The 547,201-nt window shown below is 44.1% G+C and overlaps 76 protein-coding genes, 3 long non-coding RNA genes and 1 other non-coding gene across 145 annotated transcripts in view; 44 read left to right on the top strand and 36 right to left on the bottom strand.

Moving 5' to 3' along the window:
- LOC6504625 (serine-rich adhesin for platelets) overlaps positions 1–4,336 on the top strand; it is a 23,032-nt gene extending 18,696 nt beyond the window's left edge. For 6 of the 7 annotated variants that reach the window (XM_032453360.2, XM_032453361.2, XM_044717029.1 and 3 more), the window contains 4 exons: positions 1–385; positions 450–1,232; positions 2,153–2,339; positions 2,397–4,336. The exon at positions 1–385 is cut by the window's left edge and continues 178 nt beyond it. In XM_032453360.2, coding sequence (XP_032309251.1) covers positions 1–385; positions 450–1,232; positions 2,153–2,339; positions 2,397–2,483 — 1,442 coding nt within the window. In that variant the 3' untranslated portion in view covers positions 2,484–4,336. Of the gene's footprint in view, positions 386–449; positions 1,233–2,152; positions 2,340–2,396 lie in introns of those variants that run through there. The other variant, XM_044717033.1, reaches the window with a different exon arrangement.
- Positions 4,337–5,413: 1,077 nt separating this feature from the next.
- Positions 5,414–30,214, top strand: LOC6504626 (nascent polypeptide-associated complex subunit alpha, muscle-specific form). 4 transcript variants are annotated; one of them, XM_001966473.4, is made up of 4 exons: positions 5,414–5,943; positions 24,920–25,203; positions 25,254–25,556; positions 26,245–30,214. In XM_001966473.4, exons 2-4 carry the CDS (start codon positions 25,146–25,148, stop codon positions 29,535–29,537), a joined length of 3,654 nt encoding a protein of 1,217 aa, XP_001966509.3. In that variant the 5' UTR covers positions 5,414–5,943; positions 24,920–25,145; the 3' UTR covers positions 29,538–30,214. The 4 variants fall into 4 exon arrangements, with proteins under 4 accessions (XP_001966509.3, XP_032309250.1, XP_032309249.1 ...); XM_032453359.2 differs by lacking the exon at positions 5,414–5,943 and adding an exon at positions 19,974–20,070; XM_032453358.2 differs by lacking the exon at positions 5,414–5,943 and adding an exon at positions 20,553–20,731.
- Positions 30,215–30,599: 385 nt separating this feature from the next.
- Positions 30,600–31,316, top strand: LOC6504627 (39S ribosomal protein L14, mitochondrial). Its single transcript, XM_001966471.4, has one exon. The coding sequence runs from the start codon at positions 30,758–30,760 to the stop codon at positions 31,232–31,234; it is 477 nt and encodes a 158-aa protein (XP_001966507.1). The 5' UTR covers positions 30,600–30,757; the 3' UTR covers positions 31,235–31,316.
- A 41-nt stretch (positions 31,317–31,357) lies between these two features.
- On the bottom strand, positions 31,358–35,316 carry LOC6504877 (raf homolog serine/threonine-protein kinase Raf). Of its 2 annotated transcripts, XM_001966470.3 has the most exons (6): positions 34,679–35,316; positions 33,543–34,339; positions 33,315–33,443; positions 33,066–33,206; positions 32,616–32,989; positions 31,358–32,555 (listed from the first exon to the last, which is right to left on the bottom strand). In XM_001966470.3, the coding sequence occupies exons 1-6, from the start codon at positions 34,839–34,841 to the stop codon at positions 31,976–31,978; spliced, it is 2,184 nt and encodes a 727-aa protein (XP_001966506.2). In that variant the 5' UTR covers positions 34,842–35,316; the 3' UTR covers positions 31,358–31,975. The 2 variants fall into 2 exon arrangements, with proteins under 2 accessions (XP_001966506.2, XP_032309287.1); XM_032453396.2 differs by having other exon boundaries at positions 33,315–34,339.
- Positions 35,317–35,681: 365 nt separating this feature from the next.
- Positions 35,682–36,420, top strand: LOC123257524 (bypass of stop codon protein 1-like). Its single transcript, XM_044716981.1, has 2 exons — positions 35,682–35,798; positions 35,965–36,420. The coding sequence occupies exons 1-2, from the start codon at positions 35,682–35,684 to the stop codon at positions 36,418–36,420; spliced, it is 573 nt and encodes a 190-aa protein (XP_044572916.1).
- An 82-nt stretch (positions 36,421–36,502) lies between these two features.
- Positions 36,503–38,922, top strand: LOC6504628. 7 transcript variants are annotated; one of them, XM_044716682.1, is made up of 3 exons: positions 36,585–36,714; positions 37,464–37,520; positions 37,572–38,922. In XM_044716682.1, exons 2-3 carry the CDS (start codon positions 37,508–37,510, stop codon positions 38,156–38,158), a joined length of 600 nt encoding a protein of 199 aa, XP_044572617.1. In that variant the 5' UTR covers positions 36,585–36,714; positions 37,464–37,507; the 3' UTR covers positions 38,159–38,922. The 7 variants fall into 7 exon arrangements, with proteins under 7 accessions (XP_001966505.1, XP_044572617.1, XP_044572613.1 ...); XM_044716683.1 differs by lacking the exon at positions 36,585–36,714 and adding an exon at positions 36,910–36,996; XM_044716681.1 differs by lacking the exon at positions 36,585–36,714 and adding an exon at positions 37,245–37,368.
- A 5,849-nt stretch (positions 38,923–44,771) lies between these two features.
- LOC6504629 (probable insulin-like peptide 6) lies at positions 44,772–47,410 on the top strand. Of its 2 annotated transcripts, none has more exons than XM_014904280.3 (3): positions 44,772–45,969; positions 46,727–46,964; positions 47,034–47,410. In XM_014904280.3, the coding sequence occupies exons 2-3, from the start codon at positions 46,727–46,729 to the stop codon at positions 47,162–47,164; spliced, it is 369 nt and encodes a 122-aa protein (XP_014759766.1). In that variant the 5' UTR covers positions 44,772–45,969; the 3' UTR covers positions 47,165–47,410. The 2 variants fall into 2 exon arrangements, with proteins under 2 accessions (XP_014759766.1, XP_044572619.1); XM_044716684.1 differs by lacking the exon at positions 44,772–45,969 and adding an exon at positions 46,503–46,592.
- A 991-nt stretch (positions 47,411–48,401) lies between these two features.
- Positions 48,402–49,291, bottom strand: LOC6504876. The gene is made up of 2 exons (XM_001966467.4): positions 48,987–49,291; positions 48,402–48,927 (listed from the first exon to the last, which is right to left on the bottom strand). The coding sequence occupies exons 1-2, from the start codon at positions 49,104–49,106 to the stop codon at positions 48,697–48,699; spliced, it is 351 nt and encodes a 116-aa protein (XP_001966503.1). The 5' UTR covers positions 49,107–49,291; the 3' UTR covers positions 48,402–48,696.
- A 1,304-nt stretch (positions 49,292–50,595) lies between these two features.
- LOC6504874 (T-cell activation inhibitor, mitochondrial) lies at positions 50,596–52,389 on the bottom strand. Its single transcript, XM_001966466.4, has 2 exons — positions 51,832–52,389; positions 50,596–51,771 (listed from the first exon to the last, which is right to left on the bottom strand). Exons 1-2 carry the CDS (start codon positions 52,228–52,230, stop codon positions 50,788–50,790), a joined length of 1,383 nt encoding a protein of 460 aa, XP_001966502.1. The 5' UTR covers positions 52,231–52,389; the 3' UTR covers positions 50,596–50,787.
- Positions 52,390–56,450: 4,061 nt separating this feature from the next.
- On the top strand, positions 56,451–60,531 carry LOC116655467. The gene is made up of 3 exons (XR_004310550.2): positions 56,451–56,775; positions 59,560–59,768; positions 60,076–60,531. It is a non-coding gene; the product is annotated as an uncharacterized LOC116655467 (long non-coding RNA).
- A 19,110-nt stretch (positions 60,532–79,641) lies between these two features.
- LOC26514270 (probable serine/threonine-protein kinase DDB_G0277165) lies at positions 79,642–95,337 on the top strand. Its single transcript, XM_032453403.2, has 2 exons — positions 79,642–81,006; positions 90,789–95,337. The coding sequence occupies exons 1-2, from the start codon at positions 80,660–80,662 to the stop codon at positions 91,792–91,794; spliced, it is 1,353 nt and encodes a 450-aa protein (XP_032309294.1). The 5' UTR covers positions 79,642–80,659; the 3' UTR covers positions 91,795–95,337.
- Positions 95,338–95,345: 8 nt separating this feature from the next.
- LOC6504873 (vacuolar protein sorting-associated protein 13-like protein) lies at positions 95,346–96,564 on the bottom strand. The gene is made up of 2 exons (XM_001966464.4): positions 96,063–96,564; positions 95,346–95,851 (listed from the first exon to the last, which is right to left on the bottom strand). The coding sequence occupies exons 1-2, from the start codon at positions 96,444–96,446 to the stop codon at positions 95,411–95,413; spliced, it is 825 nt and encodes a 274-aa protein (XP_001966500.1). The 5' UTR covers positions 96,447–96,564; the 3' UTR covers positions 95,346–95,410.
- Positions 96,565–97,971: 1,407 nt separating this feature from the next.
- LOC6504631 lies at positions 97,972–98,810 on the top strand. Its single transcript, XM_001966463.4, has 2 exons — positions 97,972–98,111; positions 98,183–98,810. The coding sequence occupies exons 1-2, from the start codon at positions 98,039–98,041 to the stop codon at positions 98,671–98,673; spliced, it is 564 nt and encodes a 187-aa protein (XP_001966499.2). The 5' UTR covers positions 97,972–98,038; the 3' UTR covers positions 98,674–98,810.
- LOC6504872 (DNA-directed RNA polymerase II subunit RPB1) lies at positions 98,799–100,575 on the bottom strand. The gene has a single exon (XM_001966462.3). The coding sequence runs from the start codon at positions 100,548–100,550 to the stop codon at positions 98,859–98,861; it is 1,692 nt and encodes a 563-aa protein (XP_001966498.1). The 5' UTR covers positions 100,551–100,575; the 3' UTR covers positions 98,799–98,858.
- A 784-nt stretch (positions 100,576–101,359) lies between these two features.
- Positions 101,360–105,769, top strand: LOC6504633 (hypoxia up-regulated protein 1). Its single transcript, XM_001966461.4, has 3 exons — positions 101,360–101,752; positions 102,091–102,409; positions 102,585–105,769. The coding sequence occupies exons 2-3, from the start codon at positions 102,099–102,101 to the stop codon at positions 105,103–105,105; spliced, it is 2,832 nt and encodes a 943-aa protein (XP_001966497.1). The 5' UTR covers positions 101,360–101,752; positions 102,091–102,098; the 3' UTR covers positions 105,106–105,769.
- Positions 105,770–105,853: 84 nt separating this feature from the next.
- On the top strand, positions 105,854–114,129 carry LOC6504634 (ubiquitin-conjugating enzyme E2 Q2). Of its 10 annotated transcripts, none has more exons than XM_032453417.2 (9): positions 105,854–106,099; positions 108,068–109,146; positions 111,133–111,249; positions 111,311–111,607; positions 111,668–111,742; positions 111,811–112,102; positions 112,161–112,309; positions 112,379–112,457; positions 112,512–114,129. In XM_032453417.2, exons 2-9 carry the CDS (start codon positions 108,985–108,987, stop codon positions 112,541–112,543), a joined length of 1,203 nt encoding a protein of 400 aa, XP_032309308.1. In that variant the 5' UTR covers positions 105,854–106,099; positions 108,068–108,984; the 3' UTR covers positions 112,544–114,129. The 10 variants fall into 10 exon arrangements, with proteins under 10 accessions (XP_032309308.1, XP_032309303.1, XP_001966496.1 ...); XM_032453412.2 differs by lacking the exon at positions 105,854–106,099 and adding an exon at positions 106,709–106,807; XM_001966460.4 differs by lacking the exon at positions 105,854–106,099 and adding an exon at positions 106,739–106,807 and having other exon boundaries at positions 108,078–109,146.
- LOC123257491 lies at positions 109,281–110,405 on the bottom strand. Of its 3 annotated transcripts, XR_006507566.1 has the most exons (4): positions 110,065–110,405; positions 109,868–109,948; positions 109,630–109,765; positions 109,281–109,528 (listed from the first exon to the last, which is right to left on the bottom strand). It is a non-coding gene; the product is annotated as an uncharacterized LOC123257491 (long non-coding RNA). The 3 variants fall into 3 exon arrangements; XR_006507564.1 differs by lacking the exon at positions 110,065–110,405 and having other exon boundaries at positions 109,868–110,025; XR_006507565.1 differs by lacking the exon at positions 110,065–110,405 and having other exon boundaries at positions 109,630–109,773; positions 109,868–110,020.
- Positions 112,904–116,112, bottom strand: LOC6504871 (U3 small nucleolar RNA-associated protein 15 homolog). The gene is made up of 2 exons (XM_001966459.4): positions 115,904–116,112; positions 112,904–115,843 (listed from the first exon to the last, which is right to left on the bottom strand). Exons 1-2 carry the CDS (start codon positions 115,997–115,999, stop codon positions 114,320–114,322), a joined length of 1,620 nt encoding a protein of 539 aa, XP_001966495.1. The 5' UTR covers positions 116,000–116,112; the 3' UTR covers positions 112,904–114,319.
- Positions 116,113–116,202: 90 nt separating this feature from the next.
- On the top strand, positions 116,203–118,882 carry LOC6504635 (protein prenyltransferase alpha subunit repeat-containing protein 1). Its single transcript, XM_001966458.4, has 3 exons — positions 116,203–116,922; positions 116,980–117,368; positions 117,689–118,882. Exons 1-3 carry the CDS (start codon positions 116,837–116,839, stop codon positions 118,426–118,428), a joined length of 1,215 nt encoding a protein of 404 aa, XP_001966494.1. The 5' UTR covers positions 116,203–116,836; the 3' UTR covers positions 118,429–118,882.
- A 54-nt stretch (positions 118,883–118,936) lies between these two features.
- LOC6504636 (UNC93-like protein) lies at positions 118,937–125,554 on the top strand. Its single transcript, XM_001966457.4, has 5 exons — positions 118,937–119,464; positions 120,913–121,357; positions 121,409–121,747; positions 122,185–123,562; positions 123,649–125,554. The coding sequence occupies exons 2-5, from the start codon at positions 121,211–121,213 to the stop codon at positions 124,008–124,010; spliced, it is 2,226 nt and encodes a 741-aa protein (XP_001966493.1). The 5' UTR covers positions 118,937–119,464; positions 120,913–121,210; the 3' UTR covers positions 124,011–125,554.
- A 382-nt stretch (positions 125,555–125,936) lies between these two features.
- LOC6504637 (alpha-tocopherol transfer protein-like) lies at positions 125,937–127,522 on the top strand. Its single transcript, XM_001966456.4, has 6 exons — positions 125,937–126,094; positions 126,299–126,458; positions 126,514–126,595; positions 126,662–126,991; positions 127,048–127,184; positions 127,242–127,522. The coding sequence occupies exons 1-6, from the start codon at positions 125,971–125,973 to the stop codon at positions 127,309–127,311; spliced, it is 903 nt and encodes a 300-aa protein (XP_001966492.1). The 5' UTR covers positions 125,937–125,970; the 3' UTR covers positions 127,312–127,522.
- Positions 127,523–127,646: 124 nt separating this feature from the next.
- Positions 127,647–130,523, top strand: LOC6504638 (alpha-tocopherol transfer protein-like). The gene is made up of 5 exons (XM_001966455.4): positions 127,647–128,128; positions 129,371–129,530; positions 129,582–129,966; positions 130,024–130,160; positions 130,220–130,523. The coding sequence occupies exons 1-5, from the start codon at positions 127,978–127,980 to the stop codon at positions 130,299–130,301; spliced, it is 915 nt and encodes a 304-aa protein (XP_001966491.1). The 5' UTR covers positions 127,647–127,977; the 3' UTR covers positions 130,302–130,523.
- A 181-nt stretch (positions 130,524–130,704) lies between these two features.
- LOC6504639 (DNA-binding protein K10) lies at positions 130,705–134,021 on the top strand. Its single transcript, XM_001966454.4, has 2 exons — positions 130,705–132,125; positions 132,588–134,021. Exons 1-2 carry the CDS (start codon positions 130,893–130,895, stop codon positions 132,720–132,722), a joined length of 1,368 nt encoding a protein of 455 aa, XP_001966490.1. The 5' UTR covers positions 130,705–130,892; the 3' UTR covers positions 132,723–134,021.
- Positions 134,022–134,138: 117 nt separating this feature from the next.
- On the top strand, positions 134,139–135,411 carry LOC6504640 (odorant receptor 2a). Its single transcript, XM_001966453.4, has 2 exons — positions 134,139–135,271; positions 135,328–135,411. The coding sequence occupies exons 1-2, from the start codon at positions 134,168–134,170 to the stop codon at positions 135,376–135,378; spliced, it is 1,155 nt and encodes a 384-aa protein (XP_001966489.1). The 5' UTR covers positions 134,139–134,167; the 3' UTR covers positions 135,379–135,411.
- On the bottom strand, positions 135,408–137,744 carry LOC6504870 (protein crooked neck). Its single transcript, XM_001966452.4, has 2 exons — positions 137,587–137,744; positions 135,408–137,521 (listed from the first exon to the last, which is right to left on the bottom strand). Exons 1-2 carry the CDS (start codon positions 137,620–137,622, stop codon positions 135,491–135,493), a joined length of 2,067 nt encoding a protein of 688 aa, XP_001966488.1. The 5' UTR covers positions 137,623–137,744; the 3' UTR covers positions 135,408–135,490.
- Positions 137,745–137,866: 122 nt separating this feature from the next.
- Positions 137,867–142,896, top strand: LOC6504641 (probable ATP-dependent RNA helicase kurz). Its single transcript, XM_001966451.4, has 5 exons — positions 137,867–138,089; positions 138,153–138,344; positions 138,401–141,399; positions 141,465–141,667; positions 141,731–142,896. Exons 1-5 carry the CDS (start codon positions 138,015–138,017, stop codon positions 141,820–141,822), a joined length of 3,561 nt encoding a protein of 1,186 aa, XP_001966487.1. The 5' UTR covers positions 137,867–138,014; the 3' UTR covers positions 141,823–142,896.
- Positions 142,791–155,202, bottom strand: LOC6504869 (protein pecanex). Its single transcript, XM_001966450.4, has 10 exons — positions 154,517–155,202; positions 154,143–154,452; positions 153,139–154,080; positions 149,971–153,078; positions 148,488–149,912; positions 148,260–148,420; positions 147,801–148,200; positions 147,389–147,735; positions 144,805–147,330; positions 142,791–144,749 (listed from the first exon to the last, which is right to left on the bottom strand). Exons 1-10 carry the CDS (start codon positions 154,667–154,669, stop codon positions 143,697–143,699), a joined length of 10,425 nt encoding a protein of 3,474 aa, XP_001966486.1. The 5' UTR covers positions 154,670–155,202; the 3' UTR covers positions 142,791–143,696.
- Positions 155,203–155,662: 460 nt separating this feature from the next.
- Positions 155,663–157,508, bottom strand: LOC6504868 (histidine-rich glycoprotein). The gene is made up of 3 exons (XM_001966449.4): positions 156,438–157,508; positions 156,307–156,374; positions 155,663–156,244 (listed from the first exon to the last, which is right to left on the bottom strand). The coding sequence occupies exons 1-3, from the start codon at positions 156,453–156,455 to the stop codon at positions 155,860–155,862; spliced, it is 471 nt and encodes a 156-aa protein (XP_001966485.1). The 5' UTR covers positions 156,456–157,508; the 3' UTR covers positions 155,663–155,859.
- Positions 157,509–158,255: 747 nt separating this feature from the next.
- Positions 158,256–166,185, top strand: LOC6504642 (vinculin). 2 transcript variants are annotated; one of them, XM_001966448.4, is made up of 6 exons: positions 158,256–158,349; positions 160,226–160,397; positions 162,458–164,648; positions 164,705–164,835; positions 164,894–165,292; positions 165,364–166,185. In XM_001966448.4, exons 2-6 carry the CDS (start codon positions 160,341–160,343, stop codon positions 165,469–165,471), a joined length of 2,886 nt encoding a protein of 961 aa, XP_001966484.1. In that variant the 5' UTR covers positions 158,256–158,349; positions 160,226–160,340; the 3' UTR covers positions 165,472–166,185. The 2 variants fall into 2 exon arrangements, with proteins under 2 accessions (XP_001966484.1, XP_032309318.1); XM_032453427.2 differs by lacking the exon at positions 158,256–158,349 and adding an exon at positions 158,604–158,622.
- A 7,513-nt stretch (positions 166,186–173,698) lies between these two features.
- On the top strand, positions 173,699–181,459 carry LOC6504645 (SET domain-containing protein SmydA-8). Of its 2 annotated transcripts, none has more exons than XM_032453428.1 (2): positions 173,699–174,960; positions 180,968–181,459. In XM_032453428.1, the coding sequence occupies exons 1-2, from the start codon at positions 174,037–174,039 to the stop codon at positions 181,403–181,405; spliced, it is 1,362 nt and encodes a 453-aa protein (XP_032309319.1). In that variant the 5' UTR covers positions 173,699–174,036; the 3' UTR covers positions 181,406–181,459. The 2 variants fall into 2 exon arrangements, with proteins under 2 accessions (XP_032309319.1, XP_001966482.1); XM_001966446.4 differs by lacking the exon at positions 173,699–174,960 and adding an exon at positions 178,489–179,522.
- A 385-nt stretch (positions 181,460–181,844) lies between these two features.
- Positions 181,845–193,697, bottom strand: LOC6507947 (monocarboxylate transporter 12). Its single transcript, XM_001966444.4, has 9 exons — positions 193,202–193,697; positions 188,690–188,979; positions 187,455–187,574; positions 186,700–187,310; positions 186,442–186,645; positions 186,252–186,377; positions 182,861–183,191; positions 182,593–182,793; positions 181,845–182,534 (listed from the first exon to the last, which is right to left on the bottom strand). Exons 2-9 carry the CDS (start codon positions 188,841–188,843, stop codon positions 182,371–182,373), a joined length of 1,911 nt encoding a protein of 636 aa, XP_001966480.1. The 5' UTR covers positions 188,844–188,979; positions 193,202–193,697; the 3' UTR covers positions 181,845–182,370.
- Positions 183,506–185,588, top strand: LOC6504646 (fatty acyl-CoA reductase wat). Its single transcript, XM_001966445.4, has 6 exons — positions 183,506–184,181; positions 184,248–184,336; positions 184,396–184,505; positions 184,561–185,134; positions 185,196–185,342; positions 185,398–185,588. The coding sequence occupies exons 1-6, from the start codon at positions 183,690–183,692 to the stop codon at positions 185,486–185,488; spliced, it is 1,503 nt and encodes a 500-aa protein (XP_001966481.1). The 5' UTR covers positions 183,506–183,689; the 3' UTR covers positions 185,489–185,588.
- A 1,364-nt stretch (positions 193,698–195,061) lies between the features above and the next one.
- LOC6504647 lies at positions 195,062–196,292 on the top strand. Its single transcript, XM_001966443.4, has 2 exons — positions 195,062–195,190; positions 195,277–196,292. Exon 2 carries the CDS (start codon positions 195,322–195,324, stop codon positions 195,931–195,933), a length of 612 nt encoding a protein of 203 aa, XP_001966479.1. The 5' UTR covers positions 195,062–195,190; positions 195,277–195,321; the 3' UTR covers positions 195,934–196,292.
- A 4,476-nt stretch (positions 196,293–200,768) lies between these two features.
- LOC6504867 (GPI-anchored hemophore cfmA) lies at positions 200,769–201,667 on the bottom strand. Its single transcript, XM_001966442.4, has one exon. The coding sequence runs from the start codon at positions 201,545–201,547 to the stop codon at positions 200,942–200,944; it is 606 nt and encodes a 201-aa protein (XP_001966478.1). The 5' UTR covers positions 201,548–201,667; the 3' UTR covers positions 200,769–200,941.
- Positions 201,668–201,732: 65 nt separating this feature from the next.
- LOC6504866 (keratin-associated protein 19-2) lies at positions 201,733–202,602 on the bottom strand. The gene is made up of 2 exons (XM_001966441.3): positions 202,504–202,602; positions 201,733–202,229 (listed from the first exon to the last, which is right to left on the bottom strand). The coding sequence occupies exons 1-2, from the start codon at positions 202,513–202,515 to the stop codon at positions 201,927–201,929; spliced, it is 315 nt and encodes a 104-aa protein (XP_001966477.1). The 5' UTR covers positions 202,516–202,602; the 3' UTR covers positions 201,733–201,926.
- A 1,920-nt stretch (positions 202,603–204,522) lies between these two features.
- LOC6504864 lies at positions 204,523–204,902 on the bottom strand. The gene has a single exon (XM_001966440.4). It carries the CDS (start codon positions 204,808–204,810, stop codon positions 204,598–204,600), a length of 213 nt encoding a protein of 70 aa, XP_001966476.1. The 5' UTR covers positions 204,811–204,902; the 3' UTR covers positions 204,523–204,597.
- Positions 204,903–205,098: 196 nt separating this feature from the next.
- On the top strand, positions 205,099–206,956 carry LOC6504648 (60S ribosomal export protein NMD3). The gene is made up of 2 exons (XM_001966439.4): positions 205,099–206,144; positions 206,206–206,956. The coding sequence occupies exons 1-2, from the start codon at positions 205,213–205,215 to the stop codon at positions 206,840–206,842; spliced, it is 1,569 nt and encodes a 522-aa protein (XP_001966475.1). The 5' UTR covers positions 205,099–205,212; the 3' UTR covers positions 206,843–206,956.
- LOC6504863 (exopolyphosphatase PRUNE1) lies at positions 206,851–208,513 on the bottom strand. Its single transcript, XM_001966438.4, has 2 exons — positions 208,201–208,513; positions 206,851–208,144 (listed from the first exon to the last, which is right to left on the bottom strand). The coding sequence occupies exons 1-2, from the start codon at positions 208,246–208,248 to the stop codon at positions 206,975–206,977; spliced, it is 1,218 nt and encodes a 405-aa protein (XP_001966474.1). The 5' UTR covers positions 208,249–208,513; the 3' UTR covers positions 206,851–206,974.
- A 119-nt stretch (positions 208,514–208,632) lies between these two features.
- On the bottom strand, positions 208,633–210,862 carry LOC6504862 (cytochrome P450 4ae1). Its single transcript, XM_001966437.4, has 4 exons — positions 210,302–210,862; positions 209,789–210,245; positions 209,199–209,731; positions 208,633–209,140 (listed from the first exon to the last, which is right to left on the bottom strand). The coding sequence occupies exons 1-4, from the start codon at positions 210,465–210,467 to the stop codon at positions 208,803–208,805; spliced, it is 1,494 nt and encodes a 497-aa protein (XP_001966473.1). The 5' UTR covers positions 210,468–210,862; the 3' UTR covers positions 208,633–208,802.
- A 65-nt stretch (positions 210,863–210,927) lies between these two features.
- Positions 210,928–213,268, bottom strand: LOC6504861 (cytochrome P450 4d2). Its single transcript, XM_001966436.4, has 5 exons — positions 213,027–213,268; positions 212,380–212,766; positions 212,248–212,317; positions 211,629–212,188; positions 210,928–211,572 (listed from the first exon to the last, which is right to left on the bottom strand). The coding sequence occupies exons 1-5, from the start codon at positions 213,187–213,189 to the stop codon at positions 211,226–211,228; spliced, it is 1,527 nt and encodes a 508-aa protein (XP_001966472.1). The 5' UTR covers positions 213,190–213,268; the 3' UTR covers positions 210,928–211,225.
- A 1,271-nt stretch (positions 213,269–214,539) lies between these two features.
- Positions 214,540–216,400, top strand: LOC6504649 (probable cytochrome P450 4d14). The gene is made up of 4 exons (XM_001966435.4): positions 214,540–214,779; positions 214,848–215,304; positions 215,365–215,924; positions 215,989–216,400. The coding sequence occupies exons 1-4, from the start codon at positions 214,617–214,619 to the stop codon at positions 216,324–216,326; spliced, it is 1,518 nt and encodes a 505-aa protein (XP_001966471.1). The 5' UTR covers positions 214,540–214,616; the 3' UTR covers positions 216,327–216,400.
- An 11-nt stretch (positions 216,401–216,411) lies between these two features.
- On the bottom strand, positions 216,412–217,042 carry LOC6504860 (NADH dehydrogenase [ubiquinone] 1 alpha subcomplex subunit 7). The gene is made up of 2 exons (XM_001966434.4): positions 216,866–217,042; positions 216,412–216,757 (listed from the first exon to the last, which is right to left on the bottom strand). The coding sequence occupies exons 1-2, from the start codon at positions 216,926–216,928 to the stop codon at positions 216,506–216,508; spliced, it is 315 nt and encodes a 104-aa protein (XP_001966470.1). The 5' UTR covers positions 216,929–217,042; the 3' UTR covers positions 216,412–216,505.
- A 15-nt stretch (positions 217,043–217,057) lies between these two features.
- LOC6504650 lies at positions 217,058–219,858 on the top strand. The gene is made up of 5 exons (XM_001966433.4): positions 217,058–217,135; positions 217,216–217,368; positions 217,436–217,709; positions 217,775–219,229; positions 219,294–219,858. The coding sequence occupies exons 1-5, from the start codon at positions 217,114–217,116 to the stop codon at positions 219,439–219,441; spliced, it is 2,052 nt and encodes a 683-aa protein (XP_001966469.2). The 5' UTR covers positions 217,058–217,113; the 3' UTR covers positions 219,442–219,858.
- Positions 219,859–220,062: 204 nt separating this feature from the next.
- Positions 220,063–227,940, top strand: LOC6504652 (serine/threonine-protein kinase par-1). Of its 2 annotated transcripts, none has more exons than XM_001966431.4 (9): positions 220,063–220,431; positions 221,298–222,121; positions 222,189–222,252; positions 222,314–222,600; positions 222,931–224,091; positions 224,147–224,428; positions 224,489–224,583; positions 224,641–226,474; positions 226,532–227,940. In XM_001966431.4, the coding sequence occupies exons 2-9, from the start codon at positions 221,510–221,512 to the stop codon at positions 226,637–226,639; spliced, it is 4,443 nt and encodes a 1,480-aa protein (XP_001966467.1). In that variant the 5' UTR covers positions 220,063–220,431; positions 221,298–221,509; the 3' UTR covers positions 226,640–227,940. The 2 variants fall into 2 exon arrangements, with proteins under 2 accessions (XP_001966467.1, XP_032309293.1); XM_032453402.2 differs by having other exon boundaries at positions 221,266–222,121.
- Positions 227,578–232,574, bottom strand: LOC6504859 (G-protein coupled receptor moody). Its single transcript, XM_001966430.4, has 3 exons — positions 231,936–232,574; positions 231,203–231,853; positions 227,578–231,142 (listed from the first exon to the last, which is right to left on the bottom strand). The coding sequence occupies exons 1-3, from the start codon at positions 232,568–232,570 to the stop codon at positions 230,707–230,709; spliced, it is 1,722 nt and encodes a 573-aa protein (XP_001966466.2). The 5' UTR covers positions 232,571–232,574; the 3' UTR covers positions 227,578–230,706.
- A 2,825-nt stretch (positions 232,575–235,399) lies between these two features.
- Positions 235,400–241,031, top strand: LOC6504654 (G-protein coupled receptor moody). Of its 2 annotated transcripts, none has more exons than XM_014904281.3 (5): positions 235,400–236,329; positions 237,618–237,726; positions 238,200–238,340; positions 238,413–239,413; positions 239,482–241,031. In XM_014904281.3, the coding sequence occupies exons 2-5, from the start codon at positions 237,626–237,628 to the stop codon at positions 240,297–240,299; spliced, it is 2,061 nt and encodes a 686-aa protein (XP_014759767.1). In that variant the 5' UTR covers positions 235,400–236,329; positions 237,618–237,625; the 3' UTR covers positions 240,300–241,031. The 2 variants fall into 2 exon arrangements, with proteins under 2 accessions (XP_014759767.1, XP_001966465.1); XM_001966429.4 differs by lacking the exon at positions 235,400–236,329 and adding an exon at positions 237,097–237,283.
- A 1,244-nt stretch (positions 241,032–242,275) lies between these two features.
- LOC6504655 (E3 ubiquitin-protein ligase RNF133) lies at positions 242,276–243,383 on the top strand. Its single transcript, XM_001966428.3, has 2 exons — positions 242,276–242,526; positions 242,667–243,383. Exons 1-2 carry the CDS (start codon positions 242,405–242,407, stop codon positions 243,067–243,069), a joined length of 525 nt encoding a protein of 174 aa, XP_001966464.1. The 5' UTR covers positions 242,276–242,404; the 3' UTR covers positions 243,070–243,383.
- A 540-nt stretch (positions 243,384–243,923) lies between these two features.
- LOC6504656 (protein ultraspiracle) lies at positions 243,924–250,582 on the top strand. Its single transcript, XM_044717025.1, has 2 exons — positions 243,924–248,952; positions 250,396–250,582. Exon 1 carries the CDS (start codon positions 244,348–244,350, stop codon positions 245,884–245,886), a length of 1,539 nt encoding a protein of 512 aa, XP_044572960.1. The 5' UTR covers positions 243,924–244,347; the 3' UTR covers positions 245,887–248,952; positions 250,396–250,582.
- Positions 250,564–260,966, top strand: LOC6504657 (alpha-actinin, sarcomeric). Of its 3 annotated transcripts, none has more exons than XM_032453443.2 (9): positions 250,564–250,697; positions 255,090–255,506; positions 255,565–255,718; positions 257,203–257,288; positions 257,950–258,042; positions 258,104–258,454; positions 258,516–258,694; positions 258,957–260,091; positions 260,451–260,966. In XM_032453443.2, the coding sequence occupies exons 1-9, from the start codon at positions 250,584–250,586 to the stop codon at positions 260,607–260,609; spliced, it is 2,688 nt and encodes an 895-aa protein (XP_032309334.1). In that variant the 5' UTR covers positions 250,564–250,583; the 3' UTR covers positions 260,610–260,966. The 3 variants fall into 3 exon arrangements, with proteins under 3 accessions (XP_032309334.1, XP_032309333.1, XP_044572959.1); XM_032453442.2 differs by lacking the exon at positions 257,203–257,288 and adding an exon at positions 256,044–256,129; XM_044717024.1 differs by lacking the exon at positions 257,203–257,288 and adding an exon at positions 256,044–256,195.
- A 565-nt stretch (positions 260,967–261,531) lies between these two features.
- Positions 261,532–274,212, bottom strand: LOC116655460. Of its 7 annotated transcripts, none has more exons than XM_044717017.1 (7): positions 273,815–274,212; positions 268,138–271,893; positions 267,929–268,070; positions 267,374–267,607; positions 266,839–267,314; positions 266,593–266,762; positions 261,532–266,528 (listed from the first exon to the last, which is right to left on the bottom strand). In XM_044717017.1, the coding sequence occupies exons 2-7, from the start codon at positions 271,690–271,692 to the stop codon at positions 263,774–263,776; spliced, it is 7,332 nt and encodes a 2,443-aa protein (XP_044572952.1). In that variant the 5' UTR covers positions 271,693–271,893; positions 273,815–274,212; the 3' UTR covers positions 261,532–263,773. The 7 variants fall into 7 exon arrangements, with proteins under 7 accessions (XP_044572952.1, XP_044572955.1, XP_044572956.1 ...); XM_044717020.1 differs by having other exon boundaries at positions 266,593–266,759; XM_044717021.1 differs by having other exon boundaries at positions 268,031–268,070.
- A 4,164-nt stretch (positions 274,213–278,376) lies between these two features.
- Positions 278,377–279,846, top strand: LOC6504658 (putative GPI-anchor transamidase). Its single transcript, XM_001966424.4, has 5 exons — positions 278,377–279,031; positions 279,090–279,207; positions 279,261–279,371; positions 279,436–279,596; positions 279,661–279,846. The coding sequence occupies exons 1-5, from the start codon at positions 278,448–278,450 to the stop codon at positions 279,749–279,751; spliced, it is 1,065 nt and encodes a 354-aa protein (XP_001966460.1). The 5' UTR covers positions 278,377–278,447; the 3' UTR covers positions 279,752–279,846.
- Positions 279,847–282,230: 2,384 nt separating this feature from the next.
- Positions 282,231–301,410, bottom strand: LOC116655361 (hormone receptor 4-like). The gene is given in 8 exon segments (XM_032453163.2): positions 282,231–285,164; positions 285,232–286,375; positions 286,454–286,575; positions 286,652–288,043; positions 288,112–288,260; positions 288,325–291,424; positions 294,997–296,392; positions 296,639–301,410. Coding segments are annotated over 7 exon segments (7,791 nt in total). The 5' UTR covers positions 296,033–296,392; positions 296,639–301,410; the 3' UTR covers positions 282,231–284,316.
- A 15,502-nt stretch (positions 301,411–316,912) lies between these two features.
- On the bottom strand, positions 316,913–350,957 carry LOC123257503. Its single transcript, XM_044716791.1, has 6 exons — positions 350,622–350,957; positions 349,771–350,448; positions 335,812–335,997; positions 327,056–327,140; positions 317,263–317,311; positions 316,913–317,081 (listed from the first exon to the last, which is right to left on the bottom strand). Exons 2-6 carry the CDS (start codon positions 349,797–349,799, stop codon positions 317,038–317,040), a joined length of 393 nt encoding a protein of 130 aa, XP_044572726.1. The 5' UTR covers positions 349,800–350,448; positions 350,622–350,957; the 3' UTR covers positions 316,913–317,037.
- On the top strand, positions 331,959–332,030 carry Trnap-cgg. The gene has a single exon. It is a non-coding gene; the product is annotated as a tRNA-Pro (tRNA).
- On the top strand, positions 332,777–341,971 carry LOC6504659 (clumping factor A). Of its 5 annotated transcripts, XM_044716785.1 has the most exons (7): positions 332,777–333,022; positions 333,498–335,467; positions 335,523–335,671; positions 340,931–341,001; positions 341,060–341,203; positions 341,330–341,483; positions 341,534–341,971. In XM_044716785.1, exons 2-3 carry the CDS (start codon positions 333,662–333,664, stop codon positions 335,652–335,654), a joined length of 1,938 nt encoding a protein of 645 aa, XP_044572720.1. In that variant the 5' UTR covers positions 332,777–333,022; positions 333,498–333,661; the 3' UTR covers positions 335,655–335,671; positions 340,931–341,001; positions 341,060–341,203; positions 341,330–341,483; positions 341,534–341,971. The 5 variants fall into 5 exon arrangements, with proteins under 5 accessions (XP_044572720.1, XP_044572722.1, XP_044572721.1 ...); XM_044716787.1 differs by having other exon boundaries at positions 341,258–341,971; XM_044716786.1 differs by having other exon boundaries at positions 341,060–341,971.
- Positions 350,958–351,220: 263 nt separating the features above from the next.
- Positions 351,221–352,480, bottom strand: LOC6504854 (protein KTI12 homolog). The gene is made up of 3 exons (XM_001966420.4): positions 352,074–352,480; positions 351,664–352,013; positions 351,221–351,610 (listed from the first exon to the last, which is right to left on the bottom strand). Exons 1-3 carry the CDS (start codon positions 352,336–352,338, stop codon positions 351,323–351,325), a joined length of 903 nt encoding a protein of 300 aa, XP_001966456.1. The 5' UTR covers positions 352,339–352,480; the 3' UTR covers positions 351,221–351,322.
- Positions 352,481–352,796: 316 nt separating this feature from the next.
- On the top strand, positions 352,797–354,599 carry LOC6504660 (protein SMG9). The gene has a single exon (XM_001966419.3). It carries the CDS (start codon positions 352,926–352,928, stop codon positions 354,390–354,392), a length of 1,467 nt encoding a protein of 488 aa, XP_001966455.1. The 5' UTR covers positions 352,797–352,925; the 3' UTR covers positions 354,393–354,599.
- Positions 354,600–354,637: 38 nt separating this feature from the next.
- On the bottom strand, positions 354,638–357,204 carry LOC6504853 (carnosine N-methyltransferase). 2 transcript variants are annotated; one of them, XM_001966418.4, is made up of 6 exons: positions 356,948–357,204; positions 356,307–356,568; positions 355,927–356,045; positions 355,729–355,869; positions 355,414–355,671; positions 354,638–355,360 (listed from the first exon to the last, which is right to left on the bottom strand). In XM_001966418.4, the coding sequence occupies exons 1-6, from the start codon at positions 357,094–357,096 to the stop codon at positions 354,922–354,924; spliced, it is 1,368 nt and encodes a 455-aa protein (XP_001966454.2). In that variant the 5' UTR covers positions 357,097–357,204; the 3' UTR covers positions 354,638–354,921. The 2 variants fall into 2 exon arrangements, with proteins under 2 accessions (XP_001966454.2, XP_014759831.1); XM_014904345.3 differs by having other exon boundaries at positions 355,927–356,093; positions 356,948–357,203.
- Positions 357,205–357,324: 120 nt separating this feature from the next.
- LOC26514483 (type II inositol 1,4,5-trisphosphate 5-phosphatase) lies at positions 357,325–362,067 on the bottom strand. The gene is made up of 9 exons (XM_014904401.3): positions 361,207–362,067; positions 360,724–360,910; positions 360,311–360,572; positions 360,072–360,254; positions 359,676–360,008; positions 358,651–359,503; positions 358,406–358,592; positions 358,118–358,342; positions 357,325–358,052 (listed from the first exon to the last, which is right to left on the bottom strand). Exons 1-9 carry the CDS (start codon positions 361,324–361,326, stop codon positions 357,877–357,879), a joined length of 2,526 nt encoding a protein of 841 aa, XP_014759887.1. The 5' UTR covers positions 361,327–362,067; the 3' UTR covers positions 357,325–357,876.
- A 259-nt stretch (positions 362,068–362,326) lies between these two features.
- On the top strand, positions 362,327–371,578 carry LOC6504661 (histone-lysine N-methyltransferase Suv4-20). 5 transcript variants are annotated; one of them, XM_044716782.1, is made up of 4 exons: positions 362,327–363,123; positions 365,086–365,848; positions 365,926–367,696; positions 367,752–368,188. In XM_044716782.1, exons 2-4 carry the CDS (start codon positions 365,099–365,101, stop codon positions 368,054–368,056), a joined length of 2,826 nt encoding a protein of 941 aa, XP_044572717.1. In that variant the 5' UTR covers positions 362,327–363,123; positions 365,086–365,098; the 3' UTR covers positions 368,057–368,188. The 5 variants fall into 5 exon arrangements, with proteins under 5 accessions (XP_044572717.1, XP_044572716.1, XP_032309073.1 ...); XM_044716783.1 differs by lacking the exon at positions 367,752–368,188 and adding an exon at positions 370,187–371,578 and having other exon boundaries at positions 362,331–363,123; XM_044716781.1 differs by having other exon boundaries at positions 362,327–362,969; positions 365,926–371,578.
- A 316-nt stretch (positions 371,579–371,894) lies between these two features.
- On the bottom strand, positions 371,895–372,780 carry LOC6504852 (RING-box protein 1A). Of its 2 annotated transcripts, XM_001966416.4 has the most exons (3): positions 372,551–372,774; positions 372,424–372,451; positions 371,895–372,354 (listed from the first exon to the last, which is right to left on the bottom strand). In XM_001966416.4, exons 1-3 carry the CDS (start codon positions 372,626–372,628, stop codon positions 372,134–372,136), a joined length of 327 nt encoding a protein of 108 aa, XP_001966452.1. In that variant the 5' UTR covers positions 372,629–372,774; the 3' UTR covers positions 371,895–372,133. The 2 variants fall into 2 exon arrangements, with proteins under 2 accessions (XP_001966452.1, XP_014759830.1); XM_014904344.3 differs by having other exon boundaries at positions 372,424–372,780.
- Positions 372,781–372,929: 149 nt separating this feature from the next.
- LOC6504851 (GATA zinc finger domain-containing protein 1) lies at positions 372,930–374,645 on the bottom strand. Its single transcript, XM_001966415.4, has 2 exons — positions 373,405–374,645; positions 372,930–373,340 (listed from the first exon to the last, which is right to left on the bottom strand). The coding sequence occupies exons 1-2, from the start codon at positions 374,483–374,485 to the stop codon at positions 373,120–373,122; spliced, it is 1,302 nt and encodes a 433-aa protein (XP_001966451.1). The 5' UTR covers positions 374,486–374,645; the 3' UTR covers positions 372,930–373,119.
- A 135-nt stretch (positions 374,646–374,780) lies between these two features.
- LOC6504662 (protein SPT2 homolog) lies at positions 374,781–377,634 on the top strand. Its single transcript, XM_001966414.4, has 4 exons — positions 374,781–375,026; positions 375,380–376,841; positions 376,900–377,109; positions 377,176–377,634. The coding sequence occupies exons 1-4, from the start codon at positions 374,964–374,966 to the stop codon at positions 377,280–377,282; spliced, it is 1,842 nt and encodes a 613-aa protein (XP_001966450.2). The 5' UTR covers positions 374,781–374,963; the 3' UTR covers positions 377,283–377,634.
- Positions 377,635–377,909: 275 nt separating this feature from the next.
- On the bottom strand, positions 377,910–380,429 carry LOC6504850 (scoloptoxin SSD14). The gene is made up of 3 exons (XM_001966413.4): positions 379,936–380,429; positions 378,946–379,698; positions 377,910–378,886 (listed from the first exon to the last, which is right to left on the bottom strand). The coding sequence occupies exons 1-3, from the start codon at positions 379,938–379,940 to the stop codon at positions 377,950–377,952; spliced, it is 1,695 nt and encodes a 564-aa protein (XP_001966449.2). The 5' UTR covers positions 379,941–380,429; the 3' UTR covers positions 377,910–377,949.
- Positions 380,430–382,630: 2,201 nt separating this feature from the next.
- LOC26515582 (scoloptoxin SSD14) lies at positions 382,631–385,049 on the bottom strand. Of its 3 annotated transcripts, none has more exons than XM_044716789.1 (3): positions 384,896–385,049; positions 383,765–384,529; positions 382,631–383,705 (listed from the first exon to the last, which is right to left on the bottom strand). In XM_044716789.1, the coding sequence occupies exons 1-3, from the start codon at positions 384,898–384,900 to the stop codon at positions 382,760–382,762; spliced, it is 1,716 nt and encodes a 571-aa protein (XP_044572724.1). In that variant the 5' UTR covers positions 384,901–385,049; the 3' UTR covers positions 382,631–382,759. The 3 variants fall into 3 exon arrangements, with proteins under 3 accessions (XP_044572724.1, XP_032309075.1, XP_044572725.1); XM_032453184.2 differs by lacking the exon at positions 384,896–385,049 and adding an exon at positions 384,620–384,780; XM_044716790.1 differs by lacking the exon at positions 384,896–385,049 and adding an exon at positions 384,596–384,725.
- Positions 385,050–385,857: 808 nt separating this feature from the next.
- LOC6504663 (active breakpoint cluster region-related protein) lies at positions 385,858–410,987 on the top strand. Of its 6 annotated transcripts, XM_014904285.2 has the most exons (14): positions 385,858–386,082; positions 387,412–388,000; positions 392,730–393,373; positions 393,434–394,067; positions 394,128–394,432; positions 394,501–394,636; positions 395,385–395,405; positions 395,949–396,047; positions 407,569–408,576; positions 408,654–409,037; positions 409,096–409,256; positions 409,325–409,464; positions 409,533–409,782; positions 409,853–410,987. In XM_014904285.2, exons 2-14 carry the CDS (start codon positions 387,671–387,673, stop codon positions 410,040–410,042), a joined length of 4,302 nt encoding a protein of 1,433 aa, XP_014759771.2. In that variant the 5' UTR covers positions 385,858–386,082; positions 387,412–387,670; the 3' UTR covers positions 410,043–410,987. The 6 variants fall into 6 exon arrangements, with proteins under 6 accessions (XP_014759771.2, XP_014759772.2, XP_032309039.1 ...); XM_014904286.2 differs by lacking the exon at positions 395,385–395,405; XM_032453148.1 differs by having other exon boundaries at positions 393,434–394,432.
- A 115-nt stretch (positions 410,988–411,102) lies between these two features.
- Positions 411,103–415,727, bottom strand: LOC6504849 (probable RNA-binding protein 19). Its single transcript, XM_001966411.4, has 4 exons — positions 415,563–415,727; positions 413,194–415,505; positions 413,010–413,132; positions 411,103–411,538 (listed from the first exon to the last, which is right to left on the bottom strand). The coding sequence occupies exons 1-4, from the start codon at positions 415,596–415,598 to the stop codon at positions 411,190–411,192; spliced, it is 2,820 nt and encodes a 939-aa protein (XP_001966447.1). The 5' UTR covers positions 415,599–415,727; the 3' UTR covers positions 411,103–411,189.
- Positions 415,728–415,876: 149 nt separating this feature from the next.
- On the top strand, positions 415,877–416,825 carry LOC6504665. The gene has a single exon (XM_001966410.3). The coding sequence runs from the start codon at positions 415,892–415,894 to the stop codon at positions 416,642–416,644; it is 753 nt and encodes a 250-aa protein (XP_001966446.2). The 5' UTR covers positions 415,877–415,891; the 3' UTR covers positions 416,645–416,825.
- LOC6504848 lies at positions 416,760–436,080 on the bottom strand. Of its 6 annotated transcripts, XM_032453152.2 has the most exons (12): positions 428,053–428,459; positions 427,395–427,977; positions 420,015–421,270; positions 419,771–419,949; positions 419,509–419,717; positions 419,037–419,446; positions 418,901–418,980; positions 418,746–418,844; positions 418,432–418,688; positions 418,181–418,375; positions 417,953–418,122; positions 417,200–417,802 (listed from the first exon to the last, which is right to left on the bottom strand). In XM_032453152.2, the coding sequence occupies exons 3-12, from the start codon at positions 420,952–420,954 to the stop codon at positions 417,318–417,320; spliced, it is 3,024 nt and encodes a 1,007-aa protein (XP_032309043.1). In that variant the 5' UTR covers positions 420,955–421,270; positions 427,395–427,977; positions 428,053–428,459; the 3' UTR covers positions 417,200–417,317. The 6 variants fall into 6 exon arrangements, with proteins under 6 accessions (XP_044572719.1, XP_032309043.1, XP_014759829.1 ...); XM_044716784.1 differs by lacking the exons at positions 417,200–417,802; positions 427,395–427,977; positions 428,053–428,459 and adding exons at positions 416,760–416,888; positions 436,005–436,080; XM_014904343.3 differs by lacking the exons at positions 427,395–427,977; positions 428,053–428,459 and adding an exon at positions 436,005–436,080.
- A 3,201-nt stretch (positions 436,081–439,281) lies between these two features.
- LOC6504666 lies at positions 439,282–440,293 on the top strand. Its single transcript, XM_001966408.4, has 2 exons — positions 439,282–439,413; positions 439,511–440,293. Exon 2 carries the CDS (start codon positions 439,513–439,515, stop codon positions 439,924–439,926), a length of 414 nt encoding a protein of 137 aa, XP_001966444.2. The 5' UTR covers positions 439,282–439,413; positions 439,511–439,512; the 3' UTR covers positions 439,927–440,293.
- Positions 440,294–451,094: 10,801 nt separating this feature from the next.
- Positions 451,095–482,828, top strand: LOC6504667. The gene is made up of 9 exons (XM_001966407.4): positions 451,095–451,558; positions 457,428–457,551; positions 467,336–467,408; positions 479,666–480,821; positions 480,881–481,056; positions 481,123–481,396; positions 481,469–481,763; positions 481,836–481,951; positions 482,022–482,828. The coding sequence occupies exons 4-9, from the start codon at positions 479,672–479,674 to the stop codon at positions 482,171–482,173; spliced, it is 2,163 nt and encodes a 720-aa protein (XP_001966443.3). The 5' UTR covers positions 451,095–451,558; positions 457,428–457,551; positions 467,336–467,408; positions 479,666–479,671; the 3' UTR covers positions 482,174–482,828.
- Positions 482,829–483,476: 648 nt separating this feature from the next.
- On the bottom strand, positions 483,477–485,407 carry LOC6504847 (beta-1,3-galactosyltransferase 5). 2 transcript variants are annotated; one of them, XR_001408320.3, is made up of 3 exons: positions 484,914–485,407; positions 483,753–484,849; positions 483,477–483,693 (listed from the first exon to the last, which is right to left on the bottom strand). XR_001408320.3 is itself a non-coding variant. In XM_001966406.4 (2 exons), the coding sequence occupies exons 1-2, from the start codon at positions 485,179–485,181 to the stop codon at positions 483,942–483,944; spliced, it is 1,176 nt and encodes a 391-aa protein (XP_001966442.1). In that variant the 5' UTR covers positions 485,182–485,407; the 3' UTR covers positions 483,477–483,941. The 2 variants fall into 2 exon arrangements, 1 of the variants encoding a protein (XP_001966442.1); XM_001966406.4 differs by having other exon boundaries at positions 483,477–484,849.
- Positions 485,408–485,648: 241 nt separating this feature from the next.
- Positions 485,649–496,821, top strand: LOC6504668. The gene is made up of 11 exons (XM_032453147.2): positions 485,649–485,818; positions 486,614–488,035; positions 489,703–491,670; positions 491,732–491,967; positions 492,037–492,425; positions 492,483–492,724; positions 492,780–492,970; positions 493,037–493,198; positions 493,262–493,799; positions 493,860–494,233; positions 494,300–496,821. Exons 2-11 carry the CDS (start codon positions 486,851–486,853, stop codon positions 494,475–494,477), a joined length of 5,463 nt encoding a protein of 1,820 aa, XP_032309038.1. The 5' UTR covers positions 485,649–485,818; positions 486,614–486,850; the 3' UTR covers positions 494,478–496,821.
- A 637-nt stretch (positions 496,822–497,458) lies between these two features.
- On the top strand, positions 497,459–498,205 carry LOC6504669 (cytochrome c oxidase assembly factor 6 homolog). Its single transcript, XM_001966404.4, has 2 exons — positions 497,459–497,602; positions 497,664–498,205. Exon 2 carries the CDS (start codon positions 497,781–497,783, stop codon positions 498,078–498,080), a length of 300 nt encoding a protein of 99 aa, XP_001966440.1. The 5' UTR covers positions 497,459–497,602; positions 497,664–497,780; the 3' UTR covers positions 498,081–498,205.
- Positions 498,206–498,850: 645 nt separating this feature from the next.
- LOC6504670 (molybdenum cofactor synthesis protein cinnamon) lies at positions 498,851–501,643 on the top strand. Its single transcript, XM_001966403.4, has 8 exons — positions 498,851–499,004; positions 499,066–499,835; positions 499,923–500,101; positions 500,162–500,431; positions 500,495–500,653; positions 500,718–500,880; positions 501,169–501,267; positions 501,326–501,643. The coding sequence occupies exons 1-8, from the start codon at positions 498,974–498,976 to the stop codon at positions 501,467–501,469; spliced, it is 1,815 nt and encodes a 604-aa protein (XP_001966439.1). The 5' UTR covers positions 498,851–498,973; the 3' UTR covers positions 501,470–501,643.
- A 278-nt stretch (positions 501,644–501,921) lies between these two features.
- LOC6504846 (uncharacterized oxidoreductase SAR2567) lies at positions 501,922–513,923 on the bottom strand. 2 transcript variants are annotated; one of them, XM_032453158.2, is made up of 4 exons: positions 513,716–513,923; positions 513,491–513,545; positions 502,238–503,019; positions 501,922–502,163 (listed from the first exon to the last, which is right to left on the bottom strand). In XM_032453158.2, the coding sequence occupies exons 3-4, from the start codon at positions 503,007–503,009 to the stop codon at positions 501,973–501,975; spliced, it is 963 nt and encodes a 320-aa protein (XP_032309049.1). In that variant the 5' UTR covers positions 503,010–503,019; positions 513,491–513,545; positions 513,716–513,923; the 3' UTR covers positions 501,922–501,972. The 2 variants fall into 2 exon arrangements, with proteins under 2 accessions (XP_032309049.1, XP_001966438.1); XM_001966402.4 differs by having other exon boundaries at positions 513,729–513,923.
- Positions 502,994–505,415, top strand: LOC123257489. The gene is made up of 3 exons (XR_006507559.1): positions 502,994–503,043; positions 504,862–505,255; positions 505,324–505,415. It is a non-coding gene; the product is annotated as an uncharacterized LOC123257489 (long non-coding RNA).
- A 3,896-nt stretch (positions 513,924–517,819) lies between the features above and the next one.
- On the bottom strand, positions 517,820–518,491 carry LOC123257523 (glycine-rich cell wall structural protein-like). The gene has a single exon (XM_044716980.1). The coding sequence runs from the start codon at positions 518,489–518,491 to the stop codon at positions 517,820–517,822; it is 672 nt and encodes a 223-aa protein (XP_044572915.1).
- A 1,183-nt stretch (positions 518,492–519,674) lies between these two features.
- Positions 519,675–520,434, bottom strand: LOC116655366 (glycine-rich cell wall structural protein 1.0-like). The gene has a single exon (XM_032453185.1). It carries the CDS (start codon positions 520,351–520,353, stop codon positions 519,961–519,963), a length of 393 nt encoding a protein of 130 aa, XP_032309076.1. The 5' UTR covers positions 520,354–520,434; the 3' UTR covers positions 519,675–519,960.
- Positions 520,435–521,747: 1,313 nt separating this feature from the next.
- On the bottom strand, positions 521,748–539,812 carry LOC6504843 (disheveled-associated activator of morphogenesis 1). Of its 2 annotated transcripts, none has more exons than XM_001966399.4 (10): positions 539,398–539,812; positions 526,990–528,021; positions 525,393–526,334; positions 525,153–525,330; positions 524,397–525,092; positions 524,128–524,333; positions 523,922–524,064; positions 523,668–523,829; positions 523,449–523,612; positions 521,748–523,391 (listed from the first exon to the last, which is right to left on the bottom strand). In XM_001966399.4, the coding sequence occupies exons 1-10, from the start codon at positions 539,443–539,445 to the stop codon at positions 522,499–522,501; spliced, it is 4,464 nt and encodes a 1,487-aa protein (XP_001966435.2). In that variant the 5' UTR covers positions 539,446–539,812; the 3' UTR covers positions 521,748–522,498. The 2 variants fall into 2 exon arrangements, with proteins under 2 accessions (XP_001966435.2, XP_032309022.1); XM_032453131.2 differs by lacking the exon at positions 539,398–539,812 and adding an exon at positions 535,901–535,973.
- Positions 539,813–547,201: the final 7,389 nt, after the last annotated feature.

Below are 547,201 nucleotides of genomic sequence, written 5' to 3'. Positions count from 1 at the left end.
CGGCGGCAGCAAAACGACCATCCTCAACGATAATCGAGACCTGCCTGCTGGGGGCGCCCCGACGCGGGCCCTCAACCTTAGCCTCAGCAACTTCATCAGCAACAGCCTCGAAGACGGCAAAGTCGAGCCAGCCGAAGCAGGAGCCACGGGAGCCAGTGGGGCAAGCGCAGAGCAGCCAGGATGCAGTGGCGCCACAGCCGCCGCCGCCGGCAGCAGTGGCGGCCGACGCAGCCGCTCCTCGTTCGGCGGCCGCTGCCCCAATGCCCCACGCTGGCTGCGGCCTAAGCCCAAGGCTGGAAATGCGACTGGCCCTCAACCACGACATCCTCGGGGACGAGGACTTGATCTGCTACGAGCCTGGTCCCGATCTAACAACTATTCTGGGGTGAGTTCTACCTCCATTAGCCTCCAAAGTCCTCCAGGTAACTTATAATCCCAATCCTTGGCAGGCACGACCTCTCCACATTTCATCGTCTGACGGGGCGCGATTTATTGAGTCGTTCAGCCACGAACCGGGTGCAGCCAAAAGAGGCTGTCATATCGTTCTCTCAACAACGCAACTCAAAGATGGACACCCCGACGGTGAACCGCCGGGGCCGCCCCCTCTCGGTGGGCGGCGGCAACACGAACACCACCAGTCGCAGCAGCAGCAGTCACGGCAGTCCTCTCGCCGCTGGTTCAGTTCGTGCCGCCGGCCAAGCGGGAGTCCATCAGCAGCAGCACCAGCAGCTGGCACATCATCATCAGCAACAGCAGGTGGGGGCACCACCACCAGCATACGGTACATGGAGCGGTTCTGGATATGCGGGTCGAGCAGGCGGCGGGAGCGGAAGCGGCGCCGGCAACAGCTCCGCCTGCAACTCCAACAGAGGCGGGAGCAAATTAGGCGATCTGGAAATCTTGGCGAGGCGCGAGAAGATATACTGCACGTCTCGATCGAGGAGTGGCTCTCAAGTCAGGGAGACATCCACAATGTCCTCAACGACCTTGGTGGCGATGGCTTCCGAACTGGCAGCGGAATCGGGCACGGGCACGGGGACGGGGACAGGGACGGCAACGGGAACGGGGAAACGAGACTCTTCCTGGCCGAGCCGAGCAGCTGCAGCAGCCTCACTGACGAGGACGAGGAGTACTACTTCGATGGACGGAGCGGGAGCCATCAGTACCACCACCACCACAACAACAATGACTGAGGCGTTCCTCGAAACGGAGGCCGGCAAATCGAAGCGATTGTGAGTAGTAACTTTCATTGAGAGATGACACATGAATCTAGAAATCGATAAGGGTATTCCGCTCAAGAATCGGATCAGAATTGGAGGAGATATGGCCATCTCCGAGGGCCCAATGGGGGAAACCCCACATTCCAAGGGGTCCCATGGGGAAAAGTGGAGAAAAAATTGAACAAATATTTTGTTTCGAGATTTTGATGCAGATCGATGGGGAATCGATCCAGAAAGCGTTTAAGGTATTCCGCTCAAGGATTAGATCAAAATTGGAGGAGATATGGCCATCTCCGTGGGCACTATGGGGGAAAAGCCACTTTTGAAGGGGTCCGATGGGGAAAAATGGAGAAAAAAGTGACAAAATATTTTTCTTCGGGATTTTTATGCAGAATGATGGGGAATCGATCCAGAAAGCGTTTAAGGTATTCCGCTTAAGGATCGGAGCAAAATTGGAGGAGATATGGCCATCTCCGTGGGCCCTATGGGGGAAAGTCACTTTTTAAGGGGTCCCATGGGGAAAAATTTGAAAAAATTTGAAAACATTTTTTGTTTCGAGATTTTGATGCATGGTCGATGGGGAATCGAGTCAGAAAGCGTTTAAGGTATTCCGCTCAGGGATCGGATCAGAATTGGAGGAGATATGGCCATCTCCGTGGGCCCTATGGGGGAAAACCCACTTTTCAAGGGGTCCCATGGAGAAATATTAAGAAAAAATTGAAAAAATATTTTGCTTCGGGATTTTGATGCAGATCGATGGGGAATCCATCCAGAAAACGTTTAAGGTATTCCGCTCGAGGATCGGATAAGAATTGGAGCAGATATGGCCATCTCCGTGGGCCCCATGGGGGTCGTATTTGAAAACTGATCATTTTTGGGGGTTTTCCGTGAAATTCTAAATAAATAAACTGAAGCTCCATTATTTTTTTCAGGATAAACTTCATAAAGCGCCGTAACTCCGAGATAACCGCCAGTAGCAGCAGCAGCATCCCCAACTTCTCCGACGGCGCCCAACCGAGCCAGAGTCAGAGCAGCTTGATGCTCCAGAGGCAGTCGCCGGGCCAGTCGCAGGGTCAGGAATCAGCGGACATGGCACAGATGTCGCCGCGCAAGGATAACGTAAGATAATGAATATTTTCTTAGCCAATCCTTTAAGTATTATAATCCTGCTTCCAGGACAAGCCATCGCTGAACCGCCGCCTGTGGAAACAGATCACCAAACGCCGACGCACCAACTCCGTGTCCCAGATAGTCGCTGGCTAGGGGAGCCCCCATCCTTAACCCCCTGACACCATGACACCCTGACACACTCCCAACACTCTGACACACTCTTGACCCTCGTTCCAACTGTGTTCTGTGGGTAGATTTTAGAGACACTTGCACTTGAGGGGCAGTCGATGGCTGGAAGTGAGAGAGGAAACTGCAACTGCCAAGCATATCAAGGTGGGTTTTTGGTCCTTTAATCGACTGCCCCACCAAAAAAGGACTGGCAGAAATCAAAACGAGAGAGATAGAGAAAGGAGAAAGTTAATTTAAAGAAAGGAAGAAGGAAGAGGGTTACACTTTAGTAGTATGTTAAGTTTTTTGATACGACTTTGTAGCTAGCGAATCCCCCGGATCGCCACGATCCCGGGCAGCTCTAGGCGTCCAAATTGCGTCCAAAACTGAAAAAAAAAATACCAAATAAATGGAAAATAAACATTAAACGATTCTCCTGCCAACAGAAAAAGCCAAGAGGAACCGAGTCCCAGCCAAACAGAAACTGAAATAAAGTAAAGAGAATAATATTTAGACAACGAATGGCACTAAGGCGGCAGTTGGAGAGTGGCAAAGATCAACAACTACTGGGCACACTTTCGAGCATTATGACATTAACACAAAAAATCAACAAAAAATCAACAAAAAACGAGAGAAAAAACAGCATAAAAAACATATAACTTATTACATGGAAAATCCAGCCAAATGTTTAGGACTTGTAGAAGTTCATACACAGACTATATATACAGCCGGCATTCATAAAATTCATATATATTTTTTTTTAGCTTAGCAGTTTCGGGTTTATGTTGCGGGATTTAAGATTTAAAAAAAAAATGAATATGAAGATAAAAAATAAGATGAATGATATGAAATTGCCTTACGTATTCAATGAACTATTGTATGGGTAGCTTAACGTAGTAGTCTTTATATATTTACTTACATTTAAATTATACATTTTTGCGGCATTTTGCAACTGTCCATCACAACAGCCTCAGCAGTTTGTAGTTTGTACCAACTAAGTCGTATATGAGTAGCTTGTCGGTCGTAAAACAATTTTTTTAGTACTTAAATTTCACACTTTTTTCTCAACTATTTACAAACAAGAAAAAAATAATGTAACTTTTGCATCAGTTAGATCTTAAAATACAAGAAGATATAGGGAAAAAAAAAGTAACTTGGTATTGTAGTTCATTTCACATTGAAATTGTAATTGTAATTTGTAATTGTAATTGATATTGAGGGCAGGGGGGGTACTGCATATATACAGGATATATACTGGATATATAAAATCGAGAATCGAGAATCAAGAAAACGAATCAACACGAAAATGTCAAGAATATAATTGTTGAACTCGCCAGCGATGAGCTGGGAAGGAACGCTAACAAATTATACGAATTAATAATAATAACAAACGATCAAGTACATTTATCAGCTTTAATAGAAAATCTAATATATAATATATACACTTGAATCTAAATAGTTATAGTCCTAGTTATATAATTGGATAGTGAGTACCACACGGGATCGAGTTATTATGCATTTATCACTCACACATTCCGCATTCCGCTCGAGGCATTCATTCCAAGATCCAGCACATTATCCACCATCCAGCAGTGTTTTCCGATCCGATTCCGACCTATTTAGACTTTACAGAACCCCCAGCTCTACCTTTTTTTTGTTGTTGGTTAGTTTTTTGGTCGAAATTCGTATTTTAGAGATGTAGTTGAAATGCAAACGTGAATTTTCCTCTTGAAATTCAATAAGAAATTCAATTATTTAAAGAACAAACTCCAAAAACAAGCAAAAAGAAAAGCATCCAAATAAATTCAATATACAATAAATCAAAATCAAATATAAAACGAGTGTGTTTTAATCTTATAGTTTGAATGGGATTACTTGGAGATATATTATATATATCTTGTATATATCTTTGCATGTGAGTTGTAAGTTTATTTATTCTAGCATGAAGGGTTTATCTTTTGAAAAGATCTAAAACCCTAGAGGTCTAGACAGAAGCTGGAAGTACTCTTTTAAGAGAGATTTAATTATAAACTTATAGTTGCCTACTTTTAGGCTTTGAAACTGTTGTTGAAACTAAAGAATTAATATATTTGGTTGATAAATTAAGTATTTTTTTATAAAAAGGCTCTCTTTAGTTACTTTTTATAAAGTTTTTATAAAGAAAACTCTATTTTATAATATAAAGTGTTGATAATCATGATATTTAAGCAATTTTGCCTACTTTTAGGCTTTAAAACTGTTGTTGAAACTACAAAATTAACACAATTTATGAATATTTAAAGTTTTTGATCATCAAAACTCTCTCCATAGTTACTTTTGAATAGTTTTAATCAATAAAAACTTTCTTTTTCATTATTTAGAGCTAGTTGTTATCGATTTCTAATTTATTTGCCTACTTTTAGGCTCTGAAACTGCCCTAAAGCGAGTAAAGCATATCTTTCTTATATTTTCTTTGATTTAAAAAGCTAAAAATGAAGAAAGAACTATGAGAAGCCCTTGAAGTACTAACTACCTTTAAACCTCTACCTCTAGAGACCAAGTCTAAGTTCTGATTTAGTTCTTGACTTGAAAATATCAATACCTTCTGGCCAGGGTGCTTTTTAGAGGGAGAAGGCAATAGCTATATGTTGGTCAAATTAATTGTAATTCCCAGTGGAGCTGGGTTGGGCGCTTTGGAGGCCCGTGCGTGCGCCCAGTTAATTTTGTTGCACACTCACCGTCACCGTCACTGCCACCACCTCCACATCCCACCTCCAACCTCCCTATTTTCCGGCATTGGGGAGGTGGCAGTAGAGAAGACGGTAGAGCGGAAAAGCGGTAATGCGGCAAAGAGAGAGTGTGTCGGCGAGCGGCGCCAGCTGTATCTGCTACTGAGCTGGCTACTGCAGCTGAGCTTCAGATACTTTTTCAGCTGAGCGGTTCAGTTCGCAAACGAGTTTCACGCCGAACGGACGCTCGCGCTGCGTTTCGCTTCGAAATACTATACTATACTATACTATTCTCTCCACCACCACCACCCCCTGTCTCTCTCGGCGTTCTCTGGGTCGCGAAGAATTCTTCCTACCGAAGAATTCGCCCATGCTCCCAGCGTCCAAGTGCATTTGTTTACATATCCGATCCGAAAGATATCTGATAGGAACGTCGCGAGTGTTGGTGTTTCTCCATTTCTCCTCGAAATGTTGCCTTAAAAAATACATCTATTTTTTTTACAATTTTTTTTTTTAAACCAAAAAAAAGTGATTACCAAAAAAATAAAACCGGCAGAAAAAGTAAATCGAAAAATAGTGTACTAGGTGTGTTGACACTTGAGAGACACCGATGCATGTGAACTGACAGGAAGTGGAGCGCCATTAAGACCATCACATCAAAAGGCAGTTAGAACCATGGCACAGAGCTCGGCCCAAACTGTTCTTTTTTTTTTTGGCTAATTGAGGTCGTTGTCTAGGTAAGTTGTGTCGGCTTCTTCTGCATGCCACAGGCCATCTTTTAGACCATCTTCTGTAGCCGTCTTGTAGCTTCCGTTTGCAACAGCTTTTGGAATTCACTTACCCACTCTGCTCCACTCCTACTCCGATTTGATCCACCGAAACGATCCACCATACCGATAAGGCCCGAACCACACAGCCAGTGCTCCAAAAACGGTAAATTATGCCGGTTTTGTTGGCTAAAATTCACACGTTGCACGGTGGGTTAAAGGACTCTGAAACCCAGTCCGCTTAGGACAGGTTAAGAGAGGTTTTTTGATTAAATTTTTGTAATCTAAAAAGTTCTTAAAACTCAATTAACTGTCCTCTTAAGAGAGGTTTGTCCGTTTGGATTAAAAATCTACCAAAACTATAAGATCTTTTCACACGTTCTCAAAATAAAATGTAAAATTGCATACGTGATTTCTATTAAATCAGAGCTTGCTTCAAAACTCGATCAAGCGTGTCTGTAATTTTTTTCGAAAAAATAAACAAATGGGGTTAACAAAATGTTGTGTTTTCGGATTTTTGAAGCCATCGACCCAGAGTGGCCCGCTAAAAGCGGAAAATCAAAATGACAGATAGTCGGATTTCGAGTCCAAGAAGAAAAAGCAACCTGAGTCAGCAGCAGCAGCAGCAGCAGCAGTGAAAGCAGGCAATCGAAAGCTCTCTTCGGCAATCTGCAGCTCTACTTCCTTGTAGCTTCAGTACCGGATTCTGAATGGAGATCCGATTTGGGTGGCTGGGAACGAATCGATAATCGAGAATCCCAGAGTCAGGTGATCGGTCAGCCAGTCAGCTAGGTCTATCTGATAATAATTATCACACAACGGCGGCCAGCCACATAACAGAACGGCAATCAATGGTTTATGCCAATAATGGTGCCGAGATGCTGGCCTGGCCAGCCGGATTGGGCTTGTGATTATGGCTTGAGATTATAGTGGTTGGATGGCCGACGAAAAAACCACAGCGGAAACATATTATCGCGGCTTTCAACTATCGATCCTCTAAAGAAAACAAAAAAAATATAAAAAAACCCCAAAATCAGTTAGCTTTGTAAGGTCGAAGCACGGCAGTTAAATGCATATTAAGTAATTTCCAGTAAGTGAGAAAACGAGTTGAAAAAAAAAACGTAAATAGATACTTGTACGACTCTATTTAGCCCATGTTTCCTTTTCGGACATTTTGTTTGGTTTTTTTTTTTGGTTCCGCCAAAGCCAAAGCCACTGGCAACTGGCAAGTGCAAAAATTTGTTGCGAAAATTGATTAACATCAAACAGGTTCCTCCTCTCCAGCCAGCAACACCAGCACCCTCTGCTTAAGCTCACAAATTTATGAAATTGCTGGTCAAAAGTTTTTTAATTGAATCTCACATAAAATTTTACACAAAAAGAAAAAAAATAAAACATAAAATCGTAAAAAAAAGGTTTACAAAAAAATGGGGAAAAATCAAAAAAAAAAGCAACGTAAACAAAAATGCGGCGACAAACGGCAATGATGATGATTGGGACATGAAGCTCATGATTTTTTTTTTAGGAGGAATATATATATATATATATAAAGATATATGTAAGATTGTATAGGTTTATATTATTTGGCAACTTTTGCCCAAAGACTCCTCATTTCACTGAGAAACTCGGCTCGGCAATCAACTGATAAACTGGTTTCGCAGTTTATTGAATTTTATACAACATTTGCATCGTCGCTTCACTCGCCGAACGCCTGAAAACGCTTGAAAAAAAAAGCGCTGAACAATAAACAATTTCAATGAGAAAACAAAAAGATGGTAGCTCGTTAAGTTGCCCAAGGTATTTGACCCACCAGCGTTAAGTAGAATTGTTCTCATTCTCACCGAAGCTTTAATCAAAGGGGGGGAATCCGGGAGTCGGGAGTTTGGGAGAACCAGGGGGGCTTAAAAGTGTACCCTACTATATATACCTACCCTACACACAAAAATTTGAACAAACAGCAGCTGCACGGATTTGAATTTTGTTGTTTTGTTGAATGGGAACAAAAGACAAAATAAACTGAAGTCTAGGGTTACCATCGGAAGGAATCTGTGCATTGCTCATTTCCATTCAGATCGTACCACTTTTTATCCCCCCACTGGGCGCATTATCTCCAGATTTTCTTTCTTTTTACCTGTCACTCCACCTGGCGGCTCCCTCTCACTTTCATTCGATGGTTTTTCGGGGCAATCCGATGCTGAAGGGCCTTTCTAAATCTTTAATGGACTCCAAGACTTTTACTGGGAATTCTGAGATGGGATTATGAGAAGTAACATGCTCTTTTTTTCGGACATGGCGACCGTGACAATTAGGGTTTGAAACTAAATAGCAAGGAATTAATTGAGCAAATTCCTGCTCATTGTGTGATATAATTGGGGAGAAGAGAATAGCAAATTGTTTAACTTTTTAGCTGGGAGGCCTTTGATTTGCAGAACTTGATTATTCCCACCTCGATCGTAGCAACATATATGCTTGAAGACTTCCTCTATGATCTATGGCGGTCATGTAATGTAATGTTACTGCCAGGGTACTTGAACTTCTCCAAGTTCCATTCTCCATTCTCCATTCTCCGTTCTCCGTTCTCTATTCTCCATTCTACGTTCTCGATTCTCCAACTGACGCTCCGCTGACGAAGCTTCAAACAATGGAGTTCTTGTTGGCACTCTCCTGCTCTCCCTAACCACCTCTTTCTTTCTCACTTTGTCGGCATTGTATCTAGATACATATGTATATATATTGTTTAGATACATATATATCTGTATGATCCGTAGGCACAAAGCCGAGGAGGCCGCCCCTTTTGCGCCCCTCTATTTTGGGATGGGATGGGGTCCCATACATAGTAATTAGAATCATGCACGAGCATACCTTTGGCTACGTATCTGAGTATCTGGCGTATCTGGCGTATCTGCGTATCTATATGCTGAGGTGTATCTGTGAGCTACAGAGTTCGCTGACTGTGACTTTAACCGTTTTGGCGTCGTCTCAGCTCGGTCGTTAATTTAGGCTTCGCTTGCCTCTGCGAGTGTAATTATGAGCGACAGAAGCGGACCATTTCCATTTACATTCCCCAAATCCCAATTCTCGAGTCTTCAAATCTCCAATCACCGATTCTTCTCCAAGGCCCCTGAGCAGTGAAAAGAATTTGATTCGGGATCGGAGTTAGCCAACTTGTCTCTCACCGAAAAGAAACAGTTTCTTGGCCATCTAACTCTTTGGCTATTAATCACTGAAAGTGGTCAGTTGAAAATTCAATTTCGTGGCCACAAAAAATCCAAAAAAAAAAGAAGAAAAAAACTCTACAAATTAACGTCTTTTTAATTGCTCGTGCTGTTGGCTCTTGCCACGACAACAACAACAATAACAATAACAACAACAATGGCCAATTGTCATGTGAAGTCGTTGAACTCAAGAGCCCCCCACCAGCCCCCCACTCCTCCTACTCCGCCTCCTACACCTCCACCTCCGCCCACTTAAACCAACAAACCAGAGTTTATTTTCCCCTTCTTCCGTACTTAATGTTTTTTTTTTTATATTTTTTTTCTGGGGACATCACAGTTATACAATAGATCAGCTGTTGATCCATCATTTTAGCCATCACCCCTCCAAAAAACCCCCCACCCACCCACTTATTGTGAAACAATGGCTGCAGTTTTTTAGGGTTTTTGATAGAAGCCGCTGAACAAAGTAAATAAAAAAAAATAAACATCAAAATACAACAAAAAGAGCAGCATTTGACTGGGCATGACCTTGACAAGGGCAGCCGCTCGGCAAACGTGTTTACCAACAACAACATCAACAACAACAACAACAACAGCCTAAACAAAACACACACACCACACGGTCTAAGCCAAACCGGTATGCTTCCCAAACTCATCATCACACAACCCAAAAAAAAAAACACCTTTTTCTATAATACTCGGTTGATATTTTAGACCAGGGGTGCCCAAGCACTGCTTATGACAGAGCAAATTCCAATACCTATGCACAAAAGCACAAATACATATGAGCGATAGTTTTTTTTTTTTTTCTATCGTATCACTGAAAAAAATTTTTGTAACATTTTCAACAGAAAAAAAAAAAAAAATTATTTCGGATAATTGAGAATTAATTTTAGGATTATAATTATTTTCAATATGCTCAATTATTTTTCGAATTTTTTTTACTGCGCTTCCATATCGGCTTGTGACGCAGATACTTTAGCATAGCATTTAATAAAATGCCTTTCCAAATTAATTTTTTTGTTTCCGCTTATTATTATATTACATATAATACATTGCTGCTCGCAAAGAAAATTTTCGGCAAAGAAAAAATGCATCGTTCCACAGTCAACCATTCTGTCCAAAACCACAACAAGAAGTGATTTTTTGCAGTGAAAAGTTTTCGGCAATCCAACAACAAAATGCCAGAAAAGTGTTGAAACTGTTTAAGTGTTATTAAACTACGAAAAATTGATATTGTAATTTGCCTTGCCTATACTGGGAGCAGCACACGTATATGATTTTGCTCTACCCATATGACAGAGCAATCCAACAACAAAGGAGGAACGAGAGCAATGGGACTGGGCATCCCTGTTTTAGACTTTGGTGACGCTTCAAAGATTTTCCATAAACGTACGAAAATAGTTAGAATTTAAAACTCACCTGAATTACTTTCGTTACCTACGTGGATGTCCTTCCAGATCCACGCAGGATAACTGTTCTTGGAGCATTGGACGCTGCCCAACACACACGCGAGGGGGAAGGAAACCGCCGCGAACTTTCAAAATAAACATTGAAAACTTTTAAAGAACAGTTGCAGTCATTAAAATTCAAGTAACTTAACTGCTATTACTACTATTACTATTAGTATTAATAGTTAAACACTGTTTTCTACAACTTTGCAAATAATTAAACGAAAACTTTCAGAAGGAGGAGTCAGAACCAACTTTGATCGACATATTAGAGAGAGCGAGAGTGAAAGGGTGAGAGTGTTAGAAAGCGCAGGTGCAACGGCAGGCAACCCTGTCCTTTGGAAAGCTCTCCTTTCCTTCCAGTTTGCGTATTTTAGAGCACTAATTGTTTTGGCGCGAATGGGAGGCGGGAGATTTAAATATTTAGCACACGATAAATAGTTTCTTAGAATTTAGTGGCGATTAAATCAAGCGGGGCATAAAAATTTATTACTAAAGGTTCAATAGAAATGAATGGAAGACTCTTGGCCGAAATTGGCCAATAAAATCCAAATTGAAGCCAAGGAATTTATTATTTTATTTTTTATTATACATACATACTTCTCTCCATTTAATTTGTTCGTATGGGAGTGCTTGTCCAACAATTGCAATTTTTGTTGCCTTTTCAATTGCAATTCAACTCAATTGTGTTGAGTACGAAAGCGTGAAAAACCCAACGAATTCTGCCAGAAATAAAAAAATAACACAAGAAGTTGACCGGCCAGTGACTCGAATTAGATATAGTAATTCCCCTTTTTTTTTATTAATAGTTCGATCGTTTAGATCTATGGGCAAATATGGTGTTGAAATTATCGTAGAGTTATTGCATTTTTTTCTTGAATGTGAACTTGAGGTGTGAGTAAGGGGTTTTTAAAATCATGCTACAGGTCGGAGGCCTCTAAATCATCGAACCATGGCGATGGATTGCCTCTTTTTTTCTCGTTTTTCGCTTGCATAATTTCAGTTTTTACGTTTTAGCTTTTGTTTACATTTAGTGGTTTTTTTTTTCGGTGTTTGATTTGTGTTATTACTTAATTGCTTTGAACCTGAAAACTGCTGACGAAAAAGAAACAAAAAACACTAATTTATAGCCCGTCTTTATGCAAATCTTCAGCGACATTTACATATGATTTTGTGTAAATTCTGGTTTTTTAGCTTCTTTCGCTTTTGTTTAACTAAAAAATGCAAAACACGCGCGCTCCAACCCAAAAATAAAAAAATTAGAAAAAAATACTGCTTTCAACTCCAGTTTGGACTTCATTGTCACCCGAAATCACCCCAAAAAAAAAGCCAAAAAAATAAAAATAATAGTGTTGACATTGAAAATGGCCCAAAAAAGAAAGAAAGAGGAGACGCACGAAGACCAAAAAAAGGCCAAAAAAGAAAAGGGGCGAAATGCGATCGGATCGGGGCATTGGGGCAAGTGGGTCAACTGGCAAAGATACTCGCAATTCGCAGATACAATTGTTGGGCAAGGGCTGCAGAAATCCCCGAAATGCGAAAAAATAAAGGAAGACGTGCCCAAAATATATCTCCAGAGTAGACAGCGTAAATATTTAGCTATATATTGTATAATCTTGGTACGTGATCGGGCTGGGTTATTTGATATCTGGTATGTAATAATTTACAAAACTTGAATAGATTCTGATGTTGATATACGGAGAATAATAAGAGTTTACACTTGGAATACTGATTTGTAGAGTTTATATTATTAACTTTTGAAGGATAAATATTTATTTTCCTAAAAACTTACACTTTTCAACTATAAGATACCCGATACTTCCCTCTCCATAAATAACAAGTACCTGATTTTAAACGTAATTACTAATTTCCCAATCCCCATCGATTACCATCAGTCCCCTGGGCATTATCCAATATCCAATATCCAATTCCAATATCTAATAGCTCATGCCCCTCCGGTTTTGAGGACGTGCCTCACATGAGACGCTCCCGAAACACACTCCGATCCGATCATTGTATAATCTTCATTGGGCGAAGACCTGGACACTCTCCCAGATATAGTATATATATATACAATATATTGGTATCTATGGGAGCTACGTGACATGACTGAGGCATCGGATTGGTCTAATCTTTTATATAAGTGGCGGCTGTGGCTGTGGCTGTGGCTGGAACTGGCTGGAATTCCATTAGCCAAACGGCAAACTTAAAGCTCCAAAAAAAAAAATAACTAACTAAAAAAACTAAAAAAAATAAAAAGAGCTCAAATCAAGCGAAGCTTGCGTGTTGCAAGTGTTGCAAGTGCTTCCTGCTCGAAAGGCATGCAACACGCATCCCAGTTACACAGTAAAAAGTGAATTTAATACCATTTTCAATTAAATACGCATTCTTAATTACTATTTTATAGAATATCTATTAGAGATATTTTTAAGTTTAATTATAGGTTATTAAAAAGTAAGCAATTGGTTGCAAGTACCATTAGTAATTTTTCTTCGTGTGTGTGGCAAGTGGGGTTGCCTTTTGCTTTTCGGCCAACTTGTTTGGCCAGTATGCGAATCGAGAGACTTGTTGTCGATATTTTTTGTGTGGCGCTTGTTTTGTTTTATTTTTCTTCATTTTATTTTTTTTGGGGCAGAAAGTAAAAACCTGCCACTTGCCACTGGCCAGTTTCGTGTGGCTTTCAGTTCACAGCTGTTTTGCTTGGAATTTGTTTGTGTTTTTTGGCTTTTTTTGGCTTTTATCGGAGAGCCTGAATTAAAAAAAAAAATGCCTTTGGTGCCGAACTGCACCATTGCAGGTGACATACTTTTTTTGGCCACAACACACGGCCGGCCTGTCCTAAAATAATTTTACTTTTTCTCTTAGCCTCTTGGCGGTTGCCTCTTAACCAGTTGGCGGCAGCCTAACTACTTTCTCTGCCCTGATGGTTTTCTTAGCCACCATTTCTTAGCTGGATGTTTTTTTTTTTTTTGCTGCCACGGGGTCCATTTCAAGGTCAACACTGGCTGGTAGTTTCCCACCAAAATGCCACAAAACTGTGACTTGCATTCGCAATGAATCTTAATGCCAGGCCATTATCCGTGTTGCAGAAATATATATGGCCCATGTCTCGGACGCTGACAGGCCAGGTCTCACACCGAGTCGAGTCGAGTCGAGTCGAGTCTCTAAATCTCATTCCAAATCCAAGTCCGGCCAATGACTCTTTAGTCCGGGTTTGTTCCCCCCCATTTTGCATTTCACATTAACCTTTTCAATGTCTCATTTTATATAAAAATAAATAAAATAAATATATATTTGCACTTACTTTATTTTTTTTTAGCTTTTAAAGCTTAAGTTTAAATGGAATCAAAGTCCGGATCAGAAATTGTCATTCCAGCTGTGCGGGAAGCGGATCGGATCCATTCGGTAATCGGATATAGTAAACAGTGTATTTATATCCCGAATCTGGAACTGAAATCGATCCTAAGGGGGTTACCTGGTCAGCTGGGCAGGTGCTCGTGGAATTGGATCGGAACTGGCGTCGATTTCAACGGAAAGTAGATATCACAGATCAGATATTGCTCAAAAATGGAAGGTTGTCATTTCTAAGATTTATTAAAACAGCAAATAAATGATAGAAATATGGGTAATACTGATTGTTTTGTTTGTTTACTTAGACAAGACACGTTTCACGTTAAAAGATTACAAATAGAGTGCAATCTGAGAGTTGATTTCTAGGTCATAGTAGCTGATAAAACTTACAGAACTTATAAATAGATAAAATATAAAGAAATTAACATGATACTGCACTTTTGTAACTTTTTCTCTAGGCTTTAGGCTTAAAATGGCAAGAACTAGTTAGGAATTATAGCGATAAAAGACGAAAACTCGACAAATTCTAGTAATAGATTAAAAAAACCTCTATAAAATATATTTATTTTAACTTCAGGCTACAATTTCTTATAGAACCTTTTAAAAATTAATCTTAAATTGTTTAAAACCTCAAGTGTCCGTGTATCCGCTTGTCCGTCTGTCCGTTTGTCTTTTTCACTTAAAAGAAACAATTAAACTTTAACTGCTAACTGCTAACTGCTAATGGTAATCAAGTTTACATATGCAACTTTTTGTTGCATTTTTTTTTTTTGCCTACAGTTCCGTTTGAAGACATTTTTGTCATATTTGGCCAGGCCATGTTCACCCACTAATTGGTGGTCTGGCTGCGGCAGGCACCTGGGCACCTGGCCACCTAGTTACCCATTCAGCTGTCCAATTTCATTGATAAACATTCAGCCCAGCCCAGCTCCAAAGAGATACAGATAGAGACAGATACAATGACAGAGAGAGAGGGAGAGAAAGAGAAGTATCTTAAGCCAAGGTGAGCCACATTTGTTCGATACAGTTTCAATCGATCGAACGGTTCAATGCACCCCACCTATCCACCTATCCACCCATCCGTCCAGTGGTGCAGGCTTTAGTTTAAAGCATTTCGAAGTAACCACTATTCAATAGCCAATATCCACTCTTTCGGCGGCTGTCCAGGTCCATGATCAATCGCTCCAAATGGCCAAAACAGATGCAGATACTTGCACTTACGGATACAGATACAGATAGAGATACAGATACAGTGGTGGAGAGTGGAGATACAGATACGTAGATGGGTTGGGGCGGCAATTGTTCAACTTGCAACCGGTTGGATGCGACGCGCAATTAAAAAGCGCGACCAGCGAAGGCAATCTAACTACAGGGAGCTCTAGATAAAGTAAACATACAGTAAGAGATTGATAGGCTAGAACTAGTTGAGAATTATAAAGGATAGGCTAGAACTAATTGAAAATTAGTAAAGGAAAAAGCAAGTAAACTGCCTGTAGAATGTTTCTAATAATTTATTTTATTTTTTGTTTGATGAAATAACTTTCCAACTTAACTTGTTTCAACTGTTTTTGAAATTGAACTAAAGCAAGGTGAGTCTGGCTCATCTCTTGTGTGGGTTTAGATTGTGAATTGTAAATTGTAAAATTTAAATTGTGGATGGGTTTGTGTTTGAGACGGAGACTCGAGATGGCAGTTGGGATTGAAATTGAAATTGAAATTGGGAATGGGAATGGGTTTGGGTTTGGGCCGCGCACTTGTCGGCGATTTCCTGTCATTAGTTTGGCGGCATGTCAAGGTTGTTTGGCAAGCCCAGCAGTAGCAGTAGCAGTAGCAGCAGAGGCAGAGGCAGCAGCATCCGATGGATGCAATTGTATCTCAACATCTGTATCTTTATGTGTATCTGTATCTTTAGTTGCGTTGGCGCTGCCTTGGCTGTTACAATGCAATTAAGGCAATGCGTTAAACGTCTTTCAAATGAAATGCAAGCCAGTTATTACCCAAGTAAGAAAGCCGCTTCACAACCAACAAGGAGAAGCAAAAGTTGCTGCTATCTAGTTGCAAGTTGCAAGTTGCAAGTTGCTGGTAGGCCTGTTGCAGCTGCATTTCATTTCGCTTCACTTTCTTTGCCAGCAACAGCAACAGCAACAGCAGTTTTCCAGCTCGTTTGGCCAGTGGGCGGGGGGCTTTTCTTCATTTTTTTTCCCCCCATTTTTATATATTTTTTTTTTTTTTGAATGGAAATGAAAATGTTGGGTTAAAAACCGGCATCTCTCCGATTGCCTCCCAAACATTGCAATGTGGAAAATGCACTCCAACAAATTATTATGAGCAGCACTTGGCTGTGGCAATTGGATGTGTGTATCTATTGCTGTTGTATCTTGTAGATACTTTTGCTGCTGCCGCGGTTGCAACACTCTCACAAAACACCCAAATCATAAAAAAAAAACTTGATTTTTGTGGCAAACCTATGACAGGTTGTGGCAAGCACCAATTTTTTGTAAGAGCTCTTTGGAGTTCCCAAAAAAAAAAACCAAACCTTACAGGTGGTCAGCAGCCACAGCCAATAAAAAAAATGTATGGAATTCCTAACAAAAAAAATTGTAGTATTTAGAAGGAATTTATTGTATTTCACACCCATGTCCAATGTTGGACTTTGCGATAGAAGCCCTGGGCTAAGGTTCAAACCTATAAATATTTTCCAGATTAACGCATTGCGAGAAAAACTGTGTGACGGCACTTACGATAATAGTTTCCATAATATATTCAAAGATGTTTCTCCGTACTGGGAGTACATGTGTAAGTGGATACCTCCTGTCAGACTCCACTTTTGTTCGGCCTGATAGAAACATGTGTATGCAAATGGCTGTCTGGAAGTCTAAAGTGTAGAGTGTGTGTGTTTATGGCTGGGATTGAACCACATTGAATTGTCCGGACGGCTGACTGCACTTTGCAATTTTACGAATTGCGAATTGTGAGTTTTCAGTTTGCAGTTTGCAGTTTTGAGTTGCATTGCAGGCAGGCGTAATTGAATCAGCTGCTCGAATCAGAAACTCAAATCAAAATCATCGCAAACGCATGCAACTGTCAGGTCAAGTTAGCATTTCAAAGATACTATCTAGGGGGGGCCTATGGATAGAGGGCTCAGATCTGTTTTGGCCTGGCTTTGAAGTATGGCTTAGAGATGACAGTTGACCCGATTCTAGAGACGATAAAGGGGTGTCCGCGTGTCCGTTTGTCCGCCAAACTGCTTAAAAACAAGCTATAGCCCTCAGTTTTAAAGCAAATGAGTTTAGATTTTGCACAAGAACTTCTTAAGATATTCAGTACTATATAAGTAAGAATGAGCAAGATCGAACCACTATTTCTCATTGTATATGGCTTAGAACTATAACTAACTATATCCCATGACTGTCAAGAAACTATCCCCTGATTGGCTTGAAGAAAAGTCAATTAAATCTAGCTCCTTAGTCTTTTTGAAGGCCTTGGCTCCAACTCCTCCCAAGAGCCACCTTTCCTTCCTTGTTTTAACCATTTAGAAGTCAGTAGGGCGCTGACAGTTGCCTCTGGCATTGATTGAAGTCTAATTAAACCGAGACATGCAAAAAATCTGCAAAAGAAATGGAAAAAAAAAAATAAAGAAATAAAAAGGGCCACGACTAACGGAGCCAGGTATGTAGATCAACTGCTTACCTGTCTCTTTCTGTGATGCATTTTCCAAAGAAAATGTACAGGGAAAAGGTGGGGTTGCCTAGGCGTGCCTTTGAAAATATTTATGAAAGAAGTTAAAGAGCTCGAGAGTTGAAGAAATCTCTCCTCCAGCAATAGCATCAGCCAATAATGATCATAACTATCATTATGTAGCACTCTGATCATATGGTTCCATTGTCGAATTTGCAATCGTGAAACTTGTTTACTGCCTGTTTCTGTTTCAGTTACTGATTCTGTTTCTGTTTCTGTGTTCTTCAAGCCGCTTTTCGGAATGAGTTTGTGCCACTTTTTGCAACAACAACAAAAAAATGAGGCAAAATAGCAGACAGAGTTCCAGCCATCGAGATACAGAGAAGGAGAAAAATAAAAACAACACAGCATACAAGAATTCCCTCAAAAAAAAAATCGGGGTCACCAAGTACCAAGAGGAGGTCTTTGTATCTGTGGCCGGAGAAATGCCTCAATGATGTTGCCGTTGATGTCGATGTCGATGTCGATCATATACGTACACACAAAGTACAATACATATGTATATATTCGAGTTATATGCCATTAACACGAGTGATAGCAACGCCCTCGCTTATTGCTACACCGAAAAATTGCCCGACTTTACCAGTTAAGGTTGAGGTTATCAGAGAAGGCCCCGGAACGTGCCCCGACACCTATACTAAACTGTGGTGACAACTGAAGAAATAAATACATTAAAAATAGATGTATGGGATGTCTGCAACACAAGTACAAGTTCAACGAGTGCTAGGTGGCTTTAACTTTCGGTTAGTTACTTACCTTTTTTTTGGGGGTTAGTGGCGCCCTCGAAAAGCATAAAAATGAAATAGAATTCCCGCAAGCCATATCTTTTACTTGGACATGGGGCAAAAGTTCCAGTAAGCCAGACAGAATTTATTGGAATTCTTGGCGTACATTATCGAGTGTGTGAGTTACCGATAAGCGATTACTATAGCCATAGCTATATAGCGTCACCGATTCCAAACAGAACTTAGGCACCAACTAATATGCGAGTCGAACAAGCCTTAAGTGATCAAGATAGGTTGGGTGATATGGTCGGTAAAGGAAGTCGGCCCAGATGGATGAGATAGCATTTGGAACGGGCACTACTTGGAGACCTCCATAATCGCCATAAAAACTACAATAACCCCTTGAGAATTCTTTGTTTTTTATGTTGACTAACTTGGTTGGACTTCAGAGGTTGAAGGAACTTGAGTAGTTGAGGTTTTTTTCGGTTTGGCATTCGAGTTTGGGGTTATTGTCCTTCTAGAGGAAGTCTATACGTCCTCAGTGTGTCTGTTTTTAAGAGGTTTAATGTTAGTAGATCTAGAAAAAAGAAACTACACATAAATATCTTAAGAATTCTTTGTTTTTTATGTTGACTAACTTGATTAGACTATACAGATTGGAAGAACTCAAGTACTCAAGTACTGGGATTTTGGGGATATTATCCTTAAAGAGAAATCGATAAGAGCTTGTCCGGTGTCCTTTTTTAAAAGAATTAATGTTAGTAGATCTAGAAAAAAGAAACTAGAGGGTAATATCTAGAGAATTCTACGTTTTTTATGTTGACTAACTTGGCTCAAAAGTCAGGCCTTTTCAGGCCTACTTTTAACTGATTTAAAGTTTAAGGACAATAACCTCATAGAGCATGTCCTCTGTGGACTTTATTACTTATATCTTTGTTGACTTCCAGTAGCTCTTAAGGTAAAAAAAACTGAAAGCAAAGCATTCTTAGATGTTCCACTTCGATAAAATGAGCTGCACACATAATTAGAAGTTGGATCGGCACACCCCGAAGCCATTGTCTCTTGGAATGTCCATTTATGGCCACGATTAGTGATGTCATAGAGTGTTTTATTCGATATATACTGTATACTGTATAGTGTATACTGTATAGAGTGGAGCGTGTGCGTTTAGGTGAGGCTTCCTTCCTATTTTCTTGGACCCCCAAAATGGTCACGCACCACTCCTGTGCCGTCGATGAGTGGATTTGAGTGTTGGTGGCTCTTTAAAAGCCACCAAGGAGCGCCACCATCTTACCACTAAAAAGTTGGTAAGAGAAAGAAGACGTCTCGAGGGTTGGGTGGTTGTTGGTGGTAGGTGGTAGGTTGTAGGTTGCAGGGGCACCCACACGATAAACACCGAGACTATATAGTAGTTGACTGCGATTGAAGGTCGTCAATCAGAACGAGAAACTTGCGCAAATTGACAGTTTCTGCTGGCGTCGCTGTCGGCGTCGCAGCTCATCATCATCTGGCTTATGCAACGCACTTGGCTCGAAGTTTCAGTTCAGTTTGGCCAAGTGCGGCGACAAGTGAAGATACAAAGATACACCGAGCCAAAGATACAAAAGAAATCTACAAGTATGTATTAAAAAAAAAGAAACACTTGCCATGCAGTTTTCCTTTCACCCTTTATTATTGTTTTTATTGTTGTTGTTATCATTTTGCATTCTCTGATAAGATAAGAGCAGCAGCTCCAACTGAGTGAGAGAGTGAGAGCGGGCGGTGCAGAGAGAGGTGCAAAAAAAAAAGAGCGTGAGAGTGGCTCCAGCTGAAAAGGGGGGCCAGACAGTGGATATAAAAAGGATTTTTCTGCTTAAAAATGTATACAATATCAAAAATCTATCAAATTGAAACAAAATTTGTTTAAAAATTAGTATATTTTTTATGTAAACTTTATAATATTTCTAAGCCTATCTCACGTTTAATGCCCACTGTGCAAAGCAGGTAACTTAACTCTTTCTTCTGCCTTTGGCTCTATTATTAGAGAGTTACCGTTGCTTTATTATTGCTACTATTATTGCCAAGTGTGTGTGTGTGCGAGCGGTTGAGTGAGTGTTTTGTGTTCTATGCATAATTTGCGCGTTTTTTGTTTTCAGTTTTGTTAACGTCGTCGACGGCGCCGCCTCGCAAAAGTCGCTTCTCTGCTTCTCCCCACTTCTGTTCTGCAGGAATCTGCTCCCCCTCCCTCCATACACACGCCCCCCCCAAAAAAAAACCCGCCCACCGTACACCGCTCAACGTGAGTGCGAAGAAAGAAAGCCAACCAAAGAAAGAGAGAGAAAGAAAGCTTACCGCTAACTAACCTTAGTACGCAGTTCTAAACCAATTTAACATTTTTTTTTATTATTTATTTTTATTTTTTGGCATTTTTTAAGTATTTATTTAAGTGACTAAATCTTAAGTGCGTGTTTATTTATTTTGTTAAACATAAAAAACAAACAAGAAATTGCAATTTAATTGCCAAGAAGTGATGACACGAAAGACAAACTAAAAAAGAATGTGTGTTTGTGACCTACGGAGAAAGAACAAAAAAGAAGAAAGCAAAAAAGAGAGCGTGTGTGAGTGAGGAGTGAGTGATTCGTCACGTAGTTCCCGGGATCTAAAAAAAAAAAAAAAAAACTGCAAACTGCATTGATATAGAGAACGTACCGTGGATATATAACCACCATTAGACACATAACATTTCCCATAAGCCATAAGGCCATAAGGCCATAAACAGTAGTTGCAAATGCAGTTGTTATCTGTGGAAAATGAACGGAAAACTTGCAATTAGCCAGGCTTCGAGCGATTTATTTTCAATTAGCCAAGTCGCCGCCAAGAAGAATCTGGCTTAGAAGACTATCCATTTGATGGCTCTTCAACTGCAGAGTTACGCCATCGAATTGCCATTATCTTCTATGGTTGATTTGATCTTAAAATATGCTTAGAATTTATGATGCAAGACATCATAAGTTTTTTTTTTCCATATTATATAACCAGAGATCTGAGATCTCATAGAGCTCTTGAGTATAATGTATAATTGACAGGAGGTATTGGATGGTAACACGCAATCGATTGTCCAACAGACAGGTGCCATCTCTTAAGGCTATAACTCAGTACGTGATATCTGGCAATCACACTCTATACACACTATATATATACATATGGTACAGTGGGTATAGCAGGAGAAGGAGGAGGAGGAGGTGGTGGCCTAATCAAGTGGCTCAAATTGCCGCACAAATTGAAATAGATAACGACATAACCGACAACGACTAGGCGCTACGACTTAGCATATTCCGGGATTAGTCATCCGTACTGATAATTTGCTGCATTGCCTTCCCAGCCATCATCCAACTTTTTAGCTTCTTCAGATAAAGCTGTCACTAAAACAGGCCCCAGACAGTGCCTCACGAAAGTCAGACACCACACTGCCTCGACTGAAAAAAAAGAGAGAAAATTAGCATAGCCGTCTAGGCGGTTAGGCGGTTAGGCGGTTGAGTTCGAACTTCGAAGTGATCATGTTTCTGTCTTTATAATGAAACAATGATGAGCACCAATAATAATGAAAATAAAAAATTCCCTCACGTCGTATTATCCACTATATGATATCATCGTCTAACTTTTGAGACAACAACCTTACTGAATCTCGCCGTGAATGCAATGCCAAACTGACTTCAATGTCAGTGTCGCTATATCTCCTATATCTCCTATATATATATATGATTCAATTCTTAAGATATTTGGCTTTTCCAAACCACCAAGTGAGAGATGGCAGCCCATTAATCACCCTTGTTTGTACTTCTGATTTTCGGAGAAATATAAATAAACAAATATATATATATTCAAACATAATGCCATCGATTCACGGATATTTATTTAAGGGGGGGTATGGGATATATACGGATATTTAACGGTAGAAAGTTGCCAATAACGGTATTAGGGCTCTCAAAATTGGCCAAAACAATTTGCATTAATTTATGGACGGGGACGGGGACGGGGTTATCTAACCCATAAACAGGCCAATTGGTTCTACTTGATGGCTTCTTGATGGACTATAAATGTTTTTAAATCACAAATCAGGAATGATTCATAAAACCGCAAAGTAATTATTTACATAATTCCAGCAAAGTGGCTGTTTTCTGCTTTGATGATTAAGAGTTTTGGATGATAAACCCTAGAAACCCTTTCCTTGAAATCCACTTACAAAAATTAGAATTTTTCAATGCTGCTGATCAATCAAGTTTATACTGCGATAAGACCTTATTTTAAAGACCTTGTTTTCAAGATTGGGAATCGCTCTGACCCCATACCTCACACACCATATAATATATATAAAATATGTATAGGTAACTCCAGATATTATTATATGGCAGAGTATTGTTTGCCTGTTAACTGGGCTACTTGGGTGCGAAGTGGGAAATCGATAGAGGGCGAGAGGGTCTTACTTAACCATCTCCACACTCACCCATACTATATAGAGATATTCGAATAATGGAATACTGGAATACTCGAATGTAAGGTGCTAAAGCAAACAGTTCAATTACGTTCGATTGTTCAGGTGTAGGTCTCAGAGCCAACACTGATTCATCATCTGGTAGTTAGGCAGTTAGGCAGTTACAGGGCCAATTGTATTCAAATTTATACGCTATATAGAACCACTTAGCCATAAAGCCATAGATAATCAAGGTTTCTTACATAAAAATATATCTAAAAATGTATTATTGTTGGATTGGCCCTAAAATAGAAATAAAGCTGTTTGGCACAAAGTTCACAACACCTGGGCTGGCTATAATTTAATTTTTATTTCAATTAGCCGGTTCAAAAGGCCCCCAAATGTGTGTGCGTGTTCGTGTTTGTTATGGCTATTAGCCAAGCTCATTATTTTTGGCAACACCGCAAGCCATGTTTATGGAACGTGATGATTTAAAAGCCAACACATTTTCATGATAGCTGAGGAATTTTTACTTACTCATGTTTATTTTCAAGGGGAACTTTAGTGACTGACTATAAAAAAAATAGAAAAAAAACACAAAAAACAAAAATGGGGAAAAAAAGCTGCCTGGCCAAAAACAACAATCTATTGATAACTCGACAAAAAAAAAAAACAAAAACAGGTTAGAAAAGCTTGGCAATTCGAATCTTTAAATACCCTGGCACCTCGCCACAATTAATTACAAAAGTGTAAATAAATATTTACTTTAAAATAAACCATGACTAAAGACTAAAAAGAAAGTGAAAAGTAAACAATTACAATGCTTTTGAGGTAATAGCGCGATATCCCCGAGGGGGCCTATCGATTATTTTCGATTGAATTCGTGGGAAGCAACTCTGCCGGAGGAGGACGCCATGTTGGGTTTTATATCTAATTAGACTGGCTAATAGTTGGGCTAATAGTTAGACTAATTAACCGTGGCTGATCATTAAAAAGTAAACACAAATCGATTTCCAAAGGGGGCACGTGTCTGCTACACTACGGATCATTACTTTAAGGCACTCGACCATATAGCTCTTAAGGGTTAAGTCTAATTATATATTTTTTAACTGTAGTATCTATAAATCTGTATTAAAAACAAGTTTTTCAAACTTGAAATCAAATCAATTATCGGCAATTAATCGGCAATCGGGCAATCGTGAATCGTTAGAGCTTCCGAAAGGTTAATTATGAAAGGCAAATTAAGGGAAACCAACTTCCTGCGCCTCTGAAACTCACTGTCGATGTGAGAATCTAAATTGTTTTCAAACACAATTGCCCGTAATTTGCATTTTCATACCACATACTACTCTATAGACAGACAGATACTGTTGCACCTTGGAACTGTGTCATTAGACAATAGTCCATCACTTTATACGCCCCCGTATCTTGGCCATTAAGTTGCCTTCGCATTTGCATTGTTTGCAAATGAAACGCACGCGACAAAAAACGCCCCCAAGTCGCTAGCTTCATCGCTTCTTAAGCTTATCTCTAGTATGTATATATATATAGATTTTTTTTCGAGTGTAGGTGTGAGCCATTAAACAACCTGGCCGACAATTAAGCACTAAGCCAGGCGAAAAAAAAAATAAGCAAATAGCAACGTAGAAACATGTAATTGATAAAACAAATAAAGAAATCAGTAAGGGGAAAATGTACACAGAAAGAAAATACTATAATTTTGAGAGAGAAAAAAAAATAAAAATAAAAAAATGTGGTAGTTGGAAAATTGATAAATTGGCCATAAGGAATGGGTACTACCAGAGAGCCATTAAACCATTCAACCATCCAGTACTCAGTACCCATAGTACCCACCTCCATCATTCTTATCAGAGGCCCGCCAGCCTGCCTCTTCTCTGATAAGGGTTTTTGGCGGAGCGAGCGTCTTGTGTTTTGTAATCAGGCCTTATTTTTTTTTTTTTTACTTAATTCTTTTTCTTACCTTTTTATTTCTCACCTGGTTTTTTTCATTTTCAGATTTCGCAGCAAAGAAATCGCACGCCATTTTCTAGCATGCTCTAGGAATATTACGAAACTTTAAAGATAACCGATTACCGCGATCGAAATAATTATTTTTAAAAACGATTTCAAACGAAAGGAATTACCAACAAAAAAAAAGGGAAAGGGAAACGGAAGTAAAGGTGGAAACGGAAACGGAAACAGAGCGAGCAAAAATAAGTCAAAGAGAGCCACGCCCAGAAACATGAGCAGCATGAAGGGCGGCTTCTCAACATTAAATCGCTGGTTTGGCCGCAAAAAGGGTAAGAAATTATCCTTTCTTTAAATCCTTTAAATTAATATCCTTTTTTAGACAAATCCAGCTCCGGCAACTCCTCCATCGGCAAGCTGTCCAAGTCGACGACACAACTTCACCATCTGTCCACCGACACGGACATCAATGAGACTAGTCAACTGGAATACAACCGGATCACTCCGGTGCCCGCCGCCACCAGTAACGCCCCCTTCGAGCAGACCTTCCGGATCACCGTCCTGCTCCCCAAGGATCAGCTCTTCGTGGCGCGCCTGGGCGCCCGGGTGCCGCTCAGCAAGCTCCTGGCGCTCGTTTGCGACAACAAGCAACTGGATGCGGAAAAATACGAGTTCCGGAGTCCAGGTAGGCCTGAGATATAGTCGGAATAATAGGATATATGAATGTTAAGCCACTACATCGAACCTAAATAGACGAGCGAAGGAAAAATTTGAAGAGGACATTTCAGAAAAATTTTAAAAAATCGGGCTCAAAATTAGATTCTTAGATTTTCATGCAGAATGATGGAGAATCGATCCAGAAAGCGTTTAAGGTATTCCGCTCAAGGATCAGATCAGAATTGGAGGAGATATGGCCATCTCCGTGGGCCCTATGGGTGAAAACCCACTTTTTAAGGGGTCCCATGGGGAAAAATTGGAAAAAAATTTAAAAAATATTCTGCTTCGGGATTTTGATGCAGATCGATGGCGAATCGATCCAGAAAGCGTTTAAGGTATTCCGCTCAAGGATCAGATCAGAATTGGAGGAGATATGGCCATCTCCGTGGGCCCTATGGGGGAAAACCCACTTTTTAAGGGGTCCCATGGGGAAAAATTGAGAAAAAATTTAAAAAATATTTTTCTTCGGGATTTTGATGCAGATCGACGGGGAATCGACCCAGAAAGCGTTAAAAGTATTCCTCTCAAGAATCGGGAAAATATTGACGGAGATATAGACATTTAACTTCTCAAAAGAAGAAATCCCTCTTGAAAATGTCCTTCCTTGCTTTTTATGTTTTATTTAAACACAATTTCTCACTCCCTTTTTCTTTCAGTGGACGCTAGTCAGGTGTACAGTTGCGAGTCCACAATCGGAGCCGTGGGTCTCTCCGAGATCCGGCTGTGCCACAAGTCGGAGTCGTACGACAACTTCAATCCGGATGCCATGCACAAGTTCCATCGCACTGGGATAGCCCGTGACTCGCTGAGCAGCAGTTCCGATTTCAGCAGCAGCCGGAACTCAAAGATCACGGCCAAGACACCGAGTCCGTACAGTTCGAGCAACTCCCTCAACTCAACTCCCTCAATGGACTCCACGGGGATGAACTACACCCGGACACCGGTGGTGCCACCGGCCAAAGTCCTGGCGCCGCCGCCCCGCAAGAAGCGAGCGGCTCCGCGGCCGCCCAGCCAGATTTGCATTCCGGAGCAGTCCGTTCCGGAGATACCCTCGAATCCTCCTCCAGCTACTGTGGCGGCACCCGCTCCTGCTCCTCTGAAATCGGAGCCAGCTTACGCGGTGATTGTGAAGCGTCCCCAGCTCCATATGTCCACGCCGAATCTATCCGGAAATCCAGAGCTGGACTGCAACGGTAACAGCGCCAAGGGTGTCATCCGACAGGAGTTGGACTCACCGGACGGTCACTACGCCACGCTGGACTTGAAGCCCCTACCCGGTTCTGGAGGTCCGGAACCCACGCCCCGGAAACGGCTCATTCAGATTAAGAAGAAAACGGCGCCGGCTCCTCCGCCCGAGCATCTGAGTGGCGGGGACACGGTGTCCCTAGCTTCACTGCCGGAAGTGGTGACTCCTTCCACTCCGGTGAATGGCAATGTCCCCCAACCGGCACCCAGGATCACCACGCCCCTGCCAGTGGCCAGTAGTCCGCCGGTCTTGGAGAACGGCATGGCAGCCACACAGAACGGAAACGTCTCCAAAGTGCTACTGAACCGGACTCCCACCCCAGAGCCCCGATCTCTGGGCAGTGCCGCCGACGAGGACGACAACGATGCAGCCTCCAAGCAAGCGGATTCCGGAATTGGAGAGCCAGCTCCATCTCCTTCCCCTGAACCGGAGGTGGAACTGGATCTGGAGACCAAATCGCAGCAGGAATCGAGCTCCGAAGACGACGAAGCCATCAAGGTGTACAACTTCAAGCTGTGCAAGACGTCCTCCTCGAAGGTTGAACCTCCAGTGGCCACCAGTCTGGCGGAACTGGCCGCTCTCAACAAGGAGGAGGACCCGACCGAGGAGGAGGAGCCAGCTGTGGCCACACCCAATGGGAATCTGGCCACGCCCGGCAGCACCAGCGAGCTGACATCGCTCTCCTCGTGGAACTACTCGGTGCCCATATCGCCGCCACCGGACTTCTCCGACAGCCGAGCATCCCAGGCAAAGGCAAGCGCTGGTAACCGGAGTCCCGGCTCGCCGCTGGACGAGATCGTGGACGAGCTGTCGGCCATCATCAACCAGCAGAAGCTGGACACCCTCATCAGGAAGCAACAGGAGTCCACAGAGATCGAGGCGGCCAAGCCGAGTCGTTTGGCCAACTTCAGCATTGCCACGGCCAAGACCACGACGCGGGTGACCAGGGCGGACTCCTTCCAGGCCGTGACCTCCCCAGAGACGCCCTCAGCTAGTCCTGGGGAGGGCCTGAGCCTGCGCAGCACCTCCCACGTCTCGCTGAACAAGCTGGAGCAGAACGGCTATCCGTTGGGCCAGAGGCGCTCCTCCAGCGAGCTGAGCATCGGCGAGTCGCCCTCCCTCCAGAGTCTGGAGGTGATCAAGACCATACTGAACTCCCGGAAGAACAGCCTGGCGGAGAGCGCCGGCAGCAGCAGTCCCGTGGCGGAGCAACCAAAGATTCCAAGTCCCTCGGTGGAGCAGCAACTGGCCAAAGAACCAAAGAACCTGGTCAAGGATGCGAGTCCAGTAGCACCACCAAAGCCTCCACTCTCCTCGACCGTTAGGGAGAAGGTGGTGGAGTCTCCTAAGCCTGTCCAGAAAGTAGTAACTTTTCCGGTTGTTGAGAAGAAGGACTCCCCGAAGCCTGTCCAGAAGGTGTCTGCTTCTGTGGTTCTCGAGTCAGCTCCTGTGGTGAAAGTCAAACAGGAACCACTGCCAGAGCCTGTCCAGAAACCCACTGTCGCCAAGGAGCCATCACCACCACCCGTAGAGAAGCCAGTCGCCGAACAATCCTCACCAGCTTCACCCCGGAGCCCTGTGGCCCTGCGAGAGCCCAGTCCAAAGCCCGTCAAAAAGGAGGTGGTGGAATCCTCGCCAGGATCGAAGCCCCTGCCGCCCAGCTACCGCTACTCCGGTCCGCCCAGCATCAACTTTGCCACGTGGAGCGAGCGACCCAAGTCCCAGGTGGCGATCAAGAACGAAGGTGACTACATCTTCGGTGGAGCAGGGAAATCCCAGACGGTGTCCCCGCCGCCGGCCAAGCTCACCATCGAAGTGGCCTCGCCCATTCTCAGGATGGGCATTCCGCAGCGGAAGGAGTACCATGTTCCCATCACGGTGAAGCCTCTGAGGGATGTGGTGCCGGAAGCTCCTCAGGAGACGGAAGAGGTGGCCAAAAAAGTGGAAAAGGTGGAAGTTCCAGCCACGAAACCCAGCCAAGTCCAGTCCTCGACACTGCCGCGACCTGCCAAGACCAATCGCTTCACCCTCCCAGCCGGCAATCACATCCAGGTGGTGTCCACCACCTCCTCCAGCTCCGCCAGCAGCTCTGCCAGCAACTCCCTGCCCCGACCCGTCTCCAGTCTGGAGCGGAACAAGCCCGTGGAGGCGACACCCACACCCTTCGGTCAGAACACCTTGCGACGCACGGGCTTCAAGGAGCGGATGCTGGCCAAGGAGCAGCAGGAGCAGGACAAGGCCAGGAGCTCTAGGGTAATGGTAAATGGAACATCAGCTTCTCCTGCTCCCGCAGCAGCTCCTGCTCCGGCTCCAGCTAAAGCTCCAACTCCTGCTCCATCAGTAGCTCCTGCAGCAGCTCCCACAACCACATCCCCGCCAGCCACATCTCCCAAACCGGTCACCTTTCTGAAAACCAACAAAGTTGAGTTGAAACTGAAACCGGAAACGGAAACGGAAACGAAGCCGGAAGCTGTGACCCTGCAGGTGAAGCTGCGTCCCACATCCCAGCCAGCAGCCGTAGTAGCAGCAGTTCCGCCCCCACCTCCGCCACAACTGGGCCTGTCGCTTAAGCCCGTCGTCGTCAAGTCCAAGGAGGCGGGACGCAGTGCATCCGCCGGCACCACACCCACCACACCCGATCCGCGCTCCCAGCTCCTGGAGGCGATACGGAACTTTAAGCGTGAAGAGCTCAACCGATCCTGAACCGATCCCTCCTGTCCAGTCACAGTCGAAATCCCAAAGGTCCTGCGCGCACAAATTTCCCATTTTTTTTTTATTAATTGTTAAAAAATTTGTGTACCAAGTACCTTTACAAAAAAAAAAAAAACACAAAAATTGTAAATAATTCCGCAGCCTTCACATTTTTCTGTATTTTTTTTTTTAACTTAATCTTAGTGTTTTGTTATGAACTATTTAGTTTTTTTTTTTATATTGAAAGCATTGTTTTAGTCATTAGGTCACAAAAAAACGCCCTGCCCCGCCCCCTTTCAGCCTCCAATCCACACAAAAAAGTGAAAAAAAAAAACAATTCAGCGAATGCAAAGCAAAAGCGAAACTTTAATCTTTATTTCTTATATAATTATATATATATATATTAAAAATATGCCTATATATTATTATTTTGTATGTCATAGTGAAATATAGTAACCAATTTTCTAACCAATGGGACTGGTCTACTTAGTCGTGTCAAAAAACAAAAAACAAAAACTAAAATATAAAAAACCAACAACCTACTAATAGCACAAAAAAAAGCGATTTAATTAATGCTTATAAATTATTCTAAAGCATAATAAATAAAAACACAATGTAACTGGCAGTAAATGCATTTAGAGAGCATTGTATATACATACTTGTATGGCATTGTATTAAAATAAAACAAATAAAATGCAAAATATTAAAAAAAAAAGATACTGTTTCATTTTTTCAGACTTTTAAATAAAGTAAGAGGTGTATAAACTGGTTTTTATTTAACTTTAGGCTCTAAAAAAGTCTAAAACTATAAAATATAGCCCTAAAACCTCTTAAATTAAAGTTTAAACTCAATAAACTTTTTATTTAAATAGTTGGCGGGCTGTTTTCTAGTAAGTCTGCAGCCCTGGTACTATGTTAGCTTTCTGTTAACCGTAAAAACAATAAAAAACCACTGCCCTAGGCTTTAAATTCAAACAAAAACTATTAAATCCAAACAAAAATAAATAAATCGAGTAGGTTTTAGTTATTTTGTCATAAAGTTTCTTAGTATTTCCTCTTTTTAAGTACAAAAAGCTTTCTCTGTTAACTCGACTCTGTTAAAAACCTATCGGTGCTATCGATAACTCCAACGTTTTCTTTGCCCACCCCTACTGCCAAGAATTGTATAATTTGTTGTGTTTCTGATTAAATGAATTAAAGTTGCAGTTAAGGCGCTCAAATCACACCGCAAAATGGCGCTAAGGAACCTGAAGAGTCTTGGCCAGCTGCTGCTGAAGCAACAAATCCCCCAACAGCAACAACAGCTGATCCACACGACGCCGGCGTGCTGCGAGATCCGGAAACTGGCCCGCCTCCGTGTGGTGGACAACAGCGACCTGGGCAAGCGGGCGATGGCCGAGGGACGACCGCCACGCTGCATCCATGTGTACAACAAGCGGGGCGTGGGCTTCATCGGCGACAAGGTGCTGGTGGCCATCAAGGGCCAGATGAAGAAGGGCATCCTCGTGGGACTGAAGCAGAAACAGAAGCCGAAACAGCCCAAGTTCGATAGCAACAACCTGGTGCTGATAGACGACAATGGTTCGCCCCTGGGCACTCGCATCCATGTGCCCATACCGACGATCCTGCGCACCATCCTCAAGGAGAAGACCCAGGCCAAGGGCGCCGACTACACCAAGGTCCTGGCCATCGCCAGTCGATATGTTTAGATTGAACCATTATCCTTCCTGTTATTATGTTTTTTTTTTTTTTTTAATAAAGAAGAGGCTTGAGTCTTGAAGTTACTGTAAAGGATGTCCTGCCCCAATCCGAAAGGATAAACTCTTGGTGGCTTCTGTAGTATAAGTATAATGTGTATAATGTAATTGCGATCAGCTATTTTAGTTTTAGTTTAGTTTCAGTAGTTTTTCGCCTAACGTTTTATAAGTTATATGATGCAGTTATGTACACATGGGCGTTTCAGTTTAGTTTACAGCTTTACAGTTTATAGTTAAGAGTTTCTTTTGTTTTTTTTTTTTTTGTTTTTGTTGTAACAGAAATGCACTTTGTCAGTTCCAAGGAAAGCAGCAAATTGTCGGTCGCCAGCTGGAAGCAGTAGCCCTCTCTTTCGCTTTCGCGGAGGACATACATACATAGAAGCTATCTGGGCCTTCAGCGTCTCACTAACCAATTGCTTATATACAGAGAGGGGGTGAAGGGGGCGAGGGGACACACGATTTAAAAAAAAATATATATATATATAAGTAGTACCATTTATAATATTATATATAATCTATATAGTGTGCAGGAGTAAAAATCCTACAAGGATAGGTAGATCACGTTGGATAGATATTGGCTGCGCAGGACTCTATACATATGTCTCTCACATACATATACGTGCAGGTACAGCTTGGCCGGGATTACATATATGTATGTATGTCTGTATGGATACTATGGATTTGATATCCGATTTAGATATTCCCGGCACTGCCGAAGAACTGGAAATTATTAAAGTTCACCGGCGTCTTCGGACTGGGCAGGTACAGAAAGTCATCGTTCTGGAGCTGCGATTGCGTCAGATTCGGTTCGCTGGCGCTGCGATGGATTTTCGGCAAGGTGCGGAGCATATTTTCCAGCATATTGAGGAGCGGCCGGAACAGGGGACGATCCTTTGGCGTATACTTGATGCAGTCCTCGGCCAGACGCTTCAGGGCCTGCGGCGCATCCGAACGCACCTGGCTCATGTCGGGCCGGAGGAGACCCCGACCGACCATGAACAGTATCTGATCCTTGTTGCTGATATGGCCGTAGGGCAGCGTCTCCGCCAACAGTTCGTACATCACGATCCCAAAGGCGTACACATCGGACTGAAAGGAGTACGGGTTCAGTTCCTGCATCCGTATCACCTCCGGGGCCATCCACAGAATGCTGCCAGTCGGCTGGTTGGCCTGTTTCTCGCCCGACCACCTCGTCTTCGCAGTGGCCAGACCGAAATCTCCGATCTTCACCGACAGATCCTCGTGCAAGAAGATGTTGTTCGACTTGAGGTCTCTGTGGGATGGGAAATACGGATTGGTTTGGATTCACCGGATTCACTTTTTGAAGCCTCACCTGTGGATGATATTCTTGGCGTGCAGATAGTCCATGCCCTGGGCCACCTGCCGGCCAATGTCGATCAGTGTGTTCAGCTTGAACTTCGTCTCGCTGACATGGACGTGCTTATAGAGGCTACTGCCCTCGCACCACTGGGTGACAATGGCCAGGGAGGGCTGGGAGACGCAGCCCATGAAGAGCAGGATGTTGCAGTGGCGCGTCTTCTTCAGCATGGCCACCTCGTTCTTGAAGGCCTGCAGCTGGGCTGGGCTCGGGGTCTTCACGTTGAGCGTCTTCACGGCTACGGGTCCGTGCCAGTGGGCGCGGTAGACCGTCCCGAACGATCCCGACCCGATGCGAGGCCCAATAAGGATCTCCTCGGCCTTGATGTTCTGCGAAATGGAATGTGGATTCAAGTGGTTCAAAGAGAGGGATTTGCCAGAAAGATTCCAAGGATTATATACTCACCCAGTTCTCCTCGGAGCTCTTGGTGTCCCGGAGGAGTAGATTCTTGTTACTCTCGTCGGCGGAACGGGCCCGGGGACGATTATGCTTCAGAGTGCTGGTGGGCGAGGCCTGGGTCGAGTTGGAGTGATCCGTGCCGGGGTGCTGCTTGAAAAAGAAGATAAGCCGGGAAAAAAGGGTATGGAGGAGGATGAAATCCATGAGTCCGGATACGTTTCTGGAAGACCTGAAGAGTGACAGTCAAACACTAACCGGCAAGGGGGGCCTGGCCTGCATGATGAGGCTGCGCTGCACCTCGCTGGTCACCGATCGGATGTTATTGATGCACACATTCGGCGCCGAATTGGAGCGATCGTCCTGGCTGATGCGAGGCGGGCGACCCTGTCGATGGTTGGAGGCGGAGGATGAGGATGGTGGTTTAGAACAGCTGCTGCTGCTGCCGCTGCTGCTGCACCGTCGACTGCGACTGCGGCTACTCACGTTGAATCGCACCGCTGTGCCCCGTCCATTCAGTCCTATCCCGTTGTCCTGATTCTCGGCCAGCATCAGTTGATAGTAGCTGTCCATGGGGAAGGGCTGGCACAGCATCGGCACCCTACCGGCGCACCGCTGATGGAACCTAAAGTTACACTGGCTGCAGTAGAAGCCCGTGAAGAGCAACCGCCGACAGCCCTCGCAGAAGACCAGCGAGAAGAATGTCTTCCGCAGGAACTGATGATTAATGTGGGTGCGTATCGGGAACTTGTCCACCAGCCGCACAAATATCTCCTCCACATGCAGTGTCCCGATGTCCGTGTGCCACGGTATGATATGTCGTCCGCTATGCGAGGTGCTCACCTCGCACATGTCCGGCGTCAGCTGGCGGAGCTTCAGCGCCTTCATCAGGGCATCGCACAGTCGGACGCCGGCCACCACCTCTACGGAGGTGCGCTGCTGATTGGGCAGATGGGCGCGCAGCAGGATCTTCGGCTGGCGAGTTAGAGTGCCGCACTGACTGCCCGGATTCGAGTTGGATCCGCCCATGCTGTCGGTCAGATCACTGCCCTGGACCCGGGCCAGCTGCCGTTGCTGCTGAAGGATCTGGGTTTGGTTCTGATAGTGCGGCTGGTCGCGCATTCGCTGCTGCAGCTGTTGCTGCAACTGCTGATGCTGGTGCTGCTGCTGCTCGCTGGCGGTGGACACATCCTCCTCCTGCTTCTGCAGCGTGTTCAGCTGCTCCATCAGTTCGTGCTCCTTGGCCTCCAGTTCGTGGAGCTTGGACGTGAGCTCCTGGTATTCTAAAAAGTAGATTTTACATTTTTTTAATAAATATTTGTCAAGAATACAATTTGTAATTTAAATTTTTAAGGAAAAAGTATTTAAGGATACTCTCAAGGACTAATTTATATTAAAAATACTCAATTATAATTATTTTTTAAACAATATCCTTTCAATTAATTTAATTTTTACTCAATTTTTTAACTTTAAATACAAATAAACTTAAAAAAGTGTAAAAGAAAAACTACAGGACCCTTACTCCCACCCGGCAAGGTCATTGAAAAATATGGATTATCCTTGAAAGCTCCACCGAACGCCTCTCCACTCCACTCCACTCCATCCGAGAGAGAGAAACTCACCCGTTAAGTACATGGCCGGCGGCTCCTGCAGGTTGGCGAATTTCGCATTCAACGCATCGATGTTCTCCCGGGTCACATGCTTCACCAGCTGGACGTTGTGCAGCTCCTCGGCCAATGGATCGCACAGCTCGCTGTCGCTCTCCGTTGAGGCTTCGCTAGACATGATGATCCAAGGATACAACTCCGATGCCAGCTAATCGACCATGACCTGAAAAATATCCTCCTCTCCTTTTCTTGTTGCTTCCCCGTTTTTTTTCGTCCTTTTTTTGTCTTTTCTTCTCCTCCTCCGCTGTTGCTGCTGCTGCTGATGGTGCTCCTGCTGCTGGGTCCTGCTGCTTTTTTTTTTTTTTTGCGCTTGCGTTTTTAGAGTTTTTCCGCTTTCCTGCGGCGGCCGCATGACGTCCCCACTGGGCCCAGGCGATTGATCCCGTCGTTCGGTGAGCCCTCAATCGATTGTATTGGCTTTAAATTACCTGGTTTCTCGGTTTACTTCCCCGGAATGTTAGTTTTTCCCTCGCTTTCCACCTAACAGACTCACACACAAACGCTCTGGCACGCACTTGTACGCATGTCGTATTTATTTATATCGAATTATCAATATTATCTTATTTTTCGCAAAACTATCGTCTATCGATTTGATTGGGAAATTTATTTTGGGATATTTTCTCTTTGGTCACACTATAGTCGCACACGATTTTAAACGATAACTTTTCATTTTATCGAACTATTTATGACGGTTTTAGATTTTTTTCACATTTTTTAAACCTTAAAAAAGTCAAAAACTTAATATTATAAAGAAATTAAGATAATAAGCAACTGTAATGTGCGGGAAATATATGTGCCCTTGTTTAAATGTATGGCAGCACTGTTTCCAATACACAAACCTTTTTAGCCAGGCTTATAACCTATGGCGCGTGATTTAAATACTCGAGGGAAAACTTTCTGGTAGTAAAAGGTGGTTTTTATATTTCCTAGAAGTCTTTGGCATTGAAATCGTTGCCATATGTTGGTTATATCGAATAATTCCCCACTACCCCTCTTCGCATTAACACAATCCCGCCACACCACGAAGATCATCTACATTTTTGTCGAGTTTTTGGAAAGCGGAGATAAACAATCAGTAAATTAAGAAGTAGCAGAATAAAGTATCAATTGGTCAGAGTTTCTAGTTACGTTTGTGAGAAAGCATTTCGTAGAAAATTTAAAAATAAAGAAAAAATCAACACTGGCGCCACGCCACCAAAGCCCCATCACAACACTAACGATATCAACACTAAAAAAAAAAGAAAAAAACAAAGACACCCAACACAGAAATAGAAAAGTCTGAGAATGTAGAAAGGAGCAGCAGCAGCACCAGCACCAGCACCACCTGCACGGTGGAGAGCAGCAGCAGCAGCAGCACCAGCACCACCCGCTCGGTGGACAGCAGAATCATCCATACCTACGCGGACAGACCCCACAACATCTACACGCCCATCTACAAGGAAACGCACCACATCTACACGGGCAACCATATCCACACCCACATCTACATGGACACGTCCATCCTCACAACTATATACCGATACACCATCCACACGTGTACCACCTTCGGCATCCACACGGCTTCCCACACATCGCTCACGCCCTCTCACACCAACATCTTCAGCATCACCTTCACCAATATCAGCACCAATTCCACCAACAACAGTACCACACAAATCCATCGCAACCGACATACATCCACGTCCATTACCCCCTGACCCGTAATCAGGCCATCACCCTGGCCCTTTCCCAATCACGGATCCACCTGCAATCGCTGTTCCTGGTCGATCCTTTGGAGTTCCAGCAGGAGATGTCACTACGCGCCCAGCACATCCTTGGACCCATGGCCACCTATGGACGACGTCGTCGCTATCATCAGTCGCCGCCACCACCACCACCGCGCCCGTATGAACTGGAACCAGAGGCGATGGCCTTCATGACACGCCACAGACGCCACATGCCACAGCCACATCCCAGATCCCGGTTCTTTGCAGAACAGCGGGAGGCCAGAGGTGAGTGGAAAAGGACATGCTTACTATATAGACACATATTTGATGAAAAATAAGTCATATTTTGAGGTTAAGGTGTAGATTTTATTCATTCCATTTTTAACTGTCAAAAAAGAACGTATACATATAGTCTAGCTATTTTTTTCTTGTTTTTTGTTAAAAAAAAAAAAACACAAAATCATAAAATGTTACCGAATTCCTTTGGTTCGAAAAAAACGAAGAAATTCCTCCTTCTACTGAAAAGCTTTTTGATTTGTTCAAGAAAACGAAATTCCCCAAAGAATGGTATGTTATTACGTATAAAATATTATATATTAAGGATTTATTTATTAAATATTATTGATAAGTTAAGTATAATTAAGAATCCTAGGAAGAAAATCAACACAATCATACATTAATCGCGTTCCAAGAATTCTTGAAAAACGCCATAATTGGCAACACCACCAGTGTTGGACAGTGTTGGTTAACTGAAAACTTTATGGTGAACAAAGCAAGTGTTGGGAAAGCTTGTATGCAAATGTCAGAAAATTTGTAATGCCTGGAGATTTAGTTACTTGGAGAATATCATTCAAATTGTAGTGGCCTTTTAATACAGTGTTAGGTGTTACATAACATAAAATCATCAATCAAATCCGGAAAATCATTAAGTAGTCTCTCGTCAGTTTTTAAATTGTACTCTCACACCACACCCTTTTCTCCTTAGCTATTATTTTATTTCTCGTTTTCTATTTTATATTTCTTTCAACATATAGTACAGTGACGGTTAATCGGTGACATAAATTCAACAAATATCAATATGCCATTCAGCAGTAAGATTATTTCGGTTTCCCATCCATTTAACAATACGATGTATTCCCTAGTTGGTGCCGAAGGAGTTCGAAGCTTTTCTGGTCTGGTGATCCGCGACGAATCCGATGACGATGAGACCAATGCACTGGACCGGGCTATGATCGATGACAGGACACATCCGCGACGCCGTTCGCCACACACTCTGCCACATTACGGCGTGGAGGAGCATGTTACCCAGCCGCTACTCTGGCTCGGCCTGGAGGCCCTCGACATGCACAAGAAACTGATCGAAGCCCAGATCATGGCCCTGGCCTCGACCTCTTCCGTGCCGTGCTCCGCCGGCGGAGCCTGTGGACCGTTGGGGGCTTGTGAAGTAATTGAAGCTGTCGATGGTATTGGAGCTAATACTGGATCTGGAGCTACCACATCTGTATCCGATAACGAAGATAATGAAGCCGAGGCGGCGTCGGCGGCATCGGCGGCGACCTTGCCAGATCCCGAGACAGATGATGAAGTGAAGCCGTCACAGTTCGTGGCCGAATTTCTTGAGCGTAATATGACCTTGCAGATCTTCAGAGATGGGAACGCACCGCGTTATGGACCCTCAAACCCATCGGCATCCCCAGGTCGTGCTCTGGCCCGGCCCCGCAACGCCTAGACCAGTTTAGCTCCACCAACTCTCTTGTGTTCCCTCCCGGCCGAAACGAATCAATCGAAACTAAAACCAAAACCCAAAAAACATAACCAATATTGATGGCAAGTTGAATTTTTGAAGCAGAAACCCCCCAAACACAATCCCTCACCACCTGGAATAGAAGAGAGGGGCAGGATCCTTTGTGTGTGCATCCTTTTTGCCCCGAAACCCCGCCATATACCCAACTAATAGCAAATATAAGTGACAGCAACTATGAATGAAGAAAACAATCCAAATCCAAACCCGAATCCGAATCCGAAAACAAAACTATCCAACAAAAAACCCCGAAACAGCAAAATGTAATCATCAAAATTCATCCCCTCCATTTAATTACTGTGGCATCGGAACGCAAAAATCCAATTTGGTCATAAAATCCCGATAAAATATATAGCTGCCACAAAATTCCCAAAATGCCATTTGGATGCCGCAGAACTTTCCGGATCAAAAAACACATTTCTGAACGCAGCACCCAAAAGGGCTCCGGTTATGGACCGTCGAAGCCCCAAATCCAGATCACACTCACAATAAAACATAAATTCATAATCAAGGTTAGAAATATAAGTGTCGCATTACTGGATCTTAAATATATATATATATTCTTCTAAATTCACACCGCAAACAAAAATGTATTAAATTGTGATTGAACGGAAAAGTCTTTTACTCGCTCGATATTTCGATAAATGTTTTTGAGAATTTTTGCGAAAATAAAAGATGCCTTGAGATTATAATTATTAAAGAGTTTATAATTTAATATTAAGATGTCTAGATTAAACTTAAGACTAAGTAATAATCTAATCTATAAAATGTTTAAAATATAATCTTGGAAATAATCTATAATCTTATCCCAAAAAATAATTAGTATTGAACCCCAGTTTTGACTTCCTTGATCTGATTATATTACTGATTAATAGCCACGTGGGAAATATTGAGTTAATTTTTACTTATATATATATATATATTTTTTTTTTTTTGTAAAAGATAGGGAAAATCGAAACCGGGTCAGTCCGCCGGAGAGATACCCTTGTGCTCCTTCGAACGAATCGAGAAATTGTATCAGTTCAGTATCAGTATTAGTTCGAATACCGACCCGACGAAGAGTTGCGAGTCTAATCACTGTTAATTATAATTGTTATTGCGACTATTTGTTGTAAATTGTTTACAATCTTGGTATTCGCATAATCTCATCAAAAATATATATATATATATATATATTTTTTTTTTTTTTTACAAGATCGGGGGTGGAGATAATGGCTTAATGATGTGAGATTTATTTTATTATTGGTTGTAGGTGCAGTGTCACCAGAATTTATGTCACTATATAATATAATCCCCAGATAGCTCTCCCATATATAGTGAGTAAAAATTGTTTTTCAATTATTTGATTTTCTGTGCTGCTGTTTTGTTTTTGGTCAATGATTAATTGATCAAAATGATTGTAATGCGGTTAATGATTTATTTCGAAATACGAGTACTCCTCCTAATCTCTACCGGGCCTGTAATTGAATATAATAATGTATAGTACATTGTACACACTATATATAATTCATAAATATTTTTTTTTTATTTAATTACAATCGTATATACTAGTTAGGATGTGTGTGTGTAATTTTGTTTACAAGTTAAGACCACGCGCCAGTCAAGTGATGACTGCCTTCTCGGTTTCTGTTTCATGGGAAATGAAAAATGGAAAATAGGAGACTGCTCCTCTGCTCTGCTCTGCTCGACTTTGGGGTGAAAGTTCATCAGGACACGCAGCACACAGTCAGTTAGCCTTTTTTGGGTGCAATGTCCTTACAAAAAGATGTTTGGGGAGGGGGCCCCCTAGGCCAAGGTCGCCGCCAGCCGACCTCCAGACAGAGTCCAGACGAAGCCTCCAACTCCTGGAAAGGATTTTTATTTTATTTTAATTTATTGGTGGGGTTTTTGGAGGTTTTGGGGGCTTGGTCTTCAGAAGATATAGTCACTAATTCTTTGTTAATTAAATAGAAAGTACTAGGTATTATATATTTATTATTATTTTTTCAGAGAAGTATCAGGTATCATATATTTAAGGCCTTAACTTTAAGAAAAGTATCAGGTATCTATAGTTATCTAAAGCTAGAGCTTAAGATCTATACCTTATTCTTTATAAACTTTATTATTTCTTTCATAAAATTATGATTACTTTAAATAAAACTTAAAAACCATTATCTTGCCTTAGAACTTGATTGAAGAATATAAATTTAGAAATACACAATCGTTTTGAATGCAATTGAAGAAGAATTGTCCAAAATTTGAAGATTCTCACTTGATTGGGTAATTCCGTATGGAAATCAACGTGCTCTCCAACTCAAGTTCATCGAGGTTCAAGGCCTTCTTTAACGTTTTCACGTTTTTGGTTTCCAATTCAAGTTCAGCACACTTTGAACCCAAAAACCTCATTCTCAGGCCCGTGACATTGTGATTTTTTTTTGTGCTTATTTTGTGGGCCAGACGTTGACCTTGAGGCCTCTTAACCGATTGCAGTTCATTGGCAGCTCTGGAAAAGCAGCAGCCATCCCCTCCAACCCCAAACCACCCACCTGTCTGTACGTTCATGCCCGCCACCCACTTTTCCACCCAAAATGCGAAGGCCATTCCAAAAAAAAACAAAAAAAAAACAGAAAATAAAAACAATATAAATAAAAGTGTGTCTATGGCCGGTCTCTCTATCATTTTCTCTCTTTCTCTCGATTGTTTCTCTTTAGACTCTGTCCCCAAAGCCACCCACTTTTCCGCCCACCACCCATTGGACGCCTCCCCCTGGAAAAAAAATCCTGTTTGTTGATTTTTATTTTTGTGTTTTTTTTTTCTAGCAGGTTGCGTTTCGGGTCGTCGGCGACAGTTTATTGACATCCCAGCGATAATATTATATTCCCTGCTGTTATTTTCGCCTCAAAAAATCAACAAACCAAATAGGAATTCTTCTCCACTGAGTATTTAATAATATTCAAATTAAATATAATTAAAAAAAGCTAAAAAAATGCTTGCTATATAGTTCTGGAATTTCAAATTCCAGTTTAGAATTTATTTACTTTTCAAGTCTTTAATTCCAAGAACTCTTTCTTAAAAAACAATATTTCAAAAATTACTCAGTAAACAAATTTTAAAAAAATACTTATCAGCTTAAAGGGAATTTCCAATTTAATAATATTTATTTTTTTTATGATTAATCAACAATTTAAAGAGAATTTAACAATTTTGTTTCTAGAAACTTTTATAATTTAAAAAACAACTTGCAGATATTTTCAAATTAGGCCTAAGTGTGACCAAATTCGATGAATCTTGGTTCAATCCCGGTTGCAAAGTTCAATCCACTAGAATGCAAATATTTTTTGTATTATTATTTATTTTTTTTATTTTTTATTATTTTTTTTTATATATTTTGTTATTACGATTGCAGACTGTTGATGTCTAGGCTTTGGTATCAACAACAAACACCAGCAGAGACGTCGACTGCGACAGAGGCAGCGACGTCGACCGAAGCAGAGACTGTGGCAGAGACTTCGACTGAGAAGTAGAATCTGAGACATCACCTCCTCCACGCTTCTGGGTCAATAATCTGCGTCTGAGCTGGGGCTCTGATTCTGATTTCTGTTTCTGTTTCTGATTTCTGTTTCTGTCTCCCCGATGAGACAGTTGTTGTTGGCGCCCGATTGCCGCTCTGTCAATCAATGGAGATCCAATTTTAGCACAAGTATGTTTACTTTATTCGCTCGATCGCTCCTGGGACGCCATCTCTCCGGCAGTCCACCTCCCCCTGCCCCCCTTGCTAACTTGTGGCGCCACCGCCCACCGCCCACTCGGGGGCTTATCTCTGGGGCCTCTGGCTAGAGGAAAAAACCAAGAGCCTGCTCTTGTTTTCTTTCCCCCCACAGGCAGTTGGCTTGTTTATCAATCAGTACCATCAAATAATCGATAAAATATCGATAACTTACCTGGGTTACCTAACCTTTTAGAGCTTAAGGACTTCCAGAAGAGATATCTATCATTATTTCGAAGGAAATCCCCTTATTTCTTATAACTTTTAGCCATAAACCCTCTATCTATTAACCATTTATCGTTTTAATCGAAATCGGTGTCGATTCGTTGACCCTGGACGTCTTGGAACGCCTCCCGTGTGGTGGGTCTTCCCACCTTGGACTCTGAACCGTATTGCGTATGGCTCATGTCGCATCCCCAGCATCATCATCAACAACACCATCCTCCATCCAAACAACATACACTGAGAAAGAATACTATATAATATTAAATAATAAAATCTAAAGATAGCTAGAAACCCATAGAAATAGGCTATAAACTTCTTAAAGCTAAAAAACTCTAATATTTTAGTTTAAAAATATAAATTTAGTTATATTTTTGAGTGGAAACCTTGGCTTATCTCCCCCTTGATGACTTAGAACACAGGGCCTCTCCATCTACCATCTCTTTCTGACCAACTATAGTCGTCTCTGTCACAAAAATATATTGTTGCTATTTCTCTTTTTCACTCTTGATGTCTCTGTCTCTGTCTCTGTTGTTTTCCTCCAATGGAGGGAAAGATTAATGCTAAAAATAGGGATCTTTTATTTTGAATTTAAACTAGATCACGTCGAATTCACGTTGCCCGTTGTTTACGGTTTTTTCACTGACGGACGGACGGACAGACGGACGGACGGACGGACAGTGGCGTTACGCCATCCTCCCCTCCCCACGTATGTACATCATGTGGGGCTGCCCCATTGGCTTCCGTTCTTCATCGGCTGCAGTCTCGAAGTCGAAGTCGAAGTCGAAGTCAGAGGCAGCAGAGCCAGCAGAGCCAGCAACAAAAACATCAACAACCTTATCGCCCCAGCCCCAGACATTATCTGGAAGCCCAAGACCCCGGGAGCGTGTCCGTATGTAGGGTATACCGTTATACGTACAATCTGGCACTCGGGAACTCAATCCAGATGCTAAGTTCCAGATGCGAATCAATCATCCCTAGACTTAAAGGGTTGATTTTGAAACCTAAAATGAGGTGGGAGGTTGGGTTTTGAAAGGGTATTTTCCGTAGAGATACTATAATTAGTCTATAATTAGTATTATAATTAGTAATATTTATGAAACTTGATATTCTAGTCTTATAATTCTTATAATTGTGATGAAAATTGGTTGAAATAAGCTTGGAAATTGATGGTCTAAGATCCTTTACTTTTGGTCCTTCGAGAAAAAAGGCTTTTTGGAGGTGGCTCTCAGTTTAATCTTTCTTTAGTATTTATGTGGCACTAGTAGAGCTATCTATACCTGGAAATAGTAGTTTTTAGTAGTAGTTATTAAGTTTTTAGTCTAAGACTTTGATTTTCGTTGAAAAATCCTAACTAGGTCGACTAAAAAGTAAACTTTATTGCATGAAAGCTTAAGTCGAGAATCTTAAAGTTCTTAAATTTCCATTGAATTGAATAATTATTTGTAAGATATATGTAAGACCCACATATCATCATTTATTATTAAATATTTTCTAAGAACGCAATGCTTCAGTTAACGATAAATTGATGTAAAAATAGTTTGGAGAGCTGGCATTTGAGCTGAACTTTGTTGCTTTGACGAAGCGTGTTACCGTTAACAAGGAAAATCAAAATCATCAACAAGTGCATATAGAGCATGGATGGATGAGGATGGGTGGTGGGATGGTGGGATGGTGGAGGTATGTTGATGGGGCAGATGGGGGGGGGGGATGCTTTGCTTTCCACTGATGGATTCACTCTAGTTGCTCTCTATTGTGGTTGTTGTCACTTTTGATGCCTGTGTTGTTGCTGTGTGCATTTGTCAGATAAGACACACACACACACACAGATACAAATACAGTCACACAGATACACACACAGAGGCTTGACAACCGCACGCACACCCACACAATTACATTCACACAAACAGCTGTTTCGTATGCCTGGGATGTTTGTGTGTACTTTGCTCAAAGGCGATCTTATTAATGTGATTATTCCATTGTATGGACATACAGTCGAACATTACTAACTGCAACTGCAGCTACAGGTCCACCGAAAGGTATACAACCAACAAACAAACTATAATTTATACTAAAAAGTATCTTAAGTAAGGTTAGGGTTGAATCTTAAGAAGAAGAAGCTATCCTTAGGGATATTAATCGTTAAAAGTCCATCACTAATTTCGGGTTAGAGAGTTCCAACTGTATTAACGTTCACACAAACACACTCAAACACACTTAACCGCCCACTGTGACCCAAAGTTGATTGGATGTGTCATGGCCGGCAAATTGTTTAATTTTAAGCATTTGTTTGCGTTGGCTTTTTTTTTTTTTTATTATTTGTATTTTCGCAAGACACTGGACTTTGCTCTATCTCGCTCTGTCACACCTGCAGTCCACGTGCTGAGCACTCTTTGGCTTGCACTGCAAAGTGATCCAAGTAGTACTCCCCATCTAGCTACATGCCTCTCGCTTCCACGTACTCATACACGGACAAGCGGACACACGGACAAGCGGACACACGGACAGATGGACACAGATACACACGCAAGCGGGGAAAAATCGAGCGGCGCTTTGGGGCTTCGCGGTCAGCTGGCGTCGCTACAACGGTTCTTTTTCAATTTGGCTGTGAAACAACGAAGAACGTTCTTCCGAAACCGACCGAGAAGAAAGACAACGAAGAAAAGGAAAAGTGGTCGTCAAGCTAAAAAAAGAAAGAAAGTGCAACAGCTTTAGAAGTAAGAAAGAAGAAAGAGTAGCGCGAAATCTAATTATAGAAAGAGAAGATCTAAAAATAAACAATCGACAAACATCGACAAACAAAAAAAAAGCCAATCGGCGGCCATCGGAGAATAGAAGTATCGGAAAGAGAGAGTCTTCGCAGGCTCTCCCGCAGCTGATCCAACAACAACAAGAAGGACACGCCAAGCACCGCTATGAGCGCCGAGGAGAGAATCTAAGGAGAGTGACCAAAGCACACGCGAGAGAGTCCAAGAGAGAGAGAGTGCGATCAAGTTTGAGTTCGACTCAAATCGTAGCTCCCAAGCCAGTCGAGTTCCCCAGCTCCCAAAAGCGTTTCCAATTCCAAGCCAGCCGCAACAATCGGCGGAATATAAATATATTCAAAAATCGCAAAAAGAGATATATAAACATTATATATATATCTCTGATCCTGCGACGCGATGCAACAACAACAAAATACCGCAGCAAGAAACGCAGCAGCAGCGGCCAAAGTTCTCTACTTCCACGCCACTCCAAAGCACACCGATAGTCGTCTAACGATAACGCAAGGACACTAATATCGATAATAATCGCTTCGCGTAATTCGTACTCCTTTTTTTTTTGCACGTATCCTAATTTAAACCAAACCAAAAAAAAAACCCAAAAAAAACCTTAAACATAAATTTAAAAACTAAAAAAAAAAACGAACAACAAACCCACCAAAGAGGAAACCCTTAAAAAAAAGAAACAAGGATATAATTATTATTAGTCGTTTTGTTTTGTTTTGTTTTTAATTTTTTTTCGTCAATTGATTGTGATTTTGAAACTGTGTGATCGCAAAAGAATTAAACTGCAAATTAACAAAAAAGAAAGTTCCTTAAGCAAGTGATAATCCAAAATATATAGAACTCTAAAGACAACGACACTATATACACTATATATCTCTATATACCTTGATCTGTATCGAGTCGAGGACTACCAAGGAAACCCCATATATCACACTATATAAATATATATATATAATACCAGAATATATTCCGTCAAAAGTCTGGTGAAAGAGCAGCATGCAAATGTAAGTATTATTAAAAAAACACTATAAGTAATATCTATTTATAGAATTATTTCCAAAAATACAAGTTCTCTTATCAACTAGGAACTTGGAATACATTTTAATACTATTTTTAACTATTTTATTTACTACTTATACTACTAAAAATACTATTTTATTTAAAATAGTAATCCCCACTTTGAAAAAACGACCTTAACCTCTTCTAATATTATTTTAAGAGAAATCAACAAAGTGGTATACGATAGTTCTATATATAGAATCTCATTCCAAGTACTATATATCAGAAGTCGGGGGGGGAAAAAACATTGAACCACATTACTATATATAGAGTATGGAGGGACTCGTCGGAAAAACAAACAATGACAAACTCAGACCAGACCAGACCAGACCAGACCCTCTGACTTCTGATAATAATTGTGTATTAAAAGAACCCCATGTTCCAAATGATAAGCGATAAGGGGGCGGCGGCGAGTTTATTTTTAAACACTGAAGTTTATGTAAATATTTCCTGGCCAGTTCAGACGCAAACAAAAACAGAATCATCATCGAAAGCGAATCGGAATCGCATCTGGAATGACAAAAATACAATAATATTTGAGTTTTGATAAGATGAGGCAGGAAAAGTGGTAGGGGGAATGGTATATCTATTAGTTTATAAGATACGTATCTATCTAAGATAGTTATTAAGATATCTAGTATCTTAAATTATAGTTAATAATCCTATTAGAATGTTACTTATTCTTAAATCTTTATCTTACAGATGATTTCCGTAGTGCCAACGTCCAAGATCCTGCTAGTGCTGGCCACATTTTTCGTAGTGCTGGCTTCCCTGAACCTAATCAGTAATTGGATGCAGGTGGCACAGGTGGGGGCCAGTCCAGTTACCATCACAGACTCCCGACGGGACACAATCCCGAGAAGATTCTGCGCCGATATGCTGGCCGATGAAATTAGTTTGGTCTGTGCCGGACAATTTCTGTCCCTACGCGATGCTTTTCGTAAGTACTACTCTATAAAATATACATTTTCAAATTCATATTAATTTAAATTTAAATATATTTTTATAGCCAATAGTTTTGGGAATCGCAATAAACGTCAAGGAACACCCGATGGCTCCTTAACTCGCAATTGTTGTATTAACAAATGCAGTTACGCCCAGCTCCGGCAGTACTGTGCCCCCTCAAGCGAAAATTCCTGAAAAAAGGATAACTAATATATAATATATCACATCTACACACATCTATATCCTTCTCAAGAAAACCTCAACAAAAAAAAACAACACAACACCACAATTCCCATTCAGTTTTCATCAATAAGCTCTAAAAAAAAAAAGAAAAGAAAAAAAATCAAGCAGTCTCCCATAGAGTCCACTAAGTTACATTACTAATTTAAACTATACACTAACTAAATTCTGTAAAATAATAAACAAAATTAATGAAATGGAGAAATAAGTTTTCATTTCTTATATAAGAGAGTTAAAAAGCTATCGTGATAAACTATTAAATAATATTAACTCGAGACACGAGCTTGGTGATTTCAATTTCCGGAATCCCAGAATCCTGGGTAGCCACTTTAGTTAACTTACCAAGACAGTCACTACTATTTTCCTTAACTTCCTGGCTGGCAGTCATCTAACCCGTTTCATTAGACCTCTTTATAGCCCACAAGAAGGGGAATCTATTCAGAATGACACTCAACAAGATTGTCATGGGTTTGAGTTAGGGGTTTTACGTTTTTGGGTTTTGGGTTTGAGGGTCTGGAGTCTAGAGGGTCTGGAGTGTAGAGTCCTGGAATAGAGAGGGTTGGGTGTATCCTTGTAATACAATATGCATGACATTCGACCAAGAGAGAGAAACACCACCACCAACCATCACCAACACCACCATCACCACCACTTTCTAGTCCACCACCCCATTTAAATTGTTTCCCAATGCTTCTGAAAAAAAGAAAAAAAAAATTTTAAAAAAAGGATACGATAGCTGGACAGCTTTGAATGGGGGTCAGATGATGATGATGATGATGAGATGGCTGCAAATTAGATTACAAATGCTGACGATGATGATTTTAATGATGGTGCAAATCAGCCACACATGGGAGTATGGGAGTATCCCTTATCCCTTATCCTTGGACATATTTTAACCCAAAAATACATACCCTTAACACATAGTCTCCATGGACTTTGAATTCTGAGCTTGACACTTGAAACTCGGTTGAATGAACCGAATAATATTATATATCCCTTATATTTGACAATTAAAAATAAAGTCATTGGACTGCTTCATATTCAAATTTTATTCAAATTTAAAACAAAGGAGGCTTTTATAATTGACAGATTAAATAAATGAGAAATTTGAGAAACAAGTCTCTAGGATCTCAATGGGCCTCCCCTTTACTTTCTTATAAAAAACACTTAATATTTTATGGACCAGCTTCAGCTATATTATGAAAAATATGAAAATGTAAAATCGATTAGACAATTCCATTTAGAAAGATAGCGCCTTCACGGATATTGGTCCAATTATATACGAAATTTGGATATTATTGCAAAAATTTAAAGCAAGCTTTCACCGACTCGAGGGGTTAATACCATCGGTTAGCTACGCATCTTGACTATCCTAAGTAGTATTTTTTTTTTGTCAAACAAAACAGGAAAACGAAATTTTTAACTGAGAACTTGAACAGTTGAGCGGTCCGATTGGCTCTAAAAACAATTTATCGATAATATCGATATTATTTCTGAAGGATGCGCCGCCAGTAGAATGAACGTCCGAAATATCCCAAGGACTTTTCGTTTTTAATCATCTTCAAGGACTGCGGGTCCTTGGTATTAATTTCAATAGTATTCTCCGGTCCAGACGGATCCTTCTCCTCAACGGCACCTCCTCCAGCATTGTCAGTCTTCGGATTCGGATTATTGGCAGTCTGGTTGTCACCAGACCAAGGTAAATAGCGATTTCTGGACTATATAGGGGGGGTTATAGCTATATAATTATATAGTGAGTGCTAGGGGAGATCCTTACCTGGAACCAGGGAAAACCCCATTTGGATGGATCACGTAGAGTTGTCACATCACCGATTCCAAAAGAACGACCAGCATCACGAACCTGTTTAATCCACTGGGTTATCTTAGCCTTTGCCATCTTATTGTACTTATTTTAGATCTTGGAGATTCGAATCTCCGAATATTATTTAGTCTTATTGGGTTGGGTTTTTTGATTTCAAAATTTCCAATTTTTTTTTTTTTAAATAGTTTCTGATGTTTCTGTAAGCCAAATAAATGAGTAACTCTAGTTGTGAAATCAACACAAAACTGAAGCTCTACAAAATCGGGGTCACCTAACACACTTTGACAGTTCTACGGGATGGAGTCATGGATTGCTTGATTTCTAAATTTTTGGGTTTAATTTTAAACATATGTGTAGTACTTGAAATTTATTAAGGATAGTAGTAATGCCTCTAGTGGACACGTGTGTGTCTGAGAGTTAGGAGGGGAGGTTAATGGTTAGAGAGGTTGATGGGTGGATGACTGGATAGCTTGATGGTTGGGTGGGTGGACAATGTCTGTCCCATGAAACGGGGCCAAAAGAAAGTAAAGAAAAAGAGCAAACATAAGGCCGAAGGATAAGCAACACCAGACAAACTTCACCGGCTTTCCGTTTAGAGTTCCGGGTTCACCATTCATCCGATCCCACTCCCACTCCCATCCATCCGACATTGATGGAGCGAAGCCATGGAACATTAGCTAAATCTTACAGAAAATTTCGCACTATATGGACTGGGCCAACAAGGAGGCCATGGTGGCCATGGTGGCCATGGTGGCTATGGAGGGGAGAAAATGCCCATCCACCCGTTCATGGGGTTGTTCGAGGGAACAAAGACGGCTCTGTAAGGGTCCGAGACACTCAAAGAAAACTAGATTATTTATATTTTATAGGATTATTAATGGATTTAATGGGTTTTTAATAGAATTCTTTGTTGGTGGAGGTTCTTGGAGGGCCTGAAAGGGATTAGATTTAAGGGAATGTCAATTTTTGGCTTCTTAACTCTTAAATAATTAAAATAAGTGACCTAACTCTTAGCTACTTCCTTGGTAAGTGGTTTAAAAATAACTTTTTCTCCTCTTAGTTCACTATAATTCTCAATTGGTTCTAGCATACTGGTGTTTAGAAGTAATCCCATTAAAAATATTAATTAAAAATGCTCGGAAATCATAATTTTTCTCTCTGCATGGTCCTTTATGGTGGTTGGAGTCGGCTAGTGTCAACAGAAGTCGTATAAGGACACACACGTTCAACCCCAGGACGAAAGGCACTGCCATACTGCCACAGGAAAATCCCAGTCATCGTGACAAGAGTTGCGAACTTTGGTTCGGTCTTCGGATCCTTTGAATGGAATATCCTTCCGACCTAAAAACTAAGAAAAAAAAAGCACAGACATTTATTTGTTTTTGTGTTTTATTTGGAAATAAGAAGAATAAACAGGATGAAGCCAATATAGCAAGTGTTTTCCTAATTCTTTTCATATCAATGGCAAAAATAAATAAACAAACTCAAATCAAATCAAATCAAAAATGTAAACAATAATGTCAAAAGTGCGCCGAAAATAATCAAGAAATAATAATCAAAGTACTAACCATAGAAAAGTGAGGGATTTTTTTTATTTAAATAACTTTCTCAAATCAAAGTGATTATATCCAAAATAAAATACATGCAAATTAGCTGAAATGATTATTAAATTAATATTCTTTTTTTTTTTTTGCAAATATTTTTTTCTTCTAAAGAAAAATGAAGTCTTTGAAATGAGGTCTGAGGAGGAGATGGTTTAGGATTGCTCCTTGGTCTTATGGAAGTCCCATGGAATGCAGACAATACCGTCTGTCGGAACAGACCAATAATTCGTCACATGGAGGCTGAGACCGCGACAGGACTTGATCCCACTCTGGAGGAGATTCGTCAACGCGGTAACCATTTTGTCCGGCGTCACCGAGTCGTCCTTGCTGAGCCTCTGCAGTTCCAGTTCCGACAGGCATTGCCGCCACAACTGCCGCTCCACCTGAATATCCCGGCGATAGCGTCTAACCCTCGTACTGGCCACGTCCAGGTTGCGACAGATGAAGTCCACCAGATCGGGACCGGGGCAGGAGGAGGGCGCCAGGAACAGGCCCGTCTGGCTAACCTTCGGCGACTCACTTTCCGTCACAACGGCCAGCTGGTGATGCCGCAGGGTCTCCGGCAAGTCGTCCACACTCTCGGCCAGCTTCAGGTGCTCACTCACGGCCCGGATCACCCGCTTCAGGCTCTCGGCATAGGCCCGGGCCTCACAGCCCGGCTCCGGGGACTGCCGTCTCTCGATCTGAATGCCCAGCAGGACGGCGGACAGGGCGCGCTCATAAAGCGGCACCAGCTTCAGCTGATCCTCGTGGACTCGCATCTGGGCCAGGAACTCGCTCCACCCGGCGGAGGCATCTCCGGAAAAGAGCATCACATCGCCCTCTAGACTAATGCCCGTGTACGGGCCAAAGACAACGACGCGATCCCGGAGGGGATTCTCCGCCTGGGAGTCGGCTATGACCTTCAGATCCCTCAGGCAGTTATGATACCGTTCCAAGTTGCAGCCACAATCATAACGAATATTCCGAATGCCCCACTTCTCCATCAGAGTACGTTCCAAGCCCGTGATCTTCGATCGCAGGGTGGCCAGATCATTGGCTTCCGTCCGAGCCAGTGCCTGACGCATCCAGGCGTCCAGGGAGTGCTCTTTCAAAGGATCTCTCACCTGATGGCCAAGCAGATCTCCCTCTGGGGACTGAGAAAGGAGTCAGGTAAGTAACACATCCTTTCCAAACAAAGGAAATCCAACCCTTACCTCCATATCCTTATCCGTTTCAGTGTGCAGCAAGTTGCAGGACTTGAGGATGCCCCGAATCACGGCCCTGGGATCCAGGAGGTTCCTGTCCACCTGGACTCTGACCAGACGACTCATCACCGGTCCACCCAGTTGACTGCTCTCGCTGGCCGTCGGCATGTAGAACTCCAGCTGACCGTCGGCGGGTAGACAGCTGCCCGAATGTCCTGTCAAGGACTCCAGATGGGAGCTAAGCAGCCGCAGAGACTCCTCGTTGACACGCTTCTCCGCCGGAGGTTGGCGGTTCGGTTGGATGGCCAAATAGAAAGGACGAAGAGCCGCCATCAGATCCGTGCTCAGCATTCGTCGGCAACTGGAGCTGGCCACAGAGTATGCCAATTTAAGGCTAAAGGACCTCATTTCGGTTCAAAATTTGCAGGAAAATAGGAAAATGGAAATAAAATTTTAACTAAATTTTGGAATTCACAAGTAGGACGAATAAATTTTGCTCCGAATTTTGAAATTGAAACTAAACTATTGAAACTAAAGTCAAAGGAACTTAAAAAACAAATGTTCAAATTTGTATTTCATCCGTACATTATGCAACAGCGCAACAGTGTTGGTAAAGTCACTTAGTATTTGTCCATTTTATTCGCATTAAATACAGAAACAATACGTATAAAGCTATTACTTATTCATAAACAAGCATATAGTTGTAATTTTTATATTTTCCCAAAAAAGCAACACCAAAAAGGAAATGTTGCCTCAAGTGGTGGCACACTCTGTGCTGCTCTGTGGTTATCCATGTGTGAATCAAAATATACATACATGTGCACAACAAAAATAAAGGACGAGAAATAGAGGCAATCCCAGAGGACACATAAAGTTCACCCCAACCCCTAGAGGGGATGGGGGAGGACCAGACCCATACCCATACCCAGACCAGTGCCAACCCTCATTTCCTACAACATTCAGGATAAACTACACAAATTTAGAACACCCCGGCACATACTCACTTAAAAACTGAAAGGTAAATAATACTCAGCCCAAAAATTAACCCTAAAAGTCAAATATATAATTGCTCTTTTCATTATTTCAAATTAACAAGAGCTTCTTAGGACTTTTAATTGAAAAGTGTCGGTTGTTGATTCATAATATTTTATTTAAATTGATTTCTTTCAGTGAATTTTATAGTTTAGTGATGTGTTTGCTAACAAAAAGTGTGCCCAACATCACAAAAAAAGCAACATTTATGTTTATTTTTCAAATAAAATCATAAATGTTTTATAAACCAAATAATTGAGAAAGTAAATGATTGAATATTCAAATATTTCAGTTTTAACTTATGTTTAAATCATACTTTAAATATTTACAATAAAATTAATTAATTGAAATAATTTATTAAACCGTTAAGAGCCAAGGGAGTGAACTACAAAATTATCTATGAAAGGGTGGTGGTGGGAAAGTAAATGTTTGTTTTGATTGCTTTTCGGTTAACCCTTAAACGGTAGAGTTAAAAAGGGTTTTATATTATATGATGATTTTAATCAGATAATAGAAAATGTTGCTATGGCCCAAAAATTAAATGTATTTAATTGCTAAAGGGGCTTAAAGCAATTTTCGTTAGAGAGATAACCGCCGGGCTACACACATCCTTGCAGTGGTCCTTGCTGATTTCGTTAATCCTTTGGCCATCATTGGCCATAATCCCTATTTAACACTTTGTCCTCCACAAACATAAACTGTCAGCAACTGTCGCCAAATCAGGTCATGGACCCTCTTGAGGTTTCTTTCCATTTTGTCTGCCTTTTTTTTTTTTGTATCCCAGCAGTTTTCACAAAAATTGTGGAACATTCCGGCAAATCAGATCATTGCCCCGCATTTTGTTATATTTTTTGTGTGTTTGGGGGGTTTTTTTTCGGTTTGTTTTTTTTTTGGCGGAGTTCATGGCTCATTCGCACGGAGAAGGATGTCGGTGCCAAGCGGTTCAACTACCCGCAAAAGGACCCGCACAGGGTCATCACATCTTCGGCCGCTGCTCTGCTCCCTCCATGATGAGTCTTTCGGTGGGTGCACTGTAAAAAATGAGCCTGGTTATTTTGTTATTTTATTTTAATGCAGATTTATTGAGAATAAATGTAAAAATATTTAAAGATGTGCCTTTTAAGGATCGGAGGAAAATTGACCAAGATATGACCGTTGCAAGGTGACTTAAGTTCACTCTCTATGCTTTTTTTTTATTTTTGAAGGGGCTCCTAGCAAAGTTTTCAAAAATGGGATCGAAAATTTTGTTTTGAGGTTTTGATGCATTGATTTGAGGGGAATTAGTCCAGAATTCGTTTGAGGCATTCCGCTTGAGAATCGGACTGAAATTGACCAAGATATGGACTTCGGAAGGTGTCGAAAGTTCGCTCCCCACGATTATTCCTTTTTTTAAGGGGGTCCATCAGAAAAATTTGAAAAAATGCGATTGAAAATTTTGTTTTGAGGTTTTGATGCAGATTTGTGGAGAATTGATCCAGAATTCGTTTGAGGTATTCCGTTTAAAGATCGGTTGAGTATTGGCCGAGATATAGCTTTCCGAAGGAGTCGTGTGTCCATGCCTCGTACTACCTCGTACTTTTAAAAGGGGGCCTCCAGGAAAGGCTTAATAATTGCTTTGGCTTCAATTTTGAATTATGAGTTTGTTTGAAACACTCCCTAAATCACTCCCCAAGTCCCCAGAAGCCCCCCTATTTTTTTTCCTGTGTGGAAAAGTGCGTAAGGACAGGAAAATTTCCTCGTGGCTTGGGTTTCGCTTTTCTCCTTTTGCTCCTTTTTTTTTTGTTTTGTGGCGAGTGGAAAGTTTCTCATTTTCCCAGAGCAGATGTTCATCTGTGTGGGCTTGAGTGTGTGTGTGACTGTGTGTGTGTGTGATTGTGTCCTTTGTGTAAGTGTGTGAGTGTTTCGTCCTGGTGCTCTTTAAAAATTTCGCCCCTTGGCTTTGTATCTGTGTGTGCCGACTGACCGGCTTTGTCAAAGTATTCGTATCTGTGTATCTATGTATCTGTGTGTGTGAATGTATCTGAGTATCTGTATCTCTTCCTGCAGAAACTTGGAACCTGCAGCGTGTGTACCGTCGTCGCTGCTGCCACAGCCGCCTGTTACCCTTCATTCAACTCTCCTGTATATCGTATCCTCTCGTCCTTCCACTTTCAGTTCTGTTCTGTCTGTCTATACCTTTAGAGAGATATATGTATGTATGTATATATATTTGTACATATATCTGTGTGTAAACCAATATAGGGGCGCCCTGTGTACTGTCCTGTGTGTAATGCCCCACGAACCGCCCCTTTTCACCAACAGGATTCGATTTATGTTCGTTTGTACGCATCCTTGGCATCCTCAAAGGTTCATTATCGAACCTGCCAGGAAGCTCTATTTCATTCCCAAAACACTAACAGACATTACACAATTATTAATTTAATGGCTTAAAGCTTTAAGATTTAAAAGTTATTAAAAATGCATGCCCTTCCCAAAGAAAGAAAGAAAAACTCGAAAACTTGGCCCATTCAATTATGCTGAAAAAGTTGAACAAATGAATAGTCAGCCTGAGAAAGTTGAGAGTTTGGCAAAGTTGCCATAAGGACATAATATGAAAAAGTTTAATTGAACCTTTGGCACGCACCTGTCCTTGTTTCATCTTATAGTTCATTATGTCCTGCCGGTCTCGGTCTCGGTCTCGGCCTCAACGGCCTGATGGAGGAAATTAAATGATGAGAGCCTCTAATTGAGTTGCAATTTGCAAAGTATCTATAGAAGTATCTGTAGAAGTATCTTTGTGGAAACAAGGATGCAAAATATAGATATCAAACTGTGCAAGTTATAAGTTTTTAAACTGACAGTTTGTAGACTAATAGTTTCAATTAATTAATAACTTAACACTTATTTTTAACTAAATATCTTAAGAATGCCTACAAGTAGTAGAGTTCCTCTGTCCGCCTGTCCGCCTGTCCGCTTGTCCGTCTAACAAAGTTATTAATTTTTAAACTAATAGTTAAGAAACCTCAAGAAACCTAACATTTTAAACTTATTTTAAAAAAGATATCTATAGAATACTTCTAATATATCTAAAGTACTGAAGTTCCCCTGTCCGTTTGTCCGTTTGTCCGCTAAAAACTCTCTATTTAACCCAAAACCTTAAAATTAATACAAAATTTCCTCTAAATTTTCAAAAATAAGCCAGTAATAAACCAGTAATATAGGAAGTATCTCCAAAATATGATAATTACAGGACTCTTGCCATTGTAACCCCAAAACCCCAGAGTGTTTGCCCGAAAAACCAGCCCCTATTCGAAGACCAACACCCCCAAATCCCCAACCGATTTCAATCGAAAATCCTCATACCCATATATATATATATATATATATCTGGATAATACCTAAGGGGATCCACCAGAAAAAGGAAGAGTGGTGTAGGTATGTGTGTGGGTGTGATGGTGATGCTGATGATACTGGTGTGTGTCCCCATCCGACAGACGGATAAATAAACAAATTCAGCTTTATCTTCAATAAGAACAAGGAAAACAGAGTTCCCCCGTTGAGGTTCTTCGCTTTGATATTTAACAATCTTTGAACAGCTGAAAGACGAGAACAAAAACACACCAGCCATCGAGCCATCCATCCATCCATCCAGCCTCTCAATGGATACACACACTCGCTCGGTATGGCAGTCGGTATGGCACGTATGCCTAAGATACAAATGTACCTACATATCTACAAAATATATCTTTGTAAGCGTATATAGACGGAAATGCTCCGTGGCTCTGTGCCAGCTCCAGTTCCAGTGTGTGTTTGCAGACAAAGGCCAACAAGTTGCCATGGGAGTTGCCACCAAAAAAAAAGAAATCTTTCGTTTGCACTCGAGCAACAAGGAGCTCAACAAGGAATAGCCATAAAAATCAACAAGAGTAACGAGAAAAAATGGTACAGTGAAGCCTAATAATAGTCAACATACTAGTCAACATAAGGACTAAATAAACTAACTATAATTTGTAATAGTTTTACTTCAAAATCTTATTCAAAATGTTAAAAACAAATTCAAAACTCTTTTTTTTGAAAAATAAAATGTTTTTTTTCTTCGAGTTTCGAACTCTTCACTTCCCTATTTATTTTATTTATATTTCCCATACAATTAGCTTCTAAAAACAACTCTTTTTCTTTAAAAACCTTTTTTTAAAAATAGGTCAACAATAAAAAATGAAACACACATTCCTTGTATACTTAACACATATATCTTAGATCAACACTTTTTTAGAAACAATTGTATCAACATATTTTGATTTCTCACTTTTATATTTCAAGTTCAAATATGGATTCTATAGCCAGTCTTGACTATGGTTCGAAAAACACGGCAAAAAAGAGCAAAATACATACAGTTTGAAGTAAAACAGTTAAGAGCCGGAATAGGCAGTAGAGCTCACACATGTGACAAGGCTAATAATCCCTATAATCTTTTAGTTTTCACAAGGATAAGGATATGTCCTTTTACCCTCCTTGCTATCCTTATCCCACCAAAATATAAAGAAACATGGAGGAAGTCTGAGAAAAAGTTTCGAGTTTCGAGTTTAAAAAACAGATTTTTTGAAAGTTTAGAAAATCAAAAGTGTCCTTTAAGTGTCCTTTTAGTGTCCTCCTCAACAAGGAGACCTAAAAAGAGAGGATAATACATCATATGAAAGGGATAGCACTTCTGGGAGGGAAATTGAAAATGGAAATGGGAAGGAAAGTGCTTACATATTGACAGACTGGCTGACATTTCTAGCGCTGCTTCACTTTTTTTTCCTCCTTTTCGGCTTTTCATTTTGTGTTTTATTATTTCGGCTCGTTTTTTGTGTAAATAAAATAGATGAAAATCAATTTGACGTGTCTGGAATTTTGGTTTGGGTTTCAAGAACTCGTTTCTCGTTTCTCAACAGCCAAAAAATTGTAGAAAAAGGAATAGAGGGTAGGGTATACAGAATAGGGGGATGATAAATACAAGGTAGGGGATAAGTTATATAGTGTAGGGAATGAGATAGTTTATAGGATTAAGGCATAAAGTGTAGGGGATAAGGTATATAGTGTAGGGGATAAGGTATATATTGTAGGGGATAAGGTAGAAGGTGTAAGAGCGACAGAAAAGGAAGTAGGGGATAAGCTTATGTAGGGAATAAGGTATATAGTGTAGGGGATAAGGTATAAAGTGTAGGGGATAGGGTATAAAGTGTAGGGGATAAGGTATAAGGTGCAGGGACAACAAAAAAGGAGGTAGGGGATAAGAAATATAAGGTAGGGGATAAGCTAGTGTAGGGGATAAGGTAGTTTATATAATATGGTATATGATATAGAAGCTAAGGTGTAGAAAGAGTGTAGGGGATAAGGTAAAAAGTGTAAGGACAACAGAAAAAGAGGAAGGGGACAAATTATACAGTGTAAGGGCTACAGGATAGAGAGTAAAGCATAAGAAACAAGTAGTAGAGAATAAGAAGAAATGGCAGGAGCTACAAAATAGGAAGTAGGGTGTACAGAATAGAGGCCACTGAGCCATAGGTAGGGGAATTCTGTAAAATAAACACAAAACCCGAAGCATAAACAGAAAATTGTGGATGAATTTGGTTAAGGGACTTATCGAATTTGTCGCTACCATCACCGTTCCAAGGGTGGCAGTAATTACATCAATCTTTTTACCATTTCAATTTTGAAAACAAATCGAGCCACTCGACACAACACGGTCATAACAACAACAACAACAACAAGAACAACAAGAACAATAACACAACACAACCGACCCCCCTCAGGGTATAAAAAGAAAGACAAGAAAAGGAATGGAATGAAAGAAAAAAGGCAGTAAGTAGTAAAAGAAATGAGGCGAGAGAAAATGAATATGAATGACGAAACGGAAGGGAAAACACGATTTCAAGATGGATCCATCCGTCAGATTCAATTTGTTCTCTCCCCCGGAACAATGAATGAAATACGAAATATGCATACGCCCTCAGAATCCCAAAATTTCGACATTTCGTCCATTCAATTTGCATACGCCTGCCCCAAATCATCCTGAAGCTTAATAGGTCGCATAGGCTCTGAATTTTTAATCGGACTTTTATTTTGGGAGTCACTAGAAAATTACAACATAATGGGGAGTAATATAAAAGCTTTGGGGAGTGTTAAAGAGTGGGGAGTTAGACCTAAAATTTAAGGCATTCCGCTTGAGAATCGGTCTGAAATTGGCCAAGATATGGACTTAGGAAGGTGTCGAAAGTTCCCTCCCCACGATATCTCCATCTTTTGAAGGGGGTCCCCTAGAAAAATTTGAAAAGATGGGATCGAAAATTTTGTTTTGAGGTTTTGATGCAAATTTGAGGAGAATTGATCCAGAATTCGTTTAAGGTATTCCGCTTGAGAATCGGTGTGAACTTGGCCAAGATATGGACTTCGGAAGGTGTCGAAAGGTCCTTCCCCACGATATCTCCATCTTTTGAAGGGGTTCCATCAGAAAAATTTGAAAAAATGGGATCGAAAATTTTGTTTTGAGGTTTTTATGCATATTTGTGGGGAATTGATCCAGAATTCGTTTAAGGTACTCCGCTTGAGAATCGGACTGAAATTGGCCAAGATATGGACTTCGGAAGGTGTCGAAAGTTCGCTCCGTTGATTTTTTTCTTTTGAAGAAACAAATCCTAAAAAATGTAAAAAAATCGGATTTAGAATTTTCTTTCTGGGTTTCAGTGTAGATTGGTGATAAATGAATCAGAATCTAAGGAACACCCCTCAAGGACCAGATAAGGACTGGCCAAGATATAGCCCTCGCAAGGAGCCGTACTTCCGTTCGAGGTGATTAGTTGGTAAGAATGACGTCGAAGGTCTATTAAGTGATTGTGGATGTCGAGAGCCGGAGCCTAGGGGTCTGGGCCCCGGTTAGAGAGACGGTTAACCCGGTGAGTATGTCCCATTAGGCAGAAAAATAAGCGATTTTTGCTGAATCATTCGGGTAATTAACCGATTAAGTCCGGCCACGGAGGCGAAGCTGATTCGATTGGAGCTCTGGGCCATCGGCATACAAACTGCATTCATTGGCAAGGCACTTATGCGAATCCTAATCGCATTACCGCAGGGATCAAATCGAATCGGAATCGTTTATCGATGACACAAATGATATCTAATCGAATCAATTTGCTACTAACCCATATATGTATATTTTCAACCTAAAAGTGTGGTGTTTTTTTTTTCGTTTCTTTTCCACAGATACAGATACGGATACACAGATACGGCTGCTGCTGCGTTACAGATGCAGATACAGATACGGATGTATAGATTGTATATGTATATGTATATGTATATGTATATGTATATGTATATGTATATGTATATGTATATGTATATATGATGACAATGCCCTCCTGGAACGTTTGCCGCCACCGCTTGTCACTCAAAATGGGAAAAACCTGGCAAAACCGGGAAAGGGAAGGGAAGTGAAGAGAAAAATGGGAAAATAGGGAGGGAAAAACAAGGGATACAGCCACCAAAACCTCATCATAATCATCATCATCATCATCATCCTCGTCACGTCACCGGAAAAACAATGAAGTAAAAATCAAGAAAAAGTCATTGGGAAAAAAAAAAGAAAATGTTCTTGTTTTTTTCTTTTTAAATCTGAGTAGCACCTGGACCTTAAACCTCAACTAAAATAATAATATAATATAAAATTTCTACACATATTTATTTTTAGGATTATGAAAATTAAATTCCAACCCTCAAGATAGATCCCCTGGTGTTTTGATCTTCGGGGGATTATTACAACAAATTATAACACCACCCCCATTTTTATTTTTTTTTTTTTTTGCTTTTTCGCTCAACCCTCTTTTCTGAACCTTATTGAAATTTAAATTGTGTTTGCAATAAAGTAGTAAATTAATAATAATTGAGCTTAAACACACTCCACCACTACACCACTCCACCATTACAAGTAGTCAGTCTCTTTGGCCAAAAATAAAATGCAACAATATTCATGCCACAACATTGTGTCGATGGAGGAAATTTTTCCATAAACAGATTGGTTACCGCGAATATTAGATCAATTAAAATGCTTTTAAAACAATCGGGGATGTGGAGTATGAGGTCGCCTCGTCTCGTCTCGTCCCGTCTCCTCCTCTATGGTATCATGTTTCCCAACAACAACAACAACGGACTTGCCGGAATACATATATGTACATTCCATACATACTGCAGTAGTAATACCCATCCAGAGTACAACGGGACGCACTTAAACTAATTAAGCCCGTGATTGCCAGGCAACCGCCAGTAAGCGCAAAAAGTAGCCCATGGGTGGGGAAGTAAAACTATTTATAGAGAAGGGGGGGACGACCCATACACCATTAAAGAGGGAAAAGAGTGTATGAATGTTTAAGAAAAATGTTAATCAACAAGTTTTTCATTCAAATTATAAATAATTTTAAAGAAGCTTCCTCAAAACACATAACTTTTGGTTATTTTTACTACTTTGCAGTACTGGCTTTGCAAATATATATCTTTTCAACACTGAAATTTTGCAAATTATAAATAATTTTGTAGAAACTTCCTCATAACATTCATAACTTTTGGTTATTTTTACTACTTTGCAGTACTGGCTTTAAAAATATATAGCTTTTCAACACTGAACTTTTGCAAATTATAAATAATTTTAAAGAAGCTTCCTCATAACATTCATAACTGTTTGTTATTTGTACTACTTTGCAATACTGGCTTTAAAAATATATAGCTTTTAAACACTAAACAGTAGTTTTTAAGTTCAGATAACCTTTTTTTTTTAAAATTTTTTTTTTAATTATATTTTTAATCCCCTTGTAGAGGGGGGAGTACCTTGTAGAAGGGATGTAACAAGCCCTTAAATGATTTTGCATTTAAAGTCCATCACCGGAAAATAACAAAAACAACAAATACAAAAAAAAAAATGCTTTTGGTCCCCTTGCTCTTGTTCTTCCTCCTTCCTGCTGCCCTTCCTGCTGTTCTTTGGCATTTCTTCTTCTTCTTCTTCATTGCCCATCCACTTTGCCGCCCCTTTCACCGCCTTTCGCCATCAGCCAGCCGCCTTTCTCCCCCTTTTCTGTTCCTCGATTCTCAATTCTCATGTTTTATGTGTTTTTTTTTTTTCTTTTTTCTTCTCAGCGGGGGTCGACTTGCATCGAATCGGCGGGGAATTGAGAATCGAAAATGGGGAGAGAGAGAGGGTTTGTTTGCTGTCCATTGTGTACGTGTGTGTGTGTCAGTGTGTGTTTGTTGGTGAAAAGGGGGTTAAAGGGGGGTGGTCTAGGAGTTGGGGATTCTGGGGTGGTTGGCCTGAAATTGTTACGCTTCCTTTTTCGTCCTGATGATGCGTTGGAGTGCGAAAAATCAACACATACTCGAAAAAGATGCCAACTTATGAGATAATAAAGATCCCAAAAAAAGATACATTTTTGTTTAAATCAATTTATAAAAAAAAGTATCTGAAAGTAGTGCCCTGGGAAAAAAGAATTAATAAGTGAAACCCAAAAAAACCAGAAAGTGATTTTCAATTAACAAATCACACGCAGAGTAAATGATTTCATCAAAAGCGATAAGGCAATGGGAATAAAAGTGCGTTTTTCCACTTTAATTGGTTTTCGAGGAACACGAGCGACGGCCCGCAAAAGGGGGAGGGGGCAGGGGCAGGGGCAGGGCGCAGAGTGAAGCAACCCCCCAATGACATTTGTTGTTGTTGTTGTTGTTGTTGTTTTTGTTTTTGTCGTCGTCGTCGTCGTCACTGTGCCGAGAGGCTGCAACAGCAGCTGTATGAATTTTTAACAGCTGATAGCATACCAAAAATTTATGATGACGTCGCTCACACCAAACAAAAACCAAACAAACACACGCCGCTTACCAATCTCAGATACTTTACGCGCTCTTCGCTCTCTCACTCTCTCTTGCTCTTGCTCTCTTTGCTTTGGACTCCATGCTCTTTTGGCTTCGAGGGGGATCACTTGGCACTTCCGAGTGAGCGAGAGAGAGAGAGAGAGAGAGAGCGGGCTAGCTTGGGGAGCCGTTGATCTTGACAGCCGATGTGTAACAGTTGTTGCCCCTTTTTTTGGCTCCTTTTTCTCCCCCATCATCCCTTCTCCCTTGTGTTTGTTCTTGCTGACTGATAACAGCTGACGATCGTGCGTGGTGCAGAGGTGTGTATGTGTGAGTGTGTGTGTCTCTCAGTGGATAGTATCTGTGTGAGGCTACCTGTGATTGTGATTGACTTGCTGCGAACAGCTGCACATGCCAGAGATGGAGGACAATGAGAAGGAGAGGGGGGCAAAGCAACATGCTACAGGAGAGGTCATTGCCAACAGATCCTGACAGCGAGTCCTGTTTTCTCTCTTTTGAGCGATTTGGCTTTTAAAGCATGTCCTAACTTGTCTAATCATATCAAAACTGCCAAAAATTCAATCAAAATCAGTTAACTTTTCTAACCCCCACTCCCCTTTTAACTTCTAAATCGGAACAAACTCGACCATATTGGTTTCTCACCGAAACCGATACAGTTATGTGTTTACACCCCCTCTCTCTATCAGTTCCCCCACCCACCCCCTTTTGCCAAACTCCGCCGATAAGTGAGAAAAAGGAAACCCTCTTTTGGCATAATCCCTGCTTAATTGCTGGCCGCTTTTGAGACATAACCAGTGACAACCCTGCCACAAAAACGCATTCCCCCCCCCCCCTCCTCCCCACCCCTCTTCAAACCGCCATCCATTTACCCTAGGGGGTTTAGCCCGACTGTGTAGCCCCTCCCACCCGGACGCCACTGTCGTCGCTTGTTTTGTTTGTGCCTCTGGTGCCTTTGGGCCCTTTATTTTATTGCCTCTCGTCGTGGCTGCCAAACGGATACACACACACACACACACACACACACATACAAGAGACCTAAGAGAGGTAGAAAGAGGCGTCGGGTGCGAAGGAGAGGGGAGGGGCGGTTAAAAGAGATACAGAGAAAACAGTTGATTATTAATTATGAGACACTATGGCCGATAACAGTGGCGGTTTTGCTTTTTTTTTTTTTTGCATATTTAAATATTTTAATACTTTACTTAAAACACCTAAGCCCACCAAAAAAAAAAAAAACACAAAACATAATGCCAAAAAATTGTTAAGTAAACAGGATTATTTCAAGGGTGGCCCCAAGGGGTTAAAGGGCTTAAGGGCTACAAGAAGAGTAACTACGAAAAAGGGAGTTGGGAATTATAACAAATAGCACACATTTTTTATCTTCTTTTTTATCTTCTTCTTCTGTTTAATCAATTAAAATTATAGTTGAAACCCAAAAGGAAGCCTTAGAAAGTATCTTTTTTTTTTGTGAAATTACAGGAGCTAGTTGGACATTCACCTGACTGTTTCCTAGTCTTATGGATTAGGCCTAAAGTAACCCAATACCAAAGCCAAAACCAAAACCAAAAACAAAAAAAAAGGCAGACAAGAGGAAGCACTGACAAAGCAAAAAACAAAAAACAAAAAAAATTAAAAGAAAAATCCAAAAAAAAATGCAAAACAAGAAACGAGCGCGCAAAATCCATTTCAGTTGTACAACTTCAGTTTTTTTGAGAAGGGGGAGGGGTGGGGGACTCTAGGTGATGACACAGCAGTGGTGGGGCTGGGGAGAGGGGTTTGGCGTTTGGGGGGGAGGTTGCAACTTCAAAACAAAACACAGGCAAAGGCACAAAGATACAAAGATACAAGATACAAAGACAGAGCGACGGCGACGCCACCAAGCAACATTTGATTGTCGGCCATGCACAGAAAACCAGTATAATTGCACAAACACACACACACACACACACACACACTCACAGGCCGAGAAAAACACGCGAGCACACACAGATACAAAAAACCAATGGGCAAAATAATAGAAATATTCAAATAATACTAAGAGATATTAATAAAAGATAATAATAAGAGACATAATCAGTGAGATAATCAAGTCTTAACTTGTCTAATCATGTCAGAACTTGTCCAAAATAAAAAAAAAATAAAAACAATCTAATTTAATAGAAAACTCCCCATCCCCATCCCCATTCCTAATATTCCCACCTCCACTGTTCCCATGCTTGGCGTTTAGTGAAGGGCGCTCCTCCGCTGCGCTCTCTTTTCTTTTTTTTTATTCATATTTTCAATATTATTATGTTTTGGCCAAGGAAGCAAAAATATATAAATAAATAAGCCATAATCGAATTTTAAGCTAAAAATAAAACAATCAAAATAAATACATGTTTTTTTTGAATATTATTATTATCTATTATTATTATTATTATTATTATTTATTATTATTATTTTGTTTGTGTGTTGACCTCGCGCTCTCTTTGGCAATGCCCTCGTGTACTCTTTGGGCTTCCGCCCTTGCTGGTGCGTGCTAAGAGAGTTGGCGCGAGAGCTAAAGAGAGGCGGCGCATTGACTTGTGGGACACGGGCTGAGACGCCAGCCGAGACGCCGGCGTCGTTTTTGTTGCGCGGCCGTTTAACTTTGCGTATTTGTGTTTCCATGTGTTTGCTTGTGTGTGTTTGTGTGTGTGTCCCATGGTCTCATTTCAAGATAATCGTCACACGAATGAGTTGCCCGCTCTTCTGCCACTTCTGCTCTCCGTCTTCTGCCTTCTTCTTCTGGCCCCTTCTTGTTATTGTAATTTAGCGGTTGGCTTTGTTTTTGTTGCTTTTGTTGTCATAGTTTAGTTTAGTTTTGTTTTTTTTTTCCTTTCTTTCTTTCCTGCTGCCGCTTAATGTTATTAGTTTTGTGTGTTGTTTTTTTTCTTCTTCTCGCTGTTTGCTTTTATTGAAATTGTATTTAATTGCGTGTGTGTCAACAGGTTTTGACCCAAATGCAAAAAAAAAGAAAGAAAGAAAGAAAAGGAGCCACTACTCGAATGGGGAAATACAGAAAAAAATGCTAAATATATAATTAAAGCGGAACACAAAGAAATTAACCAAGAAATGCATTTAATTTTGAAACAAAGGCGCAAATGCAAACTAAAAACAAATAAAAATAAATCTTAAAATCATTTTTTCCCATGACAAGATTTGTTTGCTATTCAAATTATGAAGATTTTCAAGATTTTCCAAAAACCCAAAGCCACAGAAACTTGACTTTTAGAAATCCCAAAAGCAATTACGCACACAAACAAACACAATTGCAAAGACAAACAAACACACATACATAAGAGAGAGGCCAAGAGACATTCCACAAAATGGAATTTAAAAGAAATTTCATAAAAAAAATGTATAAATTGTTTGCTATTTATATTTGTAATAATACAAAAAAAAAATATGTAAAATTAAAAATAAAAATTAGAAAAAAAAAAAAACAAAAACAATTATAATGTTACGTTGCTCATCAGTGGCAGCGCTGCTACTGCGCTGCCTTTTCGTTGTCTTGACTGAACTTCCGGCATTTTCTTGCTCATCAGAGTATCTCATTGTTGTTTTTTTTTTTTTTTGTATTTTTTTTTTGTTATATTGTTATTGTTAACACGACACGTACTGCAACAAAGTTGGAAATGCGTTTTTGCGCAAAAAAAAAAAAAAACCTGTTAGGAATTGAACCAAAGAGCTCCGGAACGAAGCCAAAAAGGAGCCGCAAGGAGAGGGGAAATGGCAAATTAAGGAAAATGAGAAACATAATTAGACGCAAATACTAATCACACACACATACATACACACACACACACACACAGACAACAAAAACAATGAGAAGAAGAAGTAAAAGTATCCATCAGATACAAAGTATCTGACCCAAAAGTATCTTGTAGATATCATTATTCCCTCACTCACATGTAGAATGAAAATATGCCAAGAATTCTATCCTAATGGAGAACGAGAAAAGGAGTTGGGTGGGGGGAAAAGGGCAATGGGAAACAAATAAAAATCAGTCGAATAACGCATTTAAAGACACTCCAAAAAAGCTAAAACAGAAGACCATAAAATGTTTTCTTCACGGCCCTAAAAAAAGAGGGAGAGACAACATAGAGGGGGAGTGGGGGGATAGCTGTTGAAAAGGGCAAAGTGAATAAAAAGAGAAGAGGGGGAGATGGTGAAGAGCGGGGGGCAAACAGCATTTCGTGTTACAGTTTCAATTTAAAAGGAAAAACGTTTCCCACACGCACAACCTCAAACATACGCACACCACCACACACACACACCACACACACACACACACACACACTCGCATACGGCAGCCAAGCGGCTTCATCATCAATTTCTAAATGCAAAACCGCAATAAAAAAAAAAAATAATAAACATGGGTAGAAACTGCGGGCCAAAAAGAATAATAATTTTTTTTTTCAAAAGAGGGTGGAAAAATATAAGTAAAGTAAAAAAAAAAGAAAAAATAATACAAATAACAAATCTAGTATTATTTTTTTTATCTAAAAAACCATATATAATAAATCAACGTAGGGTATCTGGTAGTCGCCTTTGTGTACCCTACACTCTGGACTCCAAAATCGAAGCCGACAAACTTGTGTCGCGTGAACGAGAAAGAGCCAGAAGGTGAGAGCAGTAAGCCACACAGCAACGTGAGAGCGCCAAATGTTGCGCTCTGTTTCGGGCTCTCTCGCTGGCAAAAGGCAGAATCGTAAAGTGGGGGGGCATGGGGGGCATTGGGGCCAGTTGGGGGGAAGTCCAGCCAAGCAACAGCAACAACGATAGCGGCGCACGTGTAACCGTAAAAAGAGTGAAATAGTAAGTAGTAGGGGGAGAAGTGGGGTCAGAGTGGGAGTGGCAGGCGTCGCGCGTGTGCGTGTCCATGTGTATGAATGCCACTGTATGTGTGTGTAAGTGCGTGTGTATTTACTTTGCAAAATAACCACCCAACTAAGATGGTTGACAAGATAATTGTTGCCCTCTGTCTGTACCCCCCAACCACCCTCCTCCACCCATCCCCCACCCACTTTGGACACTTGAAAGAGGGGAGCAAGAGAGAGAGAGTTCGGAAATTGGAAAATGCCAGATATTAGATTTCACCAGAAACTACAACCCAGTCGGACTTTTCGGTGCTAGCAGCGTTTCGGTGCATTCCGGCAGGCATCTTTCGTACCTTGTTCTCACCCACCCCGAGTTGAGAGAGGGAATTTGTTCTCTCAACATAGATTTCGCTCTCAAAAAACTGGACTTAGAAAATTTTCGTCTCGCTTGGGACTTAGAAAAATTTATGCGTGGGACTTTTAACTTAGAAAAAATTATTTCATGAACAATTCAACGTATATTATTTAAGTTTACCAATTTATGTTCTATAATAATTTTATTGAAGTGCAAAATTTAAACATAGCTCAATATTTAATGAAAAATATTATTCATATAAGGAATTTATTTTTTACTTTAACTGAGGGCAGCAAAAAAATAATCCCGCGTAATTAGTGTGCGTTTTGTGCAGCGTTTTTATGCTAAATCAACCCAAATCGAAACGGTCACATAGGGTTGTTCATAGTGAGTCGCATTGGTTTATTATTGTGAAATGGTAAGTTTACTGCTCCGTTCATTCAATTATTTATATTTTATTGTGTTGATAATGATGAATAAACGTTATTTCATTAAACAAATATTTTCAGTTCTGGCTGTACTAGAAATTTGGACGTCTCAATATCTTTATTTGTAAGAATCTTATTTGTTTTTATTATTTATTTATTTTTAGCTTTTTTTTATTTCTTTTTTTTATCTTTTCAGTTTTATGTATTAAGATTAATAAATAATAAATATAATTAATAATAAATAAATATGACAAACAACTCACTTCGAATTTAGTAAAAATCAATGGGCATGGTTGGGGAAAAACAAAAACAAAAACCAAAAGCAAAGCAAAAAGCAAGGGAAATTTTTTTCAACCAGAAAATCCCTGGGTGAGATTTCGCGCCGATCTCCCCTAGCCGGTAAGCTTGCGGGTAGGGGAGAACCGCCTTCTTTTTCCGATCGCCAAGCATATTGATACTCGCTCTGCTGGGTGAGAAAAGCGGCCACGCCAATGTAAATCGGAATGATGGTTTTCCGCAGATGGGAGTGCGCCGCGCACTCCTATTTCCTACCGCGGGATGCGCGTTTGGCGAGCGCCAGGCACGACTGGGAAGTGCTAAGAGGGACTACCCCCCCTTATCATACAATCTCAAAAAATAAACAGTAATTATGTAAGAGATTAGCCATTGCAATTATAATTCTCAACTGGCGAGTTGGCAAGTGATGGGAAATGATTTGGATTTTGGTTTTCGGACTCATCGGACGTGTCATCGTACCTGTGTGGTGGCACCTGTGGCTAAAAAATGAAAAAAAAAAAAAATAAAAATTAAATTTTTGACTCAGCACTTTAAACTCAATGTCAGATAGACATATAAACTCTCGCAAACAAACAATAAATATGTATATAAATGTATATGTATGTATATAAAGTTTATTTTTTTGTTGTCTTGGCGTTATTTGTGGGGCATTAGCCTCTAGATATTTGTTTGATATGCGCTTTAAAGGTTGGCATTATTCAAGGTTGTGTTTATTTCAGCCGCAAATTATTTGGGGCATTGTCCGCTCGCGACCATGATAGAGGGTCTCTCCCTCTCTCTTTAGCCTTCCTCTCTCTTCCAGGCTTATCGCTCCGATAGATAACGGTTTGTATTATAATGTAAGAGTAAGGATCATGGATCCTCTCACTGATCACACTCTCTTCTCTGAAACAAATGATCTTATAAAAGGATATTAATAATCTTTTTATTTCCCTGTCTGGGTTTTTTTTCTTCTCAGATCTCCGACTTGCTCATCAATCAAGCGCTTCGAATTGGATCGGATCGCTTTGAATGCAACAGAAAAAAAAATGAAAAAAAAAAGTATCTCAACCCCCAGTTTCGATTTCAGTTTTTGGTTTTTTTTACTTCATTTTTTTGTTCGTCTGCCTGCCTTCGTCTGCCTTTTTGTTCATTGTGGTGTTTTTTTTTGTGGTATCTTCTCCAGACGGCCAGACAATTTCATCAATGTCTTTGCCGCCACCGTAAATGCTAAAGATACAAATGTATCTACAGCGGCGGTTGAGATACTAGCGAGTGGAGAGTTGAGTTATATTCAGTTTTAAATGAAAGTTAGACTAAAAGTTAAGAGTTTTAAGAGTTTATTGATAATAAGATACATTTGTTATGTCATAGATCTTAAGATAAAGATACAGAACTTAACTTTAAGGGATTACAGGGCTTATAATTATTATAGCTCTTAATCTTAAGATATAGATACATAGATATAGTTACAGATACATATATATGGTAATGATTTCTCTGGGAATATCTTTTTTTGGAAACTTTTTTGTGGAAAATAGTCTTCCCAGAACTATAGCCTCTGTATTTTCCTTTCGAATAAGCACAATTATGTTTATTAATAGTTAGAACTATCGCCCAGTAGTTTCGTTTTGGCTTTCACCGTAAATCCCCCCCCTCCTATCCCCCCATCCAAAACACAATTTCCACCGAAAAACGAGAATATGTTTGTAAGTCGTTCAAATTTACTTTACGGATATGTATTTTGTATTTGTTTTTTTGTTTTTTTTTTTCTTTTTTTTTTTTTCTTTTTATATCGTAGCCGTAGCATACATTTTCAATGTCACGTATTGCCGTTCAATTTTTGTTGTCAGCTCTGTAACCCCCCTCCCTCCCACACACACAAACACACACACACACAGATACTGACAGACGGGGGCAGTGAGAAGATTAAAGAGGTAGTGGGAGAAGGAGGCGGTGGAGGTGGAGGGAGAGGGAGAAGAGCGCGCGTCGCGTCGTCTTCATCATCAACTTAATTATTAAATTAAATGCGCTAAATGGCAGCACACGCAAGTGCCAATAAAACAAAATACGAAAAATGGAGAGTGATGATGAAGCGAGAAGTTAACAAACCAAAAAAAATAACAAAAACAAAAAGGGGAGCAAGAGGACGCCACAACCTTGTCCGTTAAGAGGCCACTGCCGGCGACGTCACAGCTCCCACATGCAATGTGGGAGAGGGAGAGAGCTCCCTCTTCCCCCCCACTACTGTTCTCTTTTGTTAGTTTAAACTAATAAATATTCATACTCTTAAAAATAAAACATTTTAAAATCATGGTTTTTAATTGAAAAACAATTCAAAAATAAAGGGCAGTTTATCTCGAGGCGGTTAATGATGCTATTACTGAATTAAATACCTTCATTAAACGGAGTATGTTAACGGCTGTATTTTTGGGACCACCTGCTTGGCATTTATTCTCACCCCCTTGCTGCGCCCATGAGCTGAATTCTGAACCGAAACAGAACCCTTGGCAAAAATCAAATAAAATGCTCCGCTACTCTCACTCTTTTGCTCTTTTGCTTTTCTTTTTTTGTGTTTGTTTTTTTTTTGTTTTGCGCTCTCTTTGAATGACTATGCGCGCTCGCTCTCTTTCACACTCTCTCGCTGGCTCTGGCTCTCTTTGGAGTCTGAAACCCATAGACGTGTTTCGTTCCGTTCAATTTTCTTGGCTTGGCTTTGAGTGACTGACTTCTTGCCATCTTCAATGCTTTTTTATGGCTTTTATGGTCATAAAGTCGATGCCGAAGCTGAAGCTGAAGTTGCTTTTTGCCCGCCAGCTGTTGTTGGCCAAAAGCAACAGCAAACAGTAATGAGAGTGGCTAAATGGCAACATATGCATGGAGTTACATACAAAAAACCGTACTTACAAGCCTTCAGTTTGAATGCAAGCCTACACACACACACACACACACACACACATACACTTATACACGCAGAAGCGTATACATTTATATTTATTATAATGCCAGCACAGGTATGTTGTTGGCTGAAAGAGCGTGAAGGTGAGAAGGGGGAATGAAAGAAACACAAAAAAAAATCCCAAACGTAAAAAGCGCGCGCGAATACAGGTCGACGCTCATTTTCTTTGTTGTTTCCATTTCTTATGATTTTCGGAAATACCATTTTTGTTAACAATTTTTTACTCCCGAATGGGGTTAACTCCTTATCAAAATAGAGCAAAAAAAAAAAAGAGAGAGAGAGAAAAAGCAAAGATGGTAATTAGCACAGATCTGCTTGGTAGTAATTATGTTAGCCAAATGCTAATGATTACTTTGCTCTTCTCTTCTATCCGCTCCACAAATGATGTCAGATTTTCTTTTTTGTGCTCTCCTTCCGCTCTTATTTTTCTAAGCGTGTCACCTGCTGTGACGTCACAAATTTCTTATCAATGGATTCGAAAACCAGCTGTCGTAGACTAATGAAATTTGTTTTTTTTTTGTTTTTATTTTTTTGCTGCCGTCACTATCTGATTTTTGTTATTTTTTTTTTGCAGTTTCAGAGACGAGCAAAAACACAATATAATAAAAATAAAATAAAACTGTGGGACAACAGGTTTAAACTACTACGCAAATGGAGAAAAAAAAAAAATAATAAAAATAAAAATAAAAAAATAAAGTTACAATAACAGAAGCCACCGCGACATTAACGCCGCCGGCAGAGACGCCACCAGCGACGCCGGCAGCGGTGATAACAACAAAAACAAGAAGAGAAGAGGCAACGAAGCATCGGTAAAAGCCACTCGTAAAAACCACACAAACACAAAAACAAAAAAAAAAACAAAAAAAAAATAAATGAAAATGGAAATGGAAATGTGTAGTTGAAAGATTTCGATTCTGAATCGATATTATTGCCAAATGTAAACAAACTTGACACTCAAGTGGAGCATTCAGTTAACACACAAAAAAAAAAAAAATAAATAATAATAAAAAATAAAATAGAACCCAGCCACGCTAATACTTTATGTACACCCTTAAAAAAAAAGTCTATAATTAGCCAAAAAGAAGCCACAATCAGCGGAAACCAAAGTCCACAGGCTGGCTTCTAAAAAAAAAAAAAAAAGTTAAGTAAAGTAAAGAAAAGCAAACGAAACGAAGCGAAATTAAACCTTGAACCATATTTGGCATGTTGTCGGATTTATCGCTACGAATTGGTTTCTCATAAACATTTCCAAACAATAAAAAATAATATTGAACAAAAAAAAAACAGAAAAGCAAAAAAAAAACACACCTCGTGTTCGCCTACGTATTTCTATAAATTAAGCAAACAATTTTGGTAAATCAGCGACCTCATTATGAATGGATTTCAACTAACCAGTTCAGAATCATACGCAAGCGAGATACATTTCTATCTCAAAGATACTATCTGCGTAGCAAGCAAACTTTAAAAAAATCATGCTTTTTTGAGGTAGAGAGCGGACGGATAGCTCATCATTTTCATTATTTGTTAGGAATTCATTGAGAAATAAACTAAAAGCATGCTTTTTTCAATAAAGAAGCATAAAAAAGCATGAATTTCAACAAAAACCTTGAAAAAGCATGCTTTTTGAGCAAAAGTTTGAAGCCTAGTCCATATTTTTATACAACTTTACTAATAAATAGACTAAAAAGCATGTTTTTTGTATGAATTTCAATATAAACCTTGAAAAAGCATGCTTTTTTAACCAAATTTACAAATAAATAGCCTAAAAAGCATGCTTTTTGCATAAATTTCAACATAAAACTCGAAAAAGCATGCTTTTTGAGCTAAAGATTTACAAGTTTTCATTATTTTATAATCCCTAAAAAATAAATAAACCAAAAAGCATGCCCTTTTGAGCAAATTTACAAATATACAGCCTAAAAAGCATGCTTTTTGAGCTAATTTACAAATAAACAGCCTAAAAAGCATGCTTTTTGTATGAATTTCAATATAAACCTTAAAAAAGCATGCTTTTTGAGCTAATTTACAAATAAATAGCCTAAAAAGCATGCTTTTTGAGCTAAAGATTAACAAGTTTTCATTATTTTATAATCCCTAAAAAATAAATAAACCAAAAAGCATGCTTTTTCCCATGCACTTGCAACAAAAAAACATAAATTGCAACATAAACCTTGAAAAAGCATGCTTTTTTGTCATTTTTACCCTATTACAGAGTATCGTACCCCTTTTTTTGGCAATGAAAAGTGACTCTAACCAATATTTTGATCTTGAAAAAGCATAAATATAACCCGCATTATTAACCCAACGGTTATGGACTTTTATAGAAATATATAACTCACAAATCAAAAATCGAAATGAAAACGTGCCAAAGCGAAACAAAGCAAAAGGCATTACGGAGTGCATTACTGCATCTATATCTTTCAGATACAGATGCGGGCCAGCATAGGCACACATACATACATACATACATACATATATACGGAGGCATGCCGCTTGGAGGAGACTTGACAATACGTCGGGGCGATTATGCGATAAGTTAGGTGAACGAGCAAGCAAGGGAGCAGGCGAGCGAGCGAACTAGTAGATACAAATGCGAGTGAGATACAATGAGCTGGCGGCGGATCGTCGGTTCTCTTCGGAACGTGAAGCGAAACGGAACCAAAAACGAAAAAAAAAAAAATACCATACGTAGATACATATGCGAGAAACCCTCTCTTCTTTTTTCTCGCAAATGCAAGCCACGACTTTGGAGTGATTTTGAATTTGTATTTTTTTATTTTTGTATTTTGTATTTTGAATTTGTCGGATACGATCGCCCAGACCAGACCAGGCCAGAGCCAGAGCCAGAGCCAGGCCAAATGACGTACAAGACGGGGCTATGAAGAATGCCCTTGGGCCAGACTCTGTTGTTTTTTTTTCTTTGGTAGCTGAATATTTGAAGGCTTTTGAGGTTATTATGCTGCAATGTACTGTCGTTTCGACCACAAGATACATATATTTTTTAACCACAAACGAAGCAAAACAAAATAAAAAACCAACCAAGTTTTGCGGTTTGAAGAAATACAAAAAAAAATAATGTCTGTTTGTTTCCAAACATATTAACGAGTGTGTGAAAATAAAACAATTTTAATCAAACTGTCCCACTGATATCTTATCTAGATATTTTTCAAAAGCATGCTTTTTTGATTTGAGGCGCTCAGTAGCTTAAAATATGAATTATAAGCAGGAAACTAATAAATTATTTTAAAAAGCATGCTTTTTTCATTTTTTTAGCATGAGAATTTTAACAAAAAAAAACATAGATTTTATGTTCTTTTTGACAAAAAAGCATAAATTGTAATTTAATCCATGAAGAAGCATGCTTTTTTAATTTTTTAGGGACGAAAAAGCATAAATTTTAGTATAAACAGTGAAAAAGCATGCTTTTTTCATATCTTTTGTATAAAAATTTGGACAAAAAAGCCTAGATTTTAGTTAAACCCTTGAAAAAGCATGCTTTTTTTAAAAACTTTTGCAAATTTCTATGCCAAAAAAAGCATGAAACGCAAGAAAACCCTCAAAAAAGCATGCTTTTTATGCATTTTCCTAAATTTTTTTGGCAATAAAAATAGATTTTAATCAATTATTTCGATTTAGAACCCTTTGTCTTTTTTCTGTCTGTCATGTCTTAGCGATTTGGAGGGGATATGGGCAAGTGGTATCGGAATTAGCCGGATTTGGTCGCAGTGGTGCTCCCTGAATGCGGCTCATCCCACTCAATTAGCGTCACTCTTTGGGGGCGCCCTCCCCCCTATCGCACCCATCGCACCCATTTCACTCAAGCACTTACGCCCCTTACCCCACCCCACTCCACACTGCCGACATACACGCTGTAATTACCGTTAACCGAGCTTAGCATTGTCTTTGGCCGGCCCTCTGTAACGTAACTGTAACTGTAACTAGCGCGCTTTCTCTGCTCAGCTCAGCTCAGCTCAGTCCTCCTCTTTCTCCGCGCTCTCTTTTTTGCGCCCTCTGCCAGCCGCCTTGCCCGCCATTGTCCGTTTTTGGATAGCTACTACTTTACGGTACAGTGAGGATTCGCCAAAGAGTAATTTAAGAGATGGTGTCTATAAGAGAGTTAACTTAGCGAGTACTTACTGTACTTGGGATGGAGGGGGAAGGCATGAATGGAGTGTAAGAGAGGTAAGTTGGAGCATTTGGATTGGCGACTAGACTAGGCCGACGGACAAACTCCCCGCCCCTCCGGCAACCCCCAGCTCCTGAGACGGAAATCCCGAAGCGAGTGGGGAGAAAAGAAAACAAACTGTTGGCGGCTGCTTTCTCGAGAGGGGGGGATGGAGGTAGTCAGAGTGCGCCATAGAGAGAGAGAGGGTGAGAACAGCAAGGCCGCAATTAATTACAAACTTACCCAGCTGTCCCCACACATTGCCCCCCACCCTCAAGTGTTATAGTATGTGTGAGTGTGTGGCCAAAAGTGGCACGTATCAATGTGGAAAGCATAAAAACACAAAGCGACCCGCGCGCTCTCGGGACCAGAGAAGAAGATGCAAAGTCAGAGACGGTGGAGAGAGAGAGAGAGAGGAATGCAAAATGCCTACCATAAACCGCTACCCTTTTTCGGCCTTTTTCTTTAATTTTAGTTTAAAAAAAAATAATAAATAAATTACTACTACTTGCAACCACCTTTATGCCACATCCAAAAAAAAAATAGTCTTTTCGGGAAGTCATTTCTTAAAATGCAATCCAAATCAACAAAATGTATATTTGTATCTATACTTTACATACTTACTTTACATACTTACTTTACATACTTACTTTACATACTTACTCTACATACTTACCTATTTATGTATGAATGCTCCTACCTACTTACAAGATACTTGTACATACATACATACATACATACATACTGACAAAACATGCGCAGGCTGAATCTGCTGACGACGCTAAGGCGGCATTTATCACTCTGGAAATCAAGAGGGGGTAGGGGATAAAGACGGGGGAGGGATGGCCCCCCAATGCAAGTGAGAGAGGGAGCCAAGGGGGAAGCGCATTGGGAGTCATTGATTTTCGTTTATGAGCTGAAGCCAGCAGAGCAGGCGACGGCGACGGCAACGGCGACGCTCTCACTTTTTATTCGTTCATTCACACGCGGCACAGTGGGCCGAAACACCTAAAATATACATATGTATTCAGCGACAGTTGTTTTACTTTTTGATCCTTTTGTTACCTGTCCCGCTTAGACACCCTGATTTCAGGTAAGCACATACATATGTATTTTTATGAGAGCATGTTGGATAATCCTTTACAATCCCTGTCATCAAACCGAAATCCGTTAAGAGGTTAAAAGTGGGCTTATCTTCTATTTTTAACTTTTCACCCTAACGGTTCTCCTATCATAAAATCTACATTATATCCATCATTTTCATACCACTGTGCTCTCCGTTTATGGAGTGGCCAATGCAAAGAGCGTCATTCTCCCCCCCTCACTCCAAACAAAAAAAAAAAGAAAAAGAGAGCCGCGACAGACCAAAAAGAGCACCAGACAGTGGGGGGGGGCTAAAAAAAAAAAAACGTGGTAGCGCTTACGGAAGAGGGGGACGGATGGACAATGCTGGGGGGGGAAACTTAAATATGTTATTGATAATTAAAGTGGGCTGCTGCTGTTGCTTTCCATTTGTTGTTTGCTTGTTGCTCTGTATTTGTTGCAAACAAATGCAATAATTTTCAATTTGCATTTGGGCCCCCAAAGAGCTAGTTTTCACTTGGCCCGCAGCTGTTGTTGTTTGTTGTTTTTTTTTTTACCTGCGAAAATAAAAGCCAAAAGCGCGTGCCAAAGAATTAAAAGCGATAAAAAAAATGAAAGAAAAAAAAAACAACGCAACTCTCGAAATTCGAACATGAAGCGCGCTGATTTCGCTGCCGACGTCGCAGGTAGCAGCGCTGCTGCTGCTGTGTGTGTGTGTTTGTGTGCGTCCGCTTTGGTTTTTATTTACTTTGTTGTGTTTTTTTTTTTGTGTTTTTTTGATTTTGTGTTCTGTTATCGGGCAGCAAATTGAAAGCAATAAATACTTAATTGTTAGCTTGTTGTTCTTGTTTCTGGTATTGTTTTTGTTGCTGTTGTTGTTGTTGGAGCTGCTTAATTACGTAATACGAATTTATCTTTTTTTTATTTTGGGGTTTTTTTTTTGAAAGAAAATGCAAAGCCTGTAAGAGAGGTCGGTCTAAGGTCTAGACTTTCGCTAAAAAAAAAACAATTAATAAAGAAAGTGATCCAGTTTTTTAGAAGTTCTTTTCGGTATTTCCCCGCCGCCACACTACACACACTGGCTCTTGCTGAATCATCGAAATAATTTCATTCGGGGAATTTCTCTCTCGATTTTATAAAAATATCAAATGAGCTGAGCATTTTTGTCAGTTTTCATTTCAAAGAACAATAACAATCGTCATCATCCGTCTTCGGGTGCCTTAATAATAGTACATAAACAACAAAATAAAAACAAAGATCTGACACTTGCCCACTGCCCACTCGGCCCACTGTTCGCTCATGAACTGCTCCCCCACTTCCCCATCTCCTCACCCTCCCACACCATCGCTCGTCTCATCTTGTTTGTCTCTTTGTTTGAGTGCAAATTTGCATTGTCTCTTTGTGATTGCCACGCTCTTATATACATACTTATGTATGGTGGGGGCGGGGGGTACTTACAGACACTGGACTGCCGAAACTGACCTCACTGTTGTTGTTGTTGTTGTTGTTATTGTAACGGAACATTCTAAAAACCGTAAATTGAGTTGAACTTGTACTTGATAGTGGTGGTGGTGGTGGTAGGGGGTGTAAGAGAGAGAAAGAGAGAGGTCTGACACTGATTTTGAATTTATCTTAAAGATAGTCAAGGATTAAATATTTAAATATTTTATTTAGATATTAACCCATGGTTTTTTTTTTTGGGTTGAACTCGGATATCTTTTAAATAATATTATGGAAATTATATTTAAGTTTCCTTAACTATCTATGGTTTCAATTTTTAACCGAAAGTATCTTTGAGATAAATCTCACTATCTCCTAGAGGGTTAATGGTGTCTACTAGGCTTATAAATATATTATTATTATTGCCTTTACCAATTACCTCAACTGATGCTGATTGTCCTAGGAAGTATTTAGAATTTTAAAAAGCCACTTGCTTGTTGCCTCTTCTGTTTTTTGTTGTTGTTTTTCTTTACATAATAAAAAATGCGGACAGACAAGCAACAGCAACTATCAAAATTATGCCCCGCACGCCTCCACAACAACAGCAACAATAACAGTGAAGAAAAAACCCCCAAAAGCCACCCACAACCACCCACTGACCAGTGTTTCGTTTGCGTTTTGCTTCCGTTACAAAAAGCGTTTTGGGGGCAGCCTGGTGCGGTGGACAAAGGGGAGGAGGGGGAGCTGCCAAAATCTTTGCGCTACTTGCACACACACACACACACATACACAAACAAACACACATATCCTAAGGCACACGCCGAGACAGGGGCACGCGGCCATCACGTAGGCCATCTGAGGGCACTCTCTTAAGTGTCTCTCTCTCTCTCTCTCGGCGAAGAGAGCGCGTGCTCTCTTTGGCACCGCTACTTCCGTTTCAATGTGAACATCTGTGCACTCTGCCGACGTCGGCAGAGACATACTGTGGTGGGCATGCAATTGGCTTACAATAGATTCTATAATTTCTTTAAGATTTTGTTTAGTTTTCATAAAAAATTAAATTTCAAGGATTTATGATAAATGTTAGTCACTTTTTCTACTCTACTTGCTTTGCCAATAATTTCCCTACAACTATCAGAAAATCAAGCAAGCAAATCTGCCATTTAAATTACAATAATTTCAAAGCCAACTAGATCTAGTACAAATAAATGTCTTACTTCCATGACCACCAGTGTAGGTTAGCGGCGGCACCATCTTTTCATTCAGCGTTCGCATGTTCCGTTTGCCGCTCTTGACGCTCACGACGACGTTGCAAGAGAGCGCAAGAGCGAGCTCTGCCGACGCTGGCGTAGCAAGAGAGCGGACGACGGTAGAGGCGAGTATCAAAAAGCAATTGTGTTTACAAAAAAATGTCAAAAAGTTTTCGAACACCGACGGATGCGGAACACTACTCCGAAAACGGTGCGGAAGAAAACAGACCGAAAAACCTTTCGTCGACTTAGCCACGCGCTCCCAATTACGCTCTTTCACTTCGTAACCCCAACTTACACCGCGTCGTCCCCACTGTTCGCAAAAATCGCCGCATCAAAGAAACAATTTAAATAAAAATCATTTTAAGAAAAATAAACATACAACAACAACAAAATATATAAGTTTTGCAATTTTTGTCAATTGTGTGCCTCGAATGAAGATCAACAACAAAAACCAAACAACAACAACAACAACAAATCAAAGCTAAATAACAAAAGCAAACATACAACAAAAATTTAAGAAAAAAAAAACACTACTAGTGGTCTTGCAATTTTTGTTGCATTTTTTTTCCTGTTGAAGCAATATCAAAGTGCAAAAAAATAAAAACAAATTTACAAAAAAAAACTAAAAATTCAAAAGTCCTGGATTATTTTGAATTAAAAAAAACAAAAACAGTATTTTGTTTTGGGAACAAAGACAAATGCAAAAGAGCAGCAGCAGCAGAGCCCCCCCGTAACGGTAACCAAGCAAAGTGAAATCTCACGCAAAAAAAGGCAAAAAAAAAGAAAAAGCAGTAGCTGAACGAACATAAAAAAAAAAAAAAACTAAGCGGCAGACAGAAGAAGAAGCAGCAGTAGCAGCAGCAGCAGCAGCAAGTGCAAGAGAGAGCGCAGCAAAGAGAGTGACAAAATAAAAAAGAGAAGAAGCCGCCGCCGTCGGAGTGTGTTTTTTGCTTCCTGATTGAAAAAAAAAGAAAATCAAAAATCAAACAAAACAAAGAAAAATCAAAAAAACTCCTTCAGGCGAAATAAGATTTGTTTTAAAAAAAGGAAGAAGATATTGTGTGTTTAATTCACACACACACATAGTGAGAGAGAGAGAGAGACAGCAAGAAAGACGCACATACACACACGTAGAGGCGCAATGACCTTGCCGACAAACACAAATGCAACACCAAACGACGCGGGCAACGGCAGTGGCAGCGGCAGCGGCAGCGGCAGCGACGACGACTCAGACATGTTCGGACCGCCCCGCTGCTCCCCGCCCATGGGCTACCATCATCATCGGTCGCGCGTGCCAATGATCTCGCCAAAGTTGCGGCAGCGGGAGGAGCGCAAGCGCATCCTCCAGCTCTGCGCCCACAAGCTGGAAAGGATCAAGGACTCGGAGGCGAATCTGCGTCGCAGCGTCTGCATCAACAACACCTACTGCCGCCTCACCGACGAGCTCAGGCGCGAGAAGCAGATGCGTTACCTCCAGAATCTTCCCAGGTTAGTACCGATCCATTATAATACTACTTTTTTTAAACATGATTGGTGTTTTTAAGAGGTATTTAGTTTTTACGACCTATCTAAGCGAAAAAGCATGCTTTTTAAGGAAAAAAGTGATAAAAAGCATGCTTTTTTAAGAAAAGAGTGATAAAAAGCATGCTTTTTCTCATAAATAAGTAAGAAAAATCAATCTAATGTTATATAGAGATGATAAAAACTCCAAAAACTCCCAAAAAGCATGCTTTTTCAACAAAATAGTGCTAAAAAGCATGCTTTTTCACAAAAACAAGCAAGGTATAGGTAATCTATAGGTGCTTACGATTATTATAACTCTTTAAAACCCCTTTAAAATCCAAAAAAATCACAAAAAGCATGCTTTTTCAAGAAAATAGGGCTAAAAAGCATGCTTTTTCAACAAAATAGTGCCTAAAGCATGCTTTTTCTTAAAATTCATTAGGAAAAAGATATCTATAATCATTTTAGAGATTATTGTTATTATTATAACCCTTTAAAAACCCTTTAAACCCCAAAACTTTTAAAAAAGCATGCTTTGAAAGCAAATAATGCCATTCACAAGCACAGTTGACATCAAGGCTTGTCATTTTGTTGCCAGCCTACCTCGTTTTTGTAGTTTCTTTGCTTGAAATTGCAATTTAACAAATCATTTTCGTCACTTAGTGAGGTATTAGTTGAAATATTATTTAAAATATATACTAAAATAAGTAAAAAGTAGTGATTTACAAGTATAGGGCCTAGTTAGTTACTCAATAAGCGATTTAATTGCCCTTTTTAACGCTGTCTGGTTGTCTGGGAGTGGTGTGTTGTGTGTATTCTGAAAATTGTCATTAATTCACATTTAACCTGATACATTCGATGGAACAACAACAAAAGGCACAAAACCCTTTCATACCTGATACGGTATGCATGTAAATTTTGCGAAATAAATTAACTCGACTTGCTTGGGGTGGTAGTGGTGTCTCAATATTATTTCAACCTCATCACGAAGGGGGCATCTGGTGCTTGCGTTTTGCGTGTCATGTGAACTGTGAACTTGGGGGCGACGCCCACGCGGCGGATGCTTGATTTGTGTTTGCCCTTTAAAGTGCGTCGTGCGTATAAATACTGAGATACACAGATACACAAATACTCAGATACACAGATACACAGATACAGATACAGAATGTGGCGTGTGGGCTGTTGAGGCTTAAAGGGCAAAGGAGGAAGAGCGATGCGATGCGTTGCGTGGCATTTACGGCAGTTAAATCCGTACAGTAGACAGATTCGATAATGCAAGGTGTTGAGATACAAGATACAATGACAATGTGTGGGCGGTGATGCTAGTTGTTGACAGATAATAACTACCTGGCTAATTACAGTTTGGGGAGCAAGACCTCTACAAAATAACATTCCAACAAAAAATAAAAAGTATGATGCAATTATATAGTGTTTGTGTATGGCTTCCATAAGGATGACTTTCCTGTCATGATATTGCAATGTTGCAGCAACAATCCGACAGATACAGATACAGATACTTTACTACCACAGCAGACCCCAACATTCAGGCCAAAAACAGCAAACCAAAGCAAAGAAAAGCACCAACTACAACTCTCCATCAACAAAAAGCGAAAAAAAAGCAAAGCAAGGCAAGGCAAAACGAAGCATAGCTAAACGCAGATACTCAGATACTCAGTCGGATACTCAGAGATACTCAGAGACATAAAAAAAAAAAGAAAAAAAAAAGCGGCCAGCACGAAACGAACACCAAAAAGCCAACAGCGAACCAACAATGGAAAAGCAGTTGCTGGGATTTTTCCAAAAAAAAAAAAAAAAAAAAAAAAAATTAATGATTTGGAGAAGGGCCAGCAGGTCCCAGCTATGTTAGCAATTAAAAAATATTATTACAAATAAATTGCCATTAAAAAATAGATGATTAAATAATCAATTGTTGGAAAATAAAGCAAAAATTGTATAGATATAGATGTATAGATAATACAAATAAATCTAAATTGATTTGCTTCTGCTTGGCATACCATTGCTTGTCGATAACTAATTGAAGTACAAAGATAACAGCCCAACATTCCACTTAACAACAAACACACACACATATATATATATATATATATATATACGAAATCAATCAAAAAAGCAGGAACAAAATGCACACGCATCCAAAAGCAACAACCTTCGAAAGCAAAACAAAAAAAAAACACAACGCAACAAAAAAGAAATCAAAGCCACCAAATGGATATACAAATATATAAAAAAAAAACAAAAAAAAAACATGTACAGACATGCATGTATGCGCGTTGCTCTTTTTGCTTGTCTGGACTTGTTCAAATGCTCTTTCCAAGAGAGGTTAAGACGCTGCCGCATAATGTACCGCTTGTAATTTGAAAGAAAGAAGAATTAGAGATGTGCATTATGGAAATTAATTGATTTTTGAGTTTTTAAAAATGGAGTTTGCTTTAAAAAAGCCAAAAAAGAGTATCCCCAACTTCGTTATAATTTATATTTTCTGCTTAATTTTATGCCCATGCTTGTGTGCTAAAAAAAAAAAAAAAAAAAAGCGTTGCGCTCGTTGAAATAATCACGTTCCACTTGCAACAAAAAGCAACCACAATAATGACAACAAAAGCAACAACAGCGAAGTGATGATAGCCTAATGCAGTCTTTGTTGTTGTTCTTGTTGTTGCACCTCTATAAGGCACATGTCAGAAACAACAACAACTGTAGGGAAATAATTTAAAAAAATAAAACGATTTTTAAAGAAAAGTAATTGTTGGGACTTGTGCCAGCATCAAAAATCATAATAATTTCTATTTCTATTCTCTCAGTGTAACCAGCCGCAGCGGTCCACTAATTGCCCGTTATCAGCTGCTCCATATTCTTTGTTTCTCCCAGATTCGCATGCGCTTTGTTGTTCTTTTGTAGCGCATGCAGTTTGGGAGCTTTGGTGGAGCTTCTGCGCAAGCTCTTAGGTTTTAGTACTTGTAATTCGGTTTTGTTGGGATCGGCCGCTGCCGTTGTTTTGGGGTTAAATTGACCCAATAAAATAATTGAAATTGAATTGTGGATTCTTTATTAATTCGGTAGCTATCAAAACGCTGATAGCTCAACAGTAATAAAGGACGAAGATGTATCTTTGTATCTTTATGGGGAAAAAGATAATCATATTGTTGCCGGAAAACTGCTGCAAATGGCGCCCAACGTGAGGCGCACACGCCCCCCTTTTTAGTTTAAAATGCCCACCTGCTGGCCATATATCGCCCATCACCATCGTCATAATGATCATCATTATTATCATATTTGGCATGCTTTTTTTTTTTGCTTGCTTTCTTTTGGGCCGTTGATTCGTTAGTTGGATAGTTGCCTTGTGCTTTGCTTTCTTTCTTTCATCGGACCAAAAGGAGAAAACAAACAAACAAACAATCCAGCATACCGTTACACCTTGTTGTTGTTTGTGTTGTTGTTGTTGTTTCATTGCGAAGTTAATTCATCGCCGATTTTCCTTTTGCTCCCCTCTCTCCCTCTCTGTCTCTCTCTCTCTCTCTGACTCTCAGGTCGTGCTTTGCGTTTCCGTTTTTTCTTGCTTTTGCTTTTTTGTTTTTTTTTTTGTTTTTTGTGACTTTGCTTTTGACTTTTCTGCTTTTGACTTTTGTTTGACATGTTTTCTCTGTTCGCCCCTCTGCTTCACATGAAATATGCCATAAAGTGTGGAGTGATAGATATGCTTATGGTGCTTATTAATTTTTGTTGTTGTTGTTTTTGCTTTTCCTTTTCTGTTGCTGCTTCTGCTGCTGCTTCTCGTAGCAATCGATATTTTTAATTACAACAAAAACTATGTTAAACGGTGAAATTAGATTAGTAATTAGAAGTGGTATATAAAAGTATCTGACAGATACTATTTAGTATCTCAGTTTTTTGTGCAATCGGCAGCGGCATTTTGGAAGTTGGTAGTTATCCGTTCCGTCTACACAATATCCAGGCAGTCTAGGCTGCTCATTGCTTATGCATCCGTTTGCTCAAAACCCATTCAAAATGCTGCATTTTAAACACTCTCGACATTGCGCCAAAGGTGCACTGAAAAAAATAGCGATGACAAAAAAATATTATAAATATTTTATTAAAAAAATAAAAAAGAGAATTATAAAAAATATATATTTCCAAGCTTAACTATTAAATCTTAAAAAATGAAAATTATTTTAAATTTGTAACTGTGTAGTTACAACAACAATAATAAACACAGCCCCCAAGCTCTTATTCAATAGCTTACCGAATCTCCTCTCCAATCTGCGCCTCCCTTTTCCCCACCCTCTTTCGCCCTCTTTGTGCTTGTGCTTTATGCTCAGCTCTCTGCCTCTGCCTCTGTCTCTGCCTCTGCCTCTGCCTCTGCCTCTGCCTCCGCCCAACCACAGATACAGATACTCAACAGTAGACATCATCATCATCAGTAGTTGTTGTAGTTTTTCTTCTCTATTATTTTTTTATATATATTTTTTTATTTTTTATTTTTTTTTTTTTTTTGTGTAACCCACTCAGGCCGCCCCATTTTGTGGCGTCGTCGTAATAATTTCGCGACTGCGACGACGTTTTTATAGTTTTTTTATATTTTTTGTGCTTCCCCTTCTTGTTTCTGTTTTAGTTTCTTCTTTCTATTCGATTGTTATCTTCGTGTCGTATTGTTGTTGTTATTGTTTTTTAGTTGATTTTATTGTTGTGATTCCGATTCCGATTCCGTCGTGTGCCAGACGCTAGTGACTGGTGGCTAGTGCTGGTGCTGTTGCTGTTTTCATCTCATCATCTATTCGGTAACGCGAATTGCACCACCACCACCAGCCAGACAGCCCAGCAATTTAGTATTCCCTTTGTCTCCAAAGCCTTCAAGCCGCCCTCTCACTCTAACACTCGAAGAAAAAAGAGATGACAAATAATCTTTGATCTTCGATATTTTGAATAGTGTCATCACTAAGTGCATGATCTATTCTTAGTGATGTACCAAGCTTGCCATTATCATTAGTCATCATGTGTCATCTCTAACTATTTGAGATATCTTTTATTTCTCTTATTTTTTTTCAATTATTTATCTCAGTGTAGAAAAGTTGCGTCTTGGAAATGCATATTTTGTTGCTGTGCTGCCCTTGTTATTGTTTTTGTTGTTGTTGTTGTGAACTATTTAGAACAATTCGATTATACAATGTTGACTGAGAATTGTGGAATAGAGATGGCCTGAATGAGTGGCTCTCGCTCACGCCGTTTTGTTTTTGTTTACCCGTTTTGTATTATTATTATTTTTTTTTAATTGTTTTTCAGTTTCCCGCCCGTTATAACCTTGCGACACGCGCGCAATTTTCTGCCACCCGCACCCTCTCTTTAGCAGCCCCTCCTGTTTTTGGCCAAGTTATCAGAACCAAACCCACTAACTGATAAGCTGGGCAGATGGAAAGATAGTTAGTTAGATAGACTGGCAGGCGGATGGTAACAAAATAAATAAATAAATTGTATTAATTGAGGCGTGTGAATTGCATGATATTCAGGTGAACAAGGTGATGGGGGTTTGATTTGTTTTCGAATTTTATTTTATTTTCAATTATTACTTGGAAAAAAAATAATAATAATAAGGAGTGCAGTGGAAACGAAGCGTATCGAAGCCATCGAACCGAACCGAACTTGGGTTTTTTTTTTGAAGAAGAGGAATTTTGTGCAGGTTGAGACATGTTTTGTTTCTTTATTTTATTTGAGAGAGGGTGAGAGGGAGGGGTGGAGAGAGGAGGGGTAGAGAGGAGACTGTGGAAATGAAGTTGTCTTTGACACGACACTGCCATCGCCCCATGTGGCAGGTTGGCCTGTGTGGCGCCCCCCCTTGTGGCACATATTTTTTTTGTTTTGCTCCCTTTTTGGGTAGCACACCCCCCTCCCCTACTGTATCCCTTTGGCATCGCCCCCTGGCTCTTCCGCTCTTCCGCTCTCCGCCCTCGCCCTCAAGTCTCTCCGCAAGTCAAAAGCGCGCTCAATGACCCCCAACAGCGTCCTACATTCGCGACTTGCCGCCCCTCCCTCCATAGCTCCCCTTTTGGCTTTTTATCCCCTCTTCACACGTTCGTTTTGTCTGCCGCCTACCGCACCGCCTCGCCTCGCCCCGCCCCCCCTTTTTCTTTCTTTGCTTTGCTTTTTGCCTTGCTTTGTGTGCACTTGTCGTTTGACAACGTTTTCGTCTTTCTTTGCCGCTTTCGCTCTTTTTTTTTTTAATTTTTTTTTTATTTCAACTCACATTGCTTTCCCTCTATGCCACGCCCCCTATGTTACAGCTCCCCCTTTGGGACCCTGTCAAGTGCAGCTGGAAAATCTTTTTTTCCCCGTTATTTTTTTTTTGTCCATCCCTATGCCTCATTTCGATTAATTTCGATTAAAAAAAAAAAAAAAACAGGTCATTCGATTATTTTCCATAGAACTCTTATTATTATTCATCCATTTATTAACTCTTTCGGCCCAGTTAAAAATCAAACAAAAAGTTAAGTAATAACGGTTGCTTAAAGAGCCTTGAACTGGAAACCCCCCAAAAAAAAAGGGCGGGGAGGGGGGTGGGAAAGTGGGCCGTAAAGGTTGACCAAGTTTGTGTATTTTTTTTTTGGTTTTGGTTTCGGGAGGCAAAGATTAACGCGTAATAAGTGTGCCCCAATTTCAAGGGGGGTGGCAGTGGGTGGGTGGTGATGGGCCAGTGGGTGGCACAGAAAACAAAATCCAAAAAAAAAAAGTAAACGCCACGCGACGACCATCGAAAACGTGCGCAAAACAAAAAAGCAGATAAGACAGCCAGACGAAGGACAACCACAAAGAAACAACAACAACAACATATATATTATTTCTTTTTTTTTTTTTTGCAAGTTTGCTGTTGAGTTTATCGGTCGCATGCCACATGAATATATATCATAATACATACATATCGCTTACTCATAGATATTATAAAATATTCCGAGTTCTTTGAGACAGATAACCCCACAGCATGACTGACTAATTGAGAATTATAGTCTTCCGACTGACTAATATCGTCAGACTATCGATATGACTAATTTGTGTCTAAATATTCGGCATTAGCACTTGTCATTAACATGACTCTGGGCTTAGATGACACGTGGAGTGGTTCTAATCGAGATATTAACCTACAAAGTGGTTTTTAGATTGATATTTTATCGAATTACTATCGATTGCTATAATTAAGTGACTGAAAATCATCTGAAAGTTTCGATCTGTTCACAATTAACCGTTAGAGGCTTTAGATGACATTCAATTACTATCGTTAGCTCATCCCTAATGGTATATGGTCATACTCTTATTGAAATCTTATCGAACTACTATCGATAGCTAAGATTAAGTGACTAAAACTCATCGATATTAATCGGTTAGCTTACACTTTCCCATAACTAACCGATAGAGACTTAAAATTGGATACTCTTAATGAAAAACTATCGATGTTTATCGATTATTTCGATTTCTTATAGATTTATGGCATCAGGGCTTCAAAATTGGTGTTAACCCTTTTAAAGCCTAACCTTTTCCATTCCCCATCGATTGGATGCAATTAGCCCCCCCCCCCCACTCCCCCTATTTTTGACCCTTTTCTTCTTCTTCTGTCTTGTGTCTTGTCTTCTAACTCCGCTTCGTGGGCCACTTGTGCAATCTTCCGGCGAGTGGTCTCCCCTTCCCCCCCACCGTCTTTTGGCCTTTTGGCACCTCATTTGGTCAGTTTTCCGTCGTCCGTATCTCTTCCTCTTTCCTTCTTATTGGCCACCTTTTGCTGCTGTCGCTGCCACTGCCTCTGCCTCTGCTACTGCCACTGCTGCTGCTGCTGCTGCTCCCATTTTGTTTTGGCCGTCCATCATTTCAAGTTAACGGTTGCGCGTACGAACAAGCATTAAAAACAACAACTACAACAACAACGAAACTAACACACTTTTTTTTTTGCTTGGCTCCATCCTACCTCCCCACTCCCCCTTGCTACTTCTTAGTTGTACGCTTTCTGGTTTTTTGGTTTCTATAAGTTGAGCGATTTTTTTTTTCTTCTTCTCCGTTTCAGTTTTGTTTCGTTTTATTTTTTGTTGTACAGATTCCTCCATACTTTCGCTTTTTATTTTTTTTTTGTACTTCTCTTTTGTACGGCAGTCCACGCCGCCCCCCCCCCCCCCCCCCCCCCCCCTCTGTATTGGCCCTGTTTTTTTTTTTTTGGGTCCCTTGGTAAGACCGCTTGCCATTCTTGTCAGTTATATTGCCGTATATTTTGAGCATTTGTTGCTCTGTAGCTTGTAGCTTTTAATAGTCAGCATTGACATGCTCAGCTGCGCATTTTAATGCGTTGTTTTGTCGCTTTGCCCCAGCCCCCCAGTCCAAGCCCCAGCCCCCGTCCCTGGCCATCCATGGCTCCCCTATCCCCGCTTAAGAGCGGCCCTCCACCCACCTGTACAGAGAGAGAAATTGCAAAAGAGAGGGAGAAGGAATATGAGGTTCGAAACTTAGGGATGAGAATTTATTTATTTTTTATTTTTTTATTATTTTTATAATATTTTTATAATACTGTATTTATAGTATAGCTTATAGTATTATTTAGTATAATTGAGTAGGTTTATTATTATTATTTATTTTTTGAATTTATTTTTTATTTGTTTTTTTTTTTTTAATTTAATTTTTTTTTTCAGTGCACTTCTATTACTTTTCCTTTACCTTATTTTAACATTATTTTTTTGTGTTTTCCTCTCCAGCTGGTTCTTCTTCTTATAACTGTTTTTTTTTTTATTTATTTATTTTTTTTTTTACTTAAAATGGTTGCCATATTGGCTGGAAAAGCAACAAGAGAGGAGGGAGGGAGGGAGACCCGGGTAGATGAAGCTTTTATTGAAAGAGAAATTAACTGAAAATTTACTTCGCTGCTGGTCACCACACAGTTGTTGGCCCAGTTAATTAAAAGCGGATCCCCCATCCCTCCCTGTTCCACCCCGCCAAGGTACAACCCCTCAAGGCATGCCTCCCCCAACTCTCCCACCACCCCACCCGGCAAACAAATATTTCTGATGTCAGGGTTGAGTTTGAGTTTAGTAAGGGGGTGGTTGGTAGGAGTAGGGGGTATATGTATTATCGATGGGCGTTGAAATGTTTATGACAAGATTACGCCGTTAACTGATTTGAGGCCAATAGCCTGAAACTTCTGGGGAGTGATTTTTTGGTTGAAAGGAGGATTTGCCACAAAAAGTGTTGAAAAGTGGAGTATTAGACTAGTTAGAGGCTAAAAGTGGATTAGCTCTTAACTAGAGTCTTTATAACTAGGATTTCCTAAAGTAACTGATGATCCTAATGGGTTTTCTTGATTTTTAGGGTTTAATAATAAATATTAACATGATATATTATCTTATAGAACCTATTTTATAGAAAGAAATAGCTATGATAAGCCCTTAACCCCTACCAGCTCTATTAGCCGTACATTCTACGGCAGCGTCTTGTGGTTTCTTTGATTTTCTTGACTTCTAGCCTACTTATTTGACCCTTTCTGCTATTTATTATTTTATTTGGAGAATCTTAAACCCCTAAAGGCCCTACCTCTCTACTAGCCGTACATTCTGCGGCAGCGTCTTGTATTTTCTTTGATTTTCTTGATTTCTGGCCATCCAATCAGACCCTTTCCGCTACCAATTGTACTTTTATAAACAATATATTATATTTTTTGAACTCTTCTCCCCCCGTAATGCCATCATCGACCGTCGACTAACTTTCCCTTCACTTTCTCTCTCTTTTTGCAGAACCGACAGCTCGGCCGCCACGGAACTGGCACGTGAGAATCTCTTCCAGCCAAATATGGATGATGCCAAGCCGGCCACCACCAACAACAACAATACCAATATAAATAATAATAATAATAATAATAATAATACAACAAACAACAATACAAATAATAATAATAATGGAAAGTCCTATGGCGGAGAATCTCAGATGGGAGGACGTGTAGATTTGGAGAATCAACCGCCACAAGGTGGCGCCACCGGAGGACGTCAGTCTACATCACCGGCTGGAGCTTCAGCACCGACGGCAGCTGCCACGGCGCCCGTTTCCGTTTCCGGTTCGGTCTCCGCCACGGCCAACAATAGCCGGAAACGTCACCTGTCGAACAGCAATTTGGTCAACGATCTGGAGATACTCGACCGGGAACTGAGCGCCATTAATGCCCCCATGCTGCTCATCGATCCGGAGATCACCCAGGGTGCCGAGCAGCTGGAGAAGATTAGCCGGAAGCGATTGAGGAGCAACAGTAGCAGCGAGGACGAGAGCGATCGTTTGGTGAGGGAGGCCCTTTCCCAGTTCTACATACCACCGCAGCGTCTCATCTCGGCTATTGAGGAGTGTCCTTTGGATGTGGTCGGCCTTGGGATGTCTGGCATGGGAATGGGTGTAGGTGTGGGTGTGGGCATGGGTATGGGAGGAGTTGGAGTGGGAGTAGCGGCCGGAAATGGAACGGGAATAGTAGCAGGCGCTGGCGCCGGCATCGATGGTCCCAGCAGTAAGCGAAGCAAACTGTCCACCGGCAGTGGGGATCATCATCATCACCACTTGCTGCACCATCATCTGGAGCTGGTCGACTTTGATATGAACCAGAACCAGAAGGACTTTGAGGTGATCATGGATGCCCTGAGGCTGGGAACACCGACGCCGCCGAGCGGCGCCAGCAGCGATTCCTGCGGCCAGGCGGCCATGATGAGCGAATCGGCGAGTGTCTTCCACAATCTGGTGGTCACCTCCCTGGAGACATGAAAGTATCAGTAAAGGGAACTCCATCCTAGTAGCCACCATCCATCCCGCCACTCCTCCCCCCCCCCCCCCCCCCTCCCCATCTCCTGCAGCAGACAAAGATTTAAAAAAAAAAAAAAAAAACAAACAAAAATTTATTATGGTTTTGTATTTAATCTTAAAAGAAATATAAGATTATAGAATTAAATGAAAAAACTTAGGCTATGACACATTAAAATTAATAAATTAGAATTAGTAAAAAAAAAATATATATATATAAATATATATATTATATTTAGCGAGCCAGTATTACTCATTATTTGGCAATCGCAGTTTGTACAAAAAAAAAATCAACAAAAACATAAAAATCCAAAACTTAAAAAATTAAAACAAAAAAACTTAACTTTTAAGTCGCCGCAGCAGCAAACAAAAAATGAAATCAAGACAAAAAATAAAAAAAAAACAAAAATCAAAGAATTTGTAGTCAAAACAGCAGAAACAAAAAGCACATTTAAAAATAAATAACAAGAGAGAACAATTTATAAGTTAACTTAAAAAACAAAAAATACTAAGAGATCTTAAAAAATCATAAAAGAAAGCTAACAAAAGTTCAGTTGCGGTTTCCATTTCGGTTTCCTAGAAGCTCCATTAATTAAATACCTTAAAAAAAAAACCTTAATTAAAATTTATTTAAAAAAAACTTCCAATCAAAAGTAAACTTAAAAAAAAAGCCAAGAACATTCCAGGGTATTTTTTTTTATTTTTTATTTTAGTTTTTATGAAATACCCATAACTTGGCTTATCAGACCTGGAGCCCCCGATTTGTTACCGAATTTTTGTTATATCTCATTTAAAAAACAAAATTAATAATATATTTTAAATTTTTAATTAAAAAATAACCCGAAGAAGTTCTCCTAGTCACACAACAACAACAATAACAAAAAGCACATACAATCGGCAGAAAAGAAAAAAAACATAAAAAAAAAGGTTTCATTTTCGTCAATTCCAAAAAAAATTTAATTAAAATTTGTTCCAATTTTTTAAGCCCCTCTTACAAAAAAAAAAAAAAACAAAAAGTGAACAAAAAAAACTGAGAAAACAAAATTAAATAGAAATTTTTTGAGGAAAACAAAAACTTAAAAACAAAATATTATACAAAAAAAGTGCAATTAGAATTTTTTAAAATATTGAAAAGCAAGCCTAGAAAACAAAAAATTAAGAAAAAAAAACCCAACAAAAGTGCATTCAAAAAATAAATAAATCGGGCAAATTAACAAATTATATGAAAGTAATATTAGAATTAACAATTAAAAGCAACAATTTTTTAAATGTAAGACAACAAAGAAAAAAAAAGATGAAAACCGCAAAAAAATAACAATTTTTCTTCGAAAAAAAAGAATTATGGCTGTGATAGAATTTTAAGTTTTTTTTTTTGCTAAAAAAAAAAGAAACAAAAAAGTTATAATTATATAAAAAAAAAAAGCAAACAAAAAAGTACTAGAAAGAAAAAGAAAATACTAAGCATAAAATCATGAATATTATGATCTATGTGTAAAAAATTAAATGAACATTTTTTTTTAGTATTAATTAAGAGGTAAAAAATAAAAACGAAAACAAAAAAAAAAAAGAAACCAAGCAGAAGAAAGAGAGTGAGAGTGTCGAGGGGCACTTTCTTTCCCGCGAGAAGAGAAATGGAGAAAAGCCAAGAGAATCTCCTCTCTCCCCGAACTTTCGCTAGCTTGGCTTTCATTGATTTTTATATATATATATAAAAAATATCTAAAAAAAAAAAATACATACATATATATATGTTATTTTTTTATTTAATTTTTTCTATAAGACGCCTCGCCTCGCCTAAGCTTTCGATTTCGTTTTCGTTTCACATTTCTCGCTTTTGTTTTGTTTTTCTCATTCACACGTGTACGTCTTTGGCCCCAAAAAGAAATCGGACAAAAATATATATATCGGACATAATATATATTCTACTATGATATACTCCCTTCTGTTACCTCCTTAAAAAAAAATCCAAAAATAAAGATCCAAAATATATGTCGGGAAAGTCCAAGACTCGAAGAATTTATAGTTAAAAAAAAAAAAAAGAAAATCGGAAGAAAGCGTTTATTTTTTATACAATCCTGTTTATCTTTATATATTAGATATATTTTTTTTTTTTTGAAATAATGTACCTTAAGTTTATTTTTTCATATTATAATTATGAAATTACCAATTATTATTATTATGATTATTATTATAATTGTGCGTTTTTTTACGAACTAGACGAATTACTTAGATTTTAGACGAACATTACGCCTATGTATTTTCCATTTTAGTTAATATTTCTTCTATACAACATTATCTATAGTTTAAACCAATATATACATTATAAAGTATTCTGCCCCGATCTCTCTATATATATTGGATCGTACTTGCAGACAACAAACAAAAAATACAAAAAAAAAAAAAACTATTAAGCAGCAAAGGCAAAAATAAATTATAAAAAAAAAAAAAATTCAACAAAAATTTATGTTTTTATTTATTTATTTTTTTTTTTTAGATTTTCTTCTTCTTTGTTTTGTGACCTTGGTGTTTCTTTTCGGATATATCTAATCCGTAGCTCCATGAGATCATCATCGTCATAATGGGAGCTCTCGGAGCGAGTTCCGAAAAACAATTTCTGTGTCTCTGCGGCTGACCTAGCCCAGGGTTAGGCTTTTGTTGTTTTTTTTTTGTTGTTTTTTTGGCCAGTTTGGGGGTCAAATTGTATTGAAAACAAAAAAGAGTGTTCCGTTGACTGCATTCCATGTGTTTGTTGCCTCGAAATATATTATTATAGATGGGTTTTTGGCCAATGTCGAACACGTTCAACGACTTTCCGTTTTGTTCGGGCTTGAACCCAACAAAAAAAAATTATCCACTTTAATATTCCTTCTCTCAAAAATATATATAGAGTCTATAAGAGTATATTTTTTTCCGATTTTTGTCAGAGACACTTGTAGCTTCGTAATTATAATTTGCCAAACTGAATAATACCTCTTAATCTATGGACCAGTCTCTTTAGCACATACATATACATATATACATACATATATATATATATATATATATATATTCATAAACTATATATATAAACTTGATTTATTTCTATATCTGTAGTTGCAACAAAGTTTGATAAAAAGTTTCAATTTTTTTGTTTTTATTTTTTTTTTGTATTTCCAATTTAAATGTTCCAGAAAAAAAATAAGAAATAATGATTCAAACTTGATAGAGAACATATATATTTATATATATACCATAATATATATATAAATATACTTAGTATATATATACAAAACATGAATATTTAAGGATACATAAGTGCTTTTTAATGGAATATATAGACCGCAATGAAACATACAAGAATCAATGTTTTCGATTAACAAATGACATATAAACTAAATATACAGAGCCTAGTTGTACGTATTTATTATGAGTTGCTTTTAGTGTGATAATTAATTAGCAAACAACAAAAAAATAATAAGTGAACCAGAAAACTTGCAAATAAATCATAAGCAAAAAAAAAAAAAAAAACAGAACAATTAATGGTTTTCCTTAAATTAAATATATTTTTTTTTTCAGTCGGTACTCCCTAAATATATAGCCTCTAATTCTGATGGAATATCTGCATATCTGCCTGGTAGATTATCTTATTGATTTGAAATTGTACCATACTCCGAATCCGAGGAGTATAATTTCTTAGTTTACAGGCCACATATTTCATATAGTACTCGGTGTCGTTATGTTCCGGATCCTTATCCGTTGTATCCGGTTGCAGGAATGGCGCTGCCTTATCTTCCTCGTCCTCTTCCGAATCGTCAGGGGGTCCTTCTTCCTCTCCAGCCTCCTCTGTTAAATCCTGGACAGGGTTATCATCTGGTATATCTCCATTTTTAGTTGCTTTCTTCGAAGGACTCTCAAATTCGCTTAAAAACTCCACGAAAGCCGAACGTTTCTGGGGATTATCCTGCACGAATTCACAATCGCTGCCTATATCCTCGAAATCCTTATCCGAAAATGATCCATAGCTATTTTCCGAAAAGCCACCCTAAAAGAGTTAATTATTAATTATAATGCTTAATTATTTTTCATATTTAACAATCAGAAACAATCAGAAAATCTTTTGAAATAAAAACTCCAAAAAATTTACTTTTAAAATCTCCAAATTTTTCTCAAAACGGAATATACCGTAAGTCGGAACACTCTCTCATGCTTCGATAAGTTCGTGCAAGAGAGAGAGACCGTCGCGGATAATGTACCTTAGTCTTATCGCTCTCATTCTCATTAGAGTTGCAATTCTTCTTGTTATTGTTGTTGTTGCTTCTACTGATAGAGTGTTGACTTGGCGGGGAGAGAAATGAGAGGTGAGTAGCCCACCAGGTGCGACTGATGGTGCCGCGCTTTTTATGCAACCGATGTGAGTGGATCATGCTATTCATCTTTTTTTTAACCTCAATTACGTGCGCCTGCATTTCGGCGGCGATCCTCATCCACGCCTCCGTCCTGGCCGCCCGATGTCCAAACGATAGATTCTCTCTGTTCCATAACAGCTCCTGGTCCTGGTAGGCTCGGATCAGCTTCAAAGTCTGATCCACATTCCAATAGCCCTGATGTGGCACGATCTCTTCCTGGGCACAGCTCATTAGTTTGGAGTTTCAGCTTTCAACCGTTTGTGGATAGATAAAAAAAAACAAAAGCTCCAACAACTTTACGTTGCGAGCGAGTGATTCCAACTGAGAGCTGGAAAAGAATTGCAGCCTCGCACTCTATTCTCTCAGTTCTTTCGCAATCTCATGTGGCTCGCTCGCTCTTTCCGCCAGATAACTCTCTTCTGGAGCGGAGCAATGTCCAATGAAAAAAGTTCACTTCTCTGTCCGCAGAGCTTTGAGAGGCCTAATCCCTTATTTGTGACCTGATTTGAAGGGTGCCCCCCCCACAAATTCCAGATTAATATTGATGTCCATGTGGCCCCCTTCTGATAGCCGTATCTCCTCGAATATATATCCGATCGGAAAAAGGCATACCTTTCTGAAATCAGGGATTCAAATACCCCAATCCCTCATTTAAACCCTTTCCTAAATATGGTTTTCAATTTTTTCGATTTTTTCCAAGGGGTACCCTTAAAAATGATCGATTTCCGATGATGTCCATTTTGCCCCCTTCTGATAGCCATAGCTCCTCCAATATATATCCGATCGGAAAAAGGCATACCTTTCTGAAATCAGGGATTCAAATACCTTAATCCCTCATTTAAATCCTTCCCTAAATATGGTTTTCAATTTTTTCGATTTTTTCCAAGGGGTACCCCTTAAAAATGATCGATTTCCGATGGTGTCCATTTTTCCCCCTTCTGATATAGCCATAGCTCCCCCAATGTATATCCGATCGGAAAAAGGCATATCATTTTGAAATCAGGGATTCAAATACCCCAATCCCTCATTTAAATCCTTCCCTAAATATGGTTTTCAATTTTTTCGATTTTTTCCAAGGGGTAGCCCTTAAAAATGATCGATTTCCGATAGTGTCCATTTTGCCCCCTTCTGATAAGCATAACTCCTCCAATTTATATCCGATCGGAAAAAGGCATACCTTTCTGAAATCAGGGATTTCAATACCTGAATCCCTCATTTAAATCCTTCCTTATAAATCGTTTTCAATTTTTTCGAATATTTCCCTTGAAAATTCCCTTTTGTTCCCCCATGGGTGTGAATCATTTTTATTTGAAACCCTTCTGAATACTTTTACTCTTAATATATCTTTATTTTTAACACGCTTCTATACCCAGTAATCGTTCAACACAAGAGTATATTGGATATATACTATATCTATAGTATCTTTAAAACAAAACCTGAAAAATCGGGCGAATTTTAGAGGAGTAATACCCATATTATTCTGGTTTCCTTCTCAAATTTCCCGAAACCCTAGAAGTATGCAACAAATTTGATTTATTTTTGACAGTTTGGTGAAAAGGAGAAGAGTACCAGGTATCATATAGTTGGGTTTCTAAACTTGACTAAAATACAAAAATATTTCTAAATTATGAAATGAATAATGAACTCGATAAGGGAAATATGTAGGGTAATTGTGAGGCTTCCGGGTCTAGCGATGTTTTGGGATTATCTTAATGAAGACATTCCAGTTGGAGGGCCATGGGCCTCTTGGATATAAAAGAGCCACCAGGAGTCCCAATACCATCAGTTTTTAGGAGTGTAAAGTTTTAAATTAAAAGCAAAAGATGATAATAGTTTGGGTTCTATTGTTATGTGGTGTTTTGAATTCTATGGCAGCTGAGGATGATACTCAGGCAGGTTAGTCCTTCCTTCCCAAAGTCCTTCCTTCCCAGAACTAATAGATCTAAAAACTACTTCCGCTAAAACAGTTGATCCAACTACAGCCCGTAACGATCCTCTGGAGGAGGCCGATGAACTGGAAACCTCCACCCTGAAGGCATATCTCGCCCAGTACGACCGACAGTGCAGTGGGAACAGTGAACTGTCCAGCTGGCTGGAAAGAGTCCGGCGGGCTTCCAAAATGAGCAAATACAAGCTGGCCGAGAAGATTCAAATCCGGATCGGATTTGAGGTCTATAACGAGAGACGGATAACGTTGGAGGCGGAAATCGATGATCGGATCGAGGATCTGGACAGTCTCATTCCACAGCAGGAGCCCAACAGCAGGTGCTCCATTTTCTACCAACGACAGAGGAATCTCCTGAAGAAAGCCAAGACCCTTACGAACGACAAGAAGGAGCAGAAGTTGAAGGAGAATTCGGTCAGTTGTCCTTTTGAGGATTACGATGATCTTCGGAATGACAAGGAAGAGATCGAGGATGTGTCGGAAGAACCTCTTCTAGTTAATAATGGATGCTAGGATATCTGTATCCTTTTCTTTTTTAAAGTGGTGTAGGGTATAAAAATGATTTAAAGTCTCCAATCTCCTAAAGAAACCTCTGATCCTTTCTATTCCTCCTTTCCCCTTCTAAATAAAAAATCTCCTTTTCCGATAAATATTCAATTCTATTTTTATTAAACTCGTTGTGATAGTCGTGTGTCCTTTTAGTAAGCAGATCCTTGACTGCAAGGAGCTGGGCTGAAGACGCTCTGGCAGCTGAAGACGTAGCTCTTGGGGCAGGGTGGAGCTGGAACAGAGACTCCTCCGTAGGAAGGAGCAGCTGATCCATAGCCTCCTGCTGTCCTGGCCATTCCCAGCATATCCATATCGCGAGCATAGCCGGAGGACTTCGAGGGAGCTGAGTAGCCGGAGGACGAGGCTGGGGCGGAATAACTGGGCGAGGAGGATGGGGCTGAGTATGAGGAGGCCTTTGGTGCGGAATAGGATGAAGATGCTGGTGCTGAATAGGATGAGGATGCCGGAGCTGAATAGGATGAGGATGAGGATGCGGGGGCTGAATAGGGTGGAGCTGCCGGGGCTGAGTAAGATGGGGCAGCAGGAGCTGAGTACGATGAGGATGAGGGAGCGGGAGCTGAGTACGATGGAGCAGCAGGTGCCGAGTAGCTTGGAGCAGCTGCAGCCTTAGGGGCTGAATACGCTGGAGCAGCTGGGGCTGAGTAGCTGGGAGCTGCGGGTGCGGAATAAGCTGGTGCTGCAGGAGCAGAGTAGGATGGGGCGGCAGGAGCCGAATAGGATGGAGCAGCAGGAGCCGAATAGGATGGGGCGGCAGGAGCCGAGTAGGATGGGGCGGCAGGAGCCGAGTACGATGGAGCCGCTGGCGCAGAATAGCTAGGAGCAGCCGGAGCAGAGTAACTGGGAGCTGCAGGAGCTGAATAGGCTGGTGCAGCTGAAGCTGAATACGATGGAGAAGCAGCAGGAGCTGAGTAGGATGGAGCAGCCGGTGCAGAGTAGCTGGGAGCCGCTGGAGCCGAGTATGATGGAGCCTTTGGTGCTGAATACGATGGAGCAGCAGGAGCTGAATAGCTGGGAGCAGCAGGAGCTGAATAGCTAGGAGCAGCTGGAGCGGAATAGCTAGGAGCAGCTGGAGCAGAGTATGATGAGGCCTTGGGTGCTGAATATCCAGAAGATGCCGGAGCAGAGTAGGATGGAGCTGCAGCTGCCGGTGCTGAGTAACTTGGAGCTGCAGGAGCTGAATACGATGGAGCAGCTGGAGCTGAATAGCTAGGAGCAGCTGGTGCGGAGTAGCTAGGAGCTGCCGGGGCCGAATAGCTTGGAGCTGCGGGTGCCGAGTACGACGGGGCTGCCGGGGCTGAGTACGATGGAGCAGCAGCAGGAGCTGAGTAGCTAGGAGCTGCCGGTGCAGAGTAGCTGGGAGCCGCTGGAGCTGAGTATGATGGAGCAGCTGGCGCTGAATAGCTAGGAGCAGCTGGAGCCGAGTAGCTAGGAGCAGCAGGTGCCGAGTAGCTAGGAGCAGCTGGAGCCGAGTATGATGAGGCCTTAGGTGCTGAATATCCAGAAGAAGCGGGGGCCGAGTAGGACGGGGCCGCTGGTGCCGAATAGCTTGGAGCCGGAGCCGCTGGCGCCGAATAGCTTGGAGCTGGAGCCGGAGCAACTGGGGCGGCGTAGCCACCTTGGGCCTTTGGGGCCGAGTAGCTGGCCTGGGAGTTGTAGACCACTGGAGAGGCGTACGCCTGGGCGGGAATATCGCGAGCGCGGCGATCCACAAAGCCGAAGAGTCCCTGCTCCGGAAGAGCCGTCTCCTCCGCCGGCGACGCGACAGTGACGGCCAGAAGGCAGCCGAGGGCCAGAAGAATCTGCAGTCTGTGCTGGAACATGGCTAACCGGGTTGTGACTGGAGTGGACAGTAGTGGAGGGGATTTTATTGGCCAAGTGAAAAAAAAAACAGATCAGCGAAATTTCGAATTCAAAAGTGTTGCGAAATAACGGCTCCATTTAAAAATTCGCTGGAATAGATTGTTTTCTTCAATGATTTATTTTTATTGCGAAGAGTTGAGTTGGCGTTGTATTTTTAATTATTTTTAGTTGAAAATTAAATACTCTAACAGAAATTCAAGAATATTTAATAATAACTACTTTTGAGGTTAGGTTTTTTTTTAAACAAAAGTTCTTATTGGCTTAACTCCTTAAGATATTTATTATTTCTTATGAATTTATTAAATTATACATTATTTTTTAAAGTTCTTTAAAACTTTAAGGGTATCAGAAACTTGTTCATTTTTATTTGTCAGCATTTTGTTTATAAAAACTCGGTCATTCCTGTTTTTGCTGAGTTTTCAATATGTGGGTTGGGAATTCTAAATCTAAACAAAAATATATGTAACTGCTTGTAATAATTAAATGCAATTGAATGCAATTTTTAAAAAAGTTGACCTATTAAGTCACGATTTCTTGTTACTTAAATAGTTTTATAAGAATTTAATTAAACAATAAAATAAATAGTATTTTTCCTAAACATTATTTATTTATTATTTTCTATTACAATATTCATTTTAATTCATCTTACAAAACTTTTTACCAATTAATATTACTTAAACTTTAATTTAATTAAGAAATTTAAAACCATTTTAAAATATAGAATCCAGACTTATAAGTAGATCAAAATGAAAGCCAGTTCTTATTAAAGTTATATGTAACTAAAACTAAAGTCTAGTTACATTTTTTAATTGTTTTCTTTTTATTTAATAATTTCAAATATAATTTAAATAAATTTAACATTTCGCGCCATCCTACTCCAGTCTTTTCCAACACTAACCCGTTTAGTGTTGAACAGCTTGACCATTGAACCGATTAAGTATTGGACAGCGCGGCAGTTCGTTCTCCGAATCAACACGTCAACGGCGACTCTTTTTTTTTTAATCCCTCTCCGCGAAACTCAGTCGCCGCGCACAATTAATTCATAATTCAACAATTCTTGAATCAAAGTAGCACGTCGACGGTTGGAGCAAGTGTATTGGGTAGCGGCAAGACAATTGTAAAGTCGGCAAGGACGGCTGGAAGTGCAAACACAACGGGACACGTAAGTGTAAAGCGGTTGAAGGAGGCGGGACGGTGAGGAGGGAGGTGGCAACACAGACAGCTGCTTGCGTTGCAAAAAAAAAAAATTATAAAAAAAAAAGATAAAAGAATTGAAAGAGAAAGAGCTAGAAAGGTTGAGAAGAAAGTAGAGGTTAACGCTCTCCCCCCTCGCATACTCCTATTCTTTCTCCGGCAAAAGTTACCAATTTTGAAAAAAAAAAAAAAAGAAAAAGAAAAAGTACACGAAGGTAACCGCGTGGCTTATTGATCTTTAAATATTTGATTAGATTTTGATTGATTCGATGATTGAGACAGTTTGTGACATTCCCCCTCTTTTAGGCTCTACAATGAAAATCCTGCTCGTTTTGAGCGCCCTGCTGGCGGGGATTACCCTCAGCCATGGTGCCGCTGTCATGTCCGTGGATCTGGGCACTGAATGGATAAAAGTGGGCGTCGTATCCCCGGGTGTACCCATGGAAATAGCCCTCAATCGTGAGTCCAAGCGCAAAACACCCGCCATCCTGGCCTTCCGGAATGGTGTCCGAACCATTGGCGAGGATGCCCAGACGATTGGAATCAAGGAACCGAATGCCGCCTACGGTTATCTTCTGGATCTCCTCGGCAAGACCATCGACAATCCCATTGTGGACTTGTACAGGTGAGCTAGCTGGTCCAGAATTTCCAGAAACCTTATCAGTTTTTGATTAAATATTCTATTAAAAATGGGAAAAAAAACCATCTACGTGGAAGCCACTTCCATTTAAATTAGAATATATATGTACTTTCAAATGGCCACGTCATTCTAACTCTAATTGTTTATTTTTTTTATTTAGGAAACGCTTCCCCTACTACAACATTATCGGTGATCCGGAACGCAATACTGTCGTCTTCCGCAAGAGCGACACGGAGGAGTTCTCCGTGGAGGAGCTGGTCGCCCAGATGCTGATCAAGGCCAAGGAATTCGCCCAGGAGTCCACCCAGCAGCCAATAGCCGAGTGTGTCCTCACAGTCCCCGGTTACTTCGGTCAGGCTGAGCGCGAGGCCCTCCTGGCGGCCGCTCAGCTGGCCAATCTGAAGGTTCTCCAACTGATCAACGACTATGCGGCCGTGGCCCTCAACTACGGTGTGTTCCATCGCGGCGAGATCAATGAGACGGCCCAGTACTTCCTCTTCTACGACATGGGCGCCTACAAGACCTCCGCCGCCGTCGTCAGCTACCAGCTGGTGAAGGACAAGCAGACCCGCGAGATCAATCCGGTGGTTCAGGTCCTGGGTGTGGGCTATGACAGGACACTGGGTGGCCTGGAGATCCAACTGAGGCTGCGCGATTACCTGGCGGCCGAGTTCAATGCCCTGAAGAAGACCAAGACCGATGTGACCACCAATCCCCGAGCTCTGGCCAAACTGTTCAAGGAGGCCGGTCGTCTCAAGAACGTCCTGTCGGCCAACAACGATCACTACGCCCAGATTGAGAACGTGCTGGAGGACATCGACTTCCGGCTGCCGGTTAGCCGCGAGAAGCTGGAGGAGATCTGCGCCGATCTCTGGCCGAGAGCCACCAAGCCCCTGGAACAGGCCCGGGCCTCGTCGCACCTCAGCCTGGATGTCATCAACCAGGTGATCTTGTTCGGCGGCGGCACTCGAGTCCCACGCGTCCAGGAGACCATCAAGGCTCTGATCAAGCAGGAGCTGGGCAAGAATCTAAACGCCGATGAGTCCGCTACCATGGGAGCCGTTTACAAGGCAGCCGATCTCTCCACCGGCTTCAAAGTTAAGAAGTTCATCGTTAAGGACGCTGTGCTGTATCCCCTGCAGGTGTCCTTCGAGCGTGATCCTGGCGATGGCGCTGCCGTGAAGCAGGTGAAGCGGGTCCTGTTCGCTTTGATGAATCCCTATCCCCAGAAGAAGGTCATCACCTTCAACAAGCACACCGATGACTTTGAGTTCTATGTGAACTATGCCGACCTGGATCGCTACACCGCCGAGGATGTCCAGGCCCTGGGCAGCCTGAATGTGACCAAGGTGGAACTGAAGCAGGTCAAGGAGCTGCTGGAGAAATCGAAGAAGGATGTGGTGGACAACAAGGGCATCAAGGCGTACTTCTACCTGGACGACTCTGGCATCTTCCGCTGCACCAATGTGGAGTACGTCTTCGACAAGCAGAAGCCCGAGGAGGACGCCGACGATGACAGCACTTTGGCCAAACTGGGCAGTACTCTGAGCAAGCTCTTCGCCAAGGACGGCGAGGAGAAGGCCTCCAAGGACGAGGAACAGCAGACCGGCGAAGAGTCAGCCTCGACTGGCGAAGAACCACCCAAGGCGGAGGGCGATGCCGAGCCCGAGAAGACCAAGGAGGACGAGGATGCTGCCAACAAGGAGCCCAAGGCCGATGCTGACAAGCCAGAGACCGCCGAGACCAAGGATAAGGAGAAGAACGAAACCATTAAGCTGGTGACCGTCAAGCTGCCCGTCACCTACGATCCTCAGGTGCAGATCACGCCGCCTCTCTCCGGCGACGCCTACGAAGCTTCGTTGGCCAAACTGAATGCCATTAACAAGGCCGAGGAGGAGCGCGTCCGTCTGGAATCCGCCTTCAACTCCCTGGAGTCGCACATCATCGAGGTGCAGCAGAAACTGGACGAGGACTCGTACGGCAGCTGTGCCACCGCCGAGGAGAAGGAGAAACTTCTGGCCGAGTGCGCCACACTGAGCGATTGGCTGTATGAGGATCTGGAGAATCCCAAGGCGGAAATCTATGAGGATAAACTGGCCCAGCTGAAGAAACTGTCGAACGTCTTCCTGGCCCGCCACTGGGAGCATGAGGAGCGTCCGGAGGCCACCAAGGCACTCAAGAGCATGATCGAAGCCGCCGAGAAGTTCCTGGTCAGTGGACGCAACCTCACCAAGGACACCAATCCCGAGAAGGATGTCTACACCCAGGTGGAGATCGATACCCTGGCCAAGGTGATTGACGAGACAACCACCTGGCTGAAGACCGAATCGGCTGCCCAAAAGAAACTGGCCCGGAACGCGGATGTTCGCATGTCCGTCAAGGACATCACCGAAAAGATGGGTGTGCTGGACCGTGAGGTCAAGTACCTGGTCAACAAGATCAAGCTCTGGAAGCCCAAGACCAAGCCGGCCGCCGACAAGGACAAGAAGAAGGATGCCGGCAAGGATGAGCAGCAGGGATCGGGCAGCGGTGATGGTGCCAAGATTGAGGAGGAGCCAGCGGAGGCGGCGAAGGAGAAGCCAGAGGAGCAAGTACCGGAACCGGAGCAGGGTGCCACCGAGGAGGAGAAGATCACTCCCACGCCCACCGGCGAGGCCAAGATACCGCACAGCGAGCTCTAAGCAGGGGAAGCCTTTTTTTTTATAAATTTAAATAGAGTCCAGGGAAGACGAGTGCCTGGCTAAGATTCAGCGAAGAATTCAAATCACAACAAAAGAGGGGGGGGCCAAAGACACACACACACACACACAAAACAACACACACACATACCATGCAGGGCGGGGGGCGCAGCCAGGACACTCGAGTCGCCACTTAAATTCTCTGATTTTTTTTGTATGTATTCAAGCTAGCTAAAAAAAAACAAAAACAAAAAATGTGGGGTTAAATTATGCTACTCTTAATTTCTAATTAAAAATTAAAAAACAAAAAAAATTAAGAAAAGGAAAAAAAGAGAGAAAAAAAATGTAAAAAAAGAACCATTTCCATACCATTCCGCTGTGCTTTAGGTGGTCGCTCTTAGGAAATACAAGACTTATGTACACCCGACTCCTCCCACATTGAAAGCCTCTCTACTTCTACTTCTCTAAAATACTATATATTATATATACATGTCCACTATATAGTATCCACTGATCTATTGTAGCGAAAAAGTAGCGAAAAAAAACAGAAACAATTGGGCGGGCTAGGGGAGCGTTAAAAAGGATCAACGAATTATAACAAAAAAAATGAAATCAGCTCAAAAATACACGAGATCATAATAAAATTAAACAGAAATTACAAAAAGTATTAATATATTACATTGTTTTAATTGTCAAAAGTGAAGTTACTTTTCAGTTTCATTTTCGAGCGTCGATCAGTCTGGGATATATTTCGAAACTGTTATTACACATACAGTTTTATTCCAGCGTCAGTATTTGTAAAATTATCTTAGGAAACGGGTATCGATAGAATTCTTCCCCAAAAACTTCCATTTTTATACAAATTTCAATATTTGTATGATTTCGATTTCAAATAATTCGATATTTCCGCAATTTTTCAAAAACCGAACGACGCTCGGGCGTCGGCAGTAGGTAGTAGATAGTGGAACTAGGGATTGTGGAACGCCTTCCCTATCAGGTAAGTACCTCCAGTCTTTCTACAAATCCGTGTTTTTGTAAATTTAAAATAATTTTTGAACAAGAATTACCCGCGTTCAATCTCGTCGGATATATATTAAGACTTTCCAACACTAAGAATTCGCGCATCTGGCAGCCCTGGCATCTGGCTGAACAAATTTCCATGGCTCTGGCCACGCTGGCCTTCAATAATCCCTGGTAATTACTAGATTTTAGGAATAAAATAGATAAAATGGATTTATTTCGAACCGGTAAAACATGTACGTAAAAGTTTAATTGACAATTAGATCTATGGTAATACAGTTAATACAGATACATTCAAAATATATCGATAAAAAATAAAAAGAGAATCTTTACAAATAGTTTTTAAAATGAATCGTTTAAACAATGTGCTTTTAAGAAACATTAAGACTAACTTTTTAAAATTGAAAAGCCTAATTTAATTTTTTTGTTAATTTTGCTTTTGTAAATATTGTTTTTTTTTTAATATAATATAAAAGGCGTTTTAAGATAATCTCCAATAACTATAAACATTTAGTAAATAAGATTTTGTACAACATTTTCAATATTTTTAAAAGTATTTTTAACTTTAATAGACTTTTTAATGCTTTTGGATAATTAGCAACGTAGGATTTTTTAGGGATTTTTTCAAAGCCTGCTGAGAGCCAGGTAATTTCTGGGAAATCCGATTTGGCCATCTGGCAACACGGTACGCTATTCGTTTTTCGCTGCTGTGTGCGTGTTATTTTGTTGTTTTTTTCCTGGGTTTGTGGCCTCTGCACAATTTTCCAAGTGCTTCGTTTAATGTTTTTCCGTTTAAGCTGCACGTAACGCTGTTTTCGTGGGTGTCTCCTCCGTCTATAATTCCGTGTTGTTTTAATGTGTGTTGTGTGTGTGTGTGTGTTTGCGTTTTTCGACCCCGTGTGCCAGTCGATTCTGTGTTGCGTTTTCCCCGTCTTTTGCTCCCTGAACAAAGAAGATATCGGGGGGGGTGTCGATGGTCAGGGGCAGGGCAAGGGATCCAACAGAACAGTTAGTTTTTTTTTTTGCTTAAAATATTAATAATTATTACAGGCGCAGGTCTGTCCGTCTGTGTCTGGCTCTGCCTTAGTGTGTGTGTGTGTCTCTGTTTTTGTGTCCAAGTGTGTGTGTATGCTGTGGAGCACCGTGGAGCCTCTCGAAGAATTTGATTTGGATTTAAATTTCCATTTGTTTCCACTGTGCTCCCTGCTCCCTACTTCCCTCCCTTGCCCTCTGCCGCTTCTGTCCCCCCATTTATATTAGTGTGTGTGTGTGTGTGTGTGTGTGCCAACTGACTTTCGATTCCTCTTTGGCACGGATTTTCTTCGGCTGCCATCATTTTTCTTTCATCGGCTTGCCTTGCGAGCTTTTTTTTTTCATACAATTTTCAAGCCCCACGAACAACAAACGCAGCAGAAAAATGGTGGTTCGGGCAGGGGGAGGGCCAGCCACCGAGAGCGAGTGAGAAAGGTGCAGGCACAACCGCGAAGCTGACGCGGCAACGGGGGCGGGCGGTATAGGCCAAATATTCTTTTCCCAATATCATTTGCAAAAAAAAAAGTTATTTGTGTGTATTTTGTTTTTTTTTTTGAGAAACTCCATGAGGGCTCCAATAGGTTTCCAATTTCCTATTCCGATCGTCGTTGCGTAGGCTGGCTGGCTGGCTGGCTGGCTCCATCGCCCCAAGTGCGAGGGAGATGTCAACATAATTTGCAGAAGTGTGCGTTTGCTTGTGTCTGGCTCTGCTCGTCTGTGTGTCGGTGCGTGCGTGTGTGTTTGTTTGTTTGCGGTTGTGTGTGTTTGGCAACAGACGTGTATGTGTGTGTGTGTGTTAACTGCTGTTTGTTGTTTTTGTTTGGCGTGCAGCAGCCAAAATAGAAAGAAAGAAAGAAAATAAAAAAAAACACGTGTTTAACGCCATCATTTCGTCCTTCTATCATATCTTAAGGACTGAGCAGGACATTGCACACAGTTGGAGCCCATAATTAAGGAAAAGACAGAGGAAAAAGTAACGATATCAAAGGGCAAACTGAACGCCAAAAAAAGAGAGAGACGCACACGAGAGAGCGCATGCTGGGCGCCGCAGGAGAAGAAGAAGAAGCAGGAGCAGCAGCAGCAGCCGCAACAGCAGCAGCAGCAGCAGCAGCAGCAGCAGAAGAGTGAACGTGTGAGCGAGAGCGAGGAGGCAAAGTGGAGCAGGAGGAGACGACGACGACGACGACGAAGAAGACGAGGGTGAGGTGTGGCGAGGCGAGGTGAGGAAAGGAAAGGAAAGGAACAAGGGCCCAGGGGCAAAACGAAAACGAAAACAACAAAGAACAGTACCGAACGGCCAGGCGTCTGAAAAAGTCGCCGTTTTCGTTTTTCTAAAAAAAAAAAAAAAATCTACCTCCAAACAAGAGCAAAAGCTAGAGCACAATAATTAAAAACGTGAAACGAACAAAACAACAAAAAATAAACAGCAAATAGCAAATAGCCAACAACAATAATATAAATAATAACAATCAACAACGAGTGCGAGTGCGATTGCGAGCGCCATCTATTGACGGCCCGGCCACAAATCCGGTGGGGAGACCCGCGAAGAGAGCAGGAAAGAGCAGTTGGTGACTCTGTTGGTTTTCTTCTTGGTGTGCTTTCCTCCTTATTGTCGTCGAAGGAGGAAAGGAAAGGAAAGGAAAGTAAAGGAAAGGAAGCAGCAGCAGCAGAAGCAGCTGTTGTTGTTGGGGGGAACCCCCCTCGGAACAGAAAGAAATTTCATTTGGACCAAAAAAACAACAACAAAGAAGAGAAACGAAGGAAAAAGGATAGTGAAACAGATAAGTGACAAATACCCCCGGACCAGTTGCCTTCGTTGCCCGCCACAAGATGGCGTGCCTTAACACCCTAAAGCAGGAGATCAAAACCCTGGAGAAGATCTTCCCCAAGAACCACGAACGCTTTCAGATCCTCAATTCCAGTGTCGATGAGCTGCTATGCCGATTCATCGATAAGAATGGAAAGCGCTATGACATTCATGCCAACATAACGGTAAGTGATTATCCTTTAAAGCTTATCCCCCCCACCCATCACTAGAATTTTTCCCCATCTCTATTATGATTCCCCCCATCTCTATTGAGATTTCCCCCATCACTATTATGAGAGAAATTATACTCCAAAGAAAGTTTTTAAAGAAAATAAGGATATTAGGAAGAAAGTTTTTATAGAAATTTAAAAACAGTCTGTCAAAATAGTCTATATACTACGTATTTAACCATTTGTCAGATATGCCCAGGTGAAAATACATTTTTCTCCATAAGTTTTAAGTTATCTGGCTGTCGACGATGTGTTCTTGGAACTCTATTTAGTGTTTAAGTCTTTGGATAGCTATAGAAAACGAAACCAAACCGACGAATGCGTCATCATCACTTCACTGAAATACAACAGAAATCTTTATTAAGTGTAGTGGCCTTCAGTGGCCAAAGAAACTCTACTTAAAACGCAATAAAATGCATTTCAATTGCACTCACTCACCAACTTTTTCCAACTGAGTCACTTTTGGGGAGAAATGATGGGGGCTTCTTAACAGATTTTCCCATGAGAATGGCCTTGTTGGCAATTTATACAGACGTTTTTGTATTTTCGTTATCAGCCCAGACCCCAGACACAACTGCAAATCTTAGGGATTAATCATTTTTACAAATTCCAGGTAGAATATTTCTATTTAAGTGTAGGATGGAAAAGCTTATCGTCCAAGAAACTCTTTGTTTACCTGGGGTTGGGGTAGGAAAAGCGATCCAATAAAGGGTTAAGCTATTGTCCGATTTCCCCACTCCACTTTTCCACTTTACGCCTATTGGAGTGATAAGATAAAGGGGAACTAGTATCAGGTTTCTGGCCAAGTCTACCACCCATCAGCTGTTTTCGATTCCGATAGGGAGCAATTATATAAAGAATTTAAACGATTACCTTTTCATCTCTAGTCTCTCCCCCATTTTTCTTCCTTGTTTAGCTCCATCCTTGTCGCATCACCTTCTTTCCATCCTTTGTGATCGTTTCCCCTCTCACTCGCACGCTGGATTACTCTCGTGTGAGTGTGAGTGTGGTGGGGGTGCGTTTGTGTGTGTGTGAGGGGATTCTTTATTCCCACGCTCCTCACTGGCGAACCGAAGCGGAGTGGAGAACAGAAGAGAGAGATCAGATGGTGTGGTAGTCGATGCCCTTTGGGGCTCCATCTCTCTGCTCCACTCTCTCCTCCCTTATACCTGTCTGTTCTTGATTTTGTTTGCATGAATTCTTCCTCTTTTTGATCTTTTTTTTCGGCTTATCCTATGTCGATAACCGATCATATATCGTTTAAAATATAACACAAAAAAAAGAGAGTGATTCATGGCACTTGATCGAAGGCCAAGCTCTCTTCAACACAGAGAGAAAAAAGTAAGAGTAATATTTCATATTTTGTTTTATTTTGATTATAAAAAAATATAAATCATAATATAATTTTTGTCTTGAAATATAATTTTTAATTAATTGTTTTTTTTTTTGTTTTTTGATTATTATTAATTTCTCTCTGTGCACCTGCATCTGTTTTCTGTGCAGTGATCCCCACATGGTTCAACGATCTAATTAAAGGTTATAATTCCCAACTTGCTCTCTTGTTTGTTTTTTATTTACAAGTGTATGCAAAGTAGACATTTGACAAATCCACCTGAGAGATCTTTTGTTTCTTTCTCTTTTTCGCTAAAAAAGTCCTTGACCCACCCCACCCCACAGTTTATAGTAAGATAGTCCTCAGACTTGTACCTGTGAGATACAGTGGGCAATATAGCCCCTAAATCAGACTATTCATCAGACTATTTTTAGAAAAGAAAAGAAAACACATTTTTTTTTTTTTGCACTTGAAAGTTTCTTATCATTAATAGTTGGTGATAAGAGATAGGTATTTTCTATTCTAGCAGTCTTATAGGTCTATATTTTATTGAACTTCTATAAGAAAAGTGTCCTATTTTGATTCTTAATTTATGGTATCCTTTGCAGGAAACGTATCCTTCATCGCCGCCTGTTTGGTTTGCCGAAAGCGAGGAGACGAGCGTCACAAATGCCGTTCAAATACTTAGCAATACAAACGGACGTGATAATCACGTGATTAATCAAGTAAGATTACCTTAATTATAAACTAAAAACAGTAAAAAATCGAAATCATTTTATTCCTTAGGTGGGCATATTGCTGCGTGAGCTGTGCCGACTTCACAACGTTCCACTGCCACCCGACATCGACAACCTGACGCTGCCGCTCCAAACTCCGCCGCCATCCGCCTCGCCACTGCGCTGCGATCAGAGACCCGGCGGTGGAGCGGGCGGTGCGGGCGTCGGTGGCAGTGGGCCCCATGGTAATGAGGAAACAGACTCGGACCAGGACGAGATCGAAGATCCAATCGGCGAAAGTGAGCAGGAAAGCGAAGGCGACGAGGACTTGCCGCTCGAAATGGACGATGTACGAAGTACAAACAAGGTCAGTTTTCCCCAAAAAATATTATAAATTAATAATATTAATTAAAATTATGACTTGCAGAAGGATGACATGGAAGTGGAGCACTTAGCGACCCTGGAAAGACTGCGTCAAAGTCAAAGACAAGACTATTTAAAAGTAATTTTAAACTTATTTCACTTTTAAGTTAAAAACTAAACTAATTATTGTTATAATTATTATTTTAGGGTTCCGTTTCCGGTTCTGTGCAGGCAACCGATCGCTTAATGAAAGAATTGCGTGATATTTATCGTTCGGACGCCTTTAAAAAGAATATGTATTCAATTGAGCTCGTAAACGAGTCCATATACGAGTGGAATATACGCCTAAAGTCCGTCGATCCGGACAGTCCGCTTCACAGTGATTTGCTAATGCTCAAGGAGAAGGAGGGTAAGGATAGCATACTGCTAAATATACTCTTCAAGGAGACGTATCCGTTTGAGCCGCCCTTTGTCCGCGTCGTTCATCCTATTATCTCAGGTAAGGTTCACATTTTTGGTGTTCTTCGAGCCAATAAATAGAAGATTCTTGTTTCCAGGTGGCTATGTGCTCATCGGTGGAGCCATCTGCATGGAACTGCTGACCAAACAGGGTTGGAGCTCAGCTTATACCGTCGAGGCGGTGATTATGCAAATTGCCGCCACTTTGGTGAAGGGAAAGGCGCGCATTCAATTTGGTGCCACAAAGGTTGGTTCGCCAAGTAGAGAGAGCTCTTGAGCCATATTTTAATAATCGTTTACCCTTTTTTTAAATCAGGCACTGACCCAAGGTCAATATAGCTTAGCCAGAGCCCAGCAGAGCTTCAAGTCGTTGGTGCAGATCCACGAGAAGAATGGTACTTAGACTTAAGACTTAATTGAAATAATTTCTAATGTTTGGTTGCTTTTAGGCTGGTTCACACCTCCCAAAGAGGACGGCTAAAACAGTCATGGCATCGTTACCCAGACGCACATACTTCCCCCCAGAATACATTGCACCCTGGATACACTCGCACACCCCACAATCTACCCAACAGAGACAAACACACACTACTTCCACTTATATGTACACATCGATCAACATCGTTCCGCAAACCAAAATTGCACACATTCTGACACCGTATACCAATATATACCTACCCCACGACCACAGGAAGCAAATAATCCATGAAGCTGGACCGTTGGCTGAAGGAGGATATATAAGGTGGCCCAGCAATTTGGGTTTCGGCAGCGACACAATCACACACACTCTATCGATTCATTGGTTGATCGTTTCTACTGTTCCGTTGCAAGTAAATTCCTATGTGAATGCCCACATATTCGATTATATTGCGCCTGCTTCCCCCCCGTCGTAGTCAGTAGCAAGCCAGTAGAAAATCCCCTCCTCCCTTCCACAAAAAACAAAAAAAAAAAGAAAAGAAAACAAAAAAGCCAACGCTAAGATGTATGTTGTACAGACTCTCGGAAATATAGAATTGTGTAACTGTGACTGAGACCGAAACTGAGGGGCTGTCCTCGGGGCTAGGATGTAAGATGTGCATCCTGGCTTCGGTTCTCAGGATCGGAGGACCGAAGAGTGTAAAATGTAAAGGCAATATCTGTTATGTATATGCGTATAAAGTATAAACCTGTAACTTGTAATTTAATTGTAAATGTAGGGGCTCTCCAGCAGCACTTCCGACAAACAACAACACTCCTTCCTCCTGTCCCTCTTCCCCAACCCCCAAAAAACTTCCGCAATTGTCCTTCCACACACACATAAACACACCCATACACACACGCATGTAATTGTAACTAGTTAAGACGCCTATCTGTATTTTATATATTTTTAATTTAACGAAAAAGTGTGTAATCTTATATATTTTTTTCTCTCTAATGTTAAGAACAAAAAAAAAAAATGGCAAAAAACGTAAAAAAGTATAAAGTATAATTGATAGCGAGATCGAGCGGAATAGATATATATATATACCTATACATATACATATAATTATACATAAATACAAGATTTATATATATTATAATTAGCGCGAGAGTTTAAGTTTAAGCTAAAAAAAAAAACAAAAAACCGAAAACAAAAACAAAAAACAAGCAAATTCTAAGTGTAAATTCGTCTTTCCAAATAACCGTAAAATAATGTAATCGTAACTTTAATTCTACACAGAAAAAAACAAAAACAGAAAATAGTTTAAAACAAAAATGCTAAAAAAAATCTGTATTTCGAAATCGAAAAAAATATTATGCTAAAAAAAAAACAAAAACAAAAACTGCAAGAATGCTAGTTTAAAAAAAAAAGTGGACAACTCTTGTTGTTCCATAAAAGATTATGATTAAAAATTTGTCGTTTATTTTATTATATTTTTTTTTTATTGTTTGTACAACTTGTGCAGGAAAAATTCAACTGTATATTTAAAAAAAAAACCGAAAAAAGCAAGGAAAAAAGAAAGGAATGAAAATCGGCAAAAGATGATGAAGGAAAATGTTCATTTTAAGTATGTATTTAATAAAGAAGGATATATACATGCATAGTAAGGATCAAGGATGTTTTTTTCCCCCTCCTCCACCTCTCCCCAGGAATAAGTCTATTTTTTTTCGTCTTATTTACACTTTATTTTGCGCCTAAACATAATTAAAAAATTCCTACTAAATAAAATATAGGTATTACTATTTATGCATAATTGCCGGATGATGATGATGATGGGGTCATGCCATCATCAGGATGTCACTCCACAAAGACCACATACTTCTCCGCCGCCTGTGAGGGCTGCATCTTGGGCGCCCTCGTCGGCTGGACGTAGGTGGGCCGGTGCCTCGTCTCATCGCCCTCCAGGGAGACGCCTATCAGCATATCCATGGCGCCCTTCAGCTGGATAAGCTCTGTTGTCAGTTGAATCTCGTTCTGCACCGTCCGGGATAGCTTCTCCAGAGACTTTAATAGCAAATCGCTGCAGGTCACCAGCTGCCGTTCGAAGACGTCCAGGACAGTGCTGGCGGCGTTCATCAGGGGTCGCATGAAACGTGTTTCGGAGAGGTGGGCGCAGACAAAGTCAATAAACTTGATGAGAATGTGCTCCGGCCGATCTATCAGCGCCTTGTCCAGGGATCTCCGATGCAGTAGGTCTGTGATCACCGCCACTACCAGTTCTGGCTGCTTCTCCATCCTCTGCAGATACATAACATTGTCCAGTGCCTTCTTATGGTTAAACTGTCGCAGCTGTACGTCGTAGATTTTCAGGCCGGGTCCTTTCACACGATCCTTGACGACATGATCCACATCTTGTGGGATAGTTGGACGAGGAGTTGGCCGCTTGCGCTCCACATTCTTTGACCGCGAGGTACGGATCTTCTTCAAGTGACTCGGCTTGCTGTCAACGGTCATCCGACGAATGGAGACCAGGCCATCGACCATACCGGCTACCACAGCCTGATCCCCGCTAGCCACTCCCAAGCTAACCACCGCATTGGGATAGGTGAGCGTGTGAACTGTCTTGTACGTACTGACGTCGTAGATCTTGACGTGGCGGTCCAGGCCGCCCGAGAACAGACGCCGGCCATCTGATCCCAGCCGGAGACACGTCACGGTCTTGTGGTGCTGGGCCATGGTGGTGAGCAGCCGGCAGCCGCTGATCATGTCCCAAACACGGACCTGGTTGCCGCCGGCGGTGACAAGCACCGAGCCATTGGGCAGGAACAGCATGGATTCCACAGGTGCACCATGATCCAGGGTCTGCTGTACCGCATTCTCAGCTCTTGTGTCGTAGAGATGGATCTTGCCATCGTAGCCGCCGGAGGCGAACACATTCGATGCCAGGGGATGCATGGCGCCAGCCCGGATATAGTCCGAATGGGCATCTTCGTAGGTCTGGACCACCTTCTCGTTGGCGACGTCCCACAGACGGATGGACTTGTCGTCACAGAAGCTGGCTAGCTGCAGTTTGTCCGCCGTGAAGAAGGTGCGATGCACTGGAGCGGTGTGTCCTTTGAACAGCCGGAGGATGTTCCTACTCGTTGTGTCAAAGAGCTTCACGTGGCCTTCTTCGTCGCCGGCGGCCAGCAGCCGACCGTCCTGCCTGAACGTCGCTCCATAGGCTGTTTTCTGGAACCTGGAAAGGTTCTTCACCACCAGCTTTGTGACCAGGTTGTAGATCTGTACTCGCACCGAGCAGGTGACTACGAAGTTGTCCGGATCCGTGAGACTGAAGTCTATGTAGTCGATGGTGTTGTGTTCCTTGAGGAGGTCTGGTTTCTAGAAGGGAAGTGATTATTTACTTTGTCTTGGGTATTCTTGCACTCTTAGTTCCCTTACCGATAACCGCTCCCAGTATACCGTGTCTGGGGTCTCCACCTGTGCCCGCTGCTGGAACCTTCTTATGTTCAACGGGAGGAAGTTAGTTTGCATCATTTTGGTCTATGGATCCTTATTTCCCGCGCACGTGTTTCCCAAATCTCGTCCATGAATCAATGTGACCAAAAACGGGTTCTCTACTCGCGGTTTTCTATCGAGTGTACTCGATAACATCAGTTATGTCGATAGTTTTCATTTACAATTTTTTATTTGTTTCTATTTTGATCTTTATTTTGATTTCGATTTTTTTCTTTCTGGCAATACCATCCTAGTGGTCACATATTTATTCGATTGTCTTATTCGATATATTTTTGTATTATTATCGATTTTTAGATCACAATTCGTTTTTAGAACATATATTTTTTAGAACAACAATAACAACAGTCCACGGCACATATGCTGCTCCCCCCCAAAAAAAGAGAAAAACCTTTCCAAGCTGCAATTCGCTGACCGTGATCCATCCGAAATCCACTGGGAAATCAACAGACCAGTCGCTTGTGGACACACCATCACAATATACCGCATATTGGAATTAGGGAGCACATCGCGGACTAGAAACACCAACCGTTCGTGCGCCCGGCGGCCACAACAATAACAAAATCGCTTTTAATTGAAATTTATTTGTTGTGATGCTGCTGCCACGGGGGGTTCCGCCGTAGTCCCAGACCCAGTACCACCCCCTCATCGCTCGGCCAGACCCGGCCCCTGCTGCTCCCGCTGCCACTGCCGCGAAACCTTAATTAACCGGATCGGGGAGGAACTGGGCATAGAGAGCATGCCAATGTTAATTGGAGGCAATCAATGTGCCTGAGGTCCCTCTATCGAACGGAAGAACCGATCCCGCGGAGCCTCGGAAGCAGTTAGTTCTGCGGAGTTGCCGGAATCGCAACAATCATGGAGGAGGAGCGCAACGAAAAGAAAGTCCTCTGCGAGAAGATCATCCAGGACATAAATGCGGTATTCCAAAAGGATGCAGACCTGTAAGTACCCAGGCTCCAAGTGCTCTATCGTTCCGACATCATTATAATTGCTTTTAGGGCCTCCTTTGAGATCATTCCCAAGGAGACGAACTGCAACAAGTCGCCGGTGGTGCATGTGGAGCACAACCTGGGCCTGGAGTCGTGGTGTGCCCAGCACGTTTACGATCATGCCCATCGCACCCTCATCTCTCATCGCCGCCAGACGTGGCAGCAACAGCTGCGTACCCTGCAACAGCAGCAGCAGAGCGACTCCCTGGCCAAGTACCTGAACGTGGCGCTGCTGATTAATCCGGACGTGACCACTTTCTGGCACATACGCCGCCAGCTGGTGCAGAAGAACCGCCTGACTATCAACAAGGAGCTGCAGTTCTCCGCCCTCGTCCTGTCCATCAAGCCCAAGTCCAACGAGGCGTTCGCCTACCGCCGTTGGCTCTACTCGTTCCAAAGTAGGTTCTGGCGGGGATTAGGACGGTTTATCCTATCTTGCCACTAAAAAATCAAGAATTTTCAGTCGATGGCTTATAAAAATTCCGTGATAATCTTTCGAAAAATGTAAATTAATCTTATCGTGACCCTAAATCAAAATGACTTTGAAACTATTCAAGTTCCAAGATTATTTTCCTAGCAACAAATTAATTTTTTTGTTATTCGCCCCCCACCCACTCGTAACCCTTTTTCTTTTTTAATCAATTAATTGAATTGGCCATCGCTGGAAATTGAGAAGAATTCGGATTAATTGGTGTTACTTAAAACTTCTGTTTTTCAGGCGCCGATGCCATCGACTGGCCCAACGAGATCGGGATCTGTGAGCGGGCGGCGGATCGGTGCGCCAGTAACTACCATGCCTGGTCGCATCGCCAATGGATCCTGCAGAGCGGTCCCTGCCTGCTCCAGTCGGAGCTGCTGCGCACCGAGAAGTTCATGCGGAAGCACATCAGCGACTACAGCTGCTACCACTACCGCCAGGTGCTCCTCGGCCGAGCCTACGAGCTCTGTTTTGCCCTGCCCACCGCCGAACCCACCTCCAGTTCGGGCTCTTCATCGCTGGCCAGCCTCCAGCAATTATTGGCCGAGAACTACGGTCTGGCGTGCCAGGCCAGGGCCGATAGTCTACTGAGCCTGCTGCTGCCCCATGTAGACCGGAGTACTGTGAGTGAGCAGCGTCTGCGATCCTTCCTCTACTGCTGCAATGTGGCTGCCCACGACATGCGCCTGTGCTCGGAGCAGCGGGCGTTGTACGGACCAAGGGATTGCTTCGACTTGCATCGCCGGGCAGCTCTTAAGTTCATAGTGGAGCAGTGTGTGCGCTTGGAGGCGGGCCTGGCCAGTGGCCCGTCGGTGGGGCATCCCTCAAGCGCCGCCGAGGAGCTGCAAGCCCATCTCAGCAGCCTGGACTTTGAGGCGCATCCGTTTCTGGGCGCCGTTCGCAAGGCAGAGTTCGCCCTGGGGAGCAAGCATCGAAGGTGGTGTAATCTCCACCTAAGCTTTGGCTATCCGGCGGATTAGGGCATCCTAAGACACACACACACACACACACACATACATACAGCTCAAATGGAGGTGAAGAACTCAAAAGCTAGGATTTAATTGTGCTGTTTGCCCGTTTCTTTGGGTTTAAGTTACCATGGTTAGTCCAGGAAACGGGCCTCCATATATCTAATCTAATATGTAGATGAATGTATCTATATACTCCATATATGTATATGTATATGCCCCCAAAGACAAATGTTCAACTAGCCCCGATATGTCGACGATTGCATTTCAATAACTAATGTTAGTGTTAATTGTTTGATTCTGTTCTTGATCTGGTCTGACATGATTTGTTAAGTTAGTCCCATGCTCAGATGTGCTCTCAGATTTAATCAATAGTTAAGCCAAGCCATGCACGTGTTTGTTGTTAGCCAATTTGCAGTTAGTGTTTTTTTTTTTTAAATAAAACAAAAAGAATCCAGCCAAGAGACTTGGGGAGGTGGCCACTTGGTGGGTGGGGTCAATGTTTGGGTTAACCGATACACAGAGCGAAATTAAGGAGTAATCTTTAATTATTTTCTACTAGAAAGTAAGTATAGAAAGTATATAGTTTAAATATAAACTATTTCCAACTAGAGTACTAACTAACTAGAGTCTAGAGTCTAACTTAGAGTACTCTAATCTTAACCTCCATCTTAACCCCACCCAGAGTGTGACCATAACTCTATACGAATTTCTTCAAGTGTGCCCCTGCTAGCCAGAAATCAGGATATTATTCGGACTCACTGCGCATGCCCCATGGCTGGATGCTGTCCTGTCAATGCCTCTCCAGATGACAACAGTTCACCAGTAGTGGAAGTAATCCCTCCTGGCTTTCAGTGTGTTTCTGGAGCAGATTGCGTTCGGCCGTGTATTGTTATCGCGATTCCTTGGACTTCGTTCGGATCCGACTTTTAAGTTCCTAGCTTGTTTATAAACTTTATAAACGGCAGGACATTACAAGTGCGCCATTACAAATCTTAAATAAAATATATCCTTTTGTGAAGTTCGAAACAGGAGACTTAAACTTAAGGTTTCTGTGCTTTTTTTTTCTTCGTCTATATATTTTTATTGTACATATATGTGATGTGATGGAAGGGGACTTGGTTTGGGGGATGTAGTAGCTTCTCTTGGTTTGGTTTGGTTTAAAATATTCATATTCATTTCTCAACTTGCCTTTTACCATTTGTTATCTTCCATTTTTTTTTGTTTGTTGTCCTGGGAGGAGGAGCTGGAGGTGACTACTGGTGGGTGGATGCCCTCTAGGGGCGTGTGTCCGCAAAACTGCGCCTCAACTGGAGTTGTTTTTGGATGGGTGGGATTGGTGGGATGGGTGGTCTGGTGGATGGGTGGCTATATAGTGGCAAGTCTGTTTATGAGTTGATTATGAGCTGCAAAACGATGTGCCAGTCTCTTTCTGGGGCTACCCCTCCGGCTAAATTCAAACCAATTCCCGAATTCAGTCCAAAAATTCTATCCAGTTGTGGGACACATATCCTTCGCAGGATATATGTGAGTGTGGTGTGTGTGTGTGTGTCTATCGGTGGGGGTGTGGGGTGTGCACATGTGTAGATAACTCAAAATGGACACACCTGATGATTTTGTGCGTGTGTGGTGTGGATGTAGATGTAGATGTGGATGCAGTGTGTGGGACTGGTAATGATAACACCCCATCACTGTTAATTAACGCCATCTCATTATCTGCAAGGTGAAATGTGGAAACGAGTGACCAAGGACATGGTTTGTGGGACACACATTACCCCCAGGTCCTTGGGAGTGGTAACCTGATTTTCTAATGCAATTAAAACTTTTGTCACAGGTCCCAGGTATTCAAGATACACAATTCCACAAAGCACTCGAGGGTATTATTTCAAAGCAATTGAAGTTATGGAAGTATTACTATAGTTTTGGTGACCCCGATCAGATAAAAGAGGCTTCTTAAAGAAGGATTTTAGGGTTTAAGATATAATGATTTGTTTGAGAATGTTCTAGAATCATCTTTTAATAAATAGACTTTAAATAAGTCTTCAAAACTTTGTTTTTAAGTATTGAAGTATAAGATGACCCCTCTTGGTGACCCCGATATCCTAAAATAGTCCTCAAAGAGTGCCAATAACCAATCCATTAGGCTTAAAGAGGTATGTGCTTCATGTTCTGAGGAATTCTTCCCTAGGGCTATAGCTTTTCCAGGCACTGTATGTGTACTCATGAATATGTACCTTCGCCTCCTGGCCCCCAAAAGCATGCAATGTATGCGGAGCTGGTTGAATGTTTATGTGGAAATGTGATAGGTCTCGTGGATATGGGTGTGCCCAGGAGGCATCTGCGTGTGTGTGTACATAGCAGGTGACAGGCCAGTTTTCCAGGTGCAGTGACAACTGCGCCGATAAACGGAGCCATTCAATACCCACCCACAAATCCACCTCTCCTGTCCTGTCCTGGCCCGAAGGCAAGCTTTCTCATTTCCTGCTCCTTTCACAGGATACACGGGACACGGGACACGGGACACTCGCATGCTGCAACGGGAATACGGTAAATGCCAAACGATATAGTTGCATGTCAGCGCCAGACAATGGAACCGCCCACAAAGGACCCATTTTTCCATAGAATTTCATAAATGTTGGCATGCCCGTGGCGGAGCAGGAACAGGACCAGAGTCTGGTTTGGGGCGCTATAGGAGCAACATGAGAGGAGCCTTGGGAGCTCGCTGACTCGGTCGGAGTACAAGTGAAGTTGAAAACGGATATCGGCTCGTTAAGTCTCGAATATAGTGAGGATCATGGGCAGTCTTCCGAATCTTCACGAGCTGGAGGAGGCGGAGCGCAAGCGGGAGAAGCGGCGGGAGTACGAGCTACTGCTGGAGCAGCGGGCCAGGGACACCAGTCGAGAGCGGGAGCGTCTCTCCGCCTTCGCCCAGCAACGAAAGGTGAGTGACATCCTTGTTCCTTGTATCCTTGTAACCTCTCGATTCCCCCAGCAATCCTCGTACAATGCCTATATCATGGCTGGTCTGGGCATCGGTGGTGGCTCCTTGAGTCTCACGGCAACCGGGAATGGTGAACTGCCCAGTGCCAATGGCACTGCATCCGGGAAGACCCAATCCCAGGGCACGGGCGGCGCCAATCCGGCCACCAACACAACCACGCTGAGCGGCTTCGCCATGCTGGGTCTGAGCAAGAAGTACCAGCACCACCATCCACATCAGCACCAGCACCAGCACCACCAGCACCGCCACTCGCTGACCACGAGGCATCGGGTGCTCCGGACAAGGAGCTCCGGTGGGACACAGAACGTCTGGGACGAACAGATGATGGAGGTGAGTGTGGTTTTCTATGAAGAGTCCCCTCTGGACTTGTCACCTTCCTCAATGAGATTAGTGTTTGAGGTCTTGGGAGGGGCAGTAGGAGGAATGCCAAAGGACTAAATGAAGCAACAGGACCTGTCAGAGAAGGAAACTGCATTATCTCCGTCCGATGCAGAACAAGCAATTACGGTGGAATCTGAACGTCTTTTGCAGAGACACCCACTCACCCAACCACCCAACCACCCAGCCACCCACCGCCTACAGGCAAGCACTACCACCACCTCCACCCACTCCCAACCTTGTCACTTGCAATTGAAGTCCAAGGCTTTGGGGGATTAACTGCTACCAAGACTTTAATCTCCGCCAGCTTAGTTGGAAAAATGATTGAAGAAAACTTTAACTTCAAGGACACTAGTTATATCCCCACTTTTTCATCCTTTTTTTTCCAGCACCTGACCACCTACTCACCCTCGCCCATATCGACGCGGTCGCATCGCATCAATCCGGTCTCCTCCTACCAGGTCCAGGCTGCCCTGGCCGCTTCGAGGCGTCGGGAATCGATCAACAGCTCCATCGGAGCCACCTCCATCCGGCGGCTGATCACGCTTAATAACCGCAACTGCCGTCACAAGGTGCCTGCCCACGTCCGTCAGAAGGCGTGGCGGCAGTTCACATGCCTCAGCCTGGCCCACGGCCTGATGAACTGCGTCCTGCTGCCGGTGATGGCCCTCCAGGGCTCCAACGCTGTCTGGCATCATCGGGAACAGTGGCTGCCACTGGGACCGGACGTGGGCTCCCTGCTGCTGAGTCTGCTGTTCCTGGTGGCCGCTGGGATGAGCCTGCCCAGCATTCGGCTGATCCGCAGGTACGGATATACGCTCCTGCTGGCGGCCAACTACTTGGCGGTGACCCTGTTCCTGGTCTCGCACCTATATGCCTCGATCTACACGCTACTGCCGGCCTATCTGTTCCTCGGGATGACCATCAGTGGAGCCGGTGGCTCCAAGGCGGCCCTGATCGTCCACTACGGTGGGAAGCTGAGCTGCTCCCAGCAACAGCAGCACTCCTGCGACGCCCAGCAGGCCCAGGACGTGCTTGTCCACGAGGAGCACAAGGTGTTCTGCAACCGGGATCAGAAGGTGAGACGGCTGGCGCGCTGGTTTCGTGCTTCGCAGGATCTGGGTATGATAGTGGGTGCTCTGCTGGCCTCCCTGCTCCTGGCCTGCACCCAGGGGGACTGGAGCACGGACTGCAATGCCTCTGGATCCTCGAACGATAGCTGGCCGCCGCAGCTGCGGGATTTCTACAATCGCAACGAACACGGGGAGAGGATCTGCGGCGCCGACATGTGCCCGTTGCGGGTGCAGTCCCTCCTGTCCGTTGGCTGGAGCAACAACAGTTCCCCTCCCGGCCGCAGCGGCTCCTCCATCTATTCGGGCTTCATCGAGAGTGGTCCTCGTGTGGCCGGAGAGTCGCTGCTGTGGCTCTACATTCTCTTCTCTCTGGCGGCGCTGACGTTGTCCCTGCTCATGGTGGTGGTGGGCAAGGTCCAGGCCACCGGACTCCTTCGACCCACTGAACGAACTGGCGGCGGCAGCCTGAGGGATGTTTCCATTACGGATACCCTGCTCTTCGCCGGTCCTCTGGCCTACTTCGTGGGCACGGAACAGGCCTACATGCTCGGCGACTTCCTGAGGGCCTTCGTGTCCTGTTCCCTGGGAATCGGAATGATTGCCGGCGCCCTGATCGGCATGGGTCTGATGCAGTTGATCGTCTCCTGCACCCTCAGCATGCTGCTCCGCCACGTCAAGCGGATAGTTGTGATTTGTAAGTATGTTTATCCGTAGTGTCCTACTTTCGTATCCGCCAGATGGTCCTCCAGAGCTTGTTAATCAAAACGATATCCTTTTCAGTGGCCGGCTTCTTTTTCCACTCCTGCCTGCTCCTGGCCCTATCCAGCTGGAAGCCATCGAGCGACGACAGTGCCCTCTTCTACGTGATCGCCGCCTCCTGGGGTGCCTGCAACGGGATGTGGGAGACGTTGCTCCTGTCGCTGGTGACCCTCAACCATGCCGGAAACGTGGCCGAGGTCTCTGCCCCCCTACAGGGACTGCGATTTCTGGGCCTTGGACTCACCTTCGCCGGTCATGGCTTCCTCTGTGAATCGGTGAAGATCATAGCCCTGGTGGTGCTCCTAGTGATCAGTGTTCCGCCGTATGCCACGCTGGAGATCCGACTGGAGGCGCAGCGCAAGGCGACGCTCATCAGCTTATGACGCAGCATCTTCAGCTAGTCCCGACGCCTGCGACGGGGCACCGTTGCCCGGACCCACACCATGTGATTCCGGAGGGGGAAACGGAGCACGGAGCAGAAGCGTCGGCAGATACATTGGCAGTTAGAGTGGCAAGAGTCCCAAGAAGAGGATGAAAATGAAATGAAACCAGTCAGTATTCGAGATACAGATCGAGAGACAAAAGTCAGAAAGAAGCTAGTGAAGCTACACTTCAGTATTTCCACACCATCGGAGGTGGGGGGCTGAGGGTTGCCAGGGTTGCCAGGGTTACGAAGGTTCTAAGGGGTATACCTATGTATCTATGTATCTTATGTGTCCGCTGTCCGCTGTCCTCTGTCCGCCAAAAATGATTGTAATTTAATTATAATCCATCCTGTTTTTGAAGTTCTATCAAAGTTGTGTGTCCTTCGTAACCCCCAGTCCCCTGCCCCCGATAGAGAGGCCTAGGATTTTAGTTAGTTCCCTAAGATATAGATCCGTAAGATTGATTTATGAATATCTATTACTTATAAAGTGGGGAGTACTTCGGTTCCCCCCATCCGATATGTGCATTCCAATTGTAGCATTTGCCAGTGCCAGTAATGTTGTTCCATGTCTGTAAACCTACTTATATATACTATATATATATATATATATCTATCAAATAGAGAACAAAAAGGTCTATAAAAAGATATAGATAGATAGAGAGAGAGAGAGAGAGAGAGAGAGAGAGCTTTATGGGGATTACTCTCTACAATAAACAAGTAGCACTATAGAGCGTTATATTATACATATATTCATATATCCGAGATCTGGATCGGGATCGGGATCGAGACGATATCAATTGATGTATCTGCGTACTATATACCACATATGACTTTTGTGCCATCGCCAGTGGATTTCCTAACTCAAAAAAACCAAAAACTATCTTCTATCGTAGGTGTATTTCAAATCGAAAACTCAAAAAAACCAAAAACCAAAATCCAGTCCAGAATCGATGTTTTTATTCGTATAGATTATTGATGTTATTTGTCCCTTATTTGTACCTCTTTTTGCCAGATATTCTACACCAGAGATTCCAAATCACAGATACATATTACAGATCACATAAATATTCATGAAATATTATGATAACAAGGTGAAATCCTATAAGCTATAGGATCTAAGAACAATGTTAACATTTTGACAATTTTGAGATTAACCATTTTGCAAAAAAAAAAAAGATACCGACAGTTGATAGCTTCGCAGCCGATTTTCATAGATCGAACATATATATATATAGAGTATATACAAATAAATATATATATTAATATATATATATATTTTTTTTTTATCATCAATCTGCATGCATATTGAATACTGGATATTAAAAATGAATTAAATCGCAAAACAAAAAAATCACAAAACACAAAATACAAAAACGAGTTTCCACAATCGAGTTCTACATGTTTGGATGTATATTGTATATTATATTGTATGCATTATATGTGTCCAGCTCCAGATTCAAATTTAATAAAGATTCCATCAAAATAATGATACTATTTTTTGCTCTTTATAGGATATAGGATATAGTATACAGATCTGTCGTAGTCCCTTCTTCAAAAGCGTATCCCATCTTCGACTTGATATTGGTGATGACCATTTCTTTTTTTTTTTTTTTCTAAATCATCACTTCTAATATAGCAATTAAAAACCACTCTGGCACTGAGCCGGCTTAATTGCAAGAGCTTTTCATAAAAAAAAAAAAACAAAAAAATAAGTATAGTAAAGTAAAATAAAGCTTTTATTCTCTCGCCGATCGGAGCGTGAACATAGTGCCTATTGGGTGTATATTTTTACGATCCCCCCATTGTGTATGTGTCTGAGTCTCTTTATCAATTGCTGGGAGGCACTTAGCTAGTTAACCGGCTAGTTAGTGACTGCTGCCAGTTAGTTCAGCTGATCAGTTTTCCGAGCGGCCTCCATGGAGACAGACACGGAAGATTTCGGTGAAGCCCGTAGGGGTGACGCAGTCGCCATACCCACCGGACAGCTGGAAGAGCTAATCACCTGGTTCGAGTCCAATCCCAATCTTCCAGAGAAAATCGGTAAGGAGATACTATAAATAGTATGGGGTTTCGCTTCGATTGATAATCAGTCGAGTGCTAGACTGGGAAATGGGAACTGGGAATTAATGGTCGCGCAATAAACCTGATATGTGATCCGAAGGCCGAGGCACTTCCTCATCCACTTTATGGTCTAACCATTAACCCGAGAGCACCCTTCTAAATTATATACATATTTCCCCTTAGAGCCCATTGTAATGCTTCGTTTTATGAAGTGCCTGGAATATAATGCCGAAAAAATCAAAGCCCTGGTGGAACTGAACTATAGTCTCCGGAATAAGAATCCACATATCTTCATAGAACGGAGTATAGACGACGATATGACAGCCAAGTGTCTAAGGGCATCGTAAGTATCAGATATACTATATATTATAAGAAATATTATAATCTGTCCTCAACAGAGATCTCCTTGTCCTGCCCGGACTAACTCCCGAGGGCAATAAACTGGTTTTCTTTCGCATGGTGGACATGGAACCCAATGCGGTGCGGGTTTATATATATTATATTATATTACATATATATATTTATATATATATCCTATACTTTTAGCGCAATTCCGTCGAGGAGACCAAGATCTTCTACATGATGAGCGATGCCCGATTCACGTTGCCGGACGTTGAGAAGCCAAAGGATCAGGACCAGGACCAACTGAACGAATCGGATATAGCCGATGGAGAGATCCAGATCGTGGACATCGAAGGCTATACATTGCGGCACTTGGCCTACGTATCGATTTTTGTTCTGAGGATCCACATGAAGTTCCTGCAGGAGGCCTATCCCAGTCGCTTGAAGACAATGCACGTCATCAACTGTCCCTCGTACTTGGACCGATTGATTTCCATGATGTCGCCCTTTATAAGAGAAGAAGTTCGCAAACTAGTAAGTATTATTGTTTATTTTTTAAGGTATTAGTTAGTAAATAGTATATTTTTCAGATCAAATACCATACCGATGGCCTGGAGAGTCTTTATGAGGAGGTTCCCAGGGATATGCTGCCGAACGAGTATGGCGGGAAGGCGGGAACCATTGCCGAACTCAAGGAGAGAAACATTCAGATGATGAGGGATCAGCGGTGAGTTCTGGACTATAACTATTATTAAGTAGACTATATAGATTATATATCTTCTAGGGCCTATCTGAGGGATGATCGCTACTGGAATGTAGCTTCTCAGGGAAAGAGTCGCTGGAGTTGGTTCTGAAAATTATTCCCAAAAGTGTGATCGCTTTGAGGCTTTCGGTTCGAATTTGTTTTCCAAAAAAAGTTATGAAGAGTATGTAAGGGAATCTTTTAGATAATATTTATTGTGATTGGAAAAAAAGTAGTTTTCAGTCTCTGATTTTTTTTTTTATGAATATGATGAATGTTTTATTTTTTAAATTGTAATAAAAATCAATTTCTTATTATTTTAATGAGCTGCTACGCTAGACCTGGGGGGGTGGAAGTAGATATAGATTTTGGATATATTCGGATTCGGCGCACGACCAGGCTATTAGACAGATCCAGAAGCTGGGCCCTCACATATTTAGGCACTATTAAGCTCTTCCCAAACGATAGCCAAAAAGCAATTATGAATTACGTGTTTTTAATCGCAGACGGCAGTTAACATTAAATATTCAAAGCCCCCTTCGGAAATATGAAAAATTAGTCCCACAATCCCAATCGATGAGCCGTCAGTCGTTCGCCAGGCTTCGACCCCAACGGTTCACATCCAAACAGATAATCCAAAGGACTCTACGAATTCATTAACTTTTCAAAACAGAATTTGAATTTTTGAAAGTTCTCACCGCAAGTCGATAGACTTGCCGATAACTCTAACACATCCAACAATCGATATCCATCCAACAATCGATATCCAATCGCATCCATGAGCGGAGCGGGCGGGAAGGAGACATCGACGGCGACCGGAGAGCAGACGGCGAACGGAGGCGGCACAGCGGCGGACACCCGGCTAAAGAGCAATCTGGGGGAGCTGCTCACCTGGTTCCAGGCCAACGACAAGCTTCCCCAGGAAATAGGTGAGCCAAATCAAATGGCCATTCCATCACATCCGTTTCCACCCACCCACACGTAACCCACTCTGTTCGCCCATCCACCCACCACCCACCACCCACCGACCACTGTTGCTAATGAGGTCGTTAGTAGGCCGCCGGTGCTGTTCGGGCCATTTGGTATTGGCCCCCTGCGTTACGTCATTGTCGTTTTAGTTTGTAAACAAACAGTTGCCAATTTCTACACAGAACCGAATTTCCGAGCCATATCTTGTCATTTGCATAAACCATTATTGTATTATTATTGAAATTCATGTGAAATTAGCGACGGAAATATAAAGATAGATATGCAGATTCACGGGGAATTTATCTACGAGTCAGATAAGGTATTCCGGATGAAGATCTGATCAGGAGTGTCCAAGATATAGAGCTCGGAAGGTGGATAGATTTTACCATCCACTCCATTTTTTACATTTTTGTAGGGGGTCCATCAGAAAATTTTGGAAAAATGGGATCGAAAATTTTATTTTGAGGTTTTGATGCAGAATTGCGGAAAATTAATCAAGAAATCGATAAAGGTACTCCGCTCAAGGATCGGATGAATATCGGCCGAGATATAGCCTCCACAAGGTCCATATTTTGACATTCCTTGACTTGCCCCATTCTCGAGGGGGTCCATCAGAAAATTTTGGAAAAAAGGGGTGGAAAATTTTATTTTGAGATTTTGATGCAGAACTGTGGAGAATAAATCCAGATATCGATTAAGGTACTCCGCTTAAGGATCGGATGGATATCGGCCGAGATATAGCCTCCACAAGGTCCATATTTTGACATTCCTTGACTTCCCCCATTTTCGAAGAGCGTCCATCAGAAAATTTTGGAAAAATGGGATCGAAAATTTTATTTTGAGGTTTTGATGCAGAATTGCGGAGAATTAATCCAGAAATCGTTTAAGGTACTCCGCTCAAGAATCGGATGGATATTGGCCGAGATATAGCCTCCACAAGGTCCATATTTTGACATTCCTTGACTTGCCCCATTCTCGAAGGGGGTCCATCAGAAAAATTCAAAAAGATTTGATCGAAATTTTGATTTCTAGATTTTAATGCAGATTGAAAGAGAATGAATCAACGAGTCTGCAAAAGTATTCCGTTCAAGAATCGGAAACGTAGCGGCCCAGATATAGCCTCTGCAAGGGGTCATAATCATCCGATGATCAAGAGTATAAATAAGACGTTTCTATTTTTAATTCGCTCCTCATTTTTACAGAGCCCCTCTTGCTGAGGCGATTCTACCAGTGCATGTACGGCGATGTGGAGGAGACCAAGAAGCTCATCGAGGTCAACTACGCTCTGCGTAACAAACATCCCCATCTGTTTATCCAAAGGGATCCCCAGGACGATGATAGCCGGCGGACCTTTGAATATGCGTAAGTATTTCCGGAAAATATTTAAGAAATCTTCTAATATTCTTCTTTCAGGGACATTCTTCCGTTGCCGGGGCTGACCCCAGAGAAGTACAAGGTGTCCCTGTACTGCTTCAGGGACTTTGATCCTTACAAGATGCACCACACAGAAGATACGCGTGCCTTTTTCATGGTCACCGACTGTCGTTTTGTGACCCCGGATGACCCAAATGACCCAGATGTCCTATCCGAGGGTGAGGTGCAGATCTTCGACATGAAAGGCACCACCATGCGGCACATCTCCCGGCTTACCATCAGCACCTTGAGGGCCTACATCAAGTTCCTGCAACTAGCCTTCCCAGTGCGTCTCCGGGCCATCCACATGGTCAATTGTCCGACCTATCTGGACCGGATCGTGAGCGTGGTGAAGCCTTTCATTAGCGACGAGGTCTTTAAACTGGTGAGTATAAAGTTTCTATATTCTAACACCTATTAATATCTCGTATATCCTTTTCAGATCCGTTTCCACACCGTTAGCATGGATTCCCTTTATGAATTCGTTCCCCGCCAGATGCTACCGGAGGAGTACGGCGGAGGGGCAGGTTCCCTGGCCGATCTTCGGACCCAAACCCAGAAGACCTTGTTGGATCACCGGTGGGTATTGGCCCTTTAAACGGTGGCCTAATTAGTAACGCCTCATTGTGTCGTTGCAGTGATTATCTGATGAATCCCAAACACTGGCTGGTGGAGAAGACCGAGAAGCGTAACGGCGGCTCGTGGAGATTTTTCAAATAATTCAGATAATAATTGCTTGGCATTTTTGGGGACTAAATAGTTGATTGGTGTTGTTTAAACCATTTTTTTTTTGTATATTTATAGATTTTTTATAATATCCCAATGTGTATTTAAATTGTTCCTAAGGCATTTTTTCTCATTAACAAAATGTATATTGTAACTATTTATTGGGAATAAAAATAAATAAATTTAGAAGTCAATTAAATAACAATATGAAATTTGATAGTAAAATGGTATTTTTTTTCTTTATATTTAAAGTATTTCATAAACATTTTAGTGGCCTCTCAGCCAGTTATAAGTTTTTTTCATGTAGAATTTTTAAATTTTCGTTAATTCCCTACATGATCAAAACTATCGATGACAGCGGGCCAGTGTTCTAAGCTTGGTGGTCCTATCGATAACATTTTACCCACCGATAAGTAATGTTCCATCCCTATCAGAATAGAATCGTAACCAATTTTTTTTTTTTCGTCGAATATCTTGTCATTATTTCGTTTGTAAAGTGTTATTTAAATCGTAACTGTATAGTTCAGAGCGTTGACAGTAGTCGTTAGCATATCTCTAGCACGCCGTAGGTGGTGTCAATGCATAATGGTGCCCAAGAACCAATTTCAACAGAACCGGAACATGCAGCCTCAGCAGCAACAGATGCAGATGCAATATCCGAACCAGCACCTGCAGTATCCGCAGCCGCACCAGCACCAGCAACAGTATCCGCAACAGCAGCAACCCTTTCAGCAGAATCGTCCAAACAATAATAGTAATAATAATGGCAACGGCCACAACAATAATATCAACAATGCTCGTGCCGCGGCAGCGCCGTACAGAAAGCCCTTCCGGCAGGGGAACAACAACGGCCACAATGGGATGGGCGGTAACGGCGGACCGGGTCCGAATATCGCCAGCGATGATATCTACTCCTCCTGCCAAATGCCCAGCGATTCGCTCTACATCGACTTTAATAGTCCGTCGTCTGGAGGCGGTGGCGGAGGAACTGCAGGAGCCGGAGGAGGCAACCAGGGGAATTGCGATGATCAGGGCAAAAAGAAGCTAATCAAGGGCAGCAATAAGCAGCAGCAGGGTAACAATAATAACAACAAGCAGCAAGGATACAACAACCAAATGAACGGACATAATGTAGGCGAGTGGCAGCGCTACCCGAATCCCATCCAGAATCGCGGCGGCTTCAATAACTTCGCCCGCGGACCACGTCCCATGATGCCGCCAATGGGTCCGATGGGACCCGGCGGACCCATGGGTCCCGGCGGGCCAGGACCACGTGGCGCCGGGCCAATGCCACCGTTTCCGCCCATGCCGCCATTCCAGCCGGGTATGCGAATGCGCGGTCCCATGGGCGGGCCCCGTATGGGCGGACCACCGATGCCGCCGCCTCCGTTTATGGCCCGCAATGGTCCCGGTCCGGGACCCATGATGGGCGGCCCTCCAATGCACATGATGGGCATGAGAATGCCGCCACGTGGTCCGCCGCCGGGCGGTCCGTTCATGGGACCGGGCATGAACATGAACGGAGGACGCATCAAGAAGCCAAATCCCAACCTGATCAAGCAGGGCATCAAGGGCAAGAGCACCATCAAGACGCTAAAGCATCTGATTAACCAGTATCCAATCGACAAGCCCTGGGTGACGGAGGACATACGGGCGGAGCACGCCAAGAAGCTGGACATCGAGAACCGTCTGAAGGGCCACAAGAACGACGAGTTGTTCGCCCAGTTCCGGGTGCAGCGGGACAAGTTTGTGACCAAGTACGAGGCGGCCCGGGAGGAGTATCTGAAGCAGGAGGCGGCCAGCGTGAAGGCGGCCAAGGTGAGCATAGCAGACACCCCCGAATCCTCATCCACCACCTCCTAGTGCTGTCCATGAAACATACTTCCGCTAGAATTGATCCTCTCAGTCCTATTCTTTAGTATCGGGCTGTGAGTGTAGGATGTTGGGGGGAGATCTGTCTTGGCCCGATCCTGGCCAGAGTTGAAATCCGCAAAAGAGACAATCCACACAGTGCCTGATCTGTTCTACTATTATACTTCATTGTAAATAGTCATCTTTTAGTATTTTTTCTTCAAAATCCACTTAACTATTACGGCCTGCTCCTGTTTTTAATAGTTCTCTTAATTAACAGCTTGCTTAAGTTTAGATTTAATGTTTAAATAATTAAAGTTTAAAAAAAGAAAACCAGAACAGGCCCCAGAGATCAAAATATTAAAAAAAAAAAAAATAGTAATTGTTTTTTGTAAATTCTGTTTGGAAAATCTCGTATTTCTTTTGCAGGATGCCAGGTCAGACAAAGACAAGGTCAAAGACACTGAAAAAAATGCAAATTCAATTGCGAATTCGAATCCAAATCAGGCCACCGCACCTCAGGCGGCCGGATGCGCCAAAGATGCAACAATTTCAAGTCCCTAGGCAGTCCTGGATACCAGGATACCACACTCGAAAGATGATATCAGACCCCCCTATCAGACCCAGAGAGAGAGAAAGATAATATCTATATACATAAATAAACAAAAAAAAAGAAAGAAAGAAAGAAAGAATGAGAAGCAAAAACAGCAAGATCATCAAAGAATCGAAGAAGGATCAGATGGCTGACTTGTCACACTATCTGTTCCGGCGACTGATAACTGATAACAGATAACAGTTAATTGATAACAGAGCTTACACCCACACGGCCACAGATTCAGATTCTAATTTAAAAAAAAAAATAAATGATTTCCACTTGCCTTTGAATGATCCTTGCTGATATATATCGTTTATGATAATGCCTAGTGATAATGAGGAAACTAAAAACTAAAAATTAAAAAATCAGGATCTGATCGTCCTTTCTAATGACTCTTGTTATTTTTGTGACGTAAGAGTGTAACGTAACGTAAGAGTATTGACTTCTAACTGTAACTGTAAACTTGTAAACGTAATTCGTAACTGTAACTATATAACTGTTTCTGTATCCATTTCTTTAAGATCCAAAAAAAAATAGTTTGGAAAAAAAGTGAATTTTTTTGAAAAATTTTCCAAAAATAAGCTGACTCAGCAGCAGCAATATATCATTGTGTACTTTATTATGAAAAAAAAGCTATTAAAAAAAATAATATATATACCAAGGTATATAAATATTAAATATTATTTAAAAAAAAAAATGAAAAACAAGAATAATAATTTAAAATGTTGCCTTTGATTACAAAACTTGATTGTATTTTTAAATTAATTCTTAAAAACTACAAGTTAAGATCGCTCTGTGAAGGTGTTTCTCGATGGTGTGCCTGCCTCTTCTTCTTATCTTTCCACGCCCCCACCGCCCACTCCACCCCGATTAGATCCTTCGAGTCACCTGACAAGTCACCTAACTAAAGATTAGCCAAAAAAACGAAAAGAAAAACGAATGAAATTAGTTAATAGATTAAGATTTAAGCTAAAGACTAATCACATTGCCTATGAACCGGAGTACAAGTCCTCAAAACTAGCACAAATACCCAAAAAAAAAAATAAAGGATAAAAAGGATAAATTAGAGAGAGTCCTTTTAAGGTATAGCCAAATGTTGGGAGTCCCCTGTCGGGTGCTGTCAGGGCTCCGCCACCCCCTCCACCTAGATCCATTGCATTTGATCCCACCCCCATGATATACATAGCCCCCATAACCCACCTCCCACATCCCCACATCCCATCCATTAAATAATTTCCGAGGAATAAAGAGAGAGATTACAAAATAAATTGAGAAGAACTTTTAACTGGTGCCGGGTTCCCAGGCTATTAGCCAAAAGTTGGGCCAACTTGGACGGGTAATGGGGCAATCATAGTTACTACGCCAGGACTATAAAAAGGAGCGGACTACGCCCTAATCCCTAGAGAGAAGCATCATGGAGGAACTGCAACTGGACACCCACAGGGCTGTGCGCTACCACTGGCGGGTATGGGAGCTCACTGGACTAATGCAGCCTGATGGCATCTCCCGGCTGTGGTATCTCGCCTACTCCCTGGCCCTCAACGCCTCCGTCACGATCCTGTTCCCCCTGAGCCTCATGGCCCGGCTCCTCTTCACCCACAACATGCAGAACCTGTGCGAGAACCTGACCATCACCATCACGGACATCGTGGCGAACTTGAAGTTCCTGAATGTGTTTCTGGTGCGGCGGCAGCTTCACAAGATTCGTTCCCTGCTGAAGCACCTGGACGAGCGGGCGCGCCAAGTCAATCATCCGGAGGAACTGGCGGCCCTGAACGAGGCCGTGACGACCGCCCAGAAGGGATTTCAGTACTTTGCACGGATCTTCACCTTCGGCACCATTCTCAGCTGCGTCCGGGTGGCCATCTCCTCGAAGCGGCAGCTCCTCTACCCGGCCTGGTTCGGCGTCGACTGGGAGAACTCCTGGCGGGCGTATGTCATCTGTTATGGCTACCAGCTCTTCGGTCTGATCGTCCAGGCGGTCCAGAACTGTGCCAGCGACTCCTATCCGCCGGCCTATCTCTGCCTCCTCACGGGCCACATGCGGGCCTTGGAGTTGCGGGTGCGTCGGATCGGTTATGGGACGAGGAGGTTGCACTCCGCGCACGGGGAGCTGCTCGACTGTATCCGGGATCTAATGCTGGTCCATCGGCTGAAGGGCATCATCCAGCGCATCCTCTCGGTGGCCTGCATGGCGCAGTTCGCCTGCTCCGCCGCCGTCCAGTGCACCGTGGCGATGCACTTCCTCTACGTGGTGGACGATAACGACCTGTCCGCCATGATCCTGTCGATAGTGTTCTTTGTGGCCGTCACCCTGGAGGTCTTCATAATCTGCTACTTCGGGGAGCGGATGCGCACCCAGAGCGAGGCTCTCTGCGATGGCTTCTATGCCTGCAACTGGGTGGACCAGCGGCCTATCTTCAAGCGGAATCTCATCTTCACCCTGGCCAGGACCCAGAAGCCATCCCTGATCTACGCCGGCGGCTACATACCCCTGTCCCTGGAGACCTTTGAGCAGGTAAGTGGGTAGCTTCGTTTCTAATCCCGAATATAAAGGATCATCCCCCCTGGCAGCTCATGCGGTTCACTTACTCCGCCTTCACGCTCCTCCTGCGGGCCAAATAATTATCCTGGCAAATAAAAACACCATTCGCTACATCGGTAGTCATTATTTTTATTACGAAATTATATATCCTGGCGGGTCCTTAAAACACATTTAAATAAAAGAGGAATCTTCTCAGCTATCCGCCGTAGCAGGAGCCGGTGCGGGGGCCTCGTCTTCGGTGACGTCCTTTTGCTTCTTCCACATCTTGGCGGCGGCCAGCAGCTTGAGATTGGGTCGGGCCATTTCGTCCTCGGGGAATATGTAGTCGAAGACCTCCTCCCAGCCCTCCTCGACGCCGTCGTCCGAGATGATCTTCTGGCGCTTCTTGATGCGACGCGGCATCTTGTCCAGGACCTTCTGCAGCGCCTGGTTATCGCCGCCATCGCGTTCAAAGTCCCGCCACGCCTCCAGCAACAGGACCCGTGACTCCTTGTCGCCCAGCTGGCGCAGCATTTCATTTGCCCGCTCGTAGATGCGCCTGGCCAGCCGGACATTCATGTCCGCATCCGGGCCACTGCCGTCGCCATGGCTCAGTCCCATCTCGAACTTGGCAAACGAGATCCACACCTTCACGTGCTGGGTGCGCTCCAGCAGGCGTTCGTACAGCTGCCGGGCCAGCTCCGTCTCGCCCAGGGCCACCTCGAAGTCGATGAACGCCTTCCACAGCAGCTCCGGCATGTCGAGGCGCGGCTGCTGCACCGCCAGCTCGAAAATAGCCCGCGCCCGCTCCGTGTCGCCCAGCAGGTTCTCCAGCTCGGCGAACTTCATCCAGGTGACACAGTTCTCCGGCCCGAACTCCAGGAACTTCTCGTACAGCAGCCGGCAGCGTTCGAACTCACGCAACTGGATCTCCAGGTCGATGTAGCCGCGGAAGAGCTTGTCCCGCGGACACATGCCGATGGCCAGGCCCATAGCCTTCCGGGCGCGCTGCAGCTCCTTGCACCGGATCTCGAACTGGGCGTAGAGCAGCCACACCTTGCTAAAGGTGAACTGCTTGTGCGGTATCAGCTCCAGGCAGGTCTTGTAGATCTGACGCGTCCGCTCCGGGTCCTCCGCCTCCAGTTCCTCGTACAGGGCGTAGTTGATCCACAGGTAGATGTAGCGGCGCCAGAAGTTCTTCTCGTTGGCTGGCGGGACATTGGAAATGGCCCGCTCATACGTCTCCCGGATCTGGTCCACGTCGCCCTCGGCTTCGATGAGGCGCAGATAGTCGAACCAGGCGTCGTAGTTGGTGGGATTGGCGGCCACCTCCTGTTCGTACTGGTACTTCCTCTTGGACACAATCACATCCTCGATTCCAGCACGATCGCCGTACTTCTTCTCGTGTATGGTGTAGGCCTTGAACAAATCCTGCGTCCGCTCCTTGGGCAGGTGATCCAGGGCGTACTTGTAGATGATGCGTGCCCGGTCGTGCTCCTTTTGGCCCTCCTCGAAGCGGGCAAAGGCGATGAACAGCCGCTCCTCGATGTACTCATCCCCGAAGAACTCTATGGCCCGCTCGTAGACACGCCGGGAGCCGTGTATGAAGCCGTGGGACTCCTCGAAGCGGGCGAACTTGATCCAGTTCTTGACATCCGGATGCACGTAGACGAATCGCTCGTAGACCTCGCGGGCCCGATCGATCTCCTTGTAGCGCAGCTCGAAGTTGACGTACGTCTGCCACGCTTGCTCCTCCGGCTGCCACTCCATCCAGCGTTCGAACACCTGCCGTGCTCCGGCCACATTCTCCAGCATCTCCTCCATGTAGGTGTACTTGTACCAGAACTGATTCACCCTCGGCATAATGGTCACAGCCCGATCCCACAGATTCCGGGCATGGTTCACCTGCTTGTTCTTCATTTCCATCTCGGCGTACTTCAGCCAGAGCGTTACATTCCGGTGCTCGTTGTCCAGAGCACGCTCCCAAATGGAACGCGCCCGCTGGATCTCCTGCTGTTGCTCCTCCCATTGGGCATACTTGATCCAGTGGCTGACCACCATGCGATTCTTGCGGAGATTGTCCTCGAAGGTCTTGCGCTTTCGCTGCTGGTAGTCTGCTAGCTCGGCGGGATCGGAGATCTTTTGCTTGGGCGGCGGCGGCAGGATCTCCAAGTCGCGCTCCTTGGCTTCACGGAGCAGCTGTTCCGCCGTAATCTGCACTTCGGCAGGCGCCTTGTTCTTCACCTGGAATTCATTGTGAAATTAATGGTTACTCGTTTGGAATGCACCCGGATCCGAATCAAGCTTACCTTGGCCACCTTGGGCATCTTCTGTGGCCGGTCCATTGCTGAGGAGTGTCTGTTTAGGCTTAAATTAATAAATTATCTGTCTATTTTGCAAGGTAAATAATGCGAGCAGGGATGGCCAATAAAAACATAAGCATCTGTTATCGGCCGGTGGAACGCGGCTCCCGGTTTAGTATATTTAGTTCACATTTGGTATTTTTTGATATTTTTGCTTATCGATATTTTAGAACACGTCACCTGTTAAGTATAAGTATTGCCCATCCCTATCGACCAGTCATTCTCTAGCGAGTCGCGACTGTGCGGTTGTGGTGAATTTCTTGTTATCGATATTCCATTAAAAAACGATTTTACCGATGTTTTAATGCGAATTTATCACCTCTAGAGCAGTGCACGTGTGTTTTGGTTTGTTTTGGATGGAATAAACAGCAACAATGGGCAAAAAAGTGCACAATGCCAAAGCGCGGCAAAACCCGGAGACAATTGTCGACAACTCGGCTGTAAAAAAGGTGCGTATTCGGGCGATCAGTGACAAGTGCCAATGGAAACTAACCTGCCGCCAAATCTTTCAGATTCAAATCGATGTGGATGCAGTGGCTGGGACTAGCCAAGCTGGCTACGATGAGGCCAATGCTCTGGTCTTGCCCTCCCAGAAGCGGGCGACCAAGATCAAGGTGGACAAACAGCAGCACGTGAAGATCCTCACCAAGAAGCAGCGGAAACACCTGCAGACCATTGTTGACAGAAAGAAGAAGAAGGAGGGCGTAAGTTTTTCTTTAAAGGATTACTATTAAGTGATATTAACTGTGTATTCTTTCAGCGTGCACAACTCTTGGGGGACCTGGCAGCCGTACAAATCCCCGATGCGGAGCTCCAGCAATACACATCCATAAGTCAAGTGCAAACAGTGGGCCTGAAACGGCTGCCTACTTTGGACGAGTATCTGGCCAAGAAGAAGGAGCGACAGGCCCAAGTGCAGGCGGAGAGTGCCACTGGCAACAGGCGAGTGAATGCCATCAAAGGATCAAAGCGGAAGCTTCTCGACGAAGAGGAGGCGGAACTGGAGGCGAAGCGTCGAAACCCGAATATTATCAGTATAGGGGACGAGGAGGACGAAGAGGATTCTAGTGATGAGGAGGAGGAAGAGTCCAGCCCACCTCCACCTATTCCCGCTCCAATTCCTGCGCCTGTTCAAACTGCTCCGCCGAAAATCCCAGCCAAGCCAGTGATAGAGAAACGAAAACAGGAGGCTCCAGCTCCGGTCTGCACCCACCAAACGGTTTACGTTCCAGTCCATCGTTCGACTGAGGTCCAGGAAGCCCGTCTTCGGCTGCCCATCCTGGCCGAGGAGCAACAGGTTATGGAGACCATCAACGAGAATCCCATCGTGATTGTGGCCGGTGAAACGGGATCGGGAAAAACCACCCAGTTGCCGCAGTTCCTCTACGAGGCAGGCTACGCCCAGCACAAGATGATCGGTGTGACGGAACCACGCCGAGTGGCCGCCATTGCCATGTCCAAGCGCGTGGCGCACGAAATGAATCTGCCGGAGAGCGAGGTGTCCTATCTGATACGTTTCGAGGGAAATGTCACGCCGGCCACCAAGATCAAGTTCATGACAGACGGTGTCCTGTTAAAGGAGATTGAGACGGACTTCCTGCTCAGTAAATATTCTGTTATTATCCTGGACGAGGCGCACGAGAGGAGTGTCTACACTGACATCCTGGTGGGCCTGCTGTCGCGGATCGTTCCATTGCGCCACAAACGTGGCCAGCCCCTGAAGCTCATCATCATGTCCGCCACGCTGAGAGTCACCGATTTTACGGAGAACGAGCGGCTGTTTAAGGTGCCGCCGCCCCTGCTGAAGGTGGAGGCGCGTCAGTTCCCGGTGACCATCCACTTCCAGAAGCGCACACCAGACGACTACGTAGCCGAGGCGTATAAGAAGACTGTGAAGATACACAACCAGTTGCCGGAGGGCGGCATTCTCATATTCGTGACTGGCCAGCAGGAGGTGAACCAACTGGTTAGGAAGCTGCGTCGCACTTTTCCCTACCGCCCCGTGAAGGACGAGAAGCCGGGGGAGGCGGCGAAGAAGGAAACCAAGGCTGAGGAGTTGGCGGAGGATCCCAAGGAGCAGGAGTTTGACATGAAGCGAACCATCCGGAACATACGCAAGACGAAAAAGAAGTTCCTGTCGCAGATATCCCTGCCCAAGATCAACCTGGATGACTACAAGCTGCCTGGCGACGACACCGAAGCGGACATGCACGAGCAGGAGGATGAGGATGAGGAGAAGGAGCTGGAGCTGGACGACGAAGAGGATGGAGAGGACATGAACGTGGATGGAGAAACGAGTAGCTCCGGACAGAGGCAACCACTGTGGGTTCTGCCGCTGTACTCGCTGCTCTCGTCGGAGAAGCAGAACCGCATCTTCCAGCCCGTTCCCGAGGGCTGTCGCCTATGCGTGGTGAGCACCAATGTGGCGGAGACCTCGCTGACCATTCCGCACATCAAGTACGTGGTAGACAGTGGCCGCCAGAAGACCCGGCTCTACGACAAGCTGACCGGCGTGAGCGCCTTCGTGGTCACCTACACCTCCAAGGCCTCGGCGGATCAGCGCGCCGGTCGAGCTGGTCGTATCAGCGCCGGACACTGCTATCGCTTGTACTCCAGTGCCGTGTACAACGACTGCTTCGAGGCCTTCTCCCAGCCGGACATCCAGCAGAAGCCCGTGGACGATCTCATGCTCCAGATGCGCTGCATGGGCATCGATCGCGTTGTTCACTTTCCCTTCCCCTCGCCCCCGGATCAGGTGCAGCTGGAGGCCGCCGAGCAGAGGCTTACGGTCCTGGGTGCTTTGGAGGCGCCGCCATCCAGCTCCATCGATCCTAAAAAGGATCTGCCGCCGGAGGTGACGCGACTGGGCAAGGTCATCTCCAGATTCCCCGTCGCACCGCGTTTCGGCAAAATGCTCGCCCTCTCCCACCAGCAGAATCTACTGCCGTATACGGTGTGCCTGGTGGCCGCCCTCTCCGTCCAGGAGGTGCTCATCGAGACGGGCGTCCAGCGGGACGAGGATGTGGCGCCGGGAGCGAATCGCTTCCACCAGAAACGCCAGAGTTGGGCCTCCTCCGGCAACTATCAGCTACTCGGGGATCCGATGGTCCTGCTACGGGCCGTCGGAGCAGCGGAATATGCCGGTTCTCAGGGGCGTCTGGCGGAATTCTGTACGACCAACGGTCTCCGGCCCAAGGCCGTCAGTGAAGTGCGCAAGCTTCGTGTCCAGCTGACCAACGAAATCAACCTGAACGTTAGCGACGTGAACCTGGGCGTTGATCCGGAAATGAAGCCGCCCACCGATGCCCAGGCCCGCTTCCTGCGTCAGATCCTGCTGGCCGGCATGGGGGATCGGGTGGCCCGGAAGGTACCGCTGGCCGAGATCGCTGACAAGGAGGAGCGGCGACGCCTCAAGTACGCCTACCACTGCGCCGACATGGAGGAGCCGGCCTTCCTGCACGTCTCATCCGTGCTGCGCCAGAAGTGCCCCGAGTGGGTGGTCTACCAGGAGGCGTACGAGCTCCAAAACGGAGATTCCACCAAGATGTTTATACGCGGCATCACTGCCATCGAACCGGAGTGGCTGCTCCTGTACGTGCCGCTGCTGTGCAATATCCGGGAGGTGCGCGAGGATCCAGCTCCCCGGTATGACGAGGCATCTGGTCGGATGTACTGCTATGTGGATGCCACATTCGGACGAGCTGGCTGGGATCTGCCGCTCGGCGAGGTGGAGATGCCTGTCAGCGAGAAGGCCTGCTGGTGAGTTTGTGTTTATCTTTGGTCCTTGATGGTTTCTAATGTCCTGGTTTTCTATTACTCTCCAGCTACTTTGGCATGTTCCTGCTGGAGGGCAAGGTGTGCCCCCGTCTGGCCGAGTTCAAGGGCAAGCTGAAGTCCACGCCCGCCTCCCTGATCAAGAGCTGGTCGAGCCTGAACGACAAGGTGCTGCGGTTCAAACGGGCGCTGATAACGAAGCAGATCCACAGCCGTCAGGGGCTGGAGGCTGAGTGGGACAGTGATCCGCATTGTGAGTTTTGGACAGTCCTCTGATAGTATCTCCTAATCCTAATGATATCTTCTGTTTATGTAGTCCTGCTGGAAGAGTACCAGAACCTGCTGTACGACGTCGCCCTCAGCGAACTGAGTCCCATCTGGCCGCCGCTCGACAAGAACAACTCCTGACTTTGTATAACAAGTTTCATTTATTATTTATTTAATTGATATATATATATAATATGTATATATATAATTTTTTATGTATAATATAAATATGAAATTTGTTTTAAATGGAACTAAAAAAAAAATGGATTGGAGTGGAGTGAGGGGGAATAAAAATTGTATTTTTTTTTTGTTGTTTCTTTAACATCTAAGTTTTTTTTTTCGATAATTGTTTAATACACAATCCGTATATGTACACAGAAATAATCAATATATAATGTATATATATATGCTTTAGTTTTGTAATATTCTCGTCCTTGTTCGTCCTTGCGAGAGAGAGATTTGGCTAATTGGGTTTTGGGCTTAGGGGCAATGCGGCTATAAAGAAGTGATTCTCGTTCCTGCCTCGATTAAATACGATAAGGTTTCGGTTTCGGATTCTCAGCTATATACACGATTAATGTTTTGGATTTTGTGGATATGGATATACAGTATATATATATATATAGTTACATAGTATAGGTATATACACTAGTCTAAGTATATTTTGTTATTACCGCCTTCCATTAGCTAATTTAATGTTAAACTTTAAATGTACTTTGTTTGTTAAATTTGTTAATCATCGAGTTTGAAGTTCATGTATCGCTGCAAGCGATTAGTTTTCTTTTTCTTTTCTTTTTTTTTTTAAAGTGTATTGTGTATTATGTATTGTGTGTGTGTGTGTGTGTGTTATGTTGTGTGTTTGTTGTGTGTAGAAAAAATCAGTCTAATTTATTAAGGCAACGTGAGAGCTTTACATATCGTCCTTCCATGCGTATCTGCATCCTTACATCGTCCTACTCCTTTGCCGTACCTACACTTCCGCTTACACCTAGGAATTTGTTGTCTGTTCATGAGTGGGTGTGTGTAGAGTGTATTGTGTGTAGTTTATAGTGTGTTTCTTTATAATATCTAAGTATTTTGTAACTTGAATCCTGTCCGAGGTTCGCTTATCCTTTAGGTATAGTTTTTAATTCATTAATTGCTGGATTATCCTTATTGGGAGCCAAGGGCATGGGACTTTAACAATCAATTTTGGTATGTATGGGGGCTTTAACTCGAAATTTTAAACGTTAAACTAACTTTAAGTCTATTATTAGTGTTTACACATTTATGCATATATGTTTTGTTTGTTTGTTTGTTTGTTTTTAGTTTATGTATCATATATAGAGTTGTATAAATTCTTTGTTTAGGTTCGCTTACAAGTCCTAGCAACTATTGGCTAGCAGGAGGAAAAGAACAAAATAGGTAATGTTGAGAAGCATTTTGGTTTTCCGCTTTCCGCTTTCCTATTTTACACGCTTTCATCGCAAGTTACAACAATTAGTTAAATATTTTTAATATATATACTCCTTAACCTCTCCACGATTTGCGCTCTCTTTTTTGTTTTTTGTTTTTGTCCTATATATTGAGTATGATCTATAACTTGTTTCATTAATACTAAAAATGTAATATATATTTTTGTTTTTTTTTTTTTAATCCTTTTTTGAATTATAGTAGTTTTTTTTTTTTCGTCCTATTCCCTAGGCATACACTAAACGCAGTCGTTTTATAAACATTACTTTGATTTCTTGGAAGTGTTCTCATTTGTTGTTTGTTGCAATTGTTTTGTTTTGTTTTGTTTTGTTTGTTTTGTTGTCTTTTGACTGAAACACCCACTTAGCCCTGGCAAAAGGACACACAATGCATCCTGTAGTACGGGAAGCCCGGAGCAGAGTCCATCCTATCTGCCCTTTGCTGATATGTATTTTAAAAACAAGGTGGTGTCCTTCTGCCGTCGGGGTGTGCCTAACGTCGGCGTCTGCTTGGCAGACACGAAAAATGCAAGTCCTTTCTCCGGGATCATCTTTCCTTTGTCCTTAAACCGTCGTCCCAGTCTCGTCGTCTTCCTTCTCCGGAGCGTTTTCCGTCTCTGGCTTATCAACTTCCGGCTCGTCTTCTTCATCATCTTCCGCCAGCTCCTCCTTGTGGCTCAGGGAGGGCGAGCTGGTGGTGGAGTTCGAGGTGGTACTGTGCTCCATGGCCACCGGACTGGGCGGAGGCGTGGCTGGCTGCTCCTCGGGACTGGTAACTGTGACCTCCTCCAACGCCTCCTCGTCCTGGCCTTCATTCTTGCTCTCCGTTTCTGTTTCCACTTCGGTTTCCGTTTCAGTTTCATCCGCTTTTTCTTCTTCGTTCTCCGCATCCTGGACTGACTCCTGCTGTGGTTCCTCCTTCTTGTCCGGCTCATCCTTCTTGGCCGCATCGTCATCTTCAGCCTCCACTTCCCTAGCAGCTGCCGCCTCCTTTGCAGCTTCCGCCTCCTTCGCGTTGGCCTGAATCTGCGCTGTGGCCGCCTCATCCAGCTTCTGGAGCAGCTCCGGCGCCAGCTCATTGAACTCCCCGCCGCCGTAGCCCCGCTTGTTCTTGTCCGCTATCACCTTCCACATGCTCACCAGCGTGTTGAAGTTCATCAGGTCCAGGGAGGGCAGTGGCAAGTCAGCCGTGTCCGCTCCATCCTTGTCGTCATCCTCGGAACTGCTGCTGCTCACCGCCCGGATCTTGGCCTTGTGGTGATGGACTTTCGAGGGTTCTGGTAGATTCAGCGACTTGTTGTACTCGTGGAAGTTGCGCTGGATGCTGCTGAGGCGCGCATTGGCCAGATCCTCGTTGCTGCCCATGATCTGGTTGTACTCCCGCAGGCCCAGCTCCTCGACCGGCACATAGCGCTCCCCGATCTCGACGAGGTAGACACAGCGATTGACGTGGGAGCGGAAGCGCTTGTCCTTGTGATTCGGCGTCCAGCAGTGGACCACGTTACCCACCATTCCGGCACTCGGTTCCCAGTCCTTCCACGACAGCCGGCCGCCATTGTTCCGCATCCTTTCGCTGGGCCAGACCACGGCGTCGATGATGTCCAGGCAGTCGTAGATCTGCAGAGGATTCAAGATTATAAAATGGACGAGACTTCTGGATATGAAAACTTACCCCTGTATCGTCCACTATGATGACCTTCTTGAGGATCTCGATGCGCGGCTTCCTGCTGACACTGCTGGCCACGGATCCTCCACCTCCTCCGGCCGTTCCTATGCTGATGCCCGCCTCGGTGGTCAGGCAAATGGGTCCCTTGGTCTTCCGCGGATAGTCGCCCGGTGTGGTGATGATGTTCCCGATGCTCACGCCCATGCCCAGGCCCAGGCTGCCGGACGAGCTGGAGAGCTTGTTGCTGCGCGGACTGGGCTCGTTTTCGGTCTGGGACTGTGGCGCCACCAGCTCCTTGCCGGCATCGCCGCCACCCGCTCCGCCACTGGCTATCGGCAGCGTGGCTCGCCGCTCGTGATCCCGTCCTCGGTTGCTGCCCAACTGCCCCAGCGGCACCTGCTGGCTCCGACTTCGCACACCGCTGCTGCTGGTGGCCCTGGTCGGACCCATACCTCCAGCCACGCCCATGCCAATGCCGGCTCCGCTTGTTCCTCCTGCCGCCGAGATGCCCGAGATGGAAGAGGACTCCTGATCCCGCTCCCTGTTCAGCAGCCCGGCTATCAGCGTGGTGGACGTGGGCTTCACCGGCATCACCGCCAGACCGCCGCGGACCACCGCCAGGCTGTCGCTCACATAGTTACCGCCCAGGTTGGCCGGAATGGCTCCGCCGGGCACATTGCCGGAGCGGACGCTGTAGTAACTGTTTACGGTGAGAGTGTTGTAGAGTGGAGCTGATATAAATACCGGAGCCAGATCCCCGGACTCGCCGCCCGTGCTGCTGGCCGTCCCTGGTGCCGCCGCCACGCCCAGTCCCGATCCCGCCGAGGCGCCCACTCCAGTCGCCGTGGATCCGGCGCCGACGACGCTTCCTCCACTGCCGAAGTTACAGGCACCCAGTTGGACGGGCCCCAGTCCCGGCGGGTGTTCCAGCGCCGAGCCGGAGCTGCAGCCCTGCCGGCAACGCTCCCGGATGCGGTGCCACCACCCGAGCACAGTGTTCCTGATGGTGTCCAGCGTGATGGCCCCACCGATCACCTGGCAGAGCTGGGCGTTGGTGTCCGCGTACGAGGTCGTCAGGGGCGACACGTAGATGGGATAGCCGATCGGTTGATCGCAGCTGGAGTTGATGATGTTACGCAGCGCCTGCTTGGCGTTCTGGATGCTTCCCCGCTCTGGGTTCCGGTTGCGCAGGTAGATCAGCTCCTGCTGCTGCCCAGCCCACAGTCCCCGGACGCACTCCCGGTTCAGCTTGATGACCCGGAAGCTGAGGAAGCGCTTGGTCAGACGGATGATGCGGTATTCGTCCGATCCATCCTCCATGACGTGGCGCAGGGCCAGAAGATTGGGAGCTCCGCGCAGCACGGCACTGCGCCACACTGGATCCGCCTCGTGGGAGATGACCAGCTCCTTGGAACAGTTGTCGATGGCCTCGTACAGGGCGTGCGGGTCGAGGAACTCGTCCGGATTGGTTATGTGGTCCTGCTGCAACTTGAGGGCCATCTTAACAGCCGGCGCCACCACCGAGTGCAGCAGTTCCATGTCCGCGAAGACCCACTCGTCGCGGGGAGAGGTGATCCGGAAGTCGCCCTTGAAAAGGGCATGCAGCCCGTGCAGGAAGAACTCCACGCCGGTGAGGGAACTGTGCGAGGCGGTGGCCAGGGAGCGCCGGGCCAGGAGCGCCAATGCCAGGCAAAGCGAGACCAGGGGCGCATCCTTGCCCACGCTGGCCAGCTTGAGGCGCAGGGTGGGCTTCTCCTGGAGGTTCTCGCGCTGCCGATTTATTCCGGACGTTGCTCCAGCTCCGGCCGAAGTAGCGGTGGTGGTGGTGCTGCTCTTGGCCAGCTTCACGAACACATTCTGGTCCATGTAGGTCACATAGCCGCCCAGGCCGGGCGCACTCTCCGAGGTCTGGCGTGAGATGTTGGCGAAGCTGTGGGAACTGCTCATCTGGGCCTCGCCGCCTCCGGAGTTCGCTCCCGCAGCGCCTCCCGCGCTGGCTCCTCCTCCACTGACGCCCACGCCAGGCCCGCCGTTGCTGCCGCCAGCTCCTCCTCCGACACCGGATCCTTCCTGGTTCACAGTCCTCTGAGGTCGACGCAACTGCTGCTGCGACTGCGACTTGGACTGGCCGGCAGGCTGGCCCGAGGAGCTGCCGTGGGCCGACAGATTCGGGGTGCTCTTGGAATCATTGTGAGCTGGGGTCACTGGCGGAGGCGGAGCTGCCGTTGCTGCTGCCGTGGCCGGTGCCGACGAGGCGCCACTCTGGGGAACCCCTGGATGGGGAACTCCTGTTCCAGCCACATCCCGACGCATATCCACGCAGTAGTTGATCCACTTGAGGTAGACGTAGCAGAAGCTGGCCCGAGTTATGCCCACGGCCCGGAAATCAAAGTCCTCGTCCAGGTTGAAGTTGAAAATGGGATCCAGGTCGACGAACTGCCTGCCCAGGGTGTGCTGCAGGGCTTCCTGGATGGGGCCGGACGACAGCCACTGCTCCAGCTTGGGATTCTTCACCACGTAGTAGATGATGCTCTGGAAGAGGATAGTTTTTCAAATGGAACCTTGGTCCTCCACTTTCTGGCGCACTCACCTTGATGTAGTAGGTGATGAGGACCTTGCGGTACTCGAACACCTGCAGCGTGGCACTGGCCAGGTTGTCCGAGATGGAGTAGCCCTCGATGACGTACTGGGCGGCCACCACCTGCCAGGCCAGCCATCGGGTGGAGAACATGGCGTTGGCGCTGAGCAGACTTGGCAAGTGGCCGGGATCGCAACAGCAGCAGCCGTCGTTGTCCTCCACGTCCTCGGTGATGGCCTCCACCTCGCGCTGCTGGCAGTAGGTGCCACGGAACTCGAGGCCACGCATCTGGAAGGTGCACAGGCCGTTGCCCAGTTCGATGATGTGCACCAGGCAGTTGAGATCGTCGGAGGCGAGCACTGCAGTGGATTTAAAAGCTTAAGTAACTACGACCAGGATCGTCCAGGACGTCTGTATGACTTACCGAAGCAATCGCCCTGGTTGACATTGCCCCAGCGCCCCATGAGCAGGTCGCCGCACAGGGAATGCTGCAGGGACCGGGTGAGGTGCTCGTAGAAAATGCTATTCAGATTGTTGTCGTCCGCACCCAGGTCCCGCTCCAACTGGGAACTGAGCCGCGTGTTGGAGTGATCTATGCGGCGAGTGTTGTAGTCCCGCTCCCAGAACTTGATGGGCCGCACGTACGAGGTGAGGAATATGGCGCTGCCGAGGAAGGGGTTCAGCGGCGTGGAGAGCAGCGCGGAGATGCCGGCCTGCAGGAACAGCATGGCCGAGTGGGGCACACTGAATGGCTGGGCGAAGGCGTGGAAGGCGGAGCCCCAGGTGATCTGCCAGGGGGCGATGTAGGTGACGATGAATTGGAGCTGCGGAAGGAGGATACAGTGTCAGTGGGATGAGAGAAACGCTGGAGATCTAGACTCACCTTCAGCAGGAAGTCACAGCACTTGCGGAAGGCTAGAGAGACAAAGAAGTAGTCGATGATGAAGGTCTCCGTGGCCATGGAGAAGTCGATGCGGAACAGGAGCACGGTGAAGATGATTATCAGGTACTGGTTCGTGGGATCCGAGTAGGCGTTCCTCACAACTGCGGCGGATGGTCGAGGGATTAGCACGGAAACAAAAGAGAGGGATATAGCGGGTGTACTACTCACACTTGAGGGCGCAGATGGCCACGATGAGGGTGCCCCAGGGCAGGCCGAACTTGGCCACAATCAGCTGGGAGTCGGCCGTCAGCGAGGAGATGGCCAGCAGCGGGAACAGGACATTCCGCTCCAGGACACTGAGGTAAATGTACAGCTTCTCGAACCACATGATCTGCGGAGCAGTCTGGACCTCGTACTGCCCGAATTCCCGCTGCTGGAGCAGTGGCCGGGAGAAGCACAGCCAGGGCATGTGCTTCCGCATCTGGGGCACGGCGTAGTGCAGCAGTAGTCCCAGCACCCCGATGAAGCAGTAGAGCACCACGTTGAGATCCGGCTGGAGGGCCGTGAACACCGTGCTGCAATGGAGTCCCAGCACACTGACGGCCAGCAGCGTCATCACTACCAGGTCGTTTTTCAGCCGCGTGGTCACCGTCGCTTGGAGTTTCCGCGGCAGAGGATCGGGCAGATCGTTGCCAGTGGCGCTAGCGTTGGGATTGCCGGCATGGACCCCAGCATTGCCGCTATTGGTGTTCTCGCTGGGCTCTGTGGTTCCGTTTCCGGTTCCTGGCGCAGCTGGCGGCGGATGCTTCTCCTCGGCTCCGATTATCTCACCCTCCACGTCGGGATCTGGTTCCAGGCAGGCTGGTGTGGCATCTGTAGTGGCTGTGCCGGCTCCAGCTGTCAGCGTGGATATGTCCCCGGGATTCGTGGCCGATGAGCTGGAGATCTTGTCCTCCGCCTCCTCGGCTTCCTTGGCTGCCAGGTCGTAGACCTCGGCCAGCTCCCGCTTGGTGGTCTCCTCTCCGGGTGGCTGGTCTTCTCCTTCCGCCGACACCTCTCCCGGTGCCACTGCCTGCTCTGAGTTGGCTTCGCCGGCAGCTCCTCCAATCGAGGCATACGAACTGGAGGCGGTGATGGCTCGCTTGCTGCTGCTGGTGGTCTTGGCCAGAGTCTGCTGGCTGCTGCCCAGCGAGGAGGCCTTCGACTTGCTGTGCGGCTTCTGCTCCAGCACCTGGTCCTGCTCCAGCTCCAGGGCCGGCTCCTCCGCCTGCTCCGGCTGCTCCTCGTTGATGGCCAGCTTCTCCAGCGAGCTGAGCTCGATCTGCTCCTGCTCCGCCTTCGGGTCGGGCACCCTTCGCTGCTTCGGAGTGCTGGTTGCCAGCTGGAGGGCAGGACCCGTCACAGCCGCCACGTGGCTGAGCTCCTCCTCCTCGTCGTCCCGGTAGGTGCTCACGATGCACGTCTTGATCAGCCGCCACAGGTGGCTGAAGTCGCTGGCGCAGCGCGACAGGTGGTATCCCAGCGGCACCAGCATGGCGCAGAAAATGGAGAACAGGATGTACTGAGTGCCCCGCTGCTCGTCCAGTGCTCCGTAAAGAGGTCCGTAGAGCAGCATCACCGCCAGCACCGAGCGCACGACGCAGAGAAAGGAGCCTGGAACGGATCAGAAATAGGATAATGAAGATTCAACAGGTGGAGGACACCGACTCACCCAACAAACTGCTGGCCGCATTGCCGCCAAAGACGTGCATGTCGATCTGCTCCAGGAGATACATGAGGAACGTGTTGATCTGCGGACACAGGCCCACCGAGAAGATGACCGGAAAGCAGAGTAGGAGAACGTAAAGGGCCTGGAGGAGCAGGGCCACTACGTCGGCCGGTGAGTAGCGCATCCCGAAGAACACAACAGGGTCTGGCGGGCGCTCCGCGTAGTCCGTGTCCAGGCGCTTCAGCAGCAACAGCAGGCCGCCGCCCAAGCAGAAGTATATGGCCCGGGAATAGGCCACCGTCTTGTTGAAGCCATGCACTGGAGAGGCTGCATCCGGCTGGACACTCTTCACCAGCGAGTACTGGGCACCGGCAATCACCGCGCAGAAGAGCAGGGCGCACAGATCCTTGTAGTAGTCGTGTTGCAGGATCGCCGCACCCAGACAGGCCACCAGCGTGCACAGCAGACTGGCCAGGAGCACGTGCATCCAGTGTAGATCCCTGTCGAACAGGGCCAGCAGCTCCAGCCGGTCCATGGCGATCTTGAACTCGTGCTCCTGCCCGCACCACTTGAACCGGTACTTGTAGAAGCTCTTGGGCGCTGCCGGCTTCTCCGCCGCTGACAGGAGGCACGCCGGCCGCCAGTAGTCGCAGTACGGGGCAAGGTGTCCGTCCACATTCGGGATTGGCTGGCTGAGATGAGGGAACTGACTGAGGTTGGGGAACTGGCTGATTTGGCTGATCTGGTTGCTGGGGTGATTGGCCAGTCCCAGGGCACTGAGAACTCCTCCGCCACCACCGCCACTGGAGCCTCCGCCGCCAGGCCCTCCGATGCCCAGGCCCGACGCCGATCCGGACTCCGCCTCACTGGCATTGGCCGCCACCGCCGCGACCGCCACTCTCAGCTGCTGCACTGCGTCCAGGTTGCGTTGCACCTGCCGCTCGCTGCGGATTTGGTTAAGAAGTCCCTGGACCGAGAAGGCTGCCCGGGAGCCGCCCATCAACATGCCCACCTGCTGCTGCGTCTGCAGCGGTGTGTTGGCACTTCCTCCACGGCTCCCGGAGTTGGCCTCTGCTGCCGCCGCCAGCTGCTCGCACATGATCTTGGCGTCCAGCCGCAACTTATCCCGGGCCAGCGCCCGCTCGATGTTGTTCATGTGCTCCACACTGAGGCCGCCGGCTGTGAAGTGGGCTCCCTGTAGCGCCTGGATGGCGTCCTGGTAGAACTGGAAGTGGGCGCTGGACATGTTTGGCGGCACCAGGCTGCTGCTCGCCGGAATGGGTGTTCCGTCCGCCGATATACCGGCTATGGGTCTGCCGCGCTCGTCCACAGCTCCGCCGTGCATTAGCCAGAGCATCTTGTGGATGTCCGCCGTGAGGCTGTCCGTCAGGCTGACACTGTGCGTGGAGTTCGAGGAGGAGGAGTTGCGGGAGGCCAGCTTCGACTGCTGCTTCACCAGGGCGAACTCATTGCCGCAGGAATCCCCACCAGCATCCGCTGGCGAGCCACCGCGTCGTCGCCGCCTCAGTTCATCCACTTCTCGGTACTTGACCACCTTGGGAATGGCTCCCAGACTCTTGGCGGCCATCTTGGAGGTACAGGGCTGCTCCTCATCCAGTTGCGCCAGGGAGCGCTGCTGCTCCGGCTCCATTCCCGCCAGCAGCTGATCCTTGGAGCTGGCACTGACCTGCTCGCAGTCGCTGGACGGACAGCCGGAGTCCGCCTCGCTGCGAATGGGTGCCGGCGGAGGTGGTGGCGGTTGGATGGATCCAGGATTGGCGCCGGACTGCTGAGGTTGCTGCTCCTGCTGCTGGTGGTGCGTCAGTTCCTGGCGGAGCTGCTTGTCGGCCTGAATCTCGCGCAGCGTAGCTGGCTGACGGTTGCGATCGCTGAGCAGCGGCGACCTGGAACCCGTATTGTTGTCCTCCGTCTCCTCGTCGTCGTCTTCCAGGCCCCCGGCAGCAACTGATCCGGCCGGGATCGCCTCCGACATTTTGTGCAGGTGGTGGGAATGGTGATGGGGGTGGTTCTGGTGCAGATCGCAGGCCCTCAGATCCTCGTCCAGCTGCCGGTGCGTCTGCTTGAGTTCGTTGAATATGTAGTCCATGTTGTCGTCGAAGTCCTTGAACACGTCGTCGTCGTCGGCCAGGATGCCGCCCACGTCCGACTCGGCGCTGTGGTGGGTCTGACTGCAGCCAAGGGCCCGTGTCCGTCGACGGATGGGCACATCGTCCACCTCGTCGTCGTCGTCGGCGTTGCCCTGGTCCAGGCCGCTCTGCTCCGGCTCCTCGTGCGCAGTCTTCTCGTCGGAATGCTCCACAATAGGATACACGGGTGGCTCGATGAGTGCCGTGGTGGAGCCACAGGCACTGGAACTGCCAAAGAACAGGCTGCTGTTGGTGCTACCGCCGGCAGGTGCTCCTCCCGGTGCCGCCGGCGGCGCTGCCGTGGCTGGTGCTGCTCCTGATGCGGCTGGAGGCGCATTCCCGTCCCCATAGCCCTGGGAGGGATAGAGACTTAGGTGCTTATTCCTCACCAGACACTTGCTGGGCGGTGGCAGGGGATTCCGCATCTGTTGTTGTCCGGAAATGGCCTCCACGCTGTTCGGATGCGGGCTGAGGTTGGAGACCGAGGGCTGCGGGCACAGAACCTCCAGAGCTGCGCTCTTGATGCGCCTCACTCCGCCAGACTCATTGCTGCCTCCGCCTGCAGCACCTCCACCTGGCGCCGCTCCAGCAGAGCCTCCTCCCGTCGCTACGCCGCTGATGAATGTTGATTTGGAACCTTGTTTGTGAAAGCTGGTGGCATTGGAATGTCTGCGTCGCTTCATTCCGGCAGCAGAGCCACCTCCTCCTGCCGCTCCACCCACCCCGCCGCCGGCTCCTCCTCCACTCGTTGCCGGCAGAGCCCCCCCCGCCAGCTGAAGCGCAGACATGGTGCTGGTGGGATCCTTGCGGATAATGGCTCCGCCCAAATGGTGGTGCAGGTGGTGGTGGTGGTGGTGATGATGGTGATGCTGGCCACGGAACGATGCCGGCTGATGCGGCTGCTCAATGCCCAGATCCGATTTGGTGTAGCTATCGTCTTCCAGGTACACATCCGATGAAGAGTCTGCAAAGAAAATTATGTTAACCAGGATTTCTTTTCCTCCTACAGATGCCCAGTACGAACCTAATATCCAGGACTGCAAAGCCACACCGCTGCTTCCCGCATTCCTGGCCAGACCCAGCTCCATGTCTTCTACGTCGTTGCCGCCACTGCTGCCGCTTCCGCCGCCACCGCCAATCGCGGCCAGAGCTCCTATACTGCTGGCCGCAATCTCCTGGGGATGTAGCAGAACTGGCCGGCCCAGTCCACGGTTTTGGTGCTTCAACCTCTCGTCGTGCGTCTCTGAGCTCCGGTGGCGCTGCAGGCGCGAGGACCGCCCTGGATTGGCGGAGGAATTCGAGGCAGGAGCAATCACTACCACCGCGGCTCCCGTTGAGGAGGAGGACGGCGCAGCATCTCCTCCCCCCGTGCCCGGGGTGCTGGCTATAAAGTGCTGGCGGGGATTGGCCTGGCCGCGCGCCTTATTTGCCGGCTGAGAGTGCAGGAACGAGGGTGCCGCCATCGTGTCCGACTGATTCCGCATTAGCTTGTGCTCTCCGGCCGAGTTGGCCGACGCCGCCGCCGTGTCCAGACTGCTCTGGCGCTCTAGCCGCCGTCGATGTCGCCGACTGAAGACCTCGGAGCACTTTCGCGACAAGTGACCAGTGCGAACGGGTGCCACTCCTCCGGCTGCTGGTATACCGACTGCCGGTGCTCCGGAACGACTGTCACCGCCACTGCTGCCGCCGTCGGCACTGCCAGCACTGCTGCCGGCAGCCTCCACCACTTCCGGGTAGACTGTTAGGTACTTATTGAAGAGATCCGCCTGGGCGGCAGCACTCGTGGCCCCTGCCGCCCCCGCTCCCGCTCCAGCTCCTCCACCGCTGCGTATTGACTTGCTGACGCTGGCAGAGCCGGCCAGCGATTGCTGATCCTGCTGGCTGCCACCGGAAAGCATGGAGGGGGCGTAGAACATGAGCTCGATGGACTCGGAACTATTTTTACGATGCACATCGACCTTGAGATCTTCAAAGAAAGAGGACACATTCCATAAGGCTTCAGAGGATTAAACCAAAGGATATACATACCAATAATGCTGTTCACATTGTCAATGGACATGATGCTGTTCTCCTCGCTGGCCTCATTGATGGCCTGCTCCACGGAGATGCGTGATCCACCCGGGCGGATGACCTTCATCTCGATTCCTCCCTCGTCATCGTGTCGGGGCTCCGTCTCCTTGGTGACCTTGAAGAACTGCCCCTTCAGATTGACCTCGGACATGGTCTGCGCCCGGTCGTAAAGCCGATGCAGTGCCAGATTGGCCAGCTTTACCATTAGAATGGTAAGGCTGGTGAGCATGCAGTACAGGCACCATGTTAGCCATGTGCTGGGAAAGTACTGAAAAAAAGAGAAGGATGATGATTAGCTTCAGTCGATGCTGATACGGGATGTGGAACACTACCAGGTAGGCCACAAAGGGCGAGCAGAGCAGGTAGAGCCAGAGGTACAGGTGCACCACGTTGCAGAAGACGCCCTGGTGCGGATCGTAGAAGTAGCCGCCGGTCAGCGAGGCCCACACGCCCTGGCGCAGTATCTCCAAGGTCTGCGAACCCATGGTGGCCTATACTGCATCTCTTTGCCGCTTCCGCCGAAGCCGCCGCTCCCGCAGAGGCTTCCGTTTCCGCTTACTCACAGGCTCAGCCCCTCCTCTACCCGTTTCCCTCTTTGTACCGCTCCGTTTTATTTTATTTTCGGGTCTTGGGTGTTTTTTTGCTGATTAAGCCTGACCACCGTACCCGGCCAGGGGGGGGTCGTGGGCGGCGTAGTGGGGGCGTGTGAGAGCAGCAACAAAATCGGGGAGAATCACACTCCAAGGGGCTTGCTTTTTCCAAAAGGGGAAAGCTGTGTCGGACTATCCAGCGGTTTCGTTGCCGTGTTACTCCTCCAACTGGCGCTTCTCCGTTGTGACTCGCTTTGGACAGCTGCAGGGAGGACCGACGTTTCGTCTCCTGGTCGCTGCAAACGGAAAATCCTGCCGTAAATTTTCCTAAATTTTCTTTTGTTTTACGTTTTTTTCGCACTGTATTTCCCAACACTTCCCCATAGGAACTAATGCATTTTGCAGCACTGGAAGAGAAATTGGACTAAAATTATTAACACTGTTTCTGTGTAGAACATTTAAAGCGCGAATTTTGATTATTATTCAAAAATAAGATACCGTAAATATTGTTAAATATATGTAAAATATAAATATTTAACCTTCTTAAAGTTTTGAAAGTTACAAAACAGAAATTTACATTCTAAATTGATAAATTTTAAAGAAAGAAAACAAGAAACTTATTTTTTTTATATAGTTTACATGTTTTGGAGTATAATTTAAAAAAAAAACATCAAAACATTTGAAAAACCCTTCCCAAAAATAATTTCTCATTGCTATTTTGTAAAATCGTGTAGTTTTATTTCATAAAGTCCACATAGAGATACAATAAATAATCGAATAAATACAATTACTTAATGTACCTGATGTATTAGCAATTTATTAATTAAATAAGTAAACAAAACTTTCGAGGAAATAATATATTTCAATATATTTCAATTCATTTCCTACAATTCAAATACACTTTATAACTATTTTATAATCTTCGCCTTTGCCATACTTAAACTAAATATTTAGGCTATAAAAAAAATATATATATATATAAAAAAAATTGGTACGTATCTAACGAATCACAAAGAGATGCCCCGCCCACAGCTCTCCGATCAGATCAGTCTGCGCCTCCCATTGTCGCTGCCACCGTTGCATAGTCAGCGCTCCTCGCTGCTGCTCCCATCGCCGCCGATGAAGTCGTCCCGGAGTCCACCCCGGTGCTCGTAGTTGTGATGATGATGGATGTGCTCCTCCTCCTCCTCGTACTCGGGCAATGGAGGCGGTGGTGCCACGGCGGGCGCCGCCAGCGGATGATGGTGCTCGTGGTGATCATGGTGGTCGTGCTTCTCGTGATGATGGATGTGCTCCTTGGTCTGGTGGATCTGGATGGGGCGATGATCCTCGTGGATGACCTTCTTCTCCTCCTGCAGCACCAGGGGCTTGTGGTGATGGTGAACGTGCTTCACCACCGTGTGGATATGTTTCTCGATCTTCTTGTGTATTGGCACATGGATGACGATTTTTTTCTTCTTCTGGTGGCCACTGGAAGGATAGGTAAGTAATAAATATGTGATTTTGACAGTCTTATAATAACAATATCTTACCCTGCATCTGTTTCAGGAACACACACCAGCAGTATCACCAAAGCCACCACCAGGGAGAGCCTCAGGAGCTGAAAAAAAAACAATCGCGGTAATCCTTTGATAATCCTTGGAGCCAATTGATATCCACTCACCAAACTGCGGTTATCCATGCTGCTTGGTTTAAGGACTTAACGAGTGGAGTTGCTAGATCCGACGATGCAACCGCTGGGAAGGCTTCGAGTGTTTTGATTGCTGCCCCACTGCAACCATTTAATTTATACCAGCCCCCGGGAATGCGGTGGAATTACCTACACCCGGCGCCAGTTGGTGGCGCTTCCGTGCCACAGCCCCATACCCAATAGACCTGCCCCTGCGCATGCGCACGCGCCCGAACAAAAAGCCCAAAACAAACCAAAAGTAATAATAATAAAGAAACTAAAATATAAATAACTAAAGAAAAGCAAAGCTCAGTGGCTGCTCAGTGGAAAACCACCAATTTAGGTGGCAGCTATCATCGTGTCATGGATTGTGGGTGGTTTTTGGCCACTGCCTATGGATAAGAGGACCTAAACCGACAGTGGATGATACCCTAAACTACTGGAGAAAGGTAAGTAAAAACCACACAAGGTTTTCTAGATCTTAAGGACTTTTTAGGGAAATTTAAGTGCAGAATACTTTTCAACACTGGTTCTTGTAAAAAACCTTGACTTTAAAGTTAGTTTAAAAGTTTTATAAGTACTTTTAACGTCTCTTCTTAAAAAAAATATATAAATATTATATTTGGCATAAAGTTTTATGAGTGTAAGGCTTTAATACTTATCTGATCCCTATTTCTTCAGCCAATTTACAGGGCATGGGAGTTTCGCTTCCATTGAATAGGGCTCCCATTGTCTTTCCGTTTTGTTTCTGTGTGTGAACTTCTTTTTCTGAGCCTCCTATTTTGTTTAAGTCTTTTTGTTAATAATATTTTTTCTTTTCCACATTTTCAGTAGCTCACGCAGACGGAAGGCACGGAGGCCTGCACCCGAAACTCAAAAACCCAGGCTTTCAACGAGCGGAGACCCAAAGTCAGTCAACGGAAATAGCAGCGCAGAGTGCAGTATGTGTTTAATACCACATAGATATGTTGCATGGTCGTCCAGCCCCCATAGTAGTGCCCCCTCGTCGTCGCCATCCTCCCGAAAAGGTAAGTACGTGGCACGTAACGCTAGAAATACGTTACAAATAGATCGCATGCATATGGTTCATATTTGTGTTATGCAATCGTACTAGCGATTTGCAAGATTTGCAATTTGCGATTTGCGGGTGTTATTTAATTACGCGAATTTCTTCTTCTCCAATTGTTGCAAGAATGGGGCTTTCTCGTTAGCGGGAAATTGGTTATGCTTGCATTTCGAAATTCAAATTTAGACGATAGTCGTAGGGAGAATATCGATTTCACAATCGAATTCGATTGTTTGCGAGCGGTTAGAAGAAGAAGCTTTGGCCCCAAAGAACGGCGTGTGAAAGCGAAAAGAGATAAGAGCGTCCCCCCAGCACAGTGGGGGCTATCGTCTAATAGTTTACAAAAAAAAATATATAAATTATGGATGGATAATGTTTAAAGACAGACTTGGTAGCTTGCTAAGCTAAGCTTTAGGTTTATTGCTTTTAAATACTTTACTCCATTATTTAGAAAACAATTAAACTTTAAGAATAGAATTGAGACAAAATTTACCTGCTCGGAAAGCTAGGAAAGTCCACTGTGCGCAGGCTGGATGAGTGTGCGCGTTTATAAGCGTAAGCTTTGGAGTGGCTCTTTATACAACAAACTAACGAAACATTTTATTAGGTAAAAAAAAATATCTTTTCAGAGTACCATCTGTTTAAAATATAAAGTAAATAAATTTGAATCTTGAAGACTCTTATATTGTTGTGTCGCCAACGTGTTCTCTTTGAGCAAGGTCCACTCTAACGTGCGAGCGCTGCGCTCCCCAATCAGATTCTTTTTTTAGTATTGAAAGAACAGTCGCGGAAATAAGTTGGGGAAACAAGTTGGGGCGCAGCTAAAAAGAGCCAGACAAAGTAAATAACGACGAGCATATATATATGTATAATAACTATTTCGATTTCGTGAATTATTTGTTGATGAGAAAAGAAGACACAGCAGCAGCAGCAGTAGAAGTAGAAGTAGCAGTAGCAGTACAATATTTAACAACATTCGCCCCCAACCGTGTTCTGTTATATTCTCTTACTAATTTATTTTCTTTCTATTCTGTTTTTTTTTTTTTTTTGGATTTTTTGTTGTGTGACTGTGTGAACCAATTGTTGCTGTCTCTCGACTTGGCGGCCGTGTGTGTGAGTGTGTATGAGAGCGGTGACAAAGCCCCAAATATCAGTGGAATATACCTACAGTACCTGCCCGAATATGAAATGCAACAATACCGCCATCAATGAGGCATACATCACGTTCAAGATTAAAAAAAAAAAAAATGACTGAAATCTGGTTCAAAATATGCATATTTTCAACATTTAATTCCGTGTATTTATCAGTGTGTATATGGTTGTGTCACACTCTGCGTCGAGTTGCAAGATCTCCATACTACCGATTCCATCTGATAGGATCCAGTGACTAGAAATAGCCGAGAACTTGTAGAGCTTCCTCCGAGCCGATCAGAGCCTCCCCCGCCACTCCCCCCTCCGGAACCAACCTGTTCGTATTGGGCGTGCAATTTGTTGGCCATAAATGGCCAGAGGCAGCAGCAGCAAGTCAATAAACTTCAGCCCACATCTGGCCATAGAAAAACACACAATAAAAATGGCTTGCTAAAATTGTTTTTGGCTCGGCTATTATGAATTTTTGAGTTGAAAATCAATCGAAAGCAAAATTCCATAAGTGGCAGACGTTGTACATCACAAGTATTTCTAGATTCTAGATTCTAGATTCTAAAATATATATTTAGATTCCGTTCCATTCGATGTGTGTGAGTGCATTGCTGGCGTTCTAAGACGGTTCTAAATATCCAGAAATACTTCTAGTCTGGAGGGGCCACCCAGCCATATAGAAGAAAGTCCCCCCAAAAACCCTCCTACGCAAAAACACCTCCCATTCGCGTTTAGAGGAAGTCGTATTTTCAATGTCTTTTGGCGCGGATTTTCCCATTTTCCACCTTTTTTTTTTTGTATTTTATCTTTTGTTTTATGTTGGTTTTATTTTTGCCCAGTATTTCTGTAAATCATGGCCAACTATTTAAGGTCCGCACCCTCTGGGTCCGAGCCGACCAGTGCGTCATCGATTCCGTATAGCCCATACCCCTAATCATAGCAATCCCAGGGCCAATCCAATATCGACATCCCCCGAATGTCTGGGCAAGTGACCTCACGAGATGCGTCATCGTTATTAAAGCGAAAGCAGCAGCGACTGAACTGAAAACTGAATCAACAAACAAAAACGAAAACCCAAAATGCTTATGAATATAATATGTACATATATTGTATATAAGCCTCAGACCCCCTTGTCAGAGGAAGGTGTTGGATGGAAAGGGTTCTGGTTCTGGTTCTGGTTCTGGTTCTGTCTATCTTTCTTGGAAATCTGGGTCAGAGATTGTTTATACATCCGATAAAGTTCTGTAGTTTAGTAGAGTACTCTTCACAATTGTCAGAGTTGTTCCATAAAGTGTTCCATAAATGAGCACAAGGCTTTTGGATCTTAAATTAATTTACATGATGCGGTTTGATATCAATTGATTGAAATTTGTATGGTTGGGGAGCAAATTATTCACGATTTATGGCTCATAACTTCCATTTTTGAGCTTCCAGAACTCGAAATTATTTCAATTGGAATGTGTAGAACCCTTTCTCATCTTATCTCACCATCTAGTTGGAATTTCTTGACGGCTAGATAATTCTAGAGATTTGTTTACTTGATTTTAAATATGTTTTTATTCATATTTCTTTGCAGAGAATTGGAGAACTGGCCCAGAGAGCGAGACCAGAGACGAGAGGAAGTGCGATAACCCCCAGGAGATAAGTGAAAAGTGAACTGATTAGGAAAGGTAACCAACAGAGCAGCAAAGATGCCAGTCTTTCACACAAAAACCATCGAGAGCATATTAGATCCTGTTGCCCAGCAGGTAAGATCTACATATCCTTTGCAAGGATATGACAGTTTTTGGGGGTTGGGATGTATCCAGATGGAGGGTTGAACTTTCGTTTCAAGTTAATTTCTCCCCCGACTAGCTCTAACTAGTAAGCAAGTTGGCGTCCCGCAAGGTAATATCTTTTGTTTTCTAAACCATCTCATGATCATGATCATGGAGTAGCATCCACTGGGATAGTAAACAGAGGAGCTAGAGACCTCTGTTTCTCACAGTGTATGGTGTAGAACAAAAAGCATCGTTAGTTATGAGCTAGCACCTTACTTTCTCCACATCTTCCACGATCATATACCGATGGCACCTTGCACCTGACATCATCCCCCCGAGCTGTGCATCTGTGTGGCATGTGTTGGGCATTATGCTATATTGAATATGTGTTATAGTGGCCACCCCTTTGGACCACACCACTCTATACATACATATATTTGGTGTTCTTGTGATTTCCATCGTGAAATAAAAAACAAACTTGCGGAGCGGAGAGATCAGTTTGTGTTTTGTTTTTGTTTCCGTTTTTTGTTTTTTTGTTGTTTTCAGTTTTCTGTATTTTTGTTTTTTTGGCATTACTTAACGAATCTAAAAATAAATTAGGTAGAATAAATGTTGATCAGAGGCCAGGCCAGAGAGACGGCGACCAACCTGAGCCACCTTCTCCACCTCCTCCTCGAAGGCGCTGGCGGAAAGGCAGAATTTTAATTTAATAACGCAACAAATGAAAATGAAAAGAATCGGGGAAAAGGTGCCTGGCGGCTTCGGCTGTGACGGGGGCGCTGATTTTAGTTGGCCAACATCCAAAAATAGCAGCATAAAATACGTTTAAGAGAATCCAACAGCAACAAACCAAAATAAAAACATTTACGACGACTCACAAGCCATGAAAATGAAATCATAGCAACTTTTGGGAGGTTTTCTCGAAAAGGGGGGTGCGAAAAGGCGAGGTGAGGCGGGAACTAAAGGTGTGGGAGTTAGGTGAAATATGTATATAGAGAGAGTGTAGGTGGTAGGTGTTCACCATCCAACCATCCATCCACCCAGCCATCCACCCATCCATCCATACATCCATCTAGCCATCCATCTAGCCATCCATCGGTTGCGGATGAGTGAGGACTGCGGTCTGAAAACTGTGCCAAAAAAGCAAACCCAGAGCATTAGTCATCCCACTGGCCTGGCCCGGCCTGGCCTGGCAAACAAATGAATTAAAAACGATCATTCAGCACATCAATCAACACATTGATACCAACAGATGTGGGCTATAGCGAACATGGCTATATAGAGTAGCTCTGTTGTATCTATAGTTGGTCTAATGACTGACGGGAGGTGCTTAATTACATAATTAATTAATCTAGTTGGCTAATTGCTTGGCTGGCAATCTTTCTCTAGCTGTCTCTGGCACTGGCCACTGGCCACTGGGTTAAGGCCCTGTAAGCCCTCGGCTAATACCAGGGATTACACCAGTCTAGAGCAAGTGTAACGATTTGGTTTCACTTTGGCTAAGACCACTGGAGATTAATCGACTGGGACGGGGACTGGGGGGCTCCTATAAATAGCCATGGCCGAAAACACCTTGAGCAGCAGGTGCTGATGTCAAGACCAAAAATGCCATATGCAACATGTGGCGTTCTCTAGCCAACATACAACACCCACGCCCCCGCTCCCGCTTCGGGAAATCCAGTTCTGCTCTCTCTCTCTATTTTATTCCCCCCATCTGCTGGAGAAATCGCTGTTACTCCAAATCTATGAATGAATGGCAGCCACCAGAGGCCACCGACAAAACTGAGTGGGCTGGATCACTCAGTGGGATCATTAACAGCTTCGGCTTCCATAAATAACTCCATTGCCCCATCCGTGGCGGGGAATTGATTGATCAATCAGTACGCTTGACTGAAGGCGTCAAAGTCCCCAGTATCTCTATCTTTCAGAGAGCTCTGAGGGTTTTCCATTCTATAATCTCATTCATTGCATCCAGAACTTCAACTTAAACTTAATTATCTTTAAGATATATTTTTGGAAACTAATCCTTATCCGTTTTATTTCGACAGGTATCCCGCCTCGTGATCCTCCATGAGGAGGCCGAGGATGGCAACGCCATGCCGGATCTCAGCCGACCCGTCCAGGTGGTGTCGGCGGCGGTGGCCAATTTGGTGAAGGTCGGCCGGGAGACGATCAACAGCTCCGATGACAAGATCCTGCGCCAGGACATGCCGTCGGCACTGCACCGGGTGGAGGGTGCCTCGCAGCTGCTGGAAGAGGCATCCGACATGCTCCGCTCCGACCCGTACTCGGGTCCGGCGCGCAAGAAGCTGATCGAGGGCAGCCGCGGCATCCTGCAGGGCACCTCCTCCCTGCTGCTGTGCTTCGACGAGAGCGAGGTGCGCAAGATCATCCAGGAGTGTAAACGGGTGCTGGACTACCTGGCCGTCGCCGAGGTGATCAACACGATGGAGATGCTGGTGCAGTTCCTCAAGGACCTATCGCCCTGCCTGAGCAAGGTGCATCGCGAGGTGGGTGCCCGTGAGAAGGAGCTGACCCATCAGGTGCACAGCGAGATTCTGGTGCGTTGCCTGGAGCAGGTCAAGACCCTGGCCCCCATCCTCATCTGCAGCATGAAGGTCTACATCCACATTGTGGAGCAGCAGGGACGCGGAGCCGAGGAGGCGGCCGAGAACAGGAACTACCTGGCCGCCCGCATGAGCGACGAGCTGCAGGAGATCATCCGCGTCCTCCAGCTGACCACCTATGACGAGGACACCAGCGAGCTGGACAACCTCACCGTTCTGAAGAAACTGTCCAATGCCATTTCCAACAAGATGGAGCTCGCCAACGAGTGGCTATCGAATCCCTACGCCCTGCGCGGCGGTGTCGGCGAGAAGGCCCTGCGCCAGGTCATCGACAACGCCACCGAGATCTCGGAGCGTTGCCTGCCCCAGGACTCGTATCCCATTCGCAGGCTGGCGGACGAGGTCACCGCCATGGCGAACACCCTGTGCGAACTGCGCCAGGACGGCAAGGGTCAGACCCCGCAGGCCGAATCCCTTGCCCGAGGCATTCGCGACCGGTTGGGTGAACTCCAGTCCCTGGTCCACCAGGCCGTCCAGGGAGTGGACAAGGCCGGTGTCCAGCAGACGGCCCACACCATCCAGGGCCGCCTGGAGCAGGCCGTCAAGTGGCTGCAGCATCCGGAGATCAACGACGGCGGCCTGGGCGAGCGGGCCATCAATCTGATCGTCGAGGAGGGACGCAAGGTGGCCGAGGGATGTCCCGGCCACCAGAAGGCCGAAATTCAGCAGCTGTGCGACGAGGTGGAGCGTCTCAAACGCCAGGCAGCCGGATCCGGTCCGGCAGCCAAGCAGGCCGCCAAGCAACTGACCCAGAAACTCTACGAACTGAAGGCCGCCATCCAGAACGCCCTGGTGAACCGCATTGTCCAGGACTTCATGGACGTCAGCACGCCGCTGAAGCAGTTCACGGAGGCGGTCATGCAGCCGGAGGGCACTCCCGGCCGGGAGCAGAACTTCAACCAGAAGTCCAACAATCTGCAGGCCTTCAGCGACCGCGCCTCGAAAACGTCGCGCATGGTGGCCGCCGGCGGAGCTTGTGGCAACAAGAAGATCGCCGAGATCCTGCTCTCCTCCGCCGCCCAGGTGGACTCACTGACGCCGCAGCTGATCAGCGCCGGCCGCATCCGTATGAACTATCCGGGCAGCAAGGCCGCCGACGAGCATCTCCAGAATCTGAAGCAACAGTACGCCGATACGGTTCTGCGGATGCGCACCCTCTGCGACCAGGCCACAGACCCAGCGGACTTCATCAAGACCTCCGAGGAGCACATGCAGGTCTACGCCAAGCTCTGCGAGGACGCCATTCACGCCCGCCAGCCCCAGAAGATGGTCGACAATACCTCCAACATTGCCCGTCTGATCAATCGGGTGCTCTTGGTGGCCAAACAGGAGGCGGACAACTCCGAGGATCCGGTGTTCACGGAGCGCCTCAACGCCGCCGCCAATCGGCTGGAACGTTCCCTGCCCGCCATGGTGGGTGATGCCAAACTGGTGGCCACCAACATTGCTGATCCGGCAGCAGCTGCCGCCTGGAAGAACTCCTTCCAGCGCCTCCTGGGCGATGTCCGGGAAGTGCGTGAGGCGATTGCCCCGCCCCAGCCGCCACCGCTGCCCACGTCGCTGCCGCCACCGATTCCAGAGCTGAGCGCTCTTCATCTTTCCAATCAGAATGGTGAGTCTCATTGGGAATTCTGTTATCAGCTCCTCTTATACCCTTATCATCCACAGCTGAGCGTGCTCCTCCACGACCACCACTACCCAGGGAGGGTATGGCTCCAGTGCGTCCTCCGCCACCAGAGACAGACGACGAGGACGAGGGCGTCTTCCGTACGATGCCACATGCCAACCAGCCTATTTTGGTAGAATCCCATACCTGTTCCTTAAGGGAAAGTTTACTAATTATCTTCCCTCTCCCAGATTGCCGCCCGCGGCCTGCACCAGGAGGTGCGCCAGTGGTCGTCCAAGGACAACGAGATCATTGCCGCCGCCAAGCGCATGGCCATCCTGATGGCCCGACTCAGCGAGCTGGTGCTCTCGGACTCGCGGGGCAGCAAACGCGAGCTGATCGCCACCGCCAAGAAGATCGCCGAGGCCTCCGAGGACGTGACACGGCTGGCCAAGGAGCTGGCCCGCCAGTGCACGGATCGCCGCATCCGCACCAATCTGCTGCAGGTTTGCGAGAGGATTCCCACCATCGGCACCCAGCTCAAGATTCTGTCGACGGTGAAGGCCACCATGCTGGGAGCCCAGGGATCGGATGAGGATCGCGAGGCCACCGAGATGCTGGTGGGCAATGCCCAGAACCTCATGCAGAGTGTAAGTAGTGATAGTATCTATAGTTTCCAAAATATCTTTATTCTAATGCCCTCTCTTTCCAATTCGAACAGGTGAAGGAGACGGTGCGCGCCGCCGAGGGAGCCAGCATCAAGATCCGGTCGGACCAGACCAGCAATCGCCTCCAGTGGGTGCGCCGACAGCCCTGGTACCAGTACTAGGCTGCCGGACTCCGCCGCCCGCCACCTGCCACACGTGCCTTGTGTTGTAACATACAAAGCTAAACACTAATCTTAATGAATTCTTTAAATTTTAAATGTTAAAAATGAAACTCCCCCATTAACCCTATGTAAGTGCCTGCAACTATTTATTATGTGCTCCGAGAAGCAAGCGGAAAACTGAAAAGCTCTGAAAAAAAAGGATAAACTTGTGCTCATGTCCCCTCTCCACTCTGTTTCCTATTCTAATTTTGTTTCAATAATTGTAAAATTAATTATTAAGCGTGCAATAAAAACAAAAAAAAAAAATGATAATAATTATATTAAAAAGCAAGCCAGAAAACTAAAGCAATATCAGCAGAGATGAATGTACAGTCAGATGTAAGCGAATGCAATCTATATTTAATAAGTGACACTCTCCCACACAATTTGCAAATTCGAATATGAATACTCTACTCTACCACCGTTTCCTACTACTCTTTTTTTGTAGTGTACTAACCGAAGCATTTAATGAACCAACCACCAGCCCCAGGCCCCTTTTGCCATTGTTTATGTTCGAAATCCTAACCCCTTAACTAGAAATCAAAATACACAACCTGGCATACTGAAAACATATATAACTTTGTAGACGATATAACTTTAAATCCAAAACCTTGTAAGCCCAACAACTGAAGTGTGTCATCTTCCAATATCATTGAAATAAAACTGAATATAGAATCATCATCGTTTTCTAATTGGTTTGGTTCTCAAATTGCTTTCAAACTGCTTAGGGATACCCCTTGGATAAAATGGAAAATTTTGAAAACGGCTTTTAAGCAATATTTTGAACGAGGAATAATGGCAATTAGTTCCCTGATTACAAAACTGTATCTTATTTCCGGATCGTAAATAAGTGGCCAGAGCTATGCCTTACGGAAGGGACAGAAGTGTCCAAATTTTGAAAACATCCAGAAATCGCGATTTTCCAAGGGGTACCCCTTGTAAAAAATCGAAAATTTTTAAAACTGCTTTAAAGCAATAATTTGAATGAGGGATAATGGCAATTAGTTCCCTGATTACAATACTGCATCTTATTTCCGGATCGGAATAAATTGCCAGAGCTATGCCTTTCGGAAGGGACAGAAGTGTCCAAATTTTGAAAACATCCAGAAATCGCAATTTTCCAAGGGGTACCCCTTGTAAAAAATCGAAAATTTTTAAAACGGCTTTAAAGCAATAATTTGAATGAGGGATAATGGCAATTAGTTCCCTGATTACAAAACTGCATCTTATTTCCGGATCGGAAATAAATTGCCAGAGCAGAGAAGGGGTTACATCACGCTTTTTCTCGATTTTCACTGAAAATTTCTTTTCCGATTTTATCCGCATGGCATATACCGTACAGCATATACCGTACAGCAAATACCGCACAGCATAGATCGTATAGTATAGATCGTATAGCATAGATCGTTTAGCATAGATCGTGCAGCATTTACCGCACAGCATATACCGCACAGCATAGATCGTATAGTATAGATCGTATTGCATAGATCGTTTAGCATAGATCGTGCAGCATTTACCGCACAGCATTTACCGCACAGCATTTACCGCACAGCATTTACCGCACAGCATATACCGCACAGCATCGATCGTATAGCATAGATCGTATAGCATAGATCGTTTAGCATAGATCGTGCAGCATTTACCGCACAGCATATACTGCACAGCATTTACCGCACAGCATTTACCGCACAGCATAGATCGTATAGTATAGATCGTATTGCATAGATCGTTTAGCATAGATCGTGCAGCATTTACCGCACAGCATATACCGCACAGCATTTACCGCACAGCATTTACCGCACAGCATATACCGCACAGCATATACCGCACAGCATCGATCGTATAGCATAGATCGTATTGCATAGATCGTTTAGCATAGATCGTGCAGCATTTACCGCACAGCATTTACCGCACAGCATTTACCGCACAGCATTTACCGCACAGCATAGATCGTATAGTATAGATCGTATAGCATACATCGGGCAGCATTTACTGCACAGCATATACTGCACAGCATTTACCGCACAGCATTTACCGCACAGCATTTACCGCACAGCATTTACCGCACAGCATTTACCGCACAGCATTTACCGCACAGCATTTACCGCACAGCATATACCGCACAGCATCGATCGTATAGCATAGATCGTATAGCATAGATCGTTTAGCATAGATCGTGCAGCATTTACCGCACAGCATTTACCGCACAGCATAGATCGTATAGTATAGATCGTATAGTATAGATCGTATAGCATACATCGTGCAGCATTTACCGCACAGCATTTACCGCACAGCATTTACCGCACAGCATCGATCGTATAGCATAGATCGTTTAGCATAGATCGTGCAGCATTTACCGCACAGCATTTACCGCACAGCATTTACCGCACAGCATTTACCGCACATCATAGATCGTATAGTATAGATCGTATAGCATACATCGTGCAGCATTTACCGCACAGCATTTACCGCACAGCATTTACCGCACAGCATTTACCGCACAGCATAGATCGTATAGTATAGATCGTATAGCATACATCGTGCAGCATTTACCGCACAGCATATACTGCACAGCATTTACCGCACAGCATTTACCGCACAGCATAGATCGTATAGTATAGATCGTATAGCATACATCGTGCAGCATTTACCGCACAGCATTTACCGCACAACATTTACCGCACAGCATATACCGCACAGCATTTACCGCACAGCATATACCGCACAGCATCGATCGTATAGCATAGATCGTATAGCATAGATCGTTTAGCATAGATCGTGCAGCATTTACCGCACAGCATTTACCGCACAGCATTTACCGCACAGCATAGATCGTATAGTATAGATCGTATAGTATAGATCGTATAGCATACATCGTGCAGCATTTACTGCACAGCATATACTGCACAGCATTTACCGCACAGCATTTACCGCACATCATAGATCGTGTAGTATAGATCGTATAGCATACATCGTGCAGCATTTACCGCACAGCATTTACCGCACAGCATAGATCGTATAGTATAGATCGTATAGCATACATCGTGCAGCATTTACCGCACAGCATATACTGCACAGCATTTACCGCACAGCATTTACCGCACAGCATAGATCGTATAGTATAGATCGTATAGCATACATCGTGCAGCATTTACCGCACAGCATTTACCGCACAGCATTTACCGCACAGCATATACCGCACAGCATATACCGCACAGCATATACCGCACAGCAGGAAGCCGAAAATTCATGCAATGCAGCCATTGCATGCGTCGTCGAGTGGCTCGACCGGGCGGGGCTAAGTCTAGCCCATCATAAGACAGAGGCTGTCCTGGTCTCAAGCAGGAAACGTGTCGAGACAGCCACGATAAGCATCAGGGGCCACTTGGTCACATCAACCAGGGCCATCAGGTACCTGGGTGTAATGATGGACACGAGGCTCTGCTTCAGGGAGCACTTCGCAGAAGCCAACAGAAAGGCAGCAAACGTCGCCAGAGCCCTGGGAAAAATTATGATGAACTGCAGGGGCCCAAAGCAAGGACGCAGATTATTGCTCCAGACCGTCTGCAGCTCAACGATGCTCTACGCAGCCCCCGTGTGGGCGGAGTCGGCCAAAATAAGTACGTACACCAAGGGCTTAAACAGTACATACAGACTGTGCGCCCTAAGGGTGTGCTCGGGCTTCCGGTCCATCTCGGATGACGCAGCTCTCGTCATCGCAGGCATGGTCCCTTTTGACCTTCTCGCAGCGGAACGGTCCGAAATATTCCAGGCTCTAACAGAGCTGAGCGGGCAAGTACCGGCGGCGACACGCCGTCGGCTTAAACTAAGCTCGAGAGCGTCGAGCATCAGAAAGTGGCAGCGACGCTGGGACGAATCGACCAAGGGACGCTGGACCCACCGATTGGTCCCCGATCTGGAGAGATGGCTCCATAGAAAACACGGAGAAGTAAATTTTTGGCTCACGCAACTCATCAGCGGCCACGGTTGCTTCAGAAGCTACCTTTTCAAATTTGGTCATGACGACGACCCAAGGTGCCCGGCATGCGGCGTAGAAGAAACTGCGGAGCACGTGGTCTTGGACTGCCCACGGTTCACAGCTCCAAGGCAAAGACTTCTTGGGGATGTGCAGACGGCGGAACTCCTCGGAAGAAGGCTGCTGGAGGACGCCCAGTTCTGGGATGGTCTGAGCAGCTTTGCAGCTACAACCATGAAGGAGCTGAGACGGCTGGAAAGGATCCGGGCGGAGGCTAGGCTCCAAGCCGAGCAACCAAATATTGCGGGGCGCTAATCTTACGCCAACCCTAGCCCTGCGAAGCAAAGCCTACCGGCATTTCCGCAGGAGCAGGTTTAGGAGACACCACTGTTAGTTTAAGTTGTAAATAAAGAAACGATTAAAAAAAAAAAAAAAAACAGCATATACCGCACAGCATATACCGCACAGCATAGATCGTATAGTATAGATCGTATAGCATAGATCGTACAGCATATACCGTACAGCATATACTGCACAGCATTTACCGCACAGCATTTACCGCACAGCATAGATCGTATAGCATAGATCGTATAGCAAAGATCGTATACCGCACAGCATAGATCGTAAGCATACGCATTTACCGCACAGCAAATACCGCACAGCATATACCGCACAGCATATACCGCACAGCATATACCGCACAGCATTTACCGCACAGCATAGATCGTATAGCATAGATCGTATAGCAAAGATCGTATACCGCACAGCATAGATCGTAAGCATACGCATTTACCGCACAGCAAATACCGCACAGCATATACCGCACAGCATATACCGCACAGCATATACCGCACAGCATTTACCGCACAGCATATACCGCACAGCATATACCGCACAGCATTTACCGCACAGCATATACCGCACAGCATATACCGCACAGCATATACCGCACACCATAGATCGTATAGTATAGATCGTATAGTATAGATCGTACAGCATATACCGTACAGCATATACCGTACAGCATATACCGTACAGCATTGGCCGATTGAAAAACGGCGTACCATTGATGAATCAGGAAACTAATCCTCGTCAATCTGCATCAAAAGATACTTAAAATTCTTAAAGTTAAATTTTGGCCCCATGTTTGGCACAAATCATGATGGTAACCCTTGGAAAAGTACGATCAGCACTTTCCTCGCAGTTTTTGGCGAATATGTTGCAGGTGGAAACCGGACCAATGCTGATGGTAGACGGATGAATGACGGACTGGATGATTGTGAGCTACGCCTGAAGGATCAAGATCAGCTTCTTCGTCACAGGACCATCGCCCACAACCCAAGGAGGATCTTCGGTTATGTGTCGTCAGAACCTGTGCCCGCCCATTGGCTTCAGGCGAAAGGGGCGAAACAGCATCTCCAGAATGTCAACTATATATTTCTAAGCATCTCTATGGATTAGATGTAGTAGATATTGTTTAGTTATAGCCTAGTATAGTCTATCAGCCTGTATGATATGTAATAAATTGAATAAAAAGTTTAAAAATGGTGTATTTTTTTTTTATTAAAGGGGGGTACCAAATAACCCGGATTTTTTCAAATTTGACAATTTTCCAGAATTTTCACTAGTTTTTCCGCATTTTTTCCTATTTTCCTAGAATTTTCTAAAATTTTTCGCATATTTTTAAATTTTTTAAATATTCCACAGTTTTTCCAATTTTTTAGAACTTTTCCTGAATTTCCCTGAGTTTTCCAGATTTTTCCATAATTTTTTTATTTTTTGAAATGACTTGCATTTTTTTGGCACCTTCGAAAATGTCGATTGTGGCCACGTGTACCAGGCCGAAGTACCAGGCGAACAGAAACGCCCAGTAGGTGCACGATTTAAAAATTTTTATTAGCCAAGACACAAACCACATCATCCAAGACACAAACCAGTGTCCAAGACACGAACCAATTTAGCCAAAACACCACCCAGTTGTGACGTCACGCATCAAAGCTCAGTCTGTGACGTCACTCATCGAAGCTGAAGCTGTGACGTCACGCATCGAAGCTCAAGCTGTGACGTCACGCCCTTAAGTGGCCGAAAATTTCTTAAGTTTTGGCCGCTACCCGGCTCGAAGTACTAGGCGAACAGAAACGACTAGTAGGTGGATTCGATTTTTTTTAACCGTTTTTTGTGAATATCTCGGCCATTTCGCATCCAATCCAGGATTGTGATAGGTCATAAAATGGGCAAAAATAAGGCGGATCGACTGGCAAACCGAACTATTTCAAATATCAAAGGGAACACCAAAGGGAAATTAAATTACTGGGACACGTCACTTTTTATAATTTGGAATGTGAATATCTCGGCACTTTCAAGGCCGATCTAAAAATGGGTTACAATTTTGGAATCAGGACCTTCATATCCTTCGATCTGCATCAAAGGATTTTGGAAATCCAACAACTTAGGGCTGAGTGGCAGCTGAATTTTCGGATTGGAAATTCATCAGAATGTGTGACGTGGCCTACGATTTCGGGGGGATCCTGTGATGCAGTCCGAAGGATATTGATGTCCTGATCCAGGATCAGTACTTCGTTTCCACATTGGTTGGAAAATGGCCGAGATATAAACACTTGAAATTAAAAGTTTATTCTTTTTGGCAAAATTTGTTTACCACGCGGTGTTAACTTGGCCAACACCAGATCTTGTTAGCCACGTAAGAGGGCCGAATTTTTGCGCATTTTATGACGTATCGCGATCCTGGCTTGGATGCGAAATGGCCGAGATATTCACAAAAAACATTTTCAAAAAATCGAATCCACCTACTAGGCGTTTCTGTTCGCCTAGTACTTCGAGCCTGGTAGCGGCCGAAAAATTAAAATTTTTCAGCCACTTGTGACGTCACGGACTTGGGTTCCACATGTGACGTCATCACTGGGGAGACCCGGGACACAAACCATTGCAGCTTAGACACAAACCTGTGGATCCCAATACAATCCGTTTTATTTAAATTTGAATTTGAATGAAAAGATTCCCGCCCGCGCCCATGGACCCAAATACCACCCGCTATATTTCAATTCAAATTCAAAAATAATTTCCCGCCCCCGCCAATTTTGAAAATTCAGACACAAACCTGTGTCCAAGACACGACCCAGCGTACCCAAGACACCAGCCAGTGGTGACGTCACAGATCCAAGCCCGATCCGTGACGTCACGCCCTAAATTGGCTGAAAAAATTTTCAATTTTCGACCGCTACCAGTCTTGAAGTACTAGGCGAACAGAAACGACTAGCAGGTGGATTCGATTTTTTTTCAACAGTTTTTTGTGAATATCTCGGCCATTTCGCATCCAATCCAGGATCGTGATAGGCCATAAAATGCGCAAAAATAAGGCGGATCTACTGGAAAACAAAACTTGTTGAAAATGCAAGGTAACACCGAAAGAAAATTAAATTACTGGAATAAGTAATTTTTTATAATTGGGAATGTGAATATCTTGGAAGTTTCAAGGCCGATCTGAAAAAGGGTTACAATTTAGGAATCGGCACCTTCATATCCTTCGATCTGCATCAAAGGATTTCGGAAATACAACCGGTTAGTGCTGAGCGGCAGCTGCATTTTCGGATTGGAAATTCATCACGATGAGTGACGTGGTCTACGATTTCAGGGGAATCCTGAGATGCAGGCCGAAGGATATTCTTGTCCTTATCCAGGGTCAGTACTAAGTTTACAGATCGGTTGAGAAATGTCCGAGATATAAACAATTGGCAATAAAAAAATATTCCTTTTAGCATTTAATCTATTCTTTTAATATTCTTCATATTCTTTTAAGGGGTACCCCTTGGAAAATCGCGATTTCTGGATGTTTTCAAAATTTGGACACTTCTGTCCCTTCCGAAAGGCATAGCTCTGGCAATTTATTCCGATCCGGAAATAAGATGCAGTTTTGTAATCAGGGAACTAATTGCCATTATTCCTCATTCAAATTATTGCTTAAAAGCCGTTTTAAAAATTTTAAATTTTTACCCCCATTAAATCGAGATGTTGGAACTTTTAGACCTTCAAAGATTTCCTGAAAAGTCATTGAAAGCCATGCGGAAAGGTGGTAGAAAGTTCGATGGTACAGAAGGCTACAGTATTTCTCAATCGGATGCAATTCGGCAGATCTATGCTCCTCGGAGTAGGGAAAACTAACTAATTTTCCTCCTAAATTTTTGTTACATGTACCAGTATTGTTGGGATTTGTTTGTGTTTCCAACCGCAAGTCCAGCCGGAAAAAATTAGCGGGAAATTCGAGAGGCAGGGCCATTACGGCTAATTTTAGCCGGGCACTCCATGGTGGGCCGGCCGATCGAGCATATCGTAGATCGCAAATCGGAATCGAAACCAGAAGATCGGAGAGCGATCGGGGAAAAGTCGGAAAATTAGAGAGTTTGCGTTTCGCCGGCGACGGTCAGTTGCGTTCCGATAATCATCCGGCGGAGAGTGAGATAGTTTTGTTGATTTTTTTTATTGGTACACCAAGGTTTTTTATCGGAAGAGAGTTGCGGTTATCCAATCACGAAATGTCGGAGCAGCCTAGCGAGAATCGAGAGGAGCAGCGGCAGAAGATCCAGCCGATGCAGCAGATGACGATAAGTGCCTCCACCCAGGAGCTGGCCGAGTTGATAGACCTCCGTTTGGGGGATTTGCGGCCGCGGGAGCCGGCCTGGCGGGTGGCGGACTCCCCGATCTCCGGGCGGGGCATCTTCGCCACCAGGGACATAGCCGCCGGGGAGGAGCTATTCCGCGAGCACACCCTTCTGGTGGGGCCCACTGCCCATCGATCCACGAATCTACGCACCTGTACCCTGTGCTATTGTTTGATTCCGGGGGACACGGATCTGGACGCTCTCTGTCCGGCGGGCTGTGGCCTGCCAGTGTGTCCGGATTGCCGGACCTCCGATCGCCATCAGTTGGAGTGCAAGCTCTTCCGGAAGTGGAAGCCGCTGGAGACGCAGCGGATCGAGCCGCGAGCTCTACGGATCCTCAGCGTGGTGCGTTGCTTCTTCCTGGACGAGCCGCAGCGGAAGCTCCTCTACGCCATGCAGGCGAACGCGGACAGGTACTACATGAAGGAGGTTCAGCGGGCGGCCGAGTGCTTCCAGCACTTTCCCAAGGAGCAGGACATGCTGGACTACTTCTACCGCACCATCTGCGCCTTCAATACGAACGCCTTTGAGAGCCGGAGTCATGTGGGCGGGCACGAGGTCCTGGTGCGGGCCCTGTTCCCACTGGCCGGGTTACTCAACCATCAGTGCACTCCGAACGCCGCCCATCACTTCGAGGACGGGGAGACGATCGTGGTATGCTCCACGGAACGGATTCCGTGCGGTGCCGAGATCACCATGTCCTACGCCAAGCTCCTCTGGTCCACGCTGGCCCGGAAGATATTCCTTGGAATGACCAAGCACTTCATGTGCCAGTGCGTCCGCTGCCAGGATCCGACGGTGAGTCCGGAACACTGCATCCCCTGAGGCAGTGGCGGAGAGTGTGTCGCAATCGTTGCACTAAAATAGATGTGCTCGTTAAAAAAAAGTCGAAAAAAAAGGGCGTAGTTGAGAAAGGGGTTTCAAAGTCTCTGCTTAAATATACTTTATTTTGTTTATTTTTTGTTTAATTACTTAAGTTTTTATAAAAATAATTTTCTATTTAAAACTGCCATGAATCCCCCTTTGCTCTTTGCAACTACGCCCCTGTTAGTAGTGTTCTAAAGCCAAAATACGCCGAGTAATTAATCAAAGGCTAAGTGTATGATTGAGGCAAGGCAGCTGGCCGAAAAAATAATTCTAAAAAATTGAAAACCATCTTTAAGGATTAACCCGTGAGTAGTGTTGAAAATTGAAAAACATTTTAGTTAAAAAACAAATCAAAAATACTCACAAAAGAGTCAAGTTTCTAGATATTTTCCAAAACAAATCCCATATTTTTCTTAACTGAATGACATCTGTTTGTTTTGATATTTTTTTTTTGCATTGAACTTTTGAAACCTTTACTTTGGATACTTTTTGGCAAACTTCCAATTGACCACACCCCTTTTCTATCCTCCCTTTTTTTTTGAATAGTTCAAATACTCCCATTCTTTATTATAAAAAATATAATATATATATATAAGAACTAGCAACCCACTGCATTCATTCATTCGAACGCTTCAGCTGGCACAGAATTCTACAATTTTTCTGTCAAAGATCGGCTGCCCTGCCCTGCCCCGCCCTCTTTTCTTTTTTTTGTTTACCCCACCAAAAAAAAATCTATATTTTCTTTGACGTTGTTCAAATATATCAAACATATACACATACATATTTTTGAACACAAAAATTCTTCGGAAAGCCGAAAAACATTTCAAAATTTTCGAGTATTTCGGTTGCCAGAAAGATTTCTCTTTCTCGAAAAACGGAATTGGAAAGTGTTTTAATTCTTTAATTAAAAAGTAATAAAAAAGAGGATATATATTTTTATCGATACTATTTAGAACTTGAAAAGCATATATCTTAAATCATATATAGTTTCTATAAATATTAAAGTTCAGGGTATTTTTTTTTTATTTTCTAAAAAACTGAGAACTATTCCGAGTATTCGAGTGGTTTATTAATTTTTTTTTAGCTTCCTGCCTTCGGTTTCGCTCGATTGGGCCAATAAAATTCGCGTAAAAAAAGTGAAAATAGATTTTAAATGGAGCCATGTGGGTGTGGAATCCGGACAGGAACTGTACGTTTATAGTGTCGCCCCCAGCCCCCCAAAATCGAGACCCATAAAGGTTTACAACTGAGTTACGACTGTGTTTTTGGGGAGAAGGTTAAGCTGACATGTGACAATGCGTGACAGTTGCGCCGGAAAAATGATCCGGAATACGAGGGGGAGGGGGAGATAGAGTAGTTGTTACTACCGGTAAGGCATGGAGCCATCCCAAATCCCCACCTGGTCACGTGTCATGGCACTCTCACCTGCTTTTTCCCCATGGCATTGTCCCCAATTTTGTTGTTTTTTTTGTCCCCGACACGCAACTTATTTCTCCTCGCCCGGCGATGTCTTAATTTATGTCCCAGCCACACGCACCTTTAGCCAGGGATCACTGTACGAAAAAACCTATATGGATAATGCCCAGAGAGATTATGAAAATTATGGGTTATAATTAATTTCTGTACACCATATAGAAGCCTAATAATTATACCTATTTTCTATAGGTTCTATGAGTTAATATTATTATTATTTGATGAACTATTTTTTTTTGGACAGTGCATTAATGTGGGCTAGTGCCACGCCTGGTATTGGTGGCATTGCATCTCGGCAAATAATTTTTCCAGCTGCTCAGATTGCCGAGGGTGGTGGCGCCAGCGCCAGTGCCATGGGTTGGGTTGGGGGCTTGTCCCTCTATGGCTTCCACTTTATGCCATCCATAACCGCAGACATCACATGGCAGGGAAATGTGAGGGACCAGGAGGTGGTGGAGTGTCAGGAGCAGATGAAGCCACTGGAGGAGTAGGAATTGGAGTAGCCACTGATAGCCCATTCGTCGTCTGGAGGTGTTTCGCCATATAAATTGACAGTGGAAAATGGTTTTTGATTAGTGAATGACTGGGCTGCATCAATGGTTCTTGCCTCGTGCTGCCTCCCCTCCTCTTCCCCCTCTCAAATCCAATTGAATGCAACAATGGGAAGCACAGCAGCAGCAACAACTCAAGCACAAATTGAATAAGAGTCGAAAGCAAAATCCGCTTTCCGACGACGTCCCAGTCCCGAGTGGCATATAGCACTTCAAGTACACCCCGTCCCATTCCCGATTCCCATTTCTCTTCGATTTCTTCTGAAATTATTTCTGACAGATTCTGGGATTTTTGATAAAGTGGCTAACTTAGAAAATCAATTAGAGTTTTTAGAGTTTTAAGAATCATAAAAAAAACTCAAAATCAAAAGGTTCTAGATACAATAATTAATATTAACCATTTTTATTTATCTTATACATTTTTTAAACATTTTTAATAATTTCTATACTATTTCTCTAAATACTAGAATTTTTATTCTTAGATTTTGAAAATCGGAACTATGGGAAATGTGTGTTTTTCCCGAGTGCGTGTGCTTTTGGAAAAAATCATATTTGACTTTTGTCGTTGTTGTCTCCTATGGTTGTTGTTGTTGTTGTTATTGCTGTGGTTGTTGTTGTGGTTGTTGTGGTTGTTTTTGTTGTTGTCTCGCCTCCCCCTTTTAACCTCACCCTCTAGCTGCTGCCTCTAATTTGTGTTTTTAGTACCTCTTAGTAGACTAGACTTGGTGGGTATATATGGATTTTATGAAAGATTTTCTTAAAAATATTATTATTATATTTTAGTTAGGAGTTAAAAAAAAGTTTAAGTAATTTTATTGAAAACTAGAAAAATATATTTAAGGACTAAGAAATCCTCACATCTTTTTGAAAAATAAAGTTAGTAATATTAACTTAATTTGCTTTTAAAGTTCTGTAATTGTTGGTTATTGTAGTTTTGAAATAGTTTTTCTGAAGATTAACTTCTGTAGACAATATCTTATAGCTTCTAGTATATCTGGTAGATAATCTATCTACTTAGTACTGGGTATGAATAGTTCTTATACCAACTAGTATCTCAGCACTCCCCTTCCTCCTTGTCTCTGTTGTATTTAATGCTCTCCGAGGGCGTCGGCGTTCACGTCATAAGCGTTGCTCTGGTTTCTTATTGTTGTTGTTGCTTGTGCTGTTGTTGCTTTTGTTGTTGTTGTTTTTGTTGTTGTTGTTGTTTTTGTTGCTTTTGGTCATGTTGTAGATATGAAACGTACTGTTGTTGCTGTCTCAGTAGCTGTTGCTGTTGCTGTTGCTGTGTTTGCTGCTCATGTTGCTGCTGTTGCTGTTGCTGTCGGCATTGCTGTTGCTGTTGCTGTTGTTGCTGCTGCTGTTGTTGCTGCTGCTGTTGCTGTTGCTGCTGCTGCTGTTGCTGCCGGCGTTGCTGTCGCAGCAATTCCCTTGTAGACCGCGAGACATCATCACTCGCCGACCCAACGCGCGTCGCTCTGGTTGGCTCGCACTTCCGTCCGTAATCGTGTGTCCGTAACCGTAACCGTAACCGTAGCCGTATATCCGTATTTGCTCCCTCCCTCGCCGGACATGGACACCACGGCTGCCATGGTGGCGCACATGGCTCCTGACAAGGACACCAGTGCCGAGCAACTGGCCGCTCTAATTGACAGCCATTTGGGCGATCTGCGCGAGGAGGAGCCCAACTGGACCATCAAATCCTCGAAAGTGGCCGGCCGGGGTGTGTTTGCCACCCGGGACATTGCTGCCGGCGAGCTAATCTTCCGGGAAAGGGCCTTAGTCACGGGACCCACGGCCCGCAAGGGGCAGCTCAGTTCGTGCGTCTGCTGCCACCAGATGCTGCCACAGAGCGGCTTCCTGTGCCGCCACCGATGCACCCTGCCCGTCTGTGCCGACTGCTCGGATGCGGAAATCCATCGGGCGGAATGCGAACACTTCCGGCGCTGGCAGCCCAAGGACGCGGACGAGGAACTGGAGCAGGTGAATCCCCTCTCCTTGAGGATCCTGACGGCAGTGCGGGTCTTCCACTTGAGCAAGGAGCAGCGGCATCTGGTGGACGCCATGCAGGCGAATGCGCAGCGCGGCTACCGCCAGGAGATCATCAAGGCGGCCCAGTGCTTCCGCAACTTTCCCACCACGGATCGGGAGTTCATGGATCAGCTATTCCGGATCGTCGGCGTCCTCAATACGAACGCCTTCGAGGCGCCCTGCCGTTCCGGTGGTCATGAGGTCCTCCTTCGCGGTCTCTTCCCCCTCACGGCGATCATGAATCACGAGTGCACTCCCAACGCCAGTCACTACTTCGATAATGGGACTCTGGCGGTGGTGCGGGCGGCTCGGGACATTCCCAAGGGTGGCGAGATCACCACCACCTACACCAAGATCCTTTGGGGCAACCTCACCAGGGGCATCTTCCTCAAGATGACGAAAAACTTCAACTGCGACTGTGTCCGGTGTAATGATAATACAGTGAGTCCTGGATATATATTACTTCTCTTGGGGTTTGTCCTTCGGAAGGGGTTTCTTTGGGAGGAGATTGAGGTTATGGAGGCTTTTCTTATTTTCCCGCGCTTTTTCTGCTTTTTTGAATTACTTTATTTGTAAGTTTTTGACTTTATTTGCTTGAAAAGTTAAAAATTATATTTTTTTAGAAACATAGCTTGGCTAATAGCTTCCTAAATATTACATTTTTTAACTGTGATTACTAATTTTAATGCAATTTTCAAAATATATTGTTTCTAAACTGAATGATACCCGGTACTCCCTAGTTGCTAGTTGAATTGTATAATTTAATTTAATATCTTAAATATTAAACCAAAAACCGCCAAAACACCCTACTCTTTCCAAAAAAAACTAAACTAAAATTCTCAGTGACACATGCCATATCTTAAAAATGTACAAAAAAAAAAAAAAGAAACATTCTGTTGAATTTTTAGCAAAATTTCTTGGCCAACATTGATGTCAACGTGGCACTCTCTCTTTTAATTTTATTTTCTTTTCGCGGCTGACTACATAATGTATGATATATAGGTATATAGAGCCCAGAGATAGAGATCCATTTGCAGACCCAAACATATATCTATTTATGCTCATAATGGACCATGTCGAGAGCACTTTTGGCTTTTAGTTTTCATCTTTTTGGCCATTTGGTTGTAGCGCCTCTGGCCTTTGGTCTTAGCCAGTTTGTGCGGTCGAGTCGTCGGGATAAATTGAATAATGGCCTCTACCTGCCACACAAATGCGTCTCCCTAATTAAATTAGTTCTATGATTTGCATTAGCCGCGTCCCGTCTCCCAGGGGCGGCCCTAAGTGGCTCAAAAGGGGGTCGGGTCGGGTCGGGTCGGGTCCATGAAGGCATTATAATCAAATTAATAGTGAATGGGAAGGTTAAATCGTGTTAGTCATAAACAATTCAAATTGATACTTTGACAGCAATACTTTGTTTTTCAATTCTTTAAAGATTATTACGAAATAAAAACAATATTTGTGACGGAGAATATATTTAAAATCTATAGAGTCTGAACCTTCTTATCAGTTTTAAAGAAAAAAAAAATAAACTCAAGAGATAATAGGGCTAGAAATTTAAATTAAAATATATAGGTTCTAAATTTTACGAATATTATGAATTAAAAACATAAAATTAAAAGAGGAAATGGTTTGAAAAATATTTAAAAAATGTCAAAAACACTTGAAAAGTTCTACCGCACCTAGTTTTTTTTGGGGGGTTACTAACCTACCCACATAGACATCTATGTATATGCACACACCCCCAAAAAAAAAAAACCCTACATTTCCATAATGTTAATTTTTTGACAAAAAAAAAAAAGCCTCGGAAACAGACGGAGGTGACTGAACCCCCAGAATTTTCGAATCGTACTCACTACATTAGTCTTATTTGGGATCATGTTTTGCAGGAGAATGGTACCTACTTGTCGGCTCTGTTCTGCCGGGAGCAGGGCTGCCGGGGACTGGTGATTCCCGTCCAGACCCGGACCCTGCAGCCGGACTGGAAGTGCCTCAGCTGCGACAACGTCTTTCCGCACTCGAAGATGGCCCGCTACCAGGACTTTGCTCTCAATACGATCAACAACCGGATCAATACCAGTAGTGTCCGGGACATGATCCACTTCATCAATGAGCTGTGTCCGCGCTTCTGTCCGCCCTCGAACTATGTCCTGATCGAGGCCAAGTTGAATGTTATCTGGCGGATGACACGCTTCGATCCGGAGCAGTACACGCCGGAGGAGGTGGCCCACAAGGATCGCTACCGGGAGGAAATCCTGGCCATTCTCCACAAGCTGGGAGCCGGCGAGTGCACTCTGAAGAAACTCATCACCGAGGAGATCCAGTGACGAGCATGTGCCCTCCACTTGTGAATAATATAAATAAATACAATATTTTTTTTTTGTTCCGATTTTTTTATGTGAGTGAGTGAGTGTTGCCGTTTGAGTGAAAGTGTGAAGTGTTCTTGTTATTCTATTTTTAATTAAGGGAATACCAAAAATAAATATCTAAATGTATGTACCTAAAAAAGAATTTATTTACCCTTTCGGAGATGCCACTGCCTTTATTTTACGAGAATATTTCTTTAGAAAGCCAACCAGCCTCGAAGATCGCTCCTCAGAGATCTTGAGATTTCTTTTTGACAAATTTTGATTTTGTTTTTGGCATGAACTCGAGAAACAATTATAAATGTAATTTATTTAATTTCTGAGGGATATCTATCAATGGGGTTTACTAGAGATTATTTTTAGAAGGAAGTACTTACTCGTAGTGCCCATAAAAAATGACTTTACGAACGAATAAAGTTTATTGGTTGGTTTTTTTTTTTTACACATTTAGAGTATATAAAAAAATACGTTTGATTTACAGTTAGAGTTTAAATGTATTTATTATTTTTAGCTTCAAAAAAAAACAATCGTTTTCTCCAGCGATTCTTGTTCCCCATTTAATATTCAAAACCATATGTGGTTTTCCCTCGAATCGATTTCCAATTTCCCATTTCCAACTTAACGTTCTTGATGGAAAAGCGTGTATATATAATATATGATGGCTAGAGGACTATATACACGCACAGTCGTATCAGGATAACAATAATTGCTCTAGAACAGACACACATACACTTTAGAATATATATATACTCGTATTTGGAGGTCTTCTACCTAAATTATCTCTCACGATGTCCTAGGGCCTTAACATTATAGTTTATATCATTATAGTTTATGGTACAAAAAACAAAAAAAAAACACGGATGGTTGTATATCAAAAAAAAAAAATAGACTGGAAGGAGGGGATAACTGTCCTGTCCTAAGGATAACTAACTTAAGGCTAGGTGCTCGGCGTGATGTTTCTGCTCCGATTTACGGGCCTGGAAACGCTGGAGCGGCGGAATGACGAACATCACGAGGCCACTGATGGCGATCATCAGTCCGGCCATCAGGAAGGCCGGATCATACGACCCCGTCAGGTCGAACAACCAACCTATGAATCACAAAACCACTATTAGTACAATCTTTATGGAGTAAAAGTGATAGCTCACCTCCGATGGGGGGACCGATGAAGCTGGCGATTCCCTGGAAGAGCAGCAGCAGGCCAAAGGCATTGGTGAGCTTGTCGAGACCCAGCAGGTCCACCAGGATCACCGATGTCAGACCCACATAGGCGCCAATGGTGAAGCCAAAGACCACACAGTATAGAGTCAGGGTCTGATAGTTCGTACACAGTGGCACCATGGCAGTGGCTTTAAAAATAATTCATAATTTAAGATTAGATGGATGTTGGAGGTAAGATATCTTTGAAATACTCACCCACGCCACAGGCTGTCAGACAGACGTTGTAGACGAGGAGTCGATTCACCCAGGGCTTGTCCGAGATATAGCCGAGGATTATCCTGCCCACCGTGTTGGCCACTCCGATGGTGGCGATCAGGTAGCTGGCCTCCGACTTGCTCAGCTTGAGGATCTCGGCATAGGCCGCCACATACAGGTAGGGGACGTTGAATCCGATGCTGGTGCAGAAGTTCGACACCGAGAAGATCACAAAGACCACGTCCTTGAGCAGCGAGAAGTTCATCATCTCGGCGAAGGTGTCCCGAGTCTCCTTGGAGCAGGTGATGCAACCGCAGCATTTGGCCACTTCCTGTAGGGGATTAGGATATTATATTTTTGATTATCTTGGGTTTTAGATTAAACGAAATAAGAGGTAGAACCTTGGAGAATAAATAGCTTTAAAGCAAGAAGTCTTCTCTCCAATCCTAAAGTTCGGGAAGAAGTCTTCTATTTATTTTACATAAATTATGTTCCCCCTTTTTACACAATATATATAATATATTCCAGCAATCAGGGGGTTACTAAGTCAACTACTGAGACTACAAGAAACCCCAGCCCCAGCCCCAGCCCACGCCCATTTCAAAATAAATTAAAATAAGTTTTAAATCCAAGCCCGAAATTAGCATGGAAATAATATAAAGTTTTAAGGGTAGGCTCCCTGCTCCACAGCTCATGTAATTCAAATTGTTTTTATTGTTAATTGTTTTTAACAAAAAACCAAGTGATGAACAGGAGACACCTTCAGTAGGAAGACATCAGTTGGGCCAGCAGGTAGGCATTCATCCGGAGGACAAACAGGACATACAGAATGTGCACTGTGGTGGAGTTCTTTGAGGACTCTGAGGTCTTCATAACCGGCGGTTCCGGGGTGGTGGGCAAGGCTCTCATCGAGAAGCTGCTCCGTTCCACACGGGTGCGCCGGATCTACGTCCTGCTCCGGCCGAAGAAACAGTTTACGGCGGAGCAGCGCCTCAAACGACTCCGGCAGGCCACCATCTTTCATGTCCTGGCCAAGGAGCGGCCGCAGGAGCTCGACAAACTGGTGGCCGTTCCCGGGGATGTCTCCCACCCGGGCCTGGGCATCCAGCCGGAGTGGCTGGCCCGGATGAGGGGCGTGTCGGTGGTCTATCACTGTGCCGCCACGGTGCGCTTCGACGAGCCACTCCGAGTGGCACTCCGGCTGAACGTGGGCGGCACCCTGGAGGCCCTCAAGTTTGCCGAGAAGTTGCCAAAATTACGGATTTTTGTTCACGTCTCGACTTTCTACAGTAATCCGTACTTGAAGAGAGTGGAGCCAAAGGTAGTGTGATCTGGGATCAAGGTATCTCATGGCTTCTTTAAGTGTACTTCATTGGACTCTCCGTAGTACTACTCCTCACCTATGGACTGGAAACTTTGCCTCAGACTTTTGGACGAAGTTCCGGATGATAATTTACTCGATGCCCTGACCCGCAAGTAAGTACACTGAGGGAATCGGGAGGGAATGCTATGGAGTAATGAGTCCTGTTTTCCAGACTAATTGTGGGTTTTCCGAACACCTATACCTTCACGAAGAACCTGGCAGAGTCCTTGGTGAACGACCACCGTCATCGGCTGCCCTTGATAGTCTATCGTCCTTCCATTGGTAATTATTCATTTTTGAGAAATAAAATCAATCATAAGGACTCCCAAATACGCAGTCCTTTTCGCCGTGGATGATCCTTCGCCGGGCTTCTCGCCCTCCCTGATGGGGGCCATGGGTCTCTTCGCTCTGGTGGGTGCCGGAATCCTGAAGACCGTCTACCTGGGCAGAGACATCCGGCTGGACATTACGCCCCAGGACATGGGCATCAAGAGCATGCTCTGCTACACCCAGAAGGGCGCTGACCTCTACCAGCAGGAGGACGCCCCCAAGGAGCTGCCCGTCTACATGTCCTCGTCGTGCACCCACGTGTCCCACACCTTCACCCGGGTGGCCGAGCAGATGGACGAACTGGACCTGTGGGGCGACGCCGCCTTCGAGAAGAATCTGATGATCCCCGGATGCCACTATACGGACAGGAGGTGGCTGTACCTCTTCCTGGTCTTCACCAAGCAGATCCTGCCGGCCCTGATGGTTGACGGTCTCCTGAAGCTCTTCGGCCAGAAGCCAGTCCTCATGGGCATCGTGAGGAAGGCCTACCAGACCCTGGAGGTTATGCAGCCCTTCATGTTCAACAATTACGAGAGTCCTGGCGTCACGGAGAAGGAGACTTTGACCAAAGAAAACGAGGGGTACACATCTAGGTCCCCTTCAAGGACTATTATTCTACAGTATCCTATTTCTTCCTTGCAGAACTGAGTTCCATTTGGATGCCTTTAGTCATCCGGATATCGATTCCCTAGTCGTCCAAGTCAGTAGGGACATGGTGCATAGTATTCGAACCCATTTACTCCACGAGGATCCCAGGACCTTGAAGCGTTCTCAGCGTATTCTGAAAATGTAAGTCCTTGTGGGTGATTCTTCTCATCAATGTACTGTATGTCTTCCCTTATAGCAAGGTCATCCTGTACCAGGCTCTACGTCTATTTCTGCTCTACAAGATTCTTCGCTGGCTTTGGGGCAGTTACTTTAAGGCGTTCTTCTAGGATTTGGATTTGGAACAACTTCCAGGACTCTACTTTTTTTTTTTTTTGATAAATTATAACTTATATTCCGGCAGAAAGTATATTTTTTAAAGTTCAATAAGCCTCTTAGATGTGTCCTTTTAATATTTAGAAGTAGGCTCTGTCTTTTTTTTGTCAAAATTTGAAACCCACTGCTTCCAGGCTCTGCTGTAAGATTCATTCCATAACTTGTAAGCAAACCACAAGCACAGACTTTCCGGCTAAATATATTCCAAAAAATATATATATATATATAAAACTTCTGTAGAAAAAATGGATTATATTTTGGAGTTGCTATGTTGGCTGCGTCCCCACTACTGTGCCGACTGCAATGCCCAGTTCGTGGACCGTCTGCGCCGCCAACTGCGGGCACCTCTGGATACCGATTACCCCACATACACTGATGAAGGAGATCCCGATCATGTAACCGGATGGAGGTCAAATGTTCGCCTTGTCCTGTGCACCCTGGGGCGCCTCTTCGGGCATGCATGGTTGAGACTCAATGGCATACCGCTGAAGAGGGACGACTTACAGCTTTAAGGATTTTACGTTGTGTTTGTGTTTCATGGATCTCTGGCAGATCTTTTTATAGTTTTCTACGGTCTCACGGATCGAAAATCAAAATTCTTAAACGATTCTTAGAGGTCCACAAAAAAAGTATATAAATTAAAAGGTTCTTCTTAAAGAATAAACAAAAAAACTAACCAAAAATGTAATACCAATCAGTAGTGTCTCTGAAACTCACCTGACTTTGGGATATATTGTTGCTCTGACGCAGTGATCCATAGCGCTTGATGACGCCCGATCCGGAGATGGATCGGTTCAGGTCATTCCTGGAACTCACATAATCGGGGATGTTGTGAAGGGAACCCTAGGGAATCATAAGAGGCATTAGAGAGAAACAGAGTATTGGAGATATAGAAGAGAATCCCAACCTGGTAGAGGGCATCGGGGCGGTACATAGTGCCACTGGCACTCCTCTCCCGATGGGTGTCCCTCAGGGGCGTCAGTTGCAACTGGCTGTGGCACTTCCGGGCGATGTCGTCGTTGCTGGTGCTCTTCGTCACCGCTGCGGCAGTGGGCGGGGTCACCAGGGTGGCGGGTCCCTGGCCATTGATGGCTCCATTCGAGTTGTTGTTCTGAAAAGGATATTCTATGATTTCAAGATCATGCTGCTTAGTCCCACAACTCACCAGACTAGTGGGCTTCAGATTGTGACCCACACTATTGGAGCGGCAGAGTCCTGCTCCGGCTCCTGGTCCAGTTCCGCCCGGAGGCAGTTGCAAGTACTGATCCTTCTGCGGCAGGATCTTCAGGGGCTCCAGTTCCGCTGGCGTCGTGTTCTCATCAATGATGGCCGACTTCTTGCCCAAATTGGGAGTACTCGGAGTGTTGGGCGGCGTCTGCGAAGGTCCCGCCTCCAGTTCCAGTGGCCGGAACATGGCTCCGAAGATGATGCAGTTCAGGACGATGCCTCCGATGATCAGCATGGCTCCCCGCCAGCCAAATCCCTCGATGAGGTACTTCGTCAATGGAGCGAAGATAAAGGTGCCGAATCCGGAGCCGCAGACAGCGATTCCCGTGGCGAGGGATCTCTTGGCCTCGAAGTACTGCGTCACACTGACAATGGCCGGCAGGTAGATGAGGCCGAAGCCCAGTCCAGTGCCGAAGCCAATGGTGATGATCAGGGTGAGGACGTTCTGGGCGAACATGCTGACGATGATGCAACTGGCTGCCAGAATGGAACCGGCTATGGTCACGGCCCGACAGCCATAGCGGTTCACAAAGGAGGAGCTAATGGGTCCTGGAAAGCGAGAGACAGGATATAGTAGGGACTACTTGATTTTAATCGATAGAAGGTCTAATAGGCATATAATCTCTCACAGCCCACCAGAATCTAGTTTCTTTTTCCAAGAACCTCCAAAAAGATTATAGAATAATTACTCACCCGACGAGAAGGTCACTCCGACCATTATCGAAGCTATCCAGGCCGTGTAACCCTTGCCCTCGTTGAAGTAATCCAGAAACTCATTGTAGAAAATGCCAAAGGAATAGGTCATCCCATCGGCTACAAAGTAAAGAGAGAGAATTCATCAGATTAGTGATATTGGAAACCAAAAATAATTCGTTCGAACTGGATCTCCAACTGGCAGGGGCCATAAATCAGTTTAGTTGGCCAATTAATTACGTTCTCCCACCCCCCCCCCAAAAAAAGTAGAAACCATTTATCAGCCATTATGTATCAGGAGGTGTAGTTATAGTATCGGTATAGTTATTTCAAACCGATAAGATTATCGCCTGCCGGTGGGCACTTGGACACAATTATCATCCAATTGATAGTTGCGCGGCTGAAGTGGCTCGACTCCCACCGCGTAGGGACTTCTCGTAAATTCATAGACTATATCAGTATATCAGTATATCAGTAGACTATGGTGGTAGTGGACCTTGTCGTCCAGGCCCCGGCTTAATCTTTCCGGTGCTAAGCATTTTGATTTCCAAGAGATTAAGTTTCCACCCGCTCTTGGCCCAAAATATTTACGATGTCCCGCCGATCGACGGGACTGTTGCCGGGTTAGTCCCAAGGCGAAACGATAGTTGATTTATGGGTCTCCTAAAGGTGTTCTGTTCCCCCAACATTCTTTTTTGATAGTTTTCAGTTGTGGGCTTCTGACGAGGTAAGAGAACACCACCAGTCAGTCACTCACTGTGCCTGACTTTTCCCACCAAAGGGTGGGAAACTCACCCGGACACGCACAAAGTCACTGGACGGAGAGTCATGGCGTAATTGAAAACTAAAACCAAAGGGTTGAATCATAAGAGGGGTTACGACTAGGTGATACCTATTAGTGGTCTTTTCTTTTCAGTTTTTATTGGGCTATAAAGCTTTTAAGTTTAGTTTTCTGTAGGAGTTAAATTTAAAGAGGGGAGGAGTTTAGTGAGTTCTCCTTAAAGTACCGGGTATAAATACTTTAAAATCTTTAGGGAGTTATTTTTAACTCATTTCTTGGATCTAGAACTCCCAGAAATTCAATTTAATATTCTACAAAGTAACTTCTACTAACCAAAATAAAATAATAACTCTTAGAAGTACCAGGTATTAATATTTTAACATAAAAAGCAAGTCCCTCTCTGATAGCTCCTCCAACCCATCATCCCCTCGGTATAATTGCCCCCCATACTTACTGACAATGTGGATCATAAAGGAGCCAAAGACCACCACCCAGCCCCATCCTCCGTCCGGCGGAGTGGGCTGTGGCTCCAGCTCCATTTCGCACGGAGCATTTTGTTGCTGCTGCTGTTGATGTGATTTTCTGCGTGCCGGCGGTCCGTGTACCATTTTGTATGCTTCGGTGTGATGGTTGTAGCCCCGGGCTAAAATACTCTGGTTACGTCCGAACCAGATCTCCTCCTCCTACTCCTCTGGAAGTGGGTGTGGGCTTAATGCTGTTCCTAGCTCTGTTGCATGTTGCAAACTGAAAAAAGGCGAAAGGGGGAGAGGTTAGTTATTGTGTGGCAATTAGCAGCTGTCTGCTGGAATAAAAACATTAGAAAATAACACACAAAAAAAAATGAAAACAAGAGCCATTGGACTCCAAAAACACGTGATGAAGAGGATGTTGTCTATTTCTTTTTTAAAATTATTTTGTTTGGAACTCTTATCACGAAATAGAAGACAATCCAAAACAGATTGTTTCTAGGGAGGCTTTTGTTCAGGGGGTTCCGACTCGGAACTTCCGAGACTCTCAGATTATTCGAGAGCTATTTCAAAAAATTATTTTATTTTTAAGTGTTGTTTAGTGTTAATTTGTTATCACCTTGGGGTATTAAATTTTTTAATTGCAAATGTTATATTTTAATGTTTGATTTTTGTCATTTTAATTAAATAGTTAAGATTGTTTAGAAGACAGGATGATCTTGTACCGGGTATCGTATAGTTTTAAGAGTTTGGACCTTAAATATGGAGATTTAAATTGCTCTTTTGTAATTTTTCTCAAACTTATCGTTGTACCGGGTATCTTATATCATAGACTGCTATTCCCCTCTTAAATCCTAATATAATTATAGCTTTTATTCTCTGCTTTTTTGAACTGAAACCCCCTTAATTCCAGAACACTATGGAATCGATTAGAAAATCCCCAAGTCTAGGAATATGATTCAGCAGCGTCATTGTTTGTGACAAAAGAAAAGCTGAGAAGGCGAATAAGTGTTAAATTTAGAACCGTATACGGGTGTACGGGTCTATGGAGACCCGGGATCATTGGACATCTCAAGGGAATTGTGGACGGAGGAGGAGACTCTCGGGGCTGGGATGGAAAATAAGCAAAGCCAATCAAAGGCAAACCAAATCAAAGCGGTTATCAGGCCGGCGGGTGACCCCTTGAACTTCTCTGCCAACCCTCGGACCTTACCGCACCACCCCTCTTACCCCGCTTGGCGCCGCCCCCTGCTCCGGTCCGTGGTACATAAGACGTAATCAGCAAAAAGTTATTTGGCAGATTCCGTTGTCCGGCGATCCGAACAAAACAAGAACTAGGGGCCCTGTCCGGCGGAGTGGCAGAGCTACAGCCGGAGAGCGAGACGGGAAGAGCCAGGGACGGAGATAGCCGGAGAGAAAAGCCAGAGAAAGGGGAGGTGGGCCGGAGAATATCACATGGAACGTGGCTTATCAGGCCTGGTTCAGAAATATATATATATTTTTTTATTTTTATTTTCATTTTATTTATATATATATAAATAATAATTACGTCCGACGACTACGGCGGATTTAAACTGAACTGATGTGCTTGGCATTCAGACCCCCCAGCGATCAGTGTTTATACGGCGGAGGAATCACGAACACAAAGAGTTCCAGAGTTCGAGTCACATACTCCAGATTAATACAATGGGAGTTACTTTTTTCAATAATATTTATAGTATTTTGAATAGAATATAGATAATATACAAGAATAACTAAACAGTGTTGTAAAGCGATTAATTTTCACTGAGTTCTAAAGACTTGTTTAGAACTGGCTTGGCTTGCCTAGAATACTTATTCAAAAAGGATATATTAAACTGTTACTAATATTACCACTTTATAACCTTTTTCTCATACTATATATTTTTATGTATTAAATATACAAGAATAACTAAACAGTGTTGTAAAGCGATTTATTTTCACTGGCTTGGCTTGCCTAGACAACTTATTCAAAAAGGATATATTAAACTGTTACTAATATTACCATTTTATAACCTTTTTCTCATACTATACATTTTTATTTATTAAATAATAAATATTAAACTGCGAACTGTTCACAGACCACTCTAATCACTTTGTTGCCAGGTGCGAATTGTTTTCGTTTATTGTCTTGTGTTTTATTGTTCGAGCTTCTTCGGATATCTGCAGATATGGACTGTATAGGATATAATATATATATACCAGCCAGTACGTATATCTCTTGGTTGTTATTGCTGGATGAATTGGATGGAAATGTGGAAACAAAAGCGTAAAAGTTGCAACAATGCACCGCCAACAGCAACATCACCAGCAGATGAAGGGGTAAAAAATAAAAAAAATAAATAAAAAGCAAACGATAATTGTGACATGATAAACGGAATCACACTTTTATCCAATGGCAGTATCGGAAAGTATTTCATATTCATATGCCTGAGCCATTGTTTGCTATTCGAACAAGAACAAAAGCTAAACTCAACCTAAAATTGATTAAAGTCGAGGAAGCAGTGGCGTACTATAAAGGGGGGGGTCTGCCTTAGAGTCGAAACTGGAAAATGGCAACGGAAACGCATCTCCAACTCGATTGTGCGATGATTCATTTTATTCGTTCGTCGGTCGGCTTTTTGGTCGGTCGGTCTTTTATGCAATCAGCGACAATTAAAACTCAAAAAACAAATCAAATCCATTTAGCCCTGACATTCACGCAGTCTCACTTTCACAATTAAATCTGCCAAAACTTAGAATTAGAATTAATTATTAGAAAAATTTGAAAATGTTTACCGACAAAGAGAATATTGCGTATACGCAGCGTGGTACGCCCACTAACGATGGAAACAAAGAAATCATAGACTCTGAATGGAAATGTTTTAGAAAAACAAGAAGATAATGAGCTAGTGATATTTAAGGGATTTTATTTGAATTGTTTTAAATGAAAAACTAGTTACCAAGTGACTTTTAATCGGCTAATGCCCCATAGATTAGTCAAAATTGGATCATAATATCCAATAATATTCATTTCTAGTAACATCCATGGATCAGACTTTGCCTCTACACAAAATATAGATGAATAATTTTGAATATTTAGACCAAAAATATGCGCAATAACCAAAATGCAGTATCAGCAAACATTATATATGAAAAGAATTTAAAACCAATAGCAACACGATTACGTGTTAGCTGGCTTTGTTTGGTTTTTTGTGTCTTATTTCTTATTTTGTTGTTGTGGTTTGGTGCTAAAATGGTTCACAAAAGTCCATTGAACCAACAGCAGAAAATAATAATCAAAATAACACAAAGTATATATCATTTCAAAAGTTATAGATAACACTTGCATGTCACATGCAAGGCCAAGGATGAGAGAAGTCTATGGAATATATATCTCTTTCTACCTATAATTGTGTTTATATTTAAAAGTATCCTTGCTTAAATCTTTAAGTTCACATTTTTATAATTTTCCCTCCATTGTCGGTCATTGGCTGGGTTTATTATGAAATTAATTCACTTTGCCTGTCACAAAATGAATTTCAGCTTTCGCGGTCAGAGATTTTTAATTGCTTTGGCCTTGCACTTACTTTTCTGATGACTTTCCTTTAAAGGGCAGGGGAAATTTAGAAGGAATTCTTCTAAAAACTTCCCCTAAGGATTACCTGGTAGAAACTAACAAAGTTTTCACAAGAAAAATAGGATTTTAGAAAAGACAACGTTGAGATACTCTTAATAAGAGGCTCATAATTTAAGTAGCTATAAGATTATCTATTTCTAGGTGAGATAATAAGCTTAAATACCAACTTTAACAAGAATAACTTTAAAATTGAGAGACTTATGAGAGAAAAAGACAAATTGGCGGACACGCGGACAGACGGACAAGCTTTTATTGGCTCCCCAGCTGATAACTGGGCTTATTAAAGAAGTTGTAATAAAAAATAAAAATAATTTATAAAAAAAAGAAGTGTCTTTCATGCAAAGTCTTATACTTTTACACAAAAAATCATATCTACCCGCCAGAAAAGAGTATAAAAACCTCGACTAAGATCTACCCTGTAATCCAGGGACTAAGCCCTTGTTCCAATCAATCAGTTGCTCAAGATTCTTGTCACCTTCGGCTTAGTAAATAATGAAAATCAATACAAATATCGAGAAGACCCCTCCCAGGGAATCACGGCCACTTGTTGAATGATAAGAGGAGGGGATCAAGTATTTTGTAAAATCGAATGCACTTTCCTTTTCTTCTCAGAAACACAAGCAGAGAAAGAAAAACCAACAAAAACTAAAAATATAAAAAAAAAAAAATAAACACCAAATAGGTTTAAAAATAGTTTCTACATTTAGGTTGTGGATGTTTTTCGTTCTATATAATTTGTTTTTTTTTTTTTTTTTGAAAATAACTTTCCAGGCAATTGCATTTTTTGAGAGATACGATATAAATTTATCTCCGAGTGATATAAGAATTATGATATGATTCTTATCTGATCCAAACAACTTACCTTTTGGCAATAATGCTTAAATGCTTTGCTTTTATTTTTTAATTAATTTATTGCACTTGAGGCACTCTTTTTTTTTTGTTTTTTTGAAAAATGTTGTTGTTGTTTTGATTTCGAAAAGAGTTGTTGTTTTTGTGCCTGAGTTGGCGAATCTTTTTAATTACTTTGTTGACAATTTATGTTGTTTTTGTTACAGTTACAGTTGCAATTGTCCGGCCATAGAGATTACGGGATTGCACGAGTTCAAAACCGTATCATCGATTACCAAAACTGCTCGCTCGCGATACTCTATTATTTTTACGGTCTAACGGTTTATTGGGCTTATAATCCCTAACTTTATTTCATAATATTGTCTTTTTTTGGAATATATTCTTGTGTTTTTTTTTTTTTTTGATTTTAGCGGAACAAGTCGAACCGAATTCGTTGTTAGCGGGCAACCGAATAAAATTGAAAAATGCGAACTCTGCCGTGCAATACGGCGGGCGGCGACTGCCAAGAAGAAGAGGAAGAACCAGCGCTCGAGGAACGGCAACCACGAACAGCTCTCTCCCCTACCTCTCTGGCTATTATGCTCTTGCTCTCTCTCTCGCTCCGGCTAGAACTCTTATCAGTTGGAGCATATAAACACGGCCGTGGATGAGAGGGAGCGAGCAAGGGTGCTCTTGCTCCCCATCGAAAAAGGAGGAGGGAGTAGAGCAGTGGAGACTATAGGTGGCTTATAGAATAAGAGAGCAAGAGAGAGAGACCCACAGAGTGATCGAATTATAGAAAATCTTATCAGTCCACGTTTTTTTTCATACATTTTGTTGTTGTTTGTTTCCAATTGTTGTCCGAAAGCAAATAACACGCCAATTTTGGTGGCCAAGAGGTTGAGTGATTTGGCTAAGAGGGGGCGAGGGGGAGAGAGGTGTAGAGGGGCGGTGGGTAGGCTTACACCTTTCTGGGCTTAGTGTTAAATATTAATTAACAAATTTTTGTTCGCCTTAAGCTCAGTGCGTAAAACGAAATCAAAATAAACACAAATAGTGATGGATATTTGTTGGGATTATTGGATACCCTAAAAAATTTAAGCTTCAAATATTTAATATAAATAATTTATTTATTTATTTTTAAGTTGGTTTGACAAAATCTCTTTTTTTAAATTGTATCCATGGGAGAAGTACCAGGCACAGTGGGCTTCTGGGCTTAAGAAGTCAACAAAAAGTTCCCTAAACTAGTTGGGAATTATAGAAAAAAATAAAGCTTTTTTAAATTTATTTGTGTGTTTTAAAATTATAATTTATTTATTTATAATAGGAAGAATACAATTTTTTTTAAGCCTGTTATTGTCTTAAAATATGCCAGAACCACTTAAGAATTATAATATCAAGAAGTCAGTTATACCCCACAGAACATGAATCGAATTAGAGCATATAAATATGAAACTTTCGCTTCTTGATCATGCCCCGCTTTAAACTGGAAGCTGGACGAGTCGAGTCATCGCATCTATGGATCAACATTGGAAATCGGCTAGCACTGATCGCATAATTTGCTGAGCAAATAGATGCTAAAAATACACATTCCAGACCCCGATCGGTCACAGGTTGAAGATGAATTCTGAGCGTCTAACCCGTGATCGGATCGACCAACCACTAATCACTATCACTAATAACCCCCTTATGGGTATTATTATTTAGTTAGGCGACAATATTGATAACCGATTGAATGGGCCGGAGTGATAAGGCCGGAAAACGGGACCGGGAATTAATTCCGCATAGTGCCACATAGGCTATTGCCACGCCCCATTTACAATTTCGATGATAACACAATGGATTATGGATTATGGATGGCGGATTGTGGATTCTGGAGCACCAGGACTGGATCTGAATGGGATGGGAATCTTCAAAAAAATATAGAAATATGGCATACCTTGGGGTTTTGTGTCAGAAATTCAAAAATATATGAGACTCAGGACTAAACTTACTACCCACATCTATCGGGGAACTCAAACATGTAAGTTGGAAATCATTTTTACAGATTTTATACTTTTTGATTTATATTTTTAACGAAAAACTATTACATTTATTTCTCTTTTTCAGATACTCATTACTTTTCATTTGAAAAACATATATTTCGTAGAGATTATGGACCTATCGCAACTGGACTATATATACAAATGGCGCCGCACGGCCGCCGGCCTGGACGAGGAGGAGCCCCAGCAGGAGATGTGCAAGCTCTTCCATCTGCCCAGTGACCCCATCGAGGTCTTCAACTGGATCTGTGATCAGAACTTACCCCGGCTGGAGGACGAGACACCGCCATGGGACTTCTATGAAGAGGAACTGGAGGCCGATGAGGTGGAGCTGGGTCACGGGTGTTGTGGCAAACTGGTGGTCAGCCTGGGCAGTCAAACTCAGGCCCCAGAAGAACCAGAAGTGGAGTCTTCGGAGGAAACTGATGACGATATGGTGTCGGTTATGTCACAGCCACCAGCCGAACTGGTGGCGCCCGAGGAGCCGCCAAAGGCCGAAAAGAGCACCTGGAGCGGCCTGGTGAAGAAGGCCGTCCTGGCCGTGTCTCTCATCCATAGTGCCTATGTCCTGGGTACGGCCTGTGTCCGGGGACTCGGTTCCTTCAACTTCTCCTTGTCGGCGATGAGGACTCCGATGGTCAATCAAGAGGCACCCTGCTCCATGCCCGTCTGCCTGTGGCGTCAAGTTGCCGCCAAACTTTCCATCCATGGCTATCAACGTTAGGTCCCCACACTCCGCTCCTGACTCCCGCACTCCAGCACACCAGCTCCAGCACACTAGCTCCCATTTAGCTATTTTTAAAGAGCATATATCGCTATTTTTAAACCACCTCGGATGCTGACTCGGACTCCGGCTCGGATTAATGGGCCACTTGTTTCAACTTCGCCATTTCATTTTGGATTTGATTTGTTCTATTTCTTGTTACTCTCGAGCGAAGTAGAAATAATGCCCAACGGGCCATGATAATCTCACCCAGAATCTCGGTCAACAGAGCTCACCCACCAAGGGTCTACGATCCGATCTCCTACGATCTCCAAAAATAAAATTAGAGCCGAGTCTCGAGTCGCTCTTCAAGTGTAAAATTCCATTGGCTTGAGCTTAGATATATAGTACCACCGATCCGGTCTTTGATTCTGGACTATAGACTATATATATGCTGGACAACGACCTGTCTTATCAAAGTCAAATACCTTTCATCTATATATGGATTTTTTCGAGGTTTCGCCAGAGTGTTAATAGGTGCATTCACCAGCCTCGTAATCAAACTTGATTGGGAAGTTCCAAATGGTAGGAGGTTAAGAGGGATATAGAAATGAAAGGTCTGTTATATAGTAGAGCTAGTAGGATAATCTAGTCTAAGGGAGAGGATTTAAGATAGGTCATGGTACATTTTAAAGGAAAAATGGCGGGAAAAGTACCGGGTATGGATTGTAACTTAAAGGATTCAAGATATATCTTTAAAATATATAATATCATATAGTAGATATAGTAGGATTTAAGATAATCATAGTACAATTAAAGAAAAAAAAGGGCGGGAAAAGTACCGGATATGGTTAGTAACTTTATAGCTTCAAGAGATATAACTTTTAAAAACAGTAGAGCCTTGGAAACTATAGTTTTTTTTTTTAAGTCTTAAGCCCTATAATCTTTTTTAAGATTATTCTTGTATATATCTTACATAAAAACGTAGTTTAAATTCTTAATTTTCTTACCAATTAGTTATAAAATTCCATCTATAGTATATCTGACTCTTGTATCTTGTATCTAGTATCTTCTACCTCCCCACGGAGGCCTTTCAAATCGATTATAATTCTCAGTTTCTGGCAATTTATCGATTTAATTGTCTTTGAGGCTCTAATATAGGGAGGGGGGAGGGCACTAAAAGACAGTAGGAGGGTCCTGTCCCACCTCACCTCGACTGATTGTTGTGGAAGTCAGAAGTTGGGAAAATGAAAATTGAACTGCCAAGGCGATGCCATAATAATGTGCCAACTTGAAAATGCATGCAAATGCAAATTAGCTGACAAAACGAGATTGACATTCAGAATATACGTACATATATAACAAAAACAACTATCATCCAACGGCCATTTTGTTTTGCTGCCACTTTTCACGGCTTAAAGGACACGGAAAATGAGAAAATGAGAAAACGAATAACACGAATAACATGCCGCATTGCCATTTTTCAGGCCGCAGCCTAAAAGCCGACTACATATATAGATGGTATAAGGAAGAACTGGTTAAAAAGCCAAATGCCAAGTGCAAAGGCCGCGAAAACTAAGGGCAGACGGCAGGAGAGGGCTGGGAGGCGGTAGGCCAAAGTGGTGGAGCTCTATATTAGTATCTGTGTCTTCGGCGGGGTCGTTTGCACTGCCGCCGCCTTCTGTTTAACATGCACTCGTCGTCGTCGTGGCGCGAGCGTTCTGCCTCCTTTTGGGCGGCATTAATATTGCAGGCCCAAAGTCGATCCGAGGAGAGCGGGACGAGGCACAAGGGCACTCTGCCCCTGGCAGTCAGATGGCCTCCTGGGCGGGCCGGGTTGGGCCAACTCCTTTGGCAACCTGTTGAAGCGGCAATCAGATATGCCCACTCACAGTCGCTGCAACACTTTCTGCCTAAAAGGTACTGCACTCACAGACCAGGCGGGTGTTTCATAACTTTACTTTATTATTATTATATATTTTTAAGCATTTTTTAGTTTATTTCTTAATCATATTCTTACTGAGTTTAAAAACATAGGTTTCTAAAGTATTTTTAGGTATACTTGATAAGAATTTTAAGCATTTTCAAGTTTATTTAATAAGAAATATAGAAATTTTGTTTATTTGATAAGTGTTACATACATGGATCTATTATTTATAGTATTATTCACGAAATAAAACATGTTTTTAGGCAGTTTTAAGTTTATTTGATAAGATTTATAAACAAAACTTCGCTTTTAAGCTTATCTTCAAGTTTTTCTTAATTTCTTGCCCTGAAAGATATGCTATACTTTTTTATCTCTTTAGAAAGATTTGAAGATACTGTTATTTCAGACATCCTTCAAGTCCTATTTACTTATATTTATTTTCTCAAATAAACAAAAACCATAAAATTTAATTAGTATTATAAAAAATGCCGGGAATCATACGTATTATATCTCTGGAATCTTGCATCTCGTGTCAAGTGCTAATTTTTCAGCCTCAGGTGTGGCGCATTCGGCCTCCGTCTTCCACGTGTGTGTGCCAGTGTGTGTGGCAGTGTGTGATGGTGTGTGTGACAGTGTGTGATGGTGTGTGTGAATGCTAATTATGCACGGATAATGAAAGGCATGCGCGCTCGAGCGAAAACAGCAGAGTTTACAGTGAAATAGTAAAAGGATTGCCAAAAACAAACTAACAGGACATTATATTCCTTACCATAACAGGTAACACTGTACTTTACCGTACTTTTCACTTTCACTTCCTCGCTTTTTTATTATATTATATTTTGATTTTTTTTTGCTCGCTTTTGCTCGCTTTGTGTCTTTTGTTTTCACCTCTTTTTTTTTTTTTGTGGCACGGCTGCACGTGGCGCGTCTCGTGTGTGTGTGACAGGTGGTTATATCGATGCACTGGCACAGGACATACGCGGTACAGGGCACAGGATACAGGAGTCTCTGGAGAAAGGTATCCGCCTCTTTGGCACTGGCTAGGATCCTTGGATATAGAACTTAGACATCCTTACCAATCGGAGGAGAGGGGGTTTTTAAAACTATAGTTTAACTATAAAATAGCTTATATAGCTTAGTTTTTGTTTTAAAAAATATATAAAACGTGTTTAAAATAATATCTTTTAAAAGAATTTTGAAAACTTACTGTTTTTTTAAGAAAAAAAAAATATAAACTTTCAAAAACAGGATATACGTTTCAAAAACTTATGATTTTTCAAACCTACTCAATATTCCTATTCTTTCTTTTCAATATTTATTGTTTAACATTTCTTTCTAATAAGTATTCTTTACTTTTTCACAAAATATATATACTAAACCCTAAAAAACATCATAAGTATTCAAATATCCCTTAAGAAACAGCAAAGGATAATCATCCTTTATCCCCAAAACTGTCTATCTTGCACTTACCTTTTGTAATCTCTCATTTTTTATACACTTTCACCGACACGTGCTTGGTCCGGCTACCGTATCCTGGTCGATCCTTGGCCACTTACTTGCAGGTCACGGACACCAGATTCTCAGATACGGAACTGTCAACGTCATCAAACCCAAAAAAAAAAAAAAAAACAAGAAAAGAAAAATGTGTCCTCCTCTCACTTTTTAAAAAACAAAAAAAACCGAAAATGAAAATCGAATGCGGTCACGTAATTAATTGGCAATCCCACTTGGCAAGCCAACTCCGGCGGAGAACAAAACGGCCGTAATTAGCGACCGTTGCGGCCGTAGAAAAAAAAAAATAAAAACAAAATGCCGCTAGCCGTAAACGGAAACCGTAACCGTAACCGTAACCGGGCCGGAGACCCGACCTCGACAGGATGATGGTGTTTGGTGTTTTGGTTTTGGTTTTTGGCCAACCGGAGCTTTGCCAGCCGGTTTCAAAATGCAGCGCCGCTGCGTCAGTGAGCTTTGCAGGCTTTCCGTTGGAAGCTTTTTATAGGATATACCGTGGCCACCAAGGGGGTCACAACCAGTGGGCCAAACGCCAACCCCAACTGCCCACCCATCCTCCTTTGGCGTGGACACTCGTTCAATCACGTTGCATCAGCACTCGACTCGGCTTGGGGACTGGGATTACACGGCCATTAGAATCAGAAGCAGAAAAAATATAATCATAAAGGTGGGTGGCACTTCGCCATCTGTTGGGGATTACAGGCACCTCTGGCGGGGATTACTTGTGAGTCCTTGTGTTCGGGCTCTCACACGCCAGCAGGGAACTCGAGCAGCTTCTGGCAGCCACTTGTTGCACTTGTTCTTCCACCTGTTGGAGTCACTAGCCGGGCACTTTAAATAAATCCGATTAATGCGAACAACGGTCCAAGGTGGAAGTGCCTCAAGGTGAAGAACCAAACTATGGAAAGTTTGAGGTAATCCGCTTAAGGATCGCATGGGTATTGGCCGAAAAACAGACTTTCCAAGGACCATATTTTTATATTTTTCCGGCTTTAGAAGAGGCGCCATCAGAAAATTTTGGAAAAATGGGATCGAAAATATTATTTTCGGGTTTTGATGCAGAATTGCGGAGATTTAATCTAGAAATCGATTAAGGTACTCCACTGAAAGATAGGATAGATATTGATCGAGATATAGCCTTCGCAAGGTCCATATTTTGATATTCCTTGACTTTCCCCGTTTTCGAAGGGGGTCCATCAGAAAATTTTAGAAAAATGGGATGGAAAATTTTACTTTGAGATTTTGATGCAGGATTGAGGAGAATTAATCCAGAAATCGATTAAGGTACTCCGCTCAAGAATCGGATGGATATCGGCCGAGATATAGCCTTCGCTAGGGATGCAAGTTTCATTTTTTAAGCTCTTACGAGGGTTTGAATATTTTCTAAATATTTTCCAAAATGTTACCAAAAATCGAATTAGAGCATGCAATTACTTTTTAATGTACCTAGAAGGTATCGTATACAAGATGTGTTGGTGAATATAAATATATAAGAGTAGTAAGTGGAATGTAAATATTTGTGAATAAAATTGAGTAGTGATTGGAATGTAATAAAAAAAGGGAGATGGGATCCCTGGGACAGGATCCTCTTTAGATGCCTCCCCTGGCTCCGTCCTCCTCCGCCTCCTCGTCATCGTCCTCCTCCTCGCCTTCCTCGCGACCCTCCACCTCCTGCTCCTCCTCGATGACCTCTTCAATGGTATCGTTCGTGTCCGTATTGGTTTCCGCATTCAGATCCTGCCAGTTGTCGTCGCTCAGCTCGTCAATGGTGTCCGTATCATCCACTACAGCGGCCACACTCACATCGTCCATGGATCCGGAAGTGGTGCCAGTAACAGCCGACGAGGGCCGGAATACCTCCTCCTGGGTAATGCCCGTGGGAGTGGTGGAATTCGTATAGGATGCCGATGAAGGCGTCTCCGATCGCGGTCCCGAGCCGGACAAAGAAATAGATCCGGAGCCAGAGCCCGAACCTGATCCTGAACTTGATCCTGGGCCCGTTCCAGTGCAGGTTTGGGAGCAGGAACTGGTGGCCGTGCCCGAAGTGGAGGGTATATCGTCGCTGGCCAGGGCATCCATGGAGAGCCTGGGTCGAGGACCTTGCGCCTTGAGGTTCTTGCGCTTCTGGCGGACCACCTCGTACTCCTTGAGATCGGAGAGCTTCAGGGTGATGCTCTGTAGGTCGCGTTTTAGCATTTTTCCACTTTTCTTTCCTCAATCTTCACAAGCTCTTGTATCTTCCAGAAAATAATCTGGGCGTCTAATGGAAGTTATTAACAGTTAATCGCGAAGTATTGCCAGATCTGAAAACTATTCTAGAGATGACTTATAGATCACTTTCCAAGCACTATCGGATCTTATCTGGTATTAAGTTCTATAAGTTTTTTTTTAGCTTTTTAAGGACATTTATTTGAGTTGAGTGTATAGTTTACGAAAAAAAATGAAATATATATTTAAAGTTATGATGGGTGCAGCAATGAAGGTGAAGCGATCGAAAAAAAATATACATTATGATCCGTGAGGGGATGATCCTTGTACTGCCTTTCATTTTTTTTGTTTTTTGTCTTTTTTCTTTTTAGTAGAATCCATAGTGACCGTGATGGTAGGGATAGTAGCCATGGTGGCCACCATAGTAGGGAGCATGGTGCACATAGCCATATCCTCCATAGTAGGGACTTCCTCCATAGCCGAATCCACCGTAGTGTCCATGTCCGTAGCCTCCGTATCCGTGTCCATAGCCAAAGCCGTAGATTCCGCGCTTCTCCGTCTTCTTCTCGCCCAGGGCGGAGGCCACTTCGGGCTCCACGGCCTCCGGAGCAGGCTCAGAGACTGCCGCCCAGGCTCCCATCAGGCAGATGGCCAGGATAACGAAAGTGCACTGCGAGAAAATAAAGGATTTCGGAAGTTAAGATCACTTTTCAAGAGGCTTTATCCTTTTTAGGTACTATTTTAGGGATTTAAAATTCAAAAACACAAAAAAAATATATCAATTGCACATGTCCTTTCACTTTTCTTAACTTGTATCCTTGTGTTTCACTCAAAAAAAAAAGGATTCAATAGTTTATATTTAAAAAACTCCTTTTTCAAGCACTTTGAACACATTTTTAATCCTTTGAGGTATTATCCTTGCGATGATTGCTCTCCAGTCTTACCAAGAACTTCATGTTGCTGCTGTTGCTGTTGATGTTGCAGATGTTGCTAGTTGACGAGTTGGGTGACCGGCAAGGTTTGTTGATGGTAGATGGTTGGCCAGGCTTTTTATACCCCAACCCAGCTTGTTATTGTTACTGAGCTGCTACAGTTAGCAATTATGCAAACTGACAACAGCAGCAGCAGCACCAACAGCAACAACAATCAGCAACAGCAGCAGCAACAGCAACAGCAGCAACAACATCAGCGATTGTTGCAGCTGAATTGAATGCATGACGGGTTGAGGACTTGAAATCGAATATTGTTTATGTTTCCATCCAAAAGGTCATCCATCCATCCAGTGAGACAGTCAGCCAGCAAGCCAGACGCTCATCCGGCGGCCTGCAGTGGGCGTGGCAACTAACGATATCTGTTATAATTGCAATCAGAAACGAAATTCTAACATTTTTTATTCAGAAATTGAGCAATATTTGTATATAATCTTGTCGAGTTTTTCTTACATTTCCGTTAAAGCAATACGATCCACATGCAACATGCAACTTATGCGTTCCACAATCACTTACACACACACATATCGTATAACACTTTCACTCCCTGCCCAGATCCCATTACCATGGGGTGGGGGGCGTGGGCGTGGCAGGGCATTGCCTAAACCCAGTGGAGTCTACAGCCCCAGAAGCTGGGCCAAATTCGAAATCAGAAAATTAAAATGCCACAAGCCCCGTGGGAATTGCAGTGGCAGTGGCGGCGGCGGGAAGGGCCCGCTGCTGGGGTTGGATGCCACATGGATATACACACCATTATATACAAATTATGAACAATTGCACGTTTACAGCATTTTGGCATTTTTAATTAAGCTGCCAGGCAGCCAGTCGGCGAGCTGCGATCTCTGCCAGATCATTACCATTGCAAACTCTTATCGAAAGAATATCCAAACTGCACGATTTCTGTTGGGATCTGTGGCTGAGACGGAAGGGTATACTAGACTGGGTCATAAGCTTCTATAATCTTGAGAAACAATATAAAAATAAGGGCCTCTTAAACATAGATTCCATAACCTATCTCCTCTTAAATTTACACAATTCCTTAGAAACTAGGTATCTATTATTTGGGACAACCTCCGACCCATCATTTCCGTTTGCTGCTATTACGAAGAACGACCTTGACCGCAGTGGCAATTGCAAGCCCAGCGCCACACCGCTTCCAGTGCCGCCCCAGCTTCAGCTCCCGCTCCCGCTCCCGCTTCCACTGGCACTCTCATTCCCAGACCCAGACCCATAGCGGAGGGAGCAGAGGTGAGCCAGGCCATGAATGAAGCAACGCCGGCGGCAACATTGTTGAATGAAGCATGGAAAAGCGACGATTCCGAATCCGAATCTGAATCTGTAATGCAAGCGCATTTTCACAACCGGCGACGTCTCTCGTCATCGAAAAGTGGGTGGCAACTTGGCTGGATCCATTGTTAGTGGGCTTGCTTTGGCAGCATTTAATATTAATGCTCAGATCGGATGACTTGGATGGGGTGAATGCACGCGAGAATGCATTACCAGTTGAAGGGGGGGACAGCCTTCTTTATCTTTTCAAAATAAATCAAAACTATAAACTAACTTTTTTTTTAATGGGAACCCTTTAAGTTTTATTATCTGCTGAGGGGCTATCGAGTATTTTTGCATGCTTATTTATGAGGTGCCCCCCTTAAGATGGCCAGCCCAGGCAGTTGGGCAAGCGGAAGCTATGCTTGTTTAGCCAACGGATCTGACGACTGGTCACGATCGGAGATGACAACATTTTTGATTGCCAGTTAAATTATAATTCTTGGCTAATTCTAGACGACGGGCTGGGGCTGGAGCTGGAGGCTTTGATTTGATTGATTCCCCATTGTGGCCGTTGTGATTTACGGTTAATGGCTTATTGTTATTGGCCACCAGGGTCAGATCTTGGATAGGCCAAGCCCGCCGGGCAGCTCGTTTCGCTGGATATCTGGACAGCTGCTCATTGGTGTTACACAACAACAAATCGACGACATTTCCTTACAATTTATTGCTCTTAACAGACATAAACAAAAAAAACGGGATGCAGGAACGGATGCAGTGGCTCTAGTATTTCAGCTCCTTGGCCTTGTCGGCGGCACCTTCGTCGAGTAGCTTCAGCTCCGCCTGCTGCTTCTCCGGCCGGATGACCGTGTAGTAATGGTAATAGCGCATGCCGAGAATATACGTTCCGTAGAGGGTAACTCCGATGCAGGCATAGACGGCGCCGCGGTGCAGCTTGTCCAGCAGAGAGTTGGCGTTGATGGGCTTCTTCTGCATGACGGAAATCCAGGAATTCCCGTGTCTTCTAAAAGGGTCGTCTGTTTTTTTTTTTATTCAATCACAGAAATAGGGAGGAGAGAGTGCCAGAGGAGGAACCGGGCGGGTTATCGATAAGTTTAGAACATTTTTCGATATATACTGCGCAGAATTTTACATTTTAAACTGATTTAATTTGTTATTTGTTTTATTTAGCATGAAACAGAAGAAATTTGATTTTGTTTAAGTCTTTTTGAACGCATTTTTTGGTCCCAAAACAAATTCCAAATTCCGAAAATCGTTATCGAAAAAGTGTAGGTTCCTTACATCGCTATTAGGCCATCACCAGCGATCCACACGTGTTGACAAACTCAATTGGAAAGGCGTTGTGAAATTATCGTGTTTTTAATTAACAAGGACTAAATGGAGCAGGACTACGAGGGCGTCAGTCCTCTGGGCGGCGGGGATAGCATCAAAAGCGGAGTCGCCAACACCATGATTCTCTGCTGCGAGTGTGGCGTGCCCATCCAATCGAATCCGGCCAACATGTGCGTCACTTGTCTGCGCAACCATGTCGACATTACGGAGAACATACCCAAGCAGGCGGTGCTGCACTTCTGTCGTAACTGCGAACGCTACCTCCAGCCGCCGAACGAATGGATCCAGGCCTCCCTCGAGTCCCGCGAACTCCTGGCCGTCTGCCTCAAGAAGCTCAAGGGCCTGAAGGAGGTGAAACTGGTAGATGCTGGCTTCATCTGGACAGAGCAGCACTCGAAGCGTATCAAGGTGAAACTGACAGTTCATGGCGAGATCACCGGAGGCACAGTGCTGCAGCAGGTCTTCGTCGTGGAGTTCACAGTTCAGAATCAGATGTGCAACGACTGCCATCGTACCGAGGCCAAGGACTTCTGGCGCTGTCTGGTCCAAGTGCGTCAGCGGGCGGAGAACAAAAAGACATTTTACTATCTGGAGCAGCTGATTCTCAAGCACAAAGCCCACGAGAACACCCTGGGCATCAAACCGGAGCACGGCGGTCTGGACTTCTTCTACGCCAACGATAACCATGCCCGGCGCATGATCGACTTCCTACAGACCATGGTGCCCGGCAAGGTGACCACCTCGAAGCGTCTCATCTCGCACGACATCCACAGCAACAACTATAACTACAAGTACAACTGGTCCTACGAGATTGCTCCTGTTTCCAAAGACAGCGCTGTCTGCCTGTCCAAGAAGCTCCGCCACCAGTTGGGCAACCTCTCGCCTGTCTGTCTGGTCAACCGTGTCTCCAGCAGCATCCATTTGATCGATCCCCTGACCGCCCAGATTGCAGAACTCACTTCCCAGGTTTACTTCAGGTTGGTTTTCTCGCTCTTTCCTGCTGCTTTAGAGGATTAATGTTTGATTTTCTTTCTACAGGGCTCCCTTCGAGGCCATCTGCAATCCCAAGCAGCTGGTGGAGTACGTGGTCATGGACATTGATGTCATCCTGGAGAAGGACCGCAAAACCTACCCCGGCCAGGGCCAAGTATCTTTCAAGCACGCCCTCTGCGACATTTGGGTGCTGCGTGCCTCGGAACTGGGCATCAACGACAACCCCATTCACACACGCTCCCACCTGGGTCATCTGCTGAAGGTCGGCGACTCTGTGATGGGCTACAACACCGGCGAGGCGAACATCAATGATCCCGAGTTCGAGAAGCTAACGCCCGAGCAAGTGCCAGACGTGATTCTAGTTCGCAAGCACTACGATCGCCAGACGCGTCTCAGCCAGCGGCTGTGGAAGATCAAGCATCTGGCAGCAGAGGCAACGGATGAGCGCAGCAAGCACGATTACCACGAGTTCCTCGACGATCTGGAGGATCATGAGGATCTGCGCGGACAAATTAACATCTATCGCGATAGCAACAAAACGGCGCCCATCGACCTGCAAGCTGGCAACAGCGACGTGCCACAGATCACGCTGGAGGAGATGATGGAGGACATGACGCTGGAGTGCGCCGACGATGAGATGGGCGAGGATGCAGGGGCCGAGGAACCGGAGCCACAGTTGTAGATTGTCCGTTAATATAGCTTCTTTTTTTTAATCTTTTACCCATGTATGATCTGTACATAATTCTAATAATTAACCAAGAACACTTCCATTGGGAGTGGGTGTACCAAAATCGTACCCAAGTCTTTTCATTTCCTACGAGAGGCCCAGCTGCGGCTTCTCCTTGAAGTAGATCACCTCCTCGCAGTCGCAGCAGTGCTCGGCCTCCCAGTCGAGCAGTGCTTCCTTCACAATTGGCAGGATGTGCTTTCGGGTGGCCTGCACGTTGTCCTGGCGCAGGAAACATCCGCCCATGAACTGGGTTTCCACGTCGTGAGGGCGCAGCTGTAGATCCGGATCGCTCGACTTCACCAGAGCCTGCCTGACGCGTTCCACCAGCTGGCTTTGGCCGGAGAGCGAGATAAGGCCAACATCGCGCCGCACCTGTCCGTCGGCGGGATCCACATACATGCCCAGAAGCACTAGGAGATTACTGTTTACGGCGAACTCCTTCACAGCCACTTCTGCACCCTTCTTGTCCACGAAATCCCTTACGAGGATGGGCATTCCGGCGAGGGGAACCTCCTGACGATCCGTGGAGAGCATTTTCATATCCTTGCGCAGCACCTCCGCCAACTTGAGCTTGCTTATGTCGGCCCTGGCGGCCACCAGTTCATCGAACAGCTGGGGACGCTGATCCTTGCCCAGGCCCAGCTCCAGTTCCAGGTTCTGTACCATGCATTGGTCCCGCGGACCGAATCTCTTGGCCGTTGGCGAAAAGTTAATGGTATCCAGGACAATTGTGGCGTGGAGGAGCTGGGCTACGTTCTGAGATCGTGGCTCATTCTCGGCCAGGTAACGCTCAGCCACCAGAGTGGCACAGGAGCCCACGGTTGGGTCGATATTCTTTTCACAGCTGGCAGAGAGGAGCTTATAGTCTGGAGCACCGTCATCCAGTGGCCTGTGGTCCAGGATCTGGGTCACGTTCGGCGCCAGCGAACTCACATGATGATCCACGAGGATAACGCTGATATCCCGGGTCATTTCCTTGGGCAAGTCATCACGGAAGAGCAGAACCGGCTCAGATATCCCACACTTGCCAAACATATGGCCCACTTCCGTTTTCAGGGGGTAATCCCGGCGAGGAATGTTCAGCACAGGCACATAATCGTGCTCCCGATTCCGCTGGGCATAGACAAACGCCAAGGTCATGGCAGAGACGGCGGAATCCAGGTCACAGGATTCATTACCCAGCACCAGATGCAGTTTCCGGTTGGGATGAGTGGGAACAGCAGCCCAAGCTGCCGGAGAAGTTTCTGTCAAATGCTGAAAGAGAAACCCTATTAGTGTTGGGGATCTAGCCGGAACCATGAGATACTCACCCGACCCAAAGTGGTCCGGACTTGCGCCAGGTAGCGCTGGAAACACATTTTTCCAGGTGCAGACCCCACGGTGCTCTCGGAAGGTGAAGAAGACCCGGAAAACTGTCCCGAAACCTTAGCCGCGAATTCAACAGTTACTTCGATAGGCAATCAGCTGATTTAAGCTCAAAAAAAAGCTTCAAAAAATCGCAATTTGTTCCTCGTTGGAATAATATTTAAAAAAAAGGATTTCTTCTTAGTCCTTTTTTAATGAAGAAATATTATTATAAGCTGATATTTAGTCAGAAAGGAAACGTGATGACCTACTTTGTTTTCAAGCAGAATCTAAAGTATAGTCTTAATCAGCTCATCTGTCATTATACTTCTTATCACCTCAGAAGATTAAACGGCTTACATAAATTATTTACATATTCTTTTAAGCTATTTGTTTTTCTTTTTATGACTGAGATGACTTTATTAATACATATTTCATTAATCTACAAACAAAGGCTGATTTTTAAAAAATAACGGTCTTTTGCGACAGAAAGGCAGAGCTTTTTCGATATCGATAACTTTTGATTTGTTATCGCCGGTCAAAACTCAACCAAAATAAACTTAAAATATCAGTAATCCCGCCTTCGAAGCCCAAAATTGACACCAGTGCGGGATCTTAGCACAATCTTAATGGAGGGCTCCACATCCACGCCAAGATTGAGCAACTGGTAGTGCCTGAGGAGCTGTATCACCATGGTCTTCATCTCCAGGAGAGCAAACTTCTGGCCAATGCAGTTCCTGGGACCCGCCGAGAAGGGTATATAGCTGTAGGCCGCCAGATTGGATGTCTCCACATCCAAATGTCGTTCCGGACGGAAGCTGAGGGGATCCGGAAAGAGTTTGTCGTCGCGCAGGAGCTGCCACAGCAGGACAACCACATTGGTTCTGGCGGGAATATGACCACCATCTGGAAGGGAAGGTATCATCGGTGTTGGAAGGATTCCTCCTTGAAATATCACACTTACCTATCATCAAATCTTTTTCCAGAAACCGGGCCACAGCTGGAATGGGCGGATACAGACGCAGCGCCTCCTTGACGACGCAATTCAAATAAGGCAAGACGGCGAAATCCCCGTAGACCACTCGCTGCTCCATATCCTGGCCATAGTGTTCTCTCAGCTCCTCGAACAGTCTCTGCTGCACGTCCGCATGCCGGGAGAGCAGATACAAGCAGAAGGAAGCTGCCGAGGTGGTGGTGTCATGGCCCTCAAAGATGAAAGTGTTGACCTCGTCCCGGATTTGTCGGTCCGTTAGGGGTTTCCCGTCGCAAGTGGCACGCAGCAGTGTGTCCAGGAGGGCATGGTGCTTCCCCGTCTCGGCATCGTCCGGATGATCCTCCAGCAGCTTCCTTCGCTGCTCAATGACGGTGTCGGTGAACTGATGAAGACACTGGACGCCCTCGATTTGGTTCTTGTAGCCACTGGGCCAGAACCAGCGGAAAAGGAAGAGGGGCAAGAGATGTGGCCGCATGAAACGAATGGCCAGGATGTTGGTGAGGCTGTGGAAATAAAAAAAATCATTATATTTAAAGTAGCATCTCTCCAGGATCTCTTACTCTTTCACGGCGCGAACCACCTTGGAATCGGCATCCTTTTGCGCCTCCACTCGTACGCCCATGGCTGTTTCCATGATGATGTCGAGAGCCGCCAATCCTGCATAGGGATAGATGTTCACCACTTGCTGGCCGTCCGCCAGAGGCTCCAACTGCTGCACCAGAACCCGGCTCTGTCTGTCAAAGACCTCCACGAACTGCTCCAAGATGCTGAAGTGAAACGTGGGCGTTATGATTTTTCGCATCGTGCGCCAGTCTTCGCCACGACTGAGGAGCAGTCCATTCCCCAGCCAGCCGCGCAGGGCGCCGTACAGCGTCCCCTTCCTCAGGTGCTGTTGGCTGTGAAGCAGTGCATCCACGTACTGCGGCTCGGCAGTGACCACCACACAGTGTCCGAAGACAGTGCCCATGAAGCTGCGACCAAATCGCTGGCAATATTCTGCAAACTTTGCATGTAAATCTAAAAAAATTAATAATAAATGAGAGGAGAGGAAAATGGGGATGGGGTATGCGTACTGTCCGGCTGAAAGGAGCGCATCTGCCAGGCAGATCCCACCACTGGGATGTTGGAGACATGTGGGACTATTCCGCGCAACGGATGTCGCACCTCCTTAACCGCCAACTGGATCAGCCAGGCCACAAGACGGGCCAGAAGAAGTGCCAGCAGCCAGGCCACTAGCATGTTATGTCCACGGTATCAGCTGGAGGAATGCATGGACCCACTTGGCGGTTATCACTAGTAACACTAGTTCCACTAAAATGAATGGCGGATTAACCCAAGCGGCGATAAACCTATTTATACAATGCCACCGGACATATATAGCATATAGGTTGTTTATGTAAGTAATGCGATTCAAATAATGCGCCTCTGGTGCGACAAAGACGGCGCCTGGTCATCGCCAGGGAGCACCAGGTGGAGCGAGAGGCACGATCCTAGCGAGAAACAGCTGGCCACTAAGTGAAAAATCAATTAAAAAAAAACACAAACAACAAGAAACAATGTTTAATGACACGGCCGGTTGGATAAGAAAGTGTACGAAGATAAGGTGGAATTATGGAAACTATCGAAGGTGTACTCATGGGTACACCTGGAACCTGGTTTCTAGAGCAAAGATAACTGGGACAGTTTTAATAAATACTACTTGGATTCATTTAGTTTATATTTTTTAAATGATATTACAGCATATAGAATCTATTATAGATATAGATGATCCATTAGAAGTGGTCTAGTAGTTCGTTTAATCATTTAACAAAAACTATTTACTTTTTTAAGTAGAATCTCTTATAAATTATGATTATAACTCTCAAAGTTTAAATATTTACATTGAAATGGTTTTTTTAATTAAAATAAATCGATTAATGGATTAAAAATAGATTAGAAACCTTTTAAAATCTAAAATTTACAATTCCCTGAGGCCAGATTTGATTTAATCTTTCAGATCAATCCTCTTTAGCTGCGGAGCGTGGCTTCAGACCCAAATGTACACCGTTGGCAGAGCGCAGGACAATGTTCATCGATAGTCGAGGGTCAGGACCCAGGGGGAGAAGTTCAAAATGACGGAGGAGCTTGCTAATGGTGCTCTTCATCTCCAGCATGGCGAACTTCTGGCCGATGCAGTTCCTGGGACCCGCCGAGAAGGGTATATAGGCATACGGATGAGTCTGCGGCACATCCGCCTCGAATCTCTCTGGTCGGAATTCATCCGGCGAGTCAAAGTACTCCGGATCGCGGAGTAGCACGTAGATTCCCACGGTGAAGTTAGTACCAGCCGGAATGCGCTTGCCGCCTGTGGAGACAGAAGGATGTTAGAGCAAGATTTCCGGGAGAAGAAAAACTACTTACGGATTTCCACATCCTCGGCAAACCAGCGACCGATCATGGGCACTGGCGGGTGCAGACGCAGGGACTCCTTGATCGCGTTCTCCATGTACTTCAGCTCGCCCAGGTCCCGCAGGGTGACCGGTCTCTGGGTATCGTCGCCCAGGACCTCGTGTATTTCCTGGACGAGGCGCTTCTGCACCTCCGGGTGCCGTGAGATCTCGTACAGGCAGAAGGAAATGGCCGAAGTGGTGGTGTCGTGGCCCTCGAACATAAAAGTGTCCACCTCCTCCCGGATATCCTCGTCGCTCAGCGGCGCTCCATCGATGGTGGACTGCAGCAGGACATCCAAAAGGGCCATGCGTCGCTTCTGGCCCAAGTCATCCACCAGCTCCGAGGGAGAGTTCGGGTCCTGGGAGTTCACCAGAGCCTGTCGCCTCTGCCGGATGATGTTCTCGGTGAAGTCGTGCATTATCTTAATGGCCGTGTCCTGGCGCTTGGCCTCCTTGGGCTGGATCAGGCGGAAGATCCAGTCAACACGCTGCCAGGCATTTATGAACCGGGTGGTCATGATGTTGGTGACACTGTGGGATGGGAGGGAATAATGGTTAAAGGACGAATGACAATCAGGAGTCATACTTACTCATTGACAGCCTTGACGTAGGGAAGATTGGGGTTCATCTGGGCATTGATCTTGGTGCCCATGGCGGTTTCTAGCAAGGGAAGACATACCTATCAGATAGAGGATCTAAAAGGACTTGTTGTGAGACCTCACCTGCTATAATATCCAGAGCCGTGAGGCACACCACTGGGAAGATATTAAACGCCGTCTTCCCATCCGCCCTGGACTTTAGTTTCTCCACCATAACGGCACTCTGCTGATCAAAAATCTCCACAAACTGCTCCAGGATCTTGAAGTGGAACGTGGGAGTGATGATCTTGCGGCGTCCATGCCATTTCCGGCCAGTGCTCATCAGGAGGCCCTCGCCCAGCCAGCAGTTTAGCAATTTGTAAAGGTTATTCTTGGTGATGTGCTGCTGGCTGCTCAGAAGGAATTCAATATCCCGGGGATCCGTGGAGAAGACGGCCAACTGATGGATGACCCAGACCTTGTAGATTTTACCGTACTTGGCCTGGTTCTTGGCCACAAAGTCCATGATTTCTAGAGATAAGATTTCGGATTAAAGTTTTTATAAATAAACGTATAAACAGAGTTTTTAAAATCCACCAAGATTAAGTTTAAATTTTCAGTTTACGAATAACGAGAATATCGATAAATATATCGATAAATCGAAGATCTTAGAAGAATTTATTGAATATTCCAATGGGAATTTTGAGTTGTAAGTTATTTTTAAATAAAATATAGTTATTAAAATAAATATTATTTATTATTTAAGGATAAGAGAAAATCTGGAGACTCACGTTCGGCATCCAGGCCGCGGTACATGAGCACATTGCCCAGAAGGGGCAGCGGCCGTGGACCAGGCATGTAGGAGAGCATATCGTTGCGCCGCTTCCTCCAGAGGTAGTCCCAGAGCAGCAGGGCAGCGAACGCCGCCAGAAACAGGCCGATAACACCCAGCATTATGTGCAGCCGACTAGAGGGGTGATCCACAACTGAAATCAGAGCACGTCTACCTCCACAGACTCACTCTAATGCACTGACCTTAATCTCCACCTCCGCTCTTCGGCTTGGAGATCCCCAAGAGATAACGGAAGAGAGCAACGGAGAGAGAGTCTAATGTCTAGTGTTTAAGAGAGCCCCACACCCTGGAGGTCGCTTATCGATCTCTGGAGCGGACTCTGTCGTGGGGGTGCCAAGAATCAGGCGAAAGTTATGATGGCTCGGATATGGTACTATAGTATATCTCTAATCTAGATTCCATAGACTGTCCAGTCACCGTGAAGTTGACTTTAATTTCTGCACAGGTCATGCTCCGTAGGCGGTTTTCAGAGGTCTATATATAGAGTACTATCCATCATATTGATTTTCAGACTTTTGAGATAATTGAGTTCCAGTTTTTAAACATGAATAATTCGCTTTTAAAATTAACAATAAATGTTTATGGTTGAATAAATAAAACATTTGTTATTTTTCTTATCAGATATGTAATGGATTGTAATACCAACCACTAGATAGTGCATTTTTAGTTAATCTCTGGTATGGCACATAGAGGGTTTGCCCAATCATGATTACCAGGCACCAGGTTCTCCCTTATCGGGTCTACCCCGTCATGCTTGCTTGGCGAATAAAAGTAAATATTGAGTAAATATTTATATTAAATTATTGGTTATAAGGAATTAAGACAAACCTAAATCTAGTTTTCAGTATTTTCTTAAAGTTATCTAAAGAAATTCCCTTCAAATGCCTGAACTTTAGCATAAAATTGCACTTTAGTCTTGGAACTACTAAGGAAATTTATTTATTAATTGAATTATTTTTAGTTAAAAGAGAGACATATTTGTAATTCAAGTAATTAGTGCTTTGAGAGACCCAGTTTAACTAGTTTTTCCAAGTTCAGTTGAGATACTATCTCAAGAACTGAGATCTCACAAAATAAAACTACTCTATAGTCATTTCTTTTTCATTTATTTTAGTTTAAAAACTTTGTTTAGTTTCCCTTTTCCGATGTAGTACAGATTAGTAGTACTATCTTTTAGAATATATATGGAATGGAACGGAAATAGCTTCATCATGATGATGGAGGACTTTACCAATTCATTCATAAATAAAATACTAGAAACCTTTCAAAACTAACCTCAAAAAAGGGTTTTTGAAATATAAAAACAAAAGAAGACTAATAGAGATTTATAGAGAATCATAAAATTGCTCTCGTTTTATCCTAAAATTTGAAATCATTACCTTGGCTGGGTGACAACGGTCCGCTGATTATAGTGACGCCTTATCGCTGCCCGGCTCCGGCTACAAAACAGGGCCGCCGGAAAGCGAAACCAGCCAGTCTGTCGCAAAGTTCGCAATCAGATAGAACCGATTTTCAGTTAGTAGCCACAATGTATTTGGAGCTCATCGCCCTCCTGCTGACGGCCGTCCTGGTCTGGGATCATCTGCGCAATAGGCGCCACAACCAGATGTTCGCCGCCGCTGGCTTCAAAGGACCCAAGCGTTATCCTTTGGTGGGCAATGCCCCCATGATAATCAACGAGAGTCCCAGAAGTATGTTAAGCCTATAAGCTATTATCCTTAAAACTATAATCATATCCTTTATCCTTATTTCCTGTTAGCTGTTTTTGATCTCCAGGCCCGACTAATCCGGGATCATGGAAAAAATATCCATATTCAAATGCTTGGCGAGCGCGGATTCATGACCGCCTGTCCCAAAATGATTGAAGCTATCATGAGCAGCCAGCAGACCATTCAGAAGAATAACCTTTATGGCCTCCTGGTCAACTGGCTCGGCGACGGTCTGTTGTTGAGCACCGGAAAGAAGTGGTTCCATCGCCGGAAGACCATTACGCCGGCCTTCCACTTTAAGATCCTTGAGGATTTCGTGGAGGTCTTCGACCAGCAGAGCGCCATCATGGCGGAGAAGCTGTACAGTCGGGCGGACGGCAAGACGGTGATCAACATGTTCCCGGTGGCCTGCCTTTGTGCTCTGGACATCATCGCTGAGACGGCCATGGGAGTGAAGGTCAATGCCCAGCTCCAGCCCGACTTTCCCTACGTTCAGTCGGTGACAACGTAAGTTTATCCTTTAAAGTCCTTAACAATATCCTTAAAAATAATAAAATATCCCTTCAGTGCCTCGGGCATGGTGGCGGAGCGCCTCATGAATCCCTTACAGCGTATGGACGCCACCATGAAGATCTTGTATCCGAAATTATTCGCCAAACTGAACAATGCCGTCAAGTCCATGCACGACTTCACCAACAAGGTGATCACAGAACGCAGGGATCTCCTCCAGAAGTCCATTTCCGAGGGCAAGGAGGAGGAATTGGTGAATGATGTGGGTCAGAAACGCCGCATGGCGCTGCTGGACGTCCTGCTGAAGTCCACCATCAATGGGGAGCCCTTGACGAATGAGGACATTCGCGAGGAAGTGGACACCTTTATGTTCGAGGGTCATGACACCACCACGAGCAGCATAGCCTTCACCTGCTACCTGTTGGCCCGCCATCCGGAGGCTCAGGCTCGCGTCTTCCAGGAGATCCGGGACGTGATTGGCGATGACAAGTCCAGGCCGGTGGATATGAAGATCCTGGGCGAACTCAAGTACCTGGAGATGGTGATCAAGGAGTCGCTGCGACTGTTCCCCTCGGTGCCGATGATCGGACGCCACATCAACCAGGACACCATGCTGGGTAAGTCCAAAAGGAGAATCCTTCCCTCTACCATGATCTAAACAAATATCTTTCCTCCCAACAGATGGCAAGCTCATTCCCGGCAATTCTGACATTCTTATCCTCATCTATCACGCCCAGCGAGATCCGGATCTCTTCCCGGAGCCACTGAAATTCAAACCGGAGCGTTTCAGTTTCGAGAACAAGGGCGAGATCAATCCGTTCGCCTACACACCCTTCTCGGCGGGAGCGAGGAACTGCATCGGCCAGAAGTTTGCCATGCTGGAGATAAAGAGCACCATCAGCAAGCTGCTCCGGCACTTCGAGTTCCTGCCCCTGGGCGAAGAGGTCCAGCCGGTGCTGAACCTTATCCTGCGCTCCACGACTGGCATTAATGTGGGCATCAAACCGCGAGTCTATTAGAGTATAATCTGTGGGAAATGGGTAGTTCTAAGCTGACAAATTCTGTAAATAATTCAATAAAAAACAAAAAAGATAACAAATGGGCTTCTCTTTTGAATGGATTCTATATATTAGCTTTAACCGTCTCGGGATACAACTCAAAAAAAAAGTAGGACTTTGCCTTGGTGGGGCAGAGGACTTTAGTCCCAGGAGTACACCTTGCCGGGAGTGGGCAGCTTGCTGGTTGACGCCTTGGCTGCTCCGGCGGCTTCAGCCTCCAACTGCTGTTGTTGGGCCACCAGGTCGATGGGGGGATTCACCTCGCGGCGGCCATCACGCTGGCAGTAGTAGTTGGCCGAGTACAGGTGCGAGGGTCCGTCGGGGAGCACCGGCTGGGGCTGGGTACGATCAGCCACACCATCCTCGAAGCGCAGCGCCAAATTGTGCTCCCGCTGAAAGGCAAAAAAAGGCGGATTGGTCAGTGAATCTATTTCCATCTTACATAACAAAGAGTTCTCATCGTTCTGGGCTTCAGAACTCTGGCTGCTCTGCTTACTTACACCCAGGAGGAAGGCCCGCAGGCGCTGGATGAATGGGGAAACGTCACGGCGCAGGGCAGACATCCTAAAATCCGGCAAAAGACTTTGAATTAGCGGAGCGAAATCACAAAATACTTCCAATTGGCTCCCTGCTATCAGCTGTTTGTTGTTTTGCCTAGTGATGGCACTCCTAGTACTGGCCTATTTCGATAAGTTTATCGATTTGTCTTCAGCAACTTGCTGGTTATCGGTATAACGATGTTACATCGATGTTGCTTCCAGCTCTAAAAGGTTTGCATTTCAATTTTTTTTTTTTTTTATATTGCGAATTCTGCGCACGTGCAATAACAAATAAATGCTCTGGAATTGAGAGGCGGACTGTCGGATAGCGGATCTGATCGGCGACATGGATCAATTCTCGCACGACCTTACACTGGCCCTCGAGGAGACCTCGCTTATGGACTTGGCCAGTGGCGTCGGTAGGTGGGGCTCGCGTCGCAGGACCCGTTCAACGGGCAATTTGCGTAAGTTTGACATCTCCCAGATGGTTCGTACCATTGGTTTTCCCATGCTAAGATCCATCTGCTTCAGCCTGTGCTCCCCAGCCCACAGAGGACTCGTCGAGTAGTCCCACGGACTTGAATGCCTTGGGCGGCCACCATGGCCACCATCATCACCACCACCACCATAACCACCCAAGTGCCAACGTGGATGGCCTGGACACGCATAATCTAAAGCTGCCAGCCAGTGATTCGGATGAAAAGGCAGCGGCGATGCTGCCATTAAGATTGCCTTTAAAGCTGCCCGTGCGCATGGGCGCCCTGGAATCAGATTCCTTAAACGAGACCACCTTCAGCCCAGCCAGGTGGCCATCTCAAAATACTGTTATTCATTTTGCCATATCTCATTACAATTTTTTTTTTGAAACAGATTTTACAAACCCAATTCGCGTCGGAAAAGAAAAATCAAACGGATGTCCATGGAGTTCGAGTTTAGCAAGGATGCCACGCCTCACTGCTTCACAGAGTCGCCATTGCAGCCGGGAATGCTTAGTAGTGGCACCGCCACTGGAACTATACGTAAACGTTTGCTTAAAGTCGATGGACACCATCGATCGCATTTGTTTTTTTGTGGAAAACGCAAACGTTCCAATCGGGACCGGTACCACGAACATGACACGGGCAAGCTTTTCTCCCTACAGCTGGAGGAGCAGCATACCCAGCACAACCAAGCACAGAACCAGCAGAGGATGCGTCCGCGTAGCTACTCCTCAACATCGAAGCCCTTGAGCGATCGCCTGTTGCCGCTGAACAAGGGTCTGCTCTCGAAGATAAACCGAATGGCTGCCCAGGGACAGCAAACCAATCAAAAGACTGACAACAAGGAGAAGGAGAAGGAGGTGGAGGGCCAGATGGAGGAGATGGAGGAACTGCCCAAGGCGAAGGATGTGCCCGGTGAAAATAATCTAATAGACGAGGTTTCAACCAACCTGGACTCGTTCAAAATGGATACCATTGTGCCTGTGACCGATATTGATGCCCTGCTGCTCAGCTCGCCACCAACTGCTCCACGGCAGCACTGCAAAAAGTCGCCCGGGCAGGTGAAGGGTCACGGGCATCGTCGCCGTCGCTTTCAAACTCCACTGGAAGCCCAATCGCAGTCCATGGAGTGCAGCGAACTGTACGACTTTAGCTCCAGTTCGTTGAGCTCCAGCTCGGATAGCGAAGCGGAAGCTGGTTGCCATCGACGCCATGATACGGATCGCGAGGGTGACGACGAGTTAACCGACTGGCCGGGCAATGAATTCGGTCCAGGGGCTCGCTATGATCCCAAACGGAAGCTGACCAAGAAGTCGCTGCTGCCACAAATTCGCTCCGACGACACTATCGGCGAGGATGACACTCTAATGTCGGGCACAGAAGCCGGGGCGGGTGCGATGGCGGAACCGGCACCACCGCCACCCAAATCTCCAGCTGTCCAGCTACCAGAATCTCTGCAAGACTTGTCGCGCTCCGAACCGATTGAGATACTGAGTGCCTGCTCGGAAATGGAAACAAATGCGGCAGCTCCGCGGCAAATCGAAAGCGAGATGTCCGGCGAAACATCGAATCCTTTCCTCTCCTCCTCGCCGCCCGGCCAGGCTCAGGGCCAGGAGGTGCGCGAAATACGTGCTGGTTGCCGGCGCATCAATGGCGAACGGCCTGGGTTCAGCATCAAATCCGGAGTTAACGAGAGACTGGCCAAATTCCTGCAGGATCCACGACAGACCCAAATACGGTTGCCGGACATCGAGCTCTACGAACCGGATAGCTTGTCCAACCTGGCCACGCTCTACTCCTTGACCATGGCCATGGAGCAGGGCTGCACAGTGCTGACAAAGACCAGGTGGGTGTTGGGTGTAATCCCTTAAATCCTTAAGCATCATCTCATTTATAACTTGAACTTGCAGGAACACCACCCAGTCGGTGAGTGTGGATCATAATCAGCGAGGAGCTGCTCTGCAACCGCGTCCCGATCTCTTTGGTGACTTCAAGCGGCGCTGTTATGGCGAGGAGGACGCCCCGGAAGACCAGGCCCAGCAGCAGTCGGAGAAATGAGACACGGCCTTCAAGGCGACAAAACGACTTGACCAATCCCCAGCGGCATAGACTCATCCTCCCCGCGGAGTACAACTCCCAAGGAGCTATGCTGCTCGGGGTGGAAGAACTCGATAGAGACCTAAAACCAGACAGAAAATAAGAGCTTTTAGCGTGTGCGTTTTTTTTTTTTTATTTTTGTGTATTGTATTGTGAGAAAAAAAAAATCTGTTGTATCGGTCCGTGTATATAGGGAAACTAAATTGGAATTTTTAGGACGAGGCTCCGGTCGAGATTTTGAAATCGGCTTGGTGGTCGTCGCCACTGTACAAAATATTAATTTTTAACTTGTTCCATAAGAAGTAAAGTGAATACGAAGATAATATAATTATTAAAAAAAAAAAATATATATATATATATGTGTGAGAATAACCGAAGGAAAGGACAATTCTATTTATTTTTTAATGGGTATATCCTCCAAAATCCCCCTTTTATTAGGTTGGGCGCCAAATTTGAATTCTCTCCGGTATGTGGCATGAGAATGGTGCTCCCCCGCATGTTGGCGCATGCTCAGTGGCATCCAGTTTGGGGGCGCACTCGACAACCCTTTGCCCCGACTGAGTGCCACACACACCAAGAGTGACTAGGCAACCCTCTTGCTGCCACCGGGGGTGGAGGGCTGAGCTGGCGGACGCAGTTGGACGCAGCTCGGGATTGGAGGCAGCCACGTTACCACGGACCATTTCGCAGTCGCGTACTCGCATTCGGAATCGGATTCGCAGTCGCGAACGAGATGGATTTGGAGATAGACACGGACATGGAAATGGACATTGACATCGACATGGACATGGAACTGTGAAGCGGAACCTGTTATAACAACAGAAAAAAAAACAAAATTCGCCTCATCTTCATAGCCATCCGGAATCCGGGACTCGGCTCTCTCCAAGATCCTCTTACGCTCGAGACTTCTTCACTTTTAACCCACGACCGGCTACGTTTCCACGTTTAACGGTAATTTGCGACCTGCATTAGTGTGTGTGTGTGTGTGTGTGTGTGTGTAGGAAAAGTTAGTTTCGATTCAGTTGTCCCTTGAAGGATGCAGTGCATCCTCGGAGTGGTGACTCAGGGCAGGACATGGTCAGAATGGATTGGCTTTGAAAGTGCTGCCAAGGCGAACGTTTTGATTTCCGCGATGCGGCAGCTCTGCTTATTGATTTTTCACCAACACTCACCCACACATACCCACGCACACCAACCCACACACACACACACACACAGAGAGAGAGAGAGAGAGATAGTGATGGCTCATTTGGCGGTTTAATGGCTGCCAAACAGCCATTTTGCCAGCGGAAGTGTCAGGTGGCCATTTTGTTTTTTGTTCTTTTTGAGTTTTCTTTGTTAGTTTTAAATGATTTTAAAGTGAATATTAGAGTTAATTTAAAAATTTTATAAAAACTAAAAAAAATTATATCTTTTTTTGTTTTAATTTTAATTATTAACTATTTCTAGCTTTTAGTTTAGTTGGATTTGTAATCCAAGTGACATCACTTTCACAGTGCGAGAAAGTGAGGGATAGTAGGAGAGTGAGAGAGAGTGGGTGGCTTGTAACGGCTCAAAGCCAAGGCATACACAGACACATAAAGAGACACCCACACACCTGCACACTCACCCGCACACTCTCCCACTCACACTCACAAGCCGAGCTAATCTCTTATCAAGCGCCGACTTTTTCCTCTATCTCTCCCCCTCTAAGCTAAGCTCCGCTGTTTTCTTTCTCACTCTCTTTGTTATTTTTTTTTTGTTTTAATAATTATGATTGTTAATTTAATAAATATTACTGTATAGTAATAGTTTCCGGCCTCCCCCCTCTTCTGTAGGATCTCTGCCATGGGGCAGGAGGTACATGAGCTCCGGGCTATCCCTCCATGCACTGCCAGCATGTGCGCCATCACCAAGATCTCGATCTCGATGTCGATCACCAACCTGATCTCGTCTCCGATCTCAAACACTCTCCTGATCTCTCCGCTGCCACGCTCCGCCGTGTGAGCTTCCGCCGGAATCGGCCAAAGGGTGGCGGCGCAGTCGGAAAATGAGCGCTTGCGAGGCGGCGTCCGCGTCCGGCGAGGATGGCGGTGGTCCCTCCAAGTCCGAGGACAGCCAGCCGCCGGAGGAGAAGCTGGAGAAGCAACAGAAGCAGGAGAAACAAAAACAGCCGGATAAACAGAATGGAAAACGGGATGGGGAAAGCCTCACATCGCCGGAGGAAACTCGCTCCAAGATTGAACCCACTCGGAGTACGGTGCTAGTGGATGCCGGTGGTGCTGCTCCGTCGCTGGACGCTCTGGTGGCCTGCAAGGATGCCCTCCTCGCCCAGAAGCTCTTCGCCAGCGGCGGTGGCGCCACACCAGGACCCTCATCCTCGACCGTCGGAGTGGGAGCGGGTGTTAGTATCGGAGTGGCAGCTGCCGCCAGTGGCAAGCTAAAGGAACCCATGCGTGTGGGCTTCTATGACATCGAAAGGACCATCGGCAAGGGAAACTTTGCGGTGGTGAAGCTGGCCAGGCACAGGATCACCAAGAACGAGGTGGCCATCAAGATCATCGACAAATCCCAACTAGACCAGACTAATCTGCAGAAGGTCTACCGCGAGGTGGAGATCATGAAGCGACTGAAGCATCCCCACATCATCAAGCTCTACCAAGTAGGGATCTACACCTTCCTAATCCCTTCCAGAAACCTCTTTTTTATTTATCTTTTTAATTCCTTAGGTCATGGAGACCAAGAATATGATCTATATCGTCTCGGAGTATGCCAGTCAAGGCGAGATATTTGGTAACTATGTCGTACTCAACTTACCTGCAACTCCAGCCAACTGATCCCCAATCCTCTCCAGATTACATCGCCAAGTACGGTCGCATGTCCGAGTCGGCCGCCCGCTACAAGTTCTGGCAAATCATCTCGGCGGTGGAGTACTGTCACAAGAAGGGCATCGTCCATCGGGATCTCAAGGCGGAGAACCTGCTCCTCGACATGAACATGAACATCAAGATAGCCGACTTTGGCTTCTCCAATCACTTCAAGCCCGGCGAGCTTCTAGCCACGTGGTGCGGCTCGCCGCCCTACGCCGCTCCGGAGGTCTTCGAGGGCAAGCAGTACACGGGTCCGGAGATTGATATTTGGGTGAGTCTCCAGAAAGGATCCAGGGAATTAATCTAGAAATCGATTGAGGTCCTCCGCTTAACAATCGGATGGATATCGGCCGAGATATAGCCTCCGCGAGGTCCATATCTTGATATTTTTTGACTTTCTCCATTTCCGAAGGGGGTCCATCAGAAAATTTTGGAAAAATGGGATGGAAAATGTTATTTTCAGGTTTTGATGCAGAATTGTGGAGAATTAATCCAGAAATCGATTAAGGTACTCCGCTTAGGGATCGGATGGATGGGGACTGAGATATGGCCTTCCAACTAATCTCTAATTTCGAAATCGTATCCTTCTGTGTCCTTGCAGTCTCTGGGCGTAGTCCTGTATGTCCTGGTGTGCGGCGCCCTGCCCTTCGACGGATCCACGCTGCAGAGTCTGCGGGACCGAGTGCTGTCCGGCCGCTTCCGGATACCGTTCTTCATGAGCTCCGAGTGCGAGCACCTGATCCGCCGGATGCTCGTCCTGGAGCCGACGCGGCGCTACACGATCGAGCAGATCAAGCGGCACCGCTGGATGTGCCCGGAGCTGCTGGAGCACGTACTGATAGCCAAGTACAACCTGGGGGCGGAGCGGCAGTCCGGCCTGGAGCCCAGCGAGGACATCCTGCGGATAATGGCCGAGTACGTGGGCATCGGTCCGGATAAGACGAGGGCGAGTCTGAAGAAGAACACCTACGACCACGTGGCGGCCATTTATCTGCTCCTGCAGGATCGGGTTAGCCACAAGAAGGAGCAAAGCAATGGATCTGGATCTGGTTCTGGATCTGGAGCTACCTCCTCCCCTGCATCTACATCTGCTTCTGCTACGGTTTCTGGCTCTGCATCCGCCTCCGCCTCCGCATCGGCCGCCAGTCGCCTCCTCTACAAGAGCTCCAAGCAGGAGCCACAAAACCAATCCAAGACAATATCCACCAGCTCGATCCTGGCCAAGGATCAGGCCCACAAAAGACTTAACCGCCACCAGACGGCGGTGCTGATGAGTGAACGATCCGGAGCCCTGGATCCGGTCACAGCGGCGGCCTACTACGCCAAATACGGAGGACTACCTCTGCCCCTGCCCCACGCCCACGGCCACCTGGCCGGGTATCTGAATGGAGCTGCGCCACCCGGTGACTTGGAGCCGATGGTCAGTGGTGGCGGAATAGCCCTGCCCATGCGGTATACTCCCCTGCCGGCAGCTGCCTCGCCCGCTCCCTCCAGCTGCTCCACATCCGCTGGCACTGCCGCCTCCCGGATGGGACGGCACAGTCTGAGCTCCAGTTCACCGCGAAGCCATCGTCCGGTGGCAATTTCCCTGAGCATCGATCAGAATCCCTCAATGGCCAATATGCGCTGCCGGGAGATGATGGAGGGCGGCGGCGGAGGAGGAGCACCTGGAGTCCCGCTGGTGTCCAAGCAACTGCATCAGACCATTAGCGAGTACATCATCAAGCAGAGCACCGAGGATTGCCGTCAATTATTGCAACAGGTGAGTGGGCAGGACCTCTCAATCTCCATCTCTAACTTCTCTGAATCCTTTCCAGTCCACGGCCATTGTCGAAGGCAAAGAGGAACCACCTCCAAAGCCAGAGACTACACCCACATCCAGGGATGCTGTGGGATTAGGATCAGGATCGGGCTCTGTCTCTGGCGGAGCAGGTCCTGGCTCCTGTCCAAGTGACCCCGGCAGCAAGACAATAAAATCCATGTCCAGTTCCAGCAGCTTCGACTCCACCGCCAATCTGGGCCAGAGTTTCCGCTACAAGATGTCCGCGGAGGCCACCAAACTATTCCAGACTCTTCAGGAGAGCCCTCTGCCCGTTGAGGTAGGTTCCTTTCCCTCCAAATGAGTGATCTCCCTTCTTAAGCCTCCTAATCCCCTACAGCAACGGAGCAGACGTCGTGGGCACCTGGGCAGCACCAATGGCAGTGGCGGCGACTCCGGCCAGGAGATGAACGAAACTAAGACGAACGGAGACAGGTAACTGGAAATCCAGGACCTGTCAGGACTAAACTATAATTTCCGAATCCTTTCCAGTCGCTATGAGAAGAAGGTCCTGGCCCAAGGGAGCTCCAGCACGGACGAGGGCTGCGAGACGGATCAGGGCAATGATCCAGCCTCCTGTTCGCAGGATGCCAAGGGTACCAACGATCAGCAGGAGGCAAGAGCAGGAGCCAGGGGAGGAGGAGCTGGCGAGGGAGGCGGCACTGGAGGCAACTCCAATGGCGGCCCCAGCGGCTCACACTCCAGCAGTGACCTGACCCACCTAGCCGGCGCCACTGCCTCCGGCCAGAGCCATCGGATGCGCTCGTATGCGAGCAGCAGCAGCTCCAGCGGCGTCCTGGCCGGCAGTGCTGGCAGCTACTCCAAGTCCTTGAGCCAGAATCTGAGTCGCGGCTCCTCGAAGAGCAACTGCAGCGGTCCGTACGACAGCCTGGACTTTGCCCTGCCCTCCGGCAAGGGCAGCCTGCCCTCCTGCATGGGCTCCAGCTCCATGCTGGCCACACCCACGCCGGCCTCCGCCTCCCCAGCGGCCATGTCCTCGGAACACTCCTCGGAGAGATCCCTCTACGGCAGTCACAACTCCTGCATCCATATGCCGGGTGCCCTGGCCCTGGGATTGGGTCTCACTCCCAGCTCCACATCGACGCCGACTCCCAATCCCACTCCACCGCCGCCGCCGAACGGAGCTGGAGGAGGAGGAGGAGCAAGTGTACCGTTCCTGGACAAACGGTCGCCCATACACTTCCGGGAGGGGCGTCGTGCCAGCGATGGACTGGTGGCCCAGGGCCTCCTCAGCTCCGGGTCTCTGCTGGGCACCAGCCGGGTCTACGGAAGCTATCGCTACGAGCAGGCCAAGCGACATGGCTGGCTGGAGATCCAGCAGCTGCAGCAGGAGGCTGCCCACGCCCACGGGCATGGTCATGGCCACGTCCACGGACATCCCCATCACCCGAACCATCCCCCACACCATCCGGCCGCCTACGGCCTGGAGGAACTCTGTCAATTCCCAAATGGTCAATTCTACGCGCTGCCCAGCAAACACCATCCGCTGCTGACCCTGCCGCATCCGCATCCGCATCATCAGCCCCATCCGCATCATCACAATCCTCTCCAGGCGCAGCAGCAGCATCATCCGCTCTACCATCCACCCCTGATGCTGGAAACAGCTGCCGCCGCGGCAGCAGCAGCAGCGGCAGCTGGCGGGGATCTGTATGGACATGGATGCTATGCCCCGCCACCACCGCCGCCGGGTCTCTATCCGCATCATCCTCTGGGTGTGGGCGTTGGTGTGGGGGTGGGCGTGGCCATGCCCATGTCGCCGATGCAGAAGCCGCCGCTGCAACAGCAACTCCTGCAACACCGACTGCTGCAGCAGAAACGTCAATTGTTCCAGAAACAGTACGCCCTGGAGGCCCAGTTGGCCGGAAGGCATCACCACCACCACCATCATCCCCAGGCGCCGCCACATCCCCAGCAGCAGCAGCTCCACTCCCATCACTTTGGGCATCCGCCGCCTAGTCAGCCGCCACCAGCACCCGCCCCGGAATCCCACCTGGCCGAGGAGCTCTATGAACTGGCACTGTTGGAGCGTCCGAGGAGTGGCACGCCCAGACTGCAGCACTCGATGACGATGCCGGGAGCACATGCCTTCAGCCAGATGAACCTGAAGACCACCTACATCAGTCAGTCGGAGCAGGTGCCAAACGGTGGTGGTGGGGCAGGCGGAGGAGCGGCAGGTGGCGGTGGTGGGGGAGTCGGAGGCGCCTCTGGAGGAAGTGCAGCATCCGCAGCACCGCCGTCCACAGCACCGGGCACACCCACAGCCGTCAAATGCAAGCCAGGTGCCAGTCTGGATGGTGACTACCATGTAAGAGTGGAGTAATCCTCCCAGTAACCATTAACTTACCATCCCGATCCTCTCTAGACATCCACGCCGGTGCTCAGCCTATTCGCGCCCAACTGGCAGTCGCTGGTGAAGCCCCTCAGCGAGAGTCCCATCCTGGAGATGTCCGAGCATCTGGAGTCTGGCTAGGAATGGGGGCATCCTAATCGGAGAACTAAAGGGAGGATTCTAATCCTACCATTTTATTAAGAGCTCGCAATCGCAATTATGAATTATTTGATCTTTATACGATACGATATACACTTATACATACATACATATATACAACTAGCATATACACTCAGAAAAATTTCCAGCAATTTCTCATCAATTTCTCTTTAAAAGGATCTCATTTTTTTTTTTTTTTTTTTAAATACTTGAAAAATAATAGCAAAAATAATCAAAAAAAAAAACAATGAAGCATTTAATTTTTAAAAAACTGCCGTTAGATAAAGTTTTATAAACTTTAGTTTCGAAATTAATTTTAAAACAAAAATTATATATTTTAATATCATTTTTAATTTTCTGAGTGTACATAGAACGTATACATACATCGATCGATCGCGTAGAAGCCATACTATATATATATATATATATATATAGTATATAACTAGGTATATGACAGAGATCCCTCCAACGATTCCATATTTTCAGTAAGTTTGCACAGCAAGTTCTGCTCGTTGCAAGAGACGCATCCAAACTGACCTGCGTAACACAGAGTTGTTTCTAATTTCATCATTTCTCCAAAGTCTATTGCCATCTCTGTTTCTTGCATTCAGTCCGCGCTCTCCGATCAGACCATGCTCAGCAGCAGAGTGTGTCCCTTTTTCCCTTTCAGCTGCTGTGCATTCTACAACTACTAGACAATGTGTCGCCACACCAAAGCTGTACGCACATGTACTATGGACAAACTAACCATTCTACGACACGGCCTTCCTGACAACTCACACGTCCTCGTGTGTTTTGTTTTCAATACCACGAGACTCAATTTCTCTTTAAACTTTTCTTTATTCTTAAACAGATATTTTTTTTCTTTCTTTTTACTTCATGTATTGGACAAAAGCTTTCAAAAATAAAAATCACTTACATAAATATCAAATCTTCTGTATTCATTACATTTCTTCAATTAAACATAATCTTATTAATTCATTTTGTTATTCTTTAATAACATTATTCTCTTTTGTAAAATAAAACCTTTGTGCATTTCCTTTGGCACATTTTAACAATTTTGTAATTCCTTTTACACGTCTTACGATATAACATTAGTGTAGTTCCTTTAACACTTTTAAACATTTGTGTAATTCCTTTAACACATTGAAATAACTTTAGTGTAGTTCCTTTAACACTTTTAAACATTTGTGTAATTCCTTTAACACAATGAAATAACTTTAGTGTAGTTCCTTTAACACTTTTTAACATTAAATTCTGTTCGGTATATCTCTATACATTAATTTATGCCACCCCTTTTTTTTTTTTCTTTTTGAATCTCTTTCTTTATTGTCAGACGCTTTTTCCATCATGCCGTCTCTATCTTTGCGTATTAGCTGATTGTTCGGCAAAGCTCTTAAGAATTCATGGGAATATTTGTAAATTCGCTTACTTGCTAAGGACAGACATCTATCTCCATTTAATATTTTGACAATCTCAAACGATTTGCAAAAATGCCTACCACCTATGTATGTACCCTCGGCGTTAAGTTTTACAATGTTATTTATTCTTTTGTTTCCCCTTAAATTTATCCATGACGCTTTCCTCCACTAAGGAGCATTCAGCACCTGAATCAAAACAAAATGGAATAGACTCACCGGATGCCCTCATTATTCCAGTCGGTGGAGCTACTGTGCAGATATCTACCCGCTTCTCATACGTACGGCCTTTTGGACAAGCGGATGCAAAATGTCCTATTTCGTCACATTTAAAGCATTTGACACTTGACCAATCCTTCGGTCCAGTCATGTTGCTGCCGCTGTTGATTTTGCCTTTGCTCTGACCCTTTTCCAAGCGAGCACGGCATTCGGCGTATTTATGACCACCCTTTCCACAGTAATTGCATTCCGTCGGTGTCGGAGACTTGAACTTCTTGCGCTCCGAGCCTGTTGAATCGTCATCTATACTGCGCTTTTTGAAAGAGTGTGCGTGTAACTGTTGTTGTAGCTCATTGCGAGTTTTTACGTTGTTTGTAAAAACCAAGTGCGTCAACTTGTTATCTATTTGCGCCATGTGAGCCAGAGTCACAGATACCGCTATTTCTTCCAAATCCTTGGCTTTCCATTTTGACATAAGTAGCGTAACAATACGGCTACCGTATTCAGCGAAGCCCTCCTCCGGCTTTGGTCGACCATTCAGAACATTTAACAGCATGGCGGCAGAAGTCTCAATTCCAACAAAGCGTTGTATAAACAGCTCCTTGAACTGCGCCCAAGTGATGCCGGCAAAGCAAATTTGGGAAAGCCACTGTGATGCGCCGCCTTCTAGTGCCTTGCTTAGGGCGATCACCAGATTGCTACCCTCGAGCACGTTATCCGCAAAAATTAGGTCCACTGTTGAACACCAAGAGGAAGCATCTGCTCCAGCACTGTCAGGATTGAATTTTGGAAGAGCTACATATGACGCTTTTCCATCGGTTGGCGGTGCCCTTGGTGTCTGCATGTTTTTGATGATTTCCAGTAGGTTGCGGTTTTGCAGCTCCAACGCCAACAAATACGGATCGGTGGCACGATCAGTAGGCAAAGCAGATCCCACTTCTGATGACAGAGATCCCTCCAACGATTCCATATTTTCAGTAAGTTTGCACAGCAAGTTCTGCTCGTTGCAAGAGACGCATCCAAACTGACCTGCGTAACACAGAGTTGTTTCTAATTTCATCATTTCTCCAAAGTCTATTGCCATCTCTGTTTCTTGCATTCAGTCCGCGCTCTCCGATCAGACCATGCTCAGCAGCAGAGTGTGTCCCTTTTTCCCTTTCAGCTGCTGTGCATTCTACAACTACTAGACAATGTGTCGCCACACCAAAGCTGTACGCACATGTACTATGGACAAACTAACCATTCTACGACATATATATATTATATGTTTATCGGAGAGAGAGAGAGAGAGAGAGAGAGAGAGAGAGGGAGAGGAGAGCAGAATCAATACCGAACCGTAATATTGCAAGATTTAGTTGTGTTACTAGTATTAAGTAGTCCAAGTTTCGTACGTTTAAAATAACGCAGACATATACAATATGTATATTGATAATAATACCGTTAAGCTATAGCTCTACTTATGATAACACTATACACTACTATATTATAATGCCCAGACTTCCCCAATCCCCCCAAATCCCCATTTTCCCGACTGGGTTTTTTGGCTAAAAAGTTTAAAAAAAAAAAAACAAAAAACAAAAAAAGAAAAACGGTAAACTACATATATCAATTATTCGAAGCATTTATTCGGGGACATAGGATGGGATATATCCCTATATGGATATATCCATTATGTATTGGTACAATAATTAGCGACAAGCAAACAAAAAAAAAAAAACTAAAAAATAACTAAAAAAAATCAACAAAACATCGATTGTTCTTAAACATGGAATTCAAAAAATGTAAACCAGATAATTAAAGTCATTTGGTATAAAAAAAAAAAATTCCAATATAGTTTTCGATTTCTTATATGATATAGGATATGTATATAGGAAGATATAGATATGGGTTTTCTTCTTCTTTTGGGGGGACTAGATAGAAATTTTGGAGTTTTTCAAGAGATTTTACAGTTGGAGATTTGAAATCACCTATTTTATGCCAAAAAGTAGACTTTAAAATCTCTACAGTAGAGTTTTCTTCTTCTTTGGGGTGACTAGATGGTTTCCAGTTTCTCTAGAAAGTATCCTATTAAAATGTTGGATTTTTTCTAAAGATTTTTACAGTTGGAGATTTGAAATCACCTATTTTTATGCCAAAAAGTAGACTTTAAAATCTATAGTAGTAGAGTTTCGATGATTTTCTTCTTCTTTGGGATGACTAGATAATTTCCAGTTTCTTTTTTTGGAGATTTGGAGTTTTTCTACAGATTTTTACAGAAATTGTGGGAGATTTGAAATCACGTATTTTTTTACGCCAAAAAGTAGACTTTAAAATCTCTACTGGAATATCATATATCCTGCTGCGGACGGAGGACTTTCAAGGCAATGACAATATATGTATATTTTTTGTGAATTTTTGAAAAAATATTAGGAATCACGTTGTTGCCTTCACCTGGCGATTGGATTCCAGATGCTTCCGCTTGGCATTCGCCAGCCTCTGCTGGTGGGGATCAGGAGCACCGTGACAGCGCAGGAGATTCCAATAGGCGCGTCTGTACTCCGAACTCATCAGGACATAGATCAGAGGATTAATGCAGGTGGTCAGATAGATGAGAAGATACCCAGCGATATTGAACCAATGGACTTCCGTGGCACTCTTCCAGATCTTGGCCACCGTAATGGGCAGATAGCAGACCACAAACCACACAAAGATCACCAGGATCATCTTGAGAAGACGTCGATCCTTGGCACTCATCTTGCCGGGATAAATGGAGGAGGCGTTGGAGGTGTTGCCCATGGAGGCGTAGTGCGATTTCCGAGGACTGAACCGGGTGAAGGAGGTGCGCAGGGATGTGGTGATGGGATTTTTACTGCAGACGGGTTCTACGGGTCAATATTAGGGATAAGATAGTGGATAGGCCATCACTTACCCGGAATTCTTGTTCAACTCCAGCTGGGTCTGACTCCTTCCCAGGCTAATCTTCTCCAGCTCCTTCGCCCGTTCCCGTTCTCGTTCTCGTTCTCGTTCTCGTTCTCGCTCCTTTTCCCGCAACACCACATTGACATCCACTGGGACCTGCTGCTGATCCTGTTCCCTCCTCCGAATACTGTAGGAGATGGGCAAACTATTCGCCGAGGCATTGTCATCGATGTAGGCCATGTGCTCCTCCACCACAAAGGGTCGTGGCTCCTGCTGGGGACTCGCCTGGACCTCCCCACTGGAAGTACTCGCCTTCTCCGGCCTCTTCGGCATGGCCTGGGATTGATTCTGGGAACTTGGGGTGGTCACCTCGCTGAGATTACTCTTGTTGGCCATCCCGGCCCGCATCGCCGCCTTCCTCACCAGCAGGAAGATCCGGGCATAGCAGATCACGATGCAGATACATGGCACCATGAAGGCGGCAATGAAGAGGAACTCCTTGGGGGATCTGCTGTAGCGATCGTGGAGAATGGAGCAGGATCCAATGCTATCGTCCAGACCGAATCGCCCCCAGACACCGCGCCACGTGGGTATCATGATGGAGAAGGTTGTGACCCATGTCCCAGCCACCATTAAAGCCAAGTATCGTCTCTGGTAGATCCTAAAAATAAATCGAGACAGTTTTTGGTTTGGGAATCTGGATCTCTCCCTGGGTACTGGGTAGTAGGAGTACTGGCACTCACCTGGGGTACTGGCGGGGATGGGCGATGATGATGTACCGGTTGATGGTGATCAGTGAGACGGAAAGCAATGACACGGCCAATAAACCGTAACGCAACATGGGAAACAATCGGCACAGAAAATCACCATGAGTCCAGGCCCTCTTTATGAACGTGGACGCGGCCAGGGGAAGATTGAAGCATCCAAAAAGGAGATCCGAACAGGACAGATTAATGATGAAAATGGCGGTGGAGTTGCGGGTCTGACGGCCACGGGATAGGGCAATAATGGTTAGAAGATTCCCGGGAACACCCACAATAATGAAGACTATGCAGGCCAGCCAGGCGAAGGTGAGCAGCTCCTCCGAATAGCCCTCGAATAGCTCCTTCCGGCTATCATCGACATCGACCGTCGCCCCATCCAAGTCCAAGTCAAGACTGTCCAGGATAATGGAATCATCAGTATCAGTAGCCGTTGGATGGACAATCGCATCCGGATGGGAGGGAGCGGTTAGGGGAATGGTGATCGGAAGCTGGAGAGGATGATCGGTTGGTCTGGGTGGGAACATCGCGTGGTACTTTGTGGTCGGAAAGAGGGCGCGTTGCTCGTTCCTGCGCCGAATTTGTACTAAAACTGAATTCTCTGCATTCACACACATCCCACATATACCACCCATCCCCACCCCATTAAAAAAATACGGCGGAGGAGGAGTATGGAGGAGGAGGAGGTGATAGCCAATGGCTGGAGGAGCGGGAGCGGGCCAGGGGTGCTGTGGGAGGATCGGCTATTGTATTGGAGGCAGGGGCAGTCAGCCAAGCGAGCAACCGTACAAAATATTGGGGGAGAAAAAAATAACAAAAAAAAAAAGAAACAGCCCGTCTAAGCAGCAGGCGAACTAGAAAAACTTTCGAAAAAGGAAAACAAAACGAAACAACAACAATTGGACACCGGAGAAACATTACACTGCAAGAAATGCAAAAATTACATTTTTAAACATTTTTTAAAACTTTAGAAAACAAACAAACAAGAGCATCTCTAGGACGAAAATGCAGGCTTTAAGTTGAAGTTAAAGAGAGTAAAGAGAAAAGAGAAGAGGATCAAAGTCCTTAAGGGAAATATATAAGCTTTTAGGAAGTTTAGTAAAGAGAAAGATGAAAGTCCCTAAGGGAAGTTTAAAAGAAAGAGAAAAAGAGATTTTCAAAGAGAGTTTAAGGATAAAAATATTAAAAAATACTTATTCTCAAATGTAAAAATAATAAATTTAATAAAATTTAATTATATTTAATTATTTTTTTGGTCTGTAGAACAATAACAATATATCGGGAGGAGCATCGCAGCAACAACACACACAAATTTTTATTGTATACAACAATTGACTTCATCATCGGGTAATTTGGTAATTTGCCTGTGGAATGGGAACTTTGTTTACATTGTTCCTATTCGGTGCGAAGCTTGTTGTTTCTTTCACTCCCTCTCGGCCCACCAATATCCCCACCACCCAACCACCCAGCCACCTCTCACTCGTCTGCCCTATTTCCCTCTCTCTTGCCCCATTGATCTCCCGGTTTTTTTTTCATTTTTGGAATTTCCAAATTCAAAAAAAAACTAGGGATACTAACTAACTAACTTTATTTTTATTAAAAAAAAACCTATCAAGTTTAGAGGAATTGTGGCGACAGAGGGAAATTAATTTCCCAAGAAAACATACCAAGAAATTAAAGACTGACACCGAGTGGTACTTTTTTTTGCGAAATCTAATCTTAAATTTTTCCGGAAAATGAAAATTTATACTTTGTAGCCCTGTACGCACCTCTCCGTATATTTTTCGAAACTAAAAACTTTTCAATTCTTCGGCAATGCGTCTGTGTATCTCAACTATCCGATCGGAACAGAGATATATATATATACAGACATATATATAGTATATAGTAGTAATGTGTGCATAGTTTCTGGATACTGGAGCCACTTGGAAAAAAAGTATATGAAAGTGATTCAGAAATTCGAATAAAAAAAGGCATGGATGAGTAAGAGGCACCTCCCCCACCCCCTCCTACACACACACACACCACACACACCACCGAGTCTGTGCGGGTCAAATACGTCAGAATTTCGTATTCTTAATTAATCAACGAACCCCCTTCATTCACTCAAAAGGGTCAAAGTGCGGGTCATTTGTTCGAATCGAATCGAAAATTTTTCATTTTCGGAAAAAATAGCAATTCCGAGAATATAAAAAAAGGAACAAATTTTTGTTTGTTTTCCATACTAGGCTACACTACAAAAAATAAATAGTAAGAGAGAGAAAAGAATAATCTCTTCGCTGTAAAAACCATTAATATTTTTGAAATGTTTTGCTCTTCAAACCTGATGGGAATTTTTAATGCAAAAATTTCCCCCAGAGACCCCTTACTACAAAAGTAAACTTAAACTTCCCGTCGTCGTCGTCTGGCTTTTGTGTGAATTTGAATTTCGAATTCAATGCCAATCTAGTAGTACCACCCCCACCCCCTTTAGATCCTCCCACCTCCCACTCTCTCGGATTAATGTAAACTTCTCGGGTGCACTTAGGAGGAAGAATAGAACACACAGTGGAACTGAAAAGTACACACACGGGCGTATATTTAGATAGCTATAAACCATAAACTATCATGTTCTTCACACAATCCAAACCAATCCGAGCCGATCGTATCCGATCCATAGCCAAACAACAAACAAAAAGTTTAGTTCGATTTTTTTATATCTACACAGGCAGAAAAAAAGGGGATTTCTTTGCTATTGTTTGGGTTTAAAAATTATTTCCCTTTTTATTCTTTCAGATACAAGTATCTCCTAAAAGGAGAATAGATTTGTAAGAGAAATCTCTCTCTCTCTCTTAAAAATATATCCTTTTTTTTTGAGTGCCTTAAGGGTTTCCATGTCCATCTTGTGTAAACATTTGAAATGCAGACCCCCTTATCAGTTGTTGTTGACGCCGCAACGTGTGTGTGCATGTGTTGTTGTTGCACATACACACACATATATTTGCCTCTAGGAAGTGTGCTCTTAGATATGGCATATCCGTCAGGATCGCAACCATTGAGCACCAAACTCCCTCCCTCTCCTACCAATGGCCGGCCCTAAACCCCCCCCCCCCCCCCCCCCCCCCCCTTTCACATTCCCAAGATCGCCAGCCGCCTGACCCTCTCCGGGGGCTAGTGGGAGAGCCTCACGCATGAGAGCACTGCCAGAGAGCAAGTGGGGGGGTAGCACAGAGGCGTTAGATGAAGGGGGTCACCCAGAAAAGGCTCAAAAATTAGGGTTCTTCTCTTCTGTTGAGTATCTTTCAGTTTATTGAGTACTTTTTTGTATAATATTTTGTGTAATTTTCTTATCTACCCCTATGCTTCGTTAGGAAACCTCCGCCCATGGTCGATGGGACAGTGAGAGTGTGATTGGAGAGTGAGAGGCTCCGGCTGCGGCTCCTATTTGTCAACTGGCAATATCACGACCGACTGCTCTGCCGCCGCACTCGACGAACTGCACTCGTTCTGTGAAAACCTTCACGCAATTGATCCGTTAGATTCAACTTCATTTCTCCGATTGATATTCGAATAAATATCAACGATCGGTTTCGGGTTTCGGTTTCATGATATCCGATGCCATTTGGAAATCGTTAGTGTACTATGTTTGAATTTGTATTTTTTTTTGTTTTTGTGATAAAAAATAAATAAATAAATTAAAAAAAAAAACGGAAGAAAGCTGAGTGAAGACAACCTGTAACCCTTTTTTGCACCTTTTCTACCTGATCTCTTGGCCAACAAGAGTATTAGTCATGAGAGTCAGAGCGGCTTTTGAATCACCAACAAGCATTAAGGCAATAAAAACAAAAACAGTGGCGGTGGCATCCCCAGCAGCAGCAGCAGCAACACCAACAACAACAATAACAAAACTCAATGAATAAGCAGTGAACGCCAAATGCCGTAAACTGTTTACATTGCTCAGAGCATTACTCACTCACCTCGCTCACTAACTCACTCACTCACTAACTCACCTGGCGAGTGAGGAAGTTTCCGGAGAGGAAGTGGAGTGAAGTGAAGTTTGCTACAAAAACAATAACAACAACAATATCAAAAAGGGGAGCAGGAGAAGGAGCAGGAGCAGAGATCGCAGCTGCAGCACTAGTTTCGATTACGTGAGCAGAAAATAAATAAACAACACTCAATACTGATAACGCACACAGTGACACCGTATTGAGTGCAAAAAAAAAGAAACAACAAATAAAGTTAGAAGGAAACGAGAGAAAGGGGAGCCACCCTCTCTTCAACCCCCCCAACTGACTATAGAAAAAAAAGAGAGAGTGCCGCAAGGAAAGTAAAAGAGAGAGAGAGCCGTGCGATCAAGGAGGATTACAAAATAGAAATATAATAGATACTCTCAGGTAAGTGTGCAGTGTTAGTAAATGTGATAAGATAAGGAGCTCGAATTCCAGACGATCACATTGCGTATACGCCCCTTGGGCCGTGCCATGACCTGGGCAGGGCCACTAGACAGGCACAGGGAGAGAGAGGGCTAGAGAAAGTAAAACAAAAAGGATGAGGAAAAACACAGAAAATGCAATACAGAGAGAAAAATAACTATTTTCTTAGTTTATAAGTTAGAATTATATTTTTTTCTTAATGTAATTTAATCTTTATGATTATTATTATTAAATATTATATTTAAAAAAAAATGAGGTCAATTTTTATCAATGGCCTTAGAATTGAAACTATCTCCGTATTGTTCTCAGTGTGCCACATCACTTGTCTCGATTAGCAGCCACTCGAGCGGAGAGTAGTACTTCTCATCGCACATTAGAGACGCCCCAACCCACTTTCCACTTTCCACTTGCCCCTCCACCCCCCCTACCCCTTCCTCCCAGCTACAGTAGTCACTCAATTAATTAAGGTTCGAGGCTGATCTTTGCACCCCAAGTGGTGCAAGGAGGTGATGGTGTGGTATGGAGACAGTGGAAAGAACACAACACAACCGAATTTGACCTCTTTAAATTATTTAATTGACACTAATTTATCATAGTACCGTAATATAAATAAGAAGAAGACCCAGCCACGCCCCAAAAAAAAAAAAAAAGTATGGGGTTACCAGGCTTCTCGGTGGTGACTACACTTCTATAGGGTTGTTGCGTCGGCGCAAAAAAAAAATAAATAAATAAAATGCAGTCGAGACTGAAGCTGAGAAATTGAAGAGTCCCCACTTTCAACCGCCAGTTGGCAATTGTCGGTGGCGGCGATCGGTGGTTCGGTTTGATCCAGATCTTCATCCAGGATTCAGGATTCATTAAATCAAGGATTAAATACAAAAATCATTAAAACCATTCAATAAAAATCAAAGAAAGGTAGAATAAAAATGTAGAACTATAGTGTTTCTAGAAGTGATTCATCATCTGTGGGATCTGTCATCCCTCTTATTACTCTTATTACTATTAGTTATTAAATAATCTAGAAAAAAAAAAGAAACAGGAACTGATAAAAGGCCTTACTTTCCACAAAGATAACATTCAAGTTCAACGCTCTGGATATAAGAAAGTGATTAATCACCAAAACCCACAAACAATCTGAATTTTAAAGGTCAAGATCAAGATTAAGATACTTGAAATTGATATTATATTGAGGGGTTTAAGGACTTGACTTGACCTCCCTTAACTAAATAATATTTGAATTTTTTTTTAGTAAACAGAATGAGTGAAGAAGATAGTATCGGCGGCCTGGATGGCAACTATCCCCCCCTGGAGGCACTGACCACCACCACGACGATGGCAACCGATGTGGATGAGAGCGGGTAAGTGGCAAATGGATGGATCTCTCGATGGGTGATGGTGTGAAGCTATCAACACCAGGCTATGGGTAATTATAGATCCCGGGACTGGGGGAGAGCTCATGATAAGAGATCGTTAATATTACGCGCTTCATTGCAACAGTCGGTGGCAGTGGCAGTCTCGCCGGTCTCTCCCTCTCCGCTGGACAAAGACGTACGATTCTGTTGAAGAAGCCCCCATAGCGGAAGCCACTCGGTGACTCCTCCGATATGGTGATAGCCAAGGGGCCACTTGAGGCCGAAGGTCGTGACTTCTTGGTTCTTGTTTCTCGATCTAGACTAGTTTCTAGAAATAAAAATGGGGTTTCTCATAACAAAAGTGAGCTAGACATCAAGATATTTCCTCGTTTTAGGTTTTATTTTTTGATGGAAAGTTATAGAACACATTCCTTGATCTATTGCCTCTTATATAATCATTTGTGAACCGCTCTTTATAGCTTCTCCCATCCCCTGATGATCTTCGCCGCTGTAATGACTTTTCTGATAATGATCGTGGGAATTTGCGGCAATCTGCTGACTGTGGTGGCACTTTTAAAGTGCCCCAAAGTGCGTAATGTGGCAGCTGCCTTTATTATTAGGTAAGTGCCAGCTTCTCCTCCATTCTTCTGCCAGTCAGATTAATTTTAATAATATTATTACCTTTTTTTTAGCCTTTGTATTGCGGATCTGCTTTTTTGTGCTCTGGTCCTGCCCTTCCAGGGCCTGCGCTTCGTTCAGGGAACTTGGCGACATGGGGATGTGCTCTGCCGGCTGATACCCTTCATCCAGTATGGGAATATCGGTGTCTCGCTCCTCTGCATCGCCATGATCACGATCAATCGGTATGTGATGATCACCCACCACGGCTGCTATGCCAGGATCTATAAACGCCACTGGATCGCGGTCATGATCGCCGCCTGCTGGCTCTTCTCCTACGGAATGCAGTTGCCCACATTGCTGGGGGCCTGGGGTCGCTTCGGTTATGATCCCCGGCTGCAGACCTGCTCCATTATGAGCGACCGGCATGGACACAGCAGCAAGACGACACTCTTCATCACCGCCTTCGTGATACCCTGCCTGGTGATCATCGCCTGCTATGCGAAGATCTTCTGGGTGGTCCACAAGTCCGAGCAGCGTCTGAAGCGTCATGCCACTAAGCAGAACTCCATACCGAACAATCTCCGGCCATTGGCCACCGGATCGGGAGCGGGAGGAGGAGCAGGATCTCTGCCCTCCGGGGTGGCACCGGATTGCCAGCCAGGGAATCGCGTCTCCTCGGACAGCAGCAGCAGCTTCTCCACGGATGTGCCGGAGACGGCGCCCAGCGGCGGCACTGGACAGAAGTCACCACCCACCCGGGTGAAGGATCAGCGGGAGGTGCGGGCCAAGCGGAACGAGTGGCGCATCACCAAGATGGTCCTGGCCATATTCCTGTCCTTTGTGATCTGCTATCTGCCGATTACCATCGTCAAGGTGGCCGACAAGGACGTGGAGCATCCCAGTCTCCACATTTGCAGCTACATCCTCCTCTACCTCTCCGCCTGCATCAATCCCATCATCTATGTGATCATGAACAAGCAATACCGGAAGGCCTACAAGACGGTGGTGTTCTGCCAACCGGCTCGTCTCCTCCTCCCTTTCGGGAAGACCAATGGCGCCAGCAGTGCTGCAGGTATGTAGCTTTGATGGATAGTCCTTGCCGGGAACATCCAACTAAGTCACGGTTCAAATTCGTTTCAGAGAAATGGAAAGATACCGGGTTGAGCAACAACCACAGCCGCACCATTGTCTCCCAGATGTCGGGAGGGGCAACGGGAACGGGATCGGTATCGGGAGTGGTACAGGCGGAGACGGTAACGGTAACAACACCATCATCCCTGGAGCTATTATCCCGGGGACCGGATCTGATAAGCAAATCGAATGTGACACCACCGCCGCCCTCCGTCCTGACGGCGATGGCCAACGGAGCAAGCAACTCGGAACGGAACAGCCAGCAACGGTTGCCGACCAAGAAGAACAATCACTCCTACACCAACAGCGGCTTCAACAGCAGTCCGGGGATCGCCACCAGCAGCTCCACCACCACCAGCAACAGCCTGTACCGACCCGGAGCTGGCTCCATGGGCATCGGATCAATGGGCATCGGGATACGGCGGATAACGATGGTGGGCGACGATATCATCTTGGAGGAGGAGGAGACCTCCACGCCGACAACACCGACGGGCAGTTCAGCGCCACAGACACCGGCACCGCCGCCACCACTGCCCGGATTAGTCCCATCCCTCGTCCATCCATTGTCCAAAAGTGTCCAAACAACAACAACAACAAACAAGCCACACATCTACATGAACGTGGACAGTCCGAAGAGAAATCAAAATTATAGCCATTCCAGCAATAATACTAACAGTAATAATAACAGTAATAATAATAATAATAATCGTAATCCCAATACGGATAATCCCGATAATTCCGATAATCAGGATAATCAGGATAATACGATTAATGTATCCGTTTCCGGCTCCAAGCTGACGGCAAAAATCAAATTCCCAAAAGACTAACGAAAGGCTTTAATTCCAAAATTTTATAAAAAAAGAAAAAAGACATCATTTTTGGCTAAAAAAAAAATCAAACATAAATGATATAATAGTTCAATATCATAAGCAATTTTTTTTAGATATTCTATATTTTTTTTTTAATAATTATTTTAGTAGTTTTTTAAAATTGTGCCATAGTTTAAACATTAAATAATGTTTTTTTTTTTTTAAATATAAACTTTAAAGCTTAACCAAATCGGATATTGGAGAGATATATAATTATATATATATTATTTTAATTGATTTTTCGCCTGGATCTAAAAAATCACACGCTTTCAACCAAAAATTCTACTCTACTTTTAATCTTAAAACTTTAATCTTTAAACTCTAAAATCTAAAATCTACTTAGTCTTAGTTGATATCTTGTAGATATTTATGGTGAGAAATGCTTAGTATTAACCATATTACTTATATCCGATCCTTATAGAGCACTTTATTGATTCAAGCTCGACTTCCAAACACAAACATTCCACATTTCCCCACTTAGGAACCATCGCTCTGTAAATGAAACCAGCTATACTATACTATATACTACTATATACTATATATACTACTATATATACTACTACTATACCATGTGCACACTCCATTCGAAAGGCGAAAGACGATCTGCGATAAGCAATCGAATATCAAATATAAACATAAATATACTTTAGACCAAAAATCTTGAGAAATAAACACAAATTACTCTCGTCATTTATCGCGAATCGGCATTATTTTGAAGGGATATGGGAGGGGAAACAGCTTGACTTCTCAAATACCTTATCTTCTCAGATGGCACTACCCTAGCAGCCCTAGGGTCTATCGAATCTTCTCCAGAAACTACTGGTTCTACACAAGAGTAGACTTTAAAATAAACTGACTTTTTGAAAAAATTCAATCACTTTCAAGGCTAAAAAATAAGAAATCTAGGTTATAGAAAAAGATTTAAAATCAGGATCCTCCACTTCATATTATTCTGGAAGCAATCTAAACCATAAACCCCATGTATCTCTTTCTCTATAAGAAATATAATCTCTATTCCATTAAGTTCTCTATTCTATTAAGTATTTCTAATCTATTTAGCTCCTTTTCCTGTCTTTATACTCTCCTGTTTCTTATAACTTATCTTTCCTATCTATATATAGGATCGTAAATGTTCAAAATCCCTTTCAGATCAACTCCCAGAGTTCTCAGGACCCAGCAGGATAACCAGATCCTTAAAATCTAGTTACCCTAAACCTGATCCGTTTCATAATCTATGGAATAAAACTATATCAAATAAACTACCATCACTAAATATAATTAAATATAACATTTTCTATAAATATATAAAAATAAATAATAGCAATATATCTATCAATAAACTATAAACTAATTAAAGTTAGCAATTCTTTGTTAAATAAATAAATATTAGCAATTATAAACTCCAGATTTCTACCAGAAGTGTAGGATTTTCGAATTATATCTGAATTTATCTAAATACTTTATCAGAATCTGAAGTTTAAACAAAAAAATAAATATTATAATTCAAAAGTTTTAATTATTATAAGCCTTTTTATGAAATCTTTAAAGATTAAGCTGAGAATAAAATTAGAATTTAAAAAATATTTACCAAAAACTAAATGGTTTTTGAAACTGTATGTTATTTTCAGAGCTACAAAACTCTTAAATTTTTAATATTATGTAAATTAATTATGTTATTTAATTATGTTAATATTAAAAAATGAAAAAATAAAAACCTAATAACTTTGATTTTAAGAAAAATCTCGTTAATCTGGGCGTAGGCCGATGGGTGACCTAATTTTCCGGCTCGTACTGCCCGATATTTATGGGGCGGAGCAGCGAAAGGTGGCTATTATCGGAAAACTAGAAGAGTGAGTTGGAGGGAGAGGGAGAGGGCCACTATGGGCTGGCAAAAACTGTATGAGAGGTGGAGGGGGAAGGGGAGGAGGCGCTTATAAGCCAAACAAATACAAGGCTGATTCCGGCGAGCTGCATTCAGTTCACTGCCACCGGCTGAGCTGCAACGATAGTTCGGATCGAAATAAATTAGAACAAAAATTGAAAAATAAAATCAAAACAAAGTAATGAGCTCGAGCAATGTGTTCTGTACGATCTGTTCGGAGCGGTATCGGCATACGGACAACATCCATGCCGGTAGCTGTGGCCACGCCTTCCACATGGAGTGCCTGGACCGCTGGCGGGAGCAGTAAGTGATCCTTGAACTTGGGGATTCCCCCCGAATTAGGGATGGGGAAATTTCTAATCGAAGTGAAAATTAACGAAGAGTGCTGGAAAAATTTAATTCTATTAGATAATGTGAAGAACTAACTGTGATTTGTGTTTTAGATCCATGACTTGCCCCATTTGCCGCTGCGATGATGCTGTTTTCATGCAACTTTATCTGAATTTTGAAGATTCCGCCGAGCCGGGCCCCGCTCGGAGGGGGGATGCTAGTGGGGAGAGTCAGCGCCAAGGTCATAGTGCCATCGCTAGCAGCAGCAGCAGCAGCAGCGTCAGCAGCACTAGCAGCAGCACCAGAAACATCAACAATAATGGAACTGAAACACCAACAATTGCCAACAATAATGGAGAATTACGGGGAATTATGCGAGAATACGAGAATCTTCTCTACGAAAATGGAATCTACAAGGAGGAGCTTGAATATCTGAACGCTCAGCTCGGAGCTTTAAATTTTCAAAATTCTCAACCAGTAGTTGATGTATTAAATTGGAGCTCCGATTCTGACTGATTTTTATATTTATTTTTTTTTTTTTTAATTTTTTAAATGAGACATGGAAAAACTGTAGGCTTCACAAGTGATTTTAGCAAATGTATTTTTAAGATAAGATTATGTCTAAAGAAATCTATCATTCTATAGGGATTCCCTAATAATCTAATCGACTTTCCTATCATCCTAATCGGCTTTTCACTGATAAAATGCTTAAATAGTAAAAATCCGACCTGTTATCTCCATAATTTTAGACTTTAAAAACGATAAGAGAGACAAAAAGGCGGAAAAGCACAAAATATGCATGCAATAAATGACAACAATAATAAATTAATGATAAGATGAAAAAGATATAGAAGATATATGCTTATTAAGCAAGTTATCCGCTCCAGTTGGCAGCTCTAAGTTTCATATTTGAAAAGTATCGGGAGCCCGCGAAAACAGTGCACTGTTATCGATAACAGTGCTGCGAAACGGTACGCATCTGTGGGGAAGAAGCAGAGGTAAACATTACAATTACAAAATTGCAGAGCAAATTAATTCCGGCCTCGGTGTATGTGTATGCGTGTGATAAGCAAAATAGACGCCGTTGATAAGCGGAATAAATAAATAAACAGCCGCGGCATGTTAATTGAGCGACAGACGCCATCTAATTGGAGTCTTTGGGTGATTTGACAACACTGCCGATAGACAATGGTGGCTAGAGATGAGCAAGTTGCCCGCGACGAATACAAAATGCGCGAAATATACACTAAGATATATATATAAGACTTGACTGTTAGACTTAGTAAATAATAAAAGTAATAAATATTAATTTATAACAATAATTGTAAAGCTAATGACTAAGGTTAACCTGTTTGGAAAACATGTTTCAATCCCAGAAGTCCATCTCTAGATTAGGTGAATTGCAGCAGCGTGGTGAGATCGTCTTTGTTGAGAAAAAATGTCGACGCGAAAAAGGTTTTAATCCATTAGTCAGAAAGTCTGGCATTCTTTGTTTGTTGGATAAAAAAGCGCAATTATTTGCCAGCGAGCCAGTTAAGTGCGCGCCAGCACCGGAATTATGTAAAGTCCAGGATTTATGCAATTGCAACAGGAGAACTGCAGGACTGCCAGCGAAAATAGCGAAACACTGGGCTGGTTGCTCTCCAACTCGGACGGTGGCCCCACGGACGTAAAAAGCGGACGTACGCAAAGTGAAACTGCGAACAAGCAAAGTGAAAGCAAAACAGAGACAGCGAAACAAACAGCAACTGCCACAGAGGAGAACCAGGAGGAGGAGCAACTGCAGCATCTGCGATGGATAATTGCGACCAGGATGCCAGCTTCCGGCTGGGCCACCAGATCAAGGAGGAGGTTAAGCCGGATATCTCACAGCTAAACGATAGCAATAACAGCAGCTTCTCGCCCAAGGCCGAATCGCCCGGTCCCTTCATGCAGGGCATGTCCATGGCGCACGTCCTGCCCAATAACAATAACAGCTCCGGTGTCCAGGATCAGTTGGCGCAGGCGCCCAATTCAGCGGCTGCAGCTGCCGCCGCCGCTGTGGCCGCCGCTTCGGCCATCCAGCAACAGTATCCGCCGAACCACCCGCTGAGCAACTCCAAGCACCTGTGCTCCATCTGCGGCGATCGGGCCAGCGGCAAGCACTATGGCGTGTACAGCTGTGAGGGATGCAAGGGCTTCTTCAAGCGTACGGTGCGCAAGGATCTCACATACGCTTGCCGCGAGAATCGCAACTGTATCATCGATAAGCGGCAAAGGAATCGCTGCCAGTACTGCCGATACCAGAAGTGCCTAACCTGTGGCATGAAACGGGAGGCTGTCCAGGAGGAGCGTCAGCGTGGTGCCCGCAACTCGGCCGGACGGCTGAGCGTCGGTGGTGGTGGTGGCGGCGGTACACCCGGCTCGTTGGGCTCCTCGTCCTTGGGTGGCGGCGGCAATGGCGGTGGATTGGGTGGAACCGGTAACGGTTCTGATGACTTCATGGCCAATAATGTGTCCCGGGACTTCACCATCGAACGGCTGATGGACGCCGAACAGCGGGCCGAGGCGCATTGCGGGGATCGAGCGCTGTCGTTCCTGCGAGTGGGACCCAATTCCACCGTCCAGCCGGACTACAAGGGCGCCGTGTCCGCTCTGTGCCAAGTTGTGAACAAGCAGCTCTACCAGATGGTCGAGTATGCACGCATGATGCCGCACTTTGCCCAACTGCCGCTGGACGATCAGGTCATCCTGCTGAAGGCCGGCTGGAACGAGCTGTTGATCGCGAATGTCGCCTGGTGTAGCATCGTGTCACTGGATGACACCATGGGCGGCGGCGGCGGCGGTGGTGGTGGCGGCGGTCTGTCGCACGACAGCTCCTTCGACAGGAGATCACCGGTGTTGCAGCCACAGCAGCTCTTCCTCAATCAGAGCTTCTCGTACCATCGGAACAGTGCAATCAAGGCCGGCGTATCGACCATCTTCGACAGAATCCTATCGGAGCTGAGTGTTAAGATGAAGCGCCTGAATCTGGATAGACGCGAACTGACCTGCCTGAAGGCGATCATCCTTTACAATCCGGATATACGGGGGATCAAGAATCGGTCCGAGATTGAGATGTGCCGGGAGAAGGTGTACGCCTGCCTGGACGAGCACTGTCGGCAGGAGCATCCCGGTGATGATGGACGATTTGCACAGCTCCTGTTGCGACTGCCGGCACTGCGATCCATTAGCCTGAAGTGTCTGGATCATTTGTTCTTCTTCCGCATCATCAGCGATCGGCCGCTGGAGGAGCTGTTCATTGAACAGCTGGAGGCCACTCCGCCGCCGGGATTGGCCATGAAACTGGAATAGAGATGGAGCAAGAGCTGACAGCTGACCTCCATCCATCAAATGTTTCATTGTGATTGCGTTTGTTTGCATTTCTGCCCCCACTATTCTCTCCCTTTAAGAATCCCAGTCGGAAGTCCCTCTAATATTACGCTAAATGTGTATTTAATTGTTTATTTTTTTTTTTTTTATTACCTAATATTATTATTATATTGATATAGAAAATGTTTTCCTTAAGATGATGCCTCCTCGACGTTTTCAAAAAACACAAAAAAATCCAAAACAATTGAACGGAAAATGAAAAAAAAAAACAAATACAAAAAAAAATAAGCAAAAAGTTAAACTAAAGCTAATTAAACAATAAAAAAAAAATATATATATATTATATAAAGGTTAAAAAAATTTATTAAATAGTTATGAGAGATGTACAGACGTATGTAATGTATACAGAGATATATATATATATCAGTATATATGTCGGCCCCGTTTCTAAATCAATTGTAATTACATTTTAAAATAATTTTACCCAAGCGTTATCAATTAAAAATGCTAGATAAAAAAAACAAACAACAAACATAAAAACAAATATATCTATGTATAAAATATAAAATGCATAACGAGAGATCTTGGCTTTTTATTTTTATTTAAAATTGAAATTTTAAATCTGTGCTTCTGACAGATCCACAATTAATCCAATTGTCGGAACGAATATATGACTTTGAATTCCAAGAGCAGTCTGCCACATAATTGTAAGGCTGAAATGGTTTAAATTTTAATTTAAAAAAAATTTTAAGGCTAAAATGGTTTGTAGATTTTTAGAAAGAGGTCTTTGGGCATTACTCTTCAAATTCTAATTTTTTTAAATTTTTGAGACCATAATGGTTTATAGAAATTGGCAAAAGATTGGGAATTTATATTCAAAATTTCAGAATTTATTTATAAACTAACTCTCAAGATTTGCTTTCTCAGAAGAAGTCTTTTTTTAGAACTATGAATATTTTTGAATGATTTTTGAAACAAAAAAAGAACTAAATGTGGGAGTTTTTTGTTTTATTTTTCACAAAAATAATTTAAAAAATTATCCTTATATGTATAATCCTTGGATGCTCCTTGTGACCTAATCCTTTTGATCCGCACTGTACCTGTTGGATGGCTTCTATATTTCTTATTCAATAATTTGGTTTGTGGGCTAACCGCCACCTTGCCACCTCCGCCCCCCCAGCATCCACTCACCTTGGTCCATCTGTTTGGTTAATTTTTTTAAAATTTATGTCCTCCCATCCTACCTCCCCCTCTCTGCCACCGCCCCACCCCCTCCCCTTGGGAGAAATGTATGTTAGTATGTATTTACAAAAATATGGTATTAACGCACAAGCAGCGACTAAAAATAAATATTGTTTTCGAAAAAAGAACAAAAATCGCCTCTGACGACGCACATTATGATCTAAAAATAATTAAATACAGTTTCTTATTCCATCTCTTTCTTTCTATATGTAGGTGTCTCTTTCTAGGATATATATTTACACCGATTTGCTCTTGTTTTTTTTTTTTTTTTTTTTCCATTATGTTGAGTTGAATTTTGTATTTTATTTTCAAATCTCTTAAGATCCTTCAATAAGGGGGGGGTATTGATATTTTTTTTTTTTTTTGAAAAAACGATCAATAAGGAAAGCTTTCCAAAAAAAAAAGCTCTAGAGAGAGAGAGAGAGAGAGAGTGAGTGGGTGTTTTTTATTGGTCTAGCTAATCGCTATCCTTGATTTTCAGATGCCTTTCCGTTACGGCTTGCGAGCATATTTAATAAATTTCATAAATAACATGGCATAATATTTAAAAAAAAAAAAAAAGGGGGGTGGGGGGGCACACAAACAGAGCGTGTTGAAAAATGTGAAAAAAAATGAAAAGAAAAAAAAAAGCATAAAGGCATGCCAATAAAATCATGTGCTCTTCTTTTCGCTGTGTGTATTGGAAAAGAGTTTTCGAAGCGAAATTAACAATTTGCTATTTTCGTAGTTATGCGGGGGCGGAGACTTTTCAAAAAAAAAAAAACAAAAAAAGTCTGCACACCAGACATTGGTTAGAAGGGCGGAGCAGGGGGGGGTGGCATGGTTGGTATCGAAAATAAAATCGGGTGGTCTGTGGGGTGGTGTTCATTATTTTTTTTATATTTTTTTAAGGAACGATGACAGACAAGCCAGACAGTCAGACAGAGAAACTTAAAAAAATAACTGACAACAACTTGTTGGCCAAAATAATAAAAAAAAAACTTACAAGAAAAAAAACAGAAAACAGGGTGCCACATTTTGTTGCATCAACATTGCATTTTCGCCAAAGGGGGGTGGGGTACTGAGAAAACAACACGAAAGCAGAAAAGCCAAAAAAAAGCAGAGAAACAAGAACTTTAAGTTTCAATATAGACCATGAGATACCCTGTACTTTTAATTATTTTTTTAATTAAGTTATAAAATAGTATTTATCAACTAAAAAATTTGAAACAAATAAAATTTTATATTTTTAAAAATTAATTTATTATAAACTTATGGTTAGGTATACCCGTGTGATCATAAAACTTGCAGGGTATCACAATTCGTACGCCGCTTATGCTGGCCGAATTCATACTTTCTTCTGCCACCCACTCCCACTGCTGCCACTGTCTCTGCCTCTGCCTCTGCCTCGGCCGCTGTTGCTGCGATGCTGCTGCGAGTCCCCGAAATCTTTGAAAATGCCTCGGGTCTTCGGGTTCGGGTCTTCGGGTCTCCACCCCACCACCCCACCACCTACCGACCGACCGACCGACCGATCCAATCGGATCCGATTCGATCCGATGCTCCCGCTGCACGGCAGACTTTTCTTCAGGTTCTCCCTCCCACCCACTTTCTTTCTCCTCTTCCTGCTTCCTTCTTCGGCTGCTGTGTGTGTGTGGGGAGGGGGGGGCGATGGGAGGCAGGTTTTTTTTTTTGGGGGGCCAACAGCGACGTCGACTGCGACTGAGACTGCGACGACGGTATTCAGAGTCGGCAGCTGGCTGGCGCGACATCAGTTTTGAGTTGGCTTTCAACGCGAGCGGGTCTTTCTCTTCGCAAGCGACACACGTAGATATTGCTCCAATATTGCTCTGTCCACACATTGTTTTGTTGTTTTTGTTTTTGTTTGGTTCCAATACACACGCACACATCTCTCTAAATATATATATATATATATATATATATATATATTATATATATACATATGTATATATATCTACCAAAAAAAAAAACTCACTTGCTTTCGTTAATACTTAATATTTTTTTTATAATTTTTTTTTATTGTACTCGTTGAAAAATAAATATAAAAAATTCAAAAAATACAAAAAAAAACTTAAACGAAGCAAAAAAAAATTAAATAAAAAAAAGGAACGCTGTGCATGTGTGCGTGTGTGTGTGTGTGTGTGCGTGTGATGGTTATATATGCATAACCAAAGATATATCTCACGATCTATATACATATATTATATATATATATATGTATATCCGAACAATATGTGCATATATATGATCTATATGGAAAGTCAAATATCGGACCAACTTGTGTGCCAATAATTCAATTCATAAAAAAAAAAAATGAAATAAAAAAATAAAATCGTACCGCGATCGAATCTATATTTACCGGATCAGTTCCGATTTCGCGCTATTTTCTCAAAATTATTTCAAATATGTACCACATCCCCAATATCTGAATTTCAATCCAAATCTCAATCCGATTTCGATTCTGAATTTGAATCTGAATCTGAAATTCGTATCCGAATCCCATTCCCATCCTCCCATTTCTGCTTCTTCTTTCCCGTTCCCGTTCCCTTTGCCTCTGCCTCTGCCTCTGCCAGCGTTGACGTTGACGCCGAAAATAAAACTTTTTCAAAACATACTATTTTTAACCGATACGATACGATACGAAACGGAACGAGCGCGAAAAAAAAGAAAAAAATGAAGAAAAAAAAAAAAGAATGAGTAAAGAAAACGCAAAATAATTAAGCAGCAAATTAACGTGTTATACAACGAATTTTTCGAAACATATATTCAACATATGTATCGTACATTAAAATATATATATTTTTAATTTTTTTTTTTCGATTTTTTTCAAATTTTTTTTTGGGTTTGTATCGAAACTAACGGTTCATAGCGGAAGTTGAGAGACAAACACCTGTGTGGTTCCTTCTTTTTTTTTTGGCAAGAGAGCTTTCAGGATCGAGGGAGGTGGGAGAGGGAGAAAGCTTTTGTGGTATAGAGCAAATCAATCAATCAATCAAAATCAAATCAATCAGTCTCCCAGTCAGCACTCTGTCACACACACACACACACATGCACGCACGCACGCACGTACGAATTGAATATATGTATGTATTTAGGAAACAGTTCCTTATAGAGACTGTCGATAACCGATATACGAAAAGGATTCTCCAGCGAGCTTAGTGAATTATTTAGTGAACAAATAGTACTACTACTATTACTACTACTTCTACAACTACAACTACAAAATCCAACATACCAATCCTCCTTCAGCAGCAACTGGATCACCAACATCAGCAGCGGCAGAGGCAGAAGCAGAAACAGAGGCGGCAGCAGCAGAGGCAGCAGAGATATCCAGGCATCAGCACCACCATCCAGAGAGATAGAGAGTTATCGAGAATTTAATCGATAAACACAGACACACTCACACACTTACACACTTACACACACACAGCGACAAGATGATGATGGAGAACGGGCTCTCCATGGAGTACGGAGATGGCTATATGGAACAGGAGGAGGAGTGGGAGCGTGAGGGCCTCCTGGATCCTGCGTGGGAGAAGCAACAGAAGAAGGTGAGTAAAAGAGATCATATTTTTGTTGTCTAGAACACTAAGTGGGTTAGAACTTGAGGGAATTACTAGGAACTTCTACCAATTATTTGTTGGTCAAGATTAGCTATATATTAAAGATATATTCTCTTCTTGGCCAAGATTCTATATTTTTCGATTATGTTTCAATATTTCACCGATACACCATCACTATCCCCAACACCACTACTACCATCACTATCCCCAACACTACTACTACCATCACTATCCCCAACACTACTACTACCATCACTATCCCCAACACTACTACCACCACCAACAAAACACAAAAACAACATTAAAATCATACCAATAACAAAATAAGAAAAAAAAAAAAAAAGAAAAGCTAGAGAAAAGCTCAGCGCGCATTTTAAAAATAGAATTCTTCTTTCTTGATTTTCATGGCTCTTGTTGTTCGCTCGAACAACTGAATGTTTGAAGATAGTACGAAAATACGAAAATAGTTTGTTGCTGTTCAGGAACTATACATATAGGATATGTGGCACATATGTATATCACTGCTGCCATCATCTGCCAGGCTGGTGGCGACGGTTCGCCTTCGATCTCTCTATCATTTATGATTATGAAAATCGATCAAAGAACTATCATACATATATGTATGTATGTAGATTCTGATCTGATTCCACTCCCAGGTTAACAGTGGGTGGAAAAATTAACAAGACCCAACCCAAAACCAATCGAAATCGAAGGTTATCATAGACGTTGTATTATTTCCCCCTCCCACCCAATTTCCAAGCCCAAAAAACTATCATTTTTCCCTTCCCTTCTCCTGCCCCCCTCTTGATACCTCGTTCTGATGATATTCTTTTGATCTCCATTTAATTTGTTTGTTTGTTTGTTGCCTGACGCTGACTGACGGAGAATTTCCGTTACCGTTAGAAAAACGAGAAGAAGCAGCAGCAGCCGAAGAACAGCAACTAATTGCCACCGTTTTTTTTTTCATTTTTCTTTTTTTTAAGATAAAGCCTGGAAACATCGATCTATAGAAGGGGGTAGGTGGGTAGAAAGAATCTGAAGGTCATAGTAGGCGATGATAAGAAGTCAGTGGGGTCTGGAGAAAAGATAATGGAGGGAGGGGGGCGAGGCAGAAGAGAACAAACTATGAATTATTATTAAAATAACCCCCAAAAAGACAAAAATTATTATGAAAACAAACACGTACAAGTATATTTATATACATAATTCTAAAAATTGCCAGCCAAAATTTAGTGCAAGGCTATGCTTTTGACACGACGTCGTGTCGCCTAGGTAGGTAGTTGCTATTGACAATTATAAATAGCGCCAGTCGGCTCTATGGCATTCCTCCTATGCACCACATTTCCAAGCACCACAAGATACATCTGATTCAGATATTCAGATACTCAGATACATTAGGCAGCCAGGCAGGCAGGCAGGCAGGCAGGCAGCCAACCACCCAACCACCCACTCATATATATCTATATGTACATACATATGTATACCAAATGCAATGACAAAACTCTGGCCAAAGATCGCAAAAACAGCTCACACGAAACGAAAATGAAAATTAACCAAAAATCGAAAATAAAATGTGGGGAAAATAAAAAATAAAAAAAAAATATGAAGATTTTTGGCGGTCGCCAGATGACTTGAGCTTGACACGATCGGACATGAATGCGTGGCATCGCTCTCTTTCTCTCTCTCTCTCTCTAGTGCTTTTTTGGCTCTATATATAAATTTCGTAACCGTAAATTACCGAACTGAATTCGTCATTAGGCTGAGGATGCACTAACAAAAAAAAAATATCTACTTGTTTGTCAAATATTTGCAAAAATATATATCTATTTTTTTTTTTTTTTTGTTAAGAAAAACAAAATGTAGCCTGACCTTGACAGAAATAATACAAACAAAAATTTTTAAGAGATGATTAAATAATATTATTTTTCTGCTAATTTGGAAAGTTATTGAATTTGGCCAAAAAAAAATTACTCATAGCTGAATAATGAGAGCCAAAAAAGAAAAAAAAAAAATAAGAAAATAACCAAATAACAGCCAGTGAAATGGTTTCTGTTTTGTGTTTACATTGATCGTCAGCGGCAACAAAAAAGGTGTAAAGAGGTGGGTGGTGGGTGGTGGGCGTGGGTGATGAGTAGTCGTCGTACTCCCTCTTTCTCTCTCTCGCTCGCTCTCTTTTGCAACTAACTCTCTTCTGTCGCTGGTGGCTGCTCTCTTTTGAGTGAGTCATATGTGGGTGCCAAAAGGTGTGAATGAATGGGGAGGATCAGTAGGCAGGAGGCATGCTGGCTGGCTGGCTGGCTGGCTGGCTGGCTGGCTGGCTGGGATGCCACCCCACTCTCCACTCCCCAATCTTACTAGCTGATGTTGTTGTTGTTGTTATGGCCATGTGCGAATGAGTCCATGCTATGAGACCGCTCAAATTACACTCGGCTAAAAATGGGTGTGCAAGAGCGAGTCCGTTGCTTTCCGCTGTCCGTTTTTCCTCGGGCCAAAAAGGAGAGCTTTTCCTCGGAAAGCTCTTTTTTGTATTTGGCTGTGTGTGTTTGTGTGATTTTTTGGCTATTCTATTGGTATTGACGCGTGCGCCTTGGATGGCCAAAAAAAAGATTGCTCAATCATAGATTCTGGATTCTGGCTGCTCCTGGTCCAGGCCACTCTTTTCTACCTCATTATGTGCCCCCTCCCCTGCTCCAATGCAATCTGACTCAGGCCAGTGGCCTCTGTCGCTGTTGCTGTTGCTGTTGCTGCCTGATAACGGTAATTGATCGGAGACCAAGTTGCGGCTGAAAACGGGTTGCCGGAATGCCACAACCCAAAGACAGAAAGATAGGGATGCTGCAGGAAATGATGAATTAAATATTTTTAATTAATTTTTAAATAATAATTATAAATTTAAAATATCTTTAAATTAAACAATTTCTTAAAGTTACCTTTTAATTAAAAAGGTACCTTGCAAAGGTAAAAAAAAACAACATGACAACTCTAGAGGTTACAGCAGAGGCTGCAGCACCAGCAGCAGCAGTGGCAGCGACTGCGGCAGAGCCTAGCGGTAAGCCGCGATCTGGGGAGCCTGAGTGACTTGTTTTGTTTTGTTCTCCTGCTCTCCAGCTCTCCAACTCTCAATCCATCTCTCTCTTGCGCCGTGTTGGCCTAGTTCAAGTTGTTATTGTTTGAGTGGGTTATGTGTAATCTGTGTGTCCCCTCTTGGAGAGTGGAGAGAGGTGATTTGCATTAACAGTTGCATTTCTTGTTTCCAGCTTAGATCTCAGCCACCACTCAGCCACTATCTCTCTTTCTCTTATAAGGTGTCTCACGCACCTAACTGTAAGCTGTAATGGCCAATAAAGTGGAGCCCCCATCTCCTGTTTCTAGCCACGATTTTGATCCCGTTCTAGCGGTTGATCCATTGTGCCCGCCGCATCCCATCAACATACATAAATATATCTCTCACATCTCACATCCATTTGTCAATCGATTAGAGCTTTCCTTTTCAATTGTTCCCGCTGGAAAATGATCGGGAAATGAGCGGGATATTCCAATAATTCCCATTCAAGGTCTCATGATTCTCTCATGATTTCTAAAGGATTTAAATTTTCTCACGATGGAAGATCAATTGTTGAGATTCTCTTCCATTCACATCTTTCAGATCTATAATGTATCTTTGAAGTATCTTTTTTGTATAATCATGTAAAAGATATAGCACAATTTTAGGGGAGGGGGGTGTAGGGCCACCAAAATAATGAAGAGTTTGCAAATAAAACTGGTTTATAATTTTTTTTATACAGTATACTTACACATGTGCCGCCTGCTGCTCTCGTATTGTCTTTTCTTGTTTTCTCTTTGTTCTTTGCTGCTGTTGCTGTTGCTGTCTGTCCCCATTTGGCGAAAAATAACTGCAACTGTCAGCCGCGCAGTTGCAACAACAGCGGGTTGGTAGAGTGGCGTGGGAGGGGGGGAAGTCTCGCCACTTCTCTTCATGATCGGCGAAAAAGCTAAAAATCCGGCCAAGCAACCCAAGCAGCCAAGATCTGAGCTGGCGTTTGTGATTGGGCTGCCCTAAATGGGTGGCTGCAAAAAAAAACACGAAAAAAACAAAAAAACGGAAAACAATAAACAAAAACAGGAACTGAGACAGTGGGACAGCTGGGCACGAACCACGATCAGCTGTTTTGCATCAAAAGGTATAGGATGAAGTTAAAAAAACAAATGCCGATAAGGCTTTAAGTCTGTATTGGTTTTAAAATAGTTATTATTATATAAAAAAATCAGTAAGAATAATTAGAAGTAATCTCTCTTTTTTAATCCCTTATTTTATTAGTTAAAACCCGTTTTATAATTTAAAATTAAATAATTTTCTAACTAAACCCCTTAATCCCTTAGACATTTACCGCCTGGTGTAACAGTCATCTGCGCAAAGCCGGTACCGCCATCGATAACATCGAGGAGGACTTCCGCAACGGCCTCAAGCTGATGCTGCTGCTGGAGGTGATCTCCGGAGAGACACTGCCCAAGCCCGATCGCGGCAAGATGCGCTTCCACAAGATCGCCAATGTGAATAAGGCCCTAGATTTTATTGCCTCGAAGGGTGTACATTTGGTGTCGATTGGTGCCGAGGAGATCGTTGATGGTAATCTGAAGATGACCCTGGGTATGATCTGGACGATCATCCTTCGCTTCGCCATACAGGACATTTCCGTTGAGGAGATGACCGCCAAGGAGGGTCTATTGCTGTGGTGTCAGCGCAAGACCGCTCCCTACAAGAACGTCAACGTACAGAACTTCCATCTGTCGTTCAAGGTTAGTACTTAGTAATTACTAACTCTTATAAGATAGTATAATAAATAAATCTTTATAGGATGGTTTGGCCTTCTGTGCCCTCATCCATCGCCATCGTCCAGATCTTATCGACTATGCCAAGCTGTCCAAAGACAATCCTTTGGAGAATCTCAACACTGCCTTTGATGTGGCCGAGAAGTATCTGGATATTCCTCGCATGTTGGATCCAGATGGTAAGTATTTACATTACAAATAGATACAAAATACTTGAGATATATTTTTGTTGAGGTTTCTACTATATAGAAAGAGGTACAACAAAAAGATATACTTTAAAAGTCATAAAAATATTAAGTACTTTGTGGAATATATATGCCAGAAGTATAAATATTTTTTTCCCCAAGATATATACACAAAATTTTCCATTTAAAATTACTTATTTTGTTGTACCTTTGATTAGATATTTTTGTTGTATTAGGGAATATAGATATATAGATCCCCCCCCAAACTAGTTAAGTTCTAATCATATTGCGATTGGTTAAATACAAAAAAAAAAAACAGATTTGATCAACACTCCGAAACCGGATGAACGTGCCATCATGACGTACGTCTCCTGCTACTACCACGCCTTCCAGGGAGCCCAACAGGTTGGAAATGTGACGCATGTACCCGAACCCACAAGACAATACACCTACGTCCCGAATAATTACAATGTGACTAAACTTCACCACGATACACTTAAATATTTAGCTCTAGCTCGGCATATCGATATATATACTCTACAATAATATATATTTTATATATATATATATGAGCATATGCCTTCCTAAGTATATTTTTTTATGCGATTTTGCGATGTTACCGCTCTGCTACTTGCCGCTGATGCTGCTGTTGCTGTTTGCTGTCGTTTTTGCTTTTTTCGATCCAATGATCCCCCATAAAAATCCATGGACCTTGACCACCAAGGTCCAGGGTAACCAAAAAATGGGGGCCAAGGTCGAGCCAAGGTCAAGCCAAAAACAGCGGGAATCGCCACAAAATCGCGTCCACTCCTATACATACAATTTATATAAAATTATGATTCGTCTGGATTTGTCTTGGCGCGCTCCTGCATTTTGATTGTTCTGCATCTATTTTGCATCTCCAAATGTCCCACTAACCTTGACCAGGACCTTCTCCATCAAGGAGGAGAAACAGAAATCCTCTTACCTAAAGCATGTTGCTGACAAAAAATAAACCCAAAAATAATTGCAATTGCCTTGAGCTTGCTCTCTATTTAAATAGTAATTAATAATGAACTCATAACTTGATCCTTGTTTGGACTTTAACCTTGTATATCCTTGACTTCATAAGGAACAATGATCATGTTAAGGTTCTCAGGCATGTCTCGAGATTATATCGAATCACTAACCATAGTCTAAACCCCTTGATGATGATGTTTAATGGCCGTGAGACTAACAAAAGTTGATGATTAACTCATTTGTATGTTTGTTGCTTTCTTTCTTCTTTTCTCTTTTTATTATCTCTCTGTGTGCGCGCTCGCTCCGCTCAATCAACAAATAAAAAAACAAAAAAAATAATTAACCAATCTGCAAAAAAAAAAAAAAATGCAACTGCAATCGCCACCACCACAACAACAACAACAACAAACAACAATCCTCCAACACCAAAAATAAAATAAAAAAACCAACGATTACACTCACGATTACAACCACAACAGATCTTCAGAATACAGCTCTGCCCGATGAACGGGCGGTGATGACCTATGTGTCCTCGTACTATCACTGCTTCAGTGGCGCCCAAAAGGTCTGTTATCAGTTGAACTCTCCAACCGAAGAACAAATTAACATCTTTCATCATTTCCCAACCAATTACCCAAAATTAATCACTTTCATTCCATTATCCTTTAAATATGGCGCCCAAACGTGGGGCTCCTGTAACCACTCCTCTCATATCATCCTGAAAACTAACCTCGAAAAAAAAAAAAACACAAAACATGCACACAAAGCGCTATATGCTAAAAATGCAGATTTGACAAAAAGCATCCTAATCCCATGATAGCTTGAATAACATGGAATGGAGTATCCTTTATAAGGACTTCCATACCATAAGCCTTTGTTTGCCTGTAAACTGCCTTTATTTTGATTCCATTATTATTATTTCATTTTTCCTTGCTACGTTTTTATTATTATTATTATTATTATTATTTATTTGGGGCAACACTCAGTTCAGTTCAGTTCAATTAAGATCGCATCCTGCAACCGAATCTGAGCTGGGCTGGACGAATGATGCCGTGTTTGGTGTTCCTGTTCCTTGTTACTTCCTGTTTCCTGTTCGTATTGTTTTCGCTTATTCCAAAATCTGAGTTGGTTCCGTGCACCACACACACACGCTCGCTCAGAGCCGATCGATTGAAGCCTTCTAATGTATCCACATTTCTTCATCCAAATCTAATACCAATAATCAGGCGGAAACCGCTGCCAACCGCATCTGCAAGGTGCTCAAGGTCAACCAGGAGAATGAACGCCTCATGGAGGAGTACGAGCGTCTGGCCAGTGATGTGAGTATCCTTTTATGGCGACCGTGACTTGTTGATTCTCAAATTTGATGTGTTTTTGTAGCTGCTGGAATGGATCCGTCGCACCATGCCGTGGCTGAACTCTCGCCAGGCTGACAACTCCCTGGCCGGTGTCCAGAAGAAGCTGGAGGAATACCGCACCTACCGCCGTGGCCACAAGCCACCACGTGTCGAGCAGAAGGCCAAGCTGGAAACGAACTTCAACACTCTGCAGACCAAGCTGCGTCTGTCCAACCGGCCCGCCTACCTGCCCACCGAGGGCAAGACCGTGTCGGACATCGCCAATGCCTGGAAGGGTCTGGAGCTGGCCGAGAAGGCCTTCGAGGAGTGGCTGCTGGCCGAGACTATGCGCCTGGAGCGCCTCGAGCATCTGGCCCAGAAGTTCAAGCACAAGGTATGATGGTTATTTCTCAAATATTTGAATTTCTATTAAAGATATCCTTTGAATCCCTTAGGCCGATGCCCATGAGGACTGGACCCGCGGCAAGGAGGAGATGCTGCAGTCTCAGGACTTCCGCCAGTGCAAGCTCAACGAGCTGAAGGCCCTGAAGAAGAAGCACGAAGCCTTTGAGTCTGACCTGGCCGCCCACCAGGATCGCGTCGAGCAGATCGCCGCCATTGCCCAGGAGCTGAAGTAAGTTACCGCCGAAAGCGAACCCTCTTGCTAATCTCGATCTAATATATCCCCGCCTGCTGCAATTGCTGAATGGTGATCCTTGATCTGGGCATGAAACAGCGTGAGGTTAGGTTGGCTTTTGGTCTCTAGAATCATTCGAATCACTCATTCCATTGCTCAGCGAAAGAATCACCAACAAAAATTCATTCTAATTTTATGATTTCTCGAGAATCTTCACCAGAAACTAATGATATGTTATCCTTATTATCCTCAAAAACAGCACCCTGGAGTACCATGACTGCGTGTCGGTGAATTCCAGGTGCCAGCGCATCTGTGACCAGTGGGATCGTCTCGGTGCTCTCACCCAGCGCCGACGCACCGCTCTGGACGAGGCCGAACGCATTCTGGAGAAGATCGACATCTTGCATTTGGAGTTTGCCAAGCGTGCGGCGCCGTTCAATAACTGGCTGGATGGTACACGGGAGGATCTGGTCGATATGTTCATTGTCCACACCATGGAGGAGATCCAGGGCCTGATCCAGGCGCACGATCAGTTCAAGGCGACACTGGGCGAGGCCGATAAGGAGTTCAATCTGATTGTGAACCTGGTGCGCGAGGTGGAGTCGATTGTGAAGCAACACCAGATCCCCGGCGGTCTGGAGAATCCCTACACCACGCTGACCGCCAACGACATGACACGCAAGTGGAGCGATGTCCGCCAGCTGGTTCCCCAGCGGGACCAGACACTGGCCAACGAGCTGCGCAAGCAGCAGAACAACGAGATGCTGCGCCGTCAGTTCGCCGAGAAGGCCAACATTGTTGGACCCTGGATCGAGAGGCAGATGGACGCTGTTACCGCCATTGGTATGGGACTGCAGGGTTCGCTGGAGGATCAACTGCACCGACTGAAGGAGTACGAACAGGCGGTGTATGCCTACAAGCCCAATATCGAGGAGCTGGAGAAGATCCATCAGGCCGTCCAGGAGTCGATGATCTTCGAGAACCGTTACACCAACTACACGATGGAAACTCTGCGCGTTGGCTGGGAACAGCTCCTTACCTCGATCAATCGCAACATCAACGAGGTGGAGAACCAGATCCTTACTCGCGACTCCAAGGGCATCAGTCAGGAGCAGCTGAACGAGTTCCGCAGCAGCTTCAATCACTTCGACAAGAACCGTACCGGTCGTCTGACGCCCGAGGAGTTCAAATCGTGCCTGGTATCGCTTGGCTATTCGATCGGCAAGGATCGTCAGGGCGAGATGGACTTCCAGCGCATTCTGGCCGTCGTCGATCCCAACAACACTGGCTACGTACACTTCGACGCCTTCCTCGACTTCATGACCCGCGAGAGCACCGACACCGACACTGCCGAACAAGTCATCGACTCCTTCCGAATCCTGGCAGCCGACAAGGTTAGTATTATTTTGTTGTTGTTAAGATTTTGTTTAAAATTCAATAGTTGGTGATGTTGGAAAAGGTTCTTTTGATTCTTAATTCCTTAATTGAACAAAGAAAAGGTATTCCAACAATATTAAGTATTAATTCCAACACATAATTGTCTTGTTGTTGGGATTCTGTTTAGAATTCCATAGTTTCTGTTGTTGAAAAAGGCTAATTGAACTCTCAACTCCTCTAATTGAACAAAGAAACCACATTTTTTAGGGATTAAAAAGGATTTTCAATCATTCCAACACTCCAACAATATTGAATTTTAATTCCAACACTTTAAAATACAATATATTCTATTAATTTGTATAATTCCCATCCGTAGCCATACATTTTGCCCGACGAACTGCGCCGCGAATTGCCCCCAGATCAGGCCGAATACTGCATCCAGCGCATGCCACCCTATAAGGGACCCAACGGTGTGCCCGGCGCCCTGGACTACATGTCCTTCAGCACAGCTCTGTACGGCGAGACCGATTTGTAAGAGCCTCGAGCAAACCGACCGACGGACGCGAGAGCAGAGCCAGAATCATATAATAATGATAAACTTTAATAATATATAATAATATTAATAAACATAGATTTATTATTATATACCTACACTCGTAACGGTTAACTGCAGAAGAAGAACTTCAGAGCATCGTGTGCAGAGCAAAAACAAGAAGAAGAAGAAGAAGAAGATTACATAATATATTTATTTAAATTTCCGTCTCGAGTCGATGTATGCGACCTACAACATACAACAAAACAACAACAACAACAAACAAACAAACAACAAAAAAAAAAGTGAAAAAAATTATGAAAAAATGAAACATACATACATTATTATATCATACATATATATATATATACATATATATATATATATATATTTTTATGCAGGAACGATTGTAAAACAAACAGCAAGGCATATCGAATATTTTAAATCTAAATCTTAAAAAAACAAAAAACACCAAGTCCAAAACAAAAACAAAAACATCAACAAAAAAGCTAAAACATTATTTTTTGAAATTTATGTTAATAAAAACAAAATCCATACATAAAAATGAAGTGGGGAAATTTTATTCATAGGCTGGGGAAATTCGACATTTCCGTTTCCGGTTCTTTCCGATTCTCTTCACCAGATGGAAAGAGATGGCAATAGTACAGAAGGCTATGAAAAGAGCGAGAGGGAAGCCAAATATTTGGAAATTAAAATATTTCTTCAAAAGGACTCTCTCTAAGATATCCTTTCCCACAAAAAAATAATTAAATTTTGAAAAAAAAAAAAAAGTAATAAAAACAATTTTTAATTTCTTAGCTGGACATGGGGAATTTATTTCTCGATTTCGTTTTGTTTTTTGTTTATTTTTTGTTTTTTATATATATTTTTTTTTGTAACAAAAAGGATTCGTTGATTTTTGTAGTTTTTAGAGTTTATTTTGTTTTTTTTTTTTTTTTTAAATTAATTGCATAAATAAGTTGTAAGTGTAGGATGTGTTTTGGATCAAATGATTTATCTGCTATCAAGTACTACATAAAGGACACACACTTCCACACACACACTCCCACACACACACACACACACACACACACACACATACTCTCTCACAGGCACACGATTATTTATGATTTTTTTTTTGTTTAAGGACTTTACAAAATAAAACCAGGTTCGATCAAGGCATTCTATGTTCATCATATATCAGATGAGGATGTCCTGTGGATGTCCTCGACTTTGTTTTATTTTTTATTTATTTATTTTTTACTTTTTTGTTTCCTGGGGCTCTGATTCTCAACCTATCCTATCCATTCTTCTTGGGTTTTTTTTTTTTTTTTTGAATTTCCCATTCTTTATAAATACATTTTCAATGTTTAACAACAACAATTGAATTCTCATATGTGTATAAATATATTCTATAATGCCTAACGGGCTAATTTACAATTGCATCCCTCTCTCTCTCTCTTTCTCTCTAAAATATCTGTTCAAATATATATAGCTAGTATATACTATATACCATATATAACCATATATATACGTTGTATTGTGTTGAGTTAATTTTTTAAGAAAGCTTTTTTTTTTCAATTTGTCATTTTTTTTTTTTTTTTGAGAAATATGCAATTGCCTTTCTCAGAAAACGATCATCATTTTGGGGGCTTAAGAGAACTATATACGATATATATATATTTTATTTTAATTTGAAATTTTATATTTTTTAATTTTGTATTTATTTTTGTATTTATTTTGTTATGCTTAAACTGATTTCTGTAATTTTTTTTGTTTAGAATTCCTTAGAAATGGAACACAGAGGCCACCAGAGGCACCGAGAACACCGATCATTTGATTGTTTTTGTGTTTGGATTTGCTTTTTGCTTTTACTTTTTGCTTTTTGCTTTTACTTTGTTGTTGAAAAATTTGCATTTTTAATTTGTTTTTTTTTGAAAGTGTATTTTGTGTATTTATCTGTTTCTGTTTTCTGTTGTAAATATATTATATTTCGTATATATATATATGTATTTACAATTTAGTTTTTAGTGGTTAAATTAATAATATAAAATTAGTACTATAAAGTATATCTCTGTATGTTGTTGTTGGTGTGTGTGTGTGTGTGTATGAGGTGTGTGTGTGTGTGTGTGGGTGTAAGTGAGAATACAAAAATGGTTATAAATTAGGATTTGTCATATATTCTATAAAAAATGTATATAATATATATTTGGGGGTAAAGTGGATTATTGAAATGCTCCTGGGTTTCTGGTTCTGTTCTTGTTTGTTCTTCTTTTTTTTTTTAAGGTTTTCTAGTTTCTGTTTCTGTTTTTTATTTTTATTTCGTTTTTTTTTGTTTTTGGATTCGTGCAATTATTAAACTTAAGATCCGGTATAAGGATTATCAGCAGCATTCATTTTTTTTTTGTGCTCTGCATTTCCTCTTAATTAATTATTAAAATTAATTAATTTTATTTTATTTTTTTAAATATTAGTTCGTGCGTGTGGATGTGTGAGGGTCTTGTTGTAGTTGTTGTTGTTGTTGTGTTGGTGTAAAAAAATTATGTAATCTTATAAATCTATAAACCATTTTGTTTATCTTTTCTTCCTTTTTTTTTGTATAATTATTATTATTAATTTTTTTGTTTTTAAGATCTAGCAATTTTGGTATCTATAATACACGAATCGCATGTGAAATATTCCGATAAAATCTAATAAAAAAATATATATCATATATCGTATTCTACAATAATAAAGTAGCATAAGTTTATAGAGTATAAGTATAGCTCTTAACCCTAAATCCTAATTAATAATCTGCATCTGCATTATCCTTTTTCGTTTTTTTTTTTTTTTCTGTTCATCCTGCATCTGTTGGGTTGTATCCTTATATACCTATTGACCTTACACATATTCGTATCCGTATCTCTCGATTTTTCTCTTTTTTACTTTATAGTTTTGTAGTTTTTAGTTATTTTTTTTTTTTATACACAATCAACGTTATGTAATCCTTAGAATAATCTTGATTTTCGCATCTTGTTCGTTTTTTTTTTTAAATCTAAAATTTATATTTTTTTTTTTATAATTTAAGACGCCGCCAGTGCTGGCCCTGGAATCTATGGTCACCTCGTGCTCTGAAGCTCCAATATCCGGCTGCTTCTCCTTCGCCCGATCTCGCTTCTAGCTCCTTGTCAGTCCTTTGAGGACGTACCTCCTCCTCCTCCACCTCCGCCACCACCGCCCAGCTCACCACTTCCGCCTCCCATCTGCTGGGGTATCACCGTCAGACTCTTCGGTATCTTCGACATGATGGCATTCTCGATGAGCTTCTGCTGCTGCTGCTGGTGCTTGATGTTGAAGATGCTGGTGGCCGCCGCCTTGCTGCTTGTGGCAGTGGCCGGTTTCCCGGTGAAATGCGGCAACTTGCTACCACCACCACCGCCCCCGCCGCCGCCATTTCCATTCAGGAGATACTGATTCGAGTCGGGAAAGTTCTTCCACAGCCAGGAGTTGTTGCTGTTGTCCATGGGATTGGGCATCAGCGAGGGGTAGTTGGGCGCCTGGCTGCCGATCTGGGGATTGGTCAGTGCGGGCATCTTTGGCGCCAACCTGGCCAGTCGCAGTCCAGCGCCCACTCCGCCACCTGCTCCCCCAGACCCTCCGCCGCCACCACCACCACCAGGCTGCAGGGTGGGCATATGTTGCTGCTGTTGCTGGTGCTTCTGCTGCAACTGTTGCAGCTGCTGGCGCGCCGTCTGCTGGTGGGCTAGCTTCAACATGCTGGAGAAGGCAGCCGCCGTTGCCGACGCTGCAGAGCTCTGTTGTTGCTGCTGCTGATGCTGCTGCTGTTGCTGCTGATGCTGCTGCTGATGCTGATGTTGTTGCTGCTGCTGCTGCTGCTGCTGATGTTGCTGCTGGGCGTTCTTCAGCTTGGCATTGTTGGCCTTGAGCATCTGATCCCGGAGCAGCTTCTCCCGCCGCAGAATGCACATCCGATTGTAGTCGAAGATGGAGATGAGGTATGGCTTGCCGCCGGACTGGACCTGCACCAGGGCCGGCAGCCTCCGCCCGTCGGCGGTCTGGTACAATGCATGCGTCTTATTCGGCACCTTGTTCTGATCCTCCAGCGGTATCAGCGTGGGCTTCCAGCTCTTGCTCTCGTGCCGCTCCTGGGGCGTCAGTGTATCCGGCAGTATGACGACATTCGGTGGCGGCGGGCCACCACTTGCTCCTCCCCGGTTGCCCGACGGCCCACCGCCTCCCGCCCCGCCAGATGCTGGGCCGCCGGCTACTCCAGTTCGTGGCAGTTGCAGCCTCTTGCCGGAGAGGTTACCCAGGAGGCTGTTGTTGGCGGTGGCACTGGCCCTCCTCCGGTGCAGGCTGATCAGCTCCGGCGGGGAGTTGAGCAGCTGGGCGACGCCCGATGGCTTCAGTGGAGCTGGCGCCTCAGATCCCTGCTGATGATTGGCGGCAGCCTTCTGGGTGTTGCCCAGCATCTTGGCCATGTCCAGGAGCTTCTTGTGCTGCTTCTGGTCCTGGGCCTGCTTGTTGGCCAGCGAGGCGATCGAGGGCACCGACGTTATCGATGCCATCGACGGAGTGCCGCCGGATTGCTGGGTCTGCGAGGCGGGTGGAGTCAGTGGCACAATCTCGACGGCCTTGTTCATGCCCAGGAGATTGGTCTTCAGGATGCTGCGGCTGTTCGCATTGGCGGCGACCAGCGGCGGTGCCTCCTTGGCTTGCGATTGGGACTGTGACTGCGACTGAGACTGAGACTGGGAGTGGGAGTGGGACTGGGCGGCGGACTTCGTCGTCGTGGGCAGCACCACAGCCACCTCCTCGGACGTGGAGGAGGCGGCGGCGGATGGCTGGGCGGGCTTGTTGTCCTTCGGCCGGGCTATGATCGTCACTGCATTGGAGCTCAGCTGCTTCGTCAGCTTGTCCACACTGAGCCGTTCCAGCGGGGACTCCGCTTGCCGATTATCCCCGCCCGCTCCCGACTCTCGATCCTCCGTGGAATCGCCGCCGTCCTCCTCCTCCTCGTCGTCGTCGTTCAGCTCCACCAAGGGGATGATTGGATCCGCGGATGGCGCCGGATCCGCCGACAACGATGATGAGGAGGAGGGTGTGGTCAAGGCGGTAGCCAGGACACTGTTACCGCCCGTTGCCGGATGTGAGGATGTTGCAGACTGGGCTTTCGATGGAGGTACTCCGCCCAGGCCACCGCAGTGACCATGATCGAAGGAGTTCAGCCGCTGGCGTACCGTTTCCGTGTAAACGGAGGCGTTGGAGGAGGCGTGCGGCGCCAGGACGAGATCTCCGTTGCGATAGTACTTCTCCAGGAGTATCAGGTGCCGCAGGAAGGAACTCTGGTTGCCGTACGGCTTCTGCAGCTCCTCCCACAGGCGTCGCGTCGGCTCGTCGTACTGCAGGAACGTCTGGACGCGCGTCCATCCCTCCGGCGTCCTCTGGCTGCTGCTGCATCCGAAGGGCACCTTGAACTGCACCCCCAGCTCCTCCTCGCCGTGGAACAGCTCTCGCATCGATATGTTCGGGTTGCTGCGCAGGACGTTGGAGATATCGGCACCAGAGCCACTTCCTCCTGATCCACCAGAAGCGCCACCCGTACCGGCTCCACTTCCTCCTGTTCCTGCCGCTCCGCCGCCTCCTGCGGCTGCTGGTCCGACCTCGGCGCCCAAATTCTGCTGGAGGATGGCCTGCAGCTTGGACATCTGCTTGCTGTTGGCGTCCAGATTCGTTGTCGAGGAGCTGCTGGAGTTGGAGTCTGTGGGCCCGTCGTAGTCCACCACCATGGGCATTTCGTGGGAGTCCTCGCCGCCCTCCACCGCAGCGTCCTTGGCGGACTCCGCCGGATGGGGGACTTCCTCCTCGTCCGCCTCGGAGACCTCGTGACTGCCATCCTGCAGGTTGTGCACCTTAAGGAGCCTATTTTCGTTCGAAATAGAAGGATTAGAATCAAGTGGTTGAGAATCTTTAAGGGATTACTCACCTCTTCCGGTAGTTCTTGACGAACTCGGCCTTCTGGGACTTGGTGCTGTCCGGAGGCTTCATCAGCAGGTTGGCGAAGTACCGACAGAGCTTGCAGACGGCGGTGCCCATGCCCAGTTGCACGGGGATTCCCATCTCGGAGAGTGCCTTCTCCAACCGATCGGTGTCCTGCTGGAAGAATTTCATAAAGTTCAGGTTATAGGAATTTGGGATAAGAGGAAGGAGAGGAAGAGATCCGGAGACTCACCGTGGTTATGTTGTACATGTGGTTCTTGCCCAGACGCCGCTTGCACAGCACACAGCCGGAGAACTGGATGACGGTGTTGTAGTGCGCCTCGCACAGCCAGACGATGGAACTGCCCGCGGGTATGTCCAGGTTCAGTTGGAACTTCTTTACGCTCTTGCGGATGCACTTGCGCCGCAGCGAGTGCCCAGCTCCCTCGGAGCAGTCTTTGACGGCGCAGGCCCGAATGGCACCACCACCACCACCTCCGCTGGCAGCTCCGCCCACGCCAGATGACGTTGTAGAGCCACCTTCTCCGCTACCCGATGGATCTGTTAGACTGCCATCGCCTGCGAAGTGTTTCTCCGCATTACCCAGACCCGTCTCGAGGTGGCCGGGAGCCGAGAGGCGTTTCTTGTAGGAGGGGGCATTGGCTCGACGGTCCACATGGCGGAAACAGGCGTCGCAGAGGCAGTTATCCACCGTGAGTTTCTCCTCATCTGGAAGGGAGGAAGTTCAGGATTAGCTTGGGAATCTTCAGAGTCTGGAGGATACTTACTGGCTAGGATCTTCTGCTGGCGCTCCACGGACTTGATCTGCCCCACGTGGCAGGGCGTGTCATAGAGTCCGAACTTTCCACTGCAATAGTAGCACTGATCCTCGCACAACCGCCCCGGATGGAACTTGAACGAGGAGGCCTTCTCGGGTATGAGGATCTTCTCCTTTTCGTCCTTCTTGACCATCTGATAGAAGCCATGTTCGCCCTGGCCCAAGCCCTCCGAGTGAGATGAATCTGTGGAAGAGGAAAGTCCTAGATTAGGACAGAGTCTAGAAGCCAAAATAGTCCTTGACAGTCCGAGAGAGAGGGGGGATGTGGGGAATGGATATCTGGGGATGAAGGTGATCAGTGACGGTGCCATATGTACAGTGCAGGACGATCAATGGATGAAGGATGAAGGAATCTCACAAACTGAACCAAAAAATGAGGAAAACAAAAGAGAATTCTGACTAGTTTCTGGAGAGGATTGGTTCAGTTCAGACTTCAAAACAATGAGAGAGAGACGGCCATCGAATAGATGATGGGATGATCGTTGGGATGGATCATAATACGCACTGTACTGGACCGAAGAATGGTGGCTGCCACCGTGCGAGGAGGCTACCGCGGAGTGGTTGTTAGTTGAGCTGAAACGGTTATTGGTCTTTCGGCCGGGATTACCCGTAGTGGTCACTCCACTCGACTTCTGCGCACCTTCGTTCTGGAAAGGAGAACACATACCATTAGTTATTTGGACAAATAGAACTCCCCAAATCCCAGGCACTCACCTCATTCTGGATGGTGTAGTAGGAGTCTTCGGTTGGCTGGTCGGCGGATCGGTCTGCTGCCCCGTGTCCTCGGGCCCGACCCTTCTGGAATGTCATCTTGAGGGATTGCCGACGCACTCCGGCTACGGCTCCCGTTGCTGCTCCCACGCCGGAGGCGCCCATAGCACCACTCGATTTGCGCGTCGCACTGCCCACCGAGGAGGAGCCGGCGGAGACAGACGAGCCACCACCGCCACCGCCGCCGCTGCCATGGATCACAGTGCCGGTGGGCAGGCCACTGCTGCCGCCGACGCCTCCATTGCTGCTCCTGTTCAGCTTTATCACCGTCTTGAGGGTGCCGCTGGACTCGACGTGGGTGGCACTGCTGCCACCGCTTCCGCCGCCACGCGCCCCCTGCCGCTTGTGCTGGTGGTGCTGGTGATGGTGTTGCTGCTGCTGCTGGAGCTGGGCCTGGCGGGTGTGGGCCTCCTGCAGGTCCTGCCGCCGCTGCTCCGCCGCCTGAAGCGTCAGCAGGCCGAGGTTCTGCAGGTGGATCTCCTGCTCCCGCCGCTGCTGCTGCTGCTCCTCGTCATCCTCCTCCTGCTTCCCATTGCTCGGCTTCTCGTCCAGCTCCTCGTCCTGGTCCACGTCCATTTTCTCCGTCAGCTGCAGCTCCAGGTCCAGATGCTTCACCTGCTCCTCATTCTTCACCGGCAACCCCTCGTCGTCCTCGTCCTTGAGCGCCAACTGGATGTCCAGACCATCGGGGGCAGTGGCGTCCGCCGCGGTGGACAGGTTCTCCTTGTTCTCCTCGGGGAACTCCACCTTGTCCACCAGCAGCTGCTCGGCCTGCTCCGTGATGTCCAAAATGTACTGGTTCACCATGGCAGCGACTACCTCGCCCGTGCCGACATCCTCCTCCAGCTCCTCCTCCAGCTTGGCGACTCCCGCCTGGCTGAGGGGATTCCCTGCTGCGTCCAGGACTCCTTCCTCGACCAGCTTGTCCATTATCTCATGGTCAGAGTCCTCATAGCTGTTGGGCTTGGTCTGCCGAACTTCTGGGTCCTCCTCCGGCTCCTCCTCCTCCGCTTCCGGCTGCCCCCGCTCATGCTGGGCGGCTCCGTTGAGGAGCAGGCCGTGGTCGAGTAGCACCTCGGATCCCTCGCCGCTGTCGTCCAGTCGCAGGTCGCCCGTCTTCATGGACCCTATCGAAATGGAGTCCTCCGCCTCGGCTGTGATTTCCGCCAGACCATCGGCCAGGATTTCCGTCTCCGGCTCGGCCTGATCCTCCATCTTCGCCGCCTCGCTGTCCGGCTTGGACTTCTTACTGTCCAGCTTGGGCGACTCCTCGACCACCATCTCCTCCGACTCTGTCGCATTGCTGCTGACCGTCTGGACGATCTCGCCCAGCTCCGGATCCTTCTCGATGCCCAGATTGTTGGCCAGGAACTCGGGCTTCTTGTAGAAGTTCCGCACACTGACGGCGCTCACCCCCTCGCTGACCATCTCCGGGCTGAGGGACGGCGCCTTGCCCACCGCCCCTGTTCCGGCTGCTCCTCCCGCTGTGGCCGCTTCCCCAGCTGGCTGGCTGGCGGACGCATCCTCGGGCGGTGGCAGTAGGTCCTTGGGTTTCGCCGGATCCGTTTCCACGGTTAGAGGTTCTATGCAGGAATGGCCATTCGATCCAGATGAGGCTACGGCTGGCGCGGATGAGGCACCCGTGGATGTGGAGGGCAGGCTGCTCTCCGCCAGCAGAAGGCTGTCCTCGAACTCGGCGGTGAGCTTCTCCTGCTTGATGTCCGCCGCCGCCAGCAGGAGATCGTCCATGGAGGACGCCATGCTGTCTTTGGAGTCCTCGTCCGCCGCTGTCCCGCCCTGGGAGCTGGTGGCCAGGGAGCTGGCCGACGCCGTTTTCCGTGTACTGCTGCCGACCCGCCGCCGTTTCGGTGGCGCCGCCGGCTCCTGGGCCGGTGGTGTTTGGCCAATGACACCCGGAGATCCTGCCTTGCTCAGCCGGGTGGATCGCGTCGAGGTGACGGCCGCCGGCGAGGCTGAGTTTCGGTTCTGCGGCCGTCCACGACCCCGTCTCGTCCCACCGGATATTGGAGCTGCTGGAGCTGCAGTTGCCGTCGGCGGCGTCACCACTTCGCTGGCCTCCATGGGCTCCTGCTTCATGGGCACATCCTCCTCGGCTGCCGGCGCCTCCGCCTCCTCGGTCTTCACCACCTCCACCTTGCTGTACTTGGCGGCATTGCTGGCTTCCGTCTCGGCTTCCGCATCCTCCGATCGCTTTCGTTTCACGGCCGGTTCCAGGGGTGGTGCTGCCACCGTCTGTGCCTTCTTCCGGCGTCCTCGAGCTGTTGTTGTGGGTGGCGGTTGTTGTTGTGGTTGCTGCTGATCCGCTGCCGCTGCCGCCGCCGCTGCTGCTGCTGCTGCTGAGGATGTGGCCGCCAGATTGGTGGCCGCTGTGGCGGCTGCTGCCACGGCAGCGGAGGAGGAATTGGCGGCGAAGCCCAGAGTGGAGGACTGGCGGCGATTGCGGGTCACACGGGTGTTGGTGACCTGATGCTCCTGGGCGTGGGATTTGCGGGTGACTCGGTTGCAGGTTGTGGGCGTAACTGGCTCCTTTTTGTCCTTCGGAGACTCCTTTTCTTTTTCCTTCTCCTTTTCTTTCTCTTTATCCTTATCCTTCTCTTTGTCCTTTTCCTTCTCTTCCTCTTTGACCTTCACCTCCTCCTTCTCTTTCTCCTTCTCCTTATCCTTATCCTTTTCAGTGTCTTTTGTGTCTCTGTGGTCTTTTTCGTCCGCGGCAGCTGCTCCTGGCAAGGACTCTGGTTCCTGGCTACCCTCCGCCGCCACTGGCTCCTCCGGCGCCGCCGCTGCCGGCTCGGGCGTCGCGCCAGTGGCCTCCGCCTCCTCGGACTTGACTTCTTTGGCTTCTTTTAGATCCTTGATGGACTTGCGTCCTCGTATAACTGGTGTCACCGCTCGCTCCACGGAACTCTTGCGCTGACTAACGACTACTCCGACTCCGACTCCGACTGCCTCTTCACTGTCGCCGGCGGCGGTGGCGCCTCCGTCACTCCCGACAGAGATCTCCCGGCGGGCGGTCGTCGGCGAGCTGAGCAGGAGCAGGGGCGATGAATGGCGAGTGATTCTTATGCTGGCTGTTGTGGGCGTGGCCACTGGCGTAGGCGTACGGGTTTTAGGGGAAGGAGATAACTCCTTTGACTCCTTCTCCTCCTTGCCCTCCGCCTCCTTTTCATTGGTTTCCATTTCGGATGATTCTTCGGCTCCTCCATCCACTGTTTCGGTTCCTTCTGTGGAGGATGGTGGTGGCGCAGATTCATCTGCATCCATGGGCGTGGGAGTAGTGGATGATGTATCCTCGCCAGCTTCTGACAAAGATTCCCCTGGTCCACTACTAATAGTGGTGGTGGTTGGATTATCATTGGCATTGGCATTGTCATCCAGGGCACCTCCTCCTCCTCCTCCTCCATCGACTGCGACTCCGGTGCTACCACCTCCTCCTCCTCCTCCTCCGCTACCGCTACCACCTGACTTCCGGCTAGACATTCTCGAGGGGCCCTGGGCAGCTGAGGCAGACGTTGCTGCTCCTATGATGGCTCCCCTGTGGCCGCCTCCTCCGGCGCCTCCTTGGCAAACAGTTGCTCTAGCTGCTGTTGCTCCTCCACCTCGCGATCCGATGCTGTTTTAGTCCAGTTCGTGTCGCAGTGATTTGGTCCCATTGGTTGTCTTTGATGTGGAGGATTGCTTCTGGAACAGAAGGATATATTTATTTTAGAATTATTTTAAAGAAGATTAAAGGCTCTAGGGTGTCTTGTTGGGGTTATCTCTTAGAGGAAAGTATTCTTTCCGGTAGTATTACTTATACGCCCTGTGGTACCATTTTCTAGTAATCTCTCTCTCTTAACTTCTAGAAGTTAGTTCTTAAGTCTAGTCTTGAAGAAAGCCATTAAATCTTTAAGAATAGTCTTCCATTTCCAAGGACTCTCTTTGGATTTATAGAAAAATAATGATAACTAGGCAACCCTGTCCGTTAAAGTGTTAATTTTTTTTCATAAAAAGATAATCAAAAGAAGAACAAGAAACCAAAATCTAGGCTAAAACAAATATCTAATTGAAAATGACTTTTTAATGGCTCGGCTTTCACCACCCGACCACCTGGCTTTTGTGGGTTTTTTTTTTTGTGAAGCCTCCGAAGCCTCCGCCCGATCGAGGGCAGCTCCAAAAGCCAATATCCCCAGGATAATATATCCCCAGACCACGGTAGACGGTAGACGGTCTTTGGTCGACTAGAACATTAAAACATGCTTCTGCGGTTGCCAGCAAACCCCAAGCCTAGCCCCCCTTACTGACACCTCCCTCCCTCCCTTTTGGAATACAAAAAACAAGTTTTGGCAGCAGCTGGGAGCTTGGGAGCTGCGAGAATGCGAGGAAAGCGAAACGGTAAGAGAGACTCTGACAAAAAAAAAAAAAAAAAAAAAAAAAGACAGGGGATGGAAGACTGGAGCAACGCCAAGAGAAGACAAGAAGCAAAAAGAACAGCAAAAAAAAAATTATGGGGGCATGGTGTTGAATAATCCTCGAAGAATTGAATCCTGGCTTCCTTTTTGCTCATTTTGTTGTTGTTGTTGTTGCTTCTGTTGCTCTTCTCTCTGCTGTGCTGTTCTTCTTCTTCTTCGATCCGGATTTTATTATTTGACAGGCGCCATTTTAGTGTGACCAGTCGCACGGGGCGAGAGGGAGAGTGGTAGAGAGGGCACGAGCGTGGCATTTGCTTTAGTTTGGTTTTTTTTTTTTTTTTCTTTGGATTTTTGGTTTGGGAATTGCATTTTGCACCGGCGACCTTTAATTTCCACCATTTTCACTCTCACACTCGTCCAGACACACACTCTCTCACACACACACACATACAGACATAGTACACACATGCAACGCCACCACCCTCTGAAGAAAATCACAATGGCAGCGAAGCGAACGAATAAAGGAAGTAAAAGCAAATGGCAAATAACAAAATGAAGACCCAGTTTGGTGTGTGTATACACCATTAAGTAGAACTCTCACACACACAAATACAAACACACCTTTGCAACAAGCACGCTGTGTGCAAAAAAAAAAAAATAATAAAAATAAAAATAAAAGAGAGAGAAAAAAAAAAGATTGTAAACACTGATACAGGCAACGAAGTAGAAACGGAAACTGGCCGCACAATTTTCACAAAAGCGGAAAAGTTGTCAAAAGAATTGCCACCAGTGTTGCCACCAGGTTGCGGTACTCGCTCTCACTCACACTTACGCATGCAAAAAAAAAATGGGGAAACAAAAAAATGAAAAACCGTTCAGGCAGTTGCAACAAAAACAGGCACGAACACTGGGGGGCTGCACAGGGGGAGGGGGGATGGAAGGGTTGGAGGATCGGGGGGGATGGTAGGACACAACAAACACACACACACTCACACACGCAAAAAAAAAACATACGAAAATTGGTAAAATAGAGTTTTTATGAATTTTGATGCGGCTACTACTGCGGCGGCTGCTTTCTGTTTTTTCCGCTTCTCCGTTTTCTTTCGCATGACGCGCGAACAGCAGCAACAGCAGCAGCGCTCACTTGTCTCTTTCTTTTTACACAAACACTAACGCAAAAACCGAACGCTACGCGAATATACTTTACTTACTTTTTAATTCTCTTCTGATTCTACTCTGTATGCTTCTACACTCTTCTCATACATCCATTTGCGAATTTTCCTCATTCATTTTCATTTATTTATTTATTTATTATTTATTTTTTTTTGCTGCTTGTTTTTTTGTTTTTAAGAGTCCAGGATAGCACCGATTAGGCGGTGAATTAGTTTAGTTTAATCCTACCCGGTCACTGGCTACGCGGCACACAAATCACCCCAGAGGCACCCAGCAGACGCAGGAGCAGGAGAACAAACAAAAAAAAATAATAATAATAATAAAATAAAATGCAGAACCCGAACCGAGAGTGAGTTGTGAACGCAAACACGGTGCGAAGCGAAATAACGAGCGAGAGCGTTGTGCCCTGCTGCTGTCTTGCTGGCTATGCTCTATCTCGCTCGCTTCCATCGACTATCGCATTCGATTTGTTTTCCATACATATGTATCTTTGCTCTGGGTCCTTTTTCTTGGTCCTTGGGGTGGCAACTCATAATCAGGATTTTTCTCTATATTTTTGTAGGTTATGTTCGAGGTCTTTTTAATAATAATATTACATAATTAATTAATATTTCTAAAGATTTTTTAGTTTTAGATTTATTTAGAAAAATATATAAGATATTTATATAAAATATTCATTAACAAGCCATTTTACATAAATATCCTTAATAATAGTCATAATTATAAAATAAAATAATAAATTGACAATTTCTTTTATTTATTATATTTTAATGAATAAAATTATATTTATTTTATGGTTTTTAAATAATAACTTAAAGATATTCTACAAAAATAAAGTCAAATCATATTTACTCTCTATTTTGTAACAATTATTACAGTTATCTTTTTTGTAACAGTTATTACCGTTTTATTTCTACTTCATAAATATTACATTTTTACAAAGAAAACAAAACAAACAAAATTTAAATTTAAATTAGAATTATATTCCAGTTGGAAAACCTGTACGCACTCCCACAAAATATACACAAAAAAAAGGACAAATTTGGTGACATGTATTCCTGGAAAATTGCTTTTGCTTTTAGGGCATTGCCAGGTCGACGTATTGAGTTTTCCCGGCCTACGTGTTGTTTTTGGCAAATGTTTGCTGCCTCTCGCCGCATGCTCTCTCTCTCACTGTCTCTCTCGCGTTCTCTTGCTCTCTGGCTCTCTCGTCGCCGCTCTCGCTCTTCGGAAACTCGCCGCAAATACGGTCTGCTGTGTCTGCGTCTTTTGTGTTGCGAAAGCAGAAAAAGGACTCGGGCCGTAAGGGGGTGGCTGTGTGTGTGTGTGGGTGTGTGTGTGTGTGTGTTGCCTTGTTAACGCTTTCGCTCTTTTAACCAAGCATCCTTTTGGCTTTTCCGGAGTTTTTCCTCAACTTGTGATGCTGTGGCGTAGGTTGTTGCTGTCTGTTATGGGCCTGGGCTACTGGGCATGTCCTTGGGGCCAGGGGGTTGCTTGAATCCTGCAAGTGTCAGGTGGCATATCAGCTCCTCTTAACCGTCCTCCCACCGCTCCTCGACCCGACCCGACTCGACTCTAACCCAATTTCCCCTCACACACACTCTAAGGGCCATTCAAGGACCCTTTTGCGGGTAACTGGGTTAAAGGCAAAAAAAAAAAAAAAAAAAAAAAGCTTTAATTGTTAAGTGGAAGCGAGGGAATAATCAATAGCTTTTACTGCAAACGCCATGGCATTATTATGCACTCTTCTTGCTCTGTCTACTCGGATTTTCTTGAGGAAAATCAGAAAATCAGAAAAGCGGAAAAGCAGAAAAGCGAGAGAATATGAAGAAATGTGGAAAAGTGGGTCAAGTGGGTGGAGAAGGCTGGTCTGACTGGCAGCCTGGCTGGCAGGACACACGATGGCAGCATTTCCGCTGCCATGACATCATCAATTAGCCACGAAGGCCGCCCTTCGATCGATTATCCTTCACATTAAAAATTAAGATCAATATTTCAAGGGGACTCTCTGTATACAGAAATAATGTCAAATAATCCCCCTGGTAGAATCGGATAAACGATAAAAAAGACTCCTAGCCAAATGGGTAGGAAAATGTGGCATGGCTCTATTTTGGCCATTTGCATTACGCCCACTCGATTAATTTCACCTAGAAATTGTTGCTTTTTTTTTTTCTTCTGTTTTTGTTGCGAGAGACGCATTTACATACATTACACACACACACACACACTCATAAGTATGTGCGTGTGTGTATTTGTGGAAAAAAATGGCCGACAAAATGCCACGCAGCAAAGCAGAAGCAGCGATAGGCAAAAGGCGAAAGAAAGCGAATATAAGGCACAAAGCAAAGCACATTGAGCGATAGGTGGATTGGATAAAAAGAAAACTTCCGGCAAAGCCAAAGCTCAACGAAAAATCGACAAAAAAAAAAAACAGTCATTATATGAGTCTGTGTATATACAAATACACTCATACAAAAAAAACAAAAAATAATACAATATGAAAACCCACGTGAATCAGAGAGAGAAAACAAGAGAGAGGGCAACGGAAAGAGCATGCAAGAAGGAGAGAGAGAGCGTCAGCGGCCGCCTGTGATCGCGGCGAATTCAGATTTATGAGAAGTCTTGTATTTTTAAGCGATTTTCCCTATTTTCCAGCTTGTATGGCCCCCCCCCCCCCCCAATTCGCAGACGGCTAGAAAACAGTTAAATTCCACACGCAAACAAAGCTTTTATGACCACAAAATCGCACACATGCAAACTGCTCTCTCCCCCTTAGGTCTCGCCCCCCACCACCACCTCTGGCTCTGACAACCGACTCTCTCTTTCTCTCGCTGCTCTTTTTTGCAATTTTCGGAGGCTTTTTTCATGTACTTTGAGTCTGATTTTTATTATATTCTCCTTTAAATATGATTCTACTTAATGTTTTCTAAATGTTTTATGTAGAAAATACCTCATTTAGATGGGTTTTGATAGCAAAAGATCGAATGGAAAATTTAGTCATTAACAGAAGGTTCTCTCGCTCGCCACCGCCCCTCTCCCCTGACGCAAACAATCACAGGCATTTTACTCGCCTGTTTTTCAAGGGAATTGCTATATGAAAGACTGTCTAAATGTGTTTTAATGAAGAAGCCAACTCCCTTTTACCTAAAGACAATAAGAATGGCCTGATAAATAGAATAATATTTATAAAAATCATATAATTTAATCATAAATTTATTTTAACAGCCAGTTTACAGAGTGCTGTTAAGCGCAGACCTGCTCGCTGTTAGTTCCCTGTTAAAATGCATTAGTACTTTTTCCGCAACATACAAAAAATACCTTACTGCGTTAGATTGGTTGCCGGTCTGGAAAAATACACTGCCGAACATAACTATAATTTTTTCCACCACAATTGAAGACAGTCCAGAAAATATTGAAAAATATCGATCGAAAATTTTATTTTTAGATTTGAACGCAAATTTGTGTAGAATCGTCCCACAAATCGATTGACGTATTCCTTTTTGGGATCGGATGGATATTGGCCAAGATATGGCCTCCGAAAGGGGGAGATTTTTGGGTTTCCCCATTTTTGAAGGGGGTCCCCCCAGAAAATGTTGAAAAATATCGATCGAAAATTTTATTTTTAGATTTGAACGCAGTTTTATGCAGAATCGTCCCACAAATCGATTGACGTATTCCTTTTTGGGATCGGATGGATATTGGCCAAGATATGGCCTCCGATAGGAGGAGATTTTTGGGTTTCCCCATTTTTGAAGGGGGTCCCCCAGAAAATATTGAAAAATATCGATCGAAGATTTTATTTTTAGATTTTAACGCAGATTTGTGGAGAATCGTCCCACAAATCGATTGGCGTATTCCTTTTTGGGATCGGATGGATATTGGCCAAGATATGGCCTCCGATAGGTGGAGATTTTTGGGTTTCCCCACTTTTGAAGGGGGTCCCCCAGAAAATATTGAAAAATATCGATCGAAAATTTTATTTTTAGATTTGAACGCAGTTTTATGCAGAATCGTCCCACAAATCGATTGACGTATTCCTTTTTGGGATCGGATGGATATTGGCCAAGATATGGCCTCCGATAGGAGGAGATTTTTGGGTTTCCCCATTTTTGAAGGGGGTCCCCCAGAAAATATTGAAAAATATCGATCGAAAATTTTATTTTTAGATTTGAACGCAGTTTTATGCAGAATCGTCCCACAAATCGATTGGCGTATTCCTTTTCGGGATCGGATGGATATTGGCCAAGATATGACGTCCGATAGGTGGAGATTTTTGGGTTTCCCCACTTTTGAAGGGGGTCCCCCAGAAAATATTGAAAAATATCGATCGAAAATTTTATTTTTAGATTTGAACGCAGTTTTATGCAGAATCGTCCCACAAATCGATTGACGTATTCCTTTTTGGGATCGGATGGATATTGGCCAAGATATGGCCTTAAGGCGGAAATTCGTTAATTTTATATTTTTCCCATTTTGAAAAGACTTGGTTAAGGTATCCTGATTAGGACAGATCGGTATAGCCTATGGTATACCCTTCGCCATGTTAACAGAGTGCTGTTAGGCGCAGGCTGCCGCTGTTATCGCTCTGTTAAAACGCGTTAGGACGTTTTCGCAGCTCAAAATATACCTTGCAGCGTTTGATGTTTGGATTTGTTTACGATCTGGGAAATAATGAAGAATATGTATGGAAAATTGCTTTGGTTGCTTGTAATCTTTGTGGCCAAGTGCCTGGCCGATGGACAGGACACGTCCGTGCTGCCGGAGGGCTATGTGGACGCGGCCCAGCGCTCTACACACACTAACAACTGGGCGGTGCTGGTGGACGCTTCCCGGTTTTGGTTCAACTACCGGCATGTGGCCAATGTACTCTCCATCTACCGCTCCGTGAAACGATTGGGCATTCCCGACTCCCAGATCATCCTGATGATTGCCGACGACATGGCATGCAATGCCCGGAATCCTCGTCCCGGTCAGGTCTACAACAATGCCAATCAGCACATCAATGTCTACGGCGACGACGTGGAGGTGGACTATCGCGGTTATGAGGTCACCGTGGAGAATTTCGTCCGGCTTCTGACTGGCCGCACCCAGAACGGCACGGCTCGCTCCAAGAAACTCCTCTCCGATGCCGGCAGCAATGTCCTTATCTACCTTACCGGTCACGGTGGCGATGGCTTCCTTAAGTTCCAGGATTCGGAGGAAATCACCAGTCAGGAGCTCGCCGATGGCATTCAGCAGATGTGGGAAAAGAAGCGGTACTCCTTTCTAAGATTTGTTTAAATCCTTCTTGATCCTGTTTGATGTTCTCCGCAGCTACAACGAACTCTTCTTCATGGTGGACACCTGCCAGGCGGCTTCGCTGTACGAGAAGTTCACCTCACCGAATGTCCTGGCGGTGGCCAGCAGTCTGGTGGGCGAGGATTCGCTATCAGTGAGTTGGTTTAGACTGTCAGGAGTTCTTAAATCTATATCCTTCCCTTACAGCATCATGTGGATCCTTCGATTGGCGTTTATATGATCGATCGTTATACTTACTATGCCCTGGAGTTCCTAGAAAAGGTGCAGCCCTTCAGCAAACGCACTATCGGGGAGTTTGTACGTGTCTGAAGGATACTTATAATAAATTAGATATAGATATTTAATTGTAATCCTTTTGTAGCTGCAAGTGTGCCCCAAGAGAGTGTGTATTTCGACGGTGGGCGTTCGGAAGGATCTGTATCGTCGGGATCCACACAAAGTGCCCATTACGGATTTTTTTGGTGCCATCCGACCCACTCGGGTCTCCACCGATCGCATTAATGTCACAATGGCCAACGAAGAGTGAGTTTGAAATACAATTATTATGACATTATAACCACAATATACTTACAACCAATTTTTTTAGTGATTTCGTAACCAACGAGAAGGAGTTGCCTTTTAAAAAACCATTCAAAATCGTTCTTGAGTCACAATTTCCTTCGGAATTTTTCAAATAGTTTGATTTGATTTTTTACCAAAGAAATGTACGATTTAAAAATTCATGTGATAATATTAATTTTATTCGTAAATACATCATTTCATTATTAATACATGTGTAGTTTATTAAATTTATATGTGATCTCGAATCGTGCTTTAAAAATTCTCAATTATGGGCTTAGTTCCTTCTTAGTTATCTGTTTTTATATATTTTTCTTTTCATTTTATATCATTTATATTTGCTAACATTTTTTCATTTTCATTATCATTGTCGATTCTATGTTTATTTTTCATTTTCTTATGTATTACATCAATGTATCATTTAAATTATATATTTTATTTTTTTGTGTTTATGTTTTTTGTTTTTTTTACCACTACATCAAACGTTCACTAATCAATCAATCAATCTCAATCCATCGTGTAACATTCATATCAAATCCCAAAAATTAAACAAAAACCATATATATTGTATAAATACTTATATAAAAAGGTAAAAGTCGACTTCTCTGTCGGCTGCTACATTTGAATTAGAAATGCACACTCAAAAAAAAAAACACTGTATTCCTATAATTTTCGATTCATTATGATCTTTTTTTTTTTTACTTCTGTTTTTATATATATATTTTATATTTATATGTTTTGTTTTGGTTTCATTTTTTTTTTTTTTGTATTCTTCACAATTTTCTAATCTGGGTATACACAAATTCAAAGAGTAACAATGGGCCTCTGAAGCGAGATCTTCACTCTTTCCTTTAATTATTAATTAATTTTTGTTTTTTAGCATATGGAAGGATCTACTTCGTTTTTTTATTGAATCTTTTTTTTTTTTTGGTTTTTAATTTATTGATTTTCCTTCCAAAATCAATACACAATACATATACACCTAGTATACATATTATTTTAATAGGGAGGGGATTTCTGTATTTTATATTTATTTTTATTAAATTTTTTTTTGTTTTTTCATTGCATCAGTCCCATAATTTGAGTTGTAGGCTTGGGTTTGTTTCCTCAAGATCAAGATCCAGATTTAAGCACCATAAGAAGTTCAAATTGCATCCACGCTATACACTATATAGGGGGACTTATGGATCAGATCACGCACGGGCTTCGACTCCGGCGGATGCAAATCGATTTCTAAGCAAGCGGTTTTTGGGGTGCTCGATTTTTATTTTTATTTTTTTTTTTTATTTTTTTTGGATTGGATTGGATTGGTGGAGTGCTTTTTGAAGGTTGAGCATTCTATCCGGGGGTTGGGGCTTACTATATGGGTAAGTGGGGCTGCTGGAGGGGTTCACCTATGTGTAAGTCATTAAAATTAGCTAACTAATGTTTATGTCTCGAGACGCCAGATGTATTTACAAAATCCTCCATCTGGTTAATCAAATGGGGGTTTTTAAGATGGGGAGATGGGGCCAAGGAAAGGACATTGGGGTCATGGGTAATAGGTCATGGGAGTCCTTTGATTGATTTTTTTGAATCTCGATTACAATTACATTTAAAGTCTAACACTTATCCGATAACACGCTGTGCAAAAATATTTTTTTTTTCTCCAGATCTCATTGTCTGTTTTTTTTTCTATTTTTATTTTATTTTTTTAATTTTTATACTCTACAAAAAATGTTAATCCTTATAGCCTTCAGCCCCTTAACTCTTCTTCTTCTGAGAATTTTCAATAATATTTTTTTCAAGTGTGTTTGTGTTTTGTTTTCTTTTTTATTTTATTTTTTTTTGCCATATTTGTATTCTTTAATTCAGATATATAGATTATTATGCATTTTTTAGCAGTTAAGTTAGTTGAAAAATGATCTGAATATTTTAAAAACTTGCAATTTTTAAAATATATTATTTTTCAGTTCCCTTGACTGCTAAGAAAATGCCTCATATTTGTATATGTACTTAAAATATGCTTGCTATTTGGTATTTTCTTATTTTTTTCATTTATACTTTTTTTTTATTTATTTTTTTCTTAGCTTTTTCGTAAAAAAACTCTACAGAAAAAAATCGAAAATAACATTTTGAAGGCAATTTGATGTCAGACTCTTGCATATTTCTCATTTTCTTTTTTTGTTTTTGTCTTTTTTTTCGGCATTTTCCGAAGACGACATATTTTTTTTACTTTCTTTTCTCCATTAGCACATTTTCTTCACTTTCACATCCTGTTTTTTGTTTGTTTTTATTTTTTTGAAGGTTTCTTTCAGAAGGAATTTTGGGGCTTTTGGAGGGATCAAGGACTCGTTTTTATTTGGGTTTTGCTATCTACATTAAGTATTTCTTCCATTTCCCTTTCAGGTTCCATTCTTTTCATAAAAAAAAAAAAACAAAATAAAATATTGAATTAAAAAAGAAAAACAAAAAATGTTGCATATTTTTTTGGGATGTGAGGAGAATGCACTGAGAGATGGCGCCACTGAGACAAGTGTCAAGTAGATAAGGGACCATGGTCTTTGGGGGGAACAGGGGAGGGGATCTTAAAAATAAATTCAAAAAAAGATAACAAAACATATTCAAGAATTACATTTATTCAAAAATGTTGTTAAAAAAATGTATACAGACAGCAAAAAAATCAACAAAATTAATACATTTACAAAATAAAACGTAGTACGGCGACACGATTACGATACATCGTATTATCCGGGTTATACAATAATTAAAAAAAAAATAATCCTTTCATTTCTTATCTTTGTTTTTTTTGTTTTTCTTATTTCTTTTCTCTCTCTCTCATTCGCTTTCTTCTGTTTGCTTGTTGCTTCTTTCTTCTTCTCTTCTCATTTTCTCTTAAACTTTCTCTCTGGTTTGTATGTACTATGCGTAATTTTATGTGTAGTATCTGTATATATATATATATATAATATATTTAAAAAAAAAATAATATTCATAATTAGAACTAGAGTTATGTGGTTTTTTTATGTGTGTGGTTTTTTGTTTTTGTTTTTTTTTGTGTTTTACATACATTGGTAAATCCTAAATGTAGAATCGTGATTATGCTTTTCTTAACTTAGGTATAGAGGGTGTTATGCATGTATGTATGTGTTTCATGTGTATGGGTGTGTGTGTGTGTATGCCACCCCATTACCCCTCCTCCCTCCGTCCCCTCTCAGATCCTCGGGATATACAATATAATATAATATAATATAATATATATATTAATTAACGGGCAAATGCTTGTGAGTCAGTATTCAGTATAAGATGCAGTTTCTTTTCTTTTTTTTTTTTTTGATTGGGAAATTCTTTAATTCCCTAACACATATATATATATAAAGTCTAGCATGTATGTATGTGTGTGTGTGTTTGTATATAACATGTGTGTGTGGGGGGTGTGGGATGTGGGGTGTAGAGGGGCTAGTTTCATTTTTTATTTGTTAACTAACAGTAATCTGCAAGAGTGGCGAGCCAAAACGAACAAAAAAAAAACAAAAAAAATATATGTATATATGTTTAATGTGTCAGTCCAGCCTACTTCCGTGTATGTGTGTTTCCGTTTCCGCTTCCGCTTCCGCTTCCGCTTACCGCTTCCACTTCCGTTTCCGCTTACCGCTTCTCATAATTAATTCCTACTACTCACTAAACTCTAGCTACACGGACTCGTTGACTCTACAATTGATGCCCTCTCTTTCTAATGCCCTCTCACTTTCACACACATTACATCTCGCTCTCTTTCTTTTTCTACATTTATATGTGTGTGTGTATGTGTTTTTGTATATATTTTTTTTATTCCTATAATTTACATTGATTAAAAAAATAGCAAAAAAAAAAAAAAGAAAATAATATTTTCGATAAAATAGATAACTGACAATATATACTTGCTTATTAGCTGTATGTGTGTGTCTGTGTGTGTGGCATTGTGGCTACTTTTTCTTTTCTTTTATCTTTTTCTTTCTCTCTTTCTTTAAACATTACCTACTCGTTACCTACTCGTTTACATACTCGTTTACATACTCGTTACATATTCGTTACTCTCTCGTTACTCTCTCGTTTCATCCATTTCCTGTTTCGTTTCAGAACTTGAAAAGTCGTTCCCAAAAAACACAAACAGTTACATAAAAAAAATAATAATATATATATATATGATTACATGCTTAATTTCAATATATATATATATATGTATGTGTGTGTGTGGGTGTGGGTGGTTGAGGATCAATGCGAATGAGTGTGTATGTGTGTGTGTGTTTTTTTTTTTTTATAAAATGGGAGACAGGAATTCAAGAAACAATTTCTTTTTGGATAAAAAAAAAAAAAACTAAAATACATCAATTACGGTGTACATTATTCATGTAGCAAATATTAATAATAATTCATAATTTCATAATTAATCAATAATTCTATTAATAATAATAATAATAATAATCATAATAGTAATAATCGATAATGAATAGTTAATAGTTAGAATCCATAATAGGTTTTCCTTTCATTCTTACTATCTTTTTTGTTTTTTTGTTTGTTTTTATGTGTAATCATAGTCCGTAATTAATAATTGTAATTAATTCAATTAATTAATTAATTAATTAGTTAATTAATTCATTATCATTATTATTATATGAATATATAATAAAAAAAACATGCTCTACGTGTACGATTCTAAAATAATTCAGTCATCAGGTAACATTGTTTTGAACACAACTACAGTAACAGAAGCTGAGGTTGCTGGGGGGGCGTGGTTGGGCGTTGTTGTTGTTGTTGTTAGGGTTGTGGGTATGGGCGTGGCAGTTACAGTTACAGTGGAGGGCGTGGCAGTGGCAGTGACAGTGAGAGTAGTAGTGGTGGCAGTGCCATGTTCTATATAATTATTATTATTATTAATATTATTAATAATATTTAAATTGTTATGTTGTTGTTGTTGTTGTGTTGTTGCTGTTCTGTTGGTTCTGCTTGTTGTTGTTGTTGTTGTTTTTATAGATAATTGTTTTTGTTGTTGTTGTTGTGGCAGTGATTGCTGGTGTATTGTGGTTGCAACTCCTGTTGCTCCAGTCCATTGTGGTTGCTGCTGCTGCTGTTGCTGTTGCTGTTGCTGCTGCTGATGTTGCAAGGTTGCTGTTGTTGCAAATGAAATTGATGATGATGTTTTAAATGTTTTGGATGATTTTGATAATGCATTCAGTATTGTGGTGTTGGTTGTGGCTGTGGCAGTAACTGTGGCAGTGGCAGTTGTTGTGGCACTAACTGTGGCAGTGGTGTTTTGTGGTATGACATTCAAGGACATGGCATCGCCATCATCCTCATCGTCATCATCGGTCTGTGTCTGCATGTTGCATGTATTGCCTCCAGTGGTCGTTGTTGCTACTGTTGCTACTGTACGTGTTGCTACTGTTGCTGGTGTTGCCGGTGTTGCTAATGTTGCTAATGTTGTTGCTGATGTTGCTCTACCTGTTGCCTGCAACAGTCGGCCTGTACAGTTGCCGTTAAGCAAACGCAACGACGTTGTCCTGCCGCCGGCCACTGGCAAGGATATATTATTTGAATTATTGCAAACACACTCCTCCTCATCACAACTCTTTCTGCTTACCATTCGCCATCGGATTCTGATTCTGATTCTGATTATGATTCTGATTCTGACGATGGCGATTCAGGATATGGGTTTCTGTATGGGTTGCTCCTCCCCCCGTTGCCATGCCCACCACCCCCGCTCCAGATCCTGTTCCTGCAACAACCACTCTACTATTGCTGCTAAAATTGATAATCCTTCGTGGCAGTTTCAGTTGCTGCTGCTGTTGCTGTTGCTGTTGTTGCTGCTGCTGTTGCTGTTGTTGCTGTTGCTGCTGTTGCAGTAGCAACTTCTGTTGCTGTTGCTGTTGCTGCTGGCGGGCAGTGGCTATCTCACTTAGGCTGGCTAAAGTAACTGCTGTTTTCAGCACATGGGCAGGTGTGGGCGATGTGGTGGCCACTGTCTTATTGTTGTTGCTTATGGTTGTTGTTGCAACAGTTGTTGATGTTGTTGTTGCAGGTGGCATTGAACGTTGCGACATTAAGGCCGTGTGTAGTATGGATGTATATTGTTGCTGTTGCTGTTGCTGTTGCTGCTGTTGATGGTCAAGTCTTTTGCTCTCTTCTAAACTGTGGCTGTTGCTGCCGCCCGTTGTGGCACCTCCTCCTACCCCACCTGATCCTGCCATGTTGCTACCACTACTCTGCGAGTAATCCCTGGCAGTATCTCTGGCTATCTGCTCAGCAGCCGCTGTTAGAGTCGCCAATGTGGCCGCCGCTCCACTCAGCAGCGAAGTCTTTAAAATGGACGTGGATCTGGAGGTCGGCTGCTGCTGCTCCTCCACTAGCTCCTGCTCCTGTTGCTCCTCCTCCCTCTTAAGGCTCTGATCCTGCGCTCCAATCTCGATCTTAATCTTTGGCAGCTTCTGTGCCAGCTGCTGCTGCTGCTGCTGCTGCTGTCGGATCCTGCGATGTGGTATTGTTAGCGATATTGGATTGTGGACAGATCCCAGTTGTTGGTGTGTTGCTGGTGGTGGTGGTGGTGGTGGTGGTGTTTGTGGTGATGGTGTTGCTGCTGCTCCTCCACCAGCTCCTCCGGGAATGGGGGGTGGCTGGTGGGGCAGCAGGCCGTGCTCAAGCATCTGCTACCTTATGCTCGCCGAGTTGAGCACGAAGGGCACATAGAACATCTTACTTTCGAGGAGCAAACTGGCAGCCGCTTGGATCTGGAAGAGGTTACAGATCAGTTAGCTCCATGAAGGACAAAAAGGACAAAAGGACATCCGGACATGTGAAGTACTCACCTCTGGTATGTGGGAGAGAAGCTCACTGAGCCTCGCCTGGGGATTCTGGGGCGAGGAGTTCTGCAGGTAGGAGCGCAGCACCTGGACATACCGCTCCTGGATGCTCTCCAGTTCCACTTCTGCTGGAGTTGCAAAATAGTTATCGAATAAAAACTATCGAATATATATATCGAGCAAGGAGTACCAACTGCTACGTACCTTTGTTCAGCAGGATATAGACCTTCAGGCACACATACTCCTCCATCTTGAGCTTAATGCGCCGGAACATGATCGTGATCTGGGTCATCTTGTCCACCATATGACCCACGTCCAGCTTCAGTTGCTCCATGGCGATCGGCTGGCCCATCAGGGTCGTCAGGCATGTTTGCAACGTACTCAGATGCGAGTTCACCTCACTGACGAACTCCGGATCGTCCTTGTGCAACGGTTGGGCGGGTGATTGCATGGGTGTGGCTGTGGGCGTGGCCATAGGCGTATTCGCCGGAGAACCATGCCTACTTCCAGCTGAATCTCCACCCCCTCTCCGCTTGCCGTGCAACGCCTGATAGGCGGCCGTAGTCAGGATCAGGATCTCGTGCCACTTGTCCGTCAACAGCTTGGTATGGATCTCGACGGGAATCTCCAGATAGAACGGTAGCTTCTTCGTCCAGGACACCAGCTTGTGGACGATGGAGTCACCGATGTTGCACAGCTTTTCGCTAATCTCGGACTTGTCCTCGAGGAACTCACTGAAGTGCGGCAGCGTGGCGATATCCTCCATGGCGTCGCAGTCTATCAGGGTCTGGATCATGGAGAGGGCGTGCTCGTAAGAGATCTGGCGATCCTTCGAGGAGCTAACCGCCGAGTCCAGCCGGTGTCGCAGATGGACTATCTCGCTGGGATTGGTCAGAGCTGTTTTCAGGATCGTTCCGTTCATCAGATGTGGCGGCAACTGGGCGCCACCACCTCCTCCTCCTCCGCCACCACCAGCACCATTGCCATTTCCAGATGCTCCGGATTGGTGGTTCTGTTGCTGTTGCTGTTGCTGGTGCGGGGAGCTCATCAGTTGCTGCTGCGCCTGCTGCTGCTGTTGCTGCTGATGCTGCTGCTGCTGCTGCTGCTGGTGCTGGGCAGGACTGTGCATGGGCGCTTGCAGGACCTCTGTCTTGAGAACTGGGCCCAAGAACATCGGTTTCATGTCAACCATCTTGGCCTGCTGCTGCTGCTGCAGTTGCTGTTGCTGCTGCTGGTGCTGGGCGGCTGCTGCCACAGCGGCGGCCAGTTGCTGCTGCTGCGGCGACAACAGATGATGCGGCGACAGTTGCGGATGGTGTTGCTGTTGCGGGTGGTGCGACGGGTGGTGCGAGTGATGATGCAGCGGCGAGTGCAGTTGCGGATGCTGTTGCTGCTGCAGTTGCTGGTGTTGCTGATGCTGCTGCTGTTGCTGGTGCTGCTGCTGCTGCTGCTGGGCGGCAGCCTGTTGCTGCTGTTGGGCCGCCTGCTGCTGCTGCTGCTTCTGGTTGGTCTTCTTGTGCTTCTTGTACTTGACCTTGTAGAGGTTGTAGACGGCGCCGCTGTTCCGACCGCCCGGCATACGATCCTCGCGAACGGCTATCGGATGGAAAGGGAAGAAAGGATATAACAAGGATGTCAAGGATGTGGATAGAAGGAATACTGACCCTGCAGCACCATGCCCTGCTCGATGCACTTCTTAAAACGACAATACTGACAACGGTTGCGCTGTGCTTTGGTTATCTCGCAGGTGCCATCCGCCACGCAGGTGTAGACCCTCCGGTTCTGCACCGTCCGCTTGAAGAAGCCCTTGCACCTGCAAAGGATCCAGGACATTAGTATACTCTACCCAGTTGTGGCAAGAAGGTGGGAAGACTTACCCCTCGCATGTTATGATGCCGTAGTGGAGACCGGTGGCCTTGTCCTCGCAAATCATGCACACGAGCGGCTGCTCATCCTCGTCGGTGGGCTCGTGCGGCGCCTCCAGGGCACCAACACCACCACCACCCACACCACCACCCACACCACCACCCACACGACCAATCACCCCCAGACCCGCTGCACCGCCCAGGCCCGTGGAGTTGGAGCTGCCCCATTGCTGTTGCTGGGCGCTGAGGTTCAGCGCCTGGAGCTGTCCGGGCGGCAGCTGGGAGTAATCTCCGGCCCACAGGCGCTCCATGTTGAGGGCGTGGGGTGTGCGGAAGGGATGAGGCCGGGCGCGCATGTCCTGGATGCGGGTCTGGCCCAAGGACAGCAGCAGCTGGGCGGCCTCTTCGTTATTCTGCGGGGTAACTGACGAGGGGGTCAGAGGTCCTACGCCCCCATTCCCGCCGCCACCACCCCCGCCGGAGGAGGAGGGCGTCAGGGAGCCGGTCGAGGGCGAGGAGAGGCAATGCTGTTGCTGGTGGTGCGGCGATTGCTGCTGCTGTTGCTGCTGCTGCTGCTGCTGGTGCTGCTGGTGCTGTTGCTGCTGCGACTGCTGCTGCTGTTGCGGCGATTGCTGCGGATGCTGGCCGGGATGCTGAAGGCTGGGCGGCGGCGGTTCATAGCCCCAGACCATGGTGCGGACGCCACAGCTCTCGCCCATAATCACCGTGGGTGTGCCGCGCGGCGGTGTCTGCGAGGGGGTTTGCGGCGACAGCTGCGACGACGAGGACGAGGACGAGGGATGCGGCGAGGGGCACTGCACTGAGCCACCACCCGGTCCCTGCCCACCGCCCACGCCCACTGGCCGCAGATTGCCGAGCGGCCCGCCAATCACTTCCGGCTTCACGCCATTGATCCGGGCATTTGTGAAGCAGACCATCCTCTGGGCCGCCACTGCGGCGGCTGCTGCTGCTGCTGCCCCACCGGCCGACTGCATCAGATGCGGCAGCCCGACGGCCACCTGTTGGTGCACCTCGCTCTTCACCCGCAAGAAGATGGCCGCGTCCCGGTTGCTGTTCCTCAAGGCCAGCGATGCCGGATGCATCAAGGCCAGAGCCTGCGGCTGCTGCTGTTGTTGCTGCTGGTGGTGTTGCTGCTGCTGCTGCTGTTGCTGTTGCTGCTGCTGGGCATGGTGTTGTTGTTGCTGGTGGTGGTGCTGTTGCTGTTGCTGCTGCAGATGATGCTGCGGATGCTGCTGCTGTTGCTGTTGCTGTTGCTGCTGCTGCTGCAGGTGTGTGGTCTGTTGTGGTTGCTGTTGCTGGTGGTGATGTGGCGATAGATGCCTCTGGACCGCATTCGGTTCCTTCTTCACTCGCACCAGAGCATGTGGCGAGTGTTGCTGCTGCTGCTGCTGTTGCTGTTGCTGCTGCTGCTGCTGCTGCTGGCCGAGGAGGTGGTGCAAGTGCAGTTGCTGCTGCTGCGTCAGGTGTTGCATGGACTGACTGAGCAGGTGCTCCGTGGGCGGACTGCTCTTCCGGAGGGTCAGGGGCTGGGTGAGTTGCTGGTGGAGGTGATGGGTCTGGACGATGGTGGCACCCAGATGTGGTGACGCAGGACTTCCACTCAGACGCATGGATGAGCTAATACTTTGCTCCCTCTCCCGCTCCCTTTCTCGCTCCCTCTCCCTCTCCCTCTCTCTTTCTCTGTCCCGTTCTCTATCTCTTTCTCGGTCCCTTTCCCTTTCTCTTTCCCTCTCACGCTCCCGCTCCCGATCCCGATCCCGGGGATTCGTGGACGTCGACGAGGGCGAGGCTGGGGGCGGTGGCTCCGATTTGATTCTCGAGGGCGTCACTAGAACCGTTACATGTCCCGCCGCTGCCGCTGCCGCCGCTGCTGCTGCTGCTGCTGCCGCTGCCGCTGCTTTGGTCTCCTGTTCCCGCTGCTGATGGAAGGCCAGCATCTTGCTGGACACGCTCAGCAGTCGCTCCTCCTTCACGGATCGTATCACACTCATTCCGGTCTCACCAGAGCCTCCCACTCCTCCTACTCCGCCCACGCCGCTGACCACTCCGTTGGTGGGCGTGGCATTGAGACGTCCCGGAGTCGTTGTTGTTGTTGTTGTTGTCGAGGGCTTCTCCTGGAGGGAGTCTGGCGAGGCACGACTGCTGCTGCCACTACCACTGCCATTGCCATTATTTTGGTGTTCGTCCTTCGGTCCTGCGGCTGCTATTCCCTGCTCCCTGGATCCTGATCCGGATCCCGACTCCGCGGGAGGTTCAACGGGCGGCGGGGACATCACTGAGGAGGCGGCTGCCGCCGAGATCGCACTGCTCGAGGAATGGATCTCCGTTAGCTCTTGCTTGATGTTGCTGATGTGGCTCTTCGAGTTGCTGCTGCTGCTGCTGCTGCTGGCTGGACAGGATGTGGCCACCACTGTGGCTCCCCCACTGCCAGCTACTCCACCTCCTGTTGTGGCGGCAGCTGCTCCCGAGGGCGATGACGAGGACGAGGAGGAGGATGACGACGACGAGGACGACGACGACGAGGAGGTGGAGGACAGGGAGGAGGTGGACGAGGTGGCGGCTGCCGCCGTTGTCGAGGATGTGGGTGAAGTGGTGGAGATGCATGTCCCCCCACCACCACCGCCACCACCTGAAGCCGTCACCGATGTCCCAGTTCCAGCTACTTGTCCAGATCCAGCTCTGGATCCGGCTCCGGCTCCTCCCTCGGGCACAGCGGCCACAACCGCTGCCAGGGAAACGGTCACCGCCGATGGCTGGCTAACTGCAACAGGTTGCAGGGGCAGCGGCAGTGGCAGTGGCAGCGTCAATGCCATTGGTAGAAGTGGCAGTGGCAGATTACTTGCCCCAGATGCTGCTGCCGCCGCTGCCGCCGCTGCTGCTGCTGCGGATGCCACTGAACCGCCACCGCCACTATCGCAGAGTTTGGGCGACATGGGGGCAAGGAGATCCGGGGAGGAGGTGGACGTGTCCGCGATGGACTCGCCGTCGCTACTGCATCGCGAATCGATTTTCCGCCGTTTGAGTTTGAGGTCTTGAAAAAGGCTCATTTTATCGAGCTCGCTGTACGGGCCACGGCTCAGTGTCATAATTCCTGTTAATGGATAGAGAATTAAGAATAAAATAGTAAATTAATTTAATTAATTTTAATAAATTAACCAACAACCCAGTATTTATTAGAGATTTATTGTAAAATATATAATTATTATTATTTATTTATTAATTAAAATTATAAAGAATAATAAGATGGAGATATATATATATATTTTTATCACTTTTTAAATATTATTATTATTATAACTCATTTTTAAAACTTCTGAATTATTTTTAAAAATTAAAAAAAAAGTTATTTTTAAAAATTTATTTCTTTTATTATTTAAATTATTATATTCCAAGAAAAGTCCCCTAATTTTAATAATAATTCATAAACTAAGCTTCTAAGCTTCAAAGTCTATAAATTTAGAATTACAAATTCTAATATATTTCTTTTAAAAACTCCTGTTTAATTTTTAATATTATTTACTTAAATTTCACTTCCCATTTAAAAAAAAATAATGAAAAAAAAAAACAAGCTAAAAATTAAGATTCCCAGCCTAGATTAAAATTTAGTTAAAATATTTTGTATTTTTTTTTGTGAAATTCTAAGAGATATCTGCGATATCTTCAAAGACACATCAAGTTTCGCATAAATTTGTTGCGGAAGTTTCTTTTAAAAAAAATCTATATACTATTTATTTTTTTTTTCTGTCTGTTTCTGTTTCTTATTATTTGATTTTTTTTTTTGTCGAATTTCTGTTCGCATTTATTTGCTGATGGAATATAAACAAATAAGACACAAAAACAAAACAAATTTGCATTTACTTCCCCACTGACTAAGCAGGTGTGGAAGTGGAATTGGAAATGGTTTGGCTTTTGCTTTTGGCCAAAGATTCCGAAAAAAAAAAATACAAAAAAAATAATTTTAATACAAAAAAAACTGGTTAGGACCAAGTCTCAAAGCCATCATAACGATCCATCGATCTATCATCTATCAGTTCTTCTGCAAGTCATATTTAAAATCATAAAAAAAAAATTAATAAGTTTTGGTTAAAAAAAAATATAAAATATAGGTCACTAGGGGAGGCTTTCTTTTTAAGTTAAGAGAAAAGAACAGAGAAGAACCAGTCTTTTGAACTTGAAAGTTAAGAATATAGAGAAAAAGGTTTTATTTTTTTTAACAATTTTTGTTTCAAAATTAAATAGATATTAGAATAATATAAAAATTATAAGAATTTAAGAATTGCTTAAAATAAAAAACAATATTTTAGACTCTATTTTTATTAATTTTTATTTTATTTTAATATTATTTGAAATATTTGTAATATTTTTAATATAATTATTTTTTTTTTTTTTGTATTATTAGTTCATATATAATGAGAAACCCCCTTTATTAGAGTATATACTCCCCCCCGCTACCAACTTTTTCTACTTTTCCATAACATTTAAACATTTATCATTTATTTTTTTATTTTTAACTATTTTTTAACTCTTAAATAATACCCTACAGAGCGCAATAGACCCTTTAAAACCCTATAGAACCCTAAAGCCCTCCCCCCAAAATCGACTTTTCTGTATCTCACTAAACCCGATCTCTTTACGCACACCCATACACCCGAAAACACCCGAAACAAACACCAAGATACAAAGATACTCAGATACTCAGATACAGATAGAAAAGCTATAGTAGCTTCGGGCTACGAACTGAAACGATCTAAAACGATCTCTACCGATCGTTTCCGATCGTAAAATTAAAAAAAAAAAAAAAAAAAAAAATAGAAAATAGAAAATAGAAAGAAAAAAAATGGAAAAAAAGTTCTCTCAACAACGACGACAATGTCGTTTGTGTGTGTATTTTTAAAATTTGACCTATTTTCATTATCAAGCGCAAGATTATTCTAAACAATAAAACCATGCGTGGCTCTCTGCGTCTATATCTTTCAGTTCATGTTGTTTTTTTTTCCCATTTTTTTTTTTATATACTTTTTTTTGTATTTTTTTTTATTTATGTGTGTGTGTGTGTGTTTGTAGGCGCGTGGAGTCGCTATACGAGAGTTATGGAAATATAAAACAGACTAGAATAAAAAATAACATCAAGATAAAGTGTTTTTTTTTGTATCCTTTTCTGGAATCTTTTATTTTTACTAAAAAAAATTCTGTTTTTTTTTAAATAGTTTATATTAGATTTTAAATTTTTTGTTAGAAAATTTTAATCTATGAAATAGTAAGAGATTTAGGGGGGGGGAGTTCCTATGGGAAAAAGGGAAATAGTTTCAAAAAAATTACAAAAATTTAAAAAATCTAACAAGCAAAGTCTCCTTATATTGAAAAAATATGTTTTTTTTTATTCTAATAAAAAATCCAAAAAATAGTAAGTCTATTACCTAAAAAATAAAATCTTTTAAATAAATAATATTTTAAAATTTTAAAAGAAACCCCCTTTAATTTATTTCGAAAAATATTTCTCAAGATTATTTTAAAAGAGATTCTTTTTTTAAAACAAAGTTTTCAAGTATTTAGAATAATAATAAAGTATAATAATTATTAAAAAAATAAATAAATTAACAAAAACCCCATTAAAAACATATAGAAACCATAAACCCTTAAAAAATAAATAAAACTTTAAAGAAATTAAGGAAAAGGAAAAGGGATAAGCTTAGTTTTTTTTAAGAAAAAGCAAAAAAAGTTCAAATTTCTTAATTTTTTTTGTTAAGAAATTTTTTGTTTTTCTTTTTTGATTAGATTTTTTTTTTGTATAAAAAAAAATCGCAAAAAAAAAATCAGATAATTTTAAAAAAATTTACCTATGGAAGTCATAATTTTGTTTGTTTTTGCCGATTTTTCAAATTTTGATAAAAACAAAAAATTCTCTTCTTTGCCGATTTTCTTTGATTTTCTTTTGTTTTTTTGCTTTTGTTTTCTTTGTTTTTGTGATTGCATTTAATTTAGTTGTTGTTGTTGGTGTATAATTTAGAATTTGGTGTATTTGTTGTTGGATTTTTTTTGGTTTTGTTGTTATGATTGTTATGGTTGTTGTTGTTGTTGTTGTTGGATTTGTGACTCGTTCAGGAAGCATCTAGACGGGTTTTCGAACTCTGCCGGCTTCTGCTGCCGACGCCGACGCTGCCGCTGCTGCTGCTGCTGCTGCTGCGGCTGCTGCTGCTTTTTTTTTGTTTTTTTTTTAGCAGAACAGCAGAGGTTTTTTTTTATATTTTTCATAAAAAAATGCATTCCAGCGGACAGCGTGGGGGGATGGTGGTGGGGTATTATTGGTGTAAAGGGTATTTCATATTTTTTTTTTTTAATTCATAGTTTTTTTTTTTTTTTTGCCAATTATTTTCACTTTAGGGTGCACTTTATTTTTGTTTTTGTTTTTTTTTGTGGATTGTAACTGTAATTGTCCAGAATCCAAAGAGAGAGAGAGAAAATGAGTGAGGGGGTGGGTGGGGGTTTTTGTGCTTAAAAAAAAAAAATATTATTACCAAGGATTATGACACCTTTTATGAATGCGGGGGTGGGGTCAGGGGTCAAGGTTTATCTTTTTTATTTTTTTTTTTTTGAATAAAAAATATATAGATAGAGAGAGTAAGAGAGAGAGAGAGAGAGAAGATATATGAATGCAATACTAACGGCAAATGGGCGGCATACGAGACTTTTTCTTATAATAATTATTATAATTGTTGTAATGTATATTGTTGTTGTTGTTTGTATTACTGTTGTTGTTGTTGTTGCTTATGGTATTAATATTATTATTATTGTTGTTGTTGCTATTATTGTTGTGTGCATTGCACTTGTTGCACTTGCTGGGATTGCATGTTGCAGATGTTGCATGTCCTGTTGCTCCTGTCGTTTGATTGTCATTGGTATCCTGTTGCTCCTGGACTTCAGTTTTTATCATTGGTGCGGATGCGGATGCGGATGAGGATGTGGCATCCTCTCCCCCTCCTCCTCCACCGCCTACTCCTTCTCTTCCTGCCGCATTATGATGATGATAGTGATGATGATGATGATGGTATATATGATGATGATGATCATTGCTATTTCCGCTTTGCAAACCGGTATCCAAATCATTATTATTATTAATATTATTATTAATATTATTATTATTATTATTATTATTGTTGTTGTTTCGTATATTATTATTGTTGTTGCTGTGTGGCATCAACAAGCTGCCATTGGTGTTGCACTTCTTCAAGAGTGTTTTATTTAAAGGAGTCTTAATAATTGTCAGCACATCCTTGACATCCTGCGGCTCACTCTCCGCTCTCTCCTTATCATCATCCTCCTCCTCCTCCTCCTGATCCTGCTCCCGATCTTTCCGATCATCATCATTTCGTTCATCATCATTCGAGTGACTATTGTTGTTGTTGTTGCCACTGCCATGATTGTTGTTGTTGTTGTTGTTATTGTTGTTGTGTTGCCCATTGTGACCATTTTGTAATCCTCCAGTACCTCCTCCACTAACTCCTGAAGATCTCTCGCACAGGCAGTTGTTATCCACCGATGTTGCTGCTGCTTCTGATGTTGCATCTGCAACATCTATTGATGTTGCTGCTGTTGCTGCTGTTGCTACTTCCACTGTTGCTGCTGCTGCTACTGCTGCTGGTGTTGTTGCCGCATCTGTGGCCTTGGGCTCGAGGATCAGGGGCTGGTTGGTGGCATTCATTTGGGGGCGTGGTCTTTTCTAAGCCTTTCTAGGTGGGCAGATACACACAAAAAAACAAATGTTGTGCCATTTTGGCCGCACAACCTGAGCTACTAGTCCACATTTTCCATTTCAAAATTAAAGCAACTTTTTTTTATATATATTTTTTTATTTTTTAATTTTTGTTTTCGTTTTTTTTTAAGAACACTTTTTCAACAACAATTTTTAGTTCAACTTCTTCTTGATTGCTTTTTTAAAACACTTTTAAAAAATATATGTATATCCTCTATATTTTTTTTCTAGTTTTAATTTTTTAAAACATTTTTTTTTTAAGAAGAAGTCTGCGTCCATTGCCAATTGGAATGAAAAAAATTAAAAGCACTTGGAAAAAAAATTCAACAAAAGAGATGAAAATGAAGTTAGCTTTTTTTTTGAGTTTTGATTTTTTTTTTGAGAAATTCTGAGATTTTTTTGAGATTTTGAGACTGAGATGATCTTGTGTGTGTGTGTGTAGGTGTTATGGTGTCTTGGTTTTTAATATTTTTTGTTGAAAATTTTTATTTAATTTTTTTTGTTTTGAAAATTTCGAAAACTTTTTTCGAAAAATTTCGAAAATAAGGCACATACCAACACTTGGCTTAAATGCCTTGATTTATTTATTATTTATTTTTTTTTTGGATTTTTGATTTTCAAACTTGATTTCCAAACTTATTCTTGAATTGTTATCCAAGGGCAGAAACTGTTTACAAAACACCACAAATAAAAAATAATAATCATTGTTTCATTTTGGATTATTTCATTTAACCGATAACCGTTTTTGGTATTTATTTTTTAACCGCTTCGAGATGCCAAACCGTTGCCGCCAAATCGCATATCGCAACTAAGTTCGAGTTTCGAGTTTGGCTCCAAAACCCCCAAGACTCTTCCGCGTTTGTTTTTTTTTTTTGTTCAAATGTATTTTTTTTTATGTTTGTTAACAACAGCAACATGAGACATCAGAGAGATGTTGCTGCTTCAGTTGTTGTTATTATTTTTTTTGGGGGGCTTTGGCTTTCTTGTTGTTGTTGCTGTTGTTGTGAGTGAGTGAGTGTTTTTTTTTTTTTGGGGGGCTTTTGCTGCTCCGCGGTAAACGTGCGTACATGCGAACGAAATAAAGTGAAATGAAAGGAGTAAGCGAGCGAAAGAAAGCAGCAGCCACAAAATGCTGTCGCTGCCTTCTGCTGCCGCTGCCACTGCCACTGCCGCCTCGGTCGATGCTGGCGTCGCTGCTACCGCCAGCCACCAGGCCAGCAGCGCAGGCGTCCGCCCCCTCTCACTCATACACTCACTCACTCACTGCCCACTCTCTCCCCAAACTGTCTGTCTGCCTAACTCGGACGCTCTCTCTCCCGCTCTGCCGGCGATCGGGCATTAGAAACGTCAGCGTCAGCGTCGACGTCGTCGCTGGCAGCAAACGAAAATGAAAACCAATAGACGAAAAAAAAAAAAAAAAAACTTAAAAGCTAGACAAACACAACAACAAAAACAACACACGACGTCATAGTTATGCTTTTTACGCCAGCAGCGACGTCGACGACGACAGCAATAGCTCTCTCACTCTCTGTCCCTTTCTAATGGGGGGAGGGGGGATGGGGTACTACCCTCCCACCGTCACACTATTTTGGGGAGTTCATCGTTGCAATTGCAACTGCAACTGCCACATGCAACAAAATTCTAAACTTCACAGCTATCTCCTTCTCGCTCGCTCGCTCTATAAACTAAACATTGCATTTAAATTAGAATGCCTGTGTGTGTGTGTGTGTGTGTGGCATGTTGCAAGTGTGGTGGTGTGGACGTTGACCGGCTAACGAAAGGGTTGTGGCAAGGTGACACGGGCTAAGGGGAGGGGGGTGGTGGAGTGGAGTGCCAAAGTGCAAAAGCTAAGGGAGCGAGGAAGGGAGAGAGAGAGAAAAAAAAAAGCAAAACTCCCATTTTTGAGGCGCCTCCTTCCTCCATTTTTTTTTCTATAGTTGTATTGTGGAAAACTGTGCCACAAGCTGCCATTGCACTTTGAGAAGAGGAAGAGACGGCCACATTGGGGGGCGAGAAGGTGAGAAAAAGCTTTTGGAGAGAGTCACAAAGAGAGAGAGAGAGAGGAGGGCAGGAGAGAGGAGAGAGAAAAGCAGCATTAGATGCAGCAGCAGCGACAGTTGCAGCATAGATTGTTGCTTCCTGCTCTCCCCATTACCCCATCTCCCCATCTCTTTCTCTAGCCCCCCCTCTCTTTGTTAATGGAAAGTTCTACGATCAGTTTTGATAAAAAAAATATATAAAAAAAAATTAAATTTAAAAAAAAACGAATAAAGGTAAAAGTTAATTTGAACTAGAGCAAAAATAAAGCAAAAGCAACTGAACAATGGACAAAAGTGACAAGCAAACCATTGCGCAACATAAAAAAAAAAAAATAATAAAAATAAAATAAAATAAAAATCAAATCAAAAGTGTAAAAAAAAAAAGAAAAAAGCAAAAGCAAGTGGAGCATACAAGTTCCAGAAGCAATGTCATGAATTGCGAAATGCCTTACTGATTTTTTATTTATTTATTTGTTTTTTTTATATATATTTACTATTTATTTAATTTTTTTTAAGCATTGCACCCACATACATACAATAAAAAAAAACAAAAAAAAAAGTCGCAGAAAATCTCTTTCTCTAATGCCCTTTTCATACGTTCGTTGACCATTGTCTGAAAAGCACTTTCGATTTCAGCTCAAAAGCAAAAAAAAAAAAAAAGCAGAAAAGCAACAACTCCAATAATTGTTTGGCGCACATTTCATTTCCTTATTGCTCACTGACATTTTGCTCACAAATACAACAACAATCTCACTGAGACACACACACACACACACAGTGCCAATACATAGACAGCGACAAACGTAATGGCATAACGTAAATGGCTTACGACTTTATAATGAGCAACAACAATTGCAATCAGGTCTTAACACATTTGTTGTTGTTGTTGGGGTTGCTGCTGCAAGTTGCAATGCCAGGAAGCCTTTGGTCATACAACAACAACTACAAAAAAAATGCAAAAAAAATGCAAAAAAAATTCAAAAAAAAATGTAAAAAAAGATCCATTTCAAGCTTTCAATTTTGTATGAAAAGTTAAAGGTTCGACTCCCCTAGATTTTTGCAAATTTTTTATTTTTTGTCTAAAATTGATTTAATTTTTAAACTAAAATAAAAATTAAATTTAAGAATTTTTTTTAGACAGTTTTTAGTGAATTTTTAAGTTTAAAACTTAAACTTCCTTGCTTATTTTTTAGTTTCTTAAATAAAAACCTCTTAAAATTTATATTTTTTTTACTTATTATTTTTAAAACTAATAAAAACTATCACTTTCTTAGTGATCTTAAGAAAGAAAACTTAATTTTCTGGGCAGCCCCCAATACACGCCATCTCTATCGCTCGGCCATTCGGCTCGGCCAACTCTTTCTGGCCCATACGGCCCATACCCCTTAATGGCTCTCTTACTCTTTCTCTTTCTTGCATCTCCCCCGTAAAGTGAAAGTTTTTTTGTTTTTGCTTCTGGGGTTCTTGATTCATGGATTTGTGCTTGCTTGATATTTGAGAAAACGAGATGGCATGCGGAAATGTGCAACTTGCAGTTGCATTTTCAAAAGAGCGGGTGGGAGAGGGACACTGGGGATTGGGAGCCATAATGATCGCGGGAGAGTTTCTCTCACACTCTCTCTCTCTTGGCGCTCTCTCAAGCTTAAATTTATTTATTATTTTTGATTTTGTTGTTGTTGTTGATCACTTACCGGACCACAAAGCCGGGCCAGGCATTTTATTTTTTTGGCCTGACGTCTTTGGGGACTCCTTTTTGACTCTCTTTCTCTTTCTCTGACTTTCTTTCTCCTTTCTTAGGGGGGCGGCACTCTCTCACTCTTATTTTTGTCTGGATTTTTTTTTTATCTCACTTGCACAGCATATTTTTTGGGGTCAGCACTTTCAAGTTCCAGAACTCACATTAAAAAAAAAAATATTTTTCAACTCATATTTTTTTGGTTTTACGAGTTTTTTTTTTTAATTTTTTAAAATAATTTTTGTTATGTTTTTGTTGTTGTTGTTTTTGGTTAGATTTTTCTTTAGCGTGGCACGAACCACGAATCGAAGCTGCTGGGCCAAAACTGAAGCCAAAACAAAGCCCGCACCGCTGCCAGCGTCGCAGTTGCCGTTGGCAGAGGCTGTCGCCAGCGCGCTGCACTTGCTCTCTGCCCTACACTCCACCCTCCCCCTCTTCTGTTCCACAAACGACAGCGCACTATTACACTATTTTTTATTTATTTATTTTTTCGCTATTTTTTTTTCATCGAATTTTTTTTTTTTTCAAGCTTGGCTTTGACTTTTGATTTTGATTATTGCGAATTTTTATTATTTTTTTTTTTTTGTTATTGGATGTCTTTTTTTTACGAATTGGCTCCAAATAAAAATATTACTCATACGCCGTGTGTGCGCTGGCTGGTGCTTGTGGCTTCTGGCGGATATAACGGAAATGTGCAACTGGCAGCCACCAAAACAGCCGCGTAGCGAAATTGTCAAACAGAAACAGAAAACAGACAACAGAAATAGCAGAAAAACAGCAGAAAAGCAGAAAAAAAAAGCCAGAGAACTGGGAGAATAGTCTCAGTTTGGTCAGAGAATTTGAGAACCCGGAGCATATCATAGAGAATTCGAGAGCTTCCAAGCTTCCAAACACCAAAAAGTGCAACAGCAGAGGGGTGCTCTGGCAAAGGGGGTAGGGTGGCAGTGGCAGGTTGCAATTGGGGAGTGGAGAGTGGAGAGTGGGGAGTGGGGGGGCTATCGAAATTGAAAACGAAAACGAACAAAATTGGCAACATATCGCGGGTGTTGTGGATTTTCCTGAATATTTTATTTTTTTTTGTATTTTTTAGGGCAAGGTTTAAAAAAAACATCATTTTTTTTAATTTATAAAATTTAAGTTCAGAGAGTTTTTAGAGGATTTTATATTAATTTAAATAAAAGGATCATCTAAGAAAGATTGGTTGGAATATTAAGAAGAAAATAAAAGTTTTTATTAAAAAAAAATTATTTTTATTTTTATTTCTTAAATCTCCTAAAAAAAAGGATCTTTTTGGGTTGCAGCATATATTGCCAGTGTTGCAGTTGCAGTTGCAGCTGCTAATGTTGCTGGTGTTGCTCTTGGCCGACGACGGAATGGCTTCTAACAACAACAACATCAACAACAACATGGCAAATCAAGTGCACATGGCGAGCTTTGCTCTCTCTCCCCAGGCTTTGCTCTCTCTCCCGCTCTCTGGCTAACTCTCTGGCTCTCTTTCAAAAGGCTTGCATCATAGGCGCAATATCGCTCTATCTCTATCACTCTATCTTTCTCTGTCCCCCCCCCCCCCCCCCCCCCCCCAGTCATGGCTGCAAAATTGCACTGCACAATTTTTGCAGTTTGGTTGCTTAATCGCAAAAAAAAAAAAAAAAAATAGGAAAAAAAAAAGTGTTATAGAGTACCCCTTACTTTACCCCTTACATATCTGTTACTACACCCCTTACACTCCCTATGGCACCCCTTACTTCACCTATTACCTCACCCATTACCCCGCTACAGAGAGAGAGAGAGAGAGAGAGGCAGGCAGGCAGTCTCATCTAGAGTCAACCAACTTTAGAAGGTCATGTGGACTTAGCGCAGCCGAATATCCTTGGCTGATATTGGAAATGCATTTAGCCAGAGCACACACTATATAGTGGGGCATATATATACTCACATACATATGTTTATATATATATATATATATATATATATATTGTTTTGTTTATTTGTTTGGCATTCGTTGAATTGCGTGCACTTTCTATGCAATTTATTGTACAGGAATCGACTTGAGGCTTTATTTTACGTTAGCTTTTGGGCCAATTGTTGTTTTGGCCATAATGCACCTTGTTAGCCAACTGTCAGTTGTCACAGATACCAGAAGCAACAACAACAACAACAACAACAATAGCTAGAATAATCAAACAAAGGAGCCTGCAGATGGAATTTATCATAAATTTCTCAGAAATTCCTGATAGAATTCCTTAATCTTCCTTAAATAAATTTCTTTTTTAAATAATTAATTTATTTCACTTTTATTGTGTTGTATGTATGTTAATTAAAAAGCAATTAAAAAATATTAGCAATTAAATGCAATTTTCCTGCCAAGTGTTCTGTTCCCATCGCAAGACTCTATTTTTTGTTATATTTTTTTTTGTAGCTTATGTATTCGTGTTCCAAATCCAAATCTGGGCACTATGCCACATCACTTGCAACTCTAACTGTAGCTGTATATGTGTGTGTGTGTGTGTGTTTTCATGAGGTTCAACAACTTTCACACAAAAATCCTTGAACGCCATTTGCATAAAAACCCAAACCCCAAAAACTAGATTACGTATACGCCACCGATGCACGTCAGTGGGAAAGAGCTATAGCCTGGATAGAAAGAGACAGCACAAACTATTGTTTATGTTTTTTTTTTTTTTTAGGACAAACTCTTCAATTAAACTTGATTATTTTGTATTAATTACATTCTTCAAATGGATTATTTATTCTAGATTTGTAGATTTGTAGATTTTTAATTAAATACAAACACTTTCTTTCCACATTGAACCAAAACGAATGTCAAGTGAACTGATGAGAAGTTCATGAGAAGCCAAATACAGAGTGATAGAGATGAGGGATGAGTGATAGAAAGAGATGGCACACCTATAAGGGTGACAGAGAACGATGTCTGTCTGGAAAAAGTGCAAAATGCTGACAATATTTTGTTGTTTAGCTTGTTTCAGTTTTACTCGCATAATGTTTCTGGGTCACACATACATATAAATATGTATTTCGATATATATATGGTATATCCATATATATATATATATATATAGTTCTATAGGGCACAAGAGAAGCAACTCGAAGCAGACACCTCAATTTTCTGCTCACCTGTGGAGCAAAAAAAAAATAACAGGCAAGTGAGGCGGGCAATTCCCCAAAAACTTGGCCAACTTTTTGGTCATAAATCGTATGGAAAATAATAAAAAAAAGTGTTAAAAACTAAATACTAAATATTAAATACTATATAGATTAAAAACACTCCCTTTTTTTGTACTTACCTTATAAAACGAAAGTCCAACGCTGCAAAAGAAATGCCTGCGTCATTCCCTCTAAGAACTGCAAGTAGAAAAAAAAAACAATAAATAAATATAATTAATTATTTTAAAAATAAAAAATATATATCAGAAGCTTTAATCTTTTATTTAAAAGTTAAAAGAAAATTATAGTCCAAATAGTTTATGATTTAGGATTTATTAAAGTATTTATTAGACAATTCTATAGGCTTTGATTTTTGTATTTTATTTTTAAATAAAAAGTAAAGTAGTAATAGTAGAATAAATAATTTAAAAAATATTAAAAAAAAGACTAAATATTTTAAATAAATATTTATTAATATTCCTACTATACTTCCTACTATATTAAATATTTTTTAAAGATTTTTTAAACTAAAACCTCTATAAACTCTCTGGATTTCTTAACTTTTCTTGTAAATAGAATTTTTTCTTTTAATTTCCCAGATATTATCATTAGATAACCCCTTTTCCCATAGCATGGCTATATCTCAAGATAAGTTCAATAGATTTGTTCTAGTTTTTTTTGATGGGGGTCTGATGATAGTCTTGCATAATGCAGATATTCTATATAGTGGCTTTAAAACTGGGTGGAATAGTGTTTGTCGGTCAAGTGAAGTGTTCTATATGTTCTATATGTTGTACCGTTATCTCGGATTTCCTCAAAATTTAAGAGGGGAGGGGGGGGGAGGGGTCTAAGGGGCTAGACTATATCGAGTTACAAAAAAAAAAAAAAAAAAAGAACCAATGTCCCCCTTTTTTTTTTTTTCAAATTCTCAATTCATTTTAGATTTTCTTCTTATAGGTTTGTGGAGTGGGGTGGTTGGGAGAGGGGGGTTTTCCTTATTTTGAGTTTTATTTTTGTTGTTGTTGTTTTTTGGCTTTTCTTTCGGTTTTCTTTTTTAGGTCAATTTTGACAGTTGCCGCGACAGTCGAATGACAGCCAAACGGAAAACAAAAGCAACAAACTGCAGTTACCCGGGGGCTCGATTGATTTCGAGGAGAATTTGAACTCCCCCACATTTGGTTTTTTTTTTTTTTTTAAGGGGAGGTGGGGCCACCCCTTCCCCACTATTTAATTTTTTTTGGGCGGGAATATTGATGGGCAACGGGCGCTGGGCCAAGAACTTGAAAATTCATGTGGGCCGACGAGATGAGTCTATTTGCTCCACATTTGCTTCTTTCTTCGAAGAATCGATAATATTCATCTTTAGAATTCTACTGTGTAGAGTCTTTGTAGAGAAGATGGTGGAAAAACCCATTAAAAAGATTTCTTTTAAATATTTTACTATTTTATTAGTTTTCTTTCGAATTAAACAAGTCTGCAAAGGTCAGTTTTTAGATTTTTCTCATATTTTCTTATTTTTATTGATTTCTAGATGGTTTTTAAGGTATTATTTTATAGTTTTTAATTTATTTTATAACTTAAAAATATTTCATACTTTTTTTATGCCATATTTTATATTATTTTTGTGTAAAAAATATATTTAAACTTTATTTTTCCTTCGAAAGACTAGAATCCTAATCGAGTTTCTAAGAAAAATATTTTATTATTCATAATTTATTTGTAAAAACTAAAAAATGTCATAAAAATATTTAAAAAATAATAAAAATCTGCAAACTTAAATATTTATTAAATTAAGTCTTAAAATCTTACACATTTTTCTTTATTATTTATATATTTTTTTATTAATTTCTCGGTGAAAGTCAGCCTTTGAACTTATTCTTTTAATTTTCATTTTAAAATTTAAGTAAGAAATTCTATTAGAATATATATAGTAAAATTAAAATCTTATAAATCAAAGAAACATTTTTTTTCTGAAAAATATCTATTTAGAATATTCCCTAAAACAAACACCATAAAACATAGATCTCTGGGATAGACGACTCGTGGGGCTCTAGGTGCTCTATTCGTCATAGAGCTCTATTTATGTTCGGCTGGTGACCTATATACCCCCTGAGCCCCCTGGCCACCCTCTAGCCCCTACCCTTGAAGCCCTGCCCACCCACTACCACCCCACCCCCCCTGACTTCCCTTAATTGTACGTACAGGTATGAAGAAAATAAAAAAAAAAAAAACATTGAAAGATCTTTGTGTTTGCTTCTAGTTCTTGTTCTTTTTTTTTTTCTGTTCTACTTGCACACTAACACGTATACGCACCGTATGCCGACGCCCCCTCGCAGCCCCGCTCTCGCACCTCTATCGATGCGAGGCGACACCTTCAACACATCCCTGGACGCGTATCAAGTTGAAGGTTTATTTTTGTTTACAATCATTTATTTTTTTTTTGTTTTTTTTTTAGTTTTTGTTTCTTTTTCTGTTTGTGTTTTCTTCTTGCTTTTTTTTTTTGTTTTTTTTTTAACAAAAAAGCCAAAGCCCAAAAACAAAAAGCAGCACACGGCTGTTTCGGCAGCTCGCCCTCTCACCCTCCCAGCACCTGCCCACCCCCACCCCCCCTGGCATCCCCCCACCTCTCCTCTCTTATCAACGCCCGCACATCCAACAAGTAGGTCGCCAGCAGCGTTTCGAAATAGAGGGGTGGTGGGAGGGGTAGGGGGTGAGGCAGGGGCAAAGGGGATGGGAGACGAATTTTTTATTTTTTTTTTTACTTTTGGGCATTATCTTATCGGCCGTCATCGGTTTTTAGTTCTATGACCAAACACTCAAAAAAAATGACTAAGAAACAGTAGATTTTTTAAACAAAAAATAGTTTTTAGAACACGGGAAGTAGTTTTAAGTAAAGGGTTTTAGTATTAAAATAAAATAATATAACATTCTTGCTAAAAAAAATTCTAGATTGGATTTGTAAAAAAATATTATTTTCAAAGATATAAAATTTTTTCATACAAAAAAAAAATTATAATATTCAGTGTAAAAAAATTGTTTCCCGGCATAAAACATCAACAGAGAACAGAAAAAAAAGAAGGAAAAAAGAAGGAAAAAAAGAAGGAAAAAAGTAAGAAAAAAGTGGGGAAAAAAGTAGAAAAGAAAGAAAGGCGGGAGAAAGAAGAATACGAAGTGGGAATTCTCTAACGTAATTGAAAGAAAAAGCAACAAAAACATGAAGCTGATATTCCCGATCGCTTTTTTCGGGGAGAGTGGGGAGTGGAGGAGACTGGAGAGTGTGCGCCACACACGCACTCACACACACACACACAAGCATAATACTAATATTTTTTTAGCTTTTTTTTAAACACAAAAAAAAAATATATATATACTTATAGACAAATAAGTACCAACACAGACGCCGAACGGGAATCTAGGTCAAACTTTTTTACGTGTATTTGCTTAGCTATCTCTACGCGTTCTCCGCCCCCGCCCCCTCTTCTGTTCTGGGCCCCGATTCTTCTGGCCTGTTCTTCTAGCCGCCCGCCCACTCTCTTCGCTTTCCCGACTTTATTATTAACCATAATTGTACTATATTTTTCTTGATTCCCCACTTTATTTACAAGTTAATGTTAGTTTGTTGTTTGCTTTTTTTTTTAGTTTTTATTTAAAGTGAGGTAATAAATTAAATTAACTTTAAATTAACTTTAAATTAAGTGAAGATTGTGTGAAAAAATGAAGATAATATTACTTTAAACTCTGTCTTGATAGTACTTGTATTAATTATATAGACGCACTCTCTGAGCTGATCTGTGTTGTTATTTATAACTTGAACTGCGCATAACGGAACTCACAAAGATAACAACAACAAAAAATATATAAAACAAAAACAATAACAAAAAGAACAAGAACCATAACCATATTTAATGATCGTTGATCGATAGTTTATAGACCTCACTTTGAAATATATACTACAATACAAGGGGTATAACCGAAGGCTTTTATTAAAAAAAATATTTTAAAAAATATTCAAAATACTTTAAATAAAGTCAAGGATTAAAAAACATACATTTTTAAGATAGTTTCTTTAAGGTTTCTTAGACCTTTTTAAGTTATTTATCATAAAAAACATAAATTTTGTAATTACAAATTTAACAACATAATTAATCTTTATTTTAATTATTTTTTTTATGACAAAAATAAGGCTTTTTTATTAAGCTTTTTAAAATTAAATACTTTGTTTTCAAATAATATTTTATTAAACTCTTAATGAGAACACTAAAGTTTTATGATTATAATCCTAGAAATAATAGATTTGTGTGTTTACTGTCTTTATGATTTAGTTGGGGTTTTTATGGTTTTTTTTTTTTTTGTACCGGACCGCAAAATACCTGGAAATTGCAATCGATCTCACGGCCAACGGAGCGTATGCGCAATGCAATGTCGGATCAGTTGCTGCTACCGTCGCTGCCGGCGTCGCTGCTGGCGCAGCAGTCGGCGTCTAACGCCAGCATGCTTCCATTTCAAGGATAACTGCTGTCGCCCGCCGATTCCATGACATATTCGCTAAGAATGCGCCATAAAATAAAAAAAAAATAGATATATATATATGTGTATATGGAGGGGATCGAGTGATTGAAGCTATAGATCGGGGGTGTCTTTATACACAGACTTTAAAGATATATATATATGTGGGAGCCAGCCAGACTAATGCTAATGCAATTAACGGTAGTTTATGCTAATTTCAGCATTGAACTTAACATCGACAGAGAGCGGACAAATTGATATTTAAACCGGAGAATGCCAGACAGGTACACAGATATAGATACCTCGCCTAAGCCGGGGCGAAAGGCAAGCCTCTGTTTCTGATTCTAAATCTGATTTTGAAGTCTGGGGTGCAATTATGGGCATTGCATTACTATCTCGTATCTCGTAGTAGTAACTATAACCTAGACCTAGCCAAACGCCAAACGGCAAAGAAAAACTGGCCCAGACAGCAAATCCCCGCAAGAATTTCAACTTGATTCTGCGTTTCTTGATCTTGATCTCGTTCCCATTTATGTTTCCCTTTTTTTTTTTGTTCCTACTCTGGCTGGCCTTCGGGGTCTGGTGAATGGGGTCAAAACTGGTAACGCCGGATACAGATATTTTCCCCACAAAGATAAAGGTCAACAAAGATGTTTTTCCCAAAAATACATCGATAAATATCGAGAAAACGTTGGTAGAGAGCTGCTAAAATTATCGATTGATTTTTGATTTTTTCTAAGAATTATTTAGTTTCCCTTAACTTTGTTTATTTTTAGAAAAAAGCTATATATAGATAACTATCCACATTAGAAAGGTAGTAAGCTATCGAAAAAAACATGCATCTATCGATAAATATCGAAAAAATGATAATACAGAGCTGTCAAAATTATCGTTTGATTTTTTAAAAATATAAAAAAAGTAGTTTTTTTTACTTTTTTTCCAATAACTTTGGTTATTGTTAGAAAAACGCAATATATCGATAAATATTCGCATAAAAATGGATGGAAGCTATCAAAATTATGTTTTAAAGATCGATTTATTATTTTTCATATTTTGTAATAAATTGTAAACAAACTTTAAGGCACTCCTACTCCGTTGTCAAAATATTTGCCATTTGGAAACAATATATTTGTCCTTTTACTAATTTATCTTAATTAATAGGAAGCGGTATGCGTATGTGGTCCATGTCCTTGATGTCCTCCATGTCTACCTTAATTGTATCCTTGCTGTTTGGGTACTCGGCGGCAGCCAAGCTAAATTGTTGCCTAATTATCCTTATTAATTGTGCAAGGATTCGGACTTTGTGGGCGCAACAGAATGACACGAGGACTCAGCAGTCGAAGCATTCCACTTGATTTTCGTTGTTTGGCCAATTTAATTGAGTTTTAATTGAAGGCACTACCAGCTTATTACTTTGCTTCATTTCGCTTCACAAACTTTTGTGGTACACGTGTCGTATGCGTAATATTTTCACCTAAATTTCATTTTCGGCCTTTTCTGCTCGGAGAGTGTTTTATTAAATTACATTTTGCAAAAGTTTATGCTTCTAAAATTTAATAACTCATCACCGAAATAATACACTTGTAATATAATTAAGGTTACTTAAAAGGCACTTGGAGAAAAAATGAAATAAAAAGGGGGTTCTTTCAGGAAAATAAAGGACTATTTTGAAATAAAATAAAATAAAAAGGTTATTTTGTTAAGAAATTTAAGGGAAAAAATAAAGAGAAGATTGTTAAAAATTTTTATATAAAATATTACATATTTTTAATGAGTTTTTCAATTATAATTAAAGTCTTAAATGTTCTTTAAATATTATTAACAAGTTTGGAATTATTTTTCTTTGCTTTTTGAACAAAATATAGATTTTCTTTTATTTTGCCATAGTTTCTAAATACATTTTAAAATAGGTAATCATTATTTTTAATTATTTTATTAATTTTAATTATTAAAAAAAACCTTTCTTAGTGTTTATTTATTAGATTATGTAGAAGAAAGTTGGTATGTATTTGGCTCTGCCTACTATGCCGCTGCGTGGCATGAACTTTACATTTTCGGCAAGGACACCGAGCTGCAGGATGCAGCCAAGAGAGAGAGGATGCTGCTATGAGAAGGGGGAGTGGAGAGGGGAGAGGGGTGGCAGCAGGGTCGGGGCCGAGTACAGAATACACCGTTCAAATTTATAGATTGAACTTGCACTTGGGCCCCAAAACGAACACATATATAGTCTGCAAATGCAGATGCAGCAGCTGTCGAAAAATCAGTGGGGTGGTGCTAGTATATGGAGGATGAGGTCAACCCCTTAGAGCGGGCTGTGTTGCATGACTGGGGGCTGCAAGGTGAAGCGACTTTGCAGCGCTGTGTGGCAGGTCAGGGGAAAAAAAAAGAGGAAATGTAGAAAGCTTCCTCCTTTATTTTTTCGCTCAACCAACTGACCTACCGCAACGTTATCCATATTGTCCACGATTTTTGCTGGGGTATCCTTACTGCGCATGTCCTAAAAATCCTTGCTGGCAAGGATTTTGTCCCCTGTCCCCAGCTCACCCTCCCCCCCTTACGAATTTTTCCAAGGCAACACGTAAGCAACGGAGGTTCAACGCTCGACGGTGGCAACGCCAAGGACATCGATACGATACGGTACGGTACGGGTCGGGTTTTACGGAGCCTGCACATGACAAGTCCTTTGGTTATGTATTAAAAAAAATATACTATAACTGGCTTATATATATTCTCCATATATATTTTTTTTCTTCAACGGATATGGAAGCCACATGTGATTACGCTGCCAGCTAAAGTGTGTCACTGGCATTGACAGGATTCGACACCCAGCTTCCTGCTCCTGCTCCCAGTCTCAAATATTAAGAAAAATTATAATGAATATTTAAAGCAGGAAGGATAATTAAAGAAGATAGCTAAATATACCAATATACCCTTTTATTTAAGTGGGTGTAACCATTTTTTTGATTTTATTTTAAAATGGAAATGGAAAAATATATTTATTAAGAAAATATATATATTTTTTGGGGTTTCTTAAGTACCATCTATGAGAATCGAGGAGGAGGGGCCCTCAATTTAATTTATTTATTTGATTTTGTAGTATTTTTTTGGTATTTTATTTCAGTATTTTTCCAATTTTCATCCTTAGCTTACTGATAAGGACATCCCATGGCGATTTAGGAAAAGGATACTTAGTTTTATCTAGTATTTTGGAGTATTTTCGTAATTTATTCCTTAGTATTTTTAGTCCTGATCTGATGGTTAAGGACACCCCATGAAAAGCTATCTAAAGGATACTTAATTATATTTAGTATTATTTTCTGGTATTTAATTTTTCTAGTACTTTGGGTATTTTTTTGGGGTTCTTGGCGCTTTCTTAAGTGCGCCCTATGAGAATCGAGGAGGAGGGCGCAAAAAATATTTTTAATTAATTTATTTTATTTTTTATTTTCCTTTTTTTGGGCCGCTTAAGTGTCAACTTTGAGAATCGAGGAGGAGGGCGCTATATTTTTAATTATTTTATTTAATTTTTTTTTTATTATTTTAGCCATAAATGGCACACTTTTGAGGAAAATTGAAATGCCATCCGCAAGGGTAATTGCAATTATAATTTTTTACTCCTTTTTAAAGGCGGAAGTCTCAACGGCAGACTCCAGGTGAAAGGAAGTCTGCTCGGGACTGGTTTCTATTTTATTTTTTATTTATTTTTTTTTCTTTTAATTCAAAACACAGCAAACCTCCACAGTTTTCGGCTTTTGGCTTTCAAGAAAATCCAAAACAAGCATCTTTGGTTTCCTTGTGGGCGACTAAGTCATGAGATAAACTTACTTTTGAATTTTTATTTAAAAAATAAAATATTCAAAAATAGATATTCCTTGATAAATAATTAAGAAGATTTTTAAATAAAAGAAACAATAAAAAGTCAATGCCAGTTGCTTACTCTTAAAAACATATCTTAAAACTCTAAATAAAAATTTATAAAAATTACTAAAAAGAATAATAACCCTTAATAGTTTTTTTTCTTTATTTAAATATTTATTTTCCTGACCTTTCTTCTTGTAACTTTAAGCCATTAAGCCCTAAATAGTTAAAGCCAACTTGGTAATAATTATTTCCGAGTGTGACTGGAATTTTCACTGTCTTCATTGGCCTCAGAGCTTCACTGTACTTGGTTATAGGTTTTTTTTTTCAATTTATTTTTATCACTTTTTTTTTTAAATTTTTTTTTATTGTTAACTTTTGAGCGAAAATGTTGGTCTCTTTCCTATTGGGCTTCTTTCTCCGCTTGGCCAGGTAAGCGGGGGTGTGAGTACCCCTCTATTTTTCTTATTTTATTTTTTATTATTTGTTAGTTTTTGTTGTTGTTATTGTTATTGTCTAAGCTGTACATAGACACCCACACTATATAGAGTGAGAGATATATACAATGGGCTCTGATCGGTGTCGTTTGAATTTGTCGTGCGTTGAATTCAAGCGCCAAGTGAAAGTTGTTCAAATGTTTTATTATGATTATTTTTATTGTTTGTGTTATTTGTGTTGTTAGTAGTATTGTTGTACTTGTTATTGTTGCTATTACACATTTTTTGTCTCTCTATATATATATATATTATATATATTGAATAACTTAATAATGAAGCCCATCTCGGAGTACCAGACTCTCGTATAATTTGTTTTTTAAACAAAATCCCCAAAACTAAGTATAATTAAGTATAATTTTTATTTGTGTTACCTCCCCCCCTTTTCTTTTATTTTCCTGCCACGGCCATGGTCACTTTATAACTTTAAGTTTTGCATTTTTTTTTAACTTTTTTGTTTGCCTGTCTCGCATTTTAAAAAATGTAATTGTTAAAATGCAAACCGAAGCAACAACAACAATACCAACAAAATGAAATAAAACTTAAAAAGCAATGAGTACTATTTTTTTTTATTTTTTATTTTTGCACTTTTTTTCTCACTTTCTCCTTTTGTGCACGCTTTTGACATTTTAATTGCTTTTTGGCCATTATAAGCCATGGCCAACAGAAAAAGGGTGTGCACAAAGGGGCTAGGGGGGTGGTGGGTAGGTGGTAGGGGGATCTGGTCAAAAGACAAAAGCTCCTGGCTCCAGCCCCCTACACTCCCCTACCCCCTAACCCTTTTGCCCATAAAATAAACCTTAACTCTTCAAAAAACCAATTGAATATCACAATAAATTTTGGAGTTTTTTTTTCTCGACTCGTTTCACCTCCAAACAAAGTTCATTGACTTTGCCACAAAAAAAAACAAAAATTAAAACAAATTTTTTGATAGGAGGTTTAGAGGGGGAGGGATTTGACACTTGGGTTTGGCTCTGACTCTGAGACTTGGAGCTATTTTTTTTTTAACAATTTTTTTTTTTGATTGGTAAGCCAGTCAAAAATTATGTAACATTTACCCACTAAAGCCCAAAGCAGCAGGAAACCTAGAAAAATCCAAATAGCATTTGTAAAAAAAAAATTATAAAGAAAATAGTTGTTTAAGAAGGTTTTTTATGATCTTAGTTTCTTAAAAAATATTTAAAAAGCGATTAAAAAAGAAATATAAAATTTGTAATCTTAATAAATAATTATTTTTATTTTTTCCACTGCAAGTCTGCAAATCTCAAAAAGAAAAACTCCACTCTGTTACAGCGATTTCCCAATGTCCAAAACGTTAAGGCAACAGGCAACACTATACCTCCACTCCACCCCCCTTGCCACAGATTGTTGGCCATCATTCGCTTCCTTGTATGACATAACAATCGCCTAACCCAAGCCAGCTGGTGGGCAAAAAAAAAAAAAACCGGGGATAAAGAAGAGTGGGAGAAGGAGCCAAAGACGGAGAAACGGAGGCGATCTTTACCTCCACGAATAGAGCGAGGTGTAACCATCAACCCACCAGCCGCACAACTAGCACCACCACCACCGCCTCTACCGCCACCCACCGAAAAGTGCTTGTGCCACATTCCAGTTTTTCGCCAACTTTTCTGGCTGGAAAATCCCGTTTTTCCCATTCACTGATTCGATCAGGCGGCGTAATGAAAATGAAAATGAAAAAAAAACACAGAAAATCGAAGAGGAGATACTCTACAAGAGAAACGATAGTTATCGATATTTAATCGAAGAAAAAAAATATATAAAAAAAGGGTATGTATTTGTTTCATAAACACTTATTTAACGAAAGTGAAGGAAAAATTGTACAACTATCGATAAAATCGATAATTTATCGTCTAAAATATCGTAGCATAGTTTTTCTAAAACTAAAATAATAATTAACAATTTATTTTATAGACCAAGTTATAGAAAAATTTGAAAATCACTTTGAAAAACCTACATTTATTCGATAAAAATCGATAACTTATCGACTGTACTGAATTATTAGTTTATTCCACAAAAGAATGCCTAAAAATAATAAACTGCCAACCTGTAGACATTTTCCACACGATCTCTAAACAATATCTTATATAAACAAAAAAATATTCATTGGAAAATTCATGGCAAACCATGACCAAGTCAACAATCGATCGAGTGAGCTACGCTTGCTATATAAACATAAAAAAAAAAATATATAGAGAGAGAAAAATAGAGAAAAAAAAAATAAAGAGTATAATGTGAAAATGAAAACTAACAATGCCAACAACTGCAACAATTGCAACAGCGGCAAGCGGCAAGCGGCAACAATGGCAACAACTGCAAAAGTTGCTGCCACCAAAGTCATCGGCAACAGCAAACGGCAAACGGCAAATTGCGAGTTTTACTTTCGTTTTTCCTCACGTAACAGCGGCAAAAGGAAAATGGTGTTAGCAGGCAATGTTACCGTTACAAGCCACAGAGAGAGAGGCAGACAGACAGACAGACAGAGAGGGAGCGATGCAAGTTGCAACTGTTGCATGGCGATCGCAAAAAAAAAAAAAAAAAAAAAAGCAGGAAGCAATGTGATCAGTTTTCCCGCTCGCTTTCCTCTCGCTTTTTTCCCCTCCACAATGAAAATGAAAAGCGGAAGAAAAGACGCTGGGAAATTGTTGGAAAGAAAAAAAAAAAAAAACTAGACACACAGCGACACACTAAGAGTTACATCCAAAAGTGGTATCCGATCCGTAAATTGATGCCAATGAATCAAACATAGCCGGAGATCTCATTTCCTCGCATTTCCTCAATCGTGCTGCGCTAATTACGATACTTTTTTCTATTGATTTCGATTATTTTTAGACAAATTACATCAAGTCTTTTAGGATATTAGAGGTAATTTAAGTGTCTATGGGAGTTAGATTATAAAATGAAGAATTTTTGTGAGAAAGGAAGTGATATGCTTTGATGAGTTCTAAAAAATATAAAGTTTTTTATATAAATCTTATAGAAATTATCGAAAATATCGATAGTAAATATAAAAAAAAATCTCATTTTATTCTTTAAAAACTTATTTAAAGATATAAAATAGAAGGACTAGGAGTTTTTTTTTAGTTTTTACTTAGTTTTTATAAAAAAAGGCTTGTAGGAATATTATTCCATAGAAAATTATCGAAATAATCGATAAAATATAATGAGGGAACTGTGGATAGAAACTAGTTTAAAGAATATTTTGTTTATTCTTATACTTTTTATTAAAAAAAATCATTTAAAAATACGGTTAAAATAGAAATACTTCTTTTTTATAAGAATAATATAAAAAATAATCGATAGAACTGTTAAAAAGTTATCAGAAACCAATAAAAATCGAACCATCACTACTATTCCTATATATCCCTAATTAAAATTTAAAAACCCCTATCTAATTACCATCTTTTCCTTCAAAAAACCCACAAATTTATCTTCAATTAACACTTGGCTTATATTTCCCAGCCATATTAGTAAGAAATTTCCTAAGCTTTAGTTAAAGTTTAATTTTGAAAAACTGAAATCCTCTTTTGGCCAACTCCCCCCCGCCCACTTTTCGGCTTTTCCCCCCTCAGTTTCTCCACGAACTTCGAGCCAAATCCATTGGCTGAAAAGCCAACAGAGGTCTAGGGCTTCCTAAATCCCCACAAATCACCCCAAAAACCGAAACCACCCACCCACCCACCAACCGCTTGTGGCAACTATTTTACAGCCGCCCACTCGTTTTGCTGGCAGCTGGAAGAGCCAAAGACGTAATCACCTTGTGAGCCAAGTTTGGCCAACGTGGCCAAGAGTCGTCGGCGATCGGCACAAAAAAAAAAAAAAAGTTAAAACAACGAAGCATCCATTACCGGGGAAGAAAATGCGAAAACCAGTTTTCTTTTTTTATTTTTTTATTTTTATTTTTTTGCCAGAAAGCAAGGCAAAACAAAAATTAAGTCACCGGCAAAATGGTTGGGAAAAAAAAAACAAAATCAAAAAACAAAGTCGAGAAACTGCAATTGCAACTGCAACCGCAATTGCAAGAAGAAGGGGGAGGGGAAGGGGGTATACCTATTACTTCATCGCCAACGAGAGAGAAAGTGCCAGGAAAAACGTTTGCAAAAAACAAAAAAAAAAAATGAGAAAAAAAAAAGAAAAATTGAATAAAACTGCAAGCGACGATCGGCAAGACGGCGTGTCATGGTTGTGCCACCCCCCCCCCCCCCCTTCACCCCCTCCCTCCATGGGCAACAACAATTTCCCCATTTCCCATTGCGGCCAGCATTTGTTGCAACTTCAGCCATGATTATGTGGCATTAACTTTTGGGTTACGCAACCAGCCCATGCAGCAATGCATGCAGTCGGCAAATGGAAATTGCAAATCATATGATGCACTTCTCCCCCCCCCCCCCCCCTTCGTTGCACCCCTTGGCCGTGCCCCACCTTACCGCAAAATTTTTGTTGCGCAAATGGAGTCAGGCAAGAAAACTAGCTGTGGAAAAACAAGGAAAACAACATCGACGACGACAAGAGCTCGTAACGGGGCCTAGCCAGGAGGGGGGTCGGAGCGGGTAGGAGGGGAGGGGGAAACTGGTGGCACAAATGGAGGGGCATTGGGTGACGGCGATCGTCGTCGTTGAACGTGAAAAGCGGAAAAGTTTTGCCAGCCCCAGCCTCTTGTGGCACATAAAAAAATTCAACGTGAAAGGAAAATGATATGCAAAAAAAAAAAAAAATTTAAGGAGTGGGTGGGGGTGCTACCAGACAGATATAAGGGGGGGTGTGTGGGTGGTGGTGGTGGTGATGGTGTGGAGGATGAGGTTACCCAAGAAACACGATATGTGGGCGATCGGAAATAAGGAGAATCTTCAATCGTTTCCGCCTTTTTGGGAGATTATTTTAATAAAATTTATTTAAAAACAAAATTTTATTTAAAATAATTATTTATTTAAACTTAAAAAATTTTTAAACATAATAATTTCTTATTTCTTATTAATTTTATTCAAAAGAAACTTATTTTCAAAGAAAAAATATCACTCATACGCAGCGTTGAACCTTGGCCACAAATATCACTCATACGCAGTGTGGGCCCTAGACCATTCTGCATGTTTCTTCCAAATTGATTATTAAATTCCTTCCAATTTTGCAATTAATATGCAATTACAGACCACAAATTAACCAGAAGTTTCTGCAAGAGTTGTTTACTTTCGGACGGCAACATGTCGTATGAGTAATATTGCATAATACAATGCAAAATAATCATTTCCAATGAAAATAATTCAGTTCATCAGCATGAAATTAATCAAAATGAATTTTGTTGATGGGAAATTGCTTCTGGTATGTATTTTCATGATGTCCTTTGACCAAAATGCACTCGCAACTCACCTGTTTTGTGTGATCCTGCTGAACTTTGTCCTTCCTCCGCCTGGCATGTCTGCAATGAGAAGGAAAGAGACAGTCAGCTTCAGTCAGTTTTGGAAATGCATGTTTACGTGCCTTACAGTAATTTCCCCCAGTTTCATACTGCCCACCCACCCACTCTCACTCCCTCACTCTCTCGTCTAGAATTGCATTTCACTCTTGATTTCGTTTTTCGTTTCGTGCTCTCGCCTTCGGGTTTATGTGGAAGGAAGAAGCAGCCAAAATGGGGGAGCTGCTGCTGCAGCTGCAAGCGAGAGAGAGAGAGAGAGAGCTTTTTTGGTGGAGCCATAAAGCTTACGCTCTCCCACTCTCATCTAATGCAAGCCAGCTGTTTACGTTGACAGCTCGTTCCCTATCTCTTTCTCCCTCTGCAAATGCAGCGCTGCTGACGTCGCTCGGTTATTCAATAGAGCATATATTCTCTCTCCTAGCGTGTATGTGTGTGTGTGTGTGTGAGTGTGCTTGTGCACTATCTGCCGCCATCGCAGCAATAACAAAAACAACATGGCATAGTACATGCTGTGTGCTTTTGCCATGGTATTGTACGTTGCCTATTGCCACTGCAACGGCTAAAACGACCTCCTACAGGTCTTTGACCCACTGCAGTTCTCTCTCTCTCTCCCTCGCCCTCTCTCTCTCTCTGTCGATGGCTTTTCTCCCGTATGCCTCCCCTCCTCCTCTTCCGCCCCCTTAACACTGCCACTGCCGTCACTCTTTTCATTTGCACGTTGTTATTATTTTCCTCAGATATTGTTTTTTTTTTTTTTTGTTCCCTGCTGCTGTGCTTTTGGCTTCTATTACAGTTCTCCATTTTTATTTTTTATTTTTTTTTTTTGTTAGTTGCCTGTACCTATTTGTGTTTGTTTTTCTTTTCTTCTCGTTCGGTTTCTTCTCCTTTATGCTGTCCACCCCCATCCCCACCCCGTCTCCTGTTCTTTTTCTGCTTCTTATTCTTTCACCTACAGCCACTTGCATTTTCTATTGATGTATTTTTCTTTTCTTTTCTTTTTTTTTTGTGGGTGGATGGGTGTAAGTATGTGTGTGTGTGTGAGAGAGAGTGTGTGTGTCTGTGGAGAGTTCATCAAAAATTCCTTAACTCTACCATGTGTAGAATATGGTTATGGTTATGAGTTTAATTTTTTTTTTCTTCTTTTTTTGGCCATCTGTTTGATCCTCTCTCTTCCTTATGGCTAACTGTATCTTTTGGGATGTACAATTTTAGAAGCATAGTTTTTTGGGTGGTCTTATTTCCGGGTTTTAATAGTTTTCTTTCTATTTTAGGGACTTTTTATATATTTTTAAGTTTAAAAACCCATCTCTTATAAATAATAAATTAATAATAATTAAAAGTTAAGCACTTTTTCTTACAGTGCCCTCCTCAAATCCTTGTAGTTTCAGGATCTGGGTTAGTTTACCGTTCTATCTGACTTCTTCCGTCTTCTGACGGCTTCTGCATTGTCTCCTCTTCCCATTCAACTTCTGTTGGTCTTCTTCCTTTTTGTTTTTTTTTTGTTAGTTTTTTGGCTCTGTTTTCGGAATTAGCCCGTGTAACTCCCTATTCTTCACCACCACCCTCTACCCCCTTGCCTCTTTGGCATAAAACAGAGCCACATTCTTCCTGCTTTCCTGTTTGTTTGTATGTTTTTTTGTTTGTTTGTTTGTTTGTAACCTGCTGTGAGTTGAATTGAAGCAAATGGCCAGGTGGAAGAGAGGGTGGGGGTGGGGGTGTGGGTGTCAGGTGGCATATGGAGCACGTTGACTTGTCGAGGGGCGACAGCAACAACAACAAAAAATAAAGAAAAAGAAACTGGCGCAGCCTTTGACCATGTAACTACTTCAAATGCTGATATGACACACACACACAAACACACACACACACAGAGACACTTAAGCACAGGAAGAAGAAGAAGCAGAGGATAAGAGGAAGCATGGAAGCTAGAAGTAGAAAATAGAGATAGAGAGACAAATCACCGCATTGCTCTATAAACTTTTAACCCAATTCTTGATGCCTTATTTACACAGACGGCGATGACTTTATTTCCATGCCTCTCTCTTTCTTCTCCTATGTCTTCTCTTTCTTGTGGCTACTTCTTCCTCTGCCTCTCCACTCCCACTCTTCTACAGTGGGGTTGAAAATAGTTTTTGGCGCTTGTTATTTATGTGGCTCGATGCAGTTCGAAGTGCTTTTCTTTTCTCCATTAATTTTGTATTTTTAAACTGCAGCCCTCCCCCTTAAAAACAGACCACCATAAACAAGAAGAAGAAGAGAAAATAATATGATTAAGAAGAAGAAGACCTTAGAATTTATGGTTCGAACCAATTATATAAAAAAAAGAGTATAAAAAATGTTGAAAAAAAAAAGAAAATTAAGTGAAAAGCCATTGGGGAAATGTACATGCATAAGCTCCTTGACAGCTAACAAAGTAGAGTACAGTTGGGTCATACGGTGCGTAATGATGACAGCTCTATAAATAATGTGACCAGGCCACTATTTGAGTACTCAAATGCAACTTTGTTTTCGAGATAAAAAAAAACCTTTAATGCTGTTATCTAAGTAATATTTACATTTAAGCTTAGTAGTCACGCCATTGCACTTCATTTTCTTTTATCTTGTCCTGTTTTTTTACTCTCTCTTTCTATATATATTTTTTTTTTTTTTTTTTTTATTTCTAACAATGGACTTGCTTATCAACTTTATCAGTGCCTTTATATTTGTGGACAATGTAATAAAAAATTAAAAAGGAAACTTAATAGATTTAACCTATTACTATACCCTGTAAATAAGATACCTCTTAAATGGGATTAATTCTTATAAATTTATACCTATTAAAAATAATATTTATATTTAAGTATATATATATTTAAAAATTAGTAAAAATTTTTAAATGAAATTTGTAGTGTTTTAATAAGAAAACCCCTTGTAGGGTATAATCAAGTACCATCATTATATATTTATGTTATGATTAGGGGGCTAGGGGGACTACTTGTTTACAAGTATTTGTTGTGTGTGTGTGTGTGTGTCTGGGGCCTGTGCATTGCATTGCATTGCCCTCTGTCTGCAACTGCAACAACAGCTACAGAAACAGCAGCAACTGCAACTGTCGAGTGCCGACTACTGCCCTACATTCAAGGCAACGACTCTGAGATAAGCACACACGCACACACACATGTGTATCCAGGGGGTGAAGGAAGGGGGTGGGTGGATTGGTGGCAACGCAACTGCCACTGCCATTCAGCTGGCAGACACTTCTATGGGGCATCCAAATGTTGGGGGCACAAAAAACAACACAAAATTGTGCTTTCAAGTTCCAGACTCTGCTTCCTCCACATGTGTGTTAGTGTGTGTGTGTGTTGTGTGGGTGTATTTGTGTAGACATTCTAAGCGGTCATAGTCCCAGTAAACTTTCGCTGGCCATATATATTCCTAAAAGGGGAAGCGGTGGGGAATTGATGAAGTAAGGGGTTGGGAGGCATGAGGAATGGATGAAAGAAGGGGTTAGGTAAGGGGTTGGGGAATCAGTGAAGTAGGTGATGTAAGGAGTTTGGAGGCAAGAGGGCATAAGTGGTGCAACATGATGTAGCAAAAGGCCTGCAGGAGGAGGAGGAGGAAACAGAAACCGAACAAATTGCAACAAATGTAAAATTGTGCAGACACCACAGGCTACGAGGAAGGAGGCGGCATATGCCACATACTACTTTACAAGTGGGTGGCAACTCTATAAAAACAGAGGGGCGCCAAGCAAATTAATGAAAAGAAGTCTTTTTTTTATTTTTTAGAAAACTCATAAATAATATAAGAAATGAAAAAAAAACACCTGTTTATTTCCAAAAAATAATTGAAAAACTTTCCATGCTGTGATCTTGACTTGCCCATTTCTTTTTCCCCCTTTCTTCCTATATCTCTTTCTTCCGCTTATTTTTTTTTTGTTTTTTTTTTTGGTGACGCATTAAATTTCACCTAAACTTGAATTGAAAATTTTCATGATCAACCGCCATGATGAGTCCAAAAAAAAAAATCAAAAAAAAAATCAAAAACCAGAGAGAGAAGACTCATCAGTTTAGTAATCAAGTCGAAGCATCTGTTAAAGCTGTATTTCCAAGGAGGGGACCATAAATGCCTATGGGAAACAATAACACTCACTCACCAACACCAACACACACACTCACACACACACACACTCTTACAACTCTTTTTTTGGAGTAAAAGTGAACGGGCAAGTTCAAGTTTATTTTCTGGAGAAACAACAACGCACTAAAAATTAAGCTACCAAAAAAAAAAAAAAGCCAAAAAAAAAATATAAATAAAGGGCGTCAGAATGACAGCGAGAAAAAAAGAGGAAAATGTCAGAAAGAGAAAGGGAGAAAGCGCTAGGAGGGGGGTGACAGAAACAGAGAATCGGAGAAATGCAGATAAGGCTGGAGGAAGTGAAGAAATGATGCAGGAGGGGGTGGGGGGAAGGGGCGCATCCAGCAGCCTGAAGGTGTGGCAAGTCATGTTCAAACACGTGTGTGTGTGTGTGTGAGTGTGTGAGTGTGTGAGCTTGGGCTTGACCCCCGAAAAAAAAACAAAGATGTTTGAACTGTAACTGTAACCGGTTTGTGTCTCTTTTTTACGTCGAGGTAGCTGGGTGGGGGCGGGGAGAGAGCCCCCCAAAACAGATGTTAAAGAGAAAAGGAGGAAGGGGGGAGGTTACCAAAAAGACAGCCCATCATAAAAAAGACAATCTTAAAGTTTAAAATTTAGATACTCTATCTTAAACAGAATAACTAAAATAATCAAGGAGAAGTAACTGTTAATTTATTTCATTTTCCTATTGTCCTTATCTTCTCCTAGTAATTACTGTTATAAAATGTACTTAACTCTCTTTGGCAACCCTGGAAAGAGTATGCAAAGCCGGGGTTTGACCCCCTACCTTTCACCAAGCCCCCCTTTTTCTCTTCTTCCTTCTCTTCCTGAGCTGTGTCTCTCTCTCTCTCTCTCTCTCTTTCCCTTGACATTTTGGTCGTCTACCAGTTTTTGGTTATCTGTCTTTTCTTGTTGTTGTTGCAAAAAAAAAAAGGGCGACCAGTTATAGTTGTTGTTGTTGTTGTTGGGCCATTAAACGTTCGTTGACACCAAGTGGCTGGTCGAAGAAGATCTTACCAAAAAACCCTACTTATTTCAAAGAAATTGCAAGAAAATCGAAAAAAATGGAATATCATTGAAGGGACTTCCCTTTTATTTTTAACGAGAAATACCGTTATAAATTGGTTTAATTATAAAACTAATGCAACAAAATGGCAAATAAAATCATTTAATTTAATGGAACTTAATGTGGGGGATGTGTTTCGTGAATTTTATTGCCGATCGTCAAGTACAGTACAACACCAGAAACAAAAACACATTTTTTTTTTGAATTGCCTGTCTGGCGGGGGGCTTACAGCGTACATAATTGATGTGAAAGTGAAATTTTTCGGTTTTTTTTTTTTGTTGTTTACTTTTTGCTCTTTTTTATTTTATATATTTTTTTTTGTTTTCGGCTAGGGCAGGGGTCAAAAAATTTCGGACGGTGACGGTCATTACGAGTTGACCATAACCTTAAGATGCCGTTTTGGTGGCAGGAGGAGAAGAGAGGAGAAAGGGAGGAGAGCAGAGGTGGAGCAAAGAAAGGGACAGACTGGCTGGGAAGTGAAACAGAAACAGAAACAGAGGCAGAGTGAAATGATCACAGCTGTTTTTTTTCTTCTTTTAAGCCGATCAACGGTTAAGAAGAGGAAGAACACGTGCTTGGTAGGAAGCTGAACCGAAAAACAAAAAAAAAAAAAAGCAAAAACAAAGCGGCAGCAGAACATCAGCAGAACGTTAACGCTGGCAGAGCAGCGACCGAGGCAGAAGCAGCAACAAAGTCAACGGCAGCGACGGCGGCGTCAACGCAACGGGTTCAATGGCTGACCCAATTTCTGGCACAAGAGCGAGAGCGAGAAAGAGCCAAGTCACCGGCGACGGTGGGGAAAAGAAGATGGCGGCGGTGGCGGCGGCGGTGAAAGAGGAAGAGGAAGAGAAGCCAAGTGGAGTCATCAAAGCGAACGGGAATCATGAGTGTGTGTGTGTGTGTGTGTGAGTGTTGTGAAAGCCATCAGAAAAAGACGGAAATAGTCATTAAATGACAGCCGAGCAAAAGAGAGGGAGGAAGCAGCTAAGGAGAACGCAGCATAATGCAAGTTCACTGAGTGATCGCTCTCCTAAGCTCTTTCTCTTTCTGGCTTTCATTGCTTCTAATACAGTATGTTGCTGTTGCTGTTGGTGTTGCTTTTGTTCATTGGCATTCCATGTTGCTTTCATCCTTGTTGTTTTTGTTGTTGTACTAGTTGTTGTTTTTGTTGTTGTGCGATTTGTTCATGCGCACAGAGTTCGTTGTTACTTTTATGTAATTTCTTTTCATTTCATTTCATTTTAGCTTTTTTTTCCCTGTCTTTCTTTCCCTGGTACTTGCCCTTTTTTTTTATCCAATTCACTTTCTTTGCCATCAAAAAAAAAAACTAACCATCTCCCTGTGGCTAATATAAAAAAAAAAGTTTCTAAAAGTTCTTTTTGTCACAAAACATGAATATTACGTATACGCAGTGTTGAAACCTTAGACATCATACTATTATTTGAATAAATAATATTAAAAAATATTAATAGCCTTAAAAAAGTTCAAATCTGATCGGAAAAGCTTCTAAATCAACAATGCATTTTATTTTTATTTTTATTTATTTATTTTTTTTTTTATTTTGTGCAACCCAGAGATTACGTGAAAGTTTATTGAACTTTCGATTTCGCTCACAGAATGCATAAATTTGTACAGAGACAAGCATGCACGTTCATGTATGTACATATGTATCTAACTATGCATTGTATCTGTATGCTCACTAAGTCGCTCGGTCAACAAGTCAATGGCGCCCGAATCAAAAAAAAAAACCAACAAAAAAACACCGAAACTAAAAGCGAAAATACCGATAGTGCCCCGATCGAGCTCCCCGACTCGAACCGATTCCATTTGAATCGCCTCACGAATGCAGTTCGTGAGAAAATCCGAAATAGCCGCAACAGAAATACAGGAAAATGTTAATGGCGTGGGGAGGGGGATGGGGAGGGGAGAGAAACAAGAGTTTTCAGATACAAGTGACACGAAGTGAAGTTTTCCGGCAAAATTGTAAAATAAATTTGCATTTTAAAAAGGGAATTAGATATGGGAGACTAAATATATCGAATAGTAATAGTTTTTTTTTTTATAAATATAAAAAAATAAATAAGAAACTTAATGAAACATAAGTTAATTTACAGAGTTTCAAATTGAATCAGTTAATCGATAATTATCGATTTCAAACGATCTCTAACACGAACCCATCTCAAGCTTCCTAGGTTACTGCCATCGTTATTTTTTTTCGCACTTCGTTGGTAAGACTTCACATTGATTTTGGTTTCAACCACTTTCCATTGCATAAGTCCAAGTTTTTTAAGCCAAGTTAAAAAAAAAAGAATATAAAAGAGGCATAAAAAAAAGGGGGAAGCGAGAGGGCAGAAGTGTGTGTGGGAGTTGAAAGAAAATGGGGAACATTGAAGGAGTGTTGAATATGTCGGTCTGTCAAACACTTAAAAATCCACTTCCCTACGGACCCTCGACTATGTCCCACACTACAAGTTGCTAGTGCTAGTGCCACCCTGCCACACACCTGCCCCCCCAACCCCAACCCCCCTTTTCTTTTCGTCTTGCCTTTGCATTTGTTCTCCTTTGCAAAGCGTGAAATTTTTTCACTTCCTTGTTTGCATGCAACAAAATACTCAAATAGCAGAGGCAACCCTGCCCCATCCCCCCTCCCTCCCCCCCCGTTACGGTCCGACCTCGACATGGCCCGGCCTTCCTGGTATGCTCCACAATCTGAGTGGGTGGTGGGTGGCGATGGAGAGCAGTGGTGTCTGGGAGGGGGTGGTGTAACCACCGACTCGGCAGCTACGCCTCCGTGGAACGCCTGTTCGCCAAGTCGCAGATTGCAGGCGAAAAACACACACACAAGTCTGTGTGGACACTAGGGGGTAGGGTAATAGGATCATGCTAGATCATGCCTTGTTTATCGATAGAGACGAAAAATTCGATAGTATTGTCATTGGTCCATCCCTATTAGAGAGGAGAATAAATAGAGTGGCCTACTTAAATTTAAATAAAAAATTCATATATAAAAATATAATATTTTTATTTTTATTTTTACAATTAATTACATTTTGTGTATAATTTTTTAACCACAACTGTTTCTGGTTTGTGTCATTCGCGTCATTGCATGTTCACCAACGCATCGCCAATGTCTGTGCAGCAGTGCAACAAAATACACATACACACACACACACACTCACACACACACAGACAACCACCACAACACCGCACCGCCAAACCACCAAGCCCCACCCCCCTCCAGACCCCCTCCACAAGCGACTACTGTGCCACCGGCTCTTTCATCATGGCAATTGGCGTCACTGCCTCACTGACTGCGACAGCGACGGCGACAGCGACGGCAGCGACAGCGACTGTGACTGAGACTGAGACTGCAGCCGGCTGCAGTTTGCATCATCACCTTGTGCCGTTGTCAGGGCATTGGCACAGTTTTTGCACTCACACAGACACAGGCACGCCATGTGTGTTTGTGCATTTGTTGTTTTCCTTTTTTCCTCACATTTCTGTTTCGTTTTGCTTCTATTTCTTGTATTTTTTTGTGGCTGCTGCTCTTGCACCTTATCGATAACTGGGCAATTGGTAACGGGATTTTGCTTGTTCGAAAAGTAAAAAGCAAAAAGCAAAAACAAACAAGTAAAAAAGTAAAGGAAAAGGAAAAAGAACTTCAATGCAGGACACCTGTGACAGGTTAAAATTGCATTTATGAAGATTTTTACCTTCATTCGTACATACACGTAATAGGATTTCGATGAGTACCTTCGACTCGATGGGTTTCTTGCTCAAGGACTTTTTACAGTTTTCTGAAATGCTACGTATACGTAATGTGATTTTGAGCAATATTTCTGGTATTTTGGTATTTCGGAAGGTAATTGGATTTTAAAACGCAACTTTTTTCCTTTTTTTTTGGTTCGAAGAAATATTGCGTATACGTAATGTGATTTTTAAGAATATTAAGTACACGCAGCCACTGCGTCGCAGTGGTGTATCCTGAAACTCTACTTTCTGTTACGATTTAAATTTTTTGTGTTCTTAGACGTAAAATATGTTACGTATACGTAATTTGATTTTAAAAATATTAAGTATACGCAGTGGTGTATCGTGAAACTCTACTTTCTGTTACGGTTTTTGAAAATATTAAGTATACGCAGTGGTGTATCCTGAACCTTTACTTTCTGTTACGATTTAACTTTCTTGTCTTCTTAAACTTAAGATACGTTACGTATACGTAATATGGGTTTTTGGAAAATATCAAGTATACGCCACCGTTCCTTTTTTTAGGACAAGGACTTGCTTAGTTGATCCTTCAATTTGTATATTTGACTTGAGCTATTGAACTTAATGGCTTAATACCCAACAACCCATCAAAACTGTGATTTTGTGGTCAAAAAAATAGCAAATGTAATTGATTCCATCAATCAAATAAATTGATCCAATCAATAACAGTTAGAAACCTGTGGGCCTCGAATTCCAATTGATGGGAGGGGGAGGGGGTTTGCTATGTTGTAATGATGATATGCAAATTATTATTTAATTTATAGTTTTTTTTATTATTTTTTTTAAATACTTACCGCATTTACCAAGGCGGCGGAGGATGCAACAAATGGTGACGACAAAAAGGTGATGACGTCTGGGGTGCTACTTAAATGGAAATGTCTGAAAAATAAAATAAATAAATATTTTAATTAATAAAAATGATCAAAAATAAAATTACTTATTAATAAGTTATTAATTATAATAATTATGTGTTAAAAATTATTAAGGATTAATATTTAATCTCTGAGATCCTCATCAGAAGAATAATAACAAAAAAAAAAACCTGTCTCATCCTGACCAACCCCAACAATTTTTTATTCCACCCCCTATATCTACAATCGGACATGTACCATATGCACTCACACACACACACCCACACACATACACATACCCTCATCCCCTCACACTTTTACCGTTCGAAATCAATGTCTCTGTCTGTCTGCGCCGAAAGAAGAATAAGCTTTTGAGGGTCGCGGTGAGGGACAAAGTTTAGCCGAACAGTTAGGCCAGAAAAAGAGTAAATGCACTCGCTGAGCGGGGTGAGAATGAGTGCAAAAAAGCTCTCTCGTTGCAAAAAAAAAATTCCCATATAAAATATAACAGGAGAAAAAAAAAAGAAGAGAACTTTGGCGCATCTGTGCAATTTTTCAACCTCAAGTGAACCAAAACGAAGCGAAACGAAACGATACGAAATGTTACGAATACGAATACGAGACCAAGGGCGGGTAGAAGAGAGGGAGGCGAGATGGGAGGCAATGGCGAGACAAGGCGAAACTGAACCTGCCCCACAGTGCTGGGCCATTGGGATAGGTCCAAGTCCAGGCGTTGCAACGGTATGTGTATAATAGCTGTATCCCATCACTGTGTTAGTGTGCTTTGCGCTGCAAAGTTCTCGACTGGGACGTCTAAAAATAGTTAAAATGCAGTGGCTCGCTGTGTCGGTGGTCACTTGCCCAAAACACTTCACCTTTCTGATTCTCTACAAAATAATAATAATTATATGAATTAAATAAAAATTATTTAAACAAAATAATAAAACTACACTTTAGTCCTTGTTTTTTTGTAGGGTTTGAAACTTGGCTTATCATTTTTGTAGAGATTTCTTCCCGTGTAGAGTTGCCTTTTCAGCTCATTTTCATCGCCCCACCTCTATGTCCGCCCCCCCCCCCCCCTTGGGCACCCCCCTGCTGACTCTTTCACTTTTGTTTTGCATTTTATTGCCTTGCTGGCAGATTTTTTTTCTCTCTTTTTTTTTTTTTATTTTAGGCATTATTTTTTTCAGCTAGAATTGCATGCCACCACCACCTCCTCCAACCCACCTCAACCCTTCCACGCCAATTCGTTTGCCCCTTTGAACAATTTTTGTTTTCATGCAAAAAGGTTGAAGACCTTTCACCTACTTTTTTGTGTGTGCTTCTTCTTCATCGTCTTCTTCTGCTTCTTCTTCTGGTGCTCAGCATTTTGTTGTAGTTTTTTTTTTATGTTTCGTTTTTGATTTGGTTTTCCCTGGGGGGGGGGGGGGGGCTTGGAGGTGGGGTGGTGCGATGAGAGCCGAGAGGCGGTGGAAAAAAGTTTGCATTTTAAATATTTCAGTGAGCGAGATGCAGGACTATTAACAGTCTGGCATATGAGCGGGAAGGTGCAAGTGGGATGGGGGTATAGCTCTCATATTACGTATGTGAATAATCATTTGAGTCATAATGCAATTGTATGTGTGTGTGAGTGTGTGTGTGTGAGAGTATATTTAGAACACACTTTTTTTTTGCAGTTGCAGTTCGATTTCATGTTTCTAATTATTTTTACTTATTTTTTTTTAAAGGGTTTAATTTCATGTGTAAGGAAGAAAGGAGAGAGTAACGAAGAGTAGAAGAAATTAATAATTTCTTTATAGTTTCCAATTAAATGTCATTGCCACACTGCCATTTTCTTTTTTTTTTTTGGGCAGATCCCCCATTTTTGTAACGGGTTTTATTGGATTTTCCGCCTGCCTGCCAGTCTAGACTTCTTTAGCCCCCACCACCCACCTCCTCTCCATTTACACGTCCTTTATGTCCCTTTCCCTCCAACAGACACAAGTCGTGCTCTGGATTATCCCTCTCTTTCACTCCTCACTTTGCATGTTTTGCTGCTTTCTTCTTTTGTTGTTTTTGCCTCGTTTTTTGTGTTATTTTTTTTTTTTGTATTGTCCGTTTTGGCAATGCCAATCGCAAAAATGTATTTAGGTCAATTATAAATATTAAGCGCAATTAGCAATGAAATTTTCAATTTCATTATCACAGACGCTGGCGTCGCTGTCGGCGTCGTCGCATGTCGAAAAGTACAAAAACAAAATGGTGTCGATAAGAGCCGCTCATGGGGGCGATAAGAGAGAGAGAGACAGGGGTGTGAGGGGAGGAAGGGGTTCTCCTGCAATGTCAAGACCTTATTTTTAAGTTAAAAAAAATTAACAATTAACAATTCTCTTTTCTAATTTGATTCAAATTTTTGTTCTGTTTTGCTTTCTTGTTTGATTCTGCGGACTTGTAATTCCGTTATTTGTAAAGTCCTTGACAAATGCCAAACGATGACCACGCACACACACACACACACATGCACATGCACCTCCCTCTCTTTACCTCACACACCACACTCTCTTTTGCCCTCTCCCGCAGCCGCTGTAGTGCTGTTTGTCTTTGACTCGAAATGACCTTAAACTGGGTTAAAGCTCGCCAAAGTTACCTCAGACAGTGAGAAGGGTTAAGCGGGGGCTTGTAAATTGAACTTTCTGTGCAACAGAGCATTACCAACAAAAAGCCAGAAAGAGCGGCGGCAGAGCGGCAAACGGCGGGGAGGTGTGGCGGGTAAAGTGGGCGGAAGAGAGAAGCAGTTTGTTTGCCTAAATGCAACTCATGAATCATTCACACGCAACTATAACTATGCATGTATGTTTGTGTGTATGAATATGCAAAAGTGAACCGCTTTGAATGCAAAAGCACACACACACACACGAGTGCATTATGCACACACATGCATAAGGAGTGCATTATAATATTCACAACTTAAGGACTTGCTTGTAGTTACTTCCTTTTAGGAAGAAAAAAAAGGGACATGAGCAAACTTTCTAATGACAGCGGTATGAGAAATGAAACATAGGAACTATAAAAAAAACTATAATTAAAAAAAAAAATTGTATCTATTAAAAATTATTATTTAGAAACCAGAACCAGATGATCATAAAGATTATATATGGTCTTTGGGCAACACTGCGTATGAGTAATTTAGAGATTTTACACGAAAAGTGTTGGAAAAGTGTAAAAAATCATCATTTAGATCTCTTAGCATCTCAGTGACAACAGTGCGTATGAGTAATTTATAGAATTTACACGAAAAGTGTTGGAAAAGTATTAAAAATCTCTTAGCATCTCAGTGACAACATTGCGTATGAGTAATTATATTGTTTAAGGAAGTTTCTGAAATTCTATTACTATTCTATTCTATTGAAACCTTTTTTTTCTTTTTATTGTATTATTTACAAATTATTTATTGTATAAACATCTGTTTGGAAAAAAAAAGGTAACTGTTAATAGCAGCTGGCAGCTCTTCTAATTGCCTTCCATGTAATTCATTTTCTATTTGCCAAGAGAAAGTAAAAACAAAAACGAAAAACACAAACCCAACAAGCAGACACACACACATATAGAGAGGGAGAGACAGCCAGTCAGTCATTCGCACATCAATACATTTTATTGCTCATCAAAAAAAGTTTGACGAGTTCGCTACGTTTTCTATTGTTTCCCTTTTCCCTCCTTTTCCATTTTTTTTTTTTGTATACCCTTTCCTAAGGCTCTTGTTATTTTTAACCATTTCTAGTCTCTAGTTTCCAAAAAGGGTATTTCTAAATCGTGTCAACCCTAAGCTGTAGGTGTAGGCGTCAAGTCGTTGGCGCAGAGAGAGGAGAGAGAGCGAGAGAGAGAGATGTGACTTTTAAGCCGAGCTTTAAAAATGAGCCATAGAGCAGAATGCTCGGACACGAAAGGTGAATGACATCAAGTTGCGCCGTCAGCTAACAGTGCTCTCTCTTATGCTCTCTCTCTCTCTCTGCTCTCTTGAGCAAATGCAGGGCATTAGATCTGCCATTGTTGTTGCTGTTGTTATATTGTTATGACTGCCTAAAAAAAAAAAAATTTGAACTTTCAAAAGCAGAACCGCAGACAGAACTAGCAACAAAAGAAACAAAAACAACAACAATAGCAAGCTGAAAAGCTTTTTAGTTGGATGCTCTCCGGTAGAGCTTTTTCGCTCTCTTTGACGGCAATGACAGTGTAGCCTGCTGCTGCCGCCATCACCTCCCACCTCCCACCGCCCACCGTCGCTGTCGCTGTCGCTGTCGTTATCGCCGCCATGCCTCTCGTACTTTACATTCTGCCTTAGTGGGTCAACAAAATTCCGGACAATGGCCTTTCGCTTTCGTCTGCGCGCGTCGACGTCGCTGCCGGCTGTGCTGCAGGCATTGCGCGGCTGCCTTTGCCTTTGGAGCTTGCAAATGTAAATAGAAGCCAACTATCACCACCCCTTATAGCACCTCACTCTCCCTCCTCTCTCTCTAAATATGGCAACGGCAGCGGCAGCGGCAGCGGTAGCAGCAAACGGCGACAGCGACGCGACGATGAAACATGAAGATATTTCAGTCGGCGACGTAGCTGCAGTTGCTTTTGTTGCTCTTGTTGTTTTTGTTGCTTTTTTTCGATGGCGTAATAAGCGCATGCAGATACAGATACTCTCAGTGTGTGTGTGTGTGTTATTCTGTAATTTTTATTGCATTTCTCCCTTATGGAATTATAGAACTAAATTGGGTAGCCTTTTAAAAGGCTTTTAAAGAGGAATAATATCTGGTAATTTTTGGTAATAAAGATACTAATTCTGGTAATATAGATAAGGCTTATGTAAGATCGATTAAAAGGCTCGTTGGTCTAGGGGTATGATTCTCGCTTCGGGTGCGAGAGGTCCCGGGTTCAACTCCCGGACGAGCCCAAAGAGAAATGTTCTTTTTTTTATAATTTTTATAATTTTAAATTTATAATTTTCTAGCTCTACATTAATTTTTAACTATAATTAAATAATAAATAATATTTTATAACTTTAAATCATTTTTTATTACAATTTTTTACTCTTTATATCATAATTTTTATTAAAAAAAAAGGGTTTTTTGTATCTCCTGCCTCACTCTTTTGGCCATAAGATCTACCATTTTAGCCATAAAACCGCCAACTTGCAGGCCTTGGGAAAATACCAAAAAAAAGAGTCTAAAACATAGAATTCCTATGATATTACTGATATTAATTTTTTTATTAATTTATATTTTATATAAATATTTATATTTTATAAATATTGAAAAACCTCTGTCTCCTGCCTCACTCTTTTGGCCATAAGATCTACCATTTTAGCCATAAAACCGCCAACTTGCAGGCCTTGAGCAAATACCATTAAAAAAAAAAGAGTCTAAAACATAGAATTGCTATGATATTACTGATATTAATTTTTTATTGATTTATATTTTATATAAATATTTATATTTTATAAATATGGAAGAACCTCTGTCTCCTTTCCTACTCTTTTGGCCATAAAATCTACCATTTTAGCCATAAAACCATAGCCATAAAAAAAAGAGTCTAAAACATAGAATTCCTGGGCTATTGAATTTGAAAAACAAACATCATCAAGTAGTCCCTGCCGACCCCCCCTTTCGATGGCAGTGTCAGCCTGTGTCAGTGCCCCACAATTTCTCCTCACTCCAGTTCTAGAACCTGTTCAGATCGGAGCTCCCAGCTATTTCAAATAATTCTTTCAGTTTTTTTTTCTGCAAAAAAAAAAAAATAAAAAGTTCGAAACTCAAAAAAGTAAAGTGAAAAAAAAGCGTTTAGTGACGGGAATAAATAGTGAATAGTAAAAAAAAAACAAAAAAGTGTACCGAAAGGCAGTTATAGCCGAGGAGGCACCCCCTCCCCCCTCCATATAACCCCCAGGTGAGTGTGCAACGTGTGGTATGTAGGTTAAAGGGCAGCGTTCGTTGCACTCGCAGACTGCAAGGACATCCGAACAGTCCTGCGTGGCTGAAACGGTTGGCAGGACGTGGTTTTCGGTTTGCCCTTACATAAAAGTTGACTGGGGTCGGGCCGGGGGCGGGATGGGGTTTGGAAAATGACGTCGCCGCCACCGAGCTACGAAGTCACGGACTTTGGAGTGTGCTTGAAGAGTGTGCTGAAGGGAGGGTTGGGGGGTGGGGGGGTACTCTTAGGTCCTTTGGGGCGTCTCGCCTCCTGGCATTGCATATTTATGTGCAAAGTCATCACCGAGAGAAAAGTTTTTTCAAATCTTCAGTGTTGTAAAGTTTGTATATTTTTTTTCTAGAGTGTAGTGTTGGAAAAGGGTTAAGTAAGCTGGGATTTTTGCTTCATATTTTTTTTTGACATATGATTCCAATATTTGACTTTCTTTCAGTGGATATTTGCTTTGTGAAACGAAGGTTGTTGGCACAGATTTTCAACGCCTCCCCATCAGCACTGCCTAGTAGCAAGTACTAACTTTTAATCAGAGACTACCCAGTAGGAGGGACTACCTTAAGCAAAAACTAACTAGTAGAAGGCACTAGCCTATTATCAAAAATGGATAAAGAAATGCAGGATTATGTCCAGAATTTACGCTATGCCGAGGATGAACCTCTAATCGAAAATGAACCAAACGAGAATGAACACTTTGATGGAAAAGAACTTAATTTCGATGATAAATTCCCGGGCGATAATGAAACCGTTAACAGGGATGAATACCTACCGGAACCGGAACGTGAACCCCCAGCCGAGGGCTATTACATTGGTCAAGAGGATAACAAGAGTGTTTTTGGGAATGACTCCCCATCCGGAGATGATTTCACATCCGATAATGGTACACCAAGCTGGGATAGAGTTTCGGGCTTCCGTAAACACTCATCAGAGGACGAATTCCTATCCGATGTTGAGCCTCCAGCTAACTATGAGGCTGCCAACAGGGATGATCGTGACTACGATGATGACTTCACTTCCGATAACGATTATACACCTGATGATGACCATACACCTGATGATGACTATACACCTGATGATGACCATACACCTGATGATGACTATACACCTGATGATGAAACCGTGAACGGGGATGAACTTTCCATTAAAAATGAACGCCCATACGAGAATGAATACATGTTAGATGAAGCCAAAGATCAACCCGTAGAGGATGAAACTGTAATTGAGGATGAACTTCCAGTCGTTGATGAACTTCCAGTAGTTGATGAACTTCCAGTCTTTGATGAACTTCCAGTCTTTGATAAACTCCCAGTAATTGATGAACTTCCATACGAAAATGAACTTCCATACGAGAATGAACTTCCTTACGAGAATGTACTTCCATACGAGAATGAACCTACATCCGATGATGATAATCTGGCAGACGATATAACCGTAAACGGGGATGAACTCCCCCTGGAAAAGAAACCCATAAACGGGGAAGAACTTGGTGTTCATGTCACCGATGCCTCAAGCGATGAATCTGAGATCTGTGGGACAGATGTTGTCACTAATACTGACACTAATACTGACACTAATCCTGACACTAATACAGATACTAAGACTGATAACACAGCCACTAATACAGCTACTAATCCTGTCACTAATACTGCCACTAAAAAGGCCAATTGGTTCCCCTCTCCACTACTATTCTACGGTTCCTCTGAACATGATCAAGAAGATAAACCGAAGCTGTCCACGACTCTACGCCGTACTGGGAGGACTTTGAATTTTCTTGTACCGGGCGTGGCCAAAAGTCTGAATGAACTGTCCACCAATAGCAGAACTCGTCCCACATTGCTGTTCAAGATACTGCTGTTCCTCTCCCTGGTCTGGCTGCCTCTGTCCATGGAAATGGGTCCGATATTCGAGTTTCCCATCAACTGGAAACAGACATCGACCTTCCATTTCATGAAACGCCGTGTCATAGCACTGAGCTGGCAGTCCAACTTCTATCATATCCTGATCCGATCCATCCTGGCAGCTATCCTGCCCATGTTCGCCATTATGAAGATGCTGTCACCGGTATATAATGGCATTAAGATTCCCCGTTCCGATGGCACTCTCATGGTGGTACACGTCAATACCAATGTCTACTCGATCTGCATGATCCCGTACATGCGTCGTGTGATTGGGGACTTCTTCCGATACGTAAGAGACAATTGTATCGCATACAACTATCTCGTGTTGGAAACTACCCAGTCATACCACTATCTCAGATGCGTCATCTTCCTCACGGTCCTGTTGCAAGTGATCTTCATCGTAGAATTGGGCTTTTCGATGTACCAGGGACTTAGATGTATCTTACGGGCATATAGAATCTATTGCAAGGTGGAGGGACGTGATCCCAGGAAGATTATGCATTTTGAAAATGTGAGTATTATATTTAACATAAATATTATATATATTTTATCTTTTAATTATTTAGGATGGCCATAAGTTCTTGAAATTTTATGAACCCTCTGAGGCGACAAAAGCGATTTATATAGGACTTGCGGCCCATATCGATAAGTTTTTTAAAGAAAAGGAGCAAAAAGAAAATCAAGAAACATCAATCTAATTACATAAATATTTTCGGTGAGTTTAAATATCAGTTTTTAAATTAAAATTATAAACCCCGCCAAATCCTGGTGGATTTCTTAACTTAAAGCTTTCTCCATTAACCGAACCAACATATAAAACCTCTTTAAAAAATATATATATTTTTTGTAACTTACCCCTTAGTTTTCTCGCTATTGTTACTGCCAATCTTGAATCTGTCTTTAGTTCGAACTTTTTTATTTGCTGTCGGGTTTATAGTCGATCTTCTGTCAGCTATATCCGATCGATTGAAAATGTCTGAAACAAAGCTGTCAATATTCTTATTGACACTTTGACCTTTTAAATGCACAAATTGTTGGTGGCTGTAATAGAAAACAAAAAAAATTTGATTAATTTTAATTATAGTTTAATTTTAATTTAAGAATTAAATAATTATTAGTAGCTTAGGTTTGCGTCTTGACTTAATCCGAGAGATTGCTTTCCACCCAAAAGCTACACACAGATGGCGCCACTTTATAGTTAACTTGTATGGTACCTTTTTAAGAGCATAGATGGCGCTAGCTTAAGAGTATTCGCTCTTAGGTTAGTTCTCTTCAAAGAGAGAGTTCCACTCTCCCTGGCTCTCTTTAGCAGCACTCTTATGGTGAGTGGCGACTCTCTTTCGCCTGCATTTTGTGTGTCAAACTGTTTCAATAACCCCGACGCGCCAATGTGCAACAGAAGAAGCAGAAGCAGAAAGCAGCGCTGCTTACAGCGCTGTGGCAGCGAAAGGTCAACAAAGTACGTTTCATGGACACCGCGTCTTCCTCTTCCTAGATTTGATTATGTTGCGTTTGTTTTTGTTTTTGTTATTTGTTGTTCTTGGTGTTTGTGTTTGGTTTTCGTTAGTCATGGAATGTCATACTTTGTTGTTGTTGTTGGTATTTTTTGTTTTTGTTTTGTTATTGTAGTTGCACCACCGCCCACTTGTACATCCTTTCCACCCACTCTTGTGGCAACGACCCCGCCCCACTATTGCCCCTTATATTTTTCTTTTTTTTCCCACCACACGGGTCATTGCTTTCTATCGCTCTCTTTCCCCATCTCTCTCTCTCTCTCTCTCTCTCTCTCTCCACATCTCGCTCTCTTCGTTGCAACTGCAAAAATGCGGAAGAATATGTAACGCAATGCAGAGAGGAGGGTCCAATAGGAAAAAGAAGAAGCAGTAGCCAGAAGTAGCAAAATAAAAATAAAAACAAAAACAAAACAACAAAATTAACTGCAAAGTCTGGCGATCGCAGACGGAATGAAAAAAAAAAATTGAAAAAATATTAGGTAGATGGTAGGGGGAAAAAAAGAAAGGGGGAGTGAAAGAGGGAGCAAGACAGATTAGCAGATTTCCAGCTAAAAGGGGGCAGAAGCAGAGCAGCTGCATTGCAGATTCAGTTACAAGATACTTTTCAACTTGCCACAATTTGTGGAACAGAAGCAGAACCTACCTCACTTTTAGAGTGTTTGGGGAACAAATTAAATAAAAATTACATGATTATGAATTAATTGATTAAAAAATATTAAAACTAGTTCATATATTAAACCCTTAAACCCAATTTAAATTAATAACAATTTACGACCTTATTCTCAATTCAATGACAAAAAAAAAGAAAATCAAATAGAAATATTATGGGATTATTATTTTAAGAAATTTATAAAACTATATAATAGAAACTATTTTTATATTATATTATAAAACTTAAATGAAGTAATTATTCTAGTATCTTATGGATTTCTTGTAAAATAAAACTATTAAAAATGTAATTGTTTTACAAGTAGTTTGTATTTATAGTAATTAATAATAGTAACTTTCAAAATCTGTGGATTATATAATACACAATCCAAATACTACATCATATACTATAGCTCTCAGGATCCTATAGAACTAAACTCTATAGTTTTCTTTGTAACTTTCATCTTAAAGCTAAAATAGCCCTAAAATGCATTTTAAATTGTATCTCAAATATTATATTATTAATATTATTAGCCCTGCAATTACTGAAAACCACCTTTTAAACCCTCATTCGATTATATTTCATAAATTCCACAACTTTAATGCATTTTCTCTCTGATGGTCGTTTAAAAAGTCATGTTTGTAAGCCCTGCTAATTAAAACCGCCCCAACAACAGTTGGCCGAGGGCAGGTTCATCCTGTGGGCCATGTCAATAACACCCCCCCACCCAGTCTACCCAGTCTACCATCAGCCCCACACCACCCCCTGGTCTATGGGGAAACATTTCCTCCAAAAACACTAGCAGCACTGGCAACTGGCAGCAAAAGCCAAAGACTGCCATGCAAATAAAAATAGATTTTTCTCGGTATATAGGATAACGACCACCAACGACCCCAAAGTTGGGGCTGCGCTGGCAGCGACGCTAGCTACTACAGCTGACGCTGACTCCGACGCTGACGTTGACGTTGACGTTCTCGGGCAACGACCGGCAAAAAACAAACGCATTCAAAGTTTGCCTACCCCCAGTGGTATTTTTTCTCTTTGACTTAAATAGGGTAGTCCCTAGGTTATTAAAAATAATAAATAAATATTGTAAAAAAAAAAAAATATTGAAATAAAAATAAAAAATATATATATATGATAAGTTAAATAATTGATTTATTAAATTATATATATGTATATAATTTGTAAAATTAATAACTCATTTCTAATATAAGCACCACCCTAATGTTAAACTTCCCTTCCGTGTTTGCCAAAGAGAGTAACAGAAAGTAAAAGAGAGAGAGAGAGAGTTGGCTGCCTGCTCTTTAGGTCCTACAACACACACACAAACGCACACTTGCACAACTTTAGCTGTAGGGTTGCTGACCTCTTCTCAGGGTCGCCGAAGGTTGTTGAACTCGCTACCTATCTCGCTCGCACCCTCTCGTCCCTGTTCTTTCCCGCTGTAGGGCCCTGGCCCTTGTCTGTTGACGAGGGTCGCCTATACTGCTCCTGTTCTCGGTCCCCTCCCCTCCCCTCCCACCCGTTCGATGTCCTTCCTGGCTGCCAGCCGTCGTTCTCTGCTGCCCCCCTCCCCCTCCCATCCCTTGGATGCGGTTCGAAATGTGTGCTGGTCGTTGGCCTTTCGCTTAGCTCATGCTGGCCTGCTCCCTCTCGTTCTTTCGTGACGTAATGTGGCAACAGGGCATTCCCGATTGCCGTTTCCTTTTTGCACCTCTGCTACCCCCACTCCCTCAAGGGTTGCCAACCACCTTTTTTTTTTTGTTTTGAGTTCTTACAGGGGAATTGGGTTTTTTTTTTACATTTATTGGGATTATGATGTTGGAAAGAATTGTAATTTAGGAGAATTTAAAAAAAAAAAGAATATTATTAATAAATATTTAATAATTTTTTTTTTGTAGCATACTTTTTATAGTATTAGTATATAGTAATATTCTCTTAAAAATAATTTATTTAAATAACTGAAATTATTTGTTTCCTGTGTAGTTCTCTCTTTTGTATTCCCATTTAGAATTTTTTTTAATATTTTTTTTTTTTTAGCGAAAGCAAATGTAGGGCTGCTACTTCTGCCGTTGATGCACACTGTCTGTGTTCATGTCTGTGCTTGTGTATTGGTGCATAGTTCAACATTGTCTGAGGTTAGGGTTGAATGCTCGACCGGTCGGTCAGCCCTGCTTTTCTGCTTTTTCCACCCCTCCCTCCAGATATGGCAAACTATGCAACTGCAACCCAATCCAGTGCACCATCCAGTGTATCTGAATGCAGTCTGCAATGCATACACACATACTTGTAAAAAATTATCCACATTCATATGCGAAATATTAAAAATTTCAATTAAATTGAGCCTAGTTTTGGATTTGGTTCTATTTAAAGAGAATGGGGAGTAAGAGAGACAATAGATACCCGTTACTTCGCTAGCACTTGTAAAGAGAGAGAGCAACGACAATTTTTGTTGCCTACTTAGTGGCTGAAGTTACAATTTTGTTTCTTATTCCTTTCTTCGCCCAAATTCTATGAAAACTCACTCAAGTACTTAATATTTTTCGGTTTAATCTCTCTAGGCAACAAAACTTGGCCTGTCTGCTTACCCCACCCCCATTTCTCCTTAGTACTCCCTCCCTTTCTTTGACTTTTTTTTTCTGTTCTGCCTGTTTATCAGTCGAATGATTGGCGCGTGGTTAGCTTTTATCGGTCATTCGCCTTCTTCGGCAAGTGCGGGAGGGAGATAGGGCTATAGTGGGAGTGGGGAGGAGAAGTGGGAGGAGAATCTAGGAGAGTGCGAGTGCGTAGCGGTCAGCAATGCGTCACGTTGCTTGGGGGGGGGGGCTATCAATCACAAGAGAGAAAGAGAGAAGGAGGAGGTGGTGGTGGAGAGGTGGAGAGAGAGAGAGTGGTGGCGGAAGGGGGGCGGCGAGTGGGAGAGAATAAGAAGGAAAAAGCCATGACCGTGAAGTTTAACGCCCTCCGGGCAATGTTAACGTCAGCGTCGCAGCTGGTGGCTCTGCTTTCTGCTTCTGCCGCTGATGCTTTTTCCCTCTTCCTCTTTCTCTTTTTTTTTGCCACAATCTGTAAGATACAATCCACAGCAACACCTTACATGTAATATTTAGCCAAAAATTATATATTTTTTAAATATTTTACATGAAATTTTGAATTTCTTTTCGTGAATATTCCAACACGGAAGCCAAAAAATGTATTTTCTTTGACAGGCGGCCAATGCCCACCACCCACCACCACCCCCTCTTTGTCAGCGTCTTTGTCTTGGCAGGCTGCGTCAGCATCGACGTCAACGTCAGCGTCGGCCGCGCTGTTGTCGTTTTTGTGGTTTGACATTGAACTCGAAATTGATGCGCGCCGCTGAGCAAATGCGTTGGCCGTCCCTCTCCATCCCCCCCGCTACCCACTCGCCACCAACCGACCAACCAACCACCCACCCACCTACCTACCTACCCGGCCATCTATAGTGCGCACCCATCTCTCTCGCACACGCTCCATCTTATTAGCAATTTCGCTCCGGCACCTTTTTTTTCTGTTTTCCGTTCATTTGCTTTTATTTCATTTTTTTTGGAGGGCAAGTTCACTGAACTTTCGCATAGAAAGCGCCGCAACAGAAATCTCTTTTTTTTTCCTCTCTTGCCGAAATCTAGGTGTTTGTATGTGTGTGTGTGTGTGTGTGTGTGTGTGAGTGTGGGGAGAGGTAAGATAGTGTGTGGGATAGTAAGAGTAACTGAACAATTAGCAAGTTGAAGCTACAAAACTACTGATTACCGGTAATCAATGAAATAAGCTATTACCTTTCTATTTACAGATTCTTTATTTATTATTTTTATGGTTTATTACTTTCAACTCTACCAAGAAAAATTATATTGGCATTACATGGTAAGTTTTTCTTTTAAATAAATTTAATTAATAATCAAAATAATTTATTATATTTTAGGAATTACACATATTTGAGATTTAGTCTGTGGTTAAGTGCGAACAACTCTTAAATTTTAAGTAATTAACTTTGATGGTAGAAACCGGATATTGATTACATTTATAAAGAAATTCTACTTTAATATATATATTACATATTTTACAGGTAAGTAGTTCAATTTTCTGTACTTTTTAATACAAATTTAAAGCCAAAAAGCAGAAATGAAAACAGAAACCCCCTATTTATGAGTTATCCTACAAAGAATAAAAGATATATTAACTTTATGAATAGATTCTCTACTAAAACTATCTTTGGCGCAAGATACCAGATACTTATGATAGATACCCTACTGGAAATTGGCAAATCCCTTCCAAATTCAAGTTTTCAATATTATTTTTAACATAATTCATATACTTAATACATAAAAATAAGAATTATTTCATTGGTAAGTACTTGAATCCAATTTCAACTGAAAGTTGACATTTTTTTTCAAAGTTGGCAGGAATATCACCTGAAATCACCTGAAAGATAAGGCCAAGAAAGAGGCGTATAACGGAAGAAGTGCGTGTACAGTGTACACCTTACTTATATGCTCCATATATGTGAGCTTGTATGCAAAAACAAAATTAAGTTCATAAGCGACTAAATAAATGCCAACAATGGAAAAGCTCAAGAGCAGCAGCAGCAGAACACCAACAACAACAGCAACAACAACAAAGGCAACCAATTTTATGAAAGTCACAGTCAAGGTCAACATGCGTGCAAAGCGAGAAAGAGAGAGAGAGAGCGACTGGTGTGTGCTGGCTGGCTGAAAGAAAGAAAGAACCGCAGATCTGTTTTGTACGCTAGGGTGGACCAAGACTACATAAAAGATACAATCTGTCTGTAACATTGTAATAAAAATTTTTGTTTTTGTTTTTTTTCGGCCAACAATGCGTATGAGTAATTTTTTTTCATAATTTGAATTTTTGATCCACCCATAACTCTCTCTGTGCTTATTTATTATCTATGATAAGCTCACAAAGAATTTAATACTTGCTTGCTTGGCAGCAGAGAGAGGGGAGAGGAGGGCGGTGGTGGGGGCTATTGGCAAGAGTGGGTGCGGCAACAGCGATCAACAAGGAAGTGGCTTACAGCCATCGGAGAGCACACGAGCAAGGAGCAAAGAAGAAAAAAAAAAAATAAAGCAAACGGCAAAATCACCGGGCAAACAAATGAAATCAAATCAAAAGTAATTTCGTTGGGGCCGTAAAAAAAAAAAAAGAAAAAAATGACTCACTTGATCCCCACTGCACACACACACACAAGCACACTCTCACACAGATACAGTGGCTCTCTCGCACAAAAGGAAAACAAATGGCTAGGTCGGTCGTTCACCTGCCTTTAGCCTGTGCGAGAGAGTCCCCCCAAAAGAGAAGAAAGTTCCATGTATGTGTGTGTGTGTGGTTGTGGGAACCGGCCGGCTCTCGCTCTTCGTGGAGGCTCTCTCTTACGCTGGAGTATTTCATAACGCTTCTGGTTTAAGTTGTTATTGTTGTTGTTGTTGTTGTTGCTGCTGTTGTAATTCGTGTCAATGTTCTATCGGCGTCGCCGTCGTTATTGTGTTGTTGCTTTCGCTCTTGTTTAGGGTTTAATGACATTGCCGGTTCTTCGTTGTTTTTCCTTGTTTTTTTTTTTTTTTTTGCTTTTTTTCTTTATTATTTTTATTTTTATTCTTTTGCCCGCTGTGGCTTGTTTATTTATTCTTGCAACTACTCCTCCAGCAACAGCAACAGAAACAGAAACAATAACAACAACAAACAGGGAAGCTAAAGCAGAAGCAGCAACTCCAATCTCAACTTTACGCCCAGACAGTGCCGACTGTACAGTGAATACAAATAACAGAACCAGGCGACCAAAGAAAGCAAAGCAAACAGCTTTTCAGAAAAATATATATATTTTTTTTAAACTACTAAAATAAATAGTATTTTTTAGACATTTTATTCCTTTTTATAAAAATAAACTGCAATAATATTTTATGACTTGCACCTTTTTTCTTGCAAATTATGAAACCTAAACGCTTTATTGATTATCATTTAATTGCGTTCCTCGCATAACCCATTTAGTATTCAGCATTTAGCATTTAACTTGGCTGACTCACGTCATGACACGTAAACGTAATTGACACACGTGTGGGGTGTACTGACTGCTCCAACTTTCTGCTGTGCTGTATTTTTACTTTTCAGTTGTTTTTGTTTTTGTTTTTGTTTTTGCTACGGGGCTGGCTTCGCTTCCTCTGTCTCTGCCTCTGCCTCTGCCACTGTCGCAGCGCAGCTCTGAGGTTTTGTATCTTTGGGATTTTTTTTTCTGTTTTTTTTTTTTTTTTTTTGCTTTTGTTTTAGAGCGCTCACAAATGTGTGTTAGTTGCCGGTCATTCACACCGAACGTGCCCTTTTGGAGAGCAATGCGCTTGAAGCTCTCTTGGAGCTCGCTCTCCCCCAGGTTGTTGCTCTCTCTCTATCTCGCTCTCTTACGTTTTGGGGGCTCTCTCTGTATATCTGTGTGGCCAATGTTTTGTGTGTTAGTGTGTGTGTGTGTGTGAGTGTGGAGTTTTTGTGGAGAAACTTCAACTTAAACTTGAGGTTTAAGGTTTTGGAGTTTTATTTTATGATTTAATAAAAATATCTTAAGTTTCATTTCAAAAATATTCTTTATTTTTTATTAAATTTTTTTTTTTTCCTTTAAATAAAGATTAATGATCCGAAAGCCATCCTTTTTTCAAAATTGACGTCATTATTGGATTGGATTACGCAATTCCGGCAAACATCATCGCAAAACTGACTAATTTAACCATATCTCTGCGAAAGAGCAAAAAGAAAGAGCAAACACTAGGAAATAGGGGAGGGGGAGGGGGAGTGGGGAAAGCATTGGCAAAAACATGACAAGTGGGAGGTGCTCAAAAGGGGGTGGGAGAAATGGAGAGAAATGGTGAAATGGGGGGCAACAGGGCTTGTGGAATGGTAATGAGAATAGTGTAAAAGTAAAAGGTCATTGAACGAACATCGTACCTATTTCTGCACACACACACACATGTAGGTGTAGTGTATCTGTGTGATAGATGTTGTTGTGGGCGAATTGTTATTACTATTCACCAGTTACAACCAAAAAAAAAAATTACAAAAAACCAAACAAATTAAAAGAGAAACCTCAAATGGTTCATATACAAATATAGCGAATAAATAAATTCTCTTTTTTTATAAAATATAATATAATTAAATAAATAAATATATAATAAAATTTAAAAAACAAAAATAAAATATTATAACATAATACATAAAATAGTCAAAGTTTAAGCCATATTAACCATACCATTTTAGCCAAGTTAATGGACTTTTGGAAAGAGTATGCCAAGCTGGTAATGGCTTTTTGTATTCCGCACTCGAATGGCTTGGAGAAATTGAGGAAATGTTGCTGGCCCAAAGTGAAATGGCCAAGAGAGGCCAAAGCCATTTTGGCCAAGATCAGATCATATCTTTTGCATTCCTCGGCGTTTATCCGATTACTCTCTCACAGCCAAAACTGTATCTGACGGATCGTCATAGGAAACATCAACTTCAAAGATGATCTCTTATTTTTTTTGGCCCAAAAAAGGGTCCAAAGGCCATTGCGTGATCACATTTCTTTGTTATTTTGGCGAAAGAAAGCGGCTCCAAAAAATTGCAAAAGTCGCAAAAAAAAAAACACAAAGAAGAAGCCTAAGACAGAGACAGATACAAAGAGAGAGTGAGAGACAACAAAAGTGCCAACCTGGCTAAAATAAAAAAAAATAAAGGTGATTGCATCGGACCTGAATGCAAATCCAACCGATATCCAACCGAAAAGGTGTCCAATTGTGACCAGTTCTGGATGAATCACCCGCCGATATTGGGAAAGTGCACTCCACGCGGAAGTCGCCGCTCGAAATTCCAACGAATCGAAAGCCAGGTAGCCGGCCAGCCAGGTACCTCTGTTTCGCAACAGTGACACCTCGGCGCCAATTAAAAACACATTCTGGCCTCACAAATGTTCCTCTACTCGCTAAGCTCCTCAATTTTTCAGTTGAATAGACAAATTGCCAAAAAGATGGCTGCCTTCGACATGTCCACGGTAATTGTTCTCATTTCCACACTCTTCGTCCGATTCTTGAAGGGATTACCTAGGAAGAATCGTAGATCGATTCCCCATCGATCTGCATTTAAATCTGAAACTTTTTAAATTTTTTTTAACATTTTCCTGGGGAGACCCCTTCAAAAAGCGGGTTTCCGGGATATGGCCCCCTGGGAAGGCCATATCTCGGCCAATTCTTATCCGATTCTTAAAAGGAATACCTTTATCGATTTCTGGATCGATTCCCCATCGATCTGCATCAAAACCTGGGAACAAAATATTTTTTCAATTTTTTTCATCATTTTCCTGGGGAGACCCCTTCAAAATGTGGGTTTTGGACCTGGAGCCTCTTGGGAAGGCTATATCTCGGCCAATTCTCATCCGATTCTAGCGAGGAATACCTTAATCGATTTGTGGATCGATTCCCCGTCGATCTGCATCAAAACCTGGGAACGAAATATTTTTTCAATTTTTTTCAACATTTTCCTGGGGAGACCCCTTCAAAATGTGGGTTTTCGGGATAAGGCCCCCTGGGAAGGCTATATCTCGGCCAATTCTCATCCGATTCTTGCGGGAAATACCTTAATCGATTTCTGGATCGATTCCCCATCGATCTGCATCAAAACCTGGGAACAAAATATTTTTCCAATTTTTTTCAACATTTTCCTGGGGAGACCCCTTCAAAATGTGGGTTTTGGACCTGGAGCCTCTTGGGAAGGCTATATCTCGGCCAATTCTTATCCGATTCCTAAAAGGAATACCTTTATCGATTTCTGGATCGATTCCCCATCGATCTGCATCAAAACCTGGGAACAAAATATTTTTTCAATTTTTTTCAACATTTTCCTGGGCAGACCCCTGCAAAATCTTTGATTTCCCTTTACGACTCCTGCCGATGTCTATATCTCTGGCGATTCTCATCCGATTTTGAAAAGGAATACCTTAAAAGATTGTGCCGATTCTCATGCAAAATACATATGTGAAACAATCGTAGGGAATACAATACCAGAAACTGCCCTCCCTCCTAATGAATAAAAACACAATCAATCCCGAAGAACATAATTAGTAATCATGACTAAGGGATACAAAAGAAAAGTAAAGAAAAGCGCGCCCCACAGAGCGAGATAGGACTAGTGGGAGCGGGAGAGAACAATGGGGGGAGCAATGGGGGGAGCGATAGGGAGACAATAAGAACTTTATCGAGGCACTGACCCTATGTTTTTCCACATACAATTACGTGGAAATGTCACTGTGTGTGTGAGTGTGTGTGGAGTGTCATTTGTACCCTGTGGCCCCTGGCCCCCCTGACTCCACTGTACCACCCCCAACTGGCAACTACGAGGCACAATATTGTCAGAGCTATCAAATAGCCAGAAGAAGAAGAAAAAAGTACAAAAGCCAACTAGAGATAAGGAAGAATTCCAGTCAGAAGCCAAGATTCGATTGGGATCAAGTCACTAGAGATGGGGCCATTCAACTTTCGATAAATTATCGATAAAAAGCCAACTAAAGATAAGGAAGAATTCCAGTCAGAAGCCAAGATTCGATTGGGATCAAGTCACTAGAGATGGGGCCATTCAACTCTCGATAAATTATCGATAACTATCGAAGAGTCACAAATAAATATTAAAAAGAAATCTGATAAGGTGCTCTGTACAGGTGTGTTTATTAGACTTCTCAGGTGTATTTCTCCCACCTGTCTGCCTATCGCCCCTCTCCCAGCTCCAGGCTCCTCTATCTCCCTCCTCCTCCCCCCCACCCCTCTAAATAAACTTCAAGTTCATTGGCATTTTGATTTAAAATGCAAGGCAACAACAAAATGGAAACAAAAGCGATAACAGCCATAAGTTGCAATAAATACTTACAATAGCTGAGAATAATTTATATAAAAATAAATTTACTTTTTAGCCATAAAAAAAACTGATTATTTTATATAATATTTGTGCGTGTTTTCTTCTTCTACTTCTACTCCCATGAGTTCACCTCCTCTATCGCCCCCCCCCAACCCCTACGGAGTCCGGACAGTTGCCATCTCTTTCTGGCATTTGGGTATCATGTAAAACGGGGGTTACATGACATTGAAACGAAATTTGAAGGTTTCCACAAAACGTTTTTGTGTCTCTGGGCTCTGGGCTCTGGACTCAGGGTGAAGTGGTTGGTTCTGGTTCTGGTTTCTGCAAAAATACCTACCTTCCCGAAAAATATATATGTAAAGGAAAACAAAAATGGAAAAAAGATGACGGAAGGGGCAAAAAAAAAAAAAAGGTAGAGAGTCAAGGGTTCAAAATCCGATTCGGATTCAGGTTCAGATTCCTCTTCCTTGTTCTGGTCCTGGTCCTGGGCCTGGGTATGTAATGTAATGGCGAAAATGTACACAAAAATTGTTGTTGGAATCTCTCTGACGCCCTTGTCACTACATTTTTGGTCATTGGCCTCACCAATACATACATAAAGTCTACACACAGATACTCCACACATGGACACACACACACACACACATACGCATACATCCATAGCCATTTTGGGACTTGGTAACAAGCAGTCGTAATGCAAAGTAGAAGCAAAAACAAAACAATGCCCAGACCTTAACCTCCCTTTGGCTCCCCAACCCCCTCCTCTCCTCCCTCTTGTTATCGTGCGTTTGCCAACCCACCCGCTACTCACACACACACACACACACACACACATCACATCAGCAATCAGGAAGAAGAAACCAGGCAATAAAGTTATAGGCCCACCAGCTTTGGTCGCACTTTTAATGCCCTACACTGGGAGAATATATAATATTTTTGATTTAAAAAAACAAAATACAAAATAGTTAAGATTAAAAAAATCTAAATAAAAATAAATACAAAATATTAATAATTTATATAATTTATTTATAATCCAATTTCAGTCGAAAATCAAGCTATTATAGGCTGGTTATTGACTTTGAGGTCAAGTTTCTTGGCCCCAACAACCAAATTGGCCAACAAAAACAAATATTACTTATATCCAAACAATTGTTACGATTTTATTTACAGTTAGGTGATCAAGTTACGCGACATATCGATAAATAGGGCTTAGATTTCTTCCAGGGAATTGATTGGAAATTAAGTAATATTTATTTTTTTCATTTAGAGAAGAGGAATTCCAAAGGGCTCTAGTTAGTTAATATCTTAAAATTATAATACATAATATTATGAAATATAAATCTATTAATAATAAATGAATTTTTGTTATTTTTTGTGTAGTCATCGACATTCAGCATCAACAATTGTTTATCAATGTGTAAATAAACGTATATGTATTGTATCTGTGTGTGTGTGTGTGTGTGTTTGTATCTGTGTGTGCGTTTCGTTCCCAAAAATTTCAATAGCAAAGGTCGATGAACTCGACCAAAAGAGAAAGAGAACGAGAAAGGCCCCAGAGAGAGCTCAACCAAAAGAGAGTATTAGCTCTCTCTTCTTGCTTTATTTTCTTTCCGTGTGTGTGTGTTGTTTTTTTTGTTTTTTGAATTTGCGCGCGCTTCCTCGTTGCGTTTCATTCATAAACAGAGAGCGCCGAACTCCACCACAGAGAGCGAAAGAGCAAGAGAGAGAGAGAAACCCAAACTCCGGGCCAGGCCAACGAACCGGGCTCTGACATGTGCTTCTTCAGCTCCTCCAGCTGCTTCTGCCCCACGCCCCACTCCGCCCCACGCCGCCCCAACTTTAAGGCGGGGTGACTAAGCGCGCCCTCTTGAACTCCTAAACTTAACCCAACTTTACTGCTCCACCCTCCCCCCACCATCCGCCCCCCCCCCCCCCCAGATGCGGAATTCCACATGCCACATGCAACCCAATGGGGCCAATTATAATGCCATCATTGGGATTATTGGGAGGCGAGCGCTTATTAAAGTGGACGAAAATCTGGGGAATGAACTCTGCAATTATTTTGTAAGGAATTCCTCAACATGGTCATCATATTCTCAACATATTCTACCTTCTTTCTAATCATTGAAGATTTTTTAAAGGATTTTCGAATATTTTAAAGATTTTTAAAGGGTTTTTTAATGTAATTTAATCAAATTTCTTATCATAGATAATTTTTTTTTAACTTCTCAAAAATCTCACTTTTTCTGTTTTCTAAATTCTCAAGATTTTAAAAGTTTTTGAAAATAATTTTGATCGTTAAGTTCTTATTTTTTTTCTATTTATTTTCTTTACATTTTTACAAATTACTTTTTAAATAAAAAGTTTATAAACTTTATAATGTAATGTTTTTAGTTATTTTTTTTTATAGAAATCCAAAGAGTCATTTAGAAACAAAATTTTATTCTTCTGAAGAATTCTTCTTTCGAATTAAATGTTTTTTTCTAAAATAATCATCTTAGTTCCCTTTAAAAATACATCAAAATTCTTGATTAAAATAAGCTTTTATAAATTGAATAGTTTTTTTTTAATAATTTCTAGACTAGAATATAATTAAATACTAAAAAGTATTTAAAGTTTGCAGATAATCGGAGAAAAAATCTGATAGATACAATCCTAATCTCTAATCCTTGACTAATTTTGAGCCCGGCTTAAAAATAAAGAAATAATTCCTAGATATAATATTAAAATTAAAAAAAAAAAATCAATACTAACTTGAATTTTTTCCGTTGCAGCGGTGGCATCTTTATGGCATTCGGCTGGCGCTTATTATTTTAAGGGCCAGGCTTTAGCGAATACCGTAGATGGTGCAGTGGGGGGTGCGGGCGGTTGGGGGGAGGGGAAATCCATGCTCTGCCAACAAAAGCCAATTCTTCCAGTTCACTCTCTCAGATTACCGTTACAATTACAATTCTTCTATTTTGTTTGTTTTTTATTTTATTTTTTTTTTGTTTTGTTTTTTTTTATTTCACTTGTTTCTATTTTTGTTGCATTTGGGGTTTCATCGGTGTGGCTTTGTTTTACCGTTACAAACACCCGCAATCACACACACACACACACACATACACATACACGTGCACTGCTTGGTTATTTTCCCTTAATTTTTTAAAGCTTTTATTTTTTAGCTTTTTCTCTTTGTATTTTTTGTAAATTTTTGAATAGAGATTGGGGATTTTGGAAACAATTTTTCAAAACTTATCACTGTTTAGTGTATTTTGTTGTTGCTTTTATCGTTGTTGTTGTTGTTTTTTTAGGAAATTCAAGATAGCTGTTTTAGATACTCCATGCTTGGCTTTGAAATTTCCATTTTTTTTTTTAAATATTTTCAATATTTTTGTTGTATAAGATTTTTTGGCTAAATATTTATGCCAAAAGTTGCTGGTGAAGCGTCAGCTGCAAACAGAAAACACACACATATAAAAAAATGGCATTAAAAAATTGTGAATAGTAGATTTTTTTTGATTAAATTTTTTAATCAAAATGTCGAATGCGTTTTTGTGCTTATATATTTATATTTTTTTAAATATTTTTTAATTATTTTTGTCACATTTAAAAACACCACCCACACAAAAAATAGACGCCGGTGCACAAAACAAAAACAAAACTGTTTCAAAAAATTTTTTTTTCCAAATTTTCTTTATTTTTGGGTGCGTTTTTCGCCCAAGTTTTCCAATTCGGCACAATTTTTTTTACGGGCCACACTCGCGATCTTTTTTCGATTTTTTAGCGGCTATTGACAGGTCGAGTTTTGCCTAGTTACCGGCTTTTCCGCGAGTTTTTCCGAATTTTCAGGCCAGCGGCCGCGATGCGAACGCAGAGAACGATTTTTTTCGAAAAAAAAAATTTTGTTTTTGTTGATGCTTTTAAGCGACGTGAGCGACCGCTGCCGGCGTCGACTGAGGCAGCACTGTTAAATCGCAACGCTTTAGCAGACTTTTGTTCGCTGCCAGCGTCGACAGAGGCCGCACTGTTAGGTTACAGATACACTTAACAAGATACATTAAGAGAAAAGTTCATTCACTTGAAGTTCACGGCTCTCTTAAGCGCCAATCTAACAGAAAGAGAGCATATTTTACATTTCCGCTGAAGCGCTCTCTGTAATCATAACAGTGAGCGAGTGACTTTATGCTCTCTTAATCTGTAACCATAAAATATAAAAACAAACAATTTACCAGTCACATATTTTTTATTCTAAATAAACAAAAAAAATATATATATAATTAATTATTTAAAATAATTATTTAATTTTAATTATTTAAAAAAACTCCTAGCAGCCAATCGTATTGGCGTTGATGAACTGGACAAAGAGCTGAGGCACCTGCTCCAGGGGCGTGGGTGCTGTTTGGCTGGCCCGGCAGGTGCTGGTGATGAACTTCTGTCGCAGCCTGTTCAGCTGGAGGGCATTCATCGAGGTGGTTACCTTCACGGGACTGGAGCTGCCCGGGATGCGTAGCTGCCCGAAGGCCTTGATCTTTACGGCACCCAGTATCTCCTTGATAATCGATTGCATAATGTTGTCCAGCTCGAACAGGTAGTTGGTGGCTCCCAGAGGTGGCTACAAAAAGTATAGGTTAGTTTCAGAGACGATGAAATGCTAGAACCTCTTACATTTTGTGTGCTCTGGTTGGGCGGGAGGGGACGAGTTTCGTACAGTGACTTGTAGATGGCCTCCACATCCAGGGTGTCTTCTGGGAGGGCCACCACCAGGGGACTGTCCCAACGGTTGTTGCTCTGCGGTTCCTCGTACCTCATACACAAAGCATCGAAGATCTCACGGGTGTAAGGCACGTCCGAATTGTTCACCGGCTGTTCCGGTGTTTCTGCTTCCGGCGGCAGCTCATCCGTTGCAGTACGTTTGGTATTGAATTCCCAGGCCTGCTGTTGAGGAATGCAGCAGAATAGTGTGCATTGCGTGGTCCTGGACGCTTTCGTCATACAGTAGATTTCATAGCGATAGCCTGGAGGGGATTAGATACTTCTTTAGGCTTCCATATTATTGGGAATAGCTCATCTCTTACCTTTTATATAATTGCCAGCATCCAGGATGACCAGATCATCTTTGTTGAGGTTTCGGGAAGCCTCTGACTTTAAATCGCTGCGCACCACCTTCTCCTTTTGCGAATCCCCGGCATGGGAGTTCTTTTCAAAGAGTGCCTTGGGCACCGCTTCGTTTTCGCTGATCAGGTGAACGCGTTTCCCCTTCTCCTCGAAGTGTTCACGCAGCTGGCGGGCTCGAGTGGATTTTCCGCTGGCTGGCAGACCCGTTATCACAACAATAGGCATTGCTTTTATAGATAAATTCCAATAAATAAACAGAGTAAATAAATAGCGAGGAGCACGCTGGACCAGCAGCAGCAGTAGTGTTGGTAAAGGGTCGGATTAGGAAATTAAAGCAGTTCAAATAGTTTATTTCGTGTTGGTAAACAAAAATATATGACATTTAATTCTTTAAATATATTATTATTATCATAAATCCTTCAATTTTGGTTCATATATCACTAAACAACTTAATTGTCGTGTTTTTAAACGTTTTTTGTTTTTCCATTAGGGTTAAACATCACTTAAAACATATAAAAACTATAATTTATTATATTAAAAACTATAATAGAATAAAAATTATAATAAAATTAATATATTGTTTAAATTAATTAAACTTATGCGTAAGCTTTTATAAAGGAAAAGCTTTAAATTTCGTATTTGAAAAGTGCGCCAAAATATCTCTTCTGAATTTATCGATAAATTGATAGCAGTGTTGGTTAACAAATTTGATGGTGGCAAGCAGTGCATGTGGCACCTTCACCAGCTGTTCTGGCAGCGAACAAAGCCAAACGTGTAAAGTTTAAAACATACAAATTCATTTGGCCTTTTGAATGGCCGAACAGCGTCGCCGGTACCGCAACAAGAAGCGGGATGACCAGCAATCCGCCAACGTCCTGGCGCCGGTCACCATTGCCCGGCGCTGCGATGACCCCCGCCTCGTACAGCCCAAGATCCTGCTGAAGAAGGATCGTGACCGGGACAGGGACCGCGACAAGGATAAGGAGAGGGAGCAAGATCGAGAGCGCGAGCGAGACTCAGAGATACCCAGCAGTGGTAGCAGCAACCAGGACACGCCCTCATCCATCAAGACGATAATTATCAATCGGACCACCGATGCCCGACTTCCAGAACGATATCAAGGGATGATGTCGTCGCCCGGGACCGGAGCAGGAGGATCCAATCCCAGCATGGCCCACGTTCCAGTGCCCGGCAACTCGGTGTGCGCGGCTCTGGTCAGTTCATCCACGGCGCCGAACAGCTGCCGGGACAGAAGCTGCAATCCAACACCCACTGCCAACGGAGCTACACCCGCCCTCCAGGACATCCAGCCGCCGCGTATGACCCGCCCCACACCACTGATCGTCGCCAACGGCGTCTTCAATGCCAATGCCCGCAAGCTGTTCAACAAAACCAACACCGACTTCACGGTAATCGGGATTCTGGGGAGCCAGAGCAGCGGGAAGAGCACCTTGCTCAATCTCCTGACGGCCGACCGACCGCTGGACTACGACTACTACCAGCACCTGTTCGCCCCGGAGGCGGACGAGTGCATATTCGCGACGCGGCCCAAAAAAGCGAACAATGGCAGCCAGAAGAATGTCCTGCGTCCGAGGACCGACGCGTTGCAGTTCTTCATCACCCGAGAACGTCACATCCTGGTGGACACGCCGCCCCTGCTGGCCACTTGCAAGGAGGCGGACAACCTGGACATGCACTGCCTCGGCGTGGTGGCCCAGCTGCTGAGCGTGTGCCATGTGCTCATCCTGGTGATCGACGGTGTGGCTGTGGAGCATCTCCGCCTTCTGAACGCTGCCCTGCGCCTTCGACCGCGCTTCCCCTGCAAGGGCTATGTAAGGGATCACATACCCCAGGTGATGTTTGTTCGGAATCGTGCCCAGCGCTTGGACTTCGAGCCGCAGCAGCGGGAACGGATGGAGAAGATGCTGACGCATCTGTACGAACCGACGGCACTGCCCATCTACAGGGGGCGTGGTGAGGCGCGCTGCCTAAACACCTTCCTGCTGCCGGACATGGCGGGGAACGAGGCCACCGCCTACCATCCCAACCTGGGGGAGCTGGTGCGACAGTTCCGGGAGCGTGTCCTCAGCTCTCCGCGCACCTCCATGTGCAGCGGCGGCGAGCTGAGCGAGGCCATTTGGTTCGAGATCCTGGCGGAGACTGCCCGCAAGAGTGGACCCAATTTCGAGAAGATCCACTCGGAGATCAAGCTGCGCCACCTGGATGCCCGTACAGGCCAGTGGGGCCAGCGGGCGGAACAGTGGCGCAACGACACGTGATCCAGGGAGGGATGGGTCTCCTCCCGACCCGGATCCGAACCGTAATATCAACTAAAAAGAAACAAAATCGCATACTTTCCACACAAGACTGTCAAATGACGTGATTTTTGAGTTATGCAGCAGGACAATGGGGTGGCCCCGGTTTAATGGAGTAACTTGGGGGGCGTTACAATTATGTTGGCAAAATAAAACATATTTATTTTTAAACTTCCCCCTGCCTGTTAACTCTTCGCTCTGTCTGTGTGTATATTTTGTTCCGCCTACGAGATATATTTGTTGTCGTTTTCTGTTTTTTGAAAACTTGTAATTGGTTTTGTAGATCAAGGCATCCTTATACTAAATGTACAAACTTAACGAATCCTGGGACATGAAAGTTGCCTCGATTCGAGTGTTCCCTGTCTTATGATGGCATCCTTGAGGTGGGTTTTGGATTATAATTCGCTTTGGTTTTCGTTTTTCGATTATGGTTGATGTGTGATGTTAAGGTTTTTGATTTCTCGCTTCTCTCTGGTGGCCTCCCTCTCTGGTATCACGTTGGCTGGGCCAGATCCTGCATCTCAGTCTCATTGTTGATCTCGGCTTCGGCCAGTTTCTGTTCCTCCTCCTCCTGCTCCTGCTCCTGCTTGGCCCGCTCGCGCTCCTCCTCCTCCTCCTCGTCGGTGTCGGCGCGCACAATGAGATCATGGGGCTCCCGGGATGCTTTACGCTTGCCGCGCTGCTCCTCGAACGGATCCGGCTTGCGGCAGACCCAGAACAGGCTCTGGTACTCGCTCTGCTTCATCGAGGACGGATTCTGGGCGTACTTGGTGCGGATGCCAGTGCGCGAGCTCTCAATCACAAAGCCAATGCTCTCCATAATGATGCACAGATCCTCGAACGTCGGCTCGATGCTATTCTGGCCACTGACATCGCTGTAATGGTAGAGCAGCGGGCCGAGATTCACCCAAATGCCACCCGGTACAAGGATTCTATAAAAAGCAGACATTAGTAAAGTAATAGAGGGTTTAAGCTCCAAGCTAACTTGTAAATGGTGCGAATGAAATCAATAACATTGTTGGCACAATCGATGAAGAAGCATGTGGCCACGCAGTTGTAGGTGTGCGGCGTCTTGTACACCTCCAGGAAGTCACCAGCGGCTATTTCAAAGTGTCCTTTTGGTGGATTCTTTAGCGGACAGATGTCCGGAAAGCGAACGGCGGCCACCTGGTCCTCGCGCCTCAAATTATTCACATACTGATGCACCCACGGGTACAAGACATACTTGTTCTCATAATCGCACCTGAAAGTCGAAGAATTCTATAAATAAGTTGGTTTTCTTGGAACTGGTCCAACTCACAGATTCAGGACAAAGTTGGAGGCAATGAGCATGAAGTAGGAGAACTCATTGCCCTCGCAGGAGTAACCCAAACAGGCCAGCTCATAGGTGAGACGTCCCAGCCCGGCTCCCGGTACCAAGATCTTGATCTCCTTCAGTTCACTAACAAAGATATCAAAAGTTAATAAATAAAATGGCTATAATGGATGAGATTCTTACTAGTCACTGGGCTTAAAGTACTCGAGAATGCAGTCGATGATCGGCTTGTAGGACTGCTCCCGCTCCAGGGCGCCATCGGTGCTCCAATCGCGCGCAATCAACTTCAGTGTCGACTGGGCCTTTAAAATTTTGAGAGGTTCTACATCAGCATCATCTAGTGCAATAGACTACAGTTCGGTGGTGGATAGCGGATGGGTGCGGGTGGACAGATTTGGAAAAGATACGATATATAGATATAGATTTTGTTCGTGCCGATTCAAAAGTAATAGTTGTGGGGGAAAGGTGGATGGATGGTGAAAGTTAAACTTAAAACTCTCCTTAAAACTAATCTTCTACTGAAACTAATCCATCTCTTGGAAGATAAAAACTGCTATTAGTACCTGATCCATATCGCCATGCCGCACATGAGGCGGCGGCTCGTCAAATTCCCAACGATCCGATGTTGGATTGGACGGAGAACCGTCCGGATCTGGATAGAGAACTCGCTCCCGCAATATCTCCCGGATAACGGCCTGATTCCGATCGATGCACGTGCGCACACAGGTGAGGTGGGCCCGGTACTTGGACAGCATGTGCTGGTCCTCGCCAGACAGGCTGTTGAGGTAATCCATGGAGCGCTTCAGTCGCTGGCAGGCATATGGTCTGTGGACGAGTGGAGGGGGGGAGGGGTTGTAATAAATTAATTATTTATCCTCGCTATCAGTGAGTGGGGCGGGGGCTTATCAACAGCCGGCAGGGGATGGAGGGGACACCCATGGGGGAGTACAATGTAACAGAGCAGCGGGAAGCAGTGCAGGAACGAACCTGTTGCTTCTCCGAACAAGAAAGCAACGGTCTAAGCTTGACGACAGCCTGTCTGCACATGTCGTTTCCCCCTCCCGCTCACTCGCTCGCACTCCCTCTCGCTCACTCGGTAGCTTTTCGCTCCATTCACCGTTAGCCGGCTAAAAGGGGGAACCTCATTCAGCGCATGGGAGCCCAGCTCCAACAACAAAATACCAACAACCATCTACACTCTTACCCGTAGTAGAGGAAGGCGTTCTGAACCTTCTGAATGTGCTTCTCCTCCTCGTCCTCGTTGGCGGAGAAGGCCTGGGCCAACTGCTCATCCATTTTGGGATGCATGGGAAACATTGCATTTGGTTGTCGCGTCCTTTCCTCGATGTTCATTCACGTTTCATTTTCCGGCCCCGATTTTCCTATATATTTTATTTCCCGTCCAATTCGATTTGAAGTGTGGCCGTCAGTGCTTGGCACTACCTTGACATTCTAACTTTTCGATTTCTAGAACTATCGAATTCTAGTGTTGGAAAAATCGAGAATCAGTTTAAGAATCAGGCGCGCTTTTTAAAATATTCCATTTCCAAGTCCCAGTATCAAGTTTAGAAAACTCCCTTATTTTAGATACTGCTAGTAACGGTGTTTATTTATCTTCAGTGGAGAACTGAAACCGGGGACATATTTTATTAATCTAAGATAGTTAGCTCAACTAAACATTGTTTTAACGGGTGAAGTATACCCGATCGGCGCCATTTCTTTTTGGATATATTATTTACACAATAGATTTATTTTAGCGTTGGCCTCCTGCTTTACGTGGGGGGGTTTCCATTTGTTTTAAATACTAGATAAACCCTTGGACATTCAATGTCCAGGTGCCTTGCTCTTCCGCGTGATGTGTGTGTGTGTTGTGTGCGTGTGTTTTTCGAGTGATAACAAGAACATAATAACCAAGCTTGTTGCTTTTTTGCGATTGGAATGAACGGAAAAGGACACAAACAATTAACAGGTAAAACAGAGAAATTTACATAAATGCTAGGGTGCACCGGCGTGTGGGTGGACCAACAAAGTGTGTACCAACAAGTAAAATAAATAAGCTAACACTATTTCGTACATTTAAATATCAACAGTGTACAACTATCGAGTGTGAGTGGGTGGGTATCGATGTGGGGACTAAGCGTGCAGTCCGGTGCTCCTGGTTCCAGAACCAGCTCCAGAATCATTCCCATTACCCATTAACTCCTCGTCGCTCTCAATGAACATCTTCATAAATGCACAGCACTTGCTGTGGTAATTTGGCAAGGCGGAGCACTCGCTGCTTCGCAACAGGATCCGGCCAAAGGTGACAGCTAAAAGAAATCAAATTTTCAATAAATAATTCAATAATAAATGGTTAAAAGCCTGGCAAACTCACCGACTTGATGCATATCGTAGTAGCCACTTTCAATGCCCACCCGCAGAAACATGCACAGATGCATGAAGACATTCCGATTGGGCGGACTGAGCAAATCGATGTAGTTCATGGCCTCCTGCTTGCTGGCGCTGTTCAGCAGGTTCTCCACAAATGGCTCCAGCAGCGCCTGCTCCGGCAGGTCCAGCAGAAGTAACAACGCCTGAGCAGCTGTCTCCACGCTTGCAGCTTTTGTGATACGAAAGTTCTTGGTTAAAAGTGGTTTTCGACAAGAAAGGAATATAAACTTACGGAATGGATCCTGGGACCAGGTGTCCAGCCAGTCGCGCACCGCATTAAAGTCGGCCTTGAGCTGATTACGCGACTCGTAGGAAGGGAACGCCCCCTGCTGCAGGGCACCCTGCTTATAAAGATAATCAATCAGCAGGAAGAACTCCCTTGGCATCGTAACCCGATAGTGTGGCGAGTTGTTATTCATCTTAAAGGATATAAATTTATTAAAAATGAGAAATCTTTCGGTTTAGAAAACACTTTACCAGCTCCTTGATCTGACTCTGGGAGTAGTCGCTCAGTGCCCGATCGGTGCGACACATCGTCTCCATGGAGAGGCCAAAACAGCTCGGCTGATAGTCGCCCGTCACTGTGATGAAGATGTCGCGGCCGTTCTTCACGTGCAGGATGAGGATATCAAAGTTATCATTTGTCCGGATCTTGCGCAGCAGCCCGGAAATGCTCCGGACATCGGCGTGCATCTTGAGCCAGATGCTGCGAGCCGAATCGATGAGCAACGAACCCTCCCGCGGATCGATCTGTAAGTACGGCTCACAGATGGAGTCGATGTCCTTCTCCTTGAAGCTAAAGTCCACCTGCAGGGGGCAGGTGTTGTAGACGTTGAAGTAACTCGAGCTGGGCTCGTTGAAGCGGACACGGCCAAAGTCAATAATGGTCTTGTCCACTTCGATCTGGGGCTGGTTGTCGTTCTCCCGCTTGTCCACCGCCTTCAGGACCTCCTCCTGCACCCGCTTGTATTTGGCGTGATCGCGGGTCTTAATCTTCACATGGAACACTCCATAAACGGGCTTGTGATCGCTCTGACGTATCTCCATGATGCTATTGTACTCCAGCAGCTCGATGCGGGTGCCCTTCCACAAAATGCGATCGCAATAGGACGGCAGCCGGCGCATGTCGTAGTTGTCGGTGTTGGGTTCGAATTTGTACGTTGGCTGGAACTTGATGTCACCCTCGGAGTAGCCAATGAAGCACTGGTTGTTGTTCATCTCCTCGCGCAGCTCGTCGTCTATCAGCAGAAGCTGGGGATCGTCCAAGGGTCCCGGTTGCGGCTCTCGCTCCTTGAGGCGGTAGTTCAGGTCACCCAGCCAGAAGATGTGGCTGCCAAAAAGAAAGAGACGAATGACAATGGCTTCTACTTCGGTAGTTGCATAATAAACACGACAGATGTACTTCCTAAACGTTAGATTTCTAACTGCCAAGTTCAATAACCCCTATCTAGCAACTCAATTAGCACCTCATCTCTAGCTTTCTTTTAAATTCTTTGACTCACTCGTGATCGTTGATGGTTCGGCCGTCTTCAAAGGACATGCCCCCAACGATGCCCTGATAGTCCTGGTTGCGAGCCGCCTTCTGACCCGAATGGGCCGCCAAATGGGAGTTGACGAAACAAATGTTCCCCTCATTCAGTTGCAGGCTAATGGCCACGCCTCCCTTGTTTCCAAGGGCATTGAAAATGCCACGAGTCACGTAGTTGCAGCGAACATTGAGGATCTGTTGCTTCAATGGCTTCCTCACGATGACGATCAGGAAGACGGCCATCATGCGGTAGGATTTCAGAATGGAGTACTCCACTCCCGGATACATGCTGTTTATCATATTATTTCTAATGGCCAGACAATAAGAAGAGTTAGAAAAGTTCATTCGGTAATGGCTCCTGGCCACTCACATCCATTGGGCGTCAGCTGCGGCGTCTGTGGAGCTCAGCATGCTCTTGGCGGGCACATAGAGCTCCTGGATACCGATGGCATAGATATCCGGCGGTTGTTCGCTGCGCGACAGCCAGGTTCTCAGCGAATGGCTGCCGTTCAAGCACTGCTTGTTGTTTACATTCCAAGTGGCGCAGTATATTCTGCAAGACGGATTGAACAAATTACTAACTGAAACAGAAAGGAAGTGTGTACTCACTTGGTGTCCTGGTAGATCATATACTCGCTCTCGCGCTTCTTCAGCTCCTGTTTCACTTCACCGATCTGTCGGTAATCGTTCAGCCACCGAAAGTTGAGCACCGTGTCCAGATGGATGGCGGTCATGAGCGCCTGGCAGTTGACAACCGTGGCGTAGAACTCCTCAAATTTGGCCGTCTCCGAGGGATAATAGTAATACTTGATGGGGCCCTCCTCGCCAGAAAACAGATCAAACTGCTGTGCTGCTATCGAGCTCGTGTCATCTGTTGTTAATAATGTTTGAGAATTCAATTGAATTGGATGGACAAATATTTGCGAATCATTAAGCCCGGAGAGCTTGCTGCTATCCAAGTGCAAATAGGCAACAAGCTTACACTATCTATTGGCTGGGCAGCTCCGCGGGAGTCTCCTTACCTTGACGCAACTTGAATTGCTCATCGATGGCGAATACCTTGCCGATGACCAGCTCGTTCACGGAGCTAAGTGGTGTCCGTTGGCAGGAGAATGATACGATGGCATAGGTCCCGCCCGATTCCGAGGAAACCAGCACAAGTAAATGAGTGACATACTCCGGGCCCTTCAGCTGATACGACTCGAATATCTGCATCGAGAAAGGGATACTGATTAGCAAGGGCAGACTGTCGTTATCGGTCAGTAAGATAACAAGACCACAATTTCCACAATTTCCCTTGGGGGGAGAATGTGAAGATCTGTGCCTGTGACTGACGTCTGTCAGAGAGTCAGTTTGTGTTTATTTTGGCGTGGTCCTTGCCAGATAACCAAGACCACCATGCAAACATCCGATAATAACCGCAAACTTATGAACTAAACTTAATTAAAAGCTATAATTGTGGCTTCCTGAAACGTGACCAGTGCTGGGCTTTTCAATTCGCTTACGTAGAGTATGTCCTCGTCTTTTTTGAAACGCTGCTTGACAATGTTCAGTGTGGATTTGGCCGGAACTGGTGGATCCGCTGATGATGATCCATTGGATATGGTGTCACCCACTAGCTCCATGTCCAGGCGAATGATATGTGTTCTCTGTGTCCGGTATGAGTCGCTGAAACCTGCTGCTATTCAACCAACTGGTTTCCTTAATTCTTAATCTCGGAATGAGGACTAATACTGTGTTCTGGGGGTTTTCCTCTTCTGCGTCGATATGGATATATGTATATATGGAACTTGGACAGTTGGCTGCTCACTTCTGCTGCTTCTGCTGTTGTTGCTTTTTTTTTTTGCTGGCTTTTCTATTTATAGTTAGCGCGCTCACCCAACGATTATTATTATTTTGCCCCGGATGGGTCGTGGTTTTCGGTTCGAGGGCTTCTTTTTCTGATTGTCAGGTGCCCCAAGGGCTACGGGTGCTTCCAGGGGTGCCGATCCAGCTCTTGGAGGCCTACTGTAACTGTAGCCCACTAATGTAAGTCGTAACCTGGCCCGCTTGTTTGTTTGTTTTTGAGTTTTTAACGTTCAAGGTGGGTGTTTTTCTCACGCACACACACACACACGCCCAGCACACGAACGGGGGGGCACTTATTCATCGGCGCACAATGACAATGGGAGCCAAATACGAAACCGAGTCTCGGGTTCCAGGGCACATACGGAGGGCTCACAGACCAGCAGGCTAGCGCGCTAAAATCGGCAACCTCCGTGGCTCATTATTTGCTTTGAATTTGGTTTTGGATATTCTGCTGCTACTTGTTGTTGTTGTTCTTATTAGAGATGGGTATCCATTATTGGCCACAACTCTAGTGAGACTTAAAAATACCAATATTCGACCCATCTCTAAGGGTCTGAAAAGTAGGCGCGGTATTTTCCAGTGCCACCTCTAGCGGTCCGATAGAACGGATCGGTCATCGGCCTTGCTGTTTAGGTATTTCTTTCACCATATTTCCTAAATAAAACGTATTCATTTAAAAAGAACTTGGAGAATACATTACGATATTCGTGAAACTGTTCAACACTAGGCGCAAAAAGATAAGGGACAATCGTGTCAGTGTTGCAAAGCTTGCAACAGCGATATAAAGCCTGGTTAGTGTGACCAAACCAAAAACATCAGAAAATACTACTGCAAAAAAAAAGTACAACGATAATACTTCGATATAACTATATATTTTCGACTAATCGGAATATCGCGGAAAATTATAACGCGAAAAGCTAAAAACGAGAACTCGCTTGTAAATTAAAGCCGCGAATCAACAACCGCTCCCAACCGCAAATGCAGGCTTTTACAGACAAGCTGTGCATCTTCGGGATTTTCGGTAGACGCGAGACAGGAGAATCAAAAAGTTAAAGCGAGGCGAAGAAGCGAAGAAAAGAAGGCATACATACAGACATCAAGCGCACGTATACGTTGCGAAGGAATATATGTATCCAAAGAGGTGTATGTGTGCGTGCAGCTTCTAGCGAAGATTGTTGGAGCACTCGAGTGGAGCAAAAAGGGGGGCTGCCTGGAAAGAGACGCGACTGATAGAGAGAGAGAGAAAGAGAGAGGGCGCTATGGACGGCGGCGCTTGGGTGTTTTGGGAACAAAGGCGTTAAAATGATTTGGCACGGAAAAGGAGTCGCCAGCCACAGCTAGAGCAAAAACAGCAACGACGACTCCGCCAGCCCACTGTGATATATTTTTTGGATCCAGCCCCAGCCAAAAAAACAAGCTCGTACGTGTCTGAGTGTGTGTGTATATGTCTCGGTCTCGGTCTCGTTCTCCGTCTCCCCGTCTCTCCAACAAAACGCAGAAAAAGACGCACACACACACACATACACATACACACACAGCAAGAGCGACCAGACAAAGTGAATAATTCATTTAAGGTAAATGTTTACAACAAAAGCAAAAAAAAGTATAAACATTTAGGAGTTTGAGTGTAAGCGTGTTTCCGTGCGCGTCTGCGTGTTTTGTTCTATGTGTGTGTGAGTGTGTGTTCGTGTGTAACAGGCGCCGCCATTTTTCAGTTCCCTTGTAACGACCATTGTTAGGGTTGGCTGCCATCCCAATAATGGTAGGTTACCTGCTTGTAATTAAAAAACAAAAATAATTAAACTGACAGTCGGTTGAGACTCTTGAGATATCATAAGCGAGATCAAAAAACTGTTTTGATAAAAAAAAAAAAAATTAAAATGCGAATAGTTGCTAATTTTGTGTGAGACTTGGTAACCCTTTTTTTATGCCTCTCATTGACAGTGATGCCCATTTGGCTATCCAACTAGGTCCAGAGTTTTTCAGTTTTCAACTGTGAGAAATTAACGTTTAGAATTTTAAAGAGAAAAAGGTCTTAAAATGTCTTAAAAATTAAAATAGCCAAGATTTTAATTTTATTTTATATATAAATATATGAATTTTAGAAATTCCTGTCCCTTTTTCATGAGCTATTTTAGCTTTTTTTTTTTTTTTTTGAATTTCCAACAACAGAGCTGACAACACTGCTCATTGCGCATACTCTGCTGTTCTCTTTCCCGTCCATGTGAGCGTGCGTGTGTGTGTGTGTGTTGTAAACAGCTGAGAGCAATTTGCAATCGAAATCCATTCAGAACAATTTCGGGCAGCAACAAAACTTAATTTGCAGCCGTGTTCCCATGCGTGGCTTGATGTTTATGTCTAATTCAGCGATAGATTATTATTCTTTCGTTCAGACAAATGTACACAAAACTCGCTCGCATTCTCGCCGGCGGCGGCAACAGCGTCAGAACCAGCAGTAGCACCAGCACCAGCGGAAAAGGCAGTAGAAAAAGTAGTCGGCGTCGATAACTCGACGCGTTTTCCATTGCCAGTCACGCCAGCCAGTTACATCGTTGTACGCCGCCACGCCGCGCAGCTTCTCGCGAATTTGGGGGAACAAAAAAAAAGGGATATGCAAAATTGCAAATTACGGATCGCTGCGCATGCAAATCGATAATCTTAATTTTTTTTTGTTGTCTTTCGCCATGCACATGCACCAAAAGCAACAGCAACAACAACAAAAGCCAAAGATGAGCACTGTTTAATACTCTTCATTGGCTTCGTAAGTGTGTGTGTGTGAGTGTGATTCTGTGAAAATAAATATGAATATATCTGTGAAAAATATGAGATTTTGCAGAGCAAGTCCATAATGGATCGATACGGCTTTTTGTTACACATGTGCTTGCCAAGTTAATTGATTTTTTTTTGTTCTCGTATTTTTTTTTTTTTTTTTTTTGTATTTTTGCGTGAGCAATGGAGAGAGGGAGAGGAGAGCGCTAGAACGAGAGGGAATGACGACCCCCAGTTACACTTCTCGCTTGCTCACCTCTTTCTTTTCGCTCGTGAGCAAAGCCGAAGCCGTATGAGTAAAAAAAAAGGAACAAAAAATCAAATCAAATTTCGCTCGGAATTCCTTAGAATAAGATAAATGAAACTATTGACTTTTAGTGCGAAATCAGCTGTTTGTTATCGCCCACCTACCTACCTCCCACTCCCACCCGCTGGAACGTTTTCAATTTCCGCAATTCTAGATCTGTCCAGAGAGAGCGAGAGAGAGAGAGAGAGAGGGTGGGTAGCTGAGAGAGGGCTGAAAATAGTTTGCACTTGTCCTAGTCCTGCAAACATATGTATGCGCCGATGTAGCCATCTCGCTCAGAATCGTGCGCGATTGTTGGCCAGTGCTGCCATATGGTCCAAAGATTTGAATTTCAAAACAGCTGATAGTTGCCGAAAAAAAATAGGATTTAATTACTTCTTTGTTTGGATTTCTCTCACCACCCCTCCCCCCTCCACCTGGAATACCTAATAATAATTTTTACCTTCCGTCTGCCTTACAGACTGTCCTGCAGAATGGTCGTCGGATCGAATCATACGCGGCGCGGTGAAACTGGCAGCAGATATACAAGCAACAACAGCTCCAGCAGCACCAACGGAGGCACCACCGCCACCAGCACCACCAGCGCAACGTCTTCAATAGCCACCTCATCGACAACGTCGACGACAGCATCGCAGACTGCGTCGGCGACGGCGGCTGCGACTTTGTTGTCGTCAATGTCCCAAAAAGGCCATGTCCCACCACCTGCACCTGCATCATCCGCGCAGCAACAGTCGCAGTCGCATCACCAGCATGCCGCGACCAACCACCAGGCGCAGGGCCACCATCACCACCATGGCCACTACCAGCAGCAGTCCTCGAACCATCATAGCACCACCACCACCACCACCAACAACCACCACCAGACGAATGGCAGTGGCGGGGGATCCAGTGGAGCATCGGTGGTCAGTGGTCTCAACGGTTGCAACGGCAGTGCCGTCAGCAGATTATCCCAATCCACGGGCATGTCGCCGAGGGAACTCTCTGAGAACGACGACCTGGCCACCTCGCTGATACTCGATCCGCATTTGGGTTTCCAGACCCACAAGATGAACATACGCTTCCGGCCCCTCAAAGTGGACACGCAGCAGCTGAAGGCGATTGTGGACGAGTTTATACACACGCAGAACTACGATGTGGCCATTCAGCGGATATACGACGGTCCTTGGATACCGCGCCACCTCAAGAACAAGAACAAGATTGCTACCAAACGGCTGCACGATCATGTAGGTTAAGATCCATACTCTAGACTATAATATCCTGTCAGACAGAAGCGCTATATTCCTTTCGATATTCTTTACAGATCGTGCGGTACCTGCGCGTCTTCGACAAGGACAGTGGATTTGCGATCGAGGCCTGCTATCGGTACTCGCTGGAGGAGCAGCGCGGCGCCAAGATTAGCTCGACGAAGCGATGGTCGAAGAACGATAAGATCGAGTGCCTGGTCGGCTGCATCGCTGAGCTGACGGAGGCGGAGGAGGCGGCGCTGCTGCATTCGGGCAAGAATGACTTCTCGGTGATGTACAGCTGCCGGAAGAACTGTGCCCAACTCTGGTTAGGTCCGGCCGCCTACATCAATCACGATTGTCGCGCCAACTGCAAATTCCTGGCCACCGGCCGGGACACCGCCTGTGTGAAGGTCCTGCGCGACATCGAGGTGGGTGAGGAGATCACATGCTTCTACGGCGAGGACTTTTTCGGCGACTCGAATCGCTACTGCGAATGCGAAACCTGCGAACGAAGGGGAACAGGCGCCTTTGCCGGCAAAGAGGATGGCCTGATGCTCGGCCTGAGCTCTGGTTTAGGCCTGGGCCTGGGACTGGCCACCGGTGGTACTGGCTACCGGCTGCGCGAAACGGACAACCGGATCAATCGCATCAAGAGCCGGGCCAACTCCACGAACAGCACCTCGAACAGCAACAGTAACACCAACGATTCCACAACGGCGAGTGAGAGCAGTTCGAACGGTGTGGTTGCTGCTGGCGGTGGAGGAACAGCTAGCGCTGGAGCTGGTGCAGCGGGTGGAGGAGGAGGAGGAGGAGGAGCCACACCGGCAGCTGCCGGAGCGGGAGCTGGAGCGGGCACGGGAGCAGCTGCTCCAGTAGCTGGCAAAGAGGCCACTGCTGCTGTCTCGTTGCTGGAGAAGAAGCTGCCCAACGTGGTCGTGTCGCCGCTGACGATGAAGGAGCTGCGCCAGAAGGGCATGACCAAGTACGATGCCGAGATGATAATGGCCAATGCAGCATATCAGCAGCAGCACCACCACCAGCATCAGCACCACTTCCACCACCACCATCATCACCACCATCACCACCACCACAACCATGGCCAGCACGCCAGCACCGGCGCAGAGGCCACGGCCGCCGTGCAGGCGATGCAGAAGCCGAGTGGCGGCACTTCCTCCGGCCCTGGCGCCGGCACAGTTGGAGGCGGGACAAGCGCTGCCGCCGGCGGAGCTGGCTCCGAGGTCAATGGGCTGCGCAAGTCGATGCGCGTGAACAGCACCAGCAGCAGTATCTCCACCGCCTCCACGGACGAGGTGATCGCCACCGGCCCCATCACACCGTTGCCCACGAAGGCGCCCGTTGTGCTGATGCCTAGATGCAAGCCGGCCCAGATGGCCATTGCGGCGGCGGCCATGCAACAACAGCAGCAACAACAGCTGCAACAGCAGCAGCAGCAGCGGGAGAAGCGCCAACTGAGACGCAGCGAGCGCCAGAAGGAGAAGCTGACGGACGGGGAGAGCAGCGACAGGGAGAAGGAGATCCCGGACCAGCAGCTGCCGGCCAAGGTGTTCATCCTGGCGACTGAGAAACCAGAAAAGCAACAGCAGCAACAACCACAGCAGCAGCAGCAGCAGCAGCAGGAGAAGCGTGTGACGCGGAACAGTGCAGGAAGATCGGGAGGCGTTGGAGGAGGAACAGGAGGAGGAGTAGGAGGAATGGTTGCCAGATTAGCCACTGCCCATAACAATAACATAGGAACCACATCTGCAGCAACCGCCGCATCATCAGTTGCAACAACCAACAACAACAACAACAACTGCAGCAAAGCAACAACAACGATTACAAATTGTAATAACCATAATAGTAATAATAGCAGTAGAATTAATCATAATTCTAATCTTAGCGGTAGACTTAGTGTTAAATCAAAGAAGCCAGCACCAAGTGAGGCCTCGTCCACATCCTCATCCACCACATCCACATCCTCAGATCAGCATCCGCAGCAGCAGCAGCAGCAGGCAACGCGTCGCAGTCGCAGCCACAGTCCCGCCTACAAAAAGAATCTACTGGCCAGCTTCGAATCAGGAGCCAAGGATCAACAGCAGCAGGCGGATGAAGGAGGTGCTCCTGCTCCGGTCAAGCAGAAAAGGAGTCGCCGGGCAGCAGCTTTGGCAGCGGCGCAAAGCATTCACTGCGATGCTCTGGGAGTAACACCCGGCTCCCTGTCATCCTTCACCAGCAGCACCAATCCCCGCAAGAGATCCCAGCCGGCGAGCACCAGCACCACCACCACCGGCGAGGCGGCGCCCTCCAGCAGCAGCAGCAGCAGCATCATCATCAGCAACAGTAATGTGGAGCCCTTGCTGAAGACTCCGGAGCGCCGATTGAAGCTAACACTGCGGATGAAGCGTTCGCCCATCCTCGACGAGGTCATCGAGCTGGGAACGAGTCTCAGCAACGACCGCCATGCTGGCCGGCACAACGGCAGCCACGGATCGGGACGCAGTGCCGGAGGACTGGCCTCGTTGCACGGATCTGGTTCGGATAAGGCGGCGTTGAATGCCAACAGCAGCAGCTCCAGCATCGGCAATGGCATCGAGTATGAGATCCTGCGCATGGAGGGCATCTCGGAGCATGGAAACGACGACGATGACGAGGAGGAGGAGGAGGAGGAGGACGAAGACGAGGAGGAGGAAGACGAAGAACTGCCAGAAGAGGAGGAGCAGAAACTGGAGGAGGAGGAGCCAGAAGCACATCAGCCGCAGGAGGAGGAGAAGCTGGCAGCCACACGATACTCCAAGAAGCAGAGGAAGAAGCAACGCAGCCGGAGCAGGAGCAGCCAGAGGCGATCGCCGGCTCCCAGCAGCAGTGTATACGGTACGCCCCAGAAGAAGCGGCTCCGCCTGATTTTCGGCAACGAATCCCACACCATAGACATTCCACCGACAGCCGAGAGACCGGGAACAGCGGGCGCCAGCAGCGGCGTGGATGAGCTGAACAGCAGCGGCGGAGCCGGAGGCGTGAGTGCCAGTGATGAGTCCTTCAACGCCTCGTACGCCAGCAGCACCAGCCTGACGGTGAACACCAGCAGCACCACATCCTCCTCGTCATCGTCGTCGTCGTCCGTGGAGCCGGTGGAGTCGTCCAGTGGTGCAGCGGCGACAATTGCCTCCGGCAGTGCCCAGTCACCGTCTTCCACCACGAGCAGCTCCTTCCAATCGGCCTGCACATCCACCACCAGCAGCAACATCTACTTCCCGAACGGAAAGCAACGCGGCGGCGATGGGGGCGACTCCTATGGGATGAACCACCACTATCCGCTGGGGAAGTTCGGCAGTCCCGGCCAGGGACAGGCCATTGTGAGCAGCAGCAGTGGATCGGGAGCGGGCTCAGGATCTGGAGCGGCCGGAGGAGGTGGATTCTTAAGCATCCCCAAGCACACCTTCGGCACATGCGCCCTCCTGGCGCCCACCAGCTTCGCCAATCTCCAGCAGAATGCCCAGCAGGCGGGACAACAGCAGATAAAGTCATCCTCCTCAGGGGGAGGCGGAGGAGCAGGTAGCACCGGTGGAGGAGGAGTGGTGGCTACATCCACATCCACATCCACATCGCATCATCATCATAACCATCATGGCCAGAAATAACCAACGACTGATCTCCAAGCAAATTGACTAAGCTCAGCTGCCATTGCCAAGAGAGGAGGAGTAAGGAATCGGATAACCAAGAGGGAAGCGGACAGACCACAACCGAATAGGAAGGAGGAGGAGGAGACGAACAAGATGGATAAACTGGAGTGGAGGAGGAGTATGAGGAAAGTGAATGAGGGGAGGAGGAGGACACGGAGACTAAGGAGAATTGTTGCGCTGCTGGCGTCGTTGCCTCTGCTGCTGCCGCCGACCTGCAATCCTGCAATCCTAATAGTGTCCTCATATAGACTTAGCCCTAGAACATAGATCTAGTATCTAGTATCTAGTATCTAGTATCTAGTATCTAGCCACCATTATCCCCAGTCCCCAAGTAGATCCTGTATTTTTTTTTAATTGAGAAATATTTGATTATTGAGCCAAAAAGCAAAAACCAAAAGCTAGAACAGGAAAAAATTTGGAAATACCTGAATTATAACTTTCTTTTTTGCTTTCTTCCATTTCTCTTTGTTCTCTATTTCTATTTCTCTTTCTTCTCCCTTTCGTCCTTTTTTTTTTTTTGTGTTTCTGTGCGTGTGCGTGCGTGTGCGTGTGCGTGCGTGTGCGTGTGTGTGTGTGTGTGTGTGTGTGTGTCGTGTGCTGTGCATGTTCGTGCTTGTTTGTTTTGTTGTGTGCTTTTGTGCTTTTCTTTTTGCAGATGGAAATTTAAAGCATAAAAGTAGGATGAGAAAGGATGAGGATGAAATAAAGCAGAAGAGCAAATGCAACAACAACAACAAGAACAAGAACAGCATCTACAGCAGAAACAGCAACAACAACAACAACAAGACCAGGAGCAGGAGCAACAACAACAACAACAACAACAACATCCTTTGTAGCAGCAGCAGCGGCAACAACAACAACAACAATCTGATAGTTAAAAAACTAAGAATAGAATTAAATCGCATTCAAATCATGTACAGTTGAGAAGAGACATAGAGAGAGAGATAATTAAAAATAACAAGGACGAGCCTGAAGGATAATCCGAGAGCCATTTAACTAACAAATTAATAAATTTAATTGCAAAAAACAAAAAGAAATGCCAGAAAATGCAACAAAAACAACAACAAAAAGGATAATACAACAACTTGCACACAGACACAAACAACGCAATTAGCAGCGGTTTTAGACGCCTTACAACTAACGTTAACTTCATAAACCTTATATATATATATATATATATTTAAATATATAAAGGATAATTTAGAAAATCCCACAAGAGCCAACAAAACAATAGAGCAGCAACAACAACAACAACAACAAGAATAACAGCAATATATAAGCCACTCACTAGAGTAACAAATTGAAAACAAAAAAAAAAGTATAAACAAAATACAAGGGGAATATGCTAAAAATAATAAATAAAAAAAAAGAAAACTTAGAAAACCAAATATTTCACATAATTGTATATAAAAAAAAAAAAACAAAATGGAAAAAATTATAAAATTATAATGAAAAACGAAAGTGAAGATTCAACTTGAGAAAAATAATAAAAATAAAAAATTCAAAAAAAAAAAACGATGAAAAGTTTTGAGATGAAAGTGGCCAAGATTTCATTTTGTTTTCGATTCGATCATATCCAGTTCAGAATACAATATATATATATATAATCTATAACACCCCCCGCCCCACCTCTCATCATGCTATCCATGCTGTTGTTATCTTTTGCGTTTCCGGAAGAATCCAATCTAAAAAATAATAATATAAATAATATTAATATGTCCACACACACGGCACCACAGAATAATGTTTTTTGGCTTACACCGATTCGATCTTGTTTTCATTATTCATTATTTTTTTTATCCTATATCAACGATAATATAAAAAAGATTTGATTAAATATATATTTTTTTTTGTGCGATGCGATTATAATTATTTTTTTACGCATAAGTTTAGTTATTAGCGTACATTAATTAATCATATATTCGATATATTATATATGTAACTACTGTGTATTATTTTGTAAGCCACCACAAAAAAAAAAAAAAAACAATTAGAGCAGCGCCCAGCCGCCGCTAAACATTCATAATAAACTAAAAAATGAAATTTAGTTTTTACAAATGCATGGCATTTTTTCTTCACATTTATTATTATTTTTTTTTAAATTAATTTGCCTTTGTTCTCCAAAAGAAAAACAATCAAGAATTTGGATGATGCTTCACTGCTCTTCTCTACTCTTTCTGACCATCTTCCGGATTAGTTTCTCATCTAAATCCTATGCACAAAATACATTTATTATTTCAAGTGTATTATTGTTTAAAATGAGTTCGAGACATGCGTGGATGCACTCGTTGAACAAAGGAATATTGTTAGCCCGGATACAAATCACACTTATTTTTACCCCAAAAAGGAATACACTCCACAGATTCTTCTGTCTTCAGCATCTTCTTCTCATTTATTAAGTAAGCGTACAAAAAATCCGTTTCTTATGGGGGAAAGGTAGTGGGGAAGAAGGTCCAAGAGAACCGCCCGCGACATTCCGGGTGAGCTCTGTGAGGCCTGTGAAATGGATCGCTTAAGAACTAAGTGGGTATACTATAGTTATTTCCGGGTGAGAAGGCTCCTGCTCCGTTGAGTTGATTACGGGATTGGTGTATGAGCGGGATTAGTGGCCGTACTTCTGGAAGTCCCATTCGCGATTGTCCAACGGACAGACCTGACGCGTCTTCAGCCAACGGGAGATGCAGTGGAAGTGGAAGGCATGGTTGCAGACGCCCCAGGCCACTGTGCACTCCTCGCTGGTGGCCGAGGCCTGGTTAGCCTGGCACTCGATGCACAAGTCCATGATGTGGTTGCGGCAAATGGCGCAATTGTCCACCACGATGTCTGCGGAGAGATAACCAAACGGCCATGTTAAAATCGTGTCCACTTTGTGGGCAACTAGTTATTACTCACCCCATGCCCATAGAGCCACGGCGTTCCACTGCATTTTTCCAAGGAAAATGAAACGAGAAAGTTGCAAAATTAACAAAGGCCCGGCCATGACCGCCAGAAATGCTGACTCCTCGCCGAGTTTACTCACCTTCTTCACTTCAAAGCGCTTCTTCTCGCCTTTGCTGCTGCTGGAGGGGACCTCGAACTCTTCCTCATCGACCTCCATGGTGTCTGCGTCGTTGTTCTTCGATCCGGCCAACGTTAACTATAGTTTAAGCTAAATTTTAGCTTATTTGCGAAAAAATATCAACCAATTTTCGGCAAAGTGCCAGTGTGTGTGTGCCAATGTGACCGTTCGTCCTCTGCTGAACAATACTACTGTCACAGCTGGTCCCTTTAAAAGCTTTTCGGTATTTACATTAACTTAAAAAAGTATTTTTTTCTATTTATTTTAAAAACAGTTTAAATTTATTTGTCCTTAAAAGAGTTTAGAACTTTATTTTATTCCAAATAAAACAGGAAATATGTATGATTTAAAAGTTGTACATGTATTTCTCCATTTAAATGTAATGTTTAGTTAAATATTCAAAAATCTACTCTTTAAATAAATAAAAACGTATTTCTTTTACACTCTTATACATTTTTTACTCAATAAATTAAGATTATTCAAATTCAGCACTCGGCTCTGGACTTTTTCTTTTTCCCGGCCATCTCCTGCTAGGATGCCCCTCCTCCAGTCTTGTGTCCTGACCGCTCCTTCTCCTTTTCCCTCTTCACAACCGGCAGGCGCGTCCAGATATATCCCCCTGATCGCTGGGCGGTATACTCATCGACGTCGGGAAGCGGGAACGGAGTACTCCGGTCGTAGTAGTAGTTACTGGGGGCATGCATCACGAACTCCAGATAGCAAAGTTTCCGGGAGAGCTCCTCATCAGGTCCTGCAGGTTAAAGGTGGTTAAAGATTAAAGAAAATACGGCCAAGAAGGATTAGAAAGGACATACCAATTAGGTAGGTGGCCGGATCGAATCCCTCCTGGGGATCTGGACTGTCCTGGGTGGGAATCAGCCAAGTGAGGAAGGCCGACTTTTCGCAGTACGCATCTACCAGGAGACCCCGTATCTGGGCGTAGTACAGGTTCTGTTCCCCGTCCACGATGCTGACAATGTCACCGATCTGCATATAGCTGCCCTTGTAGAAGACGCTCTTAACGAACTTGGTGCAGGCCTGGACCTTGGGAGTCTTCTGTGCGGGTCTCTTGAAGAGAGTACGACGATTTCGAGCACCAGACGCCGCTCCCGGTCCGCCTGTTCCCGATTTTCCATGCTTATTCGAGTTACTAGGATGATTCCCCGCTCCAGAGAGATGGTGAACTGAGGTTCCGGCAGACCCGTTCGGCCCATTGTTGTGCCCGTTGGCCTGGCCAGCATTCCCGGAGGCATTACCCCGCGTTCCAGTTTGTTTGGCTTTGAAACGAGTGCTCTTCCGCAAGCGTTTCATAATAGTGGGGGTCCGGGTGCCTGCTTGATTGGCGGTGCCGTTTAAGCTACTCCTGGTTATTTTTCCCGTGCGCTGAACGGGAGTGGGCGGTGCTTCGGGGGAGCTCGGTGTTAGATCCTCCTGCTTGACCTTACTGCTGCTGCTCTCAGTACTGGGTTTCTCCTCTTCTTCGACATTAACGGGCGGCGGAGTAGCCGGCGGCTTGATCTGCTCTTCCTCAACTTCTGGTTTCTTGTCCTCTGCCTCCTCCTCCTTCTCCTCTTTTACCTCTGGGTCCTCCTTTTCCTCGGGTTCCTCCTTCAGTTCCCTTTTGGACTTAGGCTTTGGCTTCGCCTGCTCCAGTTCGGCTACGGAGGGCATCTGCTCGTTGGTGGTCAGATCGTTGTCTATGTCCATTAAAACCACTTCCGTGGAGGCATCCACCTCCTTGCACTCGCAGTGAGGAGTTGCGGGAACGGCCGCTTCCTCAGTAGCCGTTTGGTCTCCATCTTCGGCCGATTCCTTTGCTGGATTCGGCTGATCCGGGGCACTGGCCTTGCCGCACTTGCTGCACTGGCCGTCTGTGGGCTCTGGATCTGGGGGCATGGCTAACCAGGTGGCCTATTGGCAAGTGTTTAATACAGTTTTCGCGGATATCAACAAATTTCCGTGCGACAATAGAGGAACAGGAATGGGCAGTGTGGCCAGGTCATCTGCAGGAAGTCTCACCATACGGTATATTTGGTATATAAACTATTACACCTTTAAAAGTAATGTTAAATAATAGAGTTCTCTCATAGACTTTTGTTATTGAAAGATAATAGAATCAGAGTTACCTAAAAAAAACTTCTATCGTTGGATACAACCTACTGCCTACTGGTATATTTGGCTACCCAGATATGGTCTGCCTGTGAGATTTCCGTGCCCACGACACGGTCACACATCTGTCACAGTCTTTCTAATTTTCAGCTCCCGTCAAGTTACGTTTCAGGTTTGTGTGACGGTATTCGCACACGATTTGTTTTTAAAAAAAGAGAGACAATTACTGAAACTGGATTCCGGACAAGCCAAATCAGGAAGGAAGATGGATTTTGGGGCGTTGTTGCATTACGCTAAGAGGAAGAACGATGCAGCCACCAAAGACGAGGTACCGATATCGCAGATTTCTCATTTGTGGGTCAGATTTGTCAACATTTGTGGGACGACTGGGTGATCTACTACCTGCTTGTGCTATTGATTCACTTTCCAGAGCATATGGTAGCCCGCACCCCTTGATACCCTCACTTATCTCCTCCATCGGCGGATCAAAAAACAAACTTCGGTCTGAGTCGAAGATTCGATGAACTCACATTCGTAATTTTAAACTAATTGGGTAGGAATGGGTCTTCCTCTCAAGTTGAACCTAACAGATGTATATATGGTCTCTCACATTTGATTTAGAATTCTTGTTAAGTCACGAAAAGAAACAACTTTTAAAGTCTTATTTTCCTTTCTCCTTAGGGAGGAAAGTTCTACAGCACCAAGTATGCGCCCCCCAAGAAGGAGACGAAGGAGAGCAAACAGCTGTCGAGCAACATCCAGAAGTTCCTAAAGCGGCGCGAAGTGGAGGAGGCCGAACGTAAGCGTGAGCAGCGCCAGAAGCTGTCCGAGCTGCTGGCCATGCGAGATGAGAAGTCCAAGAACAAGATACGTAAAATGCTTAAGGTGACGAAGTCGGCGAACAAGTCGGTGCTGGAGGATGCCAAGGATGGGGATGTGGCCAACGGGCACGAAGCCGGCGAGGGGCAGGGCGACGATTACGGGTATGTCTCCAACGAGGCCAACGCCTTCTACGAGAAGTACATAGAGAAGGTGCGCGACGTCCAGGAGGACAAGGGCTTCGCGCCCAGCCGCCCGCAATCACTGCGAGATCTGTCCGGGACCAAGGAGAGAGTCAAAGCTGCCATTACCCGAGAACGAGAGGAGGCCAAGTCGCATACCCGCCAGCGGAGCAGCACCTCCAGTGGCAGCAGCAGCACTTCTGTCTCCACTTCGCGGGTTTCCAAAGAACCAAACCTAGCTCGCTCCTACAGCACCAGTAGAACCATTTACGATCCGGTGGCTGAGAAGAGGGAGGAGGAGCGCAAGAAGAAGCAGGAGGAGGAACAGCGCCGTGCCAAGATCAAGCGTCCACCGCAGCCACCGCCAATGGACTTCCAGGCACTGCTGCGTCTGGCCGAAAAGAAGCAGCACGAGCCGGTGGTGTTTGCCCAACCAGAGAAGAAGAAGGAACCGGAGCGCCTGCTCTCCGCGAAGGAGAAGCGCGAGATGGAGGAGCGCCAGCGCCAAAAGGAGCAGCGTGCGATGCGTGATAAGATGAAGGAGAGTGACGAGAAGGCCAGGGATGCCGCAGCCAAAGCTCCGCCCAACCGTATGGAGCCCAACGGGCGCATACCCAAGCTGAATCAGGCCAAGCCATCGGCTCAGCCAAACGATACCAAAGCCAAGTCATCGTCGAGTGATAACTTTAAACGTCCCGCGGCACCAGCCTCGGGCCACTCCTCCAGCTCTTCCATTGCCACATTAAACACTAATCGAAATCCCGCCACAAGTACAAAACCAGCCAGTAAGACCAGCAGCGTCACAAAGTCAGCTCCGACATCCGCCGCCAAGCCGGGAACTGGATCATCACAATCATCATCATCAGCGGCAGCAGCAGGGAAACTCGGCGCCAGTTCAGCTAGCTCCAAGGAAGCGCCTGTGTCTCGAAATCCCTATGCCACGGTCAACAAGAATGGGGCTGTGCGCGAGTTTCCACCACGCGATCGTCCGGCAGGTGGAGGAGGAGCAGCGCCTCCGGCAAAGACTCGCCAGTTTCCGCCGCCGGATGTCCGGAAATCGGGTGGCAGGCCATTCCCTCCAGCGGATCTCAAGAATAGGAAACGACCACTGGGCCCCAAAGGCGACCAGATCGGCAATAAGAGTAAGTCTGTGGTAATGGAGTCTGGAGTTCAAATAATTTCTAAACCTTTCCTCGACAGAGCGGTGCTTGGACGAGGATGATTCCGAGTACGATTCGGAGCTGGACGATTTCATTGACGATGGAGACTGCGAAGAGGACATATCCTCGCACATTCGGGACATATTTGGCTATGATAAGCGCCGCTATCGTGATTTGGACGACGATGATCGCGAGATGGAGTCCAGCTATGCGCAGATGCAGAGGGAGGAGTTTATTAGTAAGAAACTGGGTAAGTACTTGGCCCTACTTTGAGTCTACTGTCCAGGCTAATGAATATTGTTTAAAAAATCAATAGGAATGCAAGAGGATCTGGAGGATATGCGCATGGAGGCTATGCACAAGAAACGTAAAATGGCCAAGAAGCGGACCAAGCGCATCGATGACGACGACGACGAGGATTAGTCTTTGCAGTCGTTGTTCAGTCATGTTTGCACATAAATCTCAAAGAAAAACCGAAAATCCAATACCTAGTTTACGGCCCGCGACCATCCCGTTATCTTATCAGTCGGATTCCGGGGCGGCGCCAAGGTCGGATCGATGCTGAATCAGGAGGAGCTGTGCCTGTTGAGTTATAAATTTGAAGATATTTTATATACATTTTCTGTGACCTTAGCTTAGTTGATAAGTATTCCCAACACCACCCACCACCCCCGTGGGCTATTTATATATGCATTATATATATGTATTATATATATATATGTGCGAAGAAATATATGTTCAAATATGTGGTGCGCGAGTGTGCCTTTACAGCGCATCTGTAAACATCTATTTTTCTATCTATAAATGGAAATCGGAAAGAATTCAGTTGACTTTTGTGTTTGTCTCGGTCTTGACTCCCCCCGATACGAATTGCAAATGCTCCGCACCCGATTTACAATGTACTTGGCATGTATGTGGCATCGGGGAATGACCCCCTCCAGTCCAGACCTGGGGCTTTGAACTCTCGGTGGCCTTGGGAAGGGGTGTTTACCTATCGCGTCCCCCTTAAATGTTTCCATTTTCTTCCGGCTTTGTTCTATTTATTTTTATAAAAATAAAACTAACTAGATAGTAACAATGGTGTGCCCTCTCATGGAACCTTAACCACTACGGTACTCCCGAATCTCCGCCTATCGCAGATGGGATAAGGCTCTCCCTCCTCCATGACTATCGCCGTGTGGGAGGAAAAGGTAATCTTCTCAAAGAAATGGCCGATCTTGTGTCCAATACTTTCAAAGTAGGCCACTGTTTCCTTCGGCAGTCGGTCCTCCACATACAGAAGCATCGGGGCCAGTTGATGGTGGAATCTGCCGGAGCTAATGGCCTCTTCGAGGGGTTCCTTGAGCACGAAATGGCGCAGAAGGGTCTGGGCAAGGGATGTGGGTATCTTGACGCCTCCCGACCCACCGATAATCAGCTTAACGTTTCCCTGGGCGTCCAGGATGATGCTGGAACACGTGGAGGACATGGGCCGCTTGCCCGGCTTGATGAAGTTCTTGGGACTGGCCGGCATCTCGGAGTCATTACTCCGTCCCGGCGAACTAAAGTCGTCCATCTGGTTGTTCAATATTATTCCAGTCTGCCGGGAGCGAACAATCCCGCCGAAAATGTTATTAATGGTGCTGGTCACCGAAACGGCGTCTCCATTCGGAGCCAGAACGGCGATGTGGCCAGTGCCGTGGTCCTCCACGCCGGCGAACTGTGCGCCGTAGTACGACATGTTCTCAAAGGTGCGGTCATCCTGGATCAGTTTCCTGACCTCGGCTGCGAATAGGGGATCCAGTAGTTTCTTGTAAGTCTCCTTGACGTCCGGCTCGAAGTGGATGTCCCCCAGATTGGAGCGATGCCCGTAGGCATGCTTGCAGGCCTCGATCAGTCGCTGCCAGTACTGGTTCCTGTTGGTGGTGAAGAGGGACTCCATCACGTTTAGGATGAAGATCAGGACTGCTCCACCGGTGGGCAGGGGCGAGGTGTAGAGTTCGTAGTCCCCGTTGAAGCGGGAATGGAGCGGCAGTTCCCAGCGCACTCTAGAGGATTGCAACAGTTGCAACTCTTTCTCAAAAACAGGAAGATGGTAAGTACTCACTCGTAGTTCTGGAGATCGTCTTCAGTAATAATGCCGCCCATGGCCTGAATATCCTCCACCAGCTCCCGGCCCACCCGGCCACCCCGGTAGATGACCTCTGCTCCTTCGTTGGCCACCATTTCCAGGGTCTCCGCCAGCTTGGGACGGTACATGATCTCGCCCTCTCGGTAGATATCATTCGTTTTGGGATTGATGAAGATCTCCGCCATGGAGGGCTCACTGCGGATTCGTTTCTCCTTATAGACGAGGGAAGCAGCCAGTTTGTAGCTGACCTTGACGCCGTTCCGACAGAGATCGATGGCCGGCTGGAAGAGGCGCTTCCATGGAAGGCGGCCGTATTTTTCGTGCATCTTCCAGAATCCGTAGATCTCACTGGGCACGGCGCACGCCATAGCTCCGGTGATGTTCCGGTCCTCGAACATGTCCTGCGTGGCTGCCGCCGGAGCTGTTTCCCTGGCCACCAAGCTCTCGACTAAGCCCGTCTCCTTGGTGTAAATGGTGGCCACAAAGCCACCACCTATGCCCATGCCGTGTGGCAGCATGATGCCCTCGCAGAGCATCGTGGCAATGCTGACGTCCACAGCCGATCCTCCCAGCTCCAGGATGGTGCCCGCTATCTCGGCGCAACCCACTCCATTGGACGCCACAGCACCCATGCGACGCTTGTCCCGGCGTTCGAAGACCAGACCCAGCGAAGTGCCCACTCCGAGAACCAGCAGGATGATCCAGCCGAAGGTGTATTTATTGTAGAACCTGGAGAGGATCGAGGGAAGAGAGATTAGATGGCAGTTTGCTTTTAATTGGTAGTCTAAGACATCAAATGGAAACTAACTCGGACGTACAAGTGTGAGCTAAAAATAGCTTCCGCTTTTTGAATTTATTTTCTCATAAATCTTTATATCATTTTTAATAATTTATTATATTATTATTTATTATTTTTTATAATTTATTATAAGGAAGGCATAATTCCTTCTTTTTTAAAGTACTTACGACATATTGTATAAGGTTTTGAATTTATTTAGAACTAAATTTAAAAAAAAAACTAGTTAGATGAAGGCCTTCGAATCCTTCCCGAGCTTTCATAGAATTCTCATCCAACAGGTTAGATGCTTCTCTAGGTTGGAACTAAATTGGTGGTTCCTCAACGATTAATGGCCCGATGACGACTACCCAAAGACCTAAAAGATCAACACCCGGAAGATCATGCCAGAGCATTGCAGAGATGAGGTGAGAGGCGCCATGGTCCGGAGAAGATACTTTCTCCGGTCAAGGAGGTGGCGAGATGATAACTCAAGGCCGTAGAAAACGGGAGCACACCCGTATCTTTTTGGTTGCTTCTCTAAAAATAGGGGAGCGTGCGGATAAAATTAATATTAAGTGATATCAGCAACCAATACTATTTATAAGTTTTTCAAATTTATGTTTTGAAAGCTTGTCGCAGTCTGGCAACGCCAAAGGCCGCCGAAAAATGTTTTTCAAATAAAATAGAGAACAACATGGGCCATTTTGAGGGAGATCCCCCAGAACAATACAAAAAATTTTGAAAAAAAATGTCCTTCCAGGATTTTGATGCAGAATGATGGATAATCGATCCACAAATCGATAAAGGTATTCCGCCTAAGGATCGGAAGAGAATTGACTGAGATATAGCTATGGACGTGGGCCAAGTACGGAAAAGCAGCATTTTGAAGGGGATGCCCCAAAAAAATTCAAAAAATTTTGAAAAAAAATTTCCTTCCAGGATTTTGATGCAGAATGATGAGGAATTGATCCACAAATCGATAAAGGTATTCCGCCTAAGGATCGGAAGAGAATTGACTGAGATATAGCTATGGACGTGGGCCAAGTACGGAAATGCAGCATTTTGAAGGGGACCCCCCACAAAAATACAAAAAATTTTGAAAAATAATTTCATTCCAGGATTTTGATGCAGAATGATGGAAAATTGATCCACTAATCGATAAAGGTATTCCGCTCCAGGATCGGATGAGAATTGGCTGAGATATAGCTATGGACGTGGGCCAAGAACGGAAATGCAGCATTTTGAAGGGGATGCCCCACAAAAATTCAAAAAATTTTGAAAACAAATTTCCTTCCAGGATTTTTATGCAGAACGACGGGGCATTGATCCACAAATCGATAAAGGTATTCCGCTTCATGATCGGATGAGAATTGGCTGAGATATAGCTATGGACGTGGGCCAAGAACGGAAATGCAGCATTTTGAAGGGGACCCCCCACAAAAATTCAAAAAATTTTGAAAAATAATTTCATTCCAGGATTTTGATGCAGAATGATGGAAAATTGATCCACTAATCGATAAAGGTATTCCGCTCCAGGATCGGATGAGAATTGGCTGAGATATAGCCATGGACGTGGGCCAAGAACGGAAATGCAGCATTTTGAAGGGGACCCCCCACAAAAATTCAAAAAATTTTGAAAAATAATTTCATTCCAGGATTTTGATGCAGAATGATGGAAAATTGATCCACTAATCGATAAAGGTATTCCGCTCCAGGATCGGATGAGAATTGGCTGAGATATAGCTATGGACGTGGGCCAAGAACGGAAATGCAGCATTTTGAAGGGGACCCCCCACAAAAATTCAAAAAATTTTGAAAAATAATTTCATTCCAGGATTTTGATGCAGAATGATGGAAAATTGATCCACTAATCGATAAAGGTATTCCGCTCCAGGATCGGATGAGAATTGGCTGAGATATAGCTATGGACGTGGGCCAAGAACGGAAATGCAGCATTTTGAAGGGGACCCCCCACAAAAATTCAAAAAATTTTGAAAAATAATTTCATTCCAGGATTTTGATGCAGAATGATGGAAAATTGATCCACTAATCGATAAAGGTATTCCGCTCCAGGATCGGATGAGAATTGGCTGAGATATAGCTATGGACGTGGGCCAAGAACGGAAATGCAGCATTTTGAAGGGGACCCCCCACAAAAATTCAAAAAATTTTGAAAAATAATTTCATTCCAGGATTTTGATGCAGAATGATGGAAAATTGATCCACTAATCGATAAAGGTATTCCGCTCCAGGATCGGATGAGAATTGGCTGAGATATAGCTATGGACGTGGGCCAAGAACGGAAATGCAGCATTTTGAAGGGGATGCCCCACAAAAATTCAAAAAATTTTGAAAACAAATTTCCTTCCAGGATTTTTATGCAGAACGACGGGGCATTGATCCACAAATCGATAAAGGTATTCCGCTTCATGATCGGATGAGAATTGGCTGAGATATAGCTATGGACGTGGGCCAAGTACGGAAATGCAGCATTTTGAAGGGGACCCCCCACAAAAATTCAAAAAATTTTGAAAAATAATTTCATTCCAGGATTTTGATGCAGAATGACGGGGAATCAATCCACAAATCGATAAAGGTATTCCGCTCAAGGATCGGATGAGAATTAGCTGAGATATAGCTATGGACGTGGGCCAAGTACGGAAATGCAGCATTTGGAAGGGGATGCCCCACAAAAATTCAAAAAATTTTGAAAAAATATTTCCTTCCAGGATTTTGATCCTTCCAGGAATGATGGGAATTGATCCACAAATCGATAAAGGTATTCCGCTCCAGGATCGGATAAGAATTAGCTGAGATATAGCTATGGATGCAGTATTTCCAAGGGGATGCCCCACAAAAATAGAAAAAAGAACTCCCAACTCATAAAGGTAACAAGAATTTTATAGATAGTTAAAAATAACAGTAGGCAGTAACAAAAAAATTGTATTTCTGGCTTATGCAGGAGATCCCTCTTGAACGGAAGACAAGTGCGTCCAGTCCCAACCGTCAATCTCAATCGAGCTTGTCCGGCTCCACGACCACGGCACTGCCCAGTCTCCGTCTGTCGCAGACGGGATGCGGTTCGTTCCCCCGCATGGCTATCGCCGTCTGGGCAGAGTACGCCTTGTCATTATCCAGATACCGGATCTCGTGCCCGATCCTCTGCAGATAGGCGATCGTGTGCCTTGGCACATCCCGCTCCACGTCCACAACCATCGGAGCCAGTTGGTGGTGGAGTCGTCCCGTGTTCACTGCCTTCTCTATGGGCTCCTTCAGCACAAAGTAGCGCAGAATGGTCTGGGCCACCGAGGTGGTTATCTTGGAGCCGCCTGCCGCTCCCACAATAAGCTTCACATTCCCATGGCTGTCCAGGATGATGCTGGGGCAAGTGGAGGACATGGGTCGCTTGCCCGGCTTAATGAAGTTCGCCGGACTAGCAGGGATGCCGTAGATGTTCGACTTTCCCGGCGTGCTGAAGTCATCCATCTCGTCGTTCAGTATGATGCCCGTTTGCCGGGACCGAACCTTCGCCCCCAGATGGCTGTTAATGGTGCTGGTCACCGAAATGGCATCACCATTCGGGGCCAGAACGGAGATGTGGGCGGTTCCGTGATCCTCCACGTTGTGGAAGTTGGCGCCGTAGTACGACATGTTCTCAAAGGTGCGGTCATCCTGGATCAGTTTCCTGACCTCGGCGGCGAACAGGGGATCCAGTAGATTCTCGTATGCCTCCTGGACATCTGGCTCGAAGTGGATGTCCCCCAGATTGGTGCGATGCCCGTAGGCGTGCTTGAAGGTCTCGATCAGTCGCTGCCAGTACTTGTCCGTGTTATTGGTGAAGAGAGGCTCCATCACGTTCAGCATGAAGGTCAGCACTGCTCCACTGGTGGGCAGGGGCGAGGTGTAGAGTTCGTAGTCCCCGTTGAAGCGGGAATGGAGCGGCAGTTCCCAGCGCACTCTAAAGGATTGGAACAGTTGGAACTCTTTCTCAAAAACAGGATGAAGGTAAGTACTCACTCGAAGTTCTGGAGATCATCTTCGGTAATAATGCCGCCCATGGCCTGAATATCCTCCACCAGCTTCCGCCCCACCCGGCCACCTCGGTAGATGACCTCAGCTCCTTCGTTGGCCACCATTTCCAGGGTCTCCGCAAGCATAGGACGGTACATGATCTCCCCAATCTTGTAGACATTATCCGTCTTGGGGTTGATGAAGATCTCCGCCATGGAGGGCTCACTGCGGATGCGCTCCTCCTCCCGTTCAAGGACACCGGCCAGGTACTTGGAGACCAGAATGCCGTTCCGGCAGAGGTCGATGGTTGGCTGGAAGAGCTTCCGCCAGGGCAGGCGGCCGTACTTGTCGTGCAACTTCCAATATCCGTAGATCTCGCCGGGAACGGCGCACGACAGAGCTCCGGTGATGTTCCTATCAACAAACATGTCCCGTGTGGCTGCCGCCGGAGCTGTTTCCCTGGCAATCAACGTCTCGACGAAGCCCGTCTCCTTGGAGTAAATGGTGGCCACAAAGCCACCGCCCACGCCCAGGCTGTGCGGCAGCATCACACCCTCGCAGAGCATCGTGGCAATGGCTGCGTCCGCCGCTGATCCCCCGATGTCCAGCATGGTGCCACCAACCTCTGCGCAGCTAACTCCATTGGAGGCCACGGCGCCCATGCGACGCGGCTCCTCATTCTTGCCACGGAGGCCGAAGACTAATCCTAGGGTCACTCCCACAGCTGCCACCACCAGAATGATCCAGCACACGGCATACTTCTTGCAGCATCTGGCGGGGATCGGGAGAATAGAGATTAGAGGTTAGAGGCGGACGCTGGAAGGGAAGGACACTTGCCATCTCCAAGTATTGCTCCCGTACCCGATTAATATATCACCGAAGGCATCGAACAACTCCCCATAGAACATGGTCAGTCAACTTCCTATTCCGGGCATGTGATTTCCGGAATTCTTTTTTTTTTTTTTGCTTTATGTTTTTTTAATAATTTTTGAAAACTGTCACTATTTTGGACTATTTTTGGAGTTCTATTTTAACGTTGAATAGCAAAAAATTAAAAACTGATAGCCTTGGAATGGGTTTCGTTCGAAATTTTGATGGCATTATCCTTTTGGAGTATAATCCTCTTTGGATACTTACAACATTTTGTGGGATGAGTATCCTTAGAACTAAAATGATGAATTAAACTCAGGTGAGTTTAGTGAATTACAAAGCCAATGGCAAGTTCAAATAGCCATCGGACCCCATCGATCGCCTTTTATATCCAATCCACTTATCATTCCCCCGAAAAGAACCCCGATAAGACAAGAACCTTGGCCGTCGTTGTATTCAAATCCGAATCCATTGCCATTGATGATTCGCTACGTCATGTTTTGAGACAAATATATATATATATATGTTCATATATAGCTTCCTGAGATGACTAAGAGCCGGCAGAGACCAAAAGAAAAAAGCCTTAATTATATATGCGAGCGGGTATTATCTGGCAGGTGGCGATAAGGTGACGATTTTGAAGCCGATCTGACATCTTAGGTGGAATTCCATTTTCTGTTTTTCTGGGCTAAAAATAGTAAAGCGGACACAAATATTAATTAATATCAGTGACTATTACCAGGTGCCGGATAAGGGAAAACGTCTGCTGGACTTTGTTCATTTGAAGGAGTCTTGCGCGGTTGCAGATTTAAAAAATAATATACGTTTTGAAAGTTTTTTTTCGAGAAACTTGTTGAAATAGCATTCTGGCAACGCCATCTAATATCTAAATCTGTATTTAGATTAAATAAACGTTGCATTTCTCAAAAGGAGAGGCCTTATTTACAATTTATTTACTTTCAAATATTTCATGTTTTCAAAATAGCCGCCAAAAATACCGCCCGCCAACACTTTTAAATAAAAATACCAAAATAAACAGCGTTCAACACAGGTGGCGATATGGTTCAATCGATAGGTGGATTTGGTGAAATATTATGTTTAATGGGATTTTGCTGCTAAAAGAAACCTTTAAAATGTTTAAATAACTGAATGCATTGAACCGGTTATTTGTTTTTTAAAATTGCCAACCGGTTCGCGAAACAGAGTGTGACCCAAAGGTGAAAAATACCAATAGATAGAAATCCAAAAGCTTATCAGTACTGGTAACACTAAAGTATGGAAAACATCGATTGCGCTGCCAACTTGTAAAAATCGGCTGATATATGTGGATATATTTGGATATTCGATGTGAAAGTGTTGCGGCGCGACTAAAAGTTCGGCAGTTTTGTGCCGCTAAACGTTTGGCAGACGATTTGTGCCCGGCATTGAATGAAAATCGTGGCGGAAAATGAAACGTGAGTGAAGGAACGGTAAAAGGCAAAAACCAAAGCCGAGTTTTACGCACACAGTTGCACCGCCAACGCTGCTGCTGCTGCTGCTGCTAGTGCTGCTGCACATATGCAAATGAGAGGTGTGTGTGTGTGTGTTTGAGTGCCAAAAAGTGTGAATATAAAATTTTTTCCAAGTAAAATCTAATTGGAAAGGCAAACAGTGGATTTGTGTGAAAATTTCTAATACGAGGATATTTACCTGTGCTTCCCTAATTACTGTATATTTCCGTGAACCTGTGCATGTATGTGTGTGTGTGTGTGTTTGGGGCAGGGACAAAACAGCAACAACAAACACAAGAAGAAAAGCAGCGACGCTGGCGGCAATAGCTTGTTGTTTTTTTTCTGTGCTTTTCTTTTAATTTTTTTACTTTTTTTTTTGGTTGAAGCTGCAACGCCCACTGATTAAAGTGAAAGAAGAGTGAAAGAAGGAGATGAAGATGAAAGACAACTAACAAAAACAACAACAACAATAATTATTTGCATGAGTGTGTGTGTGCGGGTGTGTGTTTGCGGGTGTCTCTTCACATCTTCAATCTTGTTCTTGTTGTTGTTGTTTTGAGAAAACTTTTTTGATGAAAATTCTGAAATTCATTGCGACTGCGCCAACAAAAACAACAACAAAGGAGCCAACACTTTTGGCCTTGGCTTAAAGGAACAAAAAAAAAAATAAGAAGAAACAAAAAAACAACAAAGTGGGGGGAAGAACAAGAGATGCTAGAGGAGATGGAGAGAAGAAGTAGAAGAAGAAGAAGCATCAAAACACACAAACACACACACACACACACAGATGCAGTTTCGAAAGGGCAACAACAACAACAGCAACAAAAAGTGCATTGGTTGTTAATACACTGTAAGAAATTAGAGACACAATTTTGTTAGTTTTGAAAATTGTAACTTTTTTGAAGAGATTTTTAAGTAAAATTTATTAAATTACTTATCTTATTAAATTTAAAAAAAAATATATAAAATCCTAAGCCTTGTTTCTTTGACTTTTGTTAAAAAAAAAAATAACAAAAGTGCGGAAAAAAAGAGGATGAAAATCTTGTTTTTATTTCTGGTCATTGTTGTTGTTGTTCATGTTCTTATTGTTGTTGTTGTTGTTGTTGTTGCACTGCCCCCACGCAAGGATCTGATTGAATTCATGTGAGACTTTGCCTGTGACGCACGCACCGCGGCTGGAAGGCAGTCAGGCCTCATTCTCAGATACAGATACAGTATCTGAGATACTCACACCCACACACACACACCCACACACATACATGTGCATTACACCTATAGAAATATATCTTTCAGGCACTGAAGGCGACAACAACGCACAACTGGTGCTTGTTATTACATAAAAAGGCCAACCTCGCCCTCACTTCGTCATCATCCCAGAAACTCATCCTCAGAAGCATCTTTTTTTGAAATAAACAGAAAAAAGAATAATAAACAAATAAGATTAAAAAAAAAAAGACAACTAGCCACAAAAGAAAAATCCTAAAAAAAAAGCCAGACGAAAAAAGGGGGGAGGAGGAGCAGCTGCAGTGGGGCAGCAGGAGCGGACATCAATATGAGCGTCTTCAATGACTTCCAGCGACTGTGGATGGAGCGATTCCCGCAGAGCTCCCTCTCCGATGCCTGGGAGCAGGATGTGCGCGCCAGTCTGGAGCGGCACAAGGTCAAGATCTCTGAACTGAGCAAGGAACTGGAGCAGGAGACCCTCTACGTCGAGTATCTGGAGCGTCTGTTGTCCGATGTGGAGAAGTATCGTGCCACTGGCGGGGATCCCACGGCACTCTTTGAGGCAGCCAGCGGTAGTAGCACCACTACGAACAATGGCACCACCAATGGAGCAGCACCCGGAGGAGCTGGCTCATCGGCTGGAGTGGACAAAGAATTTGTAAGTACAAAGAAATTTTTATTTTTTATTTATTTTTCGGAATAATTTTTTATTTTTTCAGTCTTATAATTAATTGGTAGTACTTTTTATACTAAATTAGGACTATTTTCTAAAATATTTATCTTTAAGCCTAGCTTTTTTGGTATTTTTGGCACTTGAGATGTTAAAATTCCCAACTGGTTCTAGACGAGAAAGTATAAAAGGCTAGCCGGTGAAGAGATTTTTTGTTTTTTTTTTTTTTTGAAACTCCTCTTCTTTCAACTTAACAAAATTACAATTCCTAACTAGTTTTAGCCCTGAAACTATAAAAGCCAAGCCCCCTTAGAGATAAATCTCAGATTTTAGATTTTTTTTTTTTTTTTTTTTTTACTCATATATATTCCCATCAGATTCCTTGACTTATATTCCTGTATCTTATAAAGTAATTATTTATTTTGTAACTCCCCTGGAATAAACTCCTCCTTGCCGAGCAAAGGGCTGGGGTTCCGCTACCAGGCTCTCAGCTTTCTTCGCTGGCATTCTTCCCCGACTGGCTTCTTCTGCAAATGTCATTGCCTGCTTATCAGTCTAGATAGGGGGGGTGATAGAGGGAGAGGTGGTGGTGGGGGCGTTAAAAAAAGCAAAAGTTGGAGGGAAAGAGAAGCGGCCAAGCAGCGATAGACAGGGAAAAGAAAAGTTCATAAAAAATATATAAGCAATAGAGCTGAGCAAAAAATATTCGATTAATTGAGTTTTTTTATTAATTAAAATTATAAAATAAAATCTTAATTAAAAAATATAGACTAGAGATACTAGATGCTTTCCTAAAAGATAGTTCTCTTTGGTTGCAAAGTCTCCAAGTTGACAAACTTGCAACAGCTGCTTCTGCCACCAGCTCTGCCTCAGCTGCTGCCTCTGCCTCTGCCTCTGCCGAGCCTATCTAAGTGTATAATGCCTATGGGGCTATAGCACTTTGCCGATATCTGGAGCCGTTATCTACCCACACCACTGCACCAAGACCTGCCTCTGTGGTTGTATTTTCTTTTGCTGCCAGAGTCTATGACTCTGCCTCTGCCTCTGCCACTGCCTCAGTCTCAGTCTCTGCCTCAGTCTCTGCCGCTTCAGCTGGGCAGCATGGAACTATACGGTCGCCCAGTAGTTTTGGATGAATAACTGTGACGGGTACGGGTATCTGAAGAATAAAAAAAAAACAAAAAACAATCCTTAAAAACAAATATTAAAAACAAAAATTAAAAAAAATTGTGTTAAATGCTAAATTACATATTTAAGGGCAAATAAAAAATAAAAAGAAACCGCCAGAACAAAAAACCTCAAACACCTGTTAAGCCCAACCAGTAATAAGAACAAAAAATTACGTAAAAAAATTGCGATTATCTATATATATATTTTTTTTTTGCATTCGTATTCATAGAGCTCCGTCTTCCGTTTGTGGGCCAAAGTATAGCCTTATAGACCGTAGAACCGTAGAACCGTATAGACCGTATAGCCCCCGTCTCGCCTTGTATCCGTGTGTATTGTCGTGTATCTGTATCTTTTTTGTTAACGTGTTCGGTTGACTCAAGTTTTCGTGGTCAGCAGCACAACGGGCGTCGCAGTTGCAGTCTCTGTCGGAGTCGCAGTCGCCGTCGCAGTCGCAGTCAGCGTCGGCTAGTCATCGTCACTAAATCGTCGGCTCTCCCTTTAATTTATCTATTTTTTTGACAAAGGGGGTAACCTCTCTCTCAAAATATTAATTAAATATCAAGTGTATAAAAAATAAAAACAAAATAAACAAAAAACAAATCAAAACAAACAAGAAATATCAACAAAGTGGCGCTGAATGATTCCCCAGAATGGCTTCCTTTAAAGAGAAATTCAAATTATGGTCCAGAGGGGTGCGTAAGACACTTAAGAACTATCGTATACCATCGTATACTATCGTATACTCCGTATATATCGTATGTGAAAAACAACATCCCAGTTTTTGGTGTATTATCACAAGTTGAAATCAATAAACTTATCGCAAAATGCCATAAAAAAAAGCTCAAGCTATAGCTCTTTCCTACAACTACTCGTATCTGTATCTGTAGCTGTATCTGTATCTGTGCCCAGTATCATATGGTTGTGTGGCCGAGAAATTAAGCAATAACGGCAAGCGGCTAAAAAAAAGGCGTTAAGGCAAAGCACTTGACAGAAAAATACAAAAAAATATCAACTACAATAGAGGACAGAGTGATAGTTGTGATAGTTTTTTAACCTTTTTTTATTTAATTCTTTTAATTATTCCAAAAAACACTAAATAATTCATTAGTTGGCTATGAAATACATCAGTATCTCCTTTTTCAGTAGCCTATTGGCTTTTTAAGATATCAGATCTATATGTATCTCGTAGATACTTTCCCTGGGCAGGCCCCACTACCATTTCATTCCCAATTGTAGACAAAAAAGAGAGTGCGTGACAGAGAGTAAAAAGCAGTTAAAAAAGGCGTGAAACCATTGGAGTTTTTTTCAGTTTTTTTTCACTTTTTTTTATTTCATTTATTATACATACAAACATATATAGATATAGGTATATATGTGTATATATATAGAAGAGTAAGCGCCCTTTGGCAGCAATCTGTGCCGCAAGCCAGCCGACGCACAATGTATTCCCCGATAAGCTGCAAGCCATATCAATAATAATAAAAGCCAACACCAGAGGGGGCGGAGTTACTGTTCTGTTCTGTTGTTACATGCGGTGCTGTGCGGGTGACTTTTGGCCAACAGAGATTGCGATTAAAAGGCGGCCAATAAGCCCATGTCCCATGCTCTTTTTTACTAAAAAATAAACAGCTGTTTAAGTGTTAAGAGTTAACTTGCAAAGAAAAGGGTTCTAAAAGTTGGAATTTTGAATCAGATTCCTTGGAATTTAGTCATCTATTTCCATTTATTCTAATATTATTTCCATTCATAGGCTTTTGTCTAATTAAGTTGAATTTTAGCCTCTGATTCCAAGTAAACAGAAGATCTATGCTTCAGTTCCAAGAAATTATTATTCAATCTTTAAAAGAGAGGGAGGTTCTAGAGCTTAACACTTTATGGAACTATAGGGCTATTAGGTCTATAGGTCCATAGGTCATACATATAAGATAGATAGATAGATATATATGTATAGAAGATATATATATAGAAGTTATATAGAAGATAGAAGATAGATATATCATATAGGAGATAGCTAGTAAGATAGAAGATATGGGATATAGTAGATAGTTATGTATCTTATAGAATAGAATCCTATAGTAATCCTATAGTAGATAGTTAGAAGATCCTATTATAGATAGTTAGACAGTAGATGTCTAACTATCTATAATAAGAAGGAGGTAGCTATAAAGATAGTTCTAAAGTACATAGCTATCCTGTAATAGATAGTTCTATAGATGATACTTGTCCCATAGCTTAAAGCTATAGTTGACAGTTCAAGAACACTGTAAGTCTCTAGAATCTTGAAACAAAATCTGTCCCATTTAGCGGGCAAGTGGCAGGCAGGCAGGCAATCAGGCAGCCAGGGGTTAAAATGGCATTACTCAGACATTTCAGTCGCCGCCTGAGAAAATGTGCTCTGATAAGCTGCCTATGACCCCAAGTGCTCGTTAATTGAACAATATGCTAAGTAATTGTATCAATGCAGTGATGGAAAGCGATGGAGAGATGCCACAACGAGTGTTCTTTTCTTAAAACAGAGAGAGAAAATATTACATACTATGCTTATAAAATATATATAATATTTATTAAACTAGAGCTCAAATAGATCTTAAAACAAGAGCTAGAAATATAGACTCTCTCTATATAGACTCTAATATAATTATTTCTTTTTGTGTAAAAGACAAACCAGTAGCCATCGACCTTCGGGGCTTTGAGACGCACTTGGGCACGCTTTCTTCATCGCTCCGCTTGGTCACATCCACATTCACATTCACATCCACATCCACAATATATCCATCCATCCATCCACCCACCTGGCAGCTGGCTCTTCTATCCCAACCTCCCAATTTTATTTGGCAGTTTTCCATTTTGGTAATAAGCCCGTTGTCTGGCCACTGCTCTCTTTATTTATTTCTTTGGTTTTCACTTTTTTTTTTTTTTTTCCAATGCCCAAAAATAATGAAAACACTGATGTCTGAATGTATGTATGTATGTAGTTGTTGGCCAGAAAGCCAGATAGACAGAAAGAAGAGAAGACAAATGCACGCATGTTGGAGCCAAGTTTGTTGGCGGTTTTCAGAGGCATTTCCAGTGGCAAGTAGCCGGGCGGGCCAGTACCCACTAGCCAGTAGCCAGTAGCCAGTAGTTCGAAGAGAAATTAAATGAAATGGTCTACGTGCCCGGCATCTGAAACAAGAAAAATGTATAAAAATAGTTTTGCAATTTTGTTTTCGAGGAGATGGAGGCGTTAGCGCCTTAAGGTCTTTGTTGTTGGCCAGTTTACCTTTGGATTAGACCAAGACCTGGCTAGAATCTTGGCCAATTAGCACATATGTAGCTGGTAGCTCCCGTTTTGGTTCTGCAATCAGAGAATTGTGACCGATTTCTCCCAATTTCTGATCATTTTGTTCGCATATCTTTATGCTAATTCCCCCCGAGGCACTGCCACTTCTTTTTTGGCCATTTCTCAGCTCGTTTTTGGGCCAAAACAGAATCAATGAACTTTCAACTAAGAATTAGAATAAAATTAAACAATAAATTCATCTTTACTTGCCTCTTTTTTTCACAGAAATCTAGTTTAAATCTTCGAGAGTCTTCCTCCTCCTCCGGCGGCAAGGACAAGGACCGCCTCTCCCTCAACACAGACAACAAGTACACACACACCAGTGGGAATGCCACGGGAAGTGGCAGCGTCTCTGGCACGGGGGCCAGTGGCCTCAACTCGGCCCCACCCACGGCCAAACGTATGCCGGATCTGAGCTTCGAGCGGGAGGACAGGGACAAGGACAGCGGCAACGAGAAGGATGCGAACGGAGCACTCCAGCAATGCATCACAGAACTGGCGGCCTCCATAAAGGCTCAGCCGGATAATGGTGGGGTGGCTGGTTGTGGAGCTCAAGGGGCAGGAGCAGGAGGAGCTGCCGATGCTGACAAGGAATCCGCTGCCTCGAAAGTGCCGCTGCGCAAGTCCACATCACAGTACGTCACCGTCATCCAGGTCAAGGAGGCCAAAGACAAAGACGGCGACAATGGCGCCACCTCCTCGGTCAACGACCAGCCACAGCCCACTCCGCCCTCCACGTTCTCCCGCTTCGCAGGCGGCTCTGGTGGGGGATCTGGTGGCGGTGTGGGTGTCGAACCCACAGCACCGCCCCTCTCGCCCTCGCTCACCTCGTACGCCGCCCACGTCGAGAAAAAGAAAATGCCACCCAGGTGAGTCTGTCTAGAGTTTGGATGGGATTGGAGTTGAAATTAATGGATTGTGATTTTCAGACCTCCGCCAAAGAATGTTCGCCGCGTGGAACCGCCAACCATTCCCAGCCAGCAGCTGTCCTCCTCCCCGAAACGGGATACCCCCTTCGCTGGCAGCACCATGCCACTGCCGAGCAGCTCCGGCGGCAGCCTGTCCTCCGACAGTCCCGGCAACTCGCTGGAACGGAACATCAAGCCCTCGGACATCCTGCGCCAGAAGTCTTCCGAGAACCTGGACTCCAAGTATGCGGCCAATCGCAAGACCACTCCGGAGCTGGGCAAGTTCGTCAACGTCAACAATCCCGAGCTGATGGAGGAGCTGGGCCGCAAGATGGTGGGCAAAGCGGATGGCCTGGAGATGGCCAAGAGGAGCGACTCCTCGGCCTCGCCGTCCAGCGGCAGTGGCGGCGGCAGCCTGGGACGTACAGCCTCCACGCCGGGCAGGGCTCTGACACCGGGACGGACGGGAGCAGGGGTGGGCGCCTCGCCCACGGGCAGCCTGAACAAGAGCGCCAAATTGGCGGCGGCGGACAGCAGCTCCACGAGCAGTCTGGAGAAGAAGTCGCGCACCTCCCTGCAGGCCAGCGATGCGGAAGCCAATCAGCGAAGTGCCGGCTCCAAGGAGTCCCTGGCCTCGCAGGGCATATCCGAAGTGGTGAGTGTGTCTCTATTCTTTTTATTTGTTCTTAAATCTTATCCAAAAACCTATTTACAGATCAAAAGCTATGAGAGTGTATCCTCGCTGAGCTCGGAGAGCGCCAAGGCGGCGTCGGCGGCGGCGACTAGTTCCCAGCAGAATGCGGCAGCTTCCGCGGCGGACAATGAACCGTATTATGACAGCGTACCGCTGGATAACGGCGAGGGCGAGTACGTGTTCATTAAGCCCGGCCGCACTGGCTCCTCCTCCAGTCGCGATGACCTGTCGACGCCCGGCAGCAGCACGCTGCCCCTGGCCAGTGTGGCGGATCCCGAATCTCCCGGCCGGACCTCCAACTACGTCAACATCGACTACTTCCTACAGTATGTTATCTATCGGGTGTATCTGGGGATTATTATGAATCTATTTATGTAAACCATTACTCCGACAGGCAAAGCAATGAGACACGTTCCAGTTCACTGGACAGCGATGGCGAGTACGAGGGCCCGCCCATATTGCGCACCATTTCCCACGACGAACAGACCACCACCGCCACGTCACAGACAACGCCGGGTGCCCTGCGCAAGGTGAGTGGCTCGATTCTCATCTCGATACACGGATGAATGTATCCATTTAGTAAGCAGTGTGACAGACCCGGTAGCCTCATTCCAATTACAATTACCGTACCCCCTTACCCATTCCCATTCCCATTCCCAGCCAGAATTATCAACGTTGTTGTGTAAAACCCCTTGGCCTACCCCCATTGTGCGCTAATGCGGGTCTGATGCAATCCATCTCCTCCCCCGGTCCGGATGACTAAGAGCACGCTTCGACACTTAACATATTTGTCGTTATCGCTAATTGATTGCGAATTGCATGTGCCTCTCTGGGATATCCGAAATCCGAAATACAAAAGTCTAACGTCTTTGGAGAGACTCGGAATGTTACTAGCCACCACATCATGGTCCTATTTACAAGAAACTTTCAAGTAGAACTTCCTTAGAATTCCTTTTAATTCATGACTTTCTTCTCTTGAAATCTCTCTCAACTTTATTCAGATGACATAATTGCTTCCACAAGTGAATCGCAAGTTTTTTAAGTCATGACACCCCTGAGACTATATTGATTCATTAGTTTATAAACTAGCTATGACTATGACTATATATTAACTGAAGCTCTAAGCTCTTAGCCCTACCCTCCTTGTACTCCCCCCCAAGCGTAGTAATTTAATTTTTGTAACTTTAAGATTTATAATTTATTTTTTAATACTAATACCGTACTAACCGTCGATGTCTCTTTACTTTCTCTTTTGTCTCTCTCTCTCTCCCCCAACAGAACCTAGTTTCAGCGATACTTGTGAGTACCGGATCTCAGGATCATAGCCGCTATATAGTATAGATCGTAGCCTCAGTCGATGCACATCCTTTATAGACATCCTTTATGTCCTTGTGTGTGATCTGTACAGCTATAGCTTTTGAATGCGCTTACTTTCATGTTTTGTGTTTAGTTCTGCCCTCAGTTGCTCACTTTTCACTTTCACCCATCTATATATTATTATTTATATTATTGTGTTTTTGTACGATTGTATATATATATATACTTGCACCGATCGTTGTACTCCCCATTGTTTCCGTCCTACTCACTCCCATTTGTGTGTGCTTCGCCCTCTCTCTGTCTAATCCATTTTTGCCTGAATTTTGGGTTCATTCTTTGTGCTCCAATGGACATTACATACAGCCTACTGTAATCTTTGAAAATGGTTTAGAAAGACATCCTCCAAGCACCAGTACTTCTGTATATATTTGTTTTAATATTACGTCCACCTATCAGTATATTATATGGAAAAGGGTTATGTTATTAATTATTCATCAATTGTAATCATAAACTTCCATATGACAGGTTTGCGGAAATGCGCGAGGTGCCAAGATACGTTCCATACTCAGCTCCATCATCCAGAGCGAGACGATATACGTCGAGTGCCTCAACAAAATGATGCAGGTGAGTGATCTAGAAACATAACTACTTAAAAACTATATTAAAATATACACAAAAGCTATGCTCATATTAGGAAAGAATACTTTTGGTCCTTCGAGCCAAAACCAAGCACCCATTTTTGATAGCGACGGTTCTCGTTGTGTTTAAGATTCTTGACAGAAACTCTATATACGATGAGTCCGTAGGCTAGATAGGATATAGGTGGATAGGATGGGTGTTTTTAATTCGAATTTTCAAGATTTTTTACCTCGTTTTGTCGTATAGTTATTCGGCATCATCGTAGGTGCGACTAAAAGAGCATTCTACATTGATTCTGGTCATACTTTTTTACAAGAACCCATTCAACATGCTTTTAATAACATCATAGTCGGCTAGTCTGGATCTAAAATAATTCCAAAAGCATCCTGGCATAACCAGGAGCATCCAGAAAGCTTGCAAAAAAATCTCTGCAGCACCACGAGCACCCGGAATGCATCCAGAAGCATCCCAGCAGCACCAGGACCACCCGGAGCGCATCCAGAAGCACCCCTGCTGTACCAGGACCGCCCGGAGCGTTCCCAGAAGCATCCCAGCAGCAGCAGGAGCATCCGGACTGCATACAGAAGCATCCCAGCGCACCCAGAAGCGCCAGGAATGCATCCAGAAGCATCCCAGCAGTACCAGGACTGCCCGGAGCGCTCCCAGAGCATCCCAGCAGCAGCAGGAGCATCCGGACTGCATCCAGAAGCATCCCAGCGCACCCAGAAGCGCCAGGAATGCATCCAGAAGCATCCCAGCAGCACCAGGACCGCCCGGAGCGCTCCCAGAAACATCCCAGCAGCAGCGGGAGCACCCGGAACGCTCCCAGAAGCATCCCAGCAGCACCAGGAGCACCCGGAACGCTCCCAGAAGCATTCCAGCGCCCCCAGGAGCGCCCGGAGCGCTCCCAGAAGCATCCCAGCAGTACCAGGACCGCCCGGAGCGCTCCCAGAAGCATCCCAGCAGCAGCAGGAGCATCCGGACTGCATCCAGAAGCATCCCAGCGCACCCAGGAGCGCCGGGAGCGCTTCCAGAAGCATCCCAGCAGTACCAGGACTGCCCGGAGCGCTCCCAGAAGCATCCCAGCAGCAGCAGGAGCATCCGGACTGCATCCAGAAGCATCCCAGCGCACCCAGGAGCGCCAGGAATGCATCCAGAAGCATCTCAGCAGTACCAGGACCGCCCGGAGCGCTCCCAGAAACATCCCAGCAGCAGCGGGAGCACCTGGAACGCTCCCAGAAGCATCCCAGCAGCTGCAGGAGCATCCGGAATGCATCCAGAAGCATCCCAGCGCCCCCAGGAGCGCCCCGAATGCATCCAGAAGCATCCCAGCAGTACCAGGACTGCCCGGAGCGCTCCCAGAAGCATCCCAGCAGCACCTGGAGCACCCGGAACGCTCCCAGAAGCATTCCAGCGCCCCCAGGAGCGCCCGGAGCGCTACCAGAAGCATCCCAGCAGTACCAGGACCGCCCGGAGCGCTCCCAGCAGCATCCCAGCAGCAGCAGGAGCATCCGGACTGCATCCAGAAGCATCCCAGCGCACCCAGGAGCGCCCGGAGCGCTTCCAGAAGCATCCCAGCAGTACCAGAACCGCCCGGAGCGCTTCCAGAAGCATCCCAGCAGCACCAAGAGCATCCGGAATGCATCCAGAAGCATCCCAGCGCCCCCAGGAGCGCCCGGAATGCATCCAGAAGCATCCCAGCAGTACCAGGACCGCCCGGAGCGCTCCCAGAAGCATCCCAGCAGCACCTGGAGCACCCGGAACGCTCCCAGAAGCATTCCAGCGCCCCCAGGAGCGCCCGGAGCGCTACCAGAAGCATCCCAGCAGTATCAGGACCGCCCGGAGCGCTCCCAGAAGCATCCCAGCAGCACCAGGAGAATCCGGAATGCATCCAGAAGCATCCCAGCGCCCCCAGGAGCGCCCGGAGCGCTTCCAGAAGCATCCCAGCAGTACCAGGACTGCCCGGAGCGCTCCCAGAAGCATCCCAGCAGCAGCAGGAGCATCCGGAATGCATCCAGAAGCATCCCAGCAGTACCAGGAGCATCCGGAATGCATCCAGAAGCATCCCAGCAGTACCAGGACCGCCCGGAGCACTCCCAGAAGCATCCCAGCAGCAGCAGGAGCATCCGGAATGCATCCAGAAGCATCCCAGCAGTACCAGGAGCATCCGGAATGCATCCAGAAGCATCCCAGCAGTACCAGGACCGCCCGGAGCGCTCCCAGAAGCATCCAGCAGCAGCAGGAGCATCCGGAATGCATCCAGAAGCATCCCAGCAGCACCAGGAGCATCCGGAATGCATCCAGAAGCATCCCAGCAGTACCAAGACCGCCCGGAGCGCTCCCAGAAGCATCCAGCAGCAGCAGGAGCATCCGGAATGCATCCAGAAGCATCCCAGCAGCACCAGGAGCATCCGGAATGCATCCAGAAGCATCCCAGCAGTACCAAGACCGCCCGGAGCGCTCCCAGAAGCATCCCAGCAGTACCAGGACCGCCCGGAGCGCTCCCAGAAGCATCCCAGCAGCACCAGGAGCGCCCGGAGCGCTACCAGAAGCATTCCAGCGCCCCCAGGAGCGCCCGGAGCGCTACCAGAAGCATCCCAGCAGTATCAGGACCGCCCGGAGCGCTCCCAGAAGCATCCCAGCAGCACCAGGAGCATCCGGACTGCATCCAGAAGCATCCCAGCAGTACCAGGAGCATCCGGAATGCATCCAGAAGCATCCCAGCAGTACCAGGACCGCCCGGAGCGCTCCCAGCAGCATCCCAGCAGCAGCAGGAGCATCCGGACTGCATCCAGAAGCATCCCAGCGCACCCAGGAGCGCCCGGAGCGCTTCCAGAAGCATCCCAGCAGTACCAGGACCGCCCGGAGCGCTCCCAGAAGCATCCCAGCAGCACCAAGAGCATCCGGAATGCATCCAGAAGCATCCCAGCGCCCCCAGGAGCGCCCGGAGCGCTTCCAGAAGCATCCCAGCAGTACCAGGACCGCCCGGAGCGCTCCCAGAAGCATCCCAGCAGCTGCAGGAGCATCCGGAATGCATCCAGAAGCATCCCAGCGCCCCCAGGAGCGCCCCGAATGCATCCAGAAGCATCCCAGCAGTACCAGGACTGCCCGGAGCGCTCCCAGAAGCATCCCAGCAGCACCTGGAGCACCCGGAACGCTCCCAGAAGCATTCCAGCGCCCCCAGGAGCGCCCGGAGCGCTACCAGAAGCATCCCAGCAGTACCAGGACCGCCCGGAGCGCTCCCAGCAGCATCCCAGCAGCAGCAGGAGCATCCGGACTGCATCCAGAAGCATCCCAGCGCACCCAGGAGCGCCCGGAGCGCTTCCAGAAGCATCCCAGCAGTACCAGGACCGCCCGGAGCGCTCCCAGAAGCATCCCAGCAGCACCAAGAGCATCCGGAATGCATCCAGAAGCATCCCAGCGCCCCCAGGAGCGCCCGGAATGCATCCAGAAGCATCCCAGCAGTACCAGGACCGCCCGGAGCGCTCCCAGAAGCATCCCAGCAGCACCTGGAGCACCCGGAACGCTCCCAGAAGCATTCCAGCGCCCCCAGGAGCGCCCGGAGCGCTACCAGAAGCATCCCAGCAGTATCAGGACCGCCCGGAGCGCTCCCAGAAGCATCCCAGCAGCACCAGGAGAATCCGGAATGCATCCAGAAGCATCCCAGCGCCCCCAGGAGCGCCCGGAGCGCTTCCAGAAGCATCCCAGCAGTACCAGGACTGCCCGGAGCGCTCCCAGAAGCATCCCAGCAGCAGCAGGAGCATCCGGAATGCATCCAGAAGCATCCCAGCAGTACCAGGAGCATCCGGAATGCATCCAGAAGCATCCCAGCAGTACCAGGACCGCCCGGAGCACTCCCAGAAGCATCCCAGCAGCAGCAGGAGCATCCGGAATGCATCCAGAAGCATCCCAGCAGTACCAGGAGCATCCGGAATGCATCCAGAAGCATCCCAGCAGTACCAGGACCGCCCGGAGCGCTCCCAGAAGCATCCAGCAGCAGCAGGAGCATCCGGAATGCATCCAGAAGCATCCCAGCAGCACCAGGAGCATCCGGAATGCATCCAGAAGCATCCCAGCAGTACCAAGACCGCCCGGAGCGCTCCCAGAAGCATCCCAGCAGTACCAGGACCGCCCGGAGCGCTCCCAGAAGCATCCCAGCAGCACCAGGAGCGCCCGGAGCGCTACCAGAAGCATTCCAGCGCCCCCAGGAGCGCCCGGAGCGCTACCAGAAGCATCCCAGCAGTATCAGGACCGCCCGGAGCGCTCCCAGAAGCATCCCAGCAGCACCAGGAGCATCCGGACTGCATCCAGAAGCATCCCAGCAGTACCAGGAGCATCCGGAATGCATCCAGAAGCATCCCAGCAGTACCAGGACCGCCCGGAGCGCTCCCAGCAGCATCCCAGCAGCAGCAGGAGCATCCGGACTGCATCCAGAAGCATCCCAGCGCACCCAGGAGCGCCCGGAGCGCTTCCAGAAGCATCCCAGCAGTACCAGGACCGCCCGGAGCGCTCCCAGAAGCATCCCAGCAGCACCAAGAGCATCCGGAATGCATCCAGAAGCATCCCAGCGCCCCCAGGAGCGCCCGGAATGCATCCAGAAGCATCCCAGCAGTACCAGGACCGCCCGGAGCGCTCCCAGAAGCATCCCAGCAGCACCTGGAGCACCCGGAACGCTCCCAGAAGCATTCCAGCGCCCCCAGGAGCGCCCGGAGCGCTACCAGAAGCATCCCAGCAGTATCAGGACCGCCCGGAGCGCTCCCAGAAGCATCCCAGCAGCACCAGGAGAATCCGGAATGCATCCAGAAGCATCCCAGCGCCCCCAGGAGCGCCCGGAGCGCTACCAGAAGCATCCCAGCAGTACCAGGACTGCCCGGAGCGCTCCCAGAAGCATCCCAGCAGCAGCAGGAGCATCCGGAATGCATCCAGAAGCATCCCAGCAGTACCAGGAGCATCCGGAATGCATCCAGAAGCATCCCAGCAGTACCAGGACCGCCCGGAGCACTCCCAGAAGCATCCCAGCAGCAGCAGGAGCATCCGGAATGCATCCAGAAGCATCCCAGCAGTACCAGGAGCATCCGGAATGCATCCAGAAGCATCCCAGCAGTACCAGGACCGCCCGGAGCGCTCCCAGAAGCATCCAGCAGCAGCAGGAGCATCCGGAATGCATCCAGAAGCATCCCAGCAGCACCAGGAGCATCCGGAATGCATCCAGAAGCATCCCAGCAGTACCAAGACCGCCCGGAGCGCTCCCAGAAGCATCCCAGCAGTACCAGGACCGCCCGGAGCGCTCCCAGAAGCATCCCAGCAGCACCAGGAGCGCCCGGAGCGCTACCAGAAGCATTCCAGCGCCCCCAGGAGCGCCCGGAGCGCTACCAGAAGCATCCCAGCAGTATCAGGACCGCCCGGAGCGCTCCCAGAAGCATCCCAGCAGCACCAGGAGCATCCGGACTGCATCCAGAAGCATCCCAGCAGTACCAGGAGCATCCGGAATGCATCCAGAAGCATCCCAGCAGTACCAGGACCGCCCGGAGCGCTCCCAGAAGCATCCCAGCAGCAGCAGGAGCATCCGGAATGCATCCAGAAGCATCCCAGCAGCACCAGGAGCATCCGGAATGCATCCAGAAGCATCCCAGCAGTACCAGGACCGCCCGGAGCGCTCCCAGAAGCATCCCAGCAGCACCAGGAGCATCCGGAATGCATCCAGAAGCATCCCAGCGCCCCCAGGAGCGCCCGGAGCGCTTCCAGAAGCATCCCAGCAGTACCAGGACTGCCCGGAGCGCTCCCAGAAGCATCCCAGCAGCAGCAGGAGCATCCGGACTGCATCCAGAAGCATCCCAGCAGTACCAGGAGCATCCGGAATGCATCCAGAAGCATCCCAGCAGTACCAGGACCGCCCGGAGCGCTCCCAGAAACATCCCAGCAGCAGCCGGAGCACCCGGAACGCTCCCAGAAGCATCCCAGCAGCACCAGGAGCACCCGGAACGCTCCCAGAAGCATCCCAGCAGTATCAGGACCGCCCGGAGCGCTCCCAGAAGCATCCCAGCAGCACCAAGAGCATCCGGAATGCATCCAGAAGCATCCCAGCGCCCCCAGGAGCGCCCGGAGCGCTTCCAGAAGCATCCCAGCGGTACCAGGACTGCCCGGAGCGCTCCCAGAAGCATCCCAGCAGCACCAGGAGCATCCGGAATGCATCCAGAAGCATCCCAGCGCCCCCAGGAGCGCCCGGAGCGCTTCCAGAAGCATCCCAGCAGTACCAGGACTGCCCGGAGCGCTCCCAGAAGCATCCCAGCAGCAGCGGGAGCACCCGGAATGCATCCAGAAGCATCCCAGCGCCCCCAGGAGCGCCCGGAGCGCTTCCAGAAGCATCCCAGCAGTACCAGGACTGCCCGGAGCGCTCCCAGAAGCATCCCAGCAGCAGCGGGAGCACCCGGAATGCATCCAGAAGCATCCCAGCAGTACCAGGAGCACCCGGAACGCTCCCAGAAGCATTTCAGCGCCCCCAGGAGCGCCCGGAGCGCTTCCAGAAGCATCCCAGCAGTACCAGGACCGCCCGGAGCGCTCCCAGAAGCATCCCAGCAGCAGCAGGAGCATCCGGAATGCATCCAGAAGCATCCCAGCAGTACCAGGAGCATCCGGAATGCATCCAGAAGCATCCCAGCAGTACCAGGACCGCCCGGAGCGCTCCCAGAAGCATCCCAGCAGCACCAGGAGCATCCGGAATGCATCCAGAAGCATCCCAGCAGTACCAGGAGCACCCGGAACGCTCCCAGAAGCATCCCAGCAGCAGCGGGAGCACCCGGAATGCATCCAGAAGCATCCCAGCAGTACCAGGAGCACCCGGAACGCTCCCAGAAGCATTTCAGCGCCCCCAGGAGCATCCGGAGCGCTTCCAGAAGCATCCCGCTCCGGGCGCTCCTGGGTGCGCTGGGATGCTTCTGGATGCATTCCGGATGCTCCTGCTGCTGCTGGGATGCTTCTGGGAGCGCTCCGGGCGGTCCTGGTACTGCTGGGATGCTTCTGGAAGCGTTCCGGGCGCTCCTGGGTGCGCTGGGATGCTTCTGGATGCAGTCCGGATGCTCCCGCTGCTGCTGGGATGTTTCTGGGAGCGCTCCGGGCGGTCCTGGTACTGCTGGGATGCTTCTGGATGCATTCCGGGTGCTCCTGGGTGCGCTGGGATGCTTCTGGATGCAGTCCGGATGCTCCTGCTGCTGCTGGGATGCTTCTGGGAGCGCTCCGGGCAGTCCTGGTACTGCTGGGATGCTTCTGGAAGCGCTCCCGGCGCTACTGGGTGCGCTGGGATGCTTCTGGATGCAGTCCGGATGCTCCTGCTGCTGCTGGGATGCTTCTGGGAGCGCTCCGGGCGGTCCTGGTACTGCTGGGATGCTTCTGGGAGCGCTCCGGGCGCTCCTGGGGGCGCTGGAATGCTTCTGGGAGCGTTCCGGGTGCTCCTGGTGCTGCTGGGATGCTTCTGGGAGCGTTCCGGGTGCTCCCGCTGCTGCTGGGATGTTTCTGGGAGCGCTCCGGGCGGTCCTGGTACTGCTGGGATGCTTCTGGAAGCGCTCCGGGCGCTCCTGGGTGCGCTGGGATGCTTCTGGATGCATTCCGGATGCTCCTGCTGCTGCTGGGATGCTTCTGGGAGCGCTCCGGGCGGTCCTGGTACTGCTGGGATGCTTCTGGATGCATTCCGGATGCTCCTGGTACTGCTGGGATGCTTCTGGATGCATTCCGGATGCTCCTGCTGCTGCTGGGATGCTTCTGGGAGCGCTCCGGGCGGTCCTGGTACTGCTGGGATGCTTCTGGAAGCGCTCCGGGCGCTCCTGGGGGCGCTGAAATGCTTCTGGGAGCGTTCCGGGTGCTCCTGGTACTGCTGGGATGCTTCTGGATGCATTCCGGGTGCTCCCGCTGCTGCTGGGATGCTTCTGGGAGCGCTCCGGGCGGTCCTGGTACTGCTGGGATGCTTCTGGAAGCGCTCCGGGCGCTCCTGGGTGCGCTGGGATGCTTCTGGATGCATTCCGGATGCTCCTGCTGCTGCTGGGATGCTTCTGGGAGCGCTCCGGGCGGTCCTGGTACTGCTGGGATGCTTCTGGATGCATTCCGGATGCTCCTGGTACTGCTGGGATGCTTCTGGATGCAGTCCGGATGCTCCTGCTGCTGCTGGGATGCTTCTGGATGCATTCCGGATGCTCCTGCTGCTGCTGGGATGCTTCTGGGAGCGCTCCGGGCGGTCCTGGTACTGCTGGGATGCTTCTGGAAGCGTTCCGGGCGCTCCTGGGTGCGCTGGGATGCTTCTGGATGCAGTCCGGATGCTCCTGCTGCTGCTGGAAAGCTTCTGGGAGCGCTCCGGGCGGTCCTGGTACTGCTGGGATGCTTCTGGATGCATTCCGGGTGCTCCTGGTACTGCTGGGATGCTTCTGGATGCATTCCGGATGCTCCTGGTACTGCTGGGATGCTTCTGGATGCATTCCGGGTGCTCCTGGTACTGCTGGGATGCTTCTGGATGCATTCCGGGTGCTCCTGGTACTGCTGGGATGCTTCTGGATGCATTCCGCATGCTCCTGGTACTGCTGGGATGCTTCTGGATGCATTCCGGGTGCTCCTGGTACTGCTGGGATGCTTCTGGATGCATTCCGGGTGCTCCTGGTACTGCTGGGATGCTTCTGGAAGCGCTCCGGGCGCTCCTGGGTGCGCTGTGGGATGCTTCTGGATGCATTCCGGATGCTCCTGCTGCTTCTGGGAGCGTTCCGGGCGGTCCTGGTACTGCTGGGATGCTTCTGGAAGCGTTCCGGGCGCTCCTGGGTGTGCTGGGATGCTTCTGGATGCAGTCCGGATGCTCCTGCTGCTGCTGGGATACTTCTGGGTGCGCTCCTGGTACTGCTGGGATGCTTCTGGATGCATTCCGGATGCTCCTGGTACTGCTGGGATGCTTCTGCGAGCTCCGGGCGGTCCTGGTACTGCTGGGATGCTTCTGGAAACGCTCCGGGCGCTCCTGGGGGAGCTAAAATGCTTCTGGGAGCGTTCCGGGTGATTCTGGTGCTGCTGGGAGTGCTCCGGATGTTTCTGGGATTTCTCCGGGTGGTCCTGGGGGCGCTGGGATGCTTCTGGAAGCGCTCCGGGCGGTCCTGCTGCTGCTGGGATGCTTCTGGAAGCGCTCCGGGTGGTCCTGGGGGCGCTGGGACGCTTCTGGATGCATTCCGGATGCTCCTGGTGCTGCTGGGATGCTTCTGGAAGCGCTCCGGATGCTCCTGGTACTGCTGGGATGCTTCTGCGAGCTCCGGGCGGTCCTGGTACTGCTGGGATGCTTCTGGAAACGCTCCGGGCGCTCCTGGGGGCGCTAAAATGCTTCTGGGAGCGTTCCGGGTGATTCTGGTGCTGCTGGGAGTGCTCCGGATGTTTCTGGGATTTCTCCGGGTGGTCCTGGGGGCGCTGGGATGCTTCTGGAAGCGCTCCGGGCGGTCCTGCTGCTGCTGGGATGCTTCTGGAAGCGCTCCGGGTGGTCCTGGGGGCGCTGGGATGCTTCTGGATGCATTCCGGATGCTCCTGGTGCTGCTGGGATGCTTCTGGGAGCGCTCCGGGCGGTCCTGGTACTGCTGGGATGCTTCTGGGAGCGCTCCGGGCGGTCCTGGTACTGCTGGGATGCTTCTGGAAGCGTTCCGGGCGCTCCTGGGTGCGCTGGGATGCTTCTGGATGCAGTCCGGATGCTCCTGCTGCTGCTGGAAAGCTTCTGGGAGCGCTCCGGGCGGTCCTGGTACTGCTGGGATGCTTCTGGATGCATTCCGGGTGCTCCTGGTACTGCTGGGATGCTTCTGGATGCATTCCGGATGCTCCTGGTACTGCTGGGATGCTTCTGGATGCATTCCGGGTGCTCCTGGTACTGCTGGGATGCTTCTGGATGCATTCCGGGTGCTCCTGGTACTGCTGGGATGCTTCTGGAAGCGCTCCGGGCGCTCCTGGGTGCGCTGTGGGATGCTTCTGGATGCATTCCGGATGCTCCTGCTGCTTCTGGGAGCGTTCCGGGCGGTCCTGGTACTGCTGGGATGCTTCTGGAAGCGTTCCGGGCGCTCCTGGGTGTGCTGGGATGCTTCTGGATGCAGTCCGGATGCTCCTGCTGCTGCTGGGATACTTCTGGGTGCGCTCCTGGTACTGCTGGGATGCTTCTGGATGCATTCCGGATGCTCCTGGTACTGCTGGGATGCTTCTGCGAGCTCCGGGCGGTCCTGGTACTGCTGGGATGCTTCTGGAAACGCTCCGGGCGCTCCTGGGGGAGCTAAAATGCTTCTGGGAGCGTTCCGGGTGATTCTGGTGCTGCTGGGAGTGCTCCGGATGTTTCTGGGATTTCTCCGGGTGGTCCTGGGGGCGCTGGGATGCTTCTGGAAGCGCTCCGGGCGGTCCTGCTGCTGCTGGGATGCTTCTGGAAGCGCTCCGGGTGGTCCTGGGGGCGCTGGGACGCTTCTGGATGCATTCCGGATGCTCCTGGTGCTGCTGGGATGCTTCTGGAAGCGCTCCGGATGCTCCTGGTACTGCTGGGATGCTTCTGCGAGCTCCGGGCGGTCCTGGTACTGCTGGGATGCTTCTGGAAACGCTCCGGGCGCTCCTGGGGGCGCTAAAATGCTTCTGGGAGCGTTCCGGGTGATTCTGGTGCTGCTGGGAGTGCTCCGGATGTTTCTGGGATTTCTCCGGGTGGTCCTGGGGGCGCTGGGATGCTTCTGGAAGCGCTCCGGGCGGTCCTGCTGCTGCTGGGATGCTTCTGGAAGCGCTCCGGGTGGTCCTGGGGGCGCTGGGATGCTTCTGGATGCATTCCGGATGCTCCTGGTGCTGCTGGGATGCTTCTGGGAGCGCTCCGGGCGGTCCTGGTACTGCTGGGATGCTTCTGGGAGCGCTCCGGGCGGTCCTGGTACTGCTGGGATGCTTCTGGATGCATTCCGGATGCTCCTGGTGCTGCTGGGATGCTTTTGGAGCGCTCCGGGTGGTCCTGGTTCTGCTGGGATGCTTCTGGGCGAATTCCGGGTGCCTCTGGTGCTGATGAAATGCGTGTGGATGCGCCGCGGATGCTCTGGGCATCGATGAGATGCTTTTGGATGACGGCTTGACGCTAGTAGCTGAGGATTTGGTTCCTCTAGTTCACTTCCACGGATGTAGGGACATCGAGGTGGCTATGATTCGTTTTTCTTCCACTGTTGGCGAGACTAGGACGCTTCCATGTAGTCCCGAGTCATCAGAATAAAATATGAAAACAGGCAGGCCTTGATTTTAAGTTTCCAGCTTCGTAGTGGAGTTCAGTCTCCGGCAGCTCAGTGTGTGCTTCCGCTTCTCCGAGAACGGCAAGGAAAGTCTCGATTAGAAGCGCGAAAACAGCTTGTCCTAAAAGTAAAATAGAAATGGGTTTGTTAAAGAAAGTAAAAAAGTTTGTTCGAATATTTGACCGCAGTGTTTTCCCCAAATATGAGGTTATAGCTTGGCGAATATCCTAATACCGAGTACTCACGTTTTCCCTTTCTATCCCGAACAGTATAAGAAGGCCATCCACGCCACGTTGAACACATCCCAGCCTGTGATCAAGGAGGAGGAGGAGAACACGATCTTCTTCAAGATCGACGAACTGTACGAACTGCACACCGCCTTCCTGGCGGACTTGAAGACGATCGTATCGCACGAGGGCGGGGATGTCCTGATTGGGGAGCCCTTCAAGCGCATGGCCGACATGTTCGACCTGTACAGCGCCTTCTTGCACAACTACAAGAACGCCATTGATACGGTGAAGAAGTGCAGTGGCACGAATCCGCAGTTCAAGAAGATCGTATCGACCATTGTCGTCAATCTGCAGACCGAGCAGTCCCTGACGCTCGAGGATCTGCTCCACAAGCCGGTGGCCCGTGTCCAGATCAACGCACTGGTCTTCAATGATCTGCTGCGAGAGACGCCGCCGAATCATCCCGACCACCAGCCGTTGCGCCAGGCCCAGAAGATCATCCAGATGTTCCTCAATCAGTTCAACGTGGTCAACCAGCGCCTGCCCAGCGAGTCCAATCGCAACCTGAGACGCATGGTGCGCAACTCCTTCATTGTGGAGCTGGTCGACGGTCACCGCAAGCTGCGCCATCTGTTCCTCTTCAACGATGTGATTGCCTGTGCCAAGTACAAGGCTCTGGGCAGGGATCGCATCGACTACGAACTGAAGTGGTTCATCCCGCTGAAGGATATCTCCATCTACGAGGAGGCCGATCCGGCCGCGGAGCTGAAGGAATCTAGTCCTGCGAACATATCGCAAGTGAAGCGCAACCTGCGTTCGGTGCGCGATCAATTGGCCCTGGAGGCGGCCAGCAACAGTGGCGGCGGAACAGTGCGCTCCGGCGACAAGTACCGTCGCAAGCTGGCCGATCTGGAGTCACAGTTGGTGTTGGCCACGCCCAACTTGGTCCTGCGACTGGGCAACAAGGCCAACAACAAGACCATGACCTTCTTCCTTAGCTCGGACTTTGAGCGAACACAGTGGATTGATTCGATCACTTCGCTGAAGGTGGGTCCTCGATCCTCGAGTGGTAGTGTCCTCCTCCTGCAATGAAATTAATTGTTATCCTCATCCTTGATCCTTAGCAAAAGTGCAACCTGCCGGGTGCCAACACAATAAATGCTCTGGAGGTCACCGCCTTCATTGTGGCCATGCAAAAGGGCATGAAGACTGAAATGGGTTCGTATCTGATGCGAAACACCAACGACGAGAGCCTCCTGGTCGGTGACCTCCACATGGGCGTCCAGGGACTGCAGGGCCTGGAACAGCCCACCGATCTGTACATCTGTATCGAGGTCGACTCCTATGGCCACTACTTCCGCAAGGCCACCACCAAGATGATCTGTCGCAGCCAGACTCCGCTCTGGAACGAGAGCTTTATGCTGGAGCTCGAGGGCAGCCAGAATGTGCGGATTCTGCTCTACGAGGCCAAGGAACGGCCGCTCCTCAGGGCCAAGCACATACTCAAGGTGGGTTTGGGAGCTTTCGAAGATGATAGTCCAAACTGTAATATCCTTTCTCCCGCAGTTAAGCCTCAGCTGGTTGACCGAGACTACCCAGACGCGGTCCATCAAGCTCAGCGAGACCCTGGAACTGGGCTGCAGCTTCCGCTTCGTTCCCGGGGAACTGTGCCGTGCCACCACTAAGCCGGGTGCACTGTTTGGTGCCAAAATGAGCCAAGTATTGAAGTGGGTATCCAGTGAGCTCCTAACTCTGCAGCTTGCCAAGACTAATCTATACATTCTCCCTATTCCAGACGTGAGAAACGCGACATTCCGTTCATCATCAGTGCCTGCATACGTGAGGTGGAGCGACGCGGGATGCTGGAGGTCGGTTGCTATCGCGTCAGTGGTTCCGCCTCCGATCTTTCCAAGCTCAAGAAGGCCTTCGAGTCGGGTTAGTCCTTGCTTGACCCTGTAATTTAGTTACTTTTTACTGAAAGAGTTAACTTTTCCTCCCAATAGATGCCTATGAGGCAGAGCAGCTGCTACGCGAGGTGGACATCCACTCGGTGACTGGAATTTTAAAGACTTTCTTGCGAGAACTGCCCGAAGCCCTGTTCACGGATCAGCTGTATCCGCGTTTCTTCGAGACATTCAGCGCCTTCAGCAACAACAACGAAGCCATACGGACAAGCGAGCTACTCAAGGTCTTCGAAGAGCTTCCCCAGGCCAACAAGGCCTCCATCAGTCTGATTCTTGATCACTTGATAAGGTGGGACTACCTTTAGAACATAATCCTTTAAAGGATACCCTAACTAGTATCTATTTGTTCGCCCTAACAGAGTCCATGAGAAGGAAGCGGACAACAAGATGTCGCTGCACAACCTGGCCATGGTCTTCGGGCCGACTCTACTGCGTCCCGGACAGACGCAGGTGAAGCAAAAGGATCCACTGGCCGCCAGCACAGTGGATGTGATGGCCCAGGCGGGTATACTCTACTGCTTCCTGCAGGCTCGCATCAAGAAGGACTAGATTGGAGGATGAGTCCATGCATTATACATATGGATTATATATATACATAAATTATATATTTTTTTTACGTAGCAATAGAGAGCAGTTGAAAAAAAAAAAATGAAAGAATGAGAATGAGAACGAAATACGCCTACTACTCCATGCCCCTCCTATTGCACACACACAACACCCACAACACAACACACGCTGCTGCCAATTGTATATACCAGAAACTGAGAATGGAATGAGGAGCTGGCTGAGAAGGAGTCTGTTTCAAGGACGTGGATAATCTGCTCAATGGCGGGCACAAGAACAAGAACAAGCACAAGCACAAGCACATTAAGATACAAATGCACACACGCACACACGCACATACACACATCAACACACACCTGGGATGATCAAGTGTCTAACACTATAGCTACTAATGCTAGAACCCCCTTATTATAAAAAAAAGGCTTCTATGGCTGCTATCTTGCATGCTCCCTGTCCCTGTCCCCTCCATACATATGCTTATGTATTACGGATATCTGATATATATATATGATCTGATATATATCTTAATGCGATCAAAGCAAGCAAACTAACAAAAAAAGATTGGAAAGATAAATAAATCCCCTATGTACCCACGCCCCTGCCTGCCGCTAGCTTACTGCAACAATTGCAACAAAAACAAAAAAAAACGAAAGAAATTGCAAATATTTTCAATATAACAAGTATACATAATATATATATATCTAAATATATATATATAGAGACACATATACCTACCTATACCTAATTAATTAATATACTTAGTACTATAATTTACTAATGTGAGGTAGCGCGTTTGCCGGCTGATTGATCAATGATTGATGTACGATGTGTATGCTTATAATTCTGTTTTTTTTTTTCGTCTTGTTTTATATTAATTATTTAGGTTTTATATAAACAGAAGCGTAAAATAAAGTATATTCTATTTAGAAATGGTGAGAGAGTTTTAATTGAGAGATTGTAGGGGTTATGGGATGGAAGAGTGGGTCAGTTTTCGAGAGAATCTATTTCAAGTTTGAAAATCAACCAAATGATAGCCAGATTTAAGTTTTGATTTAAAAAAAGTATAATTTATATTACATAACGTCTACTTTATACATTTTATTCTTGACACTAAGCTGGAGAGGGACTACTACTAGTCCTCCTCCTCATCATCCTCCTCGCCCGGAGCCGGCAGCATATTGCCATCCACGTCGAAGAAGGCCTTTCGGCTCCGCTTGGCATCCGTCGCGGCCTGGCTCTGGCCAAACTTGGCAGCCGTCCGCTTGCGCAGCTCCTCCACATCCTGTCCATCATCGTTGGCACTCCACTCCAGCACTAGACGGCGACCGTACAAATGGGTACTGGCACTAATGGCCTCGAAGGCTCGCTTCGCCTCCGCCTTGTTCATGTAGTCCACGAAGCCGAAGCCTCTGTGGGACTCGCCGCCAGCTCCGGAGGTCGCCTTCTTGGGAATTCGCAGGGATTTTAGCTCGCCAAAGGCCCTGAAATACAACATTATCCGGAATCTCATCGTTAGTAATGTCCACAGACACTCTCTACCAAATCGCTGAAGCTCCAGCGCGCTCGGAGATTCTGCTGCACGATGCTGGGATCTCGAACCATAAGTCGTGTGAAGTGCACCGCTAAAGGATCTGACGGATAGTGCCCCAAACATAGTCGTCGGAAGGGACCGATTTCCATGCCCCCACATTGTACCCATTTTCGGAGGGGGTTAACCAGGAAAATTAAAAAAAATCGGATCGAAAATTGAGTTTCTTGGTTTAGATGCACGATTACGGAGAATTTAACCACAAATCGATAAAGGTATTTTACTCGAGGATCGGACAAATATTGACTGAGTTATAGCTTTCGGAAGGGGGACTGTTTTATCATCCCCATTCTCTAAGGGGGTCCATCAGAAAATTTGGAAAAAATCGGCTCCAAAAATTATTTTCTAACTTTTGATGCAGAATTACGGAGAATCGATCTAGAAATCGTTTAAGGTATCCCGTTTATCGGATCGGATGGATATTGGCCAAGATATGGCCTTCGCAAGAGCCACTATATAGGGTTTCTTGATTTTCGAAGGGGGTCCATCACAAATTTTTGAAAAACTCTGATCGAAAATGTAGTTTCTAGATTTTGATGCAGAATTACGAAGAATCGATCTAGAAATCGTTTAAGGTATTCCGCGTTACAATCCGATCGATATTGGCCAAGATATGGCCTTCGCAAGGGTCCCATAATGATAAGCCTGGGTCTCCCCCATTTTCGAAAGGGGGTCCACCAGAAAATTTTGAAAAAATCGGATCAAAAATTTTGTTTTTAGGTTTTGATGCAGAATTACGGGGAATTGAACCAGAAATCGATTGAGGTATTGCGCTCAAGGATCAGACGGATATAAGCTGAGATATAGCTTTCGGAAGGGTGAATTTTTTATAATTCTGGGGGATCCCCATTTTCAAAGGGGGTCTATCAGGAAAATTAAAAAAAATCAGGTCCAAAAATTTGTTTCCAGGGTTTGATGCAGAATTACGGAGAATTTATCAAGAAATGTTTTAAAGCATTCCTTTTGAAAATAGGACCGATATTGGCCAAAATATGGCCTGCGGAAGGCCTACTTTTTCAGATAAATGGATTCCCCCATTGTCAGACCCCCAAGATCAGATGGATATGGGAATATATAGATTGGGGCAGGTTGTTAATACCTATAATATTGTGGGGAATAATCTTATTCAGCTCTTCTATGGACCTCCCGGCATGTTGTGTGGGGGAGACTATGCGGGAGATCTGTTTGGTTTTCTGTCAGGATCTATCTGGAACTTCAGGATCTATCAGGAACTTGACCATTTAACGTAAGATTCTAACTTTTCTTAGCTTATATCCCGAATCTCTTACTATTTGCTATATTCCCGGGTGCTATTTTCGAGCCATACATCGGATAACCGAAAACTACTTTGGTCTTGTACTCACTTGAATATATCCCGCACTTCGTGGTATGTGGCCTGGAAGGGTATGTTCCTAACGAGGAACTTGGTGCCAGTTTGCTTCTTCTGGGCAGTGAGGCGTCGTTGGGCTCCCTCGTTGTCCTGGCTCCTGAAAGGACAAAGATGAGTAAGAATTAAAAAGTTGGGATCTCCCAATAGGCTGGACATACTTGAGCACTCTGTCACTGCGCTTGATCTCCACAGGATTGCCGTCGATGTGGGTAAGCTGCATGTTCTTCAGGGCATGCTCCGCCACGGCCGCCTTCTTGAACTGGATGAAGCCGTAGCCGAGGGAGTGTACATTCGAGGGGTTCTGGGCATCCTTCCGCACGGCTATCTCCAGGGTGTGAATGGTTCCCAGATGCCGGAAGTGCTTCTCAACGGTCTCCTTGGTGGTCTTGAAGTTAAGATTCCGCAGGAAGAGAGTGGTGTCCGGTTCGGGTTCATCGTGAGCGTCTTCTGGTTCGGGTTCCTTTGGCTTCTCTTCCTCTTCCTCCTTCTCCTGCTCCTCCTCCTTCTTCGCGTCCTTCTTGGACTTGCCTTTGGACTTGGACACCTCCTCCTTTGGCTCGCTCTTGGGAATTGTCGGTTCCCCACTCAGGGTCTTGGTGAAGACGTGCTCCGGCGCCCATTCCAGGTAGAGCGGCGCCGTCTTGAACTTGCTGTAGGCCAGCTTCTTGAAGGCGTGCCTCGCCTCGGAGGGATCACAATACTCAATGAGGGCCGTAACGCCGCTGGGAGGGAGTACGATCCTGCCAATGGGACCGAAGCGACTGAAGATGGGCGTCAGCTCGGCGACCTCCGTGGCCGCCGGAAGATTCTTGGCCAGTATCACAGTGTTGGAGCGCTTCTTGGCTGGCTCATCGAAGGCACTCAGCCGCACGCCCTCCTCCTCCAGGAACCGCTTCATCTCGACCACGATCTGGGTCTCTCCCAGTGCCAACCGAACGGCGGCGCCACTGCCACCACCGCTGGTGTCCAGGATCTGCTCCTTCGAGGTCTTAAACTGCTTGGCCAGAAGATCTGCCACTGCGTTGGCTCCCAGGAAGAGTGTATTCCAGCCAATGGGCTTCTGGGCATTCTTCTTCAGCTTGAGGGCCTTCTTCTCCTTGAACGAGAGACTGGCATCGTTCTCGTCGAGGTCATCCTGGGGATCCTTCTTCTCGATGTCCTTTCCGGGCAGCAGGTGCAGCAGCCGACCATGGAAGTCGGTGCCATCCAGGGCGTTGAATGCTTTGAGGGCGTGCTCCGGCATCATGTAGGTGACAGTGCCGAAGCCCTTGATCTTGCGGGTCAGCTTGTCCACGGGAAGGCTCACCTCCACCACAGGACCGAACTGTTCGAAGAGCTTCTGCAGCTCCTCCTCCGTGGTGGTGTACGCCAGGTTCCTGAAGAATATCCGGCCCGATTCCGAGATGTCGTCCTCTTTGGAGAGGTTATCCTGCTGCTGTTTCCATTTGGCATTTCCGGAGGATTCGGGACCCACCGCCGGCACTGGCTGACCCGCTTTGCTGGCCTTCGTCACCTTGTTCTTCTCGGTGAAGTCGGAGAAGAACACCTGCTTCCCCTTGATGAAGCTCTTGTTCTTCAGCATCGCCTTGGCCATGTCCTTCTCCGTCTTGAATCCCACGTAGCAGAAGCCGTGAACCTTGCCGGGCAACCGAACGGAATAGGGCTTCTGTGGCTTGAAGAATTTGAGCACATCCTGGCGCTTCGTGTTGTACGGCACATTGTGGATTTTGATGGTGAACAGTTCCAGATTGGATTTGTCGGCTTTGGTCTTCTTGGCGGCCGGAGTTTTGGCTTTCGCTTCAGAGGATTTTCCCTCCATCAGCGACTTCATGTACTCCAGATCGCTGATGGGCTTCACGGCCAGTTTCTCTGCCTCCTCCTCCTCCTCGTCGTGGTCATCGTCCTCCTCCGCATCGCCTGCATCGGCATCCACGCCACTGTCATCTCGGCCAGCTGGTGATTCCTCATCCTCCTGATCGTCATCATCATCCTGGTCGTCATCTGCCTCTTCGTTCAGTGCCATGTCGTTGCCCCACAAGGTGCGCGTCTTGTCGTGCGCTTGCAGGAACTCTTGGAACTCGGGATCATCCTTGTGCTTGCCCAGAATCTCGTCCACCTTGTTCGTCTTCTTCTCCTTGCTTTTCTTCAGCTTCTCCTTGGCTTTCTCCGCCGCCGCTGCTGCAGCCTCTTCCGCCTTCAGCTTATCTAGGTTCTTCTTGCTGTCCTTTGCGTACTTGCTCCATGACTGGGGCTTCGCCTCACTGCCCAAAGCGGCGCAGGATTCCACGCGAACGCGGCTGGTTTGGATGCAGGTGTTGTCGAAGTGTTTGATGGCCGCCTGTGCCTCATCCTCGGTACTGTAGCCAACGAAACAGAATTGCCGAAACTTGCCATCCGGTGTGTACTTCAGCTGGAGATCAGTGATTGTCCCCTGAGCCCCAAAGATTTGGCGCAGTTTCTCCTCGGTGATCTGCAAGTGCAGTGCTTAGGTTATTTCAATTCATTCCATGCGAAATACAATACTCACATGCTTGGGCAGCTGTTTTACTATAATGCGCGACATTTTTCCACTATTTTCCTCGTTTTTGCGCAAAATTAATAGACCTGCATTTTGTTTACGAATCGCACGCGGCACGTGTATTTGCAGTATGGGCAGTGTTGGTTAACTTTGAAAACCAGTATATTTCGGTATTTCGATGTAACTATCGATTAAATAGTCACGAATGTATCGGATTAATACCAGAAACAGTGACAAGTATTTTTAACACTGGCTGGATTCAAAATTAGGCGCGCTTTATGGGCGCGCTGAAAATGATTTCGTGATAAAAATGTTTGGCATTAAATATCATTAAAATCATGTTTGCCAGTTGGCAAACATCCTGGTCGCCTACGACATCGAAATTTCGGAAATTTGACTCGCTTTCGTTTCGGTCGACTAGAGCTAGCTCGCTCGGTGATCCTTTAGTGGAACAGGTGGTGATGCTGGTGACCACCATGCTACCAAGATACGTGCCGGAAGGGGTGCCGCCGCTGCCGCTGACCGACTGGACACGTCGGTCGCCGTCCTGCGACGAGGAGTCCCTGCTCCTCGTCCTGGCCCTGTCCATTTTAACGCAGCTCCTGCTGGTGGTCTATTTGGGATTCGCCTTCTTCCAGCCGTGCTCCCTGCGCCGCCGTCAGCTCAACGAATGCCAGCGCCGACGCTACGCCAGCTTCATCTTCCGGCGACTACTCTGGCACCTGGACGATGCCCTGGGATTGGGTTCTCGGGTGGAAAACATACCAGCTGGCGAGCGGCTGGAGCACTGCCTGCGGGTCAGCGAGCAAGTGGCTAAGGCCATTCAGATCTTTCGACGCGATGCCCTCAAGGTGCTGCATCCCTGTCAGGATCTGTCATCCCATTCGGCCGGTGATTTGTACTTTGTGCTTGAGGAGGAGGAGCGAGATCTAACCCATGCCGGTTATGGGCTGCCCCAACAGGACACTCAGCCAGACTCCTTCTCCGTGTGCGGATCCGCGGATACTGGCACAGAAACAATCGAGGTCACCGAGGAGCTGTTGATGTCCCTGCTCTATCCGGAGCGCTCTGTGGTGGTGGTGACGGAGTGAAGTCCTTCGCTAGCGCTTTTTGTGACTCGAAAGGTCCTTGGTCCTTGTCCATGGTCCTTTGGAGATGCGCGCTCATCATCGTTGTAGTGGAAGTGATGCCCCATCGCCGCCATCCCAGCGTTCCAGCAAAGCGAATTTTCAATTTGATTTTGTATAATATATATTTTTTGGATTTGTAAAATGGGAGGTTTCTTTTTAAAGATTTCTACTATAATTTATAGTTTTATTTAGCTTTTAAAGAGTGCTGGAAAGAAGATATAGTCCTTGTTTTGAACCAAAAAGAGAAGAGAAGTAGCCCTTTTTGTAAATAACATTTATTTTTCAAACACTTCACTCGCACTCGTGAAAGACCCCTTAAAAATATTGTATATACTGTACATGAGGGCGGTCAAGGGTTAAGGGTCAAAGGGTTAAATATATATTATAGATTTAAGGAAAAAGATCACAAAAAAGAACTACAAGAACAAAGGAGAAGATGGCCTTCTTCCCATGGATAGTTTTGAAGAATAAATGGGAGACCGCCCTTTTATTATATACAAAAATATATAAAATATATGCATTCTATTATATACAGTATATATTATACGCCTAAGATATATTCATAATTATGAATTAATCAAAAAAAAAAAAACACACACATTGGGAAAAAAAAGCAAACTAGACTGGAATTGGATCACTTCTTGAAGCAGATCTTGAGTATTCGAATGACCGGCGCCTCGAACAGCGCCGAAATGACAAAGGCCGAGCCGAAGGAGACGACGGCATTGCCCAGGAACAGGGTCAGGATGAGGGGATTGCTCAGGTGGACGGTGCCACTCATGTGCGAGGAGCAGATGAACATGATGATCGGATGGATTAGATAGGCGCAGTAGGTTAGACGGGACAGGGGCCACAAGACGCGATACGAGAGGATGGCGTTCACTGTGGGCGCCAGACCCCAGCAGCAGGACAGAACGATCCAGACCAGGCCACAGCCGAAGGCGGTGTGTGCCACGCCCACATAGAAGGCGGTGTTAACCTCACTAAGTTGTCCTTCCCAAACGCCAAAGACCACAACGAGTAGAACCGCCAGGCTGCCCGTCCACAAGGACAGATTGAGGCGCTTGGAGACCTGTGGCGGGGTCTTGACCTTGTACAGGATATAGCCAGCGAGCATGCCTGGAAAAGGATCAAGGATAGGATGATGATTGAAGGGAAATAAGTAAGGGAATGGGTTTAAGGATGCCTGTTGTGCTGTGCTGTATAGTGTCTGTGTTTCTTGGTTCTCCGATTTAAAAATATAATATTTGAAGTATTTTTTAGACTCACCGACTATATAAGAGCCCACTCTTTGCCAGGGCTTGTCGTACAGAAAGTCAAAGGACTCGAAGGGCAAGGACACCTTGTGGGTGTAATGATGTTGCAGGGAAATAATGCCCGAGATGCTCCAGGAGCTGATCAGGAAGACCATCAGTGTGAGAGCCACTGCCTTGAAATACCTTGAAAAGTAAAGAAAATTATATAACAAGGACATTTAGGATGAGATGATGAACTAACCTCCTGGCAAGGGCCAAAAGCAAAGCGGCCATAATGTAAAACTGCATCTCGTTGGCCATGTACCAGCTCCACATCATGCACATCTCCTGCTGGGGGAAGAAGTTGTTGATATAAAGGATATTCCGCCACCAGTAGACGCGGCAGGTGTTGGGCCCTATTTTGGCGGGCTGGAAGACCGAGGAATCGAGTCCTTGTCTGGAAGGCAAATAGGATAAAAATACAAATATTTAAAGAAGAAAAGAAGCCCTCACCTCACTGCAAAATCATTGAAGATGACCACAAATAAATAAACCGGAGTGAGGCGCAAGTATCTGTAGAGGAGCATCATGAGGGTCTCCAGGAAGCTTCGCTTCACAAACGAGCACGGCTCGCCGGGAGACTTGCGGTCCTGTTTGAGGTAGAGCAGGGTCACCAGGAGGCCGCTGATGAAGAAGAAGGAGTCCACCGAGTAGGTGGCATTGCCAATCACCTGATACCAGAACGATCTCTCCGTGATCACGCGCTCGAACTAATGGAATTAAAACAAAAGTTTAGGATTAAGAAACTACAAATAAATAAGGACTACCTTGTTCTCGCCAATTGCAAACATTTGGAGATAAGTGTGGACCATCATGGTCCACAAAACGGAGAAGACACGCAGTCCATGAAGGCAGGAAGTGTGGGTCTATAAGAAAGAAGAGTTCAAAGGACATGCCAGAGGATTAAAACACTAGGACTCACCTCCTTGGTCTTGTCAATATTCAGGATGGCCTTGGCATTGGTTTGCAGGGCAAAGCACAAGAGTATCTGCTGATGGAGAGCTGAAAAAAGGATAAGTTTTAGTATTTAAGCTCCAAGGACCTCTCAGGACTCTTACCAATGGGCTGCTCTGCCTCGTAGGTCCCTGCCGCTCCGGCACAGCTGCCAGTCTCCACCTGATAGTCCGTCATCTCGGACTTGCCCGTTATGGAACCCGATGTGGACGTGGTATTGGGATCATTGTTCAATTCCGCCATGTCCGTGGAGTGCCTGTTCCCGTTCACATCCATCTCACAAGGACTGTGGGTGCCGTCGGCCAGGCTGTTGGTGCTGCCCAAGGGCCGCATCTGGAAGAGCTCGAAGGGCTTGCCGTAGAAGCCGCCGTTCTTGGAGGAGGCGGTGGTGCCGCCGTCGCACTTCCCGCTGCTGATGGCGGCGATCGGAGCCACCACCAGGCGGCGTTCGTCGATCTTCAGCTGGTAATACGAGGCCACCAGGACCACCAGTAGCAGGGTGAGCATAAAGCTACTGCAGGAGGAGGAGAAGGCATTAGAAAGGATGATCCTCTACCCTAGGAGGCTGATACTCACATGAATACCTGGAACTTGAGCTGCCGCCAGTGACTGTAGAGTCCTGGCACAGTGCGGACGTGCAGGACCTGGAGCGGAGGCTGCTGCACCGAGGTATTGTGGGCCCCCAGGACAGTTAGCATTCTGGCATAGGGATCCAGGGAGAGGATCGACTGGACATCGTGGGCAGAGCAGGACTTGGGCAGGCACTCGCCCAGGCTGAGAAGCATCTGAAAGAAGAGGATTAGAGGAGGTTATCCAGGACCTTCGAGGTGAAACCCACCGATCTATTGAGTCTGGGCATGTGAAGTGCCACATCGGCCACGTAGAACTCCACATCGAAGTGCTTGCGCTCCTCCTGAGAGTCCTGGCGATTGAGTTCGTAGCAGAAGGACAACTGGCCCAGCCACTTGTCGTTGCCGAAAAGCAATTGTCCTCGATAGCGGCCAGAGGAGTCATAGGCTGGAAGTAGAGAATAGAGAGTGGATGTCAGGACTTGAATCCTTTTGAAAGATCAGAGATCCTACCCTTCTGAGCCCACTCCAAGCTGGAGTGGAGGGCCGTGAGGTAGGCCTGCATTTCCAGGCCACAGTTCGTCCGCACCCGCGTCCTTATCTCGGCGATCTGCCAGTAGAAGTGGTCATACAGATTGGCCACAATCTGGAAGTAGTTGGCCTGGCCATAGAGGCTCTCGGCCATGCTGCCGTTGCCAGTGCTCCCAGTGGCATTGGCCCCCAAGTACCGACTGATGCTGTTGATGGTGCTGCCCAGGGTCTTCAGCTGCATGTCGTCCTCGTCCTTTTGCTTCAGCGAGTCCCTGCCAGACTTGCTGGCCACCTGGGGCTTGTTGCTCCGCAGGATCTTCAGGATGTGAGTGCTGGGCGTCGATGTGGAGGAGGGACTGTTCACAGAAGTGGTTGTAGTTCCCGGCAGGGTGGAAGTGGTGGGCTCTGTGGAGAGCTCTCCGATGTCCACCAGAACCGTTTCATTCTCGTCCGGATTGGCGGCGGAGGAAGGACTGAAGCCGATGTCAATGGGTGAGCCACTGTCACCGGCCAGGACATGCTGTTCCTGGCTGGTGAGGTCGCCCTTCTTGATCACCTCATGCTCCAGATCCTCGAGGTCGCCCAGATTGAAGTCGAACGTGACAGGATGCAGTTCGTAGTCCTTGAGTGGATGCGGTGGCTTCACATACTCGATGCTCGGCAGGATCTTCTCCAGAGGCAAGTACGCTTTCTTCTTCAGAGGCTTCAGCGGCAGCACCTCGTGGGTGTTCAGGGTGAGTGGTGGTTCCGTTTCGGTGGCCACCTCATGGAGTATGGTGATGTTGTTCGTCCTGGCACTTGGCCAGGAACCATCCTGCCGTCCTCCGTGCAGAGCCTCTGCCTGAGTTCCGTTCGAGCTCACAGGATGCAGCAGCGCGGCGAGCAGGACACAGGACAATATCATCCAGAGGTAGGGCTTCATTGGAACGCCTTGGCTAGCTATTCTCCTTGTCCTTGTGACTCTCTCTGGCTTGTTGGGGGATCCTTTTTGGGGTTCTACGTAGAAGACTCTCTCTCTTCTAGCTTCTGGAATCTGTGGTGCACTTTGTCCGGGCTAATCTCGGCACTGCATTGTCTCTGTCTTATGTATTCTGTTGGCTAACCCGCCAGTGCGCACAGTTGACTCCTCCGGTGTGCTCCGACCTTGTCATTGTGTCGCGATCTCAGATTCCACCTAACGAGGGGGATCGGCTGGCATTCATCGGCTCGGGCGTGATGTGGGTGGGTATACCTTGTACCTGGAATGATATCAGAGTCACTTTGGATGGTAAAGAGTAATGATCTTTGTTGGTTAACCCACTGGAAGATGGGTCTAACTCTAGAGTAGGAGATGGAGATCTCTATAAAGGCTCTTCTTGAAGAGATATCTCTCTAAAACTCTCTAAACCTCTATCATCTTAAAAGCAATTAGGACCCTATCCGTACAGACTCTATGAGATAATCTCTTTAAAGACGAGTCGGACACATAATATTTTCTAGTTTATGACTCCATTTGTGATGGGATTTGTTTGGCTTTTATGGCCAGGCCAGGCCGTCATCCGAGCCCGATGGATGCAATTGAATCTGAATTGGATCTGCGAAAGCAGCATTGGGGGAAAATTGCAAAATTTCCTGAAAACCGAAAAAAGAGTGAAAAACTTGTTAAACGTGTTGTGACCACCATATAGTCTCGCGTCTCGTGGTCGCGGCCGAAGGCTGAAACTTGGCAAGACAGTAAGATAAGTTAGTAACTTGGTAGTTGGATAGTTGGTAGTTGCCGGAGCCTTAGTCTGGCCTAGCCTGGCCTGGCCTAGCCTAGCCTGGCCATGTTGGAGTTGGAAAATGCCGACGCGTCGGGAGGTTATTGGTATCATTGATGGTTATATAACTTCCGCGTCTTGTCTTTCTGTTGATGATGATGATGATGAAGTGACGATGATCTTTATTGCCATCGCCTGTCCGCCTCACTTTTCACTTCGACCACATATCAATATCAAATCATAAAAATACAAATTATGCAATTCTCGCACAGATTCTGGAGTGTTGGAGGAAGAAAAAAAAAGTGAAAGGCTTGGGAAGTGTTTCCTCATCCTCCTACCCAAAAAAATAAACACGAAACGGGGTGGCAATTGAATGGACAAACAAACAATCCCATTCCCCCCCAAAAAATACAAAAAAAAAATAAAATAGTAAACCACGCCAATGTAAAGAAAGGCAACAAAATCCCAAAATCAACCAACCGATTGGAGCGATCTCTTCTGGACAAGCTCTGTACTTAACAGAGGTTCGATTTATTTTTCGTATATTTGTTTAATGAGATTTTGTGTTGGTCTGAACGGAGTATCATCAAACGGACAACCAACAACCAACAACCAACAACCAACAACCGACAATGAAGAAAACCAAACCAACAACCGAACCGATGAAAGTAAAAACCGCAACTGATCAAGCGACGTTTGGGGCTGGGAGTTTGGAGCTCTGGGAGATTGGATTGGAGTTCGGACTCGAGGTAACTCGGATTCGGAGCCACTGCTACCACACCACACGAAGTGGTAGTATGTAGTATGTGGAAAAGTGCCATAAAGCAAACAAGCAGAAGGCATTATATGCACTCGCAAAAAAAGACCCCAACAACTGCAAGTGCAAACAGCGAAGCTGAAAAACCAAAAACTCAAAACTGAAAACCTGCAAACTGCAAACTGCAAATTGCAATAGAAAAAAAATGAAAAAGAGGCCGACTAAATGAAACCAAACGAATGCATTTTATGATCAATTTTCGCTAAAAAGTCATGGCACGGATAGGGGGAGCAGGGATCTGGATTTGGATTTCGAAGTTAACCAAACTAAAAGTGAACTAAAGTAGAGTGGAGTGGAGTGACCTGATCGGTTAGCTGACCAGTCAGTCCAATGCAACTCGAAGAACTTGCTTCCAAACAATAGGCGAGGCACCTGGCGAGGCACAAAAAAATGTCGCAACTATTCGAAAACCATTCACACAAAACCCCCTCCCTCTATGCTGTCCAGTGGAAAGACTTGCATCCATCCAGGGGGAGGGGGCCTCTTTCATCGAATTTGCAAAATGTGGCAAGTGGCAAGTGGCGTTCGCTCCACGCCCCTTGGGACACTTTCGATTACATAAATGTCGGCGATGTCGGCTCGGATTGGGGTCGAGTCAATATTGTCAATGGAAAAGTCTCAACATGAATGAAAATGACAAGATAAAGACAGTTTCAAAGTTGCAAGACAAGGAATATGTTGAACAGAAGCTGGTTTATAGAGAACTCTAATAGCTTTGAAACAGAACTCAACACGAACTACTCTTTATTCTACTCAAATATCTGAAGAAATCGAAAAAAAAGCTCCTACAATCTTTCATTTAAAGAGGGTAGTACCTTTCAAAAACCATCCCAAGACAAAATTAGTCTCGAAGGACCAAAATACCACATTGGTTCTCCGATCTATCTATGTTCTACATAATTAGATCCATTTCTTTCAGGTTTCTGAAGCAACTAGAGGATAGCATCTATTAAAAATCCAAATTAGTCTCGAAGGACCAACTTACCGTGTTGGTCCTTCGAACTAGCTTCCTTCAACATGCTTTTTAAGTTCCCATTGCACCTTAACCTTAAATGCGAAACCAAAATAGTGTCTTACAACTCCTATAAATAACTTTCGAGAGAAAAACCTGCATATTCATGGGATATTGCTACGCACCTGAGAGGTTGACAAACTATTTCATGTTGCATCTACGACTAATGCGTAATTGGACTTGGGACTTGAGACTTGAAACCCGAGACCGAGACTCGACTTGAACATGAAATACTTGATTCGGTTGAATCACTAGTTCCCAGGTCCAGGTCCAGGTCCAGGTCCAGGTCCAGGTCCACGTCCAGGTCCAGGTGTTTCTCGAACCGACATCATCCGATCTTGTTGGGTAATTGGAAATGTTTCGTTTTCGCTTAATTTTATTTTTGGCCAAGCCAGAAGAAAGCAACTCCACTCATTAGGAGATCAACTAAACGCTAATAAATAAATTTTGCAATATCCATGGACTTTAGCTTTAGATTTAAGCCAAATGAATCCCCTTTGGAGCAAAGTGTCTGGTCACGCCCATGGATAAATTCAGCACTTTGGGCGATGATGTTTCGATGACTGGGCACACGTCGTGGGCTTTTCGGCTTTTCTGCAGACAGAAAATCAGAGAGTGTTTAGTGTTTCAGCGGATTGGTAAATGCTGGTACTGGAGCCGCATTTGTGATGCAATTTGCCAGAAACTCTATGGTTACGCTGGCCAGGCAGTTGGCCAGGCCAACACCGAAACAGCGAAACAGCCAAGCAGGCAACAAGCAACAGCCAACAGACTAAACGCCCAAAAGAAAAGTGAAGAAAATAAAATGAAATACTAACTGAGGTTCAAAGTCTTCAAATACTCTCTTTCTACTACTTGAAGTTCTTACAAAAAATAAATATTTAAGCCACTTTCCTCTCTAGTTTCTTTTTTGTTTCAAATCTTAAAATCTAATATCTTTATAATGACTTTAATTTCTCGTAAGAGTATCTCAAGAAAAGCCTATATCTTTAAACTTATAGATTGCATGGCTTTGCTATCGAAATTCCCCTGAAGTTTCCTGCAACCAAACAATAAAAAATAACAAACTGGATTTTAACACAAATCTCTGGCCAAAATCACTTCAGGAAAATCCCCATTTTTTTGGCATTACTTATTAACCTAAAATATTTGAGATATATTTTGGGGTTTCTTTAGTAATTTCTGGCCAACTGATAACTTGTTTTACGTGCTTTTCTGACTTTTCTACTTGGTAAGAGGCTTTTCCTCTGAAAATATAGCATATTTTTGGTCAGTTTGTCTTAAAGGAGAAGTAAAGCATATTTATGGGATTTGTAGTGGGTTGGTAGTCTTAGTTTTAGGAGCTTCTTTAGTTAGTAGGTTCTATCCAGTTAGTAGTTAGTAGTTCTATTAAAATGCACATAGAAAGACTCCTATTTTAGTAGTTTATGTCTTTTAAAAAGGTGTTTTTGAAGGATTTCTATTTAAGCCTTAAGTTAATTTTATTTTATAAACTTTCTACCTTAACTTTAAATCAAAAATAAAGTCTTGCGGCTTTAGTTCAAGGCCATTGGAGTTTAGACTCCCTTGGACTCTGAAAATGATGACAAATTCGCGGAGGCCTTTGGCGAATTGGCCGCTTTATTGCGATTTTGGCGCCTAACGACAGCTAACGGTAAGCGAGAGGCCATTAGCCACTGGAGGAAGATCTGGAGGAGGTACAGTGAAGACTCTACCACTCTGAGTACCAGTACCAGTGCCAGAGTAATCATCATCAGGCCAAATGAAGCTCTGCTCATCTATTTGAGTGCAAAGTGGCGATTGTGGAGAACTGGGAATCCGGATTCCGGAATGGAATGGAACGGAATGATGGCCATGATGGCCATGATGGCAAAATATAATCACCGATCTTAATGGCGAAAATATTTTGATAGTCAATGGCGTACAAAGTATTAGTGGTATAGAGGTAGTGGTAGTAGGTAATACCCCGGTCTGGATCCGGAATCAGTTGATGACCCAGAAGAACGGAGAACGGAATGGTAGACAATGGACTGATCACCATTTGGCGGGGGTTACCAGGTCAATGAATCCATCAGAGAATCAGCGAATCAGCGAATCAGAGCTACTGTTCTCTGTTGGCTTAGGAAGTCAGTCCACTTTATGTGGCCTAAACCACTTCCCAAAAAAGAGTCTCTCTTGAAATGTTATTATTTAAATAGTATTTCTTGTTAAATATTCCGTCACTTCAAGGATTTCCCTTTCGATTTCTCAAAAGCTTCCGATTCCGAGTCCAAGTCCAGGCCCTGAGAATCTAGTATGCATTTATGGATATTGTATTGTATGTTGGTGGAACCGTTAACTGGGCCCACATCGTTAACATGTTCATAACCATAATCGTGTCGCATGCTGTATGTTGTATGCAAATGTGGCCAAGACGGACCTGGCTTGGACCTGGCTTGGACCTGGACCTGGACCTGGCTCATGGGTCATTTGCATTTTCCCATGGAAATGGCCCATCAAGAATCGGCAAAGAGAGAATCCAGTTAGCCCATGCCAAGTACTTTTCGTTCTTTTGGGTCAATTCGTCAATTGGACGATCTGAGTTTTGGGTTTACTGAGTTTTAGGTAACGGTTTGTACTAGACTCCCCTTCATGATCTTCGCCAGCATCTCCTCCATCTCGTTAGAGGATCGTCCAGCTGCGAATCTCCTCATGTGTTCTCCCCCCACAATCCAATCATCGTTGGGGGTCACAGGTGTTCCTAAACCATGCGATTGGCGTTGTAATTTATGATTCAAAAAGGGCCACCAAGTACTCAAGTACTCTTTAGTAGAAAAAGAACTCTACTAGACTTTCACCTTTTTTGTCCAGGAAGGCCCAGGAACCGCATTTGATCGGAGTTCGGAGAGTTTTCGTTTTCAACAGAAGCTGGCAATTTGCAGTGATTGCTTTATTGCCGATTTCCCATCATTTCGAACCAATTGGGAATAAATGGAACTCGTAACCAGGGGCGCCTTTCTTGTTACCCACTTGCCGCCTCATGCCTCCATGCCTCATGCCCTGATGCCTCATGAGGCACTTACTATTTGTAGGTCATTAGAACTGCTAAATTTTCTAAATGCTCTTTAATTCGTATAATTACATGCTGGCCCCAAAAATTGGCCCCGAAAATCGAATCGAATTGATCATATCGTTTGGGTTTCTAAGTGGAAAGTCCATAGAAGTCCATAGTATTTTGAGGGGCTTTTAGGGTTGCCAGGTGGCTTTAATGTTTAGATCTTAAGGTTTTATGGTTCTTAAGACCTTTCAAAGAACAATATACTATAACTGATCAAGTGGTATAATATTTAAATTATATATCCAAGACAGTTTTGAACCTCTGACCTCAAAATACTATAAAATAAGTTATAGTTTCATCGACAACCCTATTTTAACCTCACATTTGGTTCGATTCGGTCTGTTTAGGTTGTATCTTTGAGGTTGTATTGTCTCTCGCCTGGAATTCAAACCTATAACCATAAAGACATAATTGGCTTTCCGTAAGAAGTCTGAGGTCTGAGCCTTAAGCAAACAAGAGGGGAAAATAATAATTTAATTTGAAATAAAACGCCCAGACTCGGCTCTCCTCGGACTCGTGCCTCTCGGCATTTATCTTTGACCTTTTTCAGTTGGTTTATATATTTCTTCCCCAGTATTCAGTTTTCAGTATTGTGGCTAAATGGGTCATTCGTCAAGGTAACTTTCATTTGTGAGCTAGAACGTGGAACGTGGAGCACTTAATCATAATCACATTGTGGCTCCTATTTATTTCTTACCTTTTTTTTTTTTATTCGGATGTTTCGGATGCTTTTCCGTTTTGTTCTTGTCATTGTTCGGAATGCCATCTAAAAAGATCTCTAAGAGATTCACTAATTGGACTTGGATTGGACATGGCTGGTTGTCTTCGGAGATCTTCAGAGGTTCAGTGCTTTTCCCGTTGGCTTTTCCATCCATCCATCCATCCATCCGTCTATCCACCACATCCTTGGCAAACGGTACTGGCCATCTTGAGCTCCATTAGCCGTCAGTCAGGCCATCAGCCATCCGAAGGGGTCAAGGCTAATTTCAACCTTTTGACAACTCAACTCGGTCGGCAATCCCCTATAGTGTGCACTGCCTGTGGCTTTTGTTTTTGGCTTTCTATACTCTACCTAGAGGGTGTCTTGGCTATTTAATCCTAGTAGCCTTGTCCGTCTGTCCGTTTGTCCGCCAGTTTGATCTCTAAATGGGATAGTCGCTCAGATTTAAGAGTTGGAAACCCTAAACTTGGTATACTAACTAGTCTTTCTTTTGTCTAACAAATAAATATAAACAAGTAAGGGACAAGAGCACTCTTCTAAGTCTTATAGCCTTGTCCGTCTGTCCGTTTGTCCGCCAATTGGGTTATAAAGATGATAACTCTCTTTGTTTTAAAGTTAGAAGCCTGAAACTTACCTTCAAAACTCCTCATTCTTATCCAAAATATATACTCAGAAGCCTCTGCAATCTGTTAGTTTTTTGTTAACTAAAAGAAAGGGTATCTAAACTCCTTGAATGCCCAATTTTTGCCATAGCGATGAGTGTGCAAATTGCCTCGAAGCATCCACCAACACATCCATCCGTTCTTCCAGACCCGACGAATCACTTTCCTGCTCTAAAGTTTGTAATTTGCCTTAATTGAATATTCGTGCTGGTAAAAAAATAACAAAAAAATAAGGAAAGGCTGCACTGCCCTGAAGAATTTAGGCCCCAAGTGTCTGGAATTTGGCTTTAATGAGCCTGGGGATCCGAATCCATCAAGAGACCATTCAGTTGACATCTATCTGTCTGTCTGGGCCTCCGGAGTGAGTATCCGCAGCCTTCAGCTGCAGTGACTGCCTGGGCTAACTGCATTTGGCATTTTGGCCAAATGAAGTGTGACAAATGCATTGGAGTGGCCCTAATCCAAGCGAGACCGAAGTTATAACTCGTAACCACACGTCCGGGCCGAACGAATGGCCCTCTGGCTGTGGTTATGGGAATTAGCCGGATTTTATGCTCACAAATTATTGCATTTCAGGCTTAGGGTATTGGTTTGAGGGCTATTTCCTATTATTTCTCCCTTACATAATAGTTATTCACTTAATTTTGAGTTTAGTGCTCACTTTATATCGAACTTGGGGGCCCTAGGGCCTTGGCCTTATTGAGTGATTAGCGAGATAGAGAGAGCCCTCGGAATGAGGTCTATATATTTTCTGTTTATTAATTTTGGGAAAAGCAATCACCTGCCAGAGATACTCTGTTGGAATGAAATTGGCTGCTGGCCTGGACCTGCCTTCAGGTCCTGCCTGATCCTTCTGTTGATTGACTGCTTTCGTCACGCCAACTGGCTGGTCCAGAGTGCCATTTATCCTCTCCTGGCCTGCCTTACTGGCTTCAACCACCACCAGCACCACCACCAGGAGTCCAACATGTTAATCATTTCGAGCATCAGGCCATGTCAAATGGAGATCACACTGGGGGCTTCCACTCCCCAAGCCCATTCATCTACCACCTCTTTGTTGTTTATTCTACAGATTCCTGCTCTGCATCTGCTTTTCAGCTTTTTCTTCTAGACTATAGCATACTATAGCATATATATATTTTTTGCCCTTTTGCTTTACTGACTCGACTGACTCGTACTGACTTTGCTGAGCAAACGCCCCGCGGGGCTTGTTACAAATTTTGATGGACGGCCTGTGGTTGAAATTGATTAGCTTTAATGGTGGCAAAGTTCTCTGCCTGTCTCTCAGTCCTCCAGTCTTCCAGTCTCCCAGTCTAGATGGCTAACCAGATGCATTCCTAATGGAAACATTAAGATCCGGCCAGGGGTGCAAACAAAATCAGAATCAATCACATCACACCTAGACAGACGTATAATTTTCAGTCGCAACTCAAACTGTCATAAGTGAATAATTTACGCGCTTCGTCTTGGGATCTCCAGGGTTCAAGGTTGGCTTTTTAATAATTTATTCTAAACGAAATCCCTGAGAAGTCCCCCGATGCCACAGAGACTTTCACAATTGAAGGAATTTGCTGTTGGGACTCGACCTAACCATTTTATGCTTCATTAGGCCAGAAATTATTGTAGCTAGCCTGGGATTCGCCTTAAAGTCATAGCCATAGCCAGAAATGGCCAGAATCTTCATCATCTGAGCCTCCTTTGGATACTTTTCTATTTTTCCATCGTATTTGTAGCTTTTTCAATTTCAGAAATTGATGAACTCGCTGATGGAAATCTGTCAGCCAGCCAGTCGAAGTGTTGAAAAGCTTAGAGGAGAAATGAATGGACAAGAGCACTTGAAGAAAAGTCTTTCAAGTCTTCCAAGAATTTATAAAAATATTTAAGCTAGAAGCTAGAGAGATTCTACGATATATTTAATATAATATATTTTTATAACATTTATATAGTAAGTCTTGATTTATTTCTTAAAGTGCCTGACTGCCTTTAGGAACTCCATTGTCGGTGGAATGATGAGATTCTGTTTTATAGATTTTCTGGCCCAACCCGCAGAAGATGCCTGAAAGTTATTCTCTTTTTTTTTTTTGTCCGCCTTTGGTTTGTGGGTAGAATGCTGCTGGAAGTGGTCGGACATGCAGGTTGAATGGTCTACACCCGCATCGTATCGAGTATCGAGAGATGGCCCAAGGGCAGGACCTCTCAGATATTACACTCCCTCCTTTATGGACTAACCCCGACCCAGCCCCCCAATTGAGGTGCGAAAATGCGACTGAAAATCGCGATATTACCATCGGCAGTCAAGCGACAAATGAGCAGACACAGAACAGCCTAAGTAATCCGAATCTGAATCGAAATCTTATCCATGGCATTCTGCCAGAGCTTGGTATGGAGGATGGAGATGGGGTTGGGGATGGGAACTACTGCAACTGGCTTTCAAGTCTTCCTTTGGCCAACCGCAATACCAATAATCGTAATACCAATCGCAATCGAAGCCCCAGTCGAGTGTGCAAAATGATTTCCTTGACTGGGTCTTGGACTTTCAATTTATTCCAATCTCCGGCAAGATCGAGTGAAGATTGAAGAATCCAATGCCAATGTAAATTATCGAGAAGTTCATCAAACCTTTGGGCTTCTGGCAAACCAGATCTGGCCAACTGACTGGTCTCTGTGTGTTAAATGCTGCTCTTTAAGCCCCCGGTCTTTAAACCGATCTATGTAGAATCTGAAATCAGAAGTCAGAAATCAGGCATTGGAATCTGAATTCTTGTTCCGGTTTTCGAGCAGCAGAAGGTGCCTCTAAAGAGGATGTTCCTCTCACGAGATTGAGATACGAAGGTGAGACAATCCAGTGTTGTTTTTTTCTTCACCATCCAGCAGATGTTTCTCCAAGTCTTGGGGGAAGAAAACTGGTCGATGGTCAGTGAGATGTACTGGACGGGATTGACGATTCGATTAGTTATCGATTAGCGTGACAAAATCTTAATTATTAATCAGCGCTTTGGATTACTAGACTTATCCATTAAGTGGGTATTACATAAGAGAGACTTATTTCCTTCCATTCTCTGGCTACAGATTTGGAATGATTTCATCGTCGGACCCGAAAATGGCAAATGGGCAACGGCAAACGACACTCTGGGATAGTAGATGGTGGATTGGTAGTGGGATAGTCAGTGGGAAGCCCCCTCTGGCACTTCGGATTGCGACTTTGATTTGGAAAAACTCCGCCCCCATTTCCACCTTTGTCTCATTTTGTCCCGTGTAGTTTTGCTCCATTTCTGTCACGCTTGAAGACTGCAATTGGAGCCAATTGAGCCCAGGCGGCCAGAGACCCAACATACAACTGTTTTAGTTGCGGTTTCCGCAGCCACCACACCAGCCCAAAAGAAGATGCTGCCTGAGTTCCACTCCAAGATGGCATTATAGATGCTCTTTCCAGGGGGTATTGTGGATTTTTCTTTCAAACAAGACATCAACGACTCGAAAGGGGTGGTTTTTGATGTCTAACTGGGAGGTTTTAGGTGTCCGCGTGTCCGCCTGTCCGTTAGTTTTATTCTAGAGTACTCATATTGTAGGTTAAAAGGATACTATATCCCTTGGTTTCTATAGATAGACTCTATCTAGATATCTGATTGATAAGATATAGAGTTTAAAAGATATAAATAAGTTCTACTGTCCGCTTGTCCGTCTGTCCGCTATTTCTTTAGTTCCTCTGGCTGTCCTTGAGTTCTTTCTAGGATATCTAATATTTTAGCTCCATGGCCCTACTATATATATCACATATTTTAAAGATAAGACCCTAAAGAGTATCTAGATTCAGCTTCTGAAACTAAATTCTTGATATAACTTTTTTTTTTGGAGGCGTGTGAAGAAAAGGGGGATATGGATGGGATGGCCAGGTTGGCTGGCAAAAACAAAGCCAGAGCTAGAGTTATAGCCAAAGCTAGGCCCCGGCAACGAGATAATAATAATACACATAATATTAAAACGAGAACAACGACACCAGGCCGACTCAGGAGACAGAGAGCTGACAACAATGGTGCGGGAGGTGGCTCTTGGAAAATGACTAATTACGTGCTGGCAAACAGCCCGGGGTTCGGAGGCTCTGGAGACTGGTAGATCGGGGCTTGGGGGCAACAATATACTATACTATATAGTGTAGAAGCTGGGCTATATAGAAGGGGGCACACGAACAAAGCACATTAGCAGCGGGCGCTGCTCGAGCTGCTCGCTTTGGCTTTGGCTTTGGCTTTGGCTTTGGTAGCGGTGAATGGTAATTGCGGACCGTTATAATACGAGCGCGCATAATAAGATCGAGAGATGGCTGAGGCTATAGCCTCACAGTCCTACACTTGGAGAAAATCTATAGCAATTAGCATAAAAAAAGAGGGGTTTCCAAAGGTCAATATTGAGGAGATTGTAATAGAGTTCTTTGGGGAGAGAAGGGCATTCATAGAGGATGTTCTAACTGTCCTATACTTTGTTTATAATTCCCAACTCCTTTTTCAGGTATGGTTTTTGGATTATTTTAAGGTTAATGGATTACAAAATAGGGCATTATAACACTTGATTTGACTGAAAATTTATATACTCCAATGTAACTCACAACTCTTTCCATTTCTAGACCTACAACCTTTACTTTCCTCTACAATTTCTCTCAGTGTATCTTGGTGTGGAAGCTCCAGAGATCACGGGGTGGTGGCTGGTGTATGGCAGTCTGGAAAATGGAAAATGTATAATGCAAAATGGCAAGCTCTGGCACTGGATGAGGCCCTGATGCGCATATTTGCTCCAATTCCTGCGCCGGCTAAATGTGACACCCAATGTCGGAAGGTATTACATGTGGGATTCACACAGATGATGGCCCATAGTCATAGGCCTAGTAATGTGGAGTATAGTAAACCTTTTATTGCAACAATCACCATACATATATGTACTCCACCGACCGACGACTTGATCTAATCAACAATGATGACGGCGATGACCCAGTTCCTGTTGCGTTTCGCCGGCAAATGGAAGTCAAAGTGGAGTGCATTAGCATCTGCCACAAGCTCTGGCTCTGTCTCTGGCAGTGTTCGTCGTGGCCCAATCATTGGTAATAACCTCTGGGAGATGGCTCCGAGGCACAGCCAAGATTTAACCCGCAAGTCGGCCAAAATCAAGCACTGGAACTTGGTACTTTAATAAGTAAATAGAAAACTTTTAAAGCCAAATTAGAGTAAGACTTCTATAATCTTTTTTCCATTCTCGGGGGAAAGCCCGCTGCTTAAAATTCCTAAACAAATTTCCCAATAGATGATATATGGTATTCCGGGGAAATATTCTAAACTAGTTTCACGGTTCTTTTGATGTTTGTATTTTTTTTGTATTTTTTTTTTGGGAGAAAAGGGCCTGCATCTGCATCGGCATCTGTTTTTGGGGGAATCTGTGTCAGTAGGAGCAGCATCTGCAGTCTTTGGACTACAACAATGCACTCCAGCTGGAACTGGAGTGTCTCCCCCCTTCGGGAAGTGTCAGTTCTCGACCAGGCCGGGACTAGACCAGAACACAAAAGGCAAAAGAATGGCCAAGTGCTGGCGACACCAATTTTGTGTGTTTTTGCCATATTTAGATACAAGCTAACAAAAAAAAAAAAATAAAATATTGGACCAGGATCTCTGAAAAGAAAAGGGGGGACTGTCAACGCCTTTGGGTGGCAACCAATATGGACAAATTGCATTGAACGGAGGACCGTGTTTGGTGGCACTAATGGAACACCACGACATGATTGATGGTGACTCAGGGTCTCAAAGAAGAGTCTCTTTTCGGAAGAGAATCTACGATAAACGATACAAAAGTGGAGCAACCGAAAAGGGTTCTTCAACCTTCGTTGAGTCGGAAAATTGATGTCGGATCTGGCATCTACAAGTGTTATTGCTCCGATTTAGTTAGTTAACTCTAACAGTTCATAAACACTTGAATTTCTTTAGTTCAGTTCTTCGAAAGGGATGTCTCTCCATCCAGTTGGGAGTTACATCTTCATCTTCATGGTCGGTGGACGACGTGTTATTAATATCGCACAGATTCGACTCAAGGCCCAGGAAAATTGTCCCAAGAAGGTATACACAATTTCGGTGTTTACGTAATGCCAGTTGATTCTTGACAGAGTTTTCCAGTTGACTTTTGATGGGATGTGGATCTCTAGACTCCAGATTCTAACTTAGACTCTGGTAATGTCGGTGTGGCATGTAAGCTGAAACCGCAAGGTATCTCCGCCGGAGTACTCCACTGCCAATGGAATGCACATAACTGTCATTGTCTATGTCACTAAACACACACTGGGGCCCTCCTCCAGTGGAGAAAGAGAAAAACGGCATCCACTACTAATACTAACCACAAAAAAATAAAGTGGAAAAAAAATGAAACAAGAAGGCTGGAAACTAGTTATGGGGCGGGAGACGCAAATTAGATAGATACCCTTATGCTTTCCACCAAATTATATGTTTAAATCCATGAAAGTTGCTTCTCTTTCTTAATGGTTTTTGGTTCTTAAAGCTGCAACTAATTAATTAGGAAATTGCCACTCTAAAGGGGCATTTTATTTTCTATTTATAAGCTGGGGAATAATAAAGGGACAAGTGGACTTGTAGCTAGACAAGATAGTCTTTAGTTATTTTAATAATGTTTTTCAATAAAAAATAGCTAGAAAGTTTATATTTTCGGGCAGTAACTTTAAAGACAGACCGAAAAAGCTTAGATTTCTTAAATCAAAGAAGCTAAAAACTATATCCCTTAAGTTTCTTAGGATAAGCGGACAGACAGACAGCTACTTAGATCTTACAAACTATAGAGCTTTGTAATAATACCCCCTTATAGAGTATTTTAATATGAAAATTCGCTCGCTTCAGTTCATCCGCCCCTTCAAAGTTCAGCTTCAAGTTCCAAGTTCCAAGTTCCAAGCTCTGCAACTCTGTAGCTCCGCAGTTCCATTCTATTCAAGACTTTTCTTCCACCATTAATGAAATGCTTAGAGCCAAGCAAATTATTGTTTAGCTGCTCATGCGTGTGGATCTGAGATACACTTTCCCAAGTGGAGCAAACCGAGGTCGCCACTTTGTGGGTTAGAACCTTGTCGTGCCGCCCTGCGGTGGCTTTCACTCACTCTAGTCCCACTGGAGCTCACCCATTCGATCGATTGGTTCCTTCCCTGCTTCCCAGCCCAGATCGAAGATCTCTTCCACTGATTCCCATTACCCAGAAATCACTTTCTTTCCCTGGACTCTGACCATCATCTCCATCTCCCAGTTCCTAGTCCTCCATGGACGCTGTGCCCATTCCCCCAATCTCCAATCCAATCCAATCCCCCAAGTGGGTGAAATGTGATGTTGGGAAAATGCATTTAACGGAATGCATCCAAATCATGCAAAAAACCCGAATGAAAAACGAGCAAAAATAAATCCAAAACAGCAAACAGCACAAGACACACAAAATAAAACGTGAGTCGATGACGTGAGCCCGTCAGCCATCAATCGGCCATCGCGGAAGAAGAATTGCTTATTTTTAACCTTACTTTAGAGGTTTATGGACAGGACTAGGTATATACCCATTAAAATGGTTAAATAGTAGAGGGTAGCGAGGGAGTTGTGGGTTGAAGATATGAGAATAAAGAGTTATAGATGTTTTTGGGAAGTTATTACAGATATCTCTGATCTCTGATCTTTAAGCAAGGAGATCTTATAATTTCTTATAACTCTATACACTTAAAATGTTATATAATAAACCTATAAGATCTTAGAAGACAGAGTTACTAGATAGTTATTAGATTTAAGAGTTATAGATATTTTTATATCTCAGATATTAAATCTGAGAAAAGGGTTCAGAAAAGAGTAGATCTCTTGACTTAAAATGTCATAAAATATAATTATAATTTAAAAATATATAAAAAACTTACCTTATCTTTTAGGATAGATGTCTCAGGATAGATGTCTCCTTATATGTCTCAGGATCTTCTTGGCTATTATTCATCTGAAAAGAAGCATCAAATGGAATTCAGTCTTGAAGAGTTTATAAATTTCCTACAGAGATCCTAGGCCCGATGGCGACAAATGCAGTTCGTGGAAAATCCCGGAAAAGTTGGGGGAACTGAGAAGCGTCGGGACCCGTTACCAGAATCGTTTTCTTGCATTTCCTTTTGGGAAAGAAAGTTTTTCGCCAGCCAGAAGAAAAGATCGCCCAAAGATTTGGGCCCCTGACTGTGGACTGGTGGTGGTGTCTGTGTATGGTTCTGGTCTCCCCCCCTCTATTTTTTTGTTGCTTCTTTGGGGTTTCTGTGATTTGGTTCTGGATCTGAATCAAGCATCTAACGGCATCGGTTACACTACATAACTGTTCTCACTTTCTTCACCGACTTTTTTTTTTTTTTTTGCCGCGCTCTCTGGATTTATGGCCGCCCGTTTTTTAGCCTTTTGTTGTGTTTTGTTGGCTGTTTTGTTGGTGTTTTGTTGGTGTTTTGTTGGTTGTTTTTTTTTGTTGTTATTATTTTAGACCCGCATTTCCGGTGCTGGATCAGAATCAGAACCAGAACCGGAGTTTTTGACTTGTGGCATTACTTAGAAGTGATTACATGGCAAAAAAAATCGGACTGGAGAGGCGGGGAGGCAAACCAAACCGAAAAATCCAACCTAGACTCGGAAACTAGTTTAAGAAAAGCACATTTACATTTCTTTTTCTTAAGAATAGAATCAATATTAATCTTTTTCGGAGCTGTCGAGTCGCAGCCGGCACTTTCACCCAAGAATTCCACCAAAAACAACGCCACCACTCCACATTTAAGCCATAAATCAATGATTCCGGGCCTCTTAAGATCTTTTTAAGAAGACAAAAAATGGGTAAAGAGATTATCTCGGTGAGTGAAAACGACGGGAACCAGAAGCCAACTATGTATTATATGTTATTTTCGGCAACGAAAGTAAAATCCAACCAAGAAAGCTTGTGTGCGAGGGCAGACATTAAAATAAAATCAAGTTAACACAACCGCACGAATTAACAAAGAAATAATTGTCAAAGAAACTAAAAAGAAAGGTATAATATAATAGAAAAACAAGAAAGGAAAGCTAACTTCGAGCGGAGCCGAAGTTTATATACCCTTGCAGTTCAGCCGCTAGGTGGCGCCACGCATCTTATATTATTAGATATGTAGCGGATCGTATATAGTTGGCCGATCCTTATGAAATTTGGCATATCGAATTATTGTGCCAAAAGTGTAATCTGTACCAAATCCCATCTTTCTAACTTAAAAAACACCAAAGTTATGCCAATTTCGATCGTTCTATGACAGCTATAGGATATAGTCGGCCGATCCTTATGAAATTTTGCACAAAAGATATTTTGGTCAAATATAACATGTATGGAAAGTCCCAACCCTCTAACTTAAAAAACACCAAAGTTATGGCATTTCCGATCAATCAGTTATATGGCAGCTATAGGATATAGTCGACCGATCCCGGCCGTTCCGACTTATATACTGCCTGCAAAGGAAAGAAGGGTGTGTGCAAAGTTTCAACTCGATAGCTTTAAAACTGAGAGACTAGTTTGCGTAGAAACGGACAGACGGACAGACGGACAGACGGACATGCTCATATCGACTCAGGAGGTGATCCTGATCAAGAATATATATACTTTATAGGGTCGGAGATGTCTCCTTCACTGCGTTGCACACTTTTGACCAAAATTATAATACCCTCTGCAAGGGTATAATAAGAGACGCCAGAGACATTCAATATCCCCCCCAAAGACCATGTCCAAGTCGAAGAGTCTAAGACCAACTCTATGTCCAACTCCAACTCCAAGATTCCAATTCCGAGTCCAAGTCGGAAGAGCGGCGTGTGCCCTTTCTTCAAAGTGAAATTTCCTTCAATGCCACTGACTCTACAAAAGGTCCAAGCCCACAAAAAGCGAGCAATTTTACTTGCATCAAGCACAGTGTTATTTATTTGAGGTATAACGACTTTTAAATGATCTACAAAATAATAAAGAAATGATTTTTAAGAGATATTTTACCAGGAAGTTGTCCATAAACTTTAAAGTAGAAACTTCTAGCTTTTAGATCTAAGGCTTTAGGCTTTATTTAATTTAAGGTATCAAGTTTCGAAACTAAACTAGTAGCTGTTACAGCTGAAATAGTATTATTTAGTACATCTTCTACTTTATTTTTACTACCTTATTTTAATATTTTGTAATTAAACCTTTAAAGAACAAGTTTTCAAGATATAGAATTTAGAAGTTACTGGACCTTTTCTTCCAAATATCTAACAAATAATCTATTTATAGTCTCTTTTCTTTAAAAAATATTAAAAAGTAAGAACAAAATGTTTTCAAAGTTCTAAAAACTGTGGAAGAAGTCATGCAGAATCAGCCTAAAACTAGTTAGATATAGCCATAATATGATATTAGATAATATAAGAATAAAAACTCTTCAGTTGTTCTCCAAAACCCATAAACCCAACCCCTCGGTTAGAGTATTCTCCCAAACAATAAAAAACGGAAAAGACAAAAAAGCAACCAAAAACTGAGAAAAAAGTCAGGGACACACACGCACTTTTGTACTTTTGAACTGGTAATGAAAAGTGCGTAGATCATTACCGGATCTTCCCCATCGTCTCGCATTCTTTTAACAATTTAAGGTTTTATTTTATTTTTTTTATGATAGTTTAGAAAAAGAAGTGACAGCAGCGGTGCAGAGGGGGACTGTTTTTTTAACTGCAGCTGAAGACATCATTTATTTTGCGTTTAATTGCCACAATTGTGAAATTAATTTCGTTTTCGTTTTCATTGGCCAGTGAAATCTCCAGTCTGACTGTTTTTTTTTTACTACTACTATTATTATTACTATTATTTTGTTGTGTGTGAATGACAAAATGGGTAAGAGCGAAAAACCCTTTGATTGAAAGTTGATTGAAGTTTTGTGTTCATTATTCAATAGGAATCGGTATGACGGGGTTTTAAAACGCATTTTTATGAAATCTTTACGGAAATAAAGTGTTATTAGAGACCAAAAATAGAAGAGGCTTTCGGATAAAGACTTTTCTTCCTAATCTTCTACGCTTTTCTTTGCTCTTGTAACTATCCCAGCCGTACGATATGCGGCAGCTGCTTTCTTATTGCTATCTTTTTGAAGAAAAAACCCAAAAACAAATCAAGTGGGCTGTTTTTTGGGAAATATAGCGAAACAAGTAGGTTGTTTCCAACAACTGTCAATGGAAAAAAAGCACCTAAGCGGGCTCGCCCCAACTGAAATTCAGTAACAAACCTCCAGTTGAGGCAAACGGATCATTTCAGGAATAAGCAACACTAAAAATTCAGTAAATATTTCTCTTCAAATCAGTTTCTTTTGGCAAAAAAAAAAGTATAAATATAAAATTTCTAAACGAAATCCATTTTTCCAATTCTCCAATCCAGTTATGAATAATCTACCGAAGAACTACACACGCCAGGAGCTCCTGGACTTTATTCGGGAGAACGCCATCAATGTGCAGAAGGAGCACACTCTGTTGCACACCAACCAGGAGACAATTGACCTTAACCTGGCCAAGAACAACTTGGCCCGAATCGAACAGCTTCGCGAGCAGCTGCAAGAGACCAAGAACGCTCTTCTCGATATCATCTTCTCGATGAAATTGTCTCCGGCTGCTGTTGAGGAGGAACTGGACGTTGCCGAACAAGTCTGTGATATCCTCGTCGATGTAACCAAGACTCCCTTGAATATTCCCTACATAGGGACTGGAAATGCTCAGGATGTCACCAGTCTCGATCCGGAGGGACTAGAGGATTCTGATGGCGAGATTAAGGAGCAAGAAGACAACTACTATCCTTAGGAACACTCCCGAAATATCAACACTACACATAATCATCATCGGATAATCAGAAGGGCCTAATCAAGAAATCAAGAAACACTTAATAGCCAAGAGATCGATTAAGATTCTCGAGGCTTTTGTACACTTGCGAAATTGAATTGGATCTAGCAAGAGTTCTCTCATATAACGCACACTTGAAGTTCACACTATAATTGCAGATACACCTGGATCTACACACCTGGATCCCTATTATCCAACAGGGATCCATCGATTACAAATGCATTTTATCGGATAGAATGCTGGCGAACATCTTTTAGGACACTGATTTACACGTTTTACATTGGCGATAATTGCGATAATAATTCTACAATAAACACACGAGATGGTATATGAAGGTCTTTTAAACAGGGGGTCTACAGGAAGTCTTCTCTGAAGTTAAGAGAAACCCTAAAATGACTATGGATTCTTCTGAAAATCTATTTCCAAGTGTATTATGATCTATCTTAGACATTGACTTCTTCGGGGAGTTCAGGAAGTCTTCTTATAAGTTTCTTACAATCTTTTAACGTCTAGGAACTCTGCTGAAAAGTCTTCTCCACATGTATTATGATTAAATAAATTAATTTAGACCTTAACAACAAAGCCTACTCCAATTTCATGGCAATTTAGCCCAATGTTCCCATTCCGTTTGGCTTCGTGCCAGATCTCTAAGGCCTCTCCTCACCATCGCCCTCACCCCTCGAAACCAAATCTGGCATTATTATTAGTTATTAGTCGAGATTCTCGATGCCACACTTCGAGGGCTTCCCACATGACTGGTTTTTGGGTTCTCGGGAGTTACAAACAAACAGTCATCGTCAATTGTTGTGTGTTGTTTGTTGTTTGTTGGCCTATTGGACTGTTGGTCTGTTGGTCTGTTGATTGTTGACTGTTGGCGATTTGTTGCCGATTTGTTTCGTTCGTCATCGCCGGTGATCCCAATCCAGATTTGTGTTTGCACTCGAAATTAGTCAACAGAGTGAGAGAGCCCTCATTCGACACTTTGTAGCTGACTAAACATGGCCAAAAAAAAAATGGAATTTCTTGGTGAATGATGGCCAGAATGGCAGAAGAATCGCCGACAAATTTGAGTTTCAAATCAAAAGCTAATGAAAAGGTTATAAATGCCGTTAGACGGCCAAGACGCAGAGACACGGAGCCATAAAAGTCAGAAATTATGCCAAAGAGCCAGTTGAGAGAAGAATCCGAAGAGGCTTCTAATTTTGTTTGGGAAGAGTGGAGTTGGAGTTGGAACTGCGAGATGGAACTGCGAATGCAATTGCGTTGTAGCACTGCCACAAGAATGCCAAACATGCAACCACACTGAGAGACGCGTTCTTCAAGACTTCTTAGAGACTATAGTTGGAGTCTAAGTAGGACTAAGTAGTCTTCGAAGACTCCTCGCTCAGTGCCCAAAAGTTCGCATTCACACGCCAACCAGCCAAGCCGATGATGAGCTGCCATTCGGGCCAAGAATCTTGGGCTCTTGGGTAACCAAAACGCAGGCTTTCGGACCAGACTGGGCCCGGTTGGAGGAAGCCAAGTGCAAGGCATAATGAGCCACCCAGCGGAGATGGCTGAGATTATGCTAATAAGTTGGAACTGTTGAGTTAGTTGGCCAAAAACTAAACGGTATTGGCCCGGCCAAGAGGAACAGGCCCAACGACACAACTCCAAAACAAAACAAAAAAAACTAAAAAGAATAGAACGCAGTCTGGAGAGTTTCAATCTCAAGTCTGGAAAGTCTGAGATTTCAAAGAACAGAGCTTCAAATACCCTGGAATTTGGTTTACTTTCTCTGAAGAATCTTAAAAGTTGACTTTATTTTTAAGAAATCTACATAAATAAATAAAAGGGAAATTGTGAAGCCAAACAGATTGAAATACTTTATGGTAATTCCAAGTTAATCCAAAAAGTCACAATATAATGTGAGAAATTATCCAGTTTTATGTTTAAATAATATTTAGAGCTTAAGAAGTACTTGGAAATTTCAAGTTTAGGTTATAGTTTTAAAGAAATTGTAAAAAATATAATTTAAATAACTAATTCTAAAAGAATCTAACACACTATAGGCCAAGTTAGAGCCTCTACTCTGAGGGTATTACAGAAACTATGTACATGAGCAACAGCAACAGCAACAGCAACAGCAACATGTGCAGCAACAACATGAGCAACATGCAACAGCAACAGCGACAGCTTGCAGAACAGCAACGGAACGTCAAAGACAAGAGTACAGTAAAAGCCAAAGCCAAAGCTAAAGCTAAAGCTGAAGCTATAGTTGAATCTGAATCTGAATCTGAGGCTGCATTCTAGGTCACTGACTACCAACCAAGTGGCTGTGGCTGCTGTTGCTGTAGCTGCTGCTGCCTCATGTTGCATGCTGCGTGTTAGTGGTAGTGGTAGTGGCGTTGGATTGGTGTTGGCCAACGTCTCATTCAGTTATCAGTTGGCAACAGGCAACAGGAGTGGGATGTTTGAGGACCGAGGCTAGGCTGGCTGGATGGCTTGCTGGAGGAATGGAAATCGGTCAATTGTTGGCTGGTCAACTGTCAGGCGGTCGCTCTTGTGCCATATTGTCTTTTTGGCCTAAATGGCATTCCAAATGGCCAGGCTAACCAGATAGCTAGTTGGAGAAAGGAGGGGCATGTGGCATGAGGCAGGGAGCAGAGAGCAGGGAGCAGGGAGCAATGGGGCAAGGTGAGCCAACCAAATGGTAATGAGACCTGACATCGGCGGTCGATTTAACATTTTTGTTCGGGGTGGGGTTTCCAGTTTTCCAGCCAAGCCAAAAGACACTGAAACAACCCACTTTTCTCTACAGATTAAAATATTTAATGGACTATTTATTTAAGATTTATTTTAACAGTTCTACTAATCATCAAGTCAAACATAATCACTGTGCCGAAGCGATAATGATCTCGCAGTTAGTCCGACCGATTGTGTCTGGTGTCAGTGATTATATGATTGATATTATGGCCAACTATATAGGATCGACGACCACCCATTGGCGGTTCTGACCAGCCTAGGAATGTCAATGGGAACGGAACATGATTGCTGAACAAATCGAAACCCGTTCTGCTCCCCTTCTGTCTTCAGATCTGTTTGGGGATTGGGAACAATCGCTGTGAGTCACTGGCAATCATCATCATTAATCCCTAGTAGCCCAACCCAGAAGATTTGCTTCGACGCCTCCTCTATATGCAAATTGATTAGCATTGTCTTGAGATGTCTTGTTTGGTAGAAGGTTACATCGACTATCTAGAAGAGTTGGAAGTCTGATAGTACTATAGCTTATAAAGAGTATCCAGAAACCCCTATTGGAGACCCTCTTTAAATAAGAACTCGTCACAGTTTCCTTTTCTATCCCGTTAAGATCAACCTATTCACTTTCCTCCGCTCGCCAATTTGAATCTGGGTTGGGTTCGGGGTCAGGTTGAGCTCGAATGATCTCAGCTCTGGGCTGTGTGGGTCGTGTATCACTTTCATATTGATAATCGCCATAAATCGCCAAATATTTACGATACAATATACAAGACATCGTCGGCAAATAGGGGGGGTTCTATGTTATTTGGGAATACAGCGACCGCCGTTTGTTTGTCCCTCATTGTTGGCTATTTTCTTTTTTGTTTTCTTGGTATTCTTACTTTTTTTTAATATTTTTTTTTTTGCGAAAACAAAGCTAAATAAAAGAAGTAAAACCGAAAAGAAAAGGCAAATAACTCAGACAGTAACTGAGACAGAAACAGAAACAGAAACACCAGAGGCCTGACCCAGTAAAAGAAAAAGTTTATTTTTATTTTTATTTTTATTTTTATACTTTTTTTGTAGTTTCTGCACACCGTATTTTTGCCCAAATAGATATTAATTCTTAACGGTTTTTACTTTCACGTTAGAACAATATGGACGGGGCGATAATTATGAGCGAAGCCGATGGCAAGTTCGTTGCCTAAGTCTTTTGTTTTGCCATCTCTTCCGTTGCCCAGAGAGCTCTTTGGTCCCAGCTCCTAGCTCTATATCCCATATCTATACCATATCTGTTTCTTGTCCGATTTTGGCTCTTTTTTTTAGCTGACTAACGGGCCATGGCTTTTTGGCCAAGTTTGCACTAGTTGGCGGGCTCTGGCATTTGTTTTCCAACCACTTTGCTGGGCAAATAGAAAATTCTTTTGGCCATCCGCTTTTGTTAAAAGCATGCAAATGCCACAATTGGGTCACTGCGGTAGCTGCGGAAACCCAAAAACAATACCAGATACCCGACTCTGCCCCATGGCAGGTGAAGATTGCATCAAAAAATCAGAGACCAATCAAGGTCACTGCGAAGGCTGAATATGGCAGAGTTCGTATCAGTCATCGCCAGTAAGCCATTCTTAAGCCAAAAACAGTCAGCAATTATGGGAAAAAGCATCTAAGAATTAAACCTTTAAGATTTATGATTAGTTTCTTGTAGAATTCTCATTCTGACGCTTCAGAACTGAGATCCTTGAATTACAATCAACGATCTATGGCCCAAAATCAGCTTTAACGATTGAGAAATATAATAAAAGTGTTGATCACTTGATCGCAGAGTCCCGCAATCAGTTCCCTGCCGATTGGACTTCCTTTCCTAGAGAGAGGCTCTTGGGGCGGCATAAACCCAATTTGTGGCAGCATCATCGCATCTGCATACCCCCACCAACCAGTACCCCTAATTTCCCCCAAAAAAAAAAAAAAGAAGCCCCATCAACCGCAAATGGGTCAACACTGATGAGTGATAGTGGCTGGTGGATAGTGGATTTTCGGACCATCAGCATGATGATCACAACCGACACATGTCATGATCTGAGGCCGTTCCGACGAGAGCATGCAACCTCCACTAAATCTTGCAGCTAGTCGAGGCACTGTCCGCTGTCCGCACTGTCCGCTGTCCGCTCTGTCCGCTGTCCGCTCTGTCCGCTGTCTGTTTCGTTTTTGTTGGCGGCTGGTTGGTGGCTCATTTTGTGATTTTCTAAATAAATTTTCTTGTTTTCGTACAACTTTCACATGTGAATGTGACGGCCGCCGTCATCGCCTCCCCCTCTATCTTTGTTGGCCACCTTCTCTGGCTCTGGCACTGGCTCTGGCTCTGGCTCTGGCCTTCATCATCATCATCATGGTCATCTTTCTCCAGCTTGGTGTCCCCCAGCCTCGTCCCTTATTCCTCTGCCGAGTTAATGTCTCGACCGCGTCGGTTATTATGGTGGCGATTTTTTCTCGCACACTCGTATATATATAAATTGTAGCCTCTTCTTCGGCTAGTACTAAACAGGGTATCATGGCTATGATGGACTAGCAAGCTGCAGTGCCAGATTCTGCAACTGTTGTGGTTACTGGAGCTGCCATTAAAAAAAATGCCAGAGTGCTACTGGAGTTTAGTGCCGAATTCCAGGTCACTCTTTATTCGTCGAATGAACCAAATGGAAGTGTTTTCTATTTTCTTTCTGCTTTTGCGGCTTAAGCCTGCAATTTCTGAGAGTGGCCCCCCAGACCCGCCACTTCCTCCTCGTCGGGGGCTATAAATTTAATTTTGATGCAAAGTTACAGCTTAATTCTAATGCCCAGCCAAGGAGGAGAGTGTCTGCAGCGGCGAGGCATCATCATCATCATCATCATCATGGCAATTGTATGACCAGCGGGTTTGTGGTCTCCAAACCTCCAATCCCACTCCCCCTTTTTCTCTCTCTCGATGGGCTCTTTTTTTTTTATGACCCGCCCCCTTGGATTCCAAGGCATTTCACTTTTTTTTTTTTTCTCTCGACTCTTGGCCAGTCTTAGATCTTCTCCTTTGGGGCTCTGTTTTTTCTTTTCTTTATCGTGCCGCAAATGATGATCGATGTGCGCTTCGCATGTCTCCGGCATCTTCTCCTCCACGGCCCGGCCCGGTCCGGCCCGGCTAGCATTCATTTAAATTGGCAAAATGCAAAATGGCAATCACTGTCTCCTAGCCACCACCTCCACCTCCCTGACAAGACAATCTTGTCAACAGGTGATGCCAAAAATTATTAAGATAAATGTCATAGCAGTCGGACGACAGCGGTTGCGGTTGCGGTTGCGGGAACAAAATTAATTAGGATTCTAAATGGTTAACGCCTGCCACTCAACTCCCCAAATGCTTCCTGATCTTCCGCGCTCCGAATCCGAATCTGAATCCTACTCCCAATCCTAGTCCCAATCCGCGTTAATCACCAAAGAAGTGGTTGCGAGGTTCTGCCTCCGGCCACTGCAATCACCGCCTCGAAAGAGCCTAACAAATGACCAGGCTTAGCCCAATCCTCGGTCCTCCGTAACTCTTCTATTCTGACAACTTTATCCCGCTCCCTAGATAGATACACTTAAAAAAACACCACTTTCCCACTGAGATATGTGTATTATTCTTGTTAGAATTGAAATCCCAAGTGTATTTCTACTTTTCTGGTAAGCAGACATCGTCGTGTTAGCCTCTTGAAGGCGCTAATTAGCCACGTTGCCGGATGATTGTGTGTTGGTAATGGCTTTTTGGCCGTTTTGTTTTTGGTTAAGAAAAAAAATAGAGAGAGAGAAAAAGAGGAATTGCTGCCACTGAGGGCAGCTTCAGAAGGTGTGAAGCACCTCCATTCCAAGTGCCAAGAAAAGTGGCCAATGATGGACGCCTCCGAGGAGCCTCCGCCAGGCCCAGTGATGAAGATGAACAATCATCATGGGCATTTCTAGGGTTTATTAGTTCTAATGGCTTGGCACTAGAACTAAGCCCCCCTCCCTGGAGCCAGGCAGGGCCACTTTAGATGAGAATATTTTCGATTTATGATTGAAAGACAGCGGAGAACAGAGTACATGCCTTTTGAAACAGCTCCTCTGTTTCCCAGATCATAAAATTCAGACATTTTATAGAACTATCGTTATAACTTCAAGTTCTAAATTATTTCGGAATGTTTCTACTTTTTTTTCGTCTTCTAGTCTTGGCTTGACTTTGACGATCGACAGCTTCCGGTTATAATGATCAAAGGTATTTTTTTTACTTTGACTTTGACTTTGGCTTCGAATTTGGTAGCTCTAGTCGTAAAAGTCAGAGGCACGAATCTAGTTGAGACAATCAATTTCCCATTGGAAGAAAGCTAACGGTTAATGGCCATCTGTGGGCCACATCGCGGCGCCTCCATCACGAACCATTCCATCGCGATCCGTCGGATGCCCCTGCTGCTCCGGCTCCGGCTCCGGCAACTCCATCGAATGCCAACTGGAATGGAATGGGCCGGCGAGCAGCCCCTGATAAAAAGTAATTAACAAGAAATGGAGTTAAATCAAGCAGCCGGCCAAAATCAACAGCAGATTACTCGCCTGATTCGGCGATCGGTGAAAGGTTATCCGCCAACAGTGGCGATTCAAACAAAAGCGAAACAAACACTCACTCCATCATCCAAAATCACTAGCCTTGAAAAAAAATCTACAAAAATAGGTCGCTTGTTTTTTACAAAAAATGTGGATGCAGATTCATAACGAATTTAATTACAAATCATTTGAGGTATCTCCCTTTAAGATCTGATAGATATTGGCCAAGATATGGCCTTCGCAAGGGCCCCTATATGGGGTTTCTTGATTTTCGAAGGGGGTCCATCAGAAAATTTTGAAAAAATGGGATCCAAAATTTTGATTCCAGGTTTTGATGCAGAATGATGGAGAATCGATCCAGAAAGCGTTTAAGGTATTCCGCTTAAGGATCGGATGGATAATGGCCAAGATATGGCCTTCGCAAGGGCCCCTATATGGGTTTCTTGATTTTCGAAGGGGGTCCATCAGAAAATTTTGAAAAAAAGGGATCCAAAATTTTGTTTTCAGGTTTTGATGCAGAATGATGGAGAATCGATCCAGAAATCGTTTAAGGTATTCCGCTTAGGGATCAAATGGATAATGGCCGAGTTGTGGAAGTGCCAGTCCTTGAAAGGATTACCGAAGAAGATCCCCTTGGGAGGCCTGTTTTCGTATTACTCTTAAAAGTGGATCAACTTTTATTAGTTTCGTTAATCGGAGCTATTAATAAGGTGGCTATCGGAGGAAGCCAGGCGAGAAGGAGAAGGCTGTCAAAAGTAAAATCCAAACTGGAAAGTATTTGGAACAAGCCCGAAAAGATTTGATAACTTGGGGCGGGGAAGAAGAAAACTGGTTGGCTGGAAAATGCGGAAAAGCCTGTGGCACGCCTTCTGTTGTCATAACCAGAAACCGACTAGCAGCCCGGCAATTTGCGATGATCGAAAATGCGGCAGCCAGAACGGAAAATCGAGAAGATTGAAAAGATTTTGGGAAGAGAGGCGGGGAAGGCGGGGAAGAAATCATCCAGAAGACGAGCTGGATCGGCTGGCGCCCAAAATCAAGTGAGCGAGTTGCAGTTGACACAACGGTGCTTTTCACATCGTTGCATATGTATGGTGTGGCATGTAGTATGTGGCAAGTATCCGTACCTGTATATGCAACAGCTGTGACACACTGAAAGGTGGCTGGGGCCAGGGAGGAGCAGTGGGCAGATGGAACCCAGAGACCGAGACGAACCAATCACCTGACTGGCATCTCAGAGATCATGTCGAATCTGAAGTTGGGTTGGTCTCAAGGACCTAAGTTACAGGGAGATATGGTAGAGGATTCCTGGAAGAATCTAAGAATCTTTGACTTTCTAAGCCCATTCTTCCAAAGACCTTAGTTAAAAGAAGCTATAGTAGAGGTTTCTTGGAAGAATCATAAGTTAAAAGATGTATTCCTGAAGTTCTTAGGCACTTTCCACGCAAATTCTTCTGAAGAATTCTTTTATTTTAGGATCTATATGAGATAGGCCTGTAGAAAAAGAACCCGCTTATAGAGTACAATCCCCAGTCGTGGTGACAAATTTTGCCAGCAATTTACGTGTCTAATTTGAAGTGATTTCTTTACGCTTTCGCGACGGCTGCTGGAAGTCTTTCTTCTGCATCTCTTTCTTCTCTGAAAGCAATTCTCCGTTCTCGTTCTCCGACTTTTGCTCTGCTCTGCTCGGCAATTCGTTCCAATCTTAATTATGGCATTGCAACTGCAACACAGCAACTGCAACTACCATTGCAACTGCAACTGCAACTGCATCTCCACACCTTGCTAAGATGAATGCAATTCATTTTTGCTGTTATGTCAAGATTTGCTCAGTCTAATTCTCATTCTCAATTCTCATTTCTCAATTCTCAATTCTCATTTCTCAGTTTCTCGGATTCTCGCATTCTCAGATTCTCGCCTCATCTCAGGTTCTTTGCTTCTCAGATCCTAAAGACCGATTCAGATGCCAATTGATGTTGCTCTAATGAATTATGATTGCATTTCTTCCCCCACTAACCCCCTCCCTCCCCTGGAGAAAGAGAGAGAAAAATAAAAGTCTTGGGAGAAAAGGCAGCAGGCAGCAGCTCTCTCCCCTGGCGGACTGTTAACTGAAATGTTAGGCAACGCGGCATGGCAATGACCTGAGTGCGTGGAGCGACTTTGGTTAAGTTCTCATTGCTCACTCTTCACTCATTGATGCACTGAGAGAAATTTATTGAAAAATATGTTTACCAAAAATAAGATAATCTAGTTATTATTCTTGTTTTTATTTTAATTTAAAAGAAGAGCTATTTTTAATTATCTTTAAACTCTAAACAATAGATTATTTTTAGAATAATTTGTATATATATTTTCTTCAAGTGTATTATGATTGTACTGACTAACCCCGCCGCGACTTAGTTTAATGTTTATTTTCTTGGTTTCTCGCTTCCCCTAGTTGCTTGCCCCTACCCCTGCCCCTGCCCCTGCCCCTGCCCCTGCCCCTGCCCCTACCACTATGACACCGGGCCACCGTTAATGTTTAATGCAAATATGTGTTTCACATCGTCACTGTACCACCTTGCCCCACCTCTCCTTCAACTACCGGTGGCAGTGGTGATAGTGGTATAGGTGGTGGTGCCACCGATGCGAGCGAGTTCAAATAAAGTGCCGCTTGGTTCCGTTTCATTCCGTTCCGCACTTTTGCCGGGGCGATCAAAATTTGTCCATTTACGAGCCGGGGCCTAGACTTGGGCCTTAATGGGCGTGATATAGTCCAGTTTATGCCCCCTTATACTGCCACTGGCAACATGTGGCATTGCCCGAAAACACCCTGGGTGGCTTTATTAGCTTTAATTCTCTTTCCAACTCCATCACTCAATCATGATCCGTGAGATCCATGAGATCCATAAGATACATAATCCATGATCCGAAACTTTCCAAATTCAAGCCCGGAAGAGGCTGGTTTTGGGGATTTTGGAGGCTTACCTGGTATGTAGGATAAGTTTTCTTTAATATCCTTGTGTACAGTAGGTATTCGATAAGGGGGGTGTCGAGTTTATTTTATAGATTAGTTGAAGTTTTAGGTTTCGAGGCTATACTGTTCTTGCTAATTGAATTAGCACCTTGGATTACTTTCTAGACATTTTTGCATTTCTCTTTTTAAAAATAGGTTTTCAAAATTTAACCTAATTAGTGAGTAAATAATACTAGTTACTAGATTTTAAATTATTTATTTTATTATTTTTTGTAATTTTAATCCCCCCCCTGTTATGGCCCACCCTGGGGAGTCCTCACTGTACATGCAAATTGTTGTAACGCTGCCTTCTCTTCCTCATTCTCCCCTTGCCACCTCCGACCCATCGACTGCCCACCTCTGCCTCTGCCAGCTAACAGGTGCCGTTGCAGAAGAAGGTCGCAGCTCTGCGCCGCTGCCACTGCTGCTGCTGCTGCTCTGCCAGCTGCTCTCTCTCTCTGGCTCTCCCAGGCTGCGTTCAAGTTCAATGCTACCCACCTCCCACTCTCCTTGAAGAGCGTTGTAAGTGGGGAGAGTTCTCTGACTTGGGGGGCTCTCTCAGCCGCTCTCTCTCTATTACTTCTTGCAAGATCGTTGGAGCGTGTGAGTGTACGTGTATGACTCTCTCTCTCTCTCTGTTAGTGTGTGTGTGTGTGCAAGTAGAAATGGGGCTCGCTGCTGGCGTAGCTTTCTCTGCCTCTGCCGCTGCTGCTGCCACTGCCACTGCCACTGCCACTGCCATGGCCACTGATGATGGGGTCTTCTGTTCTTTCTCTCTCTCTCTTGATTGCGACTCTCTGGGGAAGACCGTTCTTCTTCTTGCCGAAGAAAAGGCATAAAAGTGGCGCTCGACCGCCAACAGCAGCCATTGCCTCTCTCGCTTTCCACCATCACCAGCTATATACAAATATAGTATATATATCCCTGATTCTTCAAAAAATCAGCAGCAATAGCAACGCAGCACCAGCCGCAGCAGCAATAGCAGCAGCAGCAGTCGCAGCAGTGTGGACAAATTCTTTATTTTTTTTTTTTGTTTTTTAATCGCGTGTGTGAAAAAAAAGAAATCCTTCGCTGCGAATCGAGCAAGTGCATCAAACAACTCCAACAACAACAACAAGTGAACACATCCCAAATAAACAAAAAAAAAACAAAAGAAAATCCTCCTTCCTTCCAACCCACGATAAAGAACTGTGAAAGTGCAACGGAAAAGCTGAAAAGCTAAAAAGTTGAGAAACACTCACAAAAGGATTAAATCCAAGCCTGGAAAACTGTGCAATAATCTTTTGAAAAAAAAAGAAGGTAAGATCCAGGATCAAATCTCAAAAGTGACAAAATCTTTAATATTTTTTTTGAAATATTTTTTTGAAATCGAAAAGTGTCCGGAAAACCCACCATAATTGGCAAATTGTGTTCAAAATTGAAACCAAAAAAAGGATAATACGTTTCAGAGTCTAAATTTCAATATTTTTCGAAAAAGGATATCAGATTTTGAAATTTTAGCTTAAGAGTTTTGGAATCTTTTAATAAAATTTTAAGGATCTTGAAGAAAGAAGAAGAAATTATACTTTTTTTCTATTTTTCTAACTGTCTTGAGATTCTTCTATACTTCTCCCATGAAGAAAATAAATAAGAAAAATAAAATAAAGAAAAAAGAAGAAAACCAATCTAAAGAAAAATGGCATTTGAAAACCGCGTTCGCAGCTTCCTCTTCTGGCCATTCTTTTCTTCTTTGGCATGTCATGTCTCTCTTCCTATACCCTTTACCCTCTTCTACGTTCTCTTTTTTGTTTTCCTTTTTTTTTTTTTATACCTCTATCACTCCTCCCCAGCTTCATCGTCATCATCATCGGCATTGTTGCGGCGATGATAGCCTCCTCCTGGCTGGTCGTCAAAAGTGACACCTTCGGAGTGAGTTGGCCCGTCCAGGAGGTCTCTTGGCCAGGCTAAAAGTGCCCCCTCTCTCTCTTACCTCTCTCCCTTATTTGCCTGGCCAATTGTCACCTGCTCAGCCACATTTTCCTTTTTTTCCTCCCCCCCTTTTGTCGCTTTTCCTTCGCCTTCTACGCCGAAAATCAAAAGACTTAGGCAACGAACTTGACGCGAGAATTCCATGAAAAGTGATTCCTGAACGAAAGAGACATTATGCATGGCCATGACTAATAAAAATAAGGGGGCGTGGCTCTGTTTATTTGCAGAACTTGCAACATTTTCAATTTCATTGGAAAATGCACTCGCAGCGACCTATCTCTTTCTGGCCAATTTAATGCTTTTTAGCCGCTTTTTTTTGCCCCTTGCTGCTGCTGCTGCGCTTTATATTTTCTGTTAAAGTCATTAACGCAATTAACCGTTATTACCCACCGTTGCTGTCAGCGGTATGGTCACCCAATTCATTAGGAAAGCATTTAGTGCCAGAGCGGGACAGAGAAATTGTAAAAGCAACGGTCCAAGAGCATGAGAAACGCATTAAAAAAAAAAACTGAAGAAAAAAAAAGCACAAGAACTCTGCCACAGAATTGTGAAGAAACAGATACTGGCGACACACAACCTGTCGCCCCAAAGCCCAAACCCAGAACACCAGATATATATATATATATAATATAATATATAAACAGCCGGCGTCTCGTTTAATGCGTAGTCAGTCGGGTAGTCGGGTAGTCAGAAAAGTTTATTGTTTTTCCTGCGCCCGGAAATAATGTAATAATCTTGCATAAAACCCACCTCTCCCAGTCCACTGCTTAGGGGTTATACTTTTATAATCGAATCGTAAAAAAAGTAAAAAAAAAAAAAAAAAAAAAAAAAAAACAGTAGAGAAACAAAAGAGGTGGAGTACTGGAATAGGGGCCATTAAAAATGCCATGTTTTTTTTTTGGGAGAATGGGACCTGAAACATGGAACCTGGAACTGCAAAAACCTGCAGGCGGTGGAAAAGGCGGGAAAACGTTTTAAAGCCTAACTAACTTCCAGAAAGAAAGAACAAAAACCCCCTGCCGAACCCTAAGGGGCATGGGCATGGGCATCGGCATTAGCATTAGCATTAGTATCCCAACATCAATTAATGTCTCGGTGCCTTGGATGCAAATCAACTGCTGCAGCAACATCATTAAAAGTAGACTCTCGCAATCCATCAATTGGCTTGAAGACTGGAAGACTTGTAGTCTTGAAGACTTGTAGACTTGAAGACTTCAAACGAAGAAATGGGTAAAAGAAAAAAAGTTAACAAAAACATCAACATCACGTTGATTTTCTCCTCATTAAAGACAGATTTCCACTTTAAACTCTCAACTTATTTCGCCGCACTGACCATTTCTCTTTTTTTTTTTTTTTTTTTCTGGCCAATGCGTGTTCAAAGTTGACCCAAAAATTAGTTAAAAGGGGGGAGCTCACTCACACACACACAGAAAGAATTATTTTTGGCCCAGTTTAGAGCGGAAATCGGTTGCGGGAGGTGGTGTGGCAAGTCGACTAATTTTAAATTCCAAATGAAACGAATGAATTCGCTCTGATTGAGATGATGATGATGATGATGATGATGAGTGGCCGGGAAAGCGGTCTTCTGCCCCTGAGACATCTCTGTTTTAACGGCTATCATATCAGCTTTTGGCCAAAAAGAATCGCTCGCCAGACTGACAATCGATTAGATAATGGAGACCTCCTCTGCGTCACCAGCAGCCCCCCACTCATTAGCATCTCAGATTTCATTAGCTGCCCGCCCCCTTCCGCCCCTTCTTGGCCTTGTTTTTGGCTTGTGCCGCTTGCCGCTTGCCGCTTACCGCTTGACTTGCCACTCTTGGTTCTCTTTTTTTTTTTGGGGGCTAACTAAGTGGGTCAGCTGGGTGAATTCTTCTACCAATTGGTGTCTTCTGGGCTTTTGTGTGCACCTGTTGTTTTGTTTTTCTTTCGAGGCTAGACGCATGACAACACACAATTGAGAAGAAAAGAGATTCTTGAGAGTCTCGAGATTCGCCAGATCCACTCCCACTTCGGGGAGTTTTCGAGGGCCCTGTTGAATGGCCAAGACATGGCACATGGACATGGACATGGCCATGGAGTGATGGCCAAAACGATGGCAACAAGTGGCGGAGTGATGATTCTGGAGTGGAGCTCACATGGCCCCTCAAGCCGCTCTCCAGAAGTCATTACATATTGTAGACCCGACCATCTCTCTTCTCCCGATCCTCTCAAGATCTCGAAAACCAATTGGCCTTGAAGACCATAGAGACCGTAGCTGCCCGGCTCGTTCTTAGTTTCTCTTTTTGGCAATAAAACGAAAACTGCTCCAAATCGCATCGGTTTCAGCGTCTTGGCCATGGTAATTACACCAGATCACCATCGTCATTATAGAGAGGAAGGGGACTTCTCCACTCCACCTATCCATCTATCGTTATGTGATCTCATCATGACGCCGACGATGACACTTGTGTTTGTTGTTCATCTTCTTTTTTTTGTATTTTTTTGTGTATTTTTTTTTCGGTCGTTCCACCTGAAATCTTTTCGTTTTCTTTTACGGAAAGAGTGCTACGGAATCTGTGCTATTCGAACGGTTGTTTTGTTTACAGGCCTACCTATAGAGACACCCTCCAGAGACCATATCTGGCATTATAAGCCATATTATACCTCCAATGGAAGAGAAATGGAAAGAAAATAGTCACGAGAATGTGGGCCAACCATTCGTATCCGATTCTGAGTCTCGGCTTAGTCTTGTTTTTTTTCTATTTCTGAATGGGAGCTACGAAAATAGAAGACCTCTATAAGGTAGTCTCTCTAGAAACTTTCCTTCCATTTAAAAATTGGGCCATTAAATTATTATTCACCGGGAAAATGGCAATAAGCCACTAAGCGAATGCACTCAAATGGTGAATAATCAGCCAGTGAGCGAGCGAGTGAATGAATCGAATCGAATCGAATCGTAATGAATGCCTGGCCCAGTTCCAAATGAATGCTAATTTGAATTCTGATTGTTTTTTGGAGCCAACTGAGTGGTAGAGTTTGAGTTAAGCTGCATTGCATGATGAATGAGAACGATTCATTTGCCAAGATTCATGAATAAGAGCCTCTCAGCACTCAAACTCATGAGTATAATAATAGGGATCCATTCCCTTTCGTATAAATTACACTTGATTGATAGAGAGCCGACAGACTCATCTTCATCTTAACTTTTTTGGGCTTCTCAGGGTTAAGTGTTTTTTCTATCCCCAAAAAAAAAAAGAAATAAAAAGAAAAGACTACAGATCTGAAGAACGTGTGAAAGTGTTCCCATTTCTCCAACAAATGGCCAGTGTCAGTTTCAAGTTTTCGTTTAAAAAAATAAAAATAAAAAACTTGACCATCTTGCACTTGACGTGGTGGTGGTGCGTGAGTGCCGCCCATTAGGTTCATAGACTTGGGGCTTTTCGGTCCGATTGGTGGGGCTAGTTGCCAGTTGCCAGTTGCTAGTTCGTTGTTGGCTTAATGAGTTTACAACAAAAAGGGCTAATTACGAACGTCATGCGTATGCAAATGCCACCAGAATCTAAAGAAACTAAAGAGTTCGAAGGGAGGTAGGCGGTGGAAAGTGTGTTTTTGGAGTGTGCAAATGTTCTTTCTTTTCAGATTTTCTTAATTTTCTGTTTTTTTTCTGATTTTCTGCCTTTGTGCTTTCCTATTCATTACCATTCTTTCTAGTTTCTGGTAGAGAGGTCGGTCTTCTGGAGAATCCGGAGCAGAGCACGTTGCACTTGAATGCTTCGAAATCATTTGCATTTGCATAGCAGAGCAATTTCATTTGAATGAGAATGATTATTTATTTCTTTCTCGCTTTCCCTGGCCAGCGGTCGCCGTCGCGTTTGTGTCTTAAGTCTTTTGTTTTATGGCTCGAGCCCACTGCAATTCGGTCAAGTAATCATTTATTCATACACTCTCCCATACTCCACTTTAATTGCTGGCCCCATGCTGTTGTTTTAATTACTCAGCATGTTGCATGCAAATCTTGCAACTAGCAACTTGCAACTAGCAACTGGCAACTTGCAACTGGCGAGTGAACTGGAAAACCGACTCGACTTGACCACAATGAGAGGCATTTTCCTTTTGCACTTTCCACCAACTTGCAACAATTGCTGATGGATCTGATGGCTCTGATGGCTCTGGTGGCTCTGGTGGCTCTGCTGGGTGTGGCAGCAAGTGTGGCACATGCGGGGGTGGTTGCAGGTTCCTCCCAATAACAACGAAGATGCAGCAGAAGAAGCTCTTCTGGCTGCTCTTCAAAACGGACTCTGCTCTATCGGTAGCCGTGTATCCGTGTATCTTTATATCTTTGTATCTCTGCCTAGCTACTAGTAGATACCGTTACGCACACACCACACACACACACACACACTAACACACACTTGGAGGAAAAAACATGTTCTCGAAGAACCAGAATGGGAATCAGTATTTGGAATCAGATTGGAAATCTGAATGGAAGCTCGAAAACAAAATAGAAACAGAGCCTAGCCCCAAATGGAATTTTCATTTTTTAACTTTTGCCAGCACCTCCCTACCTCCCCCCTCTCCACCCCTCAAAAAAGTGGCTTAAATTAAACGAAAAAAAAAAAAAAAGAGGAGAGAAAATAACAATAAACGAAGAAGCAACAGCAACGGCAGCATCACAAATCGATTGGAAACTCGTTTTCAACATCATTTGACTGGAAAGTGCATTTTCTGTTATTAATATCAAGAAGTGGATTATGGGGAGAGGGGTATAACAAAGAGGGGGGAAGAGATGAAGAGGCCAAGATATGTTATAATTAAGTGGCATTGTTTTCAGCCTCCAACTCCGAGCTACATCTTCAGGTGGAGTGTGGTGTGTGGAGTGTGCGATCCGTTAGAGAAAACACTCTACTCGAAGATCTCTCCTCCAGATCTTAGGCCTGAACCGATCTTGAAGAGCTATCTTGGCCAGAAATAATGCGGGGAATTGGGATCATCGCTGAGCTCTTCACTTTACCTCTTTCTGTAATTTGTTGAAAGCCCAAGCCGACTGACGAGCTTCCTAATAAATTCTTCCAAACAAAAGCATGGATTATGACGCGGATTAGAGCTCTGAGGATTCTCAGAATAGTTTCCCTTCATGGGCTGTCCAACTACAAAATAAATTCTAATCAAATCTTATCTAAGCAGAAAACAAATTCTTTTTGTTCTTCCCTCATTGCAGACCGCTTCGAGAGCCAAGCCAGCCAGCCAGTCAGCCATCCAGCCAGTCCGCTGCAATCGCAAAAGAATCGGAATCGGAATCAGAATTAGACGAAAAGCTCAAGGCATCCAAGCTAACATAGAAGGTAAGATGGAAGGGAAACCCAACCAACCGGGGCCAAATGAAGTGAACTCCGGGTTAACTCGGACTCGGACTCGGGTATTTTATGTCTTCCGCTGTAATTGCGATCACAAATCAAGGCAGGTGTTGACTGTTGACTGTTGAGTTCTGAGGTGGATTGGATCCAACGAGCCTCGAGTTTCGAGTTTCGAGTTTCGGGCTTCGAGTTGAACCTCAAGTTGATCCGAAGTTGAGGGAGATGGCGAGGTGCCAGCGAGAATGAATCCTCACCCAATCCAATCTAACTCTAATCATCATTGCAGCTTGGCGCTTTTTTTTTGCTAAGAGTCTAAGAGTCTGAGAGTCTAAGAGTCTGCTTCTATTTATAGGCTTAAGGTGGTCGAGCAATCGGCCGGCAATTAGTCACTCAGACGGGTCCCTGACTGGCTGCCCATTGCATTCGTCCATCCATCTGGGGATCTCTTCGTTAATGCGCACCCTCGACTCGACTCACTCGCCTTCTGTCCAGCAAATCACAATTATTTAGCTCTGCCTTTGTTGTTCCAGCGATGAGTGCGTGACACGCAAGGCTACCATCTCTAATTGAGATGGTAGGCTTCTTAAATCCAAAAGCTTTTCTTCACTTTATCATCAGCTATAGCAAGTAGCCCCTAACACTCGGTTTAAGGTAACTTATTAACCATATTTTAAGAGTCTTACAGTCTTCCCTATCTCCAAGGCAAGCTTAAACTCCACCTTTCCCCGTGAGTCGTGAGTGATTTCCCTGGCCATCGCCAACAGCCATAAATTGTCCCGTGGCGGCTTAGTGTAACTAATTGACGATCAACGCAAAGCGCTTTGGCGGCATCCACCGCCCAGCCTCCAATACTCCTTGGTGACATTGAGTAATGCCCCCAAACGGAGGTGGCTGGGGGCTGGAGGTAGTGGGCTGTGAGTTGCAGGGCAGGTCCTTGGGCGGATCGCAGACACATTTGGACGCTTTGATTTGTTTGAGGCCGCCTTGACGACTCTTCGACAATTAAGTTGGCCACTGCTTCTGACAAATAAATGGTTTGCTTCTCAACAGAATGAAAAAAAACAGAAGACTGAAGTCTACACTTGAAAGAAAAGCAATTGAAACAATAGCTTTCGATTTAAATGGGAGCTGTGGTCATTTTTCTCGGTGCCTGTTTCCGTCTCTCTAATTTATCTGATCTGCCGCCTAAGGATTTCTGATGCGAATGCCATGAGATGCCTTCCAATCGAGTGGGTCTTAGCCGCACCTTCTCCTCTAGCTTCTCAGACTTCTCTACTCTTAGTCTTCTTAGTCGCAGTCTCCTGTCATTGCAATTAATTTTGTCTTTGTCTTCTTAATTCTTAATTCGCCTTTTCCCTGGGCTTGTCTTGTGGGCTTGGGGGCCGCCTTTCCGGCCATTTTCCGCCACAGGGCGTTACCACAAGTTCTCACATGCCTCGGCGATAATCGATAGTTATCGATAAATCTGTGGCTTGGCCTGGCCTGGCCTAGCCTCCCCAAAGATTCGGTCATTGTCCATGCACTAATTAAGTTATGCACTTGGTGCTTTTTTTTTTCCTCCTCGAACTATGAGGAAGTCTCTGGGATATATCTGCGGCTGGTATCTGAGAAATGCCTTGGTCCCGGAGCCAGGGACTCAACCTCGGAGCTTATCAGGCCATGGCCATCTCACTGGCTTCTCCAGAGCCTCTTTCTCCTCCACGATCCCCAGTCTCTGGAAGCGGAAGTTGGCTTTTCGTGTTTGGTTATTTGTAGTTTTCACCCCAAAGGCAGAATCATAAATCCCATTCGATTCTACGATTTCGTTTGAAAGCCTCTCCGCTTTCCAACTCCCTCATAACCTCAAAAATCGCTTCCTCTTTTCATTTCATTTCACAACAAATCGATGAATAAGCAAGCCAATCGATAAACGATTAACTCCCGCCACAACACCAGCAATTACATTTATTCGATCGTTAAGTGGATATCGATTAATTCGATGGGCCATTAAGGAACTTTGTTATGATGGTTCTTGGTTCTTTTTCTTCATTTTCAATTACATTTATCGATTACCTCCCTCTGTTGTTCCTCCTTCTCTTATTATTATGATTTTGGCCTGGTCCTGGTCCTGGTTCTGGTCCTGGTCCTGGTCGGGCTGCTCAAGTGGCAATTGTTAATTTATTGTTTGTGGTCAGCCGAGAGCGTTCTGTATTGATTCAGCTTGCCAATTATTGTGTAAATAAATTCCAAATTGCGTGCAACAACAAAAGTGTGGCTTGCTTCAAGTTGCTGCCTCTTGCCTCTTGCCGCTTGTTGCTTGTTGCCAAAGGCCATTCACATACATTTTTGTACTTTATGGGCAATTTCCAGAGCCGCAGTCAGGGCCCAAGAAGAGAACTCAGACCTGCGGCCCAGCAGCAAAGTGAAAAAAAGCAAAAAATCCAACTAAGTAACGGAGTCAACAAGTCTCCAACCTGGCAGGGGGATAATATGAAAAAAAAAAAAAAAAGAAACACAAAGCCCAGGCATTGTGGACTACAAATTGTCACACAATGTACCCCCTCTACCTCATTTTTTTTAAACTGAAACCCCCACCTCTGGGGGGAAAAGCTCTCAATGAGATAATCTCCGGCCTAATATGGACAACTCGGCGGCAGAGTAGCTGCCCCAGCTAGCCGAGCATGAAAGTAAAAGAAGGCGGTGGAAGACAGCAGCAGAAGACAGGAGAAATCCGTTGATGGGAGGCTGATAAGGCCAGATTATGAGAACGATTTTGATTTATGGCAGTCCCACAACACCAGCCGAGGGTTAAACGTACAGTTTCTACCAAAAAGAAAGCAGAAACCCCCCAGAAGACTGTTCTTCGACAGAGTTATAAATCATAAGAAACGCCTCACAGAACCTCAAAACAAAGGAATTGTTTCAGTTTTTTTGGTTATAGATCGAAAATGGAATAAAGAATCTCTACAACAGAGCCTCCTTTTATTTTTAATCGATAGACTAAACAAAAGCTTTCGATAGATTGTCGATAAGTTGGGTTAGAAACAAATGGGAGACTTGCCCTGAGAGGCTATCGATAAGTTGGGTTAGCCCCGAAATAGTAGGCTTTCTTGCAGAAGAATTGCAGAAGAGAGAAGAAAGAGTCAGGGGGGGGCGGAAGAACAGAAGAACAGAAGCAACGGTGGCTGGCAGCTTTCATTTGTTTGGCCAGTTTATGAAACGGAGTGGCTGCGGTGGCCGCTTTTATCCCCTTGGAGCTCCATCTCGGACTGCCAACTTCATCTTCGTTGCGAAAAAAGGCAACTGACTGACTGACTGACTGACTTGGCTGACTTGGCTGACAGAAGGAAAAAAGAAGGAAAAGCCAGGAGCAGACCAAAGCGGATCGGGGAGACATTCGATTAGCATTAAGAGCTGGAATGAAAACCAAAGCGAATCGCATCGGGAATAGACCAGAGGAGCCAGAGGATCTCCATTGCATTTGGACTGGAGTCGGGTGGAGTGGAGTGAAGGAGCCTGGACAAAGGCGAATGTTATGCAATTTCAGTTACTTAGGGCCCATCAGTCAATCAGCAAACAAGCCAACAACCCAACAAGCCAACAAAGCCAGCCAGCTAGTCCGACTGTCTGTCATCACTCTCTTCCTCCTCGATGGCGGCTTCTTCCTTTTTTCTTCCTCGAAAGACCCCGAACTTGACTCGCTTTTTCCAATCTCACTGGATTCGTTTTGGTCGAACATTTTGGCATTTATTCAAATAGGGTTGACAGTCTGTTTGGTTCTTCGTTTAATTGCCCAAACGGAAGATTCGAGACAGACGCTGTCTTTCACCGAAGAGAGACCTGACCCATTTCCGTCCAACAATTAGCCAGAAACCGAGTTCGGATTAATCCCCCAAATCAGATAAAGTCTTGAAGAAAGGCCTCTGGATAGTATGGACTCAGTTTGCACCAAATTTAGCAATTTAACCATAAACGAGGCACCAAATCGGCAACTCTGGGAGTCTCATTACTGGTCGGAAATCACTCCAAATGGAGGCTTCATTAAATATGAGAGAGAGAAATAATTGCAATTATTGAATATTTGCTCAATGGAGGAGTTAGAGGAGTTGGAGGTGCACACAGCGACCCGTCCAAATTCCCAAATGCGGCTAAAGGACATGGACATCATCATCTTTGGCTCCATCTATGGTGCTGCCCACGCTCGACTCAGCCATTTGGATTGGACTGCCTGGAGTTGGACTGGAGTAGGAGTGGAGTAAAGTGAAGTGGAGTGCAGTGGATTGGATAGAATAGGATAGGATAGGATTGGATTGGACCCAAAATACAAAAAAAAGAAAAGAAAACGAAGACTGGCAGAGAGAGACCCCAGCCCAGACCCAACATGGTCTAAGCATTTGCATTTTTCATCCACGCCGCCACTACACCGCCCTGGTCCGCCCTGTCCTGCCCTGCCCTGCCCTGCCTCGATTTGTGGCTTCTCAGTTTCAGTTTGTTTGTCAGACTCATTTGAATGCAGTTGCTATTTATGTTTTATGCTAAAGGGGCAGGCCAAGCCGACTCTTGCCTCTTGGTTTCTGGCCAAGAAAGATAACCGGTGACGGAGTTCAGCTTCGACTGGCACTTGGTCTTAAACTTGGACTTGGACTTGGACTTGGACTTGGACTTGGACGTGGACTTGGTCTGGGAGTCGGTGGCCCAAGCACTGTGAAACTCAAGAGTCAAGTTCAAAAGAGTTTAGGCCTAAAAGATATTATAGATAGTCTTCTATCTAGAAACAGACCTTTTCTCTCAGTGCCTCTTCTGTTCTAGTCTCTTATTTTTTTTTTGCCTCCTCCTGTTAAGGCAACGAGGCCAAAACGACGGTGACTTTTTAGTTTGATGTTGTTGGCCAAAGAAAAGGTACACTTCTTAACCCTACCACTCTCCCAATCTCCCAATCAGTGGGCAGCCTTAACCCTCTGTCGCCTTGGCCAGGCCATCTTTGGTCCAGTGGCCTTTTGCGGGTTAAGCCGACCAGCCAGCCAGCCAGCCAGCCAAGTGCTAACTGGGCTGATGGCTATGTAAATATGTGAAACCCTCCTCCTCCTCGGACCTCCTCCTCCTCGAGATCGGCCTCCAGGACTGGGGGCCTAAAAGTGTCGAAAGGCCCCGGGAAGAGGTCGCTTATTGAGTGATCCAAATGCCTCCATAAATCAAGCAAAAGGGATAGATTATGGTAGGGATGGTGGGGGTCTTAGGGGCTACATAGGAGGTGGGATGACAGAACACGATAAAGAAGGTGGAATGCAAATCCAGGAGAAGGAGGACTAGCCCTGAGCTGGGAACCATCTTCCACAAGGAATCTAAACAATTCCTGACCAGACTTTGTACTCTTTTTCTTGAACAATTTGTTGGGTATTTGGTCTTTCACTTTATTTAGCTTCCAGTCCATGGACTCCCCGATGAGAAGTTCCGTTCCGGCCTTGGCATTCCGTTCTAATTCCGTTTTAGCCATTGATTTTGCCGTTAGGCCAATTTGAAAGCAACGACAAAGAAATTTGTCTCAAATTTCTAACATGATTTCAAGCCAAGAGCCAAGAGCCAAGACTACTTCAACTTCAACTTCAACTTCAACTCCAATTGCAACTGCAACTGCAACTGTTCCATTTCCACGCTGTGCTGACCAACCCGATCATCATGATCATCTCCGGTAATGTGCCACATCATTATTATGATTGTGATTATTGTAAAAGTCATCACAAGCAGACCGCAACAGAAGAAAGAAATCGCAGCAGAAGACTACTATCAGAAGACTGTCTCCTGGAGGTCTCTTCGGGTTGCTACAATCCAAAGTGTGTCTGGAAATTTGGTTGAAATAATTCCAACAGATAGCTTCCTTTTATTTAAAATCAAAAAGCCAAGAGAGCTCTGTGGAATAAAGGCGACATGTGGCTGCCTCATTAAAGTGACTCCGGCCTGGGTTAATCAGGCAAATGCCACTGTCTTCGGAGACAGTCTTTGGACTCTAGTTACCAGTCTTTACGCTGCAGTCGCCAGTCTTCACTCTACAGTCTTCAGTCTTCAGTCAATCAGGAACATCAGAGACAACAGCTCCAAGTTAGCCAAATGCGCCGTTGTCTCCTTTTCTCCATGAAAACTCTCTCTCTTCCTCCCTGGCTCTTTCTCTTTCTTTCTCCGCGGGAGGGGGAAGGGGGCACCCTCTCCTGTTTGGGGCAGCAACACAAACCGGTCAAAATTAACCTACTTAAGAGTGGAGGCCAACTCCGATGACTTGGCCTGGCCAGCAGCTGCCGTCTTTGGTTTCGGGCCTCGGTCTCCGTCTCGGTTTTGGTCTCTGGCGAGAAGCCTTTCCTTCCATCTCCAAGCCACCAACCCAAACAACAAAAACTTACAATAAATTGTTTAAAACAGAAGAAAAACAAAAAAAAACAACAAATCTGCGGTACGTGCCATGTAAAATCAGATGAAGAGTGGCAGGAACCGGAGAGAAACAGGCCAATAAAGTGGGAGTGTGGGGGTAACATCCAAAAAGAAATAAAAACCAAAAACCCAAAAAAAAAAAAAAAGTCAAATGTCGCACGCGATGAAGAATCGCCCACAGACACGCCCACAAACCAAACAGGCTCTTCTATCTCCCAAGAATCTTACTCAAGTTTTTGGCCAAGTTTTTAGCCAACTTTCATTTATAATTCATTTTCCCTTAAATTACAAAAAAAAAAAGAAAAAGAGAAAAAAAGGAAAAAATTTAAATGAGTTTTCCTTCCAAAATGATTCTTTTGAGATTTCCGTGAAAAGCAAATGGGAAATTTTTCTTTTGAGACTCATTTCGAGGTTAACCGCAAAAAAGGAAAATTGAAAAGAAAAAAAAAAGGAGAAGAATCTTCGAGGTGGACTCGAGGGGGTGGGTGGAATATTCCAACCGCAATCAAAGTCAGCGGAAAACTTCATCAAGAACGCAGTCAGAGCGAGTTCGTGGGGAGGCGACACCAGCGGCGAATCCATTGGATATCCCCCCAGTATCCAGTATCCAGTCTCCAGTCTGCAACACCAACAATAGCACATCAGCAACATCATTGGCCAGAAGATCGGGCCTTGGGCCTACGGGCCAGCACTCCAGCCCAAAGACTGCCCAGTGAGCCAGGTTAATTGATTATCGCTGGCGTCGCCGGCAATTTTCCTCCTCCAGACCATCTCCCTCCTTGGTAGTTCAGGGAAAACACTTCCCAATGACAAGCGTCACGAGATCAAAGCATAAGAACCAAATTAGAAGCAACTGGCCATTGGCAGGCGATATCCTCCCAGGGCATGAACTCAGTACCTTATTTTATAGTTTCTTCAACTATTTTTCTTGCAGTGTTGCATGTGTGTGCTCTCTAGCCCTAACTCCGGGCTAGGCCTAGCTCTATTTATGACCCCCAAAAGATCACCCCCTCGTATAGCTCCTTGGGCAACTCATGTCGCTGCCGATGGTCTGTTGTAGTTGCCTAACAAGATTTGTGTTCCATTTTGCTGCCGCTTTTGGTAGCACCTTTTTGGCCAAGGAAGGTCTGGGGCCAGCTGGCCAGCTTCGTGTCTGATCTGCTCTGTGACAGCGCCAACATGAAGAGTAGGAGCAACTTGGCAACACCAAGAACCAAGAAGCAACAGCAACGAGGAGAAAATCAAGTGATTACTGTCTGGGATCACGAGTAATGAAACGTGACTCAAATCGCAGTTAAACACCCAAACCGGAGCCAATATATATACAGATATATGTATATAGAGAGTTGGGGCATATAGAATCCTATTCCAATCACACACGCAAACTCCAAACGCCAAACGCCAAACGAACGAGGTAAAACACGAGGCAACAACAATTAGAACAAGCCAAAACAACGATGCCAACAACGATCCCCAAACGGAGCCAAAGGAAAAGATCTCCGAACCGATCCCAAAGGAGGACCAAAGCAATGGAGGAGCCAGAAGAGCTAGAGCTGGTCCAGACTGAGGTCTAAGGCATCATCAATGTCCCGGTCATGTCAGCCATTTGGGTAATGTCGTCGCTGCTCGAATTTAATGGCTAAAAAGACAAAAAAACAGGCAACAGAAAACATCCAACACGGCAGCTAAAAAACACAAAGACATCCACCCCAGGGGAATTCGTTGATCTGGAGCAAGTAGGAGTCAGAGTCAGAGCTAGAGCTGAAGGAGGAGAGTCAGTAGGAGGTCCTTAGACCACATTCAGATGGTCTAACCCTGGCCAGATATTAGGTGTCTGATCGCTTTCTATTTATAGTTTTAAATGCCACAAGTCCAGGGTATTTTGTCTCAAAAAAAAGAGAGTCAGCAGCTCGAAGGACCAATTAAGTCTATCCGGCTCGAAGGACCCACTGTCCAAGTATCTTGGCATCTTTTTTTCAATTAGCGTTAAGAAAAAAAAATAATAATTATGGCAAGTACTTCCTGACCTCTCCTCTTGGCAGTCTCTTGGCAGTCTCTTGGCAGTCTTCTGGTGTCTTCCCAGTCTTGTATCCTGTTCCCTGCGATCTTTAGTGCCATGGCAATTACCTCTCGAGGAGATGGGGAGTTGGGGAGTTGGGTGTGCAATTGAATTGATTAGAATGGAATGGAACGAACCGTCTAACCATCCTTCTTGAGAACCAGCTGGCCATATCCATATCCATATCCGTTGTGTGTGACCATTAAATCTTCACAAGATTTGCATATGAGCTCTGCCCTGGGTCCAGTCTAGGGAGAACAAAAGAAGATCTCGCCCAGTCCACGAGGAGGAGGAGGAGGGGGCGGTCCAACAAATGTAAATCTTCTTATGTAGCCTCCTCTTGTAAGAGGATTCTTGAGGCCATTTTCCATTTGTGTGCTGCTCTGTTTACTCAACCAAAGATGACACTGCAAACACCAGAAAAAAGAGCAATCTGCATCTAGAAGATACAACGATGAGTATCTCAAAGGGGCCAGCCTGCCAGCCAGACTGCTCTGGGAATGCGACACGACTTGGTGTTTGAAATATTTCACTTTTGGCTAGCGCCCTGCCCACAAAAAACAAAAGACAATGGCCAGTTTGTGGTTCTAGACTTGGCCTTATGTCTTCTGGTCTTCTTGGTCTTCTTGGTCTTCTGTAGCCTTCTCTAGTCTTCTCTGGCCATTTCGGACACTTGGGTCTTCTGGCCCGGATAATACATGACATTAGACACAACACCAGCCAACAGCTTCAAAATGGAAAATTGCCATGCATAACATATTTTTTTTTGTCTTCTCTCTCTTTATTATAAAGATTTGCAAAAGTGGGAAAAAGATCTTGGCCCGAACCACAATTTATGCGGAGCGAACGCAATTCAGTTTCGGTTTTCTCTCCTCCCAGACCAATGTCTATTTTTTTCCCCCATTTTTTTTTGTTAAATATTTTAAACAACAATCGAAAATCGGGGGAGATGGATGAGCTGGTCTCTTACCGTTACAACTGTTTAGATATTGTTTGCAAAAAAAAAAAGGGGGGAATAATAAATAAAAAATGGTAGGAGATAAGTAGAAGGCTTCAAGCCAAGAAGAAATAGTTTCTTGATCCCTGGCTCGATTGCTGGCCAGGATTGATGGCCTTTTGGGGGATAATCTTAAACACAAAAGTGTAAATACTTGGGAGCATACCTTGTAGTTTACTTAATAAAGTATTTAAGGTGGGTCCTAATTTCTCTTCTCTTTTCTAATTTCTTTATTGTTTGCCAAAAAACAAAAGAAGAAAAAACATCCAATCGTACATACAAATTAATTCATTATTATTTTCGTCTTGTACTTTCAGATTCTCCGAAGAAACCGACTCGTAGAAAGATCGCTGAAGACCGTTAAGCAGAAATCGAAAGCAAATCAGCCAAGTAAGCAAAAATAAATAAAGAAAAAAGCCAAGATTTGTGTTGAAAAATTTCCACTTCGTTGAAAAGTTTTGCTTTCGCTGCGAGTTCATTTTTTTTAATTAGTTTTTTTTTTAGAGGTCTCTGTCTATTTTTTATGTTTTTTTTTTTTCTGGCATTCTATTCTTTTTTTTATGATTATTTTTGCCCAGCTTTTGATTGATTTATGATGTTTTTTTGCGTTTTGTGCGAAGCGTGAGGAGCGTTTGGACCATAAAATTGAAGAAAAAAAGAAGTTTGGAAGGAATATACGAAAAAGTTTCATGGGAAAATGTCTTAAAAAGGGGGCGGTGGGCGGAAGGTGGAGGGCTGTGGGCGGTGGGCGGTGGGCGGTAGAGGAGGCGGGGAGGTGAGGCCATTAGCAGCAACACGACTTGTGCCTCCTCCTCCGGCTCCTCCTCCGACCGAAGAGTTCTCGCTTTCACCGAAATTCAATTTATTTATTTGAATTCTCTGCATGTCGGGCACGTTTGCACGAATTTGTAAAAAAAAAATACAACAAAAAATTTAAGCTCTTTTTTTAACATTTATTTTATTTTTTTTTTGTAAAAAAGTTCAATAAAGTTTGTTGTTTTTTTTTTTTTGAGGAAAAAAAATCTCCTCCTGTGGGGCAGCTCCTGAACTGCACTCCACACATGTGTTGTAGCATATGCCACGATCCCGGCGACTCCTCCCCTTGCCACCTTGGGAAGATGTCCGACCAGGTCCAAGTCAGAGCCTGAGTGGCATGTGAATGAGGCAGTGGCAGAGTCGGAGGCAGAGTGCCTGGTCTGTGGGCCAGATTGTCTTAGGTCGTGCCAGCCAGCAATGTGAATAATAAATAAATATTTCTCTCTTCTTCTCTAGAGAAATGAAAAGTTCTCAAGCGACTACAGAAAGAAAAAACATTATTTTTTGACAAGGCACGTAGTGCCAGTGGCAGTTGGCAGTTGGAACTAAGGGGGTGGGAGATGGGAGGTCTAGTGAAGGTGCCTCGTGAATAATGAGTATTTTTTGGGTTAGGTCGCTCCACATTCAAGTGACAAAACACCGAAAGCCAAGTCGAAATAACAAAAAACACACAATAAAAAACGGCAAGAAAGGCTAAAGACAAGAAGTCGGAAAGTCGGCAAGTCGGAAAGCCAGAAAACTTCACTCGCCACCTCGGCAATTAGCCAAGAGGAGAAAAGGCCGGGAAACTAGGCCGGGAAAAGTAAAACGCTGACAGATTTAGATCAATGACATCGTGAAAAAAATATATAAATGAGTATTTAACCGACCCCATACCCCGAAAAAGGTATTTAAGTGTCTCTTAAATTTTAGTTATTGATACTAAAGTGAGTGAGAAGGCCGTAAAGGTGCCGTAAAGATTTATGATTGTTGGGCCATTAAACGAGTCTGAGAACTAGGCACCTACCCATAACCGATTAATTTCTTTGGCATAAATACCACAGATTCCATTCTCATCATTATGAATTACAAGATTACAAGCAGAAGCAGAAGCAGAAGCAGAAGCTGGTAAGAAAAAAACCAGGTTTAGATCGGAAGCCAAAGCGGGAATATAAGTCCAACTGGAACCGCAGAAACTCATTTGCGGCTGCACGAGGTGACAATTGATGCACTGAGAAAAAAAAAACACTAACCATTATGAGTTTAATCGAAACTGGTTTCGACTTCCTTCGCTCAAGAGTGTCCGCTCGAGAGTATCCAACTTTGGTCGAAAACGAATATCCGCCTGACCCACATCCAATTGCACGTTGATTTGCATGCCCCAGACTCTCTCTCCTCCGGTGGAGTCTCTGTCTAAGGTTGGATCAGAATCTTTTTCCCCAAAAAAAAAATAGGAAAAATAGGAATAGGAAAAACTGCAAGCAGAAAAAGAAACCAAAGCCACTGGCGACGTGTCTGTATGTTGGCCAGAACGTGGCCTACTTCGATGTTTCCATGCGACCGACCGCTTTCGGGCCATCATCTCCCACAGCTGCCACAGCTCTTTGGCGGAAGAGACGTCTCGGAGTAGTTGTTGCAGCTGGATCTGCAGCACACACTCGAGGTGATCACCGATCAGGCATCAGGCATCTGGCATCAGGCACAACGCACTTTCCCAATCGCACATCCCCCAAGCACTTCGACACCTGAATCAAGTGGCTCGCTCGGCTTTCGGAAAAGTTTCTCTCCACAGAGATGGGGCAAGAGATGGCAAGATCTCAGTCTCAGCCTTCAAATAGAAAGCATACCCTGTAGTTAACAAAGAATTCATAATAAAGATGGGCTATCTAGTCTAATTTGGCGATTTTCTGGCCGATGAATGACAACGAAAGTTGGCCAACAAGCTCAGATGGAGGGCCAGTGGAAAGGTCAATTACTGGCGAAACCGAAAGGGCAACGTGGGGCATCATTAGCACTCATCTCATGCCTGATGAGGGGTTTGCTCCGCCACTCTGGCAGTCTGCCACTCAGCCACTCAGCCACCATGCCCCATGGGGCAAGTCAAATCAAATAAGCCACGCACCGAGTGGGCAGAAATAGTCATTTTTTTTTTTTGTAAAATATTTTAACATATAACGAGCCGCAACTAAATCGACAAAATCGGCTAATGCGACAGACGTGGGGTCCATTGGGGCATAATGGCCAGGCTGCCATTGTTGGCATTCCAATGCGTTGGCTGTGATCTTGCCCCATGTTGCAGCGCCATTAGCATGCAACTAGGGGGAGGCACTTGAAGAAAAATATTCAAAAATAACATTTTTCTTACAAATAAACAAAAGACTTAGGCAGCGAACTTGATTCAATTTCTTATTATATTTTTAATTTATTAATTTTAAATTAGTTTATGGCTTAGTTAGAAACTAAAACCTTAACTTGTAGACTACTTTTTCTCAGTGTATTTGGGCCAAGATAGGGTAGAGCGAATTAAGCAAACAGTATTATCCGGACGATCATCTGGAGGGGATTGAGGGCCGGCTAATGACAGTACCTAGACACGCCCCCCCCAGCTCCGCCCCCTCCTTAGTCAGGTCCTCCATCCTCTCCCCCCTCTCTCTCTCTCCCCCTCTAAGTACGTGCGTTGTTTAATATTTTTTTTTAAATATTTTTTTTTCTGTAATAGTTTTGTGTTTCCTCCTTGGAGGGTTGCTCTTTCTGATGGAATCTCGAATGGCCTGTCGACCTCTTGCCATCTGCCTGCCAGTTTGAGGTTTCGAGCATTCAAATGGCTGGTCTTCTGGCTCTTCTGCTCTTCTGGCCACTCTGAGTCTATCGCTGTTCGCCGCTTCTGACTCTCCTAACCAGGTCAGCTAACGGCAAACGTCCGCAAGCTGTTAAAGCCAACTTAAGCAAATATCACTTCCCCTCCTGCACTGCCTATCTCCAAAGAATATATATATATAATTCTCTTTTTAAACCCGCATCTTCTCGTCTGGCTGACTTGTTTATCTTCTCTGGCACCTCTCTCCGCCCCCTATCCCCCCCTTCAGACGCACAAATTTGCATTCGACTTTCTTTCAATTTCAATTTGTTCGAGCATTTCATTGGAGGGGCTCTAATTGGTCCAATAATGGCACATAATTGTTGGAAAAATGTTGCCAATTTGGCCTAATCGCTTTGAACAGTTACCATCGGAACGGAATGGAACGGAACGGAATGAAATGAAATGAAACGGTAATCTTGTCATGAAGAAGTTTGTTGCCTAAGTCTTTTGTTTTTTTAGCCAAAAACTTTCTTCCAAAGTATTGTGGGTTTAAGGCCAACAAAATATTGGTAGTAAAGAGTAGTTATTCTTGGCCAAGAGCAAAGATTTCCTCCCGAAGGCCAGAAGGAAATGTTCAGATAAAAAGACAAACACTTGCCCCTTCGCATTAGAGTCAGTTGATCAGGTGAACGTCACGTAGACTTCCGCCTCTGCCACACCGCCCCCTGATGCGAAATCCCTGTGGCAGAAACTCTCTTGGCATGGCTTTAATTAAATGTTGTTCTTAAAATTGCACAAACTACAAAATGAGCCACAATGGGCCACTTAATGGAGCAGGAGGAGGAGGAGGAGGCGCATGTTGCTTTACATTTGCTTATCGGACTCTGGCCCTGGCCCTGGCCCGGGTTGTGGCAATTGGAGTTGTGGCAGACACAGCACATGTTGCAGCAAATTGGTCATCTTCATCTGCTGCCATTTGCCATTCCACTCGTGCCTCCTGGTTGCCCCATCTTGTTGCACAAACCAGGCGCATTCAATTATTTCCATGTCCTGATTGTCTTGTCGTGCGATGGTGCGAGTGCCAGTGCCAGTTTCGAGTGCGAGTTCTGCATTTAAAAATAGGCCGTCCGGTCCGCTCCGGTCTCTTGTCTTTTTTGCTCTTTAAATTGCAAATATTTTTAATGAGGCCTGCTGATTCTTATTCCAAGGATGTCTAGCGCCAGGTCCACACCCAAATGGGTTATCCAATATGCAGATGTTGTACGCTGCCTCTCGTCCAGTTGCAAGTTGCCAGAGTTGCAAGTATATAGTCCACAGAAGTAAAGTGTCAGGGCTGTTGTAATGAGCCATGTTCAAGTTTTGTGGCCAAGATAGATGGCTAAAAATACCAGCATGCCTGCAGGCAGATAGCCTCTGGCTCTGGCCTCTGTAGAGTCCACAGAACAGAGATGTCACACAACCACAAAGTGACGCCGATCACAATCTCGATTATGAGATGCCGCCTGACAGTTGCCTATCTCTTCCATTTTTTATTCATTATTCATTTAGTTTTAGTGATGGGAAGCAGACTGCAGACTTGGTCTGCATCGTTGTGTGAGAATTTATGATTTAATTTCGTTCTAATAACGTTCAAGGGCTTGCCACTTGAGAGTTTGTTGCCTCAGTCTTTTGTTTCGCAGGAGAAGCTAACTTTCTTTCTATCGGAATATTTCTGTCCTGGTCGTGAGAGGAAGTTATCTGAGGGGATTTGCGATCCCCTCGATCTGTGTGCCCTCTTAACTCTGACTGACTGACTGACTAACTGAGTGGCATGCCACTTGAGCCACAACCGGAGATCGCTGATCCTCAATGATGACTAGCATACCTTGATCTTGGCCACATTTTAGGGCCATTGCAATTGCAATTCCTATTTGCTGTTTGCTGTTTGCAGCAATTAATTGCTGAAACTTTGAAGCCTTCTTGCCTTGCCACCTCCTTGCCACCACCATGCCACCACCACCACCACCACTGTCATCATCATTTCTCCTTTATGGCGGCTTCGGCAAACTGATGTTGCTTCTCATAATTGCCATAAATCATGCAACGTTCTGGCCTGGCACTTGAAACTTGATGTTGAAGTTGAAGTTGAAGTTGAAGAAGTCGAGAGATGGAGATGGAGATGGGCGATGTGTTGGGCTGGGAGCTGCAGGTTGCATCTACAAGTTGCAAGTTGTAGAGTCTTCCGAAGAGAGTCTCGGCTTCAGACTCGGCTTGAACACATTCCGCGGCCTCAAATGCGCCTCTAATGACTCCTGTTCTTTGTTGCTTCTGCCCCAATCCTCTGCTCATCCTCAGAGTGCCTCCCTGCCCCCATGTGCCATGCCCCCTGCCGCTTGCTGTTGCCTCTTTGCCTGTGAACCCTTCGCCCCTCTAGCCAGACCCCAGTTTTTATCCCAATCCCCATTCTCTCGCCCATCGCCGCTTTGGCTAATGGCTTTTGTTGGCCAACTTCCGTGAAAAAGGCCAAGAACGAAGAGCCCCGATATCCCATCCTGCTTCCAAGAACCCAGTCTACTGAGCAAAAATTGTATTTAACTAAATTTAAGTTTAGTTTTTGGGTAAGAAAATTCTAATCCTCCTAAGATCCTAACCCCAAACCCTCTTAATAATCTAAAAAATATAGTACAACTCCTACTTATTTCTCTCCGTGTCTAAAATTTCCACTGACAATGAGCGATTGATGAGACAACTGCCGAAAAGCGAGGGACTCCAGTAGGGGGACGCATGCAGCTGCCCCTTCCTCCCATGGATACGCATCTGGAGCGTAAAAAAAATAAATAAAAAATAAAATAAAAATAAAAAACATTCAAAACATTTATGCCGTGGCAAGGAATTTATGAAATGTTTGGGTTTCTTTTTCGTTCTCGGCTGAATGTTGGACGTTCCAGCGCCTGACCAGGAGGCACAGAGCCACACCCGTTTGCTGGACCGCCCCTTCATCACATGCCCCTGCCACTGCCTCCTCATCCCCTCCTTTTAACCGTGTTGCATATCTTGTTGGTTGCATCGTCGATGGGGCAGCAGCAGCAGCACTTTCAAATAACTCTCTACATGCCCCATCTCCATCTCCCCCTCTCTGCATCCCATGTCCATGTATGTGTCTGCTCTGTTCTGTTCTGTTGCAACAACCTTGAGGCAGCTCCATGGAGGATATCGTTTCTGCCAACTTGTTATGCAATAAATTTCCGGTTCTAACCAAAAACAAAAAAATGGCTTAAAAAGAAAAGAGTACAAGAGTAGCTGTTGCAAGCAGGCTGCTAAACAGCTGCAACCATTTTTCACATGCATCAGAATAATGTAGCGCCTCCCCAGCCTCCTCCTTCTAGGCTCTGCTGTGCTCCTGCCGCCGCCCCTGCCTCCTTTTTTTTGTTGGTGGGAGCGGCACCTTTCTCTGGATTTCTGTTCTGGTTCTTGTTTCCAATTTTTTTTCATATTTTTTTTTTTACCAATTTTATGCCCTTTCTTAGGGGGTTTTTGGAGAAATATTTTATTATTTTATAAAATATTTTGTTTGATTTTTGTTTTAAGAAGAAGTCTTGTCTTGTTTTTTATTAAAAGTTAGAATTTTAAAAAATACTTACAGTTCTTTGTTGAAATTGTGTTGAAATATTAAATTTATTTAAATTTTAAAACAAAATCTTACCTTTTCTTAAATATTTAATTCTTAGAGCACTTCCCACTTCGTCAAACCAAAAAGAAGAGCCTATCTAGCCAACTTGCAACGCGATTTAGTTGCTTTTTTGTTGGAGTTTTTTGTGCAACATGCGGCTATCATATCGCAGATCGAATGTAGTACCCCCTTCTGGTGGCCTCTAAGTGGGTGTCAACGTGGTTAGATTCTGTAACGGTTCTTAATAGTACATGCATGGCCTAATAGATGGCGCCTGATGTGCCACCTGGACTACCTGCTCCAAATTAAAAGTATCTCTTTGGAGGCAATTTTCAAGCGTTCCATTTAATTTCAGCTGCCTATCTAGCTACCATTTTTTTTTCTATTTTTTTTTTAATTATAACTTTTAATATTTTTCGTTTGGAAGTCAGTCCAGTCCAGGCCAGGCTTATGGCCAGAATGCACGTCTTCTGACCACCACCTGAGAACTTGAGAAGAGTAGCCTGAGAACTGAGAACTGAGAAGAAAAGTGGCAAGTGGAGGGGGCAGCTGCCATTGTTCGATAGCAATTATTGCTGCTTCGCACTTCTATTACTTATAAAGAAAAAAAAAATATATATATAAAAAATAGGAAAAAATAGGAAAAAATGGGAAAAATGGTAAGAAGAAAAGCTAGAAAGAGGGGAGACACGCATGCCACATGGCAGGTGCTTCAACTTTTGGTCGTTTTGCTTTCAGCCATGTGTTGCACGTTGCACATTGCAAGTTGCAAGTTGCACATCTTTTAAGCCAAGCGATGATTGAAAATTACATAATTGCGAAATGCGGCAAAAGGTAGGCCTGGTGGTTTAAGGGAGCTGGGTCCAAGGGGCATGCCTCTTGCCACCTGAGCCAAGTGATTGAGGGCGCTCTGTCTCTGTCTCTGTCTCTGTCTCTTTCTCCAGACCCATAAGTCCATCTCCCTCCCGGCACTCGCGTGTTGTCACAAATTGCATGAAATTGAATGAAAAGGTTTCTCCTTTTCTGCCCATTTCCTTTTATTTTTTATTAAATTTTTTATGGAAACACTGATCGAGTGGACAAGCCAAACACTAAAAGGTTTATAAAAAAAAGAAATTACTGAAAACAGACATCCGCTGATTCTTGCAACAAGAAAAGCAAATTGAAATGGAGTCATGACTCTGAAAAGTAATTCTTTAATGGCTTATACTTGAAGGGTTTTAAGGGGGGGACTTATTATAATTAATTTTTGTTTTAAAATATAGCTTGGTGTTAAGTTTCAGGCTGATCTTCCAATTAAGTTCTGAGTTGGATGAGGTTGGAACCTAATCCCTAGAGATTTCTTAAGAGAATTGTCTAAAAACTGCAAGACTTTAAGGTGGGGGTTTATTATTATAGATTTTTGTCTCAAAATACACCTTGGTGTGAAGTTTCAGCCAGATCTTTCGATTATACTCAGAGTTACCTGAGGTTGGAACCTAAAATCTAGAAATTCTTGGAGATCTAAGAGATCTGCTCTAGAGGTTTTGTGTAAAATGCAACTAAACTTGAAGTAAAGACCTCTCATCCTATTTTTTCGTCCTATAATAACTAAAGTCTAATAACAGTCCCCTAAACCGCATATACCCCTTAAAAAAATCCTAGAAAAAGAACAGGGTACTCGAAAGAAGGCAAAAGAACCGCTTCGCTCATAACTCCTTTCCGCCAAGAGTGTTTGCATATTCACTTTGGCACCTCGGCACCTCGGCACTTTGGGGCCAAACAGTATTGAGACAGTGACTTGAAATGTGAATGTGATTGTGATTGGAACTGGGACTGGGACTGGGACTCAGTTCTTTGGCTCTTTAGATGTCCGTTTGTCCGGATCGGATCTTCTGATCTTGGTTACTGGATTATGATGGTGACTTGGACTGGAAAATCGTGGTTGGCAGCACTCCAGATGCTGCAAAGTGAATGGCAATGGGTTCTTCTACTCAGTGTCGTGTTGGACGGAGTTCGATCCACTCCGAATATGATGATGAGTTGCATTTGATTGACGGACAGGCAAATCGCATCGCATTTGGCATGACCAATTAGTCGGCACTTACCTGCTTCCTGGCCACAACCGACTAACTAACTAACTAACTAACTAATTGGTTATGGAAACTGAAAACTCTTCTTGCCTCTACGACTTTCACTTGGGATTCTCATTAAAAAAAAAAAGAAACAGATATGGAGGCTTGGAGTCTTCTTACGTTGACCTTTTCCCCTTCACTCTCTCTCTGTAATGATGTGATTCTTGTTTTGCTTTCTTCTGCGGCTTCTGCGATTCTTCTCTACGGAAGAACAGACTGCTTATGATGCAATTCTTCCGCCACTCTTTCGTTTCGTTTTGGGGCGTAATTAGAGGTAACAAGTTGGAATATGGAAGAGAGACTGGAAGGAAGATGTTGGCTAAGAAGTGAGCGTGCCTAATGATAACCTTTGTGGCCTAAACTCTCCTCTCCTCTCCTCACCACTCCGCCCTTCTTCTCCTTTCCCTTTTGGATTCAATACGATTCCATTCCGTACTCCCCATTTCCCCAGCGTAACTGCAAATTTTCATGATTACCGGGTTTGCCGGTTAACTCGAAAATCCAACTACGCGCCACTGGCCACTGACCACTGGCCACTGGCCACTGGCCAGAAGAATCAGGAGGGCAGGAGGGGTGGAGGTTTGGGCCAAACACGCCCCCCTCTCTGACCATTTGAGATGGTCAGCTGCTGATGATGAGAAGCTCTTGACCATCGATCTTGTATATAATTATTACCTGGACTAGGAACACAAAAAAAACACAAACACAGTTGGCATTGCACCTTCATTGGTGACCTTCCAATGAACCTTGAGAGTAGAGAACCCTTCTCTTCATCCTCCCTTGTAATTACAGTAGGCAAATCGCAGAAATAATGCTCTCAAATTAGAAATGGTCAAGGACGCTAAATGGCCAGCCTGGCCAGGGCCATCTTGGGGCCAAAAATAAACCCCACTCGGCTTCGGCTATAAATAACAAGATTCGTGAGCTGGCAATTCTTCCGAAGAATCTTCTTCGACAGCAACAGCAACAACAACTACAACAACAACAAAAGAATAAATAAAACAAGGAATAAGAGAAGAACAAGCCCAAAGTGACGTCAGTCCAGATGTCCAGAGCAATCTGGCCAAAAGGAGTGGTCGTCCGAAGCCCTTTTTATCTCCGACTTTGGATCGCTGGCCTTGTAATTGGCTTCTGTTCCAGGGATGGGAGGCCATCCTAGTCCTCGTTCTGATCCTGATCCTGATCCTGCCTCTTTTTGGCCAGGACATGTAGACTTCAACTAACGATCCAATCACGAGGACTGGAGATACCATCAGGAGTAGGGAATTCTTCAGGAAGAATTCTTAAAAGGTCAAAAGGAGGAGTTAGAACCTTAACCCCAGAAACCAGAGCAATATCATTTGCAACACAAGTTGCAAGTTGCTAGTTGCAAGTTGCTAGTTGCAAGTTGCTGGTGGCTAGTTGCCAGTTGCTAGTTTCTAGTTGCAGCTGTGCCGGCGACAATTTCAGTTTTTGGCTCCCGTTGAGTTGCTGTTGCAGCTTGTCGCTCTTGCTGTTGCTGTTGCAGTTGTTACTGTTGCAGTTGTTACTGTTGCAGTTGTTACTGTTGCAGTTGTTACTGTTGCAGTTGTTACTGTTGCAGTTGTTGCTGTCTTGGAACAAGCAACGTGCAGCAGGCATTCCGCTGTCTTTGCCACCTATTTCATACAGCATACAGTACATTTGTTGTCGCTGCTGTTGCAGTTGTCGCTGTCGATGTTGCTGTTGCTGTTGCTGTTGCTTCTATACCCCGATGTTGCTGATGTTGCTGATGTTACTGATGTTGCCCTGCAATCGGAGACGCAGAGAATTCGATGCCCGGGCTATCGTTTACCATTTCTGCTCTGCAACTCCAACACGGAAAGAAACCACAGATACTTCGATTCAAAAAACAAATCCTTAAGATGCAGATGTTAGGGAGTGTTTCTTGGACTGCATTCTGCAATCCCTGACTCTTTATTTTTGGCCATTTGCAGCTCGTGTCGGGCTGGTTTAATATCCCTCGTAATGGCCACGTTCCGGAGCTCCATAATCACAGGTGCCGAGGGGAGAGTACGGATCGCTGGATGCATGAAATAATTGCAATGGCAGAGGGACTCGGACTTGGACTTGGACTTGCCACTTGGACTTGCGACTTGCGACTTCTAGTTCCAGTTCGAAGTCAAGTTCTCTTCGAGTCGTTGTCGGACAATTTTCGCAAAACAAATTGAATTGAATATGTAAATATAATTGCTTCGGGGCCAGAACGGCTTGTCCTCCTCCACGAGGGGCACTGTTGGGCGTTTAAAAACCCATAAATTCGGACTTAAATGCCGGGGCCTCCTCTATGGGTAGGCGGATTGCCTCGAAATGGGAGCAACCACAAGGAGGAGGAGGAGGAGTTGGGGGAGAAAACATATATGGCATTAGCTTCCGCAAGAGCTAGACCATTTTGGACTTAGACCAGAGTCCAGACTTAGTCCAGAAATGAATGCAAATGCAATGCAGCTCAACAATCCATGACCCAAGATCCTCCGGCCATCTTTTCTCCGGCCATTCCGACTCGGAATAATTAACCAAATTGGTGTGCCATTTGATGAATAACTTACCCATTTGATTGCTATATTGGGTATCGGGGTATCGGGGTTATGGAATGAATATAATGACTCTCTCCATGCATAAGTAAGCGAGTGCGCCTGCCACCTGCCCAGGGTCGAGACTGGGCCGCAGAAACCAATTTTGCTGACCACAAGAATGCCAAAATCTTGTTCCCATCCCGAAGATTGGAATTGGAAATGGGAATGGGTAATGGGGAATGGGGAATGGGAATGGAGAGCGATGGGGAGCCGTTAGATTCTCCAACCGCAGATCAGTAGATTCCCCACTCCACTCTTTGGATAGCTCATTAAGTCGCCTGGTGGCTGACGTGGATGTGGGAAGATGTGTCCGATTTCTGAGCCAACGAACCTGGGCAGCTAGGAGAGTCCAGAGTCTGGTCTTTATTGGTTCGGTGGTTTGGTGGTTCGGTGGTTCGGTCGGTGCTTAGTTAAGCGTGTAATGGCCTGGGCCTGGGCCTGGGCCTGGGACAAGGGCGGAAGTGGCCACTACTGCAGATGGCAGACCGACAGAGCTGCCCCTCATCCAGGCCCCGATCTAATAGTTCTCGCTCCGCCGCCAAATGGAGGCTGTCAGCGGCAGTCGGGCAGTTAGAGAAGTGGAACGAAGTCGGAGTCGGAGTCGGAGCAAAGTGGTTGAGGAAGTAGCACTCATCATGGCCGCGAAATGGAAAGACTTGCCAGCTAACCTCCTCCTGATCTTGTTCTGCTTCCAGGTAGTAATGCAGTCAGCCGAAAGCAGTAGACACCGATCCACCCACACATTCCGCTTCAGCATGGGTCCTCTGATGATCCTGTCCGCCGCTCTGGTCCTGGTTGTGATCCTACCAGGTCAGGCCACCGCCCGGATGGCCTTCGAGAAGCTGACAGACTTCGACTTCCCCGGCAACACGTACTACAGCGTGAAGAACCTATCGCTCTACGAGTGCCAGGGATGGTGCCGCGAGGAGGCCGACTGCCAGGCGGCGGCCTTCAGCTTCGTGGTTAACCCACTGTCACCCTCCCAGGAGACGCACTGCCAGCTGCAGAACGACTCCTCGGCCGCCAATCCGTCGGCAGCACCCCAGAGGAGCGCCAACATGTACTACATGGTGAAGCTGCAGCTGCGCAGCGAGAACGTCTGCCACCGTCCGTGGAGCTTCGAGCGAGTGCCCAACAAGGTTATCCGCGGATTGGACAACGCCCTCATCTACACCAGCACCAAGGAGGCCTGCCTCTCCGCCTGCCTCAACGAGAAGCGCTTCGTCTGCCGCTCCGTCGAGTACGATTACAACAACATGAAGTGCGTCCTCAGCGACTCGGATCGCCGCAGCTCCGGCCAGTTCGTCCAGCTGGTGGACGCCCAGGGCACCGACTACTTTGAGAATCTCTGCCTGAAACCGGCCCAGGCCTGCAAGAACAATCGCTCCTTCGGCAATGCCCAGCGTATGGGCGTCTCCGAGGAGAAGGTGGCCCAGTATGTCGGCCTCCACTACTACACCGACAAGGAGCTCCAGGTTACCTCCGAGTCCGCCTGCCGTCTGGCTTGTGAAATCGAGTCCGAGTTCCTGTGCCGCTCCTTCCTGTATCTGGGCCAGCCCCAGGGTGCTCAGTACAACTGCCGGCTGTACCATCTGGACCACAAGACCCTGCCCGACGGCCCCTCCACCTACTTGAACCACGAGCGCCCCCTGATCGACCATGGCGAGCCCATCGGCCAGTACTTCGAGAACCAGTGCGAGAAGGCACCTGGCTCGGGACCTGGCTCCCCGCCCGGCACCCTGGACAAGATCGACACCCTGCCCGTCAGCCTGGACACCATCGAGGACCCCAACCTGACCAACCTGACCCGCAACGACGTCAACTGCGACAAGACCGGCACCTGCTATGATGGTGGGTTTCCACTTCCTTTTGATTTTGAGTTTTGTTACCCATCCTGTTGTCCTTTTTAGTCTCCGTTCACTGCAAGGACACCAGGATCGCCGTCCAGGTGCGCACCAACAAGCCCTTCAACGGACGCATCTACGCTCTGGGACGCTCGGAGACCTGCAACATCGATGTCATCAACTCGGACGCCTTCCGCTTGGACCTGACCATGGCCGGACAGGATTGCAACACTCAGAGTGTGGTGAGTGGAGTGTCATAGCCCAATCCTGGCTAGTATCTTACTTATTCCTGCTTCTTGTCCGTCCAGACCGGAGTCTACTCCAACACAGTGGTTCTGCAGCACCACAGCGTCGTCATGACCAAGGCCGACAAGATCTACAAGGTCAAGTGCACCTACGACATGAGCTCCAAGAACATCACCTTCGGCATGATGCCCATCCGCGATCCCGAGATGATCCACATCAACTCCTCGCCGGAGGCCCCGCCACCAAGGATCCGCATCCTGGACACCCGCCAGCGCGAAGTGGAAACTGTTCGTATTGGCGACCGTCTCAACTTCCGCATCGAGATCCCCGAAGACAGTGAGTATTTCTGGTCAGGACTCTACCTCTCTGGAATCCTCTTCTACAGCTATCCTTTCATTTTATTATTAGCTCCGTATGGAATCTTTGCCCGCTCCTGCGTCGCTATGGCCAAGGATGCCCGCACCAGCTTCAAGATCATCGACGACGACGGCTGCCCCACCGATCCCACCATCTTCCCGGGCTTCACCGCCGACGGCAATGCCCTGCAGTCGACGTACGAGGCCTTCCGCTTCACGGAGAGCTATGGGGTTATCTTCCAGTGCAATGTCAAGTACTGTCTGGGTCCTTGCGAGCCGGCTGTTTGCGAGTGGAATATGGAGTCCTTCGAATCTCTGGGCAGGAGGCGTCGTCGTTCTATCGAAAGGTGAGTTCTTAATCTCTTAATCCCATCTTGGTCTTGATCCTGACTGTTCCACTTCCCATTCCGTTTCTCCAGCAATGAGACCAAGAGCGAGGACGACATGAACATCTCGCAGGAGATCCTGGTTCTGGACTTTGGCGATGAGAAGCGCGAGTTCTTCAAGGCCGATCCCAGCACGGACTTTGCCAAAGGTAAGATCATAAAGATCTCTTGGCTATTGAAATCAGTGGTGACTGTACTTTTGTTCCATTCCATTTACAGACAAGACTGTCACCATCATCGAGCCGTGTCCCACGAAGACATCGGTCCTGGCCCTGGCCGTCACCTGTGCTCTGATGATCCTGCTCTACATCTCCACCTTGTTCTGCTACTACATGAAAAAGTGGATGCAGCCCCACAAGATCGTAGCATAAGGCGCCAAGGACGTGAGCCTGCGGAATGCGGAACGAGTGGAATGAAACACAGCTGCTAAGGAAGAAGAAGCTGTGGAAATCAAAACAACAAAAAAAAGAAAGAAAAGAAAACAAAAAGAAAATACACAACAAAATTGTCACTCTCACACACATAAGCTCTCTCTCTCACACACACACACTCACATAGACAAGAAAACAGGACACACATCCACACACACACACATGCACACATAACTGTTCATGTCTATATCTTTGTCTCGCTCTTGCCCAGGCAGGCTTAGCCACTCCCACACCACACAGACACTATCTGCTGACAACCGTATAATTTTTTGTTTTTTTTTTTTTAAATGATATATATATAAATTAATAACTTAATATACAATTTATTTATTTATATTTATTTAGACTTAGAGCGTGAGATACAAATTTCCCCACAAAAAAAGAAAACAAAAACAAAAAGAAAAGAAAAAAAAAAAAGAGAATTTTTCAACACTAACACGAAGAAAGTGCACACTTCACTTATACGAAAGATAAGGAAAAGGAGCAAAGAAAAGAAAAGAATTAAAAAGAAAAGATGCGAGCGCGTACTTTCTATAAAGTTACGAAAGGGTATAACGGAATTGGAACATCGTCCAGACGGAGAGAGAGCGATCAAGAGAGAGAGAGAAAGCGAACGAGAGTGGGAGGGAGAGAAGAAGGCAGGCGATGGAACAGAACCCTTTTGTAACTTCTATAGAGACTGCAGCCGCACACACTCGCACTAACACACACTCACACACACACACCATCCCCCACTCACACTCACCTATTTCCACACTCATTCACACACACACTAGAAGACACACTAGCCAACACACTAGCCGACACACTCACACGCACTCACATTTATTTAATTGTAAAAGGACGCAATAAACCGCAAAAATGAGCAATCGAAAATAAATAAAAAACGGAACTAAGGATACTGATCGTAGCAGATGACAAGACAAGTAATTTCATCGAGGTGATTCTATGAAATTGTGCTTAATTGTATTGCATTTATTTAATTTAAATTTATTTATGATAATAAAGAACGATAATGAAAAAAATGCAAGTTTTTTTTTCACTCAAACTGTAAAAGAAATCAATATCCGGTACTTGGCTGTGAGAAATAATTAAAATATAAAGTATTGCCTACTTTTTGGGGTCAAAAATATCCGTTACTTTTCTGTGAAAATAAAGTATGGCCTAATTTTTGGGGTAAAATTATAAGAAATCATAGTTTTCTCATTCCTTAAAGGATTATCTATTTCAAAATCAATTCTCGTTTGTTTTTTAGCTTTTATTAGAAAAATATGCAATTTATTTGGACTGTAGTGTTTAAATGCAGTTGATCGCTTAGTTACTTTCGAGCCTAACCCTAGCATACTGATTAGGACGGAGTCTGTCTGGTTACTGAGTAAAGTGAGTGTGATAAAATCTTACCTTTTCGACTTTTTCTGCATATTCTTTTGACTGCAGCTACATTACTCGATCTTATCACACTGCAAAGTACGAGGGAAAGTTAGGGAATGCCACGACAGGAATAAGAATAGTATCTTACCACTGGTTATAGCAAACAGGATGCATCCAGAAAACTGTTCTGCATTATCTTAAGCTTAAGGAAACTAATGTATGGGTGAGGACGGGCCTCTTGCACATGGGATGCCTTACGTGTAGATGATATTAAAGTTAACTGCTACTGAGCAGGCGCTACTGAGTCTGGTGGGTTATCCGGAAACCGGAACCGAGGTCACCTCAGCTTGACCGGTTTTATTTCGGCCAAGCCGTGCTCTGGGGCTCGCGACTTGGCGGCCGCCACACAGGTTTCCTTCAGCGACTTGCCAGCCGGCCGCTTCACGCACTCGTCAAAGTAGCACTTCTCCACGTTGTGGAGAAATTCGACCAGCAGTCGGTCGTCCCCGCCATTCGGGCCAATGGAGTACTCGCACTCGTAGCTGTGCTGCTTCAGGTCGCGCACACAGCAGTCGAGGAACTCGGCATTGGCCGAGAACCAGTCGTTGTGGCGCTCCAGCGGTATGCCCAGCCGGGTACGCACCACACCCGTCAGCCAGGTGTCGTCGATCCAAAAGATGGGCACCCTCTCCGCCTCTGCCACGAGTCTGGAGGCCGTGGGCACATTGGTGATGTACATCCACCCGGAGAGGTAGGCGGGATAGAGGGCGTGTGGATACTCCTGCCGGGTCACATACCACTTGTTGGCTTTCAGGCGGATCGGCGGCTTGGCGTCCAGCACAAAGCCAGAGAGCAGCGTGCTGGAGGTGGCCAGGGCGGGTTGGCCCACTTCCAGGGCCTCCAGGTGCCGCCTGAGGTGAAATACATCGTATATAATGTCATCGTCCAGCTTGATAATGAACTTGGCGTGGTCCTTGCACTCCTGGGCCGCCCACCGCAGGCCCATCACATGCTTGTAGCTCAGGTTCCGGTAATCCTCCACGAAGTTGCCTTGGAGGAGATCGCCGAAGCGCTTCTGCTCGCTTACAAGCTGTTCCTGGGTGAGGAAGTGCTCCCGAGTGGGCAGGGCGGCCAGCAGGAACACCCGCTGCAGACCCATCTCGGCCAGCTTGCTCTGGGGTATCGCCTGGCGGTGGGCGGAGCGCAGGGCATCGTGTCCAGCGTACGAGGTGACTATCAGAATGGCTAGGAGGGACGTCAAACAAACTAATTAGAGGGATTCCAATTGGCTAATTTAATTCTCACTCACCCAGCAGCTCACGGTCCGCCTTGCGACACACATTACTGCGCAGTAGGTAGTCGAAGTCGGTCAGATTGAGGAGGGGACCACTGGGCACCGAGGGCTCGCCAGGACGCGTGGTCTTGTCCAGCGTCTGCTCGGCTTCGGCGGGCAAGTGCAGTAGGAATTCATCGTCAGGGGGGTCCCTGAGGTGGCCGGAGAAGTAACTGAGACACAGGAGGACCAGGATTAGCAGCGACAGGACAATCGGTAGCAATCTGCGGCTGCGCATGCGCATCTTCTCTCATTCTATTCGGGATTCCCCTCACGCTCACTAATGCCAATCGTGTTCGTGTCACGTGCGAATGTTTGGCATGTGTGCACTTTTGGCATAAATTAGCCCCAATAACAATAATTAATCGTTTTTTTTACCAATTATTATTTATGTCTTTTGCGAAACCGTGAGTAGAGATGGCAAAAACACTAACGCTAGGGGCAGCGTGACCAGATATGGGATACTTTAAAAATACCAGAAATACTGCAAAAATTATAGTGTTGCACAGTTGGGGGAAAAAAGTGCTGCCAAGCATGGCTAAAACTTGCCTTCCCTGTGATAGAGGTGGAAAACATCAATGTTTTCGATTAATGGAATAATTTATGCGTTAACATTACATAGTTGCCACCCTAGATTAGCATTGTCGGCTATTATTCTTTTCGATTATTTCGATATTTAGTTGAAATTTGTATAGATGTCATATCGATATATTGATATTTTGATATATTATCAACATCGATGATTCTCCACCTCTAGCTGGGCGTCCGCAAGACGCCTCGTCAAGAGTGTGCGTGCGTGCGCTTTTCTTTATAATTTTTTAATAATTTCTCATAATTGGGCCGCTAAGTGTCGAGGAAATTGGCGCAAGAAACCAACACGGGTGGGGGGTCATCGCAATTCTAAGCTGAAAATTAAAAATCCAAAATCAAACGCAATCATAAACTTGTAACTTGCTGCAGCAGCAGCAGCACCAGCACCAGCAGCAGCAGAAGTAGTGGCAGCAGCAGCACCAGAGCAGACGAAGAGCACCAAAAACAACAACAATATAGCATAGAAGAATGGCGAGAGGAGAGCGAAGAGAGAGAGAGAGCGAGCCCAGCATGTTGTGAGCTAATCAGCAGCAGCGATTTCTACAAACATTTTTACTTCTTCATCGGAAACGAAAAATCTCTCAACCTCCACAGAAATCGAAGTGCAAGAAATTGTTAATAAATTACGGCTGAAATTGTTTTGTGAACAAAAGTTGCAAACACATTGCGTGTGTTGTCTCTCTCTCTCGTCCCCCTCTCTTTAAAAAAAAAATACAAAAAAAAAAACGAAAGAAAAAAAAAAAAAAGTTAACTGTCCACCAGGGCTCAGTCGACGTCGCTGCTTGCGTTGTTTATTTGTTGTATTTTTTTTGTGTTTTTTTTTTTTTATGAAAAGAGTTTCTCAGTTTTAGTTTCATTAAAAAATAAATGAATTTGTATTGAAAACGTTGAGGTGCTGAGGTGATGGCAAAATAGATAAAATTCAATGGCCGCAAAACGTTGCCTTACTGCCACTGCTGCTGGGCTGCGCTGTCGCTGCCGCTGCCACTGCCACTGTCGCTGCCTCTGTCCGTAGCGAGCAGCGACAGAGAGGGGCCGCAGCAATCTTATCGCCTATATTTTTCATATACATTTTCATATTCCAGACCCAATTCGATTTGAGGGCTACTAGGAAATTGAAAATGGAATATTGATTTTTGATTTTTGATTCTTAATTCTTGAAAGTGCAACAAAATCAAACAAAGAAAAACTAACAGAAAAAAAAACACTACAAAATTCAGATTAAAAAAGTGTGAAAATATAAAAAAATAAATAATTAATAGACTAATAGAGAGAAAAAAAAGTGCTTGTGTGGAAGAAAGAGAGGCTCCTAGTCCGTCAGGATGACGGACTATGTGGAGCTGTTGAACAGCATGGCCAGTACCTTCAACTCGGACTGTGCCACTTCCACGGCCGAGGGGGGCACTCTCCTCAATATTGACCTGGCCGAGGATAAGACCCTCAAATGGCGCAATCTGGCCAACAATCAGTTTGCCTGCAAGGACAAGGAGAAGAAGCAGCAGCAACAGAATCAGCAGCAGCAGGAGGACCAGGAGGAGGAGGAGGCCAAAGGCACAGAGGGAGAGGGAGCGGCAGAGAAGCAGGAGAAGCCTGACCAGGAGGAGGATTCAACAAACTCTGGCGAGGATTTGAAGGAAATCAAGGAACTTCTAACACATGTTGTTAATTCCGCTGCCGTCAAGCTGGAAGAGGAAGCAGCGGCAGCAGAAGCAGAAGCAGAGGCTGAGACAGCGACAGCGACTGAGGCGCTGGCAGAGACCACAACGCAGGCTCAAGGCCAAAATGCAACCGAAAAAGCAGAAGAAAATTCTGAAAAACTAACCGAAGAGCAGGAAAAAGTGCAAGCAGCTGGCGCTGAAACTTTGGGGGCCAAGGAACAACAACAACAACAACAAGAAGAAGAAGAGGGAGAGGGAGAGAAGAAAGAAACCAACGAAAGAGAGAATGAAAAGGAGAAGCAGCCGCAGGATGCGGCAAGTAGCCCCATAACGGTAAAGCTGGAAGAGAGCGGCGCAGTTACAGTTACAGTTACAGTTGCAAATGAAAATGCAAATGCAGTGACGTCGGCAGAGCAGCAGCAGAGCGAAATCATCAAGACTGAGGAAGAGAGGGAGAAGGAAGCTCCGCAGGAAGAGCCGGAGGAAGAGGAAACCCCCAAACAGGAACCAAAAGAAAACGATGATGATGATGAAGAAGAAGAAGAAGATAAGAAGGTAGATGCAGTGGCGCTGGTGCAGCCCGAGGGGGTGGTGGCAAAGGAGAGAGCCGAAGAGGAGGCGGCGCCTGCCGAAAAGCAGGAAGTAAACGCCGGAGCTGCAGAATCCCAGGCCTCAGTAGCAGTCGCAGCAGCAGCGGCAGCAGCATCTCCACTTGTTGTCAATTCTGCCAGCGTCGACGTTGGCGCTGACGCAACAGATTCAAATGTGGCAGCACTAGCACCAACAGCACCAGCACCCGTCGCAGTCGCCGCAGCAGCAGCAGCAGCAGCCGTGAGTGCTGATAAAAACGTACGTATATATGTATGTGTGTGTCTGTGTGTGTGTGTGACTCAGTCCCCCTCTGTGTGTGTGAGCTTCAAAAATTCCTGCACTCCATATATGTATGTATGTTAGTATATAGTTTATTGTTTAAAAAATAAATAAAAATAAAAAATAAATAATAAAAAAAAATTAACTTATCCCATTGGAATGTTTTGAGTTTAACCTCTAGTCCCCACCACCACCCCCCCTCTCTCTCTCTCTCTCTCACCCTCTAGGTTAATTTGGGGGGGTTTCCCCGTTTCTTCAACAACTGGGCGCCCAGAAACCTCTCTTCTTCTTATTGGTTAGATTTTTGGACTAAAACTGCATCTATGAGATACTTTTTTGTTGGCCAACAGATGTGCCATGTTCATTTTTTATGGCCACCGGAGGAAAAGCTTCTCTCTGCCCCCCCCTTCCCCCACTCTCCCACTCACATAAAAAATTAAAACAACACTATTATGACGAGCTTTTAAGCTTCGCATTTCAAGTTAATTTTTTATTGAAATTTTACTCTCCACTCCCCCCCTCGTTCGATCTGCGAAACTCTCCGTCCGGAAAACCTCCCAATTTCCAAATCAATTTATTCGAAGACACTACTCCTAATCGCTGAATAAGCGTAATCAATATTTATTCTTTGATACAGATTGTTCTATATAATATATACTATATAGTATAGGTCTAGTAGTCTAGTACTATATCTCACAGACTATAAATAGAGGTTTTAAAGTAGATAGTTTCTACTCATTGAGAGCTAGTTATGAGGAAGCGGAAGTGCTGTGGGTGTAACTGTTGGTTTTATGGCCTTTAAGGGGGGATTATGGTCTGAAGAAGTCTATATTTCTAGACACTACAATATATAGTTCAATAGATAATCATCATATTCCGAGATTTAATCATTATAGTTCAAGATATAATCATTGTATTTCAAGATATCCCTTCAGATCCTAAGGAACTATGCTTTAAAAATCTAACCTATGGTCTGAAGGATATTATATTTCAATATATATATATTATAGGTCAAGATATAATGATTATATTCCCAGATATAATCATTTTATTTCAAATAATCATTATATTACAAGACATATATTAAATTCTTAGATATAATTATTTTATTGCCAAATATATATATTATATTCCAAGATATATATATTCCAATTCTCTCCTTTGATCCTTCAGAACTAGCCTATAAAGATCTAACCTCAAACTCTCTATAAGAAGCTTTGAAAATCTCCCTTATTTTAGAGACACTTCTTTTCAAAATATTTTATATCTCAACTTTGGGGGTTAAAACTCCCCTATTTTCTGACTTTTTCTACACTCCAAAGGGGGGACTATGTTCCGAAAAACATTATATTCTATATATTCGAAGACCCTCCAGAGATCCTAGAGAACTATCCTACAAAAGATAGTCTATAAAGCCCAGAAAGTCTCCCCTGAGAGACCGACCCTACTGTCCCAGAAATATCTCCACTTCTCGGGGGTTAAAACACATCCCACCCATCCATCCGCTTCCTGGCCAGCTGTACGGCCGTGTGTTTGGTTGAATCTGTTGCCTGGCAACCGACCGAGTTCGTCTGGCATTCCTGCATGCCCTCGGCCAGGACTCAGTCTGTACCGTCCACCACTGAATGAGTATCTGTATCTTGCAGGAACAAGTATCCCCGGGCGGAACCCGACGTTCTCGGAGGACTCCCCGTCCCACGGACACGCCCACGCCCACCCCCACCCCCACAACACCCACGCCACCCATCACCGGTGATGAGCCAGCACCTGCCTCGTCGGTGGACGTCCCCGAGGTGGAGACAGAGATGCAGGTGGAGTCGAGTGTGCCAATCGTCGAGGAGGTGGCTGTGGCAGGAACAACTGCCTCTGCAGCAGCCGTCGAGCTGGAGGTGAAGAAGGAGCCGGAGAAACCAGCCACCGTGACATCATCGCCCCCCGAGGAGGTTGCGCCGCCACCGGCTCCCAAGCGGGGCAGAGGACGTGCCAAAAAGATAAAGCCGGAGGTGGAGGTGGCGGAGGCGCCGAGCGAAGCACCTGGCGGAGCTGGAGAGGACCTGGCAGTGGTGGTGGAGAGGAAGCAGCCGGGCAGGAAGCGGAAGCTGCCGGAGGAGCACCCGCCCGACCAGTCGCTGGGCGATCTCGTGGTGGTCAAAACGGAGCACGACGACGGAGGAGCTGCAGACGGGTCTGCTCCCGGCGGGGATGCCAAGCGAATGCGCCGGAGTGTCCGGCTGGGCAACCGTCATCCCGCCGACGGATGGGAGGAGGTAAAGACAGAGCCCGTTCCCCCGCTGGCGGATCTGTCCCTGCTGGAGGTGGCTCCTGCTGCCGTGGCGCCGGTTCTCCTGGACGGGAAGACGCCGCCGAAGAAGCGCGGCAGGAAGGCCAAGATCCAGCCCGGCACTAAGCCCGATCCGGCAGCCAATCTGGCTCTCACCAATGGCAACAAGCGGGCGACTGCCACTGGGCCGGAGGTCCAGCTGCCGAAGCGCTCCAAGCGACGGATCAAGCCCACTCCGAAGATCCTGGAGAACGATGAGCTGCGCTGCGAGTTCGAGACGAAGCACATTGAACGGATGACCCAGTGGGAGACGGCGGCCGGCTCCTCGAACGGCGACTTTGAGACGCCCCAGTCGGGAGTGGGAGGCGGTGGAGGTGGTGGTGGCGGTGGAGGATCTTGCTCCTCCACGTCGCGGCAGAAGAGCGACAAATCGGATGGCAGCAACTTCGAGGGGCATCCGGCCGGGACGAGTGCCATCAAGAAGCGTCTCTTCTCCAAGTCCCAGCGGGACATCGAGAACGCCAGCGCCGCCCTGCTGGCGAAGAGCAAGGTGCGGCCGTGTCCCAACGTGGAGGAGTTCCTCAGCGACATCAAGGCGGCCCGGTTCAACGCCAACCGATCCCCGGAGGATCGGAAGCTGAACAAGAAGCAGCAGCGCAAGCTGGCCAAGCAGAAGGAGAAGCACCTGAAGCATCTCGGCCTGAAGCGCAACCAAAGCGACGAGGCCTCCGACAACGACAGCTCCAACACGGACAACGAGTTCGTGCCCACCACCCGCGTCCAGGTGGCCAAGCGCAGTGTCACCCTGCGTGTCCGGAACACTGCCACCAAGGAGGTGGCCACCACATCCGCACAGGCCCTGAAAGCAGCCGCCACGGCTGCCCCACAGCAACTCCCACCCAAGCTAACTCGTCGCGTCGGTGGGCGAGGTGCGACTGGAGCAGGAGGTGGCTCCTCGCCAGCCGCTGGCGTGGCCGTTTCCACGCTGGACCATGCCCAGCTGCACTCGCTGAACTCCTCGATCCTGGCCGACATACCGCCCATCAACACCGACTCGGACGCCACGCCGAGCACCTCAACTCTTGCCAAGTTCATCTGCCTCTGCCAGAAGAGTTCGCAGTACTATGCGCGGAACGCCCCCGAATCCTCCTACTGCTGTGCCATCGACCACATTGACGAGCAGAAGATCGGCTGCTGCAACGAGCTCTCCTCCGAGGTGCACAACCTCCTCCGTCCCAGCCAGCGCGTCGGCTACATGATCCTCTGCGACGAGCACAAGAAGCGACTCCACTCCCACAACTGCTGTGCCGGCTGCGGCATCTTCTGCACTCAGGTGGGTCTTCTTACAGGCTCTCCATAGTCCATAGTTTCTAACGAACGACTCTCCTTTCCAGGGCAAGTTTGTTCTCTGCAAGAATCAGCACTTTTTCCACCCGGACTGCGCCCAGCGCTTCATCCTCAACTCGTCCTGCGAGGGCCAGTGGGAGCGCGGAGATCGGGCCAAGTTCAGCAGCCCTGTGCTGGTGCTCAAGTGTCCGCATTGCGGATGCGACACTCCGGAGCGCGCCTCCACGGTGACCATGAAGTGCCAGTCACTGCCCGTTTTTCTGCCCACCCAGAAGTACAAGATGTATGCGCATCCGACCCAGATCCCATTACATCATCACACAAAACTAATAAACACTGGTGTCTTCCACAGTAAACCCGCCAAGCTGACGACTTCGTCGCATCTGACACAGTTTGGCGGAGGAGGAGCGGGCGGCGGTGCCAAGTCCAGTCTTGCTGGCAAAACCAAAGGCAAAGGCTCCTCCTCATCCTCCGCCGCCGTGGGCTCTGTCACGCCCTCCTCCTCATCATCATCCTCGGCCTCCGCCTCAGCGACGAAGACCAATGGAACTCGTGGCGGAAAAATCAGCCAATCCCTCAACACGATCAACTTTGAACAGCTCATTCCCGACTCGGTGATGAATGTGGTGCTGCGGGGCCATGTGGTGTCGGCCAGTGGTCGGGTCACCACCGAGTTCACCTCCCGGGACATGTACTATGCCGTTCAGAACGATGATCTCGAAAGGGTGGCCGAGATTCTAGGTAACTGGTCTTCCAGGAGCACTTAACAGTACCCTTTCTAATCCCTTTCTGTTGCAGCTGCCGACTTCAATGTGTTAACTCCCATCAGGGAGTATCCAAATGGAACCTGCCTGCATCTGGTGGCCCATTCGGGCACACTTCAGATGGCCTATCTGCTGCTCTGCAAGGGCGCCAGCTCCCAGGACTTTGTCAACATCGTGGACACCGAGCTGCGCACGGCCCTGATGTGCGCGGTGATGAACGAGAAGTGCGACATGCTTAATCTCTTCCTGCAGTGCGGAGCCGATGTGGCCATTAAGGTGGGTTTCCGATTGCTCCTTTGGATTCTATTTAAATGGATTTTTTTCCTTGAAGGGACCGGATGGCAAGACCAGTCTCCATATTGCCGCCAAACTGGGCAACGTGGAGGCCACCCAACTCATCGTGGAGAGCTATCGCGCCTCGAAGAACATCACCAGCTTCCTGAGCTTCATCGACGCCCAGGATGAGGGCGGCTGGACGGCCATGGTGTGGGCAGCTGAGCTGGGACACACCGATATTGTTAGGTAGGATTAGTGTCCTTTAAGGATTCCCTTGAAATCCAACTAATGATGGACTTTCTTGCCCTCCAGTTTCCTTCTGAATCAGGGCGCTGATCCCAACATCTGCGACAATGACAACAACACGGTGCTCCACTGGTCCACCTTGCACAATGATGGCCTGGACACCATCACGGTACTGCTGCAGGCTGGCGCCGATTGCAATGTCCAGAACGTGGAAGGGGACACGCCACTGTAAGTGTGAAGAGGAGGCGGCTTAGAGGAGTAATCCCTCATGGAAATCCCTCACTTTTTCAGCCACATTGCCTGCCGCCACTCGGTCACTAGGATGTGCATCGCTTTGATCGCCAATGGAGCGGATCTGATGATCAAGAACAAGGCCGAACAGCTGCCCTTCGATTGCATTCCCAACGAGGAGTCGGAATGCGGCCGCACCGTCGGCTTCAACATGCAGATGCGCAGTTTCCGGCCCCTGGGCCTCCGCACCCTTGTCGCGTGCGCCGATGCCTCCAACGGACGCGAGGTCCGGCCCATCCAGGCGGTGCGCAACGAGCTGGCCATGTCGGAGAGCGAGGATGAGGCGGACTCCCTGCTCTGGCCGGACTTTCGCTACGTCACCCAGTGCATCATCCAGCAGAACTCGGTGCAGATCGATCGGCGGGTCTCGCAGATGCGCATCTGCTCCTGCCCGGACAGCTGCAGCAGCGACAGGTGCCAGTGCAACGGTGCCTCCTCCCAGAACTGGTACACGGCCGAGAGCCGTCTCACCTCCGACTTCAACTACGAGGATCCGGCGGTGATCTTCGAGTGCAACGACGTCTGCGGCTGCAACCAGGTGAGTGTGTCAGAATTTCTTTAAAGGATTAGCTAAGCCAGCTTTGTGTCCCACCCACAGCTCTCGTGCAAGAACCGTGTGGTCCAGAACGGCACTCGAACTCCCCTTCAGATCGTCGAGTGCGAGGAACCATCCAAGGGATGGGGCGTTCGGGCTTTGGCCAACGTGCCCAAGGGCACTTTTGTGGCCAGCTACACGGGCGAGATCCTGACGGCTATGGAAGCCGATAGGCGCACGGACGATAGCTACTACTTCGATCTGGACAACGGGCACTGCATCGATGCCAACTACTACGGCAATGTGACGCGCTTCTTCAACCACTCCTGCGAGCCGAACGTCCTGGCGGTGCGGGTGTTCTACGAGCACCAGGACTACCGCTTCCCCAAGATAGCATTCTTCGCCTGCCGCGACATCGACGCCGGCGAGGAGATCTGGTAAGTCAGGACCATATCAGTTTAATTATTATAGTTTTCATCCTTTTTTCTAATCCAACTATGAAGCTATGATTATGGAGAGAAGTTCTGGCGGGCCGAGCATCGCTCCAACTTGGGCTGCCGCTGCCTGACGGCCTCCTGCAAGTACGCCACCCAATCCTCCAGCACAAATGGCTCTCCGATGGACACGGCCGGAGATGCAGTTGATCCTGAACCGGATACGGATCACCTTGACTCGAAATGAATTCCAGAATCCTTCAACTCCGACGACGACGATTGAATCCCCCACCAACATCACACACACACAAACACACACACACACACAGCACCAGGAGGAACGAGCCAGCGCCATATATGTAGGATCGTATATATATATAATATATATATCTTACCGATAAGAATTCGATGAGGATATCGAAGCCCGAGGGCCTTCTTCGACTGCCAAAATGTTTTATGGTTTTACGCATTTTTTGTCTATTTTTAGCAACTACGATTAGCGTTTGTTTTTTATTAATTTTGTTTTGAATTTTTTGCATTTGTTTTACCCCGCTCCCCCCCTTATTATTATTATTAGTGACACGTTTGTTACAAAATACTAAATAATTTTTGTACTAGAAACTAAATATGAGAAGAATAACAAGAGCACCCCCTTACTCCATCCTACATCCTGCCTATTTGGTGTCCCCCCAGCGATTGTGTGCTCGGTGTTTGTGTCCTTCGTGTTTAAAGCCTAGATATAGAAGAGGTATATAGTCGTATAGTCGCTAATCAGATCCGGGAAAGTGTATCTAGTCATAAGAACGAGAGGGACGGCAAGTTGGTAGTAGAAAGAGAGAGCGGAGTGTTAGGGCCCAGTTAGTAGCTACAGTGCGTTTTTTGGTTTAAACTGGCATTTTTTGGTTAAAAAATATATTTTTAAAAAAATTTCACAGTCTGCTAAAATTCGCAACCGGTTCTGGCCGGGGCTATATAAGGCCGACCCCACCAGAGGAAAAAATTTTTTTTTTTAATAATTTTTTTTAATTTTTTTTTTTTTTGAATGCTTAAAATTTATAATTTATAACCGTTTTAATTAACTGAAACGCACTGTACTCGAGGCACGTGAAAGTAACAATAATCCGAAGGAGAAAAGATAAGAATTAAAAAATGTGGGTGTTTTTTTTTTTTAAATAACAAATGATAGCATTGCAAAATATATAGATTAGCGAGTAGGAGATAAGTTTTCGAAATCAAAAAAAAATAAGAAACAGAAGAATAACAATGTCTATACAACCATATACATATATGTCTTTGTGCAGGGTAAAGTACTGATAGTCTTTAATAGAAAAAAAGAAAAAAAAAAAAGAAATAAACTAACAATTTTTTTTGTATTTAGAGAGACACACACACTACAGCACACAATCGCATCTAAAAAAAATGGAGAAATAATATATAGAAATAAATATATATAGAGATTTCCCCAGAGAATCATTTGCACAATTTGTATTAGAGTTTTTTTTTGTTTCAGTTTGCCAAGCAACTTTAGCCAAGCCACAAGTGCCTCAAAGAGAGATGAACCCCCAAATTGCCCCAAAAAAAGGATCCTCCCAACCACACACCCCCTTTATTAAGAAGAATCCAATCAATATCGACCAATATCAATATCAATATCACAAACAGCAATGCATTTTTGGGCCTCACTCGACCCACACAACAAGATAGTTAAAATGAGAATTGAAACTGACTGCGGTTTACTTAAGTCCTTAAGTCCTTTATCCATTATCCTTTGAACTCACCCCCTGTATCACCCCCTCTCCCCTAGTAGCATATCGCCGCGTCTAACGATCCCCCAAAAACATATATATTATTATTATTAACTAAATGGTATATATATGCTGGAGCTATATAGACTATCGGGCTAAAAAACTGTTCGTTTTGCGTCTAGATCTAAGCTGTAAATGTTTGTATCGACAATAGGATATTTAGTATAAGACATCCCTAATTTAGAGGGGAGGACGAAAGGACATTTATGACATCCAGAGGACTCCCCCCAACTCCCAACTCCCTAATCCCTAATCCCTATTCCCCCGCCAGCTATCGGCATTTCTATACGTATTTGTGTACCTACGATAAGAAAATGATATGCAAGATTTATATAATGGATATATACGATGATCATATATATATATATGTATGTCTCTATGTATGTAACGGTTTCGAAACACTTAGAAATTATAGTATAACTCACACACCACCCATACACATCAGTTTTAATTGTTATTGTGCACAGCAGAAGCTGTCATTATATTTGTTTTGTTTGCCTTGGTTTTTAATATTTTTTTTTTTACGTGCAACGTGTTGGGGATACTGAGTGTTCTTTTTCACAAAATAAGAACTCCTCACACCCCACACACACACACATTTTTTTTAATTGTTTACCACAACTCTTGCTGATTAGTTGGAAATTGAATAAATACCTCCATGGCAGGGGCACAGTTCGTTTGCAATAACGTTAACGTTTAGCCATAAGATATTAAACCAATCAAATAATAGAAATGCGAGCAGCCTAATGGTCCGAATCAATAAAAAATATCAGTGTGCATTAAGTATTCATGATTGTCTTCATTTATTGGGTCAACTGGACACTTTCGAATGGCAGTTGCGGGCTGAGGTCCACTTTTCAGGCGGCCTGAAGGCCATATCTTGGCCAATATCCTTCCGATTCTTGAGCGGCATACCTTAAACGATTTGTGGATCGATTCTCCATCATTCTGCATCAAAACCTGGAAACAAAATTTTGGATCCCATTTTTTCAAAATTTTCTGAAGGACCCCCTTCGAAAATCAAGAAACCCCATATAGTGGCCCTTGCGAAGGCCATATCTTGGCCAATATCCATCCGATTCTGGAGCGGGATACCTTAAACGAATCGTGGATCGATTCTCTTCAAATCTGCATCAAAACCTGGAAACAAAATTTTGGATCCTATTTTTTCGATTTTTTCTGATGGACCCCCTTCGAAAATCAAGAAACCCCATATGGTGGGCCTTGCGAAGGCCATATCTTGGCCAATATCCACCCGATCCGTAAACGGGATACCTTAAACGAATCGTGGATCAATTCTCTTCAAATCTCCATCAAAACCTGGAAACAAAATTTTGGATCCCATTTTTTCAAAATTTTCTGATGGACCCCCAAACATGGGTATGGCATAATGCACAAGTATATAAAACAAGTAATTTTAGATAAAACAGGTCCAATTCGATTATAATTCAAATTTAGCGCCATAATTATCGCTTTCTGGCGTATAATGTATAAGCGATAACTATGACAGCTGCCATCAACTGCGTCCCATCTCTAGCCGGAGATATTTTTGTTTTGTAATTTTGAGGTTGGTTTTCTTTAGCAATTTAAGCACTTTAATAGTTAAAAGACATCTCTATTGTTTTCAGGTGGCTTGAAGGCCGGCATTTAGAACCCTCAGGTTGGAGTTCATCCGAAACAGAAGCAGCAGCAAGGCGGAAAAGACGTGCAACCTGTAACCAAAAGTTCATCTTCACCGCAACGAAATGAGTTTCCCCGACAAAGCGGAGCGGGCCAAGTGCTGGAGCAACCGGGATGAGTACTGGAAGTGCCTGGACGAGCACGCCCCCAAGCACAGCTCCACCAGCGGCGAGAAGGTGCCGTCCGCCTGCCAAAATCTCCGCAAGCAGTTCGAGCAGTCCTGTCCGGGTCAGTGGGTGAAGCACTTCGACCGCAAGCGTACCTACGAGCAGTTCAAGGAGAAGATGGCCTCGGGCTACGATCCTCTGGTGGAGCGCACCGGGGCGTCCGGGGACAAGCCCCAGCCCCAGGCGAAGACAAAGTGATCCCGGATAGGAGTGGGAGTCCGGTGGCTGGTCGTCCGGAGAGCTGAGCCGTTGTTGCGCCCTGTTTTTTTTGTATTGTTGTAGTTTAGTGTTAATAAATAAGCCATTTAGCTAATATGACTACATTCCTATGGCACACCACGGAGATTTATTCAGAATTTGCGGGATTTGCGAAAGTTCCATTCAAGTTAACCCTTAGAAGGTCGAGTTAGGTTGGTCTTTCATGAGTTATGTTTTTGTTTTTATTCTTCTACATGGAATAGTATATATATCATATTTTAATAACTTTAAATACATATATTTTTACAGTCAATTCGTTAAATTAATTAATTTTATATAAGTAATATTGAATTTTGATCTAAAAGACCTGATACATTATTTAAAATGATTTAAAAGAGGAATATGAAGCTGCAGCTTCTCAAAAATATACATAAAGTATTAAAAACTTAATTCAAAGTATTTAAAATCATATTTTTTTTTAAGATGCTATATCGGCTGAAACAGTGTGTACACACCAAGTGCCATAGCGTCTGCGGCCAGAATTGTTCTGATTGGGATATAAAGTTTTTGCATGAAAAAAATGAAAAATTTGTTGTATTAAACATTTTATTAAAAAATAATTTTATTGATATTTTAGCTAAGCTTTTATATTTTTATAAAACTGTTTTATTCTGTTTTAAGACTTAGCACTGCATAAGGGTTAAAAAGCTACACTTATCGGCGCTGTTATCGGCGGTGTTATCGGCGGTGTTATCATTCTATAAAGTATCGTTCTAGAGATGCCAAACGCTGTCTTTGAACCAGGCTGACCAGTTCGCGCCGCGTGCTAAACTTTATATTAAACAATTTAATTGCCGATCGTCGAGTGGAGAGCTTGAAGAGCCAATGACGCAATGGACGTGGTTTACTTTGGAGTTCTAACTAGTAAGTTAACAGCCCCTCCCCCATTACGGTCACATGCCGCTCTAATTGTCCAACATCCCAGTTAGCGATACTTGCTACAAGGATCCGTCGAAGAATCTCAGTGGCCCCAAGCTGGTGCGTCTGATTATTGAATCGTTCAGCAATGCCGAGGTAGCCTGCAGCATTGCTCCCGACGAACATGCCGTGATCCAGGAGGGTCTGTGCCGCTGGATCGGCTCGGACTTCAGGGTGATCTTCACCACGGGCGGAACGGGCTTCGGGCCACGAGATGTTACTCCCGAGGCGACCAAAACCTTGGTGGACCGGGACTGCCCCCATCTGGCCATGGTCATTGCCCAGGCATCCCTGAACAAGACCAAGTTCGCGGCCTTATCGCGCGGCATCTGCGGCATCGCCAGGAACACCCTGATCATCAACCTGCCGGGCAGCGAGAAGGCCGTAACCGAGTGCTTTGCGACTGTGCGTGACTTGCTGCCCCACGCCATTCACTTGATTACCAACGAGCTGACGCTGGTGAAGCGCACTCATGATGAAATTCAGGGCTCCCGTCCAGACTCCCCTGTCATGGGACATGTCTGTCCCCACAAGACCGGCAACGGCACTGATTCCGATCGCAACTCCACCTTCCCCATGCTGCCCGTCGACGATGTTCTCTCCCTCATCTTCGAGAACGTCAAGAGATGCGTCAATCTCAAGAAGCTTCTGTGGGAGATGACCTCTCCGGTGAACATTCCGCCGTTCCGGGCCTCCATCAAGGATGGCTATGCCATGAAGTCGACTGGCTTCTCTGGCACCAAGCGAGTTCTCGGCTGTATTGCTGCCGGCGATGAGGTGAGTTTTTTTTCCTAGAATTTTCCCAAAAAAAAAAAAAAAAAAAAAAAAAAAAATGGCGCCAAAAATAAAAACTTTTTTTTTCAGCCGAATTCATCACCAATGGCGGAGGATGAGTGCTTCAAGATAAACACTGGTGCTCCATTGCCCGTGGCGGCTGACTGCGTGGTGCAGGTGGAGGATACCAAGCTGCTGCAAAAGGATCGGCATGGAAATGAGGTCCTGGTGGATATTATTGCAGAGCCGGTTCCCGGATTGGATGTTCGGTGAGTAGTCATATCTTTTTGATGTTTTCTCTCCTATAATACTTCCTCCTCTTTAAACAGCCCCGTGGGCCATGATCTCAGCACCAAGAGCTTCATCTTTCCGTCCCCGGACCCATCACCGGTGGTCGTCAAGTCTCTGCTGGCTTCTGTGGGCAGTCGCATTGATGTCCGCAAGCCCAAGATCGCCATCGTCTCCACGGGCAGTGAGCTGATGGCTCCCAACGATGCCCCAGTGCTGGGCAAGATCTATGATTCCAATACCACCATGTTGGAGGAGCTCCTCCAGTACTTTGGTTTCGAGTGCATGAAGACCACCGTATTGAGTGACAAGTAGGGTTCTAATTTACTTTTATGATTTCTTTTTATTATCAATTCCCCCCTCCGTTGTTGCAGCTTCGATGAAACCAAGGATATGCTCTCCGATCTCTTCGAGGTTATGGACTTTGTGATCTGCAGTGGTGGGGTCTCCATGGGCGACAAGGACTTTGTGAAGCCCGTTCTGGAGAAGCTTAACTTTGAGCTGCACTGCGGTAGAGTTAACATGAAGCCGGGGTAGGATCTTCTTTATTATTCCCAGCCTTTTGCATTAAAAATAATATTCTTTTGGTTTCTCCAGCAAACCCCTGACCTTCGCCAGTCGCAATGACAAGTACTTCTTTGGTCTTCCCGGAAATCCAGTCTCTGCTTTTGTGACATTCCATATGTTTGCTCTGCCCGCCATCCGCTGGGCCGCTGGCTGGGACCGCAACAAGTGCTCTCTGCCGAAGATCAACGTAAAGGTGGGTACACTCCCCCCTCCATGGAATCTCTAGAAGAAATTGAATCACATTGCGAAATTGTTGGGCATTCAACGATGATAGATTGCCGCGGCATCCAACAGTCAATCAACAATCAAAAATTGTTGTAGGTCATCGGGCTGTGACGCAAAAAGATACTTTTGCTTTCGAGTGGCCTCTTATCAGACTGTTTTTTTCGGCGATAAGAAGTAGTTTACTAAGCGTGGAACTCTATGGAACTTGTTGGTGCGACTGATTATTTATATGTTTCGTGTATTCTTGTCCTTGCAGTTGATGAATGAGCTCTCCCTGGATGCTCGGCCGGAGTTTGTGCGCGCCTCGGTGATCTCCAAGAAGGGTGTTCTCTGTGCTCGCGTCACTGGAGATCAGGTAAGTGATTCTCTATACTCTCCTTCTCTATCAACTAACCACTATTGTCTGACTGTAGATCAGCAGCCGGTTGCAGAGCATTGTGGGTGCCGATGTGCTCATCCATCTGCCGGGAGCCACCGCCAACCGGCCCACCGCCCGGGTGGGCAAAACCTATCCTGCCTCTGTCTTGCGTTACGATTTCATTTCGAAATACGAGTAGACTAAGTCCTGAATGAATGACCGACATTCGAAATATAGTCCTTAAGAACCAATCACTTGACCCAGTATGCTGGACACACATATATCTTTAAAGTATCTTACGAATATGACACATATCACTATCGTTATCCCCCAAAGAGAATAATATATATCGTTTTGTTTTGATTAGCACAAAGTTTTATTTGTTTTTTATTCTTTTGTCGTAGCAGTACGTATGGTGTAGCTCAGTTACACCTTAGCAGCGTGTACAAAAAACGAGTATAAAATAATATTATTTATAAAAAAAGCCTTCCAATGGAAGAAATATCATCAAAACAAAAAAAAATAGCAGGTGTTAGGTTTCTTTTTCAAAACGCAGACAGTGTGACAAGGAGGAGGATCGCAGGAGAAGGAGCAGGAGCAGGAGCTGGAGCTGGAACTGGAGCGGGCAAAGGATCAGTAATAGGTGCGTATATACAGGTAGACTCCAGAGAATAGTTCGGTGATTAATTCCGAGGGTATCTTTCAAACCGACTGCGTGGCGGAGACCCGCAGCGAGGAGCGGCATGGCAACGTGAATTGGTACTTGTTACCCATCAGCGGATAACGTTGCTGCGGCGTAAAGTCCCACAGGGCCCGCTCGATCTGTTGGAGGGCGCCGGGACTCAGGACATCGGCGGTGTACTGCGTGGGAGCTCCGGCCGTAGCGGACATGGCTGCAATGGGTTTGAAGATGGAAACTATAATCAACAATGATCTTAAATGAGACTTCTTTAGGTTGGAAACTCACTCTGTGCCACTGGAGCTTTGTACAAGGACTCGGCGGTCATGCCGCAAGTATCCAGGGCCACCACACTGACACCATAGGGCTGCAGCTCCTTGCGCAGCTCCTCGGCACACTTGTCCACAGCGACGCGGGAGGCATTGAAGGCCACCAGTCCCTCGCCACCGGTAAGAGCGCTGCCACCACTACTACCACCACCGCCCAAGTACAGGAGGCGTCCGCGGGTGGGACGCAGGAAGCCCACAAAGGCCTTGGCCACACGCAGCGTGCCCAGGATATTGGTCTTCAGCATGTGCTCCCACTGCTGCACGTCCTGGGACTCGACCTTGCCGCGGAACACACTGCCGCTGGTGTTGATGACGGCGGTGATGCCGTGTTCGTCGACATTCAGGTGGGCGCCCATCGCCACGGTGGCCTCCCGCAGCACATCCTCCCGCGTCACATCCAGACGCATCGGAATAATGGTCCCGTCAATGGGCTCCTCGCTATACTCCCGGATCTTCATCCAGCCGCAGAGCAACTTGGCTGGCAGCGAGTCGTGCACCTCCTTCATGCCGGCAAACACCCGGCAGCCCTTGTTCGCCAAATGGGTGCACAGCTGGAGGCCCAGGGCGGTGTCGGCACTGGTCACTAGGACGATCCGAGTCGACTGCATCTCGTCACTGGACTCCTCTCTGTCCTCCCGCACCTTGCAGATCATGTAGATGAGCAGCGCGCCGGCGATCGAGAAGAGGGCCAGCAGCTGGAAGGCCAATACCAGCATGGTCATTGGCTCCATTATGACATAGCTGGAGAGGATTGACAAGAAATGGGTAAAATTAATTAGTTAATCCCTTACTAGATAATCCCTTAATAGATAATCCCTTACTAACCCTAAAATGTACTTCAAAAATATGATTTTTCTTCTGATTTTGTGTTAATTTTTCTCTACTTTGTTTACTTAATAATTTTGAGCTTATTTGGGTTTTAAATTTTCTTTAATTTTCTTCAAGAAAACATGCATTATTATGCCTGCTTGTATTATTTTATTATATTAGTGATTTATTTAATTATCACCTTTAGAGGACAAAGTTTGGAGAGCTTGGAGATCAGATGATCTTTGTTAAATAGATACCTAATGCCTTAATTTAATTTTACTTTATAATTTACACTTTCAGAGAGCTTTACCTTTAAAGCTTGAATAAAAGATATTATTTAATATATAATATTTAAGATATATATTTAATATTTAAAAATAGAGAAAGAGAAAGTTATGATCCCTAAAATGTTTATTTTAAGAAGGTATCTTATAACTTCTAGAACTCCCTCTTTATAAAGACTGTTTAGTTAAGTTCTGTTTAGTTAATTTACTTAAAACATTGTTTATAATCTGTATTTCCTTTTAGAGATCTATTATGATCCTAAACCACCCAAAATATATAGTTTCCACCCCCTTAGATGATCTCTCATGGTCCTATCCCACATGGTCCATCCATCACCCCCAGTCTGGTTGAGTAACCAGATACCTTGCACTTTTCGCAACGTCTGTAGAGAAATGGATATAGATCCATGACTCCATCTGTATCTATATCTCTGGCTATATCCATATACCCATATCCATGTCGATCTTTTGGCATTTTCACTTTAATTAAGCCTCGTTAAGGCTGCCGACGCATCGGGTAACAACTTTACGCTTGCCTTGCACTCTTTTTCTTTCATTTTTCATTTCTATTTGATATTAGTTGCTCTTTTTGTTGTTTCTGCACTTAATATGCTTTAATTATTGCACATTTTTTTAGCCAGCTTTTTTTTTTTTATAATTTTTTAAAACAATTTTAAACTCCCTCCCCAGATAGCCTAGCCCTCGAAGAAAGAAATCGAAGGGAAAGGGGTCTTTTGGGCATAGATACTCCAAGTGGGTAGTGGGTTAGAGTATGAGGCACATATCTATATCTATATCTATATCCATATGTATATAGCTATCCACTGGCATGGACACGACACACGAACGTGGCCACCGAGCCGTGTCCAGCGCGAGTCTTCCATGCATTTGGCAATAAATTATGTCTACGTGCTTCTCGGGTTTTCACTGCACGCGTTAGTCGAGGAGGGACTAACCCCTTCTCCTCCTACCATTCCTACTGCTCCCCCGACTCCAATAGCTTCTCTGGCCCCTCCTCTTTGGTATCTGGGTAGGATGAACCAAAGTAAAAGTTGGAACACACACAAAACTGCAGTTGGCTGCAGAGCCAGGCATGATCTATGCCATAGCTTCTTTGGTTGTTGGCCAATAATTGCTCTTTTTTATGCACTTTTCAAAAAGAATAGTTACAAGTTTTATTTTCTATAATATTTTAAGATTATAAGGATTTAATATAAGTTATTTTGTAAAATAATATTTAAGATTAAGAGATGATTGTTAAAAGAAAAGAATAAGTGTTTATAAGAATAAGTCTTATAAAGTGCAGGGCTTAGCCTGAGATAATTCTTTAAAAAATATTTTAAAAATATTAAAATAACAAAAACTATTATTTTGTTAAGAAAACTACAAGATTTAAAGTCATATCTTGGTTATAAAAATATTTAATAACCTCTACCCACCCATACCAAGGCCATTTTTGTTAAAAGAAATCTTAAAACATTTCTCTCAGTGGTATTCCAGGTGGGTGCAGTTACTCGAGCGGACACTTTTGAGGTTCCGGTGGAACCCCCAACCTCCTTCCTTTTTCGTTAAAATTTCACTGATGTGTGCAAAGCCGGAGAAGTTTGTTGACATGCGGAAACGGGGCTTGCCTCCCATATAGAGCCTCCGGTGCCTATAGGTGCCTCCGTCGTGGGGCAAACGGAATCGGAATTGGAATCGCTTTTTGGTCAAACCACAAACTGCAGCGGCACTGCATCCGCAGCTGGCAGTTGCCAGTTGCCAGTTGCGTAATTAGACAAACAAACGGCGGAGTACAAATGGAAATCCAAACGTTGGAGAAATTTTTAAATATTTGCCGATCTTAGAAAGAGATATGCGAGTTGTGTAAGATATGGTACTTGGTATGTGACTACATATTTTTCTTTAAATTTAAAAAAATGTATAAATGATTAATGATGTTATTTTTTAGGCTTGAGCATGGCTTGGAATTGGCCAAGATCTTTTTGGCCAACAGGTTGCATCAGCAGAATGCCAGCAACGTCGTCTTGCGCAACTTATATGGTGAGTCTATGGTGTGGTGGCCATGGTTATGTCAACTCTTGGACAGTTCTAATGGTAATCAAGCTCCAGTCTCTAGTCTCTAGACTCTCGACCCAAATTGCTAGCCAATCATTCAATCAAGCCAATCAATTCAGTCAGTCATCCAGCCACTGAGCCACTCTCGTGTCATTAACTGCCGACCGTCTGGGTTGGCTGATCGATTTCTACGGATCCCGCGTACTGGAATGGCTGGCATTTAATCGGTTGGAATGCGTGGCATTGGTGATTAGCAGCAGGTGACTGACTGCACCTCCAGATTGCCACCAATCCGCCCTCCTTCCACTCACACATATGTATATCTGGCCATGTACTCGCATATCTTTCGGCGTTTATCTCGCCATTGTCTCGGAGTGAGTGCTGAGGCTCGGATGTGGCTGTGATTCAACAATTGCTGAACTGTTTTTATGCTGATGTCGGGTCTTGACACTCTGCTAATTGAAATGTCACATAAAACAAATCTCTGTTGGGTCGAGGATAGCTTTAGGTTGTGTATGACTATGCTTATCTGTGTCCGCTCAAGAGAGGGAGTGCTTTTGTTTGGCTTGGATTTTAATATTTCATTTACATTTACTTGATTTTTTAGTTGTTAGAAGTTCAAATGGCTTCTTAATATTTTTTATAAAATTATTCTACATTTAATTGGGAAGTTTAAGAGGCTTTTAATCTGTCCGCTTAAGAGAGGGAGTGCTTTTGTTTGTTTTAAATTTTAATATTTTATAAAATTACATAATTTTGTAGGTTTAAGAGGCTATATAGCTTCTATATATATTTTTTTTTAATTATTCTACAGTTTATTGTTAAGTTTAGGAGGCATTTAAGCTGTCCGCTTAAGAGAGGGAGACGTTTAAAATACCTACTAACCTATATGTGTTCTCGGAAGCTATGAGATTTTATATTTATGCCAGATTTAGTTACTTTAGCTTAAGGTTAGTGGCTTACAATAGCCTGAATGTGACATATTCCTCTCTAGAATTCAATTGTTCCTCCTCTGACCTCAGAGCGTGTTGTCTCTCCCCCTTGTAATCCCTCCTCACTATTCATAGACATGCCCATGCCTCTGTACTTGCACACACATTTAAGAAATATGTTAATTGCGACATTTGCCGATTTGGCTGTGGTCAGGCAGGCATTCATGAGCTTTTTTGAATTTTGAGTTTCGAGTGTGTGCTGGGCTGGCTCTTAAGCTTGGCTTTGTTTTCCTCGCTTATTTTTTTTCTGTTAACATTCAACCCAAATATGTCAGCTGGCCTAGCCTGGCCTGGCTTGGCATCCCAATGGCGTGAGATCGATATCCATGCAGTGCAGGTATCCGTCAGATATGTACAGATACAAACACATTACGTATACGCAGCGTGGGGCAGCCTGAGCTCCAACCTGTCCAAGCCAGAGGCTTCATTTCGCTCGTAAGCCAACCCAAGCCAACTTATTATGAATGCAGTTTATTTTTTAACACACTCTTGGCTCTGTTTTTTTTTTTGTTTTGATTAATGATCCGAACTGACTCACGAAGGGGTAACGATTAAATTGCTGAATAAATTGAGTCATTTTCTGGGTCTCTCGCCAGTTTATTCATATTTTTCTAACGGAGGTGTGTGCGATTATATAAGTTAAGGATTTCGTCAATGCTCCCAGAAACCTGTATCTTGTTTTTATTTTTATTTTTTTATACAATATCTATATCATCCATAGATCAATGGCCCCTTAAATGGCGAAAATTAGTTGAAAAAGTTCAGAGAGCCAGCCAAGCGATAAATGTTAATTTACTTGAAATGTAAAAGGGGCGGAGGGGCGGTGGAGCAGGCCAAGATATGGTTGAAACCGAAACTGATTGGGGTTTGGCCTTTTTTCTGCGTTTTTTCTTCATTATTTTCCACCAACTTGAAGAGTGGAAGAGTGGCGAGTGCAGGAGAGGCGAGTGCAGAGTGGCCAGGAGCGAGTGACGAGGGGCGAGTGCCGAGTGGCGAGTGGCACATGCAAAGCGAAATTGTTGGCTAATTGCCATAATTGAAGAATCGATCCAACGCATTCAAACAAAAAAAAACACAAAAAATCATTAAAAACATGGCCAAAACGAAACCCGAGTGTAAGACCCAATTAATTTGCACCTTTTGCTATATGAAGTCCCCCCCCTTCGGTTGGTCCACCCCTTTGTGTTCCAATTGGAAATGTTTTGAGTTTCGTTTTTGGCCAAGTTTTTTTTGTTGTTTACGGTTTGCATTTCATGTTCAGGTGCGATCGAGATTTCTACATTTGTTGGACTTTAAGTGCTAATTTGGCCAGAGCCAGAGCCAGAGCCTCATTTTTTTTATTTTTATTTTTTTTGTTGGCCTAAATACCAGAAAAGATGGCTTAGCCTGCCAACGTTTTGTGTTTAAAAGGTGAAAATATGCAAAAATATTTCTTTTCTTTGCTTTTGCTTTGTTTTTTTGGGCTTGTCTTTTGGGGATTTGAGGTGTAGGTGGTTCGAATTTTAATTCAAAATAGTTACTTACTTGTTTTTATTTTTTATTTATTTATTTTGATGGCTTGTGCCTATCAGAGACTATAGGTCTATATAGTTTTTTAACTAAAAAACGCACCTACTTTCATTTTCAACAATTTCTCAAGTCATTGAATTGCAATATTTCAAGGTGGGGGACAACAAATTGAAGACTTGTTTTTGTTTTTTATGTTTTCTGTTTAAAAAAAAAAGGAAAAACAGTCCAAAAACGAAGACAATGACAACAAATAACAGCAATAAACAGTCAGCGATTTTTCTCTCCCAAAAGTGCAATGAACTTGGCTTGTTTGGTTCACCTTCCCCACCTCCACCCCCCCCTCTTACACTCGCTCCAAAACCACAAAAATCTTCTCCTGCCCCCCTCCTTTTTTTTTTGCTTCTTTTCCGTTTTCCGCTTTGGCTCCCGCTTTCGTCTGTGGAGTCTGTGGCATTGTCTTCCAATTGGAAGAAGAAGCCATTTTCCACCCACTGCCCACCTCCCCCTATTTTCCGCCCACTTCTCTAATTTTCAAGTTCAAATGTAAAGTAAATTGCAAATTGTGTCTTGTTGTTCACCCCCTTTTTTTTCGCTCATCTCGAGATTAGATCATCGCCACCGAAGTGGTGAGCTAAGCGCGGGCGTTTTGCGCCGCCAGAGATGGCACTTATTAGGGGGGGTCTCTGGAGGACGGTGGGTGGGTGGTTCGGTTCGGTTCGTGGCGTGGCGTTATTAAAAGTAAACACATAAATTCTTGACAAGAGATGACAGCATTTTTGTGTCTGGCGACCCACAAATTGTCAAGTGGGTGCGGTTTTTGGAAACAAGCAAGTGTTATTTATAAATCTCTTGAGAATTCTACAAATAAAGACTAAGAAGAGACTTGGCTTTGAAAGAGAGTTGGAATCTAGGGATTAGTGGAGTTTTTTATAATAAAAACATTTTTTTTATCATATATATTTTATATCATTAGAGGATATAATATTAGAGGAATGTTTGAAATATTTATCTGAAATATCTGAAATTTATGTATCTGAAATATATATATTCCTCTAGAATATTTAAAAGAAAATATATTTCTAAAGAGCTCTTTATATTTTATTTATACTATTTATGTCTTATTATTATATTTTTTTGGCTAAAAAGCCTTTCTTTTAGTTTATAATATAAGTAATAAAATCCTCCCAGTTTACACCTTTTTTTTTATAAAATTAAAATTAAATTTTCAATAATTTGAGTTAACTGATTTTACCCTAAAAATAAAACCTGTAAGCAGATTCACTGCCAAGAATTGTAAAGAGCTATTTAGGCCATTTGATATTTATTACCAAATTCCAATGAAACCTGTTTTTTTTTCATAACATAATAATAAACCGCTTAAATGGCTTATAAAAAAATGGTTGTCAGGTAATTTTTTATAGACTGTAGATTTTTTCACGAATAAATTTCAAAAGTAAGGATTAAAAATGTTATTTTTAATAAAGCCAAGATAAGTATTTTGTATATTTTTCAAGCGATTTAAAGATAGAAGATTATAAAGACAAATTAGAAACAAATATCAAGGCCCGAAAGGCAATAAAAACTATGAGAGACTTACAAATGACTTCAAAAACCCAGAAAAACACAATGATTTGAACTCGCAGTAGCATTTTTGAATGCATTTTCAGAGGGAGGAGGGCTGGAGAGGAGGGTGCTGTATCTCGCAGATGCAGTTGATGAGGTAATTCCCCAACGATTCCAATTTGAATCTTCGCGGGTCCCACGCTGCTGCAACTCTACTCCCCCTACTAGATACACCTGTAATCCCTACGTAGATTCGATTCGGTAAAGGTATTTGATCCGAAACCGATGTGATGGCATTATGTTGACCAATCCCAAGGGGGGTCGACAGAGTTGGGGCCTTAATTTAAGCATTTCTTTCGGCCTATTACCTCATCACCTTCGATTCCCTCTTTTTTCAAAGTTTTTTTTCGGCTTTTTCATGCTAATCTTGGCAACAGAGACCTGAGACTTTATTAATAAAGTTAAACACTTTACGATCAATTTGGAGATGGTCATTGATTCGCATTTAAATTATGTAAATTAATTCCATTCTGATTCAAAAATAAAACTAAAACAGAAACAAAAGATTTTGTAAGCAAGTGCAGCAATCCGTGTGTCTCAAAAATAATTGCACTTGGTTTTTAAATTTTTTTCATTTTTTTTTTTTTTGGATTTCTGTAGCTTTTGTTAGCCAAAAAAAAAAAAATGGTAAAAAAAATAGTGGAAAAAAAAAAAACTGAACAAAAATCCATTGCAATTGCAGTTGAACAACTTTACGCTCCATTCAGCATTAAAATTACTTTGTGCCACTTTCAAAGCTATTTCTGCCACAAAAGCAACTGTTTCTTCTTCTTCTTCGGCTAACGTCTGCTTCTTCTTCTTCTTCCAGCCAACTTGATTGTTTTTTTAGCCATTTTTTTAAGGCTTACATTATTTTTTTTTTGCAATCATTTAGATTGCCCGGCCGATGCAATGGCCAGTGTCCAGGTGCAACAGGTGGGATTAGTAGGGGGGGGTTGCACTCGACTTTTGTTCGAAAAAGAGAAAAATGTCAAGAAAGTCACGAATGTCACGCATCGCAAGTAGAACAGAAAACCCATAAAAACCATACCACAAAAAAGAAAATCAATCACTTGGAACCTAGGGAAACCCAGTTAGAAAACTAATAAAAATGATGAAAAGCTTAGAGAAAAAATATTTCAAAATTGGTTTAGAGTTTAAAGAACAAATGTTAAAAGATTCAGCTTTTTCTAAAAATTTTTAGACAATTAAAAATAAATATTCGAAGAGGATTACCAGTCATATCTTGAAATTTAATTCGCCGGTAGCGCTATCACTTGGAACCAAGGGAAACGCAGTTAAAAAAAATTAATAAAAATTAGGAAAATCTGAGAGTAAAAATATTTCAAAATTAGTTTAGAGTTTAGAGAACAAATATCCAAAGTTTCAGCTTTTTCTACAAAAATTCAGTTTACTAAAAATAAATATTCGAAGAGGTCCCCCCGTCATCTCTTGAATTTAAATTAGCTTATGGCGCCCACAGCTCATATTTATTTTTTTTACACATTGGAATCTATTATAAACCATTAAAGTAATGGAATATCAATTGCCAGAGAATCATCTAGCGAGCTCTGATCATATTATTTGATTTGAAAACCCCCACTCCATTGTGTGTCATAAACAATAGAAATATAATAACTTCCATGGCGTTTACCAAACATTAACACCTGCCATGGGTCTATCGTAGCCATACACCTCGTACACCTCCCAGCACTTTCGATATAATTGTTAAAGGAAGCACATGAAAAATATTTGAAATAATTGTTTCGTTTTCAGCCGCTTTCCTTTCTCGGCCTGGCTCGGGAATCTGGCATTTTTATGGTATGGGGTGATCTGCGTATGCCCCAGGAATTTTAATCATATTTCTCTCCATTTTTATTTTTTTTTGATTTGTTTTGTTTGCACGCTTAATTGTTTGTTTTTGAAATGTGTGAGTGTGGTTTTGGTATTTCTCATTTGGCCTGGCCAGGTCCCCCCCTCTTTCAAAGCCCCATGGAGGCCAATTTCGGTTTTCATTTCGATTCGATTAACGAAACGAGTTGGCCAAGAAGGCGGTTTTGAGCCGAAGTGGGAGATACTCTAGGGGATACTTCTATAACTAAAAAAAGTATTATACAAATAGTTAAGATATATGTTATGATATAATATTTTTAAGACTGTATGATACCTGGTACTCATACTATCCCTAGTCCTAGTCCCTAGTTAGGCCCCTCATATTATCTTTATTTTCTTAAAAAAAAATCCAAAACCCTTTAGATTTTCTTTACTCCTTCCTTGAAAAATAGAGTAAACTGTTTTATTGCAGATAATTTTTGGCTTAATTTTCGGTTTTGGATTGTAAATATATTTTATGATTGGATTGGATACCGATCCAGGGGAGGAGAGTTGAGGTTCGAATCGATTCCGGGCTTTTGGCAGCCACTCAAGCGTCCTACTTGCCAGTGGCCAGTGGCTAGTTGCCAGTTGCCAGTTGCCAGTGTTGTTGTTGTTGCTCTTTCCGCCAATTATTATGGCCAAGAGAGCTGGTCCGTCCTCGGCCGTCCAAAGCCGTCCAAAGCCGTCGTTTGTTGTTTAGTTGTTTTGTCGTTATGTGCAAATTGTTGCCTATTTTTTTGTTTTGTTTTTTCTTTTAAATGCAGTCTTCACTTGCATTTAAAAGCTTGCAATTTCACTTTTCGATTGAAGGATCAGGGTTTTGAACTTAAAAGCGACAACTTTCTCTAGGATGTGTTAATAGCGAATGATCTACAACAAGATGTTCATGTCCAAATTGAGATACATTTTGTGAAGAGACCACACCCGGCTTTCAAAGGCAGAAAGACAAGTGGAAAATAGAGACACAAGATACAAGATACTCTGAAGCATCTTCAAGTTACATATGAGTATCTCCAGGTCTCTCTATTAGCCAAGCCCTGCCCAGCCACTCCTCGCCCCCTCGTTCTTGGCTCTCACTCTCTTGGCCCCTTCTAATGCCATTCACTTGAACGTAGAGTCGTAAAAAATGAAATTAAAGAACCACAAAGTAAAGTGAAATAGTGGCTGTAAAGCGAAGGTATCACAAGAACGAATACCAGATGCTCTAGGGAAGCTGGGAGGTCTTTCTGGCAAGGAAGAGTGGTTTCTAGAGGCCCTTCATTCCTAAAAAGAGTCTCAAGATCTCTTACAAATTTTTAATATTTTTTAAAATTTTCTTTTAGATCTTCAAAGGGTATTACCTTTCCCTCAACAACCCTCCTCTAAACTCTCCTAAGAAGTCACGTAAAGCCCAGTTAAGTAGAGTCAAATGGAGTCAAAAGACTCTGCCCTGAAGAGCTCTTTGATGTCTAAACTGCAGATGAGCCGAGAATCCCTTAGCCTCAAGAGCAATGACCTGGAATCATGCCTGGAATTTTTATTCATAAATTATTCAAGACAAAGGATCTTGCCAAAGGGAATACTAATTTAGAACAGTATCCCGTTCTGACCTTGTCTTGGCGGGGTCTGGGAATGAAAATATGTCACTTTGCATGCGATTCAAGACAGTTTTTTCCACACAGTCCACCTCACAGTTCCATTCATTTAAAGAATGTTCAGATCATGCTTGTTTTCGCATAATTATATCTCGAGTTTTATTGTCTCTTGACTGTTTATTCTTCTGTGTTTTTTTTTTTTGTTAAATGGAGATTGATGTCTTTCAAGCGATTCGGCACGAGCGGCAAGATCTCTTAAAGATCTCACAGATCTCGGATTAAAGCCAAGAATGCTAATTAGCGAATTCCAGCTGGGGGTGGTGGTTGGTGGCTTGTCTGACTTACCAATCGATACCTTCAAGACCTCTTATGTATTTTTATTTTGTGCCTTTTGAAAGCCAAACACTGACATTGAGCTAAGCTTTTCGGACCCGTTTCAGAAACAAGTCTCAGGGACCATAACATACTCGCCCAATAGTTTAGTTAGTAACTAACGATAGTAGCTCACCTTTTATTTTAGTTCCAATTTTAAATTCAAATTTGTATTTGTTTCTGGTTGCTGGCTAAAAAAATAAAAAACTATGTTATATAAACTATAAAAAAAAATTGTTAAAAAAATATATATTTATTCAAAACACGCGGCGTAGATTTTTGGTTATAGATTTCGATTTCTGTTTTTTGTTTTCTGTTTTCGATTTTTGGTTTCGATTTTCGGTTTTGTTTTTCGGTTTACCAATTTCACGCACAGTTTGGCCAAAAAGCCCAGCCAGTTTCAGGATTGTGTCTGAGACAGAGAGGTCTGCTATAGCTCTCTCGCTTACTCGGCAAATCTACTCGTTTTCTACTCGATTTCTACGATTCTTTTCTTCTCAACCGACCAGCGACGACGTTGTTGCCTGAGCTCGAACCGAAGACTGAGTCTCGATTTTCGGTTTTTGGATTTCGGATCGCGTCTGGTGGCGGCTTGTGGCCCGAAGTCGGTCCGAAGATCTTGGCTCAGACGATCGTGCGTGCGATCACCTCCAACCTCCACCCTCCACCAACCACCACCTGGCCAACCGCTTGGGAGACCCATTGGGGGCCTACGATATATACGATGCCTTCAAGTCGATCGGTTCGGCAGGCGACAAAATGTCAAAAGTGCGCCGCCAACTGGAGGATCCACAAGTCGCCAGCCAAACTGGTTTTCGGCTTTACAGTTTTGACCTGAATGGCAGGCAGGCTGGTCCTACAGGGTTTCCAGTTTTTTTTTTCTAGAGGGTTTATGAAAGGTCCTAAACCCGGGAAGGTAACAAGGTCACAGAGGAAGGCTTGGAGGATCAGGAAGTTTAAGAAATCAAGGTTCTAGTCTTTTTTAGAGAGGATGAAGTTTGAAAATTCTTTAAAATAAAAGAAATAAGTTTTAATATTTTTAAAATATTTTTTTTTTTAATATTAGGTTTTAATAGAACCTAATACTAACTCTTTTAATTTACAGTTTCTCTCTAAAAAACCAAACCAATCAAAAAAATAGCATCTAAACACGCAACTACCTCATGAAAACTCTAAAAAATAATTGCCAAAAATTCCACAACAATTTTCTGACATTTTCCAACTGCCAGTTCTTGCCACTCCCGTTGCAACATCGATAATGGCACCTTTCTCTGCCAATTTTCCATTTTCCGTTTGTCCCAATTTCGCCACAAGACCGCTCTAATTGTGGCCAACTGGCCGGCCATGCCACTCCTCCTTTGAGCCAACTCGGCTTATGGCCAGTACTCAGAACCCAAGTGTCTATTGGCCAATGGAATGCAGAAAATTGGGAAAACGGGAATGGAAATGGGAATGACATTAGAAGAATGGAAATGGCAGTGAGGTGACAAGATCCCAGTTACTATATACGTATATACCGTCATCTACTGTCTATATATAAGGAATATCTTTTATGAAAAACCTGCAGCAAGTCGAGAAAAACTATCTGCAAGGAGGGAGGATCGGAGGGAGACTCTTTGTTGGTTCCAATTGGAATTGGCCAAGTTGACCGAAAACCTGTTGACGCTTTAAGGAAAAGCTTCAGCTAAATTCGAGTGAGAAAAATACACAAGAAAAAATATTTCTCAACTCTAAAAATTTTAAAAATCTATCCCCACTTGTCTATATTTATTTTTAAAAGCTATAAAAGTCAATAGAAATTTTGAATTTTTTTTAAAAGACTAGTACCTATTTATTTTTGAGTGTATGAACCAATAGATTCCCCATATAGCCCCCCCTCTATCCCCCTCTATTCCCTTGAGTTTTTCGAGTGGAAAAGAGAGGGAAGAGATCTCTGGCACAGGAGCTACCATTTCGGCCAAGTCACTGCTCGAGGAAAAACGAGAAACGAGTTTTTCCAGTAGAGGCTGCTCGGATGAGGAATCTGGCTCATCTGCAGCTGCCCTGGCACCTCTTTGGGGGATTCGGGGCGGAGCGGGGTCTTGGGCGAAGAAAGGCTGCGACAGAGAGCGGCAAGACCAGAGAATTTGTCAAGAATCTCGAGGCGAATCGATCAATAACCTTTCCATCAAGTCCACTGAAGGGCAACGACGACAGATCGGAATGTGCTCCAAGGTATCATCCCTCCATAGACTATATCTTGGCCAATATCCATCCGATTCTTCAGCGGGATACCTTAAACGAATCGTGGATCGATTCTCTTCAAATCTGCATCAAAACCTGGAAACAAAATTTTGGATCTCAATTTTTCAAAATTTTCTGATTTCCCTTCGAAAATCAAGAAACCCCATATAGTGGCCCTTGCGAAGGCCATATCTTGGCCAAAATCCATCCGATCCCTAAACGGGATACCTTAAACGAATCGTGGATCGAATCTCTTCAAATCTGCATCAAAACCTGGAAACAAAATTTTGGATCCCAATTTTTCAAAATTTTGTGATGGACCCCCTTCGAAAATCAAGAAACCCCATATAGTGGCCCTTGCGAAAGCCATATCTTGGCTAATATCCATCCGATCCTTAAACGGGATACCTTAAACGAATCGTGGATCGATTCTCTTCAAATCTGCATCAAAACCTGGAAACAAAATTTTGGATCCCATTTTTTCAAAATTTTGTGATGGACCCCCTTCGAAAATCAAGAAACCCCATATAGTGGCCCTTGCGAAAGCCATATCTTGGCTAATATCCATCCGATCCTTAAACGGGATACCTTAAACGAATCGTGGATCGATTCTCTTCAAATCTGCATCAAAACCTGGAAACAAAATTTTGGATCCCATTTTTTCAAAATTTTGTGATGGACCCCCTTCGAAAATCAAGAAACCCCATATAGTGGCCCTTGCGAAGGCCATATCTTGGCCAATATCCATCCGATCCTTAAACGACATACCTTAAACGAATCGTGGATCGATTCTCTTCAAATCTGCATCAAAACCTGGAAACAAAATTTTGGATCACAATTTTTCAAAATTTTCTGATGGACCCCCTTCCAAAATCAAGAAACCCCATATAGTGGCCTTTGCGAAGGCCATATCTTGGCCAATATCCATCCGATCCTTAAATGGGATACCTTAAACGAATTGTGGATCGATTATCTTTAAATCTACATCAAAACCTGGAAACAAAATTTTGGATCCCAATTTTTCAAAATTTTGTGATGGACCCCCTTCGAAAATCAAGAAACCCCATATAGTGGCCCTTGCGAAGGCCATATCTTGGCTAATATCCGTCCGATCCTTAAACGGGATACCTTAAACGAATTGTGGATCAATTCTCTTCAAATCCGCATCAAAACCTGGAAACAAAATTTTGCATCCAATTTTTTCAAAATTTTCTGATGGACCCCCTTCGAAAATCAAGAAACCCCATATAGTGGCCCTTGCGAAGGTCATATCTTGGCCAATATCCATCCGATCCTTAAACGGGATACCTTAAACGAATTGTGGATCGATTCTCTTCAAATCTGCATCAAAACCTGGAAACGAAATTTTGGATCCCATTTTTTCGATTTTTTTCTGATGGACCCCCTTCGAAAATCAAGAAACCCCATATAGTGGCCCTTGCGAAGGTCATATCTTGGCCAATATCCATCCGATCTTTAAACGGGATACCTTAAACGAATCGTGGATCGATTCTCTTCCAATCTGCATCAAAACCTGGAAACAAAATTTTGGATCCCATTTTTTAAAAATTTTCTGATGGACCCCCTTCAAAACTAAGGAAAATCAAAAAAACCGAAAATATGACCCCCGAGAGGTCAATAGTTTGGCCAATTTGGAAGCAAATCCTGTAGTTACTTCCTTTATTAAAATTCCCAGTGGAAATGTGGTTGCTATCGAAGCATTGGGAAGAAAGTGTTCGATTGGGAATATCGGGGATCGGAGGAGAGCTGGGAGGAAAGCATGAAATCGCTTGTAAATATCTTTCACCCATTGCAAAAGTGGTTTTGGCATTTTGGAACACGTTCGCTTGTTGTTTTTACCTTTTTTTTTTAACTTGTTTACATTTTTTACCAGCCACTTAAATTGTTGGCCAGGGGGGAGTGGGCGTAGGGAGACCCCAAACTGGTTTTTTTTTGCAAATATGTGGGCATGGTCATTATTAAATTTTGCGAAAATCCAGCAGCTCTGGATGGTTTAAGGAAGAGGTTAAGTTAAGAGTTCAAGTTAAAAAAATATTTAATTCCTACTGGAATATTTAAAAGTAATAAACACATTAACACTTTTACTTTTAGTCACAGCTTCTTGTTTATTTATTTAAATTTTTCACATTTTTTTATATGCATTCCACATTTTTTCCACTTTAATTGCAGTTTAAAATAAAATTAATTTAAAAAAAAAATAGAGGATATCCTTTGGATGAGGCTACCAAGATCCTGCATAGGCATTGGCCGAGGCCTTGGCATAGGCGCCACTGCCCCCTCCTCCACCGCCTCCTGATCCTGCCCAGCTATTGGCACTACTACTGGCCCAGGAGCCGGCACCGCCTCCTCCTCCACCGCCGCCGCCGCCCCACTGGGGTCCTCCGCCACCACCACCGCCATGGTAGCCACCTCCACCACCACCGGGGTATCCTCCACCGCCACCGCCATGGTAGCCACCACCGCCGCCGCCTCCGTAGCCGCCACCTCCTCCGCCGCCCCATCGGTGGCCACCGCCTCCTCCGCTGCTGTAGACAGGTTTCACGACGTAGATGTCAATGGTTTTGCCGCCGCCACCGCCGCCATGGTATCCTCCACCACCGCCGCCATAGTTTCCGCCTCCACCGCCGCCATGGTATCCTCCTCCGCCGTTGTAACCGCCGCCGCCGCCGTGATAGCCACCTCCACCACCGTTGTAACCGCCTCCACCGCCATTGAAACCTCCTCCTCCGCCGCCTCCCCAGCCGAATCCGCCGCCACCGCCACCTCCCCAACCGCCGCCGCCTCCTCCGCCAAACAGAAGCTTCTTCTTGAGGGCCAGCAGGGAGGGCGTGGCTCTATCCACACAGCTGGCCAGGACTAGGAGGCCCAGGGCATACAAATGCCAGTGTTTCATGGTGAGTACTTGTTCTTAGTTCCGGTTTGGGTTTAATGTAATCCTCGTTTTTGTGTTTTTAGATTCGTTCTAACTAGTTCCAGAGCTGGGGTCCAACTAATCATCGGCTGGTGAAGTGCATTTCGTTTTATAAGACCTCCATTGTTAGTGGCGGATGAGCAATGTCGTCATCGATGTGGAATCGGAATCGGATTCTCTCAGGCGATCGGGGGAGTTACTTATACAACAATAATGTAGTTGGCGAATATTAAACATTAATTACTCAATGGGTGACCAAAGTGAAGTCCACTTGGTGGCAAGATGCTCTAATCCAGAGCTATAATCCATAAGCCAAGAACTGAAAAAGAGTAATATCACTCATACGCCCCTTAAGCCAACCGAGTAATTGCTTTTGTGGTTTAAAGTATTTAATATATTTTTGTGGTTAACCCCAGAACAGTAGCCAAGAATTTAAATAGTTTTTAGTTATATATTTTAATTTATTTAGTAAATTGTGTTAAAAAACATCAATCGTAGGCCATGTGGTTCCGGGTATTCAAAGAACCCCTATACCTTCAGTGAGTGCATCAGCAATTATATGCATGACATTTACTGGAAAATCCCTGTTACTCATCTGCCCACTGGGCGGGAACACTGGACACTATACTATTTTTTACTATTTTCACATAAAAGTTATAAATAAATCAAAACTGGAGAAGAACCAGATTGTGAACAGAAACAAAAATCACACGTTAGATAAATCTTTATGAAAAGTGAAACTAGAAAACCAGTAATTTAATATGTAAATATCTAGATATCTAGGAGAATCTAGATAAGAGTATAGAGAATTCGTTTATAAAATAGAAAATGCATTCGATTCGGTGGATTCATTATTAAGTATGTGGGAACGATTCGCATAACTTTATTTTGTTAAAAAATAGCAGAGAAAATTCCCCGATAAATGAAATTGTTGCCTGAAGGAAGTCCCAATTGGAAAAGCGGATGTTTAATGATTTTTTTTTTGCTTTTTCTTCCATTATAGAAAAATTTCCGGTAGTTTGAGAGGGTTTTTTCTCATTTTTGGGGGGCTTTTCTTATTAGTAACGAGTACTTATAGTAACTAGTAACTTGTAACCATCAACTAGTAACCAATAGAACTAGTAGCGAGTAACTGGTAACTAGTTTAAATGAAACTATTATTTGATTTGCAAGAAAAAAATTTATTTATTTAAATTAACAAAAAAATGAACAAGAAAATAATTCTTCTAGTAGAATACACTGGAAGAAAATAGGATAGAGCAGAAGCAAAGACACGAGGAAGTTATAGAAGAGTATTCGATTGTTTTTGGTTAGGAGGTGAGTATTCCTTTTGGAGATTCTAATCGGAGATACTGCATCATATTTGTGTATCCGGAGGGCAGTCAGTGGAGTATTCATTGGTTTGTACGAGGATCTCTTGGGGATTAGCGACTTCTGGGGACTTCTGGGGTTTACCAGCCGCCTCCATGCTTGCCGCCACCACCACCGCCGCCGCCTCCGTGCTTGCCACCTCCACCGCCGCCGCCACCGTGCTTGCCACCGCCTCCGTTTCCGCCACCGCCGCCGCCTCCATGCTTGCCACCGCCACCGTTTCCGCCGCCGCCGCCTCCTCCATTCTTCTGCCAGCCTCCCTGACCGCCGCCGCCGCCTCCTCCTCCTCCGTTCTTCTGCCATCCTCCTTGGCCGCCGCCGCCGCCGCCTCCCTTGCCGCCGCCACCACCGCCTCCTCCGTTCTTCTGCCAGCCGCCCTGGCCGCCACCGCCGCCGCCGCCTCCTTGTCCTCCGGCGGACACAATGGCGAAGATCACTCCGAAGAGGAAGAGAGCTACCAAAGCAAAGCGCATGTTGCTGGTAAGGATATCTGGAGCTGGAAGCTGGAAACTGTAACTATGACTGGAACTGTCTCCGCAGAAACTGATGCTCTAACCCCAATCACAGACGGGCTTATATACCCAGAAATCCCAGATTACAGCCAAGTCATGCTGCCGTCGTGGAGCATAGGAAGCCTCCAAGGCATCCCACCATCAATGCCAAAAGTGCAGCCGATGTGATCTTGATCTTGAGGTGCCAAGACGGCGGCCCACCACATCTCTGCACTTGTGCCGGTTGTGGGTCATTAATTATGCGGTGGTGCAGCGGGTTCTGTCATTTATCATGCGATTTGTTTGTTCAGTTCTTAGCGGTAACTCTTAATTCTAGGGTATTTAGTGTGGTTATACTAATTATAAATGTCTATAAAGCATAAAACTATTTTTTTTAATTATGTTTTTTAAAAATTGTAGAGTTATTTGAACTTTAACTATCGATTTTTGAAGTTTTTGTTCCAGTTTTTCCTATAAACTATTCTATAACGAGTAACTAGTAACTAGTAAGTTGAATCTGATAACCAGTAACTAGAAACTAGTGAATAGTAACAAATAACTAGTAACTAGTAAATAGTAACTAGCAACACGTCCTTTTTCTTTATAAGCCTTCTATAAAACTTACTATTTTCTATACCCAAAAATAGATCTTAAAAAAAATTCCTCACATTAAATTCTTTACAGGGTATACTCTTTTTATAAACCCCTTTTTCAAAGAACGACCTTGAAAGCCCCTTGGCAACAGCAACAGTTCAAGTTAGTGAAGAGAAAGTCACACAACTAGGCAAATGATATATCCAGAAGTCGGGGGAGTATATGGCAACAAACATAAAAACAAATAGAACGTTCGTCTCGAGTGCCAGGCACTTAAATTGAAGTAATTCCACGTGACCTTAGAACCCAGCCTAGCATATCAAACAGAAGTTCCATTAATCACCTTAATGCCCAACCATAATGGTATTTTCACAGAAAGTTAACCTGCTGAGAAGCTAAACTAAAAGGTCTATTTATTTTAATAAAAATAAAAGGTATTATTTAAGCAAATGTTTAATAAATACTTTATCTATTGTCTTTTTAATTAGAAAATATAACTGATTAATTATAAAAGCTTTTTTGAACTTAAAAGTCGGTTTTGGCCAGCTTGAGCCAAGTCTTTTATGCTTTAAACTGGTTTTTTTGTAAAATAAAAATTTCTAATAAAGTTATAGCATACTTTTTGGTTCAATCCAGAGCTTTGAACAGGGCTCACCCTAAAAATTATGCCTCAACAAAAGCATATAATTAAGATACAAAAAACTATTAAAAGAAGCCTAAAAAATACAAAATAATAAAATATAATAAAGAATAATCTGAACCCTTAATAAAAACACAATTCATTTTATTTCATTCACAATAATTGTTTATTATAATTTGTTAATAGTTAGGGTGTAATTTTCAATAGAAGATAGCTTTCTCCATCAGAGTCTCTATCTGTTTTTTAAGTTTTGTATGTTTTATGTTTTATGTATTTTTGTTGTGTCTGTGCTTTGTGTTTTTGTATTATTGTTGTGTTCGATAATGGATCTCGTGCTAAAAAAAACATATATATTGAGAAGAAAACAAACAATATAGATCTTAATTATGAACATGACTTTATGGCAGGCCTCACTCTTGGGGGGCTACGATTGCGCTACGATTGAGATGAATGAGCACGGACAAATCGGTATATATAGTATATAGTTTATAGCTGTTTTAGATGCAAATACAAGCTGTGATAGGTGCTGGCCAATACAGTTTCAAAGGTACACGCTACACATAATGATCGAGATGATCCTTCGATTAGTTCATAACATTTCATTAGACTTTAAATTACAATTACGTTTCGATTTTGTAAAAAATTTGGTTTCATGCTTGCATTAGCCGAGCTTTATCTTTAGATTATGTGCTATATATTTAGATATATATATATATATATAAGTATATATTGTAGGCGTATGAATATTATATAATATAAATAATTACAAAAAGTGTGTCTTTACCATGTATCGGGAAAAAAAAATACTTGCGCGCGATTTTGATTTAAAAAAAAAAAGGATAAGAAACATTTACACTAGGAGGAGCTACGAGGGATTGGGAGGGAGGCGACACCTACTGACGCCGCACGGTGCGCTCCCTCTCCCGGCCACTCTCCTCCCGCTGCAGGCTGCCGTGCCGCGGGGGCGAGGTGTGTCCCGTGGAGCCACTGCCGCCATTCAAAACTCGCGCTTTGCGTGACCTTTTGAACTTGGCCATGTCCTCGCCGAAGACGTCGCCCGTCCGGAGCGCCGATATGAGGTCATCGAACTCGCCAGCCTTGTTGTCACCCTTGCCAGGCGAATCGCCGCTGGAGGAGCCCGACTTCAGGCCCAGATTCTTCGCCACGCTGCTCATCAGCCCGGACTTGTTCTTGCGCTCGATGGTGCGCTTCTTCAGCTCCGCCTCCTGCTTGGCCCGCTTCTCCTCCTCCTCCTGGCGGCGACGGAAGCTCTCGTTGTCGTGCCGCGCCTCCGCAAAGGATCCCAGGAACGAATCGAAGATGCCGAAGAACTCATCCGGCTGCAGCACGGAGCCGTCTTCGCCAAACAGACGAACGGCGCGATCGAAGCGCGTCTTCATGTCCTGGAACTTGTCCTCCAGCTCCGCGAAACGCACCGATGCCTGGGCATGGAACTCCCGCATCACGGGCAGGAACCGATCACCCTGCTGGGCGGGCCCCGAGCTGCGATGGAACTCGATTTCCCGGGCCACATCAGCCAGGCCGGTGCGCAGCATCTGAATGTCCTTGTCCATCTCGCCCAGGGACACCTTGGAGGCCTCGCGCACATGCGGTATATCGTCCTCTAGCTTCAGCAGGTCCTTGAACTTGCGCTCGATCACCTGGACGAGGTAGTGGAGCAGAGTAGTGCCCTTGGCGGCACTCGACTTGGTATCCGCCAGTCGGTTCAGCGAAGCCAAGCGGAAACCAGAGGCATTGCCGCGTGCTCCGCGGTTCATGTAGTTGCCTAGAGGACCAAATATTTGTTAGAAAGGATCGAGGACGGACTATTCTGAGGACTCACCCAAAGCCAGCACCAGTTCCAGGAGTTTACGCAGCCTTCTGGACCTGGCCACCTCGCGGGAGGCCTCCATGACACTGGTAATCCTGGGGATCAGATCATTAACTGTCAGCATGAAGCGCTTCTTGTAGTGGAGGCTCTTCAAACGCTGTTCATAGTGGGGGATCCTGCAGAGAATCGTGGTTAGAATCAAGTCTATTGGGAGGTGAACCAAATACCAACTTGGAAATCTCGTAGAGGAAACGATCTGCCCGCGCCAGAGACTCTATATCCTCGCTGTGCTCGTCCAGCAGGGCGCGCTCCTCCGCCGATGGTGTGAACTTCAGTAGCTGTTCCACCATGTCCAGAGCCAGCTGCTCGTTGCTGTCCATGGAGAGAATGGCTCTGAGGAGATGCACAAAAGGTTTCATTATTACACACAATTTACAAATGGGAACAGTTTCAAAATTTCAACTGAGAGATTGGGGTGGCCCTACTTGGATATCTCCATGTCGCTCATCTTCAGCTTGCTCAGCAGGATGGTGCAGTTCTGGGCGCGACGTCCATCGATGACCGACAATACTTTCTGCTTGGGCTTCTGGCCAGTGACTCTCAGGTCCTCATACGAGCCATCGGTGGTCTGCAAAGGAGGAGGAGAGTGTTAGAAAGGGCATCTTAAGGGAAAGGAGGTCCTTGTCCTTACGGAAACACCATTTTTTTGGTAGGCAGAGAAGAGCTTGTCTATCGATTCCAGTTCCATGTTGTTGTAGAGCTTGCTCTCGTCCAGCTCACTCCACACAGTGCCCTGGAGCTTGGCGTCCGGCAGCTTGGACCAGTTGAAGCTCTTCAGAGGATTGGTGGGCTGTGGCACGTTCTTCTTGGGCATTTCCACCTTTGGTGGCGCCGGAGCTGCAGGATATCAGAGGGAGTTTGTTAAAATAGATGCCGAAGTCTGGAGAAGCCAATACCTACCCATTGTCGGGGCCATGCTCGGTGGTGGGGGCGGTGCTCCCGGACAAGGCGGCGGTGGTGGTGGCAGCATGGCCGGCGCCATGGGCGGTGGTGGTGGCGGCATGGCCTTGAGCATGGGCGGCGGTGGTGGCGGCGAAACGGCGCCATTGCAGCCCGTCAGTCCGGCCACCTTCTGGTCGTCGGGAATGCTGCCCTCGGTCACGAGGCGCTCCAGACGCGCCCGCTCCTGCTGCTCGTTGAGCAGACGGTGCTGCAGATCCTCGGCCTTCATCTCGGCGGTCTGGGCCCGCTGCACCGCCTGCGAATGCTGGGCGGACTCCTTCTCGAGGCGCTCACGCATGCGGGCCAGTCCCGTCTCCAGGTCCTCCTTCTCCTGCATACGCAGATCCAGTTCCTGCTCCTTCTTGGCCAGCCGCGACTGCACATCGAAGTTCTCGCGCTCTAGTTCGTCCGCTCGCTTGCGGGCCTGCGTCAGCTGCTCCTCCTTGACCAGGAGACGCACCAGCTTGGACACATCGATCTGCAGGGGCGCCACGTCCGGGTCGTGGATGGGCGACTCGGCGGCCAGCTTTAGCTGCTTGGTAGGATCATCGGGATCGGGGATGAGGTCGCTGCTGGGACGCTGCTCCACCTGCAGTACTATCTGCTGGACGACGCGGTCGAAGAGGAGCCAGTGCTCCGTACAGTGGCCGGTATCTGTAGGGATTGGGAATCATTTATAAATATTTTAATAAGTAATCCTTGCAGTGTCCTTACAGGGCAGCAGGAGCATGTGCTGGAGCATGGAGAGCATGTGTGGGTAGGCGGGCGAGTGGCTCAGCTTGCGACGCAGCAGCTCGAACATGGAGCCGGCGCTCTTGGTGTCCACATGCTCCTCATTGAAGCGGCGGGCGAACTCCTTCTCATCCTCGGCGCGCACCATCTCAAAGAAGTCCTTTAAAGGGAAACAGAGGATTAGAGGGGAATCCTTTGAAGAAATTCAAGAGGAAATCTTACCAAATGCCTGTCCAAAGTCTCGTTCTCGTGGGTCCTCAGCTTGTCGATGACCGGCTGGATGCCCAGCATGAGGAACTCGTATCTGAGATGCAGCCTGAACTCCAGATTCTCCTGACCCGGCCCGTAGTTCAGGACAGCATTCACGAACGACATGAGCGCCGTCTTCAGATTCACGTTGTCCCGGTAGGCGTAGGTGGACCGGTCCAGATCATTGACGATGCTCTGGAAGCGGGTCCGTTCGGCGGCGAACTCCTGGAAGGTGAGCATGGCCTGCAGCACCTTCCGGTGACCGCCCGGCACCAGGCACACCGCGCCCAGGATCTCCAGGGCGGCGATCTTGGTCCGGATGTTGTCGGCCACCAGGGACCGGGCTATGGTATCGATGGCCGTCGGATGGGCCAGGACATGGGCCCTTCCCATCGAGTTGTTCATCAGTGCCTTGATGCAGCCGATGAGGCTTGTGTGGAGCATGCTGTTGGTCACCCGGATGTCCAGCTGCCGAAGCAGGTTCAGCAGCGCCGGCAGACCATCTAGCTCCACGAACCGCAGCACAAAGCTGTGCGTGGAGGTCCTCAGGGCGGTCTTCAGGGCGTCCACGAAGGCGGCATGGCTGTCCAGACGGTTGCCCAGCTCGTGGCTGGGAGAGTCCTCCGGCGATATATGCAGCTCCTTCAGCTTGCCGATATAGTACTCCGCCGTGGGCGGCATCACGTCCACCGCATCCGGGCCCTCGCCGGTCTCCAGCGGCAGCTTCCGGGAGCAGTAGATCTGCCACTTCTTCTGTGCCGGCAGGCTCAGCATCGCCTCCTTGTTGGGCGCCGTCAGATCGAGTTCTTCGACGAGTTCCGCGAACTTGGAGTCCAGTTCGTCCACGGAGGGCATGGTGGGTGTGAGGGTCTGCAGGGCGCCCTCCACCACGCAGATCTCCGGCGGCTCATCGTCCTGAAAGGGGAGAGTGGATTAGATTAGTGGCTTGAGGTTTGGAGGTTTGGAGTTAACAGTGCATGTCCAATTAGAAGTCTATTCATTGGCTAATCTTTGGTTCTGCTTGAGATCATGGTTATATAACTATGATTCATCCAAGTTTTGTAATATTTCTAGTCATAACTTGAAGATTACAGAGTTCTGTGAAGGTGCTACATTGTCTCTTCAAAAAGTCTCACAAAGAGCAGTGGCATTCTTTGGTTTCCAATATCTTTCTTTTTTTTTTTTGGGTTGTCTGTCCACCTCCGTAACCCTGTCCCTCCTCCCTGGGCTCCGGCTCCAACCCATTCCCATTGCAATTCGAATTTATCGCCTCTCTTATGCAACTTCGTGCACAATTTGACAAATTCGCTGACATGGAGGCGGGGGACCACTTCAAGTTGGAGCTCGGAGGCCTGAAGAGCTGGCTCCGATTTCGATTGGCAATTGGGTCGGTCGGGTGTCCGTCTGTCTGGCTTTCGCACGTGACTTTGTCCAGATTTGCTTTTTTTTTGGGGTTTCAGTTCAATTAGAGTCGAGTAGGGTATCATTCCTAAACGTTAACTTGGCTAAGATGTCTAGACTGAGTCCTCCCATTTGGTCCTTCGAGCCTAGGCTCCTCCCTCTTTCTTACCTTGAAGCAGCCGCACCAGGCTCTTCTCCCCCTGAAGACTGGCATCTTTTTCTTCTGCTGCTGCCTGTAGTGTTTCTGGAGAGGAGTCTCTCTCTCTCCACTACTACCTCCTCCTCCTCCGACGCCGGCTAGACTGCTTAGCGACTTCCGGAAGCCAAGACTATTGGTGTTACTGTTGCAGTTGCTATTCCTGCCGCTGCTGCTGTTGTTGTTGTCGATGTCCTCCTTCAGGCCAAAGGGGTAGCCAAAGGTGTAGCCTAGGATATTGTGGGTGTAGAAGGAACCAGCTCCACTGCCCAGTCCGTTCTCATGGTCGGACTGCGACTGAGACTCCGGCTGCTGGTGTCGATTGGAGTTAATATGCTCGTTGCTGCTGCTGCTGTTGCTCCCACTGATGTTGCTGTTGTCACCAGTCCCGGTGCCGTGCCTTCCACTGTACTGATTCCAGTAGCGATAGAGTCCGTGAAAGCAGTTGTAGTCGCTGAGTAATCCCTTCCAGTGTTCAAAGTCGAACCGCTCCTGGAAGTTGTTCGATGAAGTGTCGCTGCCAGTGTTGTTGCTGTTGCTGTTGTTGCTGCTCTGATTGCCGGCGTTTAAGGGATGACTGTTGATGATGGTGGTGGCACTACCATTACCATTACCATTACTATTAGCACTACCAGTAATGGCCAATGTGGCTGTACTGGCCTGACTTAGGTCGCTGCAGCTGTTCAAGCTGGTGATGGACACCAGACTACTGTTGTTCTTGTTGCCGTTGTAGGCCTTGGAGTTGCTGTTGCTGTTGCTGCCACTGTTGCTGTTGTTGTCACTGGTTATGGTTATTTTGGTCACTCCCACTCCACTGGAACTGGGTGATGGGTCGGCGGGAAGGCCTACTCCTCCATTTATCGTTATACAATTGCCGTTCACGGTGCTCCCCGACTTGGGCTTCTCTAGCGTGCTCTCCGGCGTAGTCTGCAGTATCTCCGTATCCGTGCTGGCACTGTGCGTGTCCGGCTCATTGATGCACACAATGGGGCACGACTGTAGCGTCTGAAAGACAGAGTTAAAGACAAGAATTAGTTACTATTAGAACATTGAATCCCACACACAGTGATTGCAGTCCTCGTTGGCACGACGAGGTGTCTGGCCAGACAAGTGCCCGTCAGGTCTTCAAGTCTGCCAGCCAAGGTGATACCAAAAACCAAACCAAGTCATGGCAAGACAAATGCCATTGCAGTTGCCATTACAGTGAAGGGTGTTGACAAGTCTCCCCAGCACTCTGCCAACACTTTGCCAATTAATTAGGCCCAAAATAAATACTATAATTAAATGGAAAAACAAGGTATTGAAACATCTGTTCTTAGCTCGAAAGAAACCAAACATTTCCCGGCATTTCCAAATCTCCTCAGACTTGACAGTTAGTCGTGGGTTTCTGTTTCTGTTTCTGTTACTGGCAGCGCGTGGGTTTCTTTTTCAAGAAAATCTTTAAAAATAAACCAAAATCTGCATGTAAGCTGTGAGATATGCAACCGAATGAGAATAAAAACTGTCATAAGACCCCCAAAATAAATTCACGTGGGAGAGAGGTACATATACCAAAGACATTACCATATGGACCACCTCCTTGTGGCTTTGTTATGCAAATCTCAGCAGAGTCGAGTTGGGAATTGAGTTGCAATTGCATTACAATTGCAGACCTCATACCAGACACTCCAATCCAGACACACACACACTCCCAAGTAGACTGATGATGATGGCTTATTAATTTGCTTTCATTATCCGATTTGGAAGGGGTATCTCATATCTGGTATTTGGATTGGGTAATCTTTCTTGCTTGCAGATCAATCAATCAGCCATCCAATCAGCCAATCAGCCACTCAGTCACTCAGTCACTCCGCCAAACAGGTTTCCATTTCGGATTCTGGCCACCTAAGGATTATAATTAATGCCCGGCACCAGGCACCAGCACCCGAAGAGTGTTAAAATTTATTGATCTCTTAGCCGGATTGAAGTGTAATTTGGCCAGCTCGGCGAAATACTTTATGGTCATTAACGGTTAAGACTCTCAGTCCCAATCCCAAGGCTGTGGGATTTCTTTCTTCTTAGAGAGTGTCTTCTTAGCGACTCTTCCGAAGACAATCTTTCATTTGAAATGTTAATTCCCGTAATGAAGCACCTGCTCTAGATTCTGAGAAGAATTCTCGCTCTGCTTCGTTTCCCAGCTCTACATTTTTGGGGTTCACCCACTAACCCAGCCACATATAGCCAAGCCCCAGCAGGGGGGGGGGCTGGATCATTTCCGATTTCGTTCCAGTTACCAACTGAAAGCTTGAGTCTCGAATCTTGCAAATTGCAGCCAGCTGCTGTGACAGCCTCTGTCTCGTGTCTCCGTCTTGTCTCTCTGATTCTCCGAATCTCTGAAGCCGCAGAGTCTCTTGTCTCCAATCCGAGCGCCTGCTGTCGTCGCCGTCAAAAATCAGGTCAATGCTTCAGTTTCAGCTTCAGCTCTCGAGCCGTAATCTCCGCCAGACACTCTTTCGACCGACTCTGTGTGGGCCAGGGCTCTGGGGCTAATTAGAGCCACGTTTTCGGCCACAACTACACTAGCCTCTAACTCTAACCATTGAACAAAAATTTTAATCGTCGATTGTCACAAAAATAAACATAAAAAATGTAAAATGTATAAACTTTAGAAACTTCTGTAGGCAGCACCGCGATTGTCCGGATTTCCGAAGCGTAGGGCGACCTTAGCCGAGTCATATTCTACCTTGTGGAAGCCGCACCAGGTGTACAGGAAGTCTGCAATATTCCGCCAGATACCGCCTAAAAGGGTTGGCGTCCTCGGCGGCGGTGGGGCTGGTGGCTCCAGCAGGTGGCACTGGGCTGGGGTGAAGGGCGGCTGGACCTCCTCGTCGGGCGCCTTGTAGATGCGCAGCCGGTGGCCGTACAGGAAGATCCTCTCACTCTGATCCAGGGCGCGCTCCCATTCGATCTGGTGGGAGTACTGTAGGTGGAGGCCCAGACGTGTCCACTTCTTGTTGACAATCTGGCCGACGCTGCTCATCGCCTCCAGGGTCAGTTGAGTCATCTCCGGTTGGGCGGGGAAGCCGGTCACCACCACCCAGTTGTCGGCCTTGATCCGGGCATACGGATCCGGGGGATTGAAGATGCGATAGCACTCGGGTCCTGGGGGCTGATAGACGCTCCAATCGTTCCGGCGCTGCAGCTCCATGAGTCCCACTCGCGGCGGATCATCGATGTGAATTTCTCTCGAAAAGTATGGCATTTTTGGGAATCTATTTTTGGTTTTTTGTTTTTTTCAGATCGAGAGGAAAGAGTTCCGATGATGATTGGAAGGGAACTGATTTTGTTACGAGGGATTTTGGTTGATGAAATGACGAAAGGGTCGAGAGGCACACTAGATTCGAGGAGATTTATTCCAAAATAGAACTGAAATCATGGCCATCTTTGCTTAGAACTAATTTCTTTGATTTATTTCAGTTACCAACACTGGAGAAACAGAGACAATCATTGCTGATCAACACTAGCTGTGAATTTAAAGGCCTAACCAACACTGCCTTAGGTAAGAATTTGCTTTTTTTCTCATTTATTTCCTGAAATACCTCTTCAGGCTATTGCTCTTTAATTTCCTTTCCTCCCAAACATCTTGATGCATTTTTCACACTATTTCAGTTACCAACACTGGAGAAACAGAGACAATCATTGCTGATCAACACTAGCCATGAATTTAAAGGCTTAACCAACACTGCCTTAGTTCAGAATTGGCTTTTTTCACATTTATTTCCGGAAATACCTCTTCAGGCTATTGCTCTTCAATTTCCATTTTGCTCCCAACATCTTGATGCATTTTTCACACTTGCCTCTGCCACGCCCACCCAGCCTGCCCCAAGTGCTTCCGAGTACACCCACCTACCCGGCAATGTAATAACTTCATAATCCAGCCAAAAAAAAAAATAAAAAAGTGAAATGGAAAATGGAAAAATTGCGAATTGCGAATTGCGATTTTCAAAGTGTGGCATGGCAAATGGGTGATGTCGACGCGACACCCCGAGACTCTGTGTGGCAGGAAGTGTTTTATGGCTCAGCTCTCTCTCTCTTTCCCCTCCATTTTTTGGATTAATCCATAATTACCAACCAGCTGCCCTTTTTGCCAAAAAAAAAAAAAACAAAAAAATAAGAAAAATAAAGTGCAAAAAAATCCATCAAGTGGCGCAAACACGGCCAAGCTGCATCCAAAATGAAAATGAAAATGAAAAACTAGTTTTTCCGCATGCCACAAGAAAATAAAGAAAACATGTCGAAAGCCTCGCTGCCTCGCAGCTGCCAGCCAGAAACTTTTCCTTTTTGGCCAAAAAGTCTCAGACATCAACATAAGCTCATCTTTACCCACTTTTTTTCTTTCTTAAGATGGGGAGAGGGGGTTAATTATTGGTGCGTTCAGGTGAGGTGGCCCGGCCGGTGCGGCCTCACTCATACCAGGCATCAATCATACGCAACGTTGGCCGTTGCCGCTTTCCTTGCCGCACAACCACAAAAGACTGCCACTACAGAGTGGCATTTGCAATTGCAATTTTTGCCTCGTCGCACGGTCCAAAAATAGTCATTTTGACCAACTAACCAAAATGGCAATACGATGGAGGGAATTTCACAGGGGCTGGCTAAAAAAGACACATCTCTTGGAGTCTTGGAGGCTCTTGGGTGCTCGACATTTGTGGCATTTCATTTGCAACTGTCGGTTAATTGTCGGCACTTTTCGGAGCATTTTTTAGCAAAAAAAATAGGGTTTCTAAGATATTAGATTATGAATAAATAGTGGGACAATAATAACTTAAAGATTAGATTAGTTTAGGGAATTTGGCGAGAGGAAACTTTTCCGATTCTTATCACTGATAAAATATAATTTCTTTTTTTTGGTTTCTCGAAAGAGACAAACACGGAACCTGCATCCAGGGGATACATGGTTGAGCGGCCACGGATACAGATACAGATACTGGGGAGCGTAAATTGGTTGGCACTATTACTTATTAGCTTCAGTAGCGACAAAACGAAAGCTAAACCCAAGTTAGGGGCAACAATGGCGCTGGACCGTGGCGAAGGTGTTGTAAGGTATTGTTTACAACCAACAACAACTAAAAACTAAAAAAAACAATACAACAAAAGCTTTGAAAATTGAGTTAAACAACAGCCAAGCTAAAAAATACAAAAAACCAAAACAAAAAGTAAATGTAATCGAGTAATCAGGCATGCGGGTGTTAAAATTATATTGCACAAGTCCCCACCACCACTAGTAACTAGTACTAGTAGTGCTAGTCCAACCTTCCTTAGTCCACCCACCTGAATAACAGACCTCCCACCACCCACCCCTCCAATAACTGGCAGAAACTGTAACTGAAACCACCCAACCACTCAGGCACTCAGGCACCTGTAAGGTGCAACAATGTTGCGATTCGAAAGACAATAAAAATTATTTAATCAAGAAACTAAAAGTTAATTAAATAAATTAAATTTTAAGCTCTGGCTTTTATAAGAAAGAGTTCTGAGACCTATAGATCTATAGATTCTTTCAGTTAGTCACTTAGATCTTAGATCTTTTAAATTAAAACCAAAACAAGTACCACTTCTCAAGCCTCTTTTTTAAGCCCCTCTAAATTCATAAAAAATATCTATATCTCTTTCCTGATAAAAAACCAACATGTTCCAGTCCATCGAGTATTAAATAACCCAGATCTTATCCACAACTCAGCCATTTAAGAACCAAAAATATTTAGACATGTCTTGAAAAAATCAGACTCTTGTTTTTTATTTTAGTTTTGGGTTTCCCTGACTTTAGCATTCTGTGTTTTTGGTCTTTATCTCAACTAATTTGGCCCGTTTCCCCTTTTTCGAATATTTTGGCTTCAAAAAATAAAACATAAATCGGAGATACAAGTCGGAGAGTGGCTGCAAGAGACTCATTTACATTTCGGCCAGGTCTTGTCGGTTTCGGTTTCGGTTTCGGTTTTCTTGGCTGCTAAGTTGGTATTTTGGTTTATCTAACTTTTGATATTTCTGGCCGAATAGGCGTCAGTCAGTCCCCTCCTGGCTCCTCCTCCCTCTACTGGCTGAGAATTTATGGCCAAAAGTTCGAGCACCTCGAGCACCATGGTGGGTGCAGCCTCGAACAGTGGAGGACAGTACTGTTGAGGCATAGTTTCCATTTAAATGAACAGAAAATCGGCTTAAATGCCAGACTGGGAGTTGCAACTATGGGGGGGGATATGCAAAAAAAATAAAAAAAATGGGAGAAAAAAAGTGGAAGTGTTTCTACCTCCGATCCAAAACCAAACGATGATCATCTCCTGCTGCGGGCATCTCAACTTTCACTGAATCCCCCAATGAAGTTGTCGTTGTCCGAGGTTTTCGTTGCTTTTTTTTTTATATTTTTTTATATATAATTTTTGTTGTTGGTTTTTTTTTTAGACTTGTGCGGGATACAGGTCCATTGTAATACTAGCAGGTCCAGGTCCCGGCCCTTTCGGTTGATAATCATCTTGACGAACAAGTTGTCCAGTTTGGCGAATTTGCAAAGTGCTTTTTAATTGTGATTACAACGATGAGGGTTATGGAGGTGTTATAGGCCTCTTTGGCTTTTGGACAGCTGCCAAAATGGAAAGCCAGAAGAGTTTTCAAAATCCAAACAAACCAAAACCAACCAAAAACCGAACCAAAAATCTGGGCCTGGCCATTCTGCGACTGACATTTAAAGTTTAAGAGGCCAGGCTAAGAGGCCCCCCCCATCGACCGCATAATTATAGACCAATAATGGGCCTAATTGGCCAAAACAATTAGCAGATGGACAAGGCCTTTTCGGCAGACGGAAGACGAAAGACGGAAGAGTTCTGCCACTCCAATTCCAATTCCAATTCCCATTCCCAAGTGCAGCAATTAATTACCAATATGTGGCATTCTGTGTTTAGTTTTTATTTATGGGCTGGTTAAGTCATACAGGCTCTCACAATGTACAGTGTACACCCCCAAGTGGAAACCAGTTTAGATCTAAATACTACTAGAGTCTAGATCGCTTTTTGCATCATGACATTTATTCCGCATTCTTGCAACTTGCCACTCGAACACAGTGGTTCTTTGTTAGTTTTTATTGGATTTAAATTTCCTTATTATTTTTCTCCAACAATAATAATTTTCTTCTATAACTTCCTCAGCGAATTCCAAAATATCCGACAATTTGTTGGAAAAATTCAAGAGGAACTTGCATTTTTTGGGGGTGGAGGAGGGCACTTGGCACTTGTTCGAATTGTGTCGCTGGATTTTTTATTTCAATTTTAATGGCAGCTTACGTAAAAAAAAAAGAGAAAAAAAAACAAGTAAGACATCGAAGACCTCAACCAGCTTAAAAAGCAACAACAATTGTTGTGCAATTTATCTTTATTTAATTGAACTTTTACTTTCGTCGCTGGTGCGGCTGCCACTGCCCCTGCCACTGCCACTGCCTCAGCGAACGCGTTTCATAAATTGCAAATAATTTTTCAACCAAAATCAACTTGATATCCAGGCGGATCAAGGCAGCACATGATCAGGTATATATATATATATATGTATATGTCCATTATGCTGGGGAGAGAGGTATGCTAATCCGTTAAATCAATTGATGTGCGCCGCGGGCTCTTATAAAAAATCGATATAAATTATTAATTCAAAACAATGCCAAGCTAAAGAGTAACAAATAAAAAACAACAAAATATGTAAAGCCAAAGGGGGAGAAAAAAAGAAGCCGGCTTTTGGAAAGAAAAGTCCAAGAAAACCTCACAAACAAGTTTCTTTTTTTTTTCAGACTTTGCTTTGGCGATTTAATTTGCCTAAATGGAGGTTTGTAATTCAGAGATAGAGTATCTTAAAAGTGAGTCATAGATAGGTCTCTAGTCTAACTTTTCCAAGAGGAACTGCCAAACTTTTCCCATCAATCCCATCACCTTTGGGGGTCAGGACTCCTTGGCCAGATGACTTTTTCTCATTTGGACTCACTTGTTGGGCCTGCCACGTGCCTGGGAAGCTGTTTTTGTGATTTGTGATCCATTGATCGCGCTGATCACCAATCTTTTTCAAGTCGAGAGAGGTGTCGGGTAGAAAGCAAAAGTTGAAAGCAAAACCTCCAAGTATCTTGACCCTCATTAATTCAAGTAAGCCAAGCCATGGCGGTATTCGCAAAAAAAAAAAAAAAAACAAAAAACAAAATCAGAGAGAAAAAAAAGACTAAAGACTGAAGGAAAAACTTGATTATTTACAGTTTCGGTTTTAGTTTCGATTTCAATTTTTCACCGGCAACCGTCCACCGGGGGGGAACTGTATGGGAACTGCAATTAACATACGAAATTTATTTAAATTCAATTTTTATTTTCAAGACAGAGACCAGAGAGGTGACCAGCCGGTTGTTGGACTTCTTGGCGAATGTTTTCACTTTCGTTTGGCATCCGAAAAATCCAAAAAAAAAAAAAAAAACTGAGACTCTGAGACTCTGGGGCTGAGGCTGGGGCATCCGGCCAAGAAACTCTTTACGGTCAACCTGTTTTTTTGGCTGACTGACTGGCCGCTTACCATGATTATTGTGATTATTGGCTGAGGGGCTAAGGGGCTGAGGGGTTGAGGGGGAGACCCCCAAAACACACAAATTGAAAAGACAAAAAATCAACAAAAAAAAAACTCCAAAAATGAAAAGGAAAGTGAAAATGTTTATCGAAACATGGGACTTTGGGGGTGAGGGCGTTTTAAAGGAAAAACAAAGCAGAAGATCGCATAGATCGTGATGCCAAGAGACCCCAACTCTATTGGCCGTAAATTAAGTTGGCAATTTCTCCTCCACCGAAGTGTGGAAAGTTTTTGGCTCGCTGACCCCCTAACCCCTGGCATCCTTTACCTTGTTTCTGCGCGGCGGCGGCCTTATGACTTCCATCTTCTCTCACATCTCCTCAAAGACTGACAGATCTTGACTTGACTTTCGGATAAGATAAGATTCTGCCAAAATAGCAACCTTTCAGATAAGATCTTAATCTCAATGTCTAGATAAAGATACAGATCTGGAGGTGAAGAGTAAACTTTCTCTGGCCATTAAATTCGAAGGCGTAGGTGGCCCGCAAATGGATCGCATTACATGCAGATACTTTTGTATCTTTTTGCCATTAGTTTTGATTAAGTAAGTCGAACCAGACTGCCTCTCCCCCCCCTCCATTCCACATGCAAATCAGCAAAGACAGGAAATTATTACAGAGAGTCCCCCCTCCCCCCACACCAGCAGTCTTCCAGTCTAGTTTTTGGTCATGTGCCATGTGGTTGGTCGAGTCATTCGATTCATTAGCATTACACGGCTTCCGTATTTGGCCTAAAGTTTGAGCCAAAAATCGTATTTGGTCATGGGGGAATAGGCCTGCTAAATGGGTCACAGAGCTTCCCGTTCGAGCCAACCGATCCGTTATCGGGAAGTGACTCCCAACTGGCCTTTGATGTGGTCTACCCGCAGAGTCACCTTGTCTACGATTTCACTACCATATAGATTACAGATACAAGATACTAGATACTAGATTCTAGATACTATCTCCCCGAATGGCGCATTAAGTGCTGATCTTTATGGACGAAGGTCTATAATGTTGCGCCCCACATACCACATACCACATCCCAGTGGCCAGTCGTGCTCTTGAGAATCCAGTCCAGTGGCCTAGGCCAATGTCAGTCACTCAGAATGGGAGTCTTATCCAGCACCGTATCCACCGCCGCCGTAAGCCGGCTTACGTCATAAATATATAACGATATAACGATCGAAAGACCCACTACCAGACAACATATCGCTGGAAAAAACAGCCGCCAGACGAGACGAACCAGTTTGGTGGCAAGATGCAGTTGCAGCAGTTTCAGATGCAGATGCAGATACAAATGCATTATGCAACTGGCCAAGATCCCCCCAATTGCGGTGAAAGCCTGGCCAAGAAGATCCCGCTCCAATCTGGCCAAAATTCTAGCACACTTTGCGGTTCTTTGACGTCAGAACGGAACTCTATCCGTTAATCGATTCAAAACCTGTCCGGAGTTAAGGATTAAATAAAGTCTTTAAATATTAAATAATATTTAATGATTCATGGGATAATTATTTAAAGGCAAGGTGTCTGTCAGGGCCTGTCTGTAATTGCTGGACAAAGTCATGGAAACAATTATTTCAAGAGGCCAGTGTGAAAAAGTGGACAAGACAAGTGTCGAGGCACATTCCTAGCCCCCTCAGAACTTCCAGGCCAAGCCCGTAGAATGTCAACTTAGCGAAAGTGGCCAGGAAATGTATATTAATTTATTTTCTGTTTTCTGTTTCAGTGAGCTGCCCTCGGGGGGGGTCTACGGGTTCAGTAGAGCGTAGGACAAGTGATCTATACCCGATATACCTGCGATTATTATGACATTTGCCATTAAAAAGGCAGAAAGGTGTTGTGTCATTCGAGTTGGGTGTTAAAAAAATGCCATTATTATTCAACCTTGGCAGTTCGAATTGTTCTATTTATAATTATTGCTCTTTTGGGATTTCATTTAAATAAAATATTCCAATTAATCATAATCAGTTTAAAGGAACTATAACTATTTCTATAAGCATTTCTACACTCGAACAAATGGGAGGCACCTCAAAACCATTGGCAATTAATTATTATTTCTTAAATACACTTGGAGCTACCGCTGCACTCTTTTCTGTTTGTTTTTCTATTTAATTTTTTCAGTTTTCTCGGCTTTTTGTTTGATTTTTAATGTTTGCGCCATTTCATCAGCTCATTCAATTGAAGCTCATTCAGTCTTTGGCCACTCAATCAAGAGGGGGCAGAGGCAGATTGGAAGGGGGGAGGGCACTCTTGTGGCAAGGGGAGCTTGTATTTTCAAAAAAAAAAAAATACTACAAAAAAAAAAAATAACAAAAAGAGAGGGCACTTAATTTTTTTTCCATTGGGGCGCACATTTCACTTTCATTTCTCCACAATCAAAAATGCGTCGATTCAATCGAGAGGGGGATGCGGAGGAGCCAGGGGGGCCAGTGGCAAGTGCCAGAGCCAGGGGGGGGAGCTACTGGGAAAACTGAGGCGCAAAAATTTCAATTTCATTTTATTTATGAGCGGCCAGGCGACACTTTTGAATGCAAATGACGCTAATTTGTTGGTCAGGTGAGAGCGGACTCAGACTCGGACTTGGACTCTCTCCTACCTGTGCCTCTACCTCTTCCTCTTCTACTCCCCCCACCTTTACCCCCTTGGTGATAAAAAAAAAAACAGAAATATTAAAAAATTGCGGAAAACTCTTAAGTGCAGAAAATATGAATGGCTATATTTCCATTTCATTTAAGTTATGGCTTCAACATTAGACTACTGGTGGCATTTAGCTTTTTAAATTAAGAGCTGCGATTAGAGGCTCTTTAACATTTTTAATATTAGTTTTCAGCTTATTATGGCTTTAAAAATTTGTTTTATAATTCATTTACTTTTAAGCTCTTTATAAATTATTTTAATAAGCAAGTTAAGTAATAAAAGAGTCTGTTTAAAGATGAGGTCTAATAATGTGAGATATTTATGATTTAATAAAAATCTTTATAGTTATTTTATTTGTTTAAATATTGAATATTAAAAATTTAAATCATTACTACATACTTTTCCCCAAAAAAATTGATTTTTAAACTCATTTGGAAAGCAGATTTTGTAAAAGGAATAATAATTACAAGAAACTAGTAACTAATAACTAAGAACTAGTAACTAGTAACTAGTAACGAATAACTAGAAGCTTGTAACTAGTGACTTGAAACTTTTTATGGTTCTATGATTCTTTCTAATTCTTTTCTCTTCCTTACGAACATTTAATCCTTTTAAAATGATAGTACAATTACTACAAAATATTATTACTAATAGTTTTTTAAGAAAAATCTAAGAAAAGGTTCAAATTCCTTGCAAAATACCTTCCCAAGATAATTCGAAAACCATACTCTGGTAGAGGTTACAAAATCTGTCAGTTAAGGAATTTTTGTACAATACTTAAAGTGCCATTAAAAAGGTTACAACAGAGAGAGAAATAAATGAAAAATATGATAAATAATATAACTAAACAAAAATGACTATATTTAATTGAGAAAGAGTCTGTTTAAAAGATTCTCTAATAAACTAAATATATATTTCATAAAAAATATATAAATAAACTATTTAAAATGCATTAAACATCACGAAATTTTCCGCCCAGTGCACAGGCATTAGTAACAGCAGATTAACCGAAACCAATTCGTGTGAAAAAATGCACTCTTTTGTGGTTCATGTGGATCACGACCCAGAGACCCAGAGAAGATGGATGGATGGAAGCCACCACTGCTCGGCGTATTCTACAGATTCGTTTTCAATCTCTGGCACTCACCGTGTTGATCTTCTCCATGAAGACGCTCATTTGGTTCTTGGACGACATGATATATAGCAGAAGATCGAAGAACTATAGCTGCCCCACCACCGAACACATCACGCACCACACGACACACTCACACCCAGGGCACTTGAGCGTTTAATGGATGCGGCGGATGATAAAAAAAATCAATAAAAAAAAATAAATATATATTTAAATATATATTTAGTTTATAATTATAAACTAAAACTGTCTCAATGTTCTCTCAACCGAAGAAAGCACACGCGCGCGCGTTTTCCAATTTTTTGAATTCAAGATTTCAGTTTTGAAGATTTGTTTCCAGTTCAGTTCAGTTTATTTTTTTCCAGTTCAGCCCGGCGAGTCGCGTGCGTTCTTATCGACGGCCAGCAGCGCATTGAAACTGAACGCTGGAAACTGAAAACTCTCGGCTCTGGGGCCCAGCCTGGTGCCCAGCCGTCGAAATCAAGACGTGCAAACGGCGAAAAGCTGTTTCTTCGGCAACCGCCAACCCGCCAACTCGTGAGCCGAAGAAGTTGGCCAAGACAGAGTTGCAGCGACAGGTGCCAAAAAAATACGAAACGAAACGAAACGATACGAAACGAAAAAACTGAAAGAGCACTGAAAACTGAACTGAAGAGTTAAGAGCGTCACGAAACCGGCTAGTTCCGGCGGTGTGCCCAATGCTTTCGACGCCACTGTGGCCCAGTGCCAACCCTGCCTGTAACCCCTGCCTCTTGCCACCTACCTTGGCCCCGGGATTGGGGCCACCTTTATATGGTGGGTGGGTGGTTGGGTGGTTGGCTAGGTGGTGGGTTGGTTGGTTGGATGGCCAAAAGGGGAATGGCTGCCATTCCATAAGGGCTTATAGCGAAACAAGGGCAGCTTTCAAGTATTCAGTGTTGTGACATTTGATCTTTTTTTTAAATTTTTTCTTGAAAAGGGGTTCCGAAAAAAACCTTAGGGGTTTCTAAAACTAAAAGGTACTGGGTATTATATGGGAAGGTTTGGGGGTAAGTCTGAGTGTCAGAGAAATCAAAAAAAAGAGCTGAGTAGCTTTGGTATTTCTTTAGATTTTTCTTTGAGAAGTACTGGGTATCATATAGTAAGTATTGGAGATACAAATAATTACAAATATTTGATAGAAATAATACTCAAAGGAAGATAATTAGTTAAAGTGAAAAGCAGAATAACTTTCTTATACTTTCAACTATGGCTTTGAGAAGTACCAGGTATCATACGGTTAAGATTGGAGGTATGAATAATAGTAGTCTTCTCTCTAAAAATAATATAAATTATTAGCAATTTTCCTGAAAAGAATCGGGTCTAATATAGCTAACTGAAAGCTTATACATAAAGCACCTAATCTTAAAAGCACCATAACTCTGTCATACTGTCAGTTTTTCTTTTAGAAGTACCTGGTATCACATAGTCTCAGGTAGTCTAACTTTTCATAGGTGTCTTTTAAACCTTAATCTCCAATAAGCCAAAAGAAACCCCGGGTATTACACACTTTTAAAGCTGAATAGATTTTCAAAATATCAAAAAACGATTGCGTCAAAACAAATACATTGTTGAATTATTGCAACTTCTGTTGTCCGTCGGCAGTTGGCAGACATTTTATTTAAATAAGCTAAACAAAACCACTAGAGTGTGCAAAAACAGCAAAAAACGACAAGCGGCTGGTGAAATAGAAAGGAAAACTGGCCAAGTTTAGTGTAATAGCCATATTAAGCCTGGCTTAAATAATCCCCCACAAACGAATCGAACGAACAGCTTAATTAGCTCTGGCGAATCAGCCGCCAACAACCGACAATTGTACAATAAGTTTTTATTATAAAAACTTAAAACTAATACACAGTCGTGTCTGATGTTCGAAATATTGTGCCGATTGTGGGGGCTTCGAGTCAAAGTCAAAAAACAATTTAAGGTCGTCACAACTAAAGTTTATTTTATATTTTTTCTATTTTTTTTTTTTTGCAAAGAAATCAAATATCATCAAACCAATCCCACCTCACCGCCTAACTTTATAGAGTTTTTTGCCACTTTTTGCCGCTTTTTTTTATGTAACGGTCCTTGTTGGTATTATTGGCCAAATGCCGACGAATATTGACGGTCATTCAGTTAAGCGCTGACAGCTTTGTGGTTGGCAACCGTTCTTCAATTTATTTTTTGTTGAAAATATGACATTTTTGAGTCAGAAAGTCTGAAATCACTTGGTACTTTCGATCATTTAGGATTGGTTCCATTCTGGTCTGGACATTCTGGTCTCCCCCGTTAGAGTGTCTCTTGTTGGCCAACGAACCCTATTTCTTACTCACCTGTTGGGCTATCTAGCTGGCTGGCTCAGATTCGTTGTTCGGCTCAAGTCTTTGGCTGAAAAGTGCATACAGAGAGAGAAAAAAAAAATTAAAGAGGCAAATTAGTTGAAATCCGTCATAGTCATAGGGCTTTCAAAGTGGCCCCATTGATTAATGCAATCCTCCCTTCCATCTAGCCCCTCCAATTCCCATTTCCATTTCCATTTCCCGCTTTTATGGGCCTAGTGCCAACTCATCCCGTCATCCGACCATACCGCCTCAGGCCAAAAACATATCAAAGGCGAAAGCCAACACGCTTCGATCGCAATTACCTGGCCATTATGCGGCGGCTAGACATAATTTCCCATTAGCAGCTTTTTATGGATTGGCCAAGAAAACGTGAGGATCCATCCATGAGCCATCGCCCTGGGAAAAGTCATCGCTCATAGACCTAGGTAGGAGAACCCAACCCATCCTATCCTATCCCATTTATCCGCTCAAGTCCGCACCTAATTAGATTGGACTTGCCCATCTCTTAAAAAAAAAAAAAAAAAAAAAAAAATTAAGAAAATCTTGTGAAATCCAAGAAAGCCGAAAAATAAATGAATGTTGAAAGTGAAATTTTGTCAACATGCGGCTGCTTCTGCTTCTGCTTCTGTTTTCTTTGCATTTCAATTTGTTTCTGTTTATTATTAAATGTGTTTTCAATTTCAATTTCACTAGAAAGCCAGGGCCTCGGCGGGGCGGCCTTCTTGATATTCTCGCATGGAGTCCCTCGGAATGGTGGAAATAAACAAACAATTTGTTGGGAGCGCACCTGACTGGCATGAGCGATGGATGGAATGCCAGATTTTATGATGGGGGAGTTCGAGTTCGAGTGAAGGGATCTGGCTCATCAGCATGCCAGTTCTCTTGAACCAAACGAAAGACTTAGGCAACGAACTTGCCGGGAGTTAAAAAAGAAATTGCAAGAAAAATTGTTATATTTAAGAGTTTTTGTTTATTTTTTATGGTTTATTATTTATATTTATTAATTATTATGTTATTTATTATTTAAAATTAAATTTTTAATGTTTGGCTTTTATTTTTTTCCATTTTTGGAAAGTTAATTCTAATGAAGACACTCCCGAAGAGCTTTCCACTGGAATTAGCCAACTCTGAGACTGCCAATAATTATTGGCTATTCCCCGCCCCCTCCCCCTCCCCCTACCACTTTATAATTATTTATTATTTTTTCTATTTATATACTTTTTCCACCCATCTGCGGATCATCCGCCCCTCGCACACACATCCGTCATTTTGGCTCTTTCCGGCTTTTGCTTACGGCTCTTTGGCTCTTTGGCTTTCGGCCGCATTGGGTGGTGCACTGTCCGGGCCAGAAAGAGAAAGGGATGTGGCCCAAAGAAAGAGAGAGACTGACAAATTGATATGCCCATTCGAACGACATTAGCATATGTCGCCGTATGCCTTAATTAACTATTCCGATCAGCTAATATCGGTTTCACCCACCCTAAAAAAAAAACAAAAAAAAAAGAAATATAAGGGGGGAGGTGGCGGTGGGTGGGTGGTGCGGCTGGTGGTTTCTGGCCAAAAGGCTTATGGCGGATGACTCTTGACGCACGAGTATTTCAAATTTTTGAAAGAAAGTCTTCAGTCTTCGACTGCGAAAGTTGCGGGTTGAATGACTCAGAAATCAAAATAAAAATTATATTTGCGACTATTTTTGTTACTTTTTTTTTTTTTATTTTTTATTGAACCTTTTTAGAGGGTAGACCTTCAGTAGATGTCCAGTAGAGCCCTGGCGGATTGCAGATATTTATTTTAATTCGATTTTGAAGCCAAAAGGGCAAAGGAATCCGCTTAACAGCCCATTAAGTGAGTCATTAAATGCATTAGAAGAGGAGCCTTTAGTCCTCCCAGGCCCTTGGGACATTTTTTATTTGAAAGTCGAATAAAGATTTGAAATCGGATAGTGGGACTCGGCCCAGCCTAGACTTGTAAAAGTTTATATTTGTTTTGTTTTTAATTGTTGCTGCTGCCCCGGCCGCAATGATGATGGTATAAAAAATATAAGCACTACGCTTGCGGTCATAAAAAAAAAAAAATTGTATTTATTCGAGAAATACGAGAGGAAGATGCCACAGGGGCAAGGGGGCTCTGCGGTTTTTCATCGAAATGGTCTGGGATGGGGGGGATTGCATTAAAAAACGTGAGTGCGTGAAATGTCTACAACAAAGTCATAACATTACAGCCTGTAGTTGATCTTTTGGGTAATCATTTCGGGTTGTCAGTTGCGGGTTGTCGGGCCTGTAATTGTCAGTGTTGTTTGTTATTGTTGATCGCTGGCTTGTTTTTTTGGGGCCATCGGAAATGTGTCAATGCGGGATGAGTATCCCCATCGCATCAGGTGGGAAAAATAACAATCCACTTTAATGTCCAACACCACTTCAATGTCATCGAGAACCAATCGATGGAAGCCCAGCTGTAGAAACATGCGAGTGACTAAGTTTTTTGCCAAAAAAAAAAACTTCTCACGATTAATACTATCCATTAAATCACTCATCCGCACCGTTAGACCCAAAACTTAACAAAAAACCATCAAAATCTATTACTTAATTTTTGCTAAAAAGAAAATGAACCCAAACCTGCCCTAGTCCACTAGAGCCACTATTCATCGAAAACTTCGATTTAATTTCTTTTTGATCTTCAGATATTTACGTAATCCCCCCCCAGATACCAGACAAAGGCAGACGATCCATTGTTTCTTCTCCTCAGCAAATTAGAAGCAATCCACGATAAAAAAATCCAACAAAAATCAAACGCTTTCGATTTCTATTTGAATATTTAAAACGAGCAAAGACCGGCAGCATCCCCACATGCCTTATATCTTATATCTTATATCTTATACCATCCACGACTAAAAAGAAATTCCCATCAATTAATTTTCCTCCTCTTTCACCTTAATTTTTCGATTTTGTTCGGTATTTATTTTTATTTATTTTTTTCTTCTCTGTTTATTTTATTTTTTTCTTCACTCCCTATCTTTGGGTACAAATTTCTAAACATCGATTTTTTTGCAAACAGCTCGGGAGAGAAATAAAATTTGAATTATAATAAAGTTAAGAGGCTCATAAATAATGTTCAAAGGCGTCCGAAAATCGCAGTTATTTTTTTTTAAATCATAAAAAATAAAAAATAAACCAAAAATGTATGCCAAAGTGTGGGTTGCCGGTTCATAATTTTTGTGGCTTGTGTTTTGATTAACATTTAAAAAGCGTAACAATTAATTTGTTAAACGATGCTGGGAAGTGTTTTTGTTTTGAAAAAAAAAAGTTAAAAAATAAAACTTAAAATACAATTGTTGGGGAAGTGAAAGCGTGGGTGGTTGAATCTCTGCCAGATTAGCTTTATATTTCTTTTCCCAGGCCCTCGAAGAAGAGGGTTCTACTCGAGACTCTTTGAGATGCAAGCGAATTATTTATTTCTTCTCTACGTGCTGAGATTGCATTTTTTTGATGCTTTCTAAGCAGAGGGCGGCGGCCACTGACCAACTGGCCACAAATCAAATTGTGTTTCAGATCTTTAACTTTAGACGGCAGTGTCCGAAGTTTAATGGCGGCAGACCGAGTCAGAAAAGAGATATATTGGAGTTCCCTGAGTGGGCTTTCACCTGAAACTCATATGGAGGCACTCCGGGTAAGTGTAAGTGTCGGCAGACGTCACGTACCGACTGACAGTATAGCCGCGCCCAGCCTTGACCTACAGCACTGGTTTGGTCTTGGGCTAGCAGTTGGTCTATCTGGGCAGGGGTGGGGCCTGGCCTGGCTTTCTAAAATAAAACCAACTAGTCTAGTAGTTGCCTCTAATGATGCCCCTAAATGGGCAGAAAAATCAAAACTCTGCCAATTAGCAAGTCCAAGTTCAAGTCACAAGTCACAACACAGAGGCCTAATCCCAGATGATTGCAATTAAGCCGCTGGCCAAACACCCACGATCCTGCTTCCCAGTGACCACAGAGTCTGTCTAGTAACCTGATTTAAATCCCGCAACTAATTAAAAGCCGGCAATCAACAAACAAAGAAATATTTGCTTTAAATATTTATGAAGAAAATATTTATAAGCGTTGGTGGCTGGTGGCTCTTCCGGAGCATGGTAGCGGGGGCGGAAGACTATAGATCTCTAGAGGCTATCTACTGGTACCTGATAGTATAGTGCCTCCTCTATAAGACTGAGAGATAATCCAGTGATCTGAGACCATGTCCAGTTGTTGACACATTTCCGAGCCACGACCGTTGAACGGTTATTTGGCTCTTGGCCCCCCCAACCGACTCTTGGCCAACAGAGCCAACATGGCTTACAGCTAACAGCTAACACATTTGCAAAAAAAGCGGTTGCTTCTGTTGCAGTTGCATCTTTGGCAGTGAGTGGCATTTTTGGCCAAAACCAAAAGCCAAAAGACGGGAACAAGAACGTGTTTTTTTGGGACATCTACTAGCAGGAGTAAACGGGTTACGCAAAACATAAAAAAATGAGGAAACTAACAAGCCGGCCGAATGTGTGGCAACAACGCTGTGTGTCTGGTGGCTCCGTTGAACTTTGCGGCAGTGTCCGGGCAGTGCGTTTCGGAGCCAATTGTGGCGATTGCGCCACAGAGATTGGGGATTGGGGATTGCGGCATCCAGCTACCAGAGTACTCTTCCAGCATGTTCTCATAAATTACATTTCTTACACTCTCAAATTGGATTAGTTTCTTCTAAAAGTTATCACATTTCTGTCATCAAATGGGCCATAAGTTATGATATTTATCAGCGGACCAAATTGGCAGGCCAACTGGGCAAAAATGGGAATTAAACATAAAACCTAACCATCATCTTGCCAAAAAAAACAAACAGTAACCTTTTAGGAAGAACTTTCGCTAAAAAAAACAAAAAAAGTTAAAATTCCCAAAAAAGCCGACAGATTCCATAGCTGATTAGTATTTAAGATAATGGTCTCTGCTGGGTTGAAAATTAACAATATTAGTATGCAGATGCTAATCAATCGATTAAGATGGAGAGTTCCCCGAAAAAAAAAATATAAATTAAATTTTAAAAATTATGGCATACTTTCAGGCGGACAAAGAAAAAACATAATTTTAAAGCATACTTTTAGGGGTGTGCTGTGAGAAACAATGCGAACTTGAAACATAAGGAGATACAAAAGAAAGAAAAGGGGCGAAGACACACCAAGCACACACTTTATCAGCTTCACTTGAGAGCTTCATAGCTTCCCTGGCTCCCTTTTTACTTCCATTTCCGTTCCTTTTCCGCTTGCCAAGCATTAAATGTGAAAGGAAAGCAGAAGAATAGAGACAGGGAAGAGATGGGAGAAGAACAAGGGTTGCTAGACAGACAGAAGAATCTGTCGGGTGTCTTGGTGGTGCGTGTTGGGGGCTGTCATCTACACAAGCGGAAAATCAAGAGGGTTTCCTCTTCAAAAGGGAAGATATGGTTTAAATTAAATTA

Source organism: Drosophila ananassae, chromosome XL (genome assembly GCF_017639315.1).
Source record: "Drosophila ananassae strain 14024-0371.13 chromosome XL, ASM1763931v2, whole genome shotgun sequence".
Classification (NCBI taxonomy): Eukaryota; Metazoa; Arthropoda; class Insecta; order Diptera; family Drosophilidae; genus Drosophila; species Drosophila ananassae.
The sequence above is the reverse complement of the archived record's forward strand: the minus strand, read 5'-3'. Positions and strand labels throughout refer to the sequence as shown.

Bases quoted from the DNA above. Each gene is read 5' to 3' on its own strand.
- LOC6504626 (XM_001966473.4), top strand. From the start codon at position 25,146: ATGAGCAGCATGAAGGGCGGCTTCTCAACATTAAATCGCTGGTTTGGC. The intron at 25,204-25,253 runs GTAAGAAATTAT...ATCCTTTTTTAG, and splicing joins CTGGTTTGGCCGCAAAAAGG to ACAAATCCAGCTCCGGCAAC. The intron at 25,557-26,244 runs GTAGGCCTGAGA...TTTTTCTTTCAG, and splicing joins ATACGAGTTCCGGAGTCCAG to TGGACGCTAGTCAGGTGTAC.
- LOC6504627 (XM_001966471.4), top strand. From the start codon at position 30,758: ATGGCGCTAAGGAACCTGAAGAGTCTTGGCCAGCTGCTGCTGAAGCAA.
- LOC6504877 (XM_032453396.2), bottom strand. From the start codon at position 34,841: ATGTCTAGCGAAGCCTCAACGGAGAGCGACAGCGAGCTGTGCGATCCA. The intron at 34,340-34,678 runs GTGAGTTTCTCT...TCTACTTTTTAG, and splicing joins GCCGGCCATGTACTTAACGG to AATACCAGGAGCTCACGTCC. The intron at 32,990-33,065 runs GTGAGTATATAA...TCCATTTCGCAG, and splicing joins AGAGCTCCGAGGAGAACTGG to AACATCAAGGCCGAGGAGAT.
- LOC123257524 (XM_044716981.1), top strand. From the start codon at position 35,682: ATGTTGGTTATATCGAATAATTCCCCACTACCCCTCTTCGCATTAACA. The intron at 35,799-35,964 runs GTAAATTAAGAA...TAAAAAAAAAAG, and splicing joins AAAGCGGAGATAAACAATCA to AAAAAAACAAAGACACCCAA.
- LOC6504628 (XM_001966469.4), top strand. From the start codon at position 36,513: ATGTCACTACGCGCCCAGCACATCCTTGGACCCATGGCCACCTATGGA. The intron at 36,715-37,571 runs GTGAGTGGAAAA...TGTATTCCCTAG, and splicing joins AGAACAGCGGGAGGCCAGAG to TTGGTGCCGAAGGAGTTCGA.
- LOC6504629 (XM_014904280.3), top strand. From the start codon at position 46,727: ATGATTTCCGTAGTGCCAACGTCCAAGATCCTGCTAGTGCTGGCCACA. The intron at 46,965-47,033 runs GTAAGTACTACT...ATATTTTTATAG, and splicing joins GTCCCTACGCGATGCTTTTC to CCAATAGTTTTGGGAATCGC.
- LOC6504876 (XM_001966467.4), bottom strand. From the start codon at position 49,106: ATGGCAAAGGCTAAGATAACCCAGTGGATTAAACAGGTTCGTGATGCT. The intron at 48,928-48,986 runs GTAAGGATCTCC...CCCCCTATATAG, and splicing joins GGGGTTTTCCCTGGTTCCAG to TCCAGAAATCGCTATTTACC.
- LOC6504874 (XM_001966466.4), bottom strand. From the start codon at position 52,230: ATGAGGTCCTTTAGCCTTAAATTGGCATACTCTGTGGCCAGCTCCAGT. The intron at 51,772-51,831 runs GTAAGGGTTGGA...CTCCTTTCTCAG, and splicing joins AAACGGATAAGGATATGGAG to TCCCCAGAGGGAGATCTGCT.
- LOC26514270 (XM_032453403.2), top strand. From the start codon at position 80,660: ATGACCTTGCCGACAAACACAAATGCAACACCAAACGACGCGGGCAAC. The intron at 81,007-90,788 runs GTTAGTACCGAT...CTCTTTTTGCAG, and splicing joins TACCTCCAGAATCTTCCCAG to AACCGACAGCTCGGCCGCCA.
- LOC6504873 (XM_001966464.4), bottom strand. From the start codon at position 96,446: ATGAGCTGTGCCCAGGAAGAGATCGTGCCACATCAGGGCTATTGGAAT. The intron at 95,852-96,062 runs GTACATTATCCG...TAACTCTTTTAG, and splicing joins ATGAGAGCGATAAGACTAAG to GGTGGCTTTTCGGAAAATAG.
- LOC6504631 (XM_001966463.4), top strand. From the start codon at position 98,039: ATGATAATAGTTTGGGTTCTATTGTTATGTGGTGTTTTGAATTCTATG. The intron at 98,112-98,182 runs GTTAGTCCTTCC...CCGCTAAAACAG, and splicing joins TGAGGATGATACTCAGGCAG to TTGATCCAACTACAGCCCGT.
- LOC6504872 (XM_001966462.3), bottom strand. From the start codon at position 100,550: ATGTTCCAGCACAGACTGCAGATTCTTCTGGCCCTCGGCTGCCTTCTG.
- LOC6504633 (XM_001966461.4), top strand. From the start codon at position 102,099: ATGAAAATCCTGCTCGTTTTGAGCGCCCTGCTGGCGGGGATTACCCTC. The intron at 102,410-102,584 runs GTGAGCTAGCTG...TTTTTTATTTAG, and splicing joins CCCATTGTGGACTTGTACAG to GAAACGCTTCCCCTACTACA.
- LOC6504634 (XM_032453417.2), top strand. From the start codon at position 108,985: ATGGCGTGCCTTAACACCCTAAAGCAGGAGATCAAAACCCTGGAGAAG. The intron at 109,147-111,132 runs GTAAGTGATTAT...TATCCTTTGCAG, and splicing joins ACATTCATGCCAACATAACG to GAAACGTATCCTTCATCGCC. The intron at 111,250-111,310 runs GTAAGATTACCT...TTTATTCCTTAG, and splicing joins ATAATCACGTGATTAATCAA to GTGGGCATATTGCTGCGTGA.
- LOC6504871 (XM_001966459.4), bottom strand. From the start codon at position 115,999: ATGATGCAAACTAACTTCCTCCCGTTGAACATAAGAAGGTTCCAGCAG. The intron at 115,844-115,903 runs GTAAGGGAACTA...CTTCCCTTCTAG, and splicing joins TATACTGGGAGCGGTTATCG to AAACCAGACCTCCTCAAGGA.
- LOC6504635 (XM_001966458.4), top strand. From the start codon at position 116,837: ATGGAGGAGGAGCGCAACGAAAAGAAAGTCCTCTGCGAGAAGATCATC. The intron at 116,923-116,979 runs GTAAGTACCCAG...AATTGCTTTTAG, and splicing joins TTCCAAAAGGATGCAGACCT to GGCCTCCTTTGAGATCATTC. The intron at 117,369-117,688 runs GTAGGTTCTGGC...TCTGTTTTTCAG, and splicing joins TTGGCTCTACTCGTTCCAAA to GCGCCGATGCCATCGACTGG.
- LOC6504636 (XM_001966457.4), top strand. From the start codon at position 121,211: ATGGGCAGTCTTCCGAATCTTCACGAGCTGGAGGAGGCGGAGCGCAAG. The intron at 121,358-121,408 runs GTGAGTGACATC...CGATTCCCCCAG, and splicing joins CCTTCGCCCAGCAACGAAAG to CAATCCTCGTACAATGCCTA. The intron at 123,563-123,648 runs GTAAGTATGTTT...TATCCTTTTCAG, and splicing joins CAAGCGGATAGTTGTGATTT to TGGCCGGCTTCTTTTTCCAC.
- LOC6504637 (XM_001966456.4), top strand. From the start codon at position 125,971: ATGGAGACAGACACGGAAGATTTCGGTGAAGCCCGTAGGGGTGACGCA. The intron at 126,095-126,298 runs GTAAGGAGATAC...ATTTCCCCTTAG, and splicing joins CAATCTTCCAGAGAAAATCG to AGCCCATTGTAATGCTTCGT. The intron at 126,596-126,661 runs GTGCGGGTTTAT...CTATACTTTTAG, and splicing joins TGGACATGGAACCCAATGCG to CGCAATTCCGTCGAGGAGAC.
- LOC6504638 (XM_001966455.4), top strand. From the start codon at position 127,978: ATGAGCGGAGCGGGCGGGAAGGAGACATCGACGGCGACCGGAGAGCAG. The intron at 129,531-129,581 runs GTAAGTATTTCC...TTCTTCTTTCAG, and splicing joins CGGCGGACCTTTGAATATGC to GGACATTCTTCCGTTGCCGG. The intron at 130,161-130,219 runs GTGGGTATTGGC...GTGTCGTTGCAG, and splicing joins AAGACCTTGTTGGATCACCG to TGATTATCTGATGAATCCCA.
- LOC6504639 (XM_001966454.4), top strand. From the start codon at position 130,893: ATGGTGCCCAAGAACCAATTTCAACAGAACCGGAACATGCAGCCTCAG. The intron at 132,126-132,587 runs GTGAGCATAGCA...TTTCTTTTGCAG, and splicing joins CCAGCGTGAAGGCGGCCAAG to GATGCCAGGTCAGACAAAGA.
- LOC6504640 (XM_001966453.4), top strand. From the start codon at position 134,168: ATGGAGGAACTGCAACTGGACACCCACAGGGCTGTGCGCTACCACTGG. The intron at 135,272-135,327 runs GTAAGTGGGTAG...CCCCCCTGGCAG, and splicing joins CCCTGGAGACCTTTGAGCAG to CTCATGCGGTTCACTTACTC.
- LOC6504870 (XM_001966452.4), bottom strand. From the start codon at position 137,622: ATGGACCGGCCACAGAAGATGCCCAAGGTGGCCAAG. The intron at 137,522-137,586 runs GTAAGCTTGATT...AATGAATTCCAG, and splicing joins AGATGCCCAAGGTGGCCAAG to GTGAAGAACAAGGCGCCTGC.
- LOC6504641 (XM_001966451.4), top strand. From the start codon at position 138,015: ATGGGCAAAAAAGTGCACAATGCCAAAGCGCGGCAAAACCCGGAGACA. The intron at 138,345-138,400 runs GTAAGTTTTTCT...GTATTCTTTCAG, and splicing joins GAAAGAAGAAGAAGGAGGGC to CGTGCACAACTCTTGGGGGA. The intron at 141,668-141,730 runs GTGAGTTTTGGA...CTGTTTATGTAG, and splicing joins GTGGGACAGTGATCCGCATT to TCCTGCTGGAAGAGTACCAG.
- LOC6504869 (XM_001966450.4), bottom strand. From the start codon at position 154,669: ATGGGTTCGCAGACCTTGGAGATACTGCGCCAGGGCGTGTGGGCCTCG. The intron at 154,081-154,142 runs GTATGTATATCC...CTTTCTTTGAAG, and splicing joins CAATGTGAACAGCATTATTG to ATCTCAAGGTCGATGTGCAT. The intron at 148,201-148,259 runs GTGAGTCTAGAT...CTCCTTCCGCAG, and splicing joins GCTGTGACTTCCTGCTGAAG to CTCCAATTCATCGTCACCTA.
- LOC6504868 (XM_001966449.4), bottom strand. The intron at 156,245-156,306 runs GTAAGATATTGT...CTATCCTTCCAG, and splicing joins GTTCCTGAAACAGATGCAGG to TGGCCACCAGAAGAAGAAAA.
- LOC6504642 (XM_001966448.4), top strand. From the start codon at position 160,341: ATGCCAGTCTTTCACACAAAAACCATCGAGAGCATATTAGATCCTGTT. The intron at 164,649-164,704 runs GTGAGTCTCATT...TATCATCCACAG, and splicing joins TCATCTTTCCAATCAGAATG to CTGAGCGTGCTCCTCCACGA. The intron at 165,293-165,363 runs GTAAGTAGTGAT...CAATTCGAACAG, and splicing joins CCCAGAACCTCATGCAGAGT to GTGAAGGAGACGGTGCGCGC.
- LOC6504645 (XM_032453428.1), top strand. From the start codon at position 174,037: ATGTCGGAGCAGCCTAGCGAGAATCGAGAGGAGCAGCGGCAGAAGATC. The intron at 174,961-180,967 runs GTGAGTCCGGAA...CATGTTTTGCAG, and splicing joins TCCGCTGCCAGGATCCGACG to GAGAATGGTACCTACTTGTC.
- LOC6504646 (XM_001966445.4), top strand. From the start codon at position 183,690: ATGTGCACTGTGGTGGAGTTCTTTGAGGACTCTGAGGTCTTCATAACC. The intron at 184,182-184,247 runs GTAGTGTGATCT...GACTCTCCGTAG, and splicing joins TGAAGAGAGTGGAGCCAAAG to TACTACTCCTCACCTATGGA. The intron at 185,343-185,397 runs GTAAGTCCTTGT...CTTCCCTTATAG, and splicing joins TCTCAGCGTATTCTGAAAAT to CAAGGTCATCCTGTACCAGG.
- LOC6507947 (XM_001966444.4), bottom strand. From the start codon at position 188,843: ATGGTACACGGACCGCCGGCACGCAGAAAATCACATCAACAGCAGCAG. The intron at 187,311-187,454 runs GTGAGTAATTAT...CTCGCTTTCCAG, and splicing joins CGGAGTGACCTTCTCGTCGG to GACCCATTAGCTCCTCCTTT. The intron at 182,794-182,860 runs GTGAGTATTTCA...TTATTTTTAAAG, and splicing joins TCTGACAGCCTGTGGCGTGG to CCACTGCCATGGTGCCACTG.
- LOC6504647 (XM_001966443.4), top strand. From the start codon at position 195,322: ATGGACCTATCGCAACTGGACTATATATACAAATGGCGCCGCACGGCC.
- LOC6504867 (XM_001966442.4), bottom strand. From the start codon at position 201,547: ATGCTAAAACGCGACCTACAGAGCATCACCCTGAAGCTCTCCGATCTC.
- LOC6504864 (XM_001966440.4), bottom strand. From the start codon at position 204,810: ATGCAGAAGAAGCCCATCAACGCCAACTCTCTGCTGGACAAGCTGCAC.
- LOC6504648 (XM_001966439.4), top strand. From the start codon at position 205,213: ATGGAGCAGGACTACGAGGGCGTCAGTCCTCTGGGCGGCGGGGATAGC. The intron at 206,145-206,205 runs GTTGGTTTTCTC...TTCTTTCTACAG, and splicing joins ACTTCCCAGGTTTACTTCAG to GGCTCCCTTCGAGGCCATCT.
- LOC6504863 (XM_001966438.4), bottom strand. From the start codon at position 208,248: ATGTGTTTCCAGCGCTACCTGGCGCAAGTCCGGACCACTTTGGGTCGG. The intron at 208,145-208,200 runs GTGAGTATCTCA...TTTCTCTTTCAG, and splicing joins TCCGGACCACTTTGGGTCGG to CATTTGACAGAAACTTCTCC.
- LOC6504862 (XM_001966437.4), bottom strand. From the start codon at position 210,467: ATGCTAGTGGCCTGGCTGCTGGCACTTCTTCTGGCCCGTCTTGTGGCC. The intron at 209,732-209,788 runs GTAAGAGATCCT...TTATTTCCACAG, and splicing joins GTGGTTCGCGCCGTGAAAGA to CCTCACCAACATCCTGGCCA. The intron at 209,141-209,198 runs GTAAGTGTGATA...CTTCCCTTCCAG, and splicing joins GGAAAAAGATTTGATGATAG to ATGGTGGTCATATTCCCGCC.
- LOC6504861 (XM_001966436.4), bottom strand. From the start codon at position 213,189: ATGCTGGGTGTTATCGGCCTGTTTCTGGCGGCGTTCGCTGCCCTGCTG. The intron at 212,767-213,026 runs GTGAGTCTCCAG...TCTTATCTCTAG, and splicing joins CCGCGGCCTGGATGCCGAAC to AAATCATGGACTTTGTGGCC. The intron at 212,189-212,247 runs GTAAGTATGACT...CCCATCCCACAG, and splicing joins TACGTCAAGGCTGTCAATGA to TGTCACCAACATCATGACCA.
- LOC6504649 (XM_001966435.4), top strand. From the start codon at position 214,617: ATGTATTTGGAGCTCATCGCCCTCCTGCTGACGGCCGTCCTGGTCTGG. The intron at 215,305-215,364 runs GTAAGTTTATCC...ATATCCCTTCAG, and splicing joins TACGTTCAGTCGGTGACAAC to TGCCTCGGGCATGGTGGCGG. The intron at 215,925-215,988 runs GTAAGTCCAAAA...TCCTCCCAACAG, and splicing joins CAACCAGGACACCATGCTGG to ATGGCAAGCTCATTCCCGGC.
- LOC6504860 (XM_001966434.4), bottom strand. From the start codon at position 216,928: ATGTCTGCCCTGCGCCGTGACGTTTCCCCATTCATCCAGCGCCTGCGG. The intron at 216,758-216,865 runs GTAAGTAAGCAG...TTTGCCTTTCAG, and splicing joins TGCGGGCCTTCCTCCTGGGT to CGGGAGCACAATTTGGCGCT.
- LOC6504650 (XM_001966433.4), top strand. From the start codon at position 217,114: ATGTTGCTTCCAGCTCTAAAAG. The intron at 217,369-217,435 runs GTAAGTTTGACA...CATCTGCTTCAG, and splicing joins CCGTTCAACGGGCAATTTGC to CCTGTGCTCCCCAGCCCACA. The intron at 217,710-217,774 runs GTGGCCATCTCA...TTTTTGAAACAG, and splicing joins ACCACCTTCAGCCCAGCCAG to ATTTTACAAACCCAATTCGC.
- LOC6504652 (XM_001966431.4), top strand. From the start codon at position 221,510: ATGAGCGCTTGCGAGGCGGCGTCCGCGTCCGGCGAGGATGGCGGTGGT. The intron at 222,122-222,188 runs GTAGGGATCTAC...TTAATTCCTTAG, and splicing joins ACATCATCAAGCTCTACCAA to GTCATGGAGACCAAGAATAT. The intron at 224,584-224,640 runs GTAACTGGAAAT...AATCCTTTCCAG, and splicing joins ACTAAGACGAACGGAGACAG to TCGCTATGAGAAGAAGGTCC.
- LOC6504859 (XM_001966430.4), bottom strand. From the start codon at position 232,570: ATGTGTGTGAATGCAGAGAATTCAGTTTTAGTACAAATTCGGCGCAGG. The intron at 231,854-231,935 runs GTGAGTGCCAGT...ATTTATTTTTAG, and splicing joins CATCCCCGCCAGTACCCCAG to GATCTACCAGAGACGATACT. The intron at 231,143-231,202 runs GTAAGTGATGGC...ACCCGTCTGCAG, and splicing joins GAGTTGAACAAGAATTCCGG to TAAAAATCCCATCACCACAT.
- LOC6504654 (XM_014904281.3), top strand. From the start codon at position 237,626: ATGAGTGAAGAAGATAGTATCGGCGGCCTGGATGGCAACTATCCCCCC. The intron at 238,341-238,412 runs GTAAGTGCCAGC...CCTTTTTTTTAG, and splicing joins GCAGCTGCCTTTATTATTAG to CCTTTGTATTGCGGATCTGC. The intron at 239,414-239,481 runs GTATGTAGCTTT...AATTCGTTTCAG, and splicing joins TGGCGCCAGCAGTGCTGCAG to AGAAATGGAAAGATACCGGG.
- LOC6504655 (XM_001966428.3), top strand. From the start codon at position 242,405: ATGAGCTCGAGCAATGTGTTCTGTACGATCTGTTCGGAGCGGTATCGG. The intron at 242,527-242,666 runs GTAAGTGATCCT...TTTGTGTTTTAG, and splicing joins CTGGACCGCTGGCGGGAGCA to ATCCATGACTTGCCCCATTT.
- LOC6504656 (XM_044717025.1), top strand. From the start codon at position 244,348: ATGGATAATTGCGACCAGGATGCCAGCTTCCGGCTGGGCCACCAGATC.
- LOC6504657 (XM_044717024.1), top strand. From the start codon at position 250,584: ATGATGATGGAGAACGGGCTCTCCATGGAGTACGGAGATGGCTATATG. The intron at 255,507-255,564 runs GTTAGTACTTAG...AAATCTTTATAG, and splicing joins ACTTCCATCTGTCGTTCAAG to GATGGTTTGGCCTTCTGTGC. The intron at 256,196-257,949 runs GTGACTAAACTT...ACCAATAATCAG, and splicing joins ACGTCCCGAATAATTACAAT to GCGGAAACCGCTGCCAACCG.
- LOC116655460 (XM_044717017.1), bottom strand. From the start codon at position 271,692: ATGTCTAGCCGGAAGTCAGGTGGTAGCGGTAGCGGAGGAGGAGGAGGA. The intron at 266,763-266,838 runs GTGAGTCTCCGG...AAATTCTTCCAG, and splicing joins ACATGTACAACATAACCACG to CAGGACACCGATCGGTTGGA. The intron at 266,529-266,592 runs GTGAGTAATCCC...GAACGAAAATAG, and splicing joins GTCAAGAACTACCGGAAGAG to GCTCCTTAAGGTGCACAACC.
- LOC6504658 (XM_001966424.4), top strand. From the start codon at position 278,448: ATGAAGAATATGTATGGAAAATTGCTTTGGTTGCTTGTAATCTTTGTG. The intron at 279,032-279,089 runs GTACTCCTTTCT...TGTTCTCCGCAG, and splicing joins CAGATGTGGGAAAAGAAGCG to CTACAACGAACTCTTCTTCA. The intron at 279,208-279,260 runs GTGAGTTGGTTT...CTTCCCTTACAG, and splicing joins TGGGCGAGGATTCGCTATCA to CATCATGTGGATCCTTCGAT.
- LOC6504659 (XM_044716785.1), top strand. From the start codon at position 333,662: ATGGATAAAGAAATGCAGGATTATGTCCAGAATTTACGCTATGCCGAG. The intron at 335,468-335,522 runs GTGAGTATTATA...TTAATTATTTAG, and splicing joins AGATTATGCATTTTGAAAAT to GATGGCCATAAGTTCTTGAA.
- LOC123257503 (XM_044716791.1), bottom strand. From the start codon at position 349,799: ATGCCACCGCTGCAACGGAAAAAATTCAA. The intron at 335,998-349,770 runs GTTAGTATTGAT...TTTCTATTACAG, and splicing joins CTGCAACGGAAAAAATTCAA to CCACCAACAATTTGTGCATT. The intron at 317,312-327,055 runs GTAAGTATTTAA...TTCTCATTGCAG, and splicing joins CCGCCGCCTTGGTAAATGCG to ACATGCCAGGCGGAGGAAGG.
- LOC6504854 (XM_001966420.4), bottom strand. From the start codon at position 352,338: ATGCCTATTGTTGTGATAACGGGTCTGCCAGCCAGCGGAAAATCCACT. The intron at 352,014-352,073 runs GTAAGAGATGAG...AATCCCCTCCAG, and splicing joins TGCTGGCAATTATATAAAAG to GCTATCGCTATGAAATCTAC. The intron at 351,611-351,663 runs GTAAGAGGTTCT...TACTTTTTGTAG, and splicing joins CCAACCAGAGCACACAAAAT to CCACCTCTGGGAGCCACCAA.
- LOC6504660 (XM_001966419.3), top strand. From the start codon at position 352,926: ATGGCCGAACAGCGTCGCCGGTACCGCAACAAGAAGCGGGATGACCAG.
- LOC6504853 (XM_014904345.3), bottom strand. From the start codon at position 357,096: ATGAACATCGAGGAAAGGACGCGACAACCAAATGCAATGTTTCCCATG. The intron at 356,094-356,306 runs GTACTAATAGCA...ACCGAACTGTAG, and splicing joins GGCATGGCGATATGGATCAG to TCTATTGCACTAGATGATGC. The intron at 355,361-355,413 runs GTTAGCTTGGAG...TGCTTTTTATAG, and splicing joins TTCATTCGCACCATTTACAA to AATCCTTGTACCGGGTGGCA.
- LOC26514483 (XM_014904401.3), bottom strand. From the start codon at position 361,326: ATGGAGCTAGTGGGTGACACCATATCCAATGGATCATCATCAGCGGAT. The intron at 360,009-360,071 runs GTGAGTGGCCAG...TCTGGCCATTAG, and splicing joins GCAGCTGACGCCCAATGGAT to AAATAATATGATAAACAGCA. The intron at 358,343-358,405 runs GTAAGTTTATAT...GTATCACAAAAG, and splicing joins CTGGTCCCAGGATCCATTCC to CTGCAAGCGTGGAGACAGCT.
- LOC6504661 (XM_044716781.1), top strand. From the start codon at position 365,099: ATGGTCGTCGGATCGAATCATACGCGGCGCGGTGAAACTGGCAGCAGA. The intron at 365,849-365,925 runs GTAGGTTAAGAT...TATTCTTTACAG, and splicing joins CCAAACGGCTGCACGATCAT to ATCGTGCGGTACCTGCGCGT.
- LOC6504852 (XM_014904344.3), bottom strand. From the start codon at position 372,628: ATGGAGGTCGATGAGGAAGAGTTCGAGGTCCCCTCCAGCAGCAGCAAA. The intron at 372,355-372,423 runs GTGAGTAATAAC...ATCTCTCCGCAG, and splicing joins CGTGGCTCTATGGGCATGGG to ACATCGTGGTGGACAATTGC.
- LOC6504851 (XM_001966415.4), bottom strand. From the start codon at position 374,485: ATGCCCCCAGATCCAGAGCCCACAGACGGCCAGTGCAGCAAGTGCGGC. The intron at 373,341-373,404 runs GTATGTCCTTTC...TTTAACCTGCAG, and splicing joins TCCGGCCACCTACCTAATTG to GACCTGATGAGGAGCTCTCC.
- LOC6504662 (XM_001966414.4), top strand. From the start codon at position 374,964: ATGGATTTTGGGGCGTTGTTGCATTACGCTAAGAGGAAGAACGATGCA. The intron at 376,842-376,899 runs GTAAGTCTGTGG...TTTCCTCGACAG, and splicing joins CGACCAGATCGGCAATAAGA to AGCGGTGCTTGGACGAGGAT. The intron at 377,110-377,175 runs GTAAGTACTTGG...AAAAATCAATAG, and splicing joins GTTTATTAGTAAGAAACTGG to GAATGCAAGAGGATCTGGAG.
- LOC6504850 (XM_001966413.4), bottom strand. The intron at 378,887-378,945 runs GTGAGTACTTAC...GCAATCCTCTAG, and splicing joins GACGATCTCCAGAACTACGA to AGTGCGCTGGGAACTGCCGC.
- LOC26515582 (XM_032453184.2), bottom strand. From the start codon at position 384,666: ATGTTCTATGGGGAGTTGTTCGATGCCTTCGGTGATATATTAATCGG. The intron at 384,530-384,619 runs GTACGGGAGCAA...GATCCCCGCCAG, and splicing joins TTCGGTGATATATTAATCGG to ATGCTGCAAGAAGTATGCCG. The intron at 383,706-383,764 runs GTGAGTACTTAC...CCAATCCTTTAG, and splicing joins GATGATCTCCAGAACTTCGA to AGTGCGCTGGGAACTGCCGC.
- LOC6504663 (XM_032453148.1), top strand. From the start codon at position 387,671: ATGAGCGTCTTCAATGACTTCCAGCGACTGTGGATGGAGCGATTCCCG. The intron at 394,637-395,384 runs GTGAGTGGCTCG...CTCCCCCAACAG, and splicing joins CGCCGGGTGCCCTGCGCAAG to AACCTAGTTTCAGCGATACT. The intron at 409,783-409,852 runs GTGGGACTACCT...TCGCCCTAACAG, and splicing joins ATTCTTGATCACTTGATAAG to AGTCCATGAGAAGGAAGCGG.
- LOC6504849 (XM_001966411.4), bottom strand. From the start codon at position 415,598: ATGTCGCGCATTATAGTAAAACAGCTGCCCAAGCAT. The intron at 413,133-413,193 runs GTATGTCCAGCC...TTGTCCTTTCAG, and splicing joins CGCAGTGACAGAGTGCTCAA to GAGCCAGGACAACGAGGGAG. The intron at 411,539-413,009 runs GTGAGTACAAGA...GTTGTATTTCAG, and splicing joins GAAGTGCGGGATATATTCAA to GGCCTTTGGCGAGCTAAAAT.
- LOC6504665 (XM_001966410.3), top strand. From the start codon at position 415,892: ATGTTTGCCAGTTGGCAAACATCCTGGTCGCCTACGACATCGAAATTT.
- LOC6504848 (XM_014904343.3), bottom strand. From the start codon at position 420,954: ATGAAGCCCTACCTCTGGATGATATTGTCCTGTGTCCTGCTCGCCGCG. The intron at 419,718-419,770 runs GTGGGTTTCACC...CTCTTCTTTCAG, and splicing joins TGCCCAGACTCAATAGATCG to ATGCTTCTCAGCCTGGGCGA. The intron at 418,981-419,036 runs GTAAGAGTCCTG...TCCTTTTTTCAG, and splicing joins CGAGGCAGAGCAGCCCATTG to CTCTCCATCAGCAGATACTC.
- LOC6504666 (XM_001966408.4), top strand. From the start codon at position 439,513: ATGAATAATCTACCGAAGAACTACACACGCCAGGAGCTCCTGGACTTT.
- LOC6504667 (XM_001966407.4), top strand. From the start codon at position 479,672: ATGCAGTCAGCCGAAAGCAGTAGACACCGATCCACCCACACATTCCGC. The intron at 480,822-480,880 runs GTGGGTTTCCAC...TGTCCTTTTTAG, and splicing joins GACCGGCACCTGCTATGATG to TCTCCGTTCACTGCAAGGAC. The intron at 481,764-481,835 runs GTGAGTTCTTAA...CCGTTTCTCCAG, and splicing joins CGTCGTCGTTCTATCGAAAG to CAATGAGACCAAGAGCGAGG.
- LOC6504847 (XM_001966406.4), bottom strand. From the start codon at position 485,181: ATGCGCATGCGCAGCCGCAGATTGCTACCGATTGTCCTGTCGCTGCTA. The intron at 484,850-484,913 runs GTGAGTGAGAAT...CGTCCCTCCTAG, and splicing joins GGCGGACCGTGAGCTGCTGG to CCATTCTGATAGTCACCTCG.
- LOC6504668 (XM_032453147.2), top strand. From the start codon at position 486,851: ATGACGGACTATGTGGAGCTGTTGAACAGCATGGCCAGTACCTTCAAC. The intron at 488,036-489,702 runs GTACGTATATAT...TGTATCTTGCAG, and splicing joins CCGTGAGTGCTGATAAAAAC to GAACAAGTATCCCCGGGCGG. The intron at 491,671-491,731 runs GTGGGTCTTCTT...TCTCCTTTCCAG, and splicing joins GCGGCATCTTCTGCACTCAG to GGCAAGTTTGTTCTCTGCAA.
- LOC6504669 (XM_001966404.4), top strand. From the start codon at position 497,781: ATGAGTTTCCCCGACAAAGCGGAGCGGGCCAAGTGCTGGAGCAACCGG.
- LOC6504670 (XM_001966403.4), top strand. From the start codon at position 498,974: ATGGACGTGGTTTACTTTGGAGTTCTAACTA. The intron at 499,836-499,922 runs GTGAGTTTTTTT...TTTTTTTTTCAG, and splicing joins GTATTGCTGCCGGCGATGAG to CCGAATTCATCACCAATGGC. The intron at 500,881-501,168 runs GTGGGTACACTC...TTGTCCTTGCAG, and splicing joins TGCCGAAGATCAACGTAAAG to TTGATGAATGAGCTCTCCCT.
- LOC6504846 (XM_032453158.2), bottom strand. From the start codon at position 503,009: ATGGAGCCAATGACCATGCTGGTATTGGCCTTCCAGCTGCTGGCCCTC. The intron at 502,164-502,237 runs GTGAGTTTCCAA...AACCCATTGCAG, and splicing joins CAAAGCTCCAGTGGCACAGA to CCATGTCCGCTACGGCCGGA.
- LOC123257523 (XM_044716980.1), bottom strand. From the start codon at position 518,491: ATGAAACACTGGCATTTGTATGCCCTGGGCCTCCTAGTCCTGGCCAGC.
- LOC116655366 (XM_032453185.1), bottom strand. From the start codon at position 520,353: ATGCGCTTTGCTTTGGTAGCTCTCTTCCTCTTCGGAGTGATCTTCGCC.
- LOC6504843 (XM_001966399.4), bottom strand. From the start codon at position 539,445: ATGTCGTCCAAGAACCAAATGAGCGTCTTCATGGAGAAGATCAACACG. The intron at 528,022-539,397 runs GTGAGTGCCAGA...TCTGTCTTTCAG, and splicing joins TCATGGAGAAGATCAACACG to ACGCTACAGTCGTGCCCCAT. The intron at 524,065-524,127 runs GTAAGGACAAGG...CCTCCTTTGCAG, and splicing joins ACCAAAAAAATGGTGTTTCC to ACCACCGATGGCTCGTATGA.